This window comes from Atractosteus spatula, chromosome 1, assembly GCF_055471065.1.
Source record: "Atractosteus spatula isolate fAtrSpa1 chromosome 1, fAtrSpa1.hap1, whole genome shotgun sequence".
Classification (NCBI taxonomy): Eukaryota; Metazoa; Chordata; class Actinopteri; order Semionotiformes; family Lepisosteidae; genus Atractosteus; species Atractosteus spatula.
The window spans coordinates 55,954,807-56,531,522 of NC_142706.1; the positions used below are offsets into that span (position 1 = coordinate 55,954,807).

Here is a 576,716-nt window from a genome sequence, read left to right on the forward strand (position 1 = left end):
GATACGTGACCTAAAATAGTCCCACAACACAACACAAAACTCCAAAAATATGAGAACACTGCAGTTATTTGTGGAAAGGAAGTACTCGTACTTAATACAGTACATAGCACATACACACATAAACAGGAAAAGTCTTAGATAGCACATCTTTGTAAACATAAAGAAAGAGACAAGTTATCCTGTCACAGGCCTTCATTTGGAATAATTTCATTTTTATTGTCATTGAGTGTATAATTTTAAAAAACAATTTTATCCTCTCTAAAAATATGTTTTTCTGAAGATGACTGAGATTGAATAAACGTAGATTATTCTGTTTGTACTAAGTAGTTTATTGAGTTAAAAATATACTATTTTAATGAACAAACCTGGTGTGTGAATTTTATTTAATAATTCTGAAAAAGGGTCTACAAAACATACCGATAGATTGTTGCTACTTGTTGATGAAACTGCCTCTCAATATAGATATGATAGATATACTGTAGCTGTTAAAAATATTTCTAAATATTATCTTAATTATTAAATCGCCTACATAAAATATTTTAGAATTCATCACCAATATTAATATTCATATTGTTGTTTGAAACACATTTCAATGTAAAGGATGTAAAATGTGATTTTAAAGCTCATCTAAAAATTATGGCATCTTTAGCATGAAATTAATTTAGCAGGAGACAAATCTCAAGAAATGATATACAGCCTTTGAGAACATCTTGTGCAGTTTTAATGCTCAAGTCACAGACTGTGGTCCAAAAGAAACAAACTCTCTGGAGCCAACAGAAGCCATTTGCCGCAATGGGCTTTGTTACAGCTACTTACCAGCTGCAAACTTGGAATATGTTTTTTCAGATTTAATAAGTATTCACATTTTTACAAAAGAGGAAGGTCAGCTTTGATGTTTTTAGTGACTTCAGAATAGTGTTCGCATATTCCTAAACTTAAAAAAAAAAATAAATGTTCTGGATTGGCCCAATCAAAGCCCGGACCTCAATCTAATTGAGAATTTGTAGCTGAAGTTGAAAATTGCTGTTTACCAGTGGTCCCTATCCAACTTGAGAGACCTTGAGCAAATTTCCAAAAAAGAATGGACAAAACATTGCCATGTCCATATATGCAAAAGCTGGTAGACACTTATTCAAGAAGACTTATGGCTGTAATTTCTGCCAAATGGGCTTCTACCTAATATTGACTCTAGGAAAACTAATACTTATGCAGTCAGTCATTTTCTGTTTTTTTACTTATAATTAATTTAAAGCGATCTGTAGAATTTTGTTCTTTTGTTTGTTTCATTGAACTTTGACATTATAGTGTGTCTTGTGTCGATCAATTAGCAAAAAATCCCAATTAAATACATAATGATTCCATTATATTAACACAATAAAATATGAAAACATCTAAGGAGGGTGATACTTTTGGTAGCCATTGAAGGTATGATGTAGATCATTCTCGTAGTCCATATTTGTGTTTTTATGAAGCAATTAAGTGAACTCCTCCACGCGGAAATGCCAATATTCAATGCAGGTGGCTGGATTCAATTCCAGCAGATAAAAGAAGAGTAGTTTAAATTAGTTATCGATACAGTGACCTGCACAGAGGGCATGGAGCTGTAAAAAGCATACAGTTCATAATGGTGGTATATTGTCTTGTTTCAAGAGGATTCTCTGGCTTACATTTTGAAGATGGACAGAATAACCAACTTCTGGTGATAGATAGATGATATAGGGTCTGCCCAGCAATACACAGGCAATGGACTGGAGTCTATCCAGAATGTATCCTGCCTTGTACCTTTTGTTTGTTGGGACAGGCTCAGGTTTCCCTGAAACCCTGAAGAACCAGTTAGAAGATGGATGAAGTTGATATTGAAGGAGGGACATGGAAAAGTCCACAATAAGCTGCAAACAACCTGAGACAGCTACAGTAATTAAATATATCTAAGGAGGCTAGGCTCAAGTGAAAGACCTTATCAGAAAAACATTCTAAAATAAAGAAATTGAGCAACATGAATGATGATAAAGTTTTGTTTTCAATAATTCTCACATATCACAATAAAATACACCAATTAAAATTCTGCTTGTTACCAGGTATTTGTTTATTTCTGCTGTGACTGACACCTTCCACCACTTAAAACCACTGAATCACAAGGTTTTTTTGAATGACATAACATGATTGGGATGTAGTGACTATAATCCCTGTTTTTGAACCCTATTCCAAATCAAGAATGCTGACACAATTTTATATTTTAAATTTTGATGTAATTTATATTTTTAAATCATATTTGTCCATTTAAATCTGGACCAACAGACAAGTAGATCTCAGAGATTTTGTAAACACTGCTCGAATGACTGGGATGAAGAGCTCTGTACATGAGAAAAATGTTGCATTTTATTGTTATGTTATTATATTTCTGTGCATCTTACATTTTCATCTTACGTGCCAATCTATATTTATGCCAATTCACAGTATTAAAATGTATTGTTCAAATATCCTCTTCTAATTCTTGTATTTAATCCAATTATACTTAAATGTTACCGTGTCAGCTTAAGAAATTAACAGCTACAGTACATTCATAACATATTATGGAGTGTCTAACAGGAATATTTGAATATACAAATATATAACGAACTGTGATATATATAGTGACCATTCAGAATTGCTAATCACAATAGCCAGGCTCTATACACTCATCTTCCAGAACATTCTTAATTATAGGCTAATAGATTTCAGATTTCATTTGGGGGCATATTTGTAAAAATATCAGTTGGCATTTGGTATCAGATCTGGGTTTCAGAGCTGCTCTCATTGAGATGTGTTGCCTGAAATGTAACCAGTTGGATATCTGATACAATGTAGTTCCCATCCTTCTCTCTTCATAATATAATCATCAACTAGTTAGTGTTTATTCAGATATAGCAGCAATTGCTAAATTTGCTGGAATCAGTACTCTTAATGTAAGCTGTTGTTGACACAGGACTGATGGAAGAACAAGTTAAATAAATATTTAAACAAGCAAAACCTCAATTAAGTCAGCAATTAACATTCAAAATTTAAGCAGAAAACAGTTTTCATCCAGAATCAGGGTGGGGAACCACTGATCTGTAGTTAAAGAAGCAGCTACCGTATATGCAAATGAGAAATTATAAATTAATTTGCGTAAAGTTTTTATTTATGATGTGCTTCACAAAACGTTTTCTCCAAGACAATACAACAGTCTTATTTTTTTAAAAGTAGGTGTCAGGGTGCGAGGTGAAGGCAGATGGGGTGTGGGTCCAAGCTCTATGTTTGTCTATTGAGAATTTGCCTGCTTTGGGCCCAAGTTAAGTGTTTTTGCCAATGATGTTAACCAATAGCCTCTGTCAACAGAAAAAAACTGCAGCAAGTGCCTGACTGTTGAAGTTCTTTTCATTGCTGAACAGTATGCCAGGAGTCAAAAATTGACAAAGTGATGAAGGTGCAGATAACAGTTTATTGATTACTAGTAAAAGAACAGTAAATAAGTAATTATGGATTGCTGAAATTGAATGGAATATTCTAAATATTTCATTTATGCCATACTTAGTCTCTTTTTGATTTTTCTTTTAAAAAAGTGTTGTTCTTCATAATATATTTTGTTACGACCCCAGGTGTCTAGGGGTAAAGGGGTGTAACATTTAGGATAATTCTTTTGGAAGCAGGTGGGTTCTGGTGAGGGACTAGGAAGCGTGATAACAAGGGTAAGGAACTAGAGTGGTGCCAAAGAAAAGAAAATAACAAACAAAATGGAGCTGGCTAGGAAAGTGGGGGAAAGCTAATCTGACTATAAAAGAAAACCCAAAACACCCTAACTAACCTCCATTGACTACCCAAAACCATACAAGACAAATGGCACTCACCCGTACTAAACTAGTGTTACTAATACAAAGTCAACTAAGTGTGTAAAGTGTACCCAACAACCTAAACTAACCTTATATACAAAAGTTCACACAAAAACACAAGTGAACCAGGAATACAAATAAGGGAAAACAGGAGTAATCAACAGGAACAGGTACAAAAGAACACAAAGTTGAACATATAACACGTTAGGGCAAGGTAATGGGAAAACAAGGATAAACACACAAACAAAACAAAAGTACAAATAAACTAACAGAAACCAACAAAACAACAAAGCCAAAGCTAAACAAAAATAAACACACACAAAGCAAAACAAACCAACAAAGCCGAAGCAATAACCAAAAGCGAAGCGAAGCGAAGCGAAGCAATAACCAAAACCAAGTAGGACCGAATACAAACGAAAGGCCTTTTCTTCCTGAAAGCCTCCATGTTATATAGTGAATAAAATGTGTTCTGATTGGCTGAGAGCTAATTGATGATTACATCATACTGAAACAGTGGTGTAATGGTAAGCCAATGGGGGAGGGAGAACAATCAAGGGTTAGCAGTGTGGAACATAAAAAAAACACACACAGACCACACACTGGGAGGTACTGTAACAATTTGCTCATAATGTAAGATGACCAGGGAACGGGTCATCCAGGACAGGTATTTCACGATCTGCTCAATATACTCGACTTAGACCTAAGCAAGATGGCTGCCATGAGAAACCAGCTGACCTGCAGATAGAAAGGGCTTATTCCGAAAAACAATGAGACACAGGTGAGTCTCATCAGGAAACGAATAACAGATAACAGTGAACCAGCGCGGAAGCCAGTAGGTGAATGCACTTTGGAGGAGATAGAGGAATCAGGTTAGTGTTTGTGCGGATTGAAGAATAATGGATTAATGGAAGAGATAAAGGATTACGATTTACAGTTGGTGATTTGGATATGACGCGGATATGTGGTACTTTACGGATTTTGGAACTCGGATTGAATAAGGATTGAGAAAACAGATTGCGAACTAGCTTGGAAGACGAACGGACTGGAGAAACGGAGAAAAACTCCCCAGAAATTAAAGAAGACAAGTGTGGTGTGAGAACTTTTGTCTCAGTTACATAAACCTTTCCCCCGGAGATACCACAATTGGTGGAGGATGCGGGCAGCGGCTAATCGGGATTGAGAATTGTGGAAATGATTTTTTTTTCTCTCAGTTTGTGAGTGAGCTCTCGCTAAGAAAAATGGAACAATTGATACAACAATTATCCCAAGCCACCCTCACCCAGTTCCAGGCTTTAAAAGGACAACAAGAAGCTATACAGGCACAGCAGGAGGCTAATAAAATTCAAACTGAGACTAATCAACGAATTATAGAGGAACAGAATTTGGTGAGAGAGGAATTGCAAAGATTAGGAGAGGAAATAAGACAGTCCTCAGTGAAGTAAGATGTGAAGACGGGGTTAATTTTAAGTCCTTTCTGCATGAAGATTAGACTTCTAAGGCTGGAGTTTATGGCAGGAAGGGGGTTAACTGATAAGGATTCTAGATGCGAGCTAGGAGAGCTAGGGAACACCCGGAGACTAATCCCTGACCATTTGGCCAAAAAGCTGTAAACTGGTCAAACACGTGACCTCCCCCCTTTACCATAATAATGAATGACGAATCAGAGCACCAAGGAAGGACTATATAAGCCTAAAGTTTGTACCGGCACTTGGAACAATACTTCAGTTTTGTTGTTTCTTGCGGGAAACAAGACTTCGGGTTTATTGTTCCTTGCATGCAATAAACTCATCTGTTTAACTTCATCTCGGGATCCAGAACCTTCTTCTTTCTGTTACAACAATTTTGGCGTAGTCGGCGGATGCTCCAGAAGGCGCAGAACTTCCCATCGGCAGGAGAGACGGTCAGCGCTCACACTACTAAGAGGTAAGGACTCCTCTTTTTTTTAAAAAAAAAAAGTCCCGACTCTCTCTGACCGATTGGGAAGTCTCTGCTCCCTGCGAGAATCGCCCGAGATGACGGAGTAAACTTGAGTTCCTGAATTCCTCTGGCCCGGGGAAGACACCGGTGTATGTAATGGGTGGTTTGCTGTAAGCCCAGAAGTTGGTCTGGCAGGCGGTGATTCACGGTATTGTGTACAGGCGTTCGAAACTGGTGTATGCCTTAATTGTGCGTGAAGTTTTTGAACGGGTTTTGGACCTTTACCGCGAAGTTCAGGACTGGTGTGGGCCTTAATTGCGCCCGGAGTTCTGAAGTTCAGGACTGGTGTGGGCCTTAATTGCGTCCGGAGTTCTGAGGCTCAGGATCGGTGTGGGCCTTAATTGCGCCCGGGGTTCTGAAGCTGAGTGGTGCATTAAATGCACATAATTCAGGACTGCTGTGGGCCTTAATTGTGCCCGGAGTTCTGAGGCTCAGGATTGGTGTGGGCCTTAATTGCGCCCGGGGTTCTGGAGCTTGAGTGGTGTATTAAATGCACGTATAATCCAGGATTGGTGTGGGCCTTAATTGCGCCCGGGGTCCTGAGATTAGCTACGTCTTGATCATGCACGGATTGGCGTGGCGTGGTTTTTTGTTTTAAAGGGAACAGGAGAGAAGTAGAAGATTATATATATATGTTTTTGGTGTTTTCCTTGTTTGTGAACATATACACACGCACGACACTAACATAAACACACCTCATAATGAAAGAGCAAAGCACTAAGTAGCAGGATTTAAAGGATGCTGAGATCCGAGAATCGCCCTGATTGAGCTCAGTGCTTAAGTCCGCCCCGGGGCAAAAGCAGCGATGCTGGCGTTCTGGGGATGGTGAATTAATGATCAAGGAAGGGAGTTCTCGAGGTCTCGTTCCTTGCCTGCGAACAGTGCGGTGTAAGTCCTCTCTAAAGACTCTGAGAGGCATTTAGATCTGGAGGTAACAGACGCCTTAGCTGAATGAGTGCAGGAATGCACAGGATTTCCAAAGTGAAAGCATCCCCCTACTGTATGAGCTGTTACCTCACACAAGACAAAGTAACTCTTAAAGAGACCGAACATGTGTGTTAACTGGTGGTTTGAGAAAGTGGTGTAAGGGTCCGTTTATATATCGGAAAAGTGCAAGTTGACGGAAAAGAAGGAGAAAAAATATGGGAAAAGCTGAGTTTGTCAGAGGGAGTTTGGGGCGAAGACTCCTGTAAAGAAAGCATATGCGTGTTGATTGGCAAAAGCACAAGGATGTAGCTGCCACCCTGGTGTACAGCCGGCACCAGTGGTGGCAGATACATGAGAAAAAAAGAGAGAAATTGGGATGTGACTACTTAAAAGTGTGTTTAAGGGAAAAACAAAAACCCGAAAGAAAAGATACTTTACTCGCTACGAAAGAGTATGAACAAAAGCGAAAAGAGGCAGTGCAGGAGAATCAGAAACTAAAGGAAGAATTAGTTCCTGGTCGCACTGCACTAGTTAATGTGTTACAACCGTCAACTAAATTATATCCTGCTCTCCCATAGGGGAACAGACAGGCAGGAAATGAAAATAATTGGGATCAATTCCCACAGTGACCATATGGAGACGGGGGGTCTTAGTGGGATGACACCTGGTACGAGTGTGATAGAGATGGAAAAAAAAGGGAGGGCGCCCGCAGATCTGTACTCTCACTCGAAGTGAGAAAGTACTTGATGTAGCGGGGGCTGGCGCTGTTGATGACAGCGTCACTCTAACTGTCTCACACCCCGTCGAGGGGGTCCGTACTCGCACCTACCTTCCCTGATTCCCCTATACAATCAAATCCAAAACTGGAAGATATTGACCGGTGGGCTAAAGTACCGCATCTGAAATTAGGAATGCAGCGAGCCTGGAGTGCACTTCAGGAATTAAAAGGATTCATGTAAAAGTAAAACAAGAATACAGCACATTGTAGTACGAAGAGAAAAATATATTCTCGATGTGTATGTGTGTTTTATGAATTTGTGTGCCAGCATGTATGTGTGTAACTGTGAGTTTTGGTATACTAAATGACGGTGCGAGTGTGTTTAGCCAGCGGGACTGGCTGGAGACGTAACTAAAGAGACTTGACGAAAATCAACTTAAGGAGATTGGAAAATATAAGAGCGCCTGAAACATATAAGTAAAGTACAGGTGGACGTAAAAGGAGTTAGATAAACAGTTTTTGTATGTATATACAATTAGTTGTAATAGTGGAAACAAGTTGGATTTATTTGAATGTCTCGAAACCAGACATGCTGAAACGCTGTAGGTTTAGAATCGAGACTGGGGAGAATAAACAGTCTTGTGAGAAGATCTGTTTACCTAACGATTAGATCCTGTAAATCCCTTGTAGCCTCCCTAAGTCTGTCCCAGTCCAGTGCATAAAAAGGAGTTAAACCTAAAATGTACTGTTAATGGGGTGTTGGTTTCTCTGTTAGGGGATACTGGAGCACTACTGTCATGCTTGTCTCACTTCACAGTGTGCTATAGAGTAATGTACTGTATATGGGGAAACAGCAGGAGGCCACAGGAGTATTGGGGCAGCAAGTTTTACTTGCTGAGTACCAGATTTTAACATTCACGTGCACTTATCACGCGAATGTGGGTGGTTTTATCCCAGATCTATTGGATTGAGATGTTATGCAGCACTACAAGGAATGACTATCCAGAACAGGGTATCACGTGGCTTCAACTGACTGTGATCACTCAGTATGTTGATGGTATTCTGAGTGCTTCCCCTGACGAGGAAACCCACAAGTCTGAGTTGCTTCAGGTTTAGACTGTCTAATATTAAGCAGTTATGATAAGGCCCTTTTGTGTCTAGCATTGTGTAATTTTAACAGGGCCTGGGTGCAATGTTTTTACGGGGTGAGCACAACTTTTGACAGTTCTGCTTAAGGGGGGTGTGCAGTACAAGGACAAGATTGCCTTGGTTCCAGCAGCAAAATCCGCCTGTAATAATTTGAAATAAGCTCTCTTACAGGTGCTGAGGCTGGGGTTTCCTCAGATGGATCAACCATTCCTTTGTATGTAAGTGTGGAAAATAGGTTCTGGGCAGCTGTGCTGACTCAGGAGCATGGAGGTAGGCACTATTATACCATTAGATGCTGTAGCCAGGTGGGGGACCATGAAAATTTAAAGAAAATGTAATACTGTTTACTGATGGGTCCTCTCTGATGCATGAGGGAGAACAGAGAACAGGCTGAGCTGTTACAACAGAATTCGAGGTGCTAACGATCGGAAAAATGCCCCTCCACTGCCTCAGCGCAGCAAGCCAGTTTAGAGCACTGATGTAAAATTGTAAAAAGAAAGATGTTAAAGGGTTACTGTATATGTATATAATGTATGTATTTGTTGCATGTAGGCCACAATTCTGGATGGCTATGGAGAAATAGGATTCTCTCACAACGGCAGGGACTCCAGTTAAGAATACTGGATTTGTCTCTGAACTGATTTGTAGTTTTACAGCTGCCGACTGAAGTAGCTGAAGTAAGGTGTAAATAACACTAAATAAAGAATTCCAGTAACTCAAGGTAACAACCGTGCAGATGCAGATGCCAGGCGAGCGGCACTGGGAGAGCAGGAGTCTGAGACTCCTGTGAAACCTCTATTGGGGAAAAGGGAGAATTCAGGTTGAGGCCTTTAATAGATGTTTAATAGTGGTTAGAAAATGTGTAAAGAATGTGGGGTTGTATGATGATGGGGTGTGGGCTGGCGGATACCCAGGTGTATGACAAAGATGATCCCGTGGTGCGGACTGCCCTGCCCCTTGGATACTGATCTAGGGGCATACTACACTGGGAAGGTGTGCCAGGTTGTAACCGCCTCATTGGGGTGAGGTGGAAGTTAGATTGCCCCATCACCCACAGTCTAAAAGACCAACAAAGGAAATATCAACCGAAGGAACACCGTGGGTAGATGCTCTACCTGCTGTCCTGTGCAGTTTGCGGGCTGGACCAAACGGAACTGTGAGACTGAGCCCATTTGAGGTCATCATGGGCAGACAAAGAAACTCCCTGGAGGCCAAGTTTGGCTAATAAACTGTTGAATTCACTAAACTCTCTATTACAGTATTGTAGGTTTGTTAACTGAAGCGGTGCACAGGGCTCGTGAACAGGTGCTGGACGCTTGGGGACCTCCAGTAGAGGGGAGACACGACTGGATACCTGGCGAGTGGGTGTAGGTGAAGAAGAAATGCCCTGCCAGACGTTGCAATCCTGCTGGGAGGGAATATCAAGTGCCACTAACTACTGACTGTGCCATCTGAGTGACAGGATGAGATCGCTGGACCCACGCATCGCACTTTCACCGAGCTACTGCACCAGAGACTGAGTGAACAGAAAGAAGAATGTTGTTACCGTTTCTGTGTCTGATGCTTCCTAAGGTGGACCAACAGTGTGCTTGTTAGGCCTGAGGAGCATTACTGGGGATATGGTATCAATACATTCTGGGTGTTGGCATATCTATCAGCCAAAAAATGATAATCAGAGTTGGGTCAATATTGCTATTCCAAGATCCTGACGATAGATCTCCACATGGCTGAGGTCTGCGTTTGGGTCCTGGGGTAGGACTTTATTTATTTGTAGGATTAGGATTGTTTTATGTGTATAAATGTAACTATCACTTGTACGAAAACATCAATCACATCTTGTTGTAACCGTGGAACGCACAATGTCATGGCACTGCATGCCTGTTCACCTAGAAAGGGAAAATCTGCCCTGACATTGTATGTGTAAAAAATAGGCAGTACTGACGTATGCCATATTTTATAAGAGGGGAATGAAGTAAGATGTGAAGACGGGGTTAATTTTAAGTCCTTTCTGCATGAAGATTAGACTTCTAAGGCTGGAGTTTATGGCAGGAAGGGGGTTAACTGATAAGGATTCTAGATGCGAGCTAGGAGAGCTAGGGAACCCCTGGAGACTATTCCCTGACCATTTGGCCAAAAAGCTGTAAACTGGTCAAACACGTGACCTCCCCCCTTTACCATAATAACAAATGACGAATCAGAGCACCAAGGAAGGACTATATAAGCCTAAAGTTTGTACCGGCACTTGGAACAATACTTCGGTTTTGTTGTTTCTTGCGGGAAACAAGACTTCGGCTTTATTGTTCCTTGCATGCAATAAACTCATCTATTTAACTTCATCTCGGGATCCAGAACCTTCTTCTTTCTGTTACAACATCAGTAACAGGGAGACATCCCAGTAAGACAGAAGAAATTGGGCTTCAAAAGATGACAGAGCTAGATGATGTGGAAGCATATTTAATAACGTTTAAGAAAAGCTGCCAGGAACGCATGGCCCAGAGAGCAATGGGCAGGGAGAGTGGCACCTTATTTAATTGGGGAAGCCCAAAAAGCCTATTATGGTTTAAAAGAAGAGGATGCTGAGAACTATGAAACTCTAAAAAATGAGATCTTGGCGAGATTAGGGGTAACAACAGCGATACGAGCGGTCTGGTTGCAACTGGATGTATCAAATGGACAAGCCCACTAGATCTCAAATGTTTGACCTAGTACATCTGGAGAATAAATGGCTCCAGCCAGAAGAACTTAACTCAGGGCAAGTGGTAGAAAGAGTGGTGTCGGATCACTTTGTGAGGAGTCTGCCTGTTCACTTGAAAAGAAAAGTGAGTGATGGGGATCCCCAGACATTAGACTGGGTGGTTGATTAAGTGGACAGACAACATGCCACTGAAGCCTTGATTAAGGAAGAAAGAGTGGAATATCGAAAAGAGGAGAGGAGAAACCCCAAGAGTTTGGGGAATGAAAGGAAGTTTCAGTCACTAAAGTACAGTGATTATCGAGGTCAACCACAAGTCAAGAAATCTCTTCAGGAAAGACCAGTTCAAATGCCACAACCATTGAGAGAAACCCGTAGATGCTTCAACTGTCATGACCACTTGTGTGAACCTATGCAAGTGGACACCAGAGAGGAAGCAAAGTGTAACTACCTCACGGCGAGTGTCCCCTCCTGTGGGGATCCCCACATGGCTAAAATCAAGATAGGGGAAAAACATGTCAAGGCCTTGTTAGACTCTGGAAGTACGGTGACCCTGGTGACCTCTACAGCACTACCTGAAGACACCGAGATCAGGCAAGCGGAAGCGATCCCTATTACTTGTATTCATGGGGAAACTAAAGTATATCCGTCCGCAAAAATTCCCATTTCTACAGAAATAGGAATGTATAGTTCGACTGTAGGGATGGTTGAACAATTGCCTTACCCTGTGGTGTTGGGACGAGACTGTCCCCACTTTCTCTAACTTTGGAATACTGTCAAGTCTGCTCCACACCCATGTCCTGGAGGCTCAGTTGACAACACAGATTCCCCTGGAGAGGCAGACCAACAGGAAGAAGGCTTCAAACTTGGAGATGAATTCTTAAATATGGATTTACCAGACTGGGAGCCACCAGAACATTGAGGGAGGTTTGGGACAGCCCAGTTGGAAGATGGAAATTTGAGACATGCATGGGGACATGTGAGAAAAATTGAGGTAAAGTTGTGTAATGGTAATAGCTTTCTGAGTTACCCTTATTTCATGGTGAAAAACAATCTCCTCTATCAGGTGCAGAAGAGGGATCAAGAAAAAGTGGAGCAACTCCTTATTTCCCGAGCCTACCAAGCGAAACTCCTCAACCTGGCCCATAGCCACCTCTTGGGAAGACACCTGGGGGTGAAGAAAACAGCCAAGAGACTGCTCTCTCGATTTTTCTGGCCAGGAATATACAAGGCCATCGAGAGGTATTGTCGGGAATGCTCAGAGTGTCACAAAACTGCCCCGCAACCTTATTATAAGAATCGTTTGATTCCCCTCCCCATTATAGAAACTCTATTTGAGCAGATTGGGAAGGACTTAGTGGGACCCCTGATTAAAACCACAAAGGGACATCGGTATATACTGGTAATAGTGGACAATGCCACGAGGTACCCCGAAGCCATTCCTCTGAGAGCGGCTACAGGCAAAAACATAGCTAGAGAGCTAGTGCAAATTTTCTCTACAGTGGGAATTCCTAAGGAGATCTTAAACGATCAAGGAACTCCTTTTATGTCAAAAGTCATGCAAGACCTAAGTAAGCTTTTGGGTATTCATCAAATCAGAACCTCGGTATATCACCCACAAACAGACGGACTAGTGGATCGCTTTAATAAGACCCTGAAAAGCATGCTGAGGAAGACCATGCAAAGGGACGGCAAAAATTGGGATCAATTGCTCCCTTATCTAATGTTTGCTGTTCGAGAAGTACCGCAGGCCTCGACTGGGTTTTCTCCATTTGAGTTATTATACGCTCGGAGACCACGGGGATTATTAGATCTGGTCAAAGAGTCTTGGGAGCATCAACCTTCACCATTACAGACTGTCATTGAACATGTGGAACAAATGAGGGAAAGAATAAACATTGTTGTTCCCATTGTGAAGGAAAATCTGGAGAAGGCCCGGGCACAACAAAGGCAGATTTATAATAGGGGAGCTATTGCACGAAAATTTCAGCCAGGGGACAAAGTATTGCTATTAGTCCCTACCCTGGAATGTAAATTCCTTGCCTCCTGGCAGGGGCCTTATGAGGTGGTGGAAAAGGTGGGTCCGGTCAACTATAAAGTTAAGCAACCTGACAAACGACAACAGCATCAAATCTACTGTACCATGTGAATTTATTAAAGAGATGGCATGGTGCAGAAATCATGCTCACCCACTTCTCCTCTGACCCTTTGGAAGAAGAAACTGGTGCTGTCTCCGTGGGGAACCTGGCGCCATCGCAGAAGCAGGAATTACAAGAGTTCCTATCACAAAAAAAAGATGTTTTTTTCCCAAAGACCTGGTCGAACTCACCTCATCCAACATAAGATTATCGCGGAACCAGGGAAAAGGGTAAGACTGCTCCCCTATCGAATTCCTGAGGCCAAAAAGAAATTAATTAATGAAAAAATGTTAAGAACGGGAATAATAGAAGAATCCCATTACGAGTGGCTAGTCCCATAGTACTGATACCCAAGGATGGAACTATTAGGTTCTGTAATAATTTCAAAAGGTTAAATGAGATCTTGCAGTTTGACGTGTACCCTATGCCCCGTATAGATGAGCTAATCGAGCAATTAGGTAACGCTCAATATATTAGTATGCTAGATCTTACAAAGGGATATTGGCAAGTGTCCCTGGCTGAAGAAGCTAAAGCCAAGACCACTTTTGCCACTCCTGAGGGGCTATACCACTATCGGGTCCTTCTGTTTGGTTTACATGGAGCTTCAGCTACTTTTCAGAGATTAATGGACCGAATACTCAGACCTCATCGAGATTTTGCGGCTGCCTACTTGGATGATGTCATAATTCATAGCACGACTTGGGAACAACACCTACAATACCTGGGAGCAGTAACGGGAGCTTTGCGAGGAGCAGGATTAACAGCTAATCCAAGCAAATGTTGTCTAGGGACCCGGGAAACCAATTATCTTGGTTATACGATTAGGAGAGGAATGATCATGCCACAAGATCAGAAGGTGCAGTTAATAAGAAACTGGCCTAAGCCTTCTAAAAAGAAGCAATTACGAACGTTTTTGGGACTTGCGAATTACTATCGCCATTTCATTTCAGGATTTGCTTCCATTGCTTGACAAAAACAAGTTGTCCTGAGAAAATAAAATGGACAGAAAGGGAAGAGAGGGCCTTGAAAGAACTGAAAAAGACTTTATCTTCTCAACTGGTCTTACAGGTCCAAACTTTAACAAAACATTATTGGTACAAACTGATGCATCTGACACTGGGATTGGAGCCATCCTATCGCAAGAAGTTGAGGGACTGGATCACCCCATTTTGTATATTAGCCGTAAGAAAAACATTATTCCACAATAGAAAAAGAATGTTTTGTGATAAAGTGGGCCCTGGATTATTTAAGATATTATTTATTGGGAAGACGATTTATCTTGTATACAGACCATGCAACACTAACATGGATGTTAAGGCCTCTGTCTCCAGAGGTTTCGGTTCCAAACGGTTTATAGACCTGGAAAGAAACAAGGTAATGTCGATGCCCTCTCGCGAATCCATTGTTTCTTTTCTAGACAGCCTGAGGACGGGGCTGATCTCAGGGGGAGGGTATGTAAGATGACCAGGGGAAGGATCATCCAGGACAGGTATTTTAGGAACGATCTGCTCAATATACTCGACTTAGACCTGAGCAAGATGTCCGCCTAGAGAAACCAGCTGACCTGCAGATGGAAAGGGCTTATTCTGAAAAACAATGAGACAGAGTTGAGTCTCATCAGGAAACAAAATACATATGCCCCGGAAACAGTGAACCAGTATGGAATGCATTTTGGAGGAGATAGAGGAATCAGGTTAGTGTTTGTGAATTTAAGAATAACGGATTAAAGGAAGAGATAAAGGATTACGATTTACGGTTGGTGATTTGGATATGACACGGATTTGTTGTACTTTACGGATTTTGGAACTCGGATTGAATAAGGATTGAGAGAACGGATTGCATACTGGCTTGGAAGACGAATGGACTGGAGAAATGGAGAAAAACTCCACGGAAATTAAAGAAGAGAAGTGTGTTGTGAGTACTTTTGTCTCAGTTACATAAACCTTTCCCCCGGAGACACCACAATACATATTCCAGTGAATCTCAAACAAGGCTGTTCCAGTTTCATTTTGAAGTGACAGCTGTTTATTGATTTGTTTAGAAATACATCTTTTTCATATAATCCAGCTGTTGGTGAGGCTTCATCCTACTTTATAATGAATATTCTTGTCTTCAAACAGAATATTTTATGTATTTTATTTCTCAAGTGAAATTATATGAATAAAAAACAAAAGGAACGTGTCCAGAATGCAAAGGTAAGGCTTTTATTACTGATTGAAATCACAGAGGGTTTTTTCTCTTAAAAGAAACCCCACCTACTGGCTGTGAACCCTGTTTTACATAACCATTGGAGGTCATTCTGTTTCTATTACTTACTATTACTGCTTACTATTCTATTATAAAGTATTATTTATAACCTTTGCAAATTTAGAGAAAACAATTACTATAATTGCAAAGGAGTAATTTCTAATTAATATTATGAAACATTCTTATGTTACAAAAATGTGCACATGATGCCTATGGCATTCAAGTTGTTTGAAGCTGCTTAAATTAGAGACACACGTAATATGATTTAGTGGTCAGAACTATTGGAAAAGCATAGACAAAACTTTTTAAATTGAAATGATCAGTCTTCCTTTTAAAAAAAACATTTTTTATCCTAAATAGGTTACAAAACTTTAATGAATCTCTTGCACTGAAGATAAATTATAATCCATAAAGTAATGAAGATAAACTTTAAAGAACATTCATCTTTATTGAAGTTATTGTTAGTGGATTAATTGAATTAATAGTGTAATGCTTAAGCATATTCATGGCTTTAAATACTGTATGTTGAAATGCTTTATACTCCATGTACAGTATATGGCAAAGTAAAGGGCAGGGTCATAGATGGATGGTATATCAATGCAGAAATGGAAGCTAGGAGGAGGGACTCATGCACATATGCTGTACCCAGGTTTCCCTGATAGCCTAGTGAATTATTTCATTGATTGACATGACGGGAAAGTTGAATCAGGGATATAAAACAGTGGAAGAGAAATATGTGTTTCTGATTCTGCGTTGAATGGTGTAACCACTGAACAAGGAAACTGTTTTTGCAACTGTATCACAAGAACCCAGTCTGCATGTGAACAGGAGTGATGAGGTACAATGTTGCCAGTAGAATGAACTGTTTTTTTAAGTTTGGATACTGTTTTTTGTATATTAAGACATTTTAATCTCACATTTTGAGAGCTATGGAATTACAGTATAAAAAAATAGAACCAAATTAGCCTGTTGGTTGAATAGTTTTATTTTATTTGTGGCCTTTCTCATGTTATGAACTGTTACTCATTTTTATGTATTTGGCTTCTCAAATACATGCCAACTTTACATGACCTATTTGCTACAGGACTTCATATTTTCCTGCCAGAAACTATCATAAACAGCCTGGATTAGCATCAATCCACAACTATCCTTTCAAGCCTTAATATATGTCTTCAAGGACAGACTCGGGCATACTGGCTGATCGCTGGTTGGAATTCGACACTGATGTCTCATTACTACTTTATAAAAAATACATATGTAACTTTACAAAATATGAGAAGATTGTATATTTTTACACAGATACACAACTAGGCCACCAAAAAATTTTCAAGGATGCTAGGCCCCTTACTTCCTTACCACAGTTTCCATTCATCTCCCAGAATCACCAGTGCATCCATAGACCAGACAAGACAATTACCACACAATGTAATATCCCATTTATTGCAGTCTATCATTTCTACCCATCTCACAAAAGGATCCCCGTAATACAACAATTTCTATAACTATCTATGCAGTTCACACAATACAATTGTTACTGACACTTACTGATGGAACAGTACAAAGACACTTACATGGACCCCAGTTACCAAAAGCAGAGTCCCAAAGGAAAATTCCATAAGCATTATTCTCTGAACCCAGTTCAGGTCAGTGACCTGGTGTCCCTGTTTCCACCACAGTGAAGAGACAGTGAAATTCCAGGTATCTTCGTCCATCCCAGTGTCCTAAACAAATGTGCCCCTGGCATTTTCCCCTCTACCCAGTTTGTGTTCAAGTCCGTTTTCGGGTAAAGGGAGGAGAAAGACAATGTTGGGGACCTTCTCTGCTGCTCCCAGTCCCTGTTGTCCATGTCAAGTCCTCCTAGGTCCAACTACTGCAGTCTGTTTTTCAAACCTTGCTGCTTCTTAAAGCCCCTGGCTGGGGCTTTTTATGCCTTCTAAACATGTATGCTTGGCTCTTCCCCCAGTTTGGGGGGGTAGAGCTTCATGTGGACAGAAAAACTGTCCAGGGCTCTTTCGGGAAGTGGCTTTCCAAATATAACCATTTGTACTAATGCACTGTTCTTAGGCTCCCCTCTCAGTCACAGCTCCAGTCAAACATGTTTGCAATGGAGCTAGGGTTAGTGTAACAAGAGCTGGTCCAGGCTCCCGTGAAGCGTAGTTCAGGACCCTGTGCAGTCGGTATAATCTGGAAGTAAGTGGAGAAGGACGACAGGGAGGAGAAGACAGTTTAGGTGGGAAATCCAGGGCGAAGTCCAAGGTCCAAAACCGGGTGATCCATCCGGAACAAAACAAAACAAGATTAAAACCAGGAACGGGATCCGGGACAGGGAATAAAAACAGGATGACGAGGCCAGGTGCTCCGAGCCCCGGACTCAGGTGGTCAGGATGCCGTGATGAAGCCTATGCCGTCAGGTCTCTCCTGGACCCACTGGTAGGCGGGCTTCCGGGCGTTCATCTCCCAGTGCTGAGCCCAGAATAGCAGGAGCGCCAGGCTTAAATAAGGAGGGGCAGAACAAGAGGCAGGTGCATATAATCAGGTAAAATACGAAAGAGCCGGAGTGCTCTTAAGAGGAGGGATTATGATTGTGACAGGGTTTCACTTTATCTTATTCTTAGGTTAAGATTAATAAAATAGGCATATTTTACTGTGACCAAAATTATAGTTTGGGTGTGGTTTTAGTCTTATTTTCATGTTTTGTTGAACTCAGAAAATTGTGGAATGTGTTGGAAATAAAGCTATGCCTGTAGCTACGCCTAAACATCATCTCACTCCCAAATTAAGACTGTTAATTTGCCCAAGTGAAAAAACAATTGTAGGCCTTAATTATGTATGCATTTCCAAGCTTTCTTTCTCTTGCACTCCCACTTATCAGTGTCTATTTCAGCCTTTCATTTTATTTATTGCTCTCTTTTGATAGTAGTCATAAAATATATTGCACATTTTGCTAATTTACATCTGTCGGTGTACAGATTCATAATAATCATAATTATTCATAATACAGTAAGTCACAATTCCTATGTTTTTCAGGGATAGATTTCAGAGATTAAAGTGAATGCAGTGACACCAGGAGCATATCAATTGACATACTGTACAGGATAGGAGTTCATATGTTTACATGGTTAAGAAAGACTCCAGGCCCTAATCATAGCTTTCCAAAAAGTAAAAATAGAACACTATTTTTTTTTCATTATCATGTTCACATTTGTACAGGCATTATCATGTTCACATTTGTACAGCCTCAGCATTATGTAGTTTACAGTGGAAAATTCATATAATTTTTTCAGTTTTATCATGGTTTCAATATAACCATACCATACACTTTGGTTTTCCCACTTACCATACAGTACATCTCTGTGATTTATTTCTTTCTAATGATTTTACAATAGTATCATTGCTTTTGTGTGTTTCAAGCTATCCATACTCAGTATTACAAGATTGAGTATTTAAGGAGTTTAAAACTTCTTAATGCAAACGTGGACGCAAGCGCCTACGGTCTAAGAAAACGTGACATAAAAGGAGAATCTCACTTCATCGTTTTACATCACCAAAACCACAAATCCTTTACAGAAAACCTTTTATCAATTGAAAAAGGTTCAACTAGAGCTTCACAAAACTGTTTTCAGAACCAAAAAAAACCATTCATTTAATCAAACCAAGCCCGTGCTTGGTGTAGTCGCAAGCAACAATGGTGTAAATAGATGTTTACTTTTGATTCCTGGGTTATATTTAATCATTTTTTACCAACAAAACCACAAAACCTCTTATCAATCGAAAAAGGAAACCGGAGCTTTAAAAAAACATTGTTTTTTTTTAAAAACCAAGAAAATCAATCACAAAGATACTTTTTGTCTGACGATGCACTTCCAAACTTCCAAAGTGCATTGATAAGGTAATTAATTAGACAGCAAAACAAGACCGCAAAAGCAAAAACCAGCAAAAAATATATATATATCCCATGTTTTTACCTTATTCCGAAGCACAATATATATCCACAAAAGGCTAGACTACCCACCTCCAGACCTGGAGGAAACTGAAAATTATTGGCTTTGGAATAGATATCTGAAGCATGACCGCCAGAAATAAGGCGATCTGATTGGTAAAAAACACTGTCATTCATTGTATTTTCAGCCATTCAGAGCCCTTAGAGGATGAGACTTCCTCTAGAAGCCTCAGGCTACATTCCGCCTGCCTTCTAGCTGTTATCAGTTTCTTATCAGTGCTCCTTTTTTTCACACCAGAAGGCAACTTAATGCCAAACAGCAGAAAAGGGCTCTCTAGCAGTGTCTAAAGGTTTTCATAGCAATTGCAATGGTGTTTATTGTTATTGCTTTCAATATTTTTTATGATTTATTTATTGTATGCGAGAAACTTCATTCCAGGTCCAGTCGTCACAAAACGTAGAATTTTTTCAAATTGATCAATTTGTCACAGATTTTTATCCAAGCTAGTAGACACCTAGGACAGGGTCTACAAATCATTTCCAGCTACCTGACAGGCCTAGAATTGAACATTCTGACCTGTGAAGTCCAAAACAAAATTTCCACCTGCTGTTTTTTGTTTTTTTTCATATGTTTGTCTGCTGAGTGATCACATTAAGAAATAAAAGACATTTGACTATTCACACTCAAAGCCAAGGGGGTTAGCTTCAATTTGACATACTGTAAGATGTTAAGCTTAAGATGTTTTTTAAAACTGATGAAAACCAGTTTTCTTGGACACACCGTGCATTATTTAATTTAACAAGTTTTCTAGAACCCTCCAGAAATAAAATACAAATGTAAAAGATGCAAACATGAAGACCAGTAGGATGGACCAAATGTCTGAATCACTCATACATATCCAGTTTCAAAATGCACTATCCTGAATTGATATAATGGATGTACTAGCGAGTACAACACTCATCTACCATTTATTGTGTAACATTCACAGAGATGCTCAGACAAAATTAAAATAAAAGTAAATTATGGTATATCATAAAATATTTTTTATTTGAGGAGATATGGGTGTATTAAGACTGTTATCTCTACCATTTTTGACACAGTTTTCTGCTTATTATAATGAAGGCAACAAAATTATTTGCATTTTGTAGTTGCATTTGTAAATTAACTGTGTATCATATGCCATTTTCTAAGACTGCTGAAATTCTCTAGCTTTTAGACCACAAGAACGTCAACCCAACTCCCTCAACACCCTGCAGTAATGTAGCAAATTACACTTTTCTGTTACAAAACAAATTACCAAGGAAAAACATTCACTTCAGTTGAAAACTAATTAATTCATCTATGAAAATTATGTGAATAATTCTGTCCGACCTTTTTTTTTTGACAGTCTTATGTGAAAATAAAAGGTTGAAATTTTAAAATCACAAGTATAGAAAATATGATAAACCAAATATAATTAATTTAATTAGTTAATATAAATTCCTTATATCAACAGATTAACCTTTTCATCCGGCAGCTGTGAAGTGAGATTAATAGCAAACTGGAGCAAATGTGAAGTCAGTAATGATTAAATGACTTGATTGTGGAATGTAGCGTAATTGCATTCTTGAAGATCAACAGAGGTTCACAAAAGGAAATTCAAAATATTTTTAAAAAATGACTGTGGAAAATGACATGGCTTTCTATTTATTCCACAGTTGCAGTTACAAGTGTCACAGTACTGTGTAGAATAAAAACACCCTTGCTTCTTTCAAGAAATGGCAACATGAGATCTTTCGATCAATTAACTAACTACTGTACCAAAACAGGCTAGATTGACTGAATAGCCTACTCTCTTGTGTTCTTATGTTCTAAGTATTTCTTAGGGTTTATAGATGTACTTCTTAGTGCAGCATATTAAAATATATAGTATATATATATACTATAATCTGTAAGTTTTTGGACAGTGACAATTTTTGTTGTTTTGGCTCTGTACTCCAGCACGTTGGATTTGAAATGAAACAATGACTATGAGGGTCATCTTTAATTCAAGGGTATTTACGTCTATATTGGGTGAATCATATGGGAATCACATCAACAAAAATTGTCAAAGTCCAAATACTTATGGACTGCACTGTATACAGTATATAATAGATGTCTCCATTAATATGCTAGTTAGCAAGGAAGCAACATATCCTGACCCTGAATTCATTATGCTCCACAAATAACACACAATATTATAAAACTAAAACTCATTTTGTTAACAAATGTATTCAGTCAGTGGTAAATTATCTCTTTAGAAACATTTCAAATCATTGGTCTAGAACTTTTAACGTTCTGTTTTTTTCAGTCATCTGTCATATAAGTATTTCTAAACATTTACAAGAGGTTTTTATTTTCTCTGTGCTCAAACTATATGCAAACTGCACCCTTGTACATACATTAGAGAAAAACCAGAACATTTATCCACATAATCATTTAGGCATTTAGATTTTCATTTATGACAACATTTAAGAGTGAAACTGAGTATTACTGGATCAAGGATTGAATGTTTTGATCTCAATCTTATTTTTAAATAAGTTTCTTCTAATTTTTAAATTTTATTTGATTATATGATATTTCCAGAAATGCATACCAGCAAGAAGTAATGCATATTTTTTTCAGATTTACAACATAAAAAACAGTAAAGGATACAATCTATTGTCTCAGTGATAAAAATTAAAATGTAGATTATGAATGTGAAATGGCTAATATATCAGCTGAATATTGAACAGTGAGTGAGACAATTACAAACACGTTCAGAAAAGTGTTCAGTTCAATTTAACTCTCAATCAGCACTCAAAGGTTAGGTCTTAAAGTTTCAAGTTATTCATGTAAAAGGAGATCCTGTACTCTCCTTTGGAATTTCTTTTTTGTCTTTCAGTTTGTCACATGTTACTTTGTAAGCTTGAGGTTAAGGTAAATAATTATCTTCATTAAAGATGGCTCGAGATGTACTGTGTTACTCATAGGTTTTGTATGCAGACAATTTACAATAAGGTATTCTCTAATCTTGACAGCCATGACCACTCTAATCTCTCCGTCTGTGTTCTCAAAGACGGTTTTCCGAACTCATACATCAGAAAGACTACCGAAACCAAAATTATTCTGCAGCTAGGATCACACCTTCCCCTTTCTCTTAACGATAGACTACTTTTCTTCTAAATTTTCTCCATTTATTGGAGGTTTCATTTCACACTTCTCTACACCTATTCTGACTTCACACCTCCTGATTGGCCTCTCTTTCTGTCCCCTGCTCCCGCCTCTCTCTCCTCCTCTCTTCCAGCCTTTGTTCTCCCGCTACATCACCTTTGCTTACTGCCTTGTCTTTCTCAAACCTGAAGAAGGCTCCACGGCCGAAACATTGTGTTTTCTTTCTTCTTTTTTTCAACATGGAATAAACCTATTACTTGTTCCTATAATATGTTATAGTCTATGTATTCTAACTCTGAAGTTACTCACTCTGATGCGAACGATCAGACTTTTGTATCACGGCACATTGTTTCACAAATATATTCTATTTGTTGGTTTGTTATGCATGTTTTGGTGGTGTATCAATAAATTGAATACTGTATATTTTAATTCCATGTGTGAGACTATAAAAATGTTTGATTGATTCCTAACAGTTGTCAAAGCATTCTCAATTTTCTGTTTCAATTTGTAATTGTTACAGTAAATTAAAAACCCTTACATCGCTACCAAACAAACTAGTGCACTTGATTTTTTTAAGCCTCAAGCTTTAAAATATTCTCGCACATGCTCATTAAGTGAAGCATAAAAATACATAAATATACTGTGCTATGTAAAGGTATTCAGTACCTTTCTATTATGTCCCATTTTGTAAAATTTCAAAAGGATTCAAGCACATTCTTATATATAATATTTTACGTATCTCTACCAGCATGTTTGCCCATTTTTCATAGCAAATTTGCTCAAGCTTTCTCAAAATGCTTGACAGAAGTCTCCAATTATTTCCACAGATATGCAAAAGCATTCATGTGAGGACATTGACTGGGCCATTCAAGGACATTCACTTTTTCTCAAGGCATCTTGCTTTGTCCTTCAGCTTTGGATCATTATTGCCCTGCTGAAAGGTGAATTTTCACAACAATATTGTCTTTAGCAGACTAAAACAGGTTTTCCTCGATTATTTGCCTGTACTTTGCCCTGTCAATTTTTTTCCCTTCATTCCAAACAAGTTTTCTAGTCCCTGCAGGGGAGAAGCATCCCCATAGTATGATGCTGACACCATCATGCTTGATAAGTGTTGACCAGTGCTGCACTGTGTTAGCTGTGCACCTGATGCAAGGCTTCACAATTTCACCAGGTTACAATTTTGTCTCGTCTCATGATAATCATAATAATACATAATGATCATCTGCTGCATGTTTGAAGTATGGCTTAAATGCTTTGTTGGAAACAAAGTTGGGTAACTTTTGTGGTAACTCATGGGCATTTTCTGCGACCTCTGCCATTGAACACTGCAGTTCTATCAAAGTTGTGATTAATCTCAGAGTAATACTCCTCCCTGTTTGATTACTCAGGTTGGAGTGACAGTCTGATTTAGGCATTGTCTAATGACCCTTCCATTTTGTCTTTGATTGAGTAGACTGTGCTCACAGTGATATTCAGGGACTTTGATTTTTTTGTACCCTTCTTCTCATATGACTTTATCTCTGATTTGTTATGAAAGCTCCCTTCACATTGAGTCCAAGGAGCCTCACAGAGACAGGTGATTTAGTTTTAAAATCATGAGAACCACACAGAGGCCATTCAGATAATTGTCTGACCTGTTAGGTTAGTTTTGTGCACCTAAATTAACTTAGGTTTTAACTTTCCTAAACTACACAAATAGACTTGGTTTTGCACAATGTGACCTCCCTAGATATTCCCCTTAATTCAATTTGCAAAGTAATTTCTTAGTTCTTCACATGATCTACTGTACTAGCGGTGAATAAAATAAGTCCCCATCTATCTATAAACTTCTTGGACTTGGACGTGATCTAAAGTACTATATTAACGCAAGTAATTGTTCAAAGGGTGGTAACTTTTAAAACTTCTTAAGAAAGATTAAATACTATAGTAATACTGTTGAGAAGCACATAAGAACAATCTTTGCCATGCATGAGAATATGTATAATAATGTTAACAAAGAATTGTGCTTTTCTTACTGTCTTAATTTCTCTTGTGTGCATTGAGCCACTTGGCTGAATATTGAATTATGTGTTTTATATCAAAGAAAATAATATATAAAACTGAATTTACTAATTTAATAAATGCTTCTAATTCACAATTTAGGACACAAATGATAAATACGTGCTTAAAATAAGGAAATATTATCCCTTTTAGCAATGGAAAATATACATAAATATATACAAAACTATAATAACTGGTTTACTGTAAGCAAACAAAATGTTCTTTCCTTGGAAAGTGCTGCAGCATAAATTAATCTATAAACCTTGGTTAAAAGTTAATTTTATTTTGTGGCTTACAGTGCTATATCAATAATCCTTCATTTGGAGACATGCCAGTGTTTGTGAAAATATAATGAATATTCACTTAACACCCATAGCCAATTTCATGTTGGTAAGAAATCTGTTCTGAAGTTCTACACGTAACTCAGATTTAAAGAATGAAAATCTTTGTAACTGTTCTTATGCCTTAATACAAGATGATTTAAGAGTGTTGGAAACACTTATTTCGAAATATGAAAGCATTTTCCATATGCACACAGGCATTAGTTAAATTTGTATCATTCATGTTAAGAGTGAGTGCAGGCTTACTGCGCAGTCTGTGAAGGATGTTCCTCTCATCCAATCAGTATTTCACCTCCTGTTCAATGCTGTATAGTCTGTGATGAAAAGGTGAATAGCTCTAATGTGGGTGGGTCAGAGGAGTGCTAGGCTTTCTCATTCTTCCCTGTATGCAGTTGCAGTGCCTGTAGCTGTGACCTGTGACACAATGCGTGGCTTTATACCGATCCCAAGTGATGTGGTTTTATAACAATAAAAAAATTAAAATTACATTGCACAACGCAAGAGTACTTCCAGAAATAGACCATAAATGATGCATAAGAATTTAAGAAAAGTTCAAATAAAAGCAAGATGTTTGGCAGATGAATAACTAATTGAATCTGCGTTGTCCTGGCACAAGTCAGGGCTTTAATCATTTGAGAGATCTGTTCCAGACAATTAATCGATAACTGCTTTGGTGTTTATATTGTTTCATATCCCAAAGGATCTTAAAGCAATTTACATTTAGGAGAGGACGAAATTAATTCACCACTAAAATGTACCAACCACCTAAATGATGAGCTGCATCCACTGTGCCAGCTGTCCCAATATCCAGCAGATCAGGTGGAGAAGTAAGACACTTCTTCTACCTGCTTCACTAATAGAATTAAAGAGAAAATCTAGGAAGATCCATTTCCATCATGTTTGGCATATTTATGATTTTGATATACAGTATTTGAACACGTGAGGTACCAGCAGGTCACTTCTCTAGATAACCTCATGTCTTGCCAGCAACATTCCCAGTACCCGGCTCTTTGACCAGTCATTGTCATAAAAAGTACAGTATGTTCCCGCCAATGGTTCAAGTTAAGCAAGATGAGGAAGATGAAGACAGAAGACAGACGCTGTCGTTAATAGAGTACATTAGTTTTGTGTGGGGAAAAATTAATGTAACACTTAACATTGACTTGTAAGTCATGGTATCTGATATTAGGTTGTGTGTGCTCATTTTTTGTTAACAAACAAGTCTGCATGTCTTCTGTGTTTGGGGAATATCTTTGAATAATGGAGCACTTGTTCTCTCTGTAGATTTTCAAATGTGATGAGAACTGTGAGCTAAGATAAGAGTTGCACAAACACTGCTATAAAACCACTCTACCACACAGGAATGTGATTAAGCAAGGCAATTCTCAAATCTCTACTAGCATGAATATCCGTATTAGGCTTCCCCTGTCAAAAGTTTTCTTTTATCAGTCTCTTTGCTGCAATGCAGAAGAAACTATCCCAGTGCTTTAGAGATGATAAGGAACAAGAAGATGCCACTAAAGCCATCTGGCGTGAGCTTTCCACCACCTGTCTGGTAAAGTGAACTCCTTTGTCAGATTAAGGTGTTGAAGCATCCCAACCATGGACGCTCACATTTTTCTAGAATGTTTTAACAGTTTAATGACCGTTATATTTTAGTTGCTGCTGGAGTGACCTCCAAAAGATTTGGGATAGTGAAGTCTAAACTAGAATTTTCACTTTACACATGAACTTTACTATAATAATTGCTGTTCATGGAAACAAAATACATTAATTAATACTCTTTTGGGTCAATTAAACAAACTGAACCTTTTTATTTTTAAGTCATAAAAGTAGGACAATTGACTTACAACTTGGCAACTTCAAAAAGGAACACCTGGGCCATCCAAAATCAACAATTAGGGCTAACAACTAAAGATGGCTTACTCGTCTTTATTGATGATGTAAATAATTAAGGCAGCAGCAGAGCAACGGGAGTTTACAAAAAATGTCGTTGTAGAAGGAAATGCTTCCATAACTATTGACAGCACAACAATGATGCAAAACATATGTGCAAACTGAAATGAATCCCAGGAGTCCATCAGGAGATAAAAGTGGAACTTTTTAGATTGACCAAATTATTATCCATATTTAAAACCAGTTAAGCCTGTATTTTACATAAAGAATAAATCAAAGGCAGAAATCTCCAAGAACAGGCAGAAAAATGGTTACAATAAATGAAGATACGAAAAGTTTGATGAGCTCAGTGGATTACATGCTTGATACATTTATTTACTCGAATGGATATTGAACCACAGTCATACTGTACATACAGTCTGAAATGTACTTAATAAATGTGCTTAATAAAAGTACTTTGACACTTGACATAACGTAACAGATTTTTTGTTCTAATATAATAGTGCATGCATATTAACTGTGTGCATGCAATTACCCAAAAAAGGAATTATATTATTTCTTACAATATAAATTACTTTAGTGTAAAGCAGTAAAATGTTAAGCAAATGCTTTGATTGTGTTGTCCCAATACCTTTGAAGGGCACTGTACATCTGGTCATATTATAAATTCGTCCAACATTACCAAGTAGCCCTGCAGTTCTTCAAGAACAACTTGTAAACTCAATACCATCAATTTGTTTTTTTTCTGTTTACATTTTGTATCCAAGCATGTACAGGATGAAAAGGCCTGATCTTACTATATTCTGTAATATTTGTGTAGTTCATCCTACAGTACATGACTGGCCACAAGTGTTGTTTTTCAAGTAGTACTAATGTTGCTTTAGGCCATCCTTGCAAGCTTTTATAGATACATACAATGTTGTTTTGAGAGGGCACAACCCACTGGTTCTCCCAGATAAGCTAACTGTCCCTGAGCAGTAGCGCTGGTTATATCCCCCATATATTTATACACCACCCTGTTGTTTTGATCTTTTAGGCAAGGAAAAGGATTATAGCGTGTGTTTTTTTACTTCCACAGATACTTTTTCATGCACTTTTTTAACATCTTTCCCAAGTTGCCTGAACTAGGCCCCTTCTCATTTTGTAACTCCCTTGCCACTGTTCCTGTGCTTGCCAATCCCCCATTTTAGTACTATCAGCAAATTTGACTAGTTTGCTTACTATACCAGAATCTAAATTGTTGATAAAGATCAGAAAGAGCAACAGAGCTAAAACACATCCCTGCACACCACAACTTACATCAGCCCAGTTAAAGGTTATGCCTTTTAAGATACTGTAACATGCTGTATCCTATTCATTAACCAGATCTCAATCTATGCATTTCTTTCCTATGGCTTTTAATTTGAGAATCAATGAGAAACCTTATCGAATCAAATGCTTCCTGGAAATCTAAATATGTCTTCTATCATTATGTTCCTCTTATCTTATAAACTAATTATTCCCTCTTATCGTTGCAGTACTGGAAAACCTTTATCGCAATATTCTTTCTATCTCTCTCGGCAGTTTAAATATTTTAGATATTTTTTTCAGTTGCTCCTGTAGCTCTGTATACAACACTCTTTTTCTTATTCTGAATCATGCACCCTTTCACACCCTCTGTTTAATATTCTCCTCCTTCTGTTTTTTTATTAATATTTCCACTGAAGCTCTTAGGCTAAAGTGTCCTGGACTTAGTCTTCACTGCTTTAGGAGCAAATTATTTTGGAGCCTTTAATATTGTTATTAAAGGAGAAATGTTGTTCTTTTCCCCAAATCACTTATTGTTATAACTCATTTCATCATAGTATGTTTTCTGTAAAATTGTAGACCCTACCTTTAGATTCATGTTTGAGTCTTAATGTAAACATTAAAAGTTTGCTTAGTTGCTGCTTTTACAAACTGTGTTAAACTGACTACATAGTCTTAAAAAGAGTAGGTTTTACTGAGGGCAAAAAAGAGGTTTACTGAGGGCAGGGAGCTTAAAACAGGACGATTCTTACAGAATCAGAAAAACACTGGATGATACTAATAACAAAGTGAAAACAAATAACTCATCCATTCTTAAATACATATACCTCAATGCTTGAAGCATAAGGAATATGGAGTATGGGAACTTCACCAACTATATGGTTTAAAATGGAAAAAAGAAATTCAGTGGTCTTATTAACAGCTGTATGCTATAGAGCAACTAGCACAGGTATGGAGACAAGTAGCTCACTGTATAAGATCAGGAAGGTGTGTAGCAAAGATGACATAATGTTACTAGAAGATTTGAACTTTTGACAAATAAATTAGGGTATGCTGATGGGAAATCAGAAGCTGAAACTGAAATGGATGAAGTGGGTGAACCTCATGATGTTCTGCGGAACCGCCAGAGGGACCACACTAAGTCTATATTTACTTAAGACACATCACATTTCGTAGTATTTGACCAAAAAAACAAAAAAGCTTTACAGAAGAAAACTTTTATCAATTGAAAATAGACAACCCGGGCTTCACAAAACTGTTTTCAGAACCGAAACACACCAAGGCAATCGATCACAATAACACTTTTTATCTGATGTAGTTCAGGTGGGTAGCTGCGTCAGCATGCGTAGGCTGCAAAGGAACAAGTAATAGGTTTATTCCATGCTGAAGCATGGAATAAACCTATTACTTGTTCCTTTTTATCTGATGATGCATGTCAGTAAACTTCCAAAGTGCGTCGATAAGCAATCAATAACCCAGCAAAACATGACCGCATAAGTAAAAGGGTATTTCAGGGTATCTGTAAGACCAGAAATATATTCGCAAAAGGTTAACTTTACTCATCTCTAGACCTGGAGGAAACTGAGAGGTATTGGCTATTGGAACTTAATTCCAATAGCTTAATTGGAACTTAATTTTGAAACTGACCACCTCTAAAAAGCTGGTCTGATTGCCATAAGTTACAATAAAAACTTAAAAGAAAAACTGAAATGTTTATTACCATCTAAATTCTTTTTATGAGAGTTTCTACTAATTTTGTACAGAGGCTTGATAAAATTTCTGCTTATTCTTAATAATAGTATGTATATATAATAACATAATATAAAAGCAGCACCAAGATCTGTATATTTTTTCAAGATACTGTCCTTGAATTCTTAATTCTCACCTCAATCTCCTTTGTTCTGTACTGGAAATATACTGTCCCCCTTTTAAACTATTTTGACATAATGCTTTGTTGATTTTAAAATGTGCAACAGACTAGCAGTCTGTGAAGACTATGGTTAGATTCTTTACTTTTCCCTGTAAGCCTTGTGTCAGAGTCGCCACGCAACCACGCACGTGCCCTCACATTCCAACGTGCACTGTTCACCACAATTAATCTATTAATTGTGTCAATCTAATCCCCTTTTCTCCCTAATTAAACCTTTCTTCCGCACCTCTCCATGCTCACTATTGAGTTCTACTCGCCAGACCTAAACCTTCCTCGATCGGATTTTGGTTACTGGATACGACTCTTTGCCCTCCTAGTGGCCACGGACCTGCCTAACGATTTGGACTTCGGTTAGGGGACACTCTCTTTCTTGACCCCTTACACCAACCCCCCACAGGGTCCTAATTTTCCATCCACTGGTCCTTGACACCTTGCCAGTAAGTTATTTCAGCATGACATACTGTATCAGAAATATATAGGGTATAGTCAACAGATACCCATTTTCCAAATTTCTATTGCTAGATGTGAATACATTTCTGAAAATGTACTTGTGTCCTAGAGACTTCTGGGCTGAAAGCTGTTTTGTTTCTCTCTATGACAGCTGAAAAAGTCAGTTAAGGCCAACTACTGTATGAACCGCACAATTTTAAACCCAGAGGCTCTGTTTGGTACATAAACATAGAGTTGATGCCACCTGGTCTGAAAAAAATATGTAACTAATAATTCACAGAGGTGTAATTTAGAAAATCAAAGTTTTAATCATTCTTAGGTGACTTCAAGCTGTCGCATGAATATTTAATACTGAATATTTGTTAGAAAAAATAGTATATATGTTTTAAACATTGTAAAATACTCAGTATTGTCAAATTCATTCACAATACAGTGAATGGTAAACTGTTTTAGTGTTTGTGTGCCATGACAGTAGATATAAATCTTTTCCAAAAATCTGAATGCTTTCTTTATACAGTAGATAATGCTAATAATACACTTTAGTTTGGAAGCAAAGGAACAAGTAATAGGTTTATTCCATGCTGAAAAAAAGAAGAAAGAGAACACAACGTTTCGGCCGTGGAGCCTTCTTCAGGTGTGAGAGAGACAGGGCAGTAGGCAAAGGTAAAGTAGCGGGAGAACAAAGGTTGGGAGGGAGGAGGAGTGAGAGGCGGGAGCAGGGGACAGAAAGAGAGGCCAATCAAGAGGTGTGAAGTCAGAATGGGTGCAGAGAGGTGTGAAATGAAACTTCCAATGAATGGAGAAAATTTAAAAGAACATTAGTCTGTCGTTAAGGGAAGGGAGAAGGTGTGATCCTAGCTGCAGAATAATTTTAGTTTCGGTGGTCTTTCTGATGTATGAGTTTGGAAAACCGTCTTTGAGAACACAGACGGAGAGATTAGAGTGGTCGTGGCCGTCAGAGGTGAAATGAGAAACAATGGGCTTGGAGAGATCTTTAATCTTTACAGCCCTGACGTGTTCTCTGAAACGGTCTCCGAGTCTCCTTCCTGTTTCTCCAATGTAGATGGCTGGGCATTTACTGCAAGAGATACAGTAAACAAGGTTGCTGGAGGTACAAGATGCTGTCTGGGTGATCCGGAATTGTCCTGAGGGGCCTTGAATGAGTGTGGTGGTGGCTGTGTATTTGCAGGTGATACAGCGAGCTCTGTTGCAAGGGAAAGTGCCTGGTGTGGATGGTTGTTGAGGGCGGTCAAGGGAGCTGTGAACAAGGAGGTTACGCAGATTAGGTGGTCGGCGATATGAGATAATAGGGCGATCAGAAAAGAGGGCCCCAATGGAGGGATCATCCTGTAGGATGGAAAAGTTGTGGTTAATGGTCCTGGGGATAGGAAGTGTATTAGGGTGGTAAGGAAGCACCAGAGGAATGCGGTTGTTACGGCGGGAGTTCCTGATCGGGTTGATGGTCCGGGGGGTGTTTTTGGCTCGGGCAAGGGCCCTGTCAATCACACTGCTGGGGTATCCTCTGTTGATGAAAAATGAGTACATTTCGAGGGCTTGGTTCTCGAAGTCGATGTCGTCGCTGCATAATCGTCGTAACCTAAGGAACTGTGAAAAAGGAAGAGAGTTTTTAGTGTGGTTGGGGTGAAATGAGCTGTACAGGAGGTAGCTGTGTGAATCCGTGGGTTTGTAATAAACTGAAGTGGACAGTCGGGGGTAGTTGATAGACAAGTGGATGTCTAGAAACGGAAGAGTAGTGGAAGATATGTTAATCGTATATTTGAGGGACGGGTGGAAGTTGGTGAAATGGTGCAGGAAGAACTCAAGCTGATCGTTGGAGCATGTGGCGGCACCGACGCAGTCATCAATATATCGTTTGTAGAGGTCAGGGACATAGCCAGTGTAGGAAGCGAAGAAGCGTTCTTCTACCCAGCCGACAAAAATGTTGGCATAGCTGGGTCCCATTCTGGTGCCCATGGCAACTCCACTGACCTGTTGGTAAAAAAGATTATTGAAAGAGAATGCGTTCAGTGTGAGGACCAATTCTGCAAGGCGTACCAGGGTGTGGGTGGGTGGATCAAGCACTGTGCGTTTGTCCAGCATGTGCTTGAGTGCTGTAAGGCCGTCATTATGGGGAATGACGGTGTACAGAGATGTGATGTCCATGGTAAAAATGTAGCATTCGGTACCCTGAAATTGGAAATCATTAAAAAGTTGGAGCGCGTGGTTGGTGTCTTTGATGTATGAGGGAAGATCTTCAACCAGCGGTCTCATGAGGCTGTCGAGAAAGGCTGAGATGTAAGTAGTTGGACAGTTACATGCTGATACGATGGGGCGTCCAGGGGTGTCCGGTTTGTGGATTTTGGGGAGGAGGTAAAATTGAGATACCTGTGGATGTTCCATGATGAGCCGGTTTGCCTCCTGGGGGAGCTCATTACTGCTGATAAGAAGAGAAATGGTGGATACCACTTCCTTTTGGTAGTCAGTGGTAGGGTCCTGTTGGAGAGGGAGGTAGGCAGAAGTGTCAGTTAGTTGTCTAGAGGCTTCAGAGATGTATAGATCCTTACGCCACACCACAACAGCGCCTCCTTTGTCCGCTGGTTTGATGACGATATCATCCCTGTTGCGGAGAGACTGGAGCGCCTGATTTTCTCCTTGGGTGAGGTTAGACCTATGTTTACTGGGTATAGAGAGTGCCTTGGGAGCTTGATTAGTGCATTGGTTGATGAAATAATCAACTGGTGGAAAACGGCCAGAGGAGGGAGTCCAACAGCTCTGTTTGGGATTAATGTTGTTAATGACATCAATAACCGGGTTGTTATCAGCTGCCTGTGAAGAGGAATTGTCGGCAAAATGTGCTCTGAGACGGATCCTGCGGTAAAAGCGGTTAAGGTCGACATTGGTCTGGGGGATGTCCAGCTTCCTGGGAACTGGTACAAAACTGAGTCCTTTGCTGAGGAGGGATCGCTCATCCTGTGAAAGGGAAAGGTCAGAAGGTATGGTGACAACAAGGTTAGGGTTGGTGAAGGTGTTCGGGGTGTTGATGGTTTTCTTCTGTAGAAGATGACTGAGTTTTTTGTCCTTCTCTGTAGTGAGAAACTGGTAGAGTTTAGAGTTGAGAGATCTAATGAGGTTAGTTATGAAGGGAAGATGATGTGGAGCTGTAAGCCGTAGAAATTCCTTAGCCTCTTTGATGTTGTTGTCGGAAAGGATAATCTGTTTTTTGAGGGAGAAAATGGTAGAGAGCATTAGTTTCCTAGAAAATTGTTTTAGAAGTCTCTGGGTGTTACTCTGGGTGGTATCAGAGTCAAAAGAAAAGGTATTAAATTTAAGGCAAAATCCTTTAGGGATGATATTATGTCGACGACATCTGTAAAGGAATAGAAGGTGGTTAGAAAGCCTGGTCTTGGAACAGATAGCTGTGAAGAGACGGAATGCTGGTTTAGTGAGAGAAGAGGGCAAGTGGCCCAGGGAGGAAGAGAAGGTATGACGAAGAGATCTAGAAAGAGATTTGGAGGAAGGCATAGTGGGTCGCATAGTTTGGAAGGCACATTAGTTCCAATACAAATGCATAAAAAACTAAATGATTACAAAATTGTAAATTCAAAATAAAGCAAATAAAGAAGATATACCAATTACAAAAACTATTTTTAAAAAAAGTAATATTTCTGACCAGGTTTAAATGGTCCCAAATGAGACATGATTTGTTTTAGAATTGGAATTCCATAGTTTTGAGGCATAGCAACAAAAGGTATTGTTATCCAGAGAGCATAGACAACCAGTTGCAACACATTATAATCCAGGCTCAGCTAAGTAAAGGTCACATAGAAGGAAGTAAACATAATGTATTAACTAAAGGTTACTTCAGTGACATTTATAGTCTGGACATGGATTTTAGCATAATCTGTGTGGAAATAATCATTTGTATCATTTAATTTTAGTATTTGTTCAAGATAAAACATAAAATACTAAAGATCAGCACACCCTGTATTGAGCCTTTTAGAACATGCAGGAGTAACCAACCCAAACTAATAAAACTAATCTAAGTAACTAAACTAAGAGAATAAAATGAAAGCATTTAGTAAGGTACTGTAAGATATCATGATTAAGAACAGCATGAGAGAAACCAAACAAACAAAATCTCCATCAAAGTAAGAAGAAGGTCTTGATTTACAATATCAAACACAGTGCTGAGATCTAAGAGAGTTAAAATTGTTTTGCCAAATCAGGTGGCATAAGAAGATCTTTAACTTTAAGCTTTAACAAAACTTAAAAGACTTTAGCAAGAGTTGAATCCACTACACAGAGTGCACAGCAAGTATACCAAACTGAAATAGAACCCAGGATCCAAGAGCTGTAAGACAACAACACTATGCATGTCATTTACAAGAAAGATCAGAACATTAAAATAGGGAACATGCATTTGCAAAAATAATTCAATTACTTATTAAAATAGCCTAATAAATGCAGTTTAAAAGAATAATTATTATCTAAGTCATTGATGGATGTACAGTATTAAACAGCTACTAGTTTTGTAGAAGCACCAGCAAACAAGAGTATTGCAATAATCAAACCTTGAAGTAATAACAGTGTGTATTTTCTGCTTCAGGCACAGATAAAGATGGTCTAAGATGAGCAATGTTTTGCAATTGAAAAAATGGCACTACAGATTTTCTTCACATGAGCCTCAAAAGACAATGCAGAGGTAAGACTACCACCTGAGGTTTTCCTGATAAACTGAATTTAAATTCACTACCATCTACAACTACTCATACTTTTAAATTATCTACAGAATATATCCACTAGAAACATAATGTTTAGTATGCAAATTGATTTGCATATCATCAGCATAGTAATGAAAACAGAGTCCATGTCAAGTAATTAATTAACCCTAAGGTATCCCTTCATATTTGATAGAGCAGGTCCAAAAATTGATCCCTGGAGGATGCCAGAGGTAACAGAACTCACATCAAACTTCATACACTCTGGGCAGTTTTTTTCTAAGACAACAAACAAACTACATTAGAATGTACCAGAGAGACCAATACAGTTCTTTAAATGGTGCAGCAGGATATCACAGTATTAAAAGAAGCACTTGAGTCAGACAGAACAAGATATGAATGGTGTGATATGGATCATTTTAAAGTGAAATATTAATATGCTATAGCATGCATCCCCAGGAATCTGTTTTGTTAGGTTTTTTTCTAACATTTAAGTTAATATGTCATTTTGATATATTTGGACATAGATGACTAACCATTTGCATACTACAAAGCCTCTTTAGTCAGAAGTGCATTAAAGTATAGGTATTGGCATAAAATCCCCAAGTATAAATTAGAATAGCTTTCAGTATACAATACACAAACCAATCCACTGTATAATCACTACCAACTTGTATTTATTAATATTTAATAATAACACAATGCTTCAATCATGAATGACAACCTGATTTTATTGCTGTTACATTCAAAAAAAGTTCAAGAAATCAATTTAATGTGACAAAATGCCTAATTTTCTCTTTCATCCTCTACTTTTATATTTTCAACTTCCTTAACCAAAAAAGAGGCTGGTACAGCTACAGGGTATTGCCTTCTCAATTACATTTTGGATTACATTGTATACATACAATATATATATATATTTAACAATTCAGCAGCTGTTTGTGATACTTGCACAATTAAAAGTTTCGGGTATTCACAGCTTTCATGAATTAAACTGCTTATTATGCAAGTAAAATGTTAAGAAGCAGAAACAGTAAAATAAGAAGAAAAAAGTAGATCAGAAACAGTTCTAAAAAAACATCACTTTTTTGCATCAAGAACAAACAGATTGGTTTTCAGATAGACAAACTCAAATGGCAATATAATTTTTAAAGAGCACAATATTAAATGACATAACACAAAAAACTCAGATCAGAATGACAGATATTGATGTTAAGAAAAGGATAACTCCATTTCACAAGGAAGGAAGTGTTGTATTTAGACTGGGCTTTAAAGGAGTAAGCCCTTGCAGCAAGTTAATGGTGAACAAAGAGATTGAAAACTAAAGAAAAGCTTTAATGTAAAGAAATTGTAAATGAATGCATGCTAAAGGTAGTTGACAATTCAGTGTATTAAAAACATGCAATTCCCAGCAATGGAAGTATTCCTGTCCTGTTTAACCGTGCTGCTTTAATTAAGCTGACAAATGATATTCATTAGCTTCATGGAAAAGCCGAACAATTCTTTGCATACTGTATTGCTGTTAATGAGAGCAGTGACTTGGCAGATAGCACCCTGCTAGCTATATTTGTTAGACATGTCAACTTAAATTTTGTATTAATGGACAAGCTGTTATGCTTGTCTACAATGCTATTTAAGAAAGTTGAAGAGGCCTTGGGCACAGCATGGCATGGACATTGCTAGGTGGTATTAAAACAGATAAGACTATAGCAATGGCTGGAAAAAATACTTATGCAGAGCAAGATGCACTTACAGCATGCAGACCAAGATAATAAAATAGGATGCGCTGCTGCCCATCAGGTGTCTTCCCTTTTTAGATTTGTCCTAGATATTAGCTGTTCCCACTACATTAGTTACACCCACTGTGTCTGTCATCTGCAAATTTCACAAGTTTACTATGCCAAAATGTAGATAAGTGTACTGTGAATCAAAAGAGCAGCGGGTCTAAAAGAGATGTTTGTCACTCCACTAATTAACACATTCACTTCAGTAACACCAGTGGAGCTGTCCAGTTGATCTTAACTATCCATACTTCTATATGAGCCTGGATACCTACAGTTTTCAGTCTGAGAATTAATCTATATTGAAATTTATCTAGTTAAAACGTTAAATTTAAGTATGAAAATCTTGAAACTAATTAAAAAAAATCTAGTGGTAACTTGTTACATAGCTTATTCAAGCCCTTAAGCTTATTCAGTCCTTATTTACAAGCTTATTGCTTTAAAGACCTTATTATAGGGTGACCAGATGTCCTCTTTTTCCCGGACACGTCCTCTTTTTGAGACCTAAAATCTCGGTTCGACCGCGATTGATAAAATTCCAAAAATTGTCAGAGATTTTGTTTTGCTCGTTACTCAGACTGTGTAAACAAACATAGGCCTACATATTTTTGTTCGTTCCATGCATTACTGGTAGATGTTTTGAACTTACACGCAGCGTACTTGAAAAGGGTTTTTGTGTGTGTGGCTGTTTTTACGGCCATGAGAAATAACAATGTTTAACTTATTTCATTATATTTCATATGTTTCGTTAAAATTGATCATGTTTGCAACCAATGAGGACTTCTCCTAAGTTATGATGTCTTCATTTTTTCCTCAGATGTTAAGACTTTTGTTGTGTTAAAATGTAAAAAAAACTTTGTTTAAAATAGGGCTATATTTTTGTTTTTTCCTTGTTTGCCATTATGGAAGAGAAATAGCAACCCTGCAACTGTTTAAAAGTTTACTAAGAAGTTTAATAAAAACTAGAGAGTTTAAATTGATTTTTTTATTAGAAAAAGTAATAAAGATTCATTACTTTGGAGGCATGTGTCGAGTGTCGATTAACGTCCCACCCCCCCATCCTTTTTTTTGAAATCCAAAATATGGTCTCCCTACATTATTATAGAAGGCATTCACATTATTGGGTTGACCAGACCGGATTTTGGTGTTCGTAGGCCCTAGGCACTTTCACTCCAAAATGTGCAAAAAGAGGGGTAAACGCCAATTGAATTCCACTGATTGACATCATGCACTTTAAACTATTCTAATGCTAAACCACGTGATTGATGGAGCGAGTCAAGCGACCATCACTTCAATACTTCTAGTTTCTAGAACAGCAAGATAGCGTAAGATTATTGATTTGGAGCACCTAGAGTCAATTGGAAGCATGTTATTTCAGCTCATTTTTCGTGAGGCACTAGTGTTTCCCTCCATCATAGCCCCTAAAACTTTTGTAGACCATAGGTACTGTGCCCACATTGACACTGTTCGGAGGTTATTAATAGAAGTAAGTGGTATTCCCAGATTGCCCCATAGATTCATTGTAACAGCATTTTGGTCATACTCATAAAAATAAAATAAGCAAACGGACAGTGTTGTTGTGTTGGCATATTTCCAATAGTTAGTAACACTTAGTATACAAATAAAATTGCTGACTCTTGATAAAGGAACAAACTGTAACGTTTGTGTTGCAGTAAAGGCTTGGGGAATTCAAAATAATATGAGACAGGCAAAAGAGAACAAACAACTCCACTGAAGAACTTGTTATAGTAAGTGGGGAGGTCATGGAAAATCAAAAACTTGTTTTTAGAGATTCTTGGATCTGTAAATGAGAGAAAACTAATTTGATCATAGATAACTGACCGCGTCAATGCTGTCACCTGTAGAACAAAGCACTTTGGACTGTCAAAGAGATGGCAGGATGAAAGCCACAAAAAAAGAAAGCAGCCCATTTCCATTCAAAAACTATTGGTACTAGTAGTAGTACTAGTGTTGGATAAGTGTGGTAATATGTGGACTCATATTCATAATACTTTATTAATCTTTTACTAATGTAAATCATATATTGTTCCTTAATTTTAGGTCAAATATACTAATATACAGTATATGTCTATTTCCTAGAAATTTCAACATTCACAAATAAAGCAAAAGGAGCAGACTCGAATTAGACCTTCTGTTCTCAGCAGGTGTCAAGTTCTGCCAGACCCCTAGATCTGATAAACCTTTGTAACCTACTTCTACATAAGAGCATAGCTTTCACCAGACACCATGACAAGACACAGAGCTCAGTCACAAACCTGACAAGTAATAAAAAAAATGCTCAATGAAAAGTGAAGAAAAAATAACTAAGCAAACTATGGCAAGAAATGCTTTGTTTGATCTAAAAACAAATGGCTATTTATAATACATAAAATGTAACAAATTGCTTTTTAAATCACATTATGCAACACCACAAATTTCAAATTGTAAAGCAAATTGTTTTAAACTCATGTGAACTGCACTGCCTAAGGAATTTCAAAAGGTTTCACCTTGAGACAGAAATGATAATGCATCCTATACACTGTATTTGGAATTGAATAACCTGCTGTCTTTGTGTCTAAGTAAAAGTACAGAACGTGTGTTACTTCACCAGTTAGATAGCAAATCTATAGTTTTAAATTCGGCAATTTAAAATATATTAGGCACTACATAATCCAGTAAATCCAATATTACTTGTTTTTAAAAGATTTCAAACTTGGTTTAAAATGTGTATATGTTGTAACGATTAAAACAATTGGTGAATATAACTGGGATTTCTACTGTTTATTGTCTAAAAGTGCGAGTCGTACATGTGTGTTGTTGGTTGTACCATTACTACAGGTGCAGTGTTAACATTTTCACATTGAAAAAAATATGCACGTGCTGTTTTGACTTAATGGTTTTAGAATAAATCAGTCTGCTTTATTTTTTCATCATCTATCAATAGCAGGACCACAGCATGTCTGTGGCATATGTACAGTACATCTCTCGATAAAAGCAGCACAACCGCTACTTTCTACAGCACATTGTATGATTACAGGTGGTCCAACTCCTCTATCATTATCAGATGTTATGGCCTCTTTAAAAAGGAACACATTTGCTTCACAGTTTCTTGTTTTCTTTCATGCGCTTTGTGTATGAAAAATGATCCAAGTCGATGACGTACTGCTCAAGAACAAAACACTTCATTCCATTATATAATATAACCCTGAGTATGTTCATCCATGCATGCTCTACCCTGTGTTCCCTAACTGACTCATCCCCACGCCCACCAAACAATGCAGAAGATCATTTGGTCAGTACCCTCAGTCAATAGCAGTAAGCTATGTTCACTATGTGGTTGTTAGGCTGGGGACCAGCTCAGTTGCCAAGTAATGGACCCTATGCGGGTAACAAAATCAAGATAAATCAGCAAGCCATAAAATTAGGAACAGCTGGGGTCGAGGTCTATAAACTAGCGAAAGGTCCAAAAACCAGGAGAAAGACTAAGCATAAAACACCAAAGACAAGATCCAGAATCAAGGTCAAAAGACAGGCCAAAATCCAAAAATCCAACAAGAAGTCCAGGGATAATGTAGCGGAGGATAAGATGTGGCGCTCACGAGGTTGAAATCAATACTGAGCAAAATTAGGACGGAGAGCAGGATTTAAGTAGGCTTGGGGAGGGAAGGCTTAGTGATGTAAACATACAAGGCAGAGCAGGATTGGTTAATGATGTCTGGTTGATACACGCTTCCTCTGCATGGATGAGGTAGGCACCAGAGGTTTAGATGCCCCCTGGTGGCAGGATGCTGGAACTGTAACTGTGGTCACATGTAAATATTAAACACAGTGTGTATATTGTAGTTTTAAAACATGGGTCACATGAATCAAATACGTGAACTAAGACTACAATTCCTGACATGACACACACGTGAATCACACAAAGTCATATCCACAGATATGTCAAAACAATAGTGTAGATTTTTAAAGCCAATAGAGTACTGTACTGTATGTACAGTATGTGTGAAATGTATTTTTCATAATCAAAATCTAAAATAAAACGGTTTCCTAATTACTTGTTGTTAACACATTATTTTAATGTGAATATAAAGGGAGATTTATCTCACTTGATTGTGAGTACATCAAGGTTGTCCAAAGTTTTTACAAAGAAATTGCATTATAGTCTATGATATTGCTTTTGGATCAGTCAAATTAGCCAGGCAGAAACTGAGTGATATATTTGTTAGGGGTTATATTTTCAGTAATCTTTGCAATAATTGTGTAATATACAGTATAAATATAATATTTATGGTAACGGAAACAATATGTCATTGCATGTTAGTAGTGTCCTCTAATATATTTAATACTAGTGTATTAAAAGGTTAAACCAAACCAAATAGCTAAGCACATCAAAGCTAATAACAGTTTGAAAATTATACTGCTGTTCCTTATTTTAATTCAGGAACTGGCAGAATGTCAAAAACATTTTCTCATTATATGTCATGGCTCAAAAACACTATGGAGTGGAGTTTTTTAGCAGTTTTGTTCAACTTAGTGAGAAACATTAAGATCTCACATTACTTCTGACATTTTAGAGAACATGGTTATGACCTCCTACCCAAGAAAGCTAACAAATTAAAAAAGTAATTTAATGATTTACTTAATTTCTTGAGAAGTAAAAAGTATAAAGATGTACCACAATGCTTCCATCCTTCAAATTATATATTGACGCCAAGTGAATAGGGGTGTTAAACCCAGCATCCCAGTTAAATCTTACTCTGAGTTTGCACAATTTGGCCTATTTAAATGATGAAACAATATCATACTTTCCCATCTGATCTGTTGTGCAATGGAGCTGTTTGTGCAGTGTTTCATAAAAATATAATAGCAGTATAAATATATTTTAAAATATTTATTTTCATACCATTGTACTGTATAATGCTTGAGATTGGTGCATTATATGAAGAAATATGTTAGTAGTTAACCTAATTTAAGCATTTAGAGTTTAGGGTAGCAAATTTACTGGATGCTGCGAGTTGTCTTTTAATACATAATAAACTTTGATTTTAAAATATTTCATTTAGTATAAAAAGTATAAAGTATAAAAATTCTTAAATTTTTAGTCTTTTAATTGCCTTTTTTGTACCATAATATAGTGTTAAAACAAAGGCATATTTCATTAGTATTACATAAATTGTATTAATCTTGAATTTCTAAAAGAGCACAGATGTAAATAAGTAGTATTTTTAATACTGTGTCCCAAAACAGTTTTCTGTATCTGATATGCATTGTTTTTATTTTCTAACATAGTCCTATTGCTCATCTACACACTTCTGCTACTACTTTACAAGGTTGTGGTATGAAGGTTATGCCTTCATAATAAAATTATGCTGGTTGGTCTCTGAGCTTTTCCCACTACTATAAGTAGGACCTTGATGTCAACATTGAACTTCCAACTTCAGAGAGCTCCCTTTATAGGCCAAGATGATCAAAATCTGTTGGCATGAGATCTGAGATGTTGGTAGGGTAACAGCTCAACACCGTGGTCCATTTTGCATTGGACTATATGCTGATGTGTGTTTCATGTTGCGGGAAGACATCGGTAGTTTGAAATTGCTGATCAGATTGTCGTTTGCTGCAACTTTTCATTGCACACGTCCATCCTTTTCAGAAGTTCACATCCTTCCTACATATAGTGTGGAAATTCTACAGTGAAAAAAACAAAAAGTCTGCTTGGTGCATCTTTCCTGCATCATAATAGTGCACTCTTTGCAATGTGTCTATTAGTACCACATCCAGACAAGTTAATTACTCATTGATTAATTAATAATTAATCAAGTTCAAGTTCAAGTTCAAGTTTATTGTCATTACACTCATATACATGGTATATGGTATAACGAAATGCTATTTAGCTAGCTCTCGGACATAAGTAGTACAAAGAGAAAAAAAAACCAACAACAATACAATTGTGTAGCAAAAGAAAGACAGAGACAACAGGCAGTGTGCAAAAAACAACAACAGACGATGTGCAAAAAAACAACAACAGGCAATGTGCAAAAAACAACAACAGGCAATGTGCAAAACAACAAAAAGGTAATAGGTTATGTGCAAAAATATGCATCAACAGAATAAAATAAAGGGATAGAAATTATGGGGAGTGAGCTTTTGACATGTATGGTAGAGGTAGATTTTCAATGTGTGTTTGGGTTTTTGGTAAGAAAGAAAGAAAGGAAGCAGGCACTGTGAGGTTCAGATCATAGGTGAGAGGTGAGGCGAGAGTGAGAGTGAGAGTGAGAGAGGCTGGGAATTTAACAGTTTGATAGTGCAGGGGTAAAAACTGTCTCTGAGTCTGGTAGTCCGGGCCCGAATGCTCCGGTACCGTTTTCCAGATGGTAGCAGATCATAAAGTCTGTAGCTGGGGTGTGTGGGGTCTTTGAATATACTTAGAGCTTTCCTCAAGCACCGTCTGTCATAAATGTCCTGTATAGATGGGAGGGTAACCCCAGTGATGGACTGGGCAGTTTTCACCACCAGCTGTAGGGCTTTGCGGTCAGCAGCACTGCAGTTGCCATACCACACTGTGATGCAGCCTGTCAGTGTGCTTTCTGTAGTGCATCTGTAAAAGTTAGTGAGGATCTGGGGACATATCTTAGCCTTCTTTAACCGTGTTAGGAAGTACAGGCGCTGTTGCGCTTTCTTGATCAGACAAGTGGTGTTGAGAGACCATGTGAGGTCCTCGGTGATATGGACACCAAGGAATTTAAAGTTACTGACCCTTTCCACTTCAGTCCCGTTGATGTGGATAGGGGCATGTCCGGTTTGCAGTTTTCTGAAATCAACGATCAGCTCCTTGGTTTTGCTGACGTTGAGGGTGAGGTTGTTGTCATCACACCATGTTGTAAGGAGATTGACCTCCTCCCTGTAGGCCCTCTCATCATTGTCTGTGATCAGACCTACAACTGTGGTGTCATCGGCAAACTTGATGATGGAGTTGGTGTTGTGTTTGGCCTTACAGTCGTGGGTATAGAGGGAGTAGAGCAATGGACTAAGCACAGTTAGTGTGCCGGAGGTGTGGTTTCCAAGCCTGACAGCCTGAGGTCTGCCTGTCAGAAAGTCCCGAATCCAGTTGCAGAGGGTGGTGTTGAGACCCAGTGCACTGAGTTTCTTGACTAGTTTCTCTGGGATGATAGTGTTAAAAGCTGAGCTGAAGTCGATGAATAGTAGTCTTGTGTATGTGTTCTTTTTGTCCAGATGGGATAGGGCCGTGTGTGTGGCAATGGAGATTGCGTCATCTGTGGATCTGTTGGACCGGTAGGCAAACTGGTACGGGTCCACTGTGTTTGGGATGGTGTCCTTAATGTGCTTCATGACCAGCCTCTCGAAGCACAGCACTTCATGATGACAGGTGTTAGTGCCACTGGTCGGTAGTCATTAAGACATGTCACTGTGGTTTTCTTTGGTATTGGGATGATGGTGGTTGTCTTGAAGCAGGTGAGGACTACGGCTTGGGCCAGAGACATGTTGAAAATGTCTGCGAATACACCCGCCAGTTGATTGGCGCAGGCTCTGAGGACGCAACTGGGTATGCCGTCGGGTCCTGCAGCCTTGCGTGTGTTCACTTTTAGCAGAGATCTCCTCACCTCGTCTGCAGACAGTGAGAGCAGCTGGTCAGCTGCGGAGGGTGCAGTTCTGATGACTGGTTCTGTGTTGTTGGCTTCAAACCGAGCATAGAAGGTGTTGAGCTCGTTAGGCATGGAGGCATCATGGGCAGGTGCACAGATGTTCTTCCTCTTGTAGTCTGTGAGGGCCTGTATACCTTGCCACATGCGCCTTGGGTCATTAGTGGTGAAGTGTTCCTCTAATTCCTGTTTGAGCGTGTTTTTTGCATGTTTAATACCATTGTTAAGATTGATCCTGGCTGACCTTAGTTCTGATTTATTGCCCGATTTGAATGCTGCATCCCTTGCTTTGATTAGGGTGCAAACCTCACTGTTCATCCATGGTTTCTGGTTAGGAAAGGTTCTTATTTCTTTTGTGAGTGTGACACCGTCAGCACATTTCCTGATGTAGCTAGTGACTGACGATGCATATTCCTGTATGTCGGTGTATGATCCCTGTGTGGCTGCGTCTTTAAACACAATCCAGTCAGTGCATTCAAAACAGTCCTGCAGGACCGATTCAGCTCCTTCAGGCCACACTTTCACTGTCCGGAGTGCTGGTTTCATGCGCCTGTGCAGCTGTCTGTATGCCGGGAGGAGAAACAGAGTGATGTGGTCTGAGTTTCCACAGTGGGGGAGGGGTACTGCCTTGTAAGCGTTCTGAATCTTGGTGTAAACAGGGTCCAGAGTGTTTTCTCCTCTCGTTGGGAAGGAGACATGCTGATGGTATTTTGGGAGAACGGATTTGAGATTTGTTTGATTGAAGTCACCCGCGATGATAAAGGTTGCGTCGGGATGTGCAGATTCCTGTTTGTTTATTGCAGTGTGCAGTACCTCTAGCGCTTCTTTGCCATTAGCGTCAGGGGGGATGTAGACGGCGGTGATAATAACAGTTGTAAATTCCCTCGGCAGATAGAAGGGGCGGCACTTGATCATTAAAAATTCCAGAGCAGGTGAGCAGTGTTTCGTGATGGTAGATACATTGTTGCACCACGCGTTGTTAATAAAAATGCACACTCCCCCACCCCTGGTTTTACCAGATTCTGTAGTTCTGTCTACGCGGAAGGCAGAAAATCTGTCTAGGTGTATTGCCGAGTCCGTAATACTGTCTGTTAGCCATGTTTCAGTAAAAATAAAAGCGCAGCATTCTTTAATTTTTCGTTGTGTGGAGAGTCTCAGTCTGAGATCATCGAGTTTGTTGTCGAGGGATCGGACATTGGCGAGTAAAATGGTTGGTAAAGGATGTTTGTTCTGTTCGGTCTTTAGTCTTGTTTGTAGCCCAGCTCTCTTACCGCGTTTCCGTTTTCGTTCACATCGTTTGCGACGCTTTTCAATTTAGTATTGTTGCATCATGAGGATCTACTAGTTACTAGCTACTATGAAATTCTCGTTTCACATTCATTGTCATTTAACCAATATATACCTGAAAACAACAGGGATCACACAGATGGCTTTTTAAGGCCGTCTGTTTAGTGGTTACCCTATGTCTGGAGAGCTTTGCAGTTTACAGCTTGTTTAGAGTGTCTTCTTGGGCTTGGGGTGACCTAAGAGGTATTTTGTCTTGTCCAGGATATGCTCTTTTGTAGTTTAGATAGAAGCATTACCTCCCTAGGCCAAACTAACCTCTTTTAACAAAGGCTGATCCATAATGGAGGGGTTCTGGAAAGTAGTTTAGACTGTAGAATGCTTAGACAAACAACACTCTTTACCTTTGTCTGTGGTGATGCTAACTTGTTTATGTCTCTTTTACAGACATTGAAGCCCTCCCTATGAAAAACTATTTTACAGTGTCCCCCGTAAAACCAGGTTCTGCGTCACGTGTCCTTCTTTAGTCTGCTTCTTTGGTTATGAAGAACACTAGCAAGTGCAGGTCTTTAATTGTCATCCCACACAAGCTCACCCCTGTCTTTCACCCACCTGGCCACACTACAAGAACTGCTTTTCTCCCTGTCAGCACACCAAGTAGTTATTTAAATAATTAAGCTATCAATGAGTAGAGAAAACAGAGTACAACACCAACATTGCTATACAGTAGGTATCTTTGTCACTTGTAACAATTGCAATACATTTACTGTCAGGCTGGTCCTGATAAAAAAGTAGGAAACCTTCTATCATGAAACTCATGTGTTGAAGTCAACAGAAAGACAGTAATGTTTCTCTGAAGGGAGAGGTAATGTGACAGAAAAAATATTATACACGAAATATGGACTATGAACAAAGAAACGTTTAGATATTAGTATGAAAACATATCCTGTGTAAATAGTGAATATTAAGACTCATCATCTATCAGAAAATAATTGATTTGAACTATTGGTGTATTAAGTACTCTTTGTGGGCCGAATGGCAAAAGGTTGGACTGATGTCTATTGATAGACTGATGCATTCTGTAACTTTTCAAGTTTTGCAAGTTACTGTAGCTGTGTCCAAAATGTTGCACATACAGTAAGTATGGTCACTCTTAGGAAAGTCCTATAGGAAGTTCATGAATTTGAAAACACACTCACTTAAAGCTGTTAGTGACTTCCTTGACATGTTGAGCAGTGCACATCTCTCTAAATCTAAAGACATGTTTGGTAAGCAGCTGCTACTGTCCAACTTGAAATACAGCAGAGGAAGACTGTGTAGTGAATTACCATGGCTCCCTGGAAAAAGAATGCAATATGAAAATCAAGAGTTTCAAAATATACAATATGAACATCAATAATGAGAGTAATTTCACTAAAAGTCTATGTTTTTTTACAAGTGTAAAACAAAGTGTGTATAATCAGTATATGCGGAATGCATGACAGCTATACAAACAAATGTCTAAGGCAAAAAAAATACTGAAGGATGAAACTGAATTGATATTCCAAGGCTAATTTAGTAACCAACATTCGGTTCCTTGTGTCACGAAGCAGTTCTTTCCGGGCCCTATGCAGACGACGAGATCCGGAATTGTGAAGATACACTAGGGAGAAAGTCATGCAGGAAAGGGTCTGGATACAGGGGGGGGTGTCCGAGGTGAGCAGGTGTCCTGGGGAAGTGAGTCCGGGCGAACAAACAAAGCCAAAGTCCAAACAGGGAATCCAAATGGAAGAGTAGAGTCCAAGGCCAGGAGATCCATCCAAGGGTTAAAAGCATAAGCCGGGTCGGGACCGGTGGGGCAGGAATCAGGAACAGAAGGTTAAAACCATAACGGAGCCAGACGCAGCAGGACCCCAGGCTCTCACGAAGCAGAGTTCAATGAGGAACGCGAAGTCTGCGTCTGGCTTTTAAGGGGGAGCAGGAATAGGGAACAGGTGCAGGTAATGGGAGAAAAACACGGAAGGACTGGAACGCCCTTAAGAGGAGGGGTTTGTGATCGTGACACCCTGCTGATTTCAATTCAATATCGAATCTTTTCAAAAGAGAGCTACATGTTTGAGAACATTCTCCATGAGCTTAATTTACCAGTTTAACACTACAAACCTACAAATGTTGCAAAACGAGAGAAACAAACAGCAGTAAATTGGTACACCTTGCCCTGGGTTATGTGGCTACAGTAAAAAATGAAATAACAGTTACAAAGAAATGATAAACTTCACATATTGGAAGTGCATGGAGACATTGTTATTATTGAGTACAAATAACTGAACAAAACCTATCCCATTGTCATTAGACTGTGGAAACAATTGAAGAAAAATAAAAGAACAAAAGATAAAAATGAACAATAGACAATTCTGACAAGAAGACAAAGGATGTGCTAAAATGAACAAGGGAGTGGAAGGTAGATTGTTCCAGAAGCACTTCAAATATCTGGCTTCAGTCCAGGAACTAAATGTTTCAACAAGAAATTCTCACGCTATCGCTTTTTCTAAATGATGAAAAACAGCATCTACTGTAGCAGAGTGCAGTATTGTGTTTGGTCTTTCAAGAGTGGTGTTTTTCACACTCCTTTAGCTCAATCTAATCTAAATAGTATGAATGTGGCACATTACAGTATATCTGAAAGTGTTGAAAGCTTGTGTGCTAAAATATTTAATAATGAGTGGTTTTTCATATAAAAGGAATTTTCTTTTAATTTTGTAGCTGGTGCTTTTAAAAAAAATAAAGCTGCAGTTGAAAGGCAAAAGCTTAAAAAAGTTTATTCAGGTCAAACATCAAAGGGCACTGGCAACATTTTTTTATTGCTATTATAATATTTAAAACAAATCTTTTTGTGCAAAATATTAATCACTGAGAGTCTCTTATTGGACCTTACAAGATAAACCTTTCAGAATTTTTTTTTTATATACAGCGTGGTCTACCTAATTTATAGGTTTCCTAAATGGTAATCACACAGTAAGGTAACCAGACAAATGTTTGTTTTTTTATGACAGCAGACTCTATGAAGACAATTTATCACGCACATTGGAGATCCACAATGTATCAAATAGGACCACAGAAATAAGATGTCAAGATAAAAATGTTTAACTGAGAACAATTTCAAATTTCAATATGAAGATAAAACAGAATATAAAGTACACTTGTTAAAATAATTAATTTTATGTGCATAAATATACAGTAACATTAGTGAATACCTAGCATTATAAAAGGAAAGGAAAGGTAAGAGGAGTAACAGTATACTGTACTGTATATCAAAAAGAGCACTCGGGCACAGGAGCTTAGCCTAGACGAATCGAGGGTTGCAGAGTATACATGGGTCAGATTTATGTAAATAACAGTCTCATAGTCTTAGGACTATCCTTCAAGCAACTGTATTCAAATTTCACATTATATATATTATATATATATATAAGCATTTTATAATATGACTTCTAAAATGTTTTCAGGGATGTAAGAGTAAAGGAAGAAGTGGTTATCAGAGATTTAAATTTTCTTCACATAGACTGGGAAAAACAAAGGAATTTCCAATAAGGAGCAATAGGAAGATAAACAGCTAATTTTCAAATGAAGTAGTTCAGGTGGGTAGCTGCGTCAGCATGTGTAGGCTGCAAACGAACAAGTAATAGGTTTATTCCATGCTGAAAAGCGAAGAAAGAAAACACAACATTTCAGCCATGCAGCCTTCTTCAGGTGTGAAGATTTTTTCAATATTCGAACTGCAAAAAAATAATAAGGGTAAGGTGTCATATCAATAAAAATGGATGAGGGGGAAATAGCTAACACAGTTTGTTTTGCATAGGTTAGTCACAAGAAAGGAATAGACATGGCCCAGGATCGATAAGCATAAAAAATAAAGGAAGAGATGGAAGGGTCACAGGAATTATAAGTACTTAAGTATTTCCATAGGTCCCAGTGGTATTCTACCAATGGCACTGAATGAACTGAGTTTATTAATAGGTCATTAACAAAAAATTTCCAGAAGCCTGAGACAGGGGTAATACCTACTGAATGTAAAATTGCTAAAGTGGTGCCCAGCCATAAAGAAGTCATCTTTTTATTGCTGGGCACTACTGATATAGGGTCAGTCTACTAATTCCTAGTAGTGGAATAATTCCAAAGCAATAATCTTCTTTTGTTACTTATTTTGTAACTAAAGTGTACATAATACTCCAAATGAAGTCTTACCAGTGATTGCATTAATGTCATGTAACATTTCTCAATTTCAATTCTGAACTTCAATCTTTCTCTGGCAATATATGCTAATATTCTTTCACACTTCAGAGATGCATTCAACCTAGCATCTCCAGGTTGTTCAGAAGGTAAAGCTTAGCAGAGAGGCTTAAATCACATCTAGAAATTATCTGAGAATGAAAATACTGTACATAATGCTAATAATGGAATTATGGTATTAATTAATGTAGCTCTTTCCTTCCTGAAATTGATGGGTTCAGTGAGTATAGATTCATTCTACTATTATGACAATTTAAGTGAGCAAATTTAAAGGCACTTTCTGAAGTAAGTTACAGTATACTGTAATTAGAACAATCGATACCCTGCTTGTCAAGAAATTAATTTCTATTAGATAATTGATAACTAGCACTTGTTTTTCTTTCACAGACAACTTAATACCTGCAAGAATATTGTGCACACTCAGCACAGTTCAATCATTAAACAGTCATTAATTAGGAGCAATGTCAGATAACAATCCTGGGGAAGAAGGACTACAAAAAAAGAATAATCAATATGGTTTATATTGTAAGTCACGTGAAAACAGTATTTTCTTGTTTGCAATATCATTAGAGTTTAGAGTTTGAGGCTACACCAGCATATGAGCTGCAAAGGAACACACACTATTGTTTCCTATTCCATACCTGCCCTGGTATGTACTGTATCATTCTCTTCTCTTTAGCCTCTTTTTCAAATCCTTTTACACATTCTCACATTTTATTTCCAGGGCTCAGTTTTTAGCAGCTGTCAAATTAAACCAATGCACAATCAAAAGGATACAAAAAAGAGTCCTAATTTATTCATAAAGCAGCAGACAGAGTTACAACAAAAAGCAAATTACATTCTTCCAGCTCCAATTACAAAAGGACCAGAGCCTATCTCCCTGGACCCCACAAGAGAACTGTCTCAGCAGAGAGTAACCTCTGCCTTTTATTGTGGAAATTCCACCTCCTGTAACCTCTCACAATAAACTTAAAGATACCATAGCCTTTTTTACATTTATACCTAATAAATATCCCATTATAACAGAACACAATATATAAAACTTGACTCAGTTATCACTTTTTCATCAATATATTATATTCAATATAAGTCACAAAATACTTCTTCAGTATATTTTCCTTAAAAATAGTGTTACATGAATAGTTACTTTTAAAACACCAGTGTTACCAAAGGGATCGGGAGACCAGCTCCCCTCCAATCCAGAAGAGAGCACTGTGAAAACCGACTGGCAGCCGTCTGGTAGCTGTTTCCCAGAGTTTAAATTTAGTTCTAACTCTGAATGTGGTTTTGACCATTAAGCAGGTATCAAAGAATGACTGCTACCAAAGAATGACTGCAGCCAACAAACACTTCAAACTTTCAAACCTCACCCATTGTGTTTCTCCTTTTTTATTTCTTTTTTTTTTGGCCTCCTACCATAAAACACACCAAAAACAAAAAGCTAAGTACTAAATTAGTTTATTGTATTTCCTCTGCTTTAGAGGCCTGCAGTTAGGGTTTAGCATCCTTTCCCCTAGGGGGCGCCCCAAATTCGAGTCCTAGTTTGATTGCTGTATTATTTCCAGGTGTTAAGAATCAGTGTTGATATATAAGCCTAGAGCTTCCGATACTCAGGGCTCAGCGTTAGGACATGGATGTCCAGAGGACCGCCCATAGTCATCTGAGGGCATAGGCCTTGCCAGAGGCATCACGCCCCCTGAGCCCGGGGTTCTGGAGGACCTGGTCCCGTATGTTCTTGGACTGTTCCTGATTTCCCTGTGTCTGTCTGGTTGGATGGATCGCCTGGTTTAGGATTGTTGGACTGTGCCCTGACTTACCCCCATGCATTCGCGTGTACCTGGATGCCTCGTTTTCCCCTGTTCACCGGAGCACTGTTGTCACTGCGCACTACCTTTGCGAATAAACCCTTTTGTGTTTTCCCTCGTGTCCACCTCCTATTTGTCCCGGTTTACACCGCACCGCAGAGGGTCTAATCAGCAACCCTCCGCAGAAGGCTGAGGCCCACCCGTGACACCTGCAACACCTTGCTGGCTGAGGAATGGGCCCCATCACAGTCTTGGAGATTGGAGATATTGTATCCTGCAGATACAATAGTTTTGCTTCACTTTCAATGTAAACTCAGTTGCATGCAGACTCAAATTCAATTGCATGATGTTTCATTTAAAAGAGATAATTGTAAGAAACAGGCTATGCACTGCAATTTCATCACAAGCCACATTGGTTTACAGGAGTAATGACCATGATAATTCACACTTCATCACATGAATCTTTTCTCACCCTGGAATAGAAAAAACTTAGGACCTAAACAGTGTCTGACCTGTGCTTCTGCATGTCTTTAACTCCAAATTCCTCGTGGTGCCTAAAATGGGTAAACTACATTCTATTCAAGACAAGTGACAATGTGTTCCTAGGAGTGGTATGTTTCAAACTGATCTTGCACAAGCACATTCTCCCGAGCTGTAGTGGTTCACTATGATGGATCTGAATGATACTTATTTCACATTGTTATATGCTTATGCAACATGAAATATCCCAATTTTGCCTTTCAAGATATAGTTTATGGTTTTTGCAGGCTCTCTATTATCTGTTATGCATATTTTCCATAGCGCACAGAGGTGGCCAAGTCTCCCATTTGGCAATAGAGTTTAAGGATTTTTATGTATTTGGTGTGGTGTCGCCGGGGGAAAACAGGTGTAAAAGAGATATAACTCACATCACACTGATCTTCTTTGTTCTTCATCCGTACGTCTCCCCAAATCCGTTCCGTAGTCCGTTGCCAGTATCCTTAAACGATCCAAGTTTCCAAGTCCGTATGTCCACACTACTCTGCACCGTATCCAAGTCGCAATCCGTAATCTTAGTCATAAACCGTATGCAATAGTTCGTTATTCTTAAATTCCTTCCCACACACTCCTAAATCTCTCCTTCCTCCAAAACACTTTCGCCTTATCGGCTTCCGCGCCGGCTCATTGCTTCTGGGGCATTTATATCCTGTTTCCTGATGTAGTTCAGCTGTGTCTCCTTGTTTCGCTGCATAGGCTTTTTCCAATAGCGGGTCAGCTGGTTATCCTGGGTGGCCATCTTGCCCAGGTCTATATCAAGTATTTTCAGTGTTTCGTTCCGGAAATACCGGTTATAAATGACCCTTCCCCGGGTCCTCTTACATTGGATGACTGGCTTATTTGTCCACTCTCAGAGATCTAACTATCTCTCACATAGCCTTTGATACATAGCACATCTGTATAAATAAAATAATTTTATAAGAGATAATGTGTTTACTCTTCTCCAGGGATAGTAAACCTCGATTTTATACCACAGCAAGACTTTGTTCTAGCTAATCTTTAATTATTGAAGAGATTTACAACACTTGGGTTAATTAAGCAATTACTGTAAGACATATCAATACTTAAGTAACTGGAAGGTTCAAAATCCCATAATAACAGAATCCAGATGCCAAGGATGACTATCCCTGTTTTACACTGTACCAGAAGAAGTGGTATTTCTAAATGTAACTTGCATACATCCAAATGGCAGAAGCTTTTTATGCCTTGAGAGATAGACTTTCAGAAAACAGAACAGAAACATTACATTCTTGACATGTAGAATGTACATATATTGTACGATGTGCATTTTCAAGGCAACATGCTCCATTGTAAAGTGTTTACATAATCAATGACTAATTGCTATACAGGAACATAAAACAGAACTTAATTTTAATAATGATGTTATTTACCAAGAAATAGGAAACAAAACTTTTTTTTTTGTTTTGACATTGAATGTCTCCAAGACATTTTGTAAATTATTTATCTTAAATTTGTGTTGACTTTTTCCATCCTGATGGGTTAGTAATGCATGACAGCAACATACTTTAACTCAGTATTACTCTGATGGTCTTAGAAAAAATCAAATCAAGCTGCCATTTATTAAGTTACAAAAGTGAAATAACTGTTAAATATGAAATTAGCTGAGTCTCAGAATCCTGTCACATTCATAAATCAAATTAAATATTGTTGAGCTATGAATTTACAGGTTTAAGTGAACCCTTATAGATGAGGGGCTCATGAAAAAAAAATGAATAATGTTGATTTTCTGTCTAAAGATTCTATGCTTTCATTTAACAATAACAATATATTTGTAATGCCATAGCCAGCTACAGCCGCGAGGGTGGTAATGCCTCAGAACCCAAGCACAAGAGAGCGGAGAGTGGCAGAACATGCAAGAAGACCCAACTGATTGAGGGGCTTAATCAGCCCAGACCAGATAGTAATGGAACAGAAAAAGGAAAAAACAGAACTGGCTGGCTGAGCAGGGAAGGCCCCAGACAGTCAGCAAGAAAAAAAGCCAAGTGAAGCGCAACAGTCCGGGAAAATGCTGGCAGTCTGCATCCTTGGCAACCAAAGAGAGAGACTTACACGGCAAAATGCCAATCCCAGCCCGCCGACCTAAATCAGGGGCCCTCGTCACCAGGACGGAACCGGCGATTCCACCCCCAGAAGGAAAGGGGACCACACAAAACTGGGAGGAAGGCCTCCAAGTAGCCAGGGGTGAAGGCCAGCAATCCCACAGGCTGATGTGCAGAACAGGAAAAGGAGTTTCCTCAGGGGACAGCTGTGCTTTGTCCCAGGGGCTTTACTGAGAGGAGGGGTCTCGCCAAACTGCGAGGCAGGAAACCCCTATACAGTGGCCCAGTCAGAGGGCCCAGGTGCCGGTAATTCAAAGTGCACACCCTTATGTGTTTGGGGTTTTGGGGAAGGTTTGGTAATCTATCAGTTCATTTAAAATCGCAAATTACCCGCCTCATCCAGACAGCTTTGAAGGTTATGGGAGTGAAACAGCATGAAAAATCCATAATCAAACAGGCAGGAAAAATTATATCAGATGCTTCCTACATCCTCAACTCTGAATATCAACTTCTTCTTTCTGGCAAACATTTTAGGGTTCCCAAATGTTTCCTTTGTTCCACTATCCATTAAAGCTGTCAACGCAAATGTCAAGGATAAACACAAGTTTGACTCTTACAACCAACATTGCAATATGTTTTGGGATGTGTTTTAAATGTTACAGTACATGTTGTTATGTGTTATACATGTGCAATAGAGTGACGTGCAATGTTTTTCTTTATTTCTTCTTTTTTTCATTCTATTTAAATGTACAGGAGTGCTGTGTGTGTTCATAAAGAATTTCCCTCAGGGGAAAATAAAATCTTATCTTATCTTATGGGGGGTCTCCTCCAAGACCAGGCCAAGTGTTGACATCAGCTTCGTCTCAAAGGTTTCACTCTCTGACAAGGTGCTTTGATGCAAATGGAATCAGCTACCAAGACCAAATGGAGGAGACTTCCACAAAGGACGGGAGGCAAAGGACCCATACTAATTCCCTCTCAGTTCTCAGAGCCCTGGGTCAGCACAGCTGCAAGGTTCAGTCCTAGTCAGAGCCAGAAGCAGGAATCCTCAGGGAAGCCAGGCTAACAGGGATATGCTCTCCAGACAGAGTAGACTTAGGATGCCTGGCTCCCCAGGAAGGAACAGAAGGCTCTGCTGGGACTCTGGAAGGAGACTGTGGAAAAAGGAGAAAGAAAAAATTAGAACCCAGACAGCCAAAGATACAGGATGGTGAGGAATAGAGAAGAGCCCTGAACCAAGAGAGGAAACAGCCCCAAAGAGAAGACAGAAGGTCAGCTAGAAAGATGACATAGAAAAGAAAAAGTGCAAGGACAAGACTCAGCAGAACAAAAAGAGGTCTATTAGGCAAGAAGTAACGGGGGTGCATGAGGAGAGCCCTGGGGTGGTCCTGGATGGCAATAGCTGCTTTCTGGAAGCAGGACAGAACTGCAGAGGAAAGAGGCCAGCAGGGAGAGAGTCCAGGGTTCCAGGGTGGAGGCCAGCTGCCACCATGCAGACAGGAACTGGAACAGAGGTGCAGGGCTGCATGGGGAGAGCCCAGGGGTCCTGAACTGAAGAAGCTGAATCCCAGAAGTGGAACAGAACTGCAGTAAAAGGAGACCAGCAGAGAAGTAGTCCAGGGAATCCAAGGTGGAGACCAGGTGAGCACAGTGAAATCCTGGAGTGGAGTGGATGAACCAGAACTGAGAAGCAGGGCTGCACGGGGAGAGCCCTGGGGTCGTGGATGACGGAAGCTGCCTCCTGAAAGTGGGTCAGAACCACAGGAGAAGGAGGCCAGCAGACAAAGAGTCCAGGGAATCCAGGGCAAAGGTCTGAGGCCACCATGCAGTCAGGTTCAAAGGACGCTGTGCTGAGTTAAGTCCCGGATACTGTATACTGGAATGGAGTCTAAGCAGACTGCCTCAGTGGCGAGATGTGGGGGTGGGATCTCAACCCTGCTGAATCAGCTCGTCAACAGGAAATGGGCAACTTCGTCTACGCAGCGGAATCCTTTGCCAAGGTCCGAGGAAAAGATTCTCGGGTGTCTCGTTCTTGGAATGGGACCTGTTGCCGAGCTCTGAGGGAGAATGGGAATTCAAAATTGGAGTGGAATCCTGGTGTCAAGAACCAAAGACAGAGGCACAGACGGGCTTCAGAATCCAAGACAACCACGTGGCCAAGCTGCTGAGGTATCTGTCCGGGAAATTAGTGAAAAGGTGAGAATAAACCAGACGGGTTAAAAATAAAAATATTTATTAACGTGTTTTGGCAAACCACTAGACTGTCATATCAACAAGAAAGAGAATAATGATATTCAAGACAAGAGACTTTTTCAACTGAAGCACATCTTCCAAGTGTTATTAAACCAAAAGTCAATAACTACTTTTTGTTACTCTCATTGTAATATATAATTCATTATTGTAGAATTGGTGAAAATAAGTTTATTACCACATTTGAGGAAAGACCTTACTTTACCTAATTTATTCTTTCTTTAAGAGAAAATGAAGCATTGTCAGACTAAATGAAAGATAATTACAGTACTTTATGTTTCAGTTTTGATCCAACATGTAGAATTTGAGGAATATATTCAATCCTGCTTCAGCCGTTGAACCACATGTACAGCATATTGTAAAGACTAAGTCTGTAAATTCAAATACTGTTTCTTTCATTTTTTTAGAAGTTGATCATTAGAACTCCCTGTTTTCAGGCATCTCTAAAACAACATTTAGAAACTGAGAATATGTTTGCAATTCCACATCTAGAATTTTGACAAAGCCATATGCAAGTGATCACACACAGTAACATCTTTCATGTCCTCATTCAGGCAAAGACCATATTCCCAGATTGGACACTTTGTAAGTAAGTGTCACTGAGGTTCCATCACAGCTGCTGCAAGTTTAAAAGGTCAAATACTGGCTACATCCATGAGTAAATCATCTCTGAAACCATGAGAACTAGCTATATAAAGCTATTAATTGCGCAAATGGACAATAAAAATATTCAAGGTATGTGCAGTCTCCCTGAAGTAATTGTATGTTAAAACATTTGCACATAAATGTACAACTCATAGGCAAGTTGCGAGTATAACTATGAAACTTATTGTTTACAGATGTTAACTTGTTGTGAAAGTTCTGTTGAAATATCTAGTAAGACTTTCCTATTATCTTGTATAATGATAATTTAAAATGCATTGCAAATCTCATGTTTACTCAACAAGGAATACAGTAAATTACATCAAAATAAGGAATTTAGAAATATGAGTTTATTTTGTAATTGTTTTAATTTTACGTAGATACACAAATAATGTCAGAGACTGCGGAATGCTGTTGGTTGCTTCAGTAGTTTACTACTTGCAGTTAGATAGAAATAGATACCTCTATTGAAGATCCATCACATTTGGAATTACACATTTTTCATTACGATTATCACTGTATAGAATTTTAAATTACATTTATCTTTATTTTTATTGTTAAATTCCGTAATATAATTTCTGAAAGAAAACTCAACTGACAAAAAGCTGAAAGTAAAGAATATCTCACAAAATTATGTTGTAGTGTAATTATGAAATAATTATTTATAGAATGTTAGGGTAACATCAAAGTGTGCCTTAGGAATATGGTAGAGGAAACCTATATTTCTGTACTTTGATGCCTTGAGGCAAATTAAACAAAAATAACAGGAAAAATCAGAGATGCAATTTTAATCGATGTGTTTTTCTAAACCCTAATATCCTTTGATATGCTGTCACATCATAAAATTGATGTTTCATCTTGGAAAAGTCTATTTAGCCAACTAGATAGATGCAACTATTAAGGCAGACCCAGAAGAATATTGATTTTATTATCATATTATACTGCTGTAGGTGTACCTAGAGTAGACTTTGAGTAAAAACATTTTGGCAGTGTGATCAAGTGCTTATGAAATAATGAAGTCAGAAGAAACTGCTCATAAAAAGAAAGCTTCAACTGCTGTGATTACAGTACGTATGATTCTATTTTAAATTTCTTTTTTGGTAAAACTGAGAAAAATTCTGCATTCGAAGAACAACCATTGTGAATGAGAAAACTCATAAACTGAGAAAATAGTTATGCACTCTTAACCACCTTCATGGTGCAGGAACATTGGCCAGGAAAAAATCCTATAGATTGCACGAATAGTAAATATATTTAATATATTTATATTATATATAAGTTTTTGGTTAGTATCATAAGTGCATGTACAGTATGTAAAAGCAATTACTAGGTGTATCGGTTCTTTGGGTTTCTGTTCATCCCTCACTGCCTGGGCGCAAACTCGGGTCTCCGGCGTCACACAACAAGGAACTTGCCGGCTGAGCTAAAGGAGACCTCCCTCAGACCAGGCGGCTAAGATCCTTGTTATACGCAGGGGTGTATTCATTACATAGGCATATTTAATACTGTACTGTATGTGTCTTTTACATACCTCTGATGAAACAACCACCACATGAAAAATCCATGTTATACACAGGGATAATTTAGAGACACCAATCAATCTAACAGTCACGTTTGTAAACCCCTCCTCTTAAGGACGCTCCAGCCCTTCCTTGTTTTCCACTCATCGCCCGCACCTGCTCCCTGTTCCTACCCCCTTTCAGTTCTCCTTAAAAGCCAGGCACTCACTCTATTCCGGGCTTTGCTCTGGTTTCAGCACCAGGCAAGTCCAGGACCTGGAAGCACCTGGTCCCGTTAAGGTTTTAGTTCCCGTTCCCATGCCGGTTCCGACCCAGTTCCCGTTTTTTAAATCTTGTTTGTCTTGGATGGACCGCCCGGTTTTGGACTTTTGCCTCTTTTTGGATTCCCCCTTGGACTTTCTCCTGGATTGTTTGCCTCGGCCACACCTCCCCCGAACACCAGCGCACCATGGACATGCCCCCTGTTTTCATCCCCGTATCCTGCATGACTTTTTCCCCCGTGTTTTCTGCACTTTTCCCTGGATCATGTCGTCCGCATAGGGTCCGGATAGAACTGTACGTTACACTAACCAGCACATCTTTGGAAGCAAACACAAAAGTGCCCAGAGAAAACCCACACGAACATAAGCAGAGCAGACACACTGAAGGCACCTCTCAGTGGAATCAAAGAGGTACAGGCAACAGTGTTAGCTGCCATGTCACTTTGCCATCACAAATAAACTTTTACTATTACTTTTACTATTGAATTTATTAGTTACTTATTTTTAGTTATCATTCTAATTAACAAACTGAATATATATTTATCTGTTAATAGGCATTTTTGCTTTCCTTGTAGCTTATTAAAATACATGATCTGAAGTTCTGTTTCAGTTGATACATAATTATGAAAATGTATGTTTTTCCCAGGAGTGCTACAAAATGGAATTTCTGGCTGTGGTTTAAATCCCCATATCTACTTCAGACAACTGAGGAGGAGGGAGAGAGTTTAATATCAGCAATACCAATCTCCTGTTAGTTAGAAGGCTGGTGTCCAGATTCAGTGATCCTGGCTCAGGCTGCAAGCTGTTCTGTAGCATTTCCATAGAGATATGTATATCTTCTTTTTATGTCATCTAAAACCAAGCTTCAAAGTATGAATAACTACACCAAACACAGACTGAAATCTACTGAGGCAGCAAACACTGTATGTTAGAAAGGATATGTAAGATTTCTTGGAAATTGGTGTTTAGGCCCCTTAAAATTACCTGAATCCCTTTAATGTAGCTAATTCCACTGTACATGCACAAAATTGTTTGATTATTCCTCTGTGAATGATCTCAATCAATGTCTATTGAACATCAGAGCAAAACATGTACAGTGGTGTGAAAAAGTGTTTGCCCCCTTCCTGATTTCTTATTTTTTTGCATGTTTGTCACACTGAAATGTTTCAGATCATCAAACAAATTGAAATATTAGACAAAGATAACACAAGTAAACACAAAATGCAGTTTTTAAATGAAGGTTTTTATTATTAAGGGAAAAAAAATCCAAACCTACATGGCCCTGTGTGAAAAAGTGATTGCCCCCCCTGTTAAAATATAAATCAACCATGGTTTATCACATCTTTGGAAAGCTCAGTTCAATTTCTCTAGCCACACCCAGGCCTGATTACTGCCACACCTGTTCTCAATCAAGAAATCACTTAAATAAGACCTGCCTGACAAAGTGAAGTAGACCAAAAGATCCTCAAAAGCTAGACATCATGCTGCGAACCAAACAAATTCAGGAACAAATGAGAAACAGAGTAATTGAGATTTATCAGTCTGGAAAAGGTTATAAAGCCATTTCTAAAGCTTTGGGACTCCAGCGAACCACAGTGAGAGCCATTATCCACAAATGGCGAAAACATGGAACAGTGGTGAACCTTCCCAGGAGTGGCCGGCCGACCAAAATTACCCCAAGAGCGCATCGACGACTCATCCAAGAGGTCACAAAAAACCCCACAACAACATCCAAAGAACTGCAGGCTTCACTTGCCTCAGTTAAGGTCAGTGTTCATGACTCCACCATAAGAAAGAGACTGGGCAAAAATGGCCTGCATGGCAGAGTTCCAAGATGAAAACCACTGCTGAGCAAAAAGAACATAAAGGCTCGTCTCAGTTTTGCCAGAAAACATCTTGATGATCCCCAAGACTTTTGGGAAAATACTCTGTGGACTGACGAGACAAAAGTTGAACTTTTTGGAAGGTGTGTGTCACATTACATCTGGCGTAAAAGTAACACAGCATTTCAGAAAAGGAACATCATACCAACAGTAAAATATGGTGGTGGTAGTGTGATGGTGTGGGGCTGTTTTGCTGCTTCAGGACCTGGAAGACTTGCTGTGGTAAATGGAACCATGAATTCTGCTGTCTACCAAAATATCCTGAAGGAGAATGTCCGGCCATCTGTTCGTGACCTCAAGCTGAAGCGCACTTGGGTTCTGCAGCAGGACAATGATCCAAAACACACCAGCAAGTCCACCTCTGAATGGCTTAAGAAAAACAAAATGAAGACTTTGGAGTGGCCTAGTCAAAGTCCTGACCTGAATCCAGTTGAGATGTTGTGGCATGACCTTAAAAAAGCGGGTAAGGCTCAAAAACCCTCCGATGTCGCTGAATTACAACAATTCTGCAAAGATGAGTGGGCCAAAATTCCTCCACAGCGCTGTAAAAGACTCATTGCCAGTTATCGCAAACGCTTGATTGCAGTTGTTGCTGCTAAGGGTGGCCCAACCAGTTATTAGGTTTAGGGGGCAATCACTTTTTCACACAGGGCCATGTAGGTTTGGATTTTTTTTTTCCTTAATAATAAAAACCTTCATTTAAAAACTGCATTTTGTGTTTACTTGTGTTATCTTTGTCTAATATTTCAATTTGTTTGATGATCTGAAACATTTCAGTGCGACAAACATGCAAAAAAATAAGAAATCAGGAAGGGGGCAAACACTTTTTCACACCACTGTATATCTCAAAGCCAAGAAAACACATACTTTAAATGTATTTAATATGTATTAGAGTAGGGTGGTATGGTGGTGTAGTGGTAAGTTCTTCTGGGTTAGTAGTTAGTGGGTTTTCTTTGGGAAGTACAGTGTACTCTACAGTACCTTCAATAGACATGCTGTCTGGTTTAATTAGTTTCTCTAAATTATCCCTGTGATGTGCCATGTGCAGACCTAGTCTAGTGTTCTGTGTTTATTGGATAGGCTTAGGCTTAGTTTTTATGTGACCAGAAATAAGTACTTTCTGATGATGGAAGGCAATATACAGTATATTAGAAATGACGATAATATACGAATGCCCATAAACATAAAAAACTATGCATTATTCTTCCTTACCATGAGGAAATACTCATATTATTTTTAACCTAATCTTGAACCTAATCTTAACTGAGGCTTGTTCAGCATTAAAGCTGTTCTATTCCACTTAATGCATATTAAACAGGAAGAGGCCTCACCTTTTCACCAATCAACCTATTAAATTGTCTTTGGGAGAAAACAAGTGAAACCCTAGCCTGGAGTCAAACCCAAGACTGTAAAGAAGTGGGAGCAACAGCGTTGACAGCATTAACACATGTACAACAGCCTATAAATATCAATAATGCTAAATACCATACATGCACCAACTCTTTAAATTTGGAAGACCAAGAAAAGGGCATCTTTTCAGGATAGACTCCAGCTTCCCTGCAACCCTGAACTGGAAGAAGTGGTACGGATGGATGGAAAAAAGGACAGGCTTTAAAAGTGTGAGCACTGATTGATAACTAGATAATCCATCTATCCTTTATCAGGAGGCGACTTACCATTAATTATCTGGATCAAACCAAATCAGAGCCTATTAAAGGAAGTATAGGGTGCAAAGCGGGATTGAAAGCAGGAGCATTAACTGCCATCACGCAAACCTGACTGGATAACATTTATCAACAATAATTAAGAATTAAAGAGCAATCAAAGATATTGGATTTTTCTTTTTTATGTTGTTTTCTATTTTTCTAGTTTATTTTTCTTGCAGATAAGGTCTTCTTTATCTGTCACTGGCTGGTACTGCCCCAATTCTTTTTGGCAAACAGGTTATGCAGCTGTAATTGTGAAAAACAGAGCCTTGTGTACCACTGTACACACTGTAAAAATACATTTAATCCCATTTGTCATGTAGATGGTTGTATGAATACACTGATTGCATTTCTGTTTTAACATCCAACGTGTAAAATTACTATAAGCACTCTTTTTCCCTGTCAGAATCAGCTAAGAAAAAGCTGTTTTTGCTTTATACATTTAATCAATTATTTTTCTGAGGAACAGAGCATGAACTGAAAAATGATTCTGTGGAAAACAACATACTGTATAGTGCTATTTTTATAAAAACTAGGGATGTTAAATTACAAAATAGGGAGGTTATTAAACAAAAATATAAAAATCCAATAAGAATCATCAGGTTCTAACACCAGTTTGCTTTGTACACGATTAATAAATACTAATAATTGCACCCCATAAATATACAACATAATGGATTACTGAGCATTACATGGCATATGTGTCTTTATTTGGCACAGGTGCAGAGTGATAATAGAGTAATAAACAGGCCCAACTCATACAAGGCAAACGAATATATATTAACAATAAGTTAGATTATGCAATTTACAACAGTTATACTATACAGTACACAGATATTTACACTTCTGTAATTTCCAGAGCCCTACCTTCTACAGATATAGAATACCCAAAATTAAGTTCTTATAATATAAATAAAACAAAATGCCTTGACAGGCCTTGACAGACTGAGAATCTGCCCACAAGTGAATGGGAACCAATTTCACTATTGGCAGCATCACTAAAATAGGAGAGAATCCATGGATTCAATGATAAAAGGAATCAAAATTTCCACAAAATAAAATAGAAAGTCTGGTATTTTTTCATGTTACCTAAACAGAAAATGGTTTCAAGCCTGACATGCAGATAGTAAAATCATAAAGTACAAATACAAAATAGGAAATGTTGACCTAGAAGAAGCTACTTAAGAGGAACACTTAAATGCTTATATTGATACATCATTTTCATCTTCTAGACAATACTCCCCCACCGGCAAACAAACACGCTAAAAAGCAAACCTTATTCTCCAAACATAAAAGACCCAATTATAGCTAAGAGAATTATGTACTTCCTCTGCTTTGCACTTTGCATTGTCTTTCTATCTCTTCTCACACGTAGTTCAAGGCCCTTGTGATAGCTAAACACTCTCTTCACATTTCCTCACTTTTCACATTTCATCCACCCTTTGTTTCTCCCTACTGTATATCATCTTTCATCTTTTCTGGTAGTTCTGTCCCCATACCATCTCACAATTCTTCCCTTTAAAATCTCATAACTCTCCAAAGGCCCTGCCAACTATAAAGTACTTTTCATCTTAGAAGAACTAGCCATCCATTAACAATAGATATTGCATGTCTCATAAAATTAAAGTGTGCTCTCACACACATTAAAAACTTTATAACTGTATAATCTACTTTAATCCTGCGACTAAAATACAGATTATCCTACTTCTTTGTAGTGCTGTAATCATGATTCAAAGCACTTTTATAATGTATTTTATTTACTTTTACTCTCTATTATTTTATGTCTTCATTTTTTCATAAACTGTACATATTCTTGTACTGCTCTACTATCTTGTACTGTATTAAAAAGAAAAGAAAGAAAACAGAATGTTTCGGCTGTGGAGACTTCTTCAGGTGTAAGGCCAAAACGTTGTGTTTTCTTTCTTCTCTTTTCAGCATGGAATAAACCTATTACTTGTTCCTTTGCAGCCTACACATGGTGACGCAGCTACCCACCTAAACTATCTTGTACTATACTGTTTTACTGTATTTGTTCATACAATTTCTGCATAGTTTCTGATGTCAGCTGTTATGTCATAAACTGATGTTCCGTGGCAGATGAAAAATTAAATTCTCCGTTAGTGGAATCCCACAATGACATCACTGCATGGTGCTAAGGGATTTCATTTCAATCTTCTTAACAGTTTTACGGTACTCCACACCAGTCTTAGAACTAGATAATGTAATTGCTTACTGGACCATAAAAATGAACAGTTTTTCAAAAGGGTCAACTGTGCTGTAAATGTTTTTTTTTAATAAAAACTTGGTTCAGTGAATATGGAGTAAAGCACTTATCTGCTTCATAAGCTCTACATTTTAGCACTGTGTTCAGATTTAAGGAAAGTTTTGTACAAATTAACTGCTGAAGTAATTCAAAATTTAATGTTTAACCTCTTGGATATCCAGTCAAAACCTGATAATATTTTATGACTCTTTCAAAACATTTTATAGATGTTTTGAAAGGCATACTGTAAATACTGAATTACGCAGGCTTGTCATATCATCAAATAAGATAACATTTTTTGACTGGATGACCTCTTTTCAAGAAACATTTCTTATTAATGACACCCAAATTTAAACTTAAAACCGAAACTGAATAACTATTAGAAATATTTCTATTCTTCAGTATAAAAGGCAGAACTGCAGGCAAGTATAGGTTTCAAGTACAATCAGATCAGATCCACTATACAAGTGTTGATTTTGTAAACTGTTAAGCATAACAAATTGAATAAAACTTTGTTTCTGTGAGGAACCCAGCAATCCTTGGACCCCTGACTGAAAACCCATGCCCTGATATGTACAGTCGCCACTTACACACCACATGTTCAGACCGCACCACTGAACTGTCGACATAAACATTTGTGAATATGGCAAAGGAACAAGTAAAGATTTATTCCATGCTGAAAAGAGAAGAAGGAAACACAACACTTTGGCTATGGAGCCTTCTTTTGGGTGTGAATTTGTGAATTCTTCTAATTTACTTAAATTAGAATTTCTGCATTCTTCTTTTTAAGAATCTTACATTTACTGTAGTTTGTTTGCCATTAAGAGGATGATACTTTCCTCACATTTAAGGGGTTTAAAGACATGCAAAACTTCCTTCTGATCCAGATTTCAAACTAGATCATATTTTTCCTGAAAATGATACAAAACCAGATAGCATTGTTTGTGTCTCTGTGGATTACAGATTAGAAAGTATGCCCTTTACTCAAAGATGTGATTAACAGCATCAGAAGTATTCTCATCATGAATGTTTTCCAGTCTTACAATGTCAAGGTTGATTCTTCATCTACGGTATAAATGTCATTTCAAAAATGACACTGCTGGTGTAATTTGTCAGTGCCCACATTATCCAAGTATGTATTTTTTATATAATTTTAACCAGTTTATTGAATACCCCAAATTGTAAGAAAATATTCTTCAACTAATTGCATACATCAGGATAATGCCTGGTTTATGAATTCAACATTGAATTTTTGTTAGAGTTCATCTTGCACCTCTTAAAGGAAGTGAGGTTTTTTTTCTCTGAAGGGATTGAATGTTAGGAAAGCAAGTGCTATTTTTTGGTTCCTCATTTTTAGGTTCCTTTTAGCCAACATCCTTGAGTTTATCAGAGCCCCTACAGCCCCGTAGTTCAATATTTCTACATAGGTCTCCAGCTGCACAACTGTTTGAAAAAGAATGAATGTGCTTGGACCTTTTTACTTTAAATAGTTATTAAGTAAGGTAATTAATTAGTGTCTTAATTATTTACTATCCTGCATAAAGAACATAAAAAATTCAAAATGTTACAGGTGATTTATTTTGAGTATTTATCTGATTTAACATCACAGCTTTCATTCTGTGTGTGGACCTCTACAATAGAAAGCAAGACACTAATAAGATTGGTATCTGATTACCTTTTAAAAAATGCTTGAATTTTTGTAATTTTTCAATCTAATTCATTGTAAAAACTTGTTTCTTTAGGAGTTCTTCTGAAACCAAAAAGACATCCACACGTGTGGAGAAAAGTTCAAATATGATTGGAATTATGCCAGAAAATCAATGGGTTTAGCATTACAACTGGCAGCAAACCAATGTTGTTGCATTCAACAAAAGAACTTTAGGAATGTATTCATTGCAACAAATACTAAGCAACAAATAGGCTGAAAGAATTGAGTCTTGTACTTTTTGTACTATGCTGTTTTTACTTTTCATACTGACCCCTTTGACATCATAATATTGTCCACATAATCTGTAATGCCAAATTCCATTTCTCTAATTTGTAGTAGAATGAGCTTTGTCATTTTGGCTCTGATTTATTTTGGTATTTCCAACAAATAAAAGAAAATATACTCATGTTCATGCTTTCAGACTACTGACCACACATATCTGGTTTTCATACACATCACAAATACTTATCAGTCATTTATTCAGCATACAGTATAAAATGTCAAATTTTCAATCCCAGAGGGTTTTCTGAAAACTAGAGTTATCTCATTCATCCATTTTAAAACCAGTTTTTCCAATACAGGGTCACGGAGGCTCTAGATCCTATCCAGCTGTTGCAACAAGCACAAGGCAGGATACACCATGGACAAGACACCAGTCCATTGCAAGGCAAGCACAGGCACAAACACGCACATGCTCACAGCAGGGACAATTTTCTAGGAAGCCGATCAACCTACCAGTATGTTTTTGGACTGTGGGAGGAAACTTGAGAACCCAGAAAAATCCATACAAGCATGGAGAGAACATACAATCCCTTATTTTATTATTACATTTTAAATATTTTTCCCTAGTAGTGGTCTTATAAGAAGTGTGGTTTGTCTTATATATTCTTTCATCTCACCTTCAAATTTCTCTATTACATCTATAAAAAAAAAGCCTATCCCAGAAGCTAAGGTGCAAAGTTGGACTACCAAACTGGCTGGGATTCCAGCTTAATGTAGGATACACATAATGTTAATTTTTGAGAATTTAACTGATATAATGCTTTGAAACAAGGACCCCAGAGTTTTGATGCATCAGAACTAAATGCGACAATGCTAATCCCCCTAACTTCTATATAAAATGTATAGAAAAGTGTTCTTACATGCATCTATTGGATAAGATGATGGAACAGTTGTTCAAGTTTTGATAGCTAATTGTCTAAATGAGCAGATCCATGTTCATTCATCAAGAAATTAAGTGCACTATTCAACAATAGCCAAAAAAATTAAAACACACGTGATGAAAATTAAAGTGAAAGCAAATTATATACCCAGTATCTGATCACTGTTCTCTGGTTGCATTCTTGTGACTTTTGATTTAGTGGCATTAAAAATGTAATGATTTATTGTTTAACATATTTGTTAGGTCACTTCCAACAGTATTGAACTCTATATTATCTACCTAAACCACTCTGTCTTTGTAAGGGTTATCCATCTTTGAGAGGATGAGTAAAGGTACTGTAACTATGGACTCGGAGCGCCTTGTCCTGTTATGGTTTTAACCTTTCGTGTTCCTGGTCCCAGTTCCCTGTTCCTGTTTTTAATCGTCTTTGTCTCTGTTGGATCTCCTGGCACCTGGACCTGTGGACTGCGCCTTGATTTCCCCCTTTGGACTTCCTTCTGGATTTGTTTCCCTGAGCTCCCCCCATGCACCGGATCACTGTCTTCACTGCCCCCCTGTCCATCATCTCGTCCATTCCTGGCCATGTCTTCCCTTCTCCAGTCACTTCCAGATAATACTGTCCTGCACAGGGTCTTTAACTACACACTTCAGTCAGACAGAATATACAGAATATACAGGCTGAGGGTGAATGCTTATCTATTTCATGTAGTCAATCCAACTGTACCTGTATTTTTATATATATAAGTGTCTTAATCCATTGCACTGGTTATATTAACTTTCCCACACTTGAACAGAAATTGTTAAAAATTAAGCACTCACATTATCTGAGTAGTTAATAAGCAACTTTACATAAAGAATATTGTTTTAAAGACTGGTGTATAATGAAAATATAAAGGAACAAGTAAAGGTTTATTCCATTCTGCACATCACATAAAAAAGGCATTAATAAATCCTTTTTATTATATTTTTATAATCCTATAGTTCTTCTGTTTTTCACTTACCACAATATACCATTATTATTGTCAAATGTATTTATTAACTGGTACCTATACAGTGACATCAGATTTCTTACTGTAAAGAACTTGCTACCTAGAACAAAGGTTTTAATTTCTCCTGAAGAGAGTGTCTCACTGACTGCCTAAATTATAAAACCACAATTCAAATACTTGTTTCTGGAACTGAAAGAACTGAAGAATGACAGTTGAACTAAGTCTTCTCACTCAAAAAAAAATGTTAATGTATCCAAATGTTATGTTATGTACAGTATGTTAGCTGATTTTACCTTTAGTCAAAATATATTTTGTTTTCTTACATTTTTTTAAATGCAACATTTATATTCAAAATACACACTAGATTAGGAAAAAAATATATACCACATTTACACCAATTAACTGATTTAAGTTTAAGTTTAACTTAAGTTTATAGTGAATTCAAAAATGAACTTTTTTAAGCATTTCTCCCATAACAGAAAAAAGGTTAGGATGGCAGCCAGGAGAAACCTCTGTAAACAGCAGCTTTCTTCTCATCAATCCTTAGCAATACAGTACATTAAGGAGGACTAGACAAGTGGCAGCAATTGCACTTTCTCACAGGAAAACAGCTGATTTATATTTTTCATAACAGGATTGATCAATAAGGCGGTCTACTAAGAACTTCATGGACTAGTAGTGCTTATTGCCACTGATGGAAACAATATAGGATACAGTAGATTTGTGAAGCATGCTTTGTACAATGGTGCAGGGGCTGTTTTGTGAGATTTTGTCCAATTACTCGCATGGAGCCAGGACAAGGATGTGCTTTTACTGTATACTGGCCTGTGAGCCCTACATGCCATACATGCCACCCCAGCTCATCCCGTGGTTCTGCAATTGTTTGGCTTCCACAGCACAACAGAATGTTGTTACCCAATCAGTATGAGCTTACACAGAAGGCTTACTGGAAACAGCCATGACAGGATCAGCCTGCTGGAAGGGCAGCAAGAGAGGTCCCAGGAGTTTACATCTTGGCATATATTACCATGCAGCCAGATTGCCATTAATTACTACAAGTGAAATTCTGTAGAGAATAGACCCAGACCCACCCTTGGACTTCCTCATCAATCTTGGCAATGTGCAGTGACTTTTGGTTGCCCAGATTGTGACCCATCATTGACAGACTGTGTGGCAGTAACAGCTTGGAAGGTTACACATTACTGGCTGTGAACACCACAAATGGTAAACAACAATGTGTAAATATGCTCCAGCCTCCAACATAACAAAATTATAAAGGCACTGTCATCTTGATGAGCAAGGTATATTGGTCCTGCTCTGTTTTTGCTTCTTGACTTTCACTAATGATGCATGTTTATCATGGTTAGCTACGAACGATCAATTAATCAATACAATGCCAACATTAATAGTATAGTGAAGGATTACATAGTGATCAACACCTGTGGACTCCACACCAGTCTTATCAAATACTTTCCTCCTGAAACTAAAAAATATGAGTGGATTTGTAAATTACTGAACAGCACAGCCTGTTCGTAAGAAAATCTGATCAAGTTCTGAGTAGAAGTCCATGGGGAGTTCCCATATGTTCTAATACTATGAATCTGTATTTTCAGCTACTTTTCTACAAAAATTAAAAACAGAAACAAACTGATTGCAAGCCCAAAATGTACAGTCAATTGTCCAATTTCACATCTGATATCAAGTTTCATATATAGATTTTGGATTGGATGAGATTGGATTGGAAAGTATTTTTGAATACTTGGGTCATGCCACTATCTTTGTTGATACAGAATCTAAAATTGGTAAAATAGGTAATTAAATGTTTTATCTGTTCCGATGGACAGTATCTGATCTTCAAACACATGATGATTCAAAAGTGGGAAGTTTACAATCCCTTGCTTTCTTAGGCTTTCAGATACAGTAGGGAAATCACCAGATCACTAATGGGTTTCATAATTTTAAAGCCAAATAGAGCAAGCAAAGCATGAAGTTACTAAATCATAACAGATATACTATATTAGCGGCACAGACAAATTTCAACTATAGAAATTGAAAAAAATAACTTTACAAAAAACAAGTTACCTTTCTGAACAGAAATGATTGAAGTAAAATAAGTTAATTTGGTTTTAAATAAATAAAGGAAAACTGAGAGGAGTTTTAAAGGCAAAACGCAAATAATAACCAGATGCTTATTTTCTCTAAAACTCGTTTTGCTTCCCTTTTCAGGCATGAGCTCTTCCTTTATCCCTCTCCATTTTCTTAAGCACAGCTCGTCCACTCCAAATTGCCTTCCAGCTGGATGACTCACATGCTGTTCAGGATCACCTCCTTCTTTAATGCAAAAGTGACTTCTTGCTCATTTTGAATAATTGCAAATGAATATACAGCAAATGTTTGTTATCACTGGATCGCAACAACACTCCAGAACCAAGCAAAATGGGGGTAAAAAACACTGCTTAATGCTGTTCAGAACTTTGGTGGTAAATAAGTCAACAACCAGATCAACTCTTCCAATTTTTTTTACTTGTATTCAAATATAAACCGCAGGCCAAATGTACAACCATGAAATTTGGTGGAAATAGAAAGGCTTATATTGGTGTAAATATGGTACCGCCTTTATTCTTGGTGACTGCTTGTTAAAAATATGGCTGGTTTGTGAGGTGTCTGTTAATTGGAATATATTACATTTGCAAAATTGTCAAGAAGCGTTTTTCAGGATCCTATGCAGACAGCAGAATCCGGAAAGGAGTGAAACAAACACGGGGAGAGACTAGGAACGGCGCTGGTAAGCAAACAGGGGGGCGTGTCAACGTTGCGCTGGTGCTTGGGGGGCGTGGCCAAGGCAAAAAAATCCAAAGGAAGTCCGTAGGGTAATCCAGGGAGCTAAAGTCCAGAGCCGGGTAATCCATCCTTGACAGACATGATGAAGGTTAAAAGCCGGAGCGGGATCCAGTGAAGGGTCTGGGAAATAAAAAGGGGTAACGGGCCAGGCACTCCAAGACCCAGACCGTCAGGACACTGTTGCGAAGCCTATGCCGTCAAGCCACTCCTGGACTCGCGGGTAGGTGGGCTTCCAAAGCTGAGCCTGAAATGGTGGGAGCATCTGGCTTTTGTAGGGAGGGGCTGGAACCAGAGGCAGCTGCAAAAAATCAGGACAAACGAGGAAGAGCCAGAGCGTCCTTAAGAGGAGGGGTTTCCAATCGTGACAAAAATGAAGTACAGGATGAAATGTAAATATAGTTTAAATAGTGGTTCTATTTCTGTGAAAACTGAATGTATCTGAGAACTAAAGTTTATTACACTGATTGCCAAAACAGCTATTCTGAAACACTATATGCATCTGTTGTATGAGACATTAGATAAGAAATGTCCCAGTTTCTTAAGTTTCTTATAGTCTTAATCAGTAAATACATATACAAGGTGTTTTACTTCTTTTGTAAAAACTCATTAGTTTTAATAATGGTTAACTACCTCAAACTAATGCTCCATTCCAGTTTATTAAATATTGAAATTTCTTCTTAGGTACATAGTGTTTCACACTATTCCTGATATGAGTTAGAAATTGAGAGTCCGAATATGAACAAATGGACACAGACTTACTGTATGTCTTAGTTGTAATTATCTTATTTGGAAAATATTCAAATTTTTCATTAGTCTTTAAATGAAAAAAGTGCTTCTGACAATTATTTAATCCTTATCCCAGATGGGAACAGCTATGTACTGTACAATTTGCGTCCGCTCTGTGTTCATTTAGGTTTTCTCTTGGTGCTCTGATTTCCTCTCACCTACCCAAAACATGCTGATTAGTTGGTGTCTCTTATTTGACCCTCTTCCCATGTGTACTGTATGTGTTTTACTTTGCTCCCTAGTTTTTTATGGTAGGCGCTGGGTTGTTGTGACTTTTACCAGGAATAGGTGACTTTCTGGATGAATGGATGGAATTTTCCCTGTCAGCATAAATTAACCTATCAACTATTTAATGGCTGCAACATGTACTGTATTATTCAGCCTTAATGTTTTGGAGCATAATTAAGGTTGATGTGCTCCTTAAATCTCATCTCTCACCCATAAATATAGGACAGGGTTGTAAACTCAGTCTTGTCAACATCTGCATTGTTTTAAAAATAATTTTGTTTAATAATTTCTTCAATTCCCTGACCTAAAAGAAGATTGCTTATCAATTATGTGCAATAGGAGTTTTGCATTCCAGGTTCTTCAGTTGAAACAATCTGTGTGGCTGATTTCCCAAATAGATGTCTGCAGCTGGGAACAATTAAAATTAAGAATCTGTTTCTGAGGTGCGTTGGGTGCAAATATAAAAGTGAAACTGAGCACTCTATATTTGTATTTGATTTTTTAATGTTAAAACCAGCCTTATCATTGATATACAGTACTCATTCAAACAAATCATGAGGATAAGAGAAGGAGTTATGTTAGAAAACATCTAGGGTTATTGAAACTTCAGGGATGGTTCTATGAACCAATGAAAAAAGTATATCTGGTGTTACGGAGAAACTGATTTACTGGAACTAACCTTATAAAAGTGCTCTGACAGTCTTGAAATATTTTTCATACATACAATTACAGAAATGCTATATGTAAGAGAATGCATTCAATACAGCTGCATAACACATTAGTATGCCATGTATGCAGCTTTAAAGTAGCATACATTTTATTGATAAAACAGATAAAAGGTAAAAACACATACGCAAGCAATCATTTTTAGAAATGATGCCATCACTAAACCCTTGATGTTCACAATGGTCTAGACAAAGTTACGTGGCGGCATTGAAAGATGTGTTGAGAAACTTTAGGGAGTCACTTTTTTCTGCACTCCTTATTAAAAGTCATATATCATTGATGCTTAAAAGTGCTGGCCACAATTCAAGAATTGAACAGAGCAGAAATTTATTTAATGCTCATTCTTGGGTGTACAATATGTACAAAGCAAAATAGCTTCTCACAGTCTCTCAGCAGTCACAGCCAATGATGCAATGGTCCAATGCTCTCACACACAATGGTAGGAACCTGGTACTGGCTTAAAGAATTACTCCATCCATGGCAGCAGACACATTACACAGAGCTGGAACACCCAGACCTGGGAAACAAAAGGACTGGACAGGGGCACACATGCAGAACAAGAACTACTAGAATAATTGCATGTAAAATTACTTACTTTGTTAGTAGTGAATAATTCTGCGTCAAAGTCCTTTACATGGGTCTATTTACATATACAGTAAGTCCAGGGTCTGGTCACGAAACATATTGTACCAGGTGGCCTCAAGAACAATAGGTTTCCTGCTGCTCTCAGATACAGCACCACCAGGCACAAACAATTCTGTTGGTGATTAAACGTATTCATTTTTGTTTACAGGGACAGGAAGACCTTTTCTAACTTGTACTAAACATACTGTATGTAACTGAATAATATTTTAATAAAGTTATTGAGGTTTCTATATAAAAAGACTGTGACTGGAGACTCCGTTTCCAGATCACCTGGCACTCGTGAGGTATCCACATGAACACATACACACACATACGTAAACATTTCACTATCTAAACAAAGGCGATAACGCTGGTTTCCAATGTAAACAAACTAGTCTGGAATTAGGGGGATAGCTTTGCTTGCTTTGTGGGCGCACAGAGTAAAGTAAGCTTGTTAAGTTTTTTTTTAATATACACTCATATTTTGTAGTTTGCAAAAAAAAGAGAGAGATCAGAAAATTTGAAATGATTTACCAGATAACACTTTAGCAGAAAACTTTGGTGATAAAAGTCTAAACAGAAAAAAAACTACAGTTAACTATTAGACATTTTTTCATTTTGTCAAAATACATTATTATGAACTATTGTATTTTGCCAAGAGGAACCATAAGGAACTGGTTAAATTGATCCATGTACAATATATCTTGAAAATTACACACCCACCCCTATTTATAGAAAGAAAGAGAACTACCCTGGTATATGATTGCCAAAAATTTCACTCCAGTGTTATATCTATGTAGAACAGTTCATGCACTTTAGTGAATCAAATCTACCCAAGAAATAGGTAAATAACAGTCTGAAGCAAAGAAAACTTTGAAAATGTAAACTTCAATCTGAAGTGTTTGAATTGTTGGTGAAAAAGCCCTTTAGTTGTTTTAAGACACCCAATTTAATTTCCTGCTTCCTGGAACAATTCCTGAATTCTTGTTACCACCACAGCTAACAAAAGACAAGGCTGGTACAATATCTTAGTTTTTATTAAACTGAAGCCTAATGAACTGTAACTACACAGAACATGATAAACTTGTTTTTCTTCAGTGAACACCAAATTCTTCAGAGTTACTGTATGATGTTGCCAGAAGAACGTAGAAAGGGAAGCAGATACATTTTACTTTTATCCGATACAATTACTGAATATACTGTATAATGAGAGGCATTTACAATGACAAAGTACAAAGTATGTTCCCGTATTATCAAAATTAATCATTAACTCAAACCAAACACCTGTTTTCCTTTGTTTTAGAAGTGAAATGAACCAAATTGGTGATTAACTCGCGTGTTTCAAATAATTAAGCTGTTAGGATTTCTCACCGGCAAAATAGTTTCTCCAGCAAACCTGCAGGACCCAAACTTTGGCATGGCAACAGGGGCTGGCTTAGTAGTGCCTGTTTCAGGATTGCGCATGCGTGGATTGATTTGTACGAAGGTACCATTAAAAGGGGGTAGTATTTTCTTAAATAACAGTTATGTACATAAATGGAGTATGATAATTTATTTTTGGTCATAATATGTTCATTGTTTAATTGTGTACTTAATGAAGAAATGTGTATTTTAGAATTCTGATTATTATTTTGTAAAATTATTTTTTACTTTATAGTGGAATATTCTAGGGGGAGGAGTTTAACCTAGAAAAGGAGCTCTTCAAAAAAAAATAGGAAAAAGTGTATTGTGAGGGTAGAGTAGGAGCTGCCTACAACAAGCTATTATTCTGTAGCGTTGTAGGTTCTTTTCAGAACTAAAGAACAGTGGAGACGCGATTAACCAACCAAAACACTGACTTTATTTGACAACCACACCAAAACCAAAAACTGGGTCTACACACACATGAGGAGACGGACGGAACACGTACACATATTTAGGGTGGTAATTACCTAACAACACATTACACTTTTACAGGACTACACAGGGCACTAGAATTACTAGGACATTATTTACCCAGGTAGGGTCAGCCGCTGGTCATCGTGCTGACCCTCATACTCTCCCCGGCTACCACTCCCAGCATGCCCGGCGGTACTACGAGCGCCTAGGGGCGCTTCCTCCTCACCACCAGGCGAGGGCGTTACAATTCTTTTGTATAGTAATTAATGTATATATTATTGTACTATAACTCTGTGTTGTTTTCTTTTTTTTCCTGGTTAGTTTGTGGTTTTCACTGTTTTTTTGGGGTGTGGACTTTGGGAACACAGTTCCTCGTAATAAACACCATTGCACATCTTTGCAATTGTGGCTGTGTGATCGTTATTGTTACATTCTATCTACGCCTCTAAACTCTGCAAGGAGGAGACTATGACAAAGACATTTGGGAAATATATAGTTTTCTGTTCACATCCACCACAAACAATGGCCAATACACTTTTACTATGAACACTCAGAGAAATAGTACCTCAAGTGCAAGGATTCACTTTTCAAAACAATTCTAATATTTCTGATATTAGCTAGGAATTGAAAAAGATTGGTTGCAATTTTCCAAACATATTTGTCCGCTAACATGAATTATTTTGTAACTACTGCAACATGCAATACTTTCTAGACCTTGGAGCATAATTTGGATGGGTTTTCCTATAAAAGCTCCTCACTCACTAATAAACACAGGATCTGATTCCAAACTCATTCTTGTAAATATTTTCATCACATTAATGAAACATTTCTGAAAATGAGCAGTTAGTGGTGCAAAGGATGCTGTGATAAACGGGTGGTAACCATTTTTGGGCATAAAAAGTATAAATACAACATGTGAAGTGTAAATTAGAAACAGGATTTAGTGTGATGATATCTGCCAGGTTTTAAGTCAATCCATATAACAGTATCATAGACGGTGGTTTTCTGACTTTTAAGAATAGAATTATTGCCAGGCATCCATCTTAATTTAAATATGATTCTAATTTAAAAAAACAGTAAGTTAATCAAATTGTCAAAAAAAATACATAGTGCACCAATTTTGGTGTTAGTTGGCTACATAATGTAGTATAATGCTCTCGGGGTTCACGTGGGTATGCGCCCTCGCCACTGCCGCCTCTGGTCGGCCCCCCCACCGTCAGGGACTTGAACCTGGGCCTCCGGCGTCACTCAACAGGGACCCAGCCACTTGAGCCAAAGGGAAATCTCCCATCAGCCCGGAGGCTGCAGTCCCTGCTATTCACAGGGAAGGGCGGTGATGTCACCGCGCTGGTAAGCTGGCTCGAGCAACCTGCAATGGTGACCGTATGCGTTACACTCTCCCCCGCTTAATTCGCCATCCTCGGTGAAGGGCTATCCCACCCCGCTTCTAACACCAATGTAACACTACGGGGTTCACATGGGCGCCCTCACCGCTGCTGCCTCAGGTCAGCCCCCCACCGTCGGGGACTCAAACCCGGGTCTACAGCGTCACTCAATAGGGACCCAGCCAAAGGGAAATCTCCCATCAGCCCGGCTGCGGTCCCTGCTATTCACAGGGAAGGGTGGTGACGTCACTGCGCTGGTAAGCCGGCTCTCACAACCAATGGTGGCCGTATGCGTTACAATAGCTTTTGCACAAGAGTGAGTGGTGGCTTTGGATGAACATGGACAACATTAAAAACATGGTGGTCAGACAGCTAACCTGGGTTGGGATATACAGTCCAGAAACCAGTTTCTTTAGAATTATACCACATTTAGAGTTAATTAGCCAAAATTAGAGCAGCTAGTTTTACAGAGCATGTCTTGCTAAGAATGATTGAGCTTTTGTAGAAAGATAAAGTATTTCTCCAACATTCTGTGGCAAATATGGCTGTGATGAAACTTGCAAAGTTTTAAGTCCAGTGATGCAGTAGTTCCCCTGACAATAGAACCTTTCAGTTCAGACAGTGATTCTGGTTTATGCAGGATCCCTTTTCACCATACGTAAGCAGCACTACCGCAAGAATAATACCTAAGACATTTGGAATTAATTGGCCAATCCTTGAACCTTTTGGGGAACAAAGATTACAAACAAGCAATCAAGTTTGAGTTGTGTGAGCAAATGTCAGTCATGCAGCCAACTTGGTATCTGCAAGAGCAACAGAGATATTTATGGTATGCTCACCAGTCTGGAGTTAACTACCCATATGTTTTTAAACAGCATAAGTTGAAATTATAGACCATTTCAATGAAGAAAATGATTTATTAAAAGTGGTTTGGTGGCCATCTTTGGTCTTCAGAGGAACTCATATATGAATAACTTACTGTACATACTGTATATTAATTTTCTGTGATTAGAATTAAACGTATAACTTTTGGAGTTAATTGTTCAAAACATTTTTGAGTATGAGCAGCTTGTGTGAAGAGCCACATTTCTCTAAATGGTTTAAGACCTGGTGGCATATTAAAAAAAAACTTAACAACATTCCAAAATCTAATTTGAAAAAGCTTAAATTGTTGATTAAATCTTCCAATTTTCAATTCCACTTGTGTAACACATCATAAGAAAAAAACTGTGAAAGATTTTGAAAATATGTCAGTCAGGCTGCCATCTTGGTTGAAGCAGGATTCAAATTTTTGTCACCACTTATCTAAATTATTAGATTATTATCAGCAATGTAATTATATTATGGCTTATGTGATCCAGTATACCAGACAAGTATTAAACTGCTAGGCTACATGGATTTCAAATACAAGCAGTGACAAAAATGGGAGGAAAAATGTCACTGTTGTAACTATAGTGTTCCACTATTAGGATGCCTTATTATTAGTAAATATATATATATAAGTAAATATAAACTGAATCTCATTTGTTTAAAAACCACCAAGCAACACAGAAATCACCTTTGTATTTGGAGTCAAGGTAATGACATTCATAGAATGAAATGTGCAGTACAGCCGTCACTCTTTACAGACTGTTCTTGGGAGATTTCATCATGCAACATTAAATATCCAAAACAGGATTCAGGCAGATAACCCTGGTTAGCAGCTCCTTGCTGGGCTGTTAACTCTTTTGTTGTTGAAAAATAATAAATTGTACTGGCATTTCTGTGAATTTTAATATTTGACCAGTTCCAGTAACAATTATAGCTTAAGGTAATGTCATGAGATATGATAGAAGAAATAGGTTTTTTCTTGAAAATGCAATTAAATGCACTTGTGTAAGTTATCAGACTTTCCCTGCAATAGAATAGTTCTCAATGGTCTTTTTAAACTTATGTTTCAATGTCGTTTAATTCCAATGACTTCAATAGAAAACACCCTATTCTTTTACTCTGCTGGGTGAACCTTACAAGAATGAAGAAAGGCCTTTTACTCACAGGGAAAAGCAGGCTCTTCAGAGGTATGTCTGAAACATATTCCAGAGGACTGTATTAATCAAGACAATATACTCTTTTTATTATGGGAATGTAGTATGTCATTGAATTTAGCCTGATACACTCATATTTTGTAGTTTGCAAAAAAAAGAGAGAGATCAGAAAATTTGAAATGATTTACCAGATAACACTTTAGCAGAAAACTTTGGTGATAAAAGTCTAAACAGAAAAAAAACTACAGTTAACTATTAGACATTTTTTCATTTTGTCAAAATACATTATTATGAACTATTGTATTTTGCCAAGAGGAACCATAAGGAACTGGTTAAATTGATCCATGTACAATATATCTTGAAAATTACACACCCACCCCTATTTATAGAAAGAAAGAGAACTACCCTGGTATATGATTGCCAAAAATTTCACTCCAGTGTTATATCTATGTAGAACAGTTCATGCACTTTAGTGAATCAAATCTACCCAAGAAATAGGTAAATAACAGTCTGAAGCAAAGAAAACTTTGAAAATGTAAACTTCAATCTGAAGTGTTTGAATTGTTGGTGAAAAAGCCCTTTAGTTGTTTTAAGACACCCAATTTAATTTCCTGCTTCCTGGAACAATTCCTGAATTCTTGTTACCACCACAGCTAACAAAAGACAAGGCTGGTACAATATCTTAGTTTTTATTAAACTGAAGCCTAATGAACTGTAACTACACAGAACATGATAAACTTGTTTTTCTTCAGTGAACACCAAATTCTTCAGAGTTACTGTATGATGTTGCCAGAAGAACGTAGAAAGGGAAGCAGATACATTTTACTTTTATCCGATACAATTACTGAATATACTGTATAATGAGAGGCATTTACAATGACAAAGTACAGTAACACATTTTACAACACAAATTTACTCTGTTTAATTTATAATGCTAACATTTTTTTTTAATTGTACAAATGTATACCACCTGATGAATTTAGTTAAATCGTTTCAATAATCCTTCAGAAGAATGTACAGTATGTTGTTATATTGGGATACAACTTTAATACTAATAGGAGTTGTAGTGTATTCAAGAATCCTATGAGGTTTCCATAGCTGGTGAGTGAAAGAATGTCCCATATTGTAATGGCTTGCAAGTCCTTGGTAATTAAAGCCAGCAGTTATATCAACCTGCATCTCACAACTGGCAAACCACTGGAGCTAAGCAGGTGTGAGCCTGGCCAGTACTTGGATGGAAGACCTCCTAAGAAAGCTGAAGTTTCTGCTGGAAGAGGTGTTAGTGGGACCAGTAGGAAGCGCTCACCCTGTGGTCTCTGTGGGTCTTAATGTCCCAGTATAGTAATGGGGACACTATACTGTAAAAAAGGCACCATTCTTCAAATTCCTGACTCTCTGTGGTCACTAAAAATCTCAAAGCATTTCTTGAAAAGACTAGGGATGTTAACTCTGGTGTCCTGGCCAAATTTCCCCTGGGCCTTTACCAATCATGGCCTCCTACTAATTCCCATCTCTGAATTGTCTTCATCACTGTGTTCTCCTCTCTAACTGATAACTGATGTGTGGGGAGCATACTGGTGTACTTTGGCTGCCGTCACATTTGGCTGCTCCACATTGGTGGTGGTGGAGGGGAGTCCCCATTACCTGTAAGGAACCTTGAGTGGAGTGTCAAAAAAGCTCTATATACAGTAAGTGAACGCATGAATTGTAACAAGAAGGAGAATACTAATAATAGTAGAATTAAAACTGTTCAAATTGTGAACCCATCTCCACTTATGTCAATACATAACAATATTTGGGATATGATGGGATACTTCTGTCAAGCAAGAGAATGCCTCAGAATAACACAGCAATGGAAAGAACTGATAATAAGTAAATGAGACAAGACTCAATTTGGAAGAATTGATGTTCAGGCCTAAAGCTAAATTATGGTCTGCTTATATTGAATGCATGGAACAATTTTTTATTACAAATAATATCAAAGAAGAAAAGCATGTAGCAACTTTGCTGAGTGTGATGAGTGCTTCCATCTACAGACTGTTAAGAAATTTCGTTCAGCCACATAAACTAAAAGTAACTGTCCTTAGAGAACATTTTAACCAAAACCTCTGCTTATTTCTGAACTTTTCCGTTTCCAGCACTGTAACCAGAAAACAGATGAATCTGTGGCACAATACATAGTGGAGTAAAAACAGTGTTCTGTAAACTGCAAGTTCTGAGAAACTTTAAAAAGCTCTACGTAACCACTTTGCCAGTGCCATTCAGAATGAAGTGTTAACCGAGATTGCCGAGATTGAGGCCAATTTAACATTCGCAAAAGTGTGTGAACTTGCTTTGAGCATTAAAGTGGCTGATAAGTCACTCAACAGAAACAAGGTCTGTGCATAATGTGAAAATGAAAATAGCTGTAAAGATCAGTGGAAAGCAGTGCCATCATTGTGACAATAAAAATCACAATCCAGATAATTGCTATTTTAAGACAGCTCGATGTTTCAGCTGTGGCAAAACAGGTCACACGAAAGTGCCTCTAGATCCAGGTAACTGCTGCAAAATAAAGCAGAACAGCAGGCTAGTAAATAAAGGAAATACTTGGAGGCAGAAGAGACTGAACTTTCAACTCACACTGAACGTACACAGTCATGAGTTGGAGACAAGCCACCTTTTACTGTTAAATTTATTATCACTGCTAGATAGAAATGACATTCTCCTGTTCTCCGAGAAGGTGCCTGACATAAAAGAGGAATCAGCAGCCACCAACATAAAAAAAACTCGAGGAGCTGCTGACAGTCATTTTTTCAGATTAGATGACCAGGTTCACTACAATTCCAACCTATCAATTATTTTGGCATGTGATGCACCTGCTTTTTGAGTGGAGACAATCATTCAACACATCAAGGTTTTAAGAGAAGAACATCCTATACTGTACCGTTTGGATTTCGTTCTTTAACACCTGCTGAGAGGTACTGTGTTACTCGCAGACTGAGAAGGATTTGTTTGCTTTGCTTTTTGGATTTAAAAACCCTGCTTACCTTATTTGGAGAGCATAAAGGCCCACCTACAAATGGCCAACAAATGCATGAGCTGAAAGGCTTTTTCAAACATTTAAGTCTAACATGAAAAAAATAGCTGGTGCTCACTCAGCTTCGCTTTCTCTTGCCAATAACAAGCCTATATAAATCATTGAAAGCTGAACTGGAATGAAAATCTACAGTGAAGACATACCAGCCCTCTCTCTGGGGTTCAGATTGGACAGCCTTGCTTTAATTAATTGTAACTGCAAAATAAATACAAATTAGAAAAATAAGAAATGGCCTTTAAGAAACATGCTAACATTTTGCAGGAGCATTAGGGCTTTATTATAAGTTATCCCATAGATTAGGAGATAAGTACTAGTATTTGTTTGTTGGCACAAACACAAAACACTCTACAGTGTTTAGAGGATCTGTATCTGAGCTACTTTTTTCATATAATGTATATTTGTATTATACTATTTTTATCACTATTTCTTAGTAATTTGGAAAATGTTGCCTTTTTGAACACACGTGCAACTGAAAATCCAAAGCACCTCTGACTGAAAAAATATCGGTTTTAGTGTGAGTTAGAAAATAATAAAAGTAAGAGGTTTCTAAAATTCCCATGGAGGGTAGGAGCATTAAAACAGATACTTTAGCAATTGGAGTCATTTGTGACAAAAAGCTTACTACTGATGATTACATGGGGTCAAACTGATCATACTTTACAGAGAAAACCTTTAAACCAACTTCTTAATTAATGCCATTAGTAAAAAATAATTACTTTTAAAAAGCTGTTGTTTAAATTTATTGGACCATAAAATGTAACCTTTTGTTGATCTTCATCTTGGAGAATTACATTTGCATGAGACATGGATTCTATTACCCGTCTGTACTATGTATAAAATACAGTAATCAGATAAAGAGTAAGCATACTCTTTGTCCATTTGCTATCAATCTGTTTCTTTTTAATCAGGCTCCTGTACAAGAACAGCTAACACATTTTAAAAGAACTATTTAACAATAAACATATGAATTCTGATATGAAATCTATATTATAGTGAAGAAATTGCAGTAATACTTTTTAATTACATATAACAATTATAAAACATTATGATTATAAAAACACTATACCCATTTAAACATTGTGGTCTAGGAGGATTAGCTCTTGCACTTGAAATTTCATTATAACTCAATTTCAAGAGCTGTTGACCTATCCCTGGTATTGAACGGCTTACTAAATAAGCAATTGATATACTGATTTGACTTTAACTTTCTTGGCTAAGAGAAGGACAACCTGAGTGTAAGGACAAGGCCATCACATCCCACCCTAACTCTGCAGCCTTTTCTCTCTCTCACTGTTTGTTTTTCATGCTGTATGAGTCACATATTCTTTTCACTATTTTGTTCTTTTTTCTTTTTCCCTTGCCACCTCCTGGAGCCACAGTTGAAGCCAACTGTCTTTCTTTCCTAGGGAGTCAGGCATTCGGTTCTTTCTGATGCTTAGCTGATCATTACTCCTGATCAGTAAGCCTGAGCCTCTTCAGGATTCCATGTTTCCAGGCTCTGACTGGGACCATTCCCTGCAGCTGTGCTGAACCAGGGCTTCCGGAATTGTGAGGGGCCTAAGGATGGGGTTCCTTTTTCACCCGTTCATGGCTGAGGTCTACCCTGGGTTGATCCAAAGATCACCTGGGTTCCCGAATCCATTCCTACTTGGGTGCTTTCGCGGGAGTGAGATTCCTAGGAGGCTGAACTGACAGCGCACACCTGACCTGGTCTAGGACAAGACCCCCCATTAGGGCATGCGTCTTTTATCACCAGATCCGACTGGGGGGACTGTGGGGGTTTCCTGCCTCACCACTGTTCGTCGAGAACCCTCCTCTCAGGAAAGCCCTTGGGCAGCAGCACAGCTGTGGTCCCTGGTGAACTTCCTTTGGTCAGCACGTCAACCTTCGAGCTTGCTGACCCCCACCCCTGGCTACTCCTGAGGGCTGCCTTTCTAAACTAGTTTGATCCCCTTTTTTCTGGAGCCTTGCCATCCAGTTCCTTCCCGTACCTGAGGCTGCCTTGTTCCCACCGACAGAATATGTTTAGGAGTGTGTACAGGTCTATCACTGTATCAGGCCAGCCTTTCTCTCTTTCCACCAGGGATGTAGTTAGCTAGCTTCTCCTAGGACTGACATGATTCCCCCTGATCCTTTCTCTTTTCCATTATGGTCTGGGCTGATTAATTATTCTATTATCACCTCCTTTCCATTTTCACTCTCCCTCTGTCCTGGAGTACTTGCACCCCAGTCAGTCGGGTGTCTACAGGTGTTTCGCCACTCTCCGGTCTCTTGCCCTTGGGTTCTGACAAATCACCACCCACATGGGAGTATCTGGCTACATCATTTCATAATTCCCTGCAGAAACCCTGAAGTAGATCCAATGAAATACACCAATGACAATAAAATAAATATTACAGGCAAACCGGTTCAGCCAATCACTGTGCTTGACCTGGAAAAGGCAATTATAGGTTCTAATAAGAATGTGTCATTAACAAGAGAATGCAATGGTAATATAAGCTTTTAGTATAGCTTAAATACAAAAAGTAAGAGCAGAATAGCATGGGTATAAGAAATTACAGGGGCAGGAAACTAAACATTTAAAGGAAGTGGTAAATAAGAAGGGCATGAAGGATACCTGTTGCGATAGAGCGCTTGTTGCTGGAAGTATGTTTAGACACATGTTGGAGCTGATTCTGAAAACAGATATTTACCATACACAAATGAGCTATTGCTGGTACATGGCTTTTGTTTAAATGATGCCCACACGTTATTGAAATAGCTAGTGTTATCCATCAGTATCTTTTTTCACATATTATCAATCTGTCTAACATTATTGCCAGAAAGTTATATTACTCTGTAACTCACAACTGAAGCTACACTAATGTGACTCTGATCAGTACCTGAACAGGACCTCTCCTGGGATAGCTAAAGTTGCTGCTGAAAGAGGTGTTAGTGGGACCGATAGGGAGCACTCACCCTGCCATATTTGTGGGTCCTAATGCCCCAGTAGAATGATATACAACAATAAACAATATACCGTAAAAAAGTTGTTGTCGTTCGGATGTAATGTAAAATCAAGGTCCTGACTCTCTGTGGTCATTAAAGATCCCAGGGTGTTTCTTCAAAAGAGTAGGGGTATTATCCCCAGCGTCATGGCCAAACTTCCCCTTGGCCTTTACCAGTCATGGCTTCCTTATAATCCCCATCTATGAATTGGCTTCATCACTCTGTTTTCATCCCCACTGATAGCTGGTGTGTGGGGTGAGTGTACTGGTGCACTTTGGCTGCCATCACATCCAGATAGGTGATACACATTGGTGGTGGTGGAGGGGAGTCCCCATTATCTTATAGTAATTACAGTTACAGTAAATACAGTTACCTTACCATTACAGTGGCTTTGAGTGGAAAGTCCAGAAAAAGAGCTACTGTATATAAGAGTGATTAAATTATTATTAATCTTATTCAATATCCTATCTAGGCAAAGCTACCCAGGAGCAGTTGAAATGAAATTATTCAAGTGAGGCAGAAATGTTAAAATATAAAAAGCAAGATAATAAATCACGTGAAGGGTTCTTTTAGTTACTTTCTTTAAAACTAAAAATGAGAATAAAAATAAGAATAAAGCAGCACTAGCAATAACAGTCGTTATGCCAACTCAATCACAGAGGGAGAAGAAGGACTGTCAGTGAGAGTCATAAGCTTCACTCTTCCCCCTGAGAATACTTCTGCAATAAAAGCATCATCTGAAACCACCAGCAGCCAAACTGACACTAGAGGAGAAAAGAGACCATCAGTGACAGAAACAAGCTTCACAGGTAGCTTTGTTCCTACTGATGAGGGTAACACTGCTGCAGCAATGGTTACGTCTGGATCTTCTGAACCACATGCTGTAGGTTGCACTCGGATATTTGGATATCAGATGATCTGGCACTTTGGCCTCAAGACGTAAGTGACACAGAACACTGTGACATTGTTGGATGAGGGCCAGTCCAGTCCAGATAACAAACATAGCTTTCCCTAAAAGAATGACACAGGGCCATGGACATTTACCCGGGACTGTTCACAAAATATCTCTTAGTGTACTGATTCACTGTTGTTTGTGCTGTAGACTTTTTGGAAAAAGAGAGAACAGTTTGTCCAGGGAGGGCTTTTGAACATGGAAACACCTATTGCTTATTAAATGACCACAGACATTCCAGAGTGCACATACTGTACAAAACATGGAGTGTTGGCATCAGATACAGGAACAATTAAACACAGGCACAGCAATTGACAATATTAGCAAGGAAATATTAGCACATGTGAGCAGAGTTGAAAAATGTGGGTATACACATCCCAAACAAAATCATTATAATTGTTGGAGATAAAAATTAAAATGCAAATGTGGATTAAGTGAAATTGGCCAAATACTTTTCAGATTATAGACTGCATTTCAGTAATTAAATTGTCTTCTGCACGTTTTCTGCATATTTTTGAGTAGACTCATTGCAGTGTGTTGCATTATTGCATTATTCATTCTATTTCAAAATTTGTTGACATAAAGTTACCAAAGCAACCAGTTTGCACCAGTATCCTCATTACCTTCTTCCAATTATGTGAAGGCCAAGTTAGGAACACGACCTTGTCAGGTGTTGGAAGGTAAGCAGGATTAACCCTGGTTAGTACCAGAATGTCTGACCTCAGAAAATGACACAGACAATTCCTGTTTTGTGTTAAAGTTTGGAACAAGCTCCCCAGTCATGTTGTTGAAACGGATAGGATTTTCTTTCAAGAAATGGCTGGATTAGATTCTTAGATCTTTTAACTACTAATTACTGAACAGGCTTGATGGCTAAATGGTATCCTCATTTATGTTCTTATGAGATGATCTAAAACAAGACCTGTAACTTCCCACCCAGAGAAGCCGTGCCATTCCTGTAATGGTGAAACTATTTTCCACCTTCTTGTTCTTGCCCCTAGCTCTTTTTAGGGAAATATGACAGCAGTATTTCAAATGCATTAACCATGGTTGAATCTTTGCTTGAAATTCACTGCCTAACTGATAGACCTTACAATGACAGGTATATTTATTCTGAAATCACGTGAACCACTATTATTGCACATGGACAGAAGCCATTTAGCTAATAGTGTGTCTCATTAAGGTAATTTGTGCACCTAAATGAATTTAGTTTTGCAAAACCAAAGCATTTAAAGACTTATGCAATCAAAACTTCTCCATTTTTCTTTCATATTAAAAATCTACTGTATTTACTTCTTTTTGCATTTTCCTTTGAATATATGGGTTGTGTATTTCATTTTAAAGTGTCATGACTGCAAGCTTTAAAACAACAAAACTGTGCAAGGGTCTGAATAGTTGTACAGTGCATGGTACATAGTCTAGCAGAGATGGATGTCTTTTTTTCTTATTCATTTTCAAGAAGGGGCATCTTTCCAAATGAACTCTGTGTTTTATATGACTCTTGTTGGGTCACAAACATTCAGTAAAAGCATGCCTTGCCAGCATGATGAGCATATATTTAATGCAAAAGGCTTCAGCTCTGGATAAACTGTACTGCCTTCTGCTGACCAAAATGCAGGTGTTGTTCTTATCTTTCCACTTGTTTTTACTTTCAGACTTCTTTGCAAACATTAGGCCTATTCCCTGATGCTGACTGTCTCTCTAATGCTTTCAAGAAAAAATTTAATCTGGCCTTCTGTAATGGATGGCTTGATGTGGCCATTCTAAGGACGAGTGTGAGCAGCTTTAATGATGTACTCCACCTCCTGCTTCAGAAGCTCCTGCTTCAGTTTCTACAAGTGTGACTGCTGTTCATGATGGGTCAGGGAAGCAACCATAGTAGAAAGGGCACAAAATACTCTACAGCTGGATCTATATAACAGAAAAAAAACATGCTTTTATATTTGTAATATAGGTAATAATATAATAAGATGCAGACATCAAGATTTGCACAAGTTGCCTGCCACTATCTATTAGAAAAGTGTTGCATACCTTACAGAATCTTCCAATGCTAAAATGATACGGTGGCTTTCAAAATTAGTACTTTGTAGCTTTTCTTATTGACCAATTTTCACTTTTTTTCACATTTCTCTCTTTGTTTGCCAATCTCTCAAGCCCTTGATTTCTCAACTCTCTCTTTCCCTGATTGCCAGAGCTAAAGCTTGCCATTTAACACCCAGAGAGACATTTGTAAATAGTGAAGTGATGTGCAATGATCTGTAAGGAGTTCCTTTTTATTGCCTTACAGTTTAATAAATTCAGTGATGTCGCCTGCATCAATGACAGCTTTAATATTTAATCACGTCTTATAACATTACCTCCAATGAACTTCTGGCTAATGTACAGTATATACAGAAAACATGGAGATTTTATTAAAAAAAAGATGGACAAAAGTACACAGTTATTTGAGTAGCCTATTTCTAATTTTTTATGTATATATTCTCTAATTACTTCTCTCATCACACGTATTGAAGTACCTATACAGAACTTCTTCTTAGCTGCAGGAGAAAGAGTTCCCAGCAGCCAAGAAGGAGAGAATGTACACTTAACCCATGAAGTGAACACTGGCAGCTCACTTACTGGGTAAGTCACACTAAACAAATACTGTATAGTAACATGAGCACACCCAAGTTTGGCACACAGACATATACAAATGTGAGAAACATGAATGATAAAACATGACAACAATCACTATCAATACCCCACAGTACCAACCACCATAGCAAAACTATTGAGATAACTGTCTGAAGCTCAAATCTGAGTTAAGGGAGCCACCCACTGAAAATTGGGGATTTTCTTTGATATATTCAGCAGGAGCCTCTTAAATCAGGAAGATTTTACAATTTAGGATTAAAAATGATTTTGTAACATATAGATAATTGTATGTAATTAGATATTTGATATAGATTTGTGTATGGTATTTATATGTACGTTAAATGAAATAACATAAATATCAATTTTTGGTCTGTATGAATGTGTGTATACCAGAGGTGTTAATCTACCTAACATTGCTAAAGTCTAGAAAAATAAGCCATTCTCCAATTGCAAATTCCAATAGTGTCACTTGATGGCAGATTTTTATTTCACTGAGTTCTCATACCTTACCAATGGAATATACTCGTCATGTATTCAGTTTGGAATGTACCACTGGCAGGAGTGACAAAGTTTTGATTTAATCCCGGCCTTTGCAGGGCCACTAAAATGTGTCAGAATGACTCTGCTCTGATCTATGTGTGCAACACATGTGTGCCCTGTCACTTTGACTGCACATTCAGTGTACAGTACCTCTCTGTGGCTTAGAGCATTCTACCTTGGTCCGATTGACTTTATTTTATAATAATTTGTTATAGTTATGATTTCAGGAGATTTCATTTAACCCTGTGTTTATTTTCTTATTGTTGGAAATAATTAATACACTTCATTTAAATATTCTGCGATGGACTGGCTTCCAGCCCAGAGCATATCCTGCCTTGCGCCTGGACAGGCTTTGTCACCCCGCAACCCTGTATTGGATAAAGCGGTTACAAATTGTATTGATGACTTCAAACACATTCGATTGCTCTCTTATACTAATCTGAACGTTAAACGGAATTGCATTTTATGTTTGTATTATTGAAAACGCAGAAATGTTTAATTCTTCTACTTATCTCTTTTTAGAAAAATTAATATATATTTAGTCAAATTAAAAGAAGTGTTGGTATACTGCAGTAATTAATGGCTACCAATAACACAACCCTTTGTGACACTAAAGGTAGACATTCACTCCCTTAATCCTTTAAAAGGGAAATCTCTTCACTATTTACAAAGCACTGTATTCAGGCTCCAATTCACAGTGTTTCTAAACGCTACAGTACCCACTACTTACAACCTACAGTATGTTTCATTAATTTAACATCCAGTAATTAAGTCACTGTAATTCTGACATTCCAATTTTTATGATAAATATAAAAATATTATTTAAATTGTTTATTTTCTGAATGGTAGAAGTAGACATAGCTTTGGTTTATATCAGCTCCGTGGTTTATATCACTATTTTGCATCAGAGGTAAGTTACATTTTGCATTCACACACACACTCGGCTCCCTGCGAGTTTCTGAGAAGCAGTGCGCTTCTCTGTCTTTGAGAGTCATTCATTTATTGACATAGCGTCCCAGTTTTATTTTGGAGGCAATAAAGCGTGTCTGCCCTTAGCAGCTATCACTTCACCGATTTCCAGAAAAAGAATTTCCGCCAGCACTGTATCCACCGATGCAAGGTGAAGTGAATTACTTGAGCTCATAGTTTTCATAACCTTGTGGACAGAGGAACCGCTAATTCTAATTTTATTTTGTTAGTGTTCGAGAAAAAAGGAAAAGTTTCTTATGTCTGCCGCTTTTTTCAGGGTACACTATGAGATCCTATGTAATAGGTATACTTCTCTATGGATTGAGAGGTAAGTAGGTTACTTTGTTTTATGGCTGCGTTTCTAACACATCTTTTTCAAACGTTTAATTACCGAAACTTATTTAAAGCATTGTGTGGATACTCCGAAATTAAGAACTGTTTAACCATTTTTATTAGAGTAAAAATATTACTTCGGGATCTTATTACAATAAACGGGTGGTATGCTTTATCAGAATATTGTGCCTCGAAATACACTCACGCGGTGATTGAGAGTATTTTGAAAGTCAGGTAAAAACCTGGTTTGTGTACCCACCTAGTCGTTTACACTCGTATTAACAGTTAAGAATGAAAAATATAAAACAATATGTTTTTAATAAAGTAGCAAATACATATGCGAAAAAGAATCTAGGGGAAATGGTGTCCTGGAGACAAGACGTTACCCAAGAGAGACTGGTTTTGCCAGAAGTATTCTTTTGTGTGTTTTTGCTGAAGGATCTTAGGGTTTTGCTGACATTTTTTCAGTATATACCGTATATGATTTTGATTATAAGTCAATTAATACTGTTAAGTTTACTATTTCAGTTGTAGGCAAAAGCAATCTTAGTTTCTCCAAGAAATACAATCACATTGATTTTCAGTCGTGATAACCTTTATACTAGAAGTAACCTTATACTTTGAAAGTAATAATAGTTTTGTATTTTTGTTTCTGTAAAAGGTTAGTAAATTGCATTTGAAGACACAAATCCAAGTTGGATAAAAATAGCTTCTATATTAATCAGGTGTGTTATACTCTATTAAACTGTACGAAAAAGACTAATATATCACTTGGTCTTGTACGATGGAATTCATCTGGTATTATAGCAAATACGCTGCATTACGAAAAATACATTAGTGACTTCTTAATTGTTTTGCTGCGCTTGATGCTACACGCACACGCAGTTTGTGCACAAGCACCTCTAGAATCACTGAAGCAAAAAGCTTCTCTCGGTATTGTTTTTGTGTAAAACGCTTTGAAAGGATTTAAAGAATATACACATAAATCAATCTGAACTTAAATACACATACGCCTTCCTAAAAAGATCATTTACTTTTAAATGTCATGCCATTTTGTTGTCCAAATTTCTCATCATGCTCAGTTTACCATAAAATTGACACATCTTTGTTCACCGTGAAGCCGTAAAATATGAATTTTGACATGGGTTGTTTATAGTCCGTGAAGGTAGATTGATACAGTTTTTCAAAACAATTAACAGAAAATGAAATGTTTGCAAATGTTTACAGAAAAAAAGGCTATTTTCTTAAAAATAGTAAAGAATTGTTAACATCCAAGTTCTTTTTTCTATTTTATGTTTTTCACCATTGTTTTAATAGATGCACTTATAACAATTCTTATCAGACACAGAAAAGAGTCTTGTCATTCTTTTTTCTCTCCGTTTTATTTAAAATGTAAAGATTCTCGTGATGTAGAAATTTGGTTCCACCGCCCCCTGCTGAATCAAAACGGCTAGCGCAATTCTAGTTCGGTTTTACAACATAAACCGTCTGTGTAACCACAGCAGTTTATAGTGATATTTTCTTTGCAAGAATATGTACTTCATAATGACCAATTCCTTCGTTTTATATCAAATCATGTACTAAAATAATGAAATGGATGAGTCTTTTCTCATAAATTCTGATTGAACTAGTATAGACTATTTCTGTCATATATGCTAAATTATATTTGACCTGACAACTGATTCAGATATTTCTACCAAGAATTTAGACTTTACCAAGATTTTTAAAAGGAATATTGGTAAAATATTGAAGGTGCTGATTTTTACATTATTTCAAATTCAAAGGCCTGACAAAGTATATCAAAATTAACGATACATTTGTTTAATTTAAAATAAATAAATTCAGGTTTTGAAGTTACATAACTTGTGTTTGTATGCTGTCTGTGTTGCATTTCAGTTTCTTTGGCCTCATTCAACATCCCTGAATCAAAATCCAACTGTCCCCTTGGATATTTCCCGTGTGGAAACTTGACAATATGCCTTCCTCAGCTCCTGCATTGCAATGGTGAGGATGACTGTGGCAATCAAGCTGATGAAGAAAACTGTGGTAGGTGTGAATTTGCCAGCTTCTTTGCTCCTTAAAAAAAGGTATCAGGTTGCTGGAATGAGATAGAAATTCTGCAGTTTATACATTTTAATTAATCCTTATGTACTGTACGTAAAACCCACAAAGTAACTGAAACTTAGTTACAACCATTCATAATTTAATGTTTGTAACCCCATTTGTGTACAAATAATACCATTCTGGTAATTCCACAGTAATTAAATGCTAGGATTTTAACACCATCACCAGTATATGTTCATTAAATATTTGTGCAACAAAAAAAAACAGTATAGCAAATCTGTGCACTCATTTGTGTAAAGTGTATCTTTCCTTTGTTATTTCACAGTGATTCAATGTGTTGAAAGAGAAGGCTACAAGAGTAAATGTTTACATTATTCCTTTGCAGGTTGGGGTGGGAGGTGGTCTTCTGTTTTGTTCTGGTTTGTGATTAGTTTTGTTTATAAAAATAAACACTTAAAATGTTAGAATAAACCAATCTCAAAGCTACTGACAAAAGTCAGCAATATGGACTTCAGAATCAGTACAACAGTAAAAACACATTCCAGAGGACACAAATAGAAATTACAGAAAAATGCATTTAATGCTGAGAAGAGGAGGCACTTTTTATACAGAAAGCTGTGGGAGTCTGATTGCTGAATCAAGGTTTCAGGATTTACAAAGTACTATTGTGTTTATATTGGAAGCATTAAACCATTACATTCCAACTGTTCTGCTCGATGAATATCATGATATCTCAGTTCACATGCTTGCTCCACAGGAATGGAGTCCAATGTCTAATGTGATTACTGGGGATAAGTCATTGCTTCACCATATCCTGAATGTATTATTGTCTGTTTTAGGTTGTACTGTATGTTTTATGATGCAGGTGGAAAAGCCTACCTGCTAAGGAAATTACTTGTATTGCTCTTGTTGAAGTTATTATTACTTCTTTCCAGTGGATTTTTATGTTATTGTTATAAAAGATATATCAAATTTCAAATTCTTAAAGTAAATATACTCCAATAAATTCCTTGCTATATAACTGAGTCTCCAGGTCATCGTTGTAAATGACAATTTGTTTCAGTTGGCAATGTTTTCAAGTTATGTGCTGCTCATGTCCAGCCTTAACATACTGAATTACTTCTGTTTACTAGCCCTAACAAACTTAAAGATAGACACAATTTTTTATATTAAAAATCTTTGTAAAATAAATAACCATCCACTTTTATGTTCACACTCAGAACTAATTTTAAAAGTAGATAACCATAACAAGAATGCATCTAAATAAAAGAAAAGCTGACAAGCTTTACCCGGAGGAAATTATTTTTTTAAATATAAGTCAAAAGCACATCTTCGTTTCCAGAATTTAAAGTGTTTGTAGTGCTGAAACCCTCTCACTCCAATATTGGACCAGTCTTTTCCCTGCTATATCTGACCTTCCCCTTTATGGTCTATCTTATACAATGAGTACAGTGTTGATTACAGAAATGTGCCTAGTTGGTTCCAGAAAGTTCTGGTTTCAAACAGTCTGACACTTAGTGCCATGACTAAATTGGGATCCTGTTTTCATGGTAACAATGAGCTGTGAAAATATATCCTACTGTATGTTGCAATTCAGATTGGCTGTCCCTTCTTAAGATAAAGTTCAGTGTAAGTCACAAACACATGAGACATAACTCTCTTAGAATGAGATACCCAACACATACAGTAGCATAATAGTATCATGTTTGATACATGATATAAGTTGTAAGTGTGCATTGCATAGTATTATCATTTCTTTTGTAAATTTTATTTTACAATATAAACGTTCTGTACACTTTCTTTACTGCTCCCTTAAATTAGTTGAAAGAGAACATTAATGAGTGAACACATAATAAAGGAAAGACTAATTTGTGTTTACGGCAACCCCAAATCATATAGTTGTCCTCGTTAATGAATATGTTATTCATTTTTAAACTTGATGGATAATATATAACAGAGGTTGAATAACTAAATTATTTTAAAGTGAATATTCAGATATTGATATCATTACAAAATACAACACTTACTACATGAAGCCATTGATTTATTTGCTTTTCTTTTAGTTTTAAACATTCCCACTTCTCTAACGATTATTGCGGTGTGGAATATAAATATGTATTGTATTGAAAGCATAGTAATTTGTCAATTTGATGACATGCCCATTTGTAAGATGATGACAAAGTGCAGGACAAATTGTAATGTGTGAAGTTAGTTAACTCTGTTTTACGTTTTATAATTTCAGTTATAGTGATTGTTTCATGCAGATTGTCAGGTGTATTTTTAGTATCTTCATTGCAGTGGTTATGGTTAATGGTATACTGTATGTTTATTTTCTAACACCTCTGGTTAATTAATATGTCAGATAGGGTAAGTGTTTGGCTTTATGTGGGCTGGCATGTTGGAAGAGTTGTAGTTGTGATAAGAATTATTAAATCTGTGAGACCTCCCTCTGCAGCATGTAGGAGTCACAAAACAGAAGTTACTGTATAATTGCTACTCATATTGCTCTCCATGCCTGTTGTGATTTGAGCTCTGCAAATAATGAAATAGCTGTAACCTCTATCTTGCAGTTTTCCACAGTTACTCTCCATGTGACAGCCAATATTCTTATCCCATAATAGTACTAATGTTTTTTTGTGGTTAATATTTTTTACTTCTGTTTTTAGTGTGATGACTAACACTAAACATGACTGAAAATAAAAATGTCTTGCCATGTTTTCATTTATTTTCCTTTAGAATAGAACCATTTTTGTCACATTCATATAACCTTTCATTACTGATGATTTTTATTCAAAAGGTGTATTGCAGTTGTCCTGTTTGCGTTGTAAGTAACCAGAGGTAAGTTTGCATTTCCCATTGTTTCCGTGTCTGTCTTTTTCACATCAACTATATTTTTCATGTCAATTAAAATACAATATTTCTTTGTATTTGTAGAATGTTCTTTCCTAATGAGCAGAATAGTTCTATTATTATTAATTCATTTGGATGAAACCTTTATTAAAAGCAACTTACACTGGTACTCAGTAATACTGCTGGGTATTTTACTGAAGAAATTTGAACAAAGTATTTAGCGCAAAGGTATAACAGCTGTGTCCCACCAAAGATTTGTTTCTGCAAACGTCCTTTTAGCTCCAGAGCCCTAACCAATTGTCCACACTGTTACTTAAGCCCTATAGTTCTTCACTGCATCGTGTTGAAACAGGAGCAGTTATGCTGAAATATTCAAAATGCGTTCATGTCTTCATCTGATGTAATGGCTACATGTTGCCATTGACTTATTTATTGCTGTGCATAATCTCATATAAGGGAACAAGTAAAGGTTTATTCCATGGTGAAAAGAGAAGAAAGGAAACACAACATTTCGGCTGTGGAGCCTTCTTCTGGTGTGAGCTCACATATTTATGATTTTTCAAGACATTTAAATATGTGGTTTGCCAGTGGATTGGTGTGGCATCAACATTTTGTAAGGTGATATGCAAAGCACACAATTAATTGGTTGATCTCTATTCTCACCTATGGTCATGCCCAAAAAACAAATAATATTATTGTTGGCTGTTGTTTGGAGCTAAGATAATTGTCTCCCACAAAGGCCATAGTGACTGATTTAACCAATATATGATCTGCACACTCTCTGGCAAGATGAACAGATGTCTCAGGAGATATCTGATCATGTACTATGCAAACTGGACATTGTGAGCATGAACTTTCTTTGCTTTCTAAGTATGACATATTTTGGTAAGAAAGTGCTGGGCTCCTTCCTAGAAATTGTCACCATAATTAAGTATGAAAGTATGATATTGTTGATAGTAGATTCTTTATTGAATAGATCTTCAAAATGCATCTTTAAAATGCCTCTGTTTCATTGATCAGGTAATCCCCATCCTTACATTTCAAGGAAACAAAGGTTTTTGCAGTCCCATGATCATGACATATCTCAATACCAGTAATCCATATCTATGTAATGATTAATTTCCATAGTGTTTAAGGGACTATAATGAATCAGTTTCCTACTGTAGGAAAATAGTTACTAATCATAGCAATATTCAGGCATTACAACTACCATTAGGTAGGTAGTATGAATAATAAATTATAATTAGAAGCATATACTGTAATTTAAAACAGATGTCATTATCAAGTGAACTTATTGTTGGTAGAGGTAAGGGTGCCAAAACTGCAAGCCGCAATATATTATTTACTTATTTTCTCTTCACGTAAATGATATAAGAGGTTGTTGTTTGGAGTGTCTATTAGTATATCTGGATTTTTGAATAATTGTAACATTTATTCCTATAGACTTTGAGTGTTTTTATCAAAGTGCAAAAAGTGTCCAAAACTTCATTATTGTCATTGTTAGAGACCTAATCTAACCTAATTATGTATACTGTACATAACAAATTACTTTGACTTGGTCTAGTCTAGAGCTTCCCAGCCTTGTCATTCCAGTGTCTATTGGTTTTTGTTCCAACTGAATACTCAGATACTTGATAGAAATTATAATTTTCTTAATCATAACTGCTTCATGTGTTCAGATGCCAAAAACAATGCAGATTTGCAGTAAAGTATAACATTGGGTATGACATTTTAATGGTCAGCAGTTTAACTTGATGGTGTTTCGAAGCATCTTTCAGGACTCTATGCGGACGACACAATCCGGAAGGGAGTGAACACACACAGGGGGGAGACGAGGAACTGGGCTGGTAGAGGAACCGGGGGGGGGGGGTGTGACGAAGGTGCTCCAGGAGACGTGGTCCAGTCCAGTCAAAGGGAAGTCTGGTGCAGGCGAAGGTCTAGAGCCGGGTGATAAATCCAAGACAAACAAAACAAAGTTAAAAGCCGGAGTGGAATCCGGCGAGGGGTTGTAGACAGATATGACAAAGTTAAAAACTAGAGCGGGATCCGGCGAAGGGTCGGTGGGAAGAAAGGGGGAATGGAACCAGGCGCTCCAGGTCCGGGCTCAGCTGGTTCAGGATAACAAGGAGGCGAATGCCACCCGAGCCGCGGACGTAGGGCGACTCGGTGATAGGCAGGCCTCCAGGCGTCCGTGTTCCAACGCAGAGCCCGGAACAGTCTGAGCATCTGGCTTTTAAAGGTGGGCTGGAACAGGGAGCAGGTGCACAAAATCAACTAAAAAGTGAACGAGCCGGAGCGCCCTTAAGGGGGAGGGACTACAATCGTGACAGATGGTTTAAGAGTTTAATTCCTGAACACAATTCAGATCAGTCAAATAATGTTTTCTGTTAAGGTTTCAAGAACACTAAATAAATGAGCTGGAATGAAAATCAAAACAAATTTCAGTCACAAGAAACAGAATTGGGATGCTATGTTCTACCTTCTAGTTTTGTATTATATACAAATTTAACAGATTTACAGTACCAACTTCAACAAAATTAAGTTTTTATATAAATTAAAAAGAGCAAGTGACCTAATACTGATCCCTTTGGTGCTCCACTAATTACCTTGTCCCACTTTGATGTTTTTCCTTTTATCAGTACCATCTGTTCACTGACCATTAGCCAGAGTCAGAGTTTTATTAATCCACATAAAACTTTTCCAGGCTTTTTATTAAGTCCATAGCTTCTTTCTCCACTTTAGTGACCAGAAGGAAGTGTATGTGTTAGTCAGATGGTAGTGTTACTTTGTAGCTGTTTGTAGCAGGCAGAGAAAGACCATAGTTCTTCTTATTTATATTAATAACAAGTGTTCTCCTAATAAATACAACATAAAGTGCACATTAAGTACTAGGTTAATAACATTTTAAATAAAATGAGCTTTTTATTTAAAAATATTTATATAACAATTTTAAAGCATTAATTCATTTATTTGACAAATATCAATTCTGATGCACACTGAAAACATACTGATTAAAAACTGACTGATGAATTACTTACTGATTGATGCCTCATATAGATGTATAATAAACTTTGGATGGATATAAGATGGTATTTGATCCTATTGTCAAAGATGCCACTGACAATTGGTCAGGCCTCAAACTGAACATTTGGAATAGAAAGAAAGATATTGTAACGACCGCGGGTTTCAGTACGGAATGGAGCAGGCATGGGACTCAGGGAATGGGGTTGAACAACACATTTAATAACTTGAACCGGGGAAGGGTACACACAGAGGGACAGGGGTTACAGCACTGCACCTACACTAACACACAGACACGAAGGGAAGAGGCTGTCTCCCAGCCTCCGTCCCACTATATACAGTCCCGTAGTTAAGCCCCAAGACACTGTTCTCAGCCAGCCTTACGTGCGCATGGCTAAAGTGCCCCGCGTGGCACTACATTGCCCCCGCATGAAGAGTTGAGCATCCCGCTGACCCCAAACCATCCCTCCAGGCTGCACATGCAAGGCAGGCTGCCCTACGGGCTCCACCTGCTAGCCTCTCTGGGCCGGGACCCTCTGTCTGGGCTTGGGCTCTCTCCCTGCACGCTGGGCCTCTCACCGCTCCACTCCATCCTGCTTCTGACACCAATTTAATGACCGCGGGGTTCGGTACAGAATGGAGCAGGCATGGGACTCAGGGATGGGGGTTGAACAACACATTTAATAACTCGAACCAGGGAAAGGTACACACATAGGGACAGGGGTTACAGCGCTGCACCTACACTAACACACACACAAAGGGAAGAGGCTGTCTCCCAGCCTCTGTCCCACTCCCAGGTGCAGTTATCAGCCAGCCTTGCGTGCGCATGGCTAAAGCGCCCCGCATCATGCTACAATATTTTATTATAATAATTTCTACTGTGACCTTAAGAGCCAGCTGAGAAGTTTGGATTTATGTATTTGCTTTATTGAAGTATATGTCAGTTTATATGACATTTTTGACCAGATAAAGAAATATTTTTTAATATTTAATATTGTTAACAATTTAATAAGTTTTATTGATTTGATAAGTGAAGATTTGTTTCTTACAATGATCTCTTTTAAGTGAAACATCAACTATCATGCCTATTAACTTAGTTTGCATGGAAAGTGCAAAATTAAAACCAAAATGTCTGGTTTACTTGATTTGGTCAATTGATTTGGTAATTGATATTAATCAATTTTATTTTATTCCACTTACTATGAAGGAAAAATTAAGTTAATGAAATGTACAGGACTTTGTCAGTATATTGTCAGTCTGTTTAGCGTGTTTAGACAAATTCACTAAAATGAACCGAAAATAGTTTTTCAAGTATAGTTGCATGAGTTTGTCCTAGTTATATGCTCCCTTTTTGCAATATGAAAGTTTAATCCTAACCAAATCATTTAGGAATGGTTTCTTGCAGCTTCATTCATCCTGCATTTATTTTTCCTTTTAAGCAAAGGAGAGGCGTCCTTGAAAATTGAAAAGATGCAGTAAACCTATTTATTTGGATATTGTGCATATACATCTAAAACAGGTCTCAATACTCAGTTTGGTTTTTATAAGTATTTCTGGAATATTAAAGCCTCTGAAGTAGATTTTATACCCCTTAGTTCAGAAGTGTCTTAAATAACCTTACCCTGATTTCAAAGGTAAGGAATTCTGGCACATACAGGGAAGTGAATGAGAGGCAGCATGTGAAAAGGATATATAAAGTAGGAACTTTTACTGAGTTTTATGTTTAATATTTTATGTTTAATATTAGAAGGGAATATGAAGTATTTCATATTCAGTATTTACTACAGTTTGAATATTTTTTTCTATTCAGTTACATTTCTTATCATTCCTTTTCTAGTTATAAATTGAGCTTTTATCTTTGCATTTTGAAATATAAAGAGTCACAGAAGATGACAATAAATAGTGCAATTGCCACTGATGTTTGGATACGCCGATGCCAATAATAAAAATTTGTTTTGAACATCTAAACTATAAAGAGTATTACAATTTGGGAAAAGCAAATAAAGAACATCACTGGCAATCCCTTACAAAGTCACAAAGGAATACAAAGAAGTTTAACTGATTCAATTATGTCACTAAACCTGGCAGAATTAGGACAGATGTAAACTCGTAGTTAGAGAGTAGATGGTGGATTAGTTAACTATGTGGCTGTCAGAGACTGAGCTTTTTGTCATAATAATTAAAAGGTTAGAAACTTTTACACATTTTTGTGTGAGAAAATGACATACTCTAATAAGTGATAATAGTGTCACAGTTATAATTTTAGATTAAAAAAATGTATACAACATAAAAATCCAATTAATTCAAACTCTGATGCCATTAGCAATTACTATATGTCTGTTGTTTAACTAAAGCCAACACTGCATACAAAGGAGAAATTGTCTCAGGTGGAAAACTGACAGATATCACTCTTCTAATGCCACAAGCTCACAGTACCCATCACAAGTGATACAGTCTAAATTCAAACTGGAGTCTGTAGGGTATATGCTATACCTGGACCAGAGGCCTTTCCTGAATGGAACCACATGGAAGCCCATTACTTTCCTTTTGACTAAATCTTAATAAAATAAAATAATCAGGACATATAGAAGAAAAAATGCAAAAGAAAATAGTTTCTGATAGATAAAACAGATGTTCTTCACTCTGTAGTTACCTTTGCAGGTACATACATTCATCTTGTGGACTGAAATCAAATTAAATCATGACCCCAACACAGTGTACAGGAAGCTCTTTCACTCTATTCTCCATTTCATGGTCCTTTATTTACAATGCTTTCATTATAGCAAAGTAAAAATCATGCCAGCTGTACAGTAACTTTAATTTAGTCTGCTTCATTTTTTAAAGTTTTATTTTAGGAGTAATTTTTGGAAAAGGGGGGCTCTGTATTACATTTGTTTATTTTGTGTGTAATTGAGATAGGGTTAGGTAAGCACTCTGAAAAAATACTCTTTAGATTTAAAGCAACGGAAACACTTCCATTATGCTGACTGATAAAAGACTGGCAGATAGGGTGAATGTATAATGAGTGTTTCATTGCTGTCTTGGATTGTTTGTATATAAGTAATGCTCTGATCACAAGCAAAGATCCTTTGTTAGAAACAGCAGAAAAAAGACCGATGGAAAGTATGTATAGTAAAACTTTGATATTGATTTTGTATTTTAAAGCCTTGTTCTGTATTTCCTTTCAGCTACTGTATGAATCTACAGATGCAGCCATTCAAAACAAGCGGGGCACGCTGCGGTACAACGCGGTGGGGATGTCGCATCAAAACGCGTCTTAACGCGTCAATTCGCATCATACCGCACTTTACCGTAATTAGATTAGATTATGTTAATAGTATCTGGGATCACCTTGTAAATACCTTATTAGGTGGAGCTAATAAAGCTTAAACTCTCATGTACAACATTTGAGCTGTCACTGGAAAACATCCGGTTTCGAATCCCGATCACTGCTGAGGGACAATCTTTATTCAATTAAGAATTTAAGTTGTATACTCTTTAGACTTTTAAATTTAAACTGTGTATTACAGCATGTTAATCATTATACATTAAAAAGTCGGTATATTTTATGAAAGCAAGATTGCTCAGTTGGACAAAAGTACACAACCTACCTCCTTTATCATAAATATTTTAATTATACAGAAATATTTTAAGCATCAAAGTCTTTACCGAAGATATCACTAATAGTATTAATAATGAATGACCTTGGACAAGCTGTAAACTCAAAGTGTTACCCTGGTCCACATTCTTTGTAATCGTCTTTGTAAACGAAAAGACTTTATTTTTTCATTGACAAAAAGTAACACCACAGCATTTAGTTGATTCGATCACTTATTCGTTTCCAATCATGCAAAGTAGGTCTTGCGAATCTCCGATTCACCATGCCTTTCACATGCTTATAAACAATATTAATTTAGGAACATAAACATATTATGTAAACTGTACGGTATATTGCTGGTCTTGGTAGTTTAAAGAAAAAATACACACCAGTATTCCATTTCTCCCTAAACATTTGAAGCATCAAAGTCTTACATGTGGTTATTTCGGAAATGTTTTTACGTGCTCCTTCTGACCATATTACTGTACATTTATATACTTTGTGATCATTTTAACCTTTTCTGCGAATACAATCATTATTGGATAAAACAAATGCATACTTTTAGAATTGGATTAATAGGGAATATAATATGGATTCGCGTATCTAAATAAATGAATAACCGTATACCGCGAAGTTTGAATGGCTGCATCTATATGTCCTCATTACCTCTTGCAATATATGGTTTAAAGGTTTACTTTTTTTCTCTTTGTTTGTTAAACTTTTTTTTTTATTTTTAATGTGTTGCTAATGCTATTAATTATGAATTATGGTATTAAGATTATTTTTTAACCTGCTCAAGAAAATATGCTCAAGAAATTACAGCTGCATATGATCTTGCATTTTGAAGCGGTTTGAACACTGTATTATACTTTTTTGTCTGTTCAGCTCATCAATTAATTTGCAGTTGAATGAGGTTATGATAAGAGGACTGACATAACCAGGGATTTGATTTAAAATCTTTGTCATGCACTGTATATAACTCACGTCTAATTCATCATTGAGTCCATAGTGTAGCTGAATGAAATGTTATTGTGTCTCTAATATGATTCTTGTTTATGCACAACAAAACAAACCAGATCAGTATCCTCCCAGGTATTACTGTAAATACTACATTACCGTTTTACACCTGTTTTTCACCTGTTTCTCACCTGTTTTTCATCACACGTACAGTATGTCTGACTCTTGAATCTGAAAACTGCAAACATTGTTTCATGTGCACATGATACAAGTTTCCACTTTTTCTTTAGTAGTTTAAACTTTAGACATTTCCTTAATTTAATTCTTAATTTCAAGGCTTCCCAGCTTCAAGTCTCCATATCTTATCATCCAATCATATGCTCTTATTTGTTACATTATTGTTTCCATAGAAATTGATATATTTGAAGTGGCCCTTGTCACTAATGTGATGTGTGCTGGTGAAGAAATGAATAGGCTTGACCTCCTGCGTAATTAGTCTATATTCATTTAAAAATATTTCTTCTTTCTGCTTCTGAAAACCTTTGACATTTCATACAATTTCTCACAGGTCCTGTGATCCTGTGAGGATAATGTTATTGACAGGAAATGTGGTGTTACATCCTTGGGAAGTCAAATATTTAAATTAATAGTAAATAAACAGTAGTTAAACAGTTTCTTTTTCATGATTATAGTCCAAAACAAAAGCACTTCATTGTGTTTTATTGAAATTGTACTATACTTAAATACATTCCATGAAGGATTTACATCTTAAAGTTTTATTGTTAATATGAAGTAATCATTGTATTACCTTGAGAAATAAAATGTCGCAACTCTAAAACATTTCTTTTTTTTCATAGGAGATAACAACGGATGGCCTCACCTGTTTGACAAATATTTTGGAATTCTGAATAATAATTTTGGAACCAGGCTTGATAAGTGCTGTAAGTATGGCATTTTTGCACAATGAATGTTTGGCCTTTGATAACAGATAAATTACATAAGAAAATCAAACTTTTTATCTTTCATCTAGGTGCTTTAGAAATAATAGAAAAAATAAAAAAAATAAAAAAGAATGCCGAGGAGCACAGCGGGGAGTTTATATTTCAAATACATTGATAGTATATTGGAGTTATTATTTAATATTAAACAACTTATTCTAGAACATGAAATCCTCACACAATTTGAAATTGCAAATTTGACATTTTCAGTTCAAAATGCATACGTAAGCCACTCACCTGCAGTTTCTTTGTTAAGTAAGAGATACAATATTTTGTATGTAAACCAAATGTGTAAGGGGTTTCTCTTTTTCTATTGATAAATATGCAAACAAGTATTGGTTATTCGACTTATTCACAGGTTCCTTATGTATGAGTTATACCAATAGCAAGCAGCAGATTAAGGACCACAGAGGGTCTCATTTCAGATTAGGCTGTTTACTGTTACAAAGTACAGCCTATCAGAGGTATTAATATTATTTAGCTTTCATCTAATCACAACTCAAGAGACAGTATGCTGTGCAGAGAGCTGTTTTACCCTTATTAGGCTATCTTTGACTATATGTGCAAAAAGGTGGATTGAGAAGTTATACTGTGTAGTAACACAGTTCTGCCTTCTGAGGTATTGTGATTGTACATAGATTGTGAACTATCTGTATAACTGATTAAACAATACTTTAAAATTTATTTTTATTTTTAAATATTTTTTTTCAATTATACACTGAGATACTTCCCATTATTTTTTCCCACTTTCAAAACATAATAAATGCACTTTTCTCTATTATGTCACTTTCTAAAAAAGTTATTAAATTAGAAAAAACATTCCTTCAGCACTTAAATAATTTAGCTAAACAAAAGACAAGTGTGAGGTTCTTTTAAGTACATATACAATACCAAAAATACAATAATTAGCATGAATACAAATAAGCAGTAATCCAAAATACAAAAAAGCATTTTTATTTCTTCTGTATCACTTCTGTAATCACTTTGAATAGCTTGGGTTCATAGTCCATAGTTCAAATGCTCTCTGCCATATGGTTTGGCAATATGTTTCTTATTTTAACATTTATTACAAACTGGTAAATAATCTGATGAGATCATCATGTATTATCATCATCAGAGGTTGTTCCAAGTTTAATTTGTGAGATACTATTCAGATCTTGATCTGTGTGACATTCAGGGGTATTTAAGCCTATCATAAAAACAGGGGTGTTAATTCCTAGAGAAACTACTGAGTTTTCATTCCTTAAAATAGGGGAGACGTTTTATTAACTTGAATAATTTGTTAACATCGCTTCAAATTTTTATGTTTAAAACCCTTTATTTATAACATTTGGTGTGGGATATAGCATGACTTATATTTTAGTCATAGTTTTATTTTTAGTTATATTATATTATATCCTACAGTATATTTTAGAATTGATCTCAATGTGCCAATAAGAGGCAATTGTGGTATCTGGAAAAATTCTGTTAATATGAGTGGGGCACTAATAAAAAAAAAATACTAAAATATATATTTTTAATTTCGCACATTAGTTCTAAAGTGTTGTGAAAATAAAATGTTAATTTTTTTCTTGTTTATGAATTTTATAAAAAATAAAATAAATGCCATATGGAAGTTGATTGTGAATTGTATCCATTTTTGTACTAGTGTTTTTTCAATTCTATTTTATTGTTGGGTAAATAACATACTAGATATAACATTCTTAGTTCCCATTATTAATATATAAATATGTTTGAATAATTTAGCATATCTCTGAAGAAAATAAAATAAAAGACAGTTTGAAGTCTGAAGTTATTGTCTCCCTTCCTCAGTTTAACATTGGATAGATCCCCAGTACCACTATGGGATTGTGAATGTAAAGTGAATATTTTAATACTGTGATTTATAAAATTAAGAAATATATATAGACATAGTGACTTTAAAATTGCTATATTTAAAAGACCAGATTAAAACCAGGTATTACTTAGCTAAAGCTGCAACAGTGACTACTGGAAATGTGTATTGATGGAAAGTAAAATAAAAGCCCACATCCAATTTCCCTACCCCCTACTGCAAGGAGATAATGTGAGGCTGGCTGGCATGAAACAGTCCCTCCTGCTACATCAGAACAGTTAAGCTGAAGTACTCAAGTCACACTTTTATTGTGCTATTTATAGTTATTATTCTGTATTATTCTTAGATTCGATATAATTCAGTTTATTCCCCTAATAAATTTACACAACTATGTTATTTGCTCTTTTTAAAAAGTCTTTCAACGTAAAAACGTTCTTTAAAAAAGTAACCTCGTGTAGGAAAGGCTTCTGTATCAAAATAAGAAAGAAAGAAAGAAAGAGGCTCTCTGTCTGTGTCTGTTTCTTGTTATAAACTTGGCACTTTTGTAGTGTTTTTTTAAAGTACCAAATAACCTTGAACATAACCTTGAACCTTGAACTGTATGTCAGCTATTTTTTAGTTCAGTAAAACGGTATCAGTTTTAACACGGCTGTTCCTGAGTCAAACAAGACAGACTTGAATGTCAAAGGCCACAACCATATTGTATTTTTATATATATTTTTTAATATTTCTTTGAAATATTGATTACAGTTGATAACATAGATGTAAACTGACACTTCACAATCAGTTACATACAGAAATGCTTGAAGTCCTTATAGAACAATCTCAAAAAGTGTAGAAACATTTTTGAAGTCCTAACTGTAAAGCAGTTCATCCCCAGATAATCTCAGGCTCACATTAAAGATTTGCATGGAAAAGTACCTTTCTGGTAATAGGCCCCTTGGTGGGCCATTACAAAGACCCTTCTTGCCCGGACACTCAGTTTTGGAGGACAGACAGTTCTGGGCAGATTCACAGTTGTTCCATATTTTCTCACCTTTTTAATGATGGACGTCACTGTGTTTTGAGGTACTGTATATTCAGTGCCTTGGAAATTTTCTTATATCCTTGCCCTGACTGGTATTTTTCAAGAACATTATTTTGGATCTGCTTGGAATGTTTCTTAGTCTTCATGTGTAGTGTTTCCTTGGAAATGCAAGTGGGGAAGCTCCCAGACATACAGTAGGTGTATTTATTCTGAAATCAGGTGAAACACCTTAACTGAACACAGGTAGACTCCAGTCAAGTAATTATATGACTTGGAGAAGAGAGTTGGTTACTTCAGTTTTTATTTTTAATTAACTTAGTAAAATGTCTGGATTTTATTTTCACTTTGACATTATAGAGTACTTTGTGTTGTTGAGTGGCAAAAATTCTCAGTTAAATACATCATGGTTCCATGTTGTAACACAATAAAATGTGAAAAAAGTCCAAGGGGGGTGAATATGTTTGCAAAGCACTGTATTTTAAATTTAAATATATTTTAATATAATGACATATAATGAATTTTAAAACTGGTTATAATATTTCATAGGTTAGAAAGTGAAACATCACCATTCCAGAAACAATCTGAGATAATTACCTTTAGTGAAGTCTGCTCTAATGCGAGCATCCATGTGAAACAAGGATTAAGCCCTTGCATACCTAGAAAGAAATGCCGATATGACGGGCACAGGACGGCTAGTGTGCATATTGAGACATGAAGTTTCTATTTGTTGTGCAGCATTTTTTAAGTCACATGAACACTATTGGTGTGGTTGAGGTTAAGTGTATTGTCCTACCCACTCTACAGGTTCTTCATTAGCTGGTCATTCTAGATGATTAACCTTTGACCATCAGATAACAAGCAATGAGGTGTTGGGCACTTCATTACTGAAGGTGTCAAGATGGACCCAATTTATGATGTCCTGGTTTCTGTTAGAGAGTAATAAAATTACTAAAAAGTTCTATGCACAAAACTAAGCCTTGCTGTTACATGTTTATTTTACCTATAACTGTTTTCACATAGGATAACTCCCACATACCACCATGCAACACCACCTCTGAATTGCTATCGCATCATGACATCCAAACTACACCATCTCTTTACAACAAGAGGGGCCATTCAGGCCATCTAACTTATTTGGAAGTAAGCAGCTAATTGAGCAAAAAACCTACCATTTCTAGAAAGAAGCCAGGATAATAACTTTAATTACATGGCTGGTTAGCTTATTCCATGCCTTTGTGTAAAGAAGCACCTGCTGTTCAAAGTTTTAAATACACTCCCCTGTAGTTTTCACTTGCATCCTCTGTTTCATGTTTTGTGGTTCTTTAATGTCTATAGAATTGACTTTGCCAGTGCCTTTGAGGATTATGAATACTTGAATCAAGTCCCCTGTAGGCTTCATGCATTATAACGTTCATTATTTTAGCTTGTCCTTTTGTGCTGTTGTAGGACACCCCTTTGAGAAATTCATCTGGTTGCTCTTGCCTGGACAGGAATTTGAATTCAAAAGCTAGAGAGTACAAAAGTAACCCATTCATTCTTAGTGGGATGTATTGCCCCCTTAAGAGCAATTTATATGGGCCATTTCAGTCTTTCCACACCTCTGTCACTCACAATCACAAGGTGAGATTTGCCACATCAGTGACTGACTAGTGTCAGCATTATTGCATCTGCTTTAAGAACATTGCAGCATCTGAGTTATTAGTAATAAATCATCACTTATTTACTTATTTAGGTTTTACACAATGCAATCAGGGTCACACAGTACTCTACATAAAATTCCTAGCTTTCTATCATTTTTCATAATGTGCTACATTAATAATTAACCAAGATAGGTGTTTTTTGCTTGAATTAACACTGCAACTCCTCAGAAATCTAATACAAAATACAATATTATGTTTGCAAATAAGGTGCTTTCAGATGGACTGAAAACATAGAAAGTAAAGACCAAAGTACTTTGGACTTTTGTACTCTGGACCAAAGACCAAAGTAAATCTTTAAAGTACCAGTTCCTTTTATCACCTTTTGTCTACAAGTTCAAATTCAAGTTCACGTTTATTTGTCATTCCAGCCATATACAAGTGTACTGTGGAACGAAATATCGTTCCTCCTGGTCCACTGTGTAAATACAGACAGGACAGACAGGACACTGACATAGACATTGTAGACAGGATACACGTACAGTACACTGGGGGAATTTAAACCCTGTTTCTGGATTTGGAGTGGGTGCAAGTAGATTCCAGGGTGTTAAAGAGCGGGAAGAAGCTGTTACAGAGTCTGGTGGAGCTAGCCTATACACTGCGATATCTTTTCCCAGATGGTAGGAGGGCAAAGAGTTTATGGGAGGGGTGGGAGGGGTCATCTACTATACTGGAGGCCCTGTGTAAGCATCGTTTGTGATAGGTGACAGGAATGGAAGGGAGGGAGGCTCCAATGATCTTTTCAGCTGTTCCCACAATTCATTGAAGGGTCTTGCGGTCAGAAGCGTTGCAATTCCCAAACCCAACGGTGATCCAGCTGGTCAAGGTGCTCTCAATGGTGCTTCTGTAGAAAGTGGTAAGAATGGGCGGGGAAGGTTTGCCCTCCTCAGTCACTGCAGGAAATAGAGACGCTGCTGTGCTTTATTGGCTAGGGAGGTGGTCTCCACAGGGGAGCCATTGATGTACAGTGGGGAGTGATCAGTGTGCTTTCATGACAACTGTTATGTTTAAAGATGTTGGGCTACTGAGAATAATTTACCCTTACAGGTTAACAGAGACTCATGAAAACAACTCCTAAATTCACTGTAGATAAAAAAGGTTTTCTATCAGAAGTTGTAGATTGTTCAGTAGAATGTTGTTGTCCTAAAGCTGAAAAGAAAGAAAAAGCATATTTAAAGCCAGAATTTTCATTTCTCTTCATGTAGTACTTGGGACTGTTCCAGGCGAGTGCTCGTGCAGAGGTCTGGAGCTGGACTGCGATGATGCTCAGCTTCAGTCTGTGCCCTCAGTGTCCACAAATGTGACAAAAATGTAAGTAGATCAGCTGAGGAAAGTACTTCCGAAAGAGCAGAGAGCATAATACACTAAGTCTGAAAAAAATACTACCAGATTAAATAATATACACCACTTATTTTACAAGTTTTCACTTTTACACTTCAATACTTTGTTACGTAACTGTCAGAGATCACGTTGTTACTTTTAATATGCCTTTTTGGAGACTTAAGAGGCAGACGCTCTAGCCGTCAAAAGCTTTATGTAAGTTTGTCATTATTTTAAAATACAGACATAACAGTATTTGTTTTTTTTTGGCAATGTGTTAAGGATATGGACAAATCGATGCTCATAAGTAGACACCTTCATGTAAAGTCTGAGTATGTTTGTTCTGCTTTTATTTTTCCCAAACCTATTATTCTGTCTTTATTACAAGCTAGCTTTTCTAACTAAGCCTGTGCTTTATATATAAACATTAGTATCATTATGTTCCATCTTGGTTGCATTTTGTGTTTCATTTATTATGGATAGATTTATAAAAAACAAAGATACTGCTAATAGTCATGTGAAAGTAGTAGATACAAGGAAGATAAAAAAATGAATAGTTCTGATTTTTTTGAAAACATAGTATTATTATAAATAGTATTGAGAAGGATAAAGCAAATAGCACGAGTGAAAATAATTACAATTTTTGGCATATTTTAGAAATCCAATTTGGTTTCCAGTTCAGCAATTTCTCTCAAAGGTTTATCCAGTTTTGAAGAAGATTAAGTTTTTTTCATTAAAGCATTCCAGTCATATTTGACCCATTTCAAGTTAAGGATGATGTATTTCCCTATCACACACACAGCTTGATTGATGATTGATGTTCAGACTACAATTACATATCTGATTCTGGCATCAATGAGCCTACAATAGTAAGCATATCTGTTTATCTTACACACAGTACAAATATTTAGAAATTATTCTGTTCCTTTCAATATTAATATAAATTAATTGTTGATATGAAATTAAATATTAAAATAACAACATTTGTGATTTATTCGATTATTTTTGTTCTCTGTTTATGTGTTATTTTCTTCTTGGGACATGCTGTTTGTGTCTTTCTGTTTTGGGTATGTAATGTATGAAAGTAGATCTTACTCCTTAGAAGAAAAGAGACAATTTTTCTGCTGTGGAGCTTTCTTCAGGTTTCACTATCACCTGAAGAAGGCTCCACCGCCGAAATGTGGCCTCTTTTTTTCAGCATGGAATAAACCTTTACTTGTTCCTTTGCAGCCTACGCCTGCTGACGCAGCTGCCTACTTGAATTTACTTCTTAGAATGCTGTATTATATATTATACCTTGAATGATTAAATATTGGTATAAAACTGATAACATGATTCTTTAGAAGAAAGTGGACCATGGTGTAATTTTGATTTCGGAAAGTCCTCAAAACAATATGAAGGAAAGAATATCTTTAAAAGAAAAAGTACATTATTCAACAAGGAGCTATGGGAAAAAATCTAATCTGAATGTACATTACACCTGCAAGCATATTCGGTGTTTCTTGTTCAATTTCTTAGTCATAAGCATATTAACATATATAAGCATATAAACATACTACATCTGAACAATTAGTATCAATATTAGTTGTGGTTTAAGCAGGTCTTTAGCAGATTAAAGTAGCTTTTTCTCTAAAATTTGTCTGTGCTTCTCTCCATACATTTTCCCATGAATCTCAAGAAGCTTCCCAGCTCCTGCTGATGAGAAAGCTACTCCATATCAATTGACTTGACTATTAACTGCATGCATGGTATTAACTAGGTGAGGCAAATTGTTGGACTTTTCATCAGTCACAGTCTTTGCATTTAAATCAAAAGTTTCCTGTTTTGTTTCGCCTGACCACAAAACCTATTGCCACATGTTTGCAGTATCACTTAAATATTTTGTTGCTGTTGTTTTTAGTAATAGCTTACTTCTTGTGACCTTGCCATAGACAACCATTTTGTAAAGTGTTCTGGATATTGTTGACTGATGCACATTTTTCCCATCTCAGCCAACTCTGAGAACTCTGAAGTATGAACTCTGTGATCATTTCAAAACACGTGGAGTAACTGGGGTATTGTTGACTCATACACATTTTCTCACTGATGCGCACAGAGGCCACTTCTTTAATTGTCATTGCAACTTACTGAGGTAATTTTGTGGCCCAATATTAATTTAGATTTTCCACAGCAAAAGGTTTAAATACTTATGAAATTATGACATTTCAGTTTTTCTTTTATATTACCTTTTTTTTGTTTATTGCTTTGACTGTGTGGAGTAGGTTTATTAGCAAATACCGTATTTATTAATCATTCAAAGAGTCATGACTGCAGGTTTCAAAGTAGCAAAATGTGAAAACTCCAGGGGTCTGAATACTTTCGTACAGATGAGGAAATGTACACAGTGCGTGACATATTAATATGGGAAACTTGAATATTAAATATATATCTCTGAAAAATGAATGACAGAATTTAAGCAACAGTTGAAATATGTGTCCTAACATGATTTGTCATGCAACTCACAGCTGTTCCACAGTTGCACAGTTTTATTTACATAAGAAAATTTTATCTTCTCGGAAAAATAGATGCTGCTGACTGATATCATACAATTACAGTCACTACTCAATATTAGCTGACTGATGGCCTGTTGTGCAAATGAATTTATAAAATATGACAGCTGTGATATGATAGGTCTTCTGCTGTACAACAGCTTGTGTGGGTTGAATTAGTTACACAAACTACCATTTGTTAGTGAATGTTTAAACAATACACCTTATATCCCACATGTAGCCTCAACCAAATTTAAAGATGTAGTAAATAGCACAGTACTGTACATCTGGCTGAAATTCTATCTTGAAATCTGCCTGAAATCCATTTATGAGCAGTTTAAAGGAGTAGTCAAAAGAGGTTTGTTATCAAGGTATTGCTTGAAAAACAAGTGGGCTGGGTGTGTTGAGGTAAAACGTGATTACATTAAGAAACAAAGTCAATAAATTATCTTAGTTTAATGTAGTCTATCCAAGTATTTTTAAATAACAGTTTAGTATAGTTTGAACAGTTTTATACAGCATTACATTTCAAAATATAATTTCTACACTAAATATAGTGTACTGCATTCCTGTGAAAAAACAGGTTTTCAATATATTATACATTTTTTTACATTTTGAAAGCTGTAAGATGTGACAATAACATAAAAAACACAGAGATGACTGAGTATTATGTCCAGATTGTAAACTAATAAATTATCAATATTTCAGGTCTCTTCAGAGAAATAGGTTAAGGAAATTGAACGCTGATATTTTCTACAAATATCATAATCTACAGAAACTGTAAGTAATCTTTCATTCATAATTTTTGGTACAGTATATTTTACAGGAATTCCTGCAGCAATGAACTAATGCAATAAATCTGCACATGCCATCAATTTATCCTTTCAGTTATGTACTGTGCCAACTACTCTCAAACACAGCTGTGCCTTACCTGTATACAGTACAAGAAGCATGCACTTGATTCTTCGGTTTTATCTATTTTCCAATCTATTCCTTAACTTCCATTCCTGTCCAAGACACCTAACAGGATTATTGTCAGTTGTTGAGATATCTGATTAATAAAAACTTCCTTGAGCCCTCCTAGTCTGGTATTTGCCCTAGAGCAAGAGAGAATATGCGTGATAAAGACTGTTATTAACCATCTTCTGGAGTATCAATTCTGATGCTTAGCCAGGAGTGTTTATCCCTACTCAATATCAATGCTGCTTTTGCCATTAATCTTGTAATAATATGGGATCTGTATTCTTTGATAGTAAAAATAACACCCCAAGCCAGCTTACATGTAGTGTTCCACAGGTTCTGTTTTGGGGCCTTTTTTATTTAACATACTACGTTTTGTGCATTGACTTCATAAGCATGGAGATATTATCCACATAATCCCAGAAATTCCCACTCAGAGTTCACTTCAGGCTTTGATATTGAAGACTGTATATCTGCCATGAATGTTCAATAAAAAGCTTATAAGACAGTTCCTATCACTAAGATACTTCTCAGAAACTCTAAGTTTAAGTTCTTTTATCCTGGTTTTGTAAATCAGTTCCTGGTACCCTTCCTTTCTTAGGATTATTTTGGACAGTAAGGTTACTTAGGACTCTAGGAGTTCTTCTGTGGTGAAATCATCCTTCTACCATTTCACAACAGTCTGTCCTTTTGGACAGATTGTTAGAGGCTGTACCTTTATTTTTTTTTATCAAAAACTGTTTACCCATTAAATATAGAATTATTATGACTGTTTGGTAATTGTTCTTTTAGCTCTCTTACTAACCCTTTCTGGAATTCCTTTCTCATATGTGTATGAAATGTTCCTATGCTTCCTTCTACCTGTCTTACCTAGAGTCCACTGTACCTTTTTAATTGGCTTTCCCTTAAAATTAGTTTTAATGTTCAGGATTGGTGATCATTGTTAGTCCAGGTTGAGATCAGAGCTTGTAAAGACCTTAACTTTCCATGCTATCTTGTATGAACTGGGTTACATAAATGTTGATTAGTTTTGTAATAATTTAGCTGCTGTTATTTTATGTCATTATTTTGTTTTCTTGCAGTTTATGTATTTTAATGCAAAGCATATTTTGAATAATACTATTCTTGAATATGATGGTTTGATAAACAACTTGATTGCTCAATCAAACTGATTGCTAAACAACTAAAATATAAACTTTAAAATAGGTATGTGTCAACACTTCAAATCTCTGTAAACACAAACCTGTTGGATGACTTACTATCTAATTGTAAGAATTCCATCATCCCTGAGAGATGACCTTCATTCACCGGAAAGAGTCCATTTGATTGTTGACTTTAATTAGGTATAATCACAAACTATGCCAATGCTATAGTTTTCATTTCATCCAGTGAAATAAATTTGTATACTAATTCATAATTTCTTGTTCTTTCAGAAAATGGAAAATGCTCAAATTTATCATGAACTAGTTGGATACTTGCAGAATGTTATTTCTCTATATAGTTATTTAAAAAGCATGCATTTAATTAATACAAGGAGAGAAAAACTCAGAATTACTGTCTTCACAAAGCAATGTTCTTGAGATGTTCTTCTTTAACAACTAGCCGACTAATAAGAAGAACAAAAATAAAAATAATTTGTCTTTTTTGTTTTTTTTATTTATTTAAATGTCAGAAAAGTAAAAAAATGCTTTACTAATTGAATTAAGTAGGAACTATAGGTGGGCATGAATGATTAAAACCCTCTACACCTATTCTGACTTCACACCTCTTGATTGGCCTCTCTTTCTGTCCCCTGCTCCTGCCTCTCACTCCTCCTCTATCCCAGCCTCTGTTCTCCCGCTACATTACCTTTGCTTACTGCCTTGTCTTTCTCACACCTGAAGAAGGCTCCACGGCCGAAACGTTGTGTTTTCTTTCTTCTTTTTTTTAATATGGAATAAACCTATTACTTGTTCCTTTGCAGCCTACGCATGCTGACACAGCTACCCACCTAATTAAAACCCTTACTCCTTTAGCAGAATATGCTAATGGGAATTTAATGCCAGCAGCTATATCACCCTCTAACTTACAACTGGCCACCCACTAAAGCTAAGGTCAGTACCTGGTACCTGGTACCAGTACCTGAGCCTGGTCAGTACCTAGATGGGAGACCTCCTGGGAAAAACTAAGGTCACTGCTGGAAGAGGTGTTAGTGGGGCCAGCAGGGAGCTCTCACCCTGTGGTCTGTGTGGATCCTAATGTTCCAGTATAGTGACAGGGACACTTGTAAGGATACCCTAATGAGGAGATATGGATCCTGTGCAGCCACAGGAGTAGGTGGTAGACACGGCAACAAACAATCCGAATCAAGAGGCGAGATCGTGGTCAATGGAAGTAAGGAGGGTCGAAATCCAAGACAAACACAGGAGGCAAACAATCCGAGTCTATAGGCGATGTCCAAAGTCAAAAGGCAAAAGACGAAAGGGGTAGTCAAAAATCCAGAGTGACACCAGGTTTACTAATCGCCAGGTAGAGCTCTCAGGGAGTAAACTCAATACCAAGCGGCAAGAAGCGGGTTGGAAAGGCTTAAATACTGCAGCATGCCGCACAGTAGGGCATCTGGTGTTGAGTTAACACGTGCGGCGGCGCTTGTAATTATCGCCCTGCTGCTGGTACTGATTAGCTCTCTTGGGGGCTGGTCTGGGCAGGTTGGTGGTCGTGACAACACTATACTGTAAAAAGGTGCTACCCTTTGGATGAGACATAAAACCGTAGTCTGTAGTCATTAAAAATCCCAAGGTGCTTCTTAAAAGGAGTAGGGGTGTAACCCCGGCATCCTGGCCAATTTTCCCATTGACCTTTACCAATCATGGCCTCCTAATAATCCCCATCTATGAATCGGCTTCACTACTCTGTTCTCCTCCCCACTGATAGCTGATGTGTGGTGAGTGTACTGGTGCACTATGGCTGCCGTTGCATCATCCAGGTGGATGCTGCGCATTGGTGGTGGTGGAGTCCCCATTACCTATAAGCGTTTTGAGTGGAGTTATACAGAAAAATGCTGTATAAGTTTAAGGAATTATTATTATTATTAATGACCAAATAGTCGGGACTTTGTTTTAATATGTCATCTGAAGGATGACACCTCTGACACTTCTATAGTACAATATACATGACAGCCTTTGATCATCACAATGCAAGCACTGGTTTGGAAATTATGCTGCAGAGGGAAGAATTCCATGCCATCAAAGAATACCAGAAAGAAATATCTTGCACATCACTGTTTGCATGAAAATGATCTGTATACTCAAGAACTGAGCTCTTCAGAGGCAACAGAGAAATGAAATCACTTTCCATCAGAGCATGATGAGTTTTCAGCAAATTAATGTAAGACTGCACAGGGCTTGGATTACAATGACACAACGTCAGGAAACCCTGAAAAACACAGCCAACTTTCTTTTCCAACCTTAGCCCACCAAAACATTTGTGGGACCCACTTACAAATGGCTTGAGTAGGAGACAACCATGACTGGCTAGCCTTCTTCAATTGTGTGTGGCTGCACAGGAATATTATATCTAAGCATTAATGCTCAAGCATTATGATAATAAGGGATTTAATGCAACATCATAATTCCATTTTATGGAACATGGCTTGAGTTTATTTTACTGGCACAAGTTAAGAGATTAAATACTATTTTATAAAATAAATCTCACTTTTTCCCCCACTCATCCACAGATGCAGAAGTAACTGTGAATGTTAAAGACAGCATATGAAAACTACATTCCAGGAAAATCCTACTTATATATCACAATGTCAGATGGAGTTAGCTTTAACTCATTTAAGAAGTATTAATAAATTATGTAATGGTTAACCTACATAATATTTTAGGAGCCATAGTGCTTAAAATTAACTATTAAACAATTAAAATTGTTATAAAGACTAATTTTAGTTTTCAATACATAGAAAAAAGTTTTTATAAAGCAGGATTAGTAATATGTTAAGGTGCTGTGTGATGTTTCTATCATAACATGCTTTACTGCAGCAAAATATGTTTACAGCAAAACAAAAGCAAATATTTTTTTCTTATCCTTTCCCAACAAAATGTAATGTTTTGTTGTTAACAGATAATTTAGTTGTTCTGTTTCAGTTTAATTGGAGTTATTACAAATGTGTCATGCTTTTATTTTGGTCCATAAAATGATACATGTTCTTAAAATGTAAATATTGTTACAAGTTGGGAGGTGAGAGAAATTAAATTAAAAAGGCAAAAATTTAAAAGGTGAAATCAGGACCTGACACTGGTTTACCCCTTCCACACCTGAAGAAGGCTCCACGGCCGAAACTTTGTGTTTTCTTTCTTCTCTTTTCAGCATGGAATAAACCTATTACTTGTTCCAATATATATTTACACTTTATTTAATATTACACATATTTAATATTAACAAACATAAATTATTTTTTTCTTTTTTTTATTATTTACAATAAATATGATAACGTGGGCCCTACTTTCCATTGAACCAATAAATAGATCTCAACTGAGGCACAAATACTAAAGACTAAAGAGGGAACCTCTTTCTTTGTAAAACAGGGAACCTACCACCCTATTCCAAATAATGCATTTTACTTCAGAAAACGAATCTTCCATTCAACCCAGTTGCGTCTTTGTAGCTGCCTCTCTGGTTCATTCTTTATAAGTAAAGGGAGTCATGACAGTACTGATCTTCGGTGTGTGCTGTAATCTTCTTATGCAGGCAAGTTAATGCCAACGTATTAAGTGCACTACTCCTCTATACCTGTCAGCTCATTTCATTGTAATTAGACTTTGACAAAACAACTGAGGGCCAATGGGAAATTTGGCCAGGAAGCCGGAGTTACATCCCTACTCTTTCCGAGAAACACCTTGTGATTTTTAATGACTAAAGAGAGTCAGAACCTCAGTTTTACGTCTCATCCAAAGGACGGTGCATTTTTACAGTATAGTGTACTGTACTGGGGCATTAGGACCCACATAGACCGCAGCATGAGCGCCCCCTGCTGGCCCCACTAACACCACTTCCAGCGGCAACCTTAGTTTTTCACAGGAGGTCTCCCATCTAGGTACTGATCAGGCTCACACCTGCTGAGCTTCAGTGGATTGCCAATTGTAAGTTGCAAGGTGACATGGCTGCTAGCTATATTTATATAATTTATATAATTATATAAGTATTTTTATGAGTGGTATGAAGTGTTATAAGGTAGAATTATAGAGCTGACACCTGTTTTTTTACAAGAAAAGTATTTTAAGTATAAATTCCATAAATGCAATATTTATTCACACAAGATCAGAAACCTTTTCCATTGTGACATTTAACAATCCTTACAAAGGGAACTGAATATGTTGACTCATTTCAAATTCTGAGATTATGTAAAGCCTATTTTTAAAGGACATGACTGTGTGTCATCTGATAGGAAATTCAGTGTCAGGATTCTGCACTGACATCTTGTGGCAATTCAGTGAAAATAATATTCTTGGAACATGGATCTAGGGTGCATATAGTACTGTATATACAGGCCAATGAGTTTTTCTTTAAAATAACTTGAAATTCTGCTATTATTTAATCCCTAATAGAAAGTAAGCAAAATGTTAGAAATATTATTGTTATAATAGCAATTAATTGTATGGCTTGTTTATTTAATGAAAATATGCTCTTTTCTAGGTATTTACAACACAACAAGATCCGAGTTGTTAACCCTAACGCATTCCGAGGATTGTATAATTTAACAAGATTGTGAGTTGAGAAATTGTCGTTGTTTGTGTTGTTCAAATACTGCATGAGAACTACTTAAGTAGCTAGTCAATAATTGCCATGAACAATTCTTAAAAATATTTATATTTTAGCTTCAGCATCATGCAATGTCAAGCAAGAACTGTCATTTAATGAAATGTTTTAGAGCAAGATATGTACAGTTGTGTTTAGGGAACAGTAGAGTTATTGCTTTCAAAGATATAATAAAATATGCTATGGAGTAGTATTTCTTTAAATTGTGTTTACCTGATAATATAACAGCTGAAATCCATCAGTTTAATTTGTCCTTGAAGAGAGCAGATTTACATTTGGAGTTAAGTGGGGTATGTAGTGTAGTGGGCTGTGTTGATTTACTTCACACAAAATCGATATAGTTGACTAAGGCCTGAAATGATTTGCACCATTTAAATTGAGTAGATTGTGATTTTTTTACTGGAAAAGATTTAAGCTTCTTGGATTTTTTGTACACTCACCAAATCAGATAGATTAAAAAAAAAAATTGATCTATATTTACTGAAAGGAAAATGCATTTCCTAAGGGAACATCATTACAGGAGATGTAAGAAGTCCTCAGTCACAGAATTAGCAGTGTCACCTGTGTCTGTTTTTTGATAATAATTAACAAGATTGTTTTTTTATTAAAATTAGACGTAATCGTCATATTTTATTTCAGTGTGTTTTCTGCTTTTTTGTGTCTTTGTTTTATATGGTTCATGTTTTGCCTTTTAGTATGTGCTCTTCTCCAAGGGCATCATTTTTCATGCATAACTAATTCATAAGATTGAGTGTGTCATTTTAAAAAGAAAATCCATTAACTAATAATTTGATTTATTTTCCATGCAGAAAATGAGATTTCATTTTTGAATGATTAAACCATGAATCAAAGGAATTCCAGAAATGTTAAAATTATGGTCAGGAATTTCATCATTTTAGTATTTTTTTTCTAGTAGATAAGACATTCATGTGATGTCTTTTTGCTTCACATATTGTCCCAAGAAAAAAAAATCTCTTTTCCAAGATTATTGGAAAAGATGATCTCTTTTTCAGAATATTGAGGGCAATTCTTCTCTATTCACCTGAACTGAAATAAAATTAATCTACTAAAGGACAACTTGGTTTGGAAAAGTTGGTTTTAAATCACAGATAGTTCCAGTAAAAGAGACAATTTACCCTGCAAAAATAATGTACTATAGGTTTTGTTAATGATCAAATAGTACATAGCCTTATGTTAATATCTATTTAGGTCAAATAAGTACAAATGAAGTAAGATAATAAAAATCATACTTATTAAACATTCTCTATAGGCTCTTTCAAGTGATTTTAGGATTTCATAAATATTTAAGGAATACCGGGAACACTGTGCCAATATTACTTACTGTATTTTCTTTTTTCCAGATATTTAAGCTACAATAAGATATCCTATCTGAAACCAGGCGTATTCCAGGATCTTCATAAGTTGGAATGGCTGTAGGTTTCTCACAATTGTTCTTCATTTTTATTATTTTTATTTTCCAAAATGTGATGTAACTATGCTGTGTCCAAAATCCAGAGTCTTGCTCACTTTGAATGGGTAAGTCCATATGTGGCGGAAGATCAGAGGATTGTAATTCAAATAATAGTTAATTGTCCAATCACATTAGTGTGAGGGTGACAGTATGGCATTTGGAGACGTGACTTGTTGTGAAGTGCTCCATCACTAACAGAACATTTTATGAATTTTTAGACAAGTCTAAATGGTGTTAGCATTGATGAATTCTATGAAGATCGCCCATACATCTACAAGGCTGTACACCATGTCACAAAGTTCTATTGTAAAATAGTGGTTCAGGGCAAATAACTTTGAAATCATTTGGTATCCCACTCAGAATTCTGATTTCAGTTCCATAGAAAATCTTTCACCAAAATCAAAGAATCACATTTTTTACTCCTGTAAAAATAATTAAATAATCATGTTATTTAGAATGTTTCTTTTTCTGCTCCCAGGACTTCATTCCATAATATCACTATTATGGAATTTTGACTTGACTGCTATACAATGCAGTTTTTATACATTTTAAACTTTGCCTAGTAATCTTAGGTTAATCCTTTTTCTTTAGTTGGAGCTATTTGAATTTGAATACTCATCATATCCTTATTTTTGTTTCTAGAATCCTGGAAAATAACAAAATAAACCGAATTTCATCAATGACATTTGCAGGGCTGAAATCACTGGTACTTTTGTAAGTTTCTCCTTTGTTATTTAGTAGCGCAATACTGTAATTCTAAAACTCTAATCATCTTAGAATTTAGAACACACCTTGCTCACACCTGAAGAAGGCTCCACGGCCTAAAGGTTGTGTTTTTTTTCTTCTCTTTTCAGCAAGGAATAAATCTATTGTTCCTTTGCTGTCTAATGCATGTGTTCAGTAACATCTTAAGTACAGTGTTCAGTCCAGGATATTGTGTAAGTTTATCCGCTGAACACTAACACATTTAAATGCATGAAAATATTCAGGTTTCACCATATGCTCCTGCACTGTGGGTTATTTGGACACCATTTTTAGTCCAGTTTAAAATAATGCAGATCCTTCAACACATACTATGGGATCTCTTAGCAGATAAAACCAATATTATTAGCAGAAGTACTGAATGAAAGCAATATAGAAAAATACAAACTTACATTGTCTATGCACAAATGTATGTATATTGCTGTTGTCATGTTTTTTTCTGTCCATCTGTACACCAACACTGCTGCTGTAAAACAATTGCCCCCTTGAGGATCATTAGGACATTCAGCCACCTAGCCTGTTTGGTTAAGGAATCTAATTGATCCAAAGATCTCATCCAACCACTTCCTGAAAAAATAAAGTACCTTTTTATTTTTTATTTTAACCTCTAGTGCAACATTTCTTTCCACTTCTGTCTTTGCCTTTTCACCAGTGCTCGCAATTTATAGTTCACATTTTCTTTAACTGGACTCTGTTGTTTTTGCATTTTTAAACAAAGTGTATTTTTTCCTTTTTATTTTTCCCACTTGATTTGTTGTACCATTAAAGATACCGTTTAATTATTATTATTATTATTTTAGATTTATGATCACCGTTAGACGTAGGCCTTTTTAATATAGAAAATGTACTGTAAATAATTTTAAATCACGGACTTGTTCTGAAATACACCTTCACAAGCAGATATACATATTGTTCAAACAAATATTTAAAAGTAATATAACCATTGTAACTATTTCTCCATCACCTTTTTGTACTTGGGAATATATATATATATAATATATTTTATGCCTTGCTGACATATGCTATAGGAAACTTTGGCTTATGTGACAGTATTGCTTCAAACCCCAACTGTAATTTTCTCTTTGTAGAGTTCTGCTAAATAATTCTATCAGTCATCTGCATGACAAAGCCATCTGCCGGGAGATGCCTCGACTAAACTGGCTGTAAGTTTTATTCAAATATGACTCAGTGTATTTTCCTCATGAATAGACCCTTTCCCCACTTACAAGATTCTTGTTATTGAGGAAACACAATCAATTAATCAATCAATCAAAGTTTATTTATCAAATGCACAACAATACAGCATGTAGCAGTAGTTGCTGGCAATGAAATGTCTTTTCTACGAGCTCACCAGGGGGTGGAAAAAATCACAAAAGGTTACAAAATAAGGTTACATAATAATAAATAATAGTGCAATAGATATTTAATAAAATTCAACTCAATATAAATAGATTTGCTATGTGTCCAGGGTGTATGCAGTGTATTTTGTCCAAGTAGTACAGTATGCCGAATACAATGAAAACTGTATGTCCATGTAGCCATTACAGGTGATTTGCTAAAGGAGCTGCAGGTTGGCTATTTAGCAGTCTTATTGCCTGGAGGTAGAAGCTGTTCCGTAATCTGCTGGACTTTGACTGAATGCTTCGGTACTGTTAACCGGACGGTAGGAGACAAAACAGTTTGTGACTGGGATGACTGGGGTCCCTGAGAATGGACCTGAATGCTTCGGTACCGTTTATGGAAGGAGAGAACCTGGACTTCTTAAGACATCTAGCTGAGTAGATATCCTGGATGTTTGGTAGCTCACAACCACTAATGAGCTGCGCTGACTTCACCACTCATTGCAGGATTTTGCGATCCCGGATGGAGCAGGTCCCATACCAGGCAGTGATGCAGCCAGTCAGGATACTCTCAATAGTGCACCTGTAGAAGCTGGCCTGGATATATGACTGCATGCTGAACTTCTTTAGCCTGCAGAGAAAGAACAGGCGCTGCCGTGCTGTTTTGACCTCCTCCCTGTACGCAGACTCTTCACCATCTGTGATCAGGCTGATGACTGTTGTATCGACCGCAAACTTAACGATGGAGTTTGAGCTATGCCTGGCGACACAATCATGGGTAAATAAGGAGTAGAGGACAGAGCTAAGCACACAGCCTTGGGGGGCTCCAGTGTTTAGAGTCAGGGTAGAGGATATGTTGGTGCCCACCCTCACCACCTGCGGACGTTACGTCAAGAAGTCCAGGATCCAATTACAGAGGGAGGTGTTCAGTCTCAGGTCCTGGAGCTTGATGACAAGCTTTGAGGGCACTATGGTATTGAATGCTGAGCTATAATCAACAAACAGCATTCTCACATATATTCCTTTCTTATCCACGTGTGAGAGGGTAGAATGGAGGGCAACGGCAATAGCACCCTCTGTTGACCTGTTCTGGCAATGCGCAAATTGTAGTGGGTCTAGGGTATTAGGCAGTGAGGAGGTGATGTATGCTTTGACCAACTGCTCAATGGTGGTTTTCTTAAAGCAGAAAGGAACTATAGACTGAGCTAGAGAAAGATTGAATATGTCCGAGAAGACATCTGCCAGCTGGGCTGCACATGCCTTCAGAACATCCAGGGATAGCATCAGGGCCAGGAGCCTTGTGTGGATTGGTCTTTTTAAAAACTTGACACACATCCACTCTGGATATGATCAGTGGGTTTCCATCTTGGATTTCTGGAATTCTCCTGGCTGGAACTACCTCAGACCAAGCATTGAATGAATTTCTAAGAGGCAGACTGTTGTGTGATATAGCTGGGTTCTGTTTTGTAATCTGTAATGGTGCGCATACCACTCCACATGTTCCGTGCGTTGCAGCCGTGATAATATGACGCTAATTTAACTCTATACAGATGCAGCCATTCAAAGTGCGCGGTACACACACGTACCGGAGGTAATTGGCTACGGCGTCGCGCATTGTGACGCACGATGACGCGCGGTACCGCGGTACGTGATTGGTTGACCGACAGGGGCACTCTTGGTCCGTTGGTCTGTTGTAGAAAGATTTACAGTAAACGTCTTTACTGTGCCCGTTATAGTATTGAATATTTATATGGAATTTTACCACTGAAGGGAAATCTTAGTACCTGAGCATAAAAAGAATAGGAGCATACTGCAACGCGTGTGAAGGCCATAAACGATATTAATTTTGGAACTTAAACATACAGTATATGGCTGGTCTCGGTACTTTAAAGAAAACATACACACCAGTATTCCATTTCTCCCTAAACATTTTAAGCATCGAAGTCTTTAACTAACGTGATACCGGAGTCAACAAGCATACTTTTAGAATTTGATTAAAAGGGAATATTATATGGAATCGCGTATCTAAAGAAATTAATAACGATATAATTATATTCATGTTACAAAAAAACTGCAACGGACATAAAAACTCCCTTGCTTTTAACAGAGCGTTCCATAATTTCTAACTACGAAAATTATTTAAACTGCGACACTTATCATTCAACCAGAGCTCGAAATATCACAAGGATCCTCTAGAGCACAGCAAAGACTGTATTAAAAGAATCACGTATCTAAAGAAATTAATAAGATATAATTATATTCGTGTACTGCGACAGGGCTGTGTAGGGCTGTTTCACCTCTCTCTTCATGTGACTCTATTCAAAAGCCATTTAGCAAAGAGGGGATGAGAAGAGTGACAAACTAGTATACAGTACAGTACTTTAGATCTTTTTTTCTGAACCGGGGAAAATCTGATCATGTTTCTCTATAACAATAATAAAAACATTATTTTACATATCACCTTTATGTGATATCACCTTAAGGACAGCACATACAAGGGTTAATTGCACAATGGACTGCGCAAAGAAATTTAAAATAGTCTTCTTTAGGTGTGAGGGTAGGAGTGGATCGCAGCAGGCATAATCAGCAAATTAGGAAAACAAAGAACAGGACAGGCGAGACGTTTATCCAGAGAGCGAGTGATCAGAAAAAGGAACAGCTGTTACGCCCAGGTTTTACGCTCTCTCTCTGCTGAATGAATAAAAGCATTTTATTAAAAACGCGTTTGCGTTTGTCTGGGTATTTACTTTGTAATCTGTGGTTTACATCTACTGTATTGTTTTGAGATGCCACTTTTAAAGGTGATATGTAAAATAAAGTTTTTTATTATTGTTATAGAGAAACATGATCAGATTTTCCCTGGTTCAGAAAAAAGACGATTAAAATCTGTAATCTTTCCACTTGTATGTCATCGGAAAATACAAGAAGTTTCTGCTTTGTGCTAAGACATTAACGAGTACAACCCCCCTCTCTGCGGGAGTGCTGGCTGTGATGAATTAAACCGGTTTCACAGGTATTTTCAAAGTAGGAAGTACAGTACTTACTAGTTAAGAAAGCTAGGCTCCTCAATGAAATCGCTTTAACATGCTAATGTGTTGGTGTAACAGTCCGGGCGTGGCAAGCTTCTAATGTCAACTCGACTCGATTGGAAGACAATGAACATATTCTAGCCCTAAATGAATTAATAGCAAACATGGTTTACATAAAAGACATTTTTCCAAGAAAGTTTATAATAATACGATCTATAGTTGAAATCTGAGCCTAAATATAAAGAAAAAGCATTTTCAGAGAGCAATCACGCTGTGTTTATGTAGAAAAAGCGATTAGGTTTATGAGCAATCTAATTACTTATTCGTTTAAAACGCTATATAAAATAAAGTTTATTTAAAGTTGAATGATAAGTGTCGCAGTTTAAATAAATTTCGTAGTTGGCAATTATGAAACGCTCTGTTAAAAGCAAGGGAGTTTTTTATGTCCGTTGCAGTTTTTTTGAAACTGAACTTGTTTGAATTGACTGAGCTCCGTGCTGTACCACACAATGTCTGTTTTTTTTTGTGCTGTCCTTTGACAAAACAAGGCTCACCAGATAATGTGAATCGAAACCTGTTTTTCTAGCTTTTAAAGTCGTGCGATGTGTAAGTGGGAACACATCATTATATCTTACATATGAAAAATACATAATATAGCTCCCAAACAAACGCAAACGTGTTTTTAATAAGATGCTTTTATTCGTTCATAATCCGACGATCTCAGGAAGACTAATGGGGGTCTGGCTTTTTTTCTGGAAAACCATAACTCTGGTCTTGTCCAGATTGACTGTCAGCGCTCAGGTCTGACAGTGCTGCTCCAGCAGCGCCAGGTTCTGCCGCAGCCTCTGTTCTGTGGGCGACAGCAGGACCAGGTCGTCTGCAAAGAGCAGGAACTCGATTTTTGTAATTAATGCAGATCAGTAAATCAAGGGACAAAACAGTTATTGCGCCCGGCTCCTCAATGGGCTTTGACGTGCTAATGCGATGGTTTAACAGTCCGGGTGTGGCAATGTTTTTTATTATTGTTATAGAGAAACATGATCAGATTTTCCCCGGTTCAGAAAAAAAGATCTAAAGTACTGTACTGTATACTAGTTTGTCACTCTTCTCATCCCCTCTTTGCTAAATGGCTTTTAAATAGAGTCACATGAAGAGAGAGGTGAAACAGCCCTACACAGCCCTGTCGCAGTACACGAATATAATTATATCTTATTAATTTCTTTAGATACGCGATTCTTTTAATACAGTCTTTGCTGTGCTCTAGAGGATCCTTGTGATATTTCGAGCTCTGGTTGAATGATAAGTGTCGCAGTTTAAATAATTTTCGTAGTTAGAAATTATGGAATGCTCTGTTAAAAGCAAGGGAGTTTTTATGTCCGTTGCAGTTTTTTTGCAACATGAATATAATTATATCGTTATTAATTTCTTTAGATACGCGATTCCATATAATATTCCCTTTTAATCAAATTCTAAAAGTATGCTTGTTGACTCCGGTATCACGTTAGTTAAAGACTTCGATGCTTAAAATGTTTAGGGAGAAATGGAATACTGGTGTGTATGTTTTCTTTAAAGTACCGAGACCAGCCATATACTGTATGTTTAAGTTCCAAAATTAATATCGTTTATGGCCTTCACACGCGTTGCAGTATGCTCCTATTCTTTTTATGCTCAGGTACTAAGATTTCCCTTCAGTGGTAAAATTCCATATAAATATTCAATACTTAAACGGGCACAGTTAAGACATTAAATATACATATACATACTGTATACAGTACAGTTTGCATACGGTAATATGTTTATGTTCCTAAATCAATCTCTTTTATGAGCATGTGAAAGGCATGGTGAATCACTGTACTTTGCATGATTGGAAACAAATGCGTGATTGCGAAATGCTGTGGTGTTACTTTTACAAAGACGGTCAATGAAAAAAAGAATGTGGACCAGGGCAATACTTTGAGTTTACACTTACAGCTTGTCCAAGGTCATTCATTATTAATACTATTAGTAATATCTTCGTTAAAGACTTTGATGGCGACAGCTCAAACATGAGAGGTTGAGCTTAATTAGCTCCACCTTGCGGAAATTCTGGATACTATTATTTTGCTTGCGGTAGTATAGGAGAATTTACGGTAACTAGCGGTATTTACCGGTAATTGCGGTAGACTGCGTACAGCGCACCAGAAAATAATGCGGTATCGCCCGCGCATTTTGAATGGCTGCATCTGTAGTTGTATTTAGCTTGGCTTTTTGATTTTGAATTTTGATGGCTTTCCTGAGGTTATATCTGGATTTTTTTATCATCCATATCACCAGAATTAAAAGCAGCTGTCCTAGCTTTAAGTTTGGTGCGTATCTCGCCATTTACCCACGGTTTCTGATTTGGATATACGCGAACAGTAATCCTGGAAACCATGTCTTCAATGCATTTCTAGATGTAGCCAGTAACATAGTCCGCATACAGATTGATATTATTTCTGGCAGCTTTGCGGAAGATCTGCCAGTCAGTGGTAGCAAAATGACTTAATATAAAATCCAATTAATCCGACCAACGTTGAATGGTTTTTCACACTGGCCTCTACTGTTTAAGCTTCTGCATGTAAACGAGAAGTAGCAGAATGGAGGTGTGATCGGATTTGCTGAAAGGAGGTTGGGGGAAGGGTTTGTAACCATCCCAGAAGGGAGTGTAGACATTGTCCAATGTGTTTGTTCTGCACGTCGGGCAGTTGCTGTGTTGATGTAGATTAGGCATTGTTCACACCGTTGAAATCACCTGCTATGATGAATGCCTCCTCAGGATCGGTATTCTCGTGTCTGTTAAGGTGACCGTGTAGTTCATCCAGTGCCCTTGTGAAATTTGCCTGCGGTGGAATATACACCACTGTAAGAACTACTGATGGGAACTCCCTCGGTAGATAGAAAGGGTGACATTTTATTGTCAGATGTTCACAACGTGTATAGCATGATGTTGAAATCATCTCCACGTCTGTGCACCAGGAATTGTTTACCATGAAGCATACCCCTTTATACCCCTTTATTCTGAAGCCTTTATTCTTGAATCCTGAATCCGTTGTTCTGTCCTGACGGTGAATAGAAAATCCTCCCAGGAGGATAGTAGAGCACATAAAACCTAAGAAAATTTTCTAATATATTCTGTGACTATTCTTATTTAACTATCCCCATATTAGCAACGTTTCTCATGAATTACAGATCTTTCTATGTCTTAATAAAATGACCAAAATAAAGAAAAATAAAAACTGGCTCAAAAAATTATTAAATACTCCATTCTTTAGTCTTCCTCTACAACATAGAGCATAAAGGTTAAGTGTACAGTCATTTAAAAACATTTAAGACTAGTTTAGAAACAACTAGAAAAAATAGTGTATATATGATGTCAGAGCTACCACTAAGAACATTTCCTGTCTTTATGACAAGGAGGTTTATTGCTGAATATTGTAATTTCTTTATGTTAAGCTAATTTTTATAGGGATGAGTTTCTGTATTCTTAAAATTTAAACTATTCTGAATAATTTTATCTAATATTTTGCAATACTAAAGTATAAATTATTTTTTCCTAACTACAATCTATAGTCTGCATTAAAAAATAAGGAAATTGATAAATATAGACCTCAGTTGGGAATGTTACTCAGACCTAAGCAGAGCATACTTTATGTATGCAATTATATAAATCTTAGAAACTTCTCACTGAATTTACAAGTGTTGTATTTTATTTTAGAGACCTGGAAGGAAATCATATCCAGAGTGTTGGGAATGTCACTTTTTCTTCGTGCAACATGCTTACTGTACTGTAAGTAAAGTCCTCTGCCAGTAAATTACAATCTTAGATAATGTATGTGTTCTTTTTTTTACTCTTGGTAGTAGAGATGAACTCACTTTATATCGTCTCTCTTTATATCATCCATCCATGTTCTAACCACTTTATCCAATACAGGGTTCAGGCTACAGGAGCAAATCAGGATACAACCTGAATGGGACACCAATCCATCACAGGGCACAAGCAGACACAAACACAAACGCGCACCAGGATCGATTTTCCTAGAAGCCAATGATCTTACCAGTATGTCTTTTGACTTTGAGAGAAAAATGGAGCACCCAGGGGGAACCTGCTTGAACATTGGGAGAACATACAATCTTCATACCAATAGCACCCCAGGAATTGAACCTGGTGCCCCAGTTCTGCAAGGCAGCAATGCCAACCCCTGTGTCACTGTGCTGCTCTCTATATATCATACTCACATACTCAGTTTATTGTGATGAGTTTTCCAATATACACTCACCACATAGTATATGTTCTTTATAAGAAATTGTTTCCTTTATCATTTCACAAACCCTTATTGGATTATTAAAATAAAATCAAAGAAGAATTTTGTGAAACTTAAATATGTGTAGATTCACCCAGGAGCTGTTTCTCCCCAGGCCATCCCCTTAAAATACTTTTAATAGAGGTGCGTTACAAAGACACAGTGTGCCATTTGATTTTAAAAACAACATTGTGTTTGAATGTAATTTTTATGTCATATACTGTACAGTACAACCAAAACCCCCTCTTTCCACATGGGTCTTCTGACCATAATCCCCACTCCTAGCGTCCATGTCCATGAAAATGTGGTACCTGGTGCGGAACCAAACCTCACCACACACACAACCACTGACACAAGTTACACAACAGGTCAGGAGAAGAGATAAGCTGGCATCAAACAACTAATTACACATAACCATTCTTTTTCTCATCTGCAGTGCTCCATACCTTTTAAACCTAGGGTAAATTAATATTTGAAAAAAAATTAAAGTTGTAACTAACTTATGGTTACATACAACAATCATTTATTTCCATATTTCAATAGTGTTCATGGGTATCATGGGTATCTGTTATGCTAAAATGTTTTTTTTTCCATAAATGTGCTAGTAGTGACTTAAAATGCATTAGTGATGCATTTAATATAGCATGGCTCCTTCATTCATTAAAAATCTTTTTTTCACATCAGTTTCATGTGCAAAATCTTTTTTTTTAACACAACCCATTTAACATCAGAAATTGCTCCTGCATGGTGATAATGATGCAAAGAAATCCTTCTGTATCTTTTTAACAATAGCACTGAATAGTAAATGATAATTGCTAATTAAGGTTGCTGTCTTAATTAATAGATTTTTATTGCATGCTATTGGTGTATCATTACACAAACAGAAGTGAATAGAAATGAAAATGAAGCAAATATCTTGTGTGAAGAGTAACACAGGGGTGAATAGAATCTACTGGCATTAAAATGACTTGAGAACTGTTGTGATGTTTCATAATTATATTGGGGTTTTTTCCTCAGTGTATTGCAGCGAAACAGTATCAGCAAATTACAAGAGTTTACATTCTCCCCTTTACAGAAACTTGGGGAACTGTAAGTTACACTTTTTTATTATGCTTTTTCTTAGTTACACATTCTTTTTCCATTTTCATTTATTCTAGCAACAGAAATAAACTGACTCACAACATGTGATGCATCTCTTTTGATTGCACAAACACATTTCTTGCGCCAATTGCTTGCCAGGATAGGCTCCCCCACGACCCTGAATTGGGACCACTTGGAAGAAGTAGTTAGAAAAGGGACAATGGGTATTTCATAGCTACGGTATCGCCTTCAGAAAATCACATTGTTGTTTCTGTTAAAGTGTAAGTATATGCAGAGTTTTCAACAAGAATTAAGTTTCAATATTTCTAATACTAAAACTGATATGTTTTATGTTTTTTGTTAAAACATTTGAGAGCGTAGGAGCAGTAATCTTTGTGGCAAGTCATTGTATTTTATAACAAGGTTTATAAAGGTTAGGAGACTGTTCAGTTTATTGTGCAGTTTTGTTAGATAATAGCTTATTGATCCAAAGGTTTTAGTAGTCAATCAACAACACAGTGTGCAGCAGTAGTTGCTGGCAATGAAATGTCTTTTCTACGAGCTCACCGGGGGTGGAAAAAAAATCACAAAAGGTTACAAAATAAGGTTACATAATAATAAATAATAGTGCAATAGATATTTAATAAAATTCAACTCAATATAAATAGATTTGCTATGTGTCCAGGGTGTATGCAGTGTATTTTGTCCAAGTAGTACAGTATGCCGAATACAATGAAAACTGTATATCCAAGTAGCCATTACAGGTGATTTGCTAAAGGAGCTGCAGGTTGGCTATTTAGCAGTCTTATTGCCTGGAGGTAGAAGCTGTTCCGTAATCTGACTGAATGCTTCGGTACCGTTAACCGGACGGTAGGAGAGAAAACAGTCTGTGACTAGGATGACTGGGGTCCCTGAGAATGGACCTGGACTTATTAAGACATCTAGCTGAGTAGATATCCTGGATGTTTGGTAGCTCACAGCTGGTAATGAGCTGCACTGACTTCACCACCCTCTGCAGTACTTTGCGATTCTGGGCAGAGCAGTTCCTATACCAGGCAATGATGCAGCCAGTCAGGATACTCTCAATAGTGCACCTGTAAAAGCTGGCCTGGATATATGACGGCATGCCGAACTTCTTTAGCTTGCGGAGAAAGAATAGGTGCTGCCATGCTGTTTTGACCACGATGTTGGTGTGGTGGGTCCAGGTTAAGTCCTCTGTGATGTTAACTCCCAGGAACTTAAAACTGCTGACCCTCTCCACTGCAGTCCCATTGATATAAATAGGTGTGTGACCTCCTCCCTGGTGTTTCCTATAATCCACGATCATCTCCTTAGTCTTACTAATGTTCAGAGAGAGGTCTATCATTTGAAATCAACAAATCCTTTTATATGCTATCAATCTGGAGTCAACAGGTATTAATCAATTGTCCTCAGTACCCTTACACTAAAATGGAATTGAAGACATACCCTTCATCAAGTTGCTCATCATTGATACATATTATGAGCTCCATTATACCTCAAAGGAAAGTTAATATCAGAGGAGCAGCATATATATACAGTATATACTGTATATACAGTATATTCATCCATGATTCTTTCACCATTACATTGAAAAGGAACTGGATAAAATTCTGCAAATATTTTCATTATTACAGATACAGTACTTGGGAGTCTCCAAAGCTCCTATCCTCAAATTGTTCTGTTTATGTTTAAATGTGACACGTATGCAGTATCTTACAAATGTATTCATTCCCTTCCAATGATTTCTCATTTTGTCGAATTACAAATTATGTATGCACATTATTTAAAGTGAATAGTTTTCATACATGTTCTCAAGCTGAACACTTTAAAGAATGAAGTACCAATATTGACTTCAGAAAACAGGGAGAGTACTTTTGCAAGGTGCTAGAATTACATAATTATTATGTGTTGTTCCTTTTGCTTTTCTTTGTAGTTTTGAAATTTATATTTTCTTCCAAAATAATTTTCTTATACTTTTGACAGAGATTTGTCAAGCAACAGAATTCAGACAATACCTTCAAACTTATTCATGGATCTCAATGAGTTACTACAGCTGTAAGTCTTGCTTAATATTGCTAAAGTAAGATTTAGTTTACTTTTTTGCTTACTTCTTGTGAAATTAGAATTTAAGTAAAGTGAATTTAGGTGTACTATATATTCTATTTTATTTTTCAGCATAGTGACTTTGCACATCCACACAGTTCAGAGAATTTCAAAATGGATGGATGACACCCTAAGCAAGACAATTAATTTTAGAGGCAAAGGGCATCACTGAATAGTTTGGACTGTTATCCCACATAACCGAAATACCATTGGATTTTCATTTGTTTTTCCTGATGAAAAAAGCTCTCTGAGGTTGAAACTTCAGTGATTAATATAAGCCTTGCACTAATGGCTCAGAGAACAATAAACACCACTTTATTATGAAGGTATCCATAAATTTACAAAGCAGAGGTATAAGTGTGTGGTTATAAAACAAACTATCCCACCTGGGAAAAGTATTCACTTTACCTTAAGACTTATTCATGCAGTTTTCTAACAATAATGAAAAATTAATATCTTCTAGCACAGTTTAGTATTAAATACATGTATGTTTTGATTGTCATGAATTAAAAAAACAATAATACATGGTTGTAAATTAAAATGTTGTACAGATACAATATTCTTCGGTTTATAAGACTGTAATGTACTGTATATACAATTTATCATTATAATGTATTTTTATTCTTATGAAATGGAAGTTTTCTCCTTATTGTATCTGTAGACCTTTGGTAATGATGAGACTGAAATCAGGATATAAATTTTGGCGTTTATGATGAAGACAGATATTCTTACATTAATAGAATAAAAGGTATTCTAAGAAATAATTACTCTTCTCCTTTCTTTGTTTTCTGATAGAAACATTTCTTACAATCCAATTTTGGAGTTACAGACAGACCTCTTTGATAACCTGCATAAATTAAAATCACTGTAAGTTGTTTTAACATTTAACTGTTTTTTTTTGTATACTGATATTTGTATAGCAGTCAAATTAAATACCTTTTGCATGTGTAGCGGAGCTAGTTCGGATATGGTGATGTCACCGCCCTCCCTGCGTGTAGCAGGGACCTCAGCTGCCTGGACTGAGGGAGGTCTTCTTTAGCTCATGCGGCTGGCTCCCTGTTGAGTTACGCCGGAGACCTGGGTTCGCGCCCCAGGTGCTGTGGGATGGAATGGGTGGCGGAGGGCACATGCCCGTGCGGAACTGTGACGGTCACACATGAGTGTTTAATATGATACTGTAACAAATACGCCCCTGAGCATGACAGGGATCTTGGCCGCCCAGGCTGCGGAAGATCTTCTTTAGCTCAGTCGGCAAGAATCCCAGGCAAGCGATGCCGGAGACCTGGGTTTGAGCCCATGCGATGAGGGACGAACTGGGGCGGGAGCGATGAGGGCACAAGCCCAAGAACCCAAATCTGTTACAATACCTAATGCTAGAAATACTTGATAAGTGTCATTATATTTTTGGCTCCCTTTCTTATGTACATTAATTATGGTACTTTTAATATTAATTATATCCACACCGAAACATGCAAATCCATACACTTGAAGATCATTTCTCTTAATGTGAATAGCTCTAGAATCAACTTAATATATTTTTAAATTTTATACATTTAGGTTACAGTCTTGCTTTAATTTTTAGAATTTCTGTCTGAATGGCTGTTTATACAAATTATTTACAAATTTTGGCAATTGTAATTCAGGTAAAATCAGACATGTAGCAACTTTTATTTTTACAATATTACATGATATTGGTGTTTATGTTTTATATGTGGGGCTAGTACTATTCAAACAATCAACATATTTGCCTATTCACTATTTAAGTTGTAATTAACATTAGTTCAGGTGGGTAGCTGCGTCAGCATGCGTAGGCTGCAAAGGAACAAGTAATAGGTTTATTCCATGCTGAAAAAAAGAAGAAAGAGAACACAACATAATTAACATTATGTACATTCCCAGTGAGCTACGGATTTACAATGGCGTTTTCATCGTGCATCAGGAGAGATACGGTATATAAGCTTTACACATTTGGCAGAAACCACTTGACCGATCTTTACTAAAAATCATTCTCTGACATGCAAATTAAAAAGCAAACATTCTGAGAGGAACGTACTCTAAAAGTTGTTATTTGCTGTTTTTAGAAGCATAGAAGGAATTGAGATTGCTAACATACAAAGAAGAATGTTTGAGCCTCTGAAAAACTTGACCCACATGTAAGTAGTTTTCTTTATTATTTTTTCAGTATTTCTACATGTTCTAGACGTTAGTAGTGTAAATAGTATGGTTTTTCAGATATTCAGATATTTATAATGATTTCTAATAGAAACAATAATATCTACAGTTTGCTTTGGAAAACAATTGACAAGTGGAACAGATTAATGTTTTAAAGTTTATCAAGATGTGTCTTAAGTAACTAATGTAGGACCAAAGAAAACAGAAGACTTCATATTATTTATGTGCTTCAGCAATAACTTGTTATGTTTAATAAAGTCAATGTTCTAATTATTGTTGGACAATGTATTAAAAAGGACATTTCTAAAAACAAAATCTTTGAGTAGCATTAGCACTAATGTACAGGCAGATATACATATCATTACAAATATGTGCAACCAAACAGAAATGAGGAGCCAGTTAACCCTTAGAGTGATGATAGAAACTGTATTAAAGCAATCAATTATTAATAGATTACTTAATGAATATGCAAAATTTATAAACACATGTGGCTACTGCTGACAATTTTACATACTTGATCACAGTTCTCATTTCTCTAATGTAAACTTGGGGGTATTCACTGCCTTTCAGATACTTTAAGAAGTTCCAGTACTGTGGCTATGCCCCACATGTGCGGAGCTGCAAGCCCAATACTGATGGAATCTCCTCCTTTGAGAATCTGCTGGCAAACATTGTGCTGCGAGTCTTTGTCTGGGTGGTCTCAGCCATCACATGCTTTGGCAATATTTTTGTCATTTGCATGAGGTCTTACATCAGGTCTGAGAACAAGTTGAATGCCATGTGCATCATGTCTCTCTGTTGTAAGTAGCTTGTGAACACTAATCTGTTATATTTATTCAGGGATGTCAGATGTTTTATTTATGTTCATATAATAAAGCATGAATGTATGGTTACATCATAGAAGTAAAAAAGGGTTTTAAGAGCTTTCGTAATTTTCTTTTAAAAGGAGTCAAAATTTGTGAACCTAGGTTCACAAAGCTCCAGCAAACTACTAAATGCAATGTTGATCACATCTGCACTTGCAGTTCAAAATGTATGACCACAGACAAAATGTATTTTATAAATACAATTTTTTAGATACATTTTAACAAGGTTAATTTGTATTTTTATTTCCTTAAAATTTCAGTGTTCTGGTACAGAAGGACACTAACGACTATATTTGCCTTTGACAGAAGAATAGTCAATTTAGGGACATCAGAAGTGTATGATAAAAATAATCAATTCCAGTAGCAAAAAGAGAAGAAAATGTATTAAAAATGACAATATATTTCTGTAGATTTTATCTTTGCTCTTTGATCTTTTCTTTTTATTCTTTTGCAAAATATGTGAAAATATAATTTCACATATTTGTTTTTTTAATAAAATGTCAGCAAACCATAAAAAAGGGCTTTCTAATCATGTATTGTTGTATACACAGTTTCTGCTTATCTGTTTTATATTAGTTGTTGGTTAACAACAGCATTGTAATTTATCACTGATTACACCAGCTGAATTGCTACAGCTTTCAGTATTATTATTATTTTCAAAATAAGATAAACATTAAATGGTATGAATAGTGAAATGACAGTCATGTTCTGATTAACCTGGAATAATGGATGATGTCATTAAGCCAGTCTTTGCTATAAATGGATGGGTACCTTAATGTGAACTAGTGGTTGTTGAAGCATCATTCTCATCTGTACCACTTTGTAATTGGTGGCACAAATCTAATTGATGAAATTTTATATTACTTATGAAAATAATGAATCCATAAGCAGATGCCTACATTTGCAAACACAACAAGAACAAACTGGAGGAGGTGCTGGAAATGTTTGATGTATACAGCTTCCAAGAAAGAAATGAGACTTATTAATACTGTATGTTACATTGCCATGTGCTGAAACGAAGAGAGACATTTAATATTTTTCTTACTAATTTTTTTTTTAAAAACTCCCAATTTTACTTTGAAAGACTAAGATTTGTGATTGAATCCTTGGCATCACCCACATAAAACTAAGTGCTGAGTTATTCAGGGAGTGTATTTTGGGCCAAGACTTTTTGATAAGCCTCTACCTTTTATAACCCTGTCTGAAGTTCCTCTGTGCTGCTTCCAGAAGGAAACTATATTTTCATTTGGCAAAGGAAAACTTGATTAGCTTCTTTCTTGTGTGATTAGGCTCAGCTGTTAATGAATGAGTTCTTGGAGTATAAAAGGACATAAGCATAGCTCTTTGTTTTTTGTTTAAAAGGTCTGTGGGACATTGAACTCTTGTTTGCTGTATGAGAGAGATGAGAGGTTGAGAAGTTTTCTGGGGAAAACTGTGGTGTGCTTTGGTCACTGGTAAAAGATTGGTAAGCAAAGGTTTGGCCAGCCAACCTGTTAGATAGTTTGATCATTTGTATTTGTAGCTAGGGCCCCTAAGGAGGAGCCATGCTTTATTTTTGTCTAGTAGTAATCTGAAACTTGGTATATGCAGAAAGTCATTACTATCCTTTGCCAACTTTTCAGCTTTATTAGTTAGGCATAATACACATCCTGTCATGATTGTAGTTCCTCCTCCTTAAGGGAGCTCTGGCTCTTTCACTTTGGATTTAATTCTGTGCACCTGACCCCTGTTCCCAGTCCACCTTAAAAGCCAGGCGCTGACGTTCATCCTGCATCCTGCTCTGCATCTGGTTTCCGCACTGTGCGAGTCCGGCACCTGGAAGTGCCTGGTCCCGTTAAGGTTTTAATCTCTGTTCCTGTTCCTTGTCCGCCGATTCCGACCCAGTTCGTGTTTTTAATTCCTTCTTTGGATGGATCACCTGGCTATGGACTTTCTTGCGTTTTTGGATTCCCTCTATGGATTACTTTTGGATTGTTTGCCTCGGCCACACCTCCCCCGTGCACCAGCGCACTTTGCACACGCCCCCCTGTTTTCATCCCCGTATTCCTGCATGACTTTTTCCTAGTGTTTCCCCACTTCTTTGGGTTGTTGTCCGCATAGGGTCCGGAAAGAACTGTTCGTTACACATCCAGGCTATCTTATGCAATCTTGCTCAACCACTTTAGCTCAATCTTCTCTTATGTTGTACATCCACTTTTTTAAGGTCTTCGTCTAATTTCTTTCCCTCCAACATTGTGGACAATGCCCTCTATGGCAATCTGTTCTCATTCTATTTACTTGTCCATACCACAACAGCCTTCTTACTCTGTTCTTTTCTATAATTGTCGTCTTTATTCTGACTCAAAGTCCCATGTAGCTCTTCAGTTTTTGCACTCAAAGAGTCTTTCAAAAAGAACTCATCTCTGCTACCAGGAGCTTCTTTTCATCTTTGGCTTTTTCAGCATCCATGTCTCCAATCCATAGAGGATTCACAGAGGACCATCTTGTAAATTTTCACTTTGGTGCCAATACTCACGCCTGTCACCCTCCAGTACAGTCTCATTGTTGTCATTATCTTCATTCGTTTATTTTTTGTTTGATGTCTTCCTGGTCATTCCTGTCACTCATAATCTGTCCTCCAAAATATGTGAAGGTCTTTATTAGCTTTAGGTCAACTACATCCAGATTTATTTTTACTGTTTATCTTTGCACACCACCATGATTTTAGCTTTGCTGCTATTCACAACTCATGATTTTCCTTTCATTAATGAACTTTGTAGGTCACTATTGCTTTTCACAATTAAAATCAGCATGCTTCAGATTGTTCACCTTTTCTTCATTGTGCTGGAAATGCTTATAGAAATGAAACATTTTATTATTAGGAGGAAACTAATAGTTTTCCATCTTAAACAAGAGAATCCAGCTTTAATTAAGGTTATCTATAAACCAATCAGGACTCAGATAAAGTTACACATACTGTATTGTTATCATGACACTGCTGCACATAATCAGTCATTGTGATTTAGAAATACATGTACCATGAATCATTGTGATACAAGGAATTGTCAGCATGATTGTGAACAATAAAATGTATTTGGATATGGGGATTACTGTATAATCTGGGTCATCTAGGACAGACACGTATATTTTTATGGTTCTTAACTGAAACATGATTTTTCTTCTCCTGGCTTGAGTAGGTACATGGCAAAGTGGTTGAGCCTGAAAAGATTATAATAATAATTGCTTACACTTATACTGTATAGCACTTTACAGGTAAAGGGGACTCCCCTCCACCACCACCAATGTAAAGCACTCACCTGGATGATCCGATGGCAGCCATAGTGCGCCAGTACACTCGTCATACATCAGCTATCAGTGGGGAGAAGAACAGAGTGATGAAGCCAATTCATAGATGGGGATTACTAGGAGGCCATGATTGATAAAGACCATGGGGAATTTGGCCAGGATGCCAGGGTAACACCCTGAGATTTTTAATGACCAGAGTCAGGACCTCAGTTTTGCGTCTCATCCAAAGGATGGTGCCTTTTTACAGTATAGTGTCCCCGTCACTATACTGGGGGATTAGGACCCACACAGGTTGCAGGGTGAGCGCCCCCTACTGGCCCAATTAACACCACTTCCAGCAGCAACCTTAGTTTGTCCCAGAAAGTCTGCCATCCAGGTACTGACCACGCACACACCTGCTGAGCTTCAGCAGGTTGCAAGTTGTGATGTTTCCCGATTGGAATCTTAAAATTAGAAGAGGTAATTATTCATTTCATAATTTAGCTGAATTATTCACAGAGACAGTGCTATGACAGCTCTATTTACTACATTAAAAAGCCTGGAATGATGTCACTTCAAAACAGAAGATCAGTTACATCAAGTGGAGGATAGTGCTACCTGCCAATGTCTTCTTCCTTTTGAAGAAATGTTTGAAATTTGTTAATCTAGCAGCAAAATGAAATAATTTCTTATAATTATTAAACAGTTTTTATGATTATTTCACATAAATATAAAAATATTTATATTGCTGGCGCATCTCACTTCTCAACAAATATTTTGGATGGTGTGTGTCAAAAGCTTCAGAGGAAAGCAGGTTCATTACTACTTAAGAGGCATCAGTAATGCTACCTCAACTATAATTCAAGCTCTAGTATGTTGAATGTTGCTGTGATTGCTTCCAAAAACTATAGAAATAGAAATAGAAATGAAGATATGTTATAGAACCTCAGCTTTAACCTTGACTTATGGGGTTCTGTGTTTGCTGTGACATATCTTTATAATAAATAATCTGTCAACTTTGTGATCCTTTATTTCTATTAATCATGAGAATATACAGTAACAAGCTGATCTAGTTCCATTTAGAAAGGTATGAACGGGAACAAAATCTCTTACCAGCCACTGTGATGAAACCTTGTATTTAGATAGATACAGATCCCGTTTCCAGTTGTACATGTTAAATGCAGGCCAGCTTTAGAATTGATCATGTTTCATTCAATGAAATGATTCTGTAGTTGAACGCAGGTAATCTGTTATTATCATCCATCCAATTACTTGACTGCTTCTTCCAGGTCAGGATTGTGGGGAAGCTGGATCTCTGGGTGCAAAGCAGAGCACACCCTGGAAAGGAATGCCAATCTATCGCAGGGCAGACAGACCCAAACATAGACACGCACACACTGACACCAGGGCCAATTTTCCCAGAAGATAAATAACCTACCGCCATGTTTTTGAACTGTGGGAGGAAGCCCACACAAACATGGGCAGATACATACAAACCTCACGCAGTCGGTGCCCAAGGGGTTGAACCCTGGGTACACCATACCACCACTTGTTATTCAAGTTAAAAATCAGGCAATTATTGAAAATAAAACAATGAAACAATAAAAACTGATTCACTTGTTAAATCTTATGAAAGATCTTTTAAAACAAGTATCTTCCTGCCTTCTGCTTATCTTCAAATGAAACAGAACTGATCTATCTCCTGCTGTAGAAAAGATAAGCTGTTGTAATCAGAAAATTACATGCTGTTCAGGACACCATGCTTATGGTGTAATTACAGTACATCTCTCAGTTTAATTTAATGCCATTAAATGAGCATTGCCCTGTGAATGATAAATTGCCCTATTAATATTCAGATGATGTTTTTGTTAACTAAAATAAGAATACATCTGGGAAATAGATCTACTATTATTCTTCAAGGTTAAGGTTATTTGTTTTTCATTCTACTGAAAATATGAAGTTGTAACCTATTGCAAAGTTGAAGACTAAATATTTATTTTTATCTCCTTCATAGTCATATTTGCTTATGTCATTAAAGAATGCTTGTGCATTTATAATGTTGACCTGTCTTGAATTGGAAATTAAACATGGTTATTTTTCATTAGTATCCTAATTGCCTTTCAAGCTTCTCAGTTTAAGTAATGTGAATTCAGCTGTAACATAGGACAGACATAAATGATTTTAATGTTCTCTGCTTAGACACCAACTGTAATTAGTCTGCATTGAAAGAAAGAAAATGCACAATTAAACCAAAATGAGTCATTTCACAGGGCTCTTCATCTGAATGATTGGAAGCTTTAGCTGAAGGATGGAAATATGTGAATACGGAATATGGAAATATATAAGAGCTAATTAAACAATTCTCAGGATGCCTTCTACTGTCAGCTGACTACTTTCTGCCAATAGTTATTTCCACTTTTTATAACATAAGCTACAATATCAAACATTTTGAAATTTTAATCCTAATAATGGGTCATTGTCAAATACATAGAATAGAGGCAGAGATATCCAATTTTTTTTTGCTTTAAGGGCTTTTGTTTCTACAAAACAATAATCACGATGAAACATTTTGCTTTTATTTCTTGAAAAATCAATTCCCAAATCCCTAACACTGTACATTTCCTTTCAGTACTCTGCATTTGACTTCTCAGGGTAAAAAAAAATATTTTATATTTAAGTTATGGTTTCTTTCCATCTAAGGAGTGCTTTGTCAATGCAGCTTCAAGGGGTCTATAAATGATGAAGGAAACATATACATCCTATATAATGTATGTCAGGATGATCATGTTTATTCTGCATCATGTTACAGCATAGAATAGTGACCTCCAGTTCATTGTTTGCTTTTTTTAGAATTGAACTTTGCATCTGAATTTTCTGGTTTGTTGGACCTGCCTTTGTTGCTCCTCAGGAGCAGTTGTCATCCTGTAAGATGTAGCCACACGGCTAATAAATGTTAGTGATCAGCTTTTACCTATTTTTAGGATCTGTAGATTCTCATCATCGTTTATGGTGCTTTTGATGAAGTGGAGGTAACCCACTCTTTGGCCACACTCCGTAAAATATGAGATATTTTACTTTTTAAAGTATGCTGTATAATTCATATTCTTCTGTTTATCCCCCCCCCCCCCCCCAAAAAAAAAACAACAGAAAAATAATTGTAGACGACATCCTCTTAACGTCTCTTCTTTTGCATTGAAGGTGCCGACTGCTTAATGGGAGTGTACCTCTTTGTCATTGGAGCTTTTGACCTGAAGTTCCGAGGAGAGTATAACAGGCACGCACAGTCCTGGATGGACAGTGTTCAGTGTCAGCTGGTGGGCTCTCTAGCCATGCTATCCACAGAGGTTTCTGTACTGCTGTTGACTTATCTGACTTTGGAGAAGTATATCTGCATTGTTTACCCTTTCAGATACCTCACTCCTGGAAAGTGTCAGACAATGTCTATCCTAATTGTCATTTGGATCCTTGGATTTGTTATTGCATTTATCCCCTTGGTCAGCAAGGACTTCTTCAGGAATTTCTATGGTACCAATGGAGTTTGTTTTCCTTTGCATTCTGAACAACCAGAGACAATGGGAGCTCAGGTTTACTCAGTAGTTATTTTCCTTGGTAAGTGTCTTAGTATTGTTAGGCCTTACTTAGAATTATGTCTACTAAAAGTTAAAACTTAGTTAATTATCTTAATCATTCTAAATTAATACATTTTATCCTAAATTTCTTTTTAAGAAATTCAGAATCCCCTGATGGTATTTTAAATTCTTCCAATTGGAAATCTACAATTGTGTATGAACTTTATTTCTAACTCAGTTTATCTCTATAAGTCCTGTACTACTGAACATTAAGAATAAGGCCCTGTGCACATGTTCCTCAAAGCTACGCAGTTGCTTTTCATGGGAGTTAGCATTAACTCAAGCAGCAGATGTTTCACTGATATACTTTCCATTACTATTGCTTGGTAAAGAACACAAAGTTACAGCTGAAATTGAAACAAATCACAGAAATAGTAATGGCTGAGGTTAAAAAAGGGGAAAGCAATTTTTGGTGTTGAAAATTTTTCCTTGTTATGAACTAAGATCTAATATCATTACATCCTAAAGGCTTATTTTACATTTTCCTTCACAGGCCTAAACTTGGTTGCTTTTATCATAATAGTATTTTGCTATGGAAGCATGTTTTACAACATACAGCGGACAGGAACAAAGGCCACAGAATACAGCAGTCACATTAAGAAGGAGGTGACAATTGCCAAGCGATTCTTCTTCATTGTGTTCACTGACTCATTATGCTGGATTCCTATTTTTATTCTTAAAGTTCTATCTTTGTTGCAGGTGGAAATACCTGGTACGTACCTTTGAAATGTCCTTAAAAACACACAAGAAAGATAGCTATTGACCATGCACTACAGTGTACAAATGAAGATTTGGAAAATAATATATTCTCCATCTGACATACTGTGAAACTTGATAATAATACTCCTTGTCCATAAACATTAATTAGCTGTATGGTAAGGAGAAATGGTGGTATTGGAGATATCTTTAGTCTTTTCACTGCCCTTATGAAATGTTTCTTATTTTACTGTTGTACTTGCTCTGTAATATAAGGCATTTTGGCATTGTTTTACCATACAATTACGAAGCCTCTGCGTTGCTCTGGGTTTCCATGTATTTACTCATGGTTTTCTATACTTCTTCATGCTTCACCATGATTTTACCTTGCTACTGCACAGTAAACCTTTGTAGGAGTAAGGTCGGGGGAATAGCCATGCACATTTGCTTTAATTAAAATAAAACACCTTCTCTGTGTTTAATTTTATTAATATGTGAAAGATTATTATTACTTCAAACCAAATCTGAAATTGCTAGTCGGATGTAATTTCTATCTAACGCCATGTTTGAGAGCTGCAACCCTCACAAACACAAGCAGAGAGAAAGTGGATGGAAATGTCAAGAATAACATCCTACATATAGTATAAATAATGTTTTAATATGTCAACACCTATATTGTTTTCAAATAAAATAACTTTGTAGGAAATGTCACAAATTATATGTTTATTCCTTCAGTTAATTTATTTAATTAAACATATTATACCATTTGTAATGAAATCATTACTTAACTAAATGTTTCCTAATGCAGAAGGAATATTGAAATGCTAATCTGTGTACAAAATAATTATTGATATTTCATCAGTTTCCCCAGCACTACACACACAAATGCTTCTGCTGCTGTCTGATTCTCCTATCATTTAGAAAGTTATAGTAGGAAGATGAAAAAGTACAGACTGTTTAATTCATATCTGCTGAAATACACTTTATGTTTAGTGATAATGCATAGCTAAATTGTTTCATTTACAATGTTATCAAGGATTCAGATCTATAATCAGAAACTTCTGAAACTAAGCATGGTTCACAGTTTGGCTTTAAATATGATGGGAATTGCTGTTTTTATTTTTAAGTGCATGAAAGAATTTCTTAATTAACATGACTTCCTTAAGTTATTGCCCACAGAATTCAATATTATACCTAAAGAAAAAAAATATATATACAGTATGTTTTGTTCATGATATTGAATTCTAAATTTGGATACTGCAAATATTGACACAGTTGTTTTTGTATGTCTCCTACAGGCACAATAAGTTCATGGGTGGTGATTTTCATTTTGCCAATCAACAGTGCATTGAACCCCATTCTGTATACACTAACCACACGTCCCTTCAAGGAGACATTACTTCAAGTATGGAACAACTACAGGCAGAGGAGATCACTTACTAACAGCCAGTCTGCATACACTCCATCCTTCACCTGGCTGGATATGTGGCCACTGCAAGAAACCAACCCAGCTACATCTACGCCAGATTATCTGGCCCATCCATCTGAAATGCCCTGTAACGTGGGAAAGTCTGAACTACTGCCTGTGAAAACCATCAATGGGACATGATTGCTCAATTATTTTATCACTACTGCTATTCCGCCTCTACCCCTAAAATCTAACTGAAAAATTCGTTTATTTTTATTTATTATACTGTATATAGATATAAATAGTGAATTTTCACTTGGAGGCAGATCTTATTAAGAAGTGACTTAAGACTTGTGACTTATTACATTGATACTGACACTGTTTGATGTGTTTAGAAACTTCATTGTTTAGATATCTGTCGTGTTCCATGAGTCCACCAGCATACAATCAACAATCAATCACTCAGGGGATCTCAATAGCTGTATTTGCACAAAGGACAGGACTGGTATCTGTTGTAGATCACAAAAAAATAAATAAATTTGAAGAAGGACATTTAGATTTATGCATAGTACAATTGTGAAATCTATAAACAAGCCATTTAAATAGGAAAAGTGAATAAAATATAGATTAGTAGTTCAAGCCTCTCAGTTATATATTTCATGCATATTTAACTTTGGTACTAGATTGTTTTGTAAATGCTAAAAAAATAACTTTCCTTAAAATTAACTTCTTTTCAGATTTTTCATTTTTCTACTATACAATGAGACTTGTTACAAGCCTGTAACAGATAGTTTGTGTTCAGTGAATTAACACAGTTAACTGGATACTGAAAAGTTTCCCTGCATTTCTGCATGGCATTTGTATTATTTAACTAGGCACCACATTTCTTTTAAATAGTAAAGCCCACATGCTCTGTAAGATCTGCAGAAGCTATATTTCACATTTAGGACACTTAACCTGGACAAATCCCAAGAGGCAGACTTTCAAATGATACCAGAATTTATCTATTTGTTGTGATACTGTAATAATTAAATATTCCTCAATTAACATTTTATAAAAGAATACAGTCCAGTGCAGTTGTAAGAAACCATTGCAAAAAAGAAAGTGCTTTACATCATTACTAAGTTAAGTCATTATGCTGTTTTACTGATAAAAACATAATAAAAGTGACAGTAGATCACTTTATGAATCAGTTTTTCTCCGTGATTTAAGTTGCCAGGTTACAAAACTGTTTTTAGTTCTTTGGAAAAAAAGGCTGTCAGAAGTTTAAATTTCTATAAAGCTTGCAATGATTATTTTTATAAATGACATGATACAGTTAAAATGTATTATCTATATATTTTATTTATATTTACAGTTGCTACTGATGATCCAATCCATGATAACATTCTTTCAATTAGAACAGGAATGGTTAAACTGATATTTCAAACTGTAAAAACGTGAAGCAATATACAGTGAAATAAGAAAAACATGTTAGCACTCGGTGACTGAGATTGATGTAACTTCCTTGTCGACTTCAAATGTTGTTTGATTTGCTTTTTTGTCCTTAGCCTGTACAAAACTGTTGAACAGGACTTTCACCTTGCTGACACTCAGTGAGTTCACTTTTCTTAACTTATATCTGGAATTCTTCAATCAGAAGCTGTGGTTCTTTTGGCAAAAATGGCTGCACATTCTCGAATGGCACAACTTAAGATTTGAAATACACATTTATTAAGATATTTTTCTTTAATGATCTCCGTGTATTGCTTTATTTTTCCACTCTGTTGTCAATCCTTTATAAAACTTATGTTTGCATCAGATTTTACTCATCTTCATTTGACAATCTTTTGCGGTCCTGTTCTCATTTAGTTGTTAGGCTGCAGAGATCCATAGCCCTCTTTTAAAAAATTCCTCCAAGCTTTCAAAAACTGAGCGTTTGCAGAACACTTCTCTGCCAAGCTTGCCACTTCAGTTGACAATGCAGTTGTAGACTCCAGGACTTTAGTCAAGGAAACTGCCGCCTGTAACAAAAATGAAAGCTTGAATTCAATTCAATTACATTGTCATAAAAAAGAAATAAGCAACAAATTTCTGTATTATACACCTCCTAGGATATATTTTTGCTCGAAATTCACGCTAACCTCAAAACGTTTTGAAACAAATTATAATCGTTAAAATAACATGACTGGGACTCAGGATTATGCTGATTAATATTCTCATCAAAGGTCCTGGAATCCCTTATCTACCTTAAATAAATGTAAAGTAAATTTAAATGTAAAGATGTCAAAATCGTAACGGTATTCAACATTCCCGGCTCTTCCTACCGTACATTTAAAATACAAAAGGCTGTTACTATCCTCATTTAACTTTCAACGGTAATGACACACCACTAATTATACTATTGAAAAGGATAAAGCTAAGCAAAAATAAAACTTAATGTAAAATTAGTGTTTAAAACGGCACACACGCGGTAAATGGTCTGTTTATGAAAATTTGGTATTCCGAACAGACGTAGACGCTGTCCTATGTGTAATAATTTAAACGTTAGGGGAGAATGTTATACACAATAACCCCTTATCACTGTGAAGTTTTTAATACCGCATCAGTATCACAAATAATGACATAAATTTACTCTCGGCGTCTGTCCTAACCAGATATCCTAACTACATAATTCACTTTCACTACAGAGGAGACAAAATAGCCTAAGGTGCCAATTTACCTCGTCAATCTGTACTTCGATTTCTTCTAACATTTCAGAAGGATCCGTAAGATTAAGGAGACTCTTGGGCCCAGCCGATGAATTTCTAGACATGATGCTCTTATCCACAGAATAAAGTACGATATATCGTGCTGTTCAAACCCTGTTGATATTTTAACTTCCCGCGAATTTATCACAAGGTTACCGCCCAGTCCTAGCAAATTTACGTAACTGAACTAGAGGTATCCTGTTAAATTGGGGGTAAATTGCATTAATTTAGTACTTTTACATTTTTAAAACGTTAAACCCTTTCCCGTTTTGGTTATAAAACTATAAAACTAAAATTAAATACATTTTTCATGAAGTATCAGGTTTTACAAAAGGACAATGTGTGAAAGTACAATGAAAAACGGTTTCGATATTGTTTATTCTATATCTCACTGTCATCAAATGTTATATCATCAAATGTTTTTATTTTTTTAATCTATCATAAACATTTTCAGAAAAATTCTAATTTCTGAATGTAAATAAAGTTTACTACAGTCAACTGTATGACGGTAGTTGTAGTTTTTGCAAAGACGTTACATGCAGGAACTGCAGCTCCTAAACTCAATTTCCCAGAGTGCCTTGTTAGGGTATTGTGAAGGTTAGTTTGCTTGCTGGGAGTTTGTCTTTTTGGTTTTATAATCTCGGTTAAGCAACAAGAGTGAAGTGGGTTTTAATGTGTATGTGTTATTAAGTGTTTCCTATTAATGTTTACGATACGCAGCGTTTCGTATGATCATCTACAGTGGCTGTAACAGTGATATTAAAATTAAGTATCAAAAAGAAGCTTCACAGCATGTTTCCAGCTAGCAGATATTCACTGCAAGGTACAGTATACCGTTTTCACCTATGTCCATTATTGAATAGGTTCATATCGACACTGCAGTAAATGCACTTTCTGTAACGCGTAACAATATATAAGCCGTGCACAGAGCATGTAAAATGATTTTATTTTATTCATTGTATCGTATCAAACACTTAAACACGCTTTTTGCCATATCTTTCCATGTAGCATAACAATACAGTATTACATGTTTATTTGGTGATGATTTGATGAAGCACGTAATACAGATATTTTCACTACACAATAAAAATAACTGCACCTTCTAGTGGTGACTTTAGAATGTAGGGCAAAGTTCATGCGGCTTTGCCTCGGTGAAAACCTCTCTAAATGACTCCCTAAGTGACGTCACCGTCACTGTATGCATGCTCCGCAAAATAAGTTAATGCAATTTTAAAAGTACAACGTTTATAAGGTTTTAGGTTTAGATTATAGGGAACTGTTTGCTTTTGTTGTCGTTTTTGAAAGATTCCCAAAGAAGATCTGCACTTACAAAACCACGAATGCCACAGTAATATAAAGGGCCACCATTACTGTAAACGTTTTAAATTAAAGGTTATCGCCCAGTGAATAGGCACACGGTACGTAAATAGTTGTGATTCATTAACCAATAATACAGTGTAGCCAAGAAACATCTGCCTGTTGATGTTCTGTTCCTTTTTATATTGAGTATACTTGCACCAGTCCAAATGATAGTTGTTTGCTACCCGAAATATGTACGGTAGGTATCATCCTCCAGTGAGAAAGTCTGAAAATGGAATTTGTTGTCCATATTTTTTTGGACAGAAAACTCATGTTTATGCAGTAAATTATGGCTGAGAGTCAGCCTACAGTATACTTACACCAAATATTGTATCTGAACCCTAAGGAACTCTAAAAAGGGCTTTACATTCCAGGAAAACATATTTATGTAAAACTGACGTGTGCTGTAGTTAGTAAACCCTTATACCTTACCGAAAACCCTGTTGCTTTTTCTGTAATGCTTTTTTTACATTTCAACCAACAGATGTTGCTAATACTAGTGTGTAATAGAAATAATCAGACGAGATTAAGAAAACGTACATGTGTGCATATGTAAAATATCAGCTCCATGGCCTCGTTATCTCCATATTTATGAAATAGAGAGGCATAAAATAAAAATTGTTTTTTGTAATGTATTGGAAAAACAATTTCAGAAGGTTTAATTTATTATTGAGATATATATCCAGACTGTGGAAAAAGATCCTCTTTTAGAGCACATGACATTCACAAGCAAATTGAATATGTTTTTTTAAACGCCAAGTTTAAAAAGTAGCTTGTTAATTCAAGTTATGTTTGCAGTGAGATGAGTTGTGAAATATGTCTTTATGGTGGTTAATGAATTACCCTAACCCCCGAAATAAAATCTTGAAACAGCTTTACAGTTTTGTGCTGCTTTTCAGTTGATTTGTATAGATTTTTACTTAAATTCACTTTTAATGATACAGAGACATATGATTACCTTATTAAAAGGATAAATTGGTTGTGTACTGGTGCACAGCAGTCTTATATGTCCTTTTAAACTGTTTTGCAGCATGTAGATGTGTTCATTCCCTGAAGGCACTGCAAAGGGAGCTTGTGTCACCCCTCCTGTGTGCTTCAAGATGGTCCTCTTCCACATCTGCAGTACCTCGTATCACCTCACACTACACAGTATACCCCAGAGACAAGGACCCACGATGGGAAGGTAAAGCAAAGTCAGTTTTCCTGCTTTCTGATGCAATTACTGTAATTGAGAGCAGAAGGTTCTAGAACAGCTCTATCTCCCCCTTGCCTGCCTCTCTCTTTTACTTCAGTCAAGTTACTTATTTTTCAGTTATTTTCTTTAGATGCGGCCTGTTTTCTTTTCCCTATAGAGTTTGATAAAAACTATCTAAACTGGCAGCGTTCTGGGCTGAGGACAAAAAGAGAAGAAACTTTCACAGAAAATGTTTAATGTATTTGAAAGTCTTTACCCTTTCAGTCGATTGCATTGTTCATGATTAAAGTGCAGCGCCTTTCACGTTTGAATTTTAAAGGGGTAAACATGGAACGGTTTGCAGATGAAGCTGATGTAGTGATAGTAGGAGGAGGTCCCGCTGGCCTGTCGGCTGCCATCCGTCTTAAACAGCTGGCCAACGAGCAAAGCAAAGACCTGCGGGTGTGTGTAGTGGAGAAGGCCTCTCAGATCGGAGCCCACACCCTCTCAGGAGCTTGCTTAGAGCCCAGTGCGCTCACTGAGCTCTTCCCAGACTGGAAAGAGAGAGGAGTAAGTACTATAGCATTCTTCGGCTCAGGGCACATTTTTGTTATTTGTTAAGACTCTTTGAGGCAATTGGATAGATTTTGATTTATTTATTTTTTTTATAAATGACAAATCGCTTTTGTTTCAGTGCTGTGTATATGATGTATACCAAACTTGATAGTCTTCCCCAGCACTACAAAATTTCATCTTTGGAAAGCGGTCATCGTACACATAAGAAAAGATGGGTTACTCATACACATTTTTTCTCAAATTCGCATTTCAGAAATCTAGTTCCCTTGTAGTAGAAGAAGGCTTTCAGTAGTCAGTCGGCATATCAGGCTAGAACTTCTTCTCCTTTGCAATAAGCATACATTTCTTTACCACAGAATTTTATGACAGTGATGCTGGTTATTTCTAGTTCCTAAAGTGGAATTATAAAAGTTGACTAGTGCCTTTATTAAAACTTTCAGTTTTAATAAGCTTTTAAAGCTTTCAGTAATACAATATTAAAATTAATAGTTAAAAAATATAGGATCTTAAAATACCACATCGGCCTTTTCCTCTTTTTACAAATGTTCTTTGGAAAAAATTTGATACTACCATGCATATTAATTGTTACCCACGTTTCGAATAACGAAAGCCAACTTCGAAACTATGACGAAGCGATATGAAGAAAAATTTTGAAACCACTACCAAATGTAGAGAGTGAAGGGGAAGGTGTGATATTTATCATTTTATATTGAGTGTATGCATCATATTGCACTAGTATGGGTGAGAGTTAGCACAGAGCCTACAGGGTGGCATGAGAGATGTGTAATACAGTTCACCGCGTCTTGCTTTGTGCGATGTTTGCTATTGTGTGTGCTCTTTTTGTAAGAAAGTTTGTGGTTTAGGCTTCATCGTGGACCCTAAAATTGTTAAGAAAATGAAAATTGTGAGTGTGTTTTTGTGTAATTATACAAAACGCAAATGACGTGGTTACTGTGCAGTACAGTACTGTACTTGGGTATGATTAATGATGTCTACCTAGGTAAGCAGTGTTTTTTACTAATAAAAACACAAACCATGGTATGAATGTTAGATATTATTGTTTCTTTTGAAATTTGTGGGTGAAAAATGTAAAAGTAGGGGCGACTTTTTTTGGGTTCCAGAACGAATTTTAATTCTTCCCCATAAGAAAAACGGTTTCTAGAAACAAATTCTGTTTGAAAAAGAGGTACAGGTGTACTTCAATGTAAATTAATATAGTTATTTAAAACTATAACGATGTATCACGTATGGTTTGATTATAAAAGTGCAATAATAAGATTTTTAATCCATATTATGAATCTATTCATTTTAACTTTATGAATAAGTATGTTATTTGAAAACCTTCTCTGGTAAAAGAGAGGAAAGTTGCAAGATTTCTTTTTTTTCTACTGGTAATAAATTCTAACATGTAATACTATTCCAGAAGTGGATCTAAAATGTAGGATGAGGTTATTTTGTTTAGACTAACTTAATATTTTTTTAGGATATATAAGTACATTTATGTCCAACCTAATCTCTGTTTACCCATAATATATTAACAATAGATCTCTTAACTATCAACTACAGTTGATAGTAGTTCAGTAGGTGGTTTTTATGGAAGCTGGGCAATGTAATATGGTATCACAGGAGTGAAATTCAAGTTTTTACTGAAGAAGAGGGAGTACTATTCTGACCAGATATTTATGTTTAGTGTTTTATTATTGATTCTATTTGTTATGTTTAGGCACCTCTAAATACACCAGTGACAGAAGACAAGTTTGGAATTTTAACAGAGAAGCACAGGATCCCTGTCCCCATACTTCCAGGTATAGAATATTGGTAGTGAAATGATAGTTTATGATTAAATACAGAGCTGCAGTTCTAGCAACGTTTACATAATTCATTTGAAATTTGGTTTAAATATATTCTTTCTTACTTTTCCAAAACCTTTAGCAAATGTTAAATTAGCTAAAACCATATGAATCCTCCTACAATTCAAGGATAATAATTTTGAGATGGTAACATATATTGCACAAAGGAATTAAGGGGAAAATGTTCTTCTGTCCAAAAATGTATCTTTGTTCAAAAATCGAAAGTGCAAACATTCCAGAATAGCTGTTAAGGAAAAGTTTGTGTCAAGTGCTGAATTTCTAAAGCATTCAAGTTGGCAACTAGATTCAGGGTGTGCCACTTGTCAGTTGTGTGTGTGAGTCCCAGCTGTGACAGTGAATGGGATCGATCTCAGCGTCGGTGAGGAATCAAACTCGCAGACCGTGAGTAAGAACTCGGTTTGCTTGCCAAATTTGTTTAAATACTCAGATTTGCTGCTACTTTATACAGTTTGAAATCTCTCAGACCGTTTGTGTTTGGCCTCACCTAAATGAGTTTTGGCTTTGTAATGTATGGGTACAGTATTTGAAGAATTACAGAGACGTCTGTTGATAAAGATGCAGTTCTCACAAACTATATCTAATCAACATACCTATTTGTCGTGCAGCCATTCTAGATATTATAAAATTCAAAAGTTCTGAGCAAAGTTAGACCAACCCAGAGCACTTTAGAAAAACCGGGCTGCCTTAAGTGCAGTGTAAGCCGTGCCATAGTCACGCAGTCCTGACCCTGTAGCAATTGACGTTGTTTACTCCTATTGCAACTGAATTTCCTTTTCTTTAAAAACATAAAACAGTTTTAGCTGTGCAGTTTTCTTTCATATTCAGATAACACTGCTTCTTTTTTAGGCCTCCCAATGAACAACCATGGGAACTACATAGTTCGACTGGGCCATATTGTCAGGTGGCTGGGAGAACAAGCGGAAGCTCTCGGAGTTGAGCTCTATCCAGGGTATGCTGCTGCTGAGGTAACGTGCCGCTAGCTTTCATTTATTATAGCGCTGCAAATGAAATGGCTGGTAATTTTTACTCCACAAACACAGAAACAACATTTAAGAAAATGTATTCATGCTACTCCCTAAACTGTGCAACACTTGGAACGGAGAGGGGTTGTTTTCCTCTTGTTTCTCTTTAGCCTTAGACTGAAACCAGGGGCAGGATTTTTCCCAGCTGCTCTTCAAATAAAAATGGAGGTCCTTGTGTTTTGTGCAGAGAACCTTTGTATTTAGTTTGGCAGGTGGGCCTGTGAGAGACCGGTGGTACTGTTAGGGACCTTACAGGGGTGACATCAGCTCCCTGAAGAGCAGGTAGCACTGTGGCATTTCATATAACATCTAACAATTAACTGGAAAAGAAAGAGAGAGCAGTAGTCTGCTCCAGGGCTCAAAAAGGGGAGTTCTTCAGAGATACTGATAGAGAAGCCAGGACAGACGTGCTGACAGACCTTGCTTAAGAAGAAAGAACAGCCATGTCCTGGTCCAATGCTGGTGTAGGGTGGCAGAACCTGTGTTAACAGAAAGGGAGAATGTCCATAAATCTACATCTTCACCATTGACAAGACACCTGCCCTAGTATAACAAGAAAGGAGTTCCAGGAGCTGACAAGGAGAGAGCAGTCATCTAGGACATTACTGTTGCTTGCCACAGGAAAAGAGCTCCACCAGTAAGACACCAGTTATCTGCGACCACAAATTGGTTTTCCTCTCCCAGACTCCAGTACAGATCGAGGGATAAAAGAAGAGCGTTCTTTCCCCCAAGAAGGGATAAAAAATAATTTCCAGCCATGTTACTCAATACCTGTGATACTTTAAATCTACTGAATGTATTAATAAAGGATGTTCCTTGTATTCATGGAGCTCTCCAAGGAGAAAATTTAACCATAAATAAAACACCACACGAGAATGTGGTTAATTGAGGAACCACAAATCATGGGCAGTGTCAATAGTGACATGCCCTTACCTACTGATAATGCCCTTACCTTTCTGTACTAGTTGATATTCAGTGTTTGGTGTGTGTTTCTTTACATATACTAAAAAATATATACTAATTTGTTTTTTATAAAAATATAGGTTTTATTTCATGAAGATGGAAGTGTGAAAGGGATTGCTACAAATGATGTAGGCATTGCCAAAGATGGATCCCCAAAGGTAAGGTTCTACAGCATAGTACAGTATATGTGGAATTGAACCTTAGTTTAATGTATTTCTACATTTAATTATCTTCTGTTAAAACAGTAAAGGTAACTTGACTGCTTCCTAATGTAATAATGTTTATGCTTTGAATGTGTTTCAGTCAGGAGAAGTCTTGTAACATAGTAAATCAACCAGGAAGACTGTTTTTTACTTTATTTGATAAAGCAGCTGAAATAAATTTTACAATAGATCTGTGTATTGTAAAATGGATTTCAGCTTTGTTTTTTGTGAAACCTTTCGCACAGTTTGCCACTGTCTACAATCTACAAATCTTTTCTTTTACTTTTGATTATTGATAGGATAATTTTGAAAGAGGGATGGAACTCCATGCTAAAGTTACAGTATTTGGTGAAGGCTGCCATGGACACCTGGCAAAGCAGTTGTACAAACGGTTCAACCTCAGAGAGAACTGTGAGCAGCAAACATATGCCATAGGGCTGAAAGAGGTAATAGAATCATTTGAAATTCCCAGCTGGATTTACCTACACTTGTTTATGTGTCCTGTAATTAGAACTCCTTACAGGTAGCTCATTAACTGTTTGAATGAATTATTTGGGCCACAAGGAAATTGTAAATAGAAAAATCACCATGTTCTTTTATTCCGTGTAAGCCTGAAGGATTAATACATTATAATATTAAAAATTAATTCATTTTGATTTTAATTCAGAACGCTCTTGGAAAATGCAAATGCTTTCTTTCAGGACATTTTTATTAAATACTATAAGGAGTGCAAAAGCTAATTTGCAGGATATCCTCTAATGTTTTCATTTTCATCAGTTTGCCAGGCTGCAAATCCTTAACCCACAATAAATTAATTAGAAGAGAGCTTACAGTGGAAAAGCGAGCAGAAGTATTTCTAACCTCCTATGTCATGGCTAATCGTGTAAGGATTATTAATATTTACAACCTACTGTTCCCCTTTAGTTGTGGCTCATCAATGAAAAAAACTGGAAACCTGGCAGAATTGAGCACACAGTTGGCTGGCCTTTGGACAGGCACACATATGGAGGATCCTTCTTATATCATCTGAATGAAGGGGAACCATTGGTGGCCTTAGGATTTGTTGTGGGTATTAGAATATATATAAAGGAGATTTGTCCACAAATTTAAACATGCCCGTCTTTTGTCTTCTGTGCAGCTTAAGTGTACAAAATGCATCATTTTGTTTTTAATCTTTTATTTAACCACATGCATCCATTTTGAATGAGAATACTTTCAAAGATCACCCAGAGAATAGAAATTGATACAGTGCGGCATTTACTGTAGCACTCTGAGTGAAGTATCTTACTCAAAGTTACAAAAGCAGTTTTCTGTTTGTGATTTGAACCCTTGGGGACCCGTCTGGACCTCTAACCTTTACTTCACGCTGCTTCCCCTGTGCACTTCTAGGTGTTATTACCTGTGGGGAAGCTGCTGTCTACTACATCTGTGTCGTACAAATAAAATACAGTAGTACTTAATTTTGCTAACAGTTAATTCTGTTTTGTTCCACATGCTAATGAATTTCAGTAGAAATCCAATGTGAAAAAATAAAAAATCTGTTTTCTAGTAGATCTTTAGGAACACATTAACTGCATCAGAATGAATAACAAATCACAAAGGTGTGCACGAACATTTTTTGCAGATGGTTGCAAATTTCTTATGCTGATCAACAGTTGCCGTCAACCGAGTTGATCAGGGTTCTACAGGGATTCTCACATGCTAAGTGTGTGTGGTCAATTTTTGAAGCAATATATATCGGTATCCCATGCTTTACACTGGATTGCAGATGTTGTCTCGTGCGATTCTGTCCCGTTCCTCTTGTAGAGCTTGGACATGCATGTGCTTGTTCACGGTTATTGAGTCCTGAATGCCATGCATTTTTCCAGTTTATCTCACAAATGTCCAAAGGGGTCTAAGGCTGTAGGATAGGTCATTCACAACACAACTGTCACATTCTCGTCTTGAAACGTTACATTGTAATGAGAACAGCATGAGGATGCAATTTGTCCCATTAGAATACTGTTGTCAGGATGAGCCTGCAATAAGGTCGGTGAGCTCCGAGGATTTGATTGACATTCAACAGGTTAAATCACCTAGGCTCAGTGAACTCTCACTAATTACATACAAAGTAATGATAATGAACTAACTAGTGATATGACTGAGTGCTTATGTGCTCTATTACATGGTAAACCATGAATCATCAATTAAAGCAATGCAAAAAATGTTTGTTTTGATACTCCGTATGCAGTATTATCATTCAGAATTTAGAAATGTTAATATGCTACGTCTCTTTAAAAAAACATGAAAACAAAGCTGTTAAACAGGATATTGCTGTTGTCTAGTTCTTTCATACTGTTTAATTCACTCTGTAAGAGTATCATGTGTCATTAAATTATCAGTACAGTGGGGGGGATTTATAGTATCCTGCAATAAGGTGATTTTAGAGAATGACTAATTGTAGTTTTTAAGCAGCATGGAAGAATTTCATTTGTCTGTGAAAATGTCTGTTAACGTTTTGTTTGCATGTTTAACAAATGACTATACACTTGTTCAATAAACTAATTTACTATGTGACAGGTTGGCTTGGATTATCAAAATCCTTACTTGAATCCATTCAGGGAATTTCAAAGATGGAAGCATCATCCATCAGTATCCCAAACACTTGAAGGAGGAAGCAGAATCGCATACGGAGCAAGAGCACTGAATGAGGGTGGATTCCAGGTAGGATACATTTTGAGTAACATACCAAAGGAAGCCACATTATATTGGATAACTGACCAGCATTTTAGTTTTTCATTCTAGCTGTGTAGTTTATTTGTGTGAGCTGCATTTGTCTTTCAGTCTCTGCCCAAACTAACGTTCCCAGGAGGACTACTGATAGGGTGCAGTCCTGGATTCATGAACGTTCCAAAAATCAAAGGCACCCACACGGCAATGAAGAGTGGCATGTTGGCCGCCGAAGACATCTTTCAGAAACTTACCAGTGAAAACCTGCAATCCGAAACAGCAGGTGAGGCAGCCTTCACTGTTAATACAATGTGGACATATAGAAAAACAGTAAAAAGTAATGACGTTGTGTTTCTTTTCTTCTCTTCAGCGTGGAATAAACCTTTACTTGTTCCTTAAAAGTAATGAACGCAAAGTTCAAGATTTTGTCACGATTGTGTGTAAAGCCTTCGTGCAGACTGGCTGACCTAGTCTTTTTGAGATTGCTAACATGCATCACATTCTTGGAACATCTTCCTTTGTTCCATGTTTTAAGATCGTTTGAAGATTCACTGAACCCTGATCATATTGCCTTTAAAATATGAATTTACGGAGCCCATTATACTATTGAACTCTTCAGCTGTCATCGTAGCATACTCCAAATGTGATTTGGAATATCCTCACTGGGGCTATTATTTAATTTTAAGACTGCTTTTAGGAAAAACCTGGAGGATAGATCATTTGACACTAGCTTTATGTTTCTGCTTGTCAAAGACATTTATAAAGCACCTAATTTTCAGTGATTCCTAAAAAATGTAAACTCTACAGCAGTGCAACATGTATGTTCAACTTGAAAATGTTATTAATTATGCAAAACTAAGCTTTTAAGTATGTTATCGCTGTAGAAGGCACCATTCAGCTAATGTAGGTTGTTAAGCCAAATTGAATATCTTTACATTTTATCAGGTAATAGTGTATTATTAAATCCTTGACCTCTATCCACAGTAGGTATCCACATGAAGTTGAATGTACTTTATTTGTATATTTGTGCCAGACTACTGTTTCCTTTCACCATCTAATACCTCCACTGATTTATGTATAGTTCATTTTTTGACTTATAGATTACAGTTTATAATTAGTTATATGTTTCATAGGAATCCATGTCCATGAATATGAAGAAAATCTGAAAAAATCCTGGATATGGAAAGAACTTTATGCTGTAAGGAATATCAGGCCTTCTTTTCATAATCCTTTGGGACTTTATGGTGGAATGATTTACACGGGAATATTTTACTGGATCTTGAGAGGAAAAGAGCCATGGACATTGAAACATAAAGGTAATTGGCGTGTATATACACTGTAGAATATCAGGCAAAACATTGTTGTTCAGTCATTGTTCACTAATGTACATTTTCCTTCCTATGTACTATAATACTTCACTGCATATAATAAGTACAGGTGGGATTAGTATTCTGTAAAAGTACCCACTAGTCAAACATCACTGATACACTGAAATGGCTTAATGAAACTGCAAAGTCTGTTTTAACTGTGAGGATACCTTTTGTATGTTAACCCTGTTTAGTAAATACTAAGATAATAATTAATAACATTATTAATATGACATTAACAAGAATGAGTTGGTTTATGGTTATATAATTTGCAAGTCTTTTTGTTTTAGATGTCAGCTTTCTTTATTTTTAATTTAGGTCTAGACTCCAGTCAGCTGAAACCTGCAAAGGATTGCACACCCATAGAGTACCCAAAGCCTGATGGAAAGATCAGTTTTGACCTTCTTTCATCTGTGGCTCTGAGTGGAACCAATCATGAACATGACCAGCCCCCACATCTGACCTTGATGAATGACGGTGTTCCAGTGGAAAAAAACCTTAACATTTATGATGGACCCGAACAACGATTCTGTCCAGCAGGTACTTAAAAATATAGGAATTTTGGGAAGTCATAGGAAACATAGTGTAGTTCTGTTAAATAGTGACAGTTCATAACTGTAGGAAATGAGAAAATGCAGTTACATGTGATAGTCCTTGTTGGATCTTTTGAAATGTTTAATTGCTGCTAATGTCAATAAAAAACAGTACAGTATGTGGATAAATTCTGAATTACATTAAATTAGTAATTGATTGGAGACAAATTACCCAGTAGTTGGATATATTTCTTTTAGGTTAGAGTGTATCCTTAAAAAAAATAATTCTAACAGATGTTTGGGGTTAATTTGGAAAGGTATGGTGTTTTACACAGCTCTTCTTTATGCCTTTAAGTCTGAATGTAACAGTTGTGAACCAACAGTATTATTTAAATGTATAATTAATTGGTGTCATTTACATGAGGTTGCATGGTTGTGTGGCAAGGCAGCTCTAGGGTTCTGGGTTCGATTCTGACATCTTTCAATGTGGAGTTTTCCCTGTGTTTGAATGGGTTTTTGTCTGAAGCTCCACCGCCATTTCAATGTAAGGACCCCTCTGTAGTAGCTTTGTAGTCCACCAAACATTTTTGGAAGCTGCTGATCTTAACACAACACTGTAATTTAAGTCAAGAAGTGTATTACAGTATCTGAGGACATTACGTATTTATAAACATTTGAACTGTTGATGCTGTATATTTTAACATTTTTAATGTTCCACTTCTTTGAGGTAGAATTAGTTCTGTAAAGTTCATCCCATTGGTTTTTGCAGGTGTGTACGAGTATGTTCCTCTGGAAAATGGAGAAGGCATGAGGCTGCAGATCAATGCACAGAACTGTGTTCACTGTAAGACATGTGACATTAAGGATCCCAGCCAGAACATTAACTGGGTAGTACCTGAAGGAAGTGGTGGACCAGCGTACAATGGCATGTAAGCTTTTAGGGAGACCATTTAGGGACATTTTTTTTCCCAGTGTTAAGGGGACTTACAGTCATTTGGAAACATCATATTAAATACCATAATTTAGGTATCAAGAACCAAATTTGTTATAATATCAGACTCTGCTGCTCACAACAGAAATTTATAAATAGCTGTATATATAATTCTGCAGATGACAGACACCAGGTACAAGTTTTCATGACCTTAACCACATGCCTAGTGCCTGAACTGAAAGTTATCAAAACCAGGATCAGTTTTTCATTGTCACTGTAAATTGCATCAAGAAACTGATGTTCATTTTTTTTTAAAAGTAATAGCACTTACGCACACTAAAACAAAATATTACGTTAATTATACTTTAATGATTATAGACGAGTTGTAAAGAGCATTTGTCAGTTTTTATTTTTTTCAAGTTTCCTTATAGGTACAACAGACAAGAATGACCCATATCTTTCTGTTTATGTACCTCAGTGTTGAATAGGTTTTGTAACTTTTGTTACTGAGGTACCAGTTTCTACACAGCATATATACTTTCAAGTATTGATCAGGAGCGGTTTGCTGGATTGTGACTTATTCAATATACATTTCAGTAGATGCAGTTTAAACATGGAAAAAATATGGATTAATAAGAAGGATAAATGTGTAATCCAGAAAAAAATAACAATAAACAATCTTCCTGGCTCCTTTCACTGCATTATTTTCTTGAACTATTTGCATGTACAAGCTTTCTTAAATTAGAAAAAAAATATTGAATAGGAGGTTCACATTTCTTAAAATATACCAGTCTTGCTTAATTACAGTGCGATTACTTGCATTTCAAGTATTAAATATTACTATTTTAATATCAAGTATCAACTGATGCTAGGGTGGAATCCACAGACAAAACTGAATCTGAAACTGAAATCATTGCAAAGAGCATTGCATTTGAGTTTCCTTTGTTTCAAGTGTATACACAGTACTAAACATACCTGTGAAATTCAATTGTATAGCAGTGAAACAAAATACAAAAATACTTGTAATTTGGGTTTCTGATTTTCATAGTACACTGATAACATCACACTCATGTGAAACAGATGTTTTTTTATTCAGCCAACACTCTAACAACATAAGTCGTTATTATGTTTACAATGCCTTCACAAACTTTTTCCAAGTGCAGTTTTAACAGCAACTGTTCAACTCTTGCTAACTTGTATTTTACACCTGTCCCTAACAGCTCCTTACAAGCTTACGTGTTTTAAAGAAACATTTTAGATCTGAGGACCAGCACATGCACTGTAGCTATCAAAAGAAAATGTTGGTTAGTTACACTGAACCACTGGAACAGTGCACTTCTATCATAATTCACTGTGGAAAAGGGAAATTGTAGTGCAGAATTCAGTTCAGTTGCTATAAAAATGCACTATGGAAAAAAAACATGCTTTAGTACTTGTGTTGCTGAACACTTTCAGTCTAAAAAAAACAACAAAAAACTGGACACACAATTTCGAAAGGCATTATAGTTTTGGGGCTTTGGGTATATATGCAAGATGTTTTTCCTTCCCCCTCATTGCTGTTCCACTCTTACACTAATTTTCTGTGGATCCCATCTCAGGTTTTTCAGTCACCAACACATTCATAGATTGCCAATCTAGGATGGGTATCACAAATATAGAGATATAACTAGAAAACAAAGTATTTAAAAGTATTAGACACTTTATCATTCATAAAACAAAAGATGCACAAACCAAGAAAGACAAGGTTTCATTATGGTAAAAAACCGCAAAAAACGGACTTTAATCCCCCCAAAACATTTTTAAATAAGCACCAAAAAACAGAAATCCTAAATTAAGAAAGAATATTCATTCATATAATCCATTGTAAACCTCTTATTCCTGGTAAAGGTGTGGCAATCCAGTGCCTCGATGCCACTCCAGCACAGGGACAATTTAAAGACATAAATAAACCTAGCAAGCATGGCTTTGGAAAAAGGACCAGAGTAACCAGAAAAAATGGGTAGAATGCAGGAATCTAATCCATCCAAAAGCTGTGAGGCAGCAGCACTAACTGCCATGCCACCCACCAATCTGTATAATTAAAAACGTGCTCCCACCTTTTAAACATCTTCTTAAATATTCTTAAATCTCTTGATTCTTAACTACTGTCTTTTTGTATTGGTATTTTTTCAAATCCTTCCTACGAGTGATTTTTAATCATATCTATGTGGATTTTTTAATACATAGTTTAAAGATGAACAATTATCATAATTGTACTTGTTCAGTTACATTTTTTTTTTAGCTCTGCAAAGAAAAAAAACTTGCTGTTTTGCCTGTTTCTTTCATCGATGAGATATGCACCATTTAAACACTGTGAACATCAAACATTGGTGAAAAATGAGGACACAAGCTTCACACAGCTTCTTATCTTCAATAGGAGTCTTCAAGCAAACATTTTTGCATAAACTTTCTTTTCCTTCTCTTTTTCTTCCTTTACTTTTTGTTTCACTCTTAGAATCTCATTGCCAATTGCTGTTAAAAAAAATAAAAATGGTTAAGGAGTTTGGAAAGTACCCCAGAAGTTAATACAATGTAATAGGAATATCAAATACATAATATAATTTAAAAACATAAAGTGATCACACTTGTATGCCTAAATCTTCAATATTATAATTATATTAATAATACTGAATCAAATCCACTTAGGTGCTACAGAATGTTAAAGCATTCACAGAAATGCGCGGAAAGGGTTAGTTTTAAGGTTTATTGACTGAAATTTTATCTTAAGTAGTCACCGAGATTCTGCTTTGACTGATTAAATATGAATTAGTTTTTAAGTTGGCCATTGAATTTCAGTCCACTATTCCCACCCTTAAAATGCAAAAGTTAAATACACTAACCATCCATCCTTTCTCAATCCAATAAAGGTTGCAGGGGAGTTAGAACCTCTCCCAGCAAGCAATGAGCGCAGGGTAGGATACAGTCTATAATGTTCACCAGTCCACACACACTCGCACACCCTGGACAGGACACAAGTCCATCACAGGGCACACACAGACACACACACACCCTGGACAGGACACCAGTACATCACAGGACACACACAGACACACACACACCCTGGACAGGACACCAGTCCATCACAGGACACACACAGACACACACACACCCTGGACAGGACACCTGTTCATCACAGGACACACATAAACCCTGAACAGGACAGCAGTCCATCTCAGGACACACATAGACACACATACCCTGGACAGGACACCAGTCCATCACAGGACACACACACACCCTGGACAGGACACCAGTTCATCACAGGACACACATACACCCTGAACAGGACAGCAGTCCATCGCAGGACACACATAGACACACATACCCTGGACAGGGCACCAGTCCATCACAGTACACACACACATACACCCTGGAGAGGACACCAGTTCATCGCAGGACACACATAGACACACATACCCTGGACAGGACACCAGTCCATCACAGTACACACACACACACACCCTGGAGAGGACACCAGTTCATCGCAGGACACACACACACACCCTGGACAGGACACCAGTCCATCAGAGGACACACACACACACCCTGGAGAGGACATCAGTTCATCGCAGGACACACACACACACACACACACACACACACACACACACACACCTGGACAGGACACCAGTCCATCACAGGACACACACACAACCATATTGAGTATATATAGGCAGTATGACTGTAAGGTGCAAACATTAAAATATTTGAGGAATTGCAAATATTTTAAGATCTAAGGTAAGGTTTTGCTTGTATTGGAATACAACTCATTTACTTGCAGTCTCAGTTCAGTCCACTGTTGCCCTGATGCCAGAAAAGGTCTTATATTTTTTTTAGGTTTCCAACAAGCACATCTTTAGCAAAGTAAGTGATCTTGAAACAATAGCGAATTGAGTTAATGGAAGCCTGATAAGAAAAATAATGAGTATTTTAACAGTTCACATTTAAAAAAATAAAAATGGGACTACACTCACCTTTATCTTCTGGTGAGATCTCTTGAGCAGTTTTAAGATCAGCCTAAAATTATTGCAAAAGAACAGGTTATATTTTTGAAAAAAAACCTACATATGAAACAATACATTTAACAAAAACCACATTTTATGGAAAAACTTTACCAGTGCTTGAGAATATTCCTTCAATCCTTGCCATGCTTGAGCTCTTCTATACAGTGCTTTAGTATTTGTCTGGTTTAATTCAAGTGCCTATAGTGCAAGAGATTATACAAAAAATTATGCAGATACAACCCTGAAGCACATTCATCATTATTCAGCAGTCTGCAGATAATTGTCTCCTGCAAAAGCTGCTCAACAGTGACAGCAACATTCCACTCAAAAACAAAGATTTCTGAAATAAAGTATCTTTCATTAGTAGAACTGATCTAATGAAACTGAAGCTTATTTGAGTTAGTTATAGTTTAATCAAGAGCTTATTTAAATCCTTAATGTGCAATAAAGCAATTTGCTGTGGTGTCTTGATGGCAATTTAAAGTAATTTTATAAATCTATTCAAATGCTTTTCAAATAGATGTCAAACCTTGTTTTAGTTACACACATTTTCTTTAAATACTGACTTGTGTCTTCGATTAACATGAAACTGATCCCTTATTAAAATGTATTATTTATTAATAATGAAATATATATTGTGTGATGTTATGGGTACATAATTGAATTATCTACATCTAAGTACAGCCATCAGACTGTATTTGACACTGATAACTGTTGTCAATTATAAATCTTAACAATACGGAAATTCTTAAGCACATACTACAATCACTTTGGACATTCATCATCAATACACTCATATATGGTTAGGTTACGGTTACTCTGCAGTTTCAGTATTTTTTTAATTTGAGAATTCACCCTTATTTGTACTCTGTTTTCCATCATCCAATTCTGAATACCAACACACACTTCCCCGAATGCCTACCACCTGTAACTGGAGAATTAATCTTTTATGAGGAACTTTAAATTAACTTAAAAGACTTCTGAAAATCTACACCAGATCATATGTTCCGAGTATATACATTCCTGTTGTTTTTCATTCAAATAACTCATAATTAGTTGGTAAGGCAAGACCTACCTTCTCTAAATACATACTGACTATTCTCTTGGATATTATTTCCATATAGACTGTCATGTAACTTTGCATCATCATTAAGATACTTTCAGGGATTTGTCTTAATGGAAGGCAGATGCTTCATTTCATGTTCTAGTATTTCACGATCTTCTACATTTACCTCAGTGCAGCTGTCGATGGCTTCCTGCCAGAGTTGCATCTTAAGCTTACAGGCAGCGATGTTCAGAATGCAGCTCAAGGCTACAGGCTCAAGCTTCTTCTGTTCATTCTCGTCATCGACTACATCTCCACACACCTCCAGGTACCTTCAACAAACACACACAGTTCAGCATGACTGGCAGAAGTAGTACATTACTCCATATTCTGAAAATGCCTGTCTTATTAAATCTTATTAAAAGCCAATACCCTAGCTTCTATCAAGACATCACTGGATGAGATACTTGGACCAATTAGCCATTAACCACCAAATGGGCGAGATGGACTGAATGAACTTCTCTTGTTTGTAATCTTTCCCGTGTAACGCATTCTAGTACAAGCCTAAAAACAAGGTACGTATCCTTAATATACTGTGATATTTTCTGGTTCAAAATATTTTCATTTGCTCTCTTGGTTTATTACATAAATTAAAAACATCATAACCCTGAAAATGACCAAAGAAAAACTGTTGCCAATTTGCTAATTATTTCCAGTTACTGACCATAATAAAGCAATACCTTTTGTAATGTACGGTAGGCCTGATCATAATAAAAATAAACTATTTTTTATTATCAGACAGAAGGTATAATGTAAACCTTAATCTTAAAATGTTGTAGGACACATAAACTAGAATGAAGTATCAGAAATAATTAACACACCTTAGTGATTTAGAGTATTTCTTATTAGCCATCTGCCAGTTTTGAGATTTGAAGTAATTGTTTCCAATATTCTTCACATCTTCAGCAACAGACAGGATTTTGTCAACCTATATAAATAAAACATATAAATATAAATTAAACAGAAAATGATGCAATAGAAAACAAATAAAAAAAAGTCAAATGTAAAGCAAGATTGTAAAAGACTAAAGTGCTTTGTGAAGTCACCTTTAATGGTGCTATAATAATAAACTTTATTAATAATACTAATAATAATACCATGGAACAAGTAATAGGTTTATTCCATGCTGAAAAGAGAAGAAAGAAAGAAAACACAACATTTCGGGCGTGGAGCCTTCTTCAGATGCTCACACCTGAATAAAAGTGATGACATAGGAATAACAATTATCAAAACATTTAAAATAATCAGTATATCTGAAGCTCAATCTCTGTTCCTCAGACTATAACAGGATATATGTTAATAGCCTGCCAATTCCATTGAGTTTCCTGCTCTTCTACCAGTTGATGGCTTTTGTGATTCTAGCAGGTGTAGTAATTCTGTGTTTAGATTCCTTATTTTAGGTAAGAATATTTTGTCTAATCTCTGAGAACTTCTTGCGGTGTAGCAGAAAGAGCATCTCTGTCTGTTTCTCTTTACTGATGGTGGGAACACAGCCTGGTCTAACTAGTTAGCCAAGTTTGCCTGTGTCACACATTTTCTATAGCCAGGCTGTGGTCCCTGAACCTATAATATGTCAGGCTCCGCTTCTCCTTTTTGTCTCTCACTATGGTCACAATATTTGTCCAGCACGTATCGTCTTTTAATGACCAGATAAACTTGTCTTGCAGTGAATTTGAATTACTTTTTAATTTCATTTTACTTATTTTCACAGGCTTTCATTCAGAATTTCCAAAATCCTTTAAGAATGTACATTCAAATTTGTTATAGCACCACATAAAGCCTCTGACTGATATCCACCCACACAAAAGCAGTAGACTTATTTGAGATGCACAACAAAGTGAGCGTGTGAAAACAGCCTATGAGTAAAACGGATCCACCTCATCAATGTACCACTGTTACAATGCTGCAGCTTGTGTTACATGCAATTGTTAGTCCATTCAGCTGTTACCTGAAAAGTCGACGGTTCAGGCGCACCCAGAGACTCTAAGATTTATTGGGCTGGGTAGGCCAAGTGACCTCCTCTCATTTATAACTGTTCTTATGCTCAGCTCTCTTTAATAATACATTGGGACATTTTTAAGTTAGTTTTATCGTACTCAGTCACTCTCAGTATGTAATGCTGCTTTTTTCTCAATGTTCATAGTACAAAACCATGAAAATTTAAAGGGTAAAAGTCAGCAGACTGTACTTACATCTTTGAAATCAATATCCGAGTCCTCTGGAAAATCAGGATAGGTATCCCCTTCTTCATCATTTGGAGCAATTCCCCAGTCATCTCCTTGCTTAAGCTCCCCACAGTCAGCTATAACACAAGGCTTTCCAAGGATTCAAAGAAATAGATTAGGCCTAGGCCTTCTCAGACAGGATTCATCATCTGAAACATTCTACAAACTATACTGTATTTTCATTTGTGTAAGCCAATCAGCAGGGGAAAGTACTGCAGCAACTGAAACACACAAACACAGACAAAGCCATCTTGACCTTCTGAGGAAGGTAGTTAAGGTGAAAGTTTTGATAAATAAATGTATAAAAAAAAGTCAAACCAATGATCCAAGCACCTGCGGCCATTATGTTTTAGCTGTTAATTTTACAAAACAGAACAAAATGACCAGGCACAAATGGCAAAATGCCTGTTTTAAAAATACTGCAATAATTTGCTGCGGTTAGTAATAAGGTTCTTGCAACCCTCCTCCACAATTAATCACTGATCAGTCATTAAGGACATGATGTGTGTAATGGTTTACTCTCACTTAACAAAGGGATTTGAAGTCAAAATTGTATTTATATCATTTTCAAAATTTCATCACAATCTACAAGTTAAATCAAGGTTACCAAATAAGGTACCCACAAAAGAAAAAAGGTTTGGTCACTTGACTGACAAGAAAACAAACAGATTTGTATCCCAAATAAATAATTATTTACTTAAATTAATAATTTAAAATACAGGATAAGATCAGATGAGCAATACAGTGCAAATACAAGCCAGAGCTCATTAGTTATCATTAGAAATGCTATTAATGCCTCACTGTGAAAGGAAATACGTCAAGGTAAAACTTAGGACAGTTATAAATAGAAGAAATTCAAGAACACATTAAAAATGCTACCAGCATGCCATGGCAAATACACATGACAGCGCTTACTTTGAAGATGCAGAAAAAATAACTGCAATCTGCTTCTACATATTTGATCCATTTGATGCATATAATGCCATAATAAAATTCAGAATATTTATTTGCACAGAAACCTTTCAACAAAGATAAGGACACAAGGCATATAATGAAATTCTAACAGGAACAAAGTTGTTACTCTAGTTGTAATTTCAGCTGTGACAACATAAAGTTAACCACAATGGCTAAACCTCTACAGAATTAACAAGAAAAATGGTTTTATTAACTAATGTTCTCAAAAGTAGAATGTATTGAATTCATTTTCCATACCTTGACAGGTGCATCATCTTTAGTCTCCATTGCTTCAAGGATTTTGACCACACCCATGCCTTTCAATACTTGTCCAAAGACTACATGTTTCCCATCAAGGTGTTCAGTTGGTACTGTGGTGATGAAGAACTGAGAGCCATTTGTGTTTGGGCCAGCATTGGCCATACTCAGCAAGCCATCTTTGTCATGCTGTAACAGAAAAATCAGAAAAGACCTTTTATGATGAAATTCAATTGAATTCAGTTTTATTTGTATAGCGCTTTTTACAATGGACATTGTCACAGAGTAGCTTTACAGATTTCGAGGCCTGCACCCCAGAACAATCTATAAGTTAAACCATTGTAACCACATAAGGTACCGAATACTAATTTTCACCTTAATTTTGAAATGACTTACCTTATAGTGAAAGTTTTCATCTTCAAACTTTGCTCCGTAAATACTCTCCCCTCCAGTGCCATTTTGATTGGAGAAATCTCCACCTTGGACCATGAACTTCTTTATAACTTATAAAAAAGTACCAATGTATTATTAAAGAAATCACATTCAGTAATCATTTGTCAGTTGGGAAAGTTTTGTACATTATGATTAGAAAATATGGAAACATTAGTCGGCCAGAGCTCTGACTCTCAGTCTCTAAGCAACACAGCAGCCCTTAGTGTCTCCTGGGCGCTTGCAGGCAGGCAGGCAGCGTCGCCAGTGAGGGACGCATCTCTCCTCCTATCAGCACTGAACCTGCAGAAGAGGGATATTTTGTCTGCAACATGTTAAAAGAGAAGTTAGGTGGGAAGAGGAGTCTGCCAACTCTTCCTCATTCTCCTCTGTGCACAGTGGAGAGGTTCATAGCTGTGAGCCGAGATGGAAAAACTGGCTAATCCAAACCAGTTGGGTACAGCAAACAAATAACTGCCTTTTCTACAATTGTACAGATTGTTGTACAGTTCAACAAACTGCATTTTTACACTTTATACCTGTGTCAAGGAATGAGAATGTCAGTTCTTCCATCTGCAACTATATGTCTTGAATGGATGGTAAGGTTTGTAAGGTTTAAATATTAAACGAATACTCACTCCTGTGGAACGGACATCCTTTAAAATGGAGTGGCTTTCCAGTCGTTGCACCTATTCCCTTTTCTCCAGTGCACAGGGCTCGGAAATTTTCAGCAGTTTTAGGGACAACATCGGCAAACAGTTCCAGCACAATGCGCCCAACTAAAATGCCAAGGATTATAGTTAATGCCTAGAATGTATAATCAGTTAAGACATTTTAACCATGCAGGGACCATCTCAAGTTTAAATTTGAGACAAACCATTTGCTAAGTACTCAGTACATCTATTAAGGGTAAGTACATCTGGTCCTGGAGAGCCCCAGTGCACCACATTGTAAAGGCCAGCTACGTTTTAATGACTGTAAACACTTATAAGTTATTAATCACAAATGCAAATAGTATTAAATTAAGGGAACTCTTGTCCTAGAGGGCTTAAAATGTCTGCTTCAAGTGATCCTGGAACAATGGGTGACCCCAATCGCGATACCCTGGAACAGGTCCTAAATGAGGACATGTTAAAACTTGAACAGTATTGAAACACATATGAAGTCAAACCAAGCCCCTCAAAAACAGTATCGAGTCTATTTAACCAAATGACCCATTAGAAAATGCAGCATTATCGTAGTCCAAAATACCATGGAGTCTTCCAGACCCCTTAAAGAGAACAGCAGCTAAGGTCAAAACAAGGAACAATCTGATCTCCAAACTTGCTGGTACAACACGGGGAGCTGCCACTACCATCCTCAGGACCTCAGCTCTTGCACTGTCTTTCTCAGCAGCAGAATACTGATCATCACATACTCACAGAGTAGACACCCAGCTGAATGCCACCATGCTTATCACCACTGGAGCCCTATACTCCACCCCACTCTCCTGCCTCCCTGATCTAGTGAACATCACTCCTCCACATATCCAATGACTCATAATAACCCACAAAAAAGTCCAAAATGCTCTTCACCTGCCACTTCACAGAGACATATTTAATCCACCAAGTATACATCCGCGTTCAAGAAAACCAGTCTGGAAAAACCCTCCCTAGCAAGACTTCAATGCAGACTCCAGCTCGGATCGAGGAAGGGAATCACCTAATCACATGCCCTACCCAACAACCCTGTGGTTTTCACTTCTCAAGAAAAAAAGTGATCAGCTCTCACTTTATAAATAGTCATGGTCCATGTCTTGAACAGGAACAAAGCCCTCTGTGTTCCTGTGAGATGGAGCAAACTATGCAGCACATCTTAGAGGACTCCCCAATCCACAGACTCAGAGGAGAAAAACACAACCTCAACAGCCAGACCAGAAGTTATTGCTTGTCTCAGGGACTTGTCTCAACAGACAGTTGGACACAACCAGTAAAATAAGCTTTGCGAGATGAATGAACCGAATCAGTACATTACAGACAGGTACAACAAACGTGTCTGGTGCAATGCCTAGAGTACGTGTACTCTTTTTTTTTTGCAATTAAATGTCTATAGGTATCCCTATATTTCTTGTCCGCCTGGATGTATGTATACATAGATTTAGCTAGCAGTGTGCATAGTGTTCTTGAAAGCGACAAGAAAACACACATTTTAAAGAAGAATAAATGTTTAAATAATTACAGATCAAAGCTATAAAACAATATTAAACAAATCAAGTGCTCGTGTATATGTACAGTACTAATGTCCAGGAATATCTGAAACATGCGTCTCGACGATCGGCATGCAGTTTCTGTCGGTTAATAAAAATCCTTACCTCTCTCTCCTCCTACATCCACATCTAAGAAAGCCCGAGGGTTATCTGGGTTCATAGGTTTACTCTGAAGCGTGGGATTTGACATTTTGCCTATGGTATAATAAAGCAACCTCTTCAGAACCGTCCTTCTCTTATCCTATGTAGCCGGGTCGTGTGCTGCCAACAGACAGAAACACTACTTCCGCCGCAGAGCTGTAGGACATCCGGGGCCTTGACGCCGCGAGAAATGTTCTCTGGACAATTCCGAGAGTGAAGGGCGGGAGGGGAAGAGCAGACGTGCTGTAGTAGATTACAGTGAAAATCTGCCGTCATCTCTTTTAAAATACATATCTTTTTTGTTTAAGAATTTGACAGTCATTGTGTTATACGACAAATCATGAGTTTTTTAGTAGATACAGTAGATATCTGAAGTATTTTACATTTCATGTTGTATTTGGACCAAATATGCAGTACTGAGAAATTGGGAAAAAGGGGGCAATGTGGGATTTCAAGGAATGCCAGACATTAAACAAGTACTTCAGTTAATATGAAATTAAAAGGGCCTTAGTATGGAAAAAGTAACAAACTTCGTCAATATTAAGCACACGTGGTCTGATCATTTTAATTGCAATGGCTTAAGAGTGCTCCTGTTTAACACACGCCAGTGGCATTTGCTGAACTAAGAGTCCAATGGCTGACAGGTTTGCCGTATGTGTGTGTGATCTTGTAGCAGCCAATGGGGAGCGACCTGTGCCTAATTCCTGTGTGTGGCTGAGGCTGCACTCCTGCCTTTGAACGCTCACATTGTCATATGACTCCGATACCGATCCATGGAGTTACTCTATTTCAACTCTTTACCATGGCCACGCACCAAAACCAAAGCAGACGAGCTCGGTACCTTTAAAGCGGTATGCTATGGCTCCTACGCTGCTTCAGAAGCTTTTTAACAAAAGAGCCAACGCGGCTTCTTCATCGAAAGGCTATAAAGGACCCGAGCTTTGGTGAGTTTGAAGTCAATTGTTTTCAAAACGCCAAAAATATATGTTGTTGTACTGATTGTGCGTAGACAATATTCTTCAAATTGCTTAACAATGAATGAAACACGCAGTGGTGCAAAATGACATGGAGCGGGCATCGCTGAATTTGTGCGCTCTGCATTTAAAAGGGAATTTGTTTTGGTATATTGATTTAAACCTTGTGAGCGAAGGCTCACAGTCTGTGTACAACTGACGTAATGTGTAAAGGCTTAAATGGGATTTCGTTTTCGATTAAGACTACTTGTTGCCAATTCAAATGTGTAGGCTGTTGTTTAACGTGCGTGTTATTAGAAAATAATCTAGAAATAGATAGCTAAAATACATTTGCAATAAAGACGATTAGTGCAAGCTTGTGATTATGTTGTCTGTAGCTAGGTGGTGTAGTACCACTGGTGTGATATTTCGTGAAAGTTCCACCCAGGACGTTTTTAAGTAGAAATGATTAAATTAGGGTTTTTGTAATTTATCTATTTCAAACGGGCACTCCACATTCTAGAAGAGGCTCAGGGCCTATGTACTTCGTTACTCTGGACTATTCTATTGCGTCGGCTGGCGTTTCTTGTTTTACTTTTCTTAGAAAATAATCGCAGGAAGTTAGACGCTATGAAGACTGAATTCTGTTATTATAATAAATTAAAAAGTGATCATTTTACTTCATAAGGTGAAAACCAGCTTCCCCAAATTAGTTTGATGACTGAAGGGACATCTGAAAATATTCTGTGGTTTAATGGCCAACTAACTCATGACAACAATGCAACCTTGTAGTAGCAAAATATAGTTTGTTTTAATTATTTCCTCAGTGATTAATTTTCTAAGCTTTTAATAACTTGCAGAGTGAAAAGTTTCCTATCCACTGAAGTGATTTTAAAATTGTAACTGCTGATTGGGATGTACTATAAAGTCCTATTTATACACAATCCCAGGGTGTATTGTCTGAAAGTGCTCTTAACATGAGGGGGGGAATGGAGAACTACCTTGATAATGGACCTGTGACGTAGACAATTCATGTATGTTGTAGCATGTGGCTATTTAAGTTAATATGTAGTGTAATCACAGAGCAAGTGGGACATGGGGATCTGCAAGTGAAATACATGCACTAATACAAGTTCTCAGGTATACCGCTCTTTGCCATTCTAGCTGGGAAGGAGCCAAGTGTGTAGATCAGAACAGTCACTGGGAAACAGCAATGCTGGGCTGTACAAGATAGAACCCAGAAAAAAGCTTTAATGTTAAAAGACCTTTTAAAGAATTTTAAAATTGTATAGACGGATTAAAATAAAAACACTAGCTCTGGACTTGGGGTGCTACCTGACTTTGTATGTTTTCCCCAAGTCCATTTGGGTTTTCACTAGGTGCTCTCCTTTCATCCCATTGTCTCAGGACATGCTGGTAGGTTAACCGGGTTCTAGGTAACCGGTGCTGTTGTGAAAGTGTACGTCTTTATTTGCTGTATGATGGACTGGTGTCCCATCCAGGGTGTGTCTTGCCTTACGCCTGTTGCTTTCTGGGAAAGACTCCATCCAATTCACAGTTGCAGGGGTGGTTAGAAAATGGATAGATGGACAAAGGATACATTTGGACTGTCACATGTTTCAGTTTGTAACAGATGATCAAAGACACTACAGAAAAGAGTAAATACTCCTCTCATTTTTTCACTGCGATTTGAATATCATAGGTAGGACACTGCAGGACCACTGCTCTTCTAAACTGATATCAGCACTGGTATCTAGAAAGAATTATAGTTGGTAAACAATTCAAGCAAGATGATGCCAAAAAGAAGGATAAGGAAACACTATAGGACTTATGAAAGACATTCAGCATTGTAAAATTCAAGACTTGGCAACCACCTGGCAGATGACATTTAATACAAACAAGTACAGAGTGTTACATGCAGGTAGTGCAGGCAGAAGAAACAAAGCTATGCGTGTATGGTAGGGAGGCTCTGAAGTTGGAGAAGCTACTTATGAGAGACACTTCTAGGCTCTCTTTCAATCAACAGCTGAAAATCTATTACCAGTTTGTTAAACTTGTCTAATTAAGCTAATCATTAACCCATTAGGCTATTAAGAGCAGAGGTGAAAAACCTGCAGATGCAGACCTGGAGTCGCGTGCCACTATTTTAGACAATATGGGGGGGAAAGGCATGCAGAATATTAGGCTATATAGATAAACATGTCAAATTAAAATCAAGGGATGTTATTAAAATTACACAATGCACGAATAGAAACAAAATATGTACAATTTTTGTCATCATGTAATAAAGATTTTACTGCTCTCAGTCCGATGAAAAGGAACCAGAAACATTCCTGCTCTTAAAGGAATGCCCTAAAATGACGGACTTGGAGAACTGAATCTTTTCTGTTTAGAGAACAGAGATGTCTGAGGAGATCTAATTCATGTATTCAAAATTCTAAAAAGGACAAAGTAGACATAATTGGCCTCCTTAGTGATGGTGAAACACAAACAGGATGGGACACTAAATGCATTTAAAACAGAAAAAAAGACATTTTTACACAAAGGGCTGTAGGAGACTGGAACAGACTCCCCTGCCTTGTTGTTGAATTTGAATCCCTGGCTTCTTTCGAGAAACAGCCGAGTAAAATAATTGGATTGCTTAGCTACTAGCAACCAAATAAAGATCTGACATGGTTCTTCTCATTTAAATTTTGTTATGATCCTGTTTTGTTTATATCTTGAGAATAAAGAAACTGTTGTTTTTTTACATTAGTTACTCTACACACTATATAGATTTATGCACTCTGGCACTTGTATGAAAATTTCACTTTTTTTCTTCCCAAAGCAGATATAAATCTTATTTGAGCCATGTTTTCAAATCATTTTTTGAATCTATGACTAAAAATCTCCCTTGTGATTTTTGGTTTTCCTGTAATTCCACCATGATTCGAAACTGAGAGCTATAAATGGGAACCTCACTGAATACTCTAATGTAAGGCATCATCACCTTTAAACTATTCGGCTTTTCAAGGTCAATGAATATTATTTTTAATGTTATAGTTGGATATAATTTTATTTTATATAAATAACTTAAACGGAGTACTGCATTAGCCACCAAATGATGATGTCACAGCATCACTAATTGAGGCATAACTTTGCTTTTACATGGGAGGTTTCTTACATGAATATACATGTTATGACTGAGTCTGAGTTACCTTACTTGCAATTTAGCCTGTGCTGCCATGGATTAGCTGAATGAAAGGTGAAAATACAGCAAACACGAAAGCTTAACCATTCAAACTGCATGTCTGTGAAATTTCTTCAAGCTACCTCGTATGACTCTAAATAAAACTGATCTTTTAAACTAGATCTGTATTGAAATTATTTTTCTAGTTTGTCTTTTTACTTGTTTCTCTGAAAGTAGCGTCCATTCAGTGTGTAAAACATTATTGCATTTAGATAACTGTTTATTTGCTGTGAGTCAATGGTGGAAAAAATGGGAGTTGCTTAATCACAAATTTGCAACACCTTTGGTCATGTGAATTTGTTTTGAATCATTCCTCTTAAAGTCTTATGAAAGTCATTTAAAAGCATAACCCTATTCTTGAATGTTGGGTGATGAACAAATTCCTATTTCTTGTTTTATCTGGTAATTCATACTTTACTGTGAATGATAAACATTATTGTGCTGTGTTTTCATATTGGAGATGAAGACTATAAGCCATGATTCAGTATTGTATATATCTTGTATGTGCAAATATTTAGGTTACAGTATGAAACTGTAATATTATGTTTTATATATACTGTAGTAATGGTAAATATTAGTGCAATAAATTGTGGTCAATAAATATCAGTGATTTTCAGCAATATATCGAATACTGATGATATAGTTCTATTTAATATAAATATTATGCTTCATATGATTTTAAATATAAATGGTATGCATAAGCATTGTGGAAAATCTATATAATGCTTATGTTTAATTTAGAAAAAACATCAACTAATAAATATGACCATTTCTATGTAAACTGTAGCCAGATTTTTTTTTAACTTGGAAAAGGTTTTTTTTTTGTATTTGTAATTGTTGCAATAGTGAAGTGATTTATTTTAGCTCTTAAATGAAATTGTCTACAAAGCAGCATGGGTTTGTATTTAGTCATACTAAAAACCTTCAGGGTACTGGCTTGTTTTAGTTCATGTACTTTTCTCAGAAGGGAGTATGAGGATCTGCTCTCTATGCATTTTTAGGTCCTTGGGGAAAATCTGATCCTTATGTAACACTACTTTTTCTGTTCTTAGGTTAGCTTGGCATAGGAGGGATAACGATATTTCTTAACTTTAACATTTTGATGATCATATCAGCTTTCTTTCCTGAAACTCTGTGCATGGCAGCCTGTGCAGTATCTAAAGTACCACTGCCATCATATGCTGAGTGCAGTTAATGGAATCAGAGACATGACAGAATGAAAAAGTAAATTGTAAAGGAGGTTGTACCCTTAGTGACAGTATAGGAAGACTTCAAAATGTTGCACTGCTGCTTCTCTCCTTATTTTGTTTTGGATAAACGTCAGTAAACATGACTAAAAAATAACAGCTCGTGTTTTATTCTCCACTGGAAAATAAATTTGGTTACTTTTGAAGCTAAACATGGTACAAGACATAGATGTGTTATCACTGTCTGGCACAGTGGTTAGCATTGCTGCCTCAGTCCTGTGGCCCTGGGTTCAATTCTGAACTGAAGTGCTATCTGCATGGAGTTTGTACTGTATGTTCTCCCTGTGTTCACATGGGTTTCCTCTAAGTGCTCCCATTTCCTTCCCTGGGCCAGACACATACTGGTAGGTTAATTTGCTTCTGGGAAAATTGACCATGGAGTAAGTGTATGTCCGTGTGTCTGCTCTGTGATGGACTGGGTGTACCTAGCCTTGTGCCTGTTGCTTGCCTGGATAGGCTGTGGCTCCGTGACCCTGTATTGGATAAAGCAGTTGGAAAAGAAATTAAAGTGGTAATATAATCCATGTTTTATTCAAAGACAAACATTTCTTGTTTTTAACTTAAAACATATGCAGGCTACCTCCTCTCTTTCTGTCTTTCTGTGATGGAATTGTTATTCATGAGCTGTGCGTCAACCCAGAACACCTGTCCAAGTGTTTTTTAGAAAGGTACAGTAGTTGTTACTGTCTGTGGCATGTCTATTGCATAGCAACCAGAAACAATTATATGAGGAAATAAGTAGCAAGAAATTAACCCAAAGTGCAGAATCTGTGAATTATGCCTTATAAAGCATGTTTGAAACAAGGTTGTCATTATTTGCATGCTGTAAGTTAAATAAAAGATTTACAAAGCATGTGCAATCACCTCAGTGGGATTACTGTCATTGAACTTGGGAATGTTTGTCTGGTTTCCATGCATATTTGATCTTGTGATGCATTGTAGCTGCGATCTTGTCACATGCTTTTGAAGGCAACATTGTGAAAGTCAAGCATGTGTCCTTCTTGAAAAACCTGACTCACTGCATTGTGATTCTTCTTTGTTGTGGTGGTTGGGAGGTTGCTTGGAATCCTTTATCTAATTTAAAAAGTGTTTCAAACATAAATATATTTTTATTGACGCAATTGCCATTCTTCCCAAAACATGTCAGGATTTCTTAATTTTTAGGCTACTTATGAATATAAATGTGTAATTTATTTTCACTATAATAGTCATTGTATATGATCTTGGGTTTTTGTCTTACTTATAACTTAGTCCTATAAATATGTTGTTGGAACAGTAAATATAGGGTATATCCTGAACAAATGATTGTAAATAGAGTAGTTACAATATTCTATTAACTATTATAGCTGTTCTATCCTTAAAATGTATTAATACTTGTATTTGATAACAGTATACAGTTGTTTGACACTACTAGTATGTAGTCTTGAACTATATAAAAGTAACATTTCTATTCTTGTTATCTTACATGGCTGTTTAACTTACTCATGATGCTGCTGAAGGTTTCTGTTGTGTTTTTATGATGCGCGTTGGAGGTGTGGTGAGGGCACTAAACTGGAAGGTTTTGGATTAAGATCTCAGATTGAGCACTGCTGTTGTACTCTTGAGTAAGGTGTTTACTCAAATTGTTCCAGTAAAATGTGTAAAGCTAAAATTGTTTTTTTAATCTGGGTTTAGAAAGTTTTTTGCTTTGATGAGCTCTGTTCATTTTTTAATTAAAAAATTAGCCATAAACCAAAATAATCCTTCTTGGCCTGTCTGGTCCTGGTTTATTTGCCAGTTCTGACAAGAAGGAAATCATGTGCCTTCTTCTGTAGTGGAGGGCAAAGGTAATTTCAGTTTTAACAAGTGTTGAAACCTGCACTTGGTTGAATTGAATCAGATTCAATGCCAAAAAAATGCTGGTGCTGTTGTATGGGATTGTTACTGTATTAAGTTGCATGATGTGAATGCTGCTGAGCAAGTTCCTAAGAGCTGTCATATGACAGTCCGCTCACATGACAACTGTTAATGTGAGGCTTTGTGCCTAGTCAGTGTTTAAATAACTTTGCTTTCCTGTCCACAGTCATAAAAAATGTTCTTGCTACAAAAACAAAGCAGACCTCCTGTGAACTCTCTGTATCGATAAATCCTGTTAGATGAATCTGAACAATACTTGAATAAGAAGTAACAAAGAGTATAGTGGTTCAGCTTTGCTAGTGTCTTGTAAATACAGTCCGTTCTACAGCAGACTGCCAATTGTTATCTTTCTCACTTCAGTGTAGCATATCTTGGCATGCTTGTCATAAACAAGCACCTGACAGTATGGTAGTAGTGCCAAATTAAGCAATGTTTACGAAAGCAGCAAAATTCTGTTGAGAAGAAAGAATTGACAGATGGAAAAGCACAAAACGTGGGTGCGTTCTGTGTGAATAGGCTGATTTAATAATGATGAATTAATCAAAAGAAAAAAAGTTTGGGAATACCCTGTATGCAGCCAGGCATTTTTCTCAAGGAGAAGCTTACTTGTTTTGAAAGCTGATTACGCATCTTCTGAACGGACCACAATATTTTGTTACCATGAAGATAAGGGGGAATAGGAAAAGATTTTTTACTGCAGTGCCACTGGTGGGATTTTATGACATCAGGTATAATTCTTTACAATTCTGCAAACATTTCTACAGTTATCTAGAAAAATATCTGGAATTTACATGACATGGGCAATTGTGATTGTTTTTTTTAAATGCTAATAATAGTTTACTAATTATAATATATTCTTTGCTTGTTTACAATCGACTAGGTAGATTATATTGTTAGATGTTTGTAGAGATGATCGCATCATACATTAAAGTGTAACTTTGGTAACTCAAAGAAAGAGTCTATATAAAAAGAATGCAGGTTAACTTAAGAAAGGACTAAAATTTGTCATTTTTGCTTTTTCTTTAGGGGGGCGTTATCTTATTAGCAACTTTTGTACTTCTAACGTATTAAAACACTGATAAAATATTGAAGTTACAATTGAAATTTTCCAGTACTTGGTACCTGCTTCTTTTGCACACCTCCAAAATAATAAACTGCTGATACTGCATGGTACTTAGTAACCAGATTGAGTGTCTCACTTTTTTTAATTGTTTGAATTTGCAGAAGTAGAACAGAATGGATCCAGTTGCCTTGATGTCTTTTTTTTATGTTAATATCAGGGAAGTGAAGAGCAAATAGTCCCATTTGACTCCTCACTCCCAAGAAGGCAGCATAAGGGCATGAATCACAGAGACTGAAATTAGGAGGAATTGGGGAGAAAAATTGTCACATGAGCAGTGACCCAGGTCATAGTCACATGGCCAATGATGCACGTGTCAGCAGCACATCAGTCAAAACTTTTATGTACAGCACGCTGAAGCTGTATTCCTCAATGCAGAAATGAAAAATTATTTCTCATGTTGAAATACTATAAAGCTGATATAGTATTGCACAGGAGATAAAACCATGGTTTACAGTATATTTAACCCAAAGAACACCAAATTTAATACATCAGAGTACTGTCTAGTATGGGTAGTTAGACATTAAAATTTCTTTTGAACCTCTATCTGCTTATTAATCAGAAGTAGTGACTTACTACTTGACTTGGATATATTAACTACAGTAGGTAAGACAAGGTGAGTCACTAGTTTAGAAAAACTTAAATTTACAGTGACAACCAGGAGACCTGTTTATACAAAGGAATTTACTGAGATTCCAATTTATTTTATTGGAAGGTAGCATGCCCAAATCACATCTAGCATATAGGATTTAGGAAAATCGTTTCTATCCTTTCTCCCCAGCATGTGATTCTCTTTTATACCTGTACTCCCATGGGGGGAAAAAAATCTAGTAATTTGACCTATTAATGTAGGTGAGAATTTCTTTATTTTCATAATTCCACTTTTCTGATAGCTCTGGTACATAGAAATTAGGTTATTTCCCATGATACCTGAATCTATTTGGAAGCACATGACCACTTCTAAAACTTTATCATGTTGCTTATTTTCTTTTAACTCCAATTACATTGATAGCATTTCATACAAAGTGACATTATCTGGTGGAGCTATTGCTTATTTTGACCACTTGTATAGTTTTTTTTTAAACCGTGTAAACTGCCATACAATAGCATAGTTTTTATAATATTAATCTTCAATACCCATATATATTTAATGATAACACGTTTGTTACATTGCTAGAATTGTTTTCCAAATGCTGAAGTCAATCAGTAATTGTGGCAGAGAACTTGGTCACTCTGTCATCATTGTAAAATCTTGAGGCAAGTAAGGGAGAAGATTGACAACTAAATTAAAAAAAAAAATACCCCAGACATTGTTTTCATATGTAGCTCATAATCTTATTCCTTCTGGCAGACAGATTTCATTTTTTTTCAAAGAGGTTTACTTTACATAAGGTGTTCATTTTCCAATTAATCTAAAGAATAACTTCAATTGCAACTATTGGAGGCAGTCCTTTCTACCATGTTGCAGAGTCTGTGTTTCTGAGCCTGGGTCCCAGCTCAGCCCCAAAAATGTTGAATCGTGCTCAAACTGACAAAACTGTCGCATTGCCATTTTGCAAGAAAATCTGAGTTAAATGAGTAGCATGTTGTCCTGTTGGAATCTTGTCATGTCAGGATGAGCCTGCAGGAAGACCAGCAAGTGAGACATTGCATCACCATACTATGTCATACTTGGTATTGTATCAAAGAAATTGAATCTGCTGAGCTCATCCCATAAGTGAACATTTGATATAACAGACATAGTAACCTGCTAACGGTATTAATAATATGCTACAAACATAAGACTTGAGTCTGTGGATTGAAAATGAGTGTTATTGTTGAAAGATAAAAATCTTAATTTTTTAGTCATTAAAATGATTGTGGTGGTGTTCTAACAGCAGGGTTTACACAAGTCTCAAAATGTGTTCTGTATAATCTTGTGTGCTGAGATTACCATCGACAAGAACAAGTCAGCTACTATTGTTGGTATTAATGGTTCTACATGCCTTTGTGCAACCAGAATTAAAACGTATCTGTCAGATGAAATTGTATGACTTCTTCTTTATATGTGCTCCGTTAAGAAAAACCATAAAAAATCCCCCTTTGCAAGTGTTCATAGGATTGCTGTCTAGGTTGATACACCAGCTGCAGTCATGAAATTAATATTGTAGGGATGCCTATAGACAGAAATCTGCTTTATGTCATTGGGTTTTTGGTCATTTCTTACACTTGTTTCATGTTAGTTGGTTTTGGAACTTGTCTGGTCAAAAATTCTCATTGTAATGTACTGTGGTTAATCAGTTAGAAGTGTGTGACTAATTATAAAAGGTATACATATTTCTTGTGTTCGGTTGATTTTTTTTTTTTATCTTGGTTTCATCTTGATTAAACATGTAGTTAAATTTAACGGTCAAGCATTCATAAAATGAAGGACCATTTCAGTTTCTGACACCTCAGGTCCAAGTATAATTACCGTTTCTATATGGTTTTAATCCCCCCCCATGCATTGTTTGTGGAGAAACATTTGTGAGAAAGTGGTTCAGTGGTTTTGGGATGAGCTGATAGCTCTCACAATGAGCAGCCCCTTTGATTCCCTGGAGGCATGTACTACCAGCTCATGGGCACGGGCAGAGGCAGCTTGCCAGCTAGCAGACTCTTGATGTCAGGAATATAAAGGGAGGGTTGTAAGGATTTCAGAAAGCCATCGCTGTGTTCCCAGTGGCATTGTTTCTTGTTACTAGTAACATGCAGCTGGGTAGAAGTGTCTCAGATAGGCTGCATTTATAGCAGAGGACAGATGGTATGTGAAGAAGACATGCGTTTTCTCAGGCATATTAGATTTCTTTCTGGTGAAAGCCTTCAGCTGGATCAAGAAATTGCTCCTACTAAGGGATTTGTTGCATTTCAAAGCCTGCCTTTTCACACTGCACTGGACTGGGGAGAAATGCACGGCAAGTGGCCTGTCCGCCTCACTGGAATAGCAGTGTACTTTACAACCGTGCCAGCCTTGCTTGCAGTGAGGTTGAACTGCCTCTTGCACGATACCATAGATGTAGTACTGTAGGTCTGCCTTCTACATGCTGCGCCACACAGTTCAGCGCAGAGGTGTAGTGAGATCAGCTGTAGCTGGCTCCACCAGGTCATCTGACAGTCTTGTGCCTTAGGATGGACTCCAAACTAGGATAATAATAGCTGCAGCACAGAAATCAAGGGCAGATTGCCGGGAAATTTGCTCAGTGAGGGGAGGGACTTCTGCAACAGGATGGAGCACAGGTACTGTACAAAAAATAAAGTCCAGCAAAACATGGTCAAATACACAGGTGAACATCATATAGAAATACATTTTAAAACATCTCCTCATAGTAGGTGCAGTCTGTAAATGCATCATCTGAAATGGCGTTTCTGAGATTTGTTTAGGAATGATTCAAGGATACAAAAGACCATTTTCGTGGGTCTTCTGTTTCAGAGCATACCATGTTTTTCCTATGTATGAGTGACAGAACAGTTGATTGGTGGTTATATTATAAATTATTAGGTATCCTATGATATTAGTATTCAGTTTGTGTTCATTTTAGTACAGATTCACGTGGTTTCATTTCACTGTTTTTCTGTTTATTCAATGAGAAATTGTACTCTGTAATTTGTTCATATTCTTCTATGCTTTAGCCTACATAATTTGGTCTCTAAACCCATAGATAATCCAGCACAATACTGTTTTATAAAGGAGTTTGTAGCCATTGGTCTTCTCAGCACTACTGCTTTTACTTTTAATGTATTTAGATTTCAAATAGTTTTTCATTGTTTTCTGATACAGCTTATAAAAAATGAAATGTTAAAATGCCTAGATGTCTTTTTTTAATTTTTCAGACTTTTAAATGGCCTGTTGTTCCCTTTACAGTTTTAAGCGACTAATTAAGGAGATTCAAAAATGTTTAGATGCTTTTAACAAAAGTGGCAAGCACCATTTGTATGATTAAGTGAGATGTATATTTTTTTGCAAAAGACAGTTTCCAGCCAGTGTTTCCTTACTTTAACAAAAACTTAATTGTTTTTTTTATTTTTAATAGTCTACATTTGCAAATAGAAGTGTGAGGAAAATGGGGGAAAAAACAGGGCAGATTGATTTTTGGGTGTTAAATGCCAAACAAAAAATACTTATGAACTGTATCGTTTTTCATTTGTTTTGTAATTTTTTATGTGTTCTTGTTAGGTTTAAATTTTGAAATGGTTGTGTATTTTTTCCACACAGTTGGGTGTCTTCTGAACTGGACCTGAACCAGATTCGGCTGATAGTTTTTCAGGACTGTGAGCGAAGGGGCAGGCAGGTGCTGTTTGACTCGAAAGCAATCCACAAGATTGATGTATCAGCTCAGGTAACTGACTACTTTCTCACATTTGATACCCCTTTAGAAAGTGAGTCATGTATTTTTCAGGAAAAAGTGCTTGTTTTTGCAACTGGAAGATACTGTTTCTCTTGGCAAATGCAGGAATCTCAACTGTTTTGTGGCATCTTTTAAATTTTATGACACTGGGATGATAAGGGAATGCATTTCTTATTTGGTTGTCTATAATCTCACCTGTTTTGTTCTCCTGGTGGATCATAATTGGGTGGTTCCTAAATTTAAGTACTCTTTAAAAAGTTTAAGTAATTTTCTTAAACTTAAAATACACAAATGCTTCTTTTTGTATTCATTAAATTAATATAAGATAGAGCTACTTAGTACTAGCATAAGTAATTTCTCTCTTGCAAGATTTCTTAAAATCTGATAAAAATGACATTATGCAAATGAAATGTAAATGATTTTTCAGCAGTACAGTAAGGGGATATTTGAAATTGTGAAGCAACAGCAGTAAGATTGAAAATTATTCTTATTGCATGCATATTTTGTTTAATATTGTGTACTGATGCCTTGTGTTTATAAAGGATCTGAATTGCTTCCTTATTTTTATGATGAAACATACTGTGTACTTTGTTTGATGCGTGTTTTTTCTTGTCAACTGAGAAAACTCCTTGAATATAACTTTGGATGTTTTTTTGTTGTCACTTCTGTTAATAAAACTCTTAACATTTTACAATTTAATTATTTTACATGTATATCCAAACAGATTAATGTGTATATATATTGACACACCTACAGTTTTTTAAACTGTGGTTTGTCTCAGTGCTTGTCCTCTGAACCGTGGTTTAATCAAAAGCTTGTGACTCTAAATGGTGTTATTCATAATGCCGTATTAAGTGGCAAAAGTATTTATTTGTGTTGTGATAAAAACAGTTTAATGAAGTAGTCATGTAAAGCAGTCTATCCCATTGAATTGTAGAATATCACATGCTTTATAATCCAGGCTGGTTAGGATCTCATGACAGGTCTGACTGATCAGCTGCTAACTTGAATAATAGGTCTGAACATTAACAACCAGTGTGTTTGAGTTGTCTAGGTATTGCTTTAACTCACTGGTAGTTGACAAAAAAAAATGTAAGCCCCTGTGTAAAGTCAATTAGATGACTTTGAGCCATCATGTGCGATCAGTACTGCCTTATTCATCATAGCATAGAATCTAACAGCTCCAGGAATTCCGAAGGAGGGATGTAGAGCCATTCTTTTAAGAAGAGTCAATTAACTAGCACCTGGTTGATGGAGGTGAAAAATGTGCATTATTCCAGAATATCCTATAAATTCTCATTTGGTGAGAATTCATATCTGGTGACTGAGAAGGAAATGATCAATGTCTGCGATGGGATAAAATGTTCATAGGAGAAAAATGTCACAGTCATTCCTCAAAGGAGGCTTGTGTGGAACTAAAAAAAAATCTCAAATCACACGTGGTGTTTTCCACTGAGTACGTAAGTGTTACTGCAGATATGACTTTGATTTTGTGGTTAAACAAGACAGAACTGGAATAATAATTAGATGAGTAGTGAATCATTCATTCAACACCATCCATACAGTCAACAGAGTGGTGATCTAATGCACAAGGTAAGAGGTACACAAGATTGACTTAAGAATAAAAAAGTGAACGTCATTGAGTGGCGCTGTCAAATGTCAAACTTGGAATCCCTGGAATGACTTGAAATTGGCGGTCAAGAAGCAATTTCCAAGCAACTTGAGTGAGCCTGAGCAAATTTGCCAAGAATGGGCAAAGAAGTGTATCAAGCTGGTGTGCTGAGTTCATGGAGATTTACGCAAAAAGACTTGCAGCTGTAAATGCTGTCAAAGATGATTCAACCAAGTATTGAACTCACTCACTGACTGAATTCTCTTATATATGTACCAATCAAAATATCAATCATAATACTTTTAATATTTCTCTTTAGTTAAGGAAAATCACTATATCTTACCCATAGAATACTTCAGTTTGAACTTTCAGGTTTTGACTAAAATATGAAGTTTAATCAATGCAAATGTTCAGATTATTTTATATTTTCACAAAATGGGACACCATAAGAAGGGTGAATACTTTTGCAAGGCACTGTATGAATAATATCAGCTGTATGCTCATGGCATGACTATACATGCTCTGTGGATGGGGTATTGTTACCCTGGAAAACCTCCCTCCGTCCTTGCAGAAAAGAAATGCTGTAAAACTGGCTGAAGATGATCAGTACCATTAATTAGCAATTAAAATTGACCTTGCCTTCTAAGGAAAACCATGTCAGGAAAGTTTGCCCCTACAACATCATAGCAACAAGAACCCTTTGTTGATTGAAAACTGTACAGTTCTTTAGATTGATGAATTTGTCATTGCCAAACTTGTCCCCAAATTCACCCCCTCTTTTTAACTCGCACAAGTCTTCTCTTATAGGCATGCTAGCCATAATTATAGGCATCTGGGCCTGTACAGCATTTTAAAATACCACCCTAAGTATTCTGGGACATAATTTGCTTAATTAACATGAGCCACACTTGTGTGGAAGCCCTTTTCTTTTCAATACACTTAGTGTCCCCATTTACCCAAGCTTCTCTCCCTGTCTGTGTCTCATGGAGAGCAAGCTGGGGTATGCGAAAAGACGAATTCCTAATGCAAGAAATTGTATAGGGCTAATAAAGCAACATTATTATTATTATTATTATTATTATTATTACATTACCCAGGTGTTTCCATTGTTTTTGTCCTGTACCTATATGTACCGTGTTGTACGTACCACAAATGACGGGCGTGTAGAGTTCATTGATGCGTTTTGTGGATTACAGAATTTTTTTATTGCATATTTCTTTCTGTTAGATGTGTACAAAAATATGTACATTTTGCTAGAGTAGGTTTACTAAAAAGATTAACCTATTACTCTTAATTGTATTTTTGAGAGCTACAAACTACATCTTAACTTCCTTCTCAGTGTAAATATGAAATGCATGATAGATTCATCAAAACCCCACAATTATATATAGTATACTACTATAAAGTAGTGACCTGTTTTTTGTATGCCATAATTATAGGCATATTCAGCATAAACTGGATCCTTAAAGTACAGGTGGTGTACATTGTAAGCTGGAGATCTACAATATACTTTCTATGAGCCATCCAGTAACTGAGCAGAATGTCTTACACTCATTGACAGAACTATTGCAACAAATGTGTCCACCAGTTTGCATAGCTCCCACAATTTCAGTTGGTTTCCTTGGACCCGAACTCTACCTGGAATGCAATTTGAATCCTTTGCTTTGAGATTACTGCTTTGAATCCAGCATTACTTTGCCAGGGCTGTGCACATCTGTGGAAAACTGGGATGTCAGAGAATACCCTTTATTGTAGATTCCTGTTGTGTTTTTGAGAAGCATAATCTTTGCTCAGAATTTTACGCTCTGTGAAAATGCTGAACTTTATATTTAAATAGTCTGTTTTTTTCTGTTTTAAATAAGCAATGGAGTGTTTTTATTTCCCCCAGATGTCTGTTTCACCTACTGGCTGACATAGAAACAATGAAGTCAATAACTTGGTTTGCTGGAACGGTTCACGTACTTTATGGTGACTGCCTTCTGGTCAATAACTTGACAAAAGCACATGACTGTAATTGTTATGACATTTATTATGCACTTAAGATAGTCACAGCTGACATTTTTAGATAACATTGGTATAAACACATTGCTAAGAAACCAGTGTTGGGAGAGACAGGTAGACCTTGGAGATAAACCGAGAGAGGTATTATGTTGCACTACACTGGTTTTAGTGCAGTTGAAACCCTTAATAGGGTATTTCTTCATTGTTCTTATTTTTTACAAACATTGCTTTTCCCTTGTTTATCAGAAATGTATAGAGTTGTCTATGTATATTTCCCGTGAATATTTTTAATAACCATCGAACATCAATGCATTTTACATTTCTTCTGGATTTAGCTACAGTATATACAGATAACATGGGGGAGGAAGCCCTTAAAATACTAATCGTCCAACAGACGTTAGTTGTATACAGACCTGTTCTGTTAGGTCAGCAGTTGTCAATCCTAGACTTAGAGTACCCCTGTACCTGCTGTTTTTTTAATTACCCTTGATAAATATGACAGTAATTGATTTGGCTTGTTTAGGCTTCTTTTAGCACTCAGGTTTCCAGAAACATCCTAGTATGGTGGTTCTCAGTCCTGGTCTTTGGAAACGCTTGTCTCTTCTGGTTTTTGCTTTTGTCAAGTTGTCATTCACAGGCTAATTTATTTACATTTTCTATTTAAAGCCTTTTTTAACTTTTTAATTTGCTTTCATCTCTTAAAGTAAATGAGATGTGTAATTGGTTTGAATTCCATGTTAGTGAGGTTCAGGACTCACCCTAGTTTGGGTATGATAGCTGAAATTTAACCGTCTGGACGTAAGCAGAAGGAAAAATACTGACTCGCCATGGCAGCTATCAGAGCTACAAATAATAGTGTTATTCCTCCTTGTGTCTGTTCACTGGCAGTTAACCACTTAAGAAAAGGTATTTAGTGAGAAATTGAGTTGCAAATTAGCAAGCTGAACAGACTGTACAAAGTTCTGTGTGCTGAAGTTGTTTGAAATAATGCACTTTAACTAGATAATTTGTGAACCCATGGACTAAGTGCAGAAAAAGTCTTTGCCAGCATGTACATCAATTACAGCCATGAAGTTGCACTGATAATTAAGATTTCAGTTTTAAAAAAAAGCAGTAGAAGCAGGTGTACCTGCAGGTGAACCATTGATTTAGGTCATCGGGATATTTACTTGGATATTTATTAGATTTAGATCTCTTTTCTTAGATGCTGTCCATTTTATTAACTAAATTAAGAATTATTTCATGTTGCTTGTACTTTGCAGTCAAAACCAAAGTTACTTAAGTTATAACTTATTTAAGAAACTATAGTGCTGATATTGCCTAGAAGAATGATGAAAAAGACTGTATGCAGAGAGTGACCATTATTCAAAGATTTTTGTTCTTTTTTTAGAAAAATGGAGATGATATTCACGCAAAACCATTCTCCAAGTGCTGCCAAACTAGCAGAAGTGGAGCCTATACGATCAACTCTCGGAACACTTCGTCGCTTGGAATGCAAGGTGAAAAAGAAGCGTTGCCTAGGTACCAGGTAAGAGCTGGCTTGCCTGCTTTTATTAGGTTCTGTATGGCTGTTTAAAATTTTATAGTTCACATGGATTTATAGGACAAAATGCTATTGATAAATATAAATGTATAATACCAGATCTCTGCCTTGCTCTGTTATGGATTGGCTTTTTTATTACATGGTTTTTGAAGATTCTTATTAATGTAACTTACAATCTGCTTCATACAGCCTACCAGGTTGGGTGTTTTCTTGCTAAATCAAAAGTATATTAACAATAAAAGTTGTAACAGTTGAAAACAAAAGTGGAGCTTACAATTGCTAATGCTCATGACATACCCATCAGGACTCCTGATTGTCTGGATGTTGAAATTCTTTGCACTGTATCATCCACAAAGACAATTGAAAGTTGATCTGTAAAACAGTTATGTAAGCCATATTTTATGTAATCCTATAATTATGTAAGCTTATTTGTTCACACTGCCTCAATATGCACACCAAAGGCACTGACAGTCAACCCAATTAAATTCTTTAGAGACAAGCGAAAAGGAATTCCATTTAAAACTGAGAAGAGAAAGCACTCTATACACAAAGGTTTCTGAGAATATGGAACATGCTACCCAGCCATGTTGTCAAAACGGGTCCCTATTTTTTCACAAAACAGCTGAATGAGACCCTCGGATCCATTAGCTATTATTAAGTTAACAGGCAAGATGGGTCAAATGGCCTTATTTCCTCACCTTTCTTATGTTTCCAGATTTTAACAAGCAGTTTTATTAATGGCACATATTTTAGATAGGCCACGTTAGATATTTAAGATGGACTCGTGTTGATGCCTTGTGGGTATAGTGAACCAGATGAAAGTGCTGATGGAACCAGTATATGTCCTGGAAGGTAATGTTAGATGTCTTTCAGAAAGGTGCCTTTGAATACAAATTATGCATAAATCTGCATCTCCCAATCTTATTCATGAAATATTAAGAAGATCTTAAATCTTCAATTCTGATTCTGGGGAAAAAAGTGACTTTTTTTTGTTTGAATTTATAAATCTTTATCATTGTTGTTCATGTCTTATTTATGTTGTAGTATACAAGACCTGCTTCCGATGTCAACATGCTTGGTGAAATGATGTTTGGGTCAGTTGCTATGAGTTACAAAGGTTCTACTTTAAAAATCCATTACATACGGTAAGTAGGCTGTACCTTTATATTCAAATGTTGTGTGTTAACTTTTTTCCTTTCTTACAGTTTTTTTTTTCTTTTTAAGTTCTCCCCCACAGCTGATGATAAGCAAAGTGTTTTCAGCTCGAGTTGGCAGTTCTGCTGGAAGCACGAACATGTAAGAGTTGAATTTTTATGCTGTTGAATAGTTAGTATGAAGTTTTTGTGTTGCTCTCTAAGCCCAATCTGGTACTGTTCCAAGGACTTTTGTATGTTCAGATCCTGAGATACTTTTGTTAAATTTGTTCCATCACAGTAGTTCCGATTTTAGTTTAACAATGGGGGGGGGGGGAGGAAATGATTCATAAGCTGTTTCTTTTGTGAGAGAGATGTTTTCCTTTCACAGTAGTTTAGCAATACATTATTTTATATTAATTTTTAAGTTTTTTAACCCCGCTCTGAAGTTGTATTTTTTTGGCATGTCTGCTACAATCATGCACTTTCTTACACCTTTGCAGTGTGACATTTACTACTTTGCATTGCGGCGTGTCTGTTCATATACAGTATAAATTCTTAAGTCTCTCTGTGTCCGTGTCGTGATGCTGTTGTAGAAGAAATTGAGATTTAGTGAAGTGCTTGTATTAATGAATCCTTGGTCCTTTAGGTTGCAAGACAGCTTTGAGTACATCCACCAGGAATCGATGGTAGGCAAGTCATGTCCAAATCAAAGCAGTTTTGGAGGCTACAGAAATGGAGGCAGCATAGGTAAAAAAAGAAATTCTTACAACTTTTTCCTATTTTTTTCTAAATCATTCCCGGGCCTGGTTGTATGTTCTTGATGGTCACTGCGCTGTGCCTCTTTCAGGACTTTTGCAGCTTTACAGCAGCCGGCTGCTGTCCAGCACCCCCGATGCAGCTCCGTTCCGTCTCATTCGGAGCGCCTCTTTCTTTGCAGGTTTGTGTGGAATGCTGAGCCCAGTGTGACCCACACAACATGTACAGCTTCTCTCGATTGATAGCATGAATGTCTTTAGCCACCTATAGAATCGGAGGACTGCAGGCAGCAGAGCAATATGCATTTAATGTACAGTAAATACCAAATCATATGTATATATGTTTGTTAGGTGTAATGTAATTAGAGCCAAGCTATAATAAAAGACCTGAGCTCAAGTCCTGTCTTTACTGCTGTAGTTATTGTTACTAGATTAAGTACAAATATTAGGCTATCGTAACTACATTTTTAATGTTATTTTTGGGGTGTGCCAGGTGTTTTGTATTTTGTAACTTCTTGTGAGATGTTTGGCAATATAATCTTTGGGGAAAAAAAAACAACTAACGTTTTGTAGGAACAATTGCAAAGTATTAGCAAGTGTCTGGCAGAAGAAAAGGGAAAACCCTTTTTGAGGTTTAGGGAATTAGGAGCATGTATTGCTCTGCATGTATGCCCTCTGATTTGTTTGCTATAGTGTTGCTGTTGTGCTCTTCAGATATGGCTTTTCCCCTTCTCACTTTCTTTCCTCTTTCTTTCACTGTGGACTCATTCATTCTGCAAGCTCCCGTGTCTTGATATTTTAGAGAAAAATAGTGTGGAATGATATGCTACCTTGACCCTTTGCAAACAAATTAAGATTCAATAATATATTTATAATTTTATAAATTAATATCAAAAGCAGTAGTAATGTTTCACTTCTTACTGATACCAGTGTTGTGGAGGAGATGAGAGAAACATCACGCAATTTATGTGGAAAAACTGATAAAAGGCAATAAACCTGCAACATAACAGTACAATTCAGCATGCTTTTTATAAATCAGTCTAAAAGTTGAAGTTGAGGGTTTTGTAATTTTTCACATTTTACCATTAGTTTCATGTCATCTTCCAAAGGAAAGGGGTCTTGGACATAAGCTAATTTCCACTTATTTTCTTATGTATGGAATAACTAAAACTATTGCATTGTTTCCTCTCATTATCCCTTTTGTTATAGAACACTAGAGTGGGACCTCTGTGTATGTGATTTTATTTTTAATTCACCGATTGCAGTACGTGGTTGCATTTTCACTTTGACAGATGCATGGTTGATGGGCTGCAAGCTTAACAATGAATCAAGCACATTATTTGATTGTGGTGTATTGTGTGTGAAAATTGGGTTGTTTAGTATTTCACTGTGATCGTTAAAATCTTTAAAGGTCTACTGTTTTGTGGATTTAAATTTCATATTGCAGGCCCTTTTTTCTTTCAGTTTGTACAGTATGTAATGCAATCTAGTAGAAATGTGTAGTGCATTATAAGTGAACATATGTTTGCAAATATAGTTTTTGCACCCTGCCTGTATCTTAAGTTAATTTACTGAGACATCTTAAATGCCACTTGCAGTGTTTAAAGTTTAAAAGTACATTTTGGCAGTAGAGTGGGGTAGCATTTATGCCTCTGGTCTTGTTACTAAGAGGTTGTAAGTTTGGCTGTTGTATGTTGCTTATATTGTTAAATGCTATATAAATGGGTAATCCCAAGTTGTCATTGTAAATGAGAAGATGTTCTTCACTGATCACATTAAATACAGGTTTATCATAAAGGACTGTTTATTGCACAGTTTAATATACAACTGAATTTTTGTTTTAGGTGCAGGGCACCAATTCTTATATTTGCAACCATATTAATACTTGTTTCAGAGCTTAAATAGTTGAACGGAGTTTGTGTAAAGGTTTCATTGTCTAAGCAGATACAGGATCTCAAATTCAGCTATCAGAACTTGAAATGGATGTTTAAGCATATTTTACACTGTTACACATACCATTCTATACTCAAATCAATTTATTTTTATATAGCGCCTTTCACAACAAGGTTGCCCCAAGGCACTTAACAACTCTGCATATACCATACTTGCATATTAAGATCATTATATTTTATATATACCCTTGTTATAATTTTTTTATTGTTACCTTAAAGCTGTGAGCTATATAACTTGATGCACAGCCCACCTGACTCAAGACAAGATGAAAGTTACTTTACTACTTCTTAGCACACTGTGATTCAATTAACCAAAATGTCCAAGCCCCAAGAAGTTTACCTATATGGAAACACTGATAAGAAAAAGAGGATAATAGTATATTATCGATTGCATTCATTGACAAATCTGGAGTCGTCATTTCAGAATATTTGACATCAAGAATCAGACTGAATGTTTTTTTTTAATGATACAGATGTGCTGTATTAAAGTGTTTCTTAATCAGTTATTAATGTGTGCGTTTGTTTTTTTCTTTATTTCACTTATTTATAGAATATAACCTTGTTAAGGAATTTCTAAAAAATCCAAAGTCTGGCTTTGAAATCCTGTGTCTATTTGTTAAACATCCAAGATCAGTACCTTGAATTTCACCTGAACTCTATCACAGCTCACAGCACTCCTGTGGACATGCCCAGCAGAGGACACAATGAAGACCGAGACAGTGGCATTGCTCGATCAGGTGATTACAGTTTTCACTAAAAACAATGTAGGATGTTCTGTGCAGTTATATCATAAGATTTTGATGGATGACATAAAGTATCATATTTTACTTTCACAAAGTAAAATCCTAATGTTGAGTTTTTTTATATGTTGTGTTTATCTTTTATTCATGTATTATCAGCCTTGCTCAGATCAAATGGAGCTAAATTATATTCTTCTGTAAACACTTTCCGTTTACCTTAAAATGGAAGAACATACAACTGCCAGTCTTCTCTTAGGAAGAAAAGGAAAGTTCTGTTGCTTACATGACTGTACTGATGGTAGATTCAGCCACTTTTAAACAAAATCATTTACATTCTATTTTAATGTCTCCTTAAAAACAGCTTCCCTGAGCAGCCTGCTTGTAACCCCTCTCCCATCTCCTAGCAACTCCTTCTCCAGTAGCTGTGCCAGCAGTTACCAGCGCCGCTGGCTGCGTAGTCAGACCACCAGCCTGGAGAATGGCCCCATGCCCAGATGGTGAGTACAGTTTCAGTTCCAAAATAGACCAGGGCTTCTTCTGACCAGGAGAGTAAGTGATTAAAATATATTTATTTTAAAGTCTTTAAACCATGAAATATGTTTTATTAAAAAAAATGACCACTTAAAGATTCAGTGGTAACTCACATTTGATGGAGTTGAATTGTACTCTAAATCTCGATGTATGGAATTATGCTATCCAGACATAGGGCAGAGTGGTGGCTCTGTGGCTAAGGATCTGCCCCTGTGGCTGGAACGTTGGCGGTTCAAATCCCACAGCCAGCAGAGGAATCCTACTCCGTTGGGCTCCTGAGCAAGGCCCTTAACCCCAACTGCTCCAGGGGAGCTGTACAATGGCTGACCCTGTGCTCTGACCCCAGGCTTCTCTCTCGGTATCTGTGTATCTCATGGAGAGCAAGCTAGGGTATGCGTAAAGATGCATTCCTAATGCAAGAAATTGTATAGGGCTAATAAAGTGATCTTATCTTGTACTTCTGAATGCTGAAAATCAGGCTTGCATTTGCAGTTTGTCACTTGTACTTCTTAGTCTTTTAGTAAGATTTTTCTAAGGTCTGTGTTTTGTAATAGTGAAGTTCTTGTCCTGTTAAAGCCTCAAAAGGCGTACTCCTGTTGTTTCACAGGTATTGATGGGATTTAGGAAGAGTAGTAGTATATAGGAGAGGTGCAGTATCGTAGTGTAATATTTGGGAAGTGTCACAAACCGTTTCAAATTTTGTGCTGTAAAGTCAGGACAGGCCTTCTGCCTCCTGTGAGGTAAAAGTGACCACTTTTGCTCTGCAGGTGCAACGAAGAGACCTTCAGTCTGTCAGATGAAACCTGTGGCTCCAACCCAGCAATGATCAGAAGAAAGAAAATTGCTGTCAGTATTATTTTCTCTCTTCCTGAGAAGGACAGTGAAAACAGGAGTTTCCAGGATTTCTTTTTTTCACATTTCCCACTCTTCGAATCCCACATGAACAAATTGAAGACTGCCATTGAGAAGGTAGGCATTTAAAAGTCTGAGACTGAAGTACAGCTAGTTGAACAGTAGCAAAAGTCATTTTAAACTAATGTGCTAAATGAATCGGTCAACTATGGCAGTCAGTTAGAACTCAAGTCAAAAGATGTGCGTTCTGTGTGTGGTTTGTTTTAATAGCATTTTCCATGAGTTGGCAATTGTGGAAGCTTTTTGGTATGTGAAAAGAATTTTAAAGTTATTTTACCATCGGTTGGTTTCATTATTCACGGTCATTGGGTTCTGAAAAGAAGATATGTATAGCTATGGTGGAAGATGTAAAAATGTAGAACACTACATTTGACATTGAAAACCCTACATTTTCATCACAACACATTTTAATACAAAATGCTTAAATATAGGCTTTTTAAATTGATGTACTACAAAAGCACTAATCTGTGCTGCTAGAATTAAACTATCTCAGTCTAATTGTGTAAAATATTAAAGTGAATGTGTGGCATGAAGGACTTCTCATCTTCTGTTCTAGGGGTAAGCAAAGAAAATAAGCAAATGTTATGCTCCAATTCCATAGTGCTCTGTAATAGTAGCTTCTCTTAAGCCTGTATATATTTTTTAATTAATTTGGATGTGCTTAATTTAAGACCAGCTTTAGATGGTTTAAGGAGTTTTGGCACATTTTTGTAACAGCTATATCTCCATCAAAAATGTGCATTACATTTGTGTGCTAAACATAAGATGTGCATGATGGAATTCTCTTGCTCGTGTATGTTTGGATAAGTAGGATCGATGTACTGAAGCTCTTTGGAAATTTGCACTTCCTGTCTCATTTCTGAGCTGCAACAGTAAACGTATGTCTTATGACTAACCCCTGGAAGAGCGGTTAAATTAAGTTTTAAATGAATAACATGATGTAACATGGTCAAGGTTGGTGGTAAAAAATTTTTTTAAATCTCCAGTACCCCATTTTGCTGGCTTTTCAAAATGTAACTGTTAAAGAGTTGTTTTTTATTTGTATCAGACAATTGATTTCAAACCTATCCTATTTTAGGCTATGATTTCATGTAGGAAGATTGCAGAATCCAGCCAACGGGTACAAATATACTTATGTCGTGTTATGGATGCGCTTGGGGAATTCAGGTGAGTGACAAGGGGTTGTCTCCTTTCAGTTATGCTATTCAAAAATGCTGTATTTGCGTTGCCCTGTAAATTTAAAATAAGTACATGTGCTTTATTAGTTCTTTATAAAGGTGCACACTACCCCACCAGCTAAGTTTTTACTTTTAGCCAACTGTTAACCTGAAAATTTTGTTCTGTTGCAATTAACAAGTTTAAATAACTTAACTCTTTGTATTTACAGTACAGTCTAGACATTCACGAGTGTTCTGTGCAGAGAGCTGTGGCGAAAACCTAAATTCGCATATAACCAAGTCCATCCTTATACCCTTGCATAATGTACTAGAATTGGACATCCTACAGTATATGTATCTATATGTATACAGTAACATTTATCGTTAAAAGACAACCATATGTATGATAAATATGATGTATAGAGTTGCTAGAAAAAGTTTGTGAACCCTTTGGAATTACCTGGATTTCTGCATTAATTACTCATAAAAATGTGGTCTGATCTTCAACTAAGTCACAATAATAGACAAACAATCTGCATAAAATAATAATGTACAAACAATTGTACTGAACACATTGTTTAAGTATTCAGTCTAGGTTGGAAAAAGTATGTGAACCTCTAGGCTAATGACTTCTCCAAAAGGTAATTGGAGTCAGGTGTTCCAATCAATGAGATGAGATTTATAAAAAAGGCACACAAAGGTTGGTTACTGACAGTTTGCTCTTCTCAAGAAAAAGCTGTTAATGTGAACCATGCCCTGATCAAAAGAAATTTCAGAGGAGTTAGTTACAATATAAAAACAAGACCAAGCTGGGATGCAGATGTTGAGTAGTGGGTACTTGGGCAGGGGGCAGGGAAAGGCTCGCTCCCCAGCTACATTCCTCTCATGATCCTAGTCTGTTGGCCACTCATTTGAAAATTGCAGTTTAAACCAAGCTGGAGTTGTTATGCCTCTCTGCTCTTCTTTCATCCATGATCCTGTCAGCCAGACCGAATAGAGAATAAGTAAATTGGCAAATGTTAATCTGCAGATGTTGAGAGACCCTACTGTATATACCACTTTTCATTCCAAAGCATTTAACACTTTATTTTAAAAGGAGAGGAGACTTACTTCATCCACCTTTCAAGTGCAGCAGTTACCTGCACAGCATTTATCCTTCACAACACGGAAACTGTGCAACAAGTGAGAAGTTTTTTAAATTAAATTAAGGGAAATTTATGGAGGCCAAATTGTGGAAACGCAGGGAATAGAGCTAACAATCCTATTATTAGGGAGCCTAAGATCCTGGCTAACAGCCCTTTTGCTGGGGCTAAGAGCCCTGTTCTTAATAATGCCTTAGGATTTTCAATGACCAAGTAGTCAGGACCTCAGCTGCTGCAGTGTCCCTTGTTCTAGTACTGGCTTGAAAACTGGGGCCAAGAAGAAACAGCACCACCAATTGGCCCTCCAACAGCACTTGTAGTAGCTGGATTTTCTTCAGAGGTACAGGCAGTTTCCATTATGTCTCCCTGCTATACGTTGTTGATGAATTGAGGACCTTGATGTAAATAATCTTCTTGCTTATCTCCTTTTTCAAGTCACCAAAAGCCAGCAACATAGGTGGTTTGTGGATTATTTTGTTCCAGAAATGGAAAAATATTGTGAAGAGCAAAATCTAATATTAAAAATTCTCCTTGTAGATATTGCTAGTACATTTTCACTTATATTAAGAACCATTATGCCCCTACATTAAAGTTGAATTCTTACCACAACGCTGTACATTACTGATCTAGTCACTGGATCAAGGTGTGATCACTAACTTTAAATGCATGAATAGTGTTGGGAAAGAATCTGCCTTGAAGCAACAAATTACTTTGTTGGTTTGGTTGAGACCACAATTCAAAATGACTTGGTAATGCCATCTATTTCTATTTATTTTTTTCTGGATTATAGGTACATTAAATGTATATACCCATGTCTGAACTGTATGTTGGGGATATATCTCAAGCTAACTACATTATTCTTTATGGATATTAATACCTCTTTCAAACTCATTTCATTATGAGTTGCATTATTTGGGAATGTAATGTGGATTCATAATGGGACCCTCTGTACAGTAGTTTAGCTACAAATGAAACACACACTCAATCTTTTTTTTTATCCCAAGCCGATTCTATTCCATTAATTCTTAAGGGATTTACATTGTTCTTATGGAGGAAAATTCCCCATTTTACATTGTTTCGCTAGAAGGCACTACTTTCTGGTCCCTAACCCTGACATATATCAGGGATTGTGATCTGGTCAGGACATGGATTTTCCAACTTATCTGAGATCAGATGAGATGAGCCTACCTAGGTGGTAATTCTGGGAAGTACTAAAAACGTTTTGGAATAATAAAGACCAAATGAATGTGAACTATGTCTTGGGAATGCAACTCCAAAAATAACTCGAAGCCCTTAATATTCCATGAAAGCCCGGTTTGCTTTTAATGTGTTAAAAAGCATACTTAGTACTACAAAGCTTTAGTAACAAGATTTGTATTTTAGGTAAGCTAGGGTTTATTTACTGTAGATTTAGAATAATCCCGTTTGAAAGTTTGGCAAGACAAATCATTGGCAGCCTGGAAGTACATTGGCTTCTTCGCAGTAATGTGGTTATGAAATTCAGATCTGATAACCTCTGTGCCTTTGCAGTCATTGAATTCACAGGCTCCTGAGAAGATGCCTAAGTTTAGAATTCTGTAGTCAGAAACTGATAAGTGAATTCCCTTGAGTAAGTTTCATTAACAAGTGAACTTGCTTATGGACTTAATAGGCTGTAGTGAATGTCGAATTCAATCAAAACAAGTTACAAGTGAAGTAAGTTTGCTTCACTTTAGATTACCCTTACCCTTCACCAATACAGAAACCTGTTTAAAAACCAAATGAGATGTCTGTTCCTCGGCACAAAGACTAAATAATGAATACTGCAGGAATGTAGTACTTAAATTTAAAAGAAGAATGCAGGCAATTTCCTTATTACAATATCAAAATTGTTGATTCTTTTCTGTAAAACTCGCGTTGCTAGTCACTTTTTTTCAAATGAGAAATAAATGTTGTTTTTTTTACAAAAGAATGTTAAAGGCAAACTGTGGTTTGACTTTCAAGGGCCACATAAGCTTCTAAATGACCTCCCATAAACAGACCTGATCAGGAAAACAAGTTTGCTCAATCCCAACTGCCAATCTTTGTTTACCCGCTGATAAACAGGACAACCATCTGGAACCTGTATATGGCCCCTAGGATCACGGAACCTGTGTGGTTAACCATGGTGTCTCAGACAGCCGAGAAGAGTCAGCTGTGCCAGCGTTTTCTTAAAGAACTCACTCTCCTGACAGAGCAGACCTCCAAAAACCAGTGAGTCATATGGGAAATATGCCACAGAACTCTGGCTGCAAACATCATTCACATTGTACACATTTATATGATTTTAAAGATGAAGTAGCGGATGACTGAAAACTACAGCTTACCCCTATGTGTTGCTATAGCAATTTAAATGTTGTGGTTATTTTTTTTCCTTCCAGATATCCTATGAGGTCTTTCAGTTTAAGGTTTTGAACCCAAATTTATACCTAAACTCCTGGAAAATGAATTCTAGTGGATTCAGTTTATAATCAAACCTGCTGACAATTTACAGTACAGTGCCTATAAAAAAAACTCTATACCCTTTCGAAAGAATACATTTTGTGGCCTCAAACTGCCTGAAATCAAGACGTATTCAATCAGATTTTTTTATCTTTATTTACACATTGTAACAAACTTCCTCAGAGTGAAAAACACACGCTCAAACATTCTGTAAAGTAATTATAAATCAAAACCTAGAACTGCAACCTTTAAGCCATTATCGTTGTTTGTTGGCAACTCCACTGTTGCTTGGATTGTGTGCTTAGGGTAGTTGCCACATGAAAGGCACACTTCCTTCCCAATTAATTGAGGCTTCCTTGCAGAGGGCAGCTGATTTTCTTCAAGTATCCATCTGTATTTTGCGGCATCCAGTTTCCCTTCAGTTCTGATCAGTGCCCCAGTCCCTGCTTGAAACATCCCCAAAACAGAATACTGCCTCTATGACTCCTTACAGTAGGGATGAAGTTCTGTGGATGGTGTGCTGTATAGGGTTTTTGCCAAATGCTATGTTTTGCATTTAGGCCAAAAAAGTTCTATCCTGGTTTCTTAGTGGCTTCTCTGTTCAGTCATCCTATTTGGCAGTCATGAAGGCAAGGTCTTCATGGTGCCATAAACCTTCTACTTCCTAATGAAGTGGAGCGCTACCCAGCAAAAGAGACTTTCAGGAACTTTGACATTATTCTGAAATCATTAGAATCACTATAATGCAGGTAGAGGCTAATTAGCTTTGTATGTATTTGAAAAGCAAATGGTTAAACCAGAGCTAATTTACCATTTCTATCACTAAGGGGTGTGTACACTCATCCAGCTCATTTATCTAGGTTTTAGACTAGGTAAAATGAATTTTGATTTGAGATGTCTTGATTTCAGGCTGTTAGGCCACACAATGTTCCTTTGGAAAGGATGTGTAGACTTAGGCTCTGTATATCTGTTTTTGTTTTACAAAAGCATTAGTAAGTTTTTTTTTCCTCATTTGCTTTGTCAAAATGGTCAAGAATTGCCAATATTTTGAAGCTACCATAGGACACTTTGATGTTAACATGGAAAATAAAATTGGCAGTCATGTTGTGTGAATGGTTTTAGCAATTAGTGAAAACTTGCAGTGCCGTGCTTTCTTAACCCTGTAACGTGGTCTTTAAATATATTTTATAGTAACTGCTTTTTATAGAATTAATAGTACTTTAAGGCACTTTTAGGGTCTTAGCAGTCCAATAAGACCTTTGTAGGTATAAGTGAAGCAATTGAACTTCAGCTTACTCTAGGGTGATTTTTTTTTAGATTCCTGTCTGCTTTGCTGACCGCTGTCCTTACATATCACCTGGCCTGGGTCCCCACAGTTATGCCAAATGACCATCCTCCAATCAAGGCATTCTCTGAAAAACACACTTCTAAGTCAGTGGACATGCTGGCGAAGTCTCATCCGTACAATCCTCTCTGGGCACAACTTGGTAAGTTTAATAATTACTCTAAACAGACTTGCATAACCTGGTTTTTATTATATCTATACTAGTAGTGACATTGTCAGGCCCCAAAAGTCACACTTAGCCCTAAGACATTTCTCCAGGACTGCACTTTTGTGATGGAGAACAGGAAAAAGGTAATGGCACACCCTTGCATAACATCACTCTTCGATTACCACTCACGGTCAAAATGTCTCCTGTTGTTGCTGCTTCTTTGCTAAGAGCATGCCAGCAGTGAATCTTTTTAAGACTTTTTAATTCTCCATTTACAATAGGATGAAATTAAAGGTCATATCATCAGTCTCTCCACAAAGGTAGTGACAGTATGAGGAACGTAACATGTTTATTCATGTTGAGCAGTCTCAACTCAATACAAGCAAACTAAAATACGTAAGGAAAACTTGGCAATACCTCTCTCCATTTATTAAAAGCTTTGTACTATTAAATACTTTCTTTCCTTGTACAAATTATACCCCAGGTAAAAAAATGTTCATCAGTTGAAATGGGATAGACAGTTAATGAAATAATGGTTTTAGGTCAACACGTCGTACCTAAATTGCATATCAATCAGAAGACGCCCAATTTGTTTTTTACATTAAATATTATAATTATTAAAACGGTCAAGTCCAATTTTACTTAAATATTTATTCTCCATTGTAACTTCACTCAGCTTTGATAGGTTAGAACATGAAATCTGACTTAAAGGGCTCATTGGGGGCACTAGTGATCACTCCTTTGAAACAAATTAGAATTGGGACACCACTAACCTTTGTAGATCCTTGTGTGAGCGTGCCCCTGAAGGCCATGAGACCACAAGTGTGGATGCTGGGACATGGCCATAGTCTTTCTTAGTGTCACCACTTGCTTTGCAAAACTTTGACTGTCAGTGATAATGCCCTCTTGTGGCCAATGCATCCAATGTTCCTAGTAATATGCCTTTACAGTTTTCTTTACTTGTGTGTTTTGATAAAAATCATCATTACATAGAATCTTTCATGTATTCTGGCAAATGTAATTACAAAAAACTAACATTTTTGATAATCAGGAATTTGATATTGGAAAAACAATGTATGAAAAGGCTTCCATTGCTGTCTTTAAGGTGACCTGTATGGAGCAATCGGTTCTCCCGTCAGACTGGCACGGACAGTGATTTTGGGGAAACGTAGGGAGCTTGTGCAGCGTGTCCTCTACATCCTCACCTACTTCATCCGCTGCTCTGACCTGCAGGAGAATATTATGAGTGGAAATGGAAAGCCCGAGGTGGGGGAAGCTAGAACAGTCTTCACCACCACACTGGAGAAAGGAGAGGTGGAAGAGTCTGATTATGTTGTCATCTCAGTGCAAAATGACTCCATTCTTAACAGCACTGATAACAACAAGGACAATCCCAGCAAGCTCGACAGTGGCTCTCGAATCCAAGATACTGCAGTTTCTCCTACTGCTGGAAGGGGTGAGCTGAGCAGCAGCACAGAGAAGACCAAGTTGAGCTCAGAAAGGACCAGTACTGCAGAGCTGACATGTCTCCCTCTAGACCACAGTCTGAAACCTTGCCATGAGGTAATATCTCATAGCGTTGATATTAAGAAAGAGGTTGTACTTAATGTGTCCAAGGCAGCAGATGGCAGTTTACGCCATTCAGCCAAATCTGAGGAGACCTCACGGTTTCATTGTACTTCACCAGCAGCATCCCAGTCTAATTCTGACCTGGACAGGAAATCTTCCATGGTGTCTTCACAGGGTGTGCCTTGTCTCAGACTGGAGACTCGCGAGAGCCCACTTCTACAAAGGGTAAAGTTTCGGATTGGGAGCTCGGAATCTCCAGATTCTGATCTGGAGAGTCGGCAGAAGGAATTGGTTAAGAATTATCAGACCTTCAGGGAAAGCTTGGAGAACGAAGAAAAAAATGGCAAACTTAATGCAGATGGCCCAGAGCCAAACAATTCTGTAAACGAAACGGACGTTTTTTTGATCAAGTCTCATTTACAGCATAGTACTTATTCTCGTGCTACCTCTTCCTGCTTCTGCAAATTTGAATCATCCAAAGAGGGTAAAACGGTTGAGGCACCCATTGTTTCTCCTGGCCAGAGCCATATGGAATGTGGGGCAGAAGGAAGCAGTGAGTCACGTATGGACACTGCTGGTGCCGTCAGGGTGAAACGGGTAGCAGGTGAGAGGAGCTCTGCCGGTCCCGGCCCACAGGACTCTAAATCCAGGGGATGTGCAACTGTACCTTCGGGGGACACTGAAGGTCCTGGGAAAAAGGTGCCTTTCACAGTGAAAGGGGACATTCCAAGGAACGAGAGTTCAGACAGTGCTCTAGGAGACAGCGGTGATGAGGAAGCCTCACTGAACCAGAGAGCCAAGCAGTGTGAAGACAAGCAAGATGAAACCACAGAGGAGTACGAAATCCTACTCCCAAGGTATCTCTTGAGTACTTTGTGATGGCTTAATGATAGGAGAATGCTACTTTCATCTTGACGGTAACACACCATTAGATGACATAATTTGGTTTTATCAAATACTCTCATTTTAAGAAGATTTTAAAAAATAATAACATGCATAAATGTCAGTTGAAGTGCTTTATTTGAATTCATTTTAAATGTAGAAAAATATGATTGATTGAATTCTAAAAATGTTTAAGATGTTTCATTATGAGTAATTACTGTTTTAAAGGTTATCTTGATCTTTTTCAATCTTATTCCTATTTCAGGTCAGAGACCATCAGCAAGCCTCATGTTAACAACTTTGGAAGATCTCTGTTTGGTGGATACTGTCCACAGTATATGCCAGACTTTGTGTTGCATGGAGCAAGCTCAGATGAAAGACTAAAACAGTGTTTAATGGCAGATCTTGATCATGCAGTGCTTGTACGTACTTCTTGATTGTCTTGCACATGTTGATTTTTTTTGTTTAAATTTATATTTCTGAAGGACATAACCTAATCTGCCATGTGCATAAAGTGTACAAATTTAAATTTAAGCATAAAAGAAAAATCACAAAATTACACTTGTTACTCAGATCGTTTTAATTTTTTTTAAACTGTTTCCCACACAATATCATGTCGCTTACATATTCATGCTTTAAACTGTTCTACAATGTCTTGAAATCACCTCAAATCCAATGTCAAATGAATTATGTAATGTAGATAAGTGACAATCAAATAATGGCTTTTTGTATGTATCCAATCAATTGCCTGTTTGCCTGATTTCCCATGATGGTACACATCACAGTAGTTTGTGTATATATATATAGTCCACTTTATGAAATTAAAGTTTAGTTGTTCCTTGTTTGTTAACAATATAATTAAATATTGTAGCATCCCGCATTAGATGAGCCCATAGCAGAAGCTGTGTGCATCGTTGCCGACACTGATAAGTGGACTGTTCAAGTTGCTACAAGCCAGAGGAGGGTGGTGGATTCAAACAAACTGGGAAAGGATGTCCTGGTCTCCAGCCTTGTTTCTAACCTGCTGCATTCCATGCTTCAGCTCTCTAAGCTCAACCTTTCTCCTACCTTTGTGAGTAATTTATCAGAAAAAAACTATCTGTAAAGTGTCTTCTATAGACAACAAGGCAAGCATTGTGTTGTAGAGGTATCTCTGTGGTTCAGGATTCTGAGATCCTTGTGGTGAGAAACTGCTCTCAAAGATAGTTTCCTACGGTTGAATGCTTAAGCAGACTTTGCTTTTTTGGTGGCATTTTTATCAAGAATAATTGTTTGCTACTAGAAACATTCTCTTATTTTTTTAAAAGCATGTTTCTGTGAAATTGAGTTATAGTTATCCACATGCCAACAACAACCTGAGGAAATTTTGGCAAGAATTTATGACCATTTAATTGTATTTAGGGTATCCCACATTCGTCCTAATTTTTAATGCATTGAATTAATGTTTTTAGCGATGCTAATGTTGTTGATATAAAGTAATACTGGTGTATTTTACAATTTTATAAGAACTTAAGAAATGTTATGATCGACAGGATGCCAATCCCCCCATAAGCCTTATTTGGTTACTGTTAGCAAAGTGATACTGTAATAACATCCATGTGTTTCTCGAAGTAAGTCAGGATATTAGCTTTTACAACATCTGGGTAGTTTGTAGTAATTATGTAAAAAAATCCTGTTCCTGGTATTAAATATAGTTCCCCTTACTTTCTACTTGTATTTTCTGGTATGATTCAATGTTGGTTCTGAAGAATTTCACTGGATTGTCATTGTCAAGGCATTTTTTTAATAACTGAATCAGGGCCCCTCAGTTTTCTCTTTAGAACTAAAAAGATTCTGTTTTTAATCTGTTGGAGGATGACATTTCTTTTAGTCTCCATGATGTATCTGATCTCCCTGTTCCAGACAAATTACATAGCAGCAAATCGTTTTTTGTAACATGGTGATGCATGTATGTAGTATTCTAAATTGAACTCTTAGTAATGCAAATAATGTACAATTTGTACATCTCTGTTGCTTATCATGCATATGTTTTCATTTGAACTTGACCTTTCATTTATGTCAACTAACTTGGTTGTTCTAACCCTTTCAATCAGTGTGTCATGCATCTTGAAGACCGACTGCAAGAGGTGTATTTCAAAAGTAAGATGTTGTCTGAATACTTAAAGGGACAAACCAGAGTACACGTACAAGAACTTGGGGTAGTTCTTGGGTATGTATATGTATTTTAATTCATGATTTTGTAATGTACACTATACATGTATTTTAGAGGATTAATATTGCTAAAAATAAGTATGAAATACTGAAATAATTATCACTGAGTAGATGTTCCATAATTTCATGTCAACATGCTTCCTGCTAGGCTCTGAGGTTTGAGAACGGAGCTTTAAGCAAAACATTAACTGAACCTTCATCTGTTAGTCCAAAACTGTGCTATTACAACGTTGTCCTTCCACTCCATTGTGGAATTTTACTCTATAATGTTGATCCTTTTGTTTCTAATTCAATACTCATATACTCTTGGTTGGACATCTTTTGATATATTGGATTGCAAGGGCCACAAGCTGAGTAGTCCTCTTCTATATATTCACTAGATGTACATAGTACACTATATGTAGGGAGCCTCAAATTATATTGAACTAATATGGTGTGAGGTGCCATCTAGTGGTGAAGAAGGTACAACATTGGGAAAAACAGTGGTTTATATATACAGTCTTTTGTAATTGCAGTAGTTCCATTACTTGAGAATAGCATGTTAAATTAACTTGAGTTGGAGAAACTTAATATTTTATGGCTTAAAGGGGGATATTGTAAACGGATGCATAAATCTCCCAATTAATAGTGATGGATCATTTGGATCCTTAGGCTTTGTGACCTCAAACTCTATAGAAGGTAATGCAGGCATTGACAGTTTGGGATACTGGAAATTGGAGTGGATGAAAACTGTTTAGACTGTGAATTAAAAAAAAATTCTCCCTTTTTTTGCAAATCTTTCAAGATTTCCTTGTATAAAGCACAAGGCTTTGCTCGTTATCTTTTGAATTTGAAACATCAGTCTGCTGTCCATAACACACACTACGCCAGTAAGTGTTCTTTAGAGAGAAAATTGGAAACGGCCTTTGCTGTTATGATGGGCTCAGAAGGTTCCCCCTCTTCAATGAGGCATCATCATTGCTTTCCTGGCTGCTTAACTGCTATCAGCTCTTCAAGCTCCTCATTTCTTGGCTCTCAGTAATGGGATTCCAGGAGCTCATTCTCCTTCTCTGATATTCCCATCCCCTTGGGAGCGATAGTCAAACAAAGGCTTGCATTTGAAATCACCAGAAGGATTTCCACAAGAAAGCAAAGTTGGCCTATCCTTAAAATCTTTGAAAGTGGATGCATTAGACTTACTAACGTAAATCCTGCTGCCCATCTTCTTATAAAGTCTAGTTTCATTAAACACCTGTTTGATAGCATATCCTGTCTCCTTAAGGAATTCCAGGAACTTGAATTATGTAGCTGCTTCATGATCTGCTGGCCCAGCTACCCCTTGCAGCTTCACATTAAGCGAGTTAGATCACTTTAAAAACTTTGCAAACCAGCTTTTACGTGCTTTGAAGTCACTTGCACTACTACCTTATCCACACATTTTATAACTTCCACTTCTTCAGTTTTCATGTTTCTACTAGGTACTTGAGAAACGTGTAACACTGCATAGAGGCAGAAACCTGAACACTTGCACATATTTCCATTCATTTAGATGACAAAGGTATTCACTCGATCTTTGGTTATACCTTTGACTTATATCCACTAACATTTGCATATGCTTTACGCTTCAGTGCCATGCTGTCGTCCAACGATAATTGTAGTGTGGTGGTAAAATCAAAAACAGTTGAGCAGAATTTCACTGACGCCAATGCTGTAGGTGTGCAAGTCCAAGAAGTGAGATTGTGATGCAGAAGTGTTGGCAAGAGGGAGAAACCGCATATAATGAAAATGTTCAATTTTCACAAATAATTGGTGGCATATATTTTATTGTGCATATGATCAAATTACTTTTGGAAAAACCTGTGAACAAGGATTTAGTGTATTCTAAAAAGTGGAAAGCATTTGTTTGTATATGCAGGTAAGTCTATTTTCATTTAAGTATGATTTATAGTATTCTAATTTGGTAAGTGCACTCAACCAAATGCATTTTCACAAATTCTATGTATTCTAATGATTTATGTTTTCCCCTCATGTTTATAGTAATTTTATTGTTTTTCAGGATTGAATCGAACGACCTTCCTTTGCTTGCTGCTGTAGCGAGTACACATTCTCCTTATGTTGCTAAAATACTGTTATAAGGAAAAATTCTCAGGACAGCTTCCCCCTCTTAAACGTTTATAAAACTGCGGTCGGACAACAAAGAAATGTATGAGAACAGGAAAAGATACAAGTACTAAACCTCCCAGAATGCAATTGTACTAGGATATTTTTATCTGCCATTGAAAGGATGAATGCAGCACTTGAATAATGACAATACAGCGGTCTTCTATGGGGCTTTACAGAAGGTCTGCATCAATTAATTCACATCTTGGGAATGAGAATCATGAAATGGACTAAACATTTTCTGCAAGAAATCTACAAATATACCCAAAGACAATGGGGTTCTTTACTCAGAACAGCTTTTGCACCACAAACAACACAGCATCTAAATCTACCTTCATAAATATTTTTTTCATTTCTGCAAGGAGAACATGGAAGATGCTGAACTCTTAAGTGGCTTAAGTTAATTCATTTGAGGTTATTTAAATAAGGATAGTGGAACAAAACTCAGCTGTTGCTGATGCTTTCAAAGAGAGAAAAGGTTTCAAACAAGACAAGTTGATGCAGTCTTAGAACCTGCTATTAACATAAGGCTGGTGGTTTGTATAAGCTTTTTTTCCTCAATTTTAATTTGAGTTGTTGGTATTTTGTTATTCTGATATTCATATAAAGGGACAAAAAAATAGATTTACTTGTTTTGAGGGAAGCCTTATCCAGTCACAAGTAAAAGTTTACATGAAGTCAAAAATTAATGTTAGATGGTCAACCTGTTCTAGTTTTCTTAATGTTTGAAACTTACATCTTTGTGAGACAAGATGTGCTACCAGGTATATATATTGGGATAAAGAATTGTATTAGTTTGGTGAGAAGTTTTGTTTTAACTCCAGTTGTTTTTCTGTTAAGGCTGTTTTTGTTTTTTGGTTCATTGCAGAGCAACCCTAATGTGCTATTACCATTTTAAATTTAGTTTTTGGCAACATTGACTAATGAACATAGCCACTTCTGTATTCTGAGCAGGTTTTTCTTTCTTTAAAATTTGAATAATCTGGTTTGTCTCCAATACACAGTAGTAAATATCTGTGAATTAAACTTGAGTGCCTTCAGCACAAGCAAAGCAGTATTCCTAAAAACTGAGTCATATTATCGATTCCTATCTTGTGTATTACGTAGAAAATAACACTACTTCTGAACCAGCTTTAATCACTGCAAATCCATTTTGGAAAATAGTTGTCACAGCTAAAAAAATATTGTAAATGTTTAAGGTTGGGTTGCTTATTGTACACAGATATTTTCTTGAACCAAGCCCAGACACTGTGCCTCAGAGTTACATTAATGTACATGTAATGCTTGCATTCTAAAATGGTATTTCCTTAATGACAAATTTCAAATTGACAACCATGTGCTTTTACATTTAATGACCATAGTCCACTGTGATTGAATGCTGCTTTTTCATTCTGTTTTTAACCCAGGTATGTAGTTTTGAATCATATAAATACATACTGAATACTGAAAAGTAAAGCAAGCTTTTTATTGTTTGCTATGGATTTCTTAATTCCTATGGATTTCTGAAAACTGTTTTACAAATTTGCAGTGATAGTACAAGCTTTAACAAGTATTTAACTTTTTTAACAACCATGGCTTTTTTTCCCAAATTATGGATCTAAACTGACTGAAAAATTTACATTTTTTTACACTAAACTCTACCTCAGTGGGCAGGACTTTATCCTTTGTGGGTTTTTTTTAGTCTTACCTGTCAAAATGTCTCTCTCTCTTGTGACTGTTTGTTCTTCATTTAAGCTTCTAGTTAATGTTATGACCACGAAACAAGCAGTTTTATTTGTATAACAAAAAGGTTTCTACACTGTAATAGCATGTATATGGTTTAGGTATGTGTAGAATGTCTTGAGCATGGAATTAAATTTGTGGTATGTATGAAGAAATTGATATGTATGTTATTGAAGCTGGCATTGCTTGTGTTTGTCATTCTTTGTATTTCCTGTTCGGTATTGGGTCATGTTTAATAAACTGCAAATAATATGAATTGCACAACACGTATTCACTTCTTTCATGCTTTAGAGCTACCATTTTACTTTTTTTCTCATAAAACCCATGATGTGATTAGTACATTTATACCTTTCTTTTAGTCCATTTAATTGATAGTCTGGGTTTCATATTGCACTTACAGAATGTCCTCTCACTCAGGTATTCATTCTTAACAAAATTGCAACTCCATGGAAGATTAAGTGCTCAAAATGGATCTTCTGAGAGGACTTAAAAATAATTGGTTGGGGCACATTTACATAATGATTTTCCTGTAAATTGATAGTCAGATTTTTCCAGTTAAGTAATGAGAAGTTTAACATGTAATTCTGACTAAACCAAAAACATACATAACCAGATCTGTCATTATTTTTTGTGTTCCTATAGAGTGCTGAATAACTGATACAAATGCTAGCTGCTGTTTTTTTAGCTTTGTTTTCTACCTCTGCCATGTCATTCAAGCCTCCCAGAACACAGTCTTAATGTAATTACATTTATATAAATTTAGATTGAATAATAAGATTGCAAGTTTGTCTCGCAAGCAATTTTGTTAAAGGTAATAAGGCTTCCCTCTGCACTTGGCTTTCTTTATTCCTTGGTTTCAGGTTAAATCAACAGGCAGTACGAATCTGACTGCGAACAGTCTTTTAGCATGATAAACAGTTATTGTATTTACATATACTGTGAGTACATGTGCCCTGCCTTTTACAAAACCAGGGCTTTACAGATGTATCCTAACACCTACCTAAGGAGATGCAGATTTCGTAGAAGAAAGGTAAAGTTTGTATCAAAGAATGGCCATACTCAAAGCAACACTGCTCTCAAAACTGACAAATTTAGTAAAATGTCTGGATTTGTTTTCTACTTTGACATTATAGAGTACTTTGTGTTGATGAGTGGCAAAAATTCTCAGTTAAATACATCATGGTTCCATGCTGTAACACAGAATGTGAAAAAGTCCAAGGGCACTGTATATGGCTGTACATTTATCTATATAGGAGCCCTAAATACTCCTGTGACACAATACAAATACAGTAATTCAGTATAAAATGTCTGAAATGACTAATTTTACTGTCTTGTCTTCATAGTAGTAGGTTGGCTTGAAGACTGGTCTTATTTCTTATTTTTAATTTAACAGCCTGGTAACACTGGAAAACTTCTACTGTTCTGCCATTTTGATTCTGAGTGTATATCTGGCATATTAACAAATGACACCACTGTTGAATCGTAGTTCTCTAAGCATTGAAATTGGAGCAAATCAAAACTGTGGTGTTCACTTTCTTTAGAAAATAATGCAAAAAATGTCACCCTTCCAAAAACAAGTCAACTGCATCTGACTTGCATAAGGTAAGACCACTGTGAAGTCATTTTTTCGCCAAACTGCTGAATTTTATTCTTAAGCTACTAATTTCTTCATTAAATCAACTGTCTTTCTACATACTGCCAATCAGAACAGTGGAACCCAAGATGGCACAAAATGGACGCCCACATTCATACCAGCTATTCACAAAGCGGTAGTCTTCATAGAAGTAGAAGTACAACTACATGTTGCTGATGTTTGCATACATGAAAAGCAATGTATAAGGATTTTGGACATTAAGTGTTTTTAACATTGTATTTATTCATTCATGACCAATTGTAGAAACACTAAATCACCTTATTGCTGAGAGAGCTGATTGAACACATGAGGTCATTGGACTTGTTGAATGTTAATCCTAGAGAAAAACGAGAATGAAAAACACAGAATGGAATCTATATACATAAGAAATTACTTATAAAGAGAGCACCACCTTCCTGATAAAGATACTATATATTGAAGCAAAACCTCATACAGATTCACTAGCAGTAACTAAGAGTCTTCAGTGGTGGATCAAGGTTTAGTGTAGACCACCCTGATGGGTCACAGCAGTTATGTTAGACGTGTAAATGTCTTGATTAAAACTTTCAGTGAAATTCTTTCACACATTCTAGAAGTCATTGTAATTCAGTTCAACGTAGCTGGTCATCATGGCCCATGGTACTTTCTGATGTATGCAACAGAATAGCAATGTTGAATTGCTGTGTACGAAATAAAATTTTTGTGCTGTACTAGTTGCTGCTGGATGCTAACATCCAAAGCAAAAACTTTTATGTACTATATCTTGTATTACATCTGAAAATAAGTCTTTGGGTAATTCTTCACAATCAGACGTAAACAGAAGAAACTTCAGTGACCATACATTCAATATTGATTTAAGTATTGCTTTTAGGCAAAATGACTTATCAAAAACAAACCTCTGATGGCTTTTACAGTAGACCAGAAGAATGCAGGAGATATTTTTAATTACATTGCCTCGTTGTCTTGAAAGGGACTGGTCTCTTCAGGCACATCTGAAAAGGTTTCTTGGGAGTCTTGTTTCTGCTATGGAAAACAATTATACATTTTAATTTAGTGACTTGCTACATTTATTTGCTGTTTTGATATAAATAAGGGTATATTTTCTTTGTTTTAAAAATGATTTTACTGAGCAAATTGTCAGAACTGTGAAATATCTCATTACACAAAAATGCATTTCACATTTCTTGAATGCACACTGCTAAACCTAATTCCATATTAAACTTGATATAAAATAAATCATTCTGGCCTGCTGATAAACATAATTTGTGGTCTTAATGTCTAAATAGTGATTTTTATAATACTAGGTTTCTAGTTTTATTATGGTAATTTTATGCTGATATGGCAAATACATGCCTAAAAGATTAAAAATCTGAAGGGAATGTAAACTTTCACACACTATTTTCATTTTGATTAGGGTAATGTTCATAATATAATTTTTTTAAAGATTTGTGAATGTCACTAATATTTTTTCCTCCATTCAAGGCAGCGTGTATTCTGTATTTACTTATACCCACTGCCCAGTAAATCTGATTTTGAGATTAGAAATGAGGAAATATTATTTTTTAAAAGATTAAAACAAATATTTAACAACTTACAGTATTCATCTTAAGGCTCACTTAACCACTGTTTAATGAAGCAACAATCCTTAGAAAGTTTTTTTTAAAAAAGGGTTTAGAATATTTATATAGTCATTTTCTAGTATACCTTTTAGATTTACTGTTTACCAGTGACAGAAACACTGCATTGCAATTCTACGCTTCCGTAAGAGAAAACCATTCAGTACTTTCCTTGTGAAAGCTGAGCCTGCCTTTGAATTTGGGAAAACAAGAGCTCATGCAGAGTATTGGGTTGCCCTGGACAGGATGTTATTACACTATTTCTCCTAAGATGGTCAACAGGGTCCTGATCTAGAGACAATGCAGGCTGGTTTGCTCTACATTAAAGATAAGCACTGATTGTTTCTTGATTGGAGGACATTATTTTCAACCAAAATTAAGCTTAGATATAAAATAGTATTTTAATATATCACTGGTGACTGGAAAATCTCCCCTCTGATTTTCTAGATTTTCCTTCATATAATAAACATTATAGTCCTACTACAAACAGTCACTAAAAATGTTGATAAGAACACAATTATTTTCTGAAAGAGATGTCCAGTTGGAGTATATTTTAATTTTCATATTTCCTTCTCTAAATACTGTATTCTTTTATCAGCTATTATTAATGATAAATTGAATGATCAAAACATTATTCTCTTGGTAGGCATCTTAAATATATCAATATCAAATACTGTATATAAAATATTAAGAGCTCCTGATTATCTTTCTCTGCAACTGTAAAATATAAACACGCTTACCACTTTGACCTGCAGTAAGCAATTCTCTCTATCCTATTGCAACAAAAGGATGGTGTGAGAATGTCTTAAAATAGTCATTTAGATGGAATATATAAACAATACTGTACTGTTACTAGTGAAGAAGTTGATCAGTAAGAATTCAGTGACTCCTAACCCCCTGTACTACATCTTGTTGTCAGCAGATGTCTCTGTTTGGGCAGTGATTTAATTTCAAGGCTAAGCTTAATTTTAAACAATTGCATTACTGGTAAATCAATGTCCACAGTATGTTTTAGCAATTCTTCATGTTTGTATCTTTGTTAAAAAAATCAGGTGAAGAATCTGAGTATACATTAACAAACAAAAAGGATAAAAATAATTTTTATTATGAACAATCTCTCCATGATTTTGTGTAAAAAATATGAGGTAGTTCATATTATGTATAGCATATACATATGGAAAAAATATGTATTCACATGGAATGATGTTAAATTGGAGAAACGGATATATTCAAGGTATATGTACCAATTTTCATTAATGTTCTAATGTTATACACTAGGAACATTTGTATAGAAAGCCATTAATCTACTGTCAGTCTTAGACATTTTTCTGTTTGCACAGTTTCTACTTCTGTGCCATGCCATTGTATATTATATACTAATTTATTCATATATATAGAAATGGTTGCTTTTAACTATGGTGACTCACTCATTTCAATAGTATTATCATTTACACCACAACGTATGTTACAATGTTCCACAATGTGTACTTTGTTTCATTCATTTTCTTTTCTATCCTGACAAGTGCCCCAGTCCCTGCTGATGAGAAATACCCAGTAACATGGTGCTGCCACCACCATGTTTCACAGTTGGGAGGTTTTTTGGGGGGTAATGTGCTATGTTGGCTTTGTACTAAACGTAACACTTTGCATTTAGGCCAAAAGGTTCCATTTTAGTATTGTCAGACCACATGGATACAGAATCAAACTGGGGTTCAAAGAGGGCTTTATTGAGTAATGCCTTCCTTCTTGCCAGATATGTGAAGTGCTTATGACATTGTTCTCAGATGTAAAAGAGCCTGTCACTCTTTCACATTTGCTACTGGCTTCTTGTTCGGTCACCCAGTTTGGTGGGCCAGCTTGATATAGGTAGGGTCTTGTTGAAGAGACATACCTTCCACTTGTTAATAATTGTTTTACCATCCTCCATGGGATATTAAAGGCCTTTGAAGTTTTTTAATATCCATCCCCTGATCTGTGCCTTTCCACAGCTTTCTTCTAGAATTATTTTAAAAGTTCCTTTGTACAAAACGTTGAGTCTTTACTTTGAAATGCACTGTGCAGCAGAGGGAATTTACAGGGACTGCTGAAATTAACTTGAGGTTGTGTGAAATTCAGCACAGGTGGAGGCCAATTAACTGTTTGATTTTGAAGGCAACTAGTCGCATCTGAGCTAATGTATTATTTGTATTATAAGGTAGGTGGACACTTATCCAGCCAAGCTATTTCAGTTTTATATTGAACGATTTTCTAAAAAAAAAATCTTTACTTGGAAGTTGTGGGGTAGGATATATAGACAAATGAAAAAGAAGGCATTTTAATTTCAGACCATAGGCAACAAAAAGTAAAGATTTTGAAATGGTATGTACATTTACTATAGGCACAGTAACTATCAAACAGTGAAAGAACAAGAGGTACTTCTTGTATTATAATTTGGTATTTTATTATTGTCCAAACATTAAGATTGACACCATCAAAAATGGACTTCAGGCTTATTAGAAACAAAGACAATTCTGTCTTCTTGGAATATGACTACTGGAATGTGGAAATCATCAATCAAAACACCAGCAGCTCTTGAAAAGGTTAAAAAGCTGAACAGTGAGAACAGCATGAGAGGGACACTGATTAGTATTAAGAAATACTAACTACTAAAGGCAGTACTTTTGGTGGTATAACATTAAAATACTTTTCATGGTCTTTTCATGTTCAAGATTTAGCACTGTATTTGTTTAACCTTTCAGTACATGCCTGACTTCAGAGGCATTCTTGACATTTCTAGGACATTGTCAGAGGCGGGAAGATTCTCAGATCATCTAAGAGGCTCAATTGAAAATTTTTGTGTGCATTTTCCTCAGTGTTACCCATTGCATTTATCTTGTTTCATCACATCTTCCTGAAAGATACTGCATTCCACAACTGTAAAAGTGCTTCATTTTTATATTTCTTTTCTTAAAAGAAAACAGTGCAGTACCGTATTTATTCTCTGTCATGTTATTTTATTATTTGACACTTTAATGCTGATTTTCATTAATTATGTGGTATACACTGTATATATTTATGATATGGGTGAACATTATCCCAGTTTTCACGTTTTTAGTTATCTGTATCCCCCTCAAATAAAGAGGATTGGTGTACAAAAACTTAATTTTATTAATGCATAACCAGTTACTTAATGCATAACCAGTTACAGTATCGATCAGGACAAGCTGATTGATACAATACTAGCAGCTAGTCTGTGTGGTGCTGAACCTCAACCCAATTAATGAATTTAATTTAACTACTTGCCTGAACAGTCTCTGGTTAATAATGATTGTAACAGAACTAGATCAGTCATTCAGAAGAGATCTATTGACACAAATTAGAAACAGTGCAAAAACGTAGTGGAATTAATTAAAGTATTGACAAGACCAGGAATTTAAAACCTAAAAACATGTCTTTTTTCTGTTTTAATTGTGACCTTCATTATTTTACTTTAATATAATTGTATAGCATACAACAGGTTTCTTATTATCTTCAACGTCACATTAAAGCTACAATTTCAGGTAGTGTTTGCCACTTTCTCACCATATTACGCTGGGACAGCTTGCTATTTCCATGGTAATTCTGGTAGACATTTTGTGTCCAGGCAAGTTTACCACGGGTTCCTGCAGATTGTTCATTAAGAACACGGGGAGGTGGTTGCCTAGAAATGAATGAATTGTAAATTAATATTCTTCCGAACTACTGCATTTGATAAAAAAAAAACAACAAGCAGTGAAGCAGTGATGTGAAAAATAAAGTACATTCCCTTACAATTCTATGGTTTTACATATTAACATATTTACATATTTTCTTACCATCATCTAGTCCTCACCAAGTTTTAACAGTAGAGAAATCTATTCTCATGTGGCAGAGAACATACAGAAATTTTACTTTGTCATTATTTATTAAACAACAAAAAATCAGCCAACATATGGAAGCCTTGTGTGAAAAAGTAAGTGCACCCTGTGATTCAGTAATGTGTGGAACCCCCTTAAGGAGCAGTAATTTCAAGTAAATGTTCCTGTAAGGGTTAATCAGTCTCTCTTATCACCTGGAAGGCATTTCGGCCCACTCCACCCTAAAAAACTGCTTCAGCTCAGTGATGTTTGAGGGCATTTGTATATACACAGCTCTCTTTAGGTCCTGCCACAGCATCTCAATGGGATTGAGGTCTGGACTTTGACTTGACACTTGACATTCCAAAATCCTGATTCTTTTGTTTTTCATCCATTCTATCGTAGGTTACTAGCGTGTTTTGGATCATTGTCCTGTTGCTTGATCCACGTTCAGCTAAGCTTCAGCTGCTGGACAAACTTTTTCACATTTTCCTCTAGAATGCATTGGTATAGAGAAGAATTCTTGGGGTACTCAATGATTTTAAGGCGTGCAGGTCCTGCAGCTCCAAAGTAGGCCAACATTTTCACCCCTTCACCACCATGCTTAACGGTTGACATGAGGTTCTTGTGGTGATACGTAGAGTGTGGTTTCACTGAACATGTCGTTTTGCATTACAGCCAAACAACTCGACTTTGGTGTGTTTGATCTGTCCAGAGGATGTTGTTCCAGAAGTCTTGTGGTTCATTCAAGTGCTGTTTTGCTAACCTAAGCCATGCAGCAATATTCTTTTTGGAAAGAAGGGGTTTTCTCCTGGTTACCCTAACATGAAAGGCATTCATTATTAGTCTCACTTGTGGTAGAATCAAGAACTCTAATGTTCTTATTCACAGAAGCCTCTAGATCTCTGGATGTAACTTTGGGGTTCTTTGTGATCTCTAGGAGCATCATACGGTCTGATCTTGTGGTGAATTTTCTGGAATGCCCACTCCTGGGTAGATTGGCAACTGTCTTGAGCTTTCTGCATTTGTAAATTATCTTTCTCACTGTGGAATGATGGACTTCATACTGTTTGGAAATGGCTTTATGATCCTTCAAAGACTGATGATCAAAATCGATTCTTTCTCTGACAGATATCTTTTGACCTAGGCATGATGTCTTACCACAAACCTGTATGCTCCAAACCAAATTGATAAAGTTTACAGATGGGAGCACTTCCTGATGATAAACTAATCATGTGCACTTGTTTAGCAGCACCTGATTCTAATTGCCTTCTTAACTGATATGGAAGCATTAACAGTGCACTTTTTCACACAAGGCTTCTGAATGTTGATGATTTTTTCATTTTAATAAATAATGACAAAGTGAAATGTATCTGTGTTATCTGTCACTATCTAGTGTAAGGACTTAATAAGGACTAGGTGAATGTCAGATATGCCTTTAAACGTTAAACCATAGAATCTTAAGAAGGTGTATTTTGGGTGTACTTTCTTTTTCACATCACTGTATACAGTGACTATGATAACTATGTACAGTATCAATATGCACAGTGTTTGCTTCTATGGAGTAAGAAAGATTCTAATTTAAACAATCATAGTTACAAGTGTGAACATGTGCCACAGGTACAAGTATCCTGTCTTGGAAATATACAGTATATTTCTATTAATTGCTTTGAAGCTAATTTGGAAAGAGCCTTGAATACATGAGTACATGATTTGACCAGTTATCATGAAAAAGCACTATATCTAGCATAGTCTAAATGTTAAGACCTTTATATGAAAAAAGAAGTAAAGTTCTTCCTATTTATTGTAAGGTGCTGTTTGATAAAATCATTTCTTCTATATACATTGGTTTGTCTCATTTTATCAGTTAATTTAATTAAACATATATAAACAGCTTTATTAAAAAACAAAAAGTTTACCCTGTAAATTAATACATACCATGGATTTTGATACCTGTGAGTCACTCTTTCTTCACATGCCTGCCGGAATTCTGCAAGCTAAAGAAATGTAGGATCAAATTAAGTGAAAGATACTGTACAATAGCAAATAAAACAATTTAACAAATTCTGCAGTGATATTGTCACATACTGTATAATACATATTTCCTGTTTTTGAAATAATCAGATAAAGCTGTTTCTTATAAAAAAATTTACCACACATTTTATAATACTTTGAATGCATCTCAAAACTTAAAAATAGCTCCAATACAGATACCTGTAGAACTCCATTAATTACATCACCCAATCTATACTCTCTGTTTTTTTACTACTAACCAGTTCTTAACCCAACTACAAAGGTTACATAGTGCCGGTGATTTGAGAACTAAATTTTTATGAGCACCTTTATCACAACCTTTCTGACCGTCAGATTATGCTTTATTATATACACTGTTTGTATTCATTGCAGTTTTTGCCTCCCTCCAAGAATTATATATAAGTAAACAACTTCTTAGAATATCCAAAAAAATCATTAAAAGTATTTTCAGTGCTGCAGTTAATTAACAATTAATTTAATTAAGAAATAAGATAATTAAGATTAAAAAACAACATCTCCCTTAAGTCTAAATATTTGGGCCATGGAAGATAAAGATTATTTATTGATGAAAGATAACTGTAATGTATTGTAACACATCAGATGTTGGAAATAAATGGCAAAAATGCTCTAACCATTGCTCTAACGATCTAACTATTATTGATATGTCTTTCAATGTAGATACTCTTATTGAAGTTATTTCAAAATATGGAGAAGATTATTTAAAGACATTTTCTACACTAAACGCAGAAGACTAAGGTACTTTAAAAACCTGGAACTGCATGTTGCTGTGTAGATTCCTGGCATTTAGCACACTGTACTCTTGCACTCCCCATCCCACTCCTCCAACATAGCAGTGCTTGGGCATTGGGGCAGGTGTGCCGGGAGCAGCACGATGCATGTAATCAAGCTCACTGGTTCCCTCAGGAGACAAGGTTCCCACTCCGATATAACGAGGAAAGTCAGCCACTCTCACTCTGTAGTCACCTATACCATCTGGACCTGAAAATGTGCATAGCAGATAGAGAGTAAATTATGAATGAACAACAAACATGACAAACATTCCTTGAACAATATCTTTATTGTACGAGTGTCCTGTCGTTCGTTCATAGCCTTCCTTTTTTTAAACAACTGGCCACTGTTAATGGCTGCTTTCTTTTTTAAAGGTGAACTCTAATAAACGTTTGAATTAAAATATACATTGAAAAGGATGAGAGTAATCTGGAGAGGAAAGTGAATACATCCAAGTAAAAACAATGTTTATTTAAAAGTATGAAGACATTACACTATATAAAACTGCTAAGTGTATTTAAACATTAACAAACCTAAACTGTTTGGTAAGAGAACACTGAACAAAGGATGTGACTTTAAATTATTCTTGTTTGCTAAATGTATTATATTAGCCAAATATAAATTTGAATCCTAACATATTGTTTGAATTTACTATTATCTCGGCGTGACACCAAGTGATCCTCCTATTGTCAATTAGGAAGTCGATTTTTGGCAATCTATCAAGGCATACTTTTTAGTCATATGAGTCACACACAATACCAGAATGATATCCTTCAATAAGAAGGTACAATTACTCTTCGGGTATTAGTGGTAATTGTGACGAAGACGACCTTTACAGTGACGCATGCTGCAATTTTGCAGGGTTGCTATTGTGAAAAATAAGGACACGTACCACAGTGATGGAACCGCATCCCGTTGAATCAATGTATACACACGTGAATTGTAGTTTGATGAATAATATGTAAAACTTTAAAATGATCAATATTACTTATTATGTATATAGTACCGCCCTTATTATTCTTTATGTGAATGATAAGAACAACAGCAAAAAAGAAATACCTGTAAAAAGCATTCTTTGACTATATACCGGATGTCCCCTCTGAGCACCTGAGTATTCATTGCTGGTCATATTTTACTTCTGTCCTTCGTCTCCTTACTTTTTTAATTTAAGGACGCTTTAAACCAACAACTTCCCTCTAAGGACAGGAAGCCAAGTTTACAGGTACTCCGGGGAGGTGAGTGGAGCGTTGCTATGGCCTCGGTTGCTACAATATCTGTTTTGTGTGGCAGACACTACTGCAGCAGGATTTTTAAACGACAAGTAATGCCTGAACGTCCTTTTAGGAGGTTAAACTAAGGGCTTTTGTGTGTCTTGTACAGCAACTAAAGTAATTTTAAAACTAACATGATTGCGTATTAGCTGACTCGACAGAGTCAAATAAAACAGCTACACTGAAACCAATCATACGACAATCCAGTTAATTTTCTAACAGAGCGGTTTAAACAGCAAGATAAGCATTAATATAATAGCGACTCCAGAGAATAATGTGTACATAACTGTATTTGTTTAGTACTTATCTTTAATCTTCGGGATAAATTGTATCGATTAACAAAAATAGAGTTCAAGAACATATACATTATAATTAATAAATGCAGTAAATGGCATGTGAATTCATCTGTATGTTTCAGAAACAAAAATCATACCTAGACTTTGATGTGTTTGATTTTGTAATATTATAACATATACATATAAATTATAACTCAAAGGATGTATTAAAATAGTAAGATTTTATGTGGTCCTACAGTTATGAATAATACGTAAAGCTGTACCTGTGGACAGTTGTTAGGGTTAGATGTCACTGAACGTTTATTGTGAGGTACTCAGTAATTACCCCCATTTTACCTGTATTGGGTATTGCGCCATTGTACAGTGATATGGGTTTCTGAAAAGCGTTTATAACTAAGATTATGATCACTGCGAAAACAGTTCTGCCTGAATATCACTTGGTGTTTACAATGCTGATACTCTGCTTATAATTTAACAAGGCAGAAATCTGTAATGGGCAAACAATCATTGTTTAATCGGATCACGGTTTCATTGTCTAACTCTCAGATTAAATCTTCTTTGATTATTTTCTTTGTTACTCTAATTTGGTTACGAGGTGGCAATGAAGCTTTCTGAATGATCCCAGTATCATCTCTGCCATTCCGGTTTCTTTTAATAGGTGGCGACAAAGAGCTTTTTGAATTTGTAAATTCTTCCATGAATGATAGTGTAGTCAATGGACTCGCCCATAAGCTTTCCTCCGTCAGTCACCATGGTGGCACAAAGCAGCAAGCCGTGGCGGTCTTCTCCTCAAATTTAATGAACAAAGGAGACTAGTTTTTATTATTACTTTACAGATGGCCTAAATGGGTAACTGTAAAGTGGTAAAATTTTATTCATTCTTTTAAAAGGAAACCTGGAATTGTTTCAAAATCAGAATGCAGAAGATAAGAGACTAACCTTTCCCGGCGTCTGGATAAAGGAACGTCTGTTTCACTGTTATATTTTCTGAATTCACCTTAATTTAACTGGTCACAGAAAAACTTAGAGAAATATTGTAATCCACAAGAAGGATTTGTTCCGGCGGCAGATCCGAAGAAGGGAGTACTATTCTTAGCCTGATCCCAAGCCAGTCCTCCGGGATCAGGGACTGAATACGAAATAAACCCCGTGGCTCTGACTGTGGCCTGGGGATCGAGCTTCAGCTGTGACGTTTTCAAAGTCTTTAAAAACAAACTGGAACAAAGTGGACAAGAGATTCACTATTTGATTTTTTAAAAACAAGACACGCATTTGTGCCGTGCACTTTCGTATTTTTTACAGCAGGAATGGCGTCCTACGTGGATAACAGTTTCCGACAGGCGGTGATGAAAAATCCGGCCGAACGGACGCAACAGGTCAGAAAACATGAGCTTTTTAATTAAAACAGTCGTGTTTACACCAGGTTGCACAGGATGGGTCTTTTAGAATTTTCTAGCGGTGATAAGGTTGCTTTAATTAAAGTTTTGCATCCGATTTTCGTATGTAAATATGCTCCATAGTAGTAGCGTTTGTGTGATTGTCGTTTCGCAGTTTTGGCTATACAAAATCAAACTGGGATTTCAGATTATCCTTGGATGAAACATGGGGAAAACTGATGCTTCTTATGTTTGAACTTCGCAGTCTAAATTATCCATAACCTTCCCATTACTGTTTTTTCTTCACTGTATTTACAGAATGTCCCCTCTTTTTTTTTTTAAAAAAAAGGATGTTTATGTTTGTGTAAGAAACAAGGGTTAAATACTGTAGCTTCACAATGTGAATTGATCACAAACATTTTGCGGCAGACTGATTATTTAAGAGTTATTTCTTTTAAACGTAACGTTTGCGATTGTGAAATGAAAATATCGCCGTATCATCAAGTTTAGATGCATTTTTAAGTGAATCATGTAGTGGTCCTGATTTCCTGGTCAGCTGCGCCTTTCTCAAGGAGAGGCGCTGCATAGTCTTTCTTGGCCCTTGTAATACGCCTACTAAACCTGGCTCCTTTGCAAAAAATGGTAGCAACAGTAATTCATCGGTGAATCGGGGGCACTCGTTATATGAAGGCACTGCATTTAGAAACAGTGTAAGTGTAGTTGTGGTAATGTGTGCAGCTGTTCTATCGTTCATCGAGAGCGATCAATCAAAGTCCCAGTCATGTAGTGTTTCGAAGAATTTCCACACGTGAGACCAGAATTCTTAAAATATGGTGTGCAGAGTTCAGGGGGTTTCATAGGTTCTGTGATGTTCTCCTACTTCATTTCTTGTTGTATAAAGGAAAACATGCAATAATATTATGAAAGTGTTGACGAACAGCGAACAGTGCTAACCTCTCACTGAGATCAAAGGTACCACTTGATAAATAGGCCATATTTCGAATAGTGTATATTGCTTAGAAATAAGAAAACAGTTGGGGGTCATTTCTTACAATGGGAATCTATATTAATTCAAAAGAAACAGGCTCATCTCAGTTTTTGACATTTATTTCTCATCATAAAGTGCACAATGTGTGTGAAGTAGTCTCGGTGGTACCTCTGGGAACCTCTTGAAAATCCTCTTTCTCCTGGTGCAAAGTAAGCCTATTAACGGTGGTTAGGGGCAGTTGCAGTGTCTGGTGAGATTACTTACCTTGTACATTTAAACTGGTCTTGAAAGATGGACAGCTGTAAGAGACCACTTTTGAATAAAATGAATCTTAAAAGTAGTAAATGCACAGCTAAATCTATTAAGATATTTTGTATCTACGGCTTTCATGTAGTGTAATTTTCAATCTAATGTAAGTTGTTAAAGTAGTTCCTTGTACCATTATTTAAGGTGTTTGATATTCAGGCTGCTGGAAAAGATACAGCACAACATTAATGCAACACAGCGATAGTGGTGTTAATGTTTGTTTTCTGATTTAGGATTCTGTATTGTTTTCACTGGCCTCTGTTTTCTGTAGTTCAGGTGGTCTGGAATCCTTTACATGAAGTCTGATCATAAAAATTAGGGTAATGTCATGATAACATCCTGGAAACTTACTTTTTAATTGCCACTTTGTCAATGAGAAGTCTGATGACCATATTGAGTTAAATTACTTTAGGAAAGGGTTGTTGTTCAGTTTTCTTAAAGAAAATAACAGACAAACATAAACAACATACGCTTTTTTTTCCACAGATCTGTCTTAAAAGCTGCATTGTACACCACATGTAGGCTAAACTGTTCAAGTCTGCAGAGGAATGCTGATTATTCCAGTATAATTAGAGCTTGAAAGTTGATGACTGGGAAGCAAAAACAAAGAAGTATTTCATCAGATTTTTTTTTTACAAATTATGCACACTTTACTAGGATTATATAAATCCTTGTGTAGTTGCATGCATGTAGTTGATTTTAGTCTTTAAAATACTAAGACTTTATTTAAAATGGGTTTTTAAAAATCAGTGAAATTAAGGTGAATATTACAGAACTTGTTTAGTTGTCACCACAGTAGGAAAGGAAGGGGCAGGCCATGAAAATGTTTCTGGTAATTTTCTTTTCATGCCTTGGCCCCATAACTCATACAGCATGGTGCTGGAACAGTAGTGTTCTGTGACCACACGTCTGACATCTGAGGAACATTGATAGTTACTTGGAGGCCTAGCTTTATATGGAGTATTTATCGTTCCTCCAGAGCTGAACACAGCACTGAACTGGACTGTTGAGGTTTCTTTTTATATTTCTGTAGCATATAGATTTACTGTATATCCATGGGAAACAAGTTAAATGAAACTTACTAATTCAAATAACACAGTGTATTTGGATGTACAGAATAATTTTATTTGATTTAATGCTGCACATATAATGTTGGCTTTCAGCTTTAAAAAACAAATGATAACAAATTTCTGGTATGCCTAACATGACAGTAGAGCCATTGGTCAAGTTGAGCCACTTCACACAACCAGGGGTTTCTGGATAACATCCTACACTAACAAACATGGTGGATTTTCATTGGCTGTGAAGAAATATGCACCAAAAAGTTTTCTTACCCCCAACTTGTGCACACATTCAAGTATGATGAAGTGCCTGCCTTTTATGATGAGATATAATTTATGTCTTAAGCCTAGTATTTCTATTAGAAAAGTGTTTACGTTGTAAATGGAACTAATATTAAACTGTTCTTGTTACTGTTCTTAAAATTAAATTTGACATGAGAATAAAGAGGCTAACAAGTATATATGTATGTACTGAATAAGAAATAAGAGACTTAGATTAGGTGGCAATCTTGAAAAAATAATTAACCAAAAACGTAAGAGCTTCCTGAGATTCTTAATTGTTGAAGCAGGTTCTGTCCTCCCACGCTTTATGTTTTTTCACCTATCAGTTTTGGATGTACATCTCTTTCAATTTTGAGTCATTCATTCACTTAATATAGTTTTCTTTTAAAAAGCAGAAAAAAAGTAAGACTTTCTCATGCTGAGAAACAAGTTATCTTTTCATCATTCAATTAGATGTGATCAAAACGTATGAAATCATGTTTAAGATAATGATCCTTTATAGAATATGTCCTCAACAAGAAAACAAAGTCCTGTATTCACTCCAGTAGACTTGTGAGAATGATCTTGAGCAGTGTGTTAAATACACAAACGTAACTGACATTTGACTAATATCTACTTATAGCACTACTTAACAATTCATTATTTTAAGAGTTCACATCTGAAAAGTTTTGCCACTAAAAAAGTGAAGCTGTCTTTATAGTGTCTTGAAAACCAAAAGAAACAAAGCATTTCTATTTCACAGGGCAAGTAAAAAATGAACAACCAGAATATGAGTGAGTACCCAGTGAATTTAATAAATCTTACCCTGATATGATGCAACAGCATATTCCATCATAAGCTGTAATATCTGTTAGTATTGTGATTCAGTGTGTTGTGCCTGAAGAATGGTACATGGAGGAATGCACATTCATTTTAAACTGTTTATGTTGCCTTAGTGAAGGTTAGTTAATGGAGTGCCTTTTCACATAAAAATGACAGAGTTTTAGTGTCTCAAGGCAAGTGAGTCTGTTATTTCGCTTAGTCATTAGATTTTTGGGAAAGAAAAGATGAAGGTTTTTTGAAATTCATCCATACTGTCAATGTGGTATTCATTAGCAAATGAGATGCAACTCTTTTGAGTTCATCTTTGCATTTTCCAGTGATTACATTATTTCCGGAGCCAGTTCAGAGACATAAAATAGACTTCTAAATCTTCTTTTTTTCTGGCAAAGTGACTGTCTTGGCTGCAGCTCGGTAATCACACTAAGTAATGCCTCAGTGTGTTTTAATTTTGTTGTACTTATGGAATTCTCTGTAGGCTCTGCATCAGCAGAAGGGAGGGAGAGGTTTTTTCATTTTGATTATTATTTTTCATTAATGGACTCTTACAACAGATAGTACTGGAAGCAGGAAAGCTAAAATTACATTTTTAAATGGTGTGGAAAAAGCATAATAAATTCAACTTTAGTTGGTCAGAATAGTGAAATATTAAGAAGCATTATTGCTGATGTGAGTGCAAAGGATAATACATGTTTATTTTCAGTCTACTACACTCCTACATATTAATGGTATTTTAGTGGTGTAGTTTTCAGTACATGAAGTACATTATCACCAAAATGCAACTGGTGCAAAATCCTCTAATGTTTTGAAGAAAATCACAAAACAGGAATGAATTTGAATTTGTCTAAACCAACCCACTTAACTTCAAAGAGCACTGTTCCAATACTACTTTAATCATTGGACAAAGAATGGGTCTTAATTTAAAAACCCAATATATGTTCCCTAGGGTACAGTTCTATTTGGGGTATAAGGTAGAAAGGTAGAATTGGAGACTCAAATGATACAGGGGCATAACAGATTTCTGTGAATCTGTGATATCTCATGGTGCAACCTGAATAGCTCTTTCTGATAAGCTGGTTCTTCATATTCAGGTCCTTCATTAAACCTTATGGAACACTGCTGATAGTCTGATTAAAATTAGTATTTAGTTTGAATACATGGGGTATTTGAATATATTTGAGATGGTCTGAAAGAGGGAATTAGCGTAGAAAACCTGGAACTGACCCCAAAACTGATTTTTACAAGTGCAAGCTTCAGGCACAGTTTTTTCAAATGAAACAAAACAAAAAAAGTATGCTCAATTTAACAAAAACTTTAAATTCTGCAAATGTGGTAAACAGTACTTTAGGAGTGCCAGTTGGTCATTTGGGAGCACAGCTGTTGTTGTGATACTTTTTCTGTCTCTAAAATTAAGTGATGCAGTTAACATTTGAGCTATGGATGTGTATAGTTTAGGAGAATGTAGGCTTATAGTTATGGTGTGCTGCTTTGAATGGAGGTCACATTCTAAGCATATTTTTTTTTCATGAGAACTCTGAAACTGATGCACAATTCTTAAGCACGTGAAAAAGCTTTACATTTTTATTGCATGCTCACACACCAGCAGTTAAATTTTTGCATTATTTCCATTTTTGTGGATAAGAGATGTACAATGACTCACACAAGTATTCACGCTTCATGCTCGCATGAAGAAAATGTAATTATTGCTGTATATCTGCGATGAAGTTATTTTCAACACGGTAAACTGGGGAATGTTTCCCTGCTTGTGTTTTAAGATAATATTGTCTAGAGAATCATAATTTAAACATGTCTGACTCGAACAGATTGAATGGATCAATTTAGAAGACATTTTAATGGCAGGTTTAAGCAAGGCAGAGATTATGTACACTTACTTTTGATAGGCAACTATGAACTCCAGTGAGTAGACAGGAAGCTGTTATGATGGACTCAGGTGGCCAGGACAGTTTAACAGTTTAAAGTGCAAGGCTTTAAGCCTTTTAAGATTTAAAATGGAATCCAATATTAATGTGTTTTTGTTTTTACTTCAAATGTAATCATAATATTCAATTGCAAGTGTTTCATATAGACTTTCTCTCATTAAAAACAGTGCTTTTTATGTTACTCTTCCAAATATTTCTACTTTTTATTTTATACAACAAATCTTTAGGAAGCTCTTGGTAGTCCTCAAAAAACACACCCTCCATCCTCATGTATAGTAACGATGATGTAACACAGGTATCGAGATTACTTAAAATTCCACACATTCCATTAGATGTCCCTGACTTTAGAATTCACTGGCAGATTATTTTTGTTAAAAAATGTAATGCAGAGGGCTCAGTCAGAGGTCATAGTTCTTTATTGCCTACATGGTAAACAGTTTGAGTACCACATCCATAACTTCCTTTTTTAGTTTACTGTAACAGACATTGAAGTCATTCTTGAAGTTTCATTAATTGACTAATTCAGTATATTCCTTGTTATGGTGTATGGTACTTATTGGAAACATGACAAATTGCTCGCAAAAGAATTAGTGAAGTAACACATTTGGAAAGTTGCAGTTTCACAAATTTCAGCAAGGCCAACTTCCTTGTGCTTCCTGCTTAACTCATAATGTTCTTGTAAGTCAACTGTCCATTAGTAATCAAGATTATTCTTATATGATATAGGATGCACACTTGTTTGCTCTAGTGGTAATTTATGTAATCTAAATGAGAATATTTAAAAATATTGTAAATTCTGAATTTGTATTCACACAGTACAGTGTAACAAGCTAAAAATCTATGTACCTAAATATGACTTACATACTCAATCCAACAAAGCCTAGCAATTCTTGGTGGTGTAAAATGGCAGAGGTAGTTCCGCTCTGCAACTTTGAGGTCCTGTCGAAAAGTAAAGCACGCAGGTGTCAGTGAGTCAGACCATTTTGAAAGTACAATAAATAAATACTCCTTGGTTCTGGCATTTGCTTTGATTGTAAATCTTTGATTTAACATTGTGTTGACAGTTTTTATATTAGTGTAGCAGGCTGGGTGACTTGTTGGACCTGAAAACCCCTAATACTCTTGGCTTCATTTTTTCAGTAAGTGATCTTGGATTTGTTCAAAAATAACAGTTTTGGTATTCAACTGGGCTAATGTTGACTGTGGAATAGGTGATGGATGGCGGTGGGGCGACACTTCAGGGTTGGGAATGGGTCCTTAGTTGGCTTTTCCGGTTTCCTGTCAGGTAGTAAAGTACCCGAGCGAGAAGAAACATGGACATTTTTGAGAAAGAATCTAGAACATAGCTCAGTCTTATTGGACATTAGTATCGAGATATTAAATAAGATGCAGCTTTTGTTTTAATGCTTTATGTGTGAAATAAATTGGAACACTGGTACTTCAATGTAGGAAACAGTATTTTTCAGTCCTTTGATTGCCCTTAAGCAATAGTGAAGTGCAACAGTTTTACACACAACATATTTGTTTATTATTGTGGCTGAACACATAGGTACATTGGCACTGTTTTGCGAGACTTTTTAAAACAGATTTTTAAAGTTGCTCCTTCCCTTCTATATCTAAATATAGTTTTATTTCTTAGTGTGTTGGAAGATGTCTGAAAGTGATACACAGAAGGGAAAGTGAATAGAACCATTTTATGGCAAATAAAAGGGAATGGCTTTGATTTTAGCCTCCCATGTGACATTCAGCAATGTACTTAATTGTAGAATTAGTCATTAAGCACATATTTTCCAACTTTCCTTCTAGTGCACTCCAATTCTTTCTTGAATATCACTTTGCAAAATTGAATGAAGATAATGTGTTTTTGTTTAACAAGAAAAGTTTCGCTTATTGTTTGTCTTTGTAGAAGAATCTAATTCACTTTATTTGAAATTTGGTATTGTTTTTAGTTGATTTACATGCTAAGAGCTTGGCAGATTTCTTTGTGTTTTGTGATGGTGATTCCCGACATGTTGAAACTGAAAATACCACGTAACCTATGATGATGATATGCAAAGTTTGATTGAATAGATTATCACTAACACGTCAGATGTAATATTTAACAATATGACCATCTTTTTAAAATCAAAACTCTACACTGTGTACTGTGTTGTATATAATTGGAAATTGAATTTGGAGGACAATTTACTCTGCTCTTGAAATATGGCTTTATGCCAAACGTCACTGGAAAATGCAATTTATTGCCATTTAATCTTCATACCAGTGTTGGATGCCTACCATTGCCAGGCCAAATTAAATTTGATATTTGATCTTGGTTCAGGAATTCCAATTTAGTGAAAAGCAATCTATTCAACCACTAATGGTGACTTTTTAGCTAAAAAATGAAAAAAAAACCAACAATACTCTTACAGTTCAGCCTAAGCTCGGCAAATTTCAGTGTGATACGTTTTTAGCGGAACCTTGAGATGACAGAATAAGGTGGCACTGTTACTATGACTTGTTTCAGACATAATGGCAGCACAATATCTTGTCTTGTCTGTTCTGTACAGTTACCACAGTACATGGCATAGAACAGCTACAGTTCACTGTAACAGAGCATTATTAAGTATATTTTTTTGGATTTATATACAGTACATTGTATATCTGTATACATTGATCTCATTTAGAAAATCAGATGTTTAAAAAAAATTAGCCTTTCTAAAAAACATGAGTGACTGTGACGACCAAAAATTAAATTAAATTTGGTGATATACTATTTGTACAGTGTAATCGTACTGCTTTCTTACTGGCCAGCTTCACACAGTTTTCCAGCAGAAATGCTGATGGGTACATTCATATAAATGGTATAAGTCTTGTTCAGTCACGGTTAAACACTTCCTGTGTTGACTGTGATAGAGAATATTGTGTGGGGAAAAGTTGTCTGATTTCTAAGGTCTTTATCCATTTTATCCAGGCAGTGTGAGTCACGTTTTTCATCTCCCTGTGCTGCTGAATATATAAGCACGCTCATTTACCTTCTACAGAATATTTGCTTTGAAGTGTGTATCTGGTTGCTGTTCTCTTTGTGCTTGATTAGCATTTTTCTGTCTGCACACAGAGAAAGGAATGAACTAGAACCTCATGCACATCCAGTGCTGAATATAAACCCCTCAGATGTCTCACTTTCTATTTTAAAACAGTGATTTAGACTGCATGTCTAACCAATGTAAATGCTGATACAGCAAGAAAGAAGGGGTTCGTTTTAAACATTAAATTGAAAAGTTAAACGGTAGAAAGTAGCTGAAGTGGAACAGTGGAATTTTTGTGGTGGTTATTATCTGGCTTTCTCAGGTCAGTCAAAAATAGGTCACAGTTGGCAGATTTTAAATTAACTTGAAAACAAAATTTGCATTCAGGTTAACATTATAAACAAACAGTCAATTTAGTACAATTTACAGTTGTAGCATTTTACATAGAAATTAAAAGCAAATTAATTCTGAGTAAGGTCACTATATAAAATAAAGCATGGCTTACAAAAAAATCTATAAAGATCAAAGATTAAATCTGAGACAAAGTATCACACTGGTGAATAAAGGCAGAAAAAGAAGACTGAGCACAAAGTGAAACAAAGTAAAAATCAGTAAACACACTTTTAAGGTTTACAATGTTTATTTGTGGTCTCTACTATTTTAAAGCTAAGAGTAATCCTAATAAATCTTGTACTTAGCAGTATCAAAGATAGCTTTTTAGCATTATGGATGTGCAAAGAACGAGTGATGTTAATAATGAGCAACAGCTGACAAGGCATCAATTAGATATGAGTTGTACAAATGTAATGTTGTATGTAATAGTTCCTAAAACTCTTCATAATGGCCACTCATAAATCTTTTATCATAAGCTGTCAGAATCAAGTTTTTGAAGATTCTGATCAAACATCAACATTATATTGCTATATAATAAGTATGCTTTCTGCTCACACAAAACTTCTATTAATCACAGCTCTTTTAATAGAAAGTGCAAGTGGTGGGTTTGGGTAAATTGTTAACGCTCATAACCTACATATGCTCCGACTCCTGAATGAGTCTAGGATGTCTCTTGCACAGCAGTGAGTTCATACTATATATAAATGCTTTTAGATGTCAGCACATTTTTGAATCTTGTGTTTATCACCTGGTTTATATTATCTAGTGATTCTCTGTGCTTTAGAATATACATTTAAAATAATCTTAAAGCTTTACCGTCTTAAGTTCCTTTTTGAGTTACCACAGCAGAAAAATTGTCCTCTCTCCTGTTGAGGTTTTACTGTGTTGCTGACAAATCAACCCTTGCTTCTTCTTGCTCAGCAGAACTCCTCCAAAGTCAAACTACTTTGCAAGATTTACTGGAGCCACTTTTGGTCTGTGCTTCCTGTCCTGCAATATATAAACTCATGCTAGACCCTGTAGTTCAAACTCATCATGACTGGTGAAAACTTTGATCTGATTAGAGATTTTTAATCTAACTGCAGTAACTCTTTTGAGCTGTAATTTATTGTTTACAAAGAGGCATTGCAAGCTGTGTTTAGACTTAGGTGGGCAGACCGATAGAGGACTATGGGGGCATTAATATTTATACTCAGTTGCAACAGTTCAGAATGTTTTGAAAGGAATTTCAGTGTTGTATTTGTTTGCCTGCCAACTCAAGCAATGGCATGAATTGTATGCAGCAGATTTGAAGGAGGAGAAAAAGGTACACTTGTAAATGAGAACTCACCAGTCTCCAGGGACATACTGCAAAAATATTAGAAACCCATGATGCAGAGCCTTCCCTTAACATTAGGCAGAAGAGTTTTTCAAATTGGTTTTCCGAATTTCACACACAATAAAATGTGAATGAAAATGCTACAGGTTTATCTTTCTTGTAAAAGTTGGGTCAATTAGAACTTGTCCTGCCTATGAGACTTGTCTCAGGACTGACCATACTGCACCACTGTGTTACATACAGACTGTTGCAAAGGATGTGGGATTGCACAACATGCCGTGACTAGTACAATCAACCAATCGGGAATTTAGTCCATGATGTAATGTTGCTCTGTGATACTGAACAACTGCTGAGGTATTCGTGGTACTACCTAGTATTGCGACACCTGAGAATCAAGTACAATGTTGCAATAAATACACTTCCTTGTACGCTTTTCTTACATTTTAGCATGTGATTGCTTTCATTTTGCAGTGAAACACATTACAAGTAATGCCTTACATTTATGGTATTTCATGCTGTAATGCGTCAAGAGCTATTTCGTAGTAATGCAGTAAAGTTCTTGTTATGTTGCATATTCCTGTGTTAAGCAGTAAATAGAGACAAAGTGATACGAGTGAAAAGGAAAAAAAAAGGGACAAAGAAATTCATCATGCCAGTTCCCTCGAGAGGCTGCTTGTGCAGCTTCCAGTGCTTTCTCAAGGAGATAGAACTCAAAAACCCGGGTGTAGGATTTCTTTAAATGTGAGACGCTAGCTGTATAATTAAGCTGTGGTTCGTGTGACCTGCGGCTGCTCACGTTCTCCAGTGCTGTGCTCGAATGCCTGTCATTAGAGTATTCTATCATGCTGATCGGAATCCAGTTTTGCATTTTTGGAAAATGCTCATTATCTTTCTGTAGTGCTGTCCTGGCTTGATAGTCAGCAGCCATTCTTCAGTTCAAACAAACCCAGCACTGAGCCTTGGAGTGCCACCCTAGACCAGCTGGGCCCCCCTTTCATTTAAGCTCTATTCCCTGGAGTGTTCTCTCTTTAATTCTTACCTCATTTCCTCTCGTAGTCCTGAGGCATGCATGTCAAGCGTGCCTTGCCAAAGGTTGAATTCAAGCTTGCTTCAATCTGCCCAATATTTTCCTTGCTGGAGCTGAATTTTGTCTGCATTTTAATTGACTGTGCTGAAAGTAAAAGTGTTTCATTACATTATTATTGGTAAGATTTTTTTTTTATTGGAGCAATTCAGCATGGATAAAGGAAATGTTTTTTTTCATAATTCAAGAACATATGTTGTGCAAAATGTTCAGCTATTTGCAAGATCATGTTTGCTTTTCCATTACTAATTACACTTTTATTACTGGTGGTTCGTTCTGAAGAGGACAGTTGATTTGTTTCATGTCATGAAAAACTGAGTGTTGCATGGGACAGCAAACCTCAAACTAATAGGAATCCCATGAAAATAAATCATTGGCTGTTTCATTTTATTATTTGGAGCTCACACACTGTTCTTATTTTTTCTAGTGCAAATGCAAGGCCATCAACAGGAGCACATCACATAATGCAGATAATAGCCCTGGCTTTCTGTCAGCTGTGCACTTTGCAGTTAAGTGAGGTGTCAGAAACAGCATAGGAACAGCTGCTACAAAGCTCTTTGTTCTCAGTCTTGCTTCCTGGTGCAAATATTGCTTCAGTGTTCAATGTTCACCTGATGAATTTGTTACTATGGAGTGCCCTTTCACCTTTTAAACTTCTCACTATGCCCAATGTTCACTGGAGTCTCTAGCTTTCCCAGAATTATTAATATTTTTAATTAAAATTAAATAATTAAAACATAGGAAGCATCAGTAGAAAATTCAAAGATATAGACTTGCATAGGAAGTCTGTTCCATGGTATTCTGTACTTTTACTGCTGTCAGAACAGAAGTGAATAATCTTGAAAGATGTTGTGAACAAGTTCCTCCTTTTAAGAAATTACTATGTAATTTTTGTTTTGTACTTAGTAAAATGTCTTAAAATATCACTTCATTTTATAGTGGAGACTATTTAAGTTCTGCTGAAGCCTTAGACTGATAACATATTTATTGGCAGCTATTGTTTTTAGTATACTGACATTGAAAATATGGACAGTATACACAAATACAGAACAGTGTTCTGCCCACTAATTGGTAGGGGGATAAGTACAATTACTAAAATAATGCCTATATGTATTTCATTTTGCATTTTGTAAAACTCCAGATATTAAGATACATTTGAAATAAAGTAAAGACTAGACATAGGATAGGTCAAATTAGATGGAAACAGAAACAAAATACAGAAGAAAATAAGTGGAAGTGTGACAGCCATCTGCCTTTGACACACCTGCACTTCCACATTTATTGACATTTTTCTTGATGTTCTTTTTATGTACCACTTGGTTGGTGAGAATAATTGGTAGTTTTTTTTATTAATAAATAAAAATTCACAATCACATTCTGTGCAATAAGGAAGTAACCAATGAAGGGCTTCTCTGACATGGATTCTCTGACATTCTTCTTCTCTGACAAAATCTAGAAAAAAATAGGCAATAAAGGTTGTGGATGGTATATTAGATGTTTAAACCTGTGTACTAATGTTACATGAATGGCAAATTCGCTTTAAATGAGCACCTAGTGGACACACATGTACAAGCAAAATGAAGATCATATTCTTAGAGGAGACGCTGGATCGATAACCATAACTACTCTAAAAGCTCCAGCAGGCCTGGCTATAATTACAGTGCACTGTATTTGTTTTACTTAGTTTAAATTCAGTATTGGGAAAAAAAATGTCTCTAAACAGTCTAAAGTGCCTTTTTGTTGTGGCATGATGAAACGGTAAATGCAGATAAAAGCAGAAGTGCAGCACCCAGTGTTTAAAGTGAGACTGTTGGTGCCTAGTGTCACTGTTTAAGCGTTTTTGAGCATTTATTACAATTTTGGTTTAGAAGGAAAATTGTTTTTGGTTTTACAGCTAATAAAAGTATCTAATAACAGGTAATATTCTTTGGTACATTTAAAACTGCCCTAGCTACCTTGAAGGTCATTGCTTAGTATTCATTTGTATGCACTTGTTTATCTGTGCATATGTATTTCATTCTACTCTGTGGTGACAACTTTATTTGACAAACCACAGATTGATAAAGTTGCAGTGTCTCAGTTTTGTGTAACTTAATTTGTAAGATGTTAAAAGTTGGGTGGAGTGCTTCAGTAGTGTTTATTTTGCCTGCATAGTAGTTTCTTTTTATTTAGGACATGCATCTTTCAGTGCTTTCCAAAATTGTACCTGCTTGGAAACCATTAGTTGCTGTGCACAAAGTTGCCTAATGTAATTCAGTTTAATGATGGATTTTTGTTCAGCTCGGGGAAGTGGTTTCTGTAGGCAGGCATCCTGCCAGTACAGCCTTTGCTTCAGCAACAATGAGAACGGAAATGTGAGCAAAAGAGTTTTAGAGCCCTTGTTTGCCTTTCATTATCTGGCAGTCTCTAGTGGCTTTGATGCTAGTTTGTCACACCTTGCTTAAAGTTTGACTCCTTTTCAGATTCAAATTATTTTTAATATACTCTTCAAACAGGCACTTTACTTCTTAGTATATAGGGTATATTGAAAAAGATCAGATTTGTTTCCTTGCCACGTAATTTCGAGTGATATTTTGAACATCTGGTCAATGACTAAGTTGTTAATCATTGCGATGCAAAACAATATGATGAAAGTCATCTTCTGTTTGTAAGAAAAAATTTGAGAAATAATTAATCTTTTTGACACTGATATACTATGTCTAATGAAGGCATGCGATGTGGGCTTTTTTTTAAAAACCTCCCTGCTTCGGAGAGTTTATTAGATTCTCCCCCCAGCAACTGTCTTTGTCAGCATGAAATGCTTGTGCTGTTTTAAGATGGGCTATTATAATATTTGCATGCAAAATCATATACTTTGAGGCTGTAGAGGGCATCTGTGAAAAATATGTTAGTAATATTTCTGTTACCATGTGACTTCTTTGTAGTATGGCTTCCAGGTTCTTGTACTGGCATATGTCCAGTACACGGGCCTAGCAAAGATTTTGCCCCAGTGAATTGTAAGCACATTGGTATTGTGTGAGGACATTTCTTTGCCAAAATTCTGTATTGCACGGCATCCGTATTTGGCAAGAATGATAAATAATTGCTCTTGTGGTAGTGGTATGCTTAAGAAGCAGTTTATAAGCACTTGAGATGGTAGCCTATCGGCAAAAATTAAGAGAATGTGAATAAATTGAAAGATGTCTCTGTGAATCATTTCTGCTTCCCTTGTGTAGAGAAGCCTAGCGTTTATATTGTTCTGTCTTAGTGAAGGTTTTTGTTATTGAAAGTCTAGCCTGTCACTGTATAATTATGTGAATTACAGATTAAGAGTAGTTTAAGACAGCCTTTCAGACGTACAAAGCAAAAGCTGTCCTTAAGCTCTTCTATATATACCTGGTTGTGGGCTTAAGGTTGGCCTTCACTGAGCAAGATGCACAGGATATTTCTCTCAAAATGGCAATTAAAGCTTCACCTCACTAGGTCTGTGAGCAGCAAAAATGACTTAAAAACCGCAGTCGCGCACAGCAATTTGAGTTCAAAATATGGGCATATGGCTGTATGATAGGAAAAGAGACTAGCCATATCCTGATTTTTTCCCATTTATGCCTTTTTTGAACTCTTGAACATGTTCTTTTTTAGTCCCTTTGTAGGAGACCACATTTTAGGTTATTTTTTACAGACATATTGCACTACTTCAGGGTTATTATGCTCCATGAAGCTTAAATTTTAATGATATTGTGATTCAGTGGACATCATTTTCTATACTTTGACAAAAGCAGGAAAAAATAATTTTTCTCTTCATAAGTATTAGTAGAGCAGCCTTTTCTGTATAGATTCGGAAACACAAGTGGAATTGTAGTGATTGTACAAGTATTCAAACCCTTCCTATGGCAAAACTAAATCAGGTGCCTAAAATTACCTTAATCAACCACACAATTAGTTCAGTGGCCTCTTGATTAAAAAATAAAAACACCTCTCTGTGAGACTCCCGACAGGTAGTGAATTTCAAGCAAAGACTCAACTATGAAGACTAAGGAGCTTTCAAAACAACTCTGGGATAATTGAAAAGCACAGATCGAAAGAAAGGTACCAACAATATTGTAGTCCCTGAATATCTCTGTGACCACAGTCTACTCCATCATACAGAAATGGAAGGCTTATGGTATCTCCCAGATACTGCCTAGATCTGGCATTCCCTCCTGCATGGTGAGGAGAAAACTAGTGAGAGACGCCCCTGGGAGGCCAAGAACAACTTTGAAAGAGCTACAGATTTCTGTGGCCGAGATGGACTTCAGTCAACAATATCCAGAACACTTCACAAAGCTGGCTTGTGTGGCAGGGTGGAAACCCATCTCGTGTAGTCTGCAACAAAGCACCCCATTGATCCTGCTAATATGTGACAAAAATTATTATGGTTCTAGTAGGGAGCTGCGTCAGCATGCGTAAGCTGCAAAGGAACAAGTAAAGGTTTATACCGTGTTGAAAAGAGAAGAAAAGAAATGCAATGTTTCGGGTGGAATAAATTACTTGTTCCTAAAAGTTATTATAGTTTCATGAGACTAAACTGGAATATTTTGGTCTAAATAACAGGTGGTATGTTTGACCCATCACAGCAACAATCCCTTTCAGCGCCATCCCTATAACCAAGCATGGTGATAACAGCATCAGGCTATGTGAATCCTTCTTCTCATCCAGGGACTGAAAGGGCTTGTTAGGATTCATGGAAAAATGCATGGAGCAAAGTACAGGCAAATACTAGAGGGAGACCTGTTTCAGTCAGTTAAAGATTTTAAACAGTGTTGAAAATTCAGGACAATGATCCAGAACACAAGGCAAAAGCTGCACTGGACTAGCTTAATAAGAAGAATGTGAATGTCCTTGAGTGACCCAGTCAAAGCTCTGAATTCTATTCAGTATCTGTGGATTTAAAAAAAGCATTGTTCATAAACGATCCTCTAGCAGTTTGAGCAAATCTGCCAAGAAGAATGTTAGCTACCCAAAATGACTTGTGGCTGTAATTGTTTCCAAAGGTGCTTCCACCAAGTATTGAATTTATGGGTCTGAGTACTCATGCAATCAGGATATTAAAATTTTTTCTCTCCAGTTTTCCCCCAGCATTTACAGTAACTTATCTTGGAGCATTCAAGTTTTAAACAAAATCTTAATTAAAAATATATGCATCATTTTGTGATTTCACAAAACGGGACACCATAGGAAGGGTGTGAATACTTTTGCAAGAAACTGTATATAGCACTTTGCACAAGGGTGGAGGCCCATTCTACCACTTAAGTGACGTATGGCACTCATTATGTTCCAGCAGCCCCACTACACAATGGGTCAGGTAGAGGGGTGAGAAATGGTTTCACTGGTTGTGTAGCAGGAAGGAAGGAGCATTTGGCAGGGCAGAGTGTGTGAGCATATAATGTTCAGGAGGGTTTAACATCTCAGCTTTTCCATGCAGTGTCTTTTGATATTTTAAACTCCATATTTAACCAAGGTACTCACTACTTGGTCATCTAATAAGACATTACCTATAGCATGAAGTTCCCACTCACCATACTGGGACACTGGTGTTGGAAATTCTGATCCAGAGGGAAGAGTGCCACTTACCGATCCACTAACACTACTTACAATACCAACCTGGTTTCCTAGGTTTTATCCAGGTCCAGTTTTGCTTAGCATCCGAGATCTGATGAGATAAAGCTATAAGGTGATAGCCCCGTTGCAAATGTCTGATAGTTGTTTGTATGTACTAGGGGTGCTTCTCACTCAGCAGGTACTAGGGCAAGGAAAGCTTTTAAGTTCGTCACTTAATGGGATTTTGTATTGTGATGTGTTCTCAAGAGCATCATGTGACTCTCGCTTGGTATGTATAGCCATTTAATCTTATCTACACATTGACCCACTGGAGATGAAAACATGTTAATTAGGACAGGTAAAAATACTTCTCCTTTAGCCTTTAGAAAAAGGAAAGCTTCCATAGGGAAAGTCTCAATTACTTTGAAAGGAGGCTGTGAAGACTGCAGCCCCTTACTGTAATTCAGTACATAACTGAAAGGTAATTGTTAGTTACTAGGAACATGGAATCTAATTATACATCTGATGAAACCCCTATTTCCAAAGCAGACTTCATTAAGAAGAAATTCTTAAGAGTTCTTTGAAAAGTGATTTTTTTAGAGTATTTTTTCCGGTGTCTGTCTTTTTTTTATACTGAGAGAATCACAGGTTAAATATGATATTAAATTTGCTTCTTTTGGTAACACAGCGGCTTTGAACACAGCATTGCAGTATTAGAAAAAAAAACTCAAAACCTTTGGGATTCCTTTGTTTGAATGCACTTGTTATATCTGTACTGTAACTCACCCTTTCACACTTTTAGGATTTTTTTTTTTATCTGTAACCTATTTTCTGAAAGTAAATCATTTCCAAAACCTTGAAATTCAATTCAAGGAAGGCCTTTGTCATTGTGAAGTATTTTAGTTAGCCAGAAACAGCCAGAGAGTGAAATCATGAGAGCTTAGTGCGATTCCAAAAAGGGAAAAGGATTAATCTTGTCTTGGTTGAGATCATAAACATCTTGCCATTTTGGAATAAAAATGTGAGATCCTATGGAGAAATTAGAAGAAAAGTTACAACTGAGAGGAGGCCGATTGGTCTTTCAAACTTTAAAAAAATAAAAGGATCTTCTAACTGTTTTCTTGGTGTTTTTTCTAGTATTAAAATAATATTTAAGTCCCCTAAGCTATGATTTCCTTTGTTGACATACAGGACAGAGAAGACTAAACAACAGTCTTGACAAGTTCATGAAAATAGTTGTGGCTAGTCATAATAGGTGTGACTGAGGACAAACACAAGATACAATAGGAAAGTTTGTGTCCTGTGTATTTTTCTGTATAATAACATCCCCTGGAAGTCTGATCTTAAAATAACCCAGGTCAGACCTGTGATTTAGTTCTTCAGAGAGGGAACCAAGAATGGGATACAGATAAGGCTGTAAACAGGAAGTTTTCATTGAAAATTGAGGGTGGCGAGAATTTTTCTTTGTCTTCTGAGAACTGGTTGGAATGTAAAGTATTTTTCCTCATTACCATAAATACATGTAAGATGGACTTGAAGTGTCGTTTGTGTGTGTGCATGCCTTGTGAGGAACTGGTATTCTATCGATAGTGTAGTCCTGCCTTCTGGGATAGGCTCTTGTTGCTATGTCCCTTTCCAGGAATAAGGGGCTTTCTGAGAATGGATGCATGCAAGACATCTTTTTGTTTCCGGCTATCTTTTTTGTCTACCTATTTTGTTACTCTTTAAAGCCCAGTGTTTCTGACTTGCTTTACATGGAGAGACCTACGCTGTAGTGACTTACACTGCTTAAAAACACCTACCTCCTGCCAAAACAGAGCAGAAAAAATAGTGATGTGGTAGTAGCACATGGCATATAATAAAAATAAACAAATTAGAAAAAAACCTACATTTTATAAGGAACTGGAATATATGTCCAAATGTTGGATGGGAGAGGTGGTAGTGGAGGATGGCCATTCACAGTGCCATAGAGTTAGGAAGAGCTTTTTGTAGACTGCTTGTTTTGGTATAAACCTTTTATGCATGTGCAGCACCAGAAAAGACCAATGATAATGCTTCTTTTCACCTGCTGTGCATTGTGAAGTGCCCTTAGAGGCTTTCGGATGATTTCTTTTTGTACTTTTTAATTGCTGTTTGGCTTCATATTTGTGGCACAACTTGCTTCCTCTGAAGGTGCTTTGTAGGGTAGTGGGCTAATGTTTGTAGCTCTGTCTTTCACAGATCGCTCCTTTATTTACTCTGTAGTTTGCAGAAATGCAAAGAGAAGTTACCTCAACCTAAAATGAGTTCATTTTTGGAACCTGAGAATATATACATACTAATTAATAGTGCATAAGAGACATTGCTCATTAGAGAGTGAGAAACAAAGCTCAACAGCCAAACATATATATTTGCATAACTGCAGTTGTAAATACTCCTCTTGATTAACAGTTTTGCATAAACCATTCATCTTTGACTTTAGAAGTGTTACAAAACCAAACTGGGATAAGAAAAACAAATAGGTAAACAAAATGATTACCTCTTGATAATGAAGTTTTAAATTGAAAGCAATGTTGTTGGCTTCAGCAACATGGATGGGTTACAGTGGCTTGTTCCAGATCCCACACCCACTTTTTGTAAAGAAATGTATATTTCCCTATAGTTCCAGTTGTGTCCTCTGGTTAATGTTTCACTGTAGATACTGTAGAAGGCCATGTGATTGACATTGTCATTGCCTTTGATTATTTTGAGTACTTGGAGGATCATGTCCTCATAGTATTTACTGTTCAAGACCAAAAGGGTTTAGTTTTTTTAGCCTGTCTGTGTAGGACTTGCATTCTTGGACTCAAAGGAATCTGGTTGCTCTTATTTGGACTGATTCCACATTAGCCATTTGATTTTGTGTTTGGTGACTGAACAGATTTAATGGAATCTGATTTAATCTCTTGATTTAATTTGATGTTTTTAACAATGCATCTAAATGGTTTTCCTTTTTTATTGCTTCTTTCTCAACATTATTTAGAAATTGAAATTGTAATCAACATGTCACAGCATTAACGTTGAAGTCTTTCTTTGTTTCCCATCTTATGGCCTATAATTTATAGGCTTTCTGCAATCTATATGTAACACTTGGTGCTTGTCTGCATTAAAAGTTGTCTGGTTGGTATTTGCACAGCCTTGACTTTTGTCTACATCATTTTTTAATTTTCTTGGCAGCTTCTACGGTATTTTCTAAATCTCCTTTTGCCATCATCTGCAAACTTGGCTAGTTTACTAATTCTACCGGTATCTAGATCATTGTTATCAATCAGACGTCTTAAAACACATCCCTGGTACTCTGCTGATTGCATCATCATCAGGAGAAATTATCTACTTTACTGATAACCGGTTACTTTAATGTCTTCTGCTTAACAGGAATAGCTTAAATAAATGTATTAGCTACATGGACATAATAAATTGTATATAGAATAAAAATAGAATAGAACAAAAATCATTTTGCTTTTTCTCTCATCTGCTTTTTTTCTGGATGCTTTATTAAGGATATTTTTGAATTTGCTCTTTATAAGATTATTTTTTCTCACCATCAGCAAAATAGCTGCAGCTAAACCCTTTATTCTTTTGTATATTACTTAAAGGCAAAGTTAATCTCGTTGCAAAGGCTACCCAAGGGAATGGTATAGCTCCTAGGAAATTGAAACAAACTATGACATACAGAAGCTAGTGATTATCATTGGAAGACAAGCCTCTTCACAGTCCCTTAATCTTATCTAGCTTTTAAGTTTCTGCTTTTGGATATAGTAAAGCAGAGGGTTTTGATAAGGAAGATGGATTGTAGCTTCATGAGCCTTATTGAAGCATTGTTCAGAATAGTAGGCAGAAGCACTGTTTTGGTTTTCGTAAACAACAAGAGCTTGTTGTATTGTAGCGGGGTCATGATCTGATAAGTCCTGTAAACACCCTGAGAGTTGATCTACAAGAATCCCTCCCTAATGGGAGCTCAGCATCAACTCCACTGACTATTGAGAAAGGATTGGTGTCATAAAAATGCCATCACAACAACTTCTACAGCCAGCCCCCTAGCCTGAAAGAGTAGCAATAGGCAGATACTGGGGTATGAACAGGACATGGTCTGGTTTATGTTAAAATCCTGTAGAGTGGGAGGATTAGGTTTTCAGCTTTTTTTCCCCCATCGCCTTTGCCCTTTACATTAAATAAAAAAATCTTGACGCTGTAGACACCGACAATTGAATTCCTCCTATATTTCTGCTTTAATTTTGCCAAATACAGACTAAGCAAAAGTAGTACTAAAGTAGAACTTGCACATCTAATGAAGCTGCTTATTTAAATGAAGCTTGGAAAATGGTCACACCATGTTATAATGCTTCTGCATTAAAGGTTCCGAATGTGAGATTGACGTTTGGGTGTTGAGTTGAGAGTAAGAATTCTTAATGTCCTGTACCATGCCAAGCTTAGATTTGTAATATTTAGATTGCCGGTTCTGATTTTCACTATGCTCCTTGCTGAAATATTAAGAACATTTTTGTATTCACTTAAAATCCCTTTTTTCCTTTTTACTACTGTCATTTTTCAATATAAAACATTTTTATTTTTACCTTACAAATGAAATTGTAATCTCTAAAGGTATAAAGACTGTGTGGATGACATACACCTTTTTAGTTAATCTCACATTTGGAAGGTGACTTTCAAAAGGTTTAATGCAGAAACAGAATATAATTACCTTTTTAAATCATATTGTAGATTAACTGTTTATCTACTGATGATGAACAGTAATAGCTCTACCATATTATACACCCATATGTATTTTGATTTTCAGAAAGCTTTTGATAAAATAATATGAAGAATTTTCAAATTGTAGGCATTCGAGAAACCAAATGTTTGGATTGAGAATTGATTATTCATTACAATGTGTATAGATAGAGTGAAACTCCTCAATTTGGGGTGAAGTTATTTAGAGTACCACAGGGATCCGTACTAGGATCACTGTTCTTCCTAATTTCTATCACTAGCCAGATTCTGGTAGACTCAGTCTTGCCCAAGATACCATATTAGGGGGATTCGCAAACCCATATAGAAGCAGCAAATTCAAAAAGATTTAGATAAAATTCAAGAATGGGGAAAAACCTGGTAGATAATATTTAATGTAGACAAGTGCAGTGTGTTACATGCAGGGTTGTAAAAATGTAAACTATAAATATAAAATGGGGTAACACTGAAGTAAAAGGCTACTTATGATTTGGGTGATAACATGTTTACATTTTCATGTTCTGGACAGTGTGGGAGTTAATAAAAAGGCAAACAAAGTGTTAGGATATATAGTTAACCAAGAATATTTCTTCAGTATAAATGAGGAATGGAATACCCTGCCTTCTTTCAAGAAACAGCTAATGAGATCCTTCAATCAATAAACTTCCAACTACCTTCCGAGCTAGATGGGCCAACTGGCCTCCACTATTTCGTAAAGGAATGAAAATCTGTGGTCCTTATGACTTTGAGGGTGATGATATTTTCAATGCAATTGATCTGCCTATTTTAGCTGTGAATTTGAACAATTCACTTGCTTAAATGGTTTAAACAAACTTGTTCCAACTGTTTGATTTAAGGGTGATGTGAAACATGCAAGGTAATTGCTTATAGCTGCATCCAGTGAAAATTATATTGGTCGATTTGAATATTTCTCATATACATGCAATACAAAATGAAGCTGCACTACTACTTCTTTATCAGAAGAGAGGTTTGTAAAGAAGGAAAGAAAAAATGAAAGAAACTTAATCTCTTAGAAGCTGCATGAAAAGCTATTGTACTCCAGTATAGAATCCAGGTCAGAGGGATTTGTTAGTGCTTGAATAGTATACGTGTATAATGGCACCTTTGGCTTAGGGTTATTGAAGACAATCCTTAATGCTGGATGTGGCTTCTGCTGATACACAAATGTATTGATTCTTGTTGTGGGGGATGTGGAGTTGGGAGATTGACAATGGCAGTGCTTTTTCAATAAGCTCTGAGAAACAACAGTGCAAAAGCAAGGAGGTGAGATGCTAATGCTCAGTTCTGTCAACAGAAGCAATTGTGTGGGAAAGCGCACCATCGCATACATAAGGAAATAAGTGCTGGCACTTGATCTCAGGGCAGCTTCTGACAAAGCCTTTTCATTTTCCCCTTTCAAAGAGGTTATGTCTCCACAGAATGATAAATTGCTGTTTGTCTTAAATTCAAATGGGATTTTATCGCTTTTTAGATATTGACTGTGCTGCATATTCACAGTTCTGATTTGTTTGCTCATATTTCCTTAGTTTATTAAGACGTATATGATCTGACTGGTGATTGGGAAGTAATTCTTGGGGGGAAAAAAGAATTGATTCAAGCATCACTTGTAATTATTTCAGATTTAACAACACCCTTTAGAAGCAGGCAGTATATTTAAGTTCTAAAATTCCATCCTGAAAATGTTCGATTTAAATATAGTAAATTTAATTTTACTTAAATTCCATGTGATAAGTTATCTTCAGTGGAAAACAATAAAAAAATCTTAAATTAATAAATAAATAGGTAAACAAAAATAAACTTATTTCTCATGAAACCCCTGGTATTTGATATGATTGAAAATTAAGATCCACAATATTTCTGTTAAAGCAATTTGGAGGTTTTATACTGCAGCTCTTGAAAAGTCCCAGACAGCTTAAAGGTCTTGTGACCTGTGTAATATTGCCCCACAAATATCTTGAGGTGAAGTATCAGTGGTACTTATGCAACAGAATAGAGAGTAGAACAGTTTATTGCCTCTGTGAATTTGTGAATGAGAGAGGCGGATCCTCACCTGCACCTCTTTGTCACACTAGAGCAGTGGTTCTCAAACTTTTAGGACCATTGTACTATCCCTGATCAAACCAAAGCATCCAAGTACCACCTACAAGTCATCTTCTCATAGGAACCCCAGAAAATCTCAGTGACCAACATGAGCACACGTGCACACATACTCTCACACACATATAATAAATATAATAATAATAAAAATTTTATTTGATACAGTGCCTTTAAATGTGGCTTCTCAAAGCGATTTACAGAATGACAACAGGAACAACAATTAAAAATAAACAATAAAAAAGCACCATTTCAGTGAGAGGGGTGAGCCTGTTTAGTCGAGCAAAGCAGATGTGAATTCATTTTTTGAGCCTTGATACAATTGACAAAATCTAACAGATTTTAAATCTTCAGGCATTTTCTTGACGGCAAAGATCTCGTGGTGGATCTTGCAGTGCGTCTCTCTAATTCGTGCAACTACACCACTGTGTCGGCTTGTCATCACTCTAGCACCGTCTGTACAAACTCTGATGTATTTTATCCAGTCGATGCCATTCTCTTTGATTAATTCATTTAGAAGCTGAAATACGTGCTCTCCTGTAGTTCCTGTTGGTAGCGGCTTACAGAACAGAAAGTCCTCATGGGACATGCCCTCAAAGTCGTATCTTATGTAAACGAGCGAATTGGCCGACATGTACAGACTCATCTAATTGCAGTGAAAAGCATCTGCTCATCTTAACGCGCTCTATCAGCGTACTTTTGATATCAGCCGCCATATCAATAATTTTGTGAGTGGCTGTGTCTTTCGGAGGGGGCAGCAGGTCGAGCTACTTAGCAGCTTTTTCTCCACACATAATATGTGTCAGCTCTTTTGCCAACGGTAAATAAGGTTCTTCAAAAATAGTGTGGGGCTTACCTGCTTTAGCAATCCGCAAGCTTGCAATTTTCCCCGTTTCCGTTTCAGGAGTCTGTCTCAGAAGTTAAAAGAAGTTATTTCATGTGCATGGGAGCGAAACACAGAGACGCTCGGTGTATTTTTCTCAAATTAACCTAGAATAGGTTTTCTGTTATCTATCACGCTTTCCTGTGCTCACAAGATTGCCAGCATTTGTAGCACGCATTTCTATGCTTTCCTGTGCTTACAAGATTGGCGGTGTTCCAAAATCACACACATTCTCCTACCTCCCTATTTGCTGGAGATAAGTTTTTTTAAATACAATTGGTCACTTATGTTTGTAGCACACATTCCTATAGAATGGAATAGAATTACATTGTAGCTCTTGTGTCCACTCAAGTATTAGCGTGCGCTGTATCATAGTACGTAGGCTGCGTATTCAACAAGTATTAAAATAGAAAATATGAAAACCTGTCCCGATTTTTCAGTGCACACAACAAAGTTCCAGGGTCATATGGCATACCAGCTGGCGGCGCTCCACGTACCACTCGTGTACGTGTACCACAGTTTGAGAACCACTGCACTAGAGGACTCCACACAACTTCTGGTTGGAGAGCATGTCAAATTTAGTGAGTGCAGCTGCTGAATCTCGCTGCCTTTTCTGTCCTAGAGGGTGTCAATTTTTACGACTAGGAATCACAGAGGGTGACCAATTACACAGCTTTTTATCACGGTTCAGAATCTCGTGTTGCATTGCGAAAGTACCACGAGGTTGCCTTATTTTGACAGCCAATCAACGTGGAGCACACCGGAATAAGAGGAGGAGCACCACGCGAAAGTAAACAAACAACAAACACAAAACATCGAACAGACATCTGTGTTGGCTCCAAAGTTCGATGAGCCTCTCCTGCATTTGCACAGTCCAAAATACTCGCTTCCCTCCTTTCCTTGCAGCCGCATTGTAATCATCATACTTCCGGTTGAGCGCTAGTTGGCTGTTGAATTTCGCAGACACAAGAACCCACCCCTATGACTTGCAACTCGCGACGAGAAAATCGTGCCTGTGTGATTTTATTGTAGCGAGTCGCATAGAGTCATAGGGGCTGTTAAGAGCGCTATGACTAAGTCACTGGGGGTGTCTTACTACACAACTGACACGCGGGCACGGGCAATGGACGCGCGTGCTGTGACTCTCTGCAACTCGCTATGATTTTCTTACGATTATGTAAATAAAAGGCTAAATCCTAGGAAAAGTCTTGTAGTGGGAGGCTGGCATTATATAGTAGATGTTACTGCATCATCATCATTTATCTAGAGGAGTTTATCCCAAAGATTCCCAAAGTACTTTACAGTAGGAGGGGGGCACACTACTACAAATGTGCAACACTCACATGGAAGCTGCGTGGCAGCCACTATGTGCCAGCATTCCCAATGCCCAACAGATTGGGTAGCGAAAGGAATTACACCCCTAATCTTAATGAACAAGTAGTCAAGACCTTATCCAAAGGACATCACCTCCTGTAGCACTGTGTTATTGGTCATCATACTAGAGCATTAGTCTGGTCCGGAGAGAACCGGCATCTTGGTTTTCCTTGGATGTCTGCTATATAGTACAGTGCAGACCCAGCCTTGCCAGGCTTCTGAGACCTGACAAGATCAGATAAGAAGGTGGTAGCTGGAGTTTTTCTGAGATTAGCAGCAGTATTTATTTACGAGCACATAATGATCTGTGACCACCTGGGGATAGCCCTGGGTTAACAACCATGTTTCTAAAATGTAGAATCTGTAATGCAAAGAACTGCATTCACTCAGTAGAGTATATCATCTGTACGTAGAATATTCAGATATTTCATCATTCCTGTGCTGTAGTATATAGTGCAGGTAACAAGAAAAGGTCTCAAGTGTGGAGAACTGGACTTGTTCCAAAATTGTATGCAGACCTGAAAAGAATGAGAGAGAAGAAGGGTATTTTTTGTATTAAAAAGCTATTTTTCATAAGCAAGTGTTTTTGATAATCATTTTGACACGTAGGCAGACAGCCAGTTTGACATGAATATTTCTATCCAACAGCAGAAATGAAAAATAGTGAGTGCAAAACCTACTGGATTTAAACTGTTGAAAATAGAAATACGGGTGTATCTAAGACTGTTTTAATATAAAGTGTATATTATCTACAGATATCTGAATGTATATTTATCAGTTTGCCAGTCAGAGTAGGCGCTGGGATTCAACAGTAACTGGCCAGCAGCATTTATGTGATTCCTTTCAACACTAAAGCACTATTGCAGTGATTATGGGAATTCTAACTCCCTTTCCAGCTCATTCATGCCTACAATAGAGAAAGTATTAAATGTTCACAACATCCATGCAGTGTATAATATAGCTTAGTCCCAGGAGTTTGTTAGCCCTAAAAGGGGGAAGATAAAACAACTGGTGCAGCTATATGTACGCGGTGATCAGCAAAGCATCCTGATTAAAATTAATACAAGGCTTGTTGTGTGTTTATTGTTCAGCTTTGTTGTCTGTGAGAATCAAGACAAATGTAAGTTTTTAATATTTTTTTAAGTATATAAAAGAAAGGATATTATCACTTTAATACAGGATTCTCATCGTAAGATTAGCAGACAATCGTTTACTAGCTGGATTTAGGCACCCTCAACATTTGATACCTATTTTTACGTGAAGTCTTAAATTTTTTGGCTGTGCTATGTGGAGATAAAAACAACAATTCCTGTCAGGCTACTTGGGAGGGATGGTGCCCAGTGGTCTTGAAATATTAAAACTAATTAAATCCATGTCAGGAATAAAGCAGTTTGTCTTGTTGCCCCTAGCAACCATGAGCACCGGCTGTGCTGAAGCTACAATCACCTTACATATAATGCTTGAGGGAGTATAGTGAGGAAAAATAAACAGCACGTCTTTCATTAAGATAAGGGGTTTATAATTAAATTTGGGAAAGTCATGTATGGTGCTTACAAAGGAATGTCTGCTGTTTAACCTTTACCCTGATCCTTGTTTCATACTACATGAGCAACATGTAGCAATTTCTGGGCTACTTTTTGAAAACGGCAGCATATACTTGTGAGTGGATGCTGCACCTTCCCACTGTGTGCCACCTACGACAGGAAAGATATACACTATTTAAGAATGTATTAAGAGATAATAGTAAGTATATTACTGTAAATGTAATTCATTGAAGTAATCACAGAAAGCTTCAGAACAGTGTTGACTTCCTCAGTTCTAGCAGTGTGTTGCCATCTGTATTGTGATTAACACCTCTTGGTATAATGGTGCTGGTTCCGTTTTCTCATCAAAATTGTGCCAGTGTGTCAGTTTTATAAAATGCATTTTTTTTGTAATGATTTAAGTACTTTGCTGAATTTATTTTGACTGTTTTTGCCATCCTTCATCATGACAAATGTTACCTGATACATCACCTTTCTAAGATTCTTGTGAGTTAATTCCCTTATTCTTTAAGCTTTATTTTATGACTGACTTGAACTTAACTTTACTGTAGTATCCCTTTTCTGAGGACCTAAATTAGTACAACCAATTTTAATAAAATGTTTCATTCAATCCATAACTATCTTTCAGCATCTCCCCAAGACTAATCTGTTTAGACTATGATCTCTCTCACATTGTCATGAACTTTCACCAGTGTGTTCCGTCTTCTTCATCAGCGATTCCTTACCCAGCACATTTACCACTCAGTGGAAATTTTTACTTTGCGCTATGCAGACATTGCACTTCTGACATGTTCCTACATCACTGTGCTTTTGTCACTTTAATATTTTGCTTATTATTCTATTGCATTTTAATTATTTCCATGTGTTTACTTTATGCATTCTTGTTCCTTATTAAGTCTGCTAAGAAAATAAATAGTAGTTCTTTGTGTTAACACTTCCTGTGTGAGCACTGCAATTGACAGTTGTCATTAAGACAGGCTAAAAGTTCCTGTGATCCTTACCAGGAATTAGCACCTTTCTCATAATGGACAGATGTAATTAAATGGAACTGTTTTAGCCAGCAGCTATATCACTCTGCAATTCACAACTGGCAACCCACTGAAGCTCAGCAGGTGTGAGCCTGCTCAGTACCTGAATGGGAGACCTCCTGGGAACAACTAAGGTTGCTGCTGTGAGAGGTGTTAGTGGGGCCAGCAGGGGGCGCTCACTCTGCGGTCCATGTGGGTCCTAATGCCCCAGTATAGTGACGAGGACACTATACTGTAAACAGGCGCCATCCTTCGGATTAGACGTAAAACCGAGGTCCCGACTCTCTGGTCATTAAAAATCCCAGGGCGTTTTCTCGAAAAGAGTAGGGGTGTAACCCTGGCGTCCTGGCCAAATTCCCATTGGCCCTTACCAATAATGGCCTCCTTAAAATCCCCATCTATGAATTGGCTTCATTACTCTTCTCCCCACTGATAGCTGATGTGTGGTGAGAGTTCTGGCGCACTATGGCTGCCGTCGCATCACCGAGGTGGGGCTGCACATTGGTGGTGGTGGAGGGGGGTCTCCATTACCTGTAAAGCGCTTTGAGTGGAGTGTCCTGAAAACCACTATTTAAGTGTAAGCAATTATTATTATTTTTAAACCTTGAAATGACTTGGCAAAGAAATGCAGCTTCTTGCAAGCATTTGTTAAGCATCGGATCGCTTAAGTTTTACTTAATGCAAATGATTTTAAAATACAATTTAGCATTTTAATATGTAATATTAGTCAAATATTCACATGTAACAAAACTGGAAGCAGTACTACCTGAGCCATTCAAGCAGATTTCTGACAAGGCATTTTCAGCTGTTTTGGTGAATGCATATTGTGTTATTAGGACAGTCATTAACAAATACTCTCATTCTGAATCATTTTTAAAAAAAAGCTTTTTAATGTAAGGTGAAGCCATTTGGTTCACATTAGTAATAAAAAAATAATGGTTAAGGGTTAAGTGCAGGTTCCTGAAGCACCTCTTGAGTCAGCTGTCATTTTGTCTGCTCCTGCTGCCTTGTTGTTTTAGCATACGTCAGCTCCCACCCGTGTGCTGTGCAGGGGAGTATTCAGTCCATTGTGTCAGTGCAGGGAATGGACACAATCAGTTTGCTCAGCATCTCTGGCATTTCCTCTGGAGACTGAATGGTGTGGCAGTAGAATTGGGAGAGGAATTGGTGAAAACAACAAGATGTTCTAGAGATAGCAGACACAGCTATACTCCTCCATGGGCATGTTTTTCTAAGGTCTTAAAGGAGTATTGCATGGTGATCGGGAATCAGAGGGTGGTTAGGGTTGTTGATAGATGTGAATGCAGTGCTCACAAATGGCAGAAAGTAAAGGATTGAATGAATCTCCACAAAAAGCAATGTTACACCTGCAGAACACTTTTATGTTGGCTACAAAGGATTTACCATTTATATTGTACAATTTATACAGTTTCTAGAATTGTCTGGACATAGTCTCCATAGTTGCCAACAGAAATGCCCCATTAATAGCCTGCTGTTGTGTGAGTCCAATTTCTCCCTATAAGATGCATGGACTAAGATTCCACAGACTTAAATTGCATGATATGCCTTTCCAAGGTGATTACACCCCACAGAGCAGTATTGCAGTTGAACATATCATTTACTAGAACATTAAAAGTCAGTAACTCGACTGAAAATAACTAATCATGCAGGATTTTGCTGTACACTATTTTGTGATAAGCCCTGGCTCATCAGATCTGTAGGGCAGTGTCTTTTGCCAACAGCTCATTTAATTTTAGAGGTAAGGTTATTGATTTGTGAATTTAGCATGCAAGCTGCATATCAGTATATGGACTTATTTCCTGTAACACAGAACAATTGATCCTATGGCCATAATTTACATTATACAGAACTATCTTTTTGTTTGTTTATATAGCTCCTTGAGGCTTACAATGGAACTAATATTGGAAAAACTATAAATTGTTTGCTATCATTTGGTGACTGTTCTCTGACTATGGTATAAGTCTTTATAGAGCACCAAGAACACTAGTGCCAGATGTGAAAAACATATTTTGATTTTCTCCACAGTTTATTTTAAGTAGATTTTTAAGTATGCTGTTGTGAAGCAAAACCTTCAAGTTCAGAATCCTTTTTTGTGCTGTGGTTTGGATCTGATAGAACCATGTGCCTCGAAACCAATATCCAAGGTGAATTCCAGTTATCAGAGCAGTAACTGAATAACATTACAATTCTTGCAGAAATATGCATTAAAAACCTATTTTGACGTACAATGAAGGTATGTTCATTAAATGTTGTTTTCAACTATTAGTTTTATTCCTTAAAATATGGTTTCATGTGCTTAACAAATTTTAGTCAAAGTGCTCATCTTCCTTTGTTCTGGAAAGTGAATTTAATGGAAAAACTTCTATTTATATTTCCAGGTTTTTGTATTGAAGTGATATTCAGAAATCATAGGACATGTGAGTTACATTAACTGATGTGACTGAATTTGATTAACTGGCATCCCATCCAAGGTGTAATCCTGCTTTTCTAAAAGGGTGGGATATGCTCTGGGCTACGGGGGAAAAAAGTGCCTTTCTGATATTGGGTGGGTGGATGGAAATATAACCATTTACAGTGAGACCAAAAAGCATACTGCTGGCACTTTGCCATACATAAAAGAGTTGTATGCTGTTGTGATGTGCCAACTGGGCCAAGGCAAGCCAAGAGTCTGTCCTCTGCTGTGCCGAGCAAGAGTGAAGAGTTTCCACTGCAGGTTCTCTTTGTCCTTACTGCAAGGATAGATAGCACAGCACTGTTAGTGCTTTGAAAAGAAGCATGCAACTAAAACAGCTGCTCAAATATCTATTAAAAACTAAGATATCAGCTAATACATGAAAAGCATTTGATGCTAAGAAAACATGATTTGGAATTTTCAGAGTTTTGCATTTAAGGCAGCCCTGTGGATGTTTCATATGAATGACAATTAGAAACAAGAAAATTCAGCAGTGCCATTTTCAACGGGACTCCAGAAGCTGATCTGCTTATTGCTTTATTTTAACTTTTTAGTTGTTCAATATTGTATTACATTTATCCTGTCTTGTTTATGCATAGGTTTGTTAATTCCCTCTTAAATATCTTAGAAACCCCTTTCTGAGGCTGAATGTGAAGATGCTGTATGGGGAAGTAAATGTTGCACCTCAACTGATTCAGCAATATGTTAAAAAAATATGATAGAAGAATAATTTGTTCCTCCACGTGTTGCAAGCTTGAAAAGGTTCTTTTACATGCCTGTGTTTGCTGGGATGTTTAACGTGACAAATAGAAGCAGAAAAAAATTTTTTTGTGGAAATAACAAATCGCAAACAACAGTGGAGCACAAAAATAGGAGAAATGAAAAAGAAACTATTTATGGTGCTATCGAGTGCACTTCCCTCCCATTAGTCAAAACCAAAACTGGAACGCTATAACTGGAGATATTAGGTGTTTGTGGTTTTGTTTGGGAGAAAAATAGATCAAAACTTGTGACATTTCTATAGCTGAGCAGTTTTCTTTTCTCAGTAGCAAACCCCCCCCCCCCCCCACTCCTCATATGGCGTAAGTGTTGCTGCAGAAAATTGCGTAAGCTGCCAAGTTTTTCTGGGCAAACGACTTTCCTGCAGTGCCTCCACTTAAAAAAAAAATCTGTAGCACTTTTTGAAAGATTTCCAAACATTTCCATTTTCTCTTTCTCTTTCTGCCGCACATCGGAAGGATCTTGCTGAATGACACAGAGTAGCATGCACAATACCAAGAGCTGGAGCTTGTTTTGGCTTTCTATTTGTGGGCCAAGGCAGATAAAGGAGCTTTTGTGACTCACACCCCAGCCATTGAGCTGCAGTGATTGCTAGTGTGGCAGCCCCTGCATCTCAGCGGCAGTTGCTGCCTCGTGATTAAAACCACTGCGAGAAATTAGCGGTTGTCAAAATGCAGGGTACAGACAGGAAAGACACTGCTGCAGTGAAGAAAACTGGGTGGAGGAATTGGCTCTCCAGTTCAGCAAAAGTGAAAATGAAATTTGTTTCAAGGGCCACAGCTTGTATTTTCTTGTATGTTCTTGTAACACACATTTGCCTGTTGTACACCAATAGAGACCCCCATCCCCCCCCCCCACCAATGAAAGGATATAATCCAGAATAATTAGACCCTCACATAAGCTTTTGTTTGAAGAGCACAGAGAAGTCTTTATTCTCCTTTTTGTCTACTTTGCAATTAGTTTCATTGGGAGGAAAAATTAAGGCATTAATATACACTCTCCTGCCCTCCAACCAAAAAGAGTAAAAAAAGCCACAATTGTATTTACTTTAATTCCTCAAAGCCACATTTCACTATAAATAATTTAATAGCTCTGTACTGTAGGTGAAAATTTCTTCCATAGAAGTGCGCCAAAGGCTCTGATGGAACATGAATAAAACAATTGGCTCTTGGCTTTGAAGTCTGATACGTTGAGGCTGTTTATATTGTGAAACACTTAGTTATACTCTATTTTTTAAGCCATAACTTTAGAATCAGGTTAGTTTTGAGAGGTGAATTCAGGAAGGAAAAAAGACAGTTTTTTCTTTTCAAAGAAAGCGCCACAGCAGAGGGATACTAGTCTAAATGGGCTGAATACTGAAATGCAACCAAACTGATTTCCCTCCAGTAACGTTAGTATGTGGACATTTTGTGGTGGTGCAGTTGTCCGGATTTGAATACTGGTTTTGGTTTTCCAGTGAATATAGCTTACAAGAAAAACTGCAAATGTTTTGTCATTTTGGGAGGTGTTGGATTGGATCTTTTCAATTTAGTCAAAGGCATTAATGTCGGTTGTGGTAAGTGATAGAAAGCAGAAGTAAAAAGTGGATTTTGAGTATTTGTTGCTTTTTAGTCTCACAGTGTTCACATTCTGAAAATTGCATCTTATGCCGAGATAAATGATCAGATGTATATTTCCAAGTACTCGTATTTGGATTTCATCTTCAGATGGCTGGTGCACACCTTCATTCCTGAAGAGCCACGGTGTCAGCAGATTTTCTTTCTGCTTGGTCTTAATGACCTAATAGAGCTAATTATTGGCTTAATTGGACCAATGTGACACTTTTCGAAGGTCTTAAGTTGTTGATTTAAATAGACCTTGAAAACCTGCTGGTTTCTGACCCTGGAGGGTAGGAATTTATGCCTTAAAAAACATAGCTACTCACCTTGCAGCCCTTCAAGTCTGCTAAACTGTTGTACTTTAATGTAATCAGTTTCTTTAATGCTTGATTGTACCTTTCAAATTCTTAAAATGATATCAATTTGTCAATATCTCAATATCAGTTTTATTAGGCATGTTTTTAATTTTTCTTATCGGCTCTTACAAATGGTAAGACTTTTGTAATTTGTATCAATCGGTTTCTGCCTTTCAGAACTCCCCCTTTTATAGGTGCGTTACCTGATATCTAACCAGTTGGACGTGACAGGGGAAAAAAGCTTTCTTCATAAATTGATTATCACTTAAGATGTATTAGGTCAGAAATAAGGGAGTAAATAATTAGCAAGTTGGGGAGAGACTATATTAAATTCTGAATGTTTAAGCTGTTGCAAACCCTCAGGATCAAGGTAAAACCACTGTTTTAGAGGTGTTTTCACACTGTTTTTCATTCCTTGCTGCTTATGGAAAGAAGTGACCTATGTTTTGCTGAAGGAGCACTAAATTTCACTACTGCATCTGAAATTTTAAAGCAGCATTAATAGAGGAAAAAAACAAATAATGTTTTAATTTAGCAATGCAGCTTATTATAACTACTTGCTTTTAACATGTTGCATCATGGAATTTTCCAGAATAAAATATTTTCTTTTGGACCTTTCCATTTTCTTACTTTCCAGACAGATATAAATCAACAAGCACTTTATTTATTTTTCATTTGAAGTGATAGAAATATTCATGGAATATTTCTGTGCTTACTGGCAGTCAGCAGTGTGTGAAATGTCCATGAATTTTTAACATTAGCAATGCCTTCCAGGCTTTTGAAGCATACTGTAACTTATCTAATTTCAAAGCAGAATTGATTTTTAATATGATACCTTCTAGAAATACAGCATTCCTTTTAAATCGGTACTGTATATCACCGACTGCTGCGAGCTCCATTGATTGTGTGCTATGGGCCTATTTAGACTGACCTTGCAACTGCTTTTGATATGTAAATATGAAGTGAGGAGACCTGATTGCCTGAACTTGCTTGGTTTCCACCTGCTACTGTTGACTTACTGCAGGATAAATATATCTTTTTTTCTCACCTAATTGGAAGGGAAATCCAAGGCCGTTGATTCTATATATAGAAATAGACAGGAATTCAGGACATGTTTTTTTTAGACGTTTTACTTAACTCCTGAATCATTTCACTCCAGTCCAAACAGAACAGCGGCATTTTGTTGCAAAACTGTTTCAGATTTTGCCAAAAGGAATTCAAATGGGTATAGGTTTTGAGATATTGATTTAATCATGACCTTTAAAAACTGATGGACTGAGGATGTCCTGGATTAGAGTTGAAGGCTTCTGCTACAGTGAATATAAAGGCTAAAATATTGCTTTAGTTAAGTCTTCCCAATGCTGTAAAACACTTTTGATTTAAGTCCTCCCAGGTCCTTGGTCATTAATCCCCCTCTCAAATTTGTATTTGTGCAGTTTTTAGCAAGTGTAGGCTGAAATAGCTCCAAATGAGGGGCTCCAAAAATATCACCCAGCGACATTTGAGATAAACTTGGTGATGTGATTTACCAGAAACAAGCAAAAACTGTTGGCATAAGTGATTTTGGATGTATCATGTTTTGTGTCATGCTTTGCTGATGTCCAGTTTGGTGAGGTCAAAGTGCCAAATTGTTGTAATAGAAATAGGTTTAGCATTTACTGGGGTTAAATCTCTAGTGACAAGGTGTGGTTCCAGTTGCATTAACCTGGTGTTACGGGAGTTCATTACTCCTTGTGGAATGTAACCGTGTCACATCTCCATTCAGATTCCTAACTTGCTGCCATTCTTAATTCATCAATTTGTAAATTGATGGAAATTAATCAATTTGTAAATACTTGAAATATGATTTTTGATCAATTTAGAAAATGTACCGATTTCAGCTATCAGGAATGCCCAGCTGTGGCCTTTAATAGCTACAGTGTTTGGGGATTTTTATTTCAAAGTTCTGAACTACTTTATTGCACAAACCATCTGATTAAATGGTTATAAGAAAGATTCACTGGATCTGATAAATAATGATTTTAGCATGACCCCATAAAACCTGCTGGATTGTTATACTGCAGGGCCAGGGCTAGCCATCCGTTCTCTGGATTTAACCCCGAACAATATGAAATGGGTTATAAGGTACTTCAGCCTTTTCTACAATTTATCATTCTTTAAGCCTATGTATAAGGAATATTTTGCAGGAGAACATTAATTCATCTTTGTTATAGTAGTAGTACATGTTTTTTTTAAATCTGAGCTTCTGTGTATACATCTTCAGTTAAAGAAATATAGCAAATCTGTGAGGGATTAGCCAACTATTACTACTGAGTCCTTGTGATGACAGTTCAGGACTGCATGCAAAGCACAGCGCTGAGAAATTCATGTACCCTTTGCTCCCAGGCAAGGTTATTATACTTATTAGTTTTCAAAAATGAATAAATTGTTTCAGTTAAAATTCTACATAGATTATTATCTCAGTTGTCTTTTGTACCCATTGCCTTCCTATGAAGTTCAATTATATTAAACTGAAAATGAAAAGAAGCATCTTTTTTCCACATTTCTTTACAGGTTTCTCCAATATTCACTGCACTTCTATGTAATAGTTATATATTGTTTCTTATTTATTGTAATTGCAGTTCTGTCCTCCTCCCCCGCACCCACATGTGGTTTTAAGACAGGTGACATATTTATAGCTAAAAGGTATTTCAGCTATTTTAGCAGCAGCTGTTTGTTTTTTTTGTGGGGATCTAAGATATCTCTGTGTGGTGTACAGTGTAGTCTTAAATGCAGGCAATGCAGCACTGTCACAGCAGGCATCAGTGACTTTAGTAAAATGATCCCAGCTAGTGGTAACTGCTTTTCATGGAATTGTCTGAGTAATTTAAAAAGGCAACAGTTTTTTCTCTTGCAGTTGTACTTTGGAGCTAAATAATTGTCTGTGGTAAATGAATAAAAGGCACAAATACGGCTATAACAAGAAGCCAGCGATTGTGCGTATCTGGGTCAGTGTTTTTACATTCCCAGTTAGAGGTTCTTGATTTTCTTTTCGTGTCCCACAGAGTTTTGAGGGATGTTTATATTTTCCTTCATGGTTTAACTACATTTTTATTCTGCATTTATGCAGTAGAAATTACATCATCTCTAGTATTTTTGCTTATTTAACTATGGGAGAGTGTTATCGGTGGTGAGGAAAATTAGAGACTGACATACTGTTCTCAGCACCATAGAGATGCCTGAAAGGTGGAAATCTCCCCTGGTGTACATTGTAATCCACGTCTGACCCAGCTTTGACCATGTCATGTGGTGTTAATTATGATTTTCACTCTGATTGGTTTTTAAAGTCTTGAAATGGTAACTGATCATTAGGGAAAACAAACTCTTTGAAGCCTGTCTTAGTAAATCTTCATATACAGTAGACTGAACAGGTTTTGCTATCTTACCAATACAATGTACCAAACAATGTGGTAGACATCATAGAATTTTTTAAAGAGAATATATTTTACTTGCAGGGAACAAATATGCTAGTATATGAGTTTTAGTCACTTTAATTGTTTTAAGTTTTTAGTTTTAGCTTGATACAGTCTGATTTTCACACTAAGTCACTAATTTTAGATTGTGACTTAAAAGATGCCTTTGAAATAGACTTGGGTATTGTCTTCTTTAGAAGATTAGTATTAAAAGTAATCCTGTTGGGTCTATTACAAATTTCAGAATACTTTGTGGTTCAAAATGCTAATTAGCCATGTTGAAATGTATGTAGGAAATGCTTGTGTTTGGAATTTGTGTACACACGTTTGAGGTCATGTGTAGATTCTTTTTTGCTTTGGTGTTGTACAGTACTTTAATGCTGACATCATGGAGTATAGATCACTGTATACAGCTGAATTAAGAAACAATGAGGACATTACTGCTGTGGTCCTATTACTGTATTTTCTCTTGGTTTTAAGACAGACTTTGGTACTACTGTACATTGGGTACAAATGAGATAGAGCTTCAGTTACCTATGTGCATATTTTCTGAGTGACAGAAGGGTGGAAATGCCTGGAATTGTGATCAGATCATTTGTACCAAAGGGAAAAGTATGGAATTGTTTGACCAAGGATTCCTAGGTGTAGACGCCTTAGTGTACAATAAGCTATAAACAGTTTGTTGGCCTGACCTGTTACACAAATCAAGAATGAGATTACTAGGACTAGGACAGTGGACTTCTAAAAAATACCATTCATCTTCCATTTCTTTTCCTCTGGGGAGGAGGAGGAGGAAAATGTTGTACTGTGCAATTTGTTCTCTGCGTGGTATTTAGCCTGACACTGTTCATGGCAGCCTGTAATTTTCTGAACTTCGATTTTCATACTTATTAAAATTCAAACAATTACTGTAATTTCAGTCAGCTTTTTACGTCTTAAATGGCTTATCATTTTGAGTAGAAATGTTCTGAAAGTAGTGTATTAATTCAATCCCTCAGATTTTAGTGAATTAAAGTTTTATAGTACTTCGATTAGTGTACTGATAGACAATTGTTATCATTCTGTTCTGGAGGCGGTTTCACTTTGAAGTCAAAACGAGTATGAAGTTCATAACCACAGATCGTTTTATTTAGCACGCTGTACACCGTGTGTATGTGTGTATTTTGGGACAATTTGTTATCACAAACATGTTGTTTCCATCTATGGTCTTAATTTAAAGCATGAAAAAACAGGCTGTGTTGAAGTTCAGTTCTTGATACTACTCCCGCCTCAGAATTAGTATTGACACAAGAATTGTTCGAAGGTAGTCATTCTTCTGAATATAACCGTTTGTAATTCTATATAAATTATATAAATTGACCATATATCCCATTTCAGTTGAGACATCTAGGATGTTTCCAATCTGTCCTATCTTCAGTTTCCTCCCAAAGTCCAAAGACATACAGGTAGATTAATTGGCTTACGGGAAACCTGGCCCTGGTGTGTGTGTTGTGTGTGTGCCCTGTGATAGACTTGCGTTCTGTCCAGGGTGTATCCTCTCTTGTGCTTCTTGCTTGCAGGGATAGGTTCTGGCTCCCTGTGACTGCTTTATTTAATACAGGGTAAGAAAATGGATGGATTAATCCCCCCCCCCCCCCCTTAGAAAGCAAATAATGAAGATGTCCCATTAAGAGAAATACGTTAGGGTGGCTTTGACAGTAGTGCTGCCACCTTCTAACTTGATTTTATCAGATTGTAGATGCTATGGAAATCTGGGCCTAACTAGAGGCCTATAAGAAAAACCATGTTGCTGTTTTAGGTGGTAGAAGTGGAGGAGTTGAGGGCACTCTTTCTTCTGGTCCAGAACTTCCAAACCAGTGCCCCAGTGAGATGACCAGGAATATTATGATACAGGACGTGCCGTCATTCTGAAGACATGTTAGACAGGTCCTGACTATTCAGTAAAAATGCCATGGCGGTCTTGCATCTTTGTTAGACTAGAGGTGTTAACTCGCGTCTTGATTAAATCACACTCTGCCGTTCCCAAATTTCACCTTGACTTGGTTGCTGGTATAGTTTCTTACTTCTTTGTCTGATCTGCTGTGTAGCGGGTTGCTGGCAAATACGTTCTCTTCAGATGAGGTTTGAGCTGTCCTATAGGTAAAGTACTCAAAGATTCTTTGTAATGAAGATAAGATAAGATCGCTTTATTGACCATATACAATTTCTTGTATTAGGAATTTGTTTTTTCTCATACCCCAGCTTGCTCTCCATGAGACACACAGACAGGGAGAGAAGCTTTGGTTCCAGAGTGCAGGGACAGCTATTTATATGGCGCCCCTGGAGCAGTTGGGGTTAAGGGCCTCGGGGGCCCAACGGGAGTAGGATTCCTCTGCCAGCCGCAGGATATGAACCGGCAACCTTCCAGCTACAGGCGCAGATCCTTAGTCACAGAGCCACCGCACCGCCCCCAAAAAGTTCTAAATAAATGTAAGGAATTAAGATTTTGCATTTACCCAAATAAACAGTATATCTAGATTGGATGTCTTCCAGATTTTATGTAAAACAGATCCTCATAAAAAAAAAACTTCCTAATGTCCTGATTCATCTGAGTTTACTTAAACATTTTGTTTTGGACACAGCTAAACCACTCACTAATAAAGCAGAGTTGTACAGCATCAGACTTTACTTGTGAGACAGAATGCTATCCTGTCATACATGAGGAAAAACAGTGCATTTAAGTAGGGCATCTGTGATCATGGGAAATAATTATTTCAGTCTCAATAATTAAATCAATCTACAAGATGAGGATCTCATTCATTACCGCACATTTCCCACTGCATCTGTGCTACAGGCCTTCAGGGCAAACAGAGAACCAGAATTCTGTATTTAACGCAATTCGCAAAAGTTCATAAAGCTGAGATCTAGGCCTAGATCATTTCGACGGCTCTGTTGCTGTAAGTCAGTAGACTGCTTTAGATGTGTGCTTCCAATCTCTGTGCAATTAGAAGAACCAGTCTAGTGAAGTGAAAGCAATGGCTAATGCTGAAAAGGTGTCAGAATATATAATATAATTCTATCAAATCTTTTGACTACAGAAGTGAAACATTTTTAACCCGTTTCTGTTTTTCACCTTTTCATGTTTTTTCCAGTTTTTCTTTGACATGCTACTGCTTTATTTAGTATAATGAATATACACCAAGAATATTGTGCATACAGAAAAAAAGCATACGTGTGTATTTGTTAGGGGTTCTTTCTAAAATGGAGAGAAAAGCTGCCGGATGTATGCAAAGTTTAGGTGCAAAGTTTAGTGAGAGATTAAAAAAAATCTTATCTTTTGTTGTGAGTTGAACCTTAAACCAACCCAAGCTGTGTAATGGTAAAAAAATGCTGGGTGATGTAACTCCGTTATTCAGCAGTTTAGGTTAAATTGTACTGAAGAACTGTACATAGGCATCTAGTATATCTCACAAATGAAAGAGAAGGTCTGCCACCTAGTGGTCAATGTTAAGCATGTCCGATGATTTCCTGGCCTATGTTTTCAATGTAATAATATTAACTGAGTTAGCAGTTTGTCTTATCTAGCTTATTTGGTTTTTAGTTACTAATTGATCTGTAGATCTTATCCATCCATATCTTGAAAACATAGTATCACCTTTACTTGTTCCTTTGCAGTCTACACATGCTGATACAGCCACCTACTTGAACTAGTATCATGTTTGGTAAACATGGCTCAGACTCTTGAATCAAGAAATATCTTAAATATAAAACAATAGTTATTATTTTGAAATGTTCACATTAATCCTAATTTGAAAAAATCTATATTTCTTTTCTTCTAAAGGAATAAGGAGATTGAAATTAAGTATTCAGGAGGTATAAAGATGGTCAAATAGTCTATATTAGATACACTGTGTAAACAAAGCTCTTTACAAATAGGCTTATCTTTAAATTGAATCATTTGATTTGGACTCTCGCAACTCTTTTGTTAGTGAATATCAACACTGTCAGAATTTTTAGGTTTGACAGCATCACATTAGCATTGAGTTTCACAGAATTCACAAATATCAGATTGAATCAGAATATTCAATCTCAAGTGCAAAATTAGATGGAAAGAAACAGATGTAATAATATTGTCTTAAAATACCAAAAAGTAATATAGTAAATTGATCTTACTGCACAGAATTGGATATCAGTTTTTAATAGAATTCACTAACTCTGTGGTTCTCCAGTTGTACGCGTACCACAGTTTGTGTTAAGTGGAGCGCCGCCAGGTGGTACGCCATATGACCCTGGAACTTTGTGTGCACTGAAAAATCAGAAAGGGTTTTCATATTTTCTATTTTAATACATGTCGAATACGCAGCCTACGTACTACGATACAGCGAATGCTAATACTTAAGTGGACACGAGCTACAATGTAATCATATACCATTCTATAGGAATGCGTGCTACGAACTTAAGTGACCAATTGTATTTAAAAAAACGTATCTCCAGCAAACAGGGAGGTAGGAGAATGTGCGTGATTTTGAAACAATGCCAATGTTGTACACGCAGGAAACCGTACAGTAGATATGCGTGCTACAAAAGCTAGCAATCTTTGAGCACAGGAAAGCGTGATAGATAACAGAAAAATATTTAAGAACTGTTCTAGGTTAATTTGAGAAAAATACACCGAGCGTCTCTGTGTTTCGCTCCCATGCGCATGAAATACAAACTCCTTTTAACTTCTGAGACGGACTCCTGAAACAGAAATGGGGCAAAATGCAAGCTTGCGGATTGCTTGTGCATTTCTAAGGATCTGCGCCTGTGGCTGGAAGGTTGCTGGTTCAAATCCTGCAGCCAGCAGAGGAATCCTACTCTTTTGGGCCCCTGAGCAAGGCCCTTAACACCAACTGCTCCAGGGGCGCTGTACAATGGCTGACCCTGCTCTGCTCTGACCCCAGGCTCTCTCCCTATTTGTGTATCTGTGTCCCTCATGGAGAGCAAGCTGGGGTATACGAAAAGACGAATTCCTAATGCAAGAAATTGTACAGGGCTAATAAAGTGATGTTATGTTATGTTAAAGCAGGTAAGCCCCACACTATTTTTGAAGAACCTTATTTACTGTTGGCAAAAGAGCTGACACGTATTATGTGTGGAGAAAAAGCTGCTAAGCAGCTCGACCTGCTGCCCCCTCCGAAAGACACAGCCACTCACAAAATTATTGATATGGCGGCTGATATCAAAAGTACGCTGATAGAGCGCGTTAAGATGAGCAGATGCTTTTCACTTCAGTTGGAGAAGTCTGTAGTCGATTTGGCCAATTTGCTTGTTTACGTTCGATACGAGTTTGAGGATACGTCCCATGAGGACTTTGTTCTGTAAGCTGCTACCAACAGGAACCACAGGAGAGTACATATTTCAGCTTCTGAATGAATTTATCGAAGAGAATGGCATCGACTGGATAAAATGCGTCGGAGTTTGTACAGACGGTGCTAGAGCGATGACAAGCCGACACCGGTGTAGTTGCACGAATTGGAGAGGTTGCTCCAGAAATGAATGGACGCATTGCAACATCCACCGCGAGACCTTTGCCGTCAAGAAAATGTCTGACTCTGTTAGACTCTGTTGTGAATTGTATCAAGGCTCGAAAAATGAATTCACATCTGCTTTGCTCGGCTAAACAGGCTGACCCCTCTTACTGAAATGGTGCTTTTTTTATTGTTTGTTTTTAATTGTTGTTGTTCCTGTTTTTTTCTGTAAAGCGCTTTGAAAACCCACCTTTAAAGGCGCTATATCAAATAAAGTTTATTATTATAATATTTATTATATGTGTATGTGAGTGTGTGCATGCGCGTGCATTCATGTTGGTTTAATCAGGGGTGGTACTTGGTCCAAAAAGTTTGAGAACCACTGCACTAACCTAAAGTAATCCACAAGTTTGCTGACTTGCAGTATACAAAAAGAGAATTACCTTACTAATGGAGCACATTTTTTATCATTTGAAAACTTTTTAACGTATTTAACTCATATCTGCAACCTGTATATTGAGTAGTAGATACTGGGGAACAGTCTGTCTCTTCAGTGTGATTCTAAATAATAATAATTATAATAATAATTGCTTACACTTATATAGCGCTATTCTGGACACTCCACTCAAAGCGCTTTACAGGAAATGGGGATTCCCCTCCACCACCACCAATGTGCAGCATCCACCTGGATGATGTGACGGCAGCCATAGTGTGCCAGGACGCTCACCACACATCAGCTGTCAGTGGGGAGGAGAGCAGAGTAATGAAGCCAGTTCATAGATGGGGATTATTAGGAGGCCATGATTGGTAAAGGCCAATGGGAAATTTGGCCAGGACTCTGGGGTTACACCCCTTCTCTTTTCGAGAAATGCCCTGGGATTTTTAATGACCACAGAGAGACAGGACCTCGGTTTTACATCTCATCCGAAGGACGGCGCCTGTTTACAGTATAGTGTCACTACACTGGGGCATTAGGACCCACATGGACTGCAGGGTGAGCGCCCCCTGCTGGCCCCATTAAACATGATGGAACACAAAAGTAGTGATGAAGTCTTGGCTGTGGTATGATTTTGCAGATTGAAAACCAGCTCCTCAGAGTTCAGATGAACAATTTAGGAAATTTAGGAAGACCATTCATTACAAATTTCAAAATGTCAGAATGTTTTTTAATCCAATTTAATAAATATATTCTACCTTTAAACTATTATAGTACAGTGCACAGTGCCCAGCAGTTTTGCTCTTCTGTCAGATGCTTAGTCTAAGAAAAGTTAACTTGCGGTATAGAATTTTCTTTTCCAGTTTTTGTCAATAGTGAAATTAACTCAGTTCTGATTTTGGGTGTATTTGTAGTATGACGTGTCAACAGCAGGGGGCGACAGAGACTTTTAAAGTAGGGTTTCAAGGTAATTTTATATAGAAGTTCTTGTTCTTTAATGTGACAAAAGAATAAATATAATGTGGCTTATTTGCTGATATTCAAGAATGGGTCTATTTATGTTATCAGTGAGGGAAAACAGTCCCGACATGCTTTGTTATTGTTGATCGGGAAAGTCATGCATTTGTGTAGGTGGCATTGATTTAAGTATTTTATATGTAAAAGTTGTGTGATGCTGTTGGTGGGTTGAATATTATATTTGCTAGACAAGATGCATTTAAAATGGCAGATACAGAACAGGGCTGACCTCTTGCTGTTGAGCTGAGCTGGTAAAGGTTACAGATTTTAGTTTAAGTGTTTGCACATTATTGAGATGTACAGGCTGCCAGAGAGAGAGGATAAAGGTAACCTCCACACCCTTCCCTTTAAGCATTTAACTGCGTCGGTACTACGCAGTGTTTACTGAAAAAATAAATAGTAGGAAATCCCACCCATCTGCTTTGTCTGACCTGAGTACAAGATATGGTATTTCTGCAAGATTAATATAAAAGTGAAGCAAACTGGTTCTGTGTGAACCTAACTGCATTGCAGCATTTGCTCTCCATGTTAATGACCCCTTGGTTTAAGTAATGTGTGTTGACCGCAGTATCTGCTTTATGCCTCTATTCTTTCAAAACGCAGTACAGCTATCAAAATGCACTGCACTTAATCAACTGGAAACATTTGTTTTGTGTAAGGTGCAATTTAAGGTATTTTCTTGTACACGTTTTCATGTTTTTGTTTAACGACAAACAGTCTTTATTCTTGATAAGTTATACTGAGTACCAGAAGAAACATATCACTTGTAACTACAACAAATTCAGAAAATTATCTGGAAAGTGCCATTTTGTGCAGCAAGTTCAATGACATTTTATTGAACAGACATGACATTGGGAAATTCATTATGTGGATGAACATTTGTCATCTACAGCACTTTCCCAACTCTGCTCCTGAGAGACCACTGCCTACTGGTTTACGTTCCAGCTGAGCTCTAAATCTGCAGTCATGATTGATGACTTTAATTGATCTGCTTCCTTGTGTAAACTTGGTTAACTTGGTCCAGAGATCAAAAATACCTACAAAAAGGATACCCTTTTTAACGTCATCTTAAGTAACTTATAGGCAGCCTTTTGTAAATGTGCTAATCCTTACTTCTACTGTATGTAGCTCTTAGTAAGTGAATAGTTCATGATGAACAGCTACAGGTAGAAATGATAATGTATCAAACCACTCCCACAATGAGCCCTTTGCAGAGGTCCACTTGGTTATCTTATATTTACGGCAAGAGACCTGAATGAATGCAGTTCTGAAACAGAAATTGGTACGAGGTTCATGTTAATCACAATGTAATCTGACAAAATTGTCACATGACAGCCACATATCTTAATTTTTTAAAGTATTTTAAGAAATATAGGAAAAGTACAGGTCATAATAAGAAATAGCATTTATTGATTTGAAACCATGAAAGGGTTGAAATTTATAGATAAATAAACCTTGTTTATTAAGAACTACCAAATCATTACAGATCATTAAGTATTATTAATGAAAATATGCAGGCCTAAACATTTATCAATTTCTCATAAACTGCTCTTACAATCAATTGTTTGGTTTCTTTTTCACGTTTGTTCTGGGGCTTTTGGATCTGAGCACTTTTGTCAGGGTGCTCTATAACAAATCCCAATTTTAAGAGCTGAAAGCAAGTTTAAAAACTATGAAATAGATGTAATTGTAGAAATTAAAGAAATTAAAAACTGAAATAAATTAGCCTGTGATTAAGTACTTGGCCGATTCATGAACAGGAGTCCACTGTGAAATCACAGGCTAGAAGAGTGTGTGGTCACTATTGGAAGCAAAATAAACTCGACATCTGGTTGCCGATGTTGTTTTGTGTGGTTCTGTCCCATTTCTCTGTTAGAACCAGGGCACAAGTCATCCTAACTCATCCCATAGATGTTAAATAGCATTTAACTGGGAAAAGTGGGACTTAATAGTCACATTCTGATCTCACAAGAAAGCTGCATTTACTCAAGTTGTATGAGGATGTGTGTTATCCTGGTGGAATGTTGTCATGTTAAAATAAGAAGTGCAACAAGTGTGGTCCCTGAGCTCGATCAGAATAGTGCATGTGTACAGACAGGTTGCCATTAATCAACAGCATTGGCGTTAGTGACTAGACTTTTCTGTCAATGGATGATGTATTAATCTTACTGAGGTATGGTCTACCAAATGGTGACCTATTGCTGGATATGGCCAATTGTGCCCTGCTAGGTTAGAAATTGCTGACTGTGAACACCCCAGAGTGTAAGTGACGTGAATCTAGGCTTCGAAGGCTAATCTCCTCTTGACAAGGCATTAATTTAGTTTTGATATTCAGCAGGTTAATTCCATGCCAACAAGAATGAACTTGCCTGAAGGCTCCATAGCCAAAATGTTATTTTGTCTTTTTTCACTTCTTGGTTTGGAATTAACCTTTGTTTGCTCTTCTGCAGCTCAAACACTGATGCTGCAACCACTCTAACCTGCACAGTTATTACATTGACAGTTGTAACACATGTTATTATATAGAACAGTTACGTTCAGTTATCTTTTCTGATGGGTAACTGGTGCAGTCTACAAACACAAACTCTAAAAATAATACTGTTTAGGTAATTTGAGACCTGATACGTTTATGATAGTAGTATTGATTTTGCCACTGTATGGATATGATTATTTTAATTAAATATTCTAATGTTCCCTTTACAGGACTTGGAGATTGTGTATTCGTATCTACATGGTATGGAAGCTTTATCAAACCTGAGAGAGCATCAATTAAGGTAAGAGAACATGTGCTGTTAACAGGAAAATTACACTTTATTTGCACTGATAAATTCCTTAAGAATTCCTATAATGCTAGGATTTTAAATACAAACATTATAAATATAATGATATATTGAAAAGGTTTTTTAAAATAACTTTTCAGAAGGAAGGTTACTGACACAGCAACAAATTCAGAAAATAGTTGCATCTTTTGTTATTTCAAGGTGCTGTTAGATACAGGAACCCATTCAGCAGTTTTTAACAGTGCTTATGGCTGGGTTGTTAAGTAACTAGCGTAAGGAACTTCTAATATTTTCCTGGAATATATAAAGCTTCAGATAGGTACACCATTTTGATGCATCTAATTTCAGTACTTAGAAACTCTTGTGAGCTGTTGTCTTCTAGTTATTTTTATTATCTTTTGCAAATAGTTTTCTGAAAATGGTTTCTGAGTGTGGAACAAGAAAAATGCTGAGGGCTGCTGGATATAAAGACCTACTTTATAATTATAAAAGTGAAGTTTGTATATACTTAGTATGGTTCGATAGTAAAGTCATAGTATCTTCCTTGTTACTTCTAATGAAGTACTTGCTAGTCATTTACACTCCGCTGTCTGTGCTGTCAGCAAACTGTAATGTACAGTAAGGAGAGAAAATCAGAACATTTGGGGATTAGTCACCACCTCTGTGATGTTTAACTTTGAAGTGATTTTTAATGTCAGCCCAAAGTTGCCAATTTAGGCTAACAGTCGAACGGGGGTGTTTCAATCCATCCATTTTCTAACCACTTCTCCCAATTTAGGATTACGGGGGAGACAACATGAGGGGAAACAATAATAAATGTTAGATAGTCAGGTGTAATCAAGAGATGTTATATTATAGCTGTACAATGCACTGTAAGACTTAATTTAAATCTAATTTGTGCAAGATTGTTTGCCACATTACAAAAAAGATAATGTAGCATTACAGTCAGTTTAGAGCAGAACAACCAGATATGCTCACTGGCAGGAATGTCTTATACTCACAGTAATATAAAAATATATTTTTAGTCTTGAACAAAACATGTAGACTATGTAGAGACCTGATTAAAATATTCATTGGTTTTTCGAAAACCTTAACAATTACCTCAAATTACTTCATCATTATCAGTATATGGTGAAATATGAGCCAGAGGATATAAATGGTAAATAAAAGGAAGTGTATTTAAAACTGAGAACAGGAGGCTCTTTTGTATAAGTAAGTAAAAGCTTAGAGCAATCTCAAACAAGCTACCTAGCTGCTTTAGTAAAGTAGACATCTTGTTTTTTTTTTTGTCAAGAAAGGGATAGATGAAATGTCTGGTCCATTAGGTACTAACACTAAAATAGCCTCTTTTCTAAACTTCATGAGTTTGAAATTAGTCTTCTTTATTGATATGACATGACCAGAACAGAAGAGTAAATATTAGTAAAATTATATTTCCTATCTTACTGTCTTTGTGAAAATAAGGTAAGGTAGCCTAACAGACCACGGAACTTTGCGAGTATAGTATATTCTTGCCTGAGTCTATAATTAGGTGCATAGGGCTACTTTGTGGCCTAAATTCAGACTGTAGAAGCAACTGCAGAAGGGTAGACGATCCAGAAGGGCACGTGCCAAGGAATTATTATTATGAACGAGGCTTCTTAAAATGTGTTGAGAAAGTAACACACAAATGACAACCAAATCTGAAAATGTTGTGTAATGTACCTTTTCTCTTTTTCAGGTTAATGTGTGAAACTGTGCGATATGAAAGGCATGAAGCAAATGAAGTGTTATACTAGTAAGTACTTTTTATGTGGAATATTTCATACCAGGGCACATTAATACACATCTATAAAGATAGCAGTGCTGTGTACACAGATAGTGCTGCTATTTGTAGTCAGCTGCCTGTGACAGTGTTCATCTTGTCATGTATGAAAACTGTCACAGCAGCCTATTCCTTTTTTACTGAAAGAATAGGGAAGTGTCCTGTGAAATTCAGGTGATACTTGAAGTATTGTTTCACATTTCACTGCTGATTTAATGTGTCAGATTGACTTTTTGCTTAGTTTTGAGAGAGTAACTAGAACCAGATGGGAAATGGTACTGACACTTTCTGTAAAGTTCAGAAAAGATAGATGACAATGCAAACTCTGGTAGGCTTAGATATAAACTCTTGGTGCTCATGGTGATATACTCATAAACATCCTAGCCAAGACTGGAGTTTTACAGAGTTTAAATCTGGAGTTTGCTATTTTATTGGTGCTTTAAGAAAGTTTCTCTTTTTAAAATGAAACATGAAAAATCAAGCAACTTTTATATTTGCTTTTCTCTGGGACTTGTTTGATATTGCTTTCATACAAGGATATTAGGAAAAAAGCAGTGAAAGAGCCAACAAGCATTGCCCTTTAGAATCCACACGTTCTTTAAAGAGCTATTGGAACGATTAGCATAAAACATAACACCTATATCTCAATGATTTATTAGGAAAAATTTCCTACCAATGTCCTGCTGGCTTTTGTTTTATCACATTCTGATGTACATTTTTTAATGATTGAGGAAAAAAATCTAAGAAGCCCAGAGAAGGCACGTTTAGCCTATGTGCGACATCACTCTCTTGACTTCATTTCTTCCAGCCCATCCCATCTTTTACTTTTCTCCTACACAAGCCTTTTGCAATTTTAAAGGTTCTTCAAAATTGTATTTTAAGCACTTGATAGTATTGTGTTGTTTCAGGATAATTCACATTGTAAATTGTTTGTATCCGTTAGTACTTTAAGACTTTTGACGTGCAACGCCTTATTACCCATGCCTATACATTATTCATGTTTAAGCAGAGTACTGTCTTTAGAAATTGGGGACTTCTAAAATGAAAATGATTAACTGAATGATTGATTAAATGGTTTATTTGTGCTATGCAAGAGACTTTAATATATTCAGTTGGAAGAACTGTTACATAGGACTGATTTATTACACACTGTTATCACATGCAATTGAAACTGTTAGTATTGAGAATATTTGGGATTTAATTTGGTACCAATTTCACCTCTTTTTCTTAACTCCCAATTGGGAATTGCAAGTTAAAAAGCAATGCCTGCTCCAACATGAGGGGTATACGGGCTGTCTACATATTCCTGTGACATGCCCACACTGTGTCTCACAGACAACACTGCTAACTGACAGGTGGTTGACAGGTCTCTGGGGTTAGTATTGTGTAGCATGCAGAGGTCGCTCTGACTGGCACACTAATTCTTTACACTTTTCATCCCAAAGGATCCCAATATGCTCTGCTTATAGGAGGAAACCATTTCACCCACTATTGAAGTGAAACACAGCAGAACTGGATTATTTAGATTTTTCAGGCCCAAAGTCTCTCTTAAAACACTGTTTATCCACTAATGTATTTTTCACCATTGCACTGCATTGGCATTGATTCCAGTACTTCATAATTACCGGCTAACATGTTAATGTCTGTCTCATACATTTTGTTTCTAATACTCCTAAGTATAAGCACTTAATTACCGGTTTCTTTAACAGGCCTTTTTCCCTTGTTTTTTTTTTCCCCCACTTTTATTTTACTTTAATTCTTATTTGTCTTCTTTTCGGATTCCTTTTCAATTTTCTTTCCTTCCATTCTAGTCCATATATTTTGAAATTACCCTTTTGCCAAGATGACTGTTGTCAGTCTCATTCAAATGTAATCCATCTTGTCTCCATACAACAGATAACTTTCCTTTGTAAAGTTATCCAGTGGCTCTGAAAGTTGAAGCCTTTTTTCCTGCAGATTATATACTTAGTTACATGTTTATGTATTAACATTTACAGATGTTCACTTTTGCATAATGAACGTAGGAGTCCTGAGACCGATCATTCCCAGGATATTTGAATATGTTGTACATAGACAATTTGCAGTTTAAGACAATTTCATTTTTCCTAACACATTCAACAACAAATTTATTTTTAACTGCCCTTACTAGGGGCCTGTCAACTAGAGACAAAACTGATTAGCCAGATTCAACCAGGCGGCTGAAGTTAAGATCCATAGTCTTTTCAAGTGCCTGATTGTATCTTTTACCCAGCAGCCAGTACTTTGGCTTAATGTTTCATCTCATGGACAGAACCTCCTAAAGCACTGTCCCTGAATACTATACTAGGGCATTGGTTTAGAAATTCAGAGGTAGTGTCTTCTGGTACCAATTGCATCAGAAATCTCATTTTCCTTGGAGGTCTCCCATCCAAGTGTGGACTAAGTGCAGTAAGTACCTTATGAGATCTGGTGACAATAGATTAGTGTTCCTGTGTAAGTTATATTTTAAGTAAGAAAAACTAAAATTTGTCAGAAATAAAATCCTTACCTAACCCTTTTGATGAACAAATTAAAATATATTTAGAAAGACACTTCAACAGTAGTTTACATCTCACTCAATAATGTTATTTGCTCCAAATGTCTCCTGTTTTTTCACCTGATTTACGTTGAGATTTAACAGAAACAAATAACATTTTTTGCAAAAAATTGAAATACCATGTATAGGGGTAGTCACCCAAGAACAATGCTTCTTTTGCACTGTAATCCCTATTGCAGTGTTCTCCTATATTTTTAAGAGTGATAACACTTTCTGTATTTTAATGCAAACCAAAATTTATACAGAAAATGTTGAATAATCTATTTTTAGTTTGTTATATGTATAAAAAATGAAGTATATGCCTTCTGTCCTGTATTTACCATGTCTCTGTGACACCTCTGATTCCACATTACCTGCTTGTGTGTAAATGTCTGGGATGTATTTTGAGACTGCTAAATGGATACAGTCATATCTGATTTGTGAGGTGGATGTGATGCTTGATCTTTTTTACGGGAGAATGGTGTCTCACAAAGGTGGGTGGAATCAAAGTAAATCTTCACATGAGAATAGAGGGTGTTTCTGTTTGTAAGTGCCCCAAAATCACTTTCTGTTGATTTTAAGACTTTCAGCTTAGTATCATTTTGTATAGTAATCATTTCTATATCAGCTCCACTGTTCGTAACTCCCATGTGTGAGACAAAAATGATTTGCTCTATCACAATTCTTAAATCCAGAAATTCTGAAAATCCCTTTTGAATTCCTCTACTAATGTGTTCTTGGTGGGGCCATTTGTCTGTGCATTTCATTTTTTTAGGCTTTGCTATCCAGCTTTGGGGAGTACTGCAGTATTTTATTCTTGTAGTAGGACCACAGAACCAGTATCAATGTGAACTCATTCTCAGTATTGATCATATGTGAAATGTATGTCCTGTCCTTGCAGATTGTTCTACTGCTCTTTGAGTTTTGGTTTTCTGTCCGTAAGGAACCCTGCAGTTTATAAAAAGAAGTCTTATTTGACAGCTCTCTGCACTAGTGATGACTTGAGGCATCAGATCTGAACTTTTTTTTGACTTTCCCTCGACTTAAAACACCAGTATAGAGGATTAGTTCACTGTAAGCAGTATTAAGAGTCAAGTAAGGATTTCAGCAAGTGGTGCTTAAGGGCTCTTGCTTCAGTCGAGTTTACAGTTTTGACAACTTTGATTATATGAACAAACTTTACTTGGTAATACTTCTGTTGAACTATACAGTGGTAATGGACAGAAGGTATTTGAAATAAGTATTGTTTCTGAAAAACACATCAAAGACTCCATTTACATCAAGCATGACTGGTGCACCATCGGCTGTGATGAGTAAGATTTCTTGATTGGAGTGTTTTTCTCAAGCATGTACCTTTTGAATTTATTATAGATATCCTCACCTTTTCCTTTCTCTTCAAGGGGCAAAAGGGTGAGAAGATCCTCGTTAGTTTTCATAGCCTTAAAAACCATAAATGTATTTTGATGAATTTGTGGGGCTTCAAATTCTACAGTAGCTGCTGAAATATGTCTTTCATGACATATTATGGATTGCTGTTATTATTTTTTGTTTTTAAAATCTTTGAATAGAGGATCAGTGATCAAAATTGTATCTTTAATTTTTCTCCAATCCATGAATCAATTTTTAATCTTTCAGTTTATTAACTTTCTTTGTGTGAAGTGAGATTATCTGTTGCAGAATCAGATTTATGGGTTGGAGACAGAAATATCTTTGTATACTGTTTGTATTACTTTGAATATGCAATAATAGGCAAATGGAGTTTGAAAAAATGCTTAGTGGCAGAAGAGTATGTGCTCAACATTTTCACATAGAGAAATGTACTCGAACTGCCATAAATTGTTTCAGTTATAGGAGAAATCATGTCACCTGCATTAAAAAAAACTCCCTACTGCAATCTCATTGTCTGTAACTTTAAATCTGAGTTCAGACAATAGAAATAAACCTGAAATTAAAAACATACTAGAACTATCAATTACTCTATTTCATAAACTGACCCAACCCTGACAGCAACAGTTAATGTAGGCAAATGACAAGAGCCTAGGCTCAAACTGGCAATTTCTGGACGACATTCCTTGATCACTGTGAATCCCCTAGGAATCAATCTTGATGTTCATTAAAATTAGTAACAAAATATTTAATATTAGAAGGAAAAGTCTTTGTGGGACTTCAACTTTCTAAACAAAGTCTTGTAAAGATCTGTACATTATTGGTTATTATTATTATAAAACAGATTATATGTAAGGGGTGGTGTAAATAGTGAGTATTGCAGGAATTTGTACTAGGACCACTGCTTCCAATTTCTATCACTGAACTAGATTCCTCTATAGTGTAGTATGTATTTGATATGTTGTGAAATGTGAAAATGTGAAATTCACCTTTACTGAATTAACTAGTGGGGAGCTGAATATTGTTATATGTAGATCAAAATTCTATTAATTTCTTACTACTATGTAATATAAAAATATTGATATGTTTTTATAGTTATTTATGTGAGCTTTTCCTAAAAAAATGTGCAGTGTCATTTTCAGTTCTCTCTTAAAGTGGAACTGCAGTCCCAATTTCTTAGGTGGTTATTAGATCTTGGTAACACAATTAATTAATGGTATCTCAAAATTTTAATGGTTCCGAATGAAGTGAAACTTAACTTTGTGAAATTATGGTATAGTTGCTATGTTGTCGCAAACCCCTGGTTTTGCTAAAGTCCAGAGTGAGTGTTTGCACGAATTGTGATGAGAATCGCAATCCCTTCCTACTGATTAGTCTAATGTAATGACTAATGTAAATCGATGTACGAGTAAAATGCACCTCAGAAATGTTCCAAAGTGATCTGCATGCAGAGTTGACAAGTAAGTTGTGTTTGTTGGAAAAACCACCTTGAATTCAAGACCAATATTCTATTGGATTAAAAAAGATGTATTCACAAACCTGCTTGTTTACAATGTAATAGGGCTGCTTCAACTCACTGGAAGTTTTGTTGCCTTATTTTGAATTGTAGAATATGGCATACCTGGAAATTTTGTCTATTTTGTGATGTAAATTGGAGGTTTGACACGATGATGTGTACATTTTACTTTCATTGTGGTTTGAAATGCACTCATCAGTACAGATTCTTTCCAACCTCAAAAATATAAAAATAGTGTTGCAGTTCACCTTTTACCAACAATATCTGGATCTTGTTGGTGGACTGCTCTGTGTTGTCTCATTGTTCTATACCAAGACATTCTTTTAAGAGCGTGAACATTTTGTCTTTTATAAAGATGAAATGTTCATGTTCAGAAAAGACATTCATTAAATGTCTTTTATGAACATTTACAAGTGACACTCCTCCTTCCATATTAAAAAGGTTTTGGCAGAATGGGCATTTTTGTTTATAGCTGACTGCGAGCACATCAATTTCAGTCACTCTTATTGTAAAAAGTGTGTGAGGGATCTGAAGATGTATTAATCTGTTCAGAAGTGAAGAGTGACATAAAGTCATCTTTCCATCTCCACCAAATTTCAAATGAATTTCCTACAAATGGCAATTAGAAGGTGAACTATAGGATTTGGTCTTCACTCTCCATTTCTTTTTTTAATATGTTGTAAACAACTATTTGCATATTGCACTTTCATAGAATAGCATTGAAAAACTAAAGTTTTACATTTTGAAAATCCTACTTCATTTATATTTTTTCCATGTACCTAAAAAATTCACAGTATTTGCTTAGTTTATCGATGTACAAGTAAAATGCACCTCAGAAATGTTGAAGTCAAATGTTCTGATAATGAGAAGACCTTTATTGCTGAGCTAACAGAAAAATGCAATCATTTACATTTTTTACTGTAATTATCGAGGGCTTGAAAATTGCAAGCACAAGTGATTGTTATGCTAAAAGATTAATATTTCCTTTATTAACTTGGTTACATTCTCATATAGTGCTATGTTAGCATTTGCAACTCATAGTAGTTAAACCGATATTGTATCTACTGCTTTATGTACTGAAGCTCACATCCAAAAAAACATTGCCTGTTAAATTCAGATTAGTATCAAACCCCCTCCTTTAGTCAATATGAAAGCATGAGTTGCAGTTCTATTTACATGCAATTTATCACTTTTAATTAACCAGAATAACAAATTGGGACGTCAGAAAACAAATTTACAATACATTATGATGTATATTAATGTGTTCATCATATTTGTATGTTTTTTAAAACTTATTCCTTTGGCTGTGTATGTATTACACACATAATGTGATCTATAGCTTTCAGCAAAGAAGTCTTAATTTGAGTAATCATAATGTGAAAATCACATTAATAGTGGAAAAAGTATTATCCATATTTTCCGATTGTTTGATGTCCCTGAAAAATTTTTTATAAATTTATAAAAGTGCAATAAATTAGATTTTAAATGAGATTTTCCAACGGAAGAGGACATTATAAAATTAACTTTGCATATGCCCTGGGGCTTTTGAAGGATTCAAAAGGTGCCACCATGTTTTCCTTCCTGATTTCATTCCTTTAAACAAAAAGTAAGAAGCACCATTGCTTGGGAGTCTGTCACAGAGAGTAAACAATCCTTTCTTTAAGAGATTTGTGTGAAGATGATTAAACAAATGCATATTAGCAGATAGTCCTTTGTGCACACTGAGCAATTCCATTTACCCCCAGGCCCTTCCTCCTGTTTAACAGTGCAACTAGGTTATTAGACATGGCAGTTCAGCTCCAGTTATTCTCTTTTTGTCAATCATGTCTGTCTGTACTGCCCTCATTGAATATAAAGAAAATGATAAGGAGGCAGGGACCCCATTGCTATAGCTTCAGGGTGGAATGGCAATATCTTTAAATTCTACTTTGTATACACAGCACATAACACTCTCAGTTTTAGAGAACTTTATACGCACTAAAAGCTCAGACATTTTCTGCAGGATGTCACAGAGGTGCCTTAAACAAATTGTTTGAAAACCGCCTTGCATCGCAGACCTTTAAGGTTTTTGGTTAGCCCCATATGTCTTTTACAGTATTATGGTTTTAAGCACTCTTAAAAGATAAAGCTTTATCATGTACCTGAGTAAATACCCAGGCAGTGCAGTTTTGATTTTTTTTTTTAGTCAGAAGGATTTCTCTGTTACAATAAATTACTAATAAATTATTGGTGCATTCTGAAACACAAAAATCCTGCTTTGCATTGCAGTACAGTTTTGCTACATATTTGGGCACAAAATATCACACAACAAAGAATTTTAAGCCCTTCCCCAGACATTTGAAGAAAGTACTCAGCAGGTAAAGATTGAAGGAACCAGTCTTCTGTAGTCCATTGCATCCCTTGAGTTCACTTTTCCTGAGCCAAAAATACGCAAGCATCCTGACGTCATCGTCAATACACTGCTTAACCTAGACCTGAATTATGTGAAGATCATTTATTTGCTTTAACAAGTACACAAAAGTCCTTATGGGCTAGCAGTAGGCTGATTTTTCCATTCTTGTGTGTGGGTAGAGATTTTTGAAAGTTGAGTGTCGTTGGCTGGAGTTGTTTTCCCCTTTCCCTCTAAGCTGCTTATGTATAAAACTGTCATCCTGGTAATAAAACTGAAAATGTAAATCTCTGACAGACTGATTTAAAAATGTAAGGTCATTTCTTCTGTACTACCTCATTTTACGTTGTTCCAGTTACTGCACAGTTTTTTTTATCCAGGCAGAGGAAAAAAATGAAAATATAGAGTGCACAGAAAAGCATAATCTGATTTTCTGATAATTTCCTAAAACTCTGCAAGAATCTATAGGTTTTATTGGCTGTTACTTTATTTTATTTAGTTCTCGCAGAGTGGCCTTCAAGTGAATGAAATTATGCTTTCTCTTCATTTTCTCCTGTTGCAGCTGAGTTTCACTAATGATAACTAGAGCCTACCTGCTGGAGATGAGAGTTTTTTTTTTTGTAGGAGAATACTTTCGCTTTAAATAAAAAAAATCTGAGCCTTTTGGAACAAGCAAGTCAAAATTGGGATTAGGCTATGCGATCACTTCCTGAATATAAAGCAGATGCACTGCATTAAGAATTTGGAGTTCAAATATTTGTGACTTTGTCCTTTTAGCCTTTGGTTTAGTGATTACCCCTGTTAAAAGTGCTACAGTAAATTTCTTCTTGGCAAAAAAAATGAAAATTGCATCATTTAACAGTGATTGCTGACAAATTTGGAGCCATTTGTCATAGGTTTATGTAGTTTCTAATAACGAAAATGTAGATATTGCTGTTAATATTATCAATCTTCAGTTGCTTAAATGTGTATATTTGCATTAATTTTTTTTTTTAGTTGAGATGTATAGAAACAAGATCATTTCTTTTTCTGAGAGCAGTCACACTTCATGTTAACATTCTCATTTAGCCATTTTGTCAGTCAAACTCAGTTCCCTGAGACTGCTGACTTCTGTTTTGACCACTGATCAGTAGCAGACATCAAGGAATTAGCACCATATACCACCTAGCACAGACCTGGTATTTTAAAACAATTATAGACTGAGGCTCGGTCTTTTGTTGTAAGGTGGATGATGCAACTGTTGACCACATTGACAGATGGCGGCCTGTGCAGCACCTTCTTCGTAAACTGGTGCATTGTTGCGCATCAACAAGACATCATGTTAGCTCCCCCCCCAACATGTTTTTCATTGATGTAGCTGCTTATGATTCCACACTCAGCTGTGATTACAGTTTGTAACGTATGAGGATCGTCCGGACTTGGGTCACTTGTATCCATTTCTGTACTGTTTGACTATGTTTAACCTCCTTTGATTTCAATAATACATGTGTATCTCACAGTAGTCAGAGTTGAAATATAATTTGTGCAATTGAATTCCCCTTGTTTTTTTAATTCAACTAATTAAAAACTCAAATCCTTCACCCTAATTCCATAACATGACCCTTAAAAGCTAAATACTTCTTGATAGTGCAATGTAACTTCTTGATAGTACAGTAACAGCATAAGTACTTTCTACACTTTTGAGTGAGTTAAATCTTTAAGAGGAAACTGGCTCATATACACAGAAAGTACATACATCAGAAAGTAGGACTTAGGAAGTGGAGCATGTCATCGTCTGGCTCTCTGCTTGCTCTGTTTGCTGCTCTCCTGCCCACCTTGGCATTTACCAATGTAGCAATGAAGTAACACAGCACGTCAGGGCTGAGACTAGACTGACTTCTCCAAGGTGTGTAGGACCAGTTTCTTGCTATTTTTTGTAGTTGGGTGCCTGCCGTCCCCACACTGCAGTAAAACAGAGCAATTTTTTCCCATCTATTTTCTGTGTAGTGTCATTTTGAAGCAGGACTGTATTCAAATCTGTGACCCAAGGTTCCTTAACTTTGTAGTTTCAAAACAGTTAACCAGTTTTGGGAAATAAAGAACCAGTAGCACACTGAAAAAGTAGAACAGTAGGACATCCATTTTGCTGTTATGCAGTCTGTAATTTTATTTTTTCTCCTTAATCATTTTTGATTTTTGTAATTATTTCCAGTACAAGGGCTTATGTATTTTCAGAAAACAGCTGAACCTGGCTGCTTAAATGTATTTGCCATGCAGATGTATTAATGAGTCATACTGATACTTATTTTAATACAAACAAGAAGTGAGAGAAACATATATAAGATTTTCAGAAAAATGTATAAAGACCCTTGTAGGTGAGAATGTATAATGTCATCTGTCTAGATATTTAATCATTCTGCCGAAGTATGAAACCTTAATTCAATGTAAAAACACTGGCTTTCGAATAGAAGTGATGTGGTTGTGTGTTAAAAATAGACATACTCTGAAGGTTGTGTTTGCTTTGTTTTACAGTAAATGACAAAACCTTTAGCTGCTGCAAAATGGCAGATAGCACTTCCATAACAGTTTTGTTTTGACACGGTGTGCATAAGTCAACATCACTATGAGTGGTGATGACAGAATTAGTACAGGTCGGTCAGTCACTTTGGCTGTGGTGATCTTACAAAATTAAAGCTACAATAAAAGGCTGCGAGTCCCCCTTTCTGTAATTAGGAAGAGCAGTAGGACCCAGGGGTTTTCAGTCACTCAACTGAATCGTCTCTGAACTTCATCAGTCTTATCAGTTGGTCATTGACTGCTTACGTCTTAATTCTAATGAGCCACAAACTCCTGAAATTAACCATGAGAGATTGTGAATGCTGTTGCATACAAACTGTGTGGCGCATAACTGCCAGACACTGACATGCATGTCTCGACTTATGTAGATGACATCAGCAATTGATCAATTGTTCATAATCAGATGGTCACATTGAATGTTCTTTGAATGTCAAGATCCATGGTAAGGTGTGACAATTGGGAGATTGTCAGTACAGGAATTTCTTATTTTTGATGTAGGAGAGGTAGCGGACATCGGAACATTTCTTGGGCATTATGCCATTGCTTCTTAATACCATGACAACATCATCAACTGCTGCATCATTTTAACAAGATGACATTTACCAAGATGAAATATCATTACTTTAGAAGGTGATTGTAGTTTACTGAGGCCAATAATGTCTGTAGGTCTGTCAGCCACAATATGCATCTTGGACCTCCTTGGGATACATCTCCATCAGTATGTAACCCAGCAAGTCTATTTAGCTCAAAGGATTTGGACAATGTATTGGGCTGCACCTTTTTTTCAGCTAAGTTGACTCTTTGGAGGCAAGTTACTGTGAAGCCTGACTTGCTTCTAATAATAGACCAAGCTATTACTAATAATTTCAAGTGAAATGAATTACTGTCCTTTGTTATTTGAAACCTGTGAGATATTGATGTCTTTAGAAGGCATTTCAAATTGATAATGCCTAAAGCACAGAACTGATTGATTTCTACAAAATGTTATGTTTTTTGGGTTCTGCAGTATTAGCTGATTATACTCATAGGAACTGGTCCAAAGTTTTTCTTAAATTCTATGGATGCAACGAGTGTCAGTTGTATAACATACTGACATTAGAATGAGATGGGAAGATGCTCATGATCAATTACAAGTTTTTGAGTTCTGATTTTGCAGAATTACGGTTATAGATTTGTTTTTTTCAAACCATTAAATACTTCAACCAAATAATGACTTGTTCTATCAGAATATATTGACCTAAAGTAAGTGAAATATGACATGTGACAAGGCTGAATGCATACTAGCCTGTGTTTTTTTTCCATACAGTAGTAATTATTTATCATTAGGAAGATGCCTACCTGCTCTACAAAATCTAGGCCAAGTAAAGATGCCATGAATTATATATATTAGCTTAAAATACTTAGTCTTTAAATTTCCCATTCTAGATTATTCAGAACGTATGGTCATGTATCTTGTTTGTTTCCCCAGTGGTACTTTTGTATGTTTCCTAAGCCTGTTTTTTCCCCTGAATAGAACTTCTATAATACAGAAGTGAGACAATAGCTTGAATGCAGTGTAAAACCATTGCGCAAACTAGAAAGTAGATAAACTTCTTTTTTACCAAGGATTCTGGTGGTAAAATAACAGATTACACACTTAATTATTTTTTCATCAGTTGTCTTATGTTTTTTTTTTCCTTTTGTCCATTTTTAGTGTCTGTATTTGTGTCTATATTAAAATGGCTAATAGTTCATGAGTTTGTAAACCGGCCTTTTGGCTACAGATCAGGAAAATCATGTTTAAGCTAATGAAAAGGTTGTGGTTCAAAGGATTGATTTTCTTCATACTGTACGCTTAGCTTTAATTGGTTTTTAAGGTTGATTAGAATAAATTTTGTTAGATGGACATTTTATTAGCATCGAAATTTTAAGTTTACCTTGGTTTTAAAGATGCCCTTAGAAAATGTGATATTTGATTTCAAAGAATGCTAATAATATAAAGTAGTACCTTTTGATACTTCTCAGATATGCCTGATGTGCTGGAATATAATATAATTAAGGTTTTCAAAGGTTAGTTTTTATAGATAGTATAGGAAACAGATGTTCTTATACTTCTCACAAACTATAGAAACAAGTTCTTATCTTCTTCTTAGCAACTAATATGAAAACCTAAGTTAAATATGTTGCTATAAACATTGCACTATCAAGAAGTATTTAGCTTTTAATGGGTGATATAATTCTAACAAACAAGACATGAAAAAGACATCTTAATACCACCTATTGTAGTCATTCAGTATAAATTACTAATTGATCAATAATATACTATAATGGATTAAATTATATCTTCCAAACATTCTTTTTATTTTTGATCTGCAGATTCTCTGCTGGTTGGGATCATTTGGTTATACCCTTGAAAACACTGCTATGTCCTGTTACGCCATCTTATGCTATTTTTTATCTTCCTTTTCCTTTTCTTTGTTTTATCTTCTGTGATCTTTTGGAGTAAGGATCTTAGCCAGGTCAACATTGTTAACCGATTTTCAGCTGACTCAAGCAGTTAAATAAAGGAAGATTATGATGCTAGTGCTGGTTACAAAAAAAGACCATAAAGTACTCTGTAAGAGTACAGTTTTATTATTCAAATGTAGTGTAATGTATTAATAATGTTGAAATAGTATAAATTTGTATTATTACATTTCCAGAGCTAAAGGATTTCAAGTCCTGTTTTTATTTTTGTAAAGTAGATGTTTGTTAAAGACCCTACCTTATCTTTTAGAAAGATAAATATAACATGCTTCTTCTTTTTATATTTATAATTGTTTATAAATGTCATCGTCCTGTTTTTTGAAGAAAAAAGTTAAAACATACCTTACTAAATTTGTGTTGTTTATTACAATGCCATCACTTTGTAATTTTTTTTCTAGGTTAGCTGTATTTTTTCCATAACCTTACTGGCAACTTACTGGAATGACAGATTGATACATACTGCCTTGGTTTGCTTTTGTCCCCCTTCTTATGATTTAGTTTTATGTTTGCAGTTCTCCAATCTGTACGTACAGCTCTGATCCTTAGTTACAGTTGAAACATCCTAGTTACAGGTCTGTGATTAACTTCCCTCATTTCTTGAATTACAGCTGAGAAAATGCTGCCAGGTCCCAGTGATATATGAGTTTTAAGACATCGTAGTCCCTCTGATACCTTGGTGTCAGTTATGCTAGAATTACTCAGTGCTGATGGAACTCCTTCTGTGGCCTAAGGCGTTCTACTCCCTACATATTTTTGCAAAGCCAAAAAATGGATTTGGCACATTTTCATTAATATTTCTAGTATTAATCAGATATTAGTTCAGGTGGGTAGCTGCGTCAGCATACGTAGGCTGCAAAGAAACAAGTAATAGGTTTATTCCGTGCTGAAAAGAGAAGAAAGAAAACGCAACGTTTTGGCTATGGAGCCAAATAACACTTATATTATTCTGAAAACTACTTAACCTTGTATGATTTTACTTTTATCAAATGTTTTGTGTTATTTTAAGTCAGTATTTTTCACTGTTCCTTTTTGGCTTTCTCTTTATGATTTTGATCTCTTTTCAGTCGCACCTGTATTTTTATGGGTATTTTGGGAGTCTCTGTTCAATGTGTTGAACACTCTTACTTCTTATTTTGTTCTAAATTTCTCCATTGAACTATTTAGGTCATATTTTTTAGGTATGAAGTACTTTTGAACCTTTAAAATTGTTTTTTATCAATAATAAGTCTATTGACCTGTGTGCATCTGTTTCCAGTTCACGTTATACTCTGCTTTTCTAACTATAAGCCTCAATTTTAGAGTAAGCCTCTAGAGATAGCATTCATCGAAACATATAATATTGTGGTCATAATTCCCCAGTTTTTTTCACCTTTAATCACTTTATTCAGTGCTGTATGTTTTAAAATACTGTATAGATAATAGGATCTTCCCTATGATATGTCTTTACACAGAGATGTTAAAAAGCCGTTATTAGCCATGATACATGGAAGCACCAGATTTAAAATAGCAGTTTACAACTAGAAAGTAAGTTGCTGCTTGTAAGGGAGTTTAGTCTTATTCTACCCTATCCCCATCTCTCCTAAAGAGGCTGTTTCACAGAAGATCTCCGTACCTCATCTTAAAGGGGAACTGCAGTCCCAGTTTCTTAGACCGGTTATTAAATCTTGTAACAAAATAAATTAATTGACTGTATCACTAAATTTGACAAATTCTGAATTAAGCACAAAATTGTGAACTTTCTACTTTGTGAAAGTGCTGGATAGTCACCATGAAAACCCCTGGTATCTTCATGGGTAAGAACAAGAGTTTGGACAAATTGAGACAAGATGCAGCCCTTCCTCCTCAGTAGTCACGTTAATGACTAATGTAATGTGATGTATAAGTGAATACAAGCTTGTGCAGCAGACATTTCACAGCAGAAATGTTCCAACATGATCTGCATGCAGGTTTTACAAGTAAGTTGTATTTGTCAGCAAAACCATTTTGAAGTTGAAAGCAGTACTTCTATTGGATTAAAAGAGATATATTCACAAGCCTGCTTGTTTACAATGTCACTGAGGCTTCTTAACGTCACTGGACATTTTGCCCCGTTCTGAATCGCAGAACATGGCTCTGTGCATACCTGGAAATTTTGACTATTTTATGTTGTAAATTGGAGGTTTTACAGGTTGCTGTGACTATTTTACTATCTGGGATTCAAACTGGGATTTGAAATGCACTCATCAGTGCCAATTCTTTCTATCCCTGAAATATAAAAATAGCATTGCAGTTCACCTGGTGTGGCCTTGTTTCTTCCCCATCACCTGTCGTCCACAACACAAAATAGAAGCAAAAGCAAAATCCTGAAGCAAGGCTTTTCATAGATTTTGGTTTATTTGACATACAATGACCCTATGATCATTTTAATGGAGTTTTTAACAAAGGTTTGTGAGGGATGACAGCAACCGAAGCCTCTTGCCTCTCCTCGTCTAGTTTGTAATTCCCCATGCATTCATCTTCTCATAAAATAGAAGTATTGTCATATTTGAATCTGGTCCTTAAGCCCGATAGACGCCTTTAGCCATGAGGATTAAGTGAAAAGTTAAGGTGAAGTCCTTAGTTAACTTTCCTAAATGCATTCTCTTATTGTTTTATTTTCCAAAGCCAAATGAATTCTGCTTTACAGAATGCTGTTTTATTCTAATTTTGAGTCTGCTTATTAATTTGTGTGTAAAATGTTGTGCCTGTCAAATTGGTATGAAATTAAAGTGCATTTCTTAGAAGTATCTCCTTGGGTACATTTCTTTATTTCTTTTTTACTTCTTTTCCTTTAGTTGTTCTGCTTATACTAAGTGGTTCCCATGGGTGTTGTAGCTTCAGTGCATATTTGATAAATATTTCTGAAGGTTGGTGGAAAAGGAGTGACCCAGTTCAGTCAAGAAAGCATTCGTGCTGTACTCCCAGTTTTATTTTGCTGTACCTCATCATGTCTCAGTCCAAGATTAATATTTTATTGTATTGTTGAGTAAAGCAAGTGGAAGCTAAAGCTGTAGCTGCAAAAGCTCTAAAGAGGTGAATTTTTAGACATAAGTAGTGAGCAATAAATGTGTTATGTAGAGTGTATGTTTGAAAGGGTTCGTTCAGGTTATGAGTATAACAGGTGAGGGTTGAATAAAAAGCCGTGTTGAACCCTATATTTAAGCTTGAACCGATGCCATTACAGTGTCAAAGAGATACAGATAAATTTGGTAAAAGAGATGTTATGACTTAAATTGATGTATTAAATTCCACTGGGAGGATGTGTTCGTATTATTTTTTTTTTAAATAAAACTAATTTGGTTGGTTTCGTGAAGAGCCTGTCTTTCTCCGTTATTGTATTTATTGAAGTTTTCTCAAGTATGGTGTCATTTTTTCTTAAAGTCTGTAGACAAGCAGTGTCAAGATGAGAAACAGTTTAGAAAGACATTTATGTTTAGTAATCTAAACTGACTCGGAGAAACACAATATATTTTTTTACTCAAAAAATGTCTCCCATTTTTAAACATTAAAGTGATTTATTTCCACTTGATAAGCTTATTTTGTATATAGCCTGTCATTTATTATCTTTTGGCTAAAGCTTACTCATGAATAAACCATGTTTCAATACACAGTGGAGGTTGTGTGCTTAATTGAGAGCTGAATGCTACTTGTATAAGATTATTAAAATGAGAATGGAACATTGGAATCCTTGACATATTTCAGTGAATTTCTGGGTGATGACAGAGAAAGAGTATTGTTTGCTTCATGCTGAGAGTCATTATGTCTATATTAAGGACTGTGGGACCAGTTTAAACTCCAAAATAGGACTTAAAAGTAGATAGCATACTGTATGTGGGAAGGACTTTCAGTCCTCTTTCCCCATCATTTCTCATTTTTATTGTAATTTTTGTATTGTACTGCTCATAATTTAATGCTGTCCCGAAGTTAAAAATACCCTAGCAGACTGTTTGTCATTTATCTTAACGTAATCTTACGTTGGCTACATTTGCTGCTGCTTCAGTCTGAGAAAGGGTTTAAACCAGACTCCCAAGCCTGATCCTGGTGACTCCAGTCTCTGCTGGGTTTTGTTCCAAATGAGCCTTGATTACCTACTTAAACCTGAAATTAAACTAATAATTGACCAATCAGGCATTGTTGAATTGTTTTCAGTTGTGGAATTGGAGTAACGTAAAATGTTAATTTTTCAGAAATGGCAAACAAAAAGGTCTAATTGATCAAACTGTGAGTTCAGTTAAGCAGTGTACAGTAAACATTCTAAACCTTCAATCACCAAAACCAGAATTGGGAAACCCTGTTTTAATTTTTCAGAAATTTCTGTATTACTTTCACCTGTTTGCCTTTTTTATATTACCGGGAGTAGTTTACTCTTTTTCCACAAATTAGACTAACTCATTTATCTTTCATACCAAACTATTAAGTATTTATATATTCTATTTCCAAAATACAATTTAATAATAAATGACATAGCCTTCATTTGCAAAGTGTGATGCATGCTCAGTTGTTGCACTGATGCTAACATTTAATTAAAATTTAGGTGCGAGCAATTAAACCACAATGAACACATTACATAATTAGAATTGAGTTTCCTTTATTTTTTTTAATGGTTATGTGTTTCTTAAAACTTAAAATGTAGGAAACACTGAAAGCGATAGTCATGAGTTGCTAAAATATGAAGAGATTTGCTTCATGCATGAAAATGCCATTTTATTGTGACAAATAATTTAGTAATAAAAGTGTTTATAGTATGGCTTTGTCATTTCCTGTTAACCCTCTAGCAGTTCCTGTTCTCTAGAAGACAGTTGAGTATCCCAGCATGACCCAGATCTCTTTGTCCTTGAAAGGTGTTGGTTTCCAAACTCTTGAAGGCCACCAGCATAAGCACGCATATTTTGTGCTTGAATGCTGCTCAGTGAACTCCTGCAGGGCTCCCAACGATTTTTTTTGCAGCTGTGGTAAAAGCACAGACAGAATGTCCCACTTTTTTTCTGCTACAGAGTTTAAACCTGGTAATTGCTTCCAGAGCGGGGTGAAATGACAGTTCCCACAAACTCAACAGTTAATGTGTTTAGACTCATCCTGCACAGGGTGCTGCACTGTTCGTAAATTTTCATAGCTGTTTTCCTTCTGTTTTGTGTGTATTTTTTGTGTGTCTGTTTCTCATTATTTTTCCCCTTCCATTCCAGCCCCGATGACATTGGTACCTGTTGGTATATCCTCCTGTCTGGTTCAGTATTCATCAAAGAATCCATGTTTTTGCCAAGAAGCAGGTATGTCAGCAAAATATTCGTTTGCATGAAATGAGTGTTTTTTTTACCTCTGAATGTACATGTACTATGTAAGTTTTATTTGCTGTGAATTTTAATTCATGGGTAAAACGTGAATAACTGAAGATACCGTGGGCGGACTTGTAGCATGTTGTGGAATGGTAAGTTTTCATGGTTTCAGTCTAGGGTGTGATGAGATGCTGATCTGAGCTTGAGGCGTGCGAGAGCCCTGCCAGTGTGTTGAAATAGCCTAAGCACAGGAATTTAGCTGGGTTTACTTCAGTGTGTTTCAGCAGCTATGTCTGAGTGGGTTTCTGATAAAACCAGGTAGACAATGCCAAGCTTTAACTCTGAAATGTGGGTCTGAATAAAATTTCATTGTTCTTATTGATGGTGATGGGTATGATATTCTGTATAGATCGATAGCAGGTTAGAGAATAAGGTGGAATGTTGCTGTAATGTCCTTTAGCACCACAGTGATGTAAACATTTAAACATTGAAAACGATGAAAATATTTGGAAAAATTGTCACTCTAAGAAAACAAATATGTAAACTTCCCCCTTCAGATTCCTTATGCTCTAGTTTATGACAGAGCTATCTCTTCAACAATGCTATGTGGATAATAAATTATTATAAATGAAGCTACAAATGCTTAAGATTTAACCTTGAAAAGATGGGTATGTTTGATGTTATCAAACATGCTGTAATTTGCTTAATATGAATGTTTTTGTATTTTTTTTGACAGATAATATTAAAATTAAACTTTAAGGCGAAAGACATTCCGGCATTGTTCACAAGAGTAGTGTATCTCAACAATAATGCAATGTAGCCTAATTGAAGAATGAAATGGTATGAGACTTTGTACCATTTTAAGGAACTTTGCATAAATTGTCAAGGGGAATGGTGTCTCATATTTACTCGATGACATGGAAAATAAATGTTCCTACTGGGAATTTTCCCAATGTTTCTGTAGAATTTAAAACATTGCACATTGCAGCTCCAAAGAAGGTCAGTGTAGGGATCATTTCCAGTTTTTCAATTATAATTCCTTAATCAAACCATAAGCATGTAAAAAATAAAGACTTTGGAATTGGTTTGAAAGAGGGAATTAGAACTGAAAACATGGAATTGCCCAAATCCTTGTGAGGATGCATATTATCAAATATCTTGTACAGGTAACTGCCAAAATAAAGGAGATTCTTATATAAATGAGGGATAAAAACACAAGTGTGGTTCCTGAGTTAATTAAGCAATTAAAATTCCATCATGTTAAGGCCATGTATAAAAATGCTGTGCAGGCCCAGTTAATAATAACAATTATAATAATTGCTTACACTTATATAGCGCTTTTCTGGACACTCCACTCAAAGCGCTTTACAGGTAATGGGGACTCCCCTCCACCACCACCAATGTGCAGCCCCACCTGGATGATGTGACGGCAGCCATAGTGCGCCAGAGCGCTCACCACACATCAGCTATCACTGGGGAGGAGAGCAGAGTAATGAAGCCAATTCATAGATGGGGATTATTAGGAGGCCATGATTGGTAAGGCCCAATGGTAAATTTGGCCAGGACGCAGGGGTTACACCCCTACGAGAAGTGTCCTGGGATTTTTAATGACCACAGTGAGTCAGGACCTCGGTTTTACGTCTCATCCGAAGGACGGCGCCTGTTTTCGGTATAGTGTCCCCATCACTATACTGGGCCATTAGGACCCACATGGACTGCAGGGTGAGCGCCCCCTGTGGGCCCCACTAACACCTCTTCCAGCAGCAACCTTAGTTTTTCCCAGGAGGTCTCCCATCCAGGTACTGACCAGGCTCACACCTGCTTAGCTTCAGTGGGTTGCCAGTTGCCCATTATTGCTCAACTTGCTGATGTTTCATGAGGAACAGTGCCCAATGTGAGGTTGGCATGGAAATATGAGGGAAAGACATCGTTTTGGCACAACTCTGGATGAAAGTGTATACTCCTCGACCGTGATGTCCGTGCATTGGTTCAAGATGCAATGCAAAACAGATGAGCAACTCTGAATCATTTCATTGCAAATGTCCATCTGAGGCATGAGCAAGCTGTTTCGTCTAGTACAGTCCATTGAGAACTTCACAGAGAGGGATACTATGGTCAGGTTACAGTGCATAAACCCCTTATTACACCTAAAATGCATTTTTGTGAGTAAAGTGGGGCAAAGAACACAGACAGTGGTCTACTAAACAGTGGGAAAAAGTCATATGATTTGATGAGTTAACCATCACGCTGTTCTTAACATGTGTGGCACACATACTCATCTGCTTGTCCACAATGAAGCCTAGAGGCTTAGATGCTTGTTTCCCACGGTGAAGGGTTCTGGCAGCTCTGTTATGCTGTGGGGTGGATTTTCCAGGCATTGTTTAGGTCCACTCAACCTTTTAGAGGGCAAGGTAAATGACAATAAATACAAAGCCATTCTGAGTGATCACATTCATTCTATGGTGAAGCATTTCTATCCTGATGGAAATGGAGTTTTCCTGGATAACAATGCCCCCATCCTCATGGCATGAATGGTGACTGAACGGTTTGATGAGCATGAAAACAATATAAACCGTATGCCATGGCTGTCCCAGCCACCAGATCTCAACCCAGTTGATCACTTATGATTAAGATTATGGAGTGGTGCTAGAGGTAGCATATTCTACCACAATCAAACACCAAATGATAAATTTCTCATGGGCGAATGGTGTCGCTTCCCTTCAGTAGAGCTCCCAACTTGTAGAATCCATGCCAAATCATATTATATCTGTTCTGGCAATTTGTGGTGGCCTACTGTCCTATTAAGACACTTTATGTTGGTATTTATGCTGTTTAAGCAGTTACCTGTATGTTACACAGTTACACTCAGTGCCCCATTTCTTTTAACATATACACATGCTGAATTTGGTGTCCCTCTTTTAAAATAATTCCTAAAATTATACATTTAGCTGCATCTTAACATTCTAATGATTTATCCTCTAAACGCAGTGTTATGAATGTTTGGAATCCATACTACCAAGTCAGAGCGATTAATCCTTTAGTTATGGTACAATAGTAGCACCCTGCAAGATATTTGAACACTTTCAGGTCCATAGTTAAAAGCCCTAACCACTACTGCACACTGGTGTCTGAAATTTTCATTTTACATTACTGTAAACGGTGGCGTTGTTAGTGGTTCAAGTGTTGTTTCTGAAGAACTTATTGTGCCATTATGAAAATCTAATATCCTTCTCATTTGATACTTATCACTGAAGTATTTTCAAAGAGGTTATATTAACCTGATATTACATTGTTGCTTTTGTTTGTTAGACTGTAGGCTGGTGAAAATATGACTGTTGAGTGTTCATGACTTCTGAGTGTTTATTCATAATACTTTTATGTGAAACCGCTTTATTTTAAATCTTTCACAATTAATAATTCTACTGTAGCTTTGTTTTATATTGTGCTGTAATCAAATGGAATAATGCAGATTTCATTTTCTGTTGGTATATTGCCTGTATGTGTGACCACTGTGATTTATCAGTATGCAAACGTTTGATGAACCTAGTGGAATGAAGAAATGTCACACAAAGCCAACAACATAGAGATGAATTTACTTGTTTCCTGATCAGAAACAGTTGTATTCATTCCTGGTAATCTCTGTATTTAACTTCCGCATGTTACTGAATGCTTCTCATTTTCTTATCTCATAGTGCCAGTTTGTTTCAATAACAAAATTTTGATCCATTCATTGGGGAATCAGTTCAGTTACTGCTCTGATCTTCAAAATCATGCTTTTATTTGCTTACTGCAACTGTTAACACTGAGCTTAATTTGCAGTTTTATTGAAATGTTCTCCTGTGAAAACCCAGGTTGTAGCAAGATAGTTCAGGCAGTCTTTTGGCCTTTTAAGTTTTCAGATTGTCTAAACCACTTTATTAATCTCCCAAACCATTGTTTCTTCTTTTAGTTAGAAAATGCCCTTTATCAATTTGTGTATTGTTTTTTAACTACCTGCACCGATACAAACATGCATACAAAAACAGATAAAAAGGAATTAAATGGACAAATGAACCATTTTATATAATTTCTCTAAAATGTAGATGGCTCATCTGTTTTTAGATAGCACTACCTCAAATTTGTGTATGTTTTCAATGAGATATTTAAATAGGATTCATTGATGGAGAATTTAGTCTAAAATATTAGTCTAAAAATTAAAACATTTTAAAAGTGTTCTCAATATCCTAAAGAAATATTCTGCCTATAACAGCTAGGATAATAGCCTTAAGCTTTTACTCTATATAAAATACAAACTAATTCAAGAGAGTCAACCCAAATTGTTGATCTTTTAATTATATTAACATTGAAATTAATTGAACTTTTGTAAAATGAAGAGTGTATCTAAAATGTTTAACGTAGAGAAATTTTATTGAAGAAATATAAAATCTGTAAAATTAGTGTTTCAGAATTTTAATGTTTATTTTTTTTAACATCCAATTTTTGTGCGTTCTTTGTACATTTACCTGAAAGCAGTAATTATCGAACATTTAGCCAATTTGCATTCATTTCTTGCCCTGCTAAAATACTAAGAGGGCTAAAAAAAAATAAACAGTGCTTTCTATAATTAAGATTTTACTGGTATAAAATCTCAGCTAGTGTTAATCATAAACTAGCGTGTGAAATTACTTCATAACACAACACCTAAGAGTTAATTCAGGATGTAGGAAACTGAATAAAAGGTCATGTTGCTCAGTGGTTTAATATCTTTATAATTGTAAAGGGTAAGCAGTCCAATGAATAGGATTGACGAGAGAGCAACTGAATGGCTGATGTTTCTCAGGTGTCAGAGCCGGTATTCGGAAGCACTACACTAGGTGAACAAAATGCTGCACACATATCAGCAGCTAGCAGAGGTGGTTAGGTCACCCTGGCAGGAAATGAGCCGTCCACAGGAATGTTGGCTTCAGTCCTCTACACGTACAGCAACAGAAGTGGGAGCTGAGATTCAGAGCACACAGGGATTGCACCGAAAATGGTTGTTTCAAAAGGAACTAGTGGATGGAGTAAACTGCAGTGTGGATTTCAGTGAACAGAAAGGTCAGATACAAATTTACTATTGCTTCTAGTAGAGCTCAAGAAGTTTGAAGCCTGAAGCAAGTTTAGTTTCAGTGGTCGTCACTGCAGTCTAAGAGCAAACTGCAGAGGCTTGGAATACAACTACAGAAACCCTATATAGCTAGACTGACACTGTAAGTATTACCTGTGCTGATTGGGACTGACTGAATTGGATGTATATATCTTAGTAATTCCTTTCTATTTAACAGTTTATACTATCACACCATTTAATTAAAAAATACATGCTTTAAATTTTGAATTTTTCTTTGCTTAATTTTTTAGCTTCTTTTTGCAGTTAATTTTTTTTATTTTTGATCTAGCTATTACTTTTCCATTAACTAAAAAGAAAAGAAGCTTTCTACCTGAAAATGATTAGTTTGTATCTGTACATTTCTTTTGCTGTTCCGAAGTAATGTGTGGAACTGATCCATGTGATTCTGAGTCCTGAAGCCATAAGTCAGCTGTCAACGAGTTAAAATGAGTTCAGCTGTTAATTCCTCGTGCTCTATGCCAATGAGGGTAAGGCTGTGTGTTTTCTGGAAATAGTCATCTAATTCTGTCAAATAATAGTGTGTATATCTGTTGCAACAGTTTTAGTTACAAAAGCAAAAAAGTAACCTTTTAACATCAAATAAAATCGCATGACATTAAGGGCTTTATAATAATAAATCAAGAAGAACTAAGTAAAAGTAGAAGTAGAAGAATTATTTTGCCCTTTGATACAAAAGTATTGCCATAAGCAAGTTCAATGGGGCTTTCTTTTTAGATACCCACAACAGTGCTTGCGTGTAAACTCAATCTGATTTTTTTGATTAGTCAAATTTGGGCATATGTTTTAATACTTGTGTGTTTTGGTGATAGTTTGAAACTTAATTTGTTTTCAGGGCTTAATGTACATTACATTTTCATAGAAGTGTTGTTTTTACTTTATCTTTCAGTTAGGAATTGAAAGTTATCCACCCACTCCTGCTTAAGAGCTTAGGGAATCAGCAGTAGCACAGTACATAAGCAAAGAGGGATTTCACATAGTATTGCACCACACATTTCTCAGGCTCAGCAGAGCCTACGTGAGCATGATGCTCATGATGAATGCGTTTACATTCCTGCGTTGTGGAATTGCATTCCAGTGGTGAGCTGGACTGTTGTGTAAGAGGAATGTAGAGGCCCAAGTGTAGGGGACAGCCATTTAAAAAAATACCCATGGCTCATTGTACTACTGTATATAAGTTTATATAACGCAAGTGGTGAACGTTATCTTATGAACAGGCAATATAGCATGAGAAGCATAATTTAGTGATTAGTTCCACTATTTATTGTGAGGAAGTAGAACAAATGTTCACTTTGCCAAATGAATTACCTAAATTTCCAGCACCATGTTACTACTTCTGACACAGGATGTGCAGCACAATGTATGGTGGTGGATAGGAGTTTGTTATAGACCAATTCATTCATTCACAGTACTTAGGTGTGTTCCAATTGTAATATTCAGAAAACTGGAGAGATTCACCCTTTCTTTTGTATAAGTTGCCTTTTCATTACTGTTTTACATGTAGCTACTCCCTATTATGTTTCCTTTTACAGCAATGCATGTAGAGGAAATATTCTTACTGTGCAGACTGTATTTAATATTATTGAATACAGCAACATTCTCTATTAGATCATGCATTTTTCTTGCAGTAGATTTTGTTAAACTTAATTTTTAACCTAAGTCACAATGTTATTGATTGACTATTTCTCTTGATATTGTTTAGGCTTAAATGTTTTTTTTTATGTTCTTGGTGTTTTAAAGGACCACACAATTCTTAGTTATTTGTGCTTAAGATAGATTGATGTAGATACAGGGACTTGCTATTATGTGGGAAATCAGTGACTTAATTAACTTAATTTTATTTTTTTTTACTCATTAATACAGCATTGTTTAGAACAAAGGATTTTAATGATGAACAGTAATCAACTGCTATGTTTAATTATGTCAGAGTGAAGCAGAATTCCCAAATCTTTTGAAGTTAATTACAGTAGGTTTATAAAACCTGATAACCCCTTTCATCTCTTTTTCTTTAAACTGCTGCTCCAGTTTTGCTTAAAATATTAAAGAAATGCAGTGTTTCAGGTCTCATCATTGTCAACCCATGAGTGCAGTTGGGGAACTGATGAATGAGACTGCAGCTCTTTTTGTAGGAATTAGGTCAGTGAGGATAGCTTCTGCTGGCTTATTGGCCTTGATTGAAGCAGGCATACAGCATCCCATTAGTGGAAAAATTGGCCTATTGTAAAGGTAGAATTCTGCTGCAGTGTCAGATAGTGACATCATAATCATTTTGTAAAGTGACATCAGAAAAACATTAAGGGCAATGTTATTATATGCTATACAGGAGAAATGTCTCTGCTAGAGAAATGAATCAATAATATAGCACAGCAGGCAAGCCTCTGAACAGTCAACTTAATAATTGCCTTTAAATGGTTTATTATACTAAGTGCACCTTTTTGGGCTTTATACAGATTTGCTTTCAAAAAGTTTTATTGGCATGTTGGGGATATACAGATTTCACTATTTGTGGAAAAGACCAGTGTACAACTGAGCTGTTCAGTCCAAATAAATCATTTATTAGACATATCTTCTGTGCATATAAAGAATGAACAACACAGTGATTATTAAACATTTCTTGTAATATACATACAGCAAACACTGTGTGTAAGGATAAAATTAGAATGAGAGTTTGGAGGCTGTTGCAGTTTGGAAGCTCTGGTTCGTGTTCAAAGTGTTTCGATCAGGCTTTGGAATTTTCAGACATGCATGTCCTTTACAATGGACTGTTATGTATATGTTGCAGGATGAACAACTAACTTCACCTCCCCGCTGAATGCACTGTCTCACCGTCTGTGCCAGTCTCGTTTCTGTATCCAGAGGCTGGGTTTTGGCGTTTGCATTGGGTCATTTATTCTGTTTATTTAAGCTTGACAGATTAGTGGTGCCTAGTTTTTTTTTCATTTGGATGTCTTTATACGAAGTGTCCAAGGGTCAAGTGTTGGTTTCAGTGACATCTGTTTCAGACTGCTACCTGTATACTGGTCAGTATAGCTCAAGTTTCTCAAATTGGGGTCTAGTTGGCTGATTTACACGTTTTATGGAGGATATGTTTCTATTTAAGACTTCATGGAAGTAGGACTATTGATTTCTACTGTTTAAACTTTATAACACCTTTAAAAGTAGCTTCTCAAAGCCCTTTCCAAGGCTTGAAAGACCGTTAACAAAGATAGGAGATATCAAAATTAGCACAAATAAACAAAGAATTAGAATTGCAGTAGAAGATGCAATGAGCAGACTAAGACACCAATTAAATAAAAGCCTTTCTAAAGAAGAAGGTTTTAAGTCTGGATTTGAATGCACTTAGAGTAGGGGACTCTCTGATATCCTTGGGGATATGATTCCAGAGAATTTGGAGTATAACAAGAAGGCCCTGTCACTCATAGAATGTAAATGAGCTTGGTGGACCAACAGGACACCAGACATAGACGAAAGAAGGTTGTGAGATGGGAAGTAGAAAGATAATAAGTCAGATAGGTACTGAGGTGCCAAGCATCGGGATTTTGAAGTCAACATGAAATCTGATAGGAAGCCAGTGCGGTGGCTCCAGGACAGAAGTGATGTGATCAGTTGCATGCAGCCCGTTTAGGATTCTGCCTACCAAGTTGTGGACATTCTGATGTTTGTTCAATGTGAATTTAGATATCCCTGCAAGTCTCTAGGCACTGCAGTAATCAATTCTTGAAAAGACAAATGTGTTGACCAGCTTTTCTGCTACAGTCAGAGACAACATAACATGTACTCTGGCAATGTTTTGGGTATAGTTCTGCGTTTGGATAGTCGCTGGGAGAGTTTTTTGGGTCCCAGTTGAGAGGTTGCTTGGTGTACTGTGCTTTCATCTATGTTAATATTTTACTGTGTTTACCTCTTTCTTTTTAAGGTAGCGGTATAAATGTATTCATTTTTTAAAATAATGGCTTTAGGTTGTGCTCTTTGTTTCTCCATGCTAAGAGGGTACACTGCTTCCATAATGCCCCACTCAGTATGTGTTTAATTTTGTAGAAATATCATGATTTATTTATGTTCATGAAGATTGGAGCTGAATTACATTTTTTAAGCTTTTATTTTCCATGACCTCTTGTGTTTCTTCTTTTCCTCAGTTTTGGCAAGCGCTCAGCAGGAAGCCTCAGACGTGGTTGTGAATGCATTGTGCTGGAGCCTTCTGAAATGATTGTGGTGAGTCTTCTGAGAGTGTCCTTTCTAGGGCAGATCTTTTGACCTTTAATTTGACTAAGTTTCATATACTCTTCATTTTGAAGCATTTAATAGATGTACAAGTATGATAGATAAAAGAAATGTGTAAATAATTGGCTTTTTTTAACAGGAGGGAATCTTTGGTTACAATTTTGGCAGTAGGATGGTCTCTTTGATTCAATCATTGTTGATTTTGGTATGGCATCATTTTGTTAAATGAGGATATAGTTAGCTTTGCACAACCCGATGGTTTTGTATGAGAGCCACCCCAAAAATAGTAATTTAAGCAGGAAAATGTTCAAGAACATCAGAGTACATCCTTACTAGTACATGGTGTCTAGTGTATTGAAAACAAAAAAATAAAAACTAAAGAGTGGTTTGTTAGAACCTGTTTATATCTGTAGAATTGTATCTGTAAAACTCTTGTTCATCGTAGGAAATATAGTGTTTTCTGTATTGGAAACAATATATAATAAAAATTGATCATTAATCCGTTATGTGCTTACAAATGGTTAGGATATACATTTCCCATATCTTCTATGCATATCAGCTTGTTAAAAGAGATTCTTCTCATTGTCAATGAGTAGTAGTGAAAAGAATGCATAAAAAATACCATTATCATCTTCAGTCTTTCATTTTACAGTCGGTACATGTTTAGCAGGTTTGTTCCCATTTTAATTGATATCTGATGTTTTTAACTGTTACCAAAATATACAGATTATTGTGTTTACTGGACCTCTGAAAAAATGCTTAGGGAAATCAAGTTGTCTGTCCATTTTATGACATTTTACTACTAGTTTACATTTAACTACTAGTAGTTAGGCATCTGCTAAAAAAAAATCTATGGTATGTGAGTTTGCATGGCCTCATGAATAGAGGTATGTAATCACTCAATCCTAATTGTGCTTTAAAAGAAGACTATGCAGTCAGGGATTTTCAAGATTAACCAGTATTCACATATAGGATAATATACCAATTCGTGTTCAGATGAAGAAATCAGGAAACCAATGCCCAGAGTAGAGGTTCTCAGATTATTTTTTGGGGAGGTCTTGCTGGTCTCTGCATTGCTGATTGTTCCTAATTTGCTTAGGTAACTTAATGAAAAAAGTAAATATAAATAAAGGGCAAATAGATTATTGCATTTCTATATACTGAAGGTATTTTTGTGTTTGTGCTATGTACTGTATGTGACTGTAATTGTAAAGCTAATCAGTGTGCAAAATACTAAATGATTTGCTTTTGCTTTCACCCCAGTGCTTTCATATTTGATAAAACGTGTATTTTTCTTTCTAATATGTAAATCTCGAAGTCTTATTTGTGAAATGCTGGGCGATACTGCACGTATTGTGCATACTGTTATAACTGTCTTATAAATATTTAGTTAAACCTCTCAGCCATCATTTACTTTTGTAAACCTTGACTGTGACATTTTGAAGACAGTACAGTACAATATGTGTTACATGACAAGCACTTGTGGATCTTGGAAAAGTAGTTGAAGGAAGTGGGTGGGAGTTAGGCCTCTGAGCTACTGAGGTTTCAGACCTTCTGAACTACTGTCAGGACTGAATGCTACATCTTTGCAAGTGCTAAGTTCATACTATTCATATCTCATTCTTTTTAGCATTTTTTTGTATTTTGTGAGGCTACCTAATGTGAAAATACTTGCCTGTTTGCAAAACCATGCTGTTGTACTAAGTTATATTTAATGTTTTTTGCAGTTTAATTAGCTGGAAAATACAATATTCCATGTTTGCTTTTAGTCTTATTACTAGTGTCAGAGTTACTTTGAAAGGGTGTATAACTCACACAGCAAAACCTCTAACCAAGATGTTTTTGCAGTTAAATGACCTTTGAGTCAGCTATTAAGACCAAATATGGTGCAATGCCATTAAATACAAAATCTTCAATAAATCATTGACCTATAAATATTTATTAACAAAATGTTTAAATTGCACTTATACATAGCACCAATTCAGGAGTGTGAAAATGTTTACATATTGCTTGCTTTCAAGAGGGAGTAGTGTAATCTGGGTAATTTATGGTAAACTGTAGCTTGAAGAAGATGTGCATGTGAAGATAAATCTTCAGTCTGCGTCATTGTTACAAAATGTGCTAAATATCTTGATACGATGGATAGTTTCAACTTGCGAAAGGCTAGAAGATGCAATCTGCAATATTTAGTTAATTGCAGATATTGCAGTCTTTTTGTAATGGAACAAATCAAGGTTAATTTCATGCTGAAAAGTAGAAAGAATAAACAGTGTTTCACTGCAAAGCCCTTCTTGAGTATTCTTCACTTAATGACCATCATTTTTCTTTTTCCTGCTTTTCTGTATTGCATTAGTATTTACCTATTCTTGTGCAGTTTGTACTCTGATGCAGGACTCCTCTTGAGTCTGTTTGTTAATGCATATACAGACGTCTTTCTTTATACTTCAAATGGTTTTTGCAATTTTTGCAGACAAAATTCTCTTATATTAGTCTAAGTAGTCTTCAATACATGATTTATCTGTTCAGTTGGAATGTCATCCTATGCAAAGTACTACATTATGCAATCCTTTATGATTGCCATTGGGATTCACTGACGTAGCAATTGAAATTGCAATTGAAAGGTATACTAAACACTAAACCACATTTTTCTTTGCTCTATGGTGCTTTAAAATGCAACTGCCGTTGACCAGAAATCTTTATTCTAGTTATCAGCATTACTAAGTGAACAGATATGGTACTTCAACAATTGTAAACAAAATGTTCATAGTCATACAAAAGACAAACGATCATGAAAAGAGGAAGAAAATGAGATTGATTAAAAATGACAAGATGTGTTCCCCCAAATGTATAAAATGAACATGACCCAAGCTGTGCAATATAAATGATCTCTTTGTATAAAGTGAAAGGTGTTTTTTTTGTTTGAAAGATGGATAGTTTGAGTATTTATTAAAATAAATCAGCTATTTGACCAGGAAACCCTTATTTTGTTAACAAAAGCATTATAACATAATAACACTAACATTAAAAAAGCTTATTAATTTAGGGTTGTTTTTTTCTTTTCTTTTTTCTCACTATTAGGGCGTAGAAAACTACAGAGAAAGCTGGTTTATATTTAAGATTCATTGAACAAAGAGAAGTCTAGAAAGAACCATTCCTCAATATATTGTTTAACCAGTACCCTTTAGGCAGCTGTCATCTTCAACAAAAGGAACAAGTAAAGGTTTATTTCATGCTGAAATACCAAAGGCGTCACCCAAAGGCGGTTCCACAGCTGAAACATTGGTGTCACCTGAAGAAGGCTCCACAGCCGAAATGTTGTTTCTTTTCTTCTCTTTTCAGCATGGAATAAATCTTTACTTGTTCCTTTGCAGCCTACGCATGCTGACGCAGCTACATGCTTGAACATCTTCAACAAAAGCTTAATTGGACAGGCACAGTAATTCTGAAACATACCTATTTATAAAATAGGTCAAATATATGAAAGTGGCAAGAAGTTTTTTTTTTCCTATGCGACAAACTGTAATATTGTCTTAAAAAAATTAGAACACCCACTTTCAGTTAAGTAAAAATTCATAGCTTAATACATTATGGAAACTTAAGTTTTTGTGCTTTTGTTAAAAGTGCCATGATAACAGTCTGGCCTGAAAATGATAGATATGATTTTTTTGTATTCTGCTCTGGTAAATGGTTGTTTATGAGATAATTACTTAAAATGTAATTGCTTGGATTACAAAAACTGAAAAATGCCACTGTGTTTAAAACCTGAAGGTTAGACGTGTCGTAAAACAGGACTAAACAAAGACATTATTATGGCTGAGCTTGTTTCAGTATCTTGAAGCTGAGTTGTCATTGAGTTTAACCAAAATTTTTTTTAAATAATTTTACTATTTTTTCCTCAATTATAAACCCTATTGGAGTACTGTATGTGTTAATGCTGAAAGGAAATAAGCAACACATTTTTTAAAGCCGAACTCTGTGATTGCATTTAGGGGGAAGAGCAAAACTAAATTATTTTCAAAACCAGTGAGACTACACTGAAAAATGGTTGCATTACGTAATTAGCTACTGTTCTTTCATTCCCCATGAATGGTTAAACTTAACTACTTAATCATTGACCTAGTTTAGCCAATGTGTGAACAAAGATTTGCTTGTAGAGTAACTCCAACCAGGCTCCCAGAGTTCAAGAAAAGTAAGTTCTTTTTTTTTCTTTAGATGTTTGTTCTTGATATTTAGGGCTCTTGAATTTCAGTGTTTATTTTTGAACTGCCAACATCTCTTTAATCTGTAATTTCCAGTCATTGAGTCTCCACTAGATCCCATTTTAGTGAAAAGTATTTGTTGCCTACCGAGTTCAGGATGATTCTACAGTGGTTAAATATTTTAGTTTTGTGATTATTATGTAGTACATCTCCTGTTGAAAATATTTGTATGTCATATTACTGCTAGCAAAAATAACTCACAATCCATCAAAAATCTACCATAGACTAAATTGTGAAGCTGTGGGACTCAAATATAAGTTAAATGAGCTCTGTCACTGAAAACTCTAATTGAGCAATTAATCAGGCAAAATCTTCAGCAGCTGTTAAAGTAGCATGCCTTATTGTTTCATTGGAAAAACTACATTAGTTTTAGTGTTTTAAACTCACAAATAAAATTTTCTTATGGTAATATTAAAAGGAATGTCACATGATTAAAATTGAAATTGCCCTTGAAAATTTTTACTCGAAGTAACAGTAAAGATTAGTCAACCAAGCCTGACTTGTATATCTTTAAGAGGTGCAAGGAAACCAGAGCACCTTGTAAAAGCACATGCCAGAGTAGGAAAAAAAAACAACTCCATAGAGACAGATTCCCCAAGCCAGAACTGAACCCAGGACTGTGAGACTGTAGTTTTAATTGTTCAACTGTGCTGTAGTACTAGGGGTATTAATGATGTTTATGTAATACAAATGTGTGTGACTTAGTTGGAGGTTTGTATAAGATCAGGGTTATGTATTTACCTTTAACTTTATTTTTATCTGGCCTTTTTTTACTTTTATGTTGCAAAATCTTTGTCGTTAGTTTTTCTGTGTGTTGTACAGATTTCTGGCCAGTGATGATGATGATGATGGTGGTGATGATCTTGATCATGTATTTATATAGGGCTTTCCAAACCCAAGAATACTCTGAATGCTTGTCAAAATGATGTGGTTGAAGCTCTGAAAGGGTCACTGATTTTCACCATCAAACTGATTACTCACTGGGGTCTGATTTTCCTTTTCCTAGTTACATTTAGTAAAATTTGTTACATATTTTACATTTTTGTTTTTTTTTAATTGTTGCTTGTATGTTTCTTTAAAGGTTATTTGTGTGCATTGTGGTGGTGACAACAGAGTGGTGAGATAGACTGGTTCATTATACTTAGCAGCTATTACTTGGCATTTAGGTGCCATAGAGTAGTGTCACCAAGCACATCTGTTTTGCGTGTGGGTGCTGTTTTTTTTAATAAAGACTGTTAATAGAAGGTTAGTTGATGGCAATAGTGTCTTTTTTCCCTGTTTTTAATCATTAGACATATGTGGAATTTTACCAAGACAGACTGTTGCAGTATGTAGTCTGAGGAAGATGCAGTTGCTATTAAAGAATAATCTTGTGCCATAATCTGCAGTAATCTGTGGAATAATTTAACAGTCTGTACTGAATAACCAGACCACACGTCTGCAAATTAGTGCAGAATGATTAGTTTTTGCTTTTCTTTGTAAAATGTTTGGTGCCTCCCGCCTGTAATTATTACACAACAGCCTAGGTTCCTGTGACACCGATACAGACATGATTTCCATTCTGGTTATACTCCAAACAATTTACACTGCTCCCTTGCAGTTGCCATAGCAGCAGATAGTACGGTACAGAGATGTATAATGCAGAAGCCAGTATGCTGTTGTAAAATACGAGACTGCAGTGAACGAGACAAGAAAGGAATGTGTAAGCTATAACTGTCTTTTTAAATTCTAATTCATCTTTCTTTTATAAGGGAATAATTTGTTGGCTGTCATATTTTTTGATTGGTAACTTAGGACACTAAGGTTTTTGCTTATGCAATCTTTTTGTTTATTGAGACTGCTTTATGAAATGCTTATTTTCTTTCCTTGATTTTTCTAATCTACTGATGGATGTCTATGAAGGGACAAATATTACACGACTTCAGTTTATTTGTTATTGGTGTCTCCTTGTGTTCCTGCTGAGTGGTAAATTTGCCTCAGCTACATCAGAAGCAGATAAAAAATTGCTGAATTGCTTGTTAATTTTGTGAGCTTTATACACGCCTAACATTGTCTGTCCTTCAGTTGCTTTTAAAAAATGTTTATCTTTCTGTGGGTCTCTGCAATTTAAGTGTGCTTTTCAAAAACATTGATGAAAAGCTGCCTGCCAACCAGTAAAATAGGTAAACTGTTAGCTTGTCAGGGGAAAATCAATCTTTAATTGCATTTAATGCTTCCTTTTTGGTGTTAAATTGTATTGATCGGCGCGTTCGGGTAACATATGTGTCTGAGCTTAGAGCTGCACAGTATGCAGTTGCTGCAGATAAAACCCTTCATATCTTGCTCTTTTTATCTCTGTACTGTTAGGTGGACTATATGGATGAAAATGAGGAATACTTTCAACGGCAAGCTTCTCACCGACAGTCTCGCAGGAGATTTCGTAAAATTAACCAAAAAGGAGAGAGACAAACAATTATCGATACAGTGGATCCATACCCTGTTGGGAAGCCGCCTTTACCCAGAGGATACCACACGGTGAGTCAGTAGGCCTTATCATCTGTGAGCTATACTGTATGTTGTGCTTGTAGCAAATGGTATCTTTTTGCTTTACCCAGTAAGTTAATAAGAAAAGGTATTTAATCAGAAAGCTGCAGAAAATCTACGTGATGCTGCTGAGTATGGTGGATGTGTTTTTTTTGTTTGCTGAGGCTTAAAATAGGAGAGGAGGTTGAACATGGGCCTTTTCATTTTTGAACGGCTTCTATACAAGTGACTATCATTTAACGCATGTCATCTTAAATTCTCAGTTTTTTGCTTAAATATTTCCAGTTTGATGGTGGGTGGACTGTAAAGTATGACTTCAGATAAAGCAGCAAATCTGCATCAATATGTTCAGATAAATTTTATCATGTTAGAACAAATGTGATGAAAATTCACAAAGCTAGCAAGTTAACAAAAAAATTGCCAGACTTCTTCAAGGCTGAAGGTGTTAGCCCATTTGCTTTCTAGTGTTTTTATTATGGAACATTTGTCGGTAACTTTGTAGAATAAATGAAATTAAGGGGGTCATATGAGCTTGTTCTATAGGTACATTCATTTGAGATGTGCACAGCTTGGAGGTGAAATTGGTGTGATTAGTTCTTAATATATTTTAATACATTTCAATTTTATATATGCCAATATAAAAGTACATGTGTTATGTTTGCAACTGCAGTCGCTGGGGCTATTTAATCCCAGGAGATCAGAATCAAATCTGGATGTCATTTACTTGTTTACTTTATTAGAAGAAACATCATAAATCCTAATTTCTTGCTTTAAAATAGAACAGTGAACTTTCTCATGATCTAAAAATGTTGATTATATACCATTCTAAGTTCAAAATCAAGAATGCCTGTGAGAACATAATGAACATCTGTACTAAACTTAATGCTGTCCTACACATTTAATTGCTGTTCTATTCTTATTCCTTTAAATGTATTTGTCGCCATCCTATGCATTTCTTTTCACAAAAATTCAAAGTTTTACTTGCCTAATCAAATATACCATGACACCAGCTTTTTGAGATTTGTTAACACCAGTGTAAACACTGAACAGTGTAACAGGAGAACAAGAACATGTACAGATAGTGGTCAAAAAATGAATTGTCATGCCATCAAGTGTACTAGTCTACCTGGAATTCTTCAGGAATTGAGCACCATTTCACCACCAGAAAGTCAGTTTTTCCTCAATCCTGGTTGATGGAGTTGGAAACCACTCTCTCATGCAAAGTTCCAGAATATCTTATAAATGCTCAATTGGGTTCAGATCTGGTGACCAAGAATGCCAAGACATGCATAATTACAGTGTCATGCCTATGATCTATGAATGGGGGAATTGTCATCCTAGAAGACACTGTTTTCAGCAGGAAAACAGTGCAACATGGAGTGAAGATCACACAGAGGCACTAAGTAATGATTAACATTGACTTTGCCTTCCAAGGGAATGAGTGCACACAAGCAATGCCAGGAAAATGGAAATCGGGACATTATGCAACCAACAGAAACCTGTTGAAACCAAGTACATAGGGCTGACTCCACATACCCTCTCATCCATTTGTCTAGAACTTTGTGAAGGGTGACTCATCTAATCACATGACATTACTCAACTGCTTGGTAGTCCACTGCCTGTACTCATTGCACCAGTGGACTTGCAAATGTGAATGCTAGGTGTGATGAGCAGTTTGTGCACTATAAATTGACTGTGGTTTTCCACTCTGTGGAGTTCTTGGTGGGTAGTTTTTAATGAAGCTGGCTGCTCATGACTAGCTACTTGTGCCTCAGGTTGAAATTTACAGTCAATCTGCAGTTGCTCAACTGTTATGCTTTGAATTAAGGCACAGATATCACAATCCTGGAGTATGTACTTCTGCTCACTGTTGTCCTTTGCTAGTGATGTATTTTCCTTGGATTTTTGTGCTGATATCATCTTAGATACCTGTCTTGGTAACTCAAGCTCCTGCCAAATATCTCTGAACAATCACCCCTTCTTTGTTTACAGAATCACTGAGACTTCTTCTTGCAGCAATCCTAGCTATAATTATAGGCAAAGCAGGCTATTCCAACATTTTAATACATAACCTTAAGTGTACTGGAAGTTACTTGCTTAACACGAGTCTAAACAAAAGCTATTCTTAACAACTCCTAGTCTTCCACGTCTTCCTCGACAATTTGTATATGAAGCTGTGCACTTAACACAGAGCCTGCTTGACTTGCATTTTAGCCAATATTAACCAAATTTATGGTTACAGCGTTTATTTTAACCAGTAGTTTAATATTCCTTTCATTGGATTTAAGGTTAATGAAATGTGCAGTAATCACAAGGACGGTGTTTATATTTTTTATTAAAAAACATCCTAAACTTAGTGGGCAATCGGGACAGTCAGCTGCACTGGAATTTAATGAAAACTTATTGACTGATAATTGCCTATTAAAGGGAGGTATACAGGTAGAAAATAATGAAAATGCATAACACTACTTAAACCACATTTAGAATGTACAATACTATGTATACAATACTATGTATTGTTTTATACATATAGTACTATATTGTTGTATACTTGAAAGAGCTGAGCAAATGCACTGCAGATCTTTTACCTCAGCTGACAGTAGAAAAGCTAAATTGAGTGTTGTATTGCTTACTAACCTAGTCTTTAGTTCTAAACTTAAATTTTTAAACTTTTCGACAAATGGGAAAAGGCTGGTTGTGTCTTAAAAGTACTAGATGTGGAACAACCCTGAATGCAAAAATGGTAGAGAAATTGTCCTGAAAGATATGGATTAACAAGAAGACCCAGAATATGAAAAGAAGTTATAACTTATAAAGATCACTTTATTGACCATATACAATTTCTTGTATTAGGAATGTGTCTTTTCGCATACCCCAACTTGCTCTCCATGAGGCACACAGACAGGGAGAGAAGCTTGGAGTCAGAGCGCAGGGTCAGCCTTTTATATGGCGCCCCTGGAGCAGCTGGGGTTAAGGGCCTTGCTCAGGGGCCCAACGGAGTAGGATTCCTCTGCCGGCCACGGGATACAAACCGGCAACCTTCCAGCCACAGGCGCAGATCCTTAGCCACAGAGTCACCGCACCACCCCTCAATAGTTATAGTTATATATTATAGTTGTTTGTGATCTAATGTGTCATAAGAGACAAATATGGCAGTTTTCCATACATGTAACAGACACAAGCTAATGGATCATGGCTGAAGAAAATACTAAACTGATTTTGTAGTTGGCTGGATTTACCAGTACAACCAATACTGTCTGTGGACCTGTTGAAAAACTGAACCACATAAGTTTAATGAGCAAAATTGCTTCCTCTTATTTGTGTCCTTACTGATAAATTACAAAACTGGATGAGAGATGATCATGGTAGAATTTTGGGAAGGTTCAATTGTGGATTGATAATTGCTGTTAATGATGAGATTCATGTATTTACATGTTATGTATGCCAATCATACTTGTGTATATGTACTGGCCATACTTAAAAAATACTATGTAGTGATGATTGAAAGTGGGTAGTTATAGGTTAGTGTTACTGAAGTGCAACTTAGAAGGATCATTAACTATTAACAAAGTTTTTGACTTTAATGTATGTTAATCTCAAAAATGTTTCAGAAGATGCAGAAAATCTAATGAGATGCTGTCATCTTATTACAAACATTAACTAAATATCCCCCCTTACAGCTGGCCACATAGTATTGCTGGTTTTGCAGAGGAAATTTATACCAGTTGTACTCATGCTCTTCATTTTGTGAAGTCCACTCCATTGGATCGCAGCGGAGTTGAGGTCACATGCCTGATGAAACCTGCGCAAATTGTGTAATTTTCATAAGAATTAAAGTTAAGTTTAGTTGGACTTTTTGTTTTTGTCATTAAAATGTTAAAAGAAAATCTTCTCAGTGACCTTTATATGCCAATGTGCCTACTCTATGTACATTGGAAAAACAATCCTTAATGTTAATACCTCCATGCTGCATAATGTTCAATAATGTGAGTTGCAATAGCTCAAAGGCAAGAGAAAATGTGGTGATTATCATAATCTTATGATAATATATCTGTGATGACGTTTAACAAGGAAGGGTGTTCTACAATACAGAGGAACTACAGGAAATGTTAACGTTTTGCATAATGGAATGCAGCCCACTATCAGTAGATGTAATAAAAGAACAAAACACTATGCAAATATGCCTCGTCATGACAAAAAGAGGAAAACGAAAGAAGTCCAGGACTTAATATTTTTTGTTCAGCACCCATGCTGTTACTGATTTCGTAGCACTTTTTTAAATGGCGAATTGCATTCCAGAGTTTTCTTTGCTAATATATCCTATTGATATATTTTGCGGATTGTTTGATGTAGGCCTAAGTTGTGTTTTAAAGGCTGTGATAATAGTGTTCGGTGTTAAGCATTTAACAACAAAAAAGCAAATGCATATATAAAACTAATTCACTTCAGGTTGAAATTGACTACATTTTTGGGTTAGGTTTATGTACTTGTAACCACACCAGCTGTTACAACTTTGAGAAGTTATATCCTCAAATGTATGATATCCTCAGTTTGTTAAAACCAAGCATATTTGGTTCAGCAATGACATCAGATTTTTGTCTGCATTAACTCGTTTGGACGATGGATAGTCACAAACCTTCGGTGATAGCCTTCAGAAATCTGTACTGCATGTGACACCTAGTAGCTGGGATGTAGGCTATAAAGCACCATCATCATTCGCACAAGATTCTGAAAGAATTAGTCTTGCAGAATTTTTTTTTAAAGTTAGTGTCAAAAAACATTGTTCAGGAAAGTAGTGTCAAATATTTTGCAAAGATTACATTCAAAAAATGTTATGCAGATTTGAATACTAAATTATAGCCTGGTCATTTTATAAATTGCTTGGCCAGTTTTTCTTTAAAAAAAATTTAAAACTCTCATTTAAGAAATTATGGAAAATCTGTGAATTGGCTGCTTTGCTGTACTATACCATATAATCATATATCATCAAAGTCCTTTCATCCCTTCCCTTCAATTTTAGGGTGGTAATCACTGCTGGTTTTTTTTACATTCTCAGCTGATAGTTTAGAAATCCCCAGAACATTATACATCTATACATCAACTCAAAGAAATGTGCACATTTATAGACACATTGCAAAGTTCTGATAAAAGCTTATTTTTTACACAAATGCTGAACAGCATTACATTACAAATGTTTCTTATTTTGAAACATGAAATTTGTGAGAAAATATTTTGAATGGTGCATAAAGCTAAGGTGTTATGGAAGATGCACTGTATGCAGTTTTGAAGTTGCTTAATCTGTAAATCTATACACTTAATTTCTACTTATGATTTCTCAGAACACACAGAACCAGTCATTAGCACATTACACAGTGTACAGTCAAAACTATTATTACACTTTCTCTAGGAAAAAAAATGTCATAGGCCCTCTTCCAGATTTTCAGATGAAAACTTAAACTTCTACATACATTTCAAGTAAATTAAAAGATTTTGGAAAATTCAAGGGACAACCCCACTGTATTTTGCAGACAAAATCAGAAACTGAACAAGTCAAATCAAGGTGTGAATTAATTCAGTTTTCTTTCAAGATTTCCTTTCGCATTGTGGCTTTAAACTTTGAGGCAGTGTTTGCTGTGGGAAAATTGTCAGACTTACAGTTACAGAAGCCAAATTGAACAGACCTCTCAAGTGATCAGGGAAATATTCATTCTTTAAAATGATCGATACTTGTGTACTTTATGCATATAAACGGTCTGCTTCAAAGCTGCAGACAGTCCCTTTGTTTCTAATACAAATTGAGACTTTAAATTGTGCTGTGGCATTTTTTGTGACAGGCCACCCACACACGCTGCTATTTATATGCCTACCATATGTCTACACTAATAACCTAGTTATTTCAAACAAAAGTATAGAGATGAGTTTAATATCTGATTCAAATACTGGAACAGTTCAAATGCATAGTTTAATACATTTCTTTTAGGCTTCTCAGGTACAAAGCAGAATACAAAATGAAATCCCACCCTACTGTTTTGATTTAAATGGAATTGTTAAAGCATTGAATATGGAGGCTTAAAATGAAACACCACTTTTTAGACTTGTGCCCAAATTAAACTGTAGCCTGTCCAGATGTTCCATCTTATGATTTGCTTAGTCTGTGTACAGCATAATTAATGACTAAATGATGAATATATAATACACCTGACTGCAAGTTCAGAAAATACTGCACATACCAAGATGTCAGGAGTCTAAATCATGATGGGTTTTTGCTCTTGAAGTACATACCGTTTGGTGTTCTCTAAAAATAAAATAGATATATCATTTTTATTACTAGATAAATCTAGCTATTCGTGTCAATAAGGGACTTTGCTGTCCCAGTGCAGCCATTCCTTAATTGTTATGGTTTTGTGAACATCATTTACACAAGGATTGATGTTAATCATAGGAAAGAAGCTGGCTCCCAGAGAAAAATTATTTCAGTAATTCTTTAGCACTGATTATTAAATTGTTCTAGGTTCTCAAAGGTTTTGTACGGATTGCAAGAAGCATGTTTCGAGAGGATTAGTTATTGGTATTTTTATTTAATTTTAAACTGCATGGCGAACCTGCATCAGCATGATAAAGAATGAAAATGCTTTTTTTCTTTCAGCTTGCATGACTCATACAGCATAATTTTAAGGGACATAATCAAGCTCCAAGCATAATTTTCATAATCTTGGAATGAAATGTGGCATGTGTGATAATTCTCATCTTTTCCTTTTCCTTTTATGGCATTCATTTCATATTGGCTCACAGGAATGCACTAAACCTCAGGTATTGTAACTGTTATATGTACATGTCTACTAACATGGGGTTTTGTCTTGTGCTTGCACTGTGCTTAAGATTTTTGTTGAATTTGTTTTCTTTTGTCTTGTTTGCCTGTTTGTCTTCAATGTTTAAGTTGGCAATATAACTGCAAAAATGTGTTTTTCTTTATTAGAAATTGTACAGTAAAAGAAAATTGTACTTTAAAGGAAATATTTAATTTCTGAGGAGAGGCCTGCAATTTCTTAATGCTTTAAGTTTTTAAAAATGTATTTTTTAGAATTGAAGATTCATACATTTCTATAAAGTAGAAAATTAAATATTTTGTATTAAATTGAGCACACAATTTAATTATGCATGCTGACGAATGCACTTCAAAATGTGTAACAATTTTCAGATAAAATCAGATATTATAATGTACCATTAGTTACAGGTTTATTTGGGTAAGTTTGGGTTATCTTTCTGTTATCCAGTACTTAAAAATGTATTCATTTGTACAGACATTCAGCAAAATATGCTTCTGACTTTTAAACCAATGTCTTAGTTCTCCTATATTTGTAAAGTAATTTACATTTGACAGTACTTCTAAATGGAAAGAATCTTATTCATACATTTTCACCTTTCTTTCATAAAACAGATGCAAAATAAGTTGTCTACAAAAACATTTTAAAAAGATTCACAATCATTTTTTTTATTCCAATCAAATCTAGAAATTAAGTGAATAAGCTCACATTGTGTTAGTTTTTTCTTAGGGATGTGAGCTTTTGGCTTCTAGTGCTGTAGTCCTCTCTATTATTCCCATTACTTGTCAAAGACTGATTAAGGAAGGGTTTACTCAAGAGAAATCTCGGATGAACACACAGGATGAGTGACAAAGCCATCAAATATTTCTGAGAAAAGCCTGCCTATTTTTAGTTCTGTCCTTTGCAACTTTGTGTGCGGTTATTCAGCTGTGCTTGAATATAAAAGCCCAGTGACAGGTGTACAACATTTGCAAGAAATTTTAAAGAGACTATAAAATGAATGCAGGTAAGGAATAAACAATACTGGCATTTTTAGAGTTGGCAGGAATTTATCATAAATAGCTAGTCCTAGAAATATGGATGTGATTTTCAGTAAGATGTTTCATGTCTTACTTCTGTATAAACCCTGCAGATTTACAGCCATCTGGATCATTCTTGGAAATATATCTCAAAAAGAGATAATTACAATAATCCTGTAAAGGCAAATATGAAAACAATTTCAGAGCATTAAACCTGCTACTTTTCAGTTCTGTTGTTTAAAAATGCTAAGCACTTCTTGTAATGTATTTAAGTAAAAGAAAATATTTTATACTATTGTATTTAATATATAATAACATGTATGTTACTGGTCTTTTTTCACATTTAAATGTCAGACCTGCAGCAGTGCTTAGAACATAACTCTGTTTTGTTGTGGATACAATAGTAATGATATCTTTATACAGTAATAGAAAGATGTGAGGGTAAAAGAACACTTTGAAATGGCATGTTTGAATGAGGTGAACTTCAGACTTCATTGCTAGTCAGATTAGAATCTGAAAAACTCCATGTAGCAGAGAGGTTAAGAATATTTTAATGGAAAATGTTTGCCATTGAATTCCATGTTTCTCTCTGAATTTGCATGCAATGTTTTGAGCAGCAGCCCTGATGTAAAGGCTGTCAAGCTATAGCTTGGTGGCAAGGGACTATGGAGGAGTGTGACTCCTTCTCACATTGTTTTCAGAACATTTACTGGAGGTTGTCTATTTTGGAAGGTGACATCATCCTCAGAGCCAGAACTTGCACATACTGCTGGAATAGTCTGTTGTTCTCTCTGTGCAGGGAGGACAAGTGCATGATTTGATGGGTCACCTTAAGATGCTATTTGACAACTGAAATCCAGAGAACAAAGTTTCAGCTCAAGTAACCTTGACTTGACCATGAATATACTGTAGAATATTGTAATTCAGAAACAGGCAATATTATAAGTTGGCAATAAAACTAAAGGATTATTTTTTTCTTTAACTATGGAGCTTTATTTTTTTTAATTAAATGGAATTTAACATTTTGTAAGTGTTTAAACTACTGCATTAAGCATACTTTAAATGCAATACAAGTTGAGATGTTATGAAAACTGCACTTGTGGCCCATATTCTAATTTTTCTCATTTTGCACTTGATTCATAATTACTTTATACTTTTTATGCAGTTTTGCCTCGGGTGCTAGACTCGGAAGAAACACTTTGTTTTGTGTTTATCATCATTCATTTGTTTTAGCTAGTGGCTGAGGTACTTTCTTCTAAACCCATAAAACCACAGTGACATTAAGGGTTGGAAATTAGTTATGCAAAGTATGTAGTTCACTTTTAACAAAAAATTGGTAAACTCATTGCTTTGCTAAAGTACCGGTGGTTGTAAAGGCCATGTGCATTATGTAACTTCATTTAAAATAAGCAGATCAGTAGGAGGAATGAACCATTATTCCTATGTCTCAGCACTTGTCAAAATTTAAAACAACTAAATTGATTTTCGAAAGAGTGGTTGAAGATCTTTCGTGGATAAGAGAATGACATTTCAGACATAAAGACACTCATTGATGTTGGCATATGTAACAAAAAGGATATTGAAATATTGTTGTGCAAATTTCATTACAGTAATAAAGATATTCAAAATGTATTATCATCATTCAGTGGTCATTGGTATTCAGAGAACAAAGTTGCCATTTCTGTAACTGCTTTTTTCTCCAAAGTACATTGCTTGCTGTATTATTTTGTGATTGTCTCCTGACATAAAGATCAACATAGTGTTCTAAAATAACAACTGCAAAAATGCTTTCCTTCAAATTTCTTTCTTTAAAAGTCTTTTTAGAACCAGGAAGTCTGAGAATAACAGTATATCACCAGCAAAAGCAAAATACTGACGGCATGGTTAAAGGAGGCTGGCAAAGTCAAGTGGTTAATTTCTCTACTAATATGCATGATAGGGTGATCAGATCTGCCAACCTCACAGGTTCATCCAGTACTTTTTATAGCTGAGATAACATTGGGTGCTTGAGCTAATGTTTATTTATAACTTGTCAAGATGTCAGCACTCTTTGTCACGTATGGCACATTGTTGTGAATGTGTACTAAAGGGGGTTACAGCATTTGTTGTCATCAGTTTCAAATATATAAACATGGTTAGGTTTTATAGAAGGTGCAAGCAGCACAAAAGTAGTGTGCCTTCTAGATAGGAATTGTAATCATTTTAATAATTCTGTGATCAAAGGAAAGATTGTCTACTGCTGTGCATAGGATTGTAAACTGTCCTGTATCACTTATAAATGCATTTTGGTAATGCTGATGTGTTTTTCATTCTCAAAATTAATTTACTGTGCATGTTTAAAATATATCTGAGCAACATGCTTTGTCATGAGAAGAGGCTTTGATAATCCTGTTTCATGTAGGAGTTAAACATCTCTTTCAGATTAAGCTATTTTAAGATGGCTTGGATTTATTTCATATGAAACCTTTCTTATGAAGTGTTCTGCTGTTATTGTCTTTTTTTGTACTATTTATTTTGCAGCTTTGGTTTTTAAGCTAAGCATTTTCTTAAATAAAACATACTCAGATTGCTGATTCCCCTGAATATTTCAGCTTGGTTACAAGGTTTTTCTGAATACTGATTTCTTTGTCATTCTCTTCCTCTTCTCTCTTCATTCCTGTCATTTTCATGTTTGACTGTCATAGTACACTATAGCTTTGTTTTTTGTGTTAAGATTTTTATACATAGTCAACATTTTATTTTACTTTCGTGTTTGTAAGGAAGTCCACTCCCTGTCATTCATCTTGGACAGGAAGTTAAGAAATGGAAATTGACCGGTCACTGCAGTTAATATATCCTTTGGTCTCCCTTAAGCACCGTGGGAATTTTACCATATGAAAAATGAGCCGAAAGTATTTATTCTACAGAATGAGACCTTATGAGAAAAACAGCTTTACAGGCTGAGTTGTAGATTGATGTTTTTTTTTTATTTTAACCATTTGAATACACACGACATAATGACCAACCAAAAATTGTTAAGACTTGTCTACAAAGTATTTATTTTGTTGTACACATACATTACCATGTAAAATAAGTTAGTGTAGTAAACACACAATTCTAGAAGGCTTACAATTTAGAATGACTTAGCTTAACAATCATCAGGAGACCAAAAATAATTTCCTAAAATACAAATCTTAAAAGACAGAATTTTAAAACATCCTCTGGAAGAGAGGAGGCATTAGTTTCTCAGTTGGATGCTAGTTTTAAATTTTGAAGTAGTAAAAGTGAAATAAAGTATTAAACTGCCTTTTTTAAAACATATTGCATGAAAACCTGAATTTCAATGTTTGCGCCTTTTAATGTAGTCTTTAACTAAACTCAACTTTCACTAAAGTCCTTGCAGCAGTACTAAGTATACTATTTGTAGCTTTCCTCTCATAATCTCATGATTTAAATGGATTTTCCCATCTTTGAATTCACTGCAGTAAGCTGACACATCAGCAGATGTTTTATGTTTCAGGTTGTATTTTTTCATGATCAATATAAATTATTGCTTAGGGGATGGTGTATTGTTAAAGATTCATTGTTCAGGTGATGGGGAGAACTTGAAATATGTTCACAGCCTCAAAGATGTGAGTGAGCAAAGATCACTCCAGATATGTTTCAGATAATCCATTCTTTGTGGTCATACTCCATATGCAGAAGATGAAATAATCGTTATTTACTGTGTTTTTCAGTGGCGAGATAAAAAATGCATTATATGCAGTACGTACACAGCTGGGGGATGATGTCAGTCTTTTTACCTGATATGAAATGACAGGAAAGGGGAAAGCAATCCCCGTAAAGTAATCTCATGAAAAGTCGAGATCGGCCATTTTCAGGTTGAAAGCATGAGTATTCTATCTAGGTTTATGGCTATTTTACAAAATGTTACAAAGTAAAAAGTCCTAATTGTTTTTTTTATAAGGAACGATAGGCTTTGTTAGGATATATATTAGGCTTTTATAATTTATAGATTTCGAATGCATCTGAACAGCTCTTGAAAATACAGATAAGTGAAATGTTTTGCAGGAACTATTGCTGTTCAGAAGGTTAAAAATGAAGGAAAGCTGAAACTGAGCCCCAATTGTTAAGGCTTTTAGATGTATTAGTTGTTTTTTTTTTTACTGTTTTTCCATTACTATACTATTTTTATCTAGATTTATTTAACTGTTTGGTCCCACTCTTCTCTCTACTTCTCAAAGCACCACTTTGTCAGAGAAAGTTAAAAGGCAGAAGATTTGTGACTACAAATGAAAAGTAGGTGTGTCTAAACAATGACTGGAGATGTGCAATAAATAAGAAATCATGAGGTAGATGGTATAGGTGTGGTCCGAGGGGCATGGCTAAATGTGATCGCCAGTCACACTGCTTGTGGATAGAAGCTATTTAGGAATCTGGTGGTAAGTGTCCGTATGCTTTTGTATCTCTTGCCTGAGGGCAGTGAGGTGAAGAGCTCATGCCCGGGGTGGTGACTGTCCTCTGTGATGGCCAGAATTCTACCATGGCAGCGGTCCTCATAGAGCTGTTTAATCCCGGTGAGACCACAGCTGATGATCATCTGGGTCATATTGACCATTCTCTGCAGTGCCTTTCTTTCTTGAGAAGAGGTGTTGCCGTACCACACGGTGATTCCGTTGGTGAGGATGCTCTTGATGGTGCAGCGGTAGAAGTTCACCAGCACAGGTACTGGCATTCCCCATCGCTTGAGGCACCTCAGGAAATAAAGGCGCTGCTGAGCCTTCTTCATGATAGAGTCAGTGTTCACAGTCCAGGTTAGATCTTTAGAAATGTCAATTCCCGAAAACCTAAAGCTGGTGACTGTTTCCACTTCCGTTCCATCAATACTGAGTAGGCTTTGAGTGTGTGGCCTGTGTCTCCGAAAGTCCACTATTAGGTCTTTTGTTTTATTTACAATCAAGTTGAGGTTATTGCTATGACACCACCTAAGCAGCTGTACAACTTCATCCCTGTAAGTGGACTTGTCATCATCGCTGATCAGGCCTGTTATAGTGGTGTCATCCGCAAACTTAATGATGCAGTTGTTGCTGTGTCTTGCTGTGCGATCGTGAATGAACAGGGAGTAAAACATTGGACTCGGACAGCACACTTGTGGGGTTCCAGTGCTCAGGGTGAGTGGTGTTAATGTTTTATTACCTATTCGCACCACCTGTGGCCTTTCAGAAAGTCCAGCAGCCTGTTGCAGACAGAGTTGCACAGACCTAATCCCCTGAGCTTTGTCACCAGTTAACTGGATATGATGGAATTGAATGCTGAACTGCCAGCAGCCATATCACTCTGCAATTCACAACTGGCAACACACTGAAGCTAAGCAGGTGTGAGCCTGGTCAGTACCTGGATGTGAGACCTCCTGGGAAAAACTAAGGTTGCTGCTGGAAGAGGTGTTAGAAGGGCCAGCAGGGGGTGCTCACCCTGCGGTCCGTGTGGGTCCTAATGCCCCCAGTACAGTGACAGGGACACTATACTGTAAACAGGCGCCGTCCTTCGGATGAGATGTAAAACTGAAGTCCGGGCTCTCTGTGGTCATTAAAAATCCCTGGGCGTTTCTCAAAAAGAGAAGGGGTGTAACCCTGGCATCATGGCCAAATTTTCCATTGGCCCTTACCTCCTAATAATACCCATCTATGAATTGGCTTCATTACTCTGCTCTCCTCCCCACTGATAGCTGATGTGTGGTGATTGTTCTGGCTCACTATGGCTGCTGTCGCATCATCCAGGTGGATGCTGCACATTGGTGGTGGTGGAGGGGAGTCCCCATTACCTGTAAAGCGCTTTGAGTGGAGTGTCCAGAAAAGCGCTATAAAGTATAAGCTATTATTATTATTATTATTATTATTATTATTATTATTATTATTATTATTGTTGTTGTTATTATTATTAACTGTAGTCCACAAACAGCATTCACACACACAGGTTCTTAGTGTCCAGGTGTTCCAATGCTGTATGGAGAGCCAGGGAGACAGCATCATCAACTAATCTGTTGTTCTGGTAGGCGAACTGCAAGGTGTCCAGGGACTCTTTGATGGAGGAGTTGTGTGACAACACCAGCTTCAAGGGTTTCTTTAAATACTGTGCATGTGAAATAGAATAAGATGGTAGAGCCTCAAGTTTTCAACTGTAGGCTGCAGTATGCAGAAATGACCACCAGTTAAACAGTTTTTTATTGTCATTTTCAGTACTTTTAAAAAGCAATTAGCATTTTCTGTACTGTACTTTGTAGTGAACTGTACTGAACTTTGATACTTTTGACATAAATGAGATTTATTATAAAGTGTTTGTCCTTAATGTGTGTCCGTGAATTGGATCATTTAATTTAATTTTATACTTTATGTTGAATTATAGATTTTTGTGATGCTTTATGCAAACTGCCTTTATGACATTGTTATATGAGATATAGATAGAACAAATGTTAGTGGAAACTGCCTCACGTGGCATTGCTGTTTGACAATTCTGAACTAAAAATCAAAATGTGTTTATTTTCTGTTGGTGTAGAAATTTTGAAATCATAAGGCACGTATGCTAAGTCTTAAATGAAGTGTTTTGTGTTTTGAACATAATCAATTCTTTTATAAGTTCGTGTTTTTTGACCACTTACATATAATAGTAAAGAGATGACACACTGAATCTTTGAGTAGACCAGAGAGAGTGAGTGTTCATCAAAACCCTTTTCTTCCTTTAGTAATCAATCTTGATTTGCTTCATCATTTGTAAAAAAACAAAATAGTGTCATCTGATATGTTGTCTTTTACCTAGAGCTACAAGCCTTCCATGTGCAGTTTACAGCAAATTGCCACTCCACCACAAATTAGCCTAATTGCCCTGCCTCTTCAGTGAAGGCGGCAGCAGATTACATTTGGTCCCCTTTCAAGGTTTTTGTGTGTATTTATGCCCTGTTAATAGCTGATGGCTTAACAGCAAGCAAAAAAAAATGTTGCCAGACAGTAAAATGGATGCCATTGATTTTTGCTGTGTGCACTGTATAAAAGAAAAAGGGGAAAGGGTTATTTATAATAACACTTAATGTCAGATTTTACTTTAGTCAAACACATCTGGGAAAAGAAATGTTTGGGATGGACCTTTGTATAGGTGATGTCATTTTAAGCCTACAATAAGCACATCTCCTCCAGTTTCTACCCTTGGTAATTGATGCCTAGTATTTAATGATCAAGTCACCATCTCACACTTGTTTATATGATACATTATATCACGCTGAGTGTGGTCATGGTAGGGGTGATGTCATATTAGAGTGTAGTATGATCCCTGAGGATTGCTATGAACTCTCTCTGGATGCATTAAATGTCATAATTAGAAGCATGTGTAACAAGTCTTAATGTAGGGTTATTTAAAAATCAAAAGAAACCCTGCAAACAAAGGAGGACTTGAGATACACACCAAAGAAGAGAAAATTTTAATCTAGTAGAGCTAGTAAATTAAAGTTATCAAGAACTGGGAAAAGGAGTCTAAGCAATTAGCATTCCAAGCCAGATTTAGAATTGTAATTGTTCCTTAACTATACATGCTTCAGTGTAACAGCAGGGCTGCCTAAGTCTACCTGCAACTACCAAGTTGGTTATGTTTCACAACTAAAGTTATATGATCACAACTAACTGAACAAACAAGGTAATTTTATAAAGTAAAACTGAATGACGAAAAGAAATATGCAGGTATTTTATCCCAGATTGTATTGCACAGTCATTTTATTCATGTTCTTTCCTGCATAGTTAAAACAATTCAAAACAAATTTGGTTAAATTCTTCTTAGGTGCAACATAGAATCTCACTAACTTTCCTGTTCCTGTCCTCGAAAGACGCACAGCTCTGTATCTGCTATAGACACAGTAAATAAAATTGCTCCTGCCTACATGATCAAAAATAATAGATCTGGTATTTGGTTTGTAAATCCACTAATGTGCTTTGTGTTTTTTTAACTAGCATTCCTTTGATATATTGCTAAACAAATATTTTTCATAAATTCCAATGACTTTAGGACTTAAATATTATGGTGGTGATGTGTTAGAGTTGACACAATGTCTAATGTACATAATATTTACAGATAAACAAAACCCCTCTTATTTAAATCTGAAAGCTGTTTCATTTAATGCTTCATTCCGATTTTTGTTCTCTGACCTTAATCTGATCTCTGTTGTTTGCCACATCTTGGGTCAGTGGGACTAACTTGATTATCTTGACTAGCAGGTGGTGTGTCAGTTAATCCGTCTTGACTCTTACACTTCCTTCTGAGAAGATGTCCATGCTGTTCTCTCATCTTTTTTTCTCACTCAAGCCTTCTATCAGCTGTTTGCTAGTTTCTAAGCGTTCATCCCTTAATATTATTCCCTTTCTTTGATACTTTCTATTATTCCTCTCTGCTTCTCTAATGGTAACTTGTTTCTGCCTATTAACTCCCTGAAATAGACATTAAATTGTTTTCTGCCAAAAACCTACAATGCACAAACCCCTTAAAATTAAAAGTGTATTGTGACACTAATTTATTACAAACACTTACGTAGACTTGGAGAATCTACATTTTCTGTAATCTTCCTTAAAAATAAATTACAAACTGCAACTAAAAAGTATGTATAAAAGCGTATTTGTCCTATCCATGAGTACAAATGTCAGCTCCGTCAGGCTACATTTTATGTCTCGAATCTGCCAAAATTAACATATTATAGTTGACAATTTATTTTTGCTGCAACCTATCTAAAGCAGAAGAGAAAGCAGGTATCTTACTGTAATTCTGTTAAAAGTGACACCCAAGCAGAGGCTTACACCATACTACATTTTTAGCCTTTATATATGATTACTTTTAGTCTTAAAGGTATCCAGATAAACATGTCACTGTTGTGACAATGTTAAAAACTTTTGTTTTATAAAAACATACTGGGAATACTACTGACTCTGTTTCTGATTTCTACTAATTTAAGGTCTAAAGGCGTAGGATCATGAAATTTTAAGGTTTTTATTATTCCACATATTTATTAGGAAAACATGCATATTTGAAAAACATTTTTAGCTACTTAACATTTTATTTTTTTCCTGTTTTTTTTCACAAAACTATATTTGAACACCATAGGGCTTTTAAAGAAATGTTAATTATGTTCATCTGCAAAAAATAAATCCACGATACTTGGCATTGGTAAAACTGTCATAGTCATATCTTTATCAGGCTTCCTTATGCATGTTATTTTAATTCAAATTTTTTCGGACTTCGTAAGACAGATAAAAGGCATATAAGAACATCACCCCTTCCCTTCATTTCTCTTTCTTTTGCTTTTATTGAAGTTAAATAGGAATATTTTTCATTGCCTTTTCCGGGTAATCAAGGTTGTGCCCTCCACATATATTTTCTGCTTTCTGTCCATCACATTCATGGTGATATAGTAAGCACCCATTTGCTCAAGTGTTGCTCAATAAATCCGTCACCTTCGTTGTGATACAATATAAGAAGCTGGTGATCGATGAGATCTCTCCCGGAGGGACTTGATAAGCTAGCGGCTATGATGCAGATGGACAGTTGTTACTTTATCAAAGCCTCCCATCTCGTTCATTTCTGCTTTGGTCTCTGAAATGCTGGAGTGCATGAGTGGGCGAGATTCCGCAGGGAAGTGCTTCTTCCACTTCAGCTGAATATTTTACAACACTGAGAGGTACAGCGCAAGAAGCAGCAGCAGGCAGGAATGGGTAGGGAATCGCTATGCAGTTACATCACTGGCGCTGTGCTGTGCCAGTGCAGGTTAGCAACCTGACTGCTGGATCTTGCCTGCTCCAAGAAGCAGTAATGGCGTGTGCATCCTGAGGGGACTGCAGTCTACAGCTGCTTGTAAAATTCCTGCTTGTCCTCTTGTTTGTTTTTTTTCCGTTTTTTTTTCTCCCTCCCATCTTTGAAAAGGAAGCTTTCTCACCGCCCAGGAAATGGCTTTCCTTGTCCGTTGCTATGCCAACTGCCTGCAGCCGTGGTCCTCCACTAAAGTAAGCATGATAATGAAATTACTTTCACAGGGCTTTTTGTGTTGAGGCTGTAATTTATTTTTTTCTCTCTTTATTGCAAACGTTGGGGGGAATGTGTACTGCTGTTTGTATTTAACTCCTTAAAAGCCAAGTGCTGCTGGGTGAAGGAGTGAGGGGATATTAATTGAATAGTGTCAGTCACTCACTGCCTTGCTTCTTCAGTTAATAGTGGAAACTTGGCGAGTTGAGCAGGAGACAGCAGTGACCGTTTCCTCAGCATCATTAACAGTCAGGGAGGAGGTCCCTATTCACATGCTCTGCCCTGATTTTTTTTCTTTCCCCCCTTTGGTTGCAAATGAAATGGGAGTGTTAACAATGCCTCGCTGAATGCTTTAGGCTGGCTCCTAGTCCCAGACTAATCTAATACTGGATAAAGCCTTTTGAGGGAGTCTGTCTATGTGTGAGAGAAGAGTGTGAGTGTGCGGTCAGCCATTTTAGATTTTTTTTTGGAGTTTATTTTTCCACATCTCCGTTGGGTGTTCACTTTTTAAAAAAATGTCATGGCACCTTTAAAAGACGGCAAGGTATGCAGCCTTGCAGCTTATTTTTGAATTTATTTCTGAAAACATGGAGGCAGCTGGTGCTCGCTGAATGAAAATCATGCTCTGCTTGTGCACGACATTCGAAGGCTGTCAGCAGCGGCTCTCCAAGCTGCAGCTTTTTTTTCTGCTGTAGAGGCTGACTTCAGCCAGCCAGCCGTGGGGAAGAAAAAAAAACCAAACCAGGATGTTTAAATTCAGCCCGACATACATTTTTTCATTATGAAACCATTAGCAATCACAGCCAGCCATGGAGTCATGGGCCAGCAAGATAAAAATCTTGTAAGTATTGAAATGCAGCTTATTTATGAGCCATTAATATAATGAGGTGTTGTAGAGCAGTGTGTAATGGTTGGAAATTGATTTTTTTGCTCTGATGCATAGATGAATTAATGATGGCTGATGAAGAGGCAGGAGTGTCAGCCTGTGTAATTTTGAGGTGATTTATCATGGCTGCAGCGATTTGAGTTGTGTATGAGAACACAGATGCATTTAAAATTTGTTGCTTAACAGCGATCTTCCTATAGAGTTGGTATTTTACTTCTCTTAAGACTTTATTAAGTTATGTACAGATTAATTTAAAATCATTAAAGTCATCAATGTCAATGTAATAAATGATTAGAAATGTTATACTTTTTAAAGGTACACAATTAAGTGTGATTTAGTTCAGATTTGGTTTAGTTCCTGCTCTGAGTTAAATGCGTTAGTTAACTACAAAGCTGGAGGAATGTAATTGTAAGTTTTTATTTCAGTATCTGTTTGCCATTATGAATGCAAGGCTTGCCATGTCAGGTCAGTAGGCATCCTAAAGAGCGGAAACAGCACCTTAGTGTGTGGATTGAGTTGCTTTCCCACATGACAGAGATCTTGAATACAACTGTCAACATAGGATTTCCCAAATCAAAAGCTGCAAAACTGTTAACAGCTGGAATTATTTCTTTACCAAAACATGTTAAAATCAACACATATCCAAGGGCAAATTAAAATACCTGCTACTTTACATTATTGGGGTTTGGACCAGCTTACATGTAGGTAGATAGTTATTGTAGGGCAATAACATGTGGTTAGATAAACAAGCCAGTAGCAGATATCATACCTGCAGATTATTTGATTAATTGATTTTTTGCATCAGATGCACTTTGATGTTAATAACATCCTGTGAGAGGGCTTTTAATTGTGCTCTTTGTAGGCTGTAGGCAGAAATGGCATAGTTTTCATGCTGAGCCCCTTTTCATTTTAAGCAGGTAATTTATATTCGTTTTTGCTTACATAAATTAATGTGGTAATGCCTTCAAAGTGTCATTAGCATGTAAGGATTAATGCTTGTGTTTATTAATCCACCACCCTGCCTCTAGATACTGAAAGAAAATGGTGGATTAGTAAAATATTTATAAATGGCACATAAAGTGCCAGTGAAACAACTTCAGATACATTGTCAGGTTTATTTTTCGGGCACGTACAGGACCAGTTAAATATAGTCAAGGTTCTTGGTTAAGCACTCTGCCTCATTTACTGTATGTCAAATGCTAATCTCAATAAGGGAACAGGAGCATCTATTTTTTTGGACAAGGAACCCATTGTTTCAATTAGAATGTTTTTGTTATTTTGAGTTCAACAGATTTAAATAATACCTCGATTACAGGAGAAATACAGCATGGTTTGCAGTGTGTAGCCTTATTCACTAATTGCTTCAGTGTAATGATGTATCAGCCCATCAGTAAGCTTCTCAGAATGTCAGAACAGTGTAATTGACGTTGCTGCTGAAAGCGTAGGGGGGTTTAATCTTTTGATCCCTTGTGGTCTGTTAGGTGAACGTAGCAACTAGGACCAGAACATTCTCAGGAGTCATAGGATGTACTAAACCGTCTTCCACACAATTAAAACACATTCAAACACAGGGCTGAGTTTAGAAGGCTAGTTATAATAAAGGTATTTTGTTTCCTAGCTGTTGTTGAGGTGGATTGATTTCTGATCAATTAAAAGTTTGAGAGGGACAAACAAGTGCTGTAATAGTATTGTGATGAGAGTGTTTGTCTATATTCTGAGTTATATGTTTTAAGTGTTAGACTTGTAAGTGTGGTTGGAGCATTTTTGTTTTTTTGTTTTCCTTATCCTAAAAAAATATTTTTGGCTTAATTTATTAAAGGGAGTTCTGGATTTTAGTCAATCATTGATATGCATGTTTGTAAAAACACCTGCAGTATTGTATTGCATAGCTGTATTATAGCTTTGATTTTTTTTTCAGTCACAGATTTGCAAAAAAATTAGGATGGCTGCTAGGATGCTTACTTTTTGTTATTCCACTGTAAATCCTGTCAGTTGACAAACTATAAACTCCATTGAATCCATTTCTATGAACTCCATTGAATCCATTTCTATGAACTCCAAATGAATCCATTTCTCGATCATCTTAGATGTGTGTTTGTGAGCAAAACTAGATTTAATTATCATGACTTCTTCGTGTTGAAACATGCTTTTCATTTCTGATACTCTGTTGTTTACTGTTCATACACCAGATGACTATCAGTTTCACAAGTAATTCTTCCATCAACAAAACCTTTAGTTTGTTAGGTGTCTTCTTAGGCAATATGCCATCACTTCAAGGTCTCACCACCTATCCCTTTCATTGCGGGACTAAGGAGTTCATAAATGCAGTATACTGTATGAAGCAATAATGATTGACATAAAAAAGATTATTTTAAACTAACTTTATAGCTTTTGTAGAATTCTCAAAAGGTCTAAAATCACCTTAGTTCGAAACTATAGTTTCTGATAGGTCCTTATAATTTTGCTAGAAGGTTGAAATTGTTGGTTTCTATGTACATGCTTTTGTAATTTATTTTCCAAATGTAGGAACACAGTTACCCCTAGAATATGGAGAGACATGGTACTCATTCTAGCGTCAGTATGCAGTATAGAATTTCTGACTAATAGCCTGGATAAGTCTCCATTGTAACTTCCTTTGTGTGATGGTTTTCCTCTAGATAGCAGAGGTGCATGAGCTTAACTGGAGTCCCTCCAGGAAAGTGAATATAAGTTTCCATAAATCTTTTTAAGTATTGAAAAATGATCCCAATCTGTTTATCTTGCATAAAATATTTGACAAACCTGACATAAAGAATTTCAATGACACGTTTCAGAAATTATCTGTAAAATTTAAAAACTGAGATGAACTGAGATTAAAGACTGATTGCAGTTTTTCCTTGAGGGACAATAAGAATATTTTTTCTATTTAATAGTTATTAATGGTTACTGATAATTAAGTCCTATGGAAATATAGCCAAGAGGAAAAATATATATTTAGATTATTGCTTCTGATTTTTTCTCCAAACAGCACAAAGCTAAATAATTCCATGAATATGGATATATTAGCTATGTAATCACCCTCACCTTTATAGAAAAATGCTTTTGTCTTTAATTATGACAGATGGTAGGCAACATGTGTGGCCTATTACTAATTGTATTCCTGTTATTAGGATTGATAAATATCTTATAACCTATGTTAGGAATATTTAAAATGTAAAGGTTTTTCCCAAAACATCAGCATCAATCAGGCCTCCATTATGTGTCTTTATATGTCATGGTTCACCAGTTCAAATTAACATTATATAGGCTATACTGCCAGATATTAGAGACCAATCAACTGAATAAATTACCTGAAAAGGTTAGAATCTGCATGCCTGAAGCAGAATATCATGTGTTTAGTTTTCCCACGCGAATGATACAAAGACATAAACGGTTTGAAAAAAGACAACAGGTTGCCGTGGACTGGGTACCTCAGGCTAGTATGACAGTTGAATCTGTACTTTGCTGGGCTGTTACAAAATTAATTATTGGCAATGTTATATGTAACATATATGAAATGTTGCAGCCTTCTGTTTTTAATTCAACAAAAAATCTTTGTTTATTTTTCTGATGTGCTCGTTGCAATAAATAGTCTGTTATGCCTCTTTACGAAACAATAGCACACCTTCTGTTAATCTGCATGATTTTTGTATTGATAGTGGCATTCCATAATCCTAGTTAAAAGGGGATCGCTGACTGAATCAAGGAGATCAAAATGAAACACAAAACAATAAAAAAAGGTCAACATTTTAATATAATTTATGAAAAATGTTGACATTATACTCTGTGTTTCTGTCTTTTTTACTTTAAACAATTTTGGCAAACATGCTGACTGGCCTTCAGCAGTCAGTTATTGGTTAATTTTAGTTTTTTTTTTACACTTGCACCAGAATTGGGAAAGTAATATTGAGTTTATTCATGAAAAGGTAACTATTGAAAGGTCCTTTGGCATGAATAGACAAAATATGTACTTGAATTATTTGCTGTGGCAGAAATAAAAAGGAAAAATACATTTGAATAAACTACCCTTGGTTGTGGTGCTCATATTTAAGTGATTGACAGCTGGCCTAAATAGAAGAGAAAGGATGATTCCTCAAGTATATACAACATTTATTATGAAGCTAGACTATAGAACTGGGAAGCAGTGTGGTAGTAGGTAGGCTGTCTTGAGGGGGATGGGTAATGATATTGGAACTGGCCTTCAGGCATCAGCTGGTTTTTGGATACCATCTTCATTGTGTCAAATTCTTCTTTGGATGAATCAGTCAGTGAAAAAGGTTGGATATATTCTTTTTTCATTTTTGTAAATTCTACCAAGCAGTACAGTATATTAGCATGTACTGTACCTTTGTTGAAGACTGGATAGGTTATTTAGAAAGTAGTAGGTGGACTTAGGAACTGTTTGAATTATGACACATGCACAGAATGAGTTGCAAATGAAGAAGTAGAGGTTAATTCCATACTAAGACGGGGAAAAAAAAGACTTTGAAGCTGTGGAGCCTGTTATTTACTATCAACCATGTGTAAATAGTGTTTAATTTTCCTTTTACAGCTGCAGTTTTAATTACTCTAACCAATTGAAGAGAATAGCTGTGTTATTTTTAGTGACAGGACCTGGGCCTCAGCTTTAGCCTCTTTCAAAAATGATAAAAGAATCATTTGTCTGCTTTATTTTGGCATTAACAATAATAAAGCATTTTTTTTTATTAGGACCACATAAAAATAATCTATAATAAAGTTTTGTGATACAAGTTGTTCATGTTTTTTATTAAACAGTAGAATCTGTTTTTCTAGTTTTACATTTAAACAGTCCAAATGGTTTTGAACAAGTAGGAGAGGAGAATGAATCATCCTCTCATCTAGATAATAGCTTGTGTGATGTAGGTGTAAACACTTTTGCTTTCCAGTTAGGATAGCATGCTTCTGGTGTTAATAGGAAAAATCTCAACACCATCCCCTTAACATTTGAATGTGATGAAAGATCTTGGGTTTGGTTCAAAAATCCCAAGCCGTCATATTGAAATTGTTATGCAGTCAAATTTAATACATTAATCTGTTTTATGCTCCTTATTCCATTGTATTTTTTCATCTTGTAAACATTTCTCAAACCTGTTTGCTGTATTGTATGTAGAAGCTATTTATGAGAAGAGATGTTTGTTTACCACAACAAAGTATCTTAAAATAAGCAAATGGAATGGCAGTCTTTATGATTTAATGGCTATCTTCAGCAATCTTGGGTGCAAGTAAAAATTATGACAGGCTGAAAAGAAGAGGTAGTTTAAGAATAATAGGAAAAAAATAAGGCTCAGAGCATTTTGTGGGTCCATGTTGCTGTTTTTACATAAGCTGTTACCAGCCTGCACTCTATATACTCATACATTTTCTTATTCAATACAGGCAAATACAATGATAATACAACAGTGAAATTTAAATATCCATTAAAAATAAAAATATAACCACTATAAAATGCATTTTGGACTTTGAGCTTCGTCTTTCCTCGGTTTGACTTGTTTACACTTCAGTGCCAATGCCGTCATTCTGTCTGATGAGATCAATAAGAATTAGTTATTTATTAGACAGTGACTGTAACTTTCTTTTTGACCTTGGCATCTGTGAAAGTTAAATATAAGAAAGATCTGTTCTTTGTGTAAGCCTGATCTTTGAGCCAGGAGCATGGCTTATGGCACAGAAGAGATGTAAAACTGTTATTGTGAGCCTTATTTGAGAGAGTGATGGTCGGTATGTGAGCCCCAGGCTGTGTAAGAGGACCCCGCAAAGTTTTACTGTTATTGAGAATTTCTCGTCTTATTTTTACATCCTTGGAGCTGGCAGTTTGCCTCAATTAGTTTTTGTTTCCCATTAGTTGCAGATTTGGTGCTTTGTTAAAAAGTGATTGAATTTCCCGTTTTGCTCCCATTGATTTTTATCTTGTGATACGTTTAGGTTTTTGAAGGACAAATCCACAGGAATATTTAATTTCCTAGTTTTAGCTGTGTCTTTCAAAAATAACCTTACTGTAATCTTTAAATCAGCTAGGCCCTAAATGCTTAGATAACAAACTACAGGATGTCTGTTCATCAATCCCATAATAATTAATGTGTTAATATACAGACCTATTGAGACATTTTTATCAATGTTAAACCTTTTTACTTTTTTGTTCATTCCATTCATTTTTAATTATTGTCTGTTTCAGTCTGGGGATTTTTTTGCTGTAAAATATTTAAAAGATGAACACAGTGTTGTTCTAGGTTTAAAAATACCTCATGTCCTGACTGATTTCACAGGATAGCTAGGATCACTGGTTGAGAAGAGTAAGTGGATGCTGTATTGGCTTGAGAGAAGTTCCTTTTTAGATTAAATTAAACCATTTGTATACAGTATGAACCTAATTTGATCATTATAAACTCAGAAGATACCCATTTGGGAATTTTAAGATGAGTAGTTAAGTACCTGTGATATTTGATTCATGGGCCCTCCATAAATGAATAATTCCTTAAGCAGACCATGTGCAATATTGCATTATGATAATGTTCTACGGAATGGTGGCAGTTTTTATAGTATGTTAATGGAAAATGTTGCCCTCTTATGCTATTGTTAATTTGTTCTGGGTTAATTTGTTAATGGTCTCCCACTTTCTCTTGGGGAAAATAATTGTAAGATTGAATGTGTGTGGTAATTATAAACTTTTCAGTGGACTTTGATCTTATATACAAAATTATGTGCCCGTATTACTTACACATATTACAAAGAAATGTTTACATTATTTTCGTCCACATAAGGGATATTGAGCCAGTATGTTAGGCCTCAGATGTTGTAGATAAATATTTTCAGGCTAGCAGTGCACCTAATACAGAACTATTAGCTGCCTTTATGATATGCAGAATGCTGTTATTAAGTAATTACCACTTCAGAAATTGTGCTCATGTTACCCTCTCAACACCTGCACCAACTAAATGAGATTTTACATAGCCAGAACACTAGGTCTTGCTTTGCAAGATGTAAATTACTTGAAATATATCCATATGATGATAAATTGTCAACCAATGCCATATTTTTACTGATGAGAAAAAAATTATAATAGATTTAAAATGAGCACAACTCTTTCATATACTGCACATTTTTGAAAAAAATCCTATAGTATAAACCTTGAAATTCATTTTGACACGTGGAAATTTAAATTGCATTGCCATTTGAAATGAATTGGACATAGATACTGGTTCCGTCATAGTGTTTTAGTAGCTGAATATATAATAAATGGTGGGATGTCCATTATAATATAACCTAATTATAGAGGAGCTACAAAACTGTCAGCCTTTTGAATATCTTAATAGCTTGCTTAGATGGCAAATTTAATGTGGCAGACAGAAATCAAGTATGAATTTTAATAAAATCACTGTAGTAGTCTATATAGATTTATCATGTTACTGAAGTAATTATATTAAGTAAGCATTGAAAACTTTTGCAAATAATAAGACTACTTATCTCTAGCAGGTACGCTGTATGATTGTTTCCTAGTACTTCTGCAGTGGATTGATGTCATAATTTTATCTTGTGTTCTTTATTCCAGTACTCACACAAGTCAAGTCAAATGAACTATTATCTTTTTCATACTTGGAAGCTTTAGTATTATATTTTTAATTATCTGACAACATGATTATCCTAAATAGTGTTACTCCCACTTTAGTGACAGTGGCCTATTCTTTAATCATGTTTAAGGTTGCTGTTTAGATATTAGGATCCACATTAACAATCTAGGTGTTGGTGTAGGTCCAAATTAATGTTTCAATTTACTGGTTTTCTTGATCAAGGTCATTTGCTTCTGTTGTAACTGTGTTCATTACTCATTCTTTTAAAATACCAGAGAATTGGCTTAAATAGAGATTATATATAATTTATTTTTCATTGTCATTTTATTTTTCTTTAGAGATTGCACAAATGCCTTCCTCTGGAGGATCAGTTTTATTTTTGTAGAAAAACTCAAACCAAAAACATGGAATTGTAATGCTTTTGTGTGTGGCTTACTGGAAGGAAGATATGATGTGGATCAGAATCTAAAAAAAGCGAATTGGGTTCAGTAATCACTGGTTTTACGTGGAACAGAATGTTTTACAGCACACCAAAACAGCTTGTCTCCTAGCATTGGAGGAGGGACAGCAACATCAGGCTCCTCCCTGCTGCTATTTAAGGGCCAGGTGAAAGGTGGGCCAGAGTTCACTCTCCTGGTTTGCATAGGGACTCTTTCTCCTAGATCCCGTCCAGAGGAGAGGTGTCTGCTACTATTTCATACTTGAGGTTGTTTTGATGTCGCATTACTAATATGGCCTCAGAATTAATTCATTTGACGCTGGTAACAATATGAACTACTCAGATTACCACCTTTGGGGGGAGAAAAAACTGAGACTGTAATAAAAAATGCAAACTTTATTTCTTTTCTTTTTCTTCCAAAGCATACCGACTATGGTATCCTGAATTCACATGCATTACTATATGTGTTTTTTTATTTTTTATGGTATGTTTCAGTGGAAAGTTTGGAGAATTGTTTTTTGCATTTTCAAATGTTCAGCTGTTACTGTGTAGAAAATATGGGGGAATTTCTATCATGGACTTCTTCATAAATTAAGGATTTTTTTTCCATTTAGGGGGCTTTGCAATCTGCACCACATTTAATGTGATGTAATTTGGAATGTGAGAAAGCTTTTATTAATTGATTCCCTGTTTGGCTCATACAAGAGGTTACATCTGTAGCACATTCCCATACATCCATCCTTTCTATAGCTTGCCTTGAGCTGTCAGCATGGCATTGAATGCAGGAGGAAAGCTTTAGAATGTCCTTTTCAATTTCATTCTGGAATGAAAAGAAACTTAATATTTAGCAGATTTACAAAGTCAAAAAGTATATTTTTTATGGTAGGTGCACTGACTGTTTATTGAATGGACATAAGTAAATGCATTATGCTGATTTGTCATCAACAAGGTTGTTTACTAGCTTGTGAAAGTCACAGGCTAGTAGTGTTCATGGCATTGAAAGCATAGCTGTAACATTCTCATCTTGTAAGAAATCCAGTATAATGCGAGCAACATGATGATGTGCATTGATCTGCTGGAATGTTTCCACCTCGAGATGAGCCTGCAAGAAGGTTGCAAGTGAGATCTAAGGACTTGATCAATGTAGTAGTGTAAAGTCAGGATGCCTACAATCACTAATTTTTGTAGCAGCTAGACACTCCTGCCCAGGCTATCACACTTGGATGAAAATGTGTTGAATTTCGTGCAATATCACAAATAATGGTCTTCCAGATCATGGCTTATAGACTGTGAAAGGTCTTGCCAGTTTAGAAATTGCAGTGTGAACACAGCAGACAGCACACAACTGCGTGCTGATTAAGTCTAGCCCCCAACAGGCTGATCTTGTTAATATATTGTTTTCTTGATATCTTGTAAATACATAGTTTTCATGAGCAATTAATTTGTCAAAATGACACCAGAAACATTTGCTGAATATCCAAAATGCATTTAAATTATTTTTCTGAAAACATGCTTGCAGGTGGAATGATATTTTATGATGCTCATTATGTATGTGAACAGCATTACAAATATGTGTAATCTTGTATAGCGCTTTACAGGTAAAGGGGACTCCCCTCCACCACCACCACCACCAATGTGCAGCATCCACCTGGATGATGCGACAGCAGCCATAGTGTGCCAGAACGCTCACCACACATCAGCTATCAGTGGGGAGGAGAGCAGAGTAATGAAGCCAGTTCATAGATGGGGATTATTAGGAGGCCATGATTGGTAAGGGCCAATGGGAAATGTGGCCTGGCTTCATTACACCTGGACACCAGGGTTACACCCCTGCTATTTTCGAGAGATGCCCTGGGATTTTTAATGACCACAGAGAGTCAGGACCTCGTTTTTACATCTCATCCAAAGGACGGCGCCTGTTTACAGTATAGTGTCCCTGTCACTATACTGGGGCATTAGGACCCACATGGAACGCAGGGTGAGCGCCCTCTGCTGGCCCCACTAACACCTCTTCCAGCAGCAACCTTAGTTTTTCCCAGGAGGTCTCCCATCCAGGTACTGACCAGGGTCACACCTGCTTAGCTTCAGTGTGTTGCCACTTGTGAGTTGCAGGGTGATATGGCTGCTGGCTACACATGAGGAACTGAATTTGTACGTTTATTCTTCTTTAAATTCCGCTCTGGGCTTCTAGATTCAGGATTCCTCAAGTTCCCCCTAAATTTATGCCTGTTACATGTATTAAAATCCTTTGGGGATCTTCTTGGAAATAAAAAGTCTTCTTGGGGATTGTATTGAAACCTGACTTTATCAACACCTAAACTTTGTAAACTTTGTGCCCAGACAGTTGCTGTGTTAACTCCTGTAACTGCCATAAACTGTTTTGAGAAACATGGCCTGAGATGCAAATTTCTCCTGCTAAAAACATTGGCCAATTAACTCAAAAACATTTTACGGGTAGAATTATTATATATCAAGATAGATATAAAGTGCCTTCCAAAAGTATTAGGATGGTGAAGTCTAAATGGGGATTTTCACTAAGGACGTATAATAAATATAATTTCTTTCTATCCTTATTGAACAATTAAATAGTGCTGATCCATTATATTTTGAAGGAGCAGAAACATTGTGACAATTGGCTGATGGGTGTCTCAGAGTGGTCAGGTGTATATTTTGGGCTAAATAGGTACTTGTAAAAAAGGATGTGAACATAGCAAACTGTGTTGCTTTGATTGCAGTTTTTGGAGGCAGAAGTTTAAATAAAAATGTGAACTTTAGAACATTGAATTACAGAAAAGTGCTGGTTTGAATCTTAAAAGAAAAATTCTATCAGACATTCCACAGAAAATGGGTATACCAAAATGAACAGCTGGTGAGAAAAAAACAGGTATAGAATAATTACTAATAATACCTGTCCAAGGTCACCTAAGAAAAACATCTGTAGGTGGTGATAAAAAAAAAAATGATCGGAGCTGTCAAGGACAAATCTAAAATAACTGTTGGTGCAAAGGCCAACAACCTGCAGAGTACAGGGTGAAGGTATCGAAGACGTTTCAGAAGACTGAGACAGCAGAAATACAAAGGCTACACTGCAACATTCAAGTTTCTCGTCATAACCAAGAACAGAAAAGACAGATTAGAATTTTCTCAAGTTTTATGGGCAAATGGAACAAAGGTAAACCTTTACCAAAGTAATTAAAAGGTTAAGCTGTAGAGGAAGAAAGCATGCACAGATGCATAGAACACTATGTCATTTGTGAATCATAGCAAAGGTATTTGTCCTAGCCTAACTAACGATAGCAGCAGCAGGATGAATTCTGAAATTTATAGAAACATTGTCTTCTGATGTAGAAGAAAATGCTTCCATGAATATTGGTCAGTGATTTGCCATGCAACAATCCTAAGTGCAGCCATTGAGTTCATCATAAGGTGATCAATCCAATTGAGCATGCATTTAACCAAAAAACTAAGGTAGAGCACCCAGAGAACAAGGCTGGAAGTGACTGCAGCAGAGTTTTGACAAAGCATCGCAAATGATTATATGCAATATGGAGAACTCAACAGATTGCCTTACTGTTTTTTCTTTGAGTATGACCGGATGCGTCCATTGAATAATCCAATAATAAAAAGTGAATTATAAATTATTATATTACTTTCTCCATCACAAATGCAACTTGCTTATTTTAAAAACAGAAATAATAGTTCTGGCTCTGCTATCCAAATTCCTTGGGAGGGCACTGTATAACCTTTATAACTGCATAAATCATGTTGTGTTTTGTATGACCACCTTTTTTTCTTCGCTGTTGACGTGTAGCCTGTAAGGCTAATTCCCAGTTTAATTGTGCAGTTAATTCCAAACATGGTATCATTCTACAGAGTGTACCTTTAACATCTGACAGACTGTCATTCTTGTATATACCAAGATAGTTGCATGGCCATCATTTTGTTCTCATACCTCAAGCTGCCTCCCTGAATGATTTCCCCACCCACAGCAGCTCATTGGCTGCCTGTTGAAATGCAGCCTCTTTTGCAAACTGCTCCTGTTTGCTTGGCAAATTAACTCCAGGCTGGGTAGGTATTATTCCAGTGACAACACAGTTAATATATAGAAAGATGGGTTTCTGGCATCAACCAACATGATAGCTGCCTGACAGCAATCTTGCTGGCAAACCTTTAATTGTCATTGTCTCGGAAACACCTCCACTTATTTATTTGAAACAGATTTCTTTACACATAGACTAACCTGATTTGTACCTCAGATGCTAGAGGATGCACCCGTAGCGTGTCATCACATGCTTGGAGAAACATTCTGTAGTATTTGCTTGTTTCTTTTAAACTGCTGTGTAGTGAGTCAACTTAAAACTTGGTAGGTTTGATTCTAAATGAATTTCTTAATTCATAAAAAATACAATTTTTAATTCTAAAATTCTCATGATGATTCTAATTTTATTATGTTAATCAGTTGTTGATTTTTTTTTGGTCAGACTTTGAGATATAGATACAAGTGTTAATCAGGTGATAAATGATTAAATGTTAATATTAATATAACATAAATTATTTATACTTATTCATTAATTCTTACAAATTGTTTTTTGTAAACATTGATTATTTTAATTATACATAGTGTTTAATTTAAAAGCAAGATGGATTGTTGTGATCCTTTTCAGACATTAATGTCGACTTGGCCATTTGTTAAAAACGTATTCTCAAAGAGGGAGCTTTGATATATCCGATACGTTTACAAGGTGTCTTGACAATAGGGTTCAGTTTCTTCTGTATTGAAGTTTACTTTAATCATGAAAAGTGAGTCAGTTCTATGCTTGCAGCAGTAGTAGACATTTAAATGTCCTTTTCACCATGGATTAAATATACATTTCTGCTTTTGGGAACAGATTTTGGATTAATCTCAGCATAAGATATTTTCTCAAGAAGTGCTCAGACTTGTTTGTTTACGTTTTGTCACACTGTTGGTGTTTATTTGTATTGTCTGTTGAAGATTCTTAAACATTGTCCATCAATATCTCCTTTGTTAGGTATTGTACTGTCTTCTCAACATGTATGCTCAAGATTCTCCTAAATCATAGCGCTCTGTTTTTTCTTGGGAATTTGGTACTATCATATCTGAACTACTTGGAAGTACTGTAAATTCTAATGTGCTACCAGCTAATGCTTTGTCAGTGATTCTCTATGCATTATATTATCTTTTTTTGAAGAGGTAATTTGTAGACATGAGAGTATTCCTTAAATGTAATAAAACAAGCGTTTTTATCCTATTTTGCATAATCTTGTGGTGGTGCTGATGTTTTTTTTCTTTGTGTATGTTAGTTTACAGTGAGCCAACTTGTATTTACTGCTCATTTTGTTTTATGCAGCTTCCTGCAGACTTCACCAAGCTCCATCTCACAGACAGCCTTCATCCACAGGTGACCCACGTTTCATCCAGTCACTCAGGATGTAGCATTACAAGCGACTCGGGAAGCAGCAGCCTGTCAGATATTTACCAGGTAAGCAGGCTATTAGTTTTGTAGACTATGACTTTTTTTTAAAAGCACCATGGAAACTTTTTTCTGGTCTGTGCAGGAAAAAGAAATTTAGACAAAATTGTTTGGGTATTTAAAAAAGTAATTCCCATAGATTCCATTTATGCTACCAAAATATATAAAGTGGAGTCCCAGTTAAAAATAAAATTATGCAACATACATAAAATGAACAGAAATCCTTACTACACACTTTGACAAACATGTTTGGGAAACATTTATGATTGAAAACCATAATTCACAATTATTGTTGGATATATAATTATCAAGTGCTGAAAATTAAAAAAAAATAGCAAAGTATTTTTATTTATCTTATGTGTACCATAAAATGTGTTTTATTTGATGTTTTTTTAGCTGGAATTGCCAAGTTTTTACTACATTTTTGCATCTCCAGTTAAAGATTCATCGTGCAGCCTGTATTTAGGGCAGAGTGAGAATTTGCAGATGTGCTCCACTGACACACCCACCCGTCAGAGTGGTTTTTGGATGTCAGTGCAAGCTTGCAGCGTTTTCCTGTCTGTTTTGCCGAAAGCCAGGAAATCCCCAGCCAGTTAATGCCTGTCATACCCCAGGGGTGTGCACCATTGCAAGTGTAATCCCAGTCACAGCTGGCTAGTGGCGTGACCTGGTTCAAACCGGTGGCATATCATCCACATGGCTCAACCAGTTTTCTGATTAAGCCATGATAGAGACTGTTAGGTGAATCTGCACTTTGATTTATCTTTCAGCTGAATATTTAAAATGTCTACGAATAATAATATTTTGTCTCTTTTTTGTCTCAGTAGAGATTATACTCACTGAATGGATTTTGTAAATTGTAATGCAACAATACTGTTTTATGGGATTCAAAAATTATTTGTATTATTTGATTTTAGGAAATATAGAATTATATCAATATATTTAAATGAAGTGTAGTTTAAAAGAATACACTTTAGTTTCAGGAAACACCATTTCCTCTTTTTTGATGTTTTGGATTAATCAAACATTTAAAATCAACTTTTAATCAAAAGTAATTGAATTTCTTTTGAAAGAGCTTGTGTCTTTGTGCTTTGACTTCTGCTGCGTACAGAACTAAATCTTTAAGCTCTGATTTGCCCACTGCTTGTTACTATATGTAAGGCCATCTGTTTGTCTTTCATTAATACATCCGTAGTGGATCCAAGTGGTCTTTAAGCCTGATGAAAGAGATTCCCTTCCCAGCTACTCCTGATGTGTTCGCTTTGGCTATGAGCACTGGGTTGACTGACTCACTGGACAGGAAGCTTTTAAACATTTCTTATTTTAAAATTCAGACTGCGATAGTAGATAATATAGTAGCAATATCAACTCCAAGTTCACCACAATAGCACAGGAACAGGACAGAACTGAGTCTACTGAGCTACAATTATTGCTAGACATAACATGCAAAATTAAATTAGTACCGAATTCTAGTATTGCTTAAAATGGTCATCCTTAATTAGGCAGCAGTTGTATCAGTGAAAATATATACTGTAAATCAAAGGTCTGTGAACATTACATGTTAAACAAAGATTTTGAAGGCCTTTGGTCCAGTCTTGACATCTGTAATTAAATAGTAAATCAGTGCTTCACTTAAAATTAAAGGGTAAATCAATACTTCACTTTCAATTAGGGGGCATCTTTCTAACATGTCAATAGATAGGTCTTCTGTCTTTAAAATTCAATAGAGAAAGTATAACTTAGATTAGGCCTACTGTTTCATTAAACTTGGAAAAAAAATTAAACTGTCCTATGTTATTTAAAACTATCAAAATATTAATTTTTATGTACTTAAAAACACACATACAGTATTAACTTTTAACATTTTGTAAGATGCATTTTCCTTTTCTATTGTGGTTGTAGAATTATATCCTTTATCATTGCAATGTTATTATACTAAATTGTTGTTTGTTTTTTTTACATGTAAAGAAAGAAACTGATTGCTTCCAGTAATATAAGGTCTATTGCAGACCAAAATAAAACGGAACAATTTAGTTTTGGAGAATATCTGCCCTTAAAAAAGGTTGACAGATGATAAATGCCACCTAAATCGGTGCAATTGTATCAGTGTTGTGTTTGCCCTGTCAACTGAAAATGCTCTATTGTTAGCTCTTCAGTGAGATTTATCGGCTGTGGCTTCTCCGTGGCTGGAAAAGACGGCAGAATGGCAGACCATTTTATATTTGAATAAATCATGAAAGTGGTTCTTCACATGGCTAAAGCACTAATCCAAGAATAGCCCTGTTGAAATATTAATAATCAGCTCTATTCTGTGTGACAGGCATTGCACATTGATAGGTAAACTCATTTAGGGTGAGGAAGATGTATAATAAAATATACAATGTTTGTCTTTTTTTTGTTTAACGTCTGTCGGTGTGAAGCCTATTTTTGGTCACTGTTGTGGTCTGGATTCCATAACTTTACAAATGATACTTTAAACAGTAGGAATTGAGTTTTATGGTCTAGGTAGTTTGTATTTATTGTGTAATAATAATAAAAAAACAATATGCATTTTTAATGGTTTCAAAAGTGTCATTTAATGCCTGACACCTGCTGCAACAATTGAATTTTTGGCCATAAAAATTATCTTGTGTTAATTATTTTTAAATGTAATCACTGTTGGTTTTATTGATATATTATTGGACTGCAGTAAGAGACATTTTGCAGAAAGATAGTATTTCCCCAGTTCTTAGTCATTTCTCCTTTTTATTTAAAGCTTCCACTTCATCTTCATCTTTAATCTTAATTAGAATACTCATCTTTACCTTCTTACTTTTTCTTTTTTCTTTGTTGACTTAAGGGTATTTGAAATAATTGCTGAATAACAGTATAGTTATTATTGCATTACATTTAGAAATAAAACATTTGTTGTGCATCCGCTTCCTTCTAAAATTATGTTGGCAGAGAATCGTTTTAAACTATTTCAAAATGAGCCGTAGTGTATCTGTTTGCCCAACAGTTGTCATTTTTAATGCCATGGTCCTCAGTATTTCAGGTAGGACGATGCTGTCAGAGAACTGACTGGCTATATCTCTAACCTTGGAAATTATTCAGGCTCAGTGCATTGAGGATAATGTTAGACATGACTCCAGACATTTTGGATTCTGGGATTCAAGTTGTTTGACACAGTGCAGTGTTTCCTTTCTTGCTTCTTTCTCCTTAAATAGTCTCATATTCCATTTTTAATATATAATGCTTTGAAATCCCTGAAGAACCCATAGTGCTTGTGAGACCTTTTGCTAGAGTCACGAGTCAGACACAGTGGTGAATCATTTATGGTTTTTTTTGCTTGTCATTTAGAGATACAGGGCATACATTTTTGTAACCCAGGAAATTGTAGTTCAAAAACACTCCTGGCAGCAGAAGCCAGCAAAGATCACTGTGGGAGGTTTTACTTTGTGATGAGGCAAAGCTTGTAGTTCTTTTATAAAGCATGAGGGGGTATAATATGCAAGGTTTTGTTTGCTCTATCCACAGAAAGTGTTTGTGTATTTTCCATTGAAAGTGTCAAATTTCCAAATGTTGCATTTGAAGTGGAGATAAGAAATCAGCACTATTTGTCCTGGCTTTGGCGGAATGTGGAATGAAAAATGAAAATGAGTAAAATATGAAGCAATCCAACCTAATAGAGTGGCAAAGGAAAAATTAATAGGTTAATGTGGAGTGACACTTCATGTCAAGAGTTTTTTATGGCAATGTCCATGTGGGCCCTCCTCCCACAGGAGACTGCTCCAATCCACTTTCCCTTTATCTGTCTCAGCAGGACTTAATGCTTTGATGCTTCTTCCCCATCTGTTTGCTGCTGATTTTGTTGAACAGTTGTGTCAATCAGATATCATCAGCAGGGTGGTAGTGTGGCTTAAGATAAGAATAAGTGGACACCATAATACTAATACTTACAGTATGACAATGCCTCAGGTTAGGAAATAACCTGTACCAAATACTGGAATTGCCATTGTAGTAGCTACTGTACTTGTGAGTGCTTTCACAGTACAGTAATGATGCAGTGGCGCAACTGCATAGAGCTCCCACTCTGTTAACGTTTTATTGGTTTAATCCAGATATGCTGCTCTGGTTGGATTCAGCTGATAGATGTATTCTTGAGGTACAATTTTGGGGTTAAAGATGTTTATAATTATTATAATAATGGTCTTTAAACACATTAGCCTTCTTAATAAGAAAATGTTCAGAGAGTAGCTCTGTGTTGTGTTGATTACTGTTGATGTTTTTGTGTTGTATTTAATATCAGGAATTATTTGGGATTTAGAATTCCAATGTTTTGATGCTTGCAGAAATGATGCATTTACTTGAATATTTAAACCATAGATTGTTAGTCCATACTGTATAAACATTTAATTGTTCATTGTAAGAAGGTAGTTCTAGTGTGCCCTTGTCAGTAAATGTTATGCTATCAACAAACAAGGATTTGAAAATTGCTGTATTTTTTAGTGTATTATGGCATTGTTGGATTCATGTCTGACAATGATGACTGCTCATTTTGTTAACGTCTGTTTATGGCCCAATGTGAGCAGTCTCTTTTGTTGAATTCTGGAAAACTTTGTCTTGTAGGCCACTGAGAGTGAGGCTGGAGACATGGACCTGAGTGGGTTACCCGAGACAGCGGTGGATTCCGAGGAGGATGATGATGAGGAAGATATTGAACGGGCTTCTGATCCCCTAATGAGCCGGGATATTGTCCGCGATTGCCTGGAGAAGGACCCCATGGACAGAACTGATGATGATATTGGTGAGTCAGACCCAAAACAAGGTGGCAGTAGGAATCATCTGTGCATGAAGAATTGGCAGTTTGTACTATGCAGAAGGCCAAGGCTGCATTGGCTTAAGATGAGAGTGAATGTCCTTGAATGGTTCTTCCAAAGAACTATCGTGATAGGAAATCTTGTTGTCCATTTTTTGTTCCCCAACCAAATTGACAACTTGAGAAATTTTGCACAGGAAAATGTTTGAAACCGCACCATCCTGGTGTGCACATTTGGTAAGAACTTGGTAAACCTGTACTTATTACTTAATTACAGCTCTGTTAGAGTTGCTTCTTTACTAATACTTAAGTAATCAACATATTTTAGTTTTTAATTTGTCTTTTTATATTTACCAAGTGATTGACCATTCAGGATTTGGTAAAAAAAGATTAACTTAAAAATGTATTACATCATTTGTAATTAAACAGCATGGAACTCATGTTCCATATGTTTTATAGGGGTTTCACCAAGCACTCAGGCTTCCTCCCACCTCCCAAAGACGTGCTTATTAGCTTAACTGGTCGCTCTAAATTGCTCTGTAATCGACTGGCATCCTGTCCAGTGTATAGTTCTTTTTCTAAACCCTGTATTTCCAGGGTTCTACGACCCTTACCAGGAACTAGTTGCTTTCTGACAATGGCTAAATTATATATATATGTATACTATGACACAGTATTTTTTAAAAAATAGATCTAAGTAGGGCTCTGCAATATAGACCTACATTTATTTCTACAAGATAATCTTGTGACCACAAAAGTAAACATGACAAATTGGGCTCTTTGTTTTTTATAAAGAGGATTCATGTCTGCTTTGTTTCCTCTGCATTCATCCTGAGGATGTGTACTAGTTCATGAAGGATGTCTTCATAGATTTTTTTTACTAATGCGTCTGCTAAAAGCTTTATAATTCTTTTTGGAAGGAAGTGTGTACTTTTTGTTAGTTTCTTAATAAAATAAAAGCAGATACTTGCACAGCTCTGCTTGTGAGATTGTGTTATTTGACTCTGTGATCCGATTTCCCAGTGTATGCAGATGTGTAGACATCAGTTACTTGTTTTGCACTAGCTGAAGTAAAATGTGTCCAGCGATTGCACTAAACACCCACCTTGATACATTAGCCTTGTTTCTGTTCTGTTTTCTATTATTCAGATCATGCTGAAATTATGAATAGTTATAGTACTTAGTTATATATAGCAATGAAATGCTACACCCTCAAGATGTGCTAGTAACACCCACTATTGATGTTAAGTTTGAGTGGACTCATTATTTTAGCAAGATATTTTTAAACTTTAAAACCACCCACATAACCTCCCTGAACCAATTTACAGGTATCCGTTTTCTAACTGCTGCATTTGGTTCAGGGTCATGTGAGAGCCAGAGTCTATCCTGGCAAGCAACGGGCGGGAATACACCTTGGACAGGATGCAAGTCCACACTCACACCAGGGCCAATTTTCCCACAAGCCAATTAACATGACAGTGTGTCTTCGGACCAAGGGAGGAAACTAGAGCACATGAAGGAAAGCCACTTGAACGCAGGGAGACCTTACAGACTCAATGTAGATAGCACCCCGAAGAATTGAACCCAAGGCCCCAGTGCTGCAAGGCTGCAGTACTGTTCACTGTGCCACCATGCTCCCGTTTTAGTCTTGATACCAAATGAAAAATTAAGGACCGTGTAACAGAAAATACACAAAACAGGTATATGGAGCACATTTAGAATTTAATCAATTCAAAGTCAGGGAACTTGCTTTTAACTCACAACAATGAGAACAAAATAAATTGCTGGTGTTTACGTTTCATAGAAAAACTGTGAACTTGTTTTACCTAGTGACGCAGTCATAAAGGGCCTGAAGAAGAATTACAAGCAGTGCAACACTTGATCTGAATCCTTTTTGGATTAAAGGTCTTAATTTTAAAGTCTTGGGGTTTTCTTTTTGGTATTTGCATTTTCACACAAGACACAAAATATTAGAATTTATAACTGAATTACAGAATTTTTTCCCCAAATGTCAAAAGAGGAATAAAATCAGAGTCAGTGTCAGTTTGAAAAGTGATTTATATATATTATTTCTGTCTGGCTATGCAGTAGTTAAGCAAAATAATAAGAAAAACAGTTCACATTGACATTGTAGAGAAACTAATCAAATTTATCAGGCCATTTTCTGGGTAGTTCAATGGTAAAAGGTTTATGTAGAGGGGATGAAGTAGGATAATTGGGGGTAAAAGACAGTTTGCAGTAATTTTTTCTGAAATTTGATATGAGAAGCCTTTTAGAAGTGTTTAGAATCTAAGAATAATAAGAGTTACTGGTCTCCAATTTGTCATTATTACTGCAGTTGCATTTATCAAGATACGTGAAATCTGCAGTGCCATGTGTCCAATATTGCTATTGCCTTCACAAGTTAAAGTCACAGGATGGTTAGACTGTGGTGCATAATAATGTGTAACACAATCTGGCTTCATGACCATTTCCGTTCTTTGCATGAATGCACTTCTATTTCATATAATGAGGCAAGTTTACATTTGCAGCAGTGATAAAATTCAGTGTTAACACTATTTAATCATATCAACATATTAATCAAGAATGTTCTTTTCCTACGGAATTCTAATACGTTTCGAACAGTCAGATATATTTAACATAAACACCTACATTTTTTAATTTTGTTTTGCCAAACTTTGGGACCTTCCCTCAAAGGGGATACGTACATTTCTGCTGTTTGTTTGTCTGGACAAAATTATTCATGATCTCTTGCTTAACTGTTACAAAATTGAGCTGTCTCAATTTTTTTTCTTTACAAATTACTTCTCTCTTATTGTATATTTTTTCTCCTAAGTATTTAAAACTATACAGACCTTGCAACAAGAGAGAGGGAAATTTAATTAAATTATTTGTATTCTTAAACCATTTGGAGGCCATTTCAGTGTACTGTATGTGGCTTTTCAGTAGGGTCATTTTTTTAGTTTAGTGAAGGAGAAGTTAAATGATCAAGGAGTCTTCTTATCTGTTATGATCCAATCACACCTTTACTGAGTACTAGTGTTTTGACACCTTTTTTATTTGAATACAAGTTTAATCTTTTTCTTTTTCACAGAACAATTACTGGAATTCATGCATCAGCTGCCTGCATTTGCTAACATGACAATGTCAGTGAGGAGGGAGCTCTGCGCGGTGATGGTGTTTGCCGTGGTAGAACGGGCCGGAACAATAGTCCTCAATGACGGGGAGGAGGTCAGTAGAATTTGTTTTTCTCCAGGCCTTTTCTCATGTTCAATCTTTAATAGCACAGTGGATTGTCACATTATTAAATGCAAAAGTATGGGCTCTTTTGTGGCCTTTGTGGACCTTGAAATCATAAAATTGATTGCATTCTGCACTCGTGACATGGATCACTTAACTGGGCTTTCAGAGCATAAAGGGCACTATTTTTAAAGATGAGGTTTTCATTTGTGCTGTGACACATAAAAGTTTGCTTGGAGTACATCTGAGCAAAATATGCTTTGAATGTTCAGGGTTTGAACACTGACAACTTCGTATTGATCAGTATTCTTTTATTTGGTGATTCAAAATCACCCACAGATACAACTCCAATTACAACACCCTGTTTCCATTCAACCAGAAGAGAAGGCTTTGAAGTCATCAGCACTCTTTTCTGATGCACATAAACAAAACTGTACCAATGTTAAAAATGTTTAATCCACTATCTGCAATGCTGATGAGGGGTTTATGCAGTATAGCCAAGAGCTACTAAATCTATACTATGTTAGGTACCCAGCATACAGCACTTTCTTTGCTTTCCTCTACTGCTTTACATACAGTACTCCTTTTTTTCCAATTCTGCCTGAAAGGTATCATTCTCTCTAGAGAGCCAGACATATGCTTTAATTTCACAATCATTAGTTCAGTCTGAAACTGCCAGAAAATGTTCACTGATGTCATTTTTTGTGCAGCTGGACTCCTGGTCAGTAATTTTGAATGGGTCTGTGGAAGTGACGTACCCTGATGGTCGAACAGAAATCCTGTGTATGGGGAATAGCTTCGGGGTCTCTCCAACACTGGAGAAGGAATACATGAAAGGGGTGATGAAAACCAAGGTGGATGACTGCCAGGTAGGTGTCCTCGTCGAGTTGTAGGCAGCAGAATTTCAATCCTTAGCTTTCAGGCTTGAAAAATGAGCAGAAATAAAACTGCATTCATTTTGGAGTCATGAGGAAAGATTTGAGAACTCCAAGAATACGTATTCTAGGAGTAGTAATCATAATAAGGTTATTTTTTCATATTCCAAATTATGTATTACTATTTGTAATTAAAAGCAAGTGGCGCTTTAACAGTCAAATTGTATTTTGTGTGGCTAGTCAAAATAAATGAATACATTATTATGTATATCATGAAAATGGCAGATGGGTTTTAAATGGTATAAAATGTGTGGTATTTGTTATTTTGTTGATAGAGATAAAGCCTTTAAAATCTAAAATGCAGGTGGTCAGTGTCTGGTTTACACAACAGTATCCCAGTGCAATTAAATAGTTAAGTACTTCTGAGATATAGTGACAGATACTGGAAGTTTTAAAATTATGACCTTTTAACTCGTAGAAGTCCCTCATCTTTGCCGGGAAAACCCGTTTTGTCACCACTGATTCTGAAACAAGCTATTTTATATATGTATGTTGGATATGAAACTGATGCAGCTATTGGAATCCCCAAATTAATATTTTCTATTTCCTTTCAGTTTGTATGTATCGCCCAGCAAGATTATTGCTGTATTCTCAACCAAGTGGAGAAGAACATGCAGAAGGTGGAAGAGGAAGGAGAAATAGTGATGGTGAAGGAACACCGGGAGTTGGATCGTACAGGGACTAGGAAAGGACATATCGTTATTAAGGTATGACGGAGCCAAGAGTCCTGTTAGTAACACTTGAGCTGAAGACTTTTTATAAATGTACCAAGCATAAAACAGTTTAGGCTTTTCTTTGTATTTGGACTGAAATAACCATACCACCAACCAAAAGAATAAACAGGTGGATAATAAACACCACTGTTAACACTGTCACAATCAGAAATAGAAGTTACTGTGTGTTCAGTAATTTATCTTTAAATGTATTAGATTTTATTTACTGAGCTCCTTTAAATAATAAAAAAGTCAAAATTCCTATTAAACCTCCACTTTATGCTTTATGCATCTCGGTTATAATGTAATATTTGAAAACATAGAACGTCCCTCCTTTTTCAAGAAGGACATTTTGCATTCAGTGCAAATTGCATAATTTTTTGGTTGCAGCCTTTTCTTTGTAATCTTGATAGCTGTTTCTTTGTGTTACTTCCCTTCCTGTAGAAACTTTCCTTCATATTCACTCCTCCTATGCTGTTTTAGTCATGGATGACAGTGGATCTTGCTGCCTCAGTATTTCTCTTTTCTTTAGTGGCTAATTTCTACAGTATTTACAGGGTTCTATTCCTTGTACTATAGATGCCATGAGCATAGGTGCACATGCCTTTTTAGGAGTTCTAGGGATTATTCTGATCATCTCTGTTGTTTCTTTTATGTATTGTTGCAACATTTTGTCATCAGCTATCCAACATTCTTTTAGTGTTTCTAATTTCCTTACTATCCTTATTTCTTATTGTATTATTAAGCTCACTGATGTGAAGTGCCTGTCAAAAAGAGCTATGAAACCTCTGAGAGCATGTTCAGCCTGAAGCAGGCCTGCTGATGTTCCAAATCCTAATCGTATGTCAGGGCTTTTGAAGTACACCTCACAATCCAATACAAAACCAACTTGTGAGGGAAGACCAAACATGTTTATGCCCTTGGGTTTGGCTTTTTTGGTACAAACTGAAGGTATAGCAATTTGTAAAAAAATAGAAGGTCTACATGTTTACAAAGAACTTAGTTGAATAACTTGCTATATCAGCAAATGCTTTGTTGTCTGAAATGTAGAATTTCGGTGACTTCAGATTTCAGTTTGGGATATGTATTAATTCAGGTAATTACAGTAAAAACAAGTGACAAGACCTAAACAATGTAACAGAATGATATCTTGCATGTTACTTTTGGCATACAATGGGCAAAGCTATGCTCAGTCTTTTTTCATGTCATCACCTGAACACCCTGTCTCCTCTTCTGCCTTAATATCTGCCTCAGCAATATCTTAAAAAAATCTATGTATGAACTATTCTGTCGAAATCACCTCTATTATGAGAGCCTTACCTCCTACATGATGACAGTATAACCCTTTGATTCACATAAAATGTCTTCAGCACAGACCTTGTGTCCACTACATAAGACGTTTATAAAAGTATTTTAGTAAAGATTTGCATTTCTCTGAAGTCAAAAGTGAAATATCCTGAGGTAATTTGTGTTTTTTTGTAATGGGTTAACCTGATTTAAAACATTTCTTCTTTTTATGCAGAAGAAGTGGGTAAATATTCTCATAGATTTTAACTGGAAAATAATCCAAAATATTGCAGTCTATTCTGGCTTAGAAACCTTAGAAAACGCATTCATAGAATACAATACAATGCATCCTAGGTTGGGAGAGTACAAATACTTTTTGCATTCTTTTGTATTTGAAAGAGGTGAAATCTGTAAAATCATTTAAATTCCCCTGTGTATTTCTGTTTAGTGGAATGATTCCAAGAAAGGAGACGTGACTCTTGTCTTTTTTCTAGATATTTTTAGTTGCTTTTCTGTTTAGTTTTGGCTTGCTCTGGAAACAAATATAGGAAACATTTTTAGGAGTGGCATTAAGTACAGCAATAGTGTTTTTAAAAGCAGAGAAACAGGTATGCTGGCGTGATTCCAACAGTCTATTATGTATGTTTTAAGTTTATGTTTTTTAAGCCTTTGATGTGAAACTTGACATCCATTCTTATGTGCACTTAGTGTTAAAGATAATTAACATAAGTAGCTGCTAATTCTTCATTTCATGTCTTATTTTGAGCGTGCTCAGACAGTCACAGGATCTTCCTGTCAGTTTATCCTATATGTTATTTTCAGTGCAGGTCCTCAATTTCATCAACTTTCTTTCCGTCTTCTCAGGGGACAACTGAACGACTGACAATGCATCTAGTTGAAGAGCACTCTGTGGTGGACCCTACATTCATTGAAGATTTTCTGCTGACCTACAGGACTTTCCTCTCTAGCCCTATGATTGTAGGCAAGAAGCTTCTGGAGTGGTTCAATGACCCCAGCCTCAGGGACAAGGTAAAGTACAGCTGTCCATTCACTCTGTAGGTCTGGGCAACTGTGCCTGGAAGTGAAGGTCAGTGACCTCAAATGGAAGAATTATTCCTAATTATTGAAGTTGTTTTATTTCTGTTTTTTCTGACTAAGCAAAATATTATCTTCAAGGTTACACGGGTAGTGTTGCTGTGGGTGAACAATCACTTCAATGATTTTGAAGGAGACCCTGAAATGACTCACTTTCTTGAAGAATTTGAAAACAATTTGGAGCGAGAGGTAGGTTCAGGTCATAAAAACTATTGAAAATGAAATTTCTATTTTGTTTTCGGTCCATGTTTCTGATCCATCAAGCTACTGTACCTTTTAGTTGTAATCAAATTTAAGTCAATGATTGAATGTTAGTCAATAGAACAATGGTGTTTTATTGATGTACATTTAACCCATTTAATTTTAAGATTTATTTTGGGTATTTACAATATTAAAGCTCCTGCTTAAATAATGGAATTATTACAAAATATTAGTCTTCGGGGCAAGAATGGCTTTTTTAAAATGGTTTAGGAAAGGTTTGGAGGTTTGGGTCATACATGTGATTTTTAAAACAGCATTTGAAAAAAATAATCCCTGCAAACTTGACTTCATATTGTAAAATATTTTGCAGCATTGTATATTTTATCGACTGTGGAGAAAAAAATAAGTGGAGAAATAGTACCTGTCTAAAAAAACATTATACACTGTTGTAGATCATTTATGGTTCCAAGATTCTGAACCAAATCTTACATTTCCCTTTTTCTTTTGCAGAAAATGTGTGGGCACCTAAGACTGTTAAATATTGCCTGTGCTGCTAAGGCCAAACTCAGACTAGTTACACTAACCAAACCCTCCAGGGAAGCTCCATTGCCCTTTACACTCCTTGGAGGCTCAGAGAAAGGCTTTAGAATCTTCATAGACAGTGTGGAAGCAGGCAGCAAAGCAGCTGAAACAGGGTTAAAGCGAGGTGATCAGGTATGCTGTGGTTTGCACTTCTTCATGAGATCTTGCCATCTGTGATTAATTACTTATATAGTACTTGGTAACCAGGGAAGTAGCAGTTTTTGCAAATCCATTGCTAGTCTTTAATTGAAATAGGAGTTAGAATTAATCAAGTAACAAAACCTGTACATTACTCTTTTACTCCAAAGTTTTCCTGAGAATTAACGTGTTACACTTTCTTGAAGATATATGACACTTAAGTATTCACATCCTTTTAATGAATTATTGCTAATTTATGTAAACCTACTTTCCTGAAGTCAAGCTTAATCTCAGCACATGTGTGGTTCTAATAAATATCTCAAAGAAATGCCATTATTAGATTTAAAATCATATTAACTCTTTTTGAGCTTATCATTAGGGCCATGTTTGTAACTTTCAGTTATCATGTCAATTAGCTGCCTGTGAAAGTGTGCATTTTCTGACCTAAAATGTCACATACCTAGAAATAATAGAATATAATAATATATAATTTATATAATAAATACAATAATAAAATATTATATACTGTTTATTTCCTTTCAGATATTAGAAGTGAATGGCCAAAACTTTGAGAATGTTCCGCTTTCCAAAGCCACTGAAATCTTGAAGAACAACACTCATTTGTCAATCACTGTGAAAACAAACTTATTAGGTAAGTTTATATAGTTTAAAATGTTCTTGGGTATCATTCTGACTGTGTTTTACTTCTATACAAATGGTTGGCTTTTGCCTTTATATGCTTGTAATTAATCATTGTAGTAGTTCAGGTGGGTAGCTGCGTCAGCATGCGTAGGCTGCAAAGGAACAAGTAATAGGTTTATTCCATGCTGAAAAAAAGAAGAAAGAGAACACAACGTTTCGGCCGTTGACACCTGAAGAAGGCTCCACGGCCGAAACGTTGTGTTCTCTTTCTTCTTTTTTTCAGCATGGAATAAACCTATTACTTGTTCCTTTGCATTAATCATTGTATATTGATATATTGTGTAATTTTCAGTTCTTAATAAGTAACCATTGTTTTGTGTGCATTTTTACCATTTATGCTAAATTAAGATGTCTTAATACATTTAAGGGTGTTTACACAGAATAATCACAGCTAGTACATTAAGTCACAACTTTACAGAATTGTTCGAATTAGAATTACATATTGTAATAAGTGAAGTTATTTTGTACTTAAATCTGTTAAACTATAAATTATTGTACAATAGAAGGTATAAGATAAATGCTAATGTAAATAAAAGTTAATGATGCACTGATCGAATTAAAATAAATTGTGATATCCGATTAAGAAGTTGAAACAAAAACTGGAATCTGAAAAAATGGTATTTGACAAATGTGCTAAAAAAACATTGCTGCAGTCCTGACATCCTTGAGTGGGAGGTTTTACCACAAAGGTGCCAGAAAGAACAGGCATGAGTGATAGAAGAGAGAAGAGAAGGTAACAGTGGACAGCTAGCTAACTGAAAGGCTGCTTGCACAGGGAGGATAGGATGTGGTATAAGCCGAGATTGAAGGATAGTGGTTGGTAAGGAAGTAGTGGTTGTTAAGTTGGAGAACACAAGGTAAAAAGCATTAGAGGGTGTCCTTCTGACAAAGTACAGTAAGAGTAATGCAATGTAAGAATTAGAATGTGATGTAAGTGAAGGATGTGTCCAGTAGATGTTTAGAAAACGTCTAAGGCTTGTCAGGAAAGAGTCGTGCTACGAGTAGTAGGACGGAACAAAGAAAATAGCAAGGTTGTTGGAAAAAGTTAGGGAAAAGTGACAATCAAAGAATACATACATCATGATTCAGTGAATGGAAAGGAAGGGAAGTATAATAAGCTGAATCTGAAAAGGATTGATCTGAATGTGATTCTAAGATGGTTGAAAAGCTGTTTGAAGATATTTCTGGCAAGAGAGGAGGTAGATGTTAAGCCTGTGCAATATAGGAAGTTGTAGAAGCCAGAAGAAGCAATAAGGGATCCTAAACATGCTAATACATGAGAAGAGAGGGCATGGTAAATGGAGAGATCTTTACATGCTTTTTATAGTATGGCGAGTTGGAGGAATCTCCCTGGAATTACTCATTCTGCCATTTGCGGTCACAGGTTTTGCTAAGAGAAGATTAAAACACAAAATTAACTATTTTAAATTGGGCAAGTATAATAAAAATATGTTTTATTATAAATAAGATGTACAAAGCACTATAAATGTATTTATTCTAAATAAAATGTTTAAGTCAGAAAGTGTGGTACAGATGTGGAGAATAACACACCAATTATTGTGTACAACAGATCAGTCAATTGTGTTTAATTGTGATGGTCTGTGTAGGAGTGTTTTGTTGCTTCAGAACACCATTTATAGGAATGAATTTGCTGTGCTTCCTGCGTGTTTCATCCTGAAATTCCAGTGGGACAACTCCTGTGCTGCTCATTTATGCTTTGGATGCCCTACTCATCACACTTGAGTCCCATTGAACATTTGAGAGAGAAGCCAGGACGATGAGTGCCATCTAGGGTTCCTAGACCAGGAAAGAGGGACATATTTTTCCAGTAAAAGAGAAATGGGACAGCATCCCACAACACAGAATATCCAGCCTGGTGCATTGCATGCCTTACAGATATAGTTTGTATTGCTTCCAGCACTGGCCACACACACTGATAGCCTTTGTGTTTTACAAGTGATGCCAGAGTTGAACAGCCCTGTTGATTTGAAAGTATTTACCTGTGTCATGTGTGTTTAATATAAAGTTTTGCACTCCATCCACAAAAGCTGTGATTTTCCATAATAATTTGTTACCGTTGGAAGAGATATGTTTCTTTTGATGCTCATTATAGCATAAGGACATAATCTTTGGCTTTGCAACTTAGAGCTTAGTGGATAAGATGCCACTAAAACAGCTGGCTTCATAGCTTTTCTTTTTTTTTTTCCATTTTACTGAAGCAATCGGTGCACTAAAGGAGTATCTGCCCATATCAGAAACAGATTAATGATTGTAAAGATTAAATGATTCATTTCTGAGTATCACATCCCCGCCTTCAAGACTTATTTTAAACTAATATATTTTTTTCATGATAGTATTTAAAGAGCTTCTTGCAAGGCCAGCAGAAGAGAAGAAAAATGGAGCGCCACATCTGCCCAAGATTGGTGACATCAAGAAAGCTAGTCGCTACTCCATCCCTGACCTGGCAGTAGATGTTGAACAGGTCATGGGCCTTGAAAAAGCCAACAAGAAGACAAAAGCCAATACTGTTGGTGGAAGGAACAAGCTAAAGAAAATACTTGACAAGACTCGTATTAGTATTCTACCACAGAAACCATACAAGTGAGTATGCAAGTGTATGCTCTTTTCCTGCTTAGAGACTTAACATTTTAATTTCTCTCTGTGAGTCCGATTGCAACTTTTCAAGAAAACTAAACTAAACATCCTAAGACTAAATGAGAGAATTTTGGTTATAAATAGATTTTTTTTTTCTCTATTTGTAGAACTGGGCAATTATACTTCAATGCTGACCCTGCAGTTGGGAAACAAAGACATTCTTTAGGCAGTGTTTTTTAATGTTATGTAGCTCATCAGGAAATCTGAATGTTAACTTCAATAATCCTTCAGCAAATGTGCATATTTCAAAACACAGCTTTCATGAAAATTATGTAATTCATAATCACAATACTCCAGAATTCCAGTGCTGTTAAGTCATCTAGCTATTAAACATGATAGAAGTAAAGCATGTTATCTGTACATATACTGTATTACGTAACACATAAAGTTTGGTGGTATTTTTAGGTGCAGTTAAACCTTGTATTAAACTTGAACATTTTTTTACGTTTTTTGTTCTTTTTCCCTTATTTAAAATTTTGCAAATCCCTGTTCAAGACTGTTTAGATTCGAGTTGAACCAAGTCTGACAGATCTAGTTTTTTTCTCTTAGTGAACACATTTCCAGTAAACAGCAATTTGTGTTCCCTGTCACTTCGTGGGCCTTTTTTCACACTGCAAGTTATTTTGTGACGTTGGCATTAGGATTTGAAAGGTCGGAGAATACTATATAACTCTTTTAACTGTGTGAAATTTCAGCTTCTCATGACAGTTTGTCTTTTTTGAACCAAAGTTCCCTGTGGAACACGTACTCGTTGGGACACAATGAAAGGAAGAACAAAAAAGAATATTGGCAAGCAGTCAGTAGATATTACAGCTCGAGGTCACAGAGCTTAACTGCAGGTCACTAAGGATGATCTGGCCTGTTTGTCTTCTTAATGTGTTCAATTATTTGCATGACTAGGTAAAAGTTGGAACAGTTGAATAACAGTCATTGTTATTCACCAAATGTTTATTAAATTACAAAGTAAAAAGAGTAACATTGTTTCAAACAAATATTGGTTAACACTTAATAAATATGTATGCTTAGATATGCAGTTTTCTAAATAAACATAAGTAAGTATTCTCAATATGAAGGCTAATCCAGTTTAATTTTTATATAAATAACGTATTGTCCAAACTTGGATGCTTCTATGTTACCTAAATGTGTGCAATCCATACAGTGTAAAATGTATTGTGGTATTTCCTTATAATAATTGCCATAAGTCACTATTGACCATGCATTCTGTCTTCTCTAGTGACATTGGAATTGGCCAGTCTCAGGATGATAGTATTGTGGGGCTCAGGCAATCCAAGCAAATCCCACCTGCACTACCCGTCAGTGGCACATTATCCTCCAGCAACCCCGATCTACTGCAGTCTCACCATCGCATTCTGGACTTCAACAATCCTCCTGGTAAGAGAGAGAATAATAATGTTTAACACTTCTAATATGCCTTTAGAGTGTTTTTAAAATTTCACGCCTCTAATTTTGTAGTTTATTTTTAAAAACATGGTTGTGTATTTTCTTATGTTCTTTTTTTAAAGTAAAAAGTGAAAATGTTGACGACAATTCTTTAACACACTTTATGTTGGAATATTTACTGATACTCTACGTCTGGATAAAATGACGTTTTTGTTGATTTAAAACAGTTTTTACTTTAAAGGTGGTTACTGTGTGAAAAGCTGGTATTATTGTATGCTTAAATTACTGAAGTAAAAAGCTTGAGCAAGATGTACAAAGCACTATAAAGATATGAGGTTGTACTGTTTTTTATTAAACACTTCCATTGCTGCATTTGTAGGATATATACAGTATAAGCTGAAACTGTGACATAAAGAGTAGTTTTTCAATGTCTTTTTCTGCTACTTTACATATATAAATGTACTTACAAATATACACAGTTACGTAAAGGAAGCAACAGTGTGGTACTTGAGAACATTTGTGTATATTAGGGATACCCATTCCTGGTTCTGGAGGACAGGTTTTCTAGGTCTAGTTAAATTTAGTGCCAGCATCTGAAGAGGGAGAGGCTGTTAAACTTATGTAGTGAAGACAATCATGAGCTAATTTAAGTCATTACGAGCCCAGCTGGACTAAAAACCTGTATACACGCTGGCCCTCCAGCACCAGGATTGGGGGATCTCTTGGGTATATGAATATGCACAGTGGACAGCTGTTTAAATGTTGAAAGGATTCAAATGAAGAAGTTGAGGTTAATTCTGAAATTAGTCTTCTTCAATTTTTTTTTACTTCCACTTTTCAGTATGGAAGTACCCTTGCTTATGAATGTTTAAATGTGTATGACTGTTATCTTCCAAAATTTACAGCTAAGTAATGCAGCAATGTAAGACAGGGAGTACTACAGCTCTGGCTGTTCTGTTTTGCTTTGTTTTCAGGAGAGGTTTTTTTTTGTGAGATACTACTGCTCGTGGAGGGAATAGGAGAATCTTTAATTTGAAAATACCAATGATTCGTGTAAATTTGAAAATACCAACAAACCAAAAGTGAAATATACTATTTATATAATATTATGAATGCTATGATTAGGAGTCTACGTTTAATTACTAGTTGTTCATTCCTTAAATATGTATCTTTCTCCTCTTTCAGCCACATGCATTTATAGTGAGTATCTGAACTTTGTTTATGAAAACTGCCCTTTGCTTGAACCTTCTGCAGCTCACTGGAACCTCTTTTTTGGAGCTTGCTTTACTTTGTAATTTGTTTGCTGATAAATACCTAACTTCTTTTCACTTTGGAGGTGACAGGAGCTTCATGCAACTCTAAGCCAACATGAAATGGGAAATTTATTCATAGATTTTTCCATGGGCTTTTTAAATGCTGTTCACATCTTGTCACATTTTTGTTAATTTAAAGTCTGGTCTTTGACTTGTTATATTTATCACCAGCTAATACTTTGTAAGATGAGTGCAAGTAATTTCCTGTTAACCTTACCAGAGATATTATGCAAGGTAATAAAACTGTATTTGATATTTATTTGGTAATGCTTAATAGCAGCCTTCAACAGCAAATAAATGTCATTCAGTTAATGTTTACACTGGTCTAAAACATACCTAATCTCTGGTAGAATTTATCTTTCTAAATTGTATTCTGTTTTTTTAAATAAAAGTTTAAAATATAATTAAAAATACTTTAGAATATGTATACATTTTTGTTATCAAATTACAGATGCCATTGCCTCTTTTATGAATTACAATGAAACATGTACAATTACAATGTAGCAAGAAAAGTTTGATTAGGTTTTAAGTTTTCTTAATATGTTTCTTTTCTTTCATTAAATGTTCTTTAGATTGAACATTTTGAAACATCATTAAAAATTAAAAATCTGTCTCCTCAGTAGTACTTTAGCATGACGTGACCTGTTTATACAGAAAAGGTTTTCTTTTAGAGAGCAATAAATTACTCCTTGTGTAATTAAGTTTAGGCTTTTTGTAGTCCTCCACAATTTTTATGTAGTACTGCTTTGGGTTTCAATTTATACCTATTATGGTTAAGACCCAAAATAAATTTTAAAATATATCTTTTCATTTAGGTTTGAAGAGGCCACCAGCTCTTCTTGAATGCAGGAATGTGTCCATATAAATTAGTGAATTCTTTAGTTGAATTTCTTTTCAGTACCTAATGAATCCCAGTAACAATTCTCTAAGATGTTTTTTGTGGTGATTCATTAGCTTTACATTATAACTGTCGAATCTTTGAACATTTCAGAGTTGCCTGAGTTACAGAACTGTACATTTCTCAAGAAGAGAACAGCATTGTAGAAGCCTTTGATCTTTTATGCTTACTCTTTAGAATTTTTGCTCTGCTAAAAGTCATTTTAAAAACAGCATGATTGTGTTTTGGCACAGTGATTTTTACTGAGTCTTTAACAAATGTCAGCAATCTTTTAGTGGAAAGCAGAGATTGGTTAAGTTTTAAACACTAATAACTGAAGAAAGAAAATAAAGATTTAAGAATTAGAAAAGCAAGAGTAACATTTAATAGTCATTGCTTTTTTCCGCACACATTTATTTATATTTCTTAATGGTAATAGAGTCTCTGGTGTTCATGTTAGACTACTTACAGTACAATAATTAATTCTTACCTGTAGTGATTTAGATAAAAAATATTTCTGTATTGTGCCAAAATACAGAATCCTATACAACTTAAAATAAGTTGTTTTTTCTCTCTCAGTCTTTCAGACCTTTCTTTAATACTTTGAGGAACATGGTAAATGGGGATTAATTGAGATTTAGCATGGACTTCTAACTTGCCGTCCAAAATGCTTACTTGATATGATCATCTGTTTTTTTTCTCCTTTTCACTTGAATTAATTTATGCCGTTTTGACTTTTAAGATTTGCCAGATCAGGTTCTGCGCGTTTTCAAGGCTGATCAGCAGAGCCGTTACATCATGATCAGCAAGGACACCACAGCCAAGGAAGTGGTTATCCAGGCTATCCGGGAGTTTGCTCTGACAGCCGCTCCTGAGGCTTATTCCCTGTGCGAAGTCTCCGTCACTCCAGAAGGTGTCATTAAACAGCGGCGGCTCCCAGATCAGCTCTCAAAGCTGGCAGACAGAATACAGCTCAGTGGCAGGTGGGGGACCCTGTGTATTCAAAAGCAGAATTTCTGTTCACTACAAGGCAGCATTACAAGAAGTACTGGATTGTTTGGGATCGTCAGTTTCTAGGTGGATGTGGACCTTTTTGTCAGTCTTTTTTGGGACTGAATCATTTTTGGGCATAACTGTAAAAAGAGCAAAGACCTAAAGATGAAGTATTTCAGTATGTGGGAAAAGAATCAACTTGCCAATGTTAGAGAGCAAAATCATCATATTTGTTTTGCTTCTGTAGTCAACTGGAGTATTATCTTTTCTCTTCAGGAAAACGTGAAAGTCTTTTTTGAGTTTATTGAAATTCGTACATAATCATGAAGCCATTTTAAAACCTTCACAGAAAAGGCATTACAGTGATGGGTAACTAGGGATGTCAAAGTAAGATTTTTGTTAGAAAATTGTTAACTGAAGTGTTTCGTCACAAAGTAAATGACTGTCATCTAACAAGTGGCAAAAAAGTGTTGCCGTACCCAAAATTCTAAAATGCACAAATTTAATAATGACATCATTCAGTAATGAAGCTGTTATTATTATTAAGAATAATTACATATTTGTTAGTGAAAATAGAAAAACACCTAATCACGTGCATGGATGATTTGTATTCTTTTTAGTTTTATACATCTATTTGGGTATTTTGCCTCCTTAAGCTTCTTAGCAAATGATAAGACTGCCATCTAGTGGAATGCAATGGGAATGACAGTGAGCTAGTTTTGCAGCAGTCCTTTTTTTAACATGTACTGTTAAAAAGGATGTTACTAGTACTTTAACTCTTTCAAGAATTTTGTTCCTCATTGTGTGCTTTGAAATTGACAGAAGACAGTGAAAAAGAACTTTTGTCAGTTTTATACTTTTTATTTTAGGTACTACTTGAAAAATAATATGGAGACAGAGACACTGTGCTCGGATGAGGATGCCCAGGACCTGCTAAGGGAGAGTCAGATCCACCTGTTGCAGTTAAGCACAGTGGAAGTTGCCACCCAGCTTTCAATGAGAAACTTTGAGCTGTTCTGTAACATTGAGCCCACTGAGTATATTGATGATCTTTTCAAGCTGAAGTCCAGAACCGGTTCAGCCAACCTGAAAAAGTTTGAAGAAGTGATCAACCAGGAGACATTCTGGGTTGCTTCAGAGATTGTGCGCGAGCAGAACCAGATTAAGAGGATGAAAATTATCAAGCATTTCATCAAGATTGCCCTGCACTGCCGAGAGTGCAAGAACTTCAATTCTATGTTTGCAATCATTAGGTAATGGAATAACTCTACTTAAAATTACTTGCACCAACCAAAAGTCAGTCTTATTTTTAGGGGTATCCAGATATAGTCTCTCACGGTGTAAATTTGCAGTAGACTTGCTTATTGCTTGCTCAATCTAAGTATAAAATAACCTTATTAATTACATAGTTCAGGTGGGTAGCTGCGTCAGCATGCGTAGGCTGCAAAGGAACAAGTAATAGGTTTATTCCATGCTGAAAAAAAGAAGAAAGAGAACACAACTGAAGAAGGCTCCACGGCCGAAACGTTGTGTTCTCTTTCTTCTTTTTTTCAGCATGGAATAAACCTATTACTTGTTCCTTATTAATTACATAGTCTATCTAGCAAAAGACACGCCAAGATTTAGATGTACCAAAGTGTTTGAAAACCTACCAGTGTACCTGCTACTTTTCATTTAAGTCTAATTCTGCATCTGGACGTTACAGAATTACTTTTATTGTGATGTGATTTAACTCTTGTTGTGTACCATAGTGGACTAAACCTGGCCCCAGTATCAAGACTGCGTGGTACCTGGGAGAAGCTTCCCAGCAAATATGAGAAGCTGTTTCAAGATCTTCAAGACCTCTTTGATCCCTCAAGAAATATGGCCAAGTATCGTAATGTCCTCAACAGTCAGAATCTCCAGCCTCCCATTATTCCTCTCTTCCCGGTTATAAAGAAGGATCTCACTTTTCTTCATGAAGGTAAAATGCCAATCAGTTCTTTACAGCAGAAATGAAAGTGCAACTTTAATCAGACATTTCAAAGGTATTAATTTAATCAGCTAAGAGTTTTTTAAGCAACAATATTGGAAGAATACCACCAAAACTGGCACATTAGAGTCAGTTATTTCCGGTCTTTGCTGCTTGACTGTTCTGTTTTAAAATCAGTGATATCAGCTTGACAACTCCAAAATCAAAGGTACTGTAGCGTGTGAAACTTTAACTTAATACAGTTTTAGAATTGTCTAATTTTTGTGTGTTCATGGGAAATGTCTTAATCCCCTTTCAGGCAATGACTCAAAAGTGGATGGTTTGGTGAATTTTGAAAAGTTAAGAATGATTGCAAAGGAAATAAGACATGTTGGACGCATGGCTTCTGTCAATATGGATCCTGCGCTAATGTTCAGAACAAGGTATGCGTTTGGTCATTCAAAAAGTTGATTGCTGCTCTTTTGTTAAGTTTAAGGTATTTTTTTTTGCTGTCTCTGCACTCTTTTGGTTGACATTTATGATTCTCTGATACTACAAATTGTTTAGCACCACAGTTAACAGTAATTTGCATTTTGGTTTTTGACAGTTTTCAATTTTCAGTGTAAACTAGAGGATTTAGTACACATGCTTTATTACACTGCTAAAAAAAGTGGAATATTGGATTGTTTTTTGAGCAGCTTACTTGCAATCAAACTTAGAATTTAGATCGGATAAGAAGGCTTCAACTGTTAACGTTTGTGTATCCTCTGCTTTTCTTTTAATATTTAAGCTTTAGTGAAACGCCCACCTGGATTCAAACAAAACTTTCTTCTTTTAGGTGTGACCATTTTACCGCTGACAAGTATTTGTGAAAGCTTTACTGAGTATTATTGCTTTATGCGGGCAAAAGCGGCAATCTCTCGCTTGGTGGTGGTCTATTTTGCATTGGTGTTCCTGCCAATTAAGCCTCCTAGTATATTCCATTGCTTTGGGTTGAAAGTGCTGTGGCCTCTTGGAGTCTGTGTTCCATGCTTGAATATTGTGACTTATGTCTAGGCTTTATGTATATGTCCATGGGCCTCTGGTACTGCTCATCTTGGATTCTGGTCTTTCCTGTCTAAGCTTGTCTCTCTTTCTCTCTGTCTTTCTTCCTATACCCATGCTTCACTGTTCATGGCTCTCACTTACAGGAAGAAGAAATGGAGGAGTCTTGGGTAAGTGTGGTGACTGGTTTCCCTCTGATGCCATGCTGTTCTGCCCATTTGCATTTTTCTTTGTCTGCCTCTTTTAAATTTCTTCTGATGCTTTTTGCTGCTTTTATTTTCATTTATAACGCTTCAGCTCATGCAAACGTGGTAGTCAGGTTATGTGAAGACAAAGTGAAATTGTCACTTTTGCTACTTAAGGTTCTTGGAAACCTTTGGCATCCCGGAAGCGTTAAAAGCTTATTGCTGGGTCATGTAGTTGGAAATTCAATTACTGTTTATTAATTCAATTAAATTTAAATGTCATATATTAATAATTAAAAGCTCCATTTAACTGAAATAGGGGTCCAATGCATCCAGAAACACTAACCTCCAACTTTGCTGCTCATTTGATTTTACTAAAACAAGGGACTTATGTACTAGAAATATCAGTGGATTTACTAATACTATTTAAAGCTTTGCATTGTATTAGAAATGTTTGTGTATTTCCAGGTTAACATTACAGACACCTCTTAACTCTCCATGTTCCAAAAGATCCATTTTTCTTTTTGCAAGTCCTAACCTCATTAATTAACTAGCAAAAGTGATGTTAAATTTTCTTGTTTTATCCTTTTGTGGGTGGGTGGGGATTGCCTAAGAACGACACTGAAATGTCAGTAATTATAGAAAAGCATGATATTTTTTTTCTTTTCCAATGCCTACCACTGTTGCAACAAAAATGAGATATTTTCCGTTTGTAATATAAACAGACCTCTATTCCCAGTGTGGGAATTTCTCTCACAACTTTTGAAAACTCAGTGAAGGGTTACCCTTCTTGACTTCCCTTATAAACAAGTATATAAGCAAACCCCCTCATGGTGTTAGTATTTATATTCTATATACGTGCTCTTAAAATCAAATTGGTAATGTAAGCTTGGGAAACAGCTTTATTGTAACAGTCTCTGGCTGCATGAGCTTTCAGTTTTGCTCGAGCTTATGTAGCTATATGCCTTCTAACAACCCCTGGCAGAAATGCTCCTTTAGTAGTTAGCCATGGGACTGCCAGGTTGGAGGAATCAGGCTACATTGATAATGACCAATTTTCTGTGAATTTGCCAAGAAGGAAGAAATGCCCCTCTCTTCCTTTCCTGTCCCATGACTTTTATTGTACTGTTTCCTGGAATGAAGCATGGAATGTTGTGAGCTGAATTCAATGCGACTTGGTGCATGTTTACATCTGAACCACGCTTTACCACCTTGCAGTCTTGATCAATAGAGCGTACTTCAGCGCCTTTGTCTTTTCTTTCCTCTGCCCAGGTCATTGAGCCAGGGGAGTGCGAATGCGGCTGTGCTGGATGTGGTACAGTCTGGCGGGCACAAGAAGCGAGTACGCCGCAGCTCCTTCCTCAACGCCAAGAAGCTATACGAGGATGCCCAGATGGCACGGAAGGTGAAGCAGTACCTGGCCAATTTGACACTAGACACCAATGAAGAAACTCTCCAAACAATTTCCCTGCAGTGTGAGCCCTCTACAAACACACGTGAGCCTTTTATTATCTCTTACAAGCATGGCTTATAGAACATAGGTTTATGTTTCCTGCAGTGTCAGATGTGGCTGAGGGTATTAAGGGTGACTTTCACTAAATAGGATCAGTTGTTAAATTTACTGCTAAAATGATGATTACATTTGTATTTATACCACAGAAATCAGACATGCACCTCTTTTGTGAACCTGTAGGAGTAAGTGCCACCTATGAAAGTAGCAGTCCTCCAGCTCCCGGCTGTGATAGTGTTTTGACTGTGTTGTTCAATTATCACTTAATCTTGAATACCTGTGAATTTGTATAAGGAAGAATTAGTGCTTTCACCCATTATATATTTACAAAACACAGGGTTCATACATTGCTGACCCTTTGGGTCTCTTTAGCTTGGTTTAATGAAGATAAATTTATATGACAGTGCCTAAGAACACTGGAGATAAGAAGAGTGGGAAGCCTGACACATCGCCTGTGGTTCCTCGAGCAGCAAGTCAGCAGAAACAGCAGCAACAGCAGAAAGGAAGCCAGGCTCTGCAGGTTCCAGCTGTATCTCTCTATCCATCTCGGAAGAAAGTACCTGTCAAAGATTTGCCCCCATTTGGTAAGGAGGCAGTTCTGTGTCTTTTTCGTAATTAGTTTACAAGTGCCTCTCCCAGCCATTAAGAAGAGAACTAGTTCAGCTTATTTATTTTTGCAATTTACAGTTATCTGTGGCAACAAAGCAATTTTAGCCTTAACATCTGATTAGTATTTCTGTGCTATCTTGGCCAAAATATGGGAATAAAATATTTTCCCTTAGATGACGAAAAATAGCTCATGTGGTAAAAGGTCATGAAGGTTAAACCTACTAGTCCAATTGTTTTCTTTTTCAAATCTGCATTATAAGTCATTAGTCAATGACAAGCCTAAAGACTGGAGTATATCAGGCCAGTACCATTGTAAGTTGGATGGCTTCACATTAGCCTGCGTCTTAGGAGGTCTCTATGAGCGCCTCTGTGTAGTGTTACTGATGGGGAATTGCACCCTTTTCTACCTGTAATACAACACATTATAGAATTTGCCATATTTATAAGAAAGAAATGGAATAACAAGGTGTGGCAGCACTGCCTCACAGGTCTTTGATCTTGGTTGGGGGATCATTCTTTTTTCAGCTTTCATGATTTTATTCACGTCCACGTTTTTTTCTGTGGGTGCTCTGGTTTCCTCTCACATCCCAAAGACATGCTGCCTAAGTGAATCAGACTGTTTACATTGTGCCCTGGCCCACCATCTTTTTCCTTGTTTCCTGTATCTGCTGGGTTAGGCTTTGGGGTGCTATGAACCTGTATAGGTTCTGTGGCTCTGTAGCTGTGGATAATAGATGGATGGAATAGCAAATGTTTTCTGAAAGCGTATTCAGCATTGGCTTTTTTTTACAAATGCAAGAGGTGCCGTTGTGAGCCGTGAGCCTATAAATGTAAATAAAAGTTTGGGGTGGGTTCTAAATTAATAATAATACAATATTTCTTTCTGCACTTCAGTTGCAGTACCATCTTGTGACAACCAATAGGACTAATGTTCATCTAAAATACAGCTCCACACTTCCTCATGTGTGTTCTTTACTCAGATATCAAATAAAAAGTGCACGAAAGCAAATTAACAATTAAATGTATGAAATTTAAACTTATTTCAAGCATCCATGAAAAAATGCATGATTTTTAAAAAATTATAGGTGCTTGTACATTTTTGTTTCAGATTGCATAGCAGATAAATAATACCATTTTTTTTTCATGCAAGGTACAAGTTCGCCTCAAGCCTTGAAGAAAATCCTGGCCTTGTCAGAAGAAGCAAGTGAGAAGCATAAAAAGCCAACGGATGACACCATATCAAATGCTTCTTCCCAGCTGTCTTCCCCTCCCACCTCCCCACAGAGCTCCCCCCGAAAAGGTAAGGGTCCTCTCATGGATTTGTGGACAGTCAGACCGAAAATGTATGGAGAAAACTGGCCTTGGCATAAATTTATCATATCAGTAGTCAATATACTGTACTCTGTTGCCAAGCACTTGAAAGCGTGTAATTTCCTTCCAGTTCACTTTTTAATTTCAAATCTAACTTTGCTAGACTGCATTAACCTGAATTTACATTAGTGCACATATCGTCATACATATTCGTTGTTTTTAAGATATGTATTTTCTTTCGGTTCCTTAAAAGTGCTGGGTTCTGCACATTTATAAAAATGTCTAGATAATCTGTTTAACTGCAATTATGTTATGAAAATAGTGTAGTTATAGTTCAGAACACACTGGAACGTAGAATTCAGAGAAAATAACTTCTGGGCAATATAACTCCTGTTCATTTTCAAATGCATTTTGTTTAAAGCAAGGTTTATAAATAAGCATACAGCTTAGAAACAACTGGCAGAGGATTAATTGTTGTGCACACTAAAAGCTAGTTTATTCCATGCAGTTTCACCATCATGAGGGAGGGATTGTAGGTGTTTTAGTAACCTTCAAAGCTTGTCAGGTAACAAATGTTTTATCTGTCACTCTGCACTTCTGCTTTTCCTGTAACCTGCTGCTTTTGATTTTTATCTAATTGAGAACCTGCTATATATGTTGTCATAAATAGGGAAACCTGAGAGGTTTCAGATTTTTTTGAAGATTTATTGAAGTTATTTGTTTTTGATGTTTATAGGCCAACTTGTAAATGATACACTACTTATAGGCCCACTTGTCTAAATGACACAGGTTCCCTACTTTTAACTAGGAAAATACTGAACTAATGTTTTTTTATTGTTGCAAAGGGACCACCTTAGCTTTCAAAGTGGCATAACAAAGGGGTTGAATGCTTATTAACATGTTTTAGTTGCTGACATTTTACCCAAAGTATTCGTTTATGTGTACACACCATTTGTAATTCAATTAAATAAGACATCTTTGGAAGGGAGTGAATACTTTTGCATTGTTCTGTAGCTACAGTTGTGTATGCATTTGTGCAACTTTCAGTAACTTCCCACAGAAGCCGGTTGGATAGTTTCTTTGTTGATTCAATTTTATTTTGTTAATGTTTTTGAATTTGTAATTTTAGGAATAGCCTTTACATTTTTAAAGTATGCATAAAGCATGTGTTGAAAGCCAGTGTGAATTGATTTTATTTTACATAAAATCTCTTTAATCATAAGTGATGTGAATTTTATCCTGTTTCCATGATTTTGTGAATACCTGTAAAAGATACAGAAGTGCACTCTGTATCTTTTCCCTGTTCTGGTTATATCAGTCTTTCAGACATGGGGGAGCGGCACAGTGTATCTGTATGCTCACTGTGTTCTCTAGATTCACTTTAAATTGTTTTTTTTTACTTGGTATTCTTCAAAGTAAGGCCATTGAGAGAAAAACAGAATTCATGCCTACCTTGCAAGATATCCCATCTGAGCATAAATTGTCCTTAACAGGATGTATAGTCTCCTTGGATTCTTCTGAAGTCATTTTTAGACTGAAAATTAAAATCTTATTTTGTATTAATGTTCTCTAAATTTATTTTTTTGCCTTGCATAACAGGATATGGGTCACAAAGGAGTCAAGGTGTTAGAAATTCTACATTTCTTTTTACAAAAATATTTAAGGGTAATTTTTATTGTGTGCTAAGCATTGTGCCTTTAGTTGACTAGGAGGTATGTTGTAGATGGCAGAGTTGCTTGGTTAGTTGATCACAGAGTGTTTATAGACATTATTTAATTCACAAATTAATGTTCACATGTTGCCAGGAATTACTGAAATGTATTAAATTCAGTAGATTACAGAATGTATCTAACCTGAAACCTAATAGTTTTTACTTAAATGTGCTGGTACACCCATACATTTTATAAGCTAATACACATTGTTAGCTATTGTATTTTTGATCATTTAATGTAGCATTGCAGTCTTTAAGCCCCTATTTGATTATACATGAGGATTGTCCATTGTATTGTGTAGTAGCACAGCTCCTAAGTCTTAAAGTTGGGAAGTATGCTTCTTGTTGTTATTGTCTTTGATTTGTTTTGTATATTTGTACATTATCACTGTGTTGTGCTGTACTGGTGCCTTTGTTTTTTGTTTCGGTGTTTACTGGCTCAGGTCTTTAAAAGAAAAGTGCTGATAAATTGTTTGCTAGCTTTCCCGCTCTAGTTGCTAAGCCGTCACTTAGTTCCTCAGCTCTCTCTAATTGGATGTCTAGATGCTATGCCAGTTAGCGTCAAGGCAGGGTTGTTCTCTGTAGCTTATGCCTAAACTGTTTTCTTGTCCTGTTTGTCAGGTGGCAGTCAGCTGACATCTCACGTCTCCAGGCAGTCAGACCTAACCGGCTCCTCTTCTTCCCTGGGAAGTGAGAACAGTAACAGGAATAACAATGGTGCAACACGGACCTTTGGGATAGGTGGGGTTTTAATATGTAGACAGAACACATGACCCATAACAGTCTAGATTGTCACTTTAAACCCTTTTGCACCAGGTGTCAGTTTTGGGATGTCTGGCACTTAGAGAAGTCTTGGGAAGCTAGTTATGTTCCATTGAAAGCAATGCACAATGCTCAGTATTTGTGCAATCAGGAGAAAGAAGCCGTGACCAAACATATCTGTGTTGGGCCGCTGTTGTACTTTTTATGCTTGAAGACCTGAGCTGTTTTTGTTTAGCATACTTGTATAAATGTGACCCACTATCCTGTTTGTAGTGTTACCACTGAAAGGTTTTGGAAATTAGATGTTTTCTTGAAGTTTGAATACTTTTTTTCCCCACAGCTTAACAGGTATTCCCTTGGTTGATGACTTAAGTTCAAGAATATTCATCTCATTTTGTTGCTATAACGACACTTACTCTACAGCTCGGCGAGAGATTTATTTTAGCTACACAAGCATCTTTGCCATCTGCTCTGGAAAAAAGCAAAACAAAAGGCAAAGAAGAGCACTGAACCCAAAGGATTGCCTTTTCCTCTCAGGAGTGGTAAAGGATTTATTATTTGTCATGTTTTAATATTTACCAGCCTTTCTTGTTTGTGTTGAAGGTTATCCACTGGCTCCAAGTGGGACTGTGGACAATTTCTCCGACTCAGGACACAGTGAAATTTCCTCCCGGTCCAGCATTGTTAGTAACTCATCCTTTGACTTGATGCATGATGACAGAAGACAGAGGCATTCAGTAAGTGTAGTGGACTCAAATCTAGGAGGAGGGAGAATGGAGCGAAGAGCTACCCTTGATCCTGATCAGTACAGTCTCAGGTAAGTCTGCTTATTTACCACAGAGTGCATTTGTTGCTACTGTTGGTTTAAAGAGTAAGGGACACATTTTTCATTGTTTTCTCTATTCCTGTTCATACACTTGTATGAAGTGTAGGGTAGTATTTTGTGTGCATTACCGGGCCAAAACAGCTGAGAATCTGTTTAAGAATTAATGGCCTTCCTTTAAGGTACTTCCCCAGATGAGCTCAGAAGCTCAGATTTCTGACCTTGAAGACTGTGAATTACAGGCTCTGTTAGTATCCCTGTATGTCTCCTTTTCACTAATAGCTAATCGGTTGTTTTCATTTGGACTAACCCAGCCTTTTTGTCAAAGACTGCCTCAATGCTACGTAAGAATCAGTTTGTACCAAAGGCATGTTCAGTCCTTGGCTATCAGTGCTTTCTTTGTTCATTCACTCTCAGCAAATCATGACTAAAGATGAATGCCACTTCTCCCTGGCAATAAAATAATGTCTGCTTGGTTATGTGAAGTTAGGCTTTTCAAACTAAGAAAAGAATACAATTCTTGAAAGAAGCTACCTTATTTAGAATTTAATAGACTATATCTATTCCAATGCTGTTTTGTAATATTTTATGTTTTGCTTGCAGTTCATATGCTTCAATGCATGAAGGACGGAATTTGTATGGAGGCCCAACAGTCCTTTCTTCTCCAAGTTCTGAGGAGCTGACCCAGGACCAGGGCGATCGAGCCTCACTTGATGCGGCTGACAGCGGTCGAGGAAGCTGGACATCTTGCTCCAGTGGATCCCATGACAACATTCAAACTATACAGCACCAAAGGAGCTGGGAAACGCTGGTGTTAGGGCATCCACATTTTGAAAGCTCATCAGAAGGAGCAGGACTTTGGGCCTCTGGCTGCCCGATGGATCCAGTAATGTATCCAGACCACGGCTCAAAGCTAAGTCGCACCAGTCAGGAGCATGCGCAGACCAGAGGGAGCTGGGCATCTTCCACTGGCTACTGGGGAGAGGACTCTGAGGGGGACACTGGAACAATCAAGCGCAGGGGGGGGAAGGATGTGAATGCTGATGCTGAAACAAGCAGTATAACATCTGTTACTTCTGAAGACTCAAAACAACACACTCGAACATCTCATATGACAGTGGCCTCCAGCAATGCTAAAGGTCTTATTGGTAAGTGAAATGATGTAGTTTTAAAAAACAAAATTAAAAAAACATTTTCAGTCATGAAAAGAGCTGATTTTTTTACTTTTCAGTATTCATAGCTATACCCATCTCCTTTTGCCCTACCACCTGTTCTTACAGTCTGTTTTCCTACGTAAGAATACATCACAAAGTACCTTTTGGAAGTTAGCAGCTGTGAAGAAGAAGGAGCAGTCTGTTGTCATAACTTGTTACTAAGAGGAAACAGTCTTAGACCAGCTTCCACCAGCTGGGTTCTTAATTTTGCTTTATAGCTTCTGTATTTTTATCTTCAACACAGAACAGATTTCATGTGGATTTTTTATATGAAACAGCATTTTATACATGTTCCAATACCACAGCATTGAAAAGGTTTTATAGCCAATTTTGAAACAATGAAAAAGTATTTTTCCTTTTTGTCTAAGAATACATTTCTTTTTCATAAGGTGCATTTAATGTCTGGTCCATTTTTGCATTGTCAAAGAAGACATATCTTTATGATACTGTGGATCATAATGTTCTTGGCATAATATTCTGTACACATATGAATGTATGAATGCACACTTCATGAAATGTTCCATTTTATTTATGACCTATGTCACTTTCCTTCATATCTTTGTAAATTATCTTTAATTTTAAAATTAAATCAAAGATAAAGTATATAAATATAAATTAATATAAGCTGTAATTCTTTTAGATATGATAACTTTTAAAGAAAACATATTAAATGGATGAATGACACTAAACCCTTGCCATGTATCAAAACGTACTAAAAAAGATTAAAAGGATAGCACTCACAATCATTTTTTTATTACAAGTACTAACATGTTTTGTGTTCAGCCTTCAACCTTTCTTCAACTTCTTGTTATTTACGGATTTAGCACCCATTATAAATAATTTGAATCATTATAAAAGTGCATTCATAAACTTTTAATGTATCAAAAACAACATATAAATAATTGTCAAACAGCAGTGAATTACAACAGCTAGAATGGTTATTTTCATCACACTTTAAACAACCCATTCTTTCTGTATATGTTTTCATTAAATGTGCTATGAACATACAGTATATAGATAAAAAACACATCTTGTTTACGAACACATAAATATACAGTTTTTTATGTGAGGTATAAAATTTAGAATAAATACTAATACAAGCTCAGTTTTTTTTTCCTACATAGACACATTTTGGACATTTTAACTATTGCTAATTCAAAATATTAATTTAAAGTAAAATTACCTATAAAACACATTAGAGCCAGGTTACAATTATTACATTTCACAATATTAAAATTGTGCAGCTTATTAATTATACCCACTATTTAATCATAAGCTTAGGTGGAAAGAAACAAGAGAGTGGAGTTTGACATCCCTGCTCTAAATTGTCAAAGTGTGTGTTTGTGTGTGTGCTTCTATGGCCTTATGTCCTGTCCTGGATATAGTCAAGACTTGTATGTGCCATCTGCTTCCTGGGTAACTCTGAGATGCTGTGGCCTTTATCAGCAATATGTGGTTGTATGGTTTATCCTGTCAATACATGAGTTTGTTACATTATTATGTAAAGTATCTTCATGTATGTCTTGAGAGTATTATCATTTAAAACTTAACGTGTAAAACCTGATTCTTTGAGTTGAACATGAAGTGGGTTTCTGGTGTTTTCATATTTTGTAATGTTGGTATTAATGAGCCTCTTAAAAAATGTTGAAAAATTAAAACAAAATACAGATAAGTTTGCTGAATTATGATCTACTAGAAATGTTTTAATTAGGTTCTATAATCTAAAGAACCAGGTTGTAGTAGTTCAACAAAATTCTAAGAATATTAACCTGATCTCCTTTCTCATGCTACTAAGTGCTCAAATGGTAACACCTGCCAAAGTTGTTCCCTAGTAAACAATGAGTTTGCACATTCTTTGTCATCATGACAACTTTTCTGGTTTCTGCAGCACGGAAGGAAGGAAGATTTCGAGAACCTCCACCAACACCACCAGGCTACACAGCTTTGACTATTTCTGATTTCACTGAGGGCCAGTCACACTCTGGTCGGAAGCCCCCTGATTACAACGTAGCATTGCAGCGGTCACGGATGGTGGCACGTTCATGTGACTCCCCACAGCCACACTCTCAGCCAGGCTCCAGGCCAGCCAGCAGACCACAATGGAACAAACCCAGTGAAGTAGACCCACGGCTCTCTCACTTCCAGTCTCAAGGGCTATCGGCTGAGGAGGAGGAGGGTGAGTCCATGTCTCCAAAACTTATTCCTCTGAGGAAGACAGTGGCATATACACCTGAGACAACCAGGCCATGAATTGCAGGCAGGCCAGAGGCAGGTAACCTTTAATCAGAAATGGATTGCTTTGAAATATGCATGCAAGGTACAAAACAACACCAGCAAAGTCCACAGCATTTTGGATTTTTGCAGAAGTCATGCATGCATCATAGAAGCTGCAGTTGTACCACAGCTGCCTGCAGCAACACCTGGACTGATTATAACTTGGCAGAAATGGTATGATACCACCAGTTTGTGTTCATATTTCCTCATTTTGGGGTATTGGGTATTCACTGCTTCACCACATTATCCATATTATTAGAACATGCACATCTGACTTTCATTTCAATGTACATTAAGCATGGAATTCAAAACGCTTAAAAAATGTACAGAAAATGGCAGGGGAGCTTTATTAATGATTTTTTTTTTCAATTCTCTGTATTGTTTAATGTATGAAGTTATAAGTTTAGTAAATCTTTTAGTAAATATTAGGTAAATGCTAATATTAGATAAAAACAAAGCTCATTAACAGTGAATGTTTCTCTTCCTATTTTATTTGCTTTAAACATGAGACAGCATGAGAGCATGAACTGAAAAGGTGGCAGAACACTCAAGATCTGTCAATATCAGTATCAGTATATCAGTCAATAAATCATAGTGAGTTTGATATCTAGCAATAAGTAATATTTTTGTAATTTTCATTTGCTACTTTGTTAGGTCCTAAAATCTTAATTTCTGTCATCAATATGTTTGTTACATATTGGTTTAAAGGAGTTGTAGAACTTGTTCACAGGTTTCAATATGATTAATGTCAGTACAGTATCTGTACTAGACGTTGCAAATCAACATAATGTGCCAATATTCTCTGTCGGTACGCTTAATGAAATGTACTTTATATTTTTTTGTCTTTAAACCAGTTTTTTTTTTTAAATTAAAAGCTATTGTGTATAAACTGTACACTAAATGCATTACCAAAATTTTACTAATATTTGCTTTTTTGCTTTATTAGAAGTATATGAATTCTTATTGCATTGTATTAAACCTAAAATATACTGAGCATCAAAAGAAACATCATTTTATGCATGGATGGTTTTAGAAAAAATAATGCAGGTTTTGGACATTGAATGTTTTTGAGGGTGAAGTTATAAGTCAAAAAACAAGTATTTAAATTTACGTTTTTGTTCATAACTGCTGTATATACCTCATGAATTAGTTGATTCTGGTCTGGTGAGGAGGGGACTTAACATGTTGAATATTTAACTTGGTGGAAAAGCGACCAATGTTAAGATTAGCAAGAAAATAATTCAAATTATTTTAATTTAATTAATTATTTTAAATTAAAAATCTTTATCCTGGTGCAGATATTGTGTCACAGATTTATTGGTATTACCTTCTATTAGCCTGTGACATTCAAAGTAGATCTTCTGTGGATATATATACAAGTATATAATGAATTGTGCTATGTCTTTTCGTTAAAATGCCAAAACACCTGCTATAAAAACAGTTTGTCATTTGCTCAGTGTCTATGTGAATTTGTTGCAAAACACTTGTTGAAGTGATGAGTTTTTTTATGCTCAGTATAAATGAAAGTGCTATGCTGTGGTGTTCTTATTTCCTATATCTTTTTAGTCCAGTCACTCTTCTGCTCTTTATTTATTGTTGTAAAGAATATTTGGCTCTGAAATATGATTGAGCTTTCTTCTTTCTGCTCTCCCAGAAGATGAACAGGTGTCTGCAGTGTGAGAAGGATGCCCCTCTCCTGGACGTCGTTTCCAGTGGTGCGCACCACCTGTTTGGAGAGCAGAACAGGCACATCCCAGGCACCGGGGCCCTGGACCTCCTTTGTTTAGTGTTTGGTGGACGCCACTTGCCTCCTTCCCTGCCTTAAAGCAGCATGGGGCTTTGTGTACCCCGCATGTGAAATACTGTGAAGAAAAAAAACGCCTTGGCACTTTGGAAAACTGTGTCGCTTGAAATTGCACAGCGGCGTAAAACAAAACATGCTACCGCTGTCACTGTTCGCAACAACTACCATTCCAAGATCCCCTCCCTGTTTACACACGCATCAAAACTTGTTGAGCTTTGGCTGCACTTTTTTTAAACATTATTGCCTCTGATGGTTTTATGGCTTCCTCTTAGATTTTGTCAAGAATTGTAGCACTCTGAATCATGACAAGCAAAGATTGTTCAGATTTACCAAGTTATGTTGCAGTTTTATATATTATTGTGCTTAGAGAACAAATGTGTCGAACATCTTCATAATAACAGTGTTATTTTACATAATTTAAGTTATATTGTTTTCCATTTTAGGTTTTTGTAATATTTTAACTAACTGGATGGCATTGCAGTGAAAGGCATCTTCAGATCTCCCACTGATGCTAGCTAAAATTTCTGTTTAATTCCCATGTTGGCATAGATTATGGAGAAAGTCCTTACCTTCTTGAGACTCAGTACTGTTTAACAGCCTTTATATTGCGGAACCTGAAGAATTAAACGCAATTGATAGTTGCTATAGTAGATTTTCTTGCATGTCTAAAGAAGGCTGGCATATAACAACCTGCTCTCTGCTGCTATTTAACCCCATTTTAAAGACTGAAGAAAAGAAAAAATCATTTTTATTGTGTTTGAGACTCCAGAAAAACTGAAGGCTGCCAATCTGAGTAGTACTCAAATGTGAGGAACTGCTAGTCTTTTATTTCTTTTTATTCATGAGTTGAGCTGATCATATTGATCAGTAGATAAAATTATAGATTAAAAGAAAGAGATTGCAGTGTTTTTTCACTGTATTGTGTAACATCAGTGCTTTATTTAATATTTTGCTTTCCTAAGATGAAATCATGTTTTTATTTTATTTTCTTTATTTTCTTGTTGCAGGTATCAAATTGTTGATTATGCATTTGTAATTTAATGGTAATATGCATTAATCATTTTCATCATAGTCTATGGAGATTGTGTGCATATAGGCAGGCAGAATCCTAGTTCTAATACAAGTTGCACAAAAATGTATAAGCATTAGGTAATTGTAGTACATAGAACTGCTAATCTCAGTTCAATCTGTGATGTCAAGTGCAAAATGTACATTTAACTGGTGATTTCCTCATACTTTTGATACTACTTGTACCTGTATGTCTTTTAGAAAGACAATTGGTGGAGTCTGTATCCCTTTTTTGTATTTTTAATACAATAATTGTAAATATTGGTTATATTTTTGTTGAAAATGGTAGAAATGTACTATGTTTATGCCTCTACATCCAGTTTATATAAAGCTGGGAATCAATAAATATTATAAAAATCAATTATCCTATTGTAATGTATTGTATACTAAGACGCCTGGGAAAGGAAAAGGGTTATTATGCCTATAACGTATACATATATAATTATCAGATAGAAATCTATTTGTTTTTTCCTCTAGGGGTCATGGAGCAAAGATTTCAGTTCCAGTTTGTTTATTTTTTGGCAGCAGCTTTATTACAATAGTCATTTAGTTACATTCACCATAACATCACCAGTTTGGTCTACTGTATGTGCAGAAATGGATCAATGTGCTAGTAGAAGATATTGCAAAGAAAATAAACTTTTAATGTTTCTTGTCATTTAGAGAAATTTTAACAGCTGCCTTGACAAGAACATCATTTTAGTTCATAAAAAAATTAACAAGGTTTTCTGGCTAGACCACATGAATCCAATTAGCTACCATAAAATTGTTATTAAAAAGAGGTTCAATTGTTCAAAAATTAGTCATTGTTGGCCAGTGTGATGTTCATGCTGTTTCTTGTTTAAATGAAACTGGTGGACTTCCCGTGTTGCCCTCTGTGACGCTTTTTGAGTATACTGTATTAAAAAAACATGTTAGTCACAAACACTACTAGGAAACCTGTAGTTCTTACTGCACCTAAAGATTAACTACACATTTACTATAAATGAAAGGCAGTGCAGATGCAGCCATTTAGAATGCTTGTCAAAATCCATGCCAGTGGAAAGCACACTGTAGTATTCTACAGTTCTGTCCAGCTTTCAGCCCTCCATTGCTCAAATCAGTTACATTACAAACAGTAGCTTTATTCAGGTTTTTTTTCTTTGTCAAATATTCATATTTCTTTAAAACATAACATTTTATATTGTTACAAATGTTTTTTTTCAGAATGGGATTTGACTGAGGAGATTAGTCAATAAGTGAAATATTTATTCATAACCCCCAAATTGGAAGTGATTTCTCCAGAATATACCCAAGCAGTTGGTATAATGAGAGGCACAAGAATTCTCTGTTCATTGGCACAGCTTTGGTGAGAGGAGTAATAATCGAGGCACAAAATTTGTTTAAACAAATATCTGTTACAATGAGAAGACACAAACTACACCGCCCACAGCAAAACATACAACACACATGTTACTCTATGTACAGTATTTGCAAGCAAGGTGTTTCAGAGGCCTAACATTCTAATCACCCAGAAAACCCGCAGACTTCTATTAATTATGAAGCTCTTAATGGCTACAGCGGCTGCATAGGAGAAAAGCTGCCTTCTAACTAAACGCGATACAACCTGCAGTTAAGTCTCTCTCTGCACCCCGGTTGCCACAAAATAAATGGGAGCCTATCTCCCTATTCTAAAAATTCACTCTAATCAGGAAAGATGTTTCTAACCAATGTATCTTATACCCTGGAAACCCAAGTTCCCTAAAAACACAGAATAGCAAGCTCTCTCTAGCAAGGTTCAAATACTTAGCTCCAGTCAGGTTTTGTTTGGATGATCATGAAGAAGGGGCTCTCGCCTGGCGCAAGCTTCAAGCTCTAACTCCTCTGGACTCTTCTCTCTTCTCTATCTTCTTTCTTGTTCTTGTTATTGTCTCTCTGTACTCTTAATGCAATCTTATATTGTGTGTTTCTGTACTGCTCATTGAAAATCATTAACCCACAACTTACCTAGGTATACTAAGGTAAACTTTTCAAACATCCTCTCTGCTTTGAAGCTAGAAGTGTTCAAACAGAAGTGTTCCAAGTGTCACAAACTTTATCTAAAACTTAGGAGACACTTCTCAATCACTTTTCAATCAACTAAAGCTGTAAAAATGTTATATTTACATATTAAGTACATAGTCTAGCTACTGTTTTAAAATGTAACATGGATGTACATTTTTTCTGAAAAGGGGATTACATGCCATGAATGGAACTTGGATCCATTACATTGAAGGCTCTCGCATTAGACCACTATGTACTGTATGGTATTTTGAAGTACAGTACAGTACTATACCATTCATTCACCGGAAGCCTACTTCTTTAAATCCAATTAATGTGGAATCATGAAACAAAAGGGAAACTTTGGTAGCTGAAAATAAAAATAACTGAAATATAATGTTTCTGAACATTATTAACAATAGAACAGGTAAAGGTTTATTCCAAACTGAAAAAAGAAGAAAAGAAACAATGTTTCAGCTGAAACTTTGTGTTTCTTTTCTTATCTTTTCAGCATGGAATAAACCTTTACTTTTTCCTTTGCAGCCTGCACATGCTGATTCAGCTATGTACAGTACTTGAACTGTTAATAACAATATTAATTTATGAATACAAATATAATGTTTATATGGCTGTTGGTGGTAGATGAGAATAAAACTAAAGATACAAAACAGTATTCCAGCCTTCTTCATATAATTAATAATAATAATAATAATTGCTTACACTTATATAGCGCTTTTCTGTACACTCCACTCAAAGCACTTTACAGGTAATGGAGACTCCCCTCCACCGCCACCAATGTGCAGCATCCACCTGGATGATGCGACGGCAGCCATAGTGCGCCAGAACGCTGAGTAATGAAGCCAATTCCAGTATATAATGTAGCCAGTATATCATAAAAATCAAGATCACTTAAAACCTCAAAAGGGTATTTTGAATGTTAGCTTTTCTTCATCAACATAATGAATGGGGTGATTAAATGACTACTTATTTTTGGCTTCTGAGAAGGTGGTGTGTAGTGAGATTTAATACTTTTTACAATATGTGCTCGAGGTGGAAAAGGGTTGGAATTGACCACCCAATTCAAATCCAATATACTGTAGATTTTCATTAACTCTGCGACTTGCTATGGTTATTTTGGAATGTTTTGAAGTGCTCATTTAACTACATTTCCCAGTGAATCCTTGCAAGGTGCAATTTTATAACAACAGACTATAACTATAACTATATGTACACAATAATTATTATTGTATACAGTTTATAATGCTTATAAAACTGGTATTTTTATTATCAGTTATATTGTGATAAATCACATTTGGAATTGTGACTGAGGTAGAGATGTTGAAAAGGGGTTTGTATACAAGTTTGTTTCACCAATGGTTTGTCGCTATAACATAGATAAGCGCATGAAAGTACTAACACTAAAAGGTAATAAACATTTAATTTTGATTCACCATAGTATCCTTTTAGTCAGTTGAACACATACAGCTCCAGTGTATTCTTAAAGCAATTCCAACCCTTTTGCACCTCCAGCACATATTGTAAAAAGTATTAAATCTCACTACACACCACCTTCTCAGAAGCCAAAAATAAGTAGTAATTTAATAACCCCATTCATTATGTTGATGAAGAAAAGCTAACATTCAAAATACCCTTTTGAGGTTTTAAGTGATCTTGATTTTTATGATGGCTTTTTGAATTATTAAGTGGTATCTATTAGTTTTACATATTTAAATTAATTTAATTTTAATGGTTTTTACACGCATACTTGAGCATGACTGACAACACATCATTGTTCACCAATGTACAGTGTTCATTATGCCACTTGGCAGTTGTACAGAGCAGTCCAGTCCTTCATTTGACAATCAGGTCAAAATAATGAGGTGCCGCAATTTCTCTGTGAACTGCAGTGCCTACCGCTGCATGCCTAAAAGTGCTACACATTCTACATGGCTGCAGTTGTAAATATAGTCAATTGAAATATCTATATATATCTATATTTACTCTGGCTTTCTAACAACAGTTGAATGTAAGGTTCAAGTATCTGCATAAAATAGTCAATTGGTTACATACAGGTTTTCAGCTTGAATATAATCTAGGATAGTATCATGTAGTGAAATGTAGTGTCTTAAGTACTTTATTAACCCAAGGTCCTTTCTGTCGATATTCCAGCTCTTCCAGTGTAATATTTGTAAAGATAACATTTTTTTTCTCAGTTCTGTTTCTCAACATACAAAAGGGTCAATAAAAAACATGTATTAAAACCATTCCAAGGGTTGCAGGAGTATGGAAGAAGCTAGTCTGGCAGTCTGTTAAAACTGGATTTTGTGGTTAAAACCCTGGCTTCTTTAAAGAATTGACTTGATATGATCCTCTGGCTAGTCAACAACTAAACTACCAATGAACTAAGTGGGCCAAATGGCCCTATCTTTTTTGTAAGAAAATACTTTTTTTTTACTCTTATTTTCTTATAAAAATATGTTTAAAAAGTAAATTATTGTTACTTCATTTTAGGCTTTTCATAATTGCCTAGAAGTGGTAAATGTTTTTATTTAACTTTAAGGTTTTCTGTGAATGTAAGCATTCAATGACATCACGTTATGACCTACAATTATTTTTGAGTATTTGCAGGACGCCTTAAAACACAGCTGTAGGTTTCCTGCAGTGAAACAGCTTGAGAGACAATTAATATTAAGAGGCTTATTATGTAGCAGTTTGCTTTTATACGAGAATATGCTGATGGCATGGAAGTATTTCATTAGCACTACTGAGGCACTTTTGCTCGAGAGATTAAAGGGGCTTCACCAAATATGTTGGTTTTTAATCAGGAAGACAAAGCTTTTGTTACAATACTTTATTTATTTATTTATTTATTTATTTATTTATCACAAAGCTTTAAGTTAACAACAAAAACAATAAAAAAATGTTGTTCTGTCTTTTCCAGTCATGGAAAGTCAGATGAGAATGGGGAAAGTCTGTGAAAAACCTCATTTTATAAGGACTTCTCACACAGTTTGTTAGGACAACTTGAATTACAAAAGAGTACACTTTACTGCATGCATCAGGTAATTTGGGCAAGTGTGCAACATAAAAAAAACTGAATTAGTTTCAAAATGTGAACCCAAATATGGGGTCTGCTATTCAGATAAAAAAGTAAGTCTTATTGTGATTGACCATATAGATCATTTGCAGTTTACCTTCAGTGTTGTGCATAATATTTAAAATAATTTTATGAAACCAACTAAAGTGAAGGTATGATGTAATGCATTGTTGTGCGCTATCACTACATTCTAAAACAAACATATTAGTATAGATGACTCTGAACTATATACAGAACCACATTTGCTGGTGATTTTGGTTTATTAATAATTAATAATTGCTTACATTTATATACTGCTTTTCTGGATACTCCTCTCAAAGTGCTTTACAGGTAATGGGGACTCCCCCTCCACCATCACCAATGTGCAGCCCCACCTGGATGATGCAACGGCAGGCATAGTGTGCCAGAACCCACATAGACCACAGGGTGAGTGGAGGTCTATCATCCAGGTACTGACCAGGCTCACACCTGCTTAGCTTCAGTGGGTTGCTAGTTGTGAGTTGCAGAGTGATATGACTGCTGGCTATTACAATGTCAAAATCCCAAGATCCCTTAGAACTGGTTCCAAGTCCATGCATACTATATTATTAATACAGATGTAATAGAAACGAAACCTGAAAAGAGGCTTCACAGCTGAAACTTTTCTCTTTTCTTTTCTGCATGGAATAAACTTGATCTGTTCCTTTGCAGCCTACACATGCTAACAAAGCTACCTTCTTGAATTTCTGCTGATGTAATACAGTATGTATATATATGTAATATATCTTACTGAGTGTTTAGGGTTCAAATTTTTCACATAATATCAGTGTCTCCAAAAACTAGATTTTTTGTTTTGGGGATCCATCTATCAGTATTGTTATAACTATTGAGACTATTGAAGTGTCTTTAAAAACTAGATACAATCGGTAACACCTGGCTAGTGTCAAAATTTCAGGTTCTGGGGAAATTCAAAGCAAGGCGATACTTGATTTTCAGGGATCAAAGCAAACATGGTTTACCTTGGTTTACCTTAGTGAATTAAGTTCTTGGTAAATGATAAAGAGTGTCATCAATAGTCTAGGAACACAGCATACAACAGGCAGAAACAAATAAGAAACGAGACAGGAGATACAACAATAGACACAAATACAGAGAGGTGAGAGATTGTCCAGAAAGATATGATTGGAGTTAAGTATTTGCTCCTTTTTAAGAGAGTTTGCCATTCTGTTGTTTTTAGAAACTTTTATTTCCTGTTTAGAGAATCCCTTGGTTAAAAACTGCCATTCTTGGTATGTATGTGCATTGTTTAGAAAAGGGAGATACTGTAGGTTCTCATTCATTTGATATCATTCAAGTTTAGGGAGTGAGCTTTAACTGTAGGTCACATTTTGTTTATTTTAGAAGGCGGCTTTCTCTTCTTTTGTCCTTTGTAGGCATTATATAAGAGTTGAATACTTGGTAGCAGTCGGGGATTTTTCTGGGTGGTCAAGACAAAGGCCCCTGGATTGCCTTGGTAGTACATTTTTACATGGTGTAACTTGTGTTGTACGTTTATGCTGTGCATTGTTTAGTGTGTATTGTCATTATTAATAAATATTTTTTAACCCAGTGTGTCTGAATTATTACTCTTTTTACCAAATCTGTACCAGTGAACAAAGAATTCAGGTACCTCTAATTAGGCCAACCGATTGGGTATATTCTTGGTAAAATCTTTACAAATTATGTATTATGATGTTTTATTTTAATTATTGATTAATCTGCTTGACCAATTTCTTATATTCTCTATTTTAGTAACCATGTTTTTAACAGTATGATCAAGTTCACACAGTGGATTTCATTTCACTTGGCATTGTGAAACAGGTGTAGTTTAATAGCAGATTTGATAAAATGTCAGAGAACCAAACTGAAACATTTTAGTTTATTTTCAAGTGAACTGTGCATGAATAGCAAAACAAAAGATGCATAAATAAACCATTAGATACATAAAATAAAATTTGAGATGAATACTGTGATTTACAAGTATTTTAATTTCAGACAACCCATGTTTTAAAAATACCTGTGGATTGAAATTCATAGAAACCCACCCTTACAGAAAAACATCTAAAATTAAATGAAAAAATAATTAAATAAAATAAATAAGTTAAATTAAAACATGATTATGGAAAATTATACTGTGTAAAATGTTTTACAATGTATCATCATTGTAAATGTTTCATATTTTACCATTTATACTTCAAACAAGTACAATACAAATACACTATTGGGGAACCCGGTTAAACAGATGTGTATTGTGTCTGCTTTGTAAGCAACAGTTTGTAAAATGGAATCCCCACTCCAGCAGTGGAAATAATCAGTTCCTCACCTTGGCATAATAATAATATTAATGATAAAAAAATGTTATTTTATATTGCGCCTTTAAAGATGGCTTCTCAAGGCACTTTACAGAATGACAACAACAATAAATAAAAAAAATACACAAGATAAAACAAAATTACAATATACAGAGGAGACTGTGGATGGCGGTACTAAGAAAAGCAGGGGGGTTAGAATGGAACCACTTAAGTAAAGGCTCTTCTAAATAAGGTTTTGAGTCTGGATTTGAAGGAGTTTAGAGAAGGTGACTCTCTGATATCCTTAGGCAGAGCTTAGGGGCATAACGGGAGAAGGCCCTGTCGCCCATACAATGTAGACGGGCATGGGGGGCAGTTAGGAGACCAGAATTAGAAGAGTGAAGGTTGCGAGGTGGGGAGTTGGGCGATAATAGTTCAGACAGGTACTGAGGTGCCAAGCCATGCAGAGCCTTATAGGTGAGCATGAGGATTTTAAAGTCCACACGGAATTTGACAGGAAGCCAGTGCAAGGACTCCAGGATAGGAATAATGTAATCACTTGCACTAGACCTGGTCAGGATTCTGGCTGCTGAATTTTGGACATACTGCAGTTTGTTCAAAGTAGATTTAGATACCCCAGCGAGCAGAGCATTAGTCAATTAGAGAGAACAACACAATTCGAGAGTGTTGATCAGCTTTTTGGCCACAGTTAGTGATAGCATAGGGCATAGTCTAGCGATATTTTTGAGGTGAAAAAAAGATGTTTTGACAATATGCTGCACATGTGGTTCGAATGTTAAGCCAGAATTGAATATAACCCCAAGGTTTTTCAATTTAGCTCAAGTACAAAACCATCTACAGACAGGGTTACAGGATTGGCTTTACGAATTTGATGGGGGGTGCCAATAAGCATGACTTCAGTCTTGTCACAGTTAAGATGAAGGAAACTGCAATTATATAGAGTAAAGACAGCCCCATCGGTGTCAGGTTTGGTATGGATATATATTTGAGTATCATCAGCATAGAAATGATAGCTGAGGTCATGTGATCTTAAAAGCTGACCAAGTGGAAACATGTACAGTAAATTCTGAAGAGCAAGGGGCCCAGTATTGAGCCCTGAGGAACACCAGACTTAACAAGACCAATTTCAGACCCATTAAGAGAGACAAAGTGACAGGGATCAGTGAGGTGACTTGAACCATTTGAGAGCAGTGTCAGAAACTCCAAACACAGTCTCAAGACGAGAAAGTAAGATGTCATGGTCAGCAGTGTCAAAAGCAGCAGCATAACCTGTTACACTGGTAATAAGGGCCAAGATGAAATATCTCCCTGTGTATAGAACCTCTCTGAAAGGCCATTCTGTTGGGAACTACCTCTAAAAGAACAATGTTGTACTTTCTCTAATGGATGTACAATATTAGAAATATCTCCCACACTAGGAGCAAGCTCCAGTGATACTGGACAGATGTACACATCCAATGCATTGACAATGCTATAAGACATCTGTAGGAGCACAGATTTCAGGTCACACATTATCAGTATTTTCACCCTACTTTTCAAGAAATTCTCTTTCTTCATATTTATTGTAAAACAATCCAACCAATACCTGGATGTGTCTTTTTTTCTTTTTTGGCAAAAAAATTACAAAAGTAGTCAATTTTGTTAACCAATGCTCAGTCCACGTTAAGAATACTATAATGATAGACCAGTTTAATTAATCATTCTGATGTGTTTTAGCACAACTAAGGTGTTCAAAACCAATAGTAAAATAAATCAATGATCTAGAATTCTTGTAGGGGTCAATGAATGACATATCTTTTGCAGCAGGTAATAATGTGTGACATTTAAAGCCCAAGAAAGAGAGGAGAAAAAAGAATATTGTTTAAATTCCTACTCACAATGTTACATAAAAATTGTGAAGTCACTCATGTTTCCTGTTTTTATGTTAACTGTTTGTTTAGGTTTCTGTTGTTATCAGATGAGATGCTCATTCCAGGATTCTGCAGCCTTTAACAGAATGATAATGAGATAATCAGAACAAAAGAAATCATCATAAAATCAGGATTACAGGATAAAGAAAACATAAAAGAGAAGTCCCGAGATGTAACTAAGCATTGTTTTTCAAGCCCTTAATGAGCCTTTACAACACACTGTATAAGTAATGTCACTAATAACATGATTATCATTTACTGTAATTGCACAGAGGAGGTAGATTTTCTATCTGAGGGGACTAGTAATATTTTAAATATTTTCCCACCTAAAGAGCAGCACTGAATTCCAGGGTACCATTAAATTTATAATCCAAGACATGGTTTGGTAGTGTATGCCATATTATTACACACTGCTTTGTACTAACAAAATGACTTTTTAAAGTCATATTCTATTTAGAGATGATCTTGAGGTTGTTGTTCAGGGGTTTCTCTCTCACTTCTTTGTACAGGCTCTTGTAGATGTTGCAGAGCTCTGCAACAACTTGACAGCCTGAGTATATGGTCCTGGTTGTTCCTCTGCCTTTGGTGCAATGTTTGACCACTGGATCATAAGGGCAACCACAGCCTGACAGTATTGGAACTTGTATATGAGCGGGTTTAACCGTACGTGGCAAAAGTTTCAGAAGAAGATACAGCCCAACCTTTGGGGGAATTGGTACATCTCTTCTTTCCTCTTCCACTGTCTGATACATCAGATTCTTAATATTTTAAACCGAAGTGATTAACACACATTATTGTAATAATCCAGAAGTAGGGAATTACAGAGGATTTCACACGTGCAAGAAATACATAATTCTGTTGGACGTCATTCTTTCTCTGTTCAGCTCCCAACAAAGGTTTTTTTTGTCCATTGACCACGTGCATCATAATCCACAACAAAATCAGAACTATCACAGTTACAGTAAATTGATTTGTATACATATATGTTACGATCAGAAATGAAAATTGCTCCCAGATTCAACTATAATATCATTCTGACAAGACCCATATACAGTATACATCAGATTAGCACTGATTAAAAAATGTTAGACACCAACACAATCATGTGAAAATGGAATACAAAAATTAAGCTTTATTCATTGACAAACCTACATGGTTACTGCCAGCAATTGAGCACTTGGCACTTTCCATGATGGTAAAAACCATTTACAGTCATCCAATTTTTATTTATCACTTTCAGTGAATAAATGAGAAATGCAAATTCCTAATTTGTATACTGCATCAATGTTCAATATGTTTTGACAGTATTGCTTTCTTTCATGGGCACTAATATAACTATGATACCAGTAAATCCTATTTATAGCATTTACTGCCAGGGTGTACTAGACCTGCAAGCTTTGTGAATAACCATCCTTTGTGTTTAATTAATATATTACCTTTTCTTTGAGTCTGTATAGTGTTTAGTAAGTGTCAAATGGTCCCTACAACGAGCAGTCACTTGGGGACCAGTGGATAACAAATCACGCTCAGCTGTTCCTTCAGAATAAATAGTAAAACACAAACCAGAGGACACAAGAGGAAAGCTTTTAGAAGCTTTTTTTAAGAAGAGGAGGCACATACTCAGCTATGAAGTTGAAGCAGACAATCAGGCTAGAAATGGCTGGATCAGATCTTTGGATCACTTGACTTCTAACTACCAAATGTCAGATTGTAACTGTTCTCATCTTTCTTAAGTAATTTATTCTAAAAGAGTTCTAGCAAAAATGAAACATTCAGCCAAAACTTTCAATTTTGTGCTTGTTATTATATACTGTAAGTTTCCCTTTCCTCTGAGTCATCACTATTATATGTCATATGTCCCAACAGTCCACATTTCTAATATGTTAATGGTCTTTTTGCAAGGTTAAAACGAGGCTTTTGCTTAATCAGCCCCTCTCCAAGAGGTCCGTTGTGTGATCGGTATCTATATGAGCAGGTTGAACTCTGAAGCACTGCCGCTTCCCCTTTCTCATGTGCTCCTCTAAGGAAGTATTGTTTTCTGAAATATGTATCATAACCCTGTGTAATGATCTTATAATTGGATACTTTTTTAGCAGCTTTTAGTTATTAATAGTCTTAGCTGTCCATTTCTGGGAATGCCACATATGTCTGTTGGCCTTTTCCTGAAAAGCCGCACGCTGGATGAGCTGCTCACTCAAAGGTGGATAAATCAATCTCCAGATCATTCTCCTCCTGTTGCTAAACTACTATTGGATCTGCTGCTTCCTGGGAATAACTCTCTTTCTTTCTTGTCTACTTGTTATCTAGCTCCACTAAGTGCATCCATTCTCCACTTTAATGACCTCCATCTTGCTTCTGTTTAATAAGATGTTTCTGATGTCAGATCTGTTTGCTCCTGCAGCTGGTCTTGCAGTTTTTGCACAACCAACTGCCTTCACTGTACCTCCACAGTCTCCAATAAGTCTCACAAACTATTCCTCTAACCCAGTGGTTCTCAAACTTTTTGGACCAAGTACCACCCCTAATCCAACCAAAGCATCCAAGTACCACCTACAAGTCATCATCTCATAGGAACCCCAGAAATTCTCAATGACCAACATGAGCGCGCATACATATAATAAATATTATAATAATAAACTTTATTTGATATAGCGCCTTTAAAGGTGGCTTCTCAAAGTGTTTTACAGAAAAAAACAGTAACAACAACAAATAAAAATAAAAAAAGCACCATTTCAGTGAGAGGGGTGAGCCTGTTTAGTTGAGCAAAGCAGATGTGAATTAATTTTTCGAGCCTTGATACAATTCACAACAGAGTCTAACAGATTTTAAATCGTCGCGCATTTTCTTGACTGCAAAAGTCTCGCGGTGGATGTTGCAATGCGTCCATTCATTTCTGCAGCAACCTCTCTATACCGTGCAACTACACCGCTGTGTCGGCTTGTCATCGCTCTAGCACCGTCTGTACAAACTCCGACACATTTTATCCAGTCGATGCCATTCTCTTCGATAAATTCATTCAGAAGCTGAAATATGTGCTCTCCTGTAGTTCCTGTTGGTAGCGGCTTACAGAACAGAAAGTCCTCATGGGACATGCCCTCAAACTCGTATCTAAAGTAAAACGAGCAAATTGGCCAATCGACTACAGACTCATCTAATTGCAGTGAAAAACATCTGCTCATCTTAACTCTATTAGCATACTTTTGATATAATCCTTCATTTCAATAATTCTATGAGTGACTGTGTCTTTCGGGGGGGCAGCAGGTTGAGCTGTTTAGCAGCTTTTTCTCCACACATAATACGTGTCAGCTCTTTTGCCAACGGTAAATAAGGTTCTTCAAAAATAGTGTGGCTTACCTGCTTTAGCAATCCGCAAGCTTGCATTTTTCTGCATTTCCGTTTTTATTTCCGTATTTATTTCAAGTTTTTATTTCATGCGCATGGGAGCAAAACACAGAGACGCTCGGTGTAATTTTCTCAAATTAACTTAGAACAGTTCTTAAATATTTTTCTGTTGTCTATCACGCTTTCCTGTGCTCACAAGATTACCAGCATTCGTAGCACGTATTTCTATGCACTCCTGTGCTTACAACATTGGCATTGTTCCAAAATCACACACATTCTTCTACCTCCCTATTTGCTGGAGATACAGTAGCTTTTTTTTAAATACAATTGGTCACTTGTGTCCATAGCACGCATTCCTATAGAGTGGTATAGAATTACAGAGTATCTCTTGTGTCCACTGAAGTATTAGCGCGCACTGTATCGTAGTACGTAGGCTGCGTATTCGACACGTATTAAAATACAAAATATGAAAACCCGTCCCGATTTTTCAGCGCACACAACACAGTTCCAGGGTCATTTGGCGTACCTCCTGGCGGCACTCCGCGTACCACTGCAGGTACGCGTACCACAGTTTGAGAACCACTGCTCTAACCCTTTTCATGAAGTTGTTTCCACAGTTTACATATTATGGGTGGAGTGGTGGCACTGTGGCTAAGGATCTGCACCTGTGGCTGGAAGGTTGCTGGTTCAAATCCTGTGGCTGGCAGAGGAATCCTACTCTGTTGGGTCCCTGAACAAGGCCCTTTACCCCAACTGCTCCAAGGGTGCTGTCCAATGGCTGACCCTGTGCTCTGACCCCAAGCTTCTTTCCCTGTCTGTATGTCTGTCTCATAGAGAGCAAGCTGGGGTATGCAAAAAGACAAATTCCTAATGCAAGAAATTGTGTTTGGCTAATAAAGTGATCTTATCTTAGTTTATATACTAGTTTGTGGTCTCACTAGATGTCACTAGATACTGCTGGCAACAGAGACTTTTTTATGTCTTTTGTGTTGCCTGCCAACCTAATGAGTGATATGGAGAGCACCAGCAGCTGTCTAGTTATGGCTTTTCAGGCTATATCTTTGACATGAAGATGTTTTCAGATTAGCTGCAGCTCAAATATACCACACAAAAAACAATTAAGACATCAATTTTTCTGCAAAGTGCTGCCATAAATTCTGCTGAAACATGAATTCTTTGCAACAGGTAGATGCTTGACCTTTTATGTACTGTATTTATAGGCCTGCACCAACCACTATTTATACATCATGAGATGGTTTAAAGCCAAGTGATAAATACAGTACGTTTATGCCCTTTAGGGCTTTTTTTTGCTGTTCTGCAATTGTGACAATTGTTAAAAAGTTTCTGAATTAAAGTATTTTTGCTATGTGTGTCTTTCAATCAGGCTCAACATATTTCTATGCAAGGTCAAAAAGCATGAGCTGCCATGCAGGAGAAAATAGGTCACTCAGACTTTTGTGTTCAAATCAAGCAGTCAGCCCAAGGAAAAAAACAGAAACAAAATTGAGTGTGAAAAAGAAACACAGAGATGTAAAGCTGATTGTGAGGTCAGTGCTCAAGTCATGATGATGGCTTTTCTTTAATGTACATTACAGCCTGTACTACAGCTTGTAAGCTTATGTATTGTTAGAACTGAATCCACACTCTATTCCAAACTGTCTATTATTGATTGTTACAGACAAGTGTGTCAGAATAAAATAGGAATGTTAAATGTCAGTGAACACTGAAGTTCAGTTCTTCTAATCTACAGTCCTGTGGGGGGCCAGCTGTGTAAATCCTTACTGAATACTTAATCAAGAAACGTATCAACAAATTGAGTCAAGAAAATGAGTTTGCACTTTCCGTCTAGATTAATTATTTACTCAGAGGGTTTTGAACAATGAGTATTGTTTGTCACTATTTATGTAGCTTTCCTTGGGCCAGGAAGCAAGTAAACATGGAGGATAATATTGATGATCAAAAAGAGTCCTAATATTTTACTCCAGTTAATTAACTTCACTGCAAACATAAATACCACCAGATTAGCAAATAAACATTCAGTGGTGACCTGGCCATTCTTGGTGATGTCATTAAGCTAGTCTTGGATAGTAATTGATAATAGCATGAATACAAGAATATGAATTCCCATGTTGGAATAGGAATATCCACTCTACACAGGAGGAAGCACGACATATACTTTTTTTTACGTTTAAAAACACAATTCACAATTACCATGTGAATAAGATCCAATTAAAGAAAAGCAATATAATGGTAAGCAAGCACAGGTTAAAAAAAGTGTCTTAGAAAGGCTGCGAGAGATAGAAATTAATATTTAAATGTAAGCTAAAATAAATAATATTTATTCAATATTTAAAATCTACTTGATAAGGATCTTCATAAAAGATTAGTTTTAAAATTGCAGGCAACAGACATTCAATAAAATGTGTGTGTTGAATTGAGAACTGATTAATAGAAAGAAAGCAGAGAGTAAAGATAAAGGTGAATGTATGAATTGAGGTGACTATTATTGGATAACAAAAGTATCTGTATCAGGGACCACTGTTCTTCCATATTTATGTCAATTATTTTGATTGTGGTATAATTAGTAAACAACTGAATCTGACAAAAGATACCAATTTAGAAGAATAAAAAAACTGTACAGTGTTCAAAGAACGTTCAAAGAGATTTCCATATAACAGATTCAGGACTAGACAAACTCTTATCAGATGTCATTTAATACACATAAGTGCAGAGTTTAATGTGGAGATAGCACAACCAAAAATAAACTATAAAGTATAAATATAATTTGGGAAACACTGACCTTTGAGAAATTACTTAAGTCCAATTTATCCAGGACACTGGGACAGCCTAGTCCTTCGAACATCAGGATAGTTAATAACCAAGTACTGAGGACATCATTTTAACATTTCATCCAAAATACAGCACTTTCTACAGCACAGTGTCCCATGTCACAATGCTGAAGCATTGAGTTTTGAAAATTGAGGCTCAGGGGGACAATTCCCACCTGTTTTTCTGCAAACAGCACTCACAGCAGCATCCCAATGTGTCAAATCGCCTCCTTTTATCCTGTTAATGATAAAGCCCAGCCTTTCTAAGATTCCAAGATCTGATGAAATCAGACTAGAAGATGATAATGTTGCTGTCCACAATTCATAATTTTGGGCCATTACAAAATTCCTTAACATTTAAAATGAATAATGAAATGCTTCCATGAAACTGGCAGCATGTCACAGCCATTTAAAAAAATCAGTCTTACTGAACATTTTACTGACATTAATCAGCTCTTGCTGAATGATTATTTGCTGTAATTAAAAAGTGAAATATGCCAAGGTGGATAAGCGGTGTTTATTTGCATTAGTGTAACAGTGCTTCCTTGTTATGAGCATGACTAATTATGGCATAACCCTCTGGAGCTTGAAAGATGTTACAAACCTGCATGGTCACAATTGACTGGTCTTTTGATTTGGCAGATTTGTTGGCTCACCCATCTGTGTGGCATCAGAGACCTGGAGATGTCTGAGAAATGGTGGACCAAATCCCAGCTGAAGGAGAATTTCAAGTTGGTTAACACTTTTTATTGGAATAAGAACATGCTGTGAATGTAGGCAAAGCTTAGAAAACTGGTCATGTTCATGAAAAAAAAGATAGTGAAAAATACTTAATATAGAAATAAAAATATCAACACTATGTTTTATAAGTTGTACGATTTCTTTTGAGCTTGCTCAGAATTTAAGAATATGTAGATTTACCCATGTATTTGAAATCTTCAGACTATTCAGTGTACTGCCTATTTTTTCAGTTGAGGGCATTACTTTATTTCTTGCGAGTCTGACATTAGGTTCAAACATTGTCAGTGGAGTTTATTTCACTAGAGTGCAAAAGTATAAGCCTACTTTAGGTTCTTAACAATTAAAACAGTTTCTGGAAAAGTTCTCCTTAAATTATCTTAAAGCCCTTCAAAACTTTTTACTGCCTCTGAGTCCATGCAAAAGTACACAGAAGACTGTATTAACAAGTAATGGGAAAATTTTAAATGTCACCGGATTTGTATTGATTGGATTACTCTGTAGTACCACAGTTCTCACATATTATCTATCCAGCAAATGTGTAATCGATTACTGTAGCAAGTGATGTGCTTTTATTAATGCTGAGTTCCTATCAGGGGATCTATACATCTATTAACTCTCCATGTAAAAAGCTCACGATGGAACTTTATGGGTACCCTTAAAGTACTTCACACACTATTATTTTCCAGAAAATAACTGTAGAATTAACTCTTTTTACTTTAAAAACAGATAACTAACAGTTTATTAACCACTCTTCTGTTTTTTCTGTCACATTTCCCTAAAGATCTGAATCTTCTGAAAATTGCAAGAATTTTAGCAGGGTCCTCCAAGGTGTAATTGCACTACATATGGTGAAATGTAGTGAAATAATATTTTTATAATACAGGAATACATTATTAAATTATTTGAAACAATACAATGATTAAAAATGAATATATAGTTTACAAACACTAACAATAGACAATGGTATTACAGAAGTTTTGTAATTCAGAATTGAATCCTTCTGAGTAAAACGCAACACTGCCTTTCCAAAATCAATTTTTGAAAGATTCCAGCCTTTTTATTATGTTAATTATTTTCCATTGATATTTTGAAGCAATAAATAACCAAAAAGCAAAGTTAATAACTTTTCTCATTTAAACTATGAGTTCAACATACTACTTAGGAAATTTATTGAATATACAGTACTAAGGAAAAACACGAACATGATTTTACTGAACAGGAGAAATTATCTGGAATCAAGCACCTTAAACAACCAGCACAGTAAATGAAAAAGCACTTAATATATGCTGACTTACAGAGTATTCATTTTGGTTTTAAAGAATTCAAAGTAAGATCAATACAGATTGGTTTTGGGGACGTCAGTGATATTACCTCAATCCTAACTTGGTTTGGAGGATAAATTAAATAGCAGCTACTCTGCAGTTTGGCAGTAATGACATTTCCTTTATGCTAGATTTCTTTGAAAACTCCTCAGGTAACTAGTTTTATATACAGTATTTATAATGTACATACAAACATTCGGAAAATGTCTACAATTGTAATAATATAGCTCAAATTCTATGTATTTCTTCATTTTCATCATTTTTTACATTTACCAGATTACATTCTCTTTATACAGTCCTTAAACTACAGTATCTGGAGAACATCAAGTTGTTATAGTGATAAAAAGAAAGAACTATTCTTATATATTTTAGACATCATCTACTCTTCGTCCCTAATTCACCCCAGTGACCATTTTATATGTAAGGTAAAATTTAACTGGTTAAAACTTAACATTTTATTTAAAAAAAACATAGTTTATACAGTGTCTTTGAAATAGAGGACTGTTACCCACTTTGAACTGAATACAGGTTTTTATAACTAATGAAAACCATAATACTACATGGAATAATATTACAATAATAAAATACAGTATGTATTGTATTTGCCTGCACAAAGAAATATTACACTTTTCCCCTGAAAAGCAGAGGAAGTGTAAAAAGTATTCAGACATCCCAGAGACGTCCCAAAGTCTGGAAGTCAACTGTTCCCTTTGTTTTCTGCCTTGTTTGAGGCATGGTTGGGTTTATAAACAGTGATAAACAGTTATGTAAGTAATGCAAAAGTGTTCACCCTCTTCTATGGATGTCACATTTTATTCCAGAAAAAACAATCTATATACATTTTGAAAATGAATATTTTTAAACAAAGCTTGATTGCTCAACTTAAACACTTTTATAGGTGAAACCCATACCTAAAGTTAACCAAATGATAACTTGTGAGTTCTGTATTCATTACAAACAACCTTAACCATCTTCTGACTGCTCCTATGCACAGAATCATATCAAATAAATATATTTAGACAGATTACATTCAGCACCAGTCAATTACTGGTACTAGTCAATTAAATTTTGACTATCATCTCCACATCAGCTCTAAACTCAGGTTCACAAGTGTTGTATTACACTAGACATGCTACAGTATATTAGATCTTTTAATTTAGAAATGTCCAGAAATATTGTTACCCGTGTTTTCAATAATATATAGTTTTTCTCGTGTATAAGGATTATGTATTTTTTATTGCAGCATTAAACAATTTAAAATTCTTGAAACAGAGTGCTGCATTCTATCCAATCCACAATGCATGGCACTGAATGTGAGCTAATTCTGATCAATCCCCAATAAAAAGTACCCTGAGACGCTATTGCTGAAGATAATCAAGGGGCTGCAAATTTGGTTAACAAGCTAACATTTATAGTTTTTTTAAAAAAGACCAGACTGATTTCAAGAAAAATCTAAGGTCTAATGATAAATGTACTATACATGATAATTATTTAAAATGTAGGAGTATGAATCAAGATACACCAGTCCTCACTCCTGGATATATGGAATATCCCTATTTCTGAACATTTGCAATGCATATACATTTTTATTTGTCTGTCTAAATCAATAATGGAATACATACACAGTGCAGAGAACAAAAAAATAATTCCCAGTATAACTGTATTAATTAAAAATTTCTTACCATGATTAAATGGTTAAATTGAAACTGTTTTTCCTTAAATAATTCAATTCAAATTATTTTCATATAGCGCCTTTCACAACAAGGTTGCCCCAAGGCGCTTAACAATGCAAGTGACCATACATTTTGTCAATACAGAATAGAAGACCAGAAGACAACGGAGGAGAGGAACCAAATACTCCTTAATAAGGAGAAAAAAAACCTCTAGGGCTCCAAGGTCAAATGGTTGCCCAACCCCTTTGGGCAGGCTAACATTATATAATTAAAAAAAGGAAATAAATGAATGAGGGTATTAATCCATCCATCATGCTTCTGTATGTCAGTACTCCATGCAGATCTCTGTAGATCAACAAAATCCTCCTTAACGATAGCTATATCCACAATGTCCCTCTTGGATCCATAATCAAATAATCAAAAGTCTTTACATTTAAGAACCCTAAGTTTCTTAAGATACAATAGTGTATAAGATAGAACAAAATGAATTACTAAGAATAATAATAATTATAAATTTATTGATAAATGATAGAATGATAGAATCTGATAGAATCAGGTGGTTAAATAATTCAATAACAAGTAAACGAGGACTGAATTTAGGAATGTCCTATATAGTCTCTGGGGCTGTCTCTGTCCTATATAGTAGTCAAAAACATTGTGAATTTTGTCTTCACTATACAGATTATTGGAAACATATGGAATAACCAAAAGACATTTCGGAAGGACTTCAGAAATCAAGTAGTTACTGTTTTCTGGACTTTCATGAAGATCAGCTGCTATTGTGTTTTAGGTCTCGAGATCTGGATCCAAATAGGGTGTTCACAAACATTTTGTTGGTACTGTAAAATCCAAAATAAATTGAAGTTCCACATTATCTGATGGTGTTTAGTTTGTAGTTTATGAATTTTAGTTGTGGGATCAAATAATTATTTAGATATTTTATTTTAATATTTTAATTATTAACATTTTTGTGTTTTAAAGAAAGCTATGAACTAAGATTTTACCATGCAGCAATATACTTGCGAATCTTGTCTTTCTGCTGTTTAAGTGAAGAATATTACAGTAAGTACATAGCAAATGTAATTCTTTCCATAGTGCTCCCCTATGTTGAGTATGCTAGACAGATTTCTCAGTGTCTTGAAATTTTCTCCAATGACTTAGGCGTGCACACAGATGCCTCTCTAATCTGGTTTGCTCTGATGTAGTCACAGCATTTAAAAATTAACATCTGGGGATCATTCACATTTTCCTGTTACCCAATAAGTTGATATCAAGCAGCTTCAACAGTACTTTGTCCTGTACAGACACTTAACTTGGATCTAAAATGACTTATTAAATGATCTCACAGATTTTGACAAATGTGTGCTGTCATTTTAAATTCAGGCCTCACATTTTTGAATCAACAGCTTCTCCTCAATATCATTAGGATACATCACTTGTACTTGACCTTTTAGATGAAACCGTGAAGCAGTTCTGCCTCTTTTCAATTTAAGTGTTTGTTCTTCCATAAAGAAATGGTGAGATTACAGAAAAAAATCATGATGACCAAGGAAAGTATTGAGCTGTTAAAAATAATTCATAAACATCCCAATTCATTGTCGCCTCAGCTGGCCAGATCCATTGAAAGTACATTAAAACGAATTGTTTATTACTGACCTGACACAGGCTGTGACTCATTCATTTGTTGTGTTCATGGCTTCAGCAGCTGATAGAATACAGGATAACTAATCAGAAATCTGCTCCACAGACAAATCTTTTCCTTGTTTTACAAATACTATAGTAGTGATCCAAGACCACTACAAAAACACGAATATAAAAGGAATTAGGATGTCTCAAATTTAAGTTTCAAAATGTTTATTATCTACTAATTTTTGTCGAAAATAAAGTTGAACCTAAACTTTATACTTTTACTAAACTAATTTCTGAAAAGCGTTACATACAGTATAGGCATCTAACACGATCGCAACCCCTCTTCATAAAGGCGCTCCAGCCTTACCTTGTTAGTTTCATCTCCCGCACCTGTTCCAGACCCTTTTCAGTTCCCCCTTAAAAGCCAGACGCAGACGCTAATCCGGGCTCTGCATTGATTCCCATATCATGCGAGCCCGGGACCTGGATGCGCCTGGCTCCGTTATGGTTTTAGCTTCTGTTCTTGTTCCCGTTCCCGTTGCCCCTGCCGGTCCCGGCCCAGTTCTGGATTTTAATCGTCGTTCTCGGATGGATCGCCTGGCCTTGGACTTTTTGCGCCATTTTGAATTTACCGTTTGACTCATCCCTGGATTGTTTGCCTCGGCCACACTTCCCCCGACCACCAGCACTCCATGGACATGCCCCCCCTGTTCTCATCCCCGTATCCTGCATGCTTTTTTCCTCATGTTTTCTCACTTTACCCCGGAATGTGTCGTCTGCATAGGATCCAGAAAGAACTCTTCCTGACAGGCATCCATATTACAAAAAAAGCACATGAAGGCTTAGTTAAATCCATAGGAAAGCAACCAGACTCATTTGGGCCATCATTTGGTCCATTTGTAAAGGGACTTAATCTGTGCGCTCTGGGGACATTACACCCAGTATCTGAGACGACTGGCCTTTTATGAAACGTTAAGATGAAGTAATGTAGATCCTAGTTATTTACAGACTTCAAGCAAAGAAACAAGATATAAATAACAACTTGTTAAAATTAAATTGCTGGGAAATTCTAAAATTAATCCTGACACAGCGATAGATTCAATATCTAGGAAAACGGCAGTCTTTGAAATGGCATATTGGCACAGTGGTTAGCATTGCTATCTCACAGTGCTGGAGCCCTGGATTCAACTGTGTGGAGTTTGTATGTTCATTCTGTGTTCATCTGGGTATCCTCTGGGTACTCCTGTTATCTTTCACAATGCGAAGCTGTGCTGGTAGGTTAACTGGCTTCTGGGAAAACTGGCCCTACAGGAGTATGTGTATATATACTATATATATATATACACTGGACAGGATGCCATACCATTGCAGGGCACTCACACACACACACCCCACAGTGTCACTGTGCTGCCCCTAGCATTTATAGATCATTTACAATTCAAAATATATTTGAACATACATTGAGACAGGATAGATCCTAATTGTTATTGACTCTCTTAGATCAGGATCTGTGGCACTGGTCTGCTATTTACTGTACCTTGTCCAAAGTACATAGGAGTTAAGCTACTATATTCAGTTTAGAAGTGTTGTGATTCCTAACTGACAAGTTCATTTCTTTTAGGTTAAGGGCATTTTCAAAGTCCTATTATGCCGCAAAGTGTCCAGGGATTGGCAGGGCCAGATGTCCTCTTGAAATGTGGTGCCTCCATGCTTCCAAAGTTTCCTCTTGATTCCTAATTGTCTGGACTCTACCAGTTTTTCTCCTTTAGATGGCACTGTTTTCAAGGGAATGGATACCTTATTGATAGTGTCATATTTAGTGCCTCTTCTGTGCCATTTCAGATTTTCATTTTCTTTCAAAGGGGCTTATCAAAGGTAAACAGATATCCACATTACAACAGCAAAAATTGTATAAAAGAAACTGTAATGTTCAAGTCTAAGCTTTTTTATTGAAAAGCCTCTGTTCGTTGAGGAAGCGAAACTGATCAGTTAGAAAGAAGCTATACAGGTACAGCCCCATGTAGTCATTCATAACATGAAAACAGCTATAGGAAATTAAAAACAATACCAATGCTTTGAGTTTCACACCATCTTTTGTTTCATTCATTTGCTCTACATAAACAACTAAATTAGAAATCAGTATCTTCTCATTTAGCTAGAATTTGAATAATTAATTATTTTGTATGCATACTTACATTGGTTAAAGCCAAAAAAAGCCATTCTCCACTTACAATACTATCCAAAATCAGATATATGCAATTGAATAGGTCAGTTTAACAACATACACTTATAAATTAACCCTACACCTAATATTTGTAGATGAAATGTGAATACAATTTTATCATGCATGGACAAAATAATTAACTCGTACTGGTTTGTGTTATAGATTCTTACTAATATTTAAATGCTGTGCTACACACAGTGCATTACAATATACACTGCATAAGATGGTTGTTGAGCATGATACATTTGGGGAAGGAGGAGTGATGGTGTGGGATTCAACTAATTCCGAGTTCTGATCAGAATTAGATTTTAATTCCTTGTATTTGTATTGTGCATCAAAGGATCCCAATGTGTTTTACATACAGCATACAGTAGGAGGAGGCCCTATTCACTCTTCATGGAAGTGCTGCACCCACATGACATGTTTGACAGCCATTATGCACCAGAGCAACCAAATGACACAGAATAACAGGTGGAGATGTGAGAAAGTACTTTAAGTACTTTACCATTTGAATTAAAGAAAAAAAAATATAGATCAGATTGTGCGAGTCTAAAGAGGAATTTACTGCACTGAGATCAACACCTCTTACTCTTAATGACCAATTAGTCAAGACAGTCCTCAATTTAAAGTCTCATCCAAAGGACAGCACTTCCTACAGTATTTCCTGTCACCATACTAGGGTGGGCATTTAGAAAATTGTTCCAATGAAACAATCTCACCTACTAGTCCACCAACATATCTTACAGCAGTACCCTGATTTTTCTTAGAGGCCTTCCATCAAAGTATTCATTAGGTTCAGCCTTATGTATTTTCTGAAATCCGATTAGATTAGGACATACTGTAAGTGGGCAATGGTACTGTCATACAGGATATTCTGAATGCCCTCTTGTGACCAGTCTTTCACTGTTAGAGTAACCTGATTTTTGCATACTGTATAGTTCTTTTCTTTAAACAAACCAATGCTAACTAGTCTTTCACTGGCATTCCACAAATGTTGTGTCTTCACAATCACCTGATATAGTTTGAACACTTACTGTATAAGACAAACCAAATTATCATGGTTGAAAGCAACATATTCATCTATAGACTGTAGAAGAGTTATTGCAGGCAGTTGCATTGCAGTTGCAAAGCATCAATGTCATTTGTCCACTGCATATTTTCATGATATATTTTATGTCATAGCCATTTCCAATATGGACAGTGATTTTTTTACATTTATGAAACACACTAATCAGTGTATTTCTGGATGAATCTTAATAAAATAAAATTATTTCATGATAGACATTGTGTTTTTATTGCTCACAGGTGTATGTTTAAGTTGCACATCATTATTATAAATATTTGGCCCCAGAAAAAAACCCAGTTATTAATTTATTCAATTAAATGTTTAAGTGGTAAGGCAGAACAATATCATAACAGATTCTGTAATTCTCTTGGACAGGTGGAGACCATCACCAAAAACTTTCCATCCAGGAAGGTAAATTGCAGGCAGTGGAGGCGTTGACATCACCAATAAGATTTGAGATCAAAACTCTCGAAAATAAATAACCATGTGAAATATGCGCTTGAGTCACTAAGATACAAAACTGTAGATATCAAACTTTTCAACATCATGGTTATTATGTGAAGTTCAGTCACATAATGCTATTTTGCAGTATACATAAACCATTTAAATGGGCTGTGTGATCTTACTGAGAGCTCTAAAAATGTTTCAGTTACTCAGTGTACACTTTGTAAAAAGGTTAAGCCTTCAGCTTAAATGTGCTTTAGATTCTTCAACCTCTTTTAAAATATCTGTTCAAATAATCAAAAAAAGAGAAGAAAAACTAAGATTTCTGTTCCTTCTTGGTAGAAAATTACCATCATTTCATTTGTTAGCTTGCTATACAGTATACTTTACTTTACCATGTTCTTACAGGTATAATAAAAATATTGTAGTGGTGATTTGGAGAGTTGCCATTCTCCAAAGCAGTGTGTTTTCTAATAATAATCAGCAAATCCCTGTGGCTTTAAAGGTTAACTGGGGCAGAGTCTAGTTCAGAGTCCATAACCAACCTTAGTGGTGTGGCATCTGTTCAATGATCTCCTGCAGAATAATGAATCTTTTAATCCAGGTAAAATAGACATATTTGGATATTCCTGCTAGGCAATCAGAATTAGTCAATTGCAGAACATGGAGCCCATGCTTGCTTTCACTGTGACACCCTATTGTTAAGACTGACCTTGATTTACAGAAGAAGCTGAATAAGAATAACAGAAACATACACTTCTATATATGAAGATGAGACATTTTCTCTTAGTGTAGGCATGAGTGTAACAATAACAATTATGAAGTTTTCATTGTGAAATTTACTGACTTTACTTGTTTATTATTTAACACATTTACTCTGATTATTTTAGAAAATGTAAACTGTTTAAAAGTTACTTTATTTTAATAGTCAACACATACAGTAATAAACCATTTCTGGAAAAGCATGGTCTATGAAATGTTTTTGTCTCTCAAGTTCAACCAAAACTAAAACTAAACTTTTGAGAAAAGTTGAAGAGGTGTGAGCCAACTGTAGTTTACTGAAACCACTCTGCTGCAGAAATCAATTGCTTGATTGCAAAGCAAAGATAATATATTTGATAGGACCTATAGAAGAACCTTCTATTAGTAGCCCCACCTTGCACATTATGTTTATGGGAAAGACTTTGAATTGTCATGACCCTTACCAGAAATAACCAGATTTCCGATAATAAAAGGACTAACAAAAATCAAAAAGGAATTGAAGTAAGCAATACAGTAACTCCTTCACAGCCAAGATAATATTTATTCCTTATATTTTACTGTGTTTATTGTACATTATAATGCTTTTGCATTTTCTGTATTTTGAACACCAATACTAATTTGTAGAAAGTCTGTTCATTTCTGCCACTAAAGTGTATTCACACAGCTGCAATGAACACACTATTGGCATCCGGGCACACCCACTTTTGCCTCTGACATTATCTGTATTGATGTTCATATTTTAAGTCAATGATTTCCCACTTTTCTAATTCCATTCTAAAAACCAGGCTCTGGAAACCTCAATAATGAATCAAGTTGGAGGTCTGAAATTACTTTTCTATTTTATTGAACTCATTAAATGGACTACAGGAAGAAAATATGTTGAATGACTTTCCTGATGAGTGATGGATGTTCTAAATAAGAAAGTAGTTTTCTTGACTATTCTTGTATGAGATTGTAATTATAGTTATTCTGAAGGATTGCAGCTTTTTGGTGGTACAGTAGATGTTAGAAAATGTTATTTCCAAATGAAATGCAACTACAGTGTTGGCCCTCGATCAAGAGGGTTAAACCCAATTTACTCTGACTTAAACACTCTATAAATTATTGGGTGGTGTTATTCTTGGTCAACTATTAATTGGAAAAACATAGAAAACTAATGTTGCTGCTCACAGGTATTTTTTTTATATTACCTAGACAACAGGTTTCTTGAAGGGAAAAAAAGCTAGTTGTACTAAAACAGGGCTTGTAATCAGACCACTGATTGTGTTATTAACTGGCCAACTGGAGATTTAATCTCTTATTTGTATGCCTTGGGTTCCTTTTCTCTCCCTTGCTAGTGTTCTTTTCAGCCCAGTGGCAAGCACTTCATCCTGGTAAATACTGTTTGGCTGGACATGCTCTGACTGTCTTCTTATTTACCAGTGAGCCCACATGGAAATTATCGGGATGAGGTGTTTGCCATTAGTACTTTGCTGTCTGCAGCAAACAGCAGAAGGCAGAGGGGTGGGTGTAACCCAAGGCACACAAATGAGAGATAAAACTCAATTTGGTGGGTTAATTACACCAGAATTGGTCTGACCCTGCTTTATTTTAAAGATCCTGTTACCACACACCAACCGGCATGTCACAATATTGTTACAGCTATAGGTGACTGGGATGTGTCTCTAAGAGTTTAGATAAAGTTTGTAACACTCAGCAGTGTAAACATTTCCAGCTTCAAACCAGAGGGGATGGTTTGCTGAGATGTATGGGGTCCTAGTTTACCTAGTTGATTAAGTTGTGGGTCAATGATTGTCAATGAGCAGTCCAGAAACACACCCTATAAGATCACATGGAGAAGAGGAGAGGAAAGAAGAAAAGAGACCAAAGGGCTGACAATGAGAGAGAGGAGTCAGGAGGAGTTGGGACTTGAAGCTTGAGCCAGGTGAGAGCGCCTACTTTATGATCATCCATACAAAGCTTGCTATTCTGTTTTCAGGGAATTTGCGTTTCCTGATTTAAAGATATCTCAGTTAAAGATGGACTTTCCTGCGGGTGGGTGCATTTTTAGAATAGAGAGATAGGCTTCTTGCATCTGGGTTTGCAAGGAGAGATTTAACTGCAGGTTGTATTGCATTTAGTTTACAAGGCGGCTTATCTCGGCTTATTCGGTCTCTGTACACTTTATTTAAGAGTTGAATACTTGGTAGCAGTCTGGGGTTTATGCGGTCATTAGAATGTTAGGCCTCTGGAATGTCTTGTCTGTACATAATGTATACATGGAGTAACTTGTGTGTTGTACATGTATGTTTTTGTTGTGGATAGTGTAGTTTGTGTCACTGTCATTGTTAATAAATACTGTATTTGTTGAATCAAGTGTGCCTAGATAATTACTTTTTACTAAAGCTGTGCCAGAGTAACAAATAATCCACGTGTCTCTAACTATGCCAACTATTCAGGTATATTCTGGAGAATCACTTACATGTACAAGTTGAAGTTTATGAATATTTTTTTTACTCAATTCCAGATATTCACCAATATTTATAAGCCCCCATTTGTAACATTACGTATACAGCACTTTTTATATGTTTAGAAACACTGGCTATAGATCATATGAAAAATCAAAAACTAAAATGTTTATTGCATAAGACTTCATCCCCCTGAGCAAATACTTGGTGGATGCACCATTATCAGTAAATAAAGATGTACACGGGGATCATACAATTTTCACTCACTGATCTTTGCAAATTTGCTCAAGCTCTGCTCTGTCATTTTGGTTGGAAATTATTGATAGACAGCAGTTTTAGTGTCTTACCTTGGATTTTTTATTGGATTCAAGTCCACTCATTGATATTCAGTTTCTTCTTGTGGTCATTAGAAGTCTGTTAGATGGTTCTACTTTTTGGAGTTAACCAGAGCTAATTATTATTAGCTAACTTAATTCACAGCTAATACTTGCTCTTAGAAGACACCATGACCCTGAAGAGCTTTCCTTCAAATTTGTTCTTCATATGTATATATATATGGGCCAAGCTTTCTATGTGTATTTTAATTACATACTTTTTTAAACATTAATCTTGCTTCAGATGATCTGACAAATTTTTTACCAATTAGAAACCGTATTGCAATAACTATTCAGTTAATGAAAATTAAACTGTTTAAGTAAGTCATTCATTCTGTCCAGTTGTTTATAAGTTATCATACATTTGTTATCGGGATAAACATCTGTTTAAACTGCTTAAGTGACAGAAAGACCAATCAAAGAATTGGTTACCAGTGTGTGTTTAATTATCTTATTTGTGCTGCATAAATTAATTTTCTAGAGACCCCACATTAGCAGCCTTTGCAATGAGGGATCTAGCATATTTGGAAATGTATTTTTGTTCATCAGCCACTTAATGATTGAATTATTGGGAAACAGTTATAGATGCAGTTCTAAATATGCAAAACAAATCAGTGTCTTATTACCGAAACAAAATAAAACGTAATTTGGTCAGGAAATCCTGTCTCAAAATAAAAAATATAAATCATCTACTCACAAAATCACTATACAGTAGGTATCAAAATCTGTGGTTTGCCCTTAGTTGATAATAAAGCCTCCACCATTTCTCTTTACTGTATACAGTTTTGCAAAAATGTGATGTGTATAGCAACCTCAGCATTTATTTATTTAATAAGCAAATGTGACAATGCTCATATAATTTTGCTATTAAAACACTTTTACATAGGCCAGGAACACCATTGATAACATTTAGTTGAAGTCCAGGTCCTGGCAGGACCTTGAGAAATATAGCTCTGCTATGAGGTTAGAAAAGCAGTTGACCATGGGGTCATGCATAAATCTCATGTCAGGTGTAGAAACCCCAGTTGTTTGGGGATCAGTGACAGATTGCAATTGTCAAGTCTTGTGACAGAATCTCCATTGGATTCAAATCAGGACATTGACTGGGCCATTCAAGGACATTCACTTTCTTACTCTTAAGCCACCCTACTATGGGCAGCACAGCTTTGTCCTTTTGCTTTGGGTCATTGTCCTGTTGAAAGGTGAATGTTTGTGCTATTACAGTAGGTTTTTAAAGGACATGTTTACCTCAAAGATTTGCTTCATCCCTTTTCTAGTCAATCTTGACAAGCTTTTCAGTCCTTGCTGATGAGAAACAGCACCATAACCTAATGTTCCCACAACCACGATAGACAATAAAGATGTTATTGAATGGGTATGGCACAGTGTAGGGTTGTAACCATACTGTATGTCAGTAGTTCTCAAAAAGACCAAGTACCACCCCTGATCAAACCAAAGCATCCAAGTACCACCTACAAGTCAGCTTCTCATAGGAACCCCAGAAAATCTCAATGACCAACCTGAGCGCGCGTGCGTGCACACACTCACATACACATATAATAAATATTACAATAATAAACGTTATTTGATATAGCACCTTTAAAGGTTGCTTCTCAAAGCGCTTTGCAGAATGACAAAAGGAACAACAACAACAATAAAAAAGCACCATTTCAGTGAGAGGGGTGAGCCTGTTTAGTCAAGCAAAGCAGATGTGAATTCATTGGTCGAGCCTTGATACTTAATTCACAACAGAGTCTAACAGATTTCAAATCATCAGGCATTTTCTTGACAGCCAAGGCCTCGCAGTGGATGCCACAGTTCATATCTGGAGCAATCTCTCTAATTTGTGCAACTACACCGCTGTCGGCTCGTTATCGCTCTAGCACCGTCTGTACAAACTCTGACGCATTTTATCCAGTCAATGCCATTCTCTTTGATAAATTCATTCAGAATCTGAAATACTGTATGTGCTCTCCTGTAGTTCCTGTTGGTAGCAGCTTACAGAACAGAAAGTCCTCATGGGACATGCCCTCAAACTCGTATCGAACGTAAAGGTGCAAATTGGCCAAATCAATTACATTTATAGACTCATCTAATTGCAGTGAAAAGCATCTGCTCATCTTAATGCGCTCTATCAGCGTACTTTTGACATCATCCACCATATCAATAATTCTATGAGTGACTGTGTCTTTCGGAGGAGGCAGCAGGTCGAGCTGCTTAGTAGCTTTTTCTCCACACATAATACGTGTCAGCTCTTTTGCCGACGGTAAACAAAGTTCTTCACAAGTAATGTGGCGCTTACCTGCTTTAGCAATCCGCAAGCTTGCATTTCTCCTTGTTTCCATTTCAGGAGTTTGTCTCAGAAGTTGAAAGAAGTTTTTATTTCATGTGCTTGCGAGCTAAACAAAGAGACGTTAGTTGAAGAAATACAAAGAGTGTATTTTTCTCAAATTGACCTAGAACAGTTCTTAAATATTTTTCTATCTATCATGCTTTTCTGTGCTCCTAAGACTGCCAGCGTTCGTAGCACACATTTCTATGCTTTCCCATGCTTATAACATTGGCATTGTTCCAAAATCACACACATTCTCCTACCTCCCTGTTTGCTGGAGATAACTTTTTTTAAATACAATTGGTCACTTTCGTTCATAGCACGCATTCCTATACAATGGTATAGAGTTACATTGTAGCTCTTGTGTCCACTCAAGTATTAGCGCGTGCTGTATTGTAGTACGTAGGCTACAGATGCAGCCATTCAAAATGGGTGGGGTATTTCGCGGTATACCCCGGTGGGCGTGTCGCAGTATCACGCAGTATCACTGGGTAAATCGCATCATTTGACGTCATGCCGGAAAGTATCCGGCATCACCTTGTAAAACCGCCAGGAGGAGCCAATAAAGCTTAACCTCTCATGTACAGCATTTGAGATTTTAAATTTAAACTGTGTATTACAGCATGTTAATCATCAGTCAATAAAAAGTTGGTATATTTTATGAAAGCAAGATTGCTCAGTTGGACAAAAGTACACAACCTACCTTTATCAGAAATATTTATGCATCAAAGCCTTTACCGAAGATATTACTAATAGTATTAATAATGAATGACTTTGGACAAGCTGTAAACTCAAAGTATAATTTCTTTAGCACATTTGTACAAGCACTTGGAATCTGTCCAAGCCCTACTTTGTCAGGCATTTTCTTTTACTGCAACGGACATAAAAACTCCCTTGCTTTTAACAGAGCGTTTCATAATTTCTAACTATGAAAATTATTTAAACTGCGACACTTATCATTCAACCAGAGCTCGAAATATCACAAGGATCCTCTAGAGCACAGCAAAGACTGTATTAAAAGAATCGCGTATCTAAAGAAATTAATAAGATATAATTATATTCGTGTACTGCGACAGGGCTGTGTAGGGCTGTTTCACCTCTCTCTTCCCGGAGATTGCAAGGCAAGGCACTTTTGCCTCTGGACCCATCGAAATTTACAGACGTGGTCCAACCCCAGTAAATTTCAAAAGTCACAAGATTTCGAAACATGAGGGCGGCGTAGCGGTCGGCTCTTGCTTTCCCGTCCAATGAAAGGCAGGTTCCTTTTGCCAAAGTCGGGAGACATCAGAGGCTTGCCACACCCGGACTGTTAAACCAACAAATTAGCACGTCAAAGCCCATTGAGGAGCCGGGCGCAACAATTGTTTTGTCCCTTGATTTACTGATCTGCATTAATTACAGAAATCGAGTTCCTGCTCTTTGCAGACGACCTGGTCCTGCTGTCGCCCACAGAACAGAGGCTGCGGCAGAACCTGTCACTGCTGGAGCAGCACTGTCAGACCTGGGCGCTGACAGTCAATCTGGACAAGACCAGAGTTATGGTTTTCCAGAAAAAAAGCCAGACCTCAGGGAAACAGGTACAAATTCACACTTAACAACAACACATTAACACCTAACAACGAGAGCAGGGCCGATTTAGGCCAGTACCCACTATTGTTAAACATACAGAAAAGAATATTAAAGTATTGGCTTTAGTATTAGCCATACAGAACATTAAAGTGCCCCTTTCCATTCAGCGGGTGTCTGAGCCACTGTGTCCTATCTTCTGACAGTCGCTGTTGTGAATGTCTGTAGAGTGTATCTTATTTTTAGTACTATATTTTTATATTATATTCCCTATTATTTAAATTATTAGTTGTTTTTCAGGAAGTTAAAAAAACACTTGAATTACTTATCCAGTCTCTCGAAATAAAAGTTATTTTTCAAGCAATGCAACAAACGTCGGGCAATGTGTTTTTTTTTAATCCAACATTGACAGCCACATCTTAAATCTTGTCAGTCAGCTCTTTTTTCTCTATTTGAATTGTGGCGATTCAAACAACCTGGGATAACAAGTGGTCTCAAAGTCACCGAGCTCACAGAGCATCAACAACAGATGACAATTCCCTTAGTCCTTCCTTAGTCTTCCTGAAATTGTCGGATTATGAATGAATAAAAGCATCTTATTAAAAACACGTTTGCGTTTGTTTGGGAGCTATATTATGTATTTTTCATATGTAAGATATAATGATGTGTTCCCGCTTACACATCGCACGACTTTAAAAGCTACAAAAACAGGTTTCGATTCACATTATCTGGCGAGCCTTGTTTTGTCAAAGGACAGCACAAAAAAAAACCAGACAATACACGGGGGGGAGGGCAAGCGAGAGAGAGAGTTTTTTACCCTCTGTCAAAAAAAAACAAATCACCCGGGGCAGAGACTCTGGGGGGATCATTGTGTGGTACAGAGCGGAGCTCAGTCAATCCAGACAAGTACAGTAGTAAAGAGAGAAAAGTCAACAATTGATTTAAGGACGATCTGTCAAAGTGCAATGAAATACAATATTGTTGTTGTTGCTGTTATTGTTGTTTTTATCTTGTAAAGCGTTTTGAGAAGCCACCTTTAAAAGCGATATATACAAGCGCTGATTCTTATGGAATGTGTTCCGCCGGGGAACAAGTATAACCTTGTTCATGCACAAACAGTGGCATGTTACATTATTAATTTGGGTGTCTCCTCTTGCCAGAAAGCTCTAAATTGCATTTTGATAGTTTTTAACCTTTTCTGTGAATTCGCTTGTTATCTAACAAATGCATACTTTTAGAATTTAATTAACAGGGAATATACTATGGAATTGCGTATCTAAACAAATTAATAACGATATAATTATATTCATGTACTGTCTAGCGGAATAAACTGAAGAGGTTAGTTAATGCGACACGGAATTACTTTCCACCCCCTCTACATTCTCAGAGTAGAACAGACTAACCTTCTAATGAAAGACGATCCACCCCCCACAGACAGGAAAAGTGCCCACAGGCACTTAAACTTAATATGGTCAGTAACAGTAAACAGTAACATGGTCAGAAGGAGCACGTACAAACGTTTCCGAAATAACCACATGTAAGACTCTGATGCTTAAAATGTTCAGGGAGAAAGTGGAATACTGGTGTGTATTTTTTCTTTGAACTACCAATACCAGCCATATACAGTCTGTAACGTAGGGATTTCTATGTCTTTATTTAGTGGTTACATTAGTGACAAAGGCTAAACTTTTATCTTCAGTAACGCGTACATATCTCCCCTTTTTATAAAACGACATGGTTGAAAACTGTTCCAGAGCCACTGTTGTTTCATCAGTGAAAAGTACATCATGAAATGCGTCTCCCTGTTCAATCCACTGGAAAAAAGAAAAGGAGCATAAAGCGTCTGATGGTCATAAACGATATTCATTTAGGAACAGCATCAGAGATATATTTTTAACTGCACTGCATCGGAGAGAATACCATAGTGTTTTTTTTTTCACTCCCTGGCGGAAACTGGCTTCCATAAGAATCAGTATGGCTCAGAGATTAAATAAAACTTCACTTGCACCAAACAAATGGATATTTCTAAATATCACAACATGATCAAATTTAAGTCATTTTAATAACAATGAATAGTCACCTAGGCGTTACAATATAAACATTTATATTGATTTAAATCGCAAACGCCGGTTTAAATATATGTGTTTTTTGATTCACAATCGGACAAATGCAACATAAATTGATATCTTTGTCTTCTAAGTATCTTAATAAACTTTCAGCATAGCTTTCTCCCCGTTTAGATTTATTTTTCTTAACTAGTATACTTTAGATCTTTTTTTCTGAACTGGGGAAAATCTGATCATGTTTCTCTATAACAATAATAAAAAACATTATTTTACATATCACCTTTATGTGATATCACCTTAAGGACAGCACATACAAGGGTTAATTGCACAATGGACCGCGCAAAGAAATTTAAAATAGTCTTCTTTAGGTGTGAGTGCAGGAGTGGATCGCAGAAGGCATAATCAGCAAATTAGGAAAACAAAGAACAGGACAGGTGAGATGTTTATCCAGAGAGCGAGTGATCAGAAAAAGGAACAGCTGTTACGTCCAGGTTTTACGCTCTCTCTCTGCTGAATGAATAAAAGCATTTTATTAAAAACGCGTTTGCGTTTGTCTGGGTATTTACTTTGTAATCTGTGGTTTACATCTACTGTATTGTTTTGAGATGCCACTTTTAAAGGTGATATGTAAAATAAAGTTTTTTTATTATTGTTATAGAGAAACATGATCAGATTTTCCCTGGTTCAGAAAAAAGACGATTAAAATCTGTAATCTGTCCACTTGTATGTCATCGGAAAATACAAGAAGTTTCTGCTTTGTGTAAGGATGGTATCAAAAAGTAATCTAAGTGGTGAGAAAGCTGTGCTCCTCAAAGCACTTTACAGGATAAAAACAATAACAACAATAGTGGCTGAGCAAACAGTTTTTTTATAGAAATACAAAATGAGATATAATGATGTGTTCCGGCTAAGACATTAACGAGTACAACCCCCCCTCTCTGCGGGAGTGCTGGCTGTGACGAATTAAACCGGTTTCACAGGTATTTTCAAAGTAGAAGGGGGCGAGATTTCCAGCGAAAGACACCTCCCCCCTCCAAAACCAAGGAAGTACAGTACTTACTAGTTAAGAAAGCTAGGCTCCTCAATGAAATCGCTTTAACATGCTAATGCGTTGGTGTAACAGTCCGGGCGTGGCAAGCTTCTAATGTCAACTCGACTCTATTGGAAGACAATGAACATATTCTAGCCCTAAATGAATTAATAGCAAACATGGTTTACATAAAAGACATTTTTCCAAGAAAGTTTATAATAATACGATCTATAGTTGAAATCTGAGCCTAAATAAAAAGAAAAAGCATTTTCAGAGAGCAATTACGCTGTGTTTAATTGCTTCTTTTAATTGTGGCAAGCTTCTAATGTCAACTCGATTCGATTGGAAGACAATGAACATATTCTAGCCCTAAATGAATTAATAGCAAACATGGTTTACATAAAAGACATTTTTCCAAGAAAGTTTATAATAATACGATCTATAGTTGAAATCTGAGCCTAAATAAAAAGAAAAAACATTTTCAGAGAGCAATTACGCTGTGTTTATGTAGAATAAGTGATTAGGTTTATGAGCAATCTAATAACTTATTCGTTTAAAACGCTATATAAAATAAAGTTTATTATTAATTTGCTGGACAGAGCGGTGAACATTATTATGCATAAGACAAAGATAACGATCCTGATCAGTTTAGAAATCTGTGTACGCTGTAAGGTTTTTACTTCTTAAACTTTTAAAATACATGTTTCGAATAGAAAGAAATCCTCTTCCTGGTACAGTACTGTATGTATAGAAAAGCAGCACGTCTTTTTTCTCCAATCAGAGGGGTGTCAGATGGTGTCAGCCAATCACCATTCTGAAGCCCTACCATAATCTCTGGTATGGGGAGACCCCAGAATTCTGTTCCATAGTTTAGACAGATGATAGATACTTTTATTGATCCCATGAGGGAAATAAAGTAAATCATTTTCATTTTAGGAAATTATTAAACGCTCGGTTAAAAGCAAAGGAGATTGTCTGTTATAGTGGACATAAAAACAAGAGTTCGCTGGCATTATATCCTAAAAGACACAGACTGGCGCCAGACCGGGAGAATGCCCGCAGCGTAAAAGAAAATGCCTGATGAACTAGGGATTGGACAGTTTCCAAGTGCTTGTACAATCGATGGAAATGTTCAAATAAATGTGCAAAAGAAATAAACAAAATAATCATTTATTTCTTTATCATATTGGCTAGCTAATGTCCTCTCTTTGCTAGTTAGTGGCTGTGTTTCTGCGTTGGGTAGCAACGGGTGACTGTTCTCAGGCGGAAGATGTAGACAGCTTAATTTTCGTGTTAAATAATTTTTTAAAATTAAAATTCATTCTATACAGCAATCGCATATTTGGGTACTGTTTCATAAAACTTTCATGCTTAAAATGTTTAGGGAGAAATGGAAGACTGGTGTGTATTTTTTCTTTAAACTACCAAGACCAGCCATACACAGTACAGTTTACGTACATACAGTAATGTTTATGTTCCTAAATTAATATAGTTTATGACCTTCAGATGTGTTATGCTCCTCTTCTTTTTATGCTCATCTACTAAAATTTCCCTTAAGTGGTAAAATTCCATATAAATATTCAAAACTAAGCGGATTAAAATGTGCACAGTAAAGACATTAAATAATTAAATCTTTTCACTACCAACCAATGCACCACGAGTGCCCCTGTCGGTCATTTTGGCCAGCCAATCACTTACCGCGGGGCACCGGGTAGGTTACCGTACCGCACGTTTGTACCGCGCATTTTGAATGGCTGCATCTGTACGTATTCGACACAAATTTTATTTAAATAGAAAATATGAAAACCCGTCCCAATTTTTCAGTGCACACAGCAAAGTTCCAGGGTCATATGGCGTACCGCCTGGCGGCGCTACGTACCACAGTTTGAGAACCACTGCTGTATGTAATGCTTTACATTTAGAAAGAATATTTTCCGATTTTCTCTCATTTTACCACAAAACATGTTGTCCATTCTTGCACCATCACTTAAATTCTTTGTTGCAAACCCCATGGCTCTAGGGTGTTAGATGGATTTTTTTCAGTTCATACAGGACAACTTTGTAGTTTTTTCTAGGCAGAATCAAGGCAGAATCCTAACTAGTTTCTTTCTTACTGATAAGTAGTTATTCATCCATCCTTTTTCTACCCACTTCAATTCAGGGTCACAGCTGGAGTTTATCTCAGCAAGTAACGAGTGCAAGGCAGGATACATCTGGACAGGATGCCAGTCCATTACAGGGCAGACACACAGACACACAGTCACAACTAGGGCCAATTTTCCTAGATGCAAGTTGACCTGCCAGCATGTTTTTGGAATGTGTGAGGAAACCTGAGCACCTTGAGGAAACCCATGTGAACAGGGGGAAACTCTACAAAGTAACAGGTCTGGTATTGAACAAAGGGATCCAGGGCTGCACAGCAGCTATGCTAACTACTTCACATCTAAGAAAACTACTGTAGCTCTAGGTGTGTGTCTTTTTGTTTGTGTTTGCGTCTGTGTGCCTGCCCTGTGAGGAACTGGTGTCTCATCCAGGGAGTATCCTGCGATGTCTCATCCAGTGACCCTGAATTGGAAAACGATGTTAGAAAACGAAAGAATAGAAAATTGTTAATAACAATGTATATAATATATAGCAAAATTCTATAAAATGTTTCTTATTTTAGAATTTAATTTACAGATCATAGCATTTAAATTTATAGTTCATCGAACGTTAGTATCATAATCAAGGAAGATAAACAATGGCGAGGATTACACTAGATACACTGAATCTTGTATGCATGCTAGTCTTCAAGCATGTTTTTTGACACTATTTCAAAAGTTTGCACAGACAGTATAGCAAATTTACAAATGTATTTCTGTCTCAGGAGTAGGATCGCTACTCTCCCTCTTAAGGGCACTCCAGCCCTTCCTCGTTTTCCCCCATTGCTTACACCTGTTCCTTTGCCCAGCCCTCTTTAGTTCCACCTTTAAAGCCAGACGCAGGCATTTGCCTGAGGGTTCTTACTGAATCCCGTTTCGTGAGAGCCCGGGGTCCTGCCGCGTCTGTCTCCGTCATGGTTTTAGTTTCCTGTTCCTGATTCCCTGCCCCGCCGGTTCCGACCCAGTTCGTGTTTTTAGCTCCTTTGGATGGATTCCCTGGTCTTGGACTCTGCCTCCCTCATTGGATCCCCCCTTTGGATATACCCTTGGATTGTTCGCCTTGGATTCATTCCCCCTGGACACCTGCACTCCTCGGACACGCCCCCCGTCTCCAGACCCTTCTCCTGCATGACTGTTTTCCCTATTGTATCCTCACAATTCCGGATCGTGTCGTCCGCATAGGGCCCGGAAAGAACTGATCCTGACAATAATAATCATTCATCTGTGACCAAGCACTGTGAAGTTTTTCTCTTCCCCAGAAAATCAAGATTAACTACAAGAAATATTTACTGCCTTATCTTCTTTTGGCCTTAAAAAAATATTTAAAAGTTTTTTTTCGCAAAATTAACAGAACATATGATTGCATCAATTAATATCTTCAATTCCTTTACCTAGATCTGTTTACATGAGAGTATTTGAAGACTTTTGCTAAGTTTTCAGCCCTTTTACAGTCATAAGGATGTGAGAAATGTTCCACAAAAGAGGGGGATTTTCTAGCTATTTCCCAAAAACTTGTGTTAAAATGTTCTGCCTGTTCTCAATTTCAAATACACTTTACACGTGTCCTATGGTTTGTGTTTCACTGTTATGAACAAGAAGTGTAAAAAAAAACATATTGCCTCACATTGTGTGGAACATTCTAAATAATGCCATGTTAGTGCATTGTACCGTTCTAACACAACATGCCTTAATTTTGTACAATTTTGGCTATGTAGATGAACCTTGGGCAGCATGGCCACTCAATGCTTTGCCCATCCAGTTTAGTTCCCGATCTTGGGTGCTATTTGCATGGAGTTTGTGTGTTCTATGTTTTTGTACAGTATGTTGCCAACATACAGTATTTGAATGATTTGAATGGTTTGTTAACAGAGACACTTTTCAAAGTAGATGTCATAGAATTCTTTTTTATAGACAGCTACTTCATATTATGCATTGTCTTGCTACCTGTGTATAAGATAGATACAGTAGATCACTTTATTGGCCATATACAATTTCTTGCATTAGGAATTAGTCTTTTCGCACTCCATGAGACACACGGACAGGGAGAGAAGGTTGGGGTCAGAGCTCAGGGTCAGCCATTTATACAGTACCCCTGGAGCAGCTGGGGTTAAGGGTCTTGCTCAGGGGCCAAACACAGTAGGATTCCACTGCCGGCAGTGACATTTGAACTGGCAACCGGCAGCCACAGGTGCAGTTATCAGTCGACTTCGGTGTGTCTTACATGTATAGTGTATATATTTTCTTCATCTAAACTGCGGCTATGTGTTGATTTTTCCTCCTATGGTTTTATAAGTAGTAATTACGGATGGATGGATACAAGGCTGGGTTTGCTTAGGTAATTAACTTGTAGAAGGTAATTGGGTACAGGGAGGGTGGAATTTTAAACAAAGAGAGCAGCACAGACACAGAGATATCAAGACAGGGTAGAGAGTTCTGGTATGAGAAAGTTTGTAATTGATTACAACTTTCTGCCTCCTTTTGAAGAACTCCTGTTCCGTTTTGTCTTTGTCTTTTTTGTATTCCATCTAGATTTATTGTACTGGCTTGTTTTGTTTTCATGTAACACACCTGTTACAGAAACAGTAGCTGTTGTTATTACTTTTTGTGGGAGTTTACTGTCTCTGGCACCTTGTTTTTCCTTTTTCTGATAATTAATTTTATGTAGTTCAGGTGGGTAGCTGCGTCAGCATGCGTAGTCTGTAAAGGAACAAGTAATAGGTTTATTCCATGCTGAAAAGAGAAGAGAGAAAATACAACGTTTCGGCTGTGAAGCCTACTTCAGGAGTCATTAATTTTATGGACTGGTTAGGGACTGCACTTGAGTTTTAATGGCCTTTGGATTACACCCATTTGTTCGTATGCACTGCAGTATGGAAACAGATGCTGTGCTAGAGAGGAGCTGCTCACTGTACTGGGAAGCATAATTTCTCCTTTTCAGGGATGCCGGTACAGTACTAGTTCCATATGGCCTCTTTGTAAAAATTTACAGTAGCCTATATCATCAAGATGACAGCTGATCCTTGTGAATCTCTGATCCCTGTAGCAGAAATTCTGGATGCTGTCCAACAGAGTGAACTGGTCCTTAAACCCCTGAACCAGACTCGCTAGACATTTAAAAATGGACTATTTTAAGAGTTTCAAGTAGTTAGCTGCTTTCAGAATGGCATGAACTTTTACCTGTACTTATTTTAAGAGTTGTTCACTATTGTTGTATTATTGCTACATGATCCCTGTGTAAGAGATCACTTTATTAATCCTATATAATTTCTTGCATCAGGAATTTGTCTTTTTTTGTATACCACAGCTTGCTCTCCATGAGACACACAGACACAGAGAGAGAAGCCTGGGGTCAGAGCGCAAGGTCAGCTATTGTACAGCACCCCTGGAGTAGTTGGGGTTAAGGGCCTTGCTCAGGGGCCCAACAGAGTAGGATCACTCTACCAGCCACGGGATTTGAACCAGCAACCTTCCAACCACAGGTGAGATCCTTAGCCACTGCTCCACCCTAAAGTGTATTACACCTTTTCAAACATTTGTGGTGCCTTGTGCTGTCCATAGGATGTGTTCTCGTGCTGTGAACCCTGGGCAAGAGAACCTGTTTATGAGAAGGTATTGCACTGAACATGGGGATTTCATTTCGTTGTGAGTGTTAGTGGCTGTTAACATCACTAGGTAGGTTAGTTGTTCCCCACAGGAGGGGTTTTTGGTCAGGTTATGCTGCTATTTTGGACTTTGTACTTCCCCCTCTTCTCTCTGGTATTCATTCATAACTCTACACTTATTCTTGAATTTTGTCTAATATTTTTTAACTTCATGTGCTACTTCAAAAGTATTTTCTAATCCCAAATCAATCAATACATTTTATTCTTGTAAACTTTAATCATGAGCATTCTCAAGGCCCTTTGCTTAAATTATACATAAAAAAATATACAGAAAAAGAATAATATAAATGATTATAAATTATGAAATTTAAACAAATAATTAAGTTAGGCATTGAGAACAAGTAAGTGTTGAGGTGAGATCTAAATCCATCAGCATGTTTGTGATATGATCAGGCCGTCTATTCCAAAGGTGGGGAGGCTATCGCCGAAAAGGTTCTGTAACCTTACGTATAATGTTGTACGATACAATGGTCCTTGGAATATTGAAGAGCCTAGAGAAGTGGGCAAATTGTGACATACAGATGCAGCCATTCAAAGTGCGCGTCACAGACACGTACCGCAGGTGACGTCGCTCAGTATGACGCAAGATGACGCGTGGCACCGCAGTACGTGATTGGTTGACCGACAGGGGCACTCGTGGTCCGTTGGTCTGTCGTAGAAAGACTTACAGTAAAAACGTCTTTGCTGTGCCCGTTGTAGATATTGAATTTTACCACTGAAGGGAAATCTTAGTAGCTGAGCATAAAAAGAATAGGAGCATACTGTAACGCGTGTGAAGGCCATAAACGATATTAATTTTGGAACATAAACATACAGTATATACTGTAGCTGGTCTTGGGACTTTAAAGAAAAAAATACACACCAGTATTCCATTTCTCCCTAAACATTTTAAGCTTTGAAGTCTTTAACTAACATGATACCGGAGTCAACAAGCATACTTTTAGAATTTGATTAAAAGGGAATATAATATGGAATCGCGTATCTAAAGAATTTAATAACGGTATTCGTGTGCTGCGACAGGGCTGTGTAGGGCTTTTTCGCCTGCCTGTTCATGCGAGCTGTCTTCTAGCCGACTGGTCTAGGTGCGTGACTAGCAACTGGGAGGTTGTGTGATCGAATCCAGCTGGTGCCGGACTTTTCTTTTAACAAACATTTCTTCGAAAAAATAGAATAGCGATATTATGGACAATAAATTGACTTTTATATTTCAAAATATCGCAACATGAACGATATTTGCGATATTTTGAACATATCTTCCCTTCTGACAGCGGTTCCTCCTTCTATTGTGTGTGTGTGTGCAACAGAGTAAATTTTTATAGAGAAATGGAGGCTGGACAGTATGCGTTACAATATAAACATTTATATTGATTTAAATCGTGTTCTGATTTAAATCGCAAACGCGTGTTTAATTATGTGTTTTTTAATCATAATCAGGCTAATGCATTTCTACATTTTCTGTATGAACCAGCTTAGAGGTTCATACAGAAAGACAGCTTGTGTTTAAATTGAGTGTAAGGTAATTTATGCTTCTAAAGTCATGGTCAGCATTTATTATTGTACTGTGCTGTAAACTTTTTCTGTGCCTAGTCACATTATTTTATAGCGTTTTTATTGCATTATTAAATCCGGTGGCGCTGTGTGTTACAGTAGTTTCCTGACTCCCATGTCACATGGTCTGTGATTGAATCCCATAGAACTATGACTTTATTTTTTAACAAACATTTCTTTGAAAAAATGAAACGTTTCCCTTGGTCAGAGATTAAATAAAACCTCACTCGCACCAAACAAATTTATATTTCTAAATATCACAAAATACGTTCATTGTCTTCCAATCGAGTCGAGTTGACATTGGAAGCCTGCCACACCCGGACTGTTAAACCAACGCATTAGCACGTCAAAGCCCATCGAGGGTATTGAGCCAGTATTGCCTTTAGTATTCCCCCCTCTCCCCTCAATTCAATTCAATTCAAGGTGTTTTATTTGCATGACAGATGGGTACAAGCAGTGTTGGGTATGTATATTGTAACGCTTACGGCAGACAGGCACTGTGTAAGAGCCGGCGCACCAGAGCAGCGCACCGAGGGAGCGTCTGCATTTCTAACTTAGTTTTTAAAATTAGTCAAGCAATATGAAGCATCTCCTTTTACTTAGTGCCTGAGCATAAAAAGAATAGGAGCATACTGCAACGCGTGTGAAGTCCATAAACGATATTAATTTTGGAACTTAAACATACAGTATATGGCTGGTCTCGGTACTTTAAAGAAAACATACACACCAGTATTCCATTTCTCCTAAACATTTTAAGCATCGAAGTCTTTAACTAACGCGATACCGGAGTCAACAAGCATACTTTTAGAATTTGATTAAAAGGGAATATAATATGGAATCGCGTATCTCAAGAAATTAATAACGATATAATTATATTCATGTTGCAAAAGAACTGCAACGGACATAAAAACTCCCTTGCTTTTAACAGAGCGTTCCATAATTTCTAACTACGAAAATGCCAGGTGAAAGGATTTGTAAACATATTTTGTTAAAGCAAGTCAGAACCCATTCAGAGCCTACATTACATTTTAGCGTTTCATTCTGAGCAGAAGACCCTCACACCTGAAGAAGGGGGAGGTGTTTTTCGCTGGAAATCTCGCCTGCTTCTACTTTACAACCGGAGTGCTGGCTGTGACGAATTAAACCGGTATTACAGGTTACAATCACAGACCATGTGACATGGGAGTCAGGAAACTAACACAGCGCCACCAGATTTGATAACGCTATGAAAACGCTATAAAATAATGTGACTAGGCACAGAACAAGTTTACAGCACAGTACAAAAATGCTGACCATGACTTTAGAAGCATAAATTGCCTTACACTCAATTTAAACACAAGCTGTCTTTAGCCCTCTAAGGTGGTTCATACAGAAATGTAGAGATCCAGGCTCAGAACACACAGCTTCATTAGCGAATACATATGCAGGACAACTAGAGAAGACGTTTTACAGAGGATGGATTTTTAGAAACATCCCATCAGTGACATCACTGAAGTCAACTCCTAGGTACTGTAACTGTCGTGTGGATAGTTTCACAAGAATCAGACAAAGGTTTAAGCATCGCTTGTTCTAGATAAAACTGCAAAAAAAAACAACAACCCATAATGTACTTCTTTGCGGCTCTGTTTGCCCAAATCATATATTCACAACGTGAAATCTAGAAAATAATATTACGTAACCAAAATCCGCAATATGGAAACAGAACCTGTGTAATTGTTGATAGATGATGTACTCGTAACATTTTTTCAAGACGAACTACAACATTTAAAAAATGACTTGTATGTACTTGATATCTCTAATCAATCCACGGGTCCCAGCACGAAACGAAAGTAAAACGCATACCGTTTCGCGCTTCTTATTAGTTGCTCAAAAGTAATTTGACCGTATGAAATGCATAATATAAACCTAGAAACATATACGTGAGTAGTACTTAAGCACTGTAGTATCGGTGTTAAGACATACCTCTCAAATACTGTAAATCAAGTTAAAAATATCTCAAGATTCTGGTCATAATGAAACCATGTTTCGTGTATGTTTTCTTTAAAGTACCGAGACCAGCCATATACTGTATGTTTATGTTCCAAAATTAATATCGTTTATGGCCTTCACACGCGTTGCAGTATGCTCCTATTGTTTTTATGCTCAGCTACTAAGATTTCCCTTCAGTGGTAAAATTAGATATGAATATTCAATACTTAAACGGGCACAGTTAAGACATTAAATATACATATACATACTGTATACAGTACAGTTTGCATACGGTAATATGTTTATGTCCCTAAATCAATCTCTTTTATGAGCATGTGAAAGGCATGGTGAATCACTGTACTTTGCATGATTGGAAAAAAATGCGTGATTGCGAAATGCTGTGGCGTTACTTTTACAAAGACGGTCAATGAAAAAAAGAATGTGGACCAGGGCAATACTTTGAGTTTACAGCTTGTCCAAGGTCATTTATTATTAATACTATTATTAATATCTTCGTTAAAGACTTTGATGGCTACAGCTCAAACATGAGAGGTTGAGCTTTATTAGCTCCACCTTGCGGAAATTCCGGATACTATTATTTTGCTAGCGGTATTTACCGGTAACTCGCGGTATTTACCGGTAGCTTGCGGTAGACTGCGTACAGCGTACCGGAAAATAATGCGGTATCGCCCGCGCATTTTGAATGGCTGCATCTGTATAGGGGCAGTAACTCTTGAAGGTACACAGAAGACAGTGTAGCGCCTGGTAGGTCAACAACAGAATGTTAAAGTCTACCCTGTTAGAGGCTCGTAGCCAGTGCAAGTTTATCAGTACAGGAGAAATATGTTTGCATTTTTTTTTGCTTTGTTCAGTAATCGAACAGCATGTTTGTGGACATACTGTCGTTTCTGAAGTGATTTCTAAGATGATCCAGCTACTGTAGCAACGCATTGCAGTAATCTAGTCATTAGGAGACAAAAGCAGTAACTAATTTCTTAGTGTCAGCAGGAGAAAAAATTGGTTTTAAATGAGGAAATCTTGCAATCAAAATTTGACCCCTAAGTGCAGTTGCAGAGATAAGCAGAAATAATTTGACAATTTCAATTTAGGTGGATAAAAAATAATTCTACTTATGAAACATTATTCATTGTTTTTAAATTAAAACAAGTTGGTCTTTCATCTTCTTTCCTCCTTGTTACCAGAGGATTTGAAATGAACAAGAAGAGTGACAATATACAAAAAATGAAAATATTAGCATTCAATATTCCTATGTAGTAGTATTAATACTAATAAAGATACTAAAAGTTAATAACCACATGATATGAAATTGAGAACCTTTACATTACCTGCATCCTCTTGATGAAAATACACAGCCTGAACCCACTTAAATCCATTAGAAATTTCAAAGTCCAAGCTAAAGACATTTTAGTTTGCATAACAGTAAGCAGTAAAAATACATCACATTTTTTTCTGTTATTGTGGATCCTAAAGTAAAAACTAAAATCCCACTTGAGAAATACAAAGTTTTTCTTTGTACAAGGTCAATATAATATTCCTTGTTCTAAACTGCGCACGATATAAATAAATTATTAACACTATAACTTTGACATTAGACCAATTATTTACTAACTATAATAGTCACTTGCCAGCTACAGATGCAGCCATTCAAAGTGCGCGTTACAGACACGTACCGCAGGTGGCGTCGCGCATTGTGATGCAAGATGACGCGCGGCACCGCAGTACGTGATTGGTTGACCGACAGGGGCACTCGTGGTCCGTTGGTCTGTCGTAGAAAGACTTACAGTAAACATCTTTGCTGTGCCCGTTGTAGATATTGAATTTTACCACTGAAGGGAAATCTTAGTAGCTGAGCATAAAAAGAATAGGAGCATACTGTAACGCGTGTGAAGGCCATAAACGATATTAATTTTGGAACATAAACATACAGTATATGGCTGGTCTTGGTACTTTAAAGAAAAAATACACACCAGTATTCCATTTCTCCCTAAACATTTTAAGCATCGAAGTCTTTAACTAAAGAGATACCGGAGTCAACAAGCATACTTTTAGAATTTGATTAAAAGGGAATATAATATTGAATCGCGTATATATTTTATGAAAGCAAGATTGCTCAGCTGGACAAAAGTACACAACCTACCTTTATCAGAAATATTTATGCATCAAAGCCTTTACCGAAGATATTACTAATAGTATTAATAATGAATGACTTTGGACAAGCTGTATACTCAAAGTATAATTTCTTTAGCACATTTGTACAAGCACTTGGAATCTGTCCAAGCCATACTTTGTCAGGCATTTTGTTTTACTTCAACGGGCATAAAAACTCCCTTGCTTTTAACAGGGCGTTTCATAATTTCTAACTACGAAAATGATTTAAAATGCGACACTTATCATTCAACTAGAGCTCAAAATATCACAAGGATCCTCAAGAGCACAGCAAAGACTGTATTAAAAGATACTTGTATGAGATACATGAGAATCCAGGCTTTTTTTATCAATGCTTTCTTTTCCGTATACCAGATTTTATGGAACCACTTCAGAAGGGTGTCAGCCAGTCAGATTCCAGGAATCGGTACTTTAAAGGAAAAATACACACCGGTATTCCATTTCTCCCTAAACATTTCAAGCATCGAAGTATTTAACTAGCATGTGAAATAGCGTGTGAAAAAGTGGTAGTTTTAAGCTTTTCTGCTAATATAATATGGAATCACGTATCTAAAGAATTTAATAACGTTATGATTATATTCGTGTACTGCGACAGGGCTGTGTAGGGCTGTTTCGCCTCTCTCTTCATGCAATTTCCCCTGTAGCCTACTGGTCTATATGCCCGCTTACCAACTCATGGGTTGTGTGTTCAAATCCAGCTGGTGCTGGACTTTTCTTTTCACAAACATTTCTTCGAAAAAATAGAATAGCGATATTATGGACAATCAATTGACTTTTATATTTCAAAGTATCACAACATGATCGATTCTAAGTCATTTTTGATAACAATGAATAGTCACCTTCTTCCCTTCTGACAATGGTCCCTGCTTCTGCTTCCTGCTTCTATTGTGTGTGTGTGCAATAGAGTAAATTTTTATAGAAAAATGGAGGCTGGACAGTATGCGTTACAATATAAACATTTATATTGATTTAAATCGTGTTCTGCTTTAAATCGCAAATGTGTGTTTAATTATATGTGTTTTTTAATCATAATCAGGCTAATGCAACATAAATTGATACAGTATCTTTGTCTTCTAAGTATCTTAATAAACTTTCAGCATAGCTTTCTACCCGTTAAGATTTATATTTCTTGGGATTTTGGGATCAAACGTGGAAGGATTAGATTGTAATCGTTTTTATTTGTCAAATACGTGATTGTATTTCTGAATGTTTTGTTACACCTACAGTAGTTCACTGCTTTAAATACATCGAATTAAGAAAGTTATGTGTAGAACTTTAGATCTTGGAAAATCTGATCATGTTCCTCTATAACAATAATAAAAAACTTTATTTTACATATCACCTTTAAAAGTGGCATCTCAAAGCAATACAGTAGATCGAAAAACAGTTAAAAGGGACCAAAGTAAATACCAGACAAACGCAAACGCGTTTTTAATAAAATGCTTTTATTCATTCAGCAGAGAGTGAGAGGGACATCCAGCAGAGAGAGACACACACACCGGTTTCCATTGACAAAATTGTTTTTTTTCAATTCCTCTTGTCTAACAGGAATGTTTTGTTTGTGGACAGACTGTTAGACTAGAGGAAAAGAGCGCCTCCTTCTACGAAGCATTTCGTTGATCCGATCACGAATTCTTTTCCAGTCGCACGAAGTAAGGGTAAACTTACACCATACCAATGAGCTAATGCCAGGGAAAGACACCATTTCCTTTTTCTGATCACTCGCTTTCTGGATACACATCTCACCTGTCCTGTTCTTTGTTTTCCTGGTTTGCTGATTATGCCTGCTGCGGTCCACTCCTACCCTCACACCTAAAGAATACTATTTTAAATTTCTTGGCGCAGTTCATTAACCCTTGTATGTGCTGTCCGCGCCCAAAATGCAATTGAAAAAAAGTCAAAAACCGCGCTCAAAATGCAATTTAGAGCTTTCTGGCAAGAGGAGACATCCAAATCAATGTAACATGCCACAGTTTGTGCATGAACAGGGTTATACTGCCTATTCCCTTCGATACCCGATTAAAAAAAAAAATGTTTTGAATCCCCGGCGGAACCGGGCATCCATATGAATCAAGTAACAGGTTTATTCCATGCTGAAAAAAAGAAGAAAGAAAACACATTCCATAAGAATTGATTGAGCTCCGCTCTGTACCACGCAATGATCCCCCCGGAGTCTCTGCCCCGGGTTATTTGGGTTTTTAGACAGAGGGTAAAAAACTCTCTCTCTGGCTTGACCTCCCCCTCCATGGGTATTGTCTGTTTTTTTTTGTTAACAAGGCTCGCCAGCCAATGTGAATCGAAACCTGTCTTTCTAGCTTTTAAAGTCGTGCGATGTGTAAACCACAATTCAAATAGAGAAAAAAGACCTGACTGACAAGCCGATACATACTCTTAGAGTTTGATTAATAGGGAATATAATACAAAAATATAGTACTAAAAAAGGTACTACCACTTTTAAAGATGATATGTAAAATAAAGTTTTTTATTATTGTTATAGAGAAACATGATCAGATTTTCCCTGGTTCAGAAAAAAAGATCTAAAGTGCTACACATAACTTTCTTAATTCGATGTATTTAAAGCAGTGAACTACTGTAGGTGTCAAGAATCGTTTTGTGGTGTTTGTTTAGATGAAACGTTCCTAAAACGTATAACGTAACAAAATTAAAGACGATTAAAATCTGTAATCTTTCCACTTGTACTGTAAGTCATCGGAAAGTTTCTGCTTTGTGTAAGGATGGTATCAAAAAGCAATATTAAGTGGTGAGAAAGCTGTGCTCAATGTATTTAAGGGACTTAAAAGTAAAAGGAGATGCTTCATATTGCTTGACTAATTTTAAAAACTAAGTTATAAATGCAGACGCTCCCTCGGTGCCGCGCCGGGTGTAAATATCAAAATATACATACCCAACACTGATTGTACCCATCTGTCATGCAAATAAAACATCTTGAATTGAATTGAATTGAGGGAGAGAGGGAGGAGGGGGAGAGAGATAACCAGGACTCAAGGCAAATAAGATACACTCCACAGGCATTCACAACAGCAACATATGAAACGTTTGCACGTATAGTTAAGTTATTACTTGGTTTTCAAAGTGCAATGAAATACAATATTGTTGTTGTTGCTGTTCTTGTTGTTTTTATCCTGTAAAGCGTTTTGAGAAGCCACCTTTAAAGGCGATATATACTGTAAAAGCGCTGATTCTTATGGAATGTGTTCCGCCGGGGATTCAAATTTATTTTTTTAATCGCGTATCTAAGGAAATCTCAGTATAACTTTGTTCATGAACAAACAGTGTCATGTTACATTATTATTAGTTTTTTTGTTAACAAGGCTCGCCAGCTAATGTGAATCGAAACCTGTCTTTCTAGCTTTTAAAGTCGTGCGATGTGTAAACCACAATTCAAATAGAGAAAAAAAGACCTGACTGACAAGATTTAAGATGTGGCTGTCAATGTTGGATTAAAAAAAACACATTGCCCGACGTTTGTTGCATTGCTTGAAAAATAACTTTATTTCGAGAGACTGGATAAGTAATTCAAGTGTTTTTTTTAACTTCCTGAAAAACAACTAATAATTTAACTATATGTGCAAACGTTTAATGATATGTCGCTGTTGTGAATGTCTGTGGACATGTGCTGGCTGGACAGGAGGCTCCACTGTACACAGAGAGGGGCGGGAGGAGGGGACAAGCCGATACATACTCTTAGAGTTTGATTAATAGGGAATATTATACAAAAATATAGTACTAAAAATAAGATACACTCTACAGACATTCACAACGGCGACTGTCAGAAGATAGGACACAGCGGCTCAGGCACCCGCTGAATGGAAAAGGGGCACTTTAATGTTCTGTATGGCTAATACTAAAGCCAATACTGGCTCAATACCCTCAATGGGCTTTGACGTGCTAATGCGTTGGTTTAACAGTCCGGGTGTGGCAAGCTTCCAATGTCAACTCGACTCGATTGGAAGACAATGAACGTATTTTAGCCCTAAATTAATTAATAGCAAACATGGTTTACATAAAATACATTTTTCCAAGAAAGTTTATAATAATACGATCTATAGTTGAATTCTGAGCCTAAATATAAAGGAAAAGCATTTTCAGAGAGCAATCACGCTGTGTTTATGTAGAAAAAGCGATTAGGTTTATGAGCAATCTAATTACCTATTCGCCTAAAACGCTATATAAAATAAAGTTTATTTAGAGATGAATGATCAGTGTCGCAGTTTAATGCAGTTTAATGCAATTTAGAGCTTTCTGGCAAGAGGAGACACCCAAATTATAATGTAACATGCCACTGTTTGTGCATGAACAAAGTTATACTGCAATTTTCCTTAGATACGCGATTAAAAAAAATAAATTTTTTGAATCCCCGGCGGAACACACTCCATAAGAATCAGCGCTTTTATACAGTATATCGCCTTTAAACACATATATTTAAACACGCGTTTACGATTTAAATCAAAACGCGATTCAAATCAATATAAATGTTTATTTTGTAACGCATAGGTGACTATTCATTGTTATTAAAAAGACTTAAATTCGATCATGTTGTGATATCTAGAAATATAAATTTGTTTGATGCGAGTGAGGTTTTATTTAATCTCTGACCAAGGGAAACGTTTCATTTTTTCAAAGAAATGTTTGTTAAAAAATAAAGTCATACTGTACAGTAGTTCCATGGGATTCAATCACAGACCATGTGACATGGGAGTCAGGAAACTAACACACAGCGCCACCAGATTTGATAACGCTATAAAAATGCTATAAAATAATGTGACTAGGCACAGAACAAGTTTACAGCACAGTACAATAATAAATGCTGACCATGACTTTAGAAGCATAAATTACCTTACACTCAATTTAAACACAAGCTGTCTTTAGCCCTCTAAGCTGGTTTCATACAGAAATGTAGAGATCCAGGCTCAGAACACACAGCTTCACTAGCGAATACATATGCAGGACAACTAGAGAAGACGTTTTACAGAGGATGGATTTTTAGAAACATCCCATCAGTGACATCACTGAAGTCAACTCCTACTGTGGGTAACTGTCGTGTGGATAGTTTCACAAGAATCAGACAAAGGTTTAAGCATCGCTTGTTCTAGATAAAACTGCAAAAAAAAACAACAACCCATAATGTACTTCTTTGTGGCTCTGTTTGCCCAAATCATATATTCACAACGTTAAATTAGAAAATAATATTACGTAACCAAAATCCGCAATATGGAAACAGAACCTGTGTAATTGTTGACAGATGATGTTCTCGTAACATTTTTACAAGACAAACTACAACATTTAAAAAATGACTTGTATGTACTTGATATCTCTAATCAATCCACGGCGATATAGTTAAAGCAGTCCCCGGACAAAACGAAACTAAAACGCCCTGGGCATACCGTTTCGCGCTTCTTATCAGTTGCTCAAAAGTAATTTGATCGTATGAAATGCATAATATAAACCTAGAAACATATACAGTACATGAGCAGTACTTACGTAGTATCGGTGTCAAGACATACCTCTCAAATACTGTAAATCAAGTTAAAAATATCTCAAGACCGATTCTGGTCATAATGAAACCATGTTTCGTGTATGTTTTCTTTAAAGTACCGAGACCAGCCATATACTGTATGTTTATGTTCCAAAATTAATATCGTTTATGGCCTTCACACGCGTTGCAGTATGCTCCTATTCTTTTTATGCTCAGGCACTAAGATTTCCCTTCAGTGGTAAAATTCCATATTAATATTCAATACTTAAACGGGCACAGTTAAGACATTAAATATACATATACATACTGTATACAGTACAGTTTGCATACGGTAATATGTTTATGTTCCTAAATCAATCTCTTTTATGAGCATGTGTAAGGCATGGTGAATCGATTCTCAAAAATTACTGTACTTTGCATGATTGGAAAAAAATGCGTGATTGCGAAATGCTGTGGTGTTACTTTTACAAAGACGGTCAATGAAAAAAAGAATGTGGACCAGGGCAATACGTTGAGTTTACAGCTTGTCCAAGGTCATTTATTATTAATACTATTAGTAATATCTTCATTAAAGACTTTGATGGCTACAGCTCAAACATGAGAGAATGAGCTTTATTAGCTCCACCTTGCGGAAATTCCGGATACTATTATTTTGCTAGCGGTATTTACCGGTAACTTGCGGTAGACTGCGTACAGCGTACCGGAAAATAATGCGGTATCGCCCGCGCATTTTGAATGGCTGCATCTGTATAAAATGCAAACCTTGTACCTCATATTAACTTTCTATTTTTGTGGGAAGTAAGAAACCTGCAGTGCAAGTGTATGATTTTCCCTTTGTGAGAAGGTTGGTTTAATTTAATCTGAGTCAATTGTATTAATAGTGTCATCACAGCTCCTGGTGCTACACAATTGCAACAAAACAAGCTTGATTTAAAACCAGAGATTATTACTTCAGTGCTTCACTATTTCTTAGTCTGTGAGGAAAATACATGTGTTTCTCAAGAAGATAGTTACATCTCATGGGCAATTACACTCTGAGAGTTTCAACAGGAAAGCCATGGTATTAACAACAATGCCTGAGAAGGGCACAGAAAGCTAAAACACAGGAGCAGACTATTTGCTGAACAAACTGAAACAACGCTTGAAACGTTGTCAGAATTGTAAAAATAGTAAAACATAATGGAAAGATCCAAATTATTCTAAATGCAATTTTTTTTAGCACTGTTAAAGGATGATTAATTCAGTCAATGATGACAAAAGACATTAGATTTTTTGGTTAATTATTTTACTTACTTTTCTTCAATAACCTGTTGCTGTTGGAGCACTAAATTACAAGCAGACAAATTCACCCTCAGGACCCTAGATATGATCAATTGTTAACTTTCCAATCTTAAATTTTAAGCAGTTTTAGGAATATAAGAGTTATTTCAGTGAATCTCCTGAAATAGAAAAGGCAGGTTAAAATTATATAGATCATATTTCATTTAGTAGAACATGGACATTTAAGTTAATCAATGATATAATATGCTGTTACTTCTTGGATGAAAGAATGGACTCCAAACTCTTACCATGAAATGACTCATGTGTAATTGCTTTGGCGTTCAAAGTTGGAATGTTTTCTGCTCCCACAAGGATGTGGATATATGGAGCATATTTGATAGCACATTATCAGGTTTGTATTGTCCAGTTATGGACCCTAATCCTGCAGTCCTCCACAACAGGAGTGGAGATGTACTTCACAGCACAGATTCCATCTACAATTTACAATACTGTACAGTATATCCTCTATACATGTGTTTATCTGTTTCACAAATAATGGATGAGAGTACATGGTTTATGGGGTCATGTCCTTTTTTTTATTGTGTTTAAAAGAGATTTGTGAAGGGTATGCTATTAATGAGATCAACCATTATTAATAGCTTTCCCCTAAAATGTGTTATCCTTAGTCCCCTTTCCTTAAAAAAAATATTCTTGGCTATCCCTGGTAGCTCGTGAGTAGTATATGATGGCAGATGAAATAAAATAGAATATTAAATTAAATATTTAATAGAAAAAAAACTGACTGACTGAAGTTCCAGTTCCTACATAAATTCATGGAATATATTTTCAAGGGCATGTAGATTTTTGTTTCATTTATAAGAGCCATTACTAAGTGTGAAGCTCAAGTATCTTATAGACAGAACATTGACAAGCAAGCTGCATGATTCATGGCCTTGATTTTCAGTACCAGATGTTAGAGACGGCAAAACATTGTAATATGTTCTTTAAGAACCAAAGACATTTCACATCACAAAAAAATCCCCTAAGAATAGAATCAAATGACTTTCCTCAGCAGGTTTTCTGAACAATGGACTATTATGTAATTGAATCTTACTGTTGTAGGAGTGAAAGTATTAGAGGTACTTCATACAATCCAAGGTCAACAAGCCAACAACCAAAAACATGGTTTCATCATCTCTGTATGGTGAAGAACTAGAGGTATAGATTACAATTCTTTTTACTGAAGGCAGAGAGAAAGATTTGAAATGCCAAAGGCAGTCCATAAGCCAAGCAATACATATATGTGAGCTGTTTTGTTATTAAGTTGTGGGGGTGTTCAAAGCAACTTAAAACTGCCTGATAACAAAAGCTTGACTATAAATAAAATTTTAAAATTCATTAGTAGGAGGAAAGCACAATTTAAATGCTTCCAAATACACAGATAATATTTTTTTTTCATTTGTGTGGACATGGTGCATGTCCCAGGCAGAGATACCACCCAACAGAAACAGGACAAAATGGACAACAGGCAGAGACTGGATTTTGTACCATAAGTAAGTATACTCCATTTTTTACTTTTTTACTGCACTTCTCACTGACTGTACTTACTTACTGTATTGTATTGTTGTTGTTTTATTGTATCACTTCATTACACTGTGCTGTTTTGACTGTGCCAGGCTGCTGTTGCACTGCAATTTCCCTCATATCTATCTAAAATAAAACTTAATTAACATAAAGCAATTATGACATTCGAAGAGTTATTTTCATTCATTCAGCTGTGTTCCCTGACCAATTGAATGGGCTTTAGTGATCTTTCTTTTACTTTTCTCTAATATTCAGATGTTTCTAACTCACGTGCCACACATACATACACTGTATTATCATAATTAATGTAACGTTGCCATAGTCAAAATGTAAATGTAGTGGCTCTCTGAAGGCACCAGTTCTGTAGGGTTTGGGCATTTACTGTGACAATTATTAATTGTAGCAGTAAATCACAAAGTTGATTGTTGCGATGGCTTTAGAATCCAACCATGCGACATAACTCAAACAACACACACACACAGGTACTAATACATGAGGATACATTTATTAATACATAAAATATGCATATAAACCTAACAGATCTTATCGAGAGGGTTATCAGAATACAAAAGATATATATTCAATCAGTTACGAAGTGTTACACATATCAAGAGGACATACGTTCAGTATATCATTCATTTAGACCGTTTCATAAATTAACTTGGTTATAACTTCTACATTAGATACTTGAAACAAGTACATAACTCTTAGGAATTAAATTGATATCAACTGGTTGGGATAACAATTGAATTCTCGAGCTGTAATGCATTGAAGTTGAATACTCATCCAATCTCTGGGGATTCATATCTCCTGCAGGCACAAACAATCAGCTGCAGGCTTGTTGCTGTCCAATCCGCACTCTCTGGCTCCGTGCCAGGCTGTGCTGTGCGGCTTGCGACGGTGCGCTGCTGATGCTCACTGACCGGCTAGTTAGTGTTGGCTTTAACTAGCAAAGTTTGTGCACAGGAGAAAAGATGACTGTGGATCCCAGCAAGTCAGGAAGAGGACCGGTTCGTTCCTGATGAAGCGCTAGTTCTGAATAGTGATTCAGCTGTCCACAGTTCTGACCTGTTCACGAGGCCTGCTGCTGTTGCTAACCTCGGGTGGATCCTCTGGTTACTCCCTGGCAACCTCCGCTCTAGACTCTTAGAACAAAGGAAAGTTCTGGCACTCGGACACACTGGCCGTTCCGTGGTTGTCCGGGCTGAGTCTCAGGATGGTCAGGAGGCGCGCTGCGAGAATGTCCTGCCCTTGGGAGCCTTCTCCTTTGAATTCCCTTTAGAAAAGTCCACAGAAGTCTCCACTGAATCTCCTGAATCTTTTGAATCTCTTGAATCTCTCAGGCTCTCTGTGTTGCCTGTTTTTACCTGGAGGAACTTCAGCTCGTCGATTGGCTGAAAGTTCCATGGGCATCAGAGTCCCACGTGGGTTACTCGGCCCTACCAGTCCCTGATTGGTTGATCAAGGTGAGATATGAGTCACTTACTCCTGACACCTAGGAATGCAGTCCAGATGTCCATCTGGCACTCCCTAGACAGATAGGCGCCAATGGATGACCATTGATCATGATAGCCAGACTTAGCTAAGTGCATCCCCATCTGGGAGCTTGTTCCTTATCAAAAGAAAACATCCTAAATCAGCCTGCATGAATACTTTCTCTGTGGCTGCACCACAGAGATGGAGGATGAGATGGGGCCTCCTTTAGGACAGCATACCAACGCTTAATTCTGTCTTATTAACAAGCATTGCCGCTACATTAACAAAACTATAATATGTATGAAGAGTGTGGCCCCATTTCTTAAACTGTATGAATGTTAGTGGCTTTAACTTCCCTGCAAAACTGTATTGGCTAAAGTGGTTAGAAAATAGAAATATATGTTGTACAGTACAGTACTGAAAGAGTTAAATATCTTTATGCTTTGATTAGTGCATTTTGTTACAGATGTCAATTTAGTATAAATTGTTTAAACCTAAATTACCTTTTTCACAGTTTAAAAACAAAATGGAACATTTGAGTTAAATCAATATTTTCATTAAAATTTTGTCAACACTCACTATTATGGTTTACTGTTTCATCTCAGAACACCAGGAGTGGATTTATTTCACTTCTCGGTGTATAAATACTGGTATAATTTGTGCTTTTGTAATATTATACACCAAATGCTCACCTAAATTTTGTTATTGTACAAGATGTTTGCCAAACAGCTGTTTGCCACAGGGAACTATTACTTTGGCAGATATTTAATCATCAATTGAAAGGGCTGGTATTTTTCAACCTGGGCATAGCCTATTTTGGAACATTCCTTAAAAAGAAGAATCATACTTTATCACAGAGAATGTCAAATCATACTAATGCCATTCTTTCCTCATAGAACTATGTTTATGATTGTTTTGAAACATGCAAGGGGGTAATAGGATTTAGACTGATAGGTGTACAAAACAATAAACTACCATTATTTCTGTCCTAAGGTAAATACGGACAAATTCTAAATTGATTTTTCCCAAAAAATATTTTTATAAATATCATGAACAACATTTCTAATCTATTTATTTCATAGTGAATTTATCAAGGTGAATGATTAATTTTAAAACCCCAGTATATACACAGCATACAATATACTGTATGCTGTAATGCATTGTAGTAACACGTATTCTGTACATGATTCTACATGAAGTACATTTGCATATATAAAAAACATAAACTATAATATTTTTATCACTGACACTTAAATGTGCAAAACTAATTTATTGAAACCATCAATGAAAATATTTTAGAGTATAGTTCCTGTGTATGTGAATACAGTTCATCCAGAACAACTAGTATCTTAAAATCGCACCTCAGTTAAACATCCACGTTTCCAAATGTTGTCACAGTTTTGTATGTTTCCTTGATGTGCACAAACTTTTCCAGCAAATATTCTCTTGAATGAGTCTCATTAAGAATGCACTGAGGACTACCATGAGCCAGAATGATCTCAACTAACTTGCAATCATGTCTTCAGAATGTGACATTTTGAGAAAATTGAATCTTTTTACATCATCAAATTGCAAGGCTGATATCAAGGATGAGATGATTTTTAAGTGGTGAGTCACATTTTCATAGGTTATTATTTAGAGTGCACTGTATTTAATGTAGTATGAATGCATAGTGAATTAACAACGTAAAGTGCTTTTTAGTTTGATTTTTGTGAAATGATATTTCAAATCAGTTAAGTCCTTTTAATTCTTTGGGATGTTAGCAAAATGTATGAAAGCATAGTTTGACTTTTCTTTCTCAATGTTGTAATACACTCTTGTGTTTGATCAAAACTAGATTTTTCCTTTAAAAACTGTGAAAGGTGTGTGTGAAGTAGAATTGTGATAGAGACTTGAATATTGGAACATTACTAAGTATTAATTCAGACTGGGTGAGAGGAGGAAACTTTTTGGCTCAGATGTCCCAGGGGAAAAGATATCAAAATCCTAAAAGCCTCTGCAGGCCAAGACCTGTTGACAGATAACCTAAACCTGAAAAGTTAATGTAGTTGATCCGAGGACATCCTGATTACAGACACCGAAGTCCATATACCAAGCACAACACCTTCAATCAGTACCGATGTTAAAATGAATGTAATGTCACTGCTGGATAGAGCCATGCAGGTGGTGATTTGTCAGAACCCAAGTGCAAGAGACAAGACAGTTGTAGGAGTTTTGTGAATTTACTACAATTTATTAATTGTAGCAGTTACCACGAGGTGATTCTTTATGGCTATTAGTAATAGAAAATCAAATCGATCAGCTACATACACATGGATTCAATACACAAGATACATTTATTAATACAGAAATTGTGCATATAAAACATATAACAATCTGCCTGGATACAGATGGCATACCTTTACGTTGAGGGTTATCAAAATGCAAGGTATATAATCACAAAGAGATTCAAGCACAAAGAGATACAAACAAGGAATATGCATTCAGTATACCATTCAGCTATACTTTTTCGTTAATCTGTCTCATGAATATGAATTCTAGATCAGCTACTGAAAAGTACAGTAAATACAATCCTCATACAAATTAAATTGATATCAACTTGTGTTGAGGTAACAATTGAATTCTCGAGATGCAATGTAGAATATTGGATTACTTATCAAGATATGGATATGGACCAGCTGGCAGCTCTGTTGCAGCAACATCTAATTGGTGCGATGGTGGGTGGTTGTTAGTCCTGTTGCAGTTCCGAGTTGAAGAAAGCAGAAAGAAGAGAGTGTCTCTCTCAGGGACCTACTAGTAGTCCAACTAACTAGTAAACAGTCTCTATGCACAGAGGGTGACCGCAGGTCCGAGCAAGTCACTCTTTTGGGGAAAGAAACTTGGTTTGCTTCCAGCGTAGCGCTACTGCTGAATAAAAACTTATTCAGATGGTCGACAAGAGTCCAAACATATACTCAGTGATTAAGTGAAGCATCCATGTTGGCTTTTACGAGCTATTTGAATTCTTACGTACTGGCATTCCCCAGGCCGGTGCTTTGCTGAAACAAGGTCCCAGTCCCTATACAGACAACACTAGCCCTCACATGATTGTCTCTAAGGGTATGTGAAAATGCCCGGATAAGCAAAGTTCTGAGCTCTGCAGTGTCTTTTTATCTAGAACAAAGACAGGTGATGATTGGTCAAACGTTTAGCGGCAACTTGAGACCCACGTTTGGTTACCACGCACTGCAAGTTCCTGATTGGTTGCTCAAGGTGAGACATAAGTAACAATGACCTATAACCCCTAGGACTGCAATCCAGATGTTCTCAAGAATCTCATAGACAGATAGACACCAGGAGTTGCCATTGATCATGATAGCCAGGCATGGCTGGGCACATCCCCATTTGGGAGTTGCTACTTATCGGAGAGAAAACACTTTAAATCAGAAACTGCATGAATAGCTGAGGAAGAGAGATGGGGCCTCATTTAGGAAAGCACAGCAACACTTAATTCTCTCTTATTAATAAGCACTGCCGCTACACAGTGAAAAGTGAAAGATGAAAGTGAGGTAATGAATCATGGCCAGTGGTGCAACAAAGCCCAAGCTGGTCAGTAATAGGGGGAATGACAATTCCAGGAGAAGCCCAGAAGAAAAGGCTGCTAAACACAGCCTGGTGGAAAAAAGGTAGTCTTGGAAAGCCCTGAGGATTGCCAGGGTGCAGGTCGGCAAACTTGAGGGTCAATGGGTGACCAGTGAAAAGGATAAGAGTGGAAAGAAAAGCTGGCTGGAATCAGAGACAGCTGCATCAGGCGATGCGGTAAGCAGGGTAGAAGCTAAGGTGATGGGAGCCAGCATAGAGCTGAAACTGTTGCACCAGTCAACGCTAAGAGCCGGTTTGGAGCTGAAGCTGAAGCTACTGCACCAGATGACTCAGAGCTGAGGCTGCTGCACAGAGCAAAGGCTGGCTCAATGCGCCAGGCGATGCTAGAGCAGAGGGAAAAAGAAATTGCTGTACAGCCCATAGGTCAGAAAAAATAAAAGGAGGGTTGGGTAAAGAGAAAACCCGAACAGCAAGCATCCTGAAAAAAAAATACAGGGAGGCTTGGGTACAGAGAAATTGAATAGCAAGCCTTGTGAAAAAAGGAAAAACGGGATTCAGGACAATTAAGAGGTTGCAACTTATGTGCAGACAAAAGACTGTCTGCCTCAGCAAAGAAATGTGAAGAGTACAAATAGTATTGCTAGTAAAAATCCGAGTGCAGTCAAAAATGAGAAAGTACAATCAACGCGGCTTTATATAAAAAAAGTGTGATAAGAATAATAAGCTAATTAACACGATTCATGGAAAGGTGATCAGGCCAAAGCAGCACAACCCCAGAAAACTGTGAGCCCACCTGAGAATGTGACGGTTTCCCAGGGCAACTGCTAGCCGAAGGACACCTTCTTGACATAAAAACATGAAAAAAAACATGATTCAAAGACAAGAACGCCATCTCCTCTTTTAGCCTTGAAACAGTGTGGGATTGGGAGGAGCCACAGGGAGCACTGGTAAAGACGAAGCCCCGTCTGAAGGGGCGGAGGCACCAGAGTGATGTTAGTAGAAAACGAAAAACAAAACAAAACAAAAAAGAAAAATGTGCCGCTGTTGTGGCACCCAGGCTAGATTTACTCTGTCTAACGGGATCCAGTTTGGGAAAAAGAACCCATCTGGTGGCGGGGACCAGACTGGACTTACACTATTTAACGGGGTCTAGTCTGGGAGAGCAGACAGGGAGCGCAAGACCAAAATAAGAACTCAACATGTGAAAAAGAGTCAGCCTGTCCCGGTGTGGATGCACGGGGGAACAGGCAAAAAGAAAAAAGAAAAGAAAAATAATGGAAAAACGGCGGCCCAATGCTCAGGCACAATCCCCTCCAGGACTGCTGGAGGAACTAACCCCCCTTCCAGTTATTCCCTGCTCGTCACTTTGCGTCACTTTGCGGTGTGTGCAGTGTCTTTAAGGAGCTCTCACAGCTGTTGCTTGTCCTTGATCAGCCAGTGCAGCTGTGGTTACAAAGGCAATGCGTTGCCCTTCATCCAGGGCTCCGCCTCCCCACTGAACACCTCCCTTGCGTAATGCCACACTATCTATAGAAAAACAGCATGTAAAACCTGATATGACAACAGCATTTTTAAACACCAATATAATTTATATTAAACACAGTTATTTTAATAATTATCGTGAAAACCATCTCTTGAAAATTATTGTTGAATAAATATATAATGATACATATTAAAAAGTACATAAAAAACGATTTTCAAAAAAGCAACGAAACTAGTGAAATCTAAAGAGTCCAACATCAATCTAAATGATCTGCCTGATTAAATAACAGACATCAGTATTTAAATTTTAAAGGAGACACCACTTTCACATTTAGTTTTTTGCAATATTTCCTGTTGCAGAAAACACACTTCTAATTAGCTGGTATTGACAGTGTTACGTACATACACTTAATCATACCCTTCACGGTGGGGTAACCAGGCATCTGGCTTTTTTTTATTCTGCAGAGTATTTTGGTCTTATGGGAAGTCAATGAATGTGTTTGTATGCCTCAGTAGTGCATTTAGCACCTGCTCTAGACACCTGGAGATTGCTGGCTGTGAATTTTATGCTTACTGCTGGTACAGTGCCTTGAAATGAGATTTTTTGTTGACTTTATATCTTGATGGCATAGCATTTGTTTAGCCTAAAACTTTTCCAATATAATGTGCTTTGTATAAGTGATTACATTTCTTGATTTCAGTCCTTATTATCTTCCCCAACATACACAAGTATAGGTTTATGTGATAGATCATTATTGTTGTGCATATGCAAATTTCCAGAATTCAATACAAATAGCTATGGCATCTACAGTATTTGTCCCTAAGTAATTTCTCATTTTCCTTGCATTAATTTTATTCATTTAGAAAATGCAAAGTCCCTGAGCCAAGTGATAGTTTCTAGTCTGGCTATATTGAGGGTGTGTAGTCCTGCACCGAGTATTGGTCAGAGTGGACAACACTTGTCTTAGAAGGTAAAAGCTGAATATTGGATATGTTGACAAGATTATTTAAGTCCAGTAATTCTCATTCTTGAGTCCAGGTGGAGACTGCATTGAAGTCTTGTTGGGGAGGGTTTTCCAGATTGGTTTTCTTGAAGCCAGTCAGGTATTTGGTAGATTAAATATGTCCTTAGGAAGTGGTAGCAAGTTTTTTTGTGTGGGTTATTATGAGTCATAGGATGTAAGGAGGAGTGATGTTTGCTATGAAAGGGAGCCAGGAGAGTGGGTTGGAGTGCGGGGTTCCAACAATGATGTGGATGGTGGTATTCAGCTGGGTTTCTACTCTGTGAGCGAGTAATAAACTTGACCAGAAAGGAGCACAGTATTCTGTTGTGTAAGAGCTGAGGTCCAGTGGGTGGTAGTATTAGTGGCAGTAGTTGGTGTATTAGCAATTTTGGAGACCAGATTGTTCCTTCTTATGACCTTGGCTGCTTTTGTCCTTAAGTGCTCCTGGAAGGTCAGAGTCCTGTAAGGTACTGTAAGTTAGAAACAGATGGTGTTGCAGTTTATGATTGTTCATGTGATCTTTTATGTAGCTTTTCTTGCATTTTGGAGGTCAAATAAACTGAATACTTTTTTGGGTGGGCTTGGTTTGAGTTGATATGTGTTGCAGTACTGTTCCAGTTTTAATATGTCCTCATGGAGGATCTGGTCCAAGGTATCTGGCTTGTGTTGCCAGACAGATGTCAGCATACATAAACTTTTGGTATGTGTTTTGGGAGGTCATTCTTGTACAGATTAAACGGGGTAAGACATTAATGAGAAGGGAAACCGAGATATTAATGAAAATATAGTAAATATGATTGTTCAGAATAACATGAAATACACATTTTTCAAGTGGGAAGTAAATCGGGTAAATTATTGCATGATCATTAGATTCTAAAATGCTATATTTTCATAAAAGATATAATGTCTAGAGTACATTTTCAGATCGCAGATACATCAACTTATTTCTATTAAGAATGAAGAACAATGACTCTGAGGCACCATAGTCAGTCTGCTACTTGTTAAGTTTTTTTTTTTATTTTGTGTATAGTGTAGCTAAAATGGTTTACACTAATTCAGTGTTCTTATACTATTGCTTAGCACTTTTATCAGATGCGTTTTGAGTTTGTAGATGGAAGTGGAAAAATGATTTCAGGCACTTTTTACAGGACATTAAGCAACCAAATGTTTTCAAAGTGGTGCACTGAGGTTTTATGTAATTGTTACAGGTTTGGTTAAAGCTTACTAATTTATACCCAAGTTCTTTTTCTGTATGTATTCCAGCCAAAGTCTGGAACTACAGTATTTAAGTAGGTTGTCTTTTAATAAATTGCTTTCCATAATATGAAATACTGTATGTAAAAAAACAGAATAAAAAAAGATTAAAGTAAGGATTGATTTTTGATCACCACTAGTGATAAAGCACTAAAGAGGCAAGAGCACACTTGCAGCTTGTCCAGCAGCATTAATTAACTGCAGATAGGTGTGGTGATTACAGACTGTCTTACCATACCATAAATACAATACTTTTAAAACATCCTTATGCACAGTATATTGCAGACATTTTAATATGCATTTTACTTTTTGCAATTACATGTAATGATCGGTCTGTAGTTTCATTATTTTCTGAACAGTTGGTTATATTGGTCTTTGATGATAGTTGTTCCACCTGTCCCATAAAGATAGCATTGATCTGTAGTTTTCATGTGCCTAGCTCTCCTGAGAGTGAAAATCTGTGCAGATAGGCAGAGATGTGCAGCGGAAGAAGGAAGATGATAGAAAAGACAGGAACCACACAGGAGGAATAAAACAGATGGTAAAAGATGAACCAATTAGTAAAGAGCTGTCTTTTATTTCCAACCCCCAATTATAAGATTGAATTATCTTCTGTGAAATCTGACTAATTTTTTTCCACAGGGAGTCAGCCTTTTCATTCAACAATTTATACCAATATTGCCAACATAATACAAAAGTAGCTTCATCCCTCTTATATCTAGTACTTATATTGTGTTTAGACATTGTTTTAAATATTTACTGTACATTTATCACAAAAACAGATAATTAGAAAATTCATAAAGCACAGGTGCTCTGGCTCTTTTTGTGGTAGTCCTTAAGAAAATACATCACAAAATATTTTCCTCAGGATAAATTCAGCATATATACTAGTATTTAAAAAAAAAACATTCAAAATGTATTTTGAAAATATTTAATCATAAAAAAATAAATGATGTATCAATTTAAATCAATTTAAAATAAACTGATAAGACAACCAAAGAAATGGAATGTTAACTAGGAATTTTAACATCTTAACTACTGTATTAACTAAGGGGTTTTATCATTTTTGTATGTTACATTCCAAGGTGATAGAAAAATAACCTAAACTTTGTCCTCTCCATCATGGGGAATGCCAAGGCTAATAAAAGAGAGACTATAAAGAAGATAAAAGTGATTATGTAAGAAGAATGCTGAAATAACTATACCTGACTTTGATATGTTAAAAGCCCTAATAGAGTTCTATAAAATATTAATGTAAATTTAATTTAGAAGCCAGGACTGGTTGTGACAGGTACATTCTTTTTAAGGAATTTCTTCATAAAAAATGCTCTAAGCAAGGGCACCATCATCAATTAAAATACTCATTCTGTTCTGAATATTGACTTTAGACAAAGCCAGCTGGATAGCCTTGAGAGAGTTGACGTGCCAAGAAATATTGATAGAGCTTCCACAAACCACCAGCTGTGTCCAATCAGCTACTATGCAAAACAAAGGTGAAAGCCACTAACACTGTCCCTTGCCCTGAAAGATAAATTGATTAATTACAGAAATAATGGGGAAATTCATATTTGTTTTTAATACTCTAGAGTTGTGTAGAAAGCTTCTCTCACCCTGAAGAAAAATGAATAGATATAAGCACAATCATTACAAGGCAAATTATAATTAAAATGGGATCACCAAAGGCATACTAACACAATTTTGTTAAGAACAGGCAGACATTTGATAAACTATTAAAATAGAGGATTCTTTCATCATCATCTTCTGTTGAGTGAAATTCGATATTATTGTAGCAATAAGCTCTGTAAAGAATTTTCTTTAATTTACTGTTAGTGTGTTGCATAAATGGTAGTGAAAGCCTTGAAAGACCCTGTGACAGAGGGATCCAATACACGACACAAATTATCCCACTTAAGTTACGCACGTTCATGCATCCCCTTTCCTGTCAGCTAGCTAGGTCATGTGGGTGCATATTCAGAGCTCGGCTAGCAGTTTCCAGGTATAGTGGCCTCATTGGTCCAAATCAGATACCTGATTTCAACTTGGGTTTGTAGTCTCGATGCTGAGTGGTGCATGCGCACATCTTCCGGTATAGGAAGTACCATTTTTACAGATACAGTTAAAATGAGTAAAATGCTTTGTTCATGGTTGGTTTTTTTTGTACATTCTGTTTATTCTATTGTTCAAAGGAATTAATGGATTGTTACGGCTGGAAATAAGTTTATCGTGAAAAATGCAACTCAATAATTTTTATTTGACAGTGGTACGGTCCGAGGGGGCAGGGCTATACTGTACCTATTTAGGAGGTGTCTTCGCTAGGCCAAAGGAGAGCTGATGGGACCTAAGTGTTGTGGGACTCCTGGTTTGTAATTCTCAGAGGAAGGGTTTATTATTATTTTTTGTGTATATTTGTTCTATTTTGTTATTTTTTCATTATATAGAATTGTTTGTTGGCTTGTGGGGAGCGCTGTCCTAATAAATCATCACTTTTGCACTTAAGTGCTATTGCGGCTGAGCCATCATTCTGTTTTAAAAGAACTGACTTGGCACCCCTCCTGCCCTCCCTGTGACAGACCCTATAGAACTTCTACAATTTTGATTCAGTTATTATAAATGACACACTGTCAATGTATTCTGCATAATTCCCTAAAAGTAAAATTAAATCTTTCATTAGAAAAACTGCTGTTGAATCATCTATACTAGCTCCGAATATTTAAAGACTGTTGAAAGATACAGTATATGTCACAACGATGTGCCTATGCAGCTAGAGTCTTAGAGAAGCTATAGGTTCTAATTGATCATCCCTGTTTCACAACAAGTTACTGGTTTCCTCTAATCTGTATCCAGGCTTAAAGCGAAAGTAGATAAAAAAAAATATATAAAACAATTTAGTTTAGCTAAAACACTGAAGTATGTTGGCATTACTATACATTAATTATACAGTATAAAATGTTAAATTTGTAATGTGCCATGGCACTTTCATTTTTTCTCTCCCTTTAGTTTTTTAGATGAAACAAAATTGAGCCCTTCAATTAGAACCAGTTGTGTATCTAGAGCAGTGGTGCCCAGGACTTTGAGACCGCTGAGTTATCTGGCTTTTATTCTAACTGAACTGTTAATTTGTGGTACTAACTGATGCCTTTAATTGATTGACATGGTTGTGTAGATGTGACTACTTGTTTCTGAACTCAGTCCCTGGTTTCAAAACTACTTTACTTCAAATGTAATTCTATGCAGTCTCTCAACTTGTTTAATAGAGATTTGCTCCCTTATTTCTGTCTACATAACATCATAATACTGTAGGTGATCAACATGTGATAACAGACAAATGAGAATGAAAATGTTTCAAACATTAGCAAATAAGCACCTGTTTTCCTTCTGCAGAGTTCAATGAAAGGGAGTTTGGAAACTCAGATGAAGGATGATACCAGTTACCAATCGCATTAAATGTTCAGAGCTGAAAGTAAATTTAATTGTCAATTATAAAATTGAAGTAAATTAGCCTGAAATTGAGGACTTGAGTGAAAACCAGAGGATACAGGGATACCCTCAGACAAGGATTGGGCACCATTAATCTTGAAATCCCCAAGACACATTATCGATAATATTAACTTGTGCACCAATAATGAAGGGTATATAGATGAAAAAGGAATATTTCAGTTTAACATTTAAAGCTGCAATTGCATAATTGCTTCAGAATAATATTTAAATAACAAATTTTAACATGGTTATTCAATCTTTTTAAAGTCATTTTTAATGAGCTAACTAGTCCAGTGGAGTTTATAGCTTGAAGCTTATTGTTACATTTTTTAAGTCAACATTACCTTTTTTAAAATTAAAATGTGTGGTTTATATAATCTGGTCAAAGAATCTGACATTAGCCTAACTAGTATTTAGTGGTACAGAAGACTTATTGAGTAACCATTAAAACAGAACACTAGCCTGAAATAGATTTAATAAGATTAACACTTAATATATTAGGTTTCAAAAAGACAAGACGTCTCCTATAATGGCATAGCTTCGCAAATGAAAGTCTGACCCAGTAAGCAGAATAAGCTTCTATCTCTCATTTGTAACCCATTTTAGTGAACTGAAGGGGAAAACTGTTATCTAATTTTCACCCCATGGCTCAGTTAGGGGCTGAGGCCATCAATCTGGCATCACAGATTCCCAGAGATTTGTCTAGAAATACTAACATTCCAAAACTGTAAAATTAAATATGTGCTTTGAATATAACTTTCTTTTATCTTGGAATACCTGACTTTTCAAACTCTCCAGAAGTTTATAAAAAATTGTGCACAACTTACTATTAATTTGGTTTGATTTTCTCCTAAATAAAGATAATATTTTTCTTCTCACATAAAAATGTTACTTCCTATTTATATATTGGGCTTGCTGGACCATTTTGGGTAAATTACTTTGCTTAAGGATACTGCAGTTTGTCTTGACCTGGGACCTGATCCCACAGGTGTCTTCTAAGGAACAGAGCCCTAAGCAATGTTTCAAATTACTTCTCAACAACTGTGGCTCATTCAATAGTACCCAGATTCTAAAGCATTGCAGAAAACACTATTAAATATAGAATAAAAAGTTCTCTTGAGAATGGTTTTGAGCAAGAAATAAAACTGAAAGGTTTAAAGCAATTATAGTGCATCTTGTGTTGCTGAAATTGCACAGTATTCAACATATAAAATTATATATATTCATGTTATTCAATAACCCTGAAATCATGGTTTTTGAAGGTCATCATATCATGTTATTCAAGTTCCCTGAAAATTGTAATATAAAGAAATGGTTATTTATATGAAAAATAATACAAAAATGTATTCTCAGTCAGTTTTATAAAAATACATTTTTAAATAAAATAGTAATATTAGATTGCCATAAAACAAATATGTATTTTCTTAGTATGTTTTGCTGATCTTTTCATATAATAGGAAAAGTTACCTGGAAATCCAGATGAGTATATGTATATATTTTTAGCTTTTTGCTATGCAGCAAATTCATTGAAGATGTGGATGGGGCAGTATAATCTGTGACATCCCCGACATGGAAGAAACTGGTTTGGGGTTGCTTTTCCTACTAAAGTATTTTTCTTCTGGTTGCTTTGTTATAAGCCCCCTGATTGAGATCCAAGGTAGGGATAATTCCATAGGATAATACTCTTTCCTCACGTGAAATTAATTTCAGTCAGAGAGCTCTTCACTCATTCAGTAAAGATGAGTCCATTTCTGCAGCTATTTTCAATTACTCAGCGGCCATCTTGGTTCAAACCATCCCATTATGTCTGATTTCCAACCCTTCATTGTAAGATAAGATTTTAAAATTGAATTCATCAGCAAATAATTTTTAGACTGATTTATTTAGAACAGAATACTTTCTATATTCAGATCTTTGGGGTTTGCTGCATGCTTCACAACAGCTAATGTATTTTAAAATGTTTTATAATCTGAACACAATTCTAATGAGTTATTCTAGCCACAGTCTTCCTCTAGGATCTCCTAACAGACAAGGTTTGAAAGCCTATTTTTCAGGACAATGAAAAGCATCATAAGATCAACAGACCTCATTAGTAAAAATGGCTTTCATAAGATCTCATGGGCTTACACTTTGTTAGGGATAAGGGTCAGTCTTCTTTCATTAACAAAGAAAACTGTTCTCAGCAGAATAAGTCAAGTTTTTTTCTTTCCTGAATATATTTTTGCTGAATATGACTATTTTGCTTGATCTTTTAAATAAATCATCGAATGCTTGAGGGGATTACTGTCATCTGTTTCCACAGTAGCCTTGTGATTGAATAATACATTTTCATCTGCACACAAAAAACAGTAGAACATCAACTTCAAAACGAACTAAAATAATACTTTCATTTTTTTTAAATATTAAATTTAAGTGGTTTGTGAATATAAACATGAAAAGTGCATTCAAACCATACTGCAATTACACCTGCCATTTAAAACATTTTTAAATTTGCTTTATCATTATTTCTGCAATATAAGTTATGCAACATGCCCATTGTTGCCTGTGTGTGTGTAACAATACAAAATTATCTGATATTGTTGCTGTGCAAGTATCTGTGAGTGTGAATCAGATTTATATACATTGCCTAATAAGATATGACAGAAAATCTCTTATAGTGTGTTGCAACCTCCAGTGCAGCATTACAACAGCATTATATCACATCATCAGTTCCCCTAGATGTTCACAGATGTTCTTGGAGATACAGTATGGGATCAGTAAGCCAACAACAGGTTATAGTGCTCTGCATGACATGTAGATAGTGCTGACCTGTATCTGATTTAATACTCCAGATCATCGCAAATATTTTATTTTCTGCCAACCACAGCATGTTAATCCTCAAGGCTGTCTGAACTGACAAATGAGCAAGGTCAGGTTCAGTGAATCTCCAGAGGCGCATGCACCAATAGTCTCCTCCTTCACTTTTGTCAGAACAATTTCCTATATCATGAAACCTCAGAAATAGTCATGGGACATATCACATGTTGAGCCACGTCCTCTGTTTTACTCAAGAATTATTGGTCTGAAAAATACAGTGCCCTCCAAAACTATGCTGTTTGTGCTCTATGTTGTGAGAGGCATCGTTTGTAGCACATCAAGTGTCAAAATGGCATTTTCAGACAAGAACACAGACTTGAGTGTTCTCTATGCTGCCCTAATGTTGAAACGACCCACTCGCCAGTCTGAAGTATGGACTTGCTTGCCATCTTCCAAAAGCAACTGAAAACCCCCAAAAGCCTGTGACCATGACTCACTTTCTGATTATGCTCTAATACTACTTTCTACAGTATCTGGCAAGGAGAACAGAAACTTCCTAGCACTCTGCAACATCCTGTGCACTTTCTGTTTTTTGTTTTTGTTTTTATGCTACCTTTATATGGACTCTTTGAACCGGATGCAACTGTATATTGCTTTGGATAAAAGCATCTTCCAAATGAATAAATTTAAATGTAAAATGATGTACAACTTTTTGTATAATGATACATGAATGCGACATACATACTGTATCAAAAACCTAGGCTTGTATGTCTTTTGATTTTACTACCTACTGTCTATTTGGAGTGTAGACAAGTTACATAGTCTTTGATACAGTATATGAATGCTTGGAATGCCAATTTAAATTTCCATTTCACCATACACACTGAATAACATTTTGCACTGTACAAAAATACAAGACATTTAAAACATCATAAACACATTTTGGAGATAGACAATTTTAATTCAATTTCATTGATACAAACAACTGTGATGAGATTGTTAACATGAGCCCTGCACTAGATAATTTTCATTTTTACAAATGTTACTGTAAATCCTGTGCAAATTAATCAAACAATGGTTCAATTTGTTTTTAAATCTAAAAACAAAATAGAACAATTTTACGCCACTCTTTCCTCAAAGATTAACTTAATTTTTCTTTTGTTGTAAGAAGAGAATCAAAGCCCATGATTAATTGCTCAGGCTTTGTTTGTTGGCTGGAAGATTGATTCACATTTGGAATCACAATATGCAAGTAAACAATACATTTCTAATGCGACTTGCACTGTACATCAAAAGTGTGAATGGCAACAAATAAAAGTGATTTGTTTTACAAGCAGGCTGGCATGGTTTGCTATTTGAAGAATAAGATTTTAAATATCTCACTGCATTGTTTGAATTTCAATGAGTGAAATATTTATTCCTACAGAAAGCCTCTGTGAACATACATTATTTATTGTGATACAAAGAAGAGTGCAACCATTTAAAAATAGTTTTTTTCCTGTCTCATTCTTGAATCCTGAGCCATATCACAATTTGGAGTAAGCTGTTTTTAAAAGAATTTTAATAAATGTATTTTTCCCCACTAAAATGACTACTGCTATCATTAGATATGTTAAATTAATACACTAGATATTTTAGATCATCTAAAATAAATGTGTTCTTAATTTTTACATAGGATGAAAACATCCAGGGAATAATATAATGAACTATATTTTTGATACTATTCTCCTTTAAACTTCAATGTTTAGAATTAAAATACATAACTGTAGGACAAATTGATACAGTAATTAAACTACATGCACTGTACATTTACAACACTCAATGGAATAAGGGGTCACATAGGGAATGGGATTTGAGAGTTTACTGGTATCATTTTATACTTTTCTAAATTTGAAATGCTGACATTTTGTTATTGAATAAGTTTAATCTAGTGGAATGATACTAATACAGTAAGGAGGGGCTTTTCTTGTGACTGTTTGTTTTGGTTGTTAGAGAAAGAAGCAAACTGGCAGCATTGCTTTTAAAATAGCATTTAAAAAATGAAATTACCCCCAGACATTAATGTACTGTTAAAACCTTTTTTTCTTATAGACTACTGCCACTAACCCTTAGAAACTGAATTGCTCCTCTTTAATAAGTTGACTTAATTTAGTCTGGGCAGGAGTGCATATTTATAGTTTTCTCATCATTTCTGTTAATTAAGGTTGTTAGTAAGAATATAAGAAATGTTGCAAACAAGAGGAAGCTATTTGTTATTTGTTTTAAATTTGTCCTTAGTGTTGCCAAGAGCATTTCTGATCGCACCAGAATTGATCTGATGTGAGCTCACTGCTCTCCAGTTCCCTAGTTAAATGCCCCTCAACTACTTTATGCATATGCTTTCCTATCTGTGCCTCTGTGGTTCTGGCATCATATATTCTACTTGTACAGGTCTTTCAGAATGAATGGTGTCCCAATGCCACATAAGCCTCAGTCTCTGTTCTCTGTACCAGTTTTTTAGCTGTGTCAACTGTTCAGTTCTCGTCTTGCTTCCATAGGTATATGGCATGTGGCACCAGTAGAAATCTTGAGAAGACCATCATAAATGTCCTGCTATTGATTTTACAAGACAGATTTATGTAATCCAAGAGGTGGTTAAATCAGAATGACCGTTAATTTGAAATCTGCAAATAAGGCAAGAGGCAGTGAGGACTGCTGTATGACATAGAAAGTAACACTATGTTTGACATCTGTCTTCAAAGCAAAGTATTTACACTGAGGAGACACTAAGAGTTGGTGGGAAGAATGTGCATTTGCGAAGTGGTTACTGACCACAAAGCCATGGATACAAGTCTAACCACAGATCACTTAAATTACAAAATGAGTATTTGGATAGTCAGGTTACCCTGAGTCACATTATAAGAGCTAAGTGAAACCTGTCCTTTTCTACAATAAAACAGCAATCATACATTTTAGGAAAAAAATGTAACGCTCACTAAAGCAGAAATAAATCATTAAATTTAAAAATGTGCATGCAATAGACAGCTTTATGTTATCATAAAATTAAATGAAAAGCACTTTATTTAATGTTTGAATTTGCATGAGAAAATTTTCAAATTCCTTCCTCGGGTACAGGTTGTTCAAAGATCCATGGATTTAGTCAGCTAGAGCTTTATCGAGTTTCAATGATACAGTGATACGGGTTTCAATGATTCCTAAGGGAAGCAGGGATGCATGTTTCTGGGTTTCTGGAAGCTTGTGGATGAATTGACAAATTGCTGATTTTCCTCTAATACACACTAAATCTGCTATACTGCATAGCATGTGATGCCTTAAAAGCTGACTGTCTTAAAGGTGGATGAGTCAGAGGAATGTTTCTATACTTTTTCATTCTCCTTGTGTATGGTTGAAATGTAATTTGGAATTCCATTTAAAATTTCATTAAAAATTTTAATATTTTGTTTTTTGCAATATGGTGTTTCAACATATTGTTTGAACATTCTGAATTGTAAACCTGATTTTAGTTTTTTTGATAGCAGGCTGTCCTATTGGTTGAACATAAGGTCTTCTAACCTTTGAACTCAAACTTACTGGATGAAAAGAATGTTCCTAACTATAAAGTGATGAATCCAGAAATTAAATGATTTACAGTCAATTTCATTATTACTTTAATAAATAGGAAATAAATAACTTCAAGTCAGAATTGATCCAATATTGTTTCAACATTGTGTGAAAAATGCCGTTCAAGCCTAAATTATTATAATGCCATTTCTAATAAGAAATAATTATTTTTACACCGCATTCATAGTTGTTTAAAATCTGTTCTATGACTTATTTGTCTAAATTAAACCTCCTTACATGAGAATTTTTATTATAGCCATCATTTTACAAATGCAGTTCCAGTCTTTCTCTGGTAACATATTTTTTCAGGTGTTGGTTAATTTCAGTACATTTACGTTTACATTTAAGAATAAATAAAATACATTATTTAGTCAATCCTTGTCAGAGATAAGAGAATACATTCTATTTCACATCAATCTAAGGTTAATTAGGCACAAACCTGCAAAGCGACACTGAATTCTCATGTTTCTTTTGGAAAAAAATATATAACAATCCTTAATAGGCCTCATAAAAGGTGGTCACTTATTGAGATTAATAATTCTACTAGTTATCATTTTCTCTTGAAACAATTTGAAAACTGTTTTCACTTTGTCTTTAAACAAATTAATTCTTTCATGTTTTCTTGGAAACCTCAAATACATTTTAGGAGAGGTTAGTATAATTTTGTATACTATTATATACTCTTTAGAACAGCTAATCAATTTAAGACTCAGTTGTCCAGCAATGACTTCTTTACCTGCACAGAAATATGAGAAAAATGAGAACCTGTAGACATGCTCCTCTAATGCTGACCAATCAGTCATTAATCTTCATAAACTACACAAGTACCTGACAAGTACCCAGCAATTTGCAGGATTCATGTTGCTCTGAGAGCATAGAAAACCCTATCTGAAAAATGACAACCTCCCCTTAGTGATTCCATGACAATGGTTACTTTGGTGCACTGGGGAATCCTTGTTACAGTCAGCTAATGATATGAAATGGACTTGAACTAGCCAGCTCAACCTGGGAACATGAATAGCTCTAATGTTCAAACAATCATATTTTATCAATTAACAAAATCAGATATTAATGGAACATTCTTAATAGTTCTTATATGCATATTTATTCATATGACACTTTAATGCTTTCTCACATAAAACATATAAAGTATCACAATTATGGCTTTAATTTAATTGTTCATAACTATGAATACTAAAAGCATCAAAAAGGCTTATCTTTACTTATCAAAAACCTGAACTAAAAGATTCAAGTTAATGAAAATTCATAATAAAATAAGTTTCAAGGAGAAATAAGTAACCATGCTGAATATTAATTTGGCAAACATCCCAAGGAACATTAAAAAAAAACGTTATCACTATATCAAGCAGTGCATAAATACAGGCAGTCTTGTTATAAATTGCACAGCTGTACATGGTTTTGCTCTTACTACAGTATGTGTAGTTAATGAATTGAGAACATAAATTTCCAGTATTTCTGTCATATTTCAAGGCTCCAAAAGCCAGTGGTTTGTGGTTTATTTTCTTCCGGAAATGACAAAATAGTGTGAAGAGAAACCTGTAACATGAAAATATATTTTTCTAGTAGTCAATGTAGTCTTTATTGCTAATCCAAAATGTTCTGTTCATTAGGATCGTATAATAAGGTCCGACTTTAATTACTTCCTGCATAAGTTACAGATGAGTGCTGGGGAACTGGATGACAAGAGTTGGAATATGAAATAGGTTGGCTTCCCCTCCAGGTAATTCCAGTGCTAGGCTGGTTTTAATGGATGGCTTAATCTGGAAAGGAAAGTGGCAGGTCACCATGCACTGGCAGGACTTGAATGATATTAAGAATTTACAAACAAGTCACAGAGTAGAAGAAACATACGAAGTAGCCCAGTGAGGTAATGGGAAATGTAGCTGGGCAGCAGAAAGTTTGCAAGTAGCAGAGTCGTATTCTGAAAATATTAGACAGTTCTCTGAACCCGGTCTCTATAATTAACCTGCAATCTTAAGCAGGCAGTGCACAGTAACTAAAATTGCGTGCATATTTGGGATAAATGGGAAAGGGTTACACAAGCAAGTCAAAAATCTTAATGAAAATGTGAGAAATTAAATTTTAGTTACATTATTTTATAAATATCACAAATTAGATAGATAGATAATACTTTATTAATCCCGTTACAGCAGTTGTTGATGTGTTACAGCAGTCCAGCCCAAGACAAGCAAAAACAGACATCAGAATAGTTATAAAACAAAAGACAACAAAATAAATAAAAATAAATAAATAAAAAATAAATAAATACATAGGTGTGTGCAAAATGTGATGATCATAGTCACTGTAAAAACAATAAAATATGTGCAAAATGTGCATAGGTTTATACAGACTGATTGTCCAAAAAGTACAATGGAGCAAACATGCTGTCCATAGACGAGCAAATGAAGGGCTAACAGTCCTAGCCTAGGGCAGCATTATACACCCTGACAGCCGCTGGGAGGAAAGACCTGTGGAAACGTTCCCTTGAACACCGTAGCTGGAGCAGTCTGTTGCTAAAAGTGCTCCGCTGCCCAGTAACAGTCCCATGAAGCAGATGAGAGGTGTTGTTCATGATGGCTGTGAGCTTGGTCAGCATTCTCCTCTCAGCCACCACCTCCATGGGGTCAAGGCTCATCCCCAACACAGTGCCAGCCTTCTTGATAAGTTTATTGAGCCTATTTGCATCTTTTGTCATGATGCTGCTGCCCCAGCACACAACAGTGTAGAAGATGGCTGCCGCCACCACTGATTCATAAAAAATGTGTAGCAGTGTTCCACACACACCAAAGGACCTAAGTCTCCTAAGAAAATAGAGTTGGCTCTGACCTTTCTTGTACAGGGCGTCAGTGTTACCAGACCACTCCAGCTTATCATCCAGGTGTACCCCTAAGTACTTGTAGGAATGTACGCCCTCTATGTCCTCACCCTGGATGGAAACAGGGTTCAGCGGAGACTTATTCCTTCGAAAGTCGAAGATCATTTGTTTGGTCTTGCTGGTGTTAAGCTGGAGATGGTTAAGATGACACCACTCCACAAAGTTGGTAATCAAGCTCCTATATTCCTCCTCCCTCCCCTCTCTAATACACCCCACAATTGCAGAGTCATCCGAAAACTTCTATCTCTATTGTAGCGTTAGCGTCGGGAACCAGTTCGTTCAACCAAGTCTCTGTGAAGCACATAATAGAGGACTCACGATATTCCCACTGGCTCCTCGTCAGCGCCGCTAGCTCCTCCATCTTGTTGGCAAGAGATCGTACATTCCCCATTATGATGGAGGGTAAAGAAGGTTTGTACCTCCTTTTTTTAGCCCGATATATTGCTCCGGATCTACAGCCTCTACTCCGTTAGTTCTCTGGGGATCTCCAGTCGCTCACCCGAGAACACTGCCGGCTTCCGTAACATGAAGAGCTGGTCTCTGGTGTAAACAAAAGAGCCTGGTTTGCTCGTAGTACACGCCGATTTAAAAAGTTGCTCAGAGACCGTCATGACTCTGAGAGAAAAAAAAAACACAGAAACAAAAACGAAAGTAAACGATATCCCAAACTAAAACTAATGTAACTACCGGTAGTAACAACAAAAAAGACACACAAATCACAAACTAACTGGAGCTGCTGCAACAGGCTGCTGCACTCACGGCGCTATATTCGTTTTCAAACATTGTAATGGTATTTAATGGATGAAAGTGATCTAATGTAGCTGGGGTGCCCACCACTATCCAGATTTTAAACCAATTTATTTATTAGACTTGGTTTGAATGTTTATAATGAATATAATGTTTAATTATTTGTAACTTATGAGTGTTACAAAAATCACTGTACAGGGTTATCTGAACTGAGGTCTTTTAAATAAGAACATAAAAGGAAGCTTACTTACAACAGGCAGCCATCTACCTCATTTAAATTGACCTGATGATCTCACCTAATTGTTTCTTCAATGAAGTCAAGGTTTTAGCTTCAACAAACATAGCTGTGATTCAGAAAACCCCTTCTGTAAATAAGTGCCCCTTGTTCTCTGTTTTAAAAGCACATTCACACAGTTTTTACTTGTATCTTTTGGTACGTTTCACTGTTCATGCTGAAAAATCTCAGGAAGGAGTGACTTTATGAAAACATTTGAGAAACAGGTCTCTCTTACAAGATGCAGTGCAGTTCTTTTAGCTTGTTAGTGTAGAACAATCTTTTAAGCCATGAATTGTCTCTTATCTGGACCGATTCTATTGCAGCAATATTTTATTGGTAATCAGTTGATAAACACTGTGTATAGCACAAATGAGATATCGTAAGCAATAGATCGTCAGAACTCAGAAAGATGTAGGGAATGACCACTCATCCTTCGTCTCCTAACCAGTTGGAGTTAGACAATTCATCAGCAGCCCACTCAGGATGAGTACCTCATTTTGTTTAAAGTAAATACAAGAGGTAAGCAACAATAGGAAAAGGTCTCAGAGCAGCTGCTGGAGTCTCCAAACAGAGCTGGAGGAGACCAAGCAGGAAATGGCTACTCTCCCTGAGATCCAATCAAGGGTGTCCAGTGCAGAGTGAAGGTCCTGCAGCTCCAGGTGAAGATTCTGCAGTTTCATCTCACCCAGGCACTTTCTGAGAAGACATAGTTGGATGAGAAGAAGTCCTGCTGGAGACTTCACATGGGGGGGGAACAAAGAGAGAATAACTGAAAGAAAATATCAAGCAACATAAGATCCAATCTTGTTTCTAGTACACTTGGAAGCAAGTGTGGGAAGAAAATGCAAAGAGAAATCAGATTGTGAAAGGTATTTCAACAGCGAAGGCAGTGACACAAAGATAGCACTTGTTGCCATGGAAGTTGTGCTTAAGGACATTCAGAGAAGTGGGGAACAGGAGGAGGTGGTAGTGAGAACCAAGACTGCCAATTGCAATCTTGAATGAGTGAGGAGCTAATATGGTTCAGGCAAGTCCCAGAGGAGAACAAGTTATTTATACCCCAGGAGTGTGGTGGAAGGAGCTGCTGGCATCCACAGTCCCAGGAGGTGAGGAAAGTGTGGCATCCTTTGACCTATCCCAGGAAGTGAGGGAGGAGGAGATGCTTTGTTTCGAAATCTGAGACAAGGACACATATACTGTAGAATAACAGGATACTGTTATTATTTTGTAGTGTTACTGTCAAAATATAAGAATTAAAGATGCAGGATACAGTTAGTTAGTTGTGACTTCTAGTCTTATTAACATTTGAGGGAAAACAATTTCAAACTATTACAATAAAATACAAAATATGAGTACTTTTTAACATTTTTTTTTGTTTGATATTTGGTAGGTTTTGGCCTTAACAAAGCAAAATCTAACTGTTAGAACATCCATTAACACTTCATTCATTCCTCTTGTACATGTCTCGTATTTAAAACACGTTGTAATTATGAGGAAAAAAGGATGGCAAATATCTATTAACAGTTATATTTGATGAATAAAGATCATAAGCATTCAATTTTAAGACTGTGGATTTCTGTCACAATTTACTTTTACAATAAATAGAACAATGGCCATCTTTGCTCTATTCATTCTAACATAATTTAATAGTAAATCAATCATTTGAAGTATTCATTCAACCACACATTTTTTAAGGGAAAAACAAAGTTCTAAATAATGAAAATATCAGCTCTTGAAAAAGTAATTTCTGCATTTAATTTAGTATTTTAAATTAGAAAAAAACAGACTTCTACAGTAGTTGTCCTCGATTATTTCTGAGGGAAAGTGCCCTTCCATGAACAGTATATTTGACTGCATTCCTGCAAATCTCTCTTTTGTCAAACTCCAGTACTACAGGGGGGAAGTTTCTAGTACAAGTACTGTATATGGAGTTTTTTCCCCTTTTAACCATAGGTGCTTGTGTCTAAAACAAAAATGTTGAAATGAATATTTTCCTTTGTGTGTGTCATGTGTTTCCAAGAGGTCCCAGGAGGTGTGATTTCCTGTTGGTCAAGTGAAGGAGATGATGCAGTCTCAACTAATAGAGAAAGATAATGATTTTCTATGCTCTAGGCATCCAGCAAGTCAGCCTCGAAGTGGTGAAAGAGGAGTTGTGTGAAATATCTGTCCCAAATAGACCACAATAGACAGGGGGAACTTTTATCATACTATCTGATATTAGGAACAAGTAATAGGTTTATTCCATGCTGAAAAAAAATCTTCTCTCAACGACAGACTACTCTTCTTCTAAATTTTCTCCATTCATTGGAAGTTTAATCTCACTCCTCTCTACAGCTATTCTGACTTCACACCTCTTGATTGGCCTCTCTTTCTGTCCCCTGCTCCCGCCTCTCACTCTTCCTCCCTCCCAGCCTTTGTTCTCCCGCTACATTACCTTTGCCTACTGCCTTGTCTCTCTCACACCTGAAGAAGGCTCGACGGCCAAAACATTGTGTTTTCTTTCTTCTTTTTTTCAGCATGGAATAAACCTATTACAAGTTGATAATAATTACTAGCAATAGATTTAACTGCACATTCTTACATGGATTTGTTGAGTGTTTGGTAAATAAAATATTTCACGGTGTCAGTTGGGGGTTGGTTGTTTTATAGTTGTCTGGGGAAACTGCTAAAGAGCATATTTGGTTACATACCTGCAAGATCCTTAAAATAATTCCTTCTGCACTGTCGAGTATAGCCATTGTGAGTTTATTTGTGCTCGGATCTCATGAGCCACCTTATCTAAAGGTGAGTCCTATCACAATCTAATATTCAAATAAATGTAAATTTTTCACACTTCAGTACAATGCAGTTTTAGAATATTACTGTAACTTGTCCTAATACATTGCACATATACGTATGTGTTTTATCTCCTCGGTTATGATTCTGTTAGGATTCCTGTAAGGTTCATGAAAAAAAAACTATTTTTCTAGCATACAGTCTAAGAAACTAAAAGAAACTATAACCATAAACTAGGAAAACTAAACAGATCACATCATCAGTATAGCAAATAATATTGAGAATAGACACTAATTTGAAATATTGATAGTGGTAATGTGACAAAGTGATTCAACATATCACAACAGGCCAGTTATTACAGTGTATACCCAAATTAATGTGCTGTATGTAAATAACAGAGAACATGAGCTAGAATCACTCTTAAGTTCAGGTATGTTATAGTCTAAAAACCTTAATAATAACTCTAAACAATTTTGCATTATCCCTAAAACCTACAATCCTACCTAGCTGAAAAACAACTTGAAAGTACCCACTTGCCTTTGATGAAACAAAGAATAGTTACATTCAGAGCATATTTGCAAACAAAAGTGAAGAGGTGTTTAAACTAGATAATGGGTTTCATCCTTCACTAAATTTAAACATAAAAAAAGTGATCATAGCATGATGCATTTTAAACAAATAACGTCTGAATATTGTTGAGATGTTGAGAAATCAGCAGGGAACTAACAGACAAAAACAAGGCTGATATTAAAATAATTGAAGCAAGAACAATTAGCATACATTTGAGATCTCTCTTAATTGGGGTCATGAAATGTTTATAGATTCTTATAGAGGAAAGTGCCATTTATCTCATTAAGAGATAAAAGATAGGATGAGTATTGTGAGTACCTCATATACAGTACTGTACATAGTTTTGTGCATAAACCATTAAGAAAAGATTAAAATAATTTATAATGGAGCTTGATGACAAAACAATAATGATAAAGTTTTAACTGAGAACAGGTTGAGAACACACAAAATACAGTTTATATTACTGTTTTTGTAGGGCAAATAAAGAAGAAAATAAAAGATTTGCATATGTTTATCATGGGCTGTTGCCAAGGTGACCATAAAATATATCTCAAACCTTGACTAAAATATTACAACATTGTTTAGGAAGTGCACTCTATTATAGAATGGGGCAGAATAAGTTTCACAATTTCTACACCAATGTTCAAAAGAGTCAGTTCTGAATTTGCTGTTAAGAATTTATTACAGTAAATTTATTACAGCAAAGCAGTTGGTTATTTGCTGCCTGGACTACACATGCCTACCATATTTATTAAAACAACATTTATGGAATCAACCCTTTCTGGGGTGGAGCGGTGGCACTGTGGCTAAGGATCTGCGCCTGTGGCTGGAAGGTTGCTGGTTCAAAACGTGGCTGGCAGAGGAATCCTACTTCGTTGGGCCCTTGAGCAAAGTCCTTAACTGCAACTGCTCCAGGGGTGCTGTACAATGGCTGACCCTGTGCTCTGACCCCAAGCTTCTATGCCTGTCCTGTGTGTCTCATGGAGAGCAAGCTGGGGTATGTGAAAAAGACTAATTCCTAATGCAAGAAATTGTATATGGCTAATAAAGTGATCCTATCTCTTATGTTAATCCGCTTCCATTAAGACCATGGTACAAGCTCTTTTTGTTTCTTGGCTGCATCACTGCATCTCCTTCCTACAAGTACTATAATTTCTTATACAATAATTTACTGTCATTACATGTGATCTGCGTATAGAAAGCTGCTGGGTTAAAAAAAATCCTTTTTGTGCAAAATTCGAACTAAAACAATACAAACACATTGATGCTGTTTTGTTACTGGAATGCAGAAATAATGATGGAAGCCATAAACTGTTCATAGAATACTGTTTCTATGTTTTTTTCCAGTACAGTTACCATGTAATTCAGTACTGAGATGCCTTTATATTGTGTGTGAAATAGCATGATTATGCTCTCAGATGTTTCATAAAAATCCTGAACTACTACCAGTCACCCATATCTTCACAGTTGAGGTGATATTATTTAGAACATCAGCTGTGCCTTTCTTTCTCCATGTTAATATTTCCATGGCTTGTAATGGGTCTCCTCAGTCTATGAGACATAACTCCAAAACTCACCTGGCTCAGCTTTGTACTTCAGAGCAATTTCTAATCTGACTTTTTCCTTCTTGGTGCTGATGATATATTTATGTTTTGCAGTGCAATCTTTGTAGTTTAGCTGTTTCACTATTCTGCAAAACTGATATATCCACCTCAGTACTGAAGAGGTTGTTGACGGTTTCAATGATGATTGCTTCAGGGACTGTTTTCCTTTCTGTTTCAGGTCTTTCTGTCCAATTTTTTTCTGTCATCAAATGCAGATTTTTCTTCTGGGCTAGCCCGGTCTTGGTTGGATGATAATTTCACTTGAGTTTTATGTTCCTTTTTTAGCACATTCTGAATTATATTTATAACTCATATTTGTTCATGAGAAATGGTTATTTCATGGTAAAACTCCCACTTTAGACTATACTGTCAGAACACTTTGAGCACACCGTATTTAAGTTATGACATTTGATCTAGACAAGCACTAATATTTCTATTTCAAAATGAAATATTACACATTTTAACTATAAACTTAAACCTGCAAAATTAATTTAAAAATGTTTAGTTAAAATAACTCTACTCAAATTTAAGTTCAAAATATTTCTTTACAAATATATTTTACCATTTTTTTTCTTTTGCACGCACAACATTTTTCTGAAACAGAATGGATTAACGTCTCTTCTAACAGAAATAAATTAACTTCTCTTCAGTGTCTACATTATGCTAACATTAATTAAATGGTGCACTGAAATTAGATTCCTAGTGATGAAATGGTCAATGTCTTAACATGGTAAGTCTCTATTTTATAGTGTAGGCAAATTTGATTTTTATTGCAGCACAATAATACTCAGATACAACCATGAACTGGCTGGACCTTTGCTGTTAATTCTCTGCTTGCTCTAACAAAGAGTTAATTACAGTTCCCCACTTTTCTAACGATTTTGGCATTACTTACAATTGGCAACCCACTGAAGCTAAGCAGGTGTGAGCCTGGTCAGTACCTGGATGGGAGAGCTCCTGGGAAAAACTAAGGTCCTTGCTGGAAGAGGTGTTAGTGAGGCCAGCAGGGGGTGCTCACCCTGCGGTCCATGTGGGTCCTTATGCCCCAGTATAGTGACGGGGACACTATACTGTAAACAAGCGCCGTCTTTCGGATGAGATGTAAAACCGAGGTCCTGACTCTCTGTGGTCATTAAAAATCCCAGGTGTTTCTCGAAAAGAGTAGGGGTGTAACCCCGGTGTCCTGGCCAAATTTCCCATCGGCCTTTATCAATCATGGCCTCCTAACAATCCCCCTCTATGAATTGGCTACATTACTTTGTTCTCCTCCCCCCCCCCCCCCCCTCTGATGGCAGGCGCAACGACGTGCTAGTTGGAGTATTCTTGGTCGCATTTAATGGCAACGTCAGTTCAAAGATTTGGTTCAAACCACCAAATAGAGATGGGCGTGCCGACAAGCGGACCCTGCTGATGCGGGATTAATGCTAGGATGAAAGAAAGTTAAATCAGCATCCAAGCAAGACTTAAATCCCCAGTTTGTAGGTTGAATAAGTAGAGAGGAAATAATTGACTAAGTTGTAAAATCTTCTTGTTTTGAACTTTCCCTTTTATCAATACATTTTGTGTTTTACTTAATATCTAATGAGAAAGAAAGGAATTCAGGGTACTTCAGGTGGACTAAATGTATTTTAACCATTTTCCCCTTAGTTGTAGATGATGATACTTGGATTATATGAGAAAGACATTATCAAGGCTTCTAGTAATTCTTTAAAAAAATATATGCACATGTTAAAGGCTGCAGTGAACAGTTAGACTTTAGTTTTTTCATCCAGGTTGAGAAGGCAGTCCACACATTATTTGCGTGAAATATGTTCTTTAGTCTGTTAGGCATGAACACTAAGATCCCGTCCAAAAACTTTTCCTGCACCTTCAAATTGTAGTGGCTCCCCTGGAATCACTTGTGGGATACCAGGATGTCTAATGAGTGCAACCTTGTTTGACTTAGAGAATTGCTCCATCCCTCTGAGTAGACCTGGAAAAGGCACTTGACTGCATAAACTGGCAGGAACTAAAATCTGTACTCGAACATATGAACTTTGGCCCCAAACTCAGATCATAGCAATAACAGAATAATAGTAAATGGCTATAAATCACATCCATTTGCAGTCAGTTCTGGGATAATGGTGCCTGGGAGTGGGGAAGGAGAGGTAAAGATATTTCTGTACATTGATAATGTCTCATAATGCTTCAGCCAGCAGGGCTTTGCAGTGCTGTGATTGGTTCTCTTTGGCTTCCTCTGAAAAAAAATTATAAATCCAACAGTGAGATTTTTGTATCGGAACTGGAGGGACCCAAAAGTAGAACATGATCTTAGACTGTAAGAGAAGAGATATTGGTATTGGACCCAAGCAGGATGTCCCATTCTCTGACACATGACCTGTATTTTATCTCATACAATTGTTCTCATACAGAGGGGTCATGTTCCTCTCTGAGATGTCAACATCCAAAAACTGGAAGATCTTGTTGCATCTCATAATGACAGGATGACCCTGTGGACATTTTAACATAACCCCAAACAAGAAAGTTGTGTTTCTGTGCAGCATTCACAAACTGTTAGCCTGGAGTGCCGTCCACCTGTCCTTACCAGTATAAAGACAGTAGAACAGCTCATTCCCAGCCTTCGCTGTGTTATAGTTGGCAGTTGTGAGGAAGAGACTGTGATTCATCTCCTGTGGTCATGCCATTTGGTAAGGTTTTCTGGGCCCAGTTTTAGGACTTGATACAGGCTCTTTCACCTCACTTTTCCCTGACTGCTGCCTTCCTTATATTATTCAAAGGTGTTGAAGTTCCAGTCAAGGAAGCATAGCCTGTCCCTGTCCATTATTAAAGATAACTATTACCTCTGAGATCTGTGAAGAATAGGGAAGGAGGAAGCAGATCTGTAGAAAATAGAGGGTATAGGATTATGTCTCAAAACTGTGATGTTAGCAAATGTATTTCTGTTGGTTTTGTAATCTTCTCCAAATGTATGCATACAGTATATACTATTATATATATATATTATATTGTAAAGTTTTCCTTTCCTTTTTGTGTTATTTTTAATTTATTAGTGAAAATAAAAACAACGTTCATAAGAAAATGAGGGGCAATTACCCAACCTTGTGGTCAACCTGAGTGGTGTCATTTCCATTGAACAAAAATTCCATTTCAGGTGAACCCTGAAATGTGGTGCTTTTATTCTCGCGGAGGCTATGAATCCTCAGATCTAACCCAACACTGTTGCTGCCATGCTCCCATTCAAGTGGACGTTCCTTAATAACCAAATAAAATGTAGCTGGTACATGGTAAAAATATTTTCATTTTATAGCTGGCTGAACAACAGAAAGACAAGGATGCTGGATGTATTAGAGTATTTGAATCCGTATTCATGTTTTCTTTAACAAAAATACTTCTGTAGATAAAAGAAGTATCTTTTATACTAATAAAACTCAGACAAATCTATCACATATTTTGAAATGTGTTAATTGGAAAAGTGGCTGCCAGAGGGTCTGATAAGTGCTATAAAATTTACCACTTCTATCAATGCTATCAGTTTCAGTGTGGTAACATATAACAGGGCCTGTATTAACAATTCCCAAGGGTCTGTTAGCTTGGCAGGCTTGTCACATTCATTTCTCAGGGTATCTTTCTATATCCAATGAAATATTATGATATAAAAAATGCAGAAAATCTTGAAACAAGTTCTGTATTTGAAACTACTTTAGAGATTAGGATGTGTTAGAAATGTTTATTGCAGTAGAGTTGTTGATTTTCACAGGAGATGAAATGTGATTCACAATAAATTTATTTAATTAATATAACCTTTTTGCAATTTTCCAAATTTTTACTGTGTGTATAACTGTCAATGTAATGTAAGTGGTAGATATTATCATTAAAGGGTAGGGTATACCTTAGTTTTTAATGGTAAATGTTTTATAAACATCAAATCAGATTCAAGAATAAGATTAAAATGGGAACAATGAAATGATAAACTCACAGGCTGTTGCACATGGCTTATTTTCATCAGAAGTGTGAAGGGTTAAATAAGACTGGATATGCAACCCCAATATCACTACTGGAGTGACCTGTTTTTATTATTTTAAATAAAACATGTATGTTCTGAAGATGCATTCTGTATCATACTTAACTACATACCCTTTGGCTCAAATGATATAACATCAGTAAATAAAGTTGTTTGTGGTTTGGTGTCTGAGTGTTTTGTTTGTATTTGTCTTCTGAAAGGATTAACAGGTTTCTATGACTAGCAACTTTTGTCACTTGTAATTTCTTCACCATTGATTGCAAAGTACTTGCAAAAAATGCAGAATGTATTTCCTAAAACATCCTTGCTGATGTTTAGTGACAACATCTGAAAGACTGCATACCATTTCTATATTGTAAAGCACAATACAAATTAAATTAATATTGTATAATTAATAAAGATTTCAAATTCATTCATACCCTTCAGCTTTTATTTCATTTATTAATTTGCATAGTACATTCAATCTGTCATTTTTGCATTTAATTAGTTATCATAAACATAAACTGTAATAGAAAAATACATATTGTACTAACATACTGTCATGGAAATATACCTATCAAGAAAGCCACAAGAGAGAGTTCTCACCTGAGTAAGGTCTTTATTTCAATATTGCAATATTGGGAGCCCTGCTGTCACTCTGCAGAATGCGTCAGAGACTCAACTTGCTTAAGGCAGCACAGGCTTTTTATAAAGATGTTGTAATGCAGGGGAAAAATACAGCACTTAGTCGCTTTCTAATATTTCCCCTTTCCTGAGGACAAGAAAGATTACAACATACAGTAGAAACGAAAGAAGAAGTGCTGATACATACAGTAGTCTGCAAAGCTTAGCAATTGCACTCGGCTAATTTGGTAATCTAGATAGTACGTCCTGTCTTGACAAACTGTCTTCTGACAATCTGTATGTAGCACAGCAGTTACATTTTTGTTATATATTTTCCTAAAGCTCTTAACATTTTAAGAATCAATTTACTTACTAGATTTCAATTTCAATACATTAACGGTTTATCACACTTGTGTTATAAAAAATTACACACACTGTATTAAACGTTAAGGGACCATAATAGCTAAAAAAAATGTTTTTTGAGATGAGAGAATGACCTGACAATTTCAGGTTTTGCACCAATTAAATTTAACCAAGCTGCATTATTTTGACCATTTGCTTATAGCATGGGATAGGTGCTTCTATAACAAAGAATAAAAGATTGCCACCATTCTCAATTAATAACATTTTAGTTTGAAAAATGGAATCACTATTTTCTGTTTTTACCCTCCATCAAGTTCGTATTTCCAAATATCAGCTTGTCTCACAGTGCTATTGTTATATTGGCACAGACTTAGCACAAATATAGCACAAACTATACGTGGGATTTGCTCTTCTGAGACTTATTTCATATTGGCATCCCAAGCCCCTTTGATTCTTCAGGAAAATTATCATGAAACGTTGTAGTGGCTTGGAAAGTGTAACAGAGATTATGTTTTTTTAAGATGAGGCTATAATAGTGATATAACTCCCTAAGGTTTCCAGGAAAATTGAATTTTTCTGACTTGGTACTGTAGGTCAGCATTTTGCAGTCACATAATGTACCGTGTTGCAGTGGACTGTTGGGGATTGGGGTTGAGAATATGCCTGGGAGATGTTGAATGAATAGGGATGAACTGTGCGAACCACAGAAGTGTTGTGAATTTGACAGCTTAAAAGAGGAGAATGTCACTCCAAAGGCCAATATTGTGTTCTACTGCATTGGATTCTACTGCAATGGGTAGAAAGTCTTTGCATTAAATAGAATGTACTGCTGTTCGAAAAGATTTGGTGACTAGAAGTAATGCAGTCAAAGACTGGACTTTAATCCAATGGAGAATCTGTGGTAGGAGTTAAAATTGCTGTTCAACAATGGTCCCCATTCAACTTTTGGCAAAACCACACTGTCCAGATCCACAAAGTCAGAGAAGTCTTTAGAAGTCCAAGAAGACTCATGACTACAATTTCTGCCACAGGTGCCTGTACCAACTTCTGATTCAAGGAATTGTAAGAGGACCAGGGGAAAGGTCATTTATAACTGGTATTTCCGTAACGAAACACTGGATATACTAGATATAGACCTAGGCAAGATGGCCAACAAGGATAACCAGCTGACCCGCTGTTGGAAAAGATCTATGCGGCGAAACAATGAGACACAGGTGAGCTGCGTCAGGAAACGGAATATAAATGCCCCAGAAGCAGTGAGCCGGTGCGGAAGCCGATAAGGTGAAAGCGTTTCGGAGGAAGGAGAGATTTAGGAGTGTGCTGGAAGGAATTTAAGAATAACGGACTATTGGATACGGGTTTTGACTAAGATTACGGATTACGGTTTGGATACGGCGCAGAGTAGTGTGGACATACGGATTTGGGAACTTGGATCGTTTAAGGATACTGGCAACAGATTGCGGAACGGATTTGTGGAGACATACGGACGAAGAACACAGAAGATCAGTGTGGTGTGAGTTAGATCTCTTTTACACCTATTTTCCCCTGCGACACCACAGAATGTAAATACTTAATGCAATCAATTATTTTCAGTGTTATATTTACAATTAAGGAGGATCTATAGAGTTTTCGGACATTATAGTGTTTTGTGTTGATCAAAGGTAAAAAAAGCCCATATTGTTTATTTCACATTGTAACACAAAATGTAAGAAGTCTAAGGTGAGCGAATACATTTGATAGCCACTGTATATGATTATGAACCTTAAATTTATATATTTTCAAGCAACAAAACTTAAATGTATAATTTTTCTAAACATTTAATCTAAATAATGTAAGGAATGGTTGTAGTAAGAATGAGTTAATGTAGATAAATGTAGAATAAATGTAGAAATCTCTTGGATTTTGCTATACTTTTTAATTTTTGTACAATGCATTTAATTGCAATTAACTGTGTAAGGAGTTTACTACCTTTTGAAATATAACCTAACCAAAGAACGGAGAGGAACTGAAAAGTGCAAACAAACAACACCATAAAGTCTAGATTAAAAGCATTTAGTAAGCAAGAGGGTTATTTTTGTTTCACCCAGTGAGAGTATTTCCTCTAATAATTATGAATCAGAAAGAAGAAAAAATGTTTATATTGTACCAGTAGGGGCTCTACGTAGTGATGTACAGTAACAGAACAAGTCCATCATCACAGCTGGTAGCAATTTTGTTTTTGTGTGCTAAAGTTTTCACATGCAGAGTCTGACTAAATCTGCAAGTAGTGTCATGCTGTTCCTGGTGCAGCTTAAACAGGTAATTAATCGTTTCTTTATAGAGCAGACCTCCTGATGCACTGCTCATCTGGAATCTTTTCAATGTTTATCCCTTTTCTGTCTCTCTTCTTGGAGGCCAGCTGTAGAGTCTTCTATTTCACATCTGCCAGCACAAAGTGGAAAACAGTAAAATTAAAAGTTAAAAAAAATCAGAGACATGTGTATCACCTGAAAACTATGGATTAAAGGGATTACTTATAATTAAGCTTTTCCTGCCAATTCTCATCTTTAAATGCAGATTTGGTAAGAATAGCTTATTTTCAATTATGATGAGAACCCTTTCTATTGTTCAGTAATAAATGGGTCAAAACCACTGAGTTTGACTGAGTCTTAAAGGCTTGTAACTCTTTAAAGTTTTTGCTTTCATGAAAGTTTTTATTTCATGGAAATAACATCCGCCATCTGACTCCTCTGACTGTGCTGCTAATAATACACAGGAGAACTGAGCTTGTCATTATCCAAAAACAAAAACTCATGGAGTTTTTTATCCACATCTAATCTTTTACAGGTGTAAGGAAGATTTTGAAAAAAAAAAGTGGTTTAATGCTGTCTTTCAAGCTTAAATTTATTGATCAGTCACAATACTAGAGTAAGAGTGTTGAAATGAAATTTTTGGTGTCAGCTTCAAAAATTAACTGTTATAGTAAAATTCAGAAATAGAATAGTTTTGTTGCTGTCATTTTAATGGACTCAGGCAGGTTTCTATAGGAACAAACAAATATATATATATATTTATGATGGCTTTCCTCTGTCACACCTGAAGAAGGCTCCATAACTGAAACATTATGTTTCTTTTCTTCTCCTTTCAGCATGGAATAAACCTTAACATGTTCCTTTGCAGCCTATGCATGCCGATGCAGCTACCTACTTGGACTACTATACAGTATATACATTTTTACTTTTTTCCCAAAATATGTACAGTGTGGTGAAAATTTAATATATTATGGTTTATATCTTTCCATATTTGTTAAAATAGGGAAGAAGAAGACCACAGAGAGTTGAGGTGCCAAGTGGAATATGGGCAACCATGTGATAAATGAAGGTCATTGCATGAAGCTAACCAAAGAGTCAGCCTAATTTAACTTGTTCAACTTTGGCATCAATTGTTAGAATATTCAGACTTCAGAATAGATAAGGTATCATATATAACTTCCATCAATAATAACACATTACTGTATGAAATTCTTGTATGGCGTTTTCTGTCTTCCTATATTTATGGAGTCATCCTTTCTGTTAAGCAGAAATGTGTTGTTTTCCTTAATAGAATTGACAGAAAACCTTGCTATAGAGGTCAAAGCAATGTTTTCAATGCTGAACAGGAGTTTGCAATTGTTGGAATGCTTACAAACATTGCCATACACTTGCAGGAGATCTAGACAGCTATTATCGCAGATAATACTGTATTTTCAAATGTTAATAGTATCAGTACAGCAACAATTGACCAGGTCTTGAAACAACACTGCCTCAGAATGAAGCAGATCTACAGGGTGATCTTTGGGAAAAAAAACTCCCTCACAATTCTATAGCAGTTTTCTGTACACACCACTCAAAGCACTTTACGGGTAATAGGGACTCCCCTCCACCACCACCAATGTGCAGCCCACACCTGGATGATGCGATGGCAGCCATAGTGCACCAGTACACTCACCACAAACCAGCTAACAGTGAGGAGGAGAACAGAGTGATGAAGCCAATTCATAGTTGGGGATTAAGAGGCCATGACACCGGGATAACACCCCTACTCTTTTCAAGAAATACTCTGGGATTTTTAATGACCACAGAGAGCTGGGACCTTGGTCGTACATCTCATCTGAACGACGGCACCTTTTTACAGTACAGTTTCCTTGTCACTATATTGGGGCATTAGGACACACAGACCACAGGGTGAGCAGTTCCACCTGGCCCCGCCATGTCATTTTTTTCTTATTCCACAAGTCTCAATTATGAGAATGTGAATACATTGGATTACATTTACATTATTAAAATATTCTCATTTTCATATGGTTTATATTATCAATGAGAGGGCCACAGTAAGATCGCATGTACCCTCAGTTTCATTCCACTCTGAAGATGATTGTTTTTACTGTGTCATTTTGGAGTGACTAGTGCAAAGTCCTATTCATCAGATGATGACTTAAACTGTTTTGATTGTATAGTTTTTTATGTGACTTATTTTGGTGCCATGGGGGCAGCTGACACCGCATTGGGCATGGTCGGGCTCCCATTCTCCTGTCACGCCCCTTTATAAGCTCTTTTAGGTTCCTTTTATCTCCCAGAAGGTGTAGCTAGATAGACCCACACTCGCTTCCCTAATGTATTGCCAGGGGGAGGGTCTCTCTACCACACAACCCACTCTGGTCCACACACACTAACTTACTAATCAAATCACAACTCGCTACAGCAGACACGACAGCCCTGCTCTCACACCCTAGCAGGATGCTGTCCCTTTAAATCTTTCAATCTCATAAAGCTCCGTTTCTTCTGTCAGTCTCCTCACAGACTGACGTTTTCACTCTTTTCCTCACAGGCTATTCCTGTCCACAATCTCCTCCGGAATTGTCATTTTCTCCACCCCCTCACGGGGTTACTACAGCGGCTAATCAAGTCTTTGTTCACTCGTACGTGGTGGCACGCTTTTCTAACATCGCCACGACTAGTAGCGTCTCACACCCGCTACTGTCATGCTTCAGCCCAGCTCTCTCGCAACAGAGCCTCCACATTTGTCCTCTCACCACTGCAGCGACAGCAAGACTAAGTTCCTGCTGGATCTTTCCCCCCTTCCAGGAAGTATTCAGGTTTTAAACCACTTCTACACTTGCCGTTCATTCACTTAATCAAGTCAGGTGTGGTTTCCATGGATATTGTGGAGCCCCGGATTGTGTCTCCCTTAATCCGGGGCTCCACAATATTTATAGTAACTTTTTTAGTGACATTTGTGCATGTACTAGAGTGTGTTATTTGGCCAACTTGTTTCAGTTCAAGGGGCTGTGTTTCATATTTTGATTATGTGAATACTGTTACAAGCATTATGCTCAAGCAATAGCGAAAAACATTAGAAAGAATTTAGGTCACCAAAAATATATTACAAGTATGCCAATGAAGAGCTATCAGAAGCATCCTTTAAGTAAAGGAATGCCATACTGTGGCAGAATAAAAGACTGAATCTTCTTAGTTCTGAACACAAAGACCATGGCCTCTAATTTTTAACATTATGTTAACTGCAACATGTTCACCACTAATGTACTTCAGCCCATGCTCTGGGAAGCCTAGAGGTAACTACTAATCCAATAAACTATTACTGTAGATATGGAAATGATTGAAGACTATGAATGAGTTCTGTAATCTAATAGCCTAATGTAACATTTTAGTATTGTGTAGACTATTAGAAAGTCAATGCTATTTCAAAATAAAATGTCCAAATTTTATTTTATTTTACACAAGTTTGTTGGCATTACATAACCACCGATTTCATAGAGGTTAGGAAGGAAGAATTAGCCTGAAAAGCAAGAGAGAAATACAAAGCAATAGTGTCTGTAAGCTCTGAAGGTGATCATAAAGATGAAAGTGAACCAATCTTACAAAACTACAAAGACCCTAAGGCAGAGAGGAATAGTCTGATATTTATGATATACTTTAGATACTGGAATAGTTTGATATTGGATAGTTTTGATTTTGTTCAGAGGCCACTACACTGAGTAGTGAGAAAAGACTTCAGAGCTCAGACTCAATAAACCTTAAGCTCCAGAGGAAAGAAAGCCCCAACCCCAAAACCCATCTACTGTCTACTGTCTGTGGGTGATTTGAAAACTCACAACTGTCTAAACACTGAGTCTATCACATCCATATACTTGAATTCTCATCCGCCATTTAATCGTCACAGAAAATCATCATTAAATTGTGTCTGTGTAGTCTATGTATCAAAATATGGTTAGCTGTCAAGAACTGCATTTTGTCCTAAAAATGATGTAAGGAAATCCATACATGAAAAATGAAATAACTATTTTAAACTTAAGTACAAGAAGCAAATGTCTGAAGATGCTGCAAAGGCAACACACATTTTTATATGCATACAAAATACAAAATAACAAAAATAATGGTCCTAATCACAAAGAATAAAGCAGCAAGAAAACAATAAGACAAAACACCGTCGTGCAGATTGTATAAAGAAGGGTGCATGATCTTTTCTTTTACTTTTCATAGCAAGGCGTCACACAATGTACAATAAGTGCTTTACTTTCATAATTCACTGAATCCAGAGCTTTACTCTTCTATCTGAAAGGTTTTACTATTCAGCATGAGTGCAAACATTACATCAGTGACCTCTATAAAGCAAAGAACAGCAGTCTTACCTCAATTCGATCTACTTGTCCCTGCTCTGTAATGTTCTGTTACATTGGTTTTAGAATGAGGGTCTGTGCCCTACACTGGATCTGAATGAGTAGCTACTGAACAAGCTGAATACTTTTGAAACACACTCTAACATTTATCATTTTTTTCTCAAATGGGCAATACAGATACAGTATGTATAAGACTTTTGAGAGAAGGCTAAGCTGTAGTGTAAAAAATGAAAAATTAGAAAAGGACTTACATATGCAAGAATTTAAATATTTTACATTCATAAAAGCATTTTATCTTTGGTGTTGTATGTATTACAGTATATATATTAGATTTATCAATTCTTATAAATCTTATATTCTTATAAATAATCACAATTACATTTAAAATAAAAATGATACGAAGCTCAGGACTTAAATACATTGCAGTTAACAACTTTTTAATTGCTTTTTCAAAAAAATAATGGGGATACAATAATTAGTTAATTTAGCTCTTAATTTGTTTTGTATAAAAATCAAAACTCCATTTAATTAAAAACTGACTGGGAAATCATCGTGTATGAAGAGAGGTTTTTATTAGTCTCTCATTGGTACAATATTGTTTGGCAGAAAATACATCATAAGCAGATAAATAATGCAATTTTTGTTACATGTCAGGCATCGTGTATTGTTTTTCTGTTTAGAAGCTCAACATTCCCTTCACCCAACACACACCACCTTGATTCGCGCTGCATTATGACAAAGACAAGATAGAACCGTTTCTGTTCTCTGATGCTATGCATATGATTTTAAACTTGCGATTCCTGTCTCAATCATTTTTGTTTTTGATGTTTTTCTGTGCCACCTGGCAGTTTTACAGAGTACTGCAGTTCTGCATCAGATTATTTGAAAAAATGAAAACTCTGTAACACAGTGTTGTTTATCATACTGAGACACTTAGTAATGTATACTGGTGGACACCACGAGCATTCTAAATGGCTGCATCTGATGTTCATGATAGTAAATATATATGTATTTGCATGTGACAATATGCATTTGATTTAAATATGTGAGATTGATACAACCTATGAGAAAGACCATAACACATTATAGTTGATATATTTTTATTCTGAATCACAATAGATAGTTTCACAAATACAATTGATTATGTTTGCTGTTTTGTTATGCATGGTTATCAAAAAAATGTATATGATATATTTTGAATACATGGGTAAGACTACAGATGCAGCCATTCAAAATGGGTGGGGTATTTCGCGGTATACCCCGGTGGGCGTGTCGCAGTATCACGCAGTATCACAGGGTAAATCGCGTCATTTGATGTCATGCCGGAAAGTATCCGGCATCACCTTGTAAAACCGCCAGGAGGAACCAATAAAGCTTAACCTCTCATGTACAGCATTTGAGCTTTTAAATTTAAACTGTGTATTACAGCATGTTAATCATCAGTCAATAAAAAGTTGGTATATTTTATGAAAGCAAGATTGCTCAGTTGGACAAAAGTACACAACCTACCTTTATCAGAAATATTTATGCATCAAAGCCTTTACCGAAGATATTACTAATAGTATTAATAATGAATGACTTTGGACAAGCTGTAAACTCAAAGTATAATTTCTTTAGCACATTTGTACAAGCACTTGGAATCTGTCCAAGCCCTACTTTGTCAGGCATTTTCTTTTACTGCAACGGACATAAAAACTCCCTTGCTTTTAACAGAGCGTTTCATAATTTCTAACTATGAAAATTATTTAAACTGCGACACTTATCATTCAACCAGAGCTCAAAATATCACAAGGATCCTCAAGAGCACAGCAAAGACTGTATTAAAAGATACTTGTATCAGATACATGAGAATCCAGGCTTTTTTATCAACGCTTTCTTTTCCGTATACCAGATATTATGGAACCACATCAGAAGGGTGTCAGCCAGTCAGATTCCAGGAATCGGTACTTTAAAGAAAAAATACACACCAGTATTCCATTTCTCCCTAAACATTTTAAGCATCGAAGTCTTTAACTAACATGTGAAATAGCGTGTAAAAAAGTAGTAGTTTTAAGCTTTTCTGCTAATATAATATGGAATCGGTATCTAAAGAAATTAATAACGATATGATTATATTCGTGTACTGCGACATTTCTTTGAAAAAATAGAATAGCAATATTATGGACAATTAATTGACTTTTATATTTCTAAATATAACAACATGATCGAATTTAAGTCATTTTAATAACAATGAATAGTCACCTATGCGTTACAATATAAACATTTATATTGATTTAAATCATGTTTTGATTTAAATCGCAAACGCGTGTTTAAATATGTTTTTTTATTCACAATCAGACAAATGCAACATAAATTGATATCTTTATCTTCTAAGTATCTTAATAAACTTTCAGCATAGCTTTCTCCCCGTTTAGATTTATTTTTCTTGGGATCTTGGGATCAAACGTGGAAAGATTAGATTGTAATCGTTTTTATTTTTTAAATACATTTTAGAAAACTGTAATCTATACTAAAAAGCTGTACACCACCTGCTATAAAGATACATATTGTAATACTTTCGGGTTCGGATAGGACAGACACAAGAACTCAGACTTGCGGAGTTAAAGCAAGTTAAAGCCTTGATTTTATATATCACCTTTAAAAGTGGCATCTCAAAGCAAAGTAAATACCCAACACTGATTGTACCCATCTGTCATGCTAATAAAGCACCTTGAATTGAATTGAGAGAGAGAGAGAGAGAGATTTAAACTGCGACACTTATCATTCAACCAGAGCTCGAAATATCACAAGGATCCTCAAGAGCACAGCAAAGACTGTATTAAAAGTATACTAGTGACAAACTAGTATACTTTAGATCTTTTTTTCTGAACCGGGGAAAATCTGATCATGTTTCTCTATAACAATAATAAAAAACATTATTTTACATATCACCTTTATGTGATATCACCTTAAGGACAGCACATACAAGGGTTAATTGCACAATGGACCACGCAAAGAAATTTAAAATAGTCTTCTTTAGGTGTGAGGGCAGGAGTGGATCGCAGAAGGCATAATCAGCAAATTAGGAAAACAAAGAAAAGGACAGGTGAGATGTTTATCCAGAGAGCGAGTGATCGGAAAAAGGAACAGCTGTTACGCCCAGGTTTTATGCTCTCTCTGCTGAATGAATAAAAGCATTTTATTAAAAACGCGTTTGCGTTTGTCTGGGTATTTACTTTGTAATCTGTGGTTTACATCTACTGTATTGCTTTGAGATGCCACTTTTAAAGGTGATATGTAAAATAAAGTTTTTTTTTATTGTTATAGAGAAACATGATCAGATTTTCCCTGGTTCAGAAAAAAGACGATTAAAATCTGTAATCTATCCACTTGTATGTCATCGGAAAATACAAGAAGTTTCTGCTTTGTGTAAGGATGGTATCAAAAAGTAATCTATGTGGTGAGAAAGCTGTGCTCCTCAAAGCGCTTTACAGGATAAAAACAATAACAACAATAGTGTTAGGCTGGGCAAACGATTTTTTTATAGAAATACAAAATGAGATATAATGATGTGTTCCGGCTAAGACATTAACGAGTACAACCCCGCTCTCTGCGGGAGTGCTGGCTGTGACGTATTAAACCGGTTTCACAGGTATTTTCAAAGTAGAAGGGGGCGAGATTTCCAGCGAAAGACACCTCCCCCCTCCAAAACCAAGGAAGTACAGTACTTACTAGTTAAGAAAGCTAGGCTCCTCAATGAAATCGCTTTAACATGCTAATGCGTTGGTGTAACAGTACGGGCGTGGCAAGCTTCTAATGTCAACTCGACTTGATTGGAAGACAATGAACATATTCTAGCCCTAAATGAATTAATAGCAAACATAGTTTACATAAAAGACATTTTTCCAAGAAAGTTTATAATAATATGATCTATAGTTGAAATCTGAGCCTAAATAAAAAGAAAAAGCATTTTCAGAGAGCAATTACGCTGTGTTTATGTAGAATAAGTGATTAGGTTTATGAGCAATCTAATCACTTATTCATTTAAAACGCTATATAAAATAAAGTTTATTACCAATTTGCTGGACAGAGTGGTGAACATTATTATGCATAAGACAAAGATAACGATCCTGATCAGTTTAGAAATCTGTGTACGCTGTAAGGTTTTTACTTCTTAAACTTTTAAAATACACGTTTCGAATAGAAAGAAATCCTCTTCCTGGTACAGTATGTATAGCAAACCAGCACGTCTTTTTTCTCCAATCAGAGGGGTGTCAGATGGTGTCAGCCAATCACCATTCTGAAGCCCTACCATAATCTCTGGTATGGGGAGACCCCAGAATTCTGTCCCATAGTTTAGACAGATGATAGATACTTTTATTGATCCCATGAGGGAAATAAAGTAAATCATTTTCATTTTAGGAAATTATTAAACGCTCGGTTAAAAGCAAAGGAGATTGTCTGTTATAGTGGACATAAAAACAAGAGTTCGCTGGCATTATATCCTAGAAGACACAGACTGGCGCCAGACCGGGAGAATGCCCGCAGCGTAAAAGAAAATGCCTGATGAACTAGGGATTGGACAGTTTCCAAGTGCTTGTACAATCGATGGAAATGTTCAAATAAATGTGCAAAAGAAATAAACAAAATAATCATTTATTTCTTTATCATATTGGCTAGCTAATGTCCTCTCTTTGCTAGTTAGTGGCTGTGTTTCTGCGTTGGGTAGCAACGGGTGACTGTTCTCAGGCGGAAGATGTATACAGCTTAATTTTCGTGTTAAATAATTTTTTAAAATTAAAATTCATTCTATACAGCAATCGCATATTTGGGTACTGTTTCATAAAACTTTCATGCTTAAAATGTTTAGGGAGAAATGGAAGACTGGTGTGTATTTTTTCTTTAAACTACCAAGACCAGCCATACACAGTACAGTTTACGTACATACAGTAATGTTTATGTTCCTAAATTAATATAGTTTATGACCTTCAGATGCGTTATGCTGCTCTTCTTTTTATGCTCAGCTACTAAAATTTCCCTTTAGTGGTAAAATTCCATATAAATATTCAAAATTAAGCGGATTAAAATGTGCACAGTAAAGACATTAAATGATTAAATCTTTTCACTACCAACCAATGCACCACGAGTGCCCATGTCGGTCATTTTGGCCAGCCAATCACTTACCGCGGTGCCCTGCGGTGCCCCGCGGTGGCTTGTGGGTAGTTTACCGTACCGCGGGTTTGTACCGCGCATTTTGAATGGCTGCATCTGTATAAATTGTTTGATTTATTCCCTGCTAGTCATCAAAGCACATAGTTTACTGCTCCAATTTGTATTTGCTAGAGTAAATAACTAACAGATATAAATATAAACTTTAAGTCAACTCACTACAACCATTAATTAGATGAATAAGTAAGGAAATGGATGGAAAGATAAAAAAGCATCTTTAATTAAACTTAATTTTAATTCCATGTAGGATTTGTGATGTTTTGTTTTCCACCAATGTACAGTACAGCACTTTTTTTACATGTTTTGCCTCTGTTGTGCATATTATTGTACAGAGCTTTGAGCTTCTCTCTATACTGTACATCTCTCTTTAAGCCTTTGGTTGTATAGAGTTGCATTACAGGCGCTAAGCATCCCTGTGATATTTATAGTATGTTTCCTACTAACACTGTGGATCATTTTGTGCTTTTCGATGTTTCATTTAATTTACCAATTGTCAGCCCAACCCCTTATTTTGTCTAATTAGTTTTGAACTACCCCTTTACTGTACACCTGTGTGAAATATGTAGTTTATATACTAAAAAAATCTTTATCATCTTCTATTATTTTCCCCCTATTATATCACAAATACTCCCACTTTCAGTTGTATTTTTGTAGTACTGAAAAGATGCTATGCATTATATTTGATCTCATTTCAGTCTCCCTCTTGGCAATTCCAATGAGTTTTCCAGTTGCACTTTTATATCTATACAGTATATAATTACAGCACATTCTTTGTTCTGATCTATTTCTGAATATCATCAATAAACCATTTAGGACATTATCCCGAACTTAGTCTTTACTGTTTAATGAAAAAATATCTTTTTAGGTTTTTAAAATTAAGATTTTGTGTAGTGTTTTTTTTCCTTTCATGCCAGAGACTAGGTACAGACTAAAAGCTCTTTCTTAGCCTTCCCAGTAATCCAAGGGAGTGGCCAGTTCCACTCAAATCCACTCCTAATTGCTCCTCTCCCTCTTGTGGAATGCTATTCCCCCTGGGTGCCAATTATTTAATTTGACCAAATTTTGATATACAGTAGTGAATTTAGGTTTTCAAAATTACAATGAATGGTAATTTTGTACAAAAATAAAAGTCACTAACAAAACATTAGTTATGTATTATTTAGTTTTACAGAAGAAAAAAATCAAGTATTAATGGAGAAACATTGCTTATTACTATCCAGGACTGGCTCAACACAACTAAAGTGATTTTGTTAATTTGGGCTCCTGTCCAATAGAGGATATAGCAGTAGGCCTACTAATTAACTTTCATTTTCCAGGTGGGGACTAATTCCATAAATAGAGCCAACACATTCGTTATATTATTGTTATAACACCAGCACTCAGTCCTATCCCTTTAACTTCTTTATCCTTCAAATGTGTTTGGAATTAATGTCATCTACTGAACTTACATTTGTTTGTTTCTTTAAATTATTTATAATTTATATTTTCCCACTGCTCCTTAAGCCAGATGTGTTGTATTTGGACTTTAACATTGTGATGAATTTTATCAGCAAAAAATGCAAAATGCATTCTAACTCTGCACCAAACTGTATAAATTAATTTATGTAGTGAGTTTATACTTCTGGTAATTTTTTACTCAACTTAAATACACAATACACTAACAGCAGCAGAGCAACAGAAATGTTTCCTATTGCTGTATTAAAATAAACAAAACGGTCTTTTTTTGCAAGAACTATTTAACAACTAGTGGTCTAAACAATCCATGGAATTGGGCATTACATTTAATTTCCTACTCTGAATCATATGAGCAGAGAGTGTGAAGAAAAGAGGACATTTTGTAGATCAATTGAAAGGAGTAATGGAACAGGAAAATAGCACAACAAGGCAGTTCTCTTAAAGTGGAAGTATACATAAATATAGAGAGTTTTAGAGTACTATAATTGAGAATATATAGAGTACATAGAGAGAGTATGGACATTGCTGTCTTTTATATTGTCAAGCTTTCTAAAAAAAGAAGTAAATCGTTGTCCTAATTAGCCCATTTTTAAATTAACCACAGTATGAACATGCAATGGAAACACTGGAAAACACAAATTATACATCGTTGAGATCTACAATTCATTTTTGTGCCTGCAGATTTCAATTTGAAAGGCTTAACTGTACATTTTAATGACAGTCACTTAAAAATCTCATTATCTGGTACACCGCTAGTCTCAACAGATCATTTCTTAAATTAATACCAACAATTCTCACTTTGAAAAACCTGTATCCTGCTGAGACATGCATATGAACGAGCATGCTCACATTTGTATTTGTTGTGTGCGTGCAGCTTGGAAGTTCTGGAGATGTTGGCAGTACTTCATTGTGAGCCATAAAAAATAATTTGCTTGACTTTGTCAGTTTGTTGGAATATTTTTGATACCTAAAAAGTCTTAAAATGTTCAGGTGTTTTGGCCTGTCAGTCTGGGATTTCAGAGCTGCAATCTTTTAATATCTTTTTAATTAAAAAAAAAGTCTGGTAAGTTTAAATTTAAATAAGTCTATCTAGTAAGTGTTAGTTTAAATTTATAACGCCTCTTGATTTAAATTTTAGGCTTTAATAATCCTAATAATTACCTTTTTATTGCTTTGTCAAATTGCCTAGGTTGAAGATGTAATACTGTCAACATAAAGCACTTTCAACATCTTTTTCATAAGTAGCTTCTCTCAACTTGGTTTCCCTTTTTCTTTCTATAATGTATGTTTTTGTAACCTGCATATAATGCTTTGCACATGTTAAATGTTACCAGTGAAGTATTTTCCCAGTCCTAGCATCTAGTTTTTCAGTTTCATTTGCAGCTTCTGCATTATTTACTAATTTAAGTATTATTCTCCTATTTTGGTATCATCTGCAAACATCACTTCTGTATTAACCGTACCAGAGTCTAGTGATTGATATAAATTAGGAAGAGATGTGGTACTAATTCAAATTCATTTGGAACACCATTAATGTCATTGAACCTTTCAATGAATTCCCTTTTTATCTGTACTGTTCTATTAATCAGTTGGCAATTTCAATACACAGGGCTGTGAGTGCCTAAAACCTGCAGATTGAGAATTACAATTTTATAAGCAATATTAGCACAATCCTTTTAAAAAGCCAAATGTAGCACACTGTAGGCTTTGTATGTGGACACTTCTGTTCTTGCTTATTCAAGACTAACAAGTTACTTAAGCAAGACTTAACATTTTCTAAAACCAAGTGTAGTATACCTAGGATCTTATTTGCATACAGACGATCTTCTAGATGTAATTATAATTAATCTTACATGTAATAGAAATAGGATGTATTGGTCTGTGGTGCCTTAGTTCATTTGTCACCCTTTTAATTGGGTGAGCAATTTTCCAATGTTGATTATTAATGTATCCAATATCAGTAATACTTCTGCTTCTTTTCCATCCTATTATTATTTAACATACAACTTTGTCTTCCTTAGCCTAAAGCATTGCTGATTTCTTCCTTGGTAAACATCTCAGTGAAATATTAATTTAATGGCATTAATTTAATCAACCATTTCCCTTCCAATGTCAAATTTATGAGAGGTTTCCAATATTTTTCTTGGATAAACAATTTTCTGCTGCTCTTTTGCTGAAGTGACTGTATTATACATCTATTGAAATACATTATATGGTTTTCTTGCTCTTGGCATCATTCTTTTCTGTGTTTCAAGCACAATATGTTTAAACTCTTACCTCTATTTTTCTATTATTTTCTAATGATAAACATTTTCTTCAGGAATGGATTAGCATTGAGGTCTGAAAGCTATTGGACAAAAATTAAATGTCACAAGAATCCTTTTTTTCTTAAAAAACATTAAAAAAAGATTATATTTGTGTGGGTGGGAGAGTATACACTTCATTAAGGAATATACTTTTTGGAAATACACAACACCAAAAAGAACCTCATTGCATTTCTTATCACTTGAGAAATACAACAGAATACAAATCCAAACATATCAGGCCTTTCTGCTATACCAGGAAAGGAATGTGTACTACAACACAGGACAACATTAAATTATTGTAAATCTTGCTAACCAGAAATCTATTCATACTAAGCATTAATAAGTCAACTTACTATAACAGAGGAGTCTATAAATGCTTGGAAATAAGAGCGAATATAACCACAAAGAGGGAAAGTCAAACTTAAAAGTAAACACCAGGAAGGTAGCTTCAACAATTCTTCAAAAAAGACCTTCTGATCTGTTCTACATACCAGGAAGACAACGGAATATGATTTTTTCTATTCGAAATGTGTGTTGTCTTTATGAAATTCGTGTATTTTAAACGTTTAATTAAGAAGTAAAAACCTTACAGCGTACACAGAGATTCTAAGCTAATCACGAGGAAGAAAAATCACCCGTTTTTCATGCATAAAAAGTGGTTATTTGCTATCGAAGCCTGTTTTTATAGCTTTAAAGTCGTGCAATGTTTAAGCAGGAACACATCATTATATCTCATTTTTGATTTATTTTTTAAAAATTAAAAAAATCGTTTGCCCAGCCTAATTTTAAAGACTACTTGTGAAACTTTTCGCAGCCTCTACATAAAACTATATACACAATACTGCTGACTCAGGTGATACTCAAAACATTGCAATGGCTCTTCAACTCTCTAGAAAGAGGTATAATAGAGGTATAATAAAAAATTGGAACAGAAAAAAAAAATTAACAAACCAGCACAGACCTCCTAACATCTCCCTCCCTTACGTTTCCTGTCCTTTTAAGCCAGTGGTTCCCAGACTTTTTCTGCTTTTGGTTTTCACCAAACCCCTCCAGTGTTTAATAAATTTAACCATTTGCATGCAAAGTTATTGTTTTTTTCATATTATTTGTATATTAAGTAGTATATTTTTGTAACAATTATGTATTATTCTTCATGGTCTTAAACATGTATCTGGTGCGTAATTATCATGTATTGAAACACATTACATTTTATTTTAAAAATCCAAATAAACAAAAATAATGTCAATATATTTACTACAGTACATTAGTTTAGTAATGTAATACAAAATAAAAATCCTTCAAATTCAAATCATTTCAAAACTCCAGTAAACAGACATTTTTCCAGTCATTTACCTTTGAAGATAAAACAGAAATTTAAGAAAATAAAAGTGGTTGTTACTGAATCAATAATACAACTGCACAGAAGGTAGTTTTCCTCTTAAAAGGTTTGAAGTATGAAAGAGCACAACACAAATCATTTTCTAATCCCAGTCAGTTGTGCTGTTTTATTTTTAATATAGCAAGAGTTAAAAAAAAGAAATGCAAATTAGAACCAAAGGGAATCTTCTTCTCCACCATTTGGGTAAGTGAGAAGGTATGGTACTGAAAACTCTTGCATACTAATGGTTTCGAATTGTTCTTTGCACTTGAGTCACCTTTCAGTTTGATGGCTTGTTCTTGCAAAGGGTATGGCAATGAATCCACATTAGTTCTATATGGATTTTTACCAGTTTCCAAACTAGCAGCATCTATATTTTTTATATATTTTAGATAACAGCATCAACAATCTTCAGCATGGCAATACAGATGAGTCATATGTTTGTTCTGTTGGTACATGTATTAACATATATCAGTATGCTTGTTCTACTTTTACAACTAGGAGTTTGCTGAGATGAGGGATTCATGAAAAGTTTCCGTCTTAAAGTCAACACATCCAGAGCTGAATTTTGAATGTACCTTGAATGAACCTTGAATGTTCCAATGGCATTATAGTGGGAAATAATGTTTGAGTTATAATAATCTTCCAAGAAACAAAACCTCAATAGAAAGGAACTTTCTCCCATGTATATAATGACAATCACAGACTAACATTCAGTTTTTATTTGTGCCACATTTGCTTTTAGATTTTCATAAAGTAAAAAGGGATTCTGTAATGGATATCAACCCTGTACCAATTTCTGAGTTCACAACTGCCCTTATTCAGTGTGTTGCCTGAAATGTAATAAACCTCTGCAGAAAGAAAAAGCTCATTGTGTGAGTGTCTGATACAGTGTTATTTTACATATGCCTGCTCATCATCAGCTGCTGAATTAGTCAGAGTTCTGTAATCAGAAATCATGGTATGTAAGTTGAGGTGGTGCTGCATAACTTCTGTATGTTGAAGTTGTAGAAACTAGTACCATTGAAATACAGAATTTGTGACAGGGCTGACTGAAAAAATAAGTTAAATAACAATCTAAGAAGGAAAGTAAATCACTTAAGTAATCAATTTGAATAGTCCTGCTCTACCTTATCTTTAATCTAATAGGGACCAAATAATGGAAAAAGCTATTTGTTTATTTGATTTTGCATTGTCTTATTTAATTTGTGCTGCAGTACTTTAGTACACAGATGTGTAGATTTGTCTGGTAATGGGATATGTAGTTGCATCTTATATAACAGACACATAAATATGAACTCTTTAATTTAATTTTCTAATGATTAGACCCAGTGTCTTTCAATTTTTCATACACTGAAACGCAATTCTTTGTCACTATGTTTTAAATCTTATTATTTAATTTCTAATATAAAATAGAGACTTAATACAAATATTAAGCTATTTGAATACTTGAGCCTATAAGAGTGCATTCTCAATTTAACTGCTGTATGTTCCTACATCAGTATCTTAATGCCTTAACATTTCCTATCAAAGGATGTGCTATTAAAGCTGTTTTTAGGTTTCACTTCTGCGCATTAAAATTCTTTTCCTGCAAGCTCCATTAAAGGGAAAATTTGGAGTGCGCTGCCATAACTAGTAAATTTGTTTCTGAATCTCAAGTTTCTAGCTTTTTATTTTTTAAATGTATTTAATGTCTTCTGTTTGAATTTTGAAAAGATTGCTAAATTCAGCATTCAGCAAGCATATCTAAAGGGTAATTAAAATAATTTGTGTAACATTTTACACTATATGCATATGATTCAGCATCTCAGTAAGAATATTTAAAAGTCATTGATAAAAAGGTGAATTGATTTTAGTTCAAATGGTAGTCATTCATGCATAATATTCATAACTCCAGCCTCTTAATCATTTTCATGGAGGGCAATTTCTTGAAAAAAGAAAGCTGAAAAATAAATCAATTTCTCTCTTTTTCTCTAAAAGAGAGGACTTAATGTGTGTCAGTCCTGTTTTCAATTATTTTAAATTGGATCAGAAGAATGAGACTGAAAGGTCAGTTATTTAACATTCAGTTTTATTGAAATTAGAATAGAATGAAACTTCCAGTGATATTTTCTGTTTAACTGATGTACATACAGTAACAGTTTCATAAAAGCAGTTCCTTAAACATCTAAAAATGTGTTGCAAAATACTTTAGCAAACTTTTGTATAATTGAAATGAACACAAATTCAAAAGTCAAATCTTCTTGATTATTTCTAAAACATCTATTGATTTACATAGTACAACCACTTTTTGTTTCCTTGGTTATCAATTTCTTATGAATGTATTCCTGACTGAATGATTCTAAAATATTTGAGACTCCTGTGGATTCATATTCATTCTTGGAAGTATGAACATACAGATTTTTCAAGGAGAGCTACAGAATTTTTTTTTAGGTCTTCTCTGAAAACAAGATTATTTTTCCTCATGTGTTTTGGAAAACTTACTTTTGGGACTACCTTGCATTGTTTTCCTTTACTTGACAACTTCATTTTATATTTATAAAGTATGTTCATGTATGTCACTCGGCTCCAGCAAGTCCAGCAAATAATGAGCACCTCCAGAGTGTTACAGTAAAAAGAACAATGAGCAGCCAACAGCAGCTGGAAGGAGGGCATGGGGTTGAACTAGTGCATCTGGTAGAAAATATGAAAATTGCAGTGTAGCTGTCTGGGCAATATTTATTAATCAGCAACTGTATATGAAAACAATTATAGGGTGGAGTGGTGGCACTGTGGTTAAGGATCTGCACCTGTGGCTGGAAGGTTGCTGGTTCAAAGCCCCTGGCTGGCAGAGGGAATCCTACTCAGTTGGGTCCCTGAGCAAGGCCCTTAACCCCAACTGCTCCAGGGGTGCTGTACAATGGCTGACCCTTTGCTCTGACCCCAAGCTGTGTCTGTGTCTCATGGAGAGCAAGCTGAGGTATGTGAAAAAATGAATTCCTAATGCAAGAAACTGTATATGGCTAATAAAATGATCTTATCTTAATTGGTCAATGAAGTCTTAGCAAAGTTTTAAGTACTGTTAAACCTGTATGCCTGGAGCTTAGTGTTAGCCCTGTTATGCTTATGTGACAATACTTGATATATTAGTTAATTCAACAATATCTACCATATCTAGATGCTATGGTAAAACACAGATGCATGTCGATACATTCCTTTGTTTCTAAATAATAAAAAAACAAGGAGTACAATGTTTAATGAAGAATGAAATACACCGCTCCTTGCAACTGTTTTACTGACTGTACTGTATATATGTTTCTTCAATCTCAGTTTCTAATCTCACACAAACAGCACATTGTTTTGTCATTTCAGACATGTTACAGATGCTTGTGCTTGAATCCCACAGCAAATTTACTTTTAATGTTGCAGAGCCATGAGTTGAAAGCAGCCTCAAGGTTCTGGAGAGATTGGAAGTTGTGTTCTTTTAACTGATTCATCACTCACACCAAATATGCAATGAAGGGATCTGATCACTTCTGGTATCAGTATCTATGAATAATCTTAAATAGAGCATTACAAATCTCAGTAAATGTTTACTGTGCTGAGCTCTTTTCTCTTTAGTTATTATGAGCACCACAAACATGAGACTCATAGAAGTTACACAATTAAAAATAAATAACACGAGGCTGAAACGTAGATGATCATCAAAAGCAAACGTAATTAGTTGTACCTATTGTTTAATCAAGAAATTTGCCTGCACCTCAGCTTGAAATTAATAAACTACTATCTATTTTGTAATATGCACCAGGCCTAAAGTAAGAAAAGTTTATTATAAGTAATCAAAGTTAATTTACTGATCTCTGTAAATATAATAAATCTGTTCATTAAATAATTTATCATGTGGTTCATCTATAAATACAAATTCTCAATAGACTCCCTAATGTAATTCAAGCATATGTCGTATTATCTGAATTATAACATTTATTACAGGCTTCTTGCCAAAATACTATTATTGCGGTTTTCCATATATGGTACTTTTATGACATCTGGGAAGGAAGAAACATTTGTCTTAAGGTACAGTGTGGTTTGAAAATGTGAGGTTTTTGATTGAATAAGGTGATAAAGCAAATCCCTTTTGTCTCATGTTATTCTGAAATTTATTTGAACTCAATACGTTCTGTAACTGATAACATTTTCCATGGTCTACTTACATTTTTATCAGAGATGTCTACAGCCTTTCCTGAGATCAGGCTAAGTAGTACAAAAGAGCTTGAAAAGTGCTCAGTTTAGGCTATTTTCCAGCAAACTAATGTTCTTACAGCACACTTTCCTATTTCTAAGTGGTAAATAATGCAGAAATTCTACAATGGCAAATCAGAATTGGGTATGCAGCATAGCCAGTGGATTTTTGCAACTTCTCTGCATTTTATTGTTGTTGATGTAATTCAGGTATGGTAGAGAAACTATTAAGGGAATTCTTACTCAGCAAACAAAGACGTTTTACTTACTGTACAATAGAAGATCAAATTGTCCTAATATGTGATGGTTTTATACAAAGTAATAGGGAAGTAAAGCAATATACACATTTGTAAGCATTTCAGATTTACAGTGCTTGTAACTAACCTGAAATGAGTTGTATTTTCTGCTTTAACAATTTGTTAAACATTGGAGTAACCACATACAAAATAATTCAAATACAACCAACACCAGTATCTTTTAACCAACTGTAAGTCACCACCTTGTGAATCCTGTTCATCATAAACCAATGACATAGCTGATCATTGCTTTGTATGAGTGCTGTGAATGGATGAGAGCCCATGGGAAGATATTTAAAAGCCTTAATGAATGTTATTTTAAGGCTATCCTTTTGGCAGATTTACATACATTGTATTTTTTACATATGTTCCTTAATGAACAGATAAGTTTTTAGACATCACAAATATCAATAACTTGTCAATTCTGTAAAACAAACCACAGTTTGGGTGGAGCAGTGGTTATCATTGCTAACTTGCAGCACTGGGGCCCTGTGTTCAATTTCAGAGCTGGGGGGCTGTCCGTTCTCCCCATGCTTTGTACGTTCTCCCCATGTTCAAGTGTTTTTTTTTCTACTGGGTAATTTGGTTTCCTTCCAAGATATACTGGTAAGTTAATGGCTTCTGGGAAAACTGACCCTGGTGTGAGTATGTGGCTACTTCTAACTGTGGAAACAATTGTGATTTGCATGGTGGGAGTCCTTAGGAGTTAGTGTACCTGCAATTCATTCAGTTTTTTAGTCACTGATTTGTGATTTGTGCTGTTTTGCCTCCTAGAATTCTAGCTGCTTGTTAATGTTTTTCAATTTGATGTGGACCTGAAGAACTCCTATGTCAGGTCATTTATTTTCTTGACAGATTGTCATGCTACACTGGTTTCTACTGTAACGCCTTCTGTGAAGTACTGCAGCCCCTTCTGCTTATGTTGTGCATTGAATAATCGTCACTAGTGCAACACATACCTTCTTCCTATCCACCATACATCTATGTTTTGATAGATTGTCAAATCCATCAAAACAAGGATTTTGAGTTTTCTTTATTACTCTCTGTGGAATTGTGTAGCAGGATTTCAAAAGTCTGTCGCACACAAATCTGGAATTCTGTATTGGAAAAAAACAATTTTGCAACAAAATGATTTATTAAAGTTGATATATGCTTTTATTATGTATGTAAATTACCATGCAACACAATTTAAATTATGTACACTTTTGAACATCATCTACTATTTTATAGCCAAATTAGACCCAATTTAATTATCTGGCATTGTTTTGAATAAAATATTAATTCTTTATTTCTGAATATATGCATAGTAAATATATTGTTGCTTCCAATTATATACTGAAATATCCTGCTTTTAAAAGAGTATAAACACAGAACGTCTAAAATGTTATTACCATTTCTTGCATATCCATCATATACTGCATATAGAACTCATTCATTATATTACAACCTGGAGTAAATTGTCATTTAGAGGATGAATACAGGTACAGTTTGATTAGTTTTGACTGCCCATAACAGTTTTCATATTTAAATTCAGTTGAGCATACAGTACATTTTAGATTGGTGAGCTCAATGAATTGCAGACTTCATGCATTTATTGTCTCAAAGAGGTACAGTATGTAACCAAATACTAGCTTTAACTCTCTGAAATGTTCTTAATATCAGTCTCACCAAGTACTTATTCACTTGAAATCAATAGGCTTGAGCACAAAACGTGTTTTTATTTTATGTATGTATGAATTACACAAAATATATTGTACTGTATAGTATATAGTACTTATAATTCATATTGATGAAATAATTACACATTTACTGGCTATGAAGCAAAAATAACAGCTACAACACTGCTGTTCCGTTCATTTTGGTGAACACTCCAGTTCTCTCTCAACTAATTTTTACATGTACTGACAGGAAAAGCTGTTCAATTGTTATTTTGAAATGTGGCCTGATGCACACTAGCTAGGATGGAATCAATTTTTCATTTGTGGCCTAAGCCTTGAAAGCTGATACATTAGTCTGTCATACTATCTAGTACAAACCACATTAGCCTAGACAGCAGCAACCTGTTAGTCTTAAAATGATGTGATCACTGTTCCTTGCAAAAGTAATCAAACCCTTTATATGGTGTCACATTTTGTGAAATTACAAAATGATGTATGCACAGTTTTTAAAATTTATATTTTAGTATTTTTTAGTAATATTTAAGTATTTAGACCTGTGAACTCAATATTTGGTGGAAGCCCCTTTGGCAGCAACAACAGCCTCAAGTCTTCAAGGATAGGTCAACTTTTGTGCTTTTTCTGCCCATTCTCCTTGGCAGATTTGCTCAAGCCCTCTCAAGATGCTTGAGAATTGCTTATGGGCAGATTTCAAGTCTTTTTTACAGATTTTCAATAGGATTTTGATTTGACTTTGAGGCTGCTTAACGATATTCTCTTTCTTCTTATTAAGCTAACCTAGTGTATATTTGGCCTAGTGCTTTCGGTCATTCTCTGGCTGAAAGGTGAAAGTCTTTGGCAGACTGAAGTAAGTTCACCTCTACAATTTGTTTGTACTTTGTTCCATCTAATTTCCACTCAGTCTTGACGAACTTCTCAGTCTCTGCTGATGAGAAGCAGCCCTACATGACAATGCTGTCACTGCCATTCTTATAATTCCAATAAGGATGGTGCTGACTGGGTGATGTGCTGTGCTGTTTGCACTAGACTTGTATTTTTTCCTTTCAGACAAATATATACAGATTTTGTTTGTAAACTTAAATGCTTTTTTGCAGTCTGAAAATTTGAGATTTTTCTTCAGTAATGACTTCATTATTGTCACTCTGCCATACAAACAATCTTTCACACCTAGAAATTTTATACCATCTCAACCATTGAAATCCATAGTCACTGTTGGCCTCTTAGTGGCATGCCTAATCAGTTTCCTGCTTGCCTGGCTGCTCAGTTTGGAGGGACAGTCTCATGTAGGCAGTCAGTCTGTGTAGTACAACAAATCTCTTAATGATCGACTGCATCATGCTTAAAGCGATATTCAGTATTATTGAATTTTTATACCCTTCTCTTGGAATGTGCCGTTCTACAATTTTATCCTTGAATTCTTTCGAATGCTCCATGGCGTTCATAGTTATATCTCTGCTTGAAATTCTCTACCTGACTGAGGGACCTTACAGAGACAGGTATATTTATTGTGAAATCATGTGAACCAGTGAACGACTATTATTGCACACAGAGAGAGGCCATTCAACTAATTGTGTGGTTTACTAAGGTAATTTTGTGCACTTATATTTAGTTTTGCCACAGCTAATGGATTGAATTCAATCATAACTTTTCAAATGTTCTTTCATATTAATTGCCTACTTAGTTTGTTCTTTTGTTGTTTGCTTTGACTATGTGGAGCAGGTCATGTATTTAAAAATCATAATTGATATCTTAAAGTATATGACCTGAAGCTTTAAAGCCACAAAACATGAAAACTGCAAGAGTATAGTCAAAACAGGAAATAGGACTACTATTATTGTCATGATTATTAGTGCATCACACATACCATTATTTATATTATGTAAAATGTTTAAATTAACTTTAATGAAAAATTTCCAATAATATAGCCCATTACCATTTGATTTAACACAATTTTTATGTTTCAGTTGGGTTTTGGGAAAACCGAAAGAGATACTCTAATCTAATCTGGAACAAACAGATGACTAAACATCTTGCTTTGATACACTAAATTCTTGTTCAATTACAGAAAGTTTATTGCAATTTCGTATTTAGCTTATCAGTTGAAAATTACATTAAGACATACAAAATAATCTTAAATTGTATGTAGGACTTGCCATGTTAATGTAATGTTATTTACAATCAGGAAAATCAAGATTCCCTTCAATCTTCAAGACAATTATCAAGCATGAAAAACGACATTTAAATAGAGGGGGAAAGCTAGTGTATATCACTGTGCATACCGTAAAGTATCAAGTAGATTAATGAATGAATTAATTAATTAATTAGTAGTTACTTCCATGCAAAAAAGTAAAAAAAGAAAATAAAAAAATCTGTGTGGGTATGAATGAAAGAAGATGAATTTGAAACAAAGAGGTGCGGTGAGGAGGACAAAATGAATTGCAGGAGAACTGTGTAGAATTCCATTAATGAATAGAGAATTTAGAAGGAAACTTATTGAGCATTGAGTGAATGGAGAAGATGTGAACCTAATAAAACCATAATTTTGACTTCTGATGTCTGTCTGGTGTAGGAGTCTTGTAAAAAGACATGGATAGACATGCCAGTGTAATCATTGGTTAAGTATTTCAGGTGGGTAGCTGTGTCAGCATGCGTAGGCTGCAAAGGAACAAGTAATAGGTTTATTCTGTGCTGAAAAAAAGAAGAAAAAAAACACTTTTTCTGTGTTTTCTTTCTTCTTTTTTTCAGCATGGAATAAACCTATTGTTCCATTGGTTAAGTACTGTATGTTGAATATGCTATTTATAATTCTTGATTCTTGAAACAAAAGTTCTAAAAGTCTTTCTCTTTCTCATTTATATTGAAATAAAACTTAAAAAACTAGTTAGGGTTTTATTAGGTAAAGGTTGTAAATGACAAAAAAGTAAATGAATGTCTCATGGTTGTAACAGTATTGCAACAATACCCTGCAAATTAGGAGGAATCATAATTCTGACTTTGGCCTGAATCCACTTGGCTTCTTCATTCTGATTCAAGTATTAAATAATTAAACCCTCCTGAAAAGTGACACTAATTTATTTTTCTCCACCTTTATCCTATAGGAATCATTACAAATGATAAGGCACTTTTCATCCCATCTTGGATTTTTGTAATTAATAATTGATCTGAACATGAGAACATACTAATGATTAAAAACACAAGGAAACCAGAAAGCCTTGACTGTCTTTACAATTGAATGGTACCTTTACTTTCTGGCAATGAATTGATAAAATATTTAAACATAACATTATATCTGTGGAACCACAAAAACACCATGCTTACACTGTTCTATATGAAACAGATTGTTGTGAATTCTCATGGCATTTTCTAAACAGTATAAAAACTGAAAATACAGCACAAATATTATAAACATACATAAAACTTAGAGTAGAACAGTATTTTAGACTGTGTAAAAATGAAGTAGGGATGAATCATAATCAGGGCTGTATGAAATGGGGATTACTTATAAAGTAGTGTAGCATGACGGAGGCATTATCACATTCTGGTCTGATTTTGTCAGAGCTAGGAAGCTAAGTAAGGATAGACTTGGTCAGTACTGGAAGGACCTTTGAAAAAAATAACTATTATAAAGTGGGCTGGTTGGACCAGCAGTATAGATGCTTTTTTTAGACCAGAATTTTCAAATCCTAACTAACAAACTAACAGTATGGGTACTGGCTGTAGAGCTCTAATGTAGGACGTGGCATTCTTTGGATGAGAACTAGTTAGAAGTTCTGACTAATTTGTCATTGAAGCTCCCACAGTGCCTTTTGTAAAAGGAAGGGTTTTAACTGCTGTGTCTTTGTTAAGCTCCACTCTGTGCTTTCAAACTCTAGCCAACATAAAATACCATTTTGATTCAATTGGTGAAACAATTTGATCTAAGTACTTTGGGATCCCTGGTACAGAAAAGCACCATATAAAAGCAGTTATTTACTTGTTTCTGTAAGACTTGTTTCTCAACAGTTTAAATTTGTTTGAAGTAATTGTGTGCTTCATATGTATTTGGGTTATGCAATTAATTTAGCAATTCGGGTCTTCTGCCTTTGCATTTCTCTATATACAGATCCAGCCATTCAGAATTCACGAGGTATACTGCAGTGGATTGCATTTCAGTGTCTGTGTGGTACCACAGCTTTTTAGAAATAATCAGTTGTGGGGCTGCAGTACTTTGTAAAACTGCCAGGTGGGGTATTGAAATCTTAATGTGGCGTGTTGAGCATTTGAGCATTTGGGCTGTTGCCAGAAAACGCCTTGAATCTCAGTCAACGCTGAGGAACAATCTTTTTCCAATTATAGAATTTAAGCTGTATACTGTTTAGACTTTTATTAATTTAAACTGTGTATTGCAGCATGTTAAATATTAAACTAATTAAAAAGTAGGTATAGTTTATAAAAGCAAGATTGCTCAGTTGGATATATAAAAAAGTTTATTATTATACTGTAGCTTGTGAAGGTGATGTGCCTCTTTCAGGTTTACACCCACAGAGAAAATCCAAAGGTAAATTTTGTTAGCTGAAAATAAAAACAGTAGTATAATGTAATACATACTGTACCTAATGTACATACAGTAGATGGTAGTGGTAGCTAAATCTAAAAAGTACACAATAGTATTCCACCTTCTTCATAAATATTTTATGCATCAAAGTCTTTAACTTAGTGACTTACAGTGGGTTATGGTTTTAATGTGCTTGTTCTAACATCATAAAGTTTATATACTGTACTTCATAAAATGTTAAAATGTTTTATCCTTTTCTAAGAGCACATAGTAAGAACACCACTTGCTGTTAAAGTAAAAAAAAAAAGTTGTACCAGTTGATAGTAATATTAATATGGAATTGTGTAACTAAACAGCTAAAATATCACAAGTGGATGTTTTGGAAACATTTTATAAAACAAAACCTTTATGGTACTTACAGTTGTAATGGACAATGGAACTGTGACTGTTGTTTGTGATGTTATAATGTGATAATGTTGTGTGGCTCTGCAGGAATTTTTCTATAAACTGAAGAGTTACAGAGGAGACACGTTGTGTATCGCCTCTTTTCATATTTGTAAAAATGTTCCAATTTAAATGCAATATGGCATATATTATTAATAATATTAATATTGAATGACCATGGATGAGTAAACTGAAGAGTTATAGAGAAGACATGTTGAGTCTTGTGTTTTCAGCTTGGAATTAACCTTTAAAGCAATCCTTTTGGCTATATTTTTTACATAACGGGATGAGTAAAAATAGCTTGTTATTATTGCTTGTTGCAAACACGATGTGCCTCTTTCTGGTTTGCATCCACATTAAGAAAATCCATATTGTGTCTTAATATAAATTTCAGCAACAAGAAATTTAACTTTAAATTTTGACTAAGAAAACTATTTCACACATACTGTACTGTAGTGGCTTTGAAACTATACAGGATCATACTGTATACTGTACAGTATATTTATACAGTATACAAACTCAATGCCTTTCATTGCGATGTGCACTACTGTTTCAGTATACCTGTGGATCTGACTTCATGGTCAAACAGCGGGGGGTGTGGCAGGGGGGTGTTGTTTTGATTATACTATGAGTCCATGAGGCATATCATCCATGTTTAGAATTATAAATATAAATCTTTGAGTTTGCATGAGAGAAAAGGGTACCTTTTTTTAAAAAGAATGTCGCTTAAAGAATTTAAAATCTATCTGACTGTACTGTAGCTCTCATGAGATTGAGCAGAAAGTCACCTTGCTCTCACAGGTGGCTGTCTTAAGGTTTGTGTTAACACACTGCACCCTTTTGAATGGATTTTTATCACTTTTGTCAGTTGGAGGTGTGGGGTTGTATCCCTTCCTCAGTTTAACATCTGCTGTCAATAAAACATCTGCCTTTCAGCTTTTCACACAATGCTCCAAAGTCGGGCGCAGAGTAAAATCGTCTAAAATAAAAGCTATGATGGACCCGTAATACAAACTGTAGTACTGTAATTCCTGTAATACAAAGGACCACTACAAACGAAAACTATTCCAAGTGCAGCATGTGTGAACAAGGAAAAAATATTGGCTCCACAAAACAAATCAAAGATCCCGAACAAGCCCCCATATATGCTACTGTACATCCCCACTATAGTTACGGAAAGTGGAAAGCTGATTTTTTAAACATTTTTTAAAAGAAAATCAAAAATAAGAAGCAATGACACGTCCCTGCCTAACTTAGACATTGCATGACTTTAAAAGCTATAAAAAACGTTTTTAGATAGTTACATATTGTCACAAACAGTTCTTTCCGGGCCCTATGCAGACGACACGATCTGGATGGTGAGGAAACAGTAGGGAAAAAATCATGCAGGAGAAGGGTATGGAGGCAGGGGGGCTTGTCCAAGATGAGCAGGTGTCCAGGAGAAGTGAGTCCGGGGCGAACAATCAAAGACAAAGTCCAAACAGGGAATCCAAAACAGAAGAGAAGTCTAATGCCAGACGATCCATCCAAGGGAATTAAAAACTAGGAGCCGGGTCGGGACCGGCGGGGGGAATCAGGAACAGAAGGTTAAAACCAAAACAGAGCCAGACGCAGCAGGACCCCGCTCTCATGAAGCGGAATTTAATGAGGAACCTTGAGTGTCGTCTGCGTCTGGCTTTTAAGGGGGAACGGAAATAGGGGACAGGTGTAGGAAATGGGAGAAAACGAGGAAGGGCTGGAGCGCCCTTAAGAGGAGGACTAGCGATCGTGACACATACCACTTATTATGCAGTGATTTTTCTTCCTCGTGATCAACTTAGAATCTTTGTGAGTGCTGTGAGTTAAAATAATTTTACCATTGCAACACAAAACGTATACACAAAAAAACACATTCTTCTCTTAAAACCAGAAGTGTTAACCAGGAATTGGTTAAAGCTGCATCAGTGACTATTGGGAATGTGTATTGATGGAGAGTGAAATTTACAGCCCACTTCCCTTCCCTCTACTGCGAGGTGATAATGCCTTAGCTGGCATGAAACAGTCCCTCCTTTCCGAGTACCCTGGAGATGGTCTGGAGGTTCATTCATTCATGTTATTACTAAAAGACCTGCTGATCTGCTTCACACCACAGGGAGAGGGGAGAATGCAATTTTTTGTGTACGAAACACATGTTGTTGCGTTTATAAAATTAAAGTGTTTTAAAAGCAGATTTAAACATGCACAGTTGAGAGATTAAATGAAGCAATCGTTTCAGTAACAACTAATGCACCACAAGTGCTACCTCTCGATCATCTTTGGCCACCGAATCACGCACCACGGCCGCCTGTAGCTCAAAACCCATGGTACTGGGTTTTACCGTGCATTTTGAATGGCTACATCTGTACCTAAGATACTGTACAGTATTTTGTATTAATGTATTTATATTAATAATATAAATATATCATTTTTTCCTATAAAACCAATGTTAATTTCCCAATGGATGTTTTTTCTCTTCAACAATCTTGAAATCTGATCAATCACTCATTCAAGAAGATCCCTTAGGTTATTCTCACAACATTGCGACTACTGGTTGTAATATAGTGGTGGTTTCTCAACTAAAAAATGACTACCCTAGATCACTTGGTATGTGCTGGTATTTGTTTCTAAACTTTCATCAAATAAAACTTTATTCACACAAAAATTATTCTGCATTATTCCCTACATTACAGCACCTGGGAATTTATCTATTCAGATTTTAATCCAGATAGTTCCTTTTGATATTCTTTACTGTGAAATAAATTAAATTTGAACGACAAGATTTACATGCTGAGCTTTATTTATTCAAAAATTGAAAAAAAAAAACTTGCTGACAGTTTAATGTTCTGCCTTTAAAGTTTTCCATTCATCTTTCCTTCAAAGTGCATTAACACAGCTTCTGAAATAGTTTTCTTCCTGTCTAAACGTATTATAGAAGTTTTAACTTTCAAGCAAGCTCCTAAGATGGTGAGACTATGGATATCCAAGTAAATATATAACTCTATAATGAATCCAGACTACAGCTGAAGTAACTGGAAAATTGCCCTGGAACAAGAAATGAAAAGAAACATTTTGCTCTACCTTTTTGCTTGTCTCTAGTAGGTAATAACTACTCATTACTTACTCTTAAAGTAAAAATTAAAGCTTTGTAAATTGTGGAAGGACAGACATATCTCAACCCAATTACAATGATGCAGATAATTATTTACTGCATTATTTTTGTAACAGCTATTATAATGGATTAAGGTTTAGCATAACTGAATAGAATAATGCAGGTGGACAAACAAGACTAAACCTATTACGGTAGTGAAATCATATTTTAATTAAATTTATTTAAGACATACAGTATAGTAGTTTCCAAAGTAAAAAAAAAACTAAATATAATATTATTTTTTTCAAAACATCACAGAAAATGTTGGATTTAATTTGTTAAATGGTATCAGTTGACTCACTATCTGGAAAACATGTGTAGTTTTATTGGACTATCTATTTATGATTTCCTTCACCCTGGGAAAATGGAGAAATTAATAGAGACCAAATACTGGTGCCACCTGTTTTTCTTCTTCGGGCACTGGCGACTTTTGTATTAAAGTCGGATCAATAAATACAATTTATAAATAAAGACATTTCAGACTCCAATGTGTTATCCAGCGCTAGAAGGTGTATTGTATGCAATTTTGTATTCCGTTAAGATAGAGACCCTGGGCATACTGTAACATCTACAAAAAGCTTTCTGCAAAAAGTAAGATTACAGATACTGTATGGTTTAGCCGTCTCAGTTTCTCAGATGTGAATTGTATTGAGATGGTATAAATTGACTTGAAAGCTGCTGCTATAATGTAAGGAACTTCAGAATTTGAAACTTTGCCAACTGATGAATGGAATAGAATATATCCAGAAAGATGCTCAGAACTGGTTTCAAAAAAGAAAAAAGACTGTAAATATGTAAAGAACAGGCACAAAAAATGTGCCCAGAAAATGAAGAAAGGGTTCACAAAATTTAATATTACCATGTTATTTTGAATTTTATGCATGTTCTGTAACATTTTGTTAATTGTAAGGCAGTGTCTCTGATTCAATCTACATCCTTTAATAGCATCCTTGGAATTTCTACAAAACAGATGTATAACTGCACGGACAGAGCTTCAATTATCAGCTAGTATTAGATCCAAATACCTGCCTCATTTTGTCTTTGAAGAGTACGAGAATAATAAAGAGTGAAAATAATTCAATGAAAGCTGTTTCACACTCCCGTCTATTCAATCCCAATGTACAGTATCATCCACTTGACTCCTGAAGCACTAAAGAACATTAATGTTCAAACCTCAACTCAAAAGAACCTTACTTGGATGAAGTTGAGTCAAGTTCTGTATATACTGTATTTACTCATTCAGGTATATGTGTTCCCTAAGTATGGTCTGCAAAAACCTTTTTTTTTAATATGATTTAATGTGGTATCGCAGTTAGTGCAAAACCATGATATAGGACCAGATTTTAGACTTGGGTGTCTATTTGTATGGAAATTTCATGTTCTCCTTTTGTTTTCACAGGATTATATTGGGTGTCACTCTAAAATACATGGTAATTAGGTTTTCCTTTTTCTGCTACTTTCTCTAAATCCACATTACTTATCTATATTTTGCCTATACAGTACATCCAATAGTATTTTTTTTTATTTCATGCAGTGTCTTTTTGCAGAAGATAATTTTGTTTTCATGCCTGAAAAAAGGAGCCCTGCAGGATTCTACTTGTCACATCACAAAGGGCAGATGATGCTCCCATCAGGACTTGGTTTTTCTATCCTTTAAGATTGTCAGTGTGCTCTGTATCTGTTAACAACGCATGAATTTCCACTGATTCAGTTTTAAAGATTAATCTTTCACAAAATTCTGACTATATTGGTATCGCCTTATCAAATTATCAGCCAGCTGGAAATTCTGTGATTTTAAATACTGATGTAAAAGAGGCTTGTAGATACAGTAACTTCATTTGTCACAGGAAAAAATGCCATTAAATCATGCAGTTGTTTATGCACATGAATTTCTGCTATAACATATATAAGTCATTTTAACCATGTCCTTCTGTAAAAGCCTTTTAACACTACAGATTGAACCATTAACCTATAACTATGTTTTAAACATGTCAGTGCGTGTTGGATGTTACTTCTTTCTTGTTTTGAAAATCTCAATAACTGAGATCTGTTACATCTAAATCAGTTACAATATTTCTATTATTTTTTCCAGTCCAAATTAGTTTTTAAAATATAAGTATTCTAATAATAAACAATTTTGACAATTATCTTCCCATTGTACATCACATACACATTTTTATTATTTACCTTTGAAATTATTTACTAGTAGAACAGCTAATTCTTAGAAATTTCAGATTAATCCATCCATGTTCTAATTACTTTATCCAATAGAGGGTCACAGGGGAGCCAGAGTCTATCCCAGCAAACAACAGGTGCAAAGGAAAGACACAGTCTGAACAGAAAGCATGTCCATTGTAGGACACATGGACACAAATATACACACATTTTCACCAGGCCATTTTTCACAGACGTCTATTAATCTACCAGCATGTCTTTGGACTATGGGAGCAAACTGGAGAACCTAGAGGAAACCCAAGAAAACACGGGGAGAAGATACTAACTCAGTGCAAATAGCACCCCAGGTCTGGAATTCAACCCAGGGCCCCAGCACTGAGAGGCAACAATGTTAATCACTGCACCACCATGCCATCAGAATGTCAGATTAATATTAGAACTAAATTATACCTTCTTTAATTCTATTAATAGTACATGTGCACAATACCTTTATTTAGCTATTTATTTGAATCACCCTCATCCTTTAAATAAGTTGACATTATGTTCTTTACTTCCTGAAAGACAATGAAGGTCATTTACAAATATGATTCTGCCAGCCTCATTGGCTTAGCTCCAAGGTCTGTCTAAATCCTTTTTTGGTCTCCTAGGTAATGTATAACTAAAATATATCAATGGGTAACCTGCAAGAAGAAGAAAACAGTTGTACAGATAATGGATTCCCAGAGAATAGCCTTTTGCAACATCAAAATTAAAACTATTAATTAATTAATACCTGAATTAATTTCAGATCCTATTATGAAATAAGTAAAACTTTAAAGTGTTTGCTTTGCATAGGGAAAATTACTTTTAAACTTTAATAGTAATCACTTGCTTAACACACCAACAGGAAGTCTATCTTGGAAAGCACTTTTTATGCTTTCCAACCATATACCATATACATATACAGTAGTTCAAGTAGGTAGCTGCTCAGCATGCATAGGCTGCAAAGGAACAAGTTAAAGGTTTATTCCATGGTGAAAAGAGTAGAAAGGAAACACAATGTTTCGGCTGTGGAGCCTTCTTCGGTTGTGAGAAAGAGGGGGAAATCAGCAGAGATTATATAGCATGGGGGAACAAAAGCTGGGAATGTGGAGGAGGCGGGAGTAAGGGGGAAGCAGAGTGGGCACTCAGGAGGTGCGAAGTCGAAAGAGGTGAAGTGAAGTGTGAAGTCAAAACCTGCAAATGAACAGAGAGGATTAGAAGAAAACAAATCTGTAGTTGAGAGAAAGGGGAAAGTGTGAACCAAGTTTTAGGATAATTTTGGTCTCAGGTGTCTTTCTGCTATAGGAGTTAAGAAAGCCTTCTTTGAGAACATGGATGGAGAGATCAGTGTGATCATGGCCATTAGAAGTAAAATGAGAAACTATGGGTTTGGAGAAATCTTTGATCTTCACAGCCCTAACATGTTCTCTGAAGCGATCTACGAGTCTCCTTCCTGTTTCCCCTACTGTAGATAGCTGGGCATTTTCTGCAAGAGATACAGTAAATGAAGTTGCTGGAGGTACAAGATGTCATCTGAGTGATCCGGAATTGTCTTGAGGGGCTTTGAATGAGCGTGGTGTTAGATTTATATTTGCAGGTGATGCAGCGAGTTCTATTACAGGGGAAAGTGCCTGATGTGGATGATTCCTAAGGGTGGTCAAGGGAGCTGTGAATATGAAGTTCACTGATTGGGCGGTCAGAAAAGGGGGTACTGATGGAATACATCATGAAAGATGGAAAAGTTGTAGTTAATGGTCCTGGGGATAGAAAATGTGTTAGGGTAGTAGGGAAGCACCAAAGGAATGCGGTTGTGAGATCAGAATTCCTGATCGAGTTGATGATCTGAGGGCTGTTTTTGGCTAGGGTGAGGGCCCTGTTGATAACATGGGTGGGGTTTCCTCTGTTGATGAGAAAAGAGTGCATTTTGAGTTCTTGATTCTAGAAAACCATGTCATCACTGCAGAGTCATCATAGCCTGAGGAACTGTGAAAAAGGGAGAGAGTTTTTAGTGTGTTTGGGGTGAAATGAGCTCTACAGGAGATAGCTGTGTGAATCAGTGGGTTTGTAATAGAACAAAATAGAGAGTCGTGGATGTTTGAAGGATAGGTTTATGTCTAGAAACGGAAGAGTACTGGAGGATATATTAACTGTATGTTTGAGGGACAGGTGAAAGTTGGTGAAGTGATGCAGGAAGTGCTCTAGCTGGTCATTAGAGTATGTGGCAGTACCAACACAGTCATCAATGTATTGCTTGTAGAGGTCAGGGACAAAGCAAGTGTAGGAAGCGAAAAAGCATTCTTCTACCCAGCCAACAAAAATATTGGTGTAGCTAGGTCCCATCCTGGTGCCCACGGTGATTCCACTAACCTGCTGATAAAAAAGGTTATTGAATGAGAATGCATTCAGTGTGAGGACCAATTTTGCAAGATGTACGAGAGTGTGGGTGGGTGGATCAAGCACTGTGCGTTTGTCCACTGTGTGATTGAGGGCTGTAAGACCTTCATTGTGGGAAATGACGGTGTAGAGAGATGTGATGTCAATGGAGCAAATGTAGCATTCTGGGCCCTGCAGCTGGAAATCATTAAATACGTGGAGGGCATGGTTGGTGTCCTTGATATACAGTATGAGGGAAGCCCTTCAACCAGCGGTCTCATAAGGCTGTTGAGAAAGGCTAAGATGTGAGTAGTCGGACAGTTGCATGCTGTCGATGGGGTGTACAGGGGTGTCGGGCTTGTGGATTTTGGGGAGGAGGTAAAATTGGGGTACCTGGGGATGTTCGATGATGAGACGGTTCGCCTCCTTGGGGAGCTCCTTGCTCTAATAAAAAGAGAGATGGTGGATAACACTTCCTTTTGGTAGTGAGTGGTAGGACCCTGGTGGAGAGGACAGTAGGCGGAAGTCTTGATTAGTTGTCTGGAGGTTTCATTAATATACAGGTCTTTTTGCCACACCACAACAGCTCCTCTTTTGTCCGCTGTTTGATGACAATATCATCTCTATTGCGGAGAGAGTGGAGCATCTGAATTTCTCCTTGGCTGAAGTTAGACCTGTGTTTCCTGGGTGTGGAAAGGGTCTTGGGAGCTTGATTTTTGCATTGGTTAATGAAGTAATCAACTGGTGGAAAATGGCCGGAAGGGGGAGTCCAACAGCTCTTTTTAGGATTGATATTGTTAATGGCATCACTAACCAGATTGTTGTCAGTTGCCGGTGAGGAGGAGTCATCAGCAAAATGTGCTCTGAGCTGAATCCTGCAGTAAAAGTGGTTGAGGTCAACTTGGGTTTGGGGGATGTCAAACTTCTTGGGGACTAGTACAAAACTGAGGCCTTTGCTTAGAAGAGATCGATCATCCTGTGAAAGGAAAAGGTCAGAGGGAATAGTAACAACAAAGTTAGAATTAGTAGGGGTGTTGATGTTTTTTTTCTTTAGAAGATGATTGAGTTTTTTATCCTTCTCTGAAGTAAGGAACTGGTAGAGTTTAGAGTTGAGGGATCTGATTAGGTTAGTTATAAAGAAAAGATGGTGTGGAGTTGTTAGCAATAAAAATTCCTTAGCTTCTTTGATGTTGTTGTCAGAAAGGGTAAAAGGGTCTGTTGTTTGAAGGGAGAAAATGGTAGAGAGCATTAGTTTCTTCGAAAATTGTTTTAGAAGTACACATATACTGTACATATAATTATATGTTAAAATGAAGTTTGGGAACTGAATTTAGGGAGGGATAATGGCAATCAAACCTTTAGTTACATCTATTCTAAATCATAGACATTCATGACATCTTTTCTTGAAGCAATATTTATCATTTGCAACTTCCTCTTCTTTTTGCATTTCCCCTCACACATCTCTCCTTCTTGTGACTTCCCTTGGATCCCTTCTTCACTTTGCAGGTGAGTCCCAGCCTCCTTGATTGCTGGCCCTCAGACAAGCAGTTATGCCAAATTACTCTATTACTAAGTATTTCATAAACATTCATACACACATTATTTCTTGTGAATTCAAAATATGGCTAGCTCCATCTGAAATTATAAGAAGTAGTTCTTCATTCTTCCGGTTATTTTCATCAAGGATAACCTTTCCAAAAATTATTTTCTGATTTTGATTTAGATTCATTACTTACAATTTAAAATACATTATGCAAAACTGACATGTATTCCTATCCTTTCAGTATTATCCATCTTAAGGAATGATATTATGGATTCAAACTGTGTCAACGTTTTAAGTTTCTAAGATCTGCATGTAGTCCAGTTTTTGTATAATGTACTGTTAATACATGTACATGCCTTTCCCCCCATACATTTCCTGTATGAATTAATTTCTCTGAAAAAAGCACTATTTTTCAAACAAAATTTAATTAAAATGTACAATAAATATCTATTGTAATTAAAGTAATATTTATATTAAATTATAAGCTCCTATCAGAATGAAATGAGTTGTACAGTATTTTTCATTTTTTTCACAACTTTGTTTTTTTTAAGATTATTAACATTTAATCATCCAATGTCTTCCCAGCTATCTACTGTAAACACAACTAAAAATAAAATTTTCATATTACATTCCTACAGACATTTTTTCATAACATTTAAAGTACCATTCAAAGTTTAAAAATATGCTGACACAATTTCATTAACTACTAGACAAGAATAAAAACTTCATCTGTGGTGACTCTAAAATTTATTTTGTGAGGGCAGATTTATTTAAGTTTTGTTACCTTTTAAAAAATGATTCTCTAAATTTTTGATTGTGTTATTTTGTAAGTTTTTACAAAAAAACAATTAGAAATATATTTCTACTCAAACAAAAAAAGAAAATGTCTCAAATTGTTTTGAATCCTTAGGACAGACCCCAACACCACCCCCACAACACAGATTTTATGGTTCCATATTCATGAGTGTGTTATGGAATTCAGAAAAAAGTACCTCCTACTTTTTTTCATCTGGAAAACCCAGGGTGCATCTCCAAGATCTAAAACAGGAATGCTCATGATTATTACAGAATGTGAGAAAATAGTATTTATATGTGGTTTATGATTGTTTTCATATGCTTCATAGAAACAAGTAACTAACTATTAGTTACAGTGACCTTCTGATGAGAAGAATGTAGACAGTACTCAGTCCACTTTTTTATGAAAGAGTAAAAACGGATGACAACAATAAATATGGAAGCATGATGTAATGAAACTACCATTCCTGTGTTTCAGCTGGTTCTATTCCCCAGCACTAACCCTTAAGAAGAGACATTAGTAAAGCACTAAAATGAACATAAACAAGTGATGGGGAGGCTGTCTAGTCTACTCTGCTTTCAGATGAGGCCCAATTGCTTAATTAAGGAATAGCTGCAGTAAAAATTAGTAATTTCATATCCACTTAAGCACCAAACTTTTGAATATTATTACATTTGTTTACCAAATACTGTGGTAATCATAAATCCCACATTACTTTGGAAACTATACTGTAGCTAGTATGGTCCATTGGCTTCCTTTTTTTTTTGTTAACTACAAAGATTCCTCAAAGAGTGGTGACTGGGACACGAGGCACGCATTTTGCCAATACACTGTAGGTGAAAGAGCCTGGTATGGTTGAGCCAAGTTGTAGGCAAGATCATAAACTACTCAAGTGTATGGAGAGTTCATTAAAAGTTCATGACACAGCAATATCCTTATAAGGTTGATATATTTTTGTATTGATTCTAGTGGAGTGTCCAGAAACGTTATAAGTTAAATAAGTTTAAGGAATTATTATTATTATTATTATTATTATTATTTTATTACAAAACAGAAAAATGCAGTCCTGTCCTTAAAACCTAAATGTTCACACACTGTCAAAATCAGGTTTTTATCCTAGCTGCATGTAACCTAGCAACAAACTCACCTATGACTATTGTATAATGTGAACTGATGGGGTATTCTTGTTCAAAAAGTTTTTTAAGTTAAAATTTAGATAGTGCATGAATATAATGAGTCTTAACATGAACAATGAAGTGTTAACAATAATGTTCAGTTATTTAATGTATTGCAAAATATAAATATACTTAAAGAGGATAGTCTTAGCAAGCTCGTCATTTCAAAATACCCTTTCAGAGAGCAAGGGAAACAAAATAAATTCCTGAGAAACAAAATATATAGAGATTTAGAAAAAGATTTATAAAATATAACAGGTTGCTCTGTGTGATTAATGCCACCCCTATTACTATAAATCCCCCCTTTTGAAATACTGGTGTGTAATGGATTTTCTAGAATATTGTCAAAAAAGCAGTATGAACATACACATTACCAGTATGGCCTTGTCTGTATCGTGCATGCTTCTCTTCACCTTTTGTGGAGAAATCAGGAAAATATCAGCTAATAGGCATGAGATACATAAGATATTTTTATGTTTTCCCAGCAGCTTAGACATAAAATGTACTGTCAAAAACTGTCAGCTCAAGGTGTCAACAAGTTTTCAGCTGGTAATAGAATTCCTTGAAAAACCATTGCTGTACAGGTAACTCCAGAAATTTAGCTGTTTTTTTTCTACATGCTTGTGTCCTCTAGCCTAATTATATGATAATATTTGATTATCCATTGCTGAAAGAAAATTTATTTTTTAAAATGGTAGGTTATGTTTTTCATGACAGTATACTGTAGGTTTATGAGGTGCTAAGTATGTGGAGCATTGCAATAAGACAAATATTAGTTAACAGCCAATATTGGAAAACCTCAGTTCCTCATATACTGTACATATCATTTTTAAAAATATAACCAGCCTCTGATCTGAGAATCAGACATTATAACAGTAAAATTTGAGAGTACTAGACGACATTAAGGAACCAAATAAACAACATAATTTAAGTTCTCACACACTGATCCTAAATATACTGTATGAATGTTTTTTTATATAAAGGTTGTAAAAGTTTGTTTGCCAGTTTAGAGAAAGATTGAACGAGTTGGTGGTTAACCAGCAAAGGTGTGTTGGGTTATAGGTTATATGGGGTGACATCATCAGATGGTGACTGGCTGAGAGACCATCAGGGTTTGTTCTGGTACCCATTCAGATATAGATCCCAAATTGGCTGATCTTTCTTTAGGTTATTGACTATGTCCTATGACTTTAAGATCAGGTCCAGATGTGCCAATGCTCTCTGCTAGACATGCAGGCATGAGCAGTGGACATCCATCATGGGAGTTTAGTTGGTCACTGCCCTGGGGAAGATCATTATCCGAAAGACAACTTCCTTACTTTCCTATTGTACATGCAAGACCACTACAGTTTTGTGGTCTTTGTGGTCCACAAAGAGAGGCTTCTTGAGCTACATTCCTGTGTGTTTGAAGGGATGCACCTTTAAATTATTCCATTCACTACATCAGGTATTAAATTGTTTACTGAAACCATGTTCCATTTAAAAACATTTAACAATATAAATTACATTTTAACAAGTAATAGGTTTATTCCATGCTGAAAAAAGAAGAAAGAAAACACAACATTTCGGCTGTGGAGCCTTCTTCAGGTGTGAGAAAGACAGGGCAGTAAGCAAAGGTAATGTAGCGGGAAAAATTAAATTACATTTTTAATTTTTGCTGTTGTCTTTGCCACTGTACTGTGTCCAAGGCTTAATATATTCAACTCATGTTAAATTTTATAACATTTATTGTATATTTCCTTTTAGGATATTAAATTAAAATTCAAAACTATTTTGTGAAATATTTCTTTAATTGTTTCTCAGTCAATGTACTGGCTGTAGTAATGTCTAGAACTTCATGATAAATTCTGAAGGAATTTGAATTATATGTTTTTTCAAAGTAACAATAACTTGGCAAAAAGGCTACACTGATTGGTAATTAAGACATTTTATACTCAAATGCAGTAATAAAAATACAGTATGCCTTCTGTGATGTGGGCATTTAAAGAAATTGTGCTGGTGATACATAACCACACAGGTCTATTTTATCCATCTCTGTAAAAACCTAGATTTAGAAGAACTTTATTTTTCCACAAAGAGCTTCATTTTAAATATTAAAAATACATACTTCAAACACAAAAACAAAAAACCAAGGTGAGCAGATTTTAACTATCTACTAAAATTATCAAACCCATGATTTACTTATAAGGAAACTGGTGAAAAAGGTAAAGGAGATGAGGAGATATGTCTGTAAATCTAAGCATCTCCTTTTTGTGGTGGCAAATGGGACACAGAAAAACCCGTAGTATTAAACACCCCAATAAACACAGGCATGAAGCTGGAAAGACCCTGCTGTCACCTGAAGAAGGCTCCACGGCCGAAACGTTGTGTTCTCTTTCTTCTTTTTTCAGCATGGAATAAACCTATTACTTGTTCCTTTGCAGCCTACGCATGCTGACGCAGCTACCCACCTCAAATAATATAAAAGCTAATTTCATCATATTTCTAAGTTTAAACATGTTAACAACCTTCAAAAACATACATTTTATATCATTTCAAAACCTGATGTGTACTGTATACTGTAGGTTCCATATAAAAAACATCAGGAAAATACTAAAAAATAGCATTCACAATTTTATTGCCTTTTCAATATTCTACAAAGGGCAGAACTAGACTTTTAAGACTAACTCTGTTTGTAGTATATCGGTTTACCTAAAAATTTAACTGCATCTGAATGAGTTGTAGTTTGGATTGTATTCGACTAAGACACTGCACTTTTGATAGGGTCTAGATATACCTTCTTGGAGTTCAGGGAAAATAGGTAATTACTGCAGGTACTTTAAACTTCAGTGCTACACAGCAGGATCTGTTCAAAAATACTCATTGGCAGCTCTTCTCAGTGGGAGAGAAGATGTCATATCCAGCACTGCATTTCTCTTTAAGAGGTACTATGCACACGATAACAAAAATACGAAGAGCATTACACAAAGCAGCTCATGAGAAAGCCAGAGAAAAAAGGTCACAGCTTAAGATTATTTACAGTATCTGTGTTTTAGGAGTTCCCTTCAATTGCTTTGCAACATACATTTCTTAAACATATGCAGCCCTTTGATTTTCAAAAATATATCTCATTGTATCAAGTACAGTGAAAAATAACAGTCACTAAATGATTATAATTTGCTGACTATGCATATTCTAAAGTTTATTTTTGTTAATGAATTATAAAAAGACTTTCCCAGGCTGTGGAGACTTCTTCATTTGTGAGGGAGAGAGTGAAAGCGGCAGTTAATGAAGCATGGGACAACAAAAGACTAGCTGAGAGGAGGCAGGGAGCAGGGAAGAAGAACTATCAACACTCTGGGAGAACTGCAAGAGAGATGTGAAATGAAAACCTGAAAATGAATAGAGAGGTTTAGAAGGAGATGAGTCTGTCATTAAGGGAAGAGGGAAGGTGTGATCCTAGTTTAAGGGTAATATTTTGGTTTCTTTCTGTAATAGGAGTTCCGAAACTCCTCTGTGAGGACATAGATGGAGAGATACTGTAAGTAAGATCATGACTGTTAGAGGTGAAATGGAAAACTATGGGTTTGGAGAGATCTTTGGTCCTCACAGCTCTGACATGTTCCTGAAATTGTCTCACAGTCTCCTTCCTGTCTCTCCAATGTAAATATCTGGACATTTTCTGCAAGAGATGCAGTAAATAAGGTTGCTGGAAATACATAATGTCATCTGGGTAATTTATTATCCAGAGGGGCTTTGAATGTGCTTAGTATTGGATATATTTACAGGTGATTCTGCGAGTTCTGTTGCAGGGGAAAATGTATGGTGTAGATGATTGCTGTGGGTGGTCAAGGGAGCTGTGAACAAAAAGGTTACGCATATTAGGTGGTCGGCGATATGAGATGATGGGGTTGTCAGAAAAGAGGGTACCAGTGCAGGGATCATCCTGTAAGATGGGGAAGTTATCATTAATGATCCTGGGAAAATAAAGGGTGCTAGGGTGGTAGAGAAGCACTAATGGAAAGTGGTTGTGAGTCTGGGAGTTCCTAATTGAGTTCCTAATCTGGGGTCTATTTTCAGTTCAGGAAAGGGGTCTGCCAATAACATGGGTGGGGTATAGTCTGTTAATGAAAAAGAGTGCATCTTTAGGACCTGGTGATGGTGATGAAGTCCATGTCATCACTGCAAAGTTGTTGGAGCTGAAGAACTATGAAAAAGGAAGAGAATTTTTAGTATGTGTGGAGTGGAAGGAACTGTACAGGAGATAGCTGTGTGAATCTGTGTGATTCTAATAGACAGACATAGAGAGTCATGTATGTTTAATGGATAGGGTTATGTCCAGAAACAGAAGGGTAGTGGAAGATATGATAACTGTATACTTGAGGGATGGGTGGAAGGTGGTGAAATGATGTAGGAAATGCTGTAGTTGGTAGTTAGAGCATGTGCAGGCACTGACACAGTCATCGATGTATTGCTTGTACAGATGCAGCCATTCAAAACGAGTGGGGTACGCTGCAGTACAACGCGGTGGGCGTGTCGCATCAAAACACATCATAACGCATGCATTTTAAGCATCAAAGTCTTATGTGTGGTTATTTCGGAAACATTTTAATGTGCTCCTTCTGACCATATTAAAAAATCATATTCTGTTCTCTTCCTGGTATGTAGAACAAATCAGCAGGTCTTTTTTTTCCCAATTGCTTTTTTCCCCTGTATACACCAAAAAATATACAAATATTTATTAACTAATAAGGCGTTGGGTTCCCCTTTGCCTTCAGAATAGTTTCAGTCTTTTTTAGAATACTGTAATACAAATAAAACAATACAATACAATGGGAAATTGGACCATTCTTCAAGGAGGAAGGCCTCCAATTCTTTGAGAGTTGAAGAATCTGGAAATCTACCCCACACTCTGCATTCTAGAAAGTCCCATGAAGGTTAAAAAATGTTTAGATCTAGTGATTGGGGAGGCCATGGATATGTTAGATTTCATCCTGGTGTTCATGAAACTATTCTTCAATCCATCTAGCAGTGTGTCGTTATTGGGATCGTTGTTGTCTAGGAATATGAAAACATCTTCAGAAAACAGTGTTTGAACCTGCTTGCCTAAAATGCCTTTGTATCCCTTGACCATAATTCTACCACGCAGAGAAATAACTAGACCCAATGACTCCCATTAAAATGATTACCCATGCCATAACAGATCCACCACCATGTTTAACAGTTGGGAACTGAGGTGTGGATTCTGTTCCTTGGTCATTTTTGAGAACCTTGCTTTGTGTTTTTTAAGTTATCCAGTTAAGTGTCCATCTATCTCTGTCAGTGAGCTTTAATTTGCGGCCATTCCTTTTAAATTCTTTTTCCTGTTGCTGTGTTCTGTTGTTTGTGATATACCGGCACGATCTTCGACATTGTTCCCCTTGACACATTTCTGTGACTTGTGCACCTGCATCAGGTTTAACTCATTTTAAAATGAGTTCCTTTTCATTAGGTGTTTACATAATTTTGTCAACCTCCTGTACCTGAGTTTTTTTTAGACTTCTGACCAGATTACAAGCCTTTTAAAAACCAAATATACTACATCATGTACTCCGCCTCTATCCATCACTGCTGTTACTTGCTAAAAGAAGCCTACAGGTTAGTCAAAGATGTGGCTTTTATAAAAACATTTTGCTGGAAAAAAATCCATGTTGATTAAAATCACTTTGTAATTACTTAAGTTCTCCTTTTGTGGATTGGTACTGTTTTTGAAATTTTCAATTCAATATGTTTTAGCCCTATTACATTTAGAGTAACTGTTAATGTTCTTTTAGTAAATGCTATTACCTTTACTTATCATTACTTTTTTACATTTTTTTTCATAAAACATTAAGGACCTGTTTGTGAATGGTTGTACTGTTGCAAAAATGACCAAACAATTTCTTCTTAAAAATATAACTTTTATTGTAACTCCAGAATGTTAGTTTCAAATTAGTCAAAATAGATAGAAATTGAAAAGCCTTGGTAGATATGTATGTATTCTTCTGCTGTCACAAATGTTTCTGCTTGATGTGACTTGTTGAGTTTTATTTAATGCTAGCAACCATACAACTGCAGTAAAATGTTAACAATAATCACTCAACTGACAGCCGCTTATAATGAAGGGTTGGTTTAAGCATTAAGAGCACTGTGCTTGTAAAATCAGAGAAATTCAAATTTCTGGAGAAAAGCCTGCCTCTGGCAAAACCTACAAACTACTCACACATGGCTGAGCAGGGAAGAGGTGGATCTCAGTGGCAATTAAGATGACACTCTCCTGAGACCGTTTCTTGCATTAAGAAGAAACGCACTAGGGAACTGCCTTGTTCAGTGAAGGTTAAGCGTAGCCAAGACTACCTGTGATCCCAGAAGCTCTAATTAGCAGTTCTCAAGTAAGAAGACAGCAATGCCTGATCTGAAATGTACATAATTTATTCTCTCTAGGTTGTTTTCGACAATACTAATGTTTTCTTTGTTTTGCCATATACAGTACATACGATCTAAAAAAAGAGACATTTGGTTCCTCCATTTAAATGTAAAGATTCCAGTCCTCTGCAGAAACAAAACTGGTTTACAATATTTTAAAATGTGATTTAAATATGAATAGAACATGGTTTTAAAACTATATATATAGTTATACAAAATTCATATAGAAAAACTTGTCCATATATTAATATACTGTATACTGTACAGTATACACAGACATATACATTACTAGTTGAAAACTTCACTCTTGAGCATACAGTATTTCATGCAAAATAATCCATATCAAAACCTTTTTTTTAAAATACAGTTATGGCCTGATTAATACATATTAGTAACAGACTTACAACTAGCGAGAAATTAGTACTATTTAGTACTACAAAAGGAACATAATACTGCTGCCATCTCTTTTGAACTGAAATAATGATGTTTACATACTTGTGCAAAGCAGGGTGGTAAACACCAATAATAACCATCATCTATTCATTAACTATTCACAGATGTCTTATAATTACCAAATGTATAAAAAGACATTAAAGATATAGACGGCTAATGTTTGATGGTACCACACCATTAGATGCAGTACTACAAATTAATACAGTGATGATAAGTTATTTAAATTATTACAGCAAGAGCATTATTGCAATACATTACAGTACATTAATACATTATTGTATTCTTTTCAGCATTATAAACTACAGGATTACAAGTCAGTAATCTTTGTAGTGTGAATTTGAATTCAGATATTTCATTACAGTAAGCTCATATGGCGTTCTGAGTACTGTATATATTATGAAGGTAATACTGTAAGGTGTTACTAATTACTTTCTCAATTTTACAAAGGTTAACAGGTTTGGATCTGCAGGAAGTGTTGGCATGCCAGTAGATGGCAATCTTCCATTTTAACCTGAATTTCAAAACCAATGCCCCAATATGATACCCGAGGACACTGTGCTGAAGGAAGTTGAAACCCTCACAACAAATGAAGCCTTATACTAAGGTCCTGTCTACATGGTCATTAAAATTTTCATAATAATGCTTGGAAGACTAGGGCTGTTAACCCTGCTACCTCTGGGAAAAGTGCACCATGGATTTGCATAATCTGAATTACCTAATGTTACTAATTTAAACTGGTGAAGTAATTTCTTACCTCTATACCTGTAAGTATAGTAGTGTGGTTGCTATTTAAATATGAAAAAGTGTTATTATTACATCTGTAAGCAAAATGGAAAATGATATAATTCATGGCAAAAAGTATTCACACTCATTTAACTTCTGAAGACAATGAGTCATTGAGGTACCAAATCATGGATGCCAGTCTAACTTTTCATTTTGTGCTTCAATGTATGGGGGTTAAATATAATTTCATTAGTGCAATCACAAATTTATTAAGAAATATGTCTCACACTCTAAAAATAAAGACCATGTCGGCTTATCATTCTACAAGTTTTTGCTTCATGCTACATAGCCAATTGAGTGTTGATTGATAATTATACAATATTAACGTATAGTTTGTATACTGTATATTGTATTTCATAGTCATCTATACACAGAAAAATAACCTCAGAAGACAGAAACATTAGATGACTTAGAAGACTTGCAAGTTTCCAAAAAGACACATCAACATTACATTTTTAGCTACCGTATATATTATTTGGGAAACCCTAGTATTGTTCTTTGCTCAGTATATAAAATGTGGGTGGCAGGGTGGGGCAGTGGTTAGAATTGTTTGCCTGTAGCACCAGGGCTCTGTTTTTAATTACTGGGGTACTACAGTATCTGTGTGGTGTTTGTATGAATGTTTGTTCATCCCTAGTTTGTATGAATTTCCTCCTGGTGCTCTTGTTTCCTCTCACTGACCACAGATACACTAGTAGGTTAACTGGCTTCTGTAAAATTGGCCTGATGTGAGTTTGTGTATGTTTGTGTTGGTGTGTGCCCTGTGATGGACTGGCATCCCATTCAACTTTTCCATTACCCTGCATTGGATAAAGCAATATTAGAAAATGGATAGATGGACTATATAATAGTGACATTATGATTTGTGATTAGCTCCCCAGTTTACTCAGGAATATCCGAATAATCTATTTCCTAAGTAATATAAACTTATTTTACTAATTTAAAAAAATACATTTTAGATGAATGAAATGGTACATAGTGGTCACATACAGCAATTAGAGTTTAGATTTTTCCATGACAACAAACAATATTCTCTACTGAGATAATACACCTGGCCATCAAAAGGTTCCCAGGTGGAGTGAGGCTAAATTACCAGTAAATACTCAGTAAATATGCCAGTAAATACTCAGGACAAAGACTACCCCATCTACAGTCTTCAGACGTTAATGTTACAGATGTTGTAGAGTTTGTTCTAGGAACTCAATTGTCAACATTTTAACTGAGACATACAAGAAAACGGGTGTGACACTTAATACTCAAGAGACTGAGGTCCTCCATCAGCAAACTTTCAACATACAATTCCACAGACAAACCAGCATTACCAGCCTCTCACAAGCCATTTAGCCAACCATGTCATTCAGATGTCTAATACAAGACTTCCAAGGTGCATAGTATTTTCCAGGCTGAGGTGGCACATGCTCACGTACAGGCCAGAGAACAAATTTCTAAGATGCCCAAAATGAAAAAGTGTAACATTGTACAGGAGCATTTCCCACCTTAGATGGGGAAAGATGCTGTTGCAAGATTCACGGCTCCTTGAAACCATACAATGTCACTTTTATAGTAGGAGGACAGGAACAAATGGCAGAAATAATGTGTCTAGGACTTGATCAGTATCCTAGATCCCCTGCTCTTCTGCATAGCAGCACATGCCAAACTGCAACATGGTCTGACTGTCTTTCATTGACCTCATCAGTCATTTTCAAACACACAGATAGAAGCTGGATAATATAATTGATGTAGAACAATTCAAGGTATGGTCATATTTCAAGGACACTTGGTAGCTATGAGAATCAACTGCATTTTACAAGTTATGTACACTTCACAAAGTTTCCAAAATAGGATAAGATCAAAAGGAACCAATCTTTAATCAAAAGTCAAGAATGATATTAGAGATGCCAAGTTGATGCAAAAAAGAACACAGGTGTTGAAACTAAAAGTAATTAAGAATTGTATTTTTTTCTTGTATTATAACAAACAAACAAACAAAAGAAAGAATTATAAAGTTATATGTTTTTTAATGATTAAATTTTAGGAAATGAATACATGTGTATATTGCACATACTGCATATTGAGGAAGTGCTGAAAAGCTATTACAGTACATCATTTATTTACACAAAATATCCTTTATTTTACATAGCTTTCTTGTGGGTCAAATGTTTATGTGTTTGACCACATAGCAAAAGCCTATTCACATTTAAAATGATCAGTTTGAACATACTGTAGATTTAATATAAATGGATAAAACAGTAAACACAAAAGTAAACACATCATTGTCTGGTATTCTGGTCATACAGTATGTGTCACAGGGATCCGTTGTAAAAAAAATCTTAAGTTGGAAAATCAACTAATCATTTCAAATATTTTTTATGTCATCTTTATTACTGTATACCTTGGCTCCAGATGCAATAAATTCTTGCTCAGTTAAGCTCTATATGACTATTTAACAATCTATTTAAGTTTAAGTATTTCAGTCTTTGTCATAACTTTATTGTTCAAATGTATTAATGGTTCCAAAACAAGTTTGTTTTTTATTAGCTAAATAGAAATGTATTTTGTACAATTAAATTTATTCCACTCTCCTCTGTGTACATGTGGGCCTAGAATAAATCAAATGTCTGATCTCTGAAACCTAGGTCTTGAATCTAGATTTTCTACTACTCAAACACGATGCCTGTAAAACTTGGGATTGGTACTGAAGGTGGGTCACAGTCTGCACTGTTTAGAGACCTGTAAATAGCAAAAGGAACTAATAATGCAGCAGTATTTACTTCTATAATCAACAATTCAGTTTTTGAACACATTTTTTTGTTCAGATAGTCAGCTTTTTAGTTCAGGTTATTGTTGTTGACATTTTAGTATATAAAAATGCAATAAATATCCTTTTACTGGAAGAATTTAAGGGGTAGGGTTAGGTGTGGGAGAGGGATGACCTCCCCTTCTGTGGTACTCATGTTAAGTGTTTGGATCTCATCTTCTTTACTATGTCATCTGCTTGCTGGATGCCTTTCTTTCATCCTACTGGTTAAAAAACAATGATTGTTATAATGAAAAGAGGGAATATCACCATGGTCATATACAGTATGTCATCATTTATACTGTATATAAGCCACAAAATTAGTAATAATTTTTCTTTACAGGTCTGTCGGGCGAGAGAGCATGAAAGCTCCATTTCTGTCCGCCAACAAGTGCAAAAGGCTAAAGATGTGCTGGAGCTCAAAATTAAAATGGTTTCTGCTTTGTGATATTACTGCTTATTATTGCAGTATTACTGCTTCATAGCACAGGGGACATGGTTTTAATTCCAGACTTGGGGTGCTATCTATGTGAAGTTTGTACTGTATGTTTTCCCTTTGTTCCTGTGGGGTTTTGCAGGGCGCTCTGGTTTCCTCTCACAGTCCAAAGACATAGAGAATACCGGTATGTTAATAAGCTTCTTGGAAAAGTGGCACTGGTATGAGTATGTGTGTGTCTTTGTCTGTTTGCACCCTGCAATGGACTTGCATCCCATCATGGCTCTCCCACGACCCTGAATTGGATGAAGCGGTTAGAAAATGGATGGATGGATAAACCTCAAAACACACTGTAGCCAGTCCTCCCATTATTATCATTCTCCCATTCTGCGCTGTACATAAGGAATTACAACAGTCATCGTGAAGACTCTGGATATACCGTACAGTATAACAATTACTCTTACTGAAGAGCATAGTATAAGCCTCAGAAGAAGGCTGCAACATGATCCAAAGCTACAAGGATTGTGATAGTAGACCAGAGCCTCTTATACCTGGAGATAGATTTGTGGATTGGAAAAGGCAGTTCTATACCTGTATGAGAGACCTCCTGGGTAGCTATGGTTGCTGCTTGAAGTTGTGTTAGTGGGACCAGTGGGGGGCACCCACCCTGTGGTCTCTGTGGGCCCTAATGCCCCAGTATAGTGGCTGGGACACTATACTGTAGTGGGCAGCATCTTTTGGATGAGATGTTAAACTGAGGTCCTGTCTCTCAGTGGTCATTAAAAATCCCCGGGCATTTCTTGATAAGAGTAGGGAGCTTTCCCAGTGTCCGGGCCAAATTTCCCCCCACAGCCTTTACTCCCCATGTATGATTGGCTTGCACTTGGCCTGCAATGGACTGGCGCCCTGCCTTGCGCTTGTTGGTTGCTGGGTAGGCTCTGGCTTCCCATGACACCATATGGTATAAAGTGGTTTGGCAAATGACATGACATGATAACATGTACTATAGTTGCATGAATAATCCTACACAGGAGGTTTCAGAGAAGATAAAAGACAAACTTTAGGCTTTAGTGTGATACTGTAAGTTGTTATCAAACCCTCTCCTAACATAATGGACTAAAACCTTCTAACACAAAAGGAACCTCTCCCAGCACACAAAGGGACTAAAACACAAGATTCACAAAAGGGTGTTTAAGGGCTTGCCCCAGGCTTACTTCTGAAATTCCCCTGAGTGATTCATTTGGCAGGTAACCAAGAAAGGTTACCACTGCACTAAGGAAATCAATCAATTTTGGAAACATCTACCTTATCATAGTGCCGCTTTGTAAACCATAGGATCAGTGGTACAGAACTATAATGACTAGCTGCAAATATAATAACAACAATAATTAATTAAACCCATGAAACAGGTACACTGTTTTACGGATTGTATAATTTATTGTTACTGTATATCACTATGGTTGCATTGACAATATTGAGTAGGTTGACATATGTAAAAACTGAATTAAAATTAATTAAAATGAATTCTGGCTTACATTATTTTTCTTTTTTGCTGTATTATTATTATTGTTGTTGTTATTGGCCATCAATTTCCCTTCGGGATAAATAAAGTCTTATCTATCTATTATTGTTATCAAACACTGCAATACATTAATTTTAGGTCTCTTTAATTTTCAAATTATTTTCATCATATATAGAAATACAGTAGCATCCATTAAAATATTTAAATTTAAGCCTTATGAATATTTGGCTAGGAAAATTTATAAGTATCTTGAAATACTAGTAACCGAATGTATTAGGTGGGACTATGAAAGCCCACAGAAGCTAACACAGCAAATCAATGGCAATAGCATGTTTTAATTTTCCTATAAACTGAAGAAATTGAGATTGCCCTGGTTTTACTCACAGGGAAATAGGTTTCTTGCTTTTTGTAGGTCTTTAATCGGAGAAAATGACAAAAAAAAATATATGTTGCTGCTCTTTATTGATATGCTTATTACACTTTAATTCTACTGACTTGTCTTATCTGAATGTCTTATCTTTTTTATTGGTCTTATTTATTGATTACTATTTGGCAATTGTATGATGGGCTGTGTCGACCAAAACTCAAATGGAAATGGAGTGGAATGCAAAGGCTGTATTTCTTCTGAGGCCCTGTCTTTGATTAATGTTGTATTTAAATGTTTTTTTAAATACAGATTTTTTAACTGATTACATGTTGTAGATTTTGTTATTGTACTTGAGTGAATGCTTTTCGCTTTTCTTATTCGCTTATTCGCTTTTCGGTATTGGAGATTACAGGATGCATCTGGGTTTGCAATTTTTATTCATGCTGTCTGGTGTCTTTTAGAGTTTCTGAAAGAAGTCTATAACGGCCACAAAAAACATAACTATATAAAATCAGCATGTTAAATTAACATCTAATGTGAAATATGATGCTGACAGTGATGTCCTGGAGATAAAGGCTGCCTGCTGTATTTTATAGATGGTACTGATACTCCACCCCTATGATGGCTACATGGCTGTTGTCATCTTCTGACATTAAAAACGTGCTTCTCACAAAATTATAATATAATAAATTAATAATGGCCAGAGGAGGCGGTTCAAAGATACTCTTAAGACCTATCTTACAAAAGGACAGATCAACATTGCTAGCATTGCTAGCCGGGAAGTCTTAGCCACGAAACGTCCCCTTTTGACCCGCATGACCCATCAGGCGGCAACTCACTTTGAGACCAACTGCCTTTCTGATGAAGCAGACAAAGGACGACGATGGAAGAAGAAGGAGGAGACCCCAGATTTGTGGAAGCCACTCCAAAACAGGACTCTTGCCCCCACTGTTCTAAGATTTGTGGCTTGAGGATTGGACTCCTCAGCCATTTAAGGACGCACAAGTAACCCTGATGGATGTCAGTTTCAAGTGACTGCCGATGAAACACAGCTGCACTGGCTAATGAAGGATGAGCCACAGCTAAGGGACACTAAACATCCCCAGAAGTGGAGGATTATTCTACCGGCAGTCCCAGAGACGATTGAACCTGAGTGGAAGGCTATTGGTTTCCCGTCATTTTTATTTTCTTTTAGCCTGTGCCGTCATTTGTCTCTAGTGGGGCAGGCTTACCTTTTCACACAATGAGTTTGTATTTGGCCTTGTGCTCCCTGCCTGATCTCCCAGACTGGAACCTATTAAATAGGTCCAGTCTGGTCCCCACCGCCAAGCGGGTTCTTTTTCCAGGCTGTACCCCTTTAGATAGAGTCCAGCCTGAGCGCCGCTTTACTCAGTGGTGCATTTTTCTGTTTTTCCTTTCTGTTTTCTTTACTACAGTAGAGTCTTCCACTTTATTTCTTCACATTCATATCAATACAATGTTCAAACCAATAGTTTCTTTCTGTCCAAAAATATTCACAGGGTATTTTAATGGTGCTACTTTGTCTTGATATTGCCTGTTGTTTAAAGTTACATTTTAATTGGCAAAACCCATTTTTTAAAAGCATGGGATGCAATGGACTTTGTTTATTCTAAGGGGATGAAACTCTAAAAAAAATATGCAGCACATCTGCTCCGTTTGCTGTTGCCATTCCACACTTCATCAAATCATTATTCACCAAAACTCAAAGTAAAAATCAGAAACAGTGCAAAAATGTTACTGCATTCTTCCCACTGCAGAGAAGATAATGATAATTGACATGTGCTTTTAATTTCTTATGAGTCATTAATACACTGTAAGCCAGGCACACATGCACTACGATAAGTAAAATTAGTCTCGGAGATTGCATACTTTCAGGTTTCATCATCTTAATTACAGTATGTTTTTATTTTTCTTTTAAGTAAAAAGCTCAATATGCTATATTGTGCCTCCCAGAGTTATAAAAAGCTCTTTTTAATATAAAAAATAAGGTGCTGCTAATTCTTTTTCAAACAGCCTTTAAAAGCAAAAGTATATACTTTATATATTGTATGTACTATCAGACCAAGGATTTTGAGAATGACTCCATTCCGTGTAAGCCCACATTCAGCAGTGAGCAGACCTACAATGTAATGCAGATTCCCAAATGCCTCATGTCTCCAAATGTCTGTAAATGACACCACCTATCCCCACAGCCGCAAAACTGCATGAGATATACAGTATACAATGGTTCAACAGTTTTTTGCAATTTGAATTACATTTCTTTTTGGTGCTTCTTATCAACCAACCAGTGTCTTGAGACTGTCTGAATTGGCACATCAGCCAGTTATGCTGTTGCCTTCAGTGAAAAGGAGAATGCACCAACAAGTATACCTCTCTGTGCATGCAGGCTTAAATTCTGTTTTTCTCAGTTTAATTACATCTCATCTTGCTAACAAGCTCTTTGGACCTTTTTTAATCAGGGTGTTGACAGAGTGTTATGTCCCCGTGTGTGTCCGTATGTTTTGTTTTTTTTCCCACTTCCTGTATTCAGGTAACCCTCCCCCTCATTGGTCCATCATTATACTGTACCATTGCTGCAGTTGTGACGTCATTATCATCTCTACTCCTAGCCAATCAGAAACCAAGATCTACAGTTTAAATACCGAAGAAGTTCCGACCTCAAGAGTTCTGGCTCAACTTAGAACGCTCATTGTTCGACCTTTTGCTTGTTTTGCTAGCTTTGGCTTTGTTTTGCTTGTTTAGTTTTGTTTGTTATTTGTGCTTGTATTACCTTGCTCGTTACTCCTTATTTGTTCTCGTTGTACCCCGTTCCTGGCTTGTGTATTGTGTAATCGCGTATTACACAACCATTGTATTTTCCACCATTTTGCATGTTCACTCGCGTTTGTATTTAAATTTGTTTGTACACTTGGGGAAAAGGTAATAGGTAAGATCATCGGATATATATTGCACACGTAGGTTTGGTTTAGTCTAGACACACTAAGTTAGGGGCATGTGCCATTTCTGTTTTTTGGTTCTGGTTAGTCAGTGTAGGAAAGCTAGCATGCGTGAAGACGCCAAAGACCTTTTGTTCTGTGCTTTTGTTTTGGTTATTCAGGTCAGATCTCACTATCACTGTATTAGCAAGGGCCAAGTTCCTTTTCCCTGTGTGTTCTTGTGTCCTGTAAATACATACAGATGCAGCCATTCAAAGTGAGCGGTACAGACACGTACCGCAGGTAAGATGACACGGGGTACCGCGGTGCGTGATTGGTTGACCGACAGGGGCACTCGTGGTCCGTTGGTCTGTCGTAGAAAGACTTACTGTAAACGTCTTTACTGTGCCCGTTGTAGATATTGAATTTTACCACTGAAGGGAAATCTTAGTAGCTGAGCATAAAAAGAATAGGAGCATACTGTAACGCGTGTGAAGGCCATAAACGATATTAATTTTGGAACATAAACATACAGTATATAGCTGGTCTTGGTACTTTAAAGAAAAAAATACACACCAGTATTCCATTTCTCCCTAAACATTGTAAGCTTCGAAGTCCTTAACTAACGTGATACCGGAGTCAACAAGCATACTTTTAGAATTTGATTAAAAGGGAATATAATATGGAATCGCATATCTAAAGAATTTAATAACGGTATGATTATATCCGTGTACTGCGACAGGGCTGTGTAGGGCTGTTTCGCCTGCCTGTTCATGTGAGCTGTCTTGTAGCCTACTGGTTTAGGTGCATGACTACCAACTGGCAGGGTGTGTGTTCAAATCCAGCTAGTGCTGGACTTTTCTTTTAACAAACATTTCTTCGAAAAAATAGGTAAGCGATATTATGGACAATCAATTGACTTTTATATTTCAAAATATCGCAACATGATCGATATTTGCGATATTTTGAACATATCTTCCCTTCTGACAGCGGTTCCTGCTTCTACTGTGTGTGTGTGTGCAACAGAGTAAATTTTTATAGAGAAATGGAGGCTGGACAGTATGCGTTACAATATAAACATTTATATTGATTTAAATCGTGTTCTGATTTAAATCGCAAACACGTGTTTAATTATGTGTTTTTAAATCATAATCAGGCTAATGCATTTCTACATTTTCTGTATGAACCAGCTTAGAGGTTCATACAGAAAGACAGCTTGTGTTTAAATTGAGTGTAAGGTAATTTATGCTTCTAAAGTCATGGTCAGCATTTATTATTGTACTGTGCTGTAAACTTTTTCTGTGCCTAGTCACATTATTTTATAGCGTTTTTATTGCGTTATTAAATCCGGTGGCGCTGTGTGTTAGTTTCCTGACTCCCATTATTTAAACTGCGACACTGATCATTCATCTCTAAATAAACTTTATTTTATATAGCGTTTTAAGCGAATAGGTAATTAGATTGCTCATAAACCTAATCGCTTTTTCTACATAAACACAGCGTGATTGCTCTCTGAAAATGCTTTTCCTTAAAGCGATTCTATTGAGGGAGTAGCCCAGCTACCACTTAACACTGTACTTCCTACTTTGAATACCTGTGAGACCGGTTTAATTCGTCACAGCCAGCACTCCGGGAGTTCATATTGCTTGACTAATTTTAAAAACTAAGTTATAAATGCAAACACTTCCTCGGTGCGCTGCTCTGGTACGCCGGGTCTTACACAGTGCCTGTCGGCAGTAAGCGTTACAATATACATACCCAACACTGCTTGTACCCATCTGTCATGCAAATAAAACACCTTGAATTGAATTGAGGGAGAGAGGGGGGTAGTGGGACAGATATACTGTAGACAGACTCAAGGCAAATAAGATACTTATGGGTACGCAGGCATTCACGACAGCAACATACGAAACGTTTGCACGTACTGTATAGTTAAGTTATTACTTGGTTTTCAAAGTGCAACGAAATACAATATTGTTGTTGCTGCTGTTCTGGTTGTTTTTATCCCGTAAAGCGTTTTGAGAAGCCACCTTTAAAGGCGATATATACTGTAAAACCGCTGATTCTTATGGAATGTGTTCTGCAGGAGATTCAAATTTTTATTTATTTATTTTTTAATCGCGTATCTTAGGAAATTATTTATTGTCTTCATATTTGGCCAGGGCTTTAAAGAGAAGGCGCGCCAAAAAATGTCGGTGCCGTCGTCTCCGCTTTAAAGGTACCCCCGTGCTGGAAGAATTTGACCTCAGAACGTTTGCCCACCGTAGTTATAGTGGACATAAAAACAAGAGTTCGCTGGCATTATATCCTAGAAGACACAGACCGGCGCCAGACCGGTAAATGCTTGATGAACTAGGGATTGGACAGTTTCCAAGTGCTTGTACAATCGATGGAAATGTTCAAATAAATGTGCAAAAGAAATAAACAAAATAATCATTTATTTCTTTATCATATTGGCTAGCTAATGTCCTCTCTTTGCTAGTTAGTGGCTGTGTTTCTGCGTTGGGTAGCAACGGGTGACTGTTCTCAGGCGGAAGATGTAAACAATAATTAAATGTGATAAAGTATAGTTTGGATGTTTATACATTCATGTTAATCATATTCTTGATTTATTTCAATAAGTGTTCATGTTTCATTTGCTAACTTAGAGCATATTGTGCAATGAAGAATAAAATAGCTGCATGACAAGTGACTTCCTTCTCTCAGTGGAAATTAAAAGGTAGCCTGATAAATTATAAGACAGTAAGAAAGGTTCCAATCAGGAGGAGACAATTCTTTCCATTTTTTTTGTTTGATTGCTGGTAGCAAACTGATCTGAGGATATTCTGAGTGGGACAGATACATTATTTTATAGCGTTTTTATTGCGTTATTAAATCCGGTGGCGCTGTGTGTTAGTTTCCTGACTCCCATGTCACATGGTCTGTGATTGAAACCCATGGAACTATGACTTTATTTTTTAACAAACATTTCTTTGAAAAAATGAAACGTTTCCCTTGGTCAGAGATTAAATAAAACCTCACTCGTACCAAACAAATTTATATTTCTAAATATCACGACATGATCGAATTTAAGTCTTTTTAATAACAATGAATAGTCACCTATCATTCATCTCTAAATAAACTTTATTTTATATAGCGTTTTAAGCGAATAGGTAATTAGATTGCTCATAAACCTAATCGCTTTTTCTACATAAACACAGCGTGATTGCTCTCTGAAAATGCTTTTCCTTAAAGCGATTCTATTGAGGGAGTAGCCCAGCTACCACTTAACACTGTACTTCCTACTTTGAATACCTGTGAGACCGGTTTAATTCGTCACAGCCAGCACTCCGGGAGTTCATATTGCTTGACTAATTTTAAAAACTAAGTTATAAATGCAAACGCTTCCTCGGTGCCCTGCTCTGGTACGCCGGGTCTTACACAGTGCCTGTCGGCAGTAAGCGAAACAGCCCTACACAGCCCTGTCGCAGTACACGGATATAATCATACCGTTATTAAATTCTTTAGATACGCGATTCCATATTATATTCCCTTTTAATCAAATTCTAAAAGTATGCTTGTTGACTCCGGTATCGCGTTAGTTAAAGACTTCGATGCTTAAAATGTTTAGGGAGAAATGGAATACTGGTGTGTATGTTTTCTTTAAAGTACCAAGACCAGCCATATACTGTATGTTTAAGTTCCAAAATTAATATCGTTTATGGACTTCACACGCGTTGCAGTATGCTCCTATTCTTTTTATGCTCAGGCACTAAGTAAAAGGAGATGCTTCATATTGCTTGACTAATTTTAAAAACTAAGTTATAAATGCAGACGCTCCCTCGGTGCGCTGCTCTGGTGCGCTGGCTCTTACACAGTGCCTGTCTGCCGTAAGCGTTACAATATACATACCCAACATTGCTTGTACCCATCTGTCATGCAAATAAAACACCTTGAATTGAATTGAATTGAGGGGAGAGGGGGGGAATACTAAAGCCAATACTGGCTCAATGGGCTTTGGCGTGCTAATGCGTTGGTTTAACAGTCCGGGTGTGGCAGGCTTCCAATGTCAACTCGACTCGATTGGAAGACAATGAACGTATTTTAGCCCTAAATGAATTAATAGCAAACATGGTTTACATAAAATACATTTTTCCAAGAAAGTTTATAATAATACGATCTATAGTTGAAATCTGAGCCTACTTTAAAAATAAAGGAAAAGCATTTTCAGAGAGCAATCACGCTGTGTTTATGTAGAAAAAGCGATTAGGTTTATGAGCAATCTAATTACCTATTCGCTTAAAACGCTATATAAAATACAGTTTATTTAGAGATGAATGATCAGTGTCGCAGTTTAAATAATGGGAGTCAGGAAACTAACACACAGCGCCACCGGATTTAATAACGCAATAAAAACGCTATAAAATAATGTGACTAGGCACAGAAAAAGTTTACAGCACAGTACAATAATAAATGCTGACCATGACTTTAGAAGCATAAATTACCTTACACTCAATTTAAACACAAGCTGTCTTTCTGTATGAACCTCTAAGCTGGTTCATACAGAAAATGTAGAAATGCATTAGCCTGATTATGATTAAAAAACACATAATTAAACACGCGTTTGCGATTTAAATCAGAACACGATTTAAATCAATATAAATGTTTATATTGTAACGCATACTGTCCAGCCTCCATTTCTCTATAAAAATTTACTCTGTTGCACACACACACACAGTAGAAGCAGGAACCGCTGTCAGAAGGGAAGATATGTTCAAAATATCGCAAATATCGATCATGTTGCGATATTTTGAAATATAAAAGTCAATTGATTGTCCATAATATCGCTTACCTATTTTTTCGAAGAAATGTTTGTTAAAAGAAAAGTCCAGCACTAGCTGGATTCAAACACACAACCTGCCAGTTGGTAGTCACGCACCTAGACCAGTCGGCTACAAGACAGCTCGCATGAACAGGCAGGCGAAACAGCCCTACACAGCCCTGTCGCAGCACACGAATACCGTTATTAAATTCTTTAGATACGCGATTCCATATTATATTAGCAGAAAAACTTAAAACTACCACTTTTTCACACGCTATTTCACATGCTAGTTAAATACTTCAATGCTTAAAATCGTTAGGGAGAAATGGAATACCGGTGTGCATTTTTCCTTTAAAGTGCCGATTCCTGGAATCTAACTGGCTGACACCCTTCTGAAGTGGTTCCATAAAATCTGGTATACGGAAAAGAAAGCGTTGATAAATACAAGTGTCATTTAATACACTCTTTGCTGTGCTCTTGAGGATCCTTGTGATATTTTAAGCTCTAGTTGAATGATAGGTGTCGCATTTTAAATCATTTTCGTAGTTAGAAATTATGAAACGCCCTGTTAAAAGCAAGGAAGTTTTTATGCCCGTTGAAGTAAAACAAAATGCCTGACAAAGTATGGCTTGGACAGATTCCAAGTGCTTCTACAAATGTGCTAAAGAAATTATACTTTGAGTATACAGCTTGTCCAAAGTCATCCATTATTAATACTATTAGTAATATCTTCAGTAAAGGCTTTGATGCATAAATATTTCTGATAAAGGTAGGTTGTGTACTTTTGTCCAACTGAGCAATCTTGCTTTCATAAAATATACCAACATTTTAATGACTGATGATTAACATGCTGTAATACACAGTTCAAAATTAAAGGCTCAAATGCTGTACATGAGAGGTTAAGCTCCCCCTGGCGGTTTTACAAGGCGACGCCGGATAGTTAACCACGTGACACCACGTTAACTGCGTCATACCGCGTGATACTGCGACACGCCCACCGGGGTATGCCGCGAAATACCTCACTCATTTTGAATGGCTGCATCTGTACAGTACCAGTCACTTATTCACTTTTTAAAATAAATTACTTTTGCGCCAAACTTTTGTTGTCCCATGTCCTAAGTCCCTCACCAGAAAGCCACCTGCATCCACACCCATCCTAAATGTTACACCCCTTTATCCCTAGACACATGGGGTCATAACACAGAGATATATCAATAAAACAGTCCTGGTCAAGGTAATGATTTGTTGATTACTTCTGACAAAAGATCATTTAATATCATTCTTCTTCTGCTTTTCAGTGCAGCTTTTAATATTGTCTATCATGACAGCCTGCTAGATGCAATAGGGAATTGTATAGGATTCACCTGTATATTCCTATCTTGAATTGGCTCATACTGTATATAACTGCCAAGAGCCAGTAAATACATCATGACTGTTTTAAATTTTTTTGTTCCACTTATTTGGGGTGTACCAAATGATACCGTGCAGGGAATTTTACTTTATAGTATTAACATGCTGACAGATCATTCATTCATAATCCTGGTCAGATTATTCTCTGTCATGGACTTGGATTTCACAACTTTGATGCTTATACTCATATCTCATTGAAGAAAAAATCTGATACGATTGTTGCAGTTTCTACACTTTACAGATGTCTGTTTCACAGGTGTCCGATATTGAGATATGAATGCAAGAGAACTTTTGGAATCTAAATGGGGATAGAAATAAGGTAATGTTAACAGCATTTCAACATCAGCATCATAAAATTAATGACCTTACTGTGGTTGATGGAAATTAGAAAGAATAATGTTGCCTGTGACCTTGTACTATCATTTGAACTGCATATTAGGAACATCACAAAGTTACCTTTTCTTCTGCCTCTACAACATACTGTAGCTCAGTTAATAGCCTAGTACTGGTGGAAATTCTATGCTTGACCCCTTGCCTACTGAAGTGTGGTCTGAATGCACAAATTAATCATATTGTTTAAACTTGACTTGGTTAAACTAGATAACTGAAACCACAGTTTATCTTTATGAAGATGGAATAAACATGAAGTCAGATATTGTTACGGACGCCCAAAAGGGACTAACCGTGGGGAGCAGGAGAGCGGAAAAAGACCCATATGCGTAGCGGCGAGACGGGAAAAAGGCCCGGGCTCATAATGCAAAGAGTTCAGGAATGCCGTATAGAAACCTATGCCCTCAGGGAGCGGACGTGGGGCGCCCCGGTGCTAGGCGGGTCTCAGGACATCCGAACGTCAATGCTGAGCGAGGACAGAGTGCAAGACCCGGAAATATATAGCCCAAGGGAAAGAGAGGGACAGGAAGGACAGCAGACCGGAAACTAGGGACAGGACAGAGAAGGAGCGCCCTCTGGCTGCAGAGGGCGTGACAGATATTGGGTTAATTTTTTTAGAAAATCCTGAATTAATTAATCCTGCTTTGAGAAAAAGTCTCAATATGTTTCATTAAGTTTTTCATATGCTCACTTATAACCTTTAGGGTTGAAAGGTGAAAATATAATACTTAAAAGAGTGATTTAAAATGTAGACTAGAATATATTACATACTGACCATGTGAAACTGCCAAACATATCTAATTATTGAAAAGCTTGCAAGCATACAAGAACAAGGCAAATCTTTTGTTTTTCAAGACAGTGGGTAATGGCCATGGAGGAGAGTTTTGCTTACATGTCTTAAGGTACAGTATTAACCTCATTGAGGATCTCACAAATGCTTCTGAACGGGTTACAACACTCATACATTAAACTAGTAAAGTGATAAAGAACAGATATTTTAATTGTTTCGAAAAGTATTGTACATGTAAATTATCTCTAGTATAATTTAAAACCAACCATTACATTTGTTTTCACAGCAGTGAAACTGGATTTGAAAAAAACCTAACATATTAATGACACAGGACCGACCACAAAAATGCCATAGATTTGAATAAAAACTACAGCCCCACTAGTCATTTTCATGAACTTTGAGAAGTAAAATCAAAACACACTGCAACAAACTATATATCATATGAAACAAGACAACATCTCTTCTAAAGCAGTATATTTCAAATCCCAATTCAGCAAAGCAATCATCTTATCCAAGACCATTTTCTGGATGATGTAGAATGAAAAATGCACCATATTCAAAGTCCAAATACTGTTAAGTTGCCATTTCTACAGAAAAATATAATAACAAAACCAAAACGCTTACCAAAATAAAAAATATCCAACATCTTTACTGTGAAGTTGTAAAGAAATCTCCAACATATTGCAATCAAACAAAAACGAATTCACCCAGAAATCCAAACAAAATGACAAGAGAAACAAGAGTCCTCAAACTAAATTTAAATTGAGCAGGTTTAACTTTTTGCTTCCTTAATAGGTGAAACTAGCTGTTAATCAGTGAAATCTGACCATTTAGAGATTTAGGGGTGGTTTACAGGTATCCAGAGTGAATGTGAATGCCACATTTATTTGCTTTCCTCTGTCTATCTGTCAGTCAAGCAGACTTCACTTTCACTTTCATCATTTTCACTCCTGGAGCCTAGAAAGAAACATTTATTCTTTTCATAATTTTTTCCTAATTTGAATATTTTTGGAAAGTTAAGAAAACCATGTCAGGACTTGGCTTTATAAAACACTGTGCAGAATTTTTTAATCTCAGATTTTTCTCCAAAGTAATAGATATAAGGCTCCTACATATGCTAGATATGAGTTCCTACATGTGCTACAACTTGAAAAAAGATGCCTCTTGAAGAAATAAAATTAAACTGTTTTTGCTGTCTTTTGTATTCTGTGTAATGAGTAAGACATTTTAAAAAATGGTTTCAGACTTGATGGCCAAGTGGTTACCTTGAATTCAATCCCTGAACCAGACCTGTCTTTTCTATACTTTTCAAGATAATTCAACTTGTGAAGGGCACATAAATTCCAGACAGAAATGACCTTTGGGGAGCTGGGGGTTTAACAGGTTTGTACAAACTGCTGAAGTGTAGGTACAGGAAACATTGGAAAAAAATCTTGATGGAGTATAACAGAATGACGATGAAGTGAAAGCCAGGCTTAGTAGTAAAAGGATGTTTTTAGGATTGGCAATTTGTTTCTAATTTAGGCTCTGAGCTTTTAAAAGCCCCTTTACATATACTAATTAAAGGTCAAATGAATTTCAAAATAATGCATGAATAGAAATGGGATGTAATTAAAATCATATAAAAATATGAAAATATTCATAGGAGTAAACATTTTTGTTTCATAAAGTGTGTGAAGTAAGACATGCTTGGTATCAAAACCGCATGTTAGTAAAAAGTACAGGATTAAAAAAAATATTCATTGCATTGTGGAGACCAAGTGATGGCTATGGAGAGACAAAATGTGTGATGTATATTAAATTATAATATTTTGAAACTGCACATTACATGTATAAATTCTGTTGTTCATTATGGCTGTGCAGTGGTTTTACTTACTCTGTTCTTCTTCTTTGGTCATTGTTGGATGTTAGTGTTTGACTCCTCAAGCTTCCAGCTGCAGTGCTTCCAAACAGCACTGTCATTTTATCAGTGGGGCAAGGTAAAGCCATAGTATTAAGTGTGCTATCACTTTATGTTCTTCATCTTGTTTCAAATTAGAATTTGATGGACAACTGAAATATGTGTTTTATGCAATATATTATGGAAATAGGGGCATGTGAGCTTTAATTGTGATTATCTTGTTTTCTGTCTGATTGCTGTATTTTAAAGGTTAAACACAATGGGTACTGTTGTTTAGTCCATGAATTATAAGACAAGTAAATGTTGCCAAAAGTACACATGATCGCAGGAATGTACCCAATAATTCACTCAACTCAATTCATTCCACTGTAAATCATTAACATAGCCATGTTTAAACATAAATATTGAAAAGTTGCTGGGCCATTCCTGAAGTGATTGGACCATTCTTCATAGGAATGGACCATAGCAGAAATATAGGAAAAGTCATACATAAAGTAATAACAAGAAGAAAAAAAAGACTTCATCTCCACCCCTCATAATTATCACCAGACGCTTGTGCAGTGAGAGAGTACGTCTTTTGAATCAGACTTAAAATCAGATGTTGCCCAAGTTATCTTTGTTTTGATCAAATTTATTTTATTTCCTTTTCTGTGGAATCCTTAGGCTCAATGTCTCTCATATGTTTCGTGACACCTTATTAGAAAAGGGAAACTGATTCCCATTCACAAATTCCTATTTGTGAGAATCAGTTTAGGTAGGGAAATTTAGTCCTGGATAGGATTGTTTTTTGTTTAATAGGATGCAAGTTCCTATTTTGCTTTATAAGGTGAGTTGTGTAGATTACTGGGGCTAAATTATGAGGGTAAAAGGTAAGGCTCTGAAATTTACAGATGTGTAAATGTCCTTTCATACTGACACCAAGGTACATTGTGTAATGTTGTATTGTTGTATGTGTGTCATTTATTAAATAAATATGTATGTCTTGTCAAATGTTGCACCCAGTTGTCATACTACTGGCGGTTGTCATGAAACAGTTCTTTCCGGGCCCTGTGCAGACAACACGATCCGGAATTGTGAAGAAACACCAGGGAAAAAGTCATGCAGGAGGGGGTATGGAGACAGGGGGCGTGTCCAAGGGGTGCAGGTATCCAGGGAGAGTGAATCCGGGGCGAACAATCCATGAGTAAATCCAAACGGGTCATCCAAGACAGAAGGTAGTGTCCAAAGCCAGGGGATCCATCCAGGAAATAAAATCATGAACCGGGTCGGAACCGGCGGGGAGGGGAATCAGGAACCAAAGGTTAAAAGCATAACGGAGCCAGACACGGCAGGACCCCGGGTTCTCATGAAGCGGGATTCAATGAGGAACCAGGAGTGAAGTCTGCGTCTGGCTTTTAAGGGGGAACGGAAAAAGGGAACAGGTGCAGGTAATGGGAGAAAACAAGGAAGGGCTGGAGCGCCCTTAAGAGGAGGGGTCTTTGATTGTGACAGCAGTGCCACAATAAGAAAAACACAAGTTACATGTAACGCCCTGTAATCCCTATGATTGGGATGGAATCATTGATCCTTGCTTGCAAAGAAGTATGGTGTCAGGACCTGGTTGTTATTTGATTCTTTTATTTTAAAAGCCCTCCCCCAGCCCCATCCATTACAATATATGTTTTAAAAGTAAGCAAAAAGAAAAAAAAACCATCCAAATATTATGGTGTTTGTACCAGTATATAAGAACTTCCATGAATTCAGAAGTTATGACTTACTGTACCTTTTGAAATTCTAGATATGTTGAAAACCTTTTTATAGATTCTAAAGCAGAATCACAACTTTGCCACTCAGTGTGGGAATTTCCACTCAGTCTTTGATAGAATTTCAGCAACCTGTTTTGTTTTTCAATCAAAAGGCTCCATAAGACGTGTACAAGAAGAGGTCAAACTAGAAGAGATGTAGTAGAGGGACATTCAAAGACTGTTAGTGTTACTATTAATAGGACAGCCAAGGACCATCTTATGTTACAGAATATTCCTAATTTCTTTTTTAATTTATGAAGAAATAAATAAACATAATTGAAGATTAAATCTGATAGAAGGTGTAGCATCCTCTCACGAGGCACCAGTAAATGTAGGGGTTTTGTGCTTAACTGGGACAATTATAAATTGTAGCAGTAAGTCACAAAATGATTCTTTTGATGGTATTAGAATCCAACCTTGCGGGATAACTCAAACAACGCACACACACCGGTACTGATACACGAGAATACATTTATTAATACATAAAATGTGCATATAAACATAACAGATCTTACTGTGAGGGTTAGCAGAATACAACAGGTATATATTCAATCACGAAGAGTTACAAATACCAAGAAGGACATACGTTCAGTATATCATTCATTTAGACCGTTTCTTAAATGAGCTTGGTTACAACTTCTACACTAGATACTCAAAGCAAGTACATCACTCATAGGAATTAAATTGATATCAACTGGTTGAGATAACAATTGAATTCTCGAGCGGTAATGCAGAATGTTGAATACTCATCGATCTGTGGAGTCAGATCTCCTGCAGACACAAAGAAACAGTGGCAAGCTTGTTGCTGTCCAATCGGCGGTCTCTGGCTCGGTGCCAGGTATTGATGTTGCGGCTGGAGAGAAGTGGCTGCGATGCTCACTGAAGACTGGCTAGTTAGTGTTGGCTGAAACCAGCAGAGTTTGTGCTCAGGAGAAAAGTGACTGCGGGTCCCAGCAGGTCAGGAAGAAGACCGGTTCCTTCCTGATGAAGTGCTAGTTCTGAATACTGATTCAGCTGTCCACAGTTCCGACCTGTTCACGAGGCTTGCTGCTGATGCTAACCTTGGGTGGATCCTTTGGTTATGCGCTGGCAACCTCCGTTTTCGACTCTTAGAACAAAGGAAAGTTCTGGCACTCGGACACACTGACCGTTACGTGGTGGTCAGTGTGGCTGTGTCTGAGGATGTTCAGGAGGAGCCCTGAGGCTGAATGTCCAGCAGGCGCGCTGCGAGAATGTCCTGCACCCGGGAACTGTGTCCTTGGGAACTGTTCCACAGGTGCTCTGTGTTGCCTGTTTTTACCTGGAGGAACTGGAGGTTGTTCATTGGTTGAAAGTTTCATGGGCATCAGAGACCCACGTGGGGTTAACCTGCCCTACCAGTTCCTGATTAGCTGATGATGAGTAACCATGCCCTCTGACCTTAGAGTTGTAAACAAACTTTGAATCAGACTCTCCCTTGGAATCTCCCAGACTTTGAGGTGCCAGATGACCATTTATTAAGGTGGTTGATGTGTCTTAGCTCTGGGGGGTTGTTCCTTATCAGGACACTCTATCAACTAGAAAAAAACCTTAATTGTGAACCAAATGGAATGGCCTCTCTGTATCAGGCACCACTGAGATGAAGGAGAGAGAGACTGGCAAGGGAGCAGAAAACTTAATTCTGGTACTTTAATAAGCCTCGCCGCTACAAAGGTGAGAAACACCTGCTGTACTGGCTGTATCTGTTTTATTATTTTTCAGGAATTCCCCTGACATACTGTAAGTGTGGGGGTATTTTTAAGAGATATCCGCTGATGACACGGGAAAACACATAACTAAGAAGAGCTTTTATGAGTTTAAATGAAGAGGAGTATATTTCTTTGTTTGGGATTATAAGTGAAATGTCTTGTAAAAACAACTGTCCTTTTATAATATGGCTGATCTAATATTAAACCTAATAAAGCACCAGGGCCTGATGGTTTAAGTGGAAGGGTGCTCAGATTGTGCTTTTATCAGCTGTATGGTGTTTTTACTCAACTATTTCAAAGTCTGATTTATGCTGGTACTGTTCCAAATTTATGGAAAACATCAACATTAGTACCTGTGCCTAAAGTGTCAGGAACAACACTTCTCTTATGCTTATGTGAAAGGTGTTCCTATTCTTTGTATTAAAGATTTTCTTATGGATCCCTCTCAGAGGGTCCTATTAAATGGAGGTATACACAGATAAACTGGTCTTATTTACAGGGGCACCTCAGTGTTTTTAATTGGTTTAAGTGTGCAATGGTTTTGCACATTGCCTGTTGTCTCTGTCTTTCTTTTCTTTTACAATTGCATTGTTGTTTGTTTTGTACTGCTTACCATGTGAGAGCTAGCTAAATAGCATTTTGTTATACCATATACCTGTATATGAGTATAATGGCAATAAACTTAAACTTCAATCTATACAAATGAGATGATAATGTTAAAATGATCAGATACACAGATATGGCTCATGTAGGACTTCTGAAAGTATTCTAGATTATCTTCTAAAAGATAATCTGATATACTGAACAAAGATGCATATTTTGCCCAGGTGAAAGTATTTAAAAATAGGTCCCAGACAAGTAATAATTCTAAATTAATGTGATTAAAACAAAGGATGTTATTTTATAACTAAATGCAATTTCCAAACTGTTACACTTAATAATTAGTAGGTGGATAGAGTGGAATATTTTAAATATTTATGAAGTTATTGTAAACGATGAGCATATCATTAAGAAGGACAATTAGTATTCGTTTTTAATTAGGAGACAGTTTGGTTTTACCCAGCACATCCTAGACCTGGCATCTAACAGCCTGGTAGAAAGTGTGTTATCTTTTAAATAAAACTGTATACCACAGGAACCTGAGTATGTGTCTAGAAGCAGGCTTTCTGGAATAGTTATTATTCCAGGGAATTGGCAAGCCACATAAACAGCTGGTGGACATTTTTGATAGTGCAGTACATAGGATGGCAAAAAATATAGTTAAAGATGCCTCCAACCCCCTGAATTCGCAGTTTGTGAATCTTCCATCTGGTCGACGTTTTAGGGACCCTAGAGCTGACAGAAATATATATAAAAGGTTCTTTATACCATTCCACATACAAATAATGCATGCTGCATTATGATCAGTTTGATTTCATCTGTGAATGTTTGATTTTCTTGTCTGATGTTTTGTTCTTCTCTTATGTTTATTGATGAATTGTAGGTTTGTGTGTTTTAATTGTTTGAAATTAATCGCATTATTTGTAATAGGGAAAACCATTTCCACTCTTAGTGGACAATAAAGTCAATCTAATCTAAGGAGACCCCATGAAAAGCTTCAACTGGATCGCTACTGAACACAATTCCATTCAGTGAGGACCTTGCGGCTGATTCAGGATATGCCTGGAGGATTATACAGTATCTCTGTGGGAGGACCTGGAAATGCTTAACTTTTCTTATGATGAAAAGGATGAATGACTCCCTACTCGACTTGTTTAGCCACTTAGCCTCCATGACCGTGGACATATCACTTTAAATATTGGCCCAAATCTGACTCTTTTTTGTTTCAAACAGAATTCTAGATGCAGTAAAAGTATATTTTAAGAGTATAACAGTTAGTTCAATATATAAATAATATAGGACTCAGAATGAGATCCCACTTGAATGAAAGACAGTTCTCACAGTTTTATACTAAACATTCTATCATAGAGGTTAGATGCATGAAGTGGCAAAATGGTGAATGTATTTCTCTCCATATACTCACCTTAGCATTTGTTAAAATTCCAAAATTAAAGTTAATTGTATCACATTATGCAGCACACCAGATGATATTTAGGAAATAGTATTCATATATTGGAAGACATGGAAATAATGTGCATAATTTCAAAAGCATGAATCAGTGATACTGTGTTCAAGAACAGGCCATATGCAGTATGAAGAAATGCTTAGCTTAGACTGCACTATTCACAGTTGAGAAAGTCCTAAAGTCATTAATGGAATAATTCAAAAAGTAATACAAACTGCAATTCATTTGATTAATTCTATATTTTTAGAAATTATTTTGATGTGTAAATAACCCTTTTTTCTAGTTTGTATGGATTCAGTTTGAAATACAAATTTGTCAAGTTTTCTTCAGTGTTTTGTGAGTGCACTCCAGTCTTTGTGATTTAATTTGTATTTTTCTGTTATGTAAAAGAAAGTTGGTCTCATATGCTTTCTGTTTCTGATAGAAATATACAGCTGAGAAATGTAATCATGCAAAAATCTTGTTAATAAAGTACTTGCAATAATATGTGAAAAGAAGTCAATAGCAAATCAGATCAGCATTTTGTGCAATATAGACTCTAAATGTTTTGAAAGTATCATCCATCTATGAATACAGTGTTATAGAATGTCACCGAAATGTGAAAGTGCCAGTTGGAAAAATGCATTTCAGTATGATTGACCATGAAATTATGTTCTAACAGACAGATTTACTTGAACAACTCGCAAAAGATGATAAATCATCCTCACATAATACTACAAACCTGCCACTTCAAAACTAAATTCTCATTTAGCATTCAAGTTTCAACAAATTTTAAACAGAATGTTAATATGGATAGGAGTGTTGAATGTATGGTATTCTGTACACACGAACTTTTATAATGAATCTCTTTAATGTTTACATCATGACTATACACTTGTTTGTTTATATTGTTGTGGCTGTTACTGTTTTGATAATTGTTTCATAATTTCACCGCACCCCTAATTTTTGACAATACAAAGGATTATATCACTGAGAAAACAAAAAAGGTGAAAAAATAAGAAATAATGGGAAACTATTTTCTCATTGTGGATCTTCAATTACAATAGATACATTAATGATGAAACAGCTTTGTAAACCACAACTTTTCTCCTTGATATTCATGAATGTGAGAATACATATAAAAAAAAATAGAAGTATTTTCTTCAAGTATTCTAACTAATACCCAGAGCGATACATTATTTTATCATGCTTTAAAATCAATGTGACAAAGGAGTGGAAGTAAGTCTTTTACAAAACAAGATGTGGGAGTTGTAAAATGTTACAGGAACTGGCATACTGTAGTAGCAATTCAGCTGTAGGCCTTATCAAGCTGAAAGTTATGACTGAGACCCTGAAGAGCATTTCATCCTTCCTCTGAGGAATGTGCCTAAATACAGTATGTTAAATACATAAAACCTGCAAAATGAACATGCTCATATTCAGGATTGAAAACTATCCTAAATTAATTACATTAGTAATTGCAGGAAAGAATTTTAAAGAAGAACTACTTGGGTGGAGTGGCGGTTCTGTGGCTAAGGATCTGCGCCTGTGGCTAGAAAGTTACTGGTTTGTATGCCGCGGCTGGCAGAGGAATTCAACTTTGTTGGGCCCCTGAGCAAAGCCCTTAACCCGAGCTGCTCCAGGGGCGCTGTATAAATGGTTGACCCTGCGCTCTGACCCCAAACTTCTCTCCCTGTCTGTGTGTCTCCTGGAGAGCTAGCTGGGGTATGCGAAAAACAAATTCCTAATGCAAGAAATTGTATATGGCTAATAAAGTGTTCTTCTCTCTTTTCTTAAAAAAGTGTAAACTATCAAAGACCTAGTTTCGCCTATATTCACTGTGCTACCTGTTTGGCACCCTCTTTACACTTTTTTTTCAGACCCTTCCCTCTACCCCAACTAGGAGAACATGGAAAAAGTAACATTGCTTCTGTTTGACATAAAAAACATATACAGGACAACATTAGCTTGCTCAACAAAGAAAATTTCATTGAAACATAAGAACATAAGCAATTTGAAATTAGGCATCTTCCCATTTACTTTGTTTCCTTAGACATTTTGTATAGCAAAGAAAACACAATTCCACAACTCTGCCCCACTGTGACTTTAGTCCTATGTGAATTCAAAATGTTTTGAAAAACCTACTGTATATGAAATTTTACTATGAAACAATAACAATAACAGTAAGTGACCAAACACACATTTCTCTTTAGAAATGTCTGGGTACTGAAGCGCAGGTATGTAGGCCAAGCTTTATCTTAACCAAAGGAAAAAAATAAAACATAAAAGCAGCAAAGGTTTGTTTTTTGTTTTCATGCTGGTTTCTGATCTTTGAAAAATAATGGGATTACAGAATAAGTGGAGTATGACTACAAACTTTGCAGAAGAAATGTGGCAAGTGTCTTCTAAATATTAATATGACAGATAAAAGCTTCTCAGGGGTTCACATAAAAAAAACATTTCATGCTCATAAGGAGTCAGACATAGAAGATTTTCCTGTGATCTTCTGTAGTAGTAAACATAATACATCTTGTCTGTCTGGTTCTTCCTACTGCCTTTTAAGCTCTAGTATATTAGCTGGCTCTAATACTGGTGAAATTATTCAGCATCTATTTCTAAAATTGTCTACTGTATACATATAAAGCTACCCTGTTTCTCAAATACTATATATTATAATGTTGGGATATCATTATATTTAGTTTGCTGTAATATGTATTACTGTACTGTATATACAAATTTAACAAAATTCACACCATTACTTAATACATTAATAATACCACATACACACATACCACAAAAGACCACTGAAGACATACAATACAGTAGCTTATACACAATGTTACAAACATGTTTGTCATGGTTTATCAAAATAAAACATACAACAAAATATTGTAAAACGTGTGCAGACTATTAAAACTTGAACCCTTTCATAATCTCACACTTTTGTTGGTCTCCATTATAAATAGCAGTGTATATAATTATGTTAAACATTAGAAATAGCAGAACAATAATAATCAAAATATTTGCTTAGTTTATTCTCTTCATCTTTACTACCATACCTTGTTCATTTGACTCTTTCTAGTCCCATTCATATTGCAGTCACTGTGATGAAAACTACAGAAAGGATTAGGTGGAGAACAGAACAACATCCTCTTACTCAGGCATTTTCCACCTTTTTAATTATTTTCTGGAAAAAAAAATGTTAAATAGTTTTCAATTTCAATATTTAAACAACAATGAAACTGTATTTTTTACAATGAAATAGGTTTTATAGAGTGTATTGTGATACACAAACAGTAAGAGCACAATCTAACTGGACACAAGTGAAGGCATACTGGACATACTGAATTTTTAGAATAAGTAAACTAGATTTCAGTGTCAATGATGCCACCTATGTAACTGAACTACGGGCTAATGTGTCTTTAATCTATCTAAGAGCCTGCAACTCTTGTGCCACTGTTCAAAATTTTGTACTGAATGAAACACTGAACTGCCAGTCAATTGGAGCAATTTGTGTACAGTAGTTTGATGTGCAAAAACGATTTCTCGCACTACATGTTAGAATTTACTGCTAGATTTTGTGCAACCTAGATGCTCGTTATATATGTTCATACAAGGCAGGTGGCATGAGGATAGTGTCAACAACTTAAGGAAACAGTTAATCGAATTGCTATGAAAGTACAGTATTATGGAAAAACAGTAAACTCATGAGTAAACAACACATTGCCGTATAAATATATTTGGCATTTTATACATTGAAGCTAAAAGGTAAGATGTCTTTATTATTATGAAACTGGTGACAAAATATGCATTCACGTTTAAAGCATAAATATCTAATTTGGTAGATCTGTCAACATAAATGTCTTGAAAAATGTAAAAGTGTTTTAATATCTCTGACAAGCTAAACATTACTTATTGTGTATTAATCCAAAATATTCTGCAAAACCTAGTGATGTGCAGGGAAAGCATGTTTTGTAATATAGTATATTAATGACTGTAACCTCACCTCATTTAAAAAGCTTAAATGAGTTAAAATCTATGTTGTGGTCTCATCAGTCTCTTGAACCTAATCCTACTGAAAAATTTTAGAAGAATTTCACAGAACAGCACAAGAAGATGACTAAAATATAGTAAGATGTGCTGTGGGTGGTGATAAAGGCATTGTCAATAAACAAAAAGATATTGGTAATGTGTAACACAAGTGAAACTCTATGAAAGAAACCTGAGTACTGTAAGTTTCCAGTTGTGAGTTCTATGCTGCAGTATATTTGAAGAGAATCTGCAGCAAAATGCCAAAAAATATTCTTTTGAGAAGGTTATTCATTTTTCATAGAAATCAATAACCTATGCTGATTCTCCCTTTCTCATCACTGATATTTTTATTCCTAACGTACCTAGGATTCAGCACAAACAGTTATTAATGCATCTTGACTGCCACTCTGGATGCACATAAATTCTTTTTTTTTGCTTCCTTTAGATTTCACTTCACCCTAACATATGTATTTTGCAGTGTTTGTTCCTCTGTGCTGTCTGAGCAATACCCTTAAGTCAGCATTCTGATACTCCCTTTCTTACTCTTTATATTAAATTACCAGTTAAGTTTAGAAAGTCTAATTGTCTGCAAAACTACACTCTTAATTCTAATGTCAGATTCTATATAACATGTATTTATTGCGAGGGTGGATTAAAAAAAAACGATGTGATACAGATATTTAAATATACCTATATACATTTACAAGATTTACTTATGTAATAATTTTATCTTTTCTCTGTCTAAAATTAGATTTAATTATCAGTCATAGTCTTATAACTGATTGGACACATTGTTTGCAGATTGTTCCTTAGCAATGTATTATGGCAACATCTTATGAAATAAGTTAAAGTGGGGACCTAAGTCCATACACACTGATTGTAAAGGAACAAGTTAAGGCTAATTTTACACTCGAAAGAAGATAGAAAATGAAATGTTTCAGCTGCCGAGCCTTCTTTTTAACCATTATATTATTGAACATCCTCAGGCATCTCAATCCTACCTCCTTCCAAAGATCCAAAACTTGTCCTCAGGATGCCCAATTATCTCAGCATTTTGTTTAATCATTGACATCACATCCCATACACTTCCCATGTATACCCCATGATGTGTTTATGCATAGTTCTTAAATGTTTCAAAGAATACTTTTGATGCTTTGTTAATACACGTTTAATTAATAGACATGTTATGATATGCCCCTTATTTTAATTGTTTTTGCATGAGAGCATTTTGTGAATGTAGTGTAGTTTTCATTTTTGCATCTGGAAACACCCACTAACATATAACCATCACTTTTCTTCATATTTAATACTTCTTATTTTAAAGGTTAAGCTAACATTTAAGTTGAATGTAACTGATATTGTAATACACCATCATCACTATATCAGTTATATGATAGTATACTTAGCTAAGTAACTCAGATTGCAAGACTTCATTGTGTACACTCATGTTATACTGTATGTAGAGTTGTTATCAAGTTTCTAATCAGCACACAGTACAGACATCCTTGCTTTACAAAGTGATGTCGGGCAAGTGTTTGATATTGGGGTTTCTAAGAGTATTTCTTTCTATGACACAAAATACATACATACAGTATGTAAAACTCAAACAGCACACTGAGAATGTCTCCAATCAATTGGAATTTTTTCGGGAAAGTAAAAATATCATGAAGAGAGAATTGATTTGGTTTTTGTGAACACCATCTCAAACAATATGACCTGGGACTGTTCCTTTTAAAGACTACTTTGAAGTTTCAGACATTTTTAGGTTCAAAACCTGATGGTTTTACCTACTCAGTAAAGCATATTGCACCCAGCTGTGATGGGAATTATTGGTTGTGCTTTAGGACATGAAAGGGAAAGTAGCTTAAAGTTTAAATGCATCACCACATTTTACATATATTTTGTGCAATGATATACAATTTATTTTAACCACACTTTCAAATTAGTATTTGCCTTCTATTCCCCCCGACTACAGAAACAGGCAAATCATCCAAGCAAAATTATAATGTATCTAGCCTTATGAGTATAGCAGTTTGTATTTTCTTCTATTTAAAATGTCAATATTTAAAATGATGCACTTTCATCAATTACAGTAGATCAGTGAGACATGCTATGGCACATACTTTATGCATCTACATAAAATATGACTGATTAGTTTGAGAGCTTACACCCTCATGTTCCAATACGATCAAACAGTTTTATATTTTAAAGGTGGCCATTTTGTTATTTTATAAGAATCACATATACTGTATTATAGTGAAGAACAGTGGACATACTGTAATATGAACCCTGATTCCCCTTTGTTGCATGCTCAGACTAAAGGTAAAAGGCAAAGAAGTTACTTTATCAACCCTAAACTGACTCTACTAATAGCACTCATTGTGAGTCATGATGAGATTTACATCTTGATTCATCACAGAAAAGCACATTATCCTACAGTCTGATTGTAGAACATAAACTGCGTTTATTTGTGGCCATTGAATTGTAGTGTAATCACTTCTGGAACCAAGATGTTCTCCTTGGACAAGCATATATTCTCAGGATAAAACAATTGACTTAAGGCTGAAAAGATCACATTCCATCTTAAAGAAAGTGTCACGCCCTCATCCCACCACATTCCCACACGGAAGCGCACTCGCGCTAATTACACTCCAGCCCTGAGAACTTCTGCCAAACAACACCACTCCTGCCAATCAGCCAACCACGACACTCCATCAATTAGTGCACCTTCTTCCTCGCACAATACTTAAACCCTCCAGACCCATCTGCCCTTTGCCTGATATTGGTCGTTCTTTGGAGCTCCTACCTTGCCTTTGTTTTCTAAACCCTCTTCTTGCTTTTCTCGTTATGAACCACGGAACTTGTCTTTGACCACGTATCTCGTCTAGCCCTCGCTTACTCTAGAAGCTACCTTCTTGACTCCTGACCACCTAAGGTACCGCACAGGGTCCATCCTCCTGTTTGCACAGTGGGTCATTCGGGACAGAAAGAAGACCAAGAAGTGACTTGATTCAAGCATTTAAAATTCTCAAAGGAATGGACTACGTAAGCCTTATGGACATCTTTGAAATCTACAGTGAAACATGAGATATGGGACACAAAAGGAAACTATGCTGAAAATAAGTACATTTAAAACTGAAAGCAATCTAGTGGGACTCTGGAATAAGATACACAGGAATATTTTGAATTAGAATTCTTCATTGCCACACAACAATAGCTGGTAGAATTTGCTTTCAGTTCTGCAAAAGAAGCAGACATACTATACAACATGTACAATATTTTCATTTCAATAGAAAAGATGAGCAAAACACAATCACATGCATACTGTACGTACACATTAACCTTACATGTGACAAACAGAATTGTAAAAGAGATGTTCAGTGGAGCCTAAAGGGTGTGAGTTCAAAGTTCTTATGGCAGTGGGAAAGAAGCTAAGTTTGAAGCAGGTGGTTCTTGATATGATTGATTTAAAGCATTTTCCCAAAGGGATGACCTGAAAAAAATTAAGAGCTGGATGAGCTGGATGATGACAGCTTTCAATGGCTTTGGAATAACTGAGGAGTACATTTTACATACAGTACTGGATCTCATAATTTTACATATTTACACAATTTTTTGGGCCCCAGCTAGCTATGTTGGTAGAACATGAGACTCATAATCTCAGGGTAGAGGGTTTGTGTCCCACATTGGGTGCCAGTCCTCCATGTTGGAGGTTGGGCAGAAGGCTAACAACCCTGTCCTGTAAAAAAACTAATGTTACGTAAACAGCAACAGGATGTTACTGCCCCTACGTGCCAGAAGGCATAATGGGCAAACACACACACACGTACATAAACCTGGTAGTGTATCATGGAAGACCTACATTAAGTATGAAACCCTTATTATAGGGTTCCTATTTGGTGTAAATTGAACTGTGGAGAATATACACATAGGTTTTATACTTATTTGGTATAAACCTGTGGGGAATTCTGAAATCATGGCTGAGACCAGACCAAACCTGGTGTATAAAAACCTTCCCACTATGATTTGGCCTTTAAACCCTTTTGGTTAACTTGATTACCCTGTAAACCTAACAAAGGTCCTAACAGAATATAACGTTTTTTAACTTTTGTTGGTTTGTGTTCATCTTGTACTTTCATTTGTTTGTGTTTATCCATGTTTAGCCTTTACCTTGCCCAGATGTATTGTATCAACCTCTGTGTTCTTTTGTACCCTGTTATTTGTGTCCACTCTCGTTTTCCCTTTAGTACTCGTAGTTCACTTGTGTATTTGTGTGAACTTTTGTGTTAAGGGTTCGTTTAGGTTGTTGGGTACATTTTGCACATGTAGTTGATTTTCTTTGTATTAGTAACACTAGTTTAGTATGGGTGAGTGCCGTTTGTCTTGTATAGTTTTGGGTAGTCAGTGAAGGTTAGCTGGGGTGTTTGAAAATGCCGAAGACCGTGTTTCAGGTTTTCTTTTGTAGATAGGTCAGCTTTCCCTCACTTTCTTAGCCAGCTCCATTTTGTTTGTTATTTTCTTTTCTTTGGGACTACTCTAGTTCCCTACCCCTGTGTGTTATTGTGTCCTGTTTTGTACCAGTCACTTATTCACCTTAGAATAAATCACTTTTGCACTAAACCTTGTTATCACACTTCCTAAGTCCCTCACCAGAACCCACCTGCTTCCAAAAGAATTATCCTAAATGTTACACCCCTTTACCCCTAGACACTTGGGGTCGTAACACACTAGTTTCAGATTTATATTTTTAATTATTTTGAAGTTAGCACAATGTGATTGTATTTACTTTACCTTTGTTTCCAGGAGACTTGACACTGATTTTTGAAACTCTTGGATCAATACAATTATATCCTCTTATGGGTATTTATCCTCTTATTATTTATACCAAATGTGATTAAAAAGCACTTAGATTTCCCAGTATTCACAATCTGCCTTACAAATGTATTTTCTAATACTATAATGCCAGTATGAGCTTTACAGGTATGTCCCAACTGACATCCAAGTTCTTAATTGTTGTTGTTGGAATGAAGAAAGAAACTTTGATTAATGTTGAGACTACTTATACGTTTTGAGACCACAATTATCTGTATCGTCATAATATCTACTTGTTAGTTTTTTAAAATAATGATGTTGAAGTGGTTAGGGTGGTACAGTTAAATGGTTTTTCTTTTATATTTTAATAAAACTCCCTCTGGAGTTCTTTCCAGGGACCTCTACTTTTATCCATTTACCTGTTGCAATAAGGCAGCATTTTTTAGTTTTTGTTGATTTAAATATTCATTGTATGCAGATAAGATACAATTTATATATATTTATGACCATGTTTTGAAGTGTTACCAAAGACTGTTTGTGTATTAGAAAACTGATTGATGGGTTCATGAATTTATACTGTTCATTACAGATGTTTGTGATGCTTTATTTATCCATGCTCTTGAAAATCCTTAGCTTAGCTGCAGGGCTTTTGATTGACAAAAAACAAAAACACCTTCAATTTCCTTGCCATGGGTTCTTTACAACTTCCTTGCTCTTTTTTTATTTATTTTCAAAGTTTTAATTTTAATTTAAGATGCTGTAATTAGCCTCTCTTAGTTGCTCCCACTCTTACATCATTATAGTCATTTACACATGCATACAATCAGGATACATCAGGAATTACTACATGTCATATAAACAAAAACTCATAGAGTAGTTGGTTGTATAATAGTTGCTTGTATAGCATGGGATTATTGTATACAATTTTTGTTTATATGCTATAGTTATACTTTTCATAATTTTCATCTTTTTTTATGCTGGAGGTTTTGATAGATACTGGAACTTAATATTTTGCATTAGTATATTTATTGAAACAGTGTTGAGACAGATGTTTTGAAGCAAGGTGCTTAGCACAAACACAAGGGGTCAATTGCAATGAACTTTAGGAATTAGCATGCAACTGAGATACTATCTGGAGACCATCTCCAGGTCTGAGCTCAACTGAAAATGAAAAAAGTTGTTTTGGTGCTAAAGGCTTAGCATTGTTGTTCTAATTAGCAGGAATTGTAGAGGGCTCTGAATCAGAACACTTCAATTAATCTGATCAGAAAGTTAATATGTAGGTCACGTTAATATAGAATTATTACTTTATCTGTCTTACATTTATACACAGTATAACTACCCCTGATAATTTAATGTTAGTATTTAATTTATGAATTGTACTATAAAATATACCAAACAAAGATACTAACTACTAATGCAATACTCAATTGTCACGAAACAGCAGATGCAGGTCTGAATGTGAACATGTATCGTATTATATATGTATGCTGCTCCAAGACATTTGGCACATTACAGCTGTTTCAACACTGTTATTATTGGACCACAGCCACAGGACAGAGAAGGGAGACTGTGTCGAAGAACTGTCATAAATAATCACTTTTAAAAAGATGACAGTAAGAGTTTTCCTTTTTCTTTAATGTACCCTGACATTTGCTTATGGGAACTTCTCCCAAATTTTCCTGCTTTCCCCTGAGAACAAAGAGTGTAGAGAGTTCACTCATTTCAGACTTGCAACCCATTAAAAGATGTATATCTTTAATTTAAGTTCTCTTCATTTCCCAGGATATCTGAAAATTTACTGTGGCATACTAAAGGCACTACATACAGCCACTAATAAAGTTAGATGCTAAACAAAATTACACTTTATTAATAAAAACAAGTTAACTTCCTTATCTATAAATGTGATAAAATATTTATATAATTTTCAAGCAACAGATTCATATGTTCATTACAAGTGACAATATTGTTTCCACTGTATTCGTGCACATTCTAATGTGATCCAGTGTTCCACTTAGTAAGACAATACGTTGCTGTTGCTTAAACAATATGAAGAGGTAGTTTAAGTTCGTCCCCTACTTTAGTAACCTCTAGAGGGCAGCAGCTGTTACTTTGGGTTTGTTGCAGTTGAGAGCAGGTTAAGTAGGTGCTGTGAACTAATTTCAAGAGCAATGTTTGTTGAAATTAGTATCGAGGTAGCGTGCTAGTTTAGCATGGAGCTGCAAGCTAATCACGGGTTGAACTCCAGTTAGTACAATGCATTGAGTTCATTGCAATTGACCAAAGAGGTTTTATCACTTAATTGTTACCTGTGCCTTATCGCCTATTTCTATGGTCTACTTGAATCATATTAGGTATGCTGTCTCAAACTGACAGCTAGCAAAGGTTAGCAAGCTGTCACCTCATTGTAAATACAATTAATATAATACAAGAAATATGTTGTAATCTTGAAAATCACTTTTTCATAATCACTATGTACATACATTCATACAACAATATTCATTGTTATTATCATTACTCATATAAGAGAGAAATGATTAAGAAAAAAACTGAACCTTCCCTTTTCTGTACACACCATGCTGTATGTGCAAAGTAAGTCCCCATAGAGTTCACATTTTGAAGTGCACTATCAATACAATTTCATGTTAAAAAGACTAGGCAACAATCATTGAATAAGTCTAAGTTCATTATTTTCAAGACAGCTATTAAATCTGTTAAGTATAGAGGGAAACTATGGGCTACATTAGAAGACAAGGAAGACATGAAAATCAATAATGGCATTTGCCTCAACATCAACAAAAGGAAAGCCTACAGCATAGTTACACAGCTTACAGATAGCACTAGAATTAGAAGTTAAAAAGGAAATGTTATTTTGTGAAATTCACTACTATGTTAACTAATTGTCAAATAAAAAAATGGACTGAAATTGCAAATAAAATGACTGTTGACATTAATTATCTTATTTTACAAATTACCCTGTGTTTCACACTTAGGCATTCAGAGTGAATTCAATCAGCAACAGCCTATTTTAAAGAGGAAAATGTCATCCATCCACCTTTATCAGCTTTATCCATTACAAGGTCATTTAGGAGCTGGAGCCTATCCCTACAAGCAACGCACACCAGGCAGGATAAGACACCAGTACATTATACAAAGGGTCCACTTGGGCCAGCAGCCATATCACTCTGCAACTCACAACTGGCAACCCACTGAAGCTCAGCAGGTGTAAGCCTAGTCAGTTCCTGGATGGGAGACCTCCTGGGAAAAACTAAGGTTGCTGCTGGAAGTGGTGTTAGTGGGATCAGTAGGGGGCACTCATGCTGTGGTCCGTGTGGGTCATAATGCCCCAGAATAGTGACTGGGACCCTATACAGTAAAATAGGCGCCTTACTTTGGATGAGATGTAAAACCAAGGTATTGACTCTCTGTTGTCATTAAAAATCCCATGGCGTTTCTCAAAAAGAATAGGGGTGTTAACCCAGCTTCCTGGCCAAATTTCCCATTGGTATTTACCAATCATGGCTTCCTAGTAATCCCCATCTATGAATTGGATTCATTACTTTGTTCTCCCACTGATGTGTGGTGAGTGTTCTGGCACGTTGTGGCTGCCGTCACTCATCTAATCTGAATGCTGCACATTGGTGGTGGTGGAGGGGAGTCCCCATTACCTGTAAAGCACTTTGAGTGGAGTGTCCAGAAAAGCGCTATATAAATGTAAGCTATTATTATTATTTTGAATAATTTTCCCAGAAGCCATTTAACCTACCAGTACGGTATGTCTTTGGGAACCAGAGCAAATTGTGATCCACCTTTCATATTTATAGACCAGGTTACATAAAAGGTAATGTCATGGAGTGGGAAGAATGGGTGTTGGGTACCAGGTATTGAGGGCTGTATGGATGTTAATTGCATTAATGCACCATTAAATCCCTAGTGTTGAAACAGTTTCCAGTCCTGATTTAGCAAAAGCGCTAGGCAATTACCCACCACTCAAAGGTAATGTGTGGGGTTGCAGATAGGTTTGACTTAACCTGTGACTTAAAGAATGGTAGTGCAGATGTGTGTTTGTCTGAGTGAGGCAGCGGTGCTTGAGATGCTGCGCATGTGTGCTGTGAGCAGAGAGCATGTCCACGGTGCTCTGGTACTCGGGGGGGCGTGGTCCAAGTCAAACAAGTCCAAAGGGAGTCTGTAGGGAAATCCAGTGTAGGCAAAAGTCCAGAGCCAGGTAATCCAATATAAAACAGACATGACAGAAGTTAAAAGCCAGAGCGGGATCCAGCGATGGGTCGGGGGAATAAAAAAGGGGTAATGGGTCCAGGCACTCCAAGTGCCTCTTGGACCCGCTGGTAGGCGGGCTTCTGGGCGTCAATCTTCCAAAGCTGAGCCTGGAATGGTGGGAGTGTCTGGCTTTTGTAGGGAGGGGCTGGAATAGGAAACAGGTGCAAAATATTGAGACTAACAAGAAAGAGCTGGAGCACCCTTAAGAGGAGGGCCTTACGATCGTGATTCACTGCAGAAGTGTTATTAAGCAGGAGGATGGTGGCTGCATTAGTTTGGATGGTATATGAAAGACAGAAAGTTATGCAGGCTGTCTTTCTCTTTCTTGTATGAGTAAGATTATACTGTATGTGTTGTTGTGCTAGAAGTCCACAGTCAGAGGAGACCGGACTTACCCCGGAAGGAGAGCAATATTAAGACCTAGAAATGAGGAGGGGATCTGTCTGCGGGCACTTAACAAAAACTGTACCAAGGTTTTCTGACAAAACAGGAACGTTTGACTGTGAGGCCTTTCAGCTATCTGTTGTGCCCGAGAGAATAAAAGTGTTTTAAGCTCGATAAATATAAGTTAGTAAATGGATTTTATGTGAGTTAAAGGATGTGGAGTTAAAGGATTTAAGTGAGTGAGGTCCAGAAAGCAGATGTGTAGCTGAGATTGGACCCCGGCTCTGTATGGGAAGAGTGGTGGAATGTCTGTCTAGTTGTTGGCTTCTAGTAGTGATCTTGGTAGGCAACAGGATCTTATGGGTCATCACCAATGCATGAGTGAAGACAATGTTGGTCAGGCATTGAGGGAGGTGCACTGGCAGCCACTAATGGACACAAGCTTGAAGTTCTTAGTTGATGAGTCAGTATCTGTTAATAGTGTCCGAGAGGCAAACTGGTGGAATATGCCTAGTAGATGTAAGTTGTGTATTAGTGTGTGTTATGAATGCATGAAATTCAGTCTGGTGGCACAGGGTTTAGGCACCAGTGTCTGTAAGCTGGCGCAAAGTGAGAGGGCGGACTGGCAGAATACAAATGAGCCAATAATTGCTAACATGAGGATGTTAGAGTTATACTGAGGAGCAGGATGCTCCATGAGAGATACTGTACATGGAGCTCGGTGCTCCATGAGAGAGAGTTACAGTATATTGAACTCTTATTAGTTAAATATGCATATTGAAGAGCAGGAGAAGGCTCTGCAATAGTAGCAGACCCAGTCACTGATGTATCAGATCACTGATAAGGTAAAGATGTACTGTAGCCATCTAGAATGCACCTCAAATCTTCCATGCGATGTACTGCAGTCTGTCCAAGCATACCGAATTTAGCCCTTCACTTCTCAAAAAAGATCAAAAGGTGCCACTTGTTTTGCGTTAGATGTTAGTGAAATAATAACTTCAAGAAGTTGGTTTAACTAATTCAGGATTTTTTCAAGTTAGCCTGATTAAATTAACCCAATAACTGAATTCAGAATTACTCCAGTTTCACAAAGGCAAATTATGGTTTAAGTTATCTTGGAGCTGTTTCACAAAGCAAGATTAGTCAGTTAACTTAGTAGGTTGGTCGTGATTATGTCTTCCATTGGGAACACTCCTGTGTTTTGTGAGTCCTGCGGCATGTACAGCGTAGACTGTTCCACAAACAATATAGATCATTTTAAATGCCAAAAATATTTAGTTATAGTAGAGTTGGAGGACAGATTCCAATTCGCATATTGGAGGGTCGCATTAGCACACTATTAGATATTAAACAGATTAAGGGATAGATATTCAGCTTAGTCGGTGGACCACTCAGTCAATTCAGAATTGGCGCCGACACCAGCAGCAACCACGAGCGAGTCCTGGATCACGGTCAGATGGGGGTCTAAGAGCTCAAAGACTAGACCCCCTGCACACCAGTCACCAATCTGACTAAGCAACAGGTTATCTGCTTTTGGCAGCACGTCTGTCGATGTGGATAAGGTGCTCATAATTGGCGACTCAATAATCAGGAATGTTAGAATTCCTAACCATCACAAAGCAGCAGTCTCTGTAAAATGCCTCCCCGGGGCCAGAGTTTCTGAAATTGAGGGAAAACTAGACACATTGTCCAGCAATGAAGCCTCCACCTTGCTTGATCATGATCATGGAACTAATAATATAAAGTACCAACAATCTGAGGTTTTAAAGAGCAGCTTCATTTCTATGTGCAAAAGAGCACAAAGAAAATGTCGGAATTTAATTGTGTCTGGTCCCTTACCAATCCTATACAGAGGGGACATACCCTATAGTAGGCTATACCTTAATTGCTGGTTAGAGACTTGGTGTGCATCCAATAGAATAGCCTTTATTAAGAATTGGGACATTTTTGGGGAATGTCCTGGCTTTTATAAATGGGATGGTCTCCACTCTAACCTGAGGGGATCCTTAATTCTATCCTAAAATATAGCAGACAAATGCTTGACTACTAAGAGCACCACCCAGGCCTCAGCCATGCGATTTTAAATCGTGTGCTGTCTGTACTCCCACCTCTAGTTAATCTCCTGTACCGACCCAGGTTCTCTTCTACACGGGATCCCATCAATCACATTACTATTCAGAACCAGATATGAGTGTGGAAAGACAGAGTAGTGCAACTATCACTAGATCGAGACTAGAATTCAGACGTTCCTTTAGGGGCTCTTGTGTTTATAATTTAATCTCCATTCCATTGGTAAGCCTAAATCAGTTAAAACATGAAACTACCATAAAATACTCACTGTTAAATGTTCACTCACTAGGCAACAAATCAGTTCTGGTTGATGATATGGTGATTGACACCAACTCTGACCTGTGCCTACTAACAGAAACCTGGCTTAGGCCCACTGACACTATTCCTTTAGTTGAAGCCTTACCTAATGGCTAAACTTTTTTACAGAAAGCTCATTACTCAGGGAGTGGAGGTGGCCTAGCATCCATCTTCAGTGAGTCTCTGAGAATTGAATTAAATACTATTAATGACTTTCACACATTCAAAGTAATGCTTCTTACAATAGCACCCGAATCATCTACATACATTCTTTTAGTGTACAGACCACAAGGACCATATGCATTGTTTCTTGCCGAATTTGGTGAACTGCCCACTGATTTAGTTATTCATTTAGACAAAATTGTAATATTAGGCGACTTTAACATACATATGGACATACAGACACCTTCAGTAAAACTTTCTTGTCTCTCCTTGACTCTGTAGGTTGCAGTCAGTATATAACAGGACAAACACACATACAGTATACAATCATACACTAGACTTAATTATCACTCATAGAGCTGATATTAATCATGTACTAGTCCATCCCATCAATAACTCTTTTCCTGATCACTCTTTAATTACTTTTGAGATTCGACTGCCCTTGATAGCTGCAAAGGAGAAGACTATTACAACACTACACATCAATGGAGGTACTTCATTAATCTTTATGAACACGATGAACAATACTAACTTCATCTCCAGTAATAATGTTGACGAAATCACACATAACTATAATATAGTGGTCAGACAGGCCCTTGATGAAATTGCCCTGTTGAAGACAACCTGTTAAAGGTAGTCAAAGCCACTAGACACTCTCCATGGTATAATGATCACACACGATCCCTTAAACAGGAGTGCCACAAACTAGAGCGCAAATGGAGGTCTACTGGTCTACAGTATTCAAGTCAGGATTAACTGATAGCCTACAACAACTTAAGAAAGCCCTAGAGTATATAGAGCTCATTCGGTCTACTTCTCTGAACATATTGAAACCAATAAAATAACTCCTGCTACCTACAGTATTTAAGACAATAGCTATTCTTACAAATAAGACTGATTCTATAGTACTATCTAACTTTAGTAGTGAAGATTTCATGAACTTCTTTAACAATAAAATTAATACCATCAGACTTCAAACAAAGTCAAATAAGCCACAAAGAAGTGTATTACAGGAACAATATGCACACATCTTTAGTGTTTTTCAATTGGTTAATGAACAAGGACTCAAGAAATTAATTAATTAAGACAAAGTCAACCACCTGTCTGCCTGTTCCCATCCCTACTCAACTAGTCAAAGATTCACGTGAAGAACCTATAATTAGTATGATGAACATGTCCCTTGCATCAGGCATTGTACCTGATCAATTAGGGTAGCAGTTGTTAGACTGCTCATTAAGAAGCCAAATTTGGATCAACAAATTCTTAAAAACTACAGGCCTGTCTCAAATGTCGCATTTCTATCTAAAATGCTTGAAAGAATAGTTGTGGCCCAATTTCATTCGTATCTGGACTCAAATAATATACTTGAGAAATTCCAGATTGGTTTTGGCCCAGATCACAACACTGAAACTGCATTAACAAGAGTCGTAAGTTATATTCTGTAAGCTACTGATGCAGGGAATGCAACAGTGCTTGTACTTCTAGATCTTAGTGCTGTCTGTGACATGGTTGCTCACTCTGTTTTGTTACACAGGAGTTTAAGGTTGGCTTATGTGGAACCATCCTTAAATGGTTTACTTCATATTTAACTAATCATTTTCATTATGTTCAAATATCTATATATCTTGTCCAGATTGACTGTCAGTTCCCAGGTCTGACAGTACTACTCCAGCAGTAGGAACTTGATTTCTGTGTCATTTAGTGTGAGACCAGGAGATGCAGACTGTTCCAACACTCCTGCTAACTCACTGATATACAGTAAACTTTGAATAGTGTTGGGCTCAGGCTGCAGCCCTACTGTATCTCACCCCACTACCTTGGGTGAAGAATTCGGTACTTTTGTTTCCAATTATCATAGCACATTTGTTCTCTAAATACATTGATTTAATTATGTCGTACACTTTACCCCCTATGCCACTTTGGAGAAGTTAATAAAACAGTCTTTTGCACCAAATCGAATCAAATGCTTTCTTGAATCGATAAAGCAGGCAAACATTTTTCCTTTGTTTTTTTGGTGTTTGTGTTTGTCTATCAGTGTGCGTAGGGCATAAATGTGATCAGGTGTGCAGTGATCTGGTAAGAAGCCAACCTGACTTTTACTCAGGACACTGTGTTCGGTAAGGAAGGTCAGTATTCGTGTATTCAGGATACTGCAAAATACCTTCCCAAAGATTACTGTTCACACAGATACCCCGGTAGTTGTTGAGATCGAGTCTGTCTCCACTCTTATGGATGGGTGTGATCAGTCCTTGGTTCCAGGCCACAGGGAAACATCTGGCTGTCATGATGAGGTTGAAGAGTTTGAGAAAGGCTTGTTGCAACTTGGAGTTGTCTCAGCATCTCGTTGTTGATTCCATCTTGGCCACAGGCTTTGCGTGGTCTAAGGGCCTAGGGTTTGTCCAGTAGCTCCTGCTCAGTGATCAGGGAGAAATGTTTTACCATTTCGCAGTAGCTGAGATGCAGATCTGCGTTGTGTGTTTGTCTGTGATTTTGATTTGAGGGTTTTCATAATACTTTTCTTATGTTTTTGCACTCTGTATCAAACCACTTTTCTTTTTTTCTACTTTTGTTTTTTTGGTAGGTTTTTGATTTTGTTGTTTTTGGCTTAGGTTTTGATGCTAGTTTGTGAAATAGGATATTTAGTTTTTGTGTTGCCAAGTTTATGCCTATTTTGTTGGTTTGATATGGAGTGTTTAAGAATGTGTCCAAAGGTGTCTGAATTTCTTCATTGCTCAGTGCAGTTTGGTATGTGTCCAGGCTGTCTGTGTCCCATCTGTATGCCTGGCTGAGGTCGTACAGCTGGCTGGGCTATGTCGGTGTGTCTTGGTGCTGGTGTGCTCTCTTCATGTAGAAATGTAAATCAATCAGTAAAGTGACAGTGTGTATAAATGCCACTCGAAAGTAAAATTGAAATTCAAAACAAATTCAAAAGTATTGTAAATATTTGTCTTTTGTCTCTGTCTCCTCATGCCAGATCACGTAGTCAAAAATAAAAGCCTGAGGGGGGTCCGCTCGACAGCAAAGGGAGATTAGCAAATCTGTGTGAGACACTATATAATTGTTTCTGAAATTCAGGGGAAAAAAATGTTCTTGTCATTAACTGCTACCACAACAATTTTTGACAACTTTCTTAGTGTAGTGAACCTTGTTAATTGCTTTCACTGCCCATTGAAAAAATATTGGAAACGTTTTAAAGTGGAACTGCTGATGCAGAGAGTATGTGATTGAAAAACACATATCTCATCTTACTTGTGATTAATAAGTGATTTATTATTTAGCTTACACTGATTAAAACAGTATCTTAAATAACCTAATATATGATATTATATTATGACCTGAATAAGGCTCCACGGCCGAAACAATGTGTTTTCTTTCTTCCTTTTTTAAGCATGGAATAAACCTATTACTTGTTCTAATATAATATGATGTACATAATTAAAACTGAATACATAATTACTTTATACTTTATTTTATAATATACTTTATTACTTTATAGCAATTTAAAGAAGCAAATATTTAATTTTTTATCTTCACATATACTGTATGCAATTTTAAATTCATATTGATCTACAGTAATTCCACATTATCGATTACAGGACATGGAAAGAGTAGTACAACTAATAAATTACAACAGCTATGTAGATTATAGATATTTCTGTTGTGCTATGCCAGGAAGTTGCTTAATGAAAAACCGATATAGCTATCATTTTCCTACTAATTTATGGCATTTTTTTGCTCCAGCAAAGAAACAAAAAAAAATGTATTCCATCGGCTCATAGACCTTTCATTAGAATATGTAGCTAATTGATCATGATTGATTGTTATGTCTCTACAAGACCATAGTTGTGGGAGGTCTGAGTTTTTTTAAAGAACCACTGCTGAATTAATAGATTCAGCTTTCACATCAAGCAAAGTCTTCTATACTCTAAGTTGCACAGATGGGCAATATTAGTAGTTGACATAGCATGTGATATGAAGCAAAGCAAGTTGTTGTGCACAATTGTTTGGTTTGAGGGACTTTGCCATAATGGTGGATTTTCAGCAGGTATTATTACCAGTTATTGTCTGAAGTTCAGGGATTTCCCATTTGCAGTTTTTACTTTAAAGCTTGGCCTAAAGCAATCTTCATGTGTATGGCAGGATTACCAGAGTAGCCGCTTTTATGTTTATTGGTTTTACATTTACATTTTTACAACTTTTTGTTCCAAAGACAGTTAAGAATAATTAAAGTAATTTTAGACAAAATTCCAACAAAACTACTTCAGCTACTATTTGACCTTGGTTGTAGACAATATATAGATCATTTCTGTGTGAGCTAGGAGATAGAACGCTATTTATTCAATTTTGGTTGAAACATGAAATTAAGGCATTTTACATTAAAGCTGAACAGGTTGTTTTGGTCATCTGTTGTTATAAGACATGACATATTATATCTATATCATTCTGTAGTCCGGGCTATATTTCCTTTATGTAATATAGAGTTTATAGCCTATTTATTCCATGGGCTCATTTACAGTATTTCAATACAGCTCATTTTTTTATTTCAATGGGCTGTGTTTCTTCTAATTTGTTGTATAAAATACAAGACAGAGAACACCTCTGAAATATGTAGCCTACAGTAAGGATTATTGTTCTTATTGTTCAACATTTTTAAATGTTATTTTTCCTTGTAATAGATACCATCCCATGTTTTTCAGTGATCTGAAGGATCTGGAATACTGTTTAGCGGAAAGATTTCACAGCAGTTGTGGGAGGCATCTAAACAGTTGGCACAATGACATGGACAAATACTGTATGTTAGCAGGCCACTTGACAGTATTGATAGTGACTGCTTATACTGCTTATATATTTAGTATAGGGAGTACAGTATATTGAACGCCAAATTAAAAACTCAATTTTTGAACATAGTTATTCAGAGTATATGGAGTTGAAGTGTTATGCTTTAGTGTCATTTTGATTTATTGAGCATGCTTGACTTACCATTGTAGTGGCAATGCTTGTTAATAAGACAGAATTAAGTGTTGCTGTGCTTTCCCAAATGAGGCCCCATCTCTCTCTTCATCTCTGTGGTGCAGCCACAGAGAAACTATTCATGCAGGTTGATTTAAAGATGTTTTCTTTTGATAAGGGACAGCTCCCAAATGGGGATGTACTTAGCTAAGCCTGGCTATCATGATCAATGGTCATCCATTGGCGCCTAAAAGTCTGCAAGATTCCAAAGGAGGGCCTCATCCAAGTGGTTTACAACCCCAAGGTCAGAGGGCATGGTTACTCATCATCAGCCAATCAGGAACTGGTAGGGCCGAGTAACCCACGTGGGTCTCTGATGCCCATGAAACTTTCAGCCAATGAACGAGCTGAAGTTCCTCCAGGTAAAAACAGGCAACACAGAGCTCCAAGATTTAAAAAGAACTATTCTAAAGGCAATTCTAAAGGGAATTCTAAGGAGAATTCCAGGGGTGCGAGACAATTCCAGGGCAGGACGGCCCAGGAGCAGAAAGACTCCCAAGGGCAGGACATTCTCACAGCGCGCCTCCTGACCATCCTGAGACTGAGCCCGGACAACCACGGAACGGCCAGTGTGTCCGAGTGCCAGAACTTTCCCCTGTTCTAAGAGTCTAGAGCGGAGGTTGCCAGAGAGTAACCAGAGGATCCACCCGAGGTTAGCATCTGCAGCAAGCCTCGTGAACAGGTCGGAACTGTGGACAGCTGAATCACTATTCAGAACTAGCGCTTCATCAGGAACGAACCGGTCCTCTTCCTGACTTCCTGGGACCCACAGTCATCTTTTCTCCTTTGCACAAACTTTGCTAGTTAAAGCCAACACTAACTAGCCGGTCAGTGAGCATCAGCAGCACACCGTCGCAAGCCGCACAGCACAGCCTGGCACGGAGCCAGAGAGCCCGCAGGAGATCTGAATCCCCAGAGATTTGATGAGTATTCAACTTCACTGCATTACAGCTCGAGAATTCAATTGTTATCCCAACCAGTTGATATCAATTTAATTCCTAAGAGTTATGTACTTGTTTTGAGTATCCAATGTAGAAGTTATAACCAAGTTCATTTACGAAACGGTTTAAATGAATGATATACTGAACGTATGTCCTCTTGATATATGTAACTCTTCGTAACTGACTGAATATATATCTTTTGTATTCTGATAACCCTCACGATAAGATCTGTTAGGTTTACATGCATATTTTATGTATTAATAAATGTATTCTTGTGTATTAGTACCTGTGTGTGCGCGTTGTTTGAGTTATATCGCATGGTTGGATTCTAAAGCCATTAAAAGAATAATTTTGTGATTTACGGCTACAATTAATAATTGTCCCCGTAAATGCCCAAACCCTACAGAACTGGTGCCTTCAGAGAGCACACTACACCATGTTGTGCTTAAATGACTTTTGCATAAGCATTAAAGCACATCGTTAGCAAGACAGCTGATTGATCTCAGGTGCTGAGGTGATTTGGATGAATGAATGTGAAATTTGATGAATATCAACAAAGAAAAGGACAAATAAAAAACAATATCAAGAGAACAAAACCTTTACTTCATCTGAATGTTGGAGCAAATCCTCAGGTGTACTTGCCAGCAAGGAAATCAAGTCCTGAATCAAGATTTTTTGCTCATGCCCTTGATAGATTTCAGTATGTGAGGTGCAAACAGCACTATTACTCTAATGTGCAAAACTATTAATGTAGATGTCCAAATGTAATGATGGGTGCAGAACTCTAATTGTACTGAAGGTTAATTGTTGTAACTTAACCTTGTGGCACTACACTGATAAGGCCCTGAGACCTAAGTTGTTACTCCAACATTTGTGGGATGAGCTTTGACAACATATAGCATCTACTGTAGGTCTCAGAGAGCAGTGAGCAGACACATGCTTGTCCAAGCTCTATCAAAGGAATGGGATAGAATCCAACAAGGTTCTTCAACCTTGGAACAAAGAATGTGTCACAGATTTAATTGAAATTAGCAGCAGTAGTCACACATTACTTGTTTGTGGCTTTCAAAGTAGATCTAATGACCAGCCCTGTAGATGAAAAATGTTATCATAATGAATTTAGCTACTGTATGTCATGTTTGCCAATCAAATGTCAGTGCATATGCTATTAAAAAGTTTTATTGTTTTTCTGATAATTATTTTGAAAGTTGTTAGCATCTTGCAAGGTATTAGATTTCTATGAATCTATGAATGATTTATCAAAACCCTCTAAATACACCAATTAAAATATTTAGCCTGTCATTTTCACAGGCATGATCACACTTATCTCTCCATCTGTGTTCTCAAAGATTGTTTTCCTAACTCCCACATCAGAAAGACTACAGAAACTAAAATTATCCTGCAGCTAGGATCACACCTTTCCCCTTCTCTCAATGACAGACTATTTTTCTTCTAAATTCTCTCTATTCATTGTAGGTTTCATTTCACACTTCTTTTCACCTATCCTGACTTCACACTACATGATTGGCCATTCTGTCTGTCCCCTGCTCCCACCTCCCGCCCCTCCTCTCTCCCAGCTTTTGTTCTCCTGTGCTACATTACCTTTGCTTACTGCCCTGTCTTTCTCACACCTGAAGAAGGCTCCATGGCCAAAATGTTGTGTTTTCTTTCTTCTCTTTTCAGCATGGAATAAACCTATTACTTGTTCCTTTGCAGCCTATGCATGCTGACGCAGCTACCCACCTGATACACTTAAAATATAACTGCATTTTGCACTTATTAAGCAATAGAAAATAAAATAATTCTTATTTAAATTTAAACAGATTTTGTATGGTGTATCTAGCCTCGATCCGGCAAGTCAAGCATTTCAGAATACTAAATCAACCTGTTTCTGTTTTCATGCTGTGAAATATAAATTGAAGCCAGCTTAAAATGTAACAGCTGTTGTTGGCTGACTTCTCAGGCTAACCTTGGAAACTTAATTAAACCAGGCATGAGGGAACATGGCTAAGGTCATGAACTCCTGTTCTACTGTCATTTTTTTTAAATGTGGGTCTGGAAACAATGCAGAAAATAAATGCATAGAACTTAAGGGTAACATATAATTATATCTCAAAGGTAGTGTTTACCTTTACTTAATTTTGATAATATTGTTTTTAAAGAGAAGTGTACTGTATGTGCCCTCTCAAGTAATGCAAAAAACAGTATAATTTAAACCACAGTTTAAACAGTAAGTACAGTGTATGTGTATAATACTGTACATCATTTGCACTTACAGTACAGACCGAATAAGCTTCTGTTTGTCTTCCCATGCACAAGAGCACTTCCTTATTTTGAGGGAATTATGACAGTGATTGAAGTATCATGCCTGCTGAAGTGCTGTGATCCTATGTGGATCGTGTCTTGCAGATGTGTCTATGTACATCTTACTTAATGTCTTTTAAGTGTGAGAAAAAAGCCTTAGCCTGACATTTGAGATGCACCAACTTTCAGGTCATGCATTTCCTCGGGCATTCTACATGTGCCTGCTGATGAATTCACATGACAATGGCAGCTGAATCAGACTTTTCTGACCTGTATGTGCACAAGGCCATTGTTAGCTCCATTTCAGGTTATTTCAAAAAAACATTTAGATACCTCGATCACATTTGGGTCTACTTATCTACTATTAATTTTTATCTTACATCTTACAGAAAAAAAAAATGTATATACAACTTTTGATAATTACAGTATACAGCTGTATATTACTTATTCTCAAAGATACAGCAACAGTGTCCGCACTTTAAATTTGTACACAAAGTGCTAATCTTACTTACCCACCAGCACTGTATTTCTTGCTCTGCCAGTACTATAATTTTAATGGTGGCTATCTTTACATGTACTGCAAACTGGTTTTTATTGAAGCCGTAGGAAATATATTGTCCACACCTGTTACATTCTTATTAGAATATCTAGATTTTTAATTTGTAAGAGTAGTATTTAGACAATTTAAGGATTTTGCCTTTTCTTTTAGAAACCAGTTCAAAATGTTTGAATTTGAGATGGAGAATTTAAATGCCACAGCTTAGGTCTTCTCTTTCGAGGTAAAAACAACATAAATCATAAATCAAAGTTAATGACTGCACATCAACAGCAAAAAAGTGAACTGGAATGAAGATTTATCTCTGAATTAATCCTTTACCTTTAATTTTTTAATAATTTTTTCACTTTCTTTTCAGAATATGAATCAGTTTCTATTCTACATGGATGTTTTTTTATATAAAAAATACCCAATTAGGAATGTCATATCAAAAATGAGAACATAAAGTAAGTAAAAGTAATATTTTATTCACATTTCAAAATTAACATTAACAGCTTTTCAAGTATTCAGATATTTTTTGTAACTGAATATGTTGTCCACAATTGTCCTGATTTTTATTAAAATTGAAAATAGTCTTTTAATTAATCTGCAGGGCCCTATCCATAATATTTCTTATCACTTTCTTTTTCCTCTTAAAAGTGTCTGATGTTGATGTGGTTGTGTGGTTTGGATCATTGTGCTGAAATGTAGAGCTACATCTAACAAATGCATTCCTAAAAGAATGTTTAGGAACTTTTCTGCTTTTAAGTTTCCTTCCATGATGCAAAAGTTTCCATTCCCCGAAGAATTAATCAGGTACTCACAATGATAAAACAATGATTTCTGCTATGATAAGAGTTCTAAACCACATGATGTTGTCAAATAGCTCATTAGGCTAGCTGATGTACAGTATGTGGCAGGCTTTTTAATACTTAGTTTTGTTAAATTAGTGATGAGATCTAATACAGTAATTCTAAATATTTTACAGTATTGGGGTCCTTTCCTCTTTTAAACTGATTTTCCGGTTTCTGACAAACTCTTCTGTTAGTAATTGGCCATTAGTCTAGGTGCCATATGAAACTTTCCCACAGTTGTTTTTTACAGATATTTCACTTTGTGTAAAAGATTTAGAGTAATGGCTGTGCCTGTCTAACAGTAGTCATTGATGGAACATTTTTTCTTCTATATTCATATAGTTGTTTGTTTCTTTGTAATTTATGAGTAATTATAATCTTTATAATTTATATTATTTATAATTGTTAAGCATGAGCTTTTAACACATTACTCTTCTTCAGTCTCTGGGATACTACAGGAATTACTTACTGTAACTGTTTTCATGTACTCTTTGTTATATAATATAAAATATTAGAAAAAATAGCCTGCAGCATCTGTTTTTATTTCCTCGTATTTAGAACATTTCAGTTTCTCTGCTCTCCAGAAGACATTGCAGGTAGTTGATAAGGAAATTTAATACAAGAACAGAGCTGTTTTCTTGATATTTTTGTTGTGGCTGACGATCTTCACCATACACTAGAAAATATATTTTTTCTGTTTAAGAAAAAATGATGTACATCTTTTCTGAAGAAAAGTTTTCATGGAGATGAAGGGTAAACGTATTACTAATACATTACTGAGGAAAATGAAAAAAATCAATACATAAAAAATCCCAGTTAAGTTACTTTAAATGATGTATCAGTATATTTATTTTAAATATTTTTTCATCCAGTTTCCTCAATTATATTGAAAAACACTTAAATCTTTTAATCAGTTAATCAAATAATTGATTGATAGATATATATATTAAAACCACTAAAAATTCTCAAAGGCAGCAGCACAACATGCGGTATTGCTGTGCTTCTATTTGCTTATTCTGTGCATGTATTACAATACAGGCATTTATTGCTTTGTTACTTGTAACTATGCCCATATGGTGCTGCTTGAACAAATGATGTAAGAACATGTTTTTCAGGAAATAATTCCTCTAACTGCAAAAAAAAAGTTTTCTGGATGCAGTTTAAGTTTTAATTGTGTGGTGTACATATCATGAAAATCTACTGACTTTGATCATTCCAATTTGTAAATATTATGTTGATTTACAAAAATAAAAATTTTTAGGTGTTTACAAATTACTCTATTTTATATATAAATGGTTATCTCTTGTTTTATGTCTGTTTTGAAATGCAGTTATTTCACTACCACTCAGAATAAATTAGTTCTACATTTATATTTTTCACAGGAGAAGAGGAAAAAAACAAGGTGAAATAATTAACCATCAGGAAGATCAGCCAAAAAAGCCAACAGGGCAAAAATATTAGGACATTTTCATAGGGTACTCAAAGGTTAGTGTAGAAACAGCTGGTGTGAGATAATTAAGAGGTGGCAGGACAGTGTAATGTTTCATAGCCGTTCAGGGACGCCAAATATGTAATGTAGTGGCTCTCTGAAGGCACCAGTTCTGTAGGGTTTGGGCATTTACTGAGACAATTATTAATTGTAGCAGTAAATCACAAAGTTGATTCTTTTGATGGCTTTAGAATCCAACCATGCGACATAACTCAAATAACGCACACACACAGGTACTAATACACGAGGATACATTTATTAATACATAGAATATGCATATAAACCTAACAGATCTTATCGAGAGGGTTATCAGAATACAAAAGGTATATATTCAATCAGTTACGAAGTGTTACACATCAAGAGGACATACGTTCAGTATATCATTCATTTAGACCGTTTCGTAAATGAACTTGGTTATAACTTCTACATTAGATACTCAAAACAAGTACATAACTCTTAGGAATTAAATTGATATCAACTGGTTGGGATAGCAATTGAATTCTCGAGCTGTAATGCATTGAAGTTGAATACTCATCCAATTTCTGGGGATTCAGATCTCCAGCGGGCACAAAGAAACAGTTGCAGGCTGTTGCTGTCCAATCCGCGCTCTCTGGCTCCGTGCCAGGCTGTGCTGTGCGGCTTGCGACGGTGCGCTGCTGATGCTCACTGACCGGCTAGTTAGTGTTGGCTTTAACTAGCAAAGTTTGTGCACAGGAGAAAAGATGACTGTGGGTCCCAGCAAGTCAGGAAGAGGACCGGTTCGTTCCTGATGAAGAGCTAGTTCTGAATAGTGATTCAGCTGTCCACAGTTCTGACCTGTTCACGAGGCCTGCTGCTGGTTACTCTCTGGCAACCTCCACTCTAGACTCTTAGAACAAAGGAAAGTTCTGGCACTCGGACACACTGGCCGTTCCGTGGTTGTCCGGGCTGGGTCTCGGGATGGTCAGGAGGCGCGCTGCGAGAATGTCCTGCCCTTGGGAGCCTTCTGCTCCTGGGCCGTCCTGCCCTGGAATTCTCCTTTGAATTCCCTTTAGAACAGTCCACAGAATCCTCTCCAGAATCTTACTGAATCTCCCCTTCTGAATCTGAATCTCTGTGTTGCCTGTTTTTACCTGGAGGAACTTCAGCTCGTTGATTGGCTGAAAGTTCCATGGGCATCAGAGTCCCACGTGGGTTACTCAGCCCTACCAGTCCCTGATTGGTTGATCAAGGTGAGATATGAGTCACTTACTCTTGACACTTAGGAATGCAGTCCAGATGTCCATTCGGCACTCCCTAGACTGATAGGCGCCAGTGGATGACCATTGATCATGATAGCCAGGCTTAGCTAAGTGCATCCCCCTTTGGGAGCTGTCCTAGGACCTTAAATCACCCTGCACTAATGGTCTCTCTGTGGCTGCACCACAGAGATGAACAGAGAAATGGGGCCTCATTTGGGAAGCTCAGAAACACTTAATTCTGCCTTATTATTAAGCCTCGCCGCTACAACAGCATTAGCAGGAAATGGAAGAAATGCAATGCAGTGGAGCAACAGGACTCAGGCCAAAGTGGTTGACTACAGAGAACTCCTGGGATTGAGTGATGTCATCTACTATTGTCTAAGAACACCAGTTCATTAACATTTAGGGTGCCATCCTCATTATATGCATTATGCATTCCACTTTTTTAAGTGGGTGTCCAAGGCTTTTTATTTTGCTATTTCCAGGAGCTCTGAAACACCACAGCCCCCCCAAAAAAAAATTGGTAGCATGTATATGTAGCATACAAATCTCAATTTTTCAGGAACTTTTTTTTCAATTTGTCTTCTGTATCGGTTCATAATTTTCTATAATTTTGTTTTTTAATATGGTTTTTATGTGCTTCAGAAGGCTGCTATACAATGAGCAGTAGTTTAAAATCACTGTCTGCTTTTACTGATGCTATGCAGCATCAAGTTTATGATTAAAACTCAGCACCAACAAAGCTATTGCTGAGTGGTGGTAAACTGATTTTTTCATCACTGAAACAATCAGCCAAGAAAGAACTGATGAGCACAGTGCCACATCATTTATATAATTTATTTTAAGAACAAGACTCTAAGGGTTTTTTCCATGGGTATCTTCCAAATTGTTGTTTCAGAAATCAATAAAGTAAATGAAAATCAGCTTGCAAAATATACAATAGTAGATTACCTTATACCCATGACAGCCTTCTCCTCTCTGTGTGGGGACTAGGTGTCTTTAGCATGAGCCGAGCAGTAAAAATTCAATTGGGGCTGCCAAATAAGGAAGGCATTTGACCAAAATAATTGACAATTGTAATGACAAAAACTGAAAAAATAATACTGGCTAATCTTTTAAAATATAATTATTTCACAAATTCCATTTTGCCCAACCATTACAGGTGTCTAGGTGTGTATTACACACACAGATAAACATATATGTACATGTACTGAAAATGCCACCTTACTGATATTGCTCTGGAAATCAGGAGCAATGTGTGAAATGTCTGACTTTTGGTAATCAGTTAAACCATGTATATTTAAACCATCAGAACAAGATCAATAACCAAAATTCTGAATGTTTTCTGAATTTAAATTTGACCTAATGAATGTAATCAGAAAATTAGTATGTTGATTGAATAAAATAAAATTATTTAAATCTGTCAAATCTATTAAACTTACACTTATATTAAGCTATAAAAAAAGCAAAACTAACACAAAACTACATTGTGTGAGATTAAAACCATGTTTCAGATCGCTCTATGCCTTTTAGATTATGCTTGCTCAAATTATGGCCTGATTATGTTAGGCATCAACACAGTAAATTAAAGACCTCTTGTATCTTCTACTCTGAAATATAGAAGCAAGGAGTAGGAATTAGCCAGTAGATAAGACTTAGCTGTTCATCACTGCAGTGGAATATCATACTGTACTTTAAGTATTTTGAGACAAAGACATTGAAGTGCCTTTCAAAAGAATACAGTTCAAATATACTATTCAGTTTTCTTACTGCTCAGGGAAAGATAATACATGTGAGGAGAAAAAAAAAACCCTGTTTAAAATTAAATGTACAAAAGCTCACGCAGCCACAGTGCTTACTGATTTACACGGTGAACTTGAAAAATTTCTTATGGTTAGTAGAAACTCACTTGAGCTGACTGTGCCTATAGTTATGGATTATCATGGTTTGTTTTTGGAACATTCTAGTTCTTGCATTAAAAAAAAATGTAATTCTATCAAGGTCACCATAGTTGTGTGGCAGATAGTGCTGCTGTTTCACAGTCATTTGATTCTGGACTGGGGTGCCACCAGTGTGGTATTGACATGGTCTCTCCATACTCACGTGAATTATAGCCAGGTGCTCTGGCATTTTCCCCACTTTTCAAAAACACGCTGGCCAGGTTAATTGGTGTCTCTAAATTGCATTGTATGGATAGTATCATATACCATCCATGGTATGGTCCAGCTTTTTGGCCTATGCCTATGAAAATAACCTAAAGATTGTTGTGCACCTGTCACTATTGTCTGTAGAAACCTACAATTCATATATAGGGTATTTCCCCTAAAGGTCAAAATTTTATCTCAAATGTAATTTATAAAAACAGTTAAAATTTTTATAGAACTGAGCTCAGTATTACTGGAATTTCACCACTGACCTTTTTTGACCATATTTTTCCATTTCCATTTCCATTTTTATTATTTAGACCTGGGATAAAAGGAAAAAAATACTGTTTATATAATAAATCAAGATTTTTAAAGGTTAATAAAATAAATAAGATATAAATTAAATTTTAGGTTTTAGTGCAAGTTCCTATAATTTATAAAAAAGTGAGAGGCTCTGTTTTTATACTTGCCTGAAAATTGGTTATACATTGGAAAAAGAACATAAAATGTTCCAACCGAGCAGTGAAATCTCCAAATGAAAACATCAAACTTACAGTATGTTAATACGAAATTCAATACTAGTGAGACAAACAGGGTCTCTTGACTCTCACAAGTTGGCGGGTTTTCCAAAATCCCTTAGTCTGAAATCTCTGCCACATGGAAAGTTTAAGAAAAAACATTGTACTCTTGCTTTTATCTTATCATCTCCTACAGTGTACTAATACTAAAGGTATATGGGACTTGCCATGATTACTGCTGCAAGACCTTCTGAATGAAGATTGACTTGGACAGAATGGTGGAAGCTGGGGCAGTTTTTACATCTCTTCTTTGCGCGTCTTCTACGACATCTTCCCATCACTAATGAAACTTTTCAAGTGAGGTATATACAGTATATAGCAGCACTTGTCAGGGAGGTAGAGAAGCTGACAAGGTAAAGTAATAGCACAGACTCGGTTTTGCATAAAGCTCCATTGTGAGACATGAGGGTGGACCTTGGAGGAAGGTGGTTTCCTGAGGTTGTTCAAACATTCCTAGGGTCTGACGTGGTGATGTAGTCCCCAGAGATGAGAAAGATCATCCTCACTGAGCTGAGAGTTCTGTGGGAGGAAGAATGCGAGGCGGCCTTTAAGAAGAAAAGTGGCAAATATGAAGATGTGGTGCAAGACTGCAGATGGAAAGGATGGCTGTGTGGTTGTTTTTCAGTGGAGATTGGTTGCAGAGGATTCCCCACATGATCAGTGGAGAATGCTGACAGCTGTTGCACTGACTGGGAGGAACAGAAAGACAACGGTTCAAAGGTTGGGAGAAGCATTGGAGGGAGATGCATGCTGGAGGCTGGAGCCTGGAGGCTGGAGGCTGGGAGGAGATGGGCAGTAACTATCACTGTTGACCTGCAAGCAGAAGAATGTTATTGATAAGAGTGGAACCAGTGAAAGTTCAAATTTTTGAGCAGAAGAAAGTTTGTGCCATAGGTCGTTTCTAAAAATGGATTATAACTGCAGACATTATTGTAACAATTTTTCAAATACATAATTACAAAGCTTTTGGTTGTTGATAAAATCTTCCAAGTTTCATTTCAGTTTGATCAGTGTAGTGGTTAATAAGAAGAAGAATTGTGAAATGGTTTTAGAATAGACAGGCCAGGCTGCATTCTTGGCTGATACAGGACACATGTTCAGTAGTTATTTTTCTTGGAATCACAAGTAGTACTCTATGTTATTATTCATTACACAGCTATGAACTCTGTAGCTTCATAAGGTGAAGAATGAGGAATTGTAGGCAGATGTTCTGACTGTACAGTATGTCCTTTTATGTTTACACTTTGGTTTTCAGGCACAAATACATCATATGTTAGCTGGTTACCATCTACAGTACCATGCAATGAAATTTCAAAAATTTGTAGTTATTCAGGCAAAAGCTGTTTAAAAAAATAGTTAATATTATAGGGCCATATATCAACAATTAGCAAAAAGAAATGGTGGTGCATTATAATTAATGGTTGGCTTAAACTGGTGCAATTATTTTTGAGCATGGGCATCATATATAATGGGCTGTGTTTCGCAAAACTTTGTACTGAGTAACCCATTTTTATATAAAATTATTGTAGCAAATGTCAGTGCAGATTTGCAATAGATGGACTGCACAGTGGCACACTGTTTACAATTGCTGTCTTGCAGCGCTTGGGCCATGGGTTTGATTCTTGGAGTCCCTTCTGCATAGAGTTTGTACACAGTCCAAAGATTTGCTCATGGTTTAATTGAAATCTGTAAAATTGTCTCTGCTGTGAATGTGTGCATTTATGAGTCTGTGTGCTCTTTGTAATGGACTCTGTGATGAACTGGCATCCAGTGTCCAGTGTGCATCACGCCTTATGCTGTTGCTTGCTGGGTTAGGCTCCAGCTTCCCCCCATGAACCTTTACTGAATCAAATGCTTTAGAAAATGGATTTTTCAATAGATTTTGCTGTAAGAAAAATGTAACATTACAATTAAGTACCATTTATCTTAAAAAGACAATTTTGAAATGGAATTCACACATGTGAGTCAGACTGCAATTTAAGTTGGTTTCAATCTTTTTTTCACAAATGTGAAAAAATGCAGGTCTGAAGCTTAAAGCTGCTAAGCTGTCAGATCTCTAAAGACAAGTAGCAATTTAAAAATAAATTTACCAATTACCATGGGCTTCACTTCTTTACAACCTAATAACATTTCTATTAAGAAAGTAAATATTTTATACGAGAATAGTTTTAAGATATTCCAAGCATCGTAATCCTATGTACTAAAGTATTTTCTTTCAAACAACAGAAAGACAGTTGTTATTACTATTATCATCATTATTATTGTCTTACTGGGGCACCCACACTTTTTCTTGGGTTTCAAGCTGTTTAGGAGACATTTTATTCATTAAACATTCACAAAAGTCTGACTGGAAATATCATTAATGTAATCTGCTCTTGTAAAAAGGGTAACAAAACCAGTAAATTATACTGTAGTTCAATAGCTATTGAACTAAACTAAAGGATTGTTTCTATGGCAAAAAGATACTAAATACATCTTGATACTGCTTGATACTTGATACTTTAAAGGTAGGTTATCTTCAATACCTTGTTGGAGTCCTTTCAACAGACATTAATTGATACTAACAGAGCATATGATTCTGTATATCTAGATATAATGTTTTATACATTTTTTCATAAAATAATAATTTAAATATACTTTCATGTTGATGTGTGGAGTTTACAAAGCTGTAAATGGGTAGAAAACAGAATTTAGATTTAAGAAAAATACTCAAATATACTATGACTAGCGGAATTATATCAGGGATCTGTATTAGGATATTCCCAGTTTAAATCTATCTAGCTTCTGGTATTCTGTAGTTATTCAACTAGTCAAGCTTGCAGACTATATCATATTAGGGGGAAAAGCAAACACTATAGAAGCAGCAATGGAAAGATAGAATTTAAGACTAGAAAAATATTACACAAAGGTTATAAAAAGATATAAGAAAGTCTTATTAGTTGCTTGTTTCAGGGTGATGTGGAGAAGCAATAAATTATTTATATCTCACTCTTGACACTGGAAACACTGAGCTTTAAGAGGCTAATTATGTACAAAGTTTAGATGTTTATATTGACACATCATTTATACAGTATCTTCTAGACAATGAGGTAAAGCAATAAAACATAAACTGTATAGCTAAAATCATTGAATTTAAATAAGAGAATATAATTCTCAATAACTATAAGGTTTGGAATCAGTCCAGAGAAGAGCAGATAGATTTACATTCCAGGACTGAAATGACAGTCATACAATGACAGGATAAACCTAATGGACTTTCTTAGTTCAGGGCACATGATTCAAGTATTCATCATCCTCAAAGATATTGACAAACTCACTTCTACATACTTCTTCCAAATCAAAAGAGAAAGAAAAACTAGAACAGGCAGTTGGAAATTACTGGAAGTACATGTAAAGTCGAGAATAGGTGGCACTTTTTAAAAAGTAAAGAATATAAAGTTATGGGAATATACAGTAGCACAGTCACCTTTTGTTTCTAACTGTCTTTATGTTCTTATGATAGCACAGAAAAGGTTAGAAAAAAACATTAAGAAAAGAAGCAAATTAAGAAAACAGCAAATTAAAAAAGTAAATCAAGGGGGAAAAAAATCAAAGTCAAACCAGCATACAATTTCCTGAATCTGGGAATAAATTAATTTTAGAAACAAAAGTTGCAGTCACAGAAAAAATGTGTAATTAATTAGGTACTGTCATCATTGATAAGGATGACAACCTCATGCACAGAAGCAGAATTTACAGAATTTACATTTTTAATGATTTTCTACAGTGTCTAAAACCTTTGATCACACTGGTGATCTATAAAAAGAAATATCATTCATATACTGTACATATCAACACAGTTAACACAGAGAAAATAATAACTTTTAACTCCTACCCTTATAATTTAATTATATTCCACATCATATCATTAATCCTTATGCAGCGGTTTACTGCTTATCTGACCCTCACATGTCCTCCCTGAGCTATTATGTGCATTGTAAAGATAATGAGTCAGTTATGTCGTACAATACTGAGCTACGGTAAAATGTCTTTACTCCAACTCAATAACGAAGCACTGAGCATTAAGTTTTAATGTAAAATAATATATTTGTATTGTACTTTTCATCATCCTAAAACACCTGAAACATCCAAAAACAATAGGAGGAGACCCACTTCATTTACCACTCATATGCAGCACCTAATGGGTGGCATGTAGCATTTATGGTGTATCAGCTGCCCCACTATATACTAAGTAGAGAACTGAGAACTTACATCACTAGATCTGAGTTATAAAACAAAAAATATGGAGGAATGTCAGATTGCAATCTCACACTTCTGCTCTCTCATACATACATATCTAGCCTGCTGAGCACACTGTACACTCAGCCTTTTTCATATTTGGCATTTTGGTCTTGTCTCTTGTCACATATAAACACATCTCACACTCAGTGTTTCTATACCTCACTATTTGATACTGCATATCTCCTAATTAAGCTCCCATCCCATCATCTCTTCTCACTTACTGTCCTTCTTAGTACAGCTGGACTCAGCAGTCCAACTGTTGTTTATGTCTTCTAAGCGAGGATATGAGCAACTTTCTCACCCAGTCTTGAACAAGCAGCTCTTTGACCTTCACCCCCCTTCCCCACCCCTACGTTTTACTGTCCCTGAATGGTCACCTGTAGTCTCAGATGCTCACTTTTTTTCCAATGGTATAAACACATAGTATCTGACTTAGGTACCTTCATGTGAAACGTCTGTGGTACTCGGTCACTCCACACTACGGCACACATTGTCTGATTGGTGTTATTCCAAAACCGTGCTTATGTGAACCAACTAAATCAAACAGGTTTTGCACACCTTCTGTACATGTATAGCTCTATCATTGATCCCACTCTGCATTTGTGTTATGGGGTTCCTTTTTCAGGGTCTTGCCAATCTTGAACGTATAACCAAGACTGTCCACAGCCACATTTATACATAAATATTCCTTCTGCTGAACACTCTGCATGCATCTTTTCTCTTACCCCCTCATTCCACACCATCTTTATGCTTTCAGCTCCCTGAATCATTCCATTTAAGAAAGTTTCTTTCTGCCTTAACACCATGGTCCTTGTCATTTACTCAACTGGGCAATTTAAAGCCAAACAATAAAATATTCATTTTATTTATCTATTTAAATTTCATTATCTTGTAGAATTATTATAATTTGACCAAACTACTGATTGAATTAAGTAACAAATTCAGGTTGGCAATACCAAGGTGGAAATTATCTACAGCTCTGGACACCCCTTTTCTTACAAATAGTACCTTGGAATCTTTAATAACTAAGTAGTTAGGACTACTAGTTATTAGTTTAGGACTAGTTTAATGTCTCATCCCAAGAAAGGCACATCCTTTACCACAGCGTCAGTGTCACCTGCCTGCATGTGGGTTTGTGGGTATGGATGTGGGCATGTGGGTTTGGATGCTCTGGTCTAGAGGGAAGAGTTCCACCAAAATGACTTATTGTAAAGCCCCATCTTGAATTTTCTTAGAAGTCCCATATCCCAGCTACATTTGATGAGTACTAGGATATGAGACCTGTAAGGAAAATAGCTTCCTTGATCTGCCAGGTTCGGGCTACAGTACTGTGGTAATGCTGCAGTACTGTACTACTTTTGATTTTTTAGCTCTGTACCAAGTTTGCTCAAGGCAACAATGAAACAGTCCAAGGTGGTAAGGGAATCATCACTCAAGAGAATCAACTTGTATACTAATTCAAATATATACAAAATGTTGTCCATATCATTGTTAGCAGCTCATCAATTCAAGTGAAAAGCTAGGAGTACTGTAGGTTTAGGGGAGGCAGTAAACTAGAAAGAGCAGAGGCTGAATTTATTTTATGCTAAAACAGCACATTCTGGATATGGATGGAATATGCTGTATGATAACGTGATTTAGACGAGCATCTTCAACAGGAATAACTGCAAATCAACCAAATCTGATCATAGGCATCAGTGCATGATTTTTCGACAGCTATAACATGGGGGAGTAACCTCCCTTAACAGCAAAAAATAATTTGGTGGCTTGCAAGTTTGAATCAGAATAAATCCACCTTCTGATCAATAATAAACTCATTAAGAATCAGAACCTTGTTATTTATTGATCAAGTATTAAAGAGAGCAAAACTTGCAGAGTTCCTTATCAAAGAGCTTAAAACTAGAGGCAGTACCTTTTGATGGTTTGGGAAGATCAGTGCCTTAGCCATGAGGTGAATAGTGATGATGTTGTGATAAAACTGCATGTTGCAGTTAGAATTTTTTTATCCCACTACACCACCTGAGTTGTTACATCTACATACATTTTCTATGCTTTTACAATTATTATATAATTTATTCTAAACATACAGGTTTTGACTTGAGTAATTGAAAATTGCTTTAACTTTTAAATGTAGTATGACATTATTAGTCCAAAATCAAGTAACAGTTAAAGTCTGTAAAATTATTACTGGTGATCCAATCTGCAAAGGGTTATCTGCAGCAGGGACACTGCTACAGTTGAAATAACAAGAGGCAGTCATCACCATCCACAACAGCGGCTCAAACATCAGCAACAGCATTAGAGCCTTACAACAGAGAGCACTGCTCAACAAACAGGAGATGAACACAACAGTAATGCTTGGCAGCAGATAGACAGGCAATTCAGAAAGGAACACAGCTAGGCAAACAAGCAAAGCCCAAAAGGAACATAATCAATTACAAATAAGGATTGAAACTGTGAACCTTGAATACACAGACCAAAAATGAAACCATCCAGTGTGTGGCCAGTGACATCCCCCATATTAAAAATATACAGCAGATTAACAGAGTCCAAATTAAAGGTGCACAGTTCAGGAACTACAGGTGCCATACACAGCTGCTAGCAACAAACAGAAGTGTCGTGAAAAAATCTGAATCACAAAACAGCAGAAGACTAGCATAATAAAACTATACGGACATGACTTTCTGCTTGTGCATTTTAACTGGCATACAAACTTTACCTTTTAACTTTAAACATGTTTCTTACAGACAGTCTATGCACTTAATGCATATTGCTTAAGTGCATTTTTTAAGAGCAAACTGGATTTTCGACTACCTCATAAACATAACGTATATTTGCAAGATGGCATTACAAATCATTAACAAATATGTATATGATTCTCAAAAGGTATCTGTATTCCTTGAGATACTGTATTTGCCATCGGACTATACCCTGGATGGGATCATATGTCAAAGTGTCTCCACACAGACAACCACACAGGGACAATTAAGATACATTAATTAGCCTTTGAATGGTGTATGGAAATGACAGCACCCAGAGAAATTATTTTTATGCTCCAAACAGAAGGTTCCCCAGTTTGTAATCAAAAAGGACCAAGTTTTAACCTCTAACCGCCACACCAATGTGCCACCTCTGCAGTTTTATTTAGATTATAACAATCTTTTTTAAATAAAATCTGTAACAGATGTGTCCATTTAATGTTCTGGATGTATGTGAAATCTTCCACAACCTTCTCAATATAAAGTACTAAAATAGCTGCTAAAACATAAGGATCCCACACTCATCTCAGAATGTAGCATGCACTACATGCCACCTCTATAAAGTCCTCTGTGAATGTTCTTTGACAGTCTAGCCCAGACCCCAAAATGGTATGCAGGTTTTGTGTCAGGAATTGTAGAAAAAGTAAGGCTTCCCTTCTCATAGCACAGGGATTGCTTCACCATCTGTGTGAAGCTTTTAGGTATCTGATATCACACTTTTAATGAGAGTTTTGCCATGCTTTACAGTGCAACATTCAACTTAATGACAACATTCAAACCATACCCCTTGTTGGGTATACTACAGTAAGTATACACGAAAACCCAAACAGACCCAAAAGTCAGAACAATTTTATCCCACCCCAGCTTTGACAGAATAGTACCAAATATATGTCTGCAGCTACTGTATATCACCATTTAACTCACAACTGGCAACTAGCACGGGGCAAGTAGATGTCAGCCTGACTTTTACCTGGATGAGACACCTCCTGGGAAAAGCTATATTTCTGCTGGAAGAGGTGTTAGTGGTACCAGTAGGGAGAAATCACCCTGCTATCTGTGTGGGTCCTAATGCCTCAGTATAGTGACTGGGACACTATATCGTAAAAAAAGGCACTGTATTTCGGATGAATCATAAAACCAAGGTCCTGACTCTCTCTGGTCATTAAAAATCCCAGGGTGTTTCTTGAAAAGAGTAGGGGTGTTAACTCTCTTTGCTCTATTCTTCTCCCCACTGATAGCTGATGTATGGTAAACGTACTAGCGCATCATCCATGTGGGTGCTACACATTGGTGGTGGTGAAGGGGAGTTCTTTTTGCCTGTAAAGTGCTTGCGTGGAGTGTCCAGAAAAGTTCTAAATAAGTGAAATGATTTATTTATTTAAATATATGCCACTAAACTTTCCAGGCAGAGTCAAGTACCGGCACCATCAACAACAGCCCCCCCCTCTGCACTGCAAGCACAAACACCCCCTTCTCTTTGTTCCTAAGGACCCCTGATAGTTGTTTTGTATCATCATTGCCATTACAATTAGGACAAAAAGCAGAAAAAGAAAGAAATCAGATTGCTTTTGCTGAGATTGCACATTTGTCATAAATGTGATTCTTGGTGTGCTATGGACCAGATAATGTGCTGTACATTTTAATATCCAAATAGGTTAAAGACTAAGTTCCTTAGGCATTTTCAACCTTCTGAGAAAACGTAAAGTTTTGTATGGCTCATTAATTCAGGGCTTCATCATGATGGGGTATAAAATTAACATTCAACATCTATATCAAAAATAACTGCAAAAATGTTAAAGGTTCAACTTAGTTGTAACTGCCGTGGGATAGTTCGTAAGCTTCCAATGTAAGTGGGGTAGAATACAGTATATTTAATTAGAACCTTAAAATCATAAGATGCTGTATATACATAATTCTAAGGTTTTCTTAATTAAGCTTCGATTTTAATATCATTTAATGAATCATTTAAAATTATCTTTAGCTTTCCAGATTGCAGATTAAAGGAAGGATTATTTTTTGTCATCCATTTTCATGTATTGGTTAAATACAAACAGGGTTGGGTGGGCTTGAGTAATTTAGGACATCCTTGTCTACTGTTCCACAATATTCCCTATGATTTACAGAATAAAAACAACCAGTGAAGTTTGCATTGTTCTTAGGAACCAAATTATATTTGTTATCATAATTAGAAGCAAAAGGTGTACTCTGTTGCCCAAGAAGCATATACAGTAGTTGAGAAGTGTACAACTCAGAATAAGTATGTGCAATCTTCCTCTTTCTTAGTCTGGTGCAATGGTTACTGAAGTGGTCATATTTAAATAAGTAGACACATTAATTAATTCGTTTACATCTGAGAATCTAAATTAAATTAAAAAATACCTGCAAGGATATTACAGTTATTTTTAATTTAACATTGTGGTTATATATATTGTTAGCCTAGAGGATATGCTGGGCAGCTCAGGAACCAATTGTTTCTATTTGTTTTTTTGCTCCAGCCTGTAGCGGCAAGGCTTATTAAAATACAGGAATTAAGTTTTCTGCTCCCTTTGCAGTGAGGCCCCATCTCTCTCTTCATCTCTGTGGTGCAGCCACAGAGAAGCTATTCATGCAGGCTGATTTAGGGTGTTTACTTTTGATAAGGGACAGCTCCCAAATGGGGATGCACTAAGCTAAGCCTGGCTATCATGATCAATGGTCATCCATTGGTGCCTAAAAGTCTGCAAGATTCCAAGGGAGAGCCTCATCCAAGTGGTTTACAACCCCAAGGTCAGAGGGCATGATTACTCATCATCGGCCAATCAGGAACTGGTAGGGCCGAGTAACCCACGTGGGTCTCTGATGCCCATGAAACTTTCAGCCAATGAACGAGCTGAAGTTCCTCCAGGTAAAAACAGGCAACACAGAGGGCCTGAGAAGAATTCAAGAAGGAGAATTCCAGGGGTGGAAGAACAATTCCAGGGCAGGACGGCCCAGGAGGAGAAAGACTCCCAAGGGCAGAACATTCTCACATCACGGCTCCTGACCATCCTGAGACTCAGCCCGGACAACCACGTAACGGCCAGTGTGTCCGAGTGCCAGAACTTTCATTTGTTCTAAGAGTCGAGAGTGGAGGTTGCCACGAGTAACCAAAGGATCAACCCGAGGTTAGCACCAGCAGCAAGCCTCGTGAACAGGTCAGAACTGTGGACAGCTGAATCAGTATTCAGAACTAGCGCTTCATCAGGAACGAACCGGTCCTCTTCCTGTCCTGCTGGGACCCACAGTAACTTTTCTTCTGAGCACAACTTTGCTAGTTAAAGCCAACACTAACTAGTGAGTCTTCAGAGAGCAGCGCACCGTCGCAAGCCGCACAGCACAGCCTGGCACCAAGCCAGAGAGCGCGGATTGGACAGCAACAAGCCTGCAACTGCTTCTTTGTGCCCGCAGGAGATCTGAATCCCCAATGAATGGAGGAGTATTCAACTTACTGCATTACAGCTCGAGAATTCAATTGTTATCCCAACCAGTTAATATCAATTTAATTCTTAAGAGTTATGTACTTGTTTCGAGTATCTAGTGTAGAAGTTGTAACCAAGTTAATTTATGAAACGGTCTAAATGAATGATATACCGAACGTATGTCCTCTTGGTATGTATAACTCTTTGTAACTGAATGAATATATATCTTTTGTATTCTGATGACCCTCACAATAAGATCTGTTAGGTTTACATGCATATTTTATGTATTAATAAATGTATTTTAGTGTATTAGTACCTGTGTGTGTGCATTGTTTGAGTTATACCGCATGGTTGGATTCTAAGGCCATTAAAATAATCATTTTGTGATTTACTGCTACAATTAATAATTGTCCCAGTAAATGCCCAAACCCCTACAGAACTGGTGCCTCGTGAGAGCACACTACAAGCCCATATAATGAGACTTAAGCTCCAACTTTGATTGTGCCATTATTCAATTAATCAAGTCCATTTTAAATAAAGGCATGAAGTGCTCATATTATATTCAGTTAATAGCAAATAACAAGTAAATACAT

The 576,716-nt window shown here is 36.4% G+C and overlaps 6 protein-coding genes, 1 long non-coding RNA gene and 1 pseudogene across 16 annotated transcripts; 4 read left to right on the plus strand and 4 right to left on the minus strand.

Moving 5' to 3' along the window:
* Nucleotides 1-91,164: 91,164 nt before the first annotated feature.
* Nucleotides 91,165-146,251, plus strand: rxfp1 (relaxin family peptide receptor 1). Its single transcript, XM_088911768.1, has 18 exons — nt 91,165-91,232; nt 93,134-93,283; nt 104,585-104,668; nt 110,489-110,594; nt 113,840-113,911; nt 119,768-119,839; nt 121,252-121,323; nt 122,004-122,075; nt 123,212-123,286; nt 130,226-130,297; nt 131,829-131,900; nt 133,896-133,967; nt 134,811-134,882; nt 136,097-136,168; nt 136,758-136,987; nt 143,516-143,926; nt 144,440-144,658; nt 145,941-146,251. Exons 1-18 carry the CDS (start codon nt 91,190-91,192, stop codon nt 146,249-146,251), a joined length of 2,277 nt encoding a protein of 758 aa, XP_088767894.1. The 5' UTR covers nt 91,165-91,189.
* A 1,123-nt stretch (nt 146,252-147,374) lies between these two features.
* Nucleotides 147,375-148,947, minus strand: LOC148841315 (uncharacterized). Its single transcript, XR_016090858.1, has 2 exons — nt 148,752-148,947; nt 147,375-148,053 (listed from the first exon to the last, which is right to left on the minus strand). It is a non-coding gene; the product is annotated as an uncharacterized LOC148841315 (long non-coding RNA).
* Nucleotides 148,948-149,341: 394 nt separating this feature from the next.
* On the plus strand, nt 149,342-162,180 carry etfdh (electron transfer flavoprotein dehydrogenase). The gene is made up of 13 exons (XM_088911570.1): nt 149,342-149,602; nt 151,169-151,321; nt 151,653-151,882; nt 153,612-153,693; nt 154,606-154,724; nt 155,825-155,902; nt 156,247-156,393; nt 156,872-157,012; nt 158,507-158,650; nt 158,771-158,939; nt 159,790-159,972; nt 160,342-160,563; nt 161,326-162,180. Exons 1-13 carry the CDS (start codon nt 149,572-149,574, stop codon nt 161,487-161,489), a joined length of 1,863 nt encoding a protein of 620 aa, XP_088767696.1. The 5' UTR covers nt 149,342-149,571; the 3' UTR covers nt 161,490-162,180.
* Nucleotides 161,871-173,041, minus strand: ppid (peptidylprolyl isomerase D). Its single transcript, XM_088911584.1, has 10 exons — nt 172,852-173,041; nt 171,140-171,280; nt 170,469-170,575; nt 170,073-170,261; nt 168,828-168,950; nt 167,457-167,563; nt 166,763-166,907; nt 165,642-165,728; nt 165,501-165,543; nt 161,871-163,998 (listed from the first exon to the last, which is right to left on the minus strand). Exons 1-10 carry the CDS (start codon nt 172,934-172,936, stop codon nt 163,910-163,912), a joined length of 1,116 nt encoding a protein of 371 aa, XP_088767710.1. The 5' UTR covers nt 172,937-173,041; the 3' UTR covers nt 161,871-163,909.
* A 604-nt stretch (nt 173,042-173,645) lies between these two features.
* Nucleotides 173,646-211,911, plus strand: fnip2 (folliculin interacting protein 2). 3 transcript variants are annotated; one of them, XM_088911639.1, is made up of 18 exons: nt 173,684-173,831; nt 185,561-185,684; nt 190,697-190,834; nt 191,894-191,994; nt 192,074-192,145; nt 192,632-192,732; nt 192,833-192,922; nt 195,358-195,429; nt 195,794-195,929; nt 196,731-196,932; nt 197,954-198,042; nt 201,260-201,406; nt 202,952-203,121; nt 204,233-205,553; nt 205,844-206,000; nt 206,450-206,650; nt 207,672-207,787; nt 209,825-211,897. In XM_088911639.1, exons 1-18 carry the CDS (start codon nt 173,746-173,748, stop codon nt 209,901-209,903), a joined length of 3,402 nt encoding a protein of 1,133 aa, XP_088767765.1. In that variant the 5' UTR covers nt 173,684-173,745; the 3' UTR covers nt 209,904-211,897. The 3 variants fall into 3 exon arrangements, with proteins under 3 accessions (XP_088767746.1, XP_088767765.1, XP_088767756.1); XM_088911620.1 differs by lacking the exon at nt 192,833-192,922 and having other exon boundaries at nt 173,646-173,831; nt 209,825-211,911; XM_088911630.1 differs by lacking the exons at nt 173,684-173,831; nt 192,833-192,922 and adding an exon at nt 184,562-184,584 and having other exon boundaries at nt 209,825-211,911.
* A 1,627-nt stretch (nt 211,912-213,538) lies between these two features.
* Nucleotides 213,539-222,705, minus strand: spmip2 (sperm microtubule inner protein 2). The gene is made up of 6 exons (XM_088920964.1): nt 222,636-222,705; nt 221,557-221,786; nt 220,692-220,750; nt 218,461-218,578; nt 214,180-214,306; nt 213,539-213,620 (listed from the first exon to the last, which is right to left on the minus strand). Exons 1-5 carry the CDS (start codon nt 222,703-222,705, stop codon nt 214,229-214,231), a joined length of 555 nt encoding a protein of 184 aa, XP_088777090.1. The 3' UTR covers nt 213,539-213,620; nt 214,180-214,228.
* A 1,134-nt stretch (nt 222,706-223,839) lies between these two features.
* On the plus strand, nt 223,840-377,339 carry rapgef2b (Rap guanine nucleotide exchange factor 2b). 8 transcript variants are annotated; one of them, XM_088911657.1, is made up of 31 exons: nt 223,840-224,519; nt 271,269-271,339; nt 273,066-273,122; nt 291,257-291,340; nt 300,626-300,701; nt 307,316-307,483; nt 314,285-314,302; nt 339,660-339,791; nt 344,391-344,568; nt 347,675-347,811; nt 348,531-348,689; nt 349,310-349,462; nt 351,620-351,784; nt 351,932-352,039; nt 352,562-352,765; nt 353,315-353,423; nt 355,828-356,074; nt 357,363-357,520; nt 360,462-360,702; nt 361,582-361,965; nt 362,464-362,675; nt 362,983-363,106; nt 363,854-363,877; nt 365,165-365,388; nt 365,807-365,986; nt 367,162-367,311; nt 369,655-369,774; nt 370,399-370,612; nt 371,222-371,766; nt 373,721-374,008; nt 375,761-377,339. In XM_088911657.1, exons 1-31 carry the CDS (start codon nt 224,451-224,453, stop codon nt 375,784-375,786), a joined length of 5,025 nt encoding a protein of 1,674 aa, XP_088767783.1. In that variant the 5' UTR covers nt 223,840-224,450; the 3' UTR covers nt 375,787-377,339. The 8 variants fall into 8 exon arrangements, with proteins under 8 accessions (XP_088767783.1, XP_088767820.1, XP_088767801.1 ...); XM_088911694.1 differs by lacking the exon at nt 369,655-369,774; XM_088911675.1 differs by lacking the exon at nt 363,854-363,877.
* Nucleotides 377,340-500,723: 123,384 nt separating this feature from the next.
* LOC148841321 (uncharacterized) lies at nt 500,724-501,708 on the minus strand (annotated as a pseudogene).
* Nucleotides 501,709-576,716: the final 75,008 nt, after the last annotated feature.

Coding starts and splice junctions, on each gene's coding strand:
- rxfp1 (XM_088911768.1), top strand. CDS start 91,190: ATGAGATCCTATGTAATAGGTATACTTCTCTATGGATTGAGAG. Junction 104,669..110,488: donor AACCAGGCTTGATAAGTGCT/GTAAGTATGGCA, acceptor CTCTTCATGTAG/TACTTGGGACTGTTCCAGGC. Junction 113,912..119,767: donor TATCATAATCTACAGAAACT/GTAAGTAATCTT, acceptor GCTCTTTTCTAG/GTATTTACAACACAACAAGA.
- etfdh (XM_088911570.1), top strand. CDS start 149,572: ATGTTTCCAGCTAGCAGATATTCACTGCAAG. Junction 153,694..154,605: donor CCCTGTCCCCATACTTCCAG/GTATAGAATATT, acceptor CTTCTTTTTTAG/GCCTCCCAATGAACAACCAT. Junction 158,940..159,789: donor CCTGCAATCCGAAACAGCAG/GTGAGGCAGCCT, acceptor TATGTTTCATAG/GAATCCATGTCCATGAATAT.
- ppid (XM_088911584.1), bottom strand. CDS start 172,936: ATGTCAAATCCCACGCTTCAGAGTAAACCTATGAACCCAGATAACCCT. Junction 165,544..165,641: donor AGGAATATTCTCAAGCACTG/GTAAAGTTTTTC, acceptor CAATAATTTTAG/GCTGATCTTAAAACTGCTCA. Junction 163,999..165,500: donor GATCTCACCAGAAGATAAAG/GTGAGTGTAGTC, acceptor TTTTTTTAACAG/CAATTGGCAATGAGATTCTA.
- fnip2 (XM_088911639.1), top strand. CDS start 173,746: ATGGCTCCTACGCTGCTTCAGAAGCTTTTTAACAAAAGAGCCAACGCG. Junction 192,733..192,832: donor CAGAAATGGAGGCAGCATAG/GTAAAAAAAGAA, acceptor TGCCTCTTTCAG/GACTTTTGCAGCTTTACAGC. Junction 206,651..207,671: donor TCAACCTTTCTCCTACCTTT/GTGAGTAATTTA, acceptor CCTTTCAATCAG/TGTGTCATGCATCTTGAAGA.
- spmip2 (XM_088920964.1), bottom strand. CDS start 222,705: ATGACCAGCAATGAATACTCAGGTGCTCAGAGGGGACATCCGGTATAT. Junction 218,579..220,691: donor CACAGGTATCAAAATCCATG/GTATGTATTAAT, acceptor ATTCATTTCTAG/GCAACCACCTCCCCGTGTTC. Junction 214,307..218,460: donor AGCTGTCCCAGCGTAATATG/GTGAGAAAGTGG, acceptor TGTTTTCCATAG/CAGAAACAAGACTCCCAAGA.
- rapgef2b (XM_088911649.1), top strand. CDS start 224,451: ATGGCGTCCTACGTGGATAACAGTTTCCGACAGGCGGTGATGAAAAAT. Junction 271,340..273,065: donor CTGAGAGAGCATCAATTAAG/GTAAGAGAACAT, acceptor TCTCTTTTTCAG/GTTAATGTGTGAAACTGTGC. Junction 291,341..300,625: donor ATGTTTTTGCCAAGAAGCAG/GTATGTCAGCAA, acceptor TCTTTTCCTCAG/TTTTGGCAAGCGCTCAGCAG.